The sequence below is a fragment of the Podarcis erhardii genome, assembly GCF_964252035.2.
Source record: "Podarcis erhardii genome assembly, chromosome: 2".
NCBI classification, from domain to species: domain Eukaryota; kingdom Metazoa; phylum Chordata; class Lepidosauria; order Squamata; family Lacertidae; genus Podarcis; species Podarcis erhardii.
This window is the reverse complement of record NC_138498.1, coordinates 67,943,883-68,520,598: the sequence shown is the minus strand read 5'-3', so window position 1 is coordinate 68,520,598 and position 576,716 is coordinate 67,943,883. Positions and strand designations below refer to the sequence as shown.

General features: G+C 41.7%; 3 protein-coding genes and 1 long non-coding RNA gene across 13 annotated transcripts; 2 read left to right on the top strand and 2 right to left on the bottom strand.

The window, feature by feature from the left end:
* Positions 1-9,104: 9,104 nt before the first annotated feature.
* On the bottom strand, positions 9,105-23,070 carry UBLCP1 (ubiquitin like domain containing CTD phosphatase 1). The gene is made up of 11 exons (XM_081851576.1): positions 22,992-23,070; positions 21,713-21,892; positions 20,668-20,759; positions 19,610-19,695; positions 19,410-19,525; positions 19,056-19,154; positions 17,932-17,969; positions 17,526-17,624; positions 16,589-16,705; positions 12,123-12,250; positions 9,105-10,173 (listed from the first exon to the last, which is right to left on the bottom strand). Exons 2-11 carry the CDS (start codon positions 21,864-21,866, stop codon positions 10,146-10,148), a joined length of 957 nt encoding a protein of 318 aa, XP_081707702.1. The 5' UTR covers positions 21,867-21,892; positions 22,992-23,070; the 3' UTR covers positions 9,105-10,145.
* An 11,346-nt stretch (positions 23,071-34,416) lies between these two features.
* On the top strand, positions 34,417-91,465 carry RNF145 (ring finger protein 145). Of its 3 annotated transcripts, none has more exons than XM_081851520.1 (11): positions 34,417-34,758; positions 50,400-50,613; positions 60,289-60,397; positions 69,790-69,881; positions 76,913-77,148; positions 80,725-80,900; positions 82,170-82,310; positions 84,244-84,426; positions 86,585-86,732; positions 87,454-87,810; positions 89,780-91,465. In XM_081851520.1, the coding sequence occupies exons 2-11, from the start codon at positions 50,430-50,432 to the stop codon at positions 90,212-90,214; spliced, it is 2,061 nt and encodes a 686-aa protein (XP_081707646.1). In that variant the 5' UTR covers positions 34,417-34,758; positions 50,400-50,429; the 3' UTR covers positions 90,215-91,465. The 3 variants fall into 3 exon arrangements, with proteins under 3 accessions (XP_081707646.1, XP_081707645.1, XP_081707647.1); XM_081851519.1 differs by lacking the exon at positions 34,417-34,758 and adding an exon at positions 35,511-35,763; XM_081851521.1 differs by lacking the exon at positions 34,417-34,758 and adding an exon at positions 35,837-35,966.
* Positions 91,466-122,702: 31,237 nt separating this feature from the next.
* EBF1 (EBF transcription factor 1) lies at positions 122,703-499,963 on the top strand. 8 transcript variants are annotated; one of them, XM_081851535.1, is made up of 17 exons: positions 122,703-123,863; positions 125,560-125,716; positions 126,336-126,399; positions 127,383-127,438; positions 143,395-143,468; positions 156,738-156,806; positions 369,792-369,873; positions 384,273-384,390; positions 412,433-412,563; positions 421,192-421,318; positions 457,739-457,827; positions 477,376-477,441; positions 479,541-479,718; positions 481,668-481,847; positions 487,020-487,214; positions 487,523-487,591; positions 496,670-499,963. In XM_081851535.1, exons 1-16 carry the CDS (start codon positions 123,730-123,732, stop codon positions 487,588-487,590), a joined length of 1,788 nt encoding a protein of 595 aa, XP_081707661.1. In that variant the 5' UTR covers positions 122,703-123,729; the 3' UTR covers position 487,591; positions 496,670-499,963. The 8 variants fall into 8 exon arrangements, with proteins under 8 accessions (XP_081707661.1, XP_081707660.1, XP_081707659.1 ...); XM_081851534.1 differs by having other exon boundaries at positions 412,430-412,563; XM_081851533.1 differs by having other exon boundaries at positions 384,273-384,414.
* LOC309336133 lies at positions 497,163-508,595 on the bottom strand. Its single transcript, XR_014153903.1, has 4 exons — positions 508,232-508,595; positions 507,273-507,381; positions 500,170-500,364; positions 497,163-499,187 (listed from the first exon to the last, which is right to left on the bottom strand). It is a non-coding gene; the product is annotated as an uncharacterized lncRNA (long non-coding RNA).
* Between the last annotated feature and the right edge of the window lie 68,121 nt (positions 508,596-576,716).

Sequence of the window (576,716 nt, the reverse complement as noted above, 5' to 3'; positions counted from 1 at the left end):
GGTTTCTAAACAAAAAGGCCTGACAACTATATATCAGGAGTGCTCGATGGCGTCTCCTGTCTGGCAGGAGGCTGGGCTCATTTGCCCCTCTGGTCTCCTATTGCAATATGACTCTATGAAATAAGAATCTAGCATTTCTTAAATCCTTTGCATAATTACATTTAAGCCAATATATTTAAGCTAATATATTTCATACATTATCATAGGTAGCCTTTTAAAAGGAATAAGGCCTTTGTAAAGTAAAAAAAAGGAACTCAGTAAAAAACAGCTTTAAAAGAAGCCTCTTCAGTTTACACCCCTCCTTTCACAGCCAGCTAGATGCTTCTCCATTGCTCCTGGCCTTAGGAAAATACGGCTCAAGTTTTAATGGGAGGCCCATGGTGTTATTTTACCCATTCCTAATTGTGTTTATCTCTGCTTTTTTATCTTCTGTAACATGTAGGATCAGTGTCCTCGCTCTCAGCCTGTAATTTCCTTTTTTTTTACGACTTTGAGAATTGTTTTCTGCTATAAATCAGGGGGCCCCTTTCCTAGGAGGAAAAACATTGCCAAGGCCTTTTAGGCAGCTGGTCTTTTGCCTGGCATGAAACATTTGAAAATCTTTAAGCTTATTTTAAAATGCAAGCCCTGATTAAACATATAGAAGCTTTGATAAAAATGCAGGCTTATGATTAGATGCCTCATCACTACATAAAAGCAGCTGCTTTTATTTATTTAGATATGGCATCACAGCAAAGGCACCATCTGACTTGTTCACCGAAAGCAGTAATATGCAGATTGCATGCAACCGTTATAATTTGCAGCAATGGAAATGTAAGAAAGTCTCCCTCCCCAAACATCAGCCATTTTGGACAACATCTAGGTCAGGAGCAGCCAATGTGGGGTCTGTCAGGTGTTGCTGGACTACAACTCCCATCATCCCTTGGTGGCTGGGGCTGATGGGAGTTGGAGTCCAACAACAGGGATGTGTCTGGTTCCATTGTTGGTGAGGATGCACCTCTTTACTCTGATCTTTGACAATGTTGGTATGTTTATGGGAATCACCTTTTTTGGTTTTCTTTAACCTATACTGTGCTGCTTTGGGGGGGGGGATTATTTTACTTGTTTTTGTATGGGAACTGCATGTGGAATGGTAGGGAGGTGTCCTTTGTCTCAGGTAGCAAAATGTCTTGGGGAAGTTCTGGCCTTTGTTGTTAATTTGACAGTGACTTGATCACTGAAAGTAACCTTAATATCTACTTTCATGTAGGGCAAGAGGGTCGGGCATTGGCATAAGAGATCGGAAACAATGCAAGATAAAGGTACTTCCATGTTTAATTTATGCATGCAGGAATTTATTTAAGTAAAAATAAAATCTGCCCTTTTAAATTAAAAGTTCACAATGTATCTATAAATATATACATAAATGTTTCATTTTGTTCAATTGCACATTATGATGACTAGACGGGCTGAATCATAAGGCTAGCTAAGGTGGTCTTAGAGGCGGTGAACTACTTCAGAGTGGTTGAATCTGGATTTAGGACTGGGTTTAGCACTGATATTGCCTTGGTCAGCCTGACAGATTATCTGTCTTGAGAAAGAGCGATGGGGAGTGCAACTCTATTGATTCCTCTTGATCTCTCAGTGAATTCCGAAACCATTGATCATAGTATTGTCTTGGAGCAGCTTCATTGGTTGGAGGTACACCTTAGAGTGGTTCCACTCCTAGCGCCAACTGTGGTTTCAGAGGGTAGCAATGGGAAACTTTTGCTTGGCCCTATGGAAGCTGACCTGTGGCGTTCTGCAAGGTTTGTCTCCTATGCTAACCTTTGTACAAAGCCATTGGCAGCAGTGATGAGGGTATCTGGAGCAAGGTGTTCTGTCTCCAGTGTGCGGATGGCATCCAGTGCTCTCCCTCTGTTCCACCTGAAGCAGGAGAGGCAGTACTACTACTGTTGGCATGCAGTAGTGGGCTGGATGTGATCCAATACATTGAGGCTGATGGTCAGACAGACACAGACTCTCTTAATGCACTGTGGCAACATTTTATTGTTCATATATGCTCTCTGAAGATAGCCACTCAAATGGATGGGATGCTATGGAACAACTTACTGAGGACAGATTGATATTTGACTATTAATACACACACACACACACAGTGGGAGAGAGGGAGAGAGAGAGAGAGAGAGAGAGAGAGAGAGAGAGAGAGAGAGACTTTCTCATACTCTACATAAGCAGCCTTCTACCATTTCATGTTTTGGATTTCATGTCAGTTAATTAAAAAAAAATAAGAATAAGAAAGAATCCAGCCAAGACAGAGGTACAGTGGGTAATGGGTTTTGGGGTCTGGGTTTTAGAGAGATATCTCATGCCTCATAGAACAGGCATAGGCAAACTCGGCCCTCCAGACTACAACTCCCATGATCCCTAGCTAACAGGACCAGTGGTCAGGGATGATGGGAACTGTAGTCCCAAAACATCTGGAGGGCCGAGTTTGCCTATGCCTGTCATAGAATCATAGAGTTGGAAGGGGCCCTGAGGATCATCTCGTCCAACCCCCTGCAGTGTAGGAATATGTAGCTGATCAAACCTGCAAACTTGGTGTTGTCAGCACCACGCTCTAACCATCTGAGCTATCCAGCTAAGATGTCCTGTTCCAGGTCAGGCTGCATTACCCTTGAAGGATGGAGGTCTGTAGCTTAGTGGGGAGTTGCTTCTGGAACCAGCTTTGTCACTTGACACCTAGCCATAGTGCTCCATTATCTGTATTGGGCTATTGTAATGTACCGTATTTTTCGCCCTATAGGATGCACTTTCCCCCCTCCAAAAATGAAGGGGAAATGTATGTGCATCCTATGGGGCGAATGCAGGCTTTCGCTGAAGCCTGGAGAGCAAGAGGGGTCGGTGCACACCGACCGCTCTCGCTCTCCAGGCTTCAGGAAGCTATCCGCAAGCCTGCGGAGCCCGGCAGGAACTCCCGCGGGCTCCGAAGGCTTGCGGATAGCTGCCTGCAGCCGGAAGCCCGGGGAACGCGGCACTGTGCACCCCGGGCTTAGGGCAGCTATCTGCAAGCCTACGGCACCCAGCGGGAGTTCCTGCCGGGCGCCGCAGGCTTGCAGATAGCTGCCCTAAGCCTGGGGTGCGCAGCAGGCTACAGCGCCGCGCTCCCTGGGCTTTGGATAACGGCAACCTCCGGGACCGATGGCGAGGTTGAGCGCAACCTCTCCATCGTTCCTGGACCCGTTCTGGGGACTGGAGTTGGGAGAAGCCCGGCAAGCTCGCGGGGGAAATTTTTTTTTTCTTTATTCCCCCCCCCCCCAAAAAAATTAAGTGCACCCTATGGGCCGGTGCGCCCTATAGGGCAAAAAATACGGTATTTCATGTGGGACTGCTGTTGAAAATGGTCCAGGGCTTTCAACTGGTGCAAAATACACTAATGGGTACGGCTGGCCAGACACATATAACACTTATTTTGAAAAAACTGCACTATTGCCCATTTTCTTCTGGGTCCAATTCAAGGTGCTTATGATGATATATAAAGCCCTAAATGACTTGGGGCCGAGATATCTGAAAGAATAGCTTCTCCCATACCAACCTGCCTTGATATTAAATAAAAGGCTTTTAAAAAGAAAAGAAAATGTGATTTTAGTTCCCTGAAAGCATTTGTTGATGTTTTAATAATGGGTTTTGTGTGTGATCTGTTTTAGTTTTGAGTCATCATTTAATTGCATTTCCCACCCTATGAACTTCTGATGGAGGGCAGGTTATAAAGACTTTAAATAAGTAAGCATCCTTAGCTGCACCATTCCATCCTGCATTCAGTTACCACAAGGCCAGACATTCAATGGGCGTGTTGAACACTCAATTACTATATTTTCAGGTTGACTGCTCCTGGTTCGTGCCACATTGGTTCCATAGGTCTTCCACCTGCCTCAAATTTCATTACCGATTCCATGATTCTAGGCCTGTCTGTGGCACAGATAATAAGACATACAACAACAGGTGCTTGTTGTGTTCAGAAATCTGGTGAGTGTTATTTGGCAGAGTGGGTGGGGAAGAGAACTGACACCAGTCCAATCGCCTGTCTCAATGCATGCAATCAAATCAAAAGTCACCTAGATGATGAAGAAGAACATAAGATGCTGCCTTATAACAAGTCAGACCATTGGTCCATCTAGCTCAATACTGTCTAGAGCAGGCCTAGGGAACCTTGGGCCCTCCAGATGTTGTTGTTCTCCCATCCCATGGTTGTAGTCCTCCAATATCTGGAGGGCCACAGATTCCCTACTCCTAGTGTAGACTGACTGGTAGCAGGTCTCTAAGGTTTCAGACAAAAGTTTCTGCAGAGACTTGAGACTTTCTGTATGCAACCTGAGACCTTCTTCACGAAAAGCATGTGCTCTTTCCCTGAGCTGTGGTCCACATAATATAACAGCTCATGAGTCCTATTGTATTATTATTAGCCATGTGAATATTCCACTTTTAGCTCCATGCTGCCTCCTTTAACAACCTGTATTTTGGGGAGATGTTCTTTTTATGCACTCTCTCTTTTCCCCCAGGAAAACTAAAAACTTTAACCTTGGCATAAAGCACCATGGGAAATGTAAAAAATAGGTAAGCTCGTATGTTTTCTGTATTACAACTTTAGGGTCATCTGATGATCCCCCTTTTCCATAATACAAATTCTTATTCATCAACGTAGAGGGATTTCTTGTAGGAAATCCAAACATCTCAAGGTCATCACCTGGTCATGGTGTTGATGTTAGACTCCTTTAGGGCACTCTCACAGAGACAGAACCATTATGGTTGTCCACCCACCACATTCACAAAGACTGTGGATTCAGTCATTTCAAGAATGTTCTGAAGGACAGGGTCTTTCCTCAGAATGAGGCATTGTGGGCAAAGGGTCCCTGGAGAGTGCCTAAGCCACCATTGATTTTCCTGTAAACTTTCAACTAAATTTAAGGATCATTTCTAGACACTAAGGGGAAGTGGTCTCCCAAGCCACATCACCAAGAACACCTTCCTCTGAGGAAGGTCAATATTACTTGGAGTGAAGCAGAGGGGGACACACAGAGAGACGGCCAGCACTGCCACCAAATTAGCAGCAGCAGGGTTAGGTGTGTAACCTCAACTTGCCCATTTTAGTGTTATTGAATGTTTTCCCCTCAACACAAATTACTAAATTTGAACACCAAAGACTTGTCTTTCGTCACAGAAGCCTTGCACTTCTAGTGGATTCTAGATGTGTTTGTGCTGCATGGGAGGCACTGGCCAGGGCTTAAAACACACCCAACCCTTTCAACAAGTTTATTGAATTCATGATGTTCCAAGGTTAGGTCTTTTCACTGAAAATAGATCACAGGTCTAAGTCCTGTTGAGTCACAGCTCAAATTAACTTAGGGGTGGAGGACTCCAACTCCCATTGACCCCGGTCAGGAGTGGAAGTCCCACAACCATCTGGTAGGTCCCAGGTTCCACACCACTGAATTAAAATGTAAGGGTGGCATTCAGGTTTTACTCAGGAGCACACCCACTGAAATTAATGAATGTGATTAAGTTGGGTCCCATAATTTCAGTACATCTCCTCATAGTTGACTACCACCCTACATGCTCACAAATGTGGTATATTGCATAATGAGTCAAAAGGGGGGGGGGAGTAAGGTTGTTGGTAGGCCAGGGACATCAGAGTTTCATTACTTGTCTTCATTACTGTTATCCACACTTTGCTTGTCCTGCGGTCTAGGCATGGGTCCATTCGCCCCACCACTTTCCCCAGGAAAGCCACTCTTTACCTCTCAACTGGAGCAAACATCCATCTGCAGAAAACCTAACTGACATTTGCTCCAATTCAGCAGTAAGGAGTGGGTTTCCCAGGGGAAGCAGTGGGACAAGTGGAAGTGCGGAGGAACCCATTATTATAATGTACAGTAATTTTTCTTCTTTCTTCCTTTCCTTTCCAAGGCTGGCGATGAGAACAACTGGCATGCAGCACGTATAACCATAAATTTGGTGTTTCCAAGAAATCCCACTAGGCTCCTGCCTATGCATAAAGACAGGCAGGCTAGACCTAATAATCTCTTCTTATCTAATGTATTCTACCTCTCAGAAATAAACTGACATAAACTGAGGCAAATTTTTAATCCTGGCTGGTTTTTCTTTTTTAATCTAACCAGTTAATCATACATGTGTTAGGGACCCTTGTGGGGAGGGGGTGACAAGCAAAGAAAATGGGTGCTGGGCCAGCAGGGTGGGGTGGAACCTCCAGTATCTGTATGTTATGAAAAGTTCATAGTAGCTTCCATAACTAGTCACCCTCCGCCCCACCCAGCAGCTTCCAGTGGCAACATGGTGAAACCTGCTCCTCTCAAGTGGGCAGGCGGGTGTCCCCCACACCCCACAGATAAGTAATAATCCCCAGATTTTGTTTTTTAAAAAACGTTTCATACATTTGTAGAAACTGAAATATGAAGCAAAAGTACAGGCACAGTGATCCCCAAATTTCTGTGAGAATTCAGCCTGTTCCCCTCCCCTTTCATGCAGATGCCCATGCAATATTTAGGCGTCATCCTTAAAATGTTCCAAGTACACAACTTTACTTTCAACCATATAAATCAATGGATGGCATTCAAGAGAGGGGAAGAAGCACTTTTTCTTGGGAAGACTTTTAGGGGCAGGAAGCAGCTCCGTCTCCCAGGAACTTGACAGTCCGACTTTGGCTAAAGTCATTGTCACCTTTGGAGTATGCTTAGTTAGGTTTTGTTTTTTAAGTTTCAAACTATGGAAAGGAGTACCCTCCATCTCTCAGTTTTAGTTGATTAGATTAAAATTATGTTCAGTGGGGTTGTACATTGAGAACCCACTTTTTAAAGATACCCAGTTCCATTCTCATTGAGGCACACTATTAAACTGTCTCATTTCCTTTTAGAAAATGTTTTAAGACATGCTTATTCCATAAGGTTTAGCCTTCTAGCGATTTAATTCTAATTTTTTATTGAATTACTTTTGATGGTTTGATAATATTTTGAACAAGCTATACTAGTTTTAATAGTTTTTAAATAGAAAACCACGTCAGCCTCACATATATAAAAATTGCAAAACAGCATCTTGGTCTTAAACACTGTGCTTTACTAAGACTAGAATGCACATTATTGCTTTTTGCTACAGTTATCTACACAGGCCCACTTGGATGCCGAATATTCTAGGAATCAGTGTATATTTCAGCTGCGCTTGTGCCCTCTAGTGCCTTAAAAAAAGCAAAAGCAAAAACCATTCACAAATTTTCATCTTTCTAGCTTTTCACCTTTGGAAAATTCAGTTTGTACACATTACACTGTTCAGTAATCTCCAAAATAAATTGTCAGGAATATAATAGAATCTCCCTAAGCACAAAGATAACAAGGTGATCTTTAAAGGGAGGATGGCACCAGAATCAGGAAGCTGCCCTTTATCAGGTCAGACTATGGGATGTATCCAACTGTTTTACTTGGAGTAGACAAACTTAAAACCCATGGACCTAAATTAGCCATGCCCATTAATGTCAGTGGGCCCACAGCCCTATATGTTCATCTAAGCCAGAATGGAGTCTGGCACCCATTGTGACTGGTACAGAGTGGAAGGCATGGAGGTAAACAGTAGGCAGCCAGACCTAATGGCTCTGTGGATCCAGAACTAATCAGAAGACTTAGGCAACGATTTCTGGTTTTGTCCCCCTCCTTCTCCCTGCTAAGTTCCACAAAGGCAGCAGTACTGAGGCTGACAAATGCAACTTCTACACTGGGTGTAAGGAAGCAGGCAGTTAGTGGGTGGCTGAGGAAGGGACTTGAGCTTGGTGCGGCAGTGCTCCATTCTATGGATCCACCTTCATTGTTGTCTACTCTGACAGTTGTGTTCCATGACTCAGGCTAAAGTCTTTCACATCACCTGCCTCCTGCTCGTTTTAGCTGGAAATGAGGATTGTGCCTAGGACCTTGTGAAAGCAAGCCATAGACTCCGCACAAAACTATAGTGGGGTACTATTATGTCCTACCACAGAGCTACGGCCCTTGTTGCCACCGTTCACAAGGAACTAATTTGTTAAGAGTGAATTTGGTGACAGTCAGTCAAATTTTGCACCAAGGGGAATTTGATGTCAAGTTTCTGATTCTGATTAACGTGCTTCTGGTTCCTCTGGCAGAACCACGCTGAAGTAGGCAAGAATCTGGCCAGTTTAAAAAGGTTTGTGACTTCTGGTCAGGTCTAGTAGTTCTGAGGGACCATGTAAGGCCTCACCACAGGCTTAGAGAACTTGCATTTACGTTAAGGCATCCATGCTTCATGCACATGTGGAGGTCTCTGTACATACACAGTATGGAGCATCTGCACTGCTAAAACCTCCAAAGCATTTGGATTTGCCACTGGAACAGAATGAGAATGGATGTTTGGTGATAGTAAAACTAAGCTCATTCCTCAAACATTTGAAGTGCCCCGTCATAAAGCTGCCCAGTATGGTCACTGCTTAAGAATGGGCACCTGAATTGTGCATAGCGAAGTTACTTGTTCACTGCTTCCAAGTAATTTCCCCACTGCAACAAAGAGATTCTCTTCCACCTTTTACTAAATGATGCAAATTGAGTTGAGCCAGAAACTAATTACTCTGAAGTTACTGCAATGCCTATTGAATAGTCCTATAAAACACACCTTGAGAACTCCTTATTCAGCTTCTCAGTAGCTCTAAAGAATGGAACAGGCTTCCTCAACCTCGGCCTCCAGATGTTTTTGGCCTACAACTCCCATGATCCTTAGCTAGGAGGACCAGTGATCAGGGGTGATGGGAATTGTAGTCTCAAAAACATCTGGAGGGCAGAGGGTGAGGAAGCCTGGAAGAGAAGGTGAACATTTTTACAGCTGAAGTGGACTTTCCACCAGAGACGCTATATTAGCAGATATAAGGACTAAAATCCATTCCAAACCCTCTTAAACCCTCTGGATAGTGGAGGCAAACCACATACACACAGCATACTTTGTTATACATCCAATCAGGAATCAAAAGTGGCATAAGTACAGGGCATGGATAGTTCAGTCGGTAGAAAATGAGACTCATGGCCTCGTTTATATTGAAGCTTGAGAAAACAATGGAACACAGGTTTTAAGAAAAGGCATTTATTATTATTATTATTATCATTATTATTAGCAGACCTGCTATAGTTCCTTAAGAACAATATATGCTATCTTTATTTGAAAGGAGCAATCTGCTTTCAAATACAAGAATGGCATGACAAGGGACTGTCGGCAATGTGAGACAGCAGGCGCATCACACTTCCACAGTGCAGGTTGAAGCAGCACAAGTGACACTTTAGAACAGCTGTGGCTGAATATTGCCAGTAAAAGAGCTTGTATCCTGACAAGATTTAACAAGAACAGAACAGCTAATGTTCATGCTTTAAGGAATTAGGCTCTTAGCTCTTTTCAGGTTTAAACCTTTACTCTGGTTAGATTTTGTTGTTGTTAAACAAAAAAAAAACAAAACAAAAAAGGAATGCTTTTCAACCAAGCATTAAAAGGTTTTGTTTTCAAATCCCTCCTCTTCTCTCCAGTCATAACAGTTTTATTATCACAATCCACATATGAAGGTATCTTCGCCCTCTAGTGGTGCTTTCCATCCTTAAAACTGTTTTGTACAAAAGGAACACTTGACATACTAATACATAATTTGACATCTTATAGTTCATAGACTTAAATACCATAAACAGGGAAGGGGAAATGGTTTCTAGAACTGAGAATGCAGAAAAAACAAACTGGCTCCATAGTAAATATCTGGGTTGGGGGATTTTCCTCTTTTTTTTGGTCTGAACGTTGGGGGGTTTCCACCCCATTTCCAAATAATGTGGTCTTTAAAGTTTTGGGGATACTACAGTAGCAGTACAAATGACATTGCTTTTTAAATAGTAACCCCAGAGATAAATGCAAGGGAGGAAGGGAAAAGCAAATGATTTTCCCTTTCGGTTGTTAGTGGCGATCTTCAGAAGAGAGACAGAGAGACCTAGAGCAAACCAACGGGAAGACCAGGTATAAGCAGTTGTTCGGGTGGTTAAGTCAGTGTCCAGCACTACTTTATTCTAGCTTACACAAGAGGAAAGGTCAAAGGGTCTCTATGTTCCGCCTGGTTTCAATGTCACAAAATAAAGCTACTGTCCTTGTTTCTTTGAAAGGTACCTGAAGAAAAAGCCAAAAATAAAACATTTATAATAGGATTCGACATACACAGGGCCATATACAATGGTGTGCATTTAAAACATATGGAATTACTGGTACGATAGATTCTCGATGTTCTGAAAGCATTCATAGTACTATCCTAGTTTACTTCATCTTTCAGCACCTCCTCTACTGAAATAGCCATAGTCTTGATGGGTAGCAGGAGTAAATAAATCAATTATAAAAAGAGTTAGGCAATATACACTGTTCATATGCCATAGAATTTTAAGAGAGCATTTTTCAGCAGTAGCACATATTAATATTCTAAAATATCAGCACAAATCTTTCATTTGTTGTTAAGATCCAACCAGTAAAACAAACCTTTGGGCATTAAAAAAAAATCTCTCAAAAGATCTGGACTGAGATGTCTAAATAGCATTCTGAAATTTACAGCTGGTGGGGGAAAAGCAGTATGCACTCAAAAAGAGGGCAAATTATTAAAGTGTCTAAATCATGTCCAAATTGCTCAGATTTATGCCTTGAGCATGTGTTATCAGGAGTTATCAGTTACTTTAGCAACTGTGGCATAAGAAAGTACGTTGTAAGATGAATGTGGATGTTCACTCTCACAACTTTGAGTGAAGTGCTAGGCATTTTCTAACCACAGCCTGATTAAAATGTGCTAGAACCATCAAGAGCAAATAATATTGCTTTGCAGAGCAGGTGTGAGACACACATCTACAGCCGATTACCCCAGATGCACTTTTAATATCTACTGACCAAGAGCAACTTCTTGCCTCTAATTTCTGAGCTTCCAACAAATAAATGTCGAAGTAAATATAAAATTTTTCAGGAGGTGATCTCAATAGCGAACACAGCACATAGATCTGGACTGAACACCAGTCGGTTTGCAGGACTCAAAAGATCAACCCCTTGCCGATAGCACAGATGCCTTCCAAACTACAGCCTAGTGCTGGTTTCATAGTCCTGAATGGTTCGTCTATTCACAAAGCCTTCTCCAACCTGGTCTTTTATACTACACCTCCCATCACTCCTGTCTATTGGCCATGCTGGCTGGGTTTGATGGGAGTTGGAGCCTTAACATCACCTGCAGGGATGGAGAAGGCTGCATTACTTTATGTCAGGCACACCTGCTCTAAAGTAAAAATGTTGCACACTCCACCTACAAAGAGACTTTAAAAAGTAGAGCTGGTTCACAATTCAACCCTCCTGTATACATAATAATGTGGCCCACCTATCTAAACCGCTTCTGGAGCAACAGAATACAGTGACAGAAGCCAGAGCGCACAGAAACACCATTTACCTTAACCGTCCAGCGGTCCTTTACCTGAACCTTTTACCTATACATAAGAATACAGAGATCTAACCGAGATCCCTAAGGTCAAATCCTTCACACCAAAATGGGGAAAGGAACAGAAACTTTGGTGGTCCAAAGTTTAGAAGCATTCTGACTGAAGGAGGAGCTATGGTCCAGTTCTCAAGGAAAATGCCTTAATGTTAGCTCCTTCTCCAAGTGAAAATGCTTGGTATGCATTTTCATTGGAGTCAACTGCAGTTAAATCTCAAGTACAGAGCCAAGACTGCCAAGCCACGTACAATGCATGCAGTTAGCAGAATTTTGAGACGCGCAGACTTCTCTAGCCTGAGTCAGCAAGTAGATTCTACCAAGGTCATTGGGACTATTTGTTTTATATGTAACTAGGGAAGCCCTGGTTGCAGACATACTGGCTACTGTGTTTTTATGGTGATCCCACCCTGCTATGGTATTGTCTTTGTCACTTTCCTAAACATATGAAAAAGTTGTACACAAAATTGCTAACAAATTGAATCAACACTAATTCAGGCACCTCTGCTAATGGAGTTGCTATCAGTTCAGATTGGGACAGCAGGAAGCAAAATTTGATATTGTTGAAGCACAATGCTGAACAAGAACAGCATTTCATCCTTACCTTTCCCAGTGTTTGTGGTTCAACTCCAAAAAGTCGTCTAATTTTGCTATTTCCTTGAGATACTGAGTAAGTTTTAGAAGCTCTTTATCCTTATCTCTGTTTAAATGTGCTTTCATGAAGGGTTTTATCTGTTGAGAAAGAAACCAGGTGTAAATGATACATATCTTAAAGAGAAAAATAGAGACCATACCCAAACTTAACATGCTAGCATTTGTTGAGCAGATAATATTGCAAGAACCTGTCTAAGACCCTGACCCTTTGGCTCAGTTCTCTGGCTCCATTCTACTTGCCAGGCAGGCTCCATCCCTCCCTTCTTGCAGAGACCTGCAATGTACTCTAAAAGCCCAAAGTATTATTTGCAAATGGACTTTGTCCTTCCCCCATGTCCTATTCATATCCACGCAGTAGCTCAAACAACCAACCTTTCAGAGTATTTGCAAATAATGTTTTTATGAACTACTGAGTCGCTTCTAGCAACATACATCGCAGCATAGCAGCTGCTGAACTCAAGGGCAACATTCTCCTTGTTGCAGGATACTTACTGCTAAAAACAAACTAGCAAAAGCTCTTTTTACTTCAAAGAGCCAATCAGGCCTCCATGTGAACATGAACTCACAACACAGGCAAGCTGTATTTTGAGAATTTACATTACGGCTTCTATATATTATACAAGGGAAACATGAAGATGACTATTCACGTACAATTATTCATACAGTGTCACCTAAATGCAAAGGCACTCTAAAAGTAAAACATGTAATTTTTCTACTGCAGTGTCACCATAGGCAGATGCATCAGTATGTCCACGCATTTAAAAAGTCAGAGGGTGGTGAGAAGTGGTCTCACTTCACAGCTGCAGATCTTGCTTCTTTCCCTCCCACCTCCTAATCCACTGCTGACAGCACCTCCAGTCCTCCAGCATAGACCTCTACATGACATTCTACTCCTCTCCCTGCCATCATCATAAGCACTGTGCTGTGTTTCTACGAGGCAGGGCTGGCTTCTCTTGATCTCACTTACCAGGAAGGAAGGCAGTCTGCCAGATGCAGCCCTCTCTTCTGGGGCCTATATACAAAGAATGGTCTCCCATTGTGGAAAGAAAACACGCACCATGCATTCATCCACTAAAAAACCCACTCAGCACTGTCAACTGCTGTTTCCCAATAGAAAATGGAGAGTACCCTGTCAAGTCCCTTGATTGGAAGCTTGACTGTGACTAATCACTAATACGACAGTTAGTGAAATTTACACAGCAAACTTTAAAGCTACAAAGGCAACAGGTATGCCTTTTACCCAGTAACAGATCACACACTTTGGGTGCAGAAGATCTAAGATTTAATCCCAGGCATCCTCCATTAAGATTACTCTCTATCCAGCTATCTATTTACAGAGTACAAGAACCTGGCCCTCTGCCCTGAGGAGCTTACAACTGAAAATGTGACACAAGGGAAACAGAAGAAGAGGACAGGGGAGGAATATATGATTGTTTCAGTTCTACATACTTAAGCTTAGTTACATCCTGAAATCTTAGAAATTATAAGGGTATCAGAAAGTGTGATATGCTCATAACTTCTTATTTTCACCACAGATATCCTCTAAGCAGTTTGCAGATCAATAAAAAAATGCTCCTGTCATATAATAAGAAGCTTAAAATAACAACCACAGCTAAAAAAAAAGTAAAATAGGACTCACATGGCAATCAAAAGCATGCTGGGATAGAAAGGTCATCAAGTGCCTGAAATTCAATAGGGAGAGGAGGACTGCTATTATCTCATCTGGGAGGGAGTTCCACAGTTGGAACTACACTACTGGGTGCATAGCTCCTGGTCGATATGAGGCATGCATCTGCATCATGGGGATCACCAACAGAGACTCCCATGAAAATCTCAGGGATCAGGCAGAGATATAAGGAACCAGTCAGTCCTTAAGGTATCCCGAACCAAAGTTGTTAAGGGCCATGTAAATTAATACAATATGCTGAGCTAGGAGCAAAAATCCTAACCGTGTCTACTCAGAAGTCTTACTGAATTCAATGGTGCTTACTCCAAGGTAAGAGAGGCCAAAACTGCAGCACAACCTCTATTATCTACTCTGAGTGGCAGTGGCTGCCAAAAGCCAGGGCAAAGGTCTTCCACAGCACTACCACCCAAGACCCTTTTAACTGGAGATGGCAGGGACTGAATTTGGTCATTCCATAAGCAAAGCATGCGCTCTGCCAGACAGCACATTGTTTCAGGCTTCAGTTTATCCCAGAACTCTGTCCAAAAGGAAATAAAGAGCACTCTGTGCATACTTAATTGCTAGGTACACAAAAACTAAGCTGAAGAGACAATTGCTATTATCTTTGTCACCGTAGTCTACAGTGGGGACCACGTCCTTCTGAGAGGCTTCTAAAGCTCATTCCAAGCACCACTTGTCACATTTATCAAAGGCCTGCGGACAATAAGTTAATCCCATGTGGAATGGCTGATTAAATTCTGTTGCCTCTGGTAGAACATCTGATCTCGATTCCTTTTACAGCAGCATTTCTCATAAACGGTCACCTCCAATTTGTCTTGCTGTCAATAAAAGTCTGAGCTGCAGCACACCGGCTCTCTTTTCCCAGGGGGAGGCAATGATACCGCTCTGTCAGCGGTGCACTCCATCAAGCCTCCATCTAGTTGAACAGCACTTTTAAAGCAATTTCCACTCATCTGTCACCATTTCTCAAGAAGCAGAGAGACTTTACAAAGGGCAACGCTTGTACCACAAGAGCCAGATGTCTTTTCCAGGACAAACATTTTCCAAAAACACTGAGATGTTTGGGAGGCGGGAGAGACACTGACATGTAACTTTGCTGACAACCATTTCAGAATGGGTACATCCTGTCCCTTCAGTTCATTCAGGCCACATTTCTCTTGTGGTCTGTAATACTTCTGACAGGTCCCTACAGAGGCCTCTGCCACTGGTGCATTACAGCAAAAGCAACAATATTCTGCTGCCACCTTGTATATGCCCATCGATGTCATAAAAAGGGAAAATAGTTACCACTGGCAACACAGTGGTATAAATAGGAAGGCCAATGCAGAATAGCAGTTAAGATGCTATGGAGCAAGTTCTATTGGTCTAAATGGGAACCTACGTCTGAGTAGGCATACACAGGGCTCCTCAGTAAGAGACTGAGATGCAAAGCTCCTTATTTAACTCTTGCCTGTCATCCACTGACTGAATGGCCTTAGACAAGTGGTTATGTAAGAACATGTCTGACTGCAATATGGGGATGACAGTACTACCTGGCAGGAATCAACGACTGAGATAATGTGAAATGCTTTGGACACACCCTAAGCACCTTATAGTATGAATGCTAAACACTATGTCTGCAAATTTCCATTATTTTACATTATACCTTTAGTCTAGGTACTAAAGCACAAATTGCCTACATTTTTGCAGACAACTTATTTCTAGTTCTCTTAAATAACCCCACATCAAAACTTTGATAAGCAACAACCAGATCACTACAAAACATCTTGTCTTCACATGCACTGGGGCATGGCGGGGGGTGGGGTGGGGAAGCTTCCAAAGACCATTGTAGTTATTAGGAGTGCTTTATCATAGGAATGATGCGGTGCAGTGGCCAGAGTGGCAGGGCTGGCTAAGAGAAATTCGAACACTAACTTGGCTTTTAACTTTATCTAGTATATTTGGAAAGTCAGGCTCTCTCAGTTTAAGCTGCCTCATAGGCTGATTGTGAAGCCAGAAACATTGGCTCTCAGCTCCTTGGAGGATGATCTAAGATCACAAATATATGATAATCCCAAAGGGTGAGTGGCACAACTTCCGAGGTCAAAGCAATTCCAAATAATGGCTGAAATCCAAAAGCTGAAATGTGTGCATGGAGCTGTGAAGAAAGGGGTGGTCAGCACAACCAATAGAAAATATTCGTTCGAAGAGTAATTCTTTCCATACAACAATGTGGGAAGTGCTGCAATCAAGATGGCGCAGTGAGGAATACAGATACTGGCATGTTGGTACAACAGTGACTTGCCACCCAACCAGCAGTAGTGCAAACAGGATCAAAGAGCCATTCCATTGGCACCATTTCCCAAATTTCAACCCACTTGAGTTTTCTTCCTCTAGGCTGTTGGCATCCATCTATCTTGAGAGACAATGGACCCACTATCAGTCTCATCTGCTCAATCGGCCACAGCCTGTCTTCATATGAAGGGAGTCCCTAACTCTCTGGGGATTTGAGACCCATTGGCTACCTCACCTGGTTTAGCCAGCCAGTCAAGACATTAGCTGGGATGTGGGCACTGTCACATGCCGACAGCTTCAAGGAGCTACAGGTGAGAGCTGAGTGCGGGGTGAGGAGCGAAGGTGGATAAACAACCCCAGAAAGAGCACGACTTCTCCCCTACCAGACGTATTACCCCTCCCCTAACACCCCATACTAGGTAAACTGGCATTTATAAACGAATGCTAAACATTACCTTTAGTCCATTTTGTGGGTTCATAAGAAAATTTCGTCCAATGTCATCAAACATAATAGTATTTTTCTTGCTGTAAAACTCAGAAAATTTGCCCCATATGACACCCAAGGGTTTCACCTGTAGATGTAAAGTTGTAAGAAAACCTCAAGTGAAACAGCATTTCAACAACAGAATTTACCATTAGTATTCTGCTTTTACTGTATAAAGATTATTTGCAGAAATGTGCTCCTGAAGGATGGGGAAAACCACAGAACAGATTTGGGAGCAGGTGTGGGAGCACCCAGGAAGAAGGGAGAAAGTCCTGTAGCATTGGGGGAAGCTCTTGAGTAAACAGGATAACTTCACTGGATACAACCCGTTCTGGTGCAGAAAGTCCTTGTTTCTCCAGCCAGCACAGCAAGCAAGCCAAGCTCTGTTTCTTTTATATGTATGGCTTGGCATGCTTACTTCTTAATTTTGTGTATGAACCACTTCCTATGGAGTGACTCAAAGCAATTTCACAATTCATAAACCCATATAACAATTGCATATATAAAAACTATTTCAAATTGAGTGCAGATATCAATTGGGATAAAAATATCTGGAAGGTTTGTTGAAAGAGGAGTTTTCAACAGGTGGCAAAAAGCCAGTCAGGTTTCTTTGAACTGTTGCTCTTAGTGTGATGAACCTATTCCATATTTTAACATACAGTCGTACCTTGGTTTTCGAACAGCTTAGTTCTCGAATGTAGCCGAATGTCCAACGGCGCTTCTGCAGCTTCTGACTGGCTGCAGGAGCTCCCTGCAGCTAATCAGAAGCTGCGCTTTGGTTTCTGAGCATTCGACTTCCAAGGTATGACTGTACTGAAATCTGAATTGCATACACTGATCTTTAGAACAGGCTGCTGATGAGTGGGTGCTCCTGCCTTGAAAAAAGAGGTCGGTGAGAGGACACTTACATCAATTAATCCTCGTCTTGGTGTGTGAACAGTTATCATGGCCGCACTATCCAGCATGAAGGTTATCTTGTAGTTTGCATTGGTGCTCACTCCCAGCTCCTGCAATGAAAAACAATACCTAAGGACATTTTGCACACTGGCTCATCCTCTGCTATAGTTTACCAATCTCCTATAATTTGCCTCTCCTTCTGCTTGTCACCAGTAGGAGCATCCCACAAGAGGAGGGAGGCATTCATGGGAACTTAGGGCCAAAGCCACAGTATTAATCATGCCAATTTTAGCACTTGTAACACAGTTCTATGCTATGATTAAAATACCATGAATCATTTTGTGAAGCAGATCACACAAAGAACATTCTAAAACACAAGAAAATCAAAACACACACAAGTTTACACATCAGGCTTACTTTCATTTTAGCTTCAATCCACTTCATATTGGTAGCAGCTGAAAGGGAATAAACAAAGTATTTTCAAGTGAAGTATTTTCAAGGCATCTTTTAATACCATGTTATCCTATTCTGGGTATTAGCTAATTATTCAGGAATGCCGGCTCCAAATTAGTTTTCAATGCAGCAAGTCCCTCTCATCTGAACTGTTTTTCAGTTTCACCTGCATTCGCATATTCGTGGCAAGCAGCTCATCCAACAATTGCATGAATCTGCCCAGGGAGTCACTCTCTAATCCCAATGCTACCACCAAGTCACTGTAACAGTGTGTATTCCTATTTATCTGAGCTCTGCTTATCTCGTTTTAAGTGTCCGCTAGTGTAAAGATGCTGAAACAAAAAGCACACTATGTTTAATATATAAACAAGAAAAAGCTTTTAAAATACAATGGGGGGGGCAATACAACAGTACTTTGCTCAACCACTCAATTTGACACAAGGAGGAAAAGAGGGGAGCATTAGATCTACTTCTGTACAACAGGAACACAAACAAATGGGAAGTGTCAAACAAAGTGGTTCAACAGCTGGCATTAAGTGTGTTTTCCTTCTCATGTCCTGGATCCTAGGGACCATGCAACGAGTTTTGAACACTCAAGGGAGACTTTGATTTGAACTTCTCGTACAGTAGCACACACAGTCCCAATGCAGCATGACAAACTTCATTTAAAGCAAGGCAAAGTTTCACAATCACTCTACTAGGCATCCCCAAGGCTTTGGATTACCTAAGTAGGTCTTTGGATCCTAGCCCATGTTTACGACCAACAGGGATTCATAACCCATTTTCTGAATCAGAGTACTTGCCCCAGAGAGTATTTTATCAAGTTGTTCAGGAGGGTATTTTAAATCAAGTATTGATTTTCATTCACACAGGGGTTCTGTGCTGACTGTCCCGCAAGGGCTAAAGCCTCCATTAAACTACCTCTCATGATTGCTGGCTTGAGAGATGTACTACAACAGAAAGGTTCAGCATCAAGCATTGTGTAAAAGATGCAAATCAAGTCCACAACAAGGATACCTATGTCACAAGTGGCAATGCATCTCTAGGCATAATGAAAACACTTTCAATTTGTGAACTAAGTAACTTACACCAAATTACAATATCATAGTCTTCATATGCAGATGTCAGGAATTCATGCAGATACGGCCTCATCAGCTCAAGCCCAGTCTCTGCGCATGATCTATGGTCTAGAAGAAAGCCAGCCAGTTCATATTAGTAATTTAAAACCTTATTTGAATGCCAGCATCTTTTCTCCTTACCTGTGCTCTGGCATACACCTACGCTCCATTCAAGGGAGCATGTGCATAGCACCCAGGACTGCAGTGGAACCCAACTGAATCTACCTATACCCAGAGAGCAACTCTCTGGTCTGCTGCCAAGAACCATAAGATTAGCAGGTACCAGGCCCAGGGAATAATGTCTTGAAAATGTACATTACTTACCAAACAGGGTATAATCAACATCCAGGACCAACAATTTCTTCCCTTCTCGGGGAGGGTTCAATATTTCCACTTTATACTCCTTAACTCTGCGGGAGATTTTCAGCAGGTTCTCTTCCCTAAAAACAAACAATATAAATGACATGCAGCTATTGCATATTTATAAGCCAGCCAATTATTTCTCTATTCAGCAACAAACTCACCTATTCTCGACTTCAACCACTTCCTCTTCAATGTCAAAATCATTGACTACATCTTCATTATCAGGCGGTGGCCCAAGGACATCTTCCTACAACAAAAGTAAAACACCGAAAACTTATTTTATTACAATCATACCTTGGAAGTCGAACGGAATCCGTTCTGGAAGTCCGTTCGACTTCCAAAATGTTCAAAAACCAAATTGCGGCTACTGATGGGCTGCAGGAAGATCCTGCAGCCAATCAGAAGCTGCGGAAGCCCCGTTGGATGTTCAGGTTCCAAAAGAATGTTCGCAAACCAGAATAATCACTTCCAGGTTTGTTGCGTTCAGGAGTCAAAATGTTTGAGTTCCAGTGCATTCGGGATCCAAGGTAAGACTGTATTTGAAAGTTCTTGTACAGAAAAACAAAATGAGATATACTTCTGCTTCCATTCCCTGCCCTTTAAAAGTACTTTTGCTTTTTGCCAAGGCGTTGTCTAAACAAAGAGCAACATTCAGAATTAAACATCACACACTGCTTAAAGCACCAATTTGGATACTTTTTACAGAGGATACATAAAGAGAATAAAGTGGCTGATCAAGCAGACAGCCCACAAAAATGGAAAATATAAACATGAGGAATCAGTGATAAAGCATATTAAGAAAATGTGAACAACCTATACATTCATGGCTGCTTTGGAAGAATGCAGTTATTTTGGTGGCAAGAGGGTAGAAAATCAATTGGTTAAAGGAATTTAAAAAGGTAAGAGGAGCCTGCTGGATCAGACCAATGGCCCATAAAGTCCAACATCCTGCTCTTGGCAGCCAACCAGATGCTGTGGGAAACCTGCAATCAGGATTTGAGTACCCCTCCTGGAACACCTTCAGCCCACACCACATACAGGCCAACCTCTGGCTTCAACAACTTTTTGTCAGTTAACATTTAATCAGAAAATTATTTACACTGCTTGTTCTCATACATATACACGAACCCTATATTATTTCTAGGCAATGACATTTATTATAATCATTTTTTTGTAATTATTAGTTTTTGTGTGTTTAAAATAGAAAAATGTATTTTACCAAGCTTTCCTCACGAGTCCCCATCATCATGATTTTAGTATTTGGTTTCAATTTTAGTGATCCAAGCTTAACATCATTGTCTGCTGGCTTGCCTGCAATATAAACAGATTACAGCTTCTTCAGCAAAAATGAGTGATTTCCTCTGCAGCTGTTTCTTTCTCCTTTCACCTGATTTGTATTTTAAAACACTAACTTATGATCTTAGGCTACGATCCTATGCACACTCTCCTGCGAGTTAATTCCACTGAGATCAATGAGTGTTACTTCTGAGTAGACGTGTATAATATTATGATATTGGCAACCTAGAGTAAGATTTTCTCTCCTGCTTCCTGATGTAACTTATTCTCCGTCCCCTCCCCTCCTAGGGGTTCCTGCAACCCACTGGAACAGATTTAGCATGGGCACATGTAGAGAGGAGAGGAAGTCCCACTGAGCAAACAGAAGTCTTTCTGCTAGCAGGACAACTTTGCTGGTTACACTCCAGAGTTCGTTCTTTCTTTCTGCTTCCCTCCTCCCTCCTGGAAGTGCAGTGTCAACAACAAAAAGTGAACCCCTAGCCTATTTTTTGCACCTAATACTTGCTGATATTCATAAAAAACATTAGAAGAGTGTGCTGAATCCTAGTCTCACAGTGGCCAACCTGATGCCTGCAAGAAATTCTTGCAAGAAATTCTGGACTGGGGAAAACCTTGCCACCTGCACACATCGGATCATTTAACACAGATTAGTTTTGCATATTCTGATTCTCAATTCTTGCTTTGTAAGTGTGTGTTAGCACAGGAGTGGGTCATTCTAGAAAAAGAGAGAGAGAAGGAAATTAAGGATGATGGAAGCCTTAAGTTGACCCACCCCAAGTGTAGGAGTCAGTCTTCTCTCCACCATGACAATTTTAACACATGGACCAGGCAAGAAGAAAGTGTGGATCTGGGACAAAAGGCAACAGATATGCAGATATGCCTTAGCAGCTGGCCAATTTGACAACCAGGTCTGTTTCTGCAACCCTACTAAACAGTGAAAGAAAGGTGGAGCATGAAATAAATATTACCTTTTACTTTAAGTCCAAGAAGCTTTTGACGCTCTGGGAGCACTCCAGTAAGTCCTTTGAGGGACTGCTTGAGATCCAGCACTGTGTCTTCTTCTGACAAGGTGGTTATCAAAAATTCCTGCCCACCCCATTTTATAATAAGAGAGACAGCCATATTTGTAACATATGTTCAAAATATACCTACAGGGAAGGAAGAAATGATTGTCAAGAGCATTCTAACATTTTAACTTCTTTTCCCTTCTACTTGGAAAACCAGACAAATACTGCTGCGACATTCTGAACAAATTAGTGGTCCACATCTGTAACATTTTGTATAAATTTGGAAGATTGTATAAATTGGAAGATATGTCAAGACGCTTCAGCAAAGGAAAAAGCTGTGTAAGTCAGTAATATATTACATTACTAGACACCAGTTCCCAAGGGATACCTGCTCATGTCCACACCAGCCACCTGACTGGATAATCTGCAAGCTTCAAAAACCGTGTGTGCTGCCTTGTTTCAGAACACTAGAATTACCAAACTCTTAATGGGGGTGGGGGGGATCTCCTGCATATTTAAGAGCTGCGAAGACCAAAACTCTGCCAACTGCAGCCTTCCACTTCAGTAAGGAGCCGCAGCTCAGAAACAGAAGCACAGTGCCTTGAACGCTTCAATCCCTGGCCTCTCGAGGCAGGGCTGGGAAAGCCTCTTGCCTGAAACTCCGCAGCACTGCTGCAAGCCGGCCGTGGGCGACACTGGCCTAGATCCTCCAGCGGCATGACTAGGTGTTACTTGCTTTTCCCCACGTGCACGTGGACTGGAGAAAGGAGCCGGGCCAGGCGGCGGGTTTCCCTTCGGGGAAGCTCATCGCCCCTTTCTGCGTAAAACGGCAGGCGCTGCGCAATTCATATAGGTTAGGGGACGCAGACAGGCTCCTGCTGCACCGAGGGCTGCGTCCTAAATGCTCCCAGCAGCTGTGCACGGGAGGGAGGGAGGTCTGGAGCGTTGCATTAGGTCCCCTCTACCACCACCACCGCCCCCCCCCCGCAGGGTCCGAGCCTCGCGCTTCCACTAGTAGACCCTTGGAGGTGCTGGGGGGGGCGGTTGTAGGGCGCTCCTTGCTGGCCATGTTTACCCCCGAGTGCCACCCACGGCCTTTGGGGTGCCCGAGAGGGGCGGGGCAGGGGGAAAAGGCGCCCCGCTCTGGAAGACTTGCGGGCTGCGCCCATAGGGGCTCCCGCAGCTCCGCCGAGCGCCGGCCGGACCCAAGGAAGAAAGAGGAGCAGCCGCCCCGCCTCACCCCCAAGAGAGCGTCCCAGGAACCAGCCGCGCCGGAAGCAGAACCCGGCGACCGGAGCTCGCGCGCCGCGCGAACCGGAAGCACTTCGCGCTCTCGGAACCTGGACGTGGCGAGGGGGCCAGATGGCAACACAGAGATATAGCGAGGGGGGAAAAGTAGAGCGGACAGCCCGGGTGTCGCGTCTGCCTCTTCCCGCCCCCCCCCCCGCCCACACAGAGATGGGATTTCCGAGTTCCCCTTGCAGGAGTGAGAGCCTTCGGAGCGTGTCATGGAGGCTCAGTGAATAGGGCGGCTTGGGGAGATCAAAGGGAATGAGGGGCTCCCGACGGCCCCGCAGTGTAGGCCAGGTTGTGAGGGTGCCGTGGCAGCACCAGGGCTTGCAGGGTCGCCCCCTCTTGCCTCCAGCCGATCCTGCTCGCTTCACCCTCTTGCGTCTCAGTCCCAGACGGGGTGGACCCAAATTATAGCCTACATACACACAAACAGACGGACACCCTACAGAGAACCGAGGTCCCGATAGCTACAGGTTTCCGTGTGATCTTGAGCCCCTTTAGAAATTTCTATATCAGCTTCCACCAGCGATTTATTAATACCCAAGCAGGTCATATGCAGGTTTTACCAGAAACTTCGCAAGGACGGCTGCCTTCGTGTGATTATGCCCTTACTTACAAGTAACTTTCCATATGATAACCGTGCAATGTAGTCCAGAGTTAGTAACCTGGGACGTGGGGCAGGTAGAATGCTTTGGATTTCTGTCCAAAAATCGCTCATGCAAAACACCCAGTCTGCTTAAATTTCCCTCACAGATGCCCTGCCGGTCCCAATCCATAAAATAGGATAAAGAGAGCAGGATCTTGCCTTTGCTACTACTGTTCGTTTCAGGGTGGATGCTGTTACTCAACCAAGACAAGTATTAAATTTCTGATATCTCCATTTCTAAGGGCAGTCCTCATTGGTAGTTCAGGAATGAAAAGGGCTTCATTCAGAAGTTAGGTCTGAAGCTTGAGTGTCTGTGGAACACAATACAGGTCAGAGAGAAGGGAAGCACCATCACTACTAAATACTTTCCTCCAGGTGGTGTAGGGCTTTGAAGTTCAACACCAGCCATATGAATGATGCCTGGAAACTATTTGAAGCTATTTGTGGAACAGTGGCGTAGCGTGGGTTATCAGCACCCGGGGCAAGGCAAGTAATTTGCGCCCCCTAACCCATGGATTTGCGCCCCCTAACCCGTGGATTTCCCTAACCCCCAGATGTTGTGCCCGGTGCGGCCGGCCCCCCCTGCACCCCCCACGCTACGCCACTGTTGTGGAATAGATCAAAGTTAGCCAATGGTATGCAGTGATGGGAGTTGTTGTCCAACAACATCTGGAAGCCAGTGTGGTTGCTTCATTCTAGACCAGAACATTCCTGGACAGCAGCAATAGTTTACACATATTGCTCTAAGTTAGAGGTATGGCATGAATGATGGAGGATGCAGGGTTTTTTTTACTCCTGTAAGGACATATCAGAGGAGGGACAAGGGGGCCATTTGGCCTGGACCCAAAGCTCAAAGGGGGCCTCAAATTTAGACCCTTGTGAATTTTTTGACACTTGATAAGCTTCACAATTTGTTTGTATGTACATAGGACCAAAATAAAATACACTGTCAGCTTAGAGCTGCAAATTCAAGCAAACAAGGTATGTAATTTGGGGAAAGGACACTGGCATTTTTGGTTAACTGATACAGATTTTATCATATTAATGAGTTTTAGATTTTCATAAATATTCATCAAAATATAGTTTTAATAGCACAATATTAGTCCATGGTGAATGTATCCTCAAAAGCATGAATTAGCCCAGGCCTCTCTGGACCTCTGAGAGGGCCTGCCTATTGGACAGAGGTGACTATCCAGAAGCTGTTGGATTCCATCAGCCCTAGTCAAAAAGGGTGATGAGAGTTGTAATTTAACAACATTTGGAGAGCCATGGGTTCCTCATCTATGTAGTAGAGGAGTGTGCAGCTGGTATGCCAGACCTAGCTGGAAAAGCATCCCTTGCCACAACTGCAACTTGAGAAATGATCAGCAATATTGTGTTCAGGAGCACTCGCTCTTCCTAGGGAGTAGAACCTGCTCAACAGATTGTCCATCTACTCCCAAATCAACAGGTTCACCATCTCTTTATTAGCTGGATTGAGTTTTAGTGGACAGCTAAAGCCAGTAATGTTAGAAATTCAAAACTGATAGCCCTGGGTACAATTTGACTTATGCACCATTGTATAAGTGTAGCAACTGAGTAGGTATGACATGGAGTTGGCACCCGGGTTTATTCCAAGAGTGCAGTTTTTAGAGTTGCCTACTGTTTTGCCTACAATGCTGGAATCTACAATATGCAGTGGTGCCTCGGGTTAAATACTTAATTCGTTCTGGAGGTCAGTTCTTAACCTGAAACTGTTCTTAACCTGAAGCACCACTTTAGCTAATGGGGCCACCTGCTGCCGCTGCACCACCGGAGCACGATTTCTGTTCTCATCCTGAAGCAAAGTTCTTAACCCGAGGTAATATTTCTGGGTTAGCGGAGTCTGTAACCTGAAGCGTATGTAACCTGAAATGTATGTAACCCAAGGTACCACTGTATATCTCTTGCAGGCAAGCTTATTGAGTATTTGGATGTGATTTCATAAAGTTTGTGGGGAGGTAAGATAACAGGCTCTTTATTGAGCATTCATTCTGAATTGTTTGCAATGGGGTCACAAAAAGTTGTGCTGAACAATCTGTATCCTACCATTCCAGTGCATTTTGCCATCACAAAAGTGCCAAATCAACTTGAATTTGCTGGTATGTGACTGAATATCACCTGAAAACAGGGACAGCCTGGCCTAGTTTTGACACAATAGCCATTAAAATCAATTTCTATCCCTTTTGCTTACTTTTTGACAGTAGATTGGATCAGGTTCCAAGTTAGGCATGAACTGTTTTATTCATGGTGAAGGTGTAGGCTAATTTGAGTATGTGTCATGGCATATTAGGGTCCCTTTCGTGTATCTCATGGTCAGCCTCAAAATTGTATGACTTACAAGAGAAAGCTGTTCTTCCAGTTATGACGGATTAAAGTTTTAGATCACTGTTTAAATTGCTACTGCTTGCCCTCTGCACCTTGGGAGGTGTCCAAATCTGTCTCTTTGCTGACAGAAGGGATTCATCAGTAGAATGGGAAGGGAGGCTATTTTCAGCAATGCCTCTCCTTTTCTGCAGCCTGCCCCGCCCCCCAGCACAGCAGTTATAGGCAATACAGATATGTTTAACACTGGTTGTGCTAGTGCTTTGTAGATGTCAGCACTGTATTATCTGTCTGTAAACAAACAAACATCATTGGATACTACCCTTACCAATTCAACACTTTAAATGCAACTGAAAGGTAAAAGGCTATATTTCCCCCCTTTCTCTTCTTGGGTAGATGTCATTTTCATCACCTCACCACATCTTAAATATGTGTTTCCTTGGTTTTACTTAATACAGGTACTATCCAGACCTGTATGTCATGCAACCTGTACATGGATTCGGCAGTGTAAGCATGGATGGGAAACTAGTAGCCCACCAGGTGATGTTGGACTACAACTCCCATCATCCCTGATCATTAGCCATGATGTCTGAGACTAATGGGAGCTGAAGTCCTACAATATCCTAAGGGCTGCAAGTTCCCCATGCCTAAGCTAAAAGGTTCACTTTCCTTAGGAATCTTGTGTTGGAAGAGATGAAAAGAAAAGAGAGAATTCTGAGGGAATTTAAGTACATCGTAAACTTCTGCCCTTCCCTTAAGCATGAAAAATGCATGTCTTGTCCATGTACATTTCATATTTGATGTGGCTGGGGGAAACGTATTTGGCAAGGTAAGGCTGTTGTTTTTGTAAAAACCTGTTGGTGATGAGAGCTGTACACTGACAAATTGCCCCTACACTGTAATGTGTTTATAAAATGTTAATATAGAATGCATTACTTGGGCATTGTATATGATTACCCCGTAACTATGCTAATAATGAAGCTATTCCCCTCCCCTGATTTACTCCAGATTGCAGTGATGGCCATTACCTTTGACAAATTGACAGACAGTTCCAACAGTAGCTGATGTGCTGAATGGAATGTCCCTGTCCAGAGGCTGTGTGCTGCCCAGTATCAGAGCTGAATGTAAACAACAGGGACTGGCCGTCCCTCTGCCGGTGAGCTTCCAGAGGCATTTGGCCAGCTACTGATGTAAACAGGATGCTTGACTAGAAGATGATCCTTGAGCAATTTGTGTTCCAAGGATGGGGAAGGGGCAGAGCTGAGTTGCTCCAGATCCCAAGCTGTCGTCATAACCATCACCAGCCAGCATCAGGCCTGATCCAGACCCAAACCCTGAACCACCCTGGAGATGGCACAGGGATTGGGCCTGGCCATCCTTCTTCCAACCCACACATCCACACCATCCATCGCAGGGATGGCTACAGATGCAGCTGTTAATCCACTATCCTCTGCAGAACCCCAGCAGCGAGTTTAGATTTAGCCCATGTTTTATTAGGATTGTTTTATTATGTATTTTAATTATGAATGTTTATATTTTAATAGTTGTGTTATGGGTATTTATTTCGTATGCCACTTAGGAGCCTTTTCTGGCATTAAACGATAAATAAGCCAATACCATAATGATTGCCTGTATGTGATTTTTCCTCTGTGAAAAACTGTTCTAGCAATTAAAAGAAAATGCAGCAAATGGAAAAGAAGACACACAAATGCTAGTCTGTACCTGCGATTGAGCAGTTAGAGTGCAGAAATCTCACTATATATATTTTTTAAAAAAATACTTTCTGCTGGAGTAGGATTCTGCTTTACAAAAGCAACTGAGTCAGAAAGGAGAAGACTTTTTCTAGTCCAAAGAAGTTCCAAGTATTTGCCATGTCTGATGATTCAAACACCAGGGTAGATAGGAAATTCCCCATGGAGTTCAAACTTGTTTACTGTTAACACTTGCATGATGACTATGTACTGCTTCAAGTATCAAAGGCAATGTGCCTTTAATTACCATTGCTGGGGATCATGAGTGTGGCTGTTTTGCACATGCCATGCTTGAGGGCTTCTCAGAGGTATCGCCATTGTTGGAACAAGATGCTGTGCTAGATATGGTGTTCTACCCACAGAGTAAACGATGTTTTACACTTCTGATGTTTCACTCTTGGAAACTAATATAATAGCTTAAATTAGTCCTTCATATCCTATTCCCTTTGTTTTTAAGTACCTAGTTCATACCATGAAGGGCTCTCTACCCTGCGTAAATATTCCATATTTTAATAAATGAAAGGAGAGCTCAAACTTTCTCTCCAATGATAACAGTTACAATGGTGCATTTTCTTCCATGATATTTTTCTCTGCCTCTTTCAGATGCCCTCAAAGGAATTTCCTTTCTGACTAATTTAAGGTGATGGCTTTTGTCCAGGCACTGTCATCAGACCTCCACATTATCTCTCAGTTCTGAGGAAATCTTTGGAAACTTTTAATGAGATTCCTCTGCATACTGCAAGCTTTTATTCTTCAGAAATCAACAGAGCTTTTGTTTCTGAGAAGGAGTGATTCTTTTCTTTTATTATATGCTGAAAAGTTGAGAAATCCAATTTATATAAAGCTCTGTTAATAATGGGGTAAATTATAGCTGCAAACATCATGGCAGCAACAAATTAAAATTGCAGGAGGCCTTTGAAATGTTTGACAAATAAATGATTCTTCTCAAATGATACACGGCTGCAAATCTGTGTGCCTGGTTTCCCTGTTGAAAGATTTCTGCATTTCTAAACAAAAACCTTTCCCAGAAAGGAATCCTGACAAGTTTCAGTTTGGGAAATATTAATTTGCCTTCTTGCCAAATATGAGATGATTTGTTATAGCACTTGGAAAATCATACAAATACTAATATATCATGAATACAGAATGCATGAGAAGTAGCTAGCTGGTCACCCTTCTGTTATCAAAGCCTTGTGGGTGAGTGGAAGGGCTCATTCACACTTTCACTTGCCCCATTTTTTAAAGAATCACAATGTACACCAATTAATTCCCCTGAGTCTGAGAGCTGTTATTGTTCTGCAGCTGTGTCTTAAGAAAATCCAATCTTACCCGCTTACTAAGACACCCAGTAATCAAAGTATCTTTTTTTAATTTTCTGTGCACCTGATAAGATCTGATTCAGCAGGTAAGATCTGATTTTTGCAAGGCACAGTCACAGAGGAACAATTTCTCAGATCCAGAGGAATTAATTGATACACAATATGTTCAAAATACAGGTCAAGCGAAAGTGTGAATGAGCCTTAAGTCACATTAAGTAAAAGGCCTGTTATTACAAATAATCTCTTCAGATTTGGCAAGCGGGAAAATTAATACTCCCTAACCTCGAGCCACAGGTGTGGGAGAATTCAGCATTCCCCTTCCTCACATTCCTCTAAAATTAAAGGCATTCGTATTATCTTTGTTTTGGGGAAATCTTTGATATTTGTGAATGTGCATGACCTCAGATTAGCCTCATCCTCCTGGCTGGCTGTGGATATTTGTTTGTTAGTGCAATTTGCTCACATATTCATGTATCTGAAGCCTGTGCTTTGCCCTAAAGCCTGCACAAAGGGTGCCTGACATGTGCAATACTGGCACATTCATGCAAGGAAACTGCATATGACTTTAAGAAGTTGTGTGTGTGTGTGTGTGTGTATTCTTGCACTAGGACTCCATCCTCCAGCTACAGCATGACAACTGTTCAAACACAAATGGTTGGGGGGGGGGGAGGAATCTGACTGCAGGAGGTCTATTCTTGCTGTGGGAGGGGAAGTCTGTCCGCTCCTTTAAACAGCAACAAATAGAAAGGAGAGCCACGCATTCCAATGCTGGAGGGTTTTTGAAAAAACCATATCCTTCAAAGGAAAACAATGCATTTTTCAAAAGCTTATGACAGCACTTGCTGTTGAAGAGGAGCATAGCTTTGCTTGAATTTCCTACTTTCCCCTTCATTGTAATCTCCTGCACCAGGGGAGTCATTCTGGCCTGAGAGTCATGTGGTTCTTCAAGCCTCTCTTGGGAGAGGATCAGGAGCAGCCTAGGATGTTTTTCTGCTGTAGGCGAAACACCCCTCTGCCAACGGCCTGCCAGCCTCGCCACCACAACTGCATCTTCACCCACAGATGCACCCATGCTGCCAGAACTGTGCAGCAGCAAGGGCACAGCGTTAACGACAAAGGCAAGAGCGCTGTGGCATAGTTGAAGCCAGGGACGGGCTAGCAGCAGTACAGTGGCAGGGTCGGATCTGCTACTGGGGCAAATTGCTTTGCCTGGCCTCATGGAAACGCCGGCCTCCTTAGAACTCTCTCCAGGCCACAGCCCTCATTGGTCCCCTGCTTCACACCCTCCTTGAGTATTTTTCTCTGGCTGAAATTTATTCTTGAACTCAGATCCTGCCCTTTGCTTGCCCAGATGGAGGATAAAGAGAAAGTAGCCCACCATGCAAAGATGGTATTTATATCTGTTGCTCCACCCACTTTTGCTGGTGCCCTTGCCCACTACTAACATGGTCCAAGTGGAGATCTGGCCCTTGACCTGAAAAATAGATGAGTTATGTTTGCTTCTTTTAAGTTCACATTGTCAGCAATGTAGAAAATACTGTCCATGTGATAGGGCACTGGTTATCAAATGGGTGCTTACCAAGTGTAGAACATAACATGTGCACTGGACGTATGCAATACAACTATATGTTTTAGTCTCGATTTCTGTGATCTATCTACAGTACAGTGGTACCTCGGGTTAAGTACTTAATTCGTTCCGGAGGTCCGTTCTTAACCTGAAACTGTTCTTAACCTGAAGCACCACTTTAGCTAATGGGGCCTCCCGCTGCACCACCCGAGCATGATTTCTGCTCTCATCCTGAAGCAAAGTTATTAACCCGAGGTACTATTTCTGGGTTAGCGGAGTCTGTAATCTGAAGCGTATGTAACCTGAGGTACCACTGTATCTTCCTTTGGAGATAACAGGCACACGTGAAAAAAAGACGGTGAGAGATATACCTGAGCACATACTTATTTTTTACTTTGTTTTGAAGGTTCATATCCTATATTTTGACTGGAGTCCACAAAGCAGCTCACAACACGCATATACCATATATATATATAGAGAGAGAGAGAGAGTGCGAGTACTACACTGCTGGCCTTAAACCTGTTGTTTTGTTAGAGTAATGATAATAATAGAAGCAATATTGTATGTAACACTAATGCCTCACAACAAATGAAACTGATCTGTAGGAAACGCAACTTGAAAAAAAAGACAATGCACGTATTTTTGTAAATCAAGAAATCTTTGATAATATTTTTTCTAGTATAAATACAGCATTATAATAGTTCCAGAGGAAAGATAGCACAAAAATGAAAGGTGCCTCCCGACAGCCACTATTTTGCAGTAAAGATTCGAGGTGTGCACTTCAGGTGTGCACATTTTAAAATCCACTTTTCCAAAAAAACAGACTGTGGTTGGAAAGTGATGTGGAAATGCACTGAAACTTTTAAAGCGCAATTTGGTGGAACTTTATTACATATATTAACAGCAACAATCTACAATATCAGTTACAGACAGTATGTCTTGAGGTCTGGAATGCTTCGTTGTACTTTTGACCTTTTGTGTTTTAATTTTAGGTACATATCTATGATTTTGAATGTTTTCTTTGTCCTCTGTGTTTTCTGTGTTTGTAATGCTTTATTTAGTTATGTTATTCATATAACAAAAATTAAAATGTAAAAACATTAAATAATAATAATAGAAACAGTGGTAGCATCACTGAGCATTTATATACCACATTTGTATGGTTTTAAAGTGCTCTCCACAAATTAAACATAGTGATGAAATCTGCATTGCATTCAGATTTGCATTTGATTCAGCAAGGGAGGGGGAGAGCTCAAACCCACATCCTCAAATAACTTTCCACTAAACAGGAAACAAGAGACTCCATTAACATTTTCTAACTGGAAAAAAAACCCAGCCTTTAACCAAAAAGACTTCAAGAGGAGCTTGCAAAAACCAGTAATTAGGCAATCCCTGCCCTCCAGCTTATCATCTAAAAGTTATGACGCAGGCACCAGGAAAAAGGGATGTGAAGGAGCAAGAACCCAAGCTCAGAAATCTTAAGGCCACAGACCTGTTAAGGACCAGCTTGGATGCAGTAAGTTCAGGTAGCCTGGTGGAAGACTTGCTGCCAGGTGGAGACTGAGGGGGAGCCACAGAAGCACTGCAACAGCCCAGCAACTTCTTTGCTCTGAAGCTCATTGGAATGGCTGCCACATAGTCCCACTTCGCACATCATGCTGAGCCAAAAGTTATTTTCCAGCAGGACGTTGCCCACATTTCTGTGCCTTCTGACCTCCCTCTTTATATTTCTCCTCCCCACAACCACACATACACATGCTTGCAACTCATGATAACCCTTGTTGCATCTGATAAAGTTCACTGTAGTCCACCAAAGCTTATGCCACAATGAATTTGAAAGTCTGTAAGGTGCCACAAGACACTTATTTTTCTCTCACTTTCCTAGTGAAACCTGGTATTTACTATTGCCTGTAAGGTGGCAAGCTCATCTTTATTTGGGTATAAGTCAGACTGAACTAAAAATTATTTCCGAGTAGACATTACACTGCAAAACTAGCTATTTTCAAGACGTCACCACGGCTAATTAAAAACGGACCTACTTCAGCACTGGACTTCAGATCCTCAAATGGAACTGATCCAAACAGGTCAAAACTGGGCTTCCGATAATTCAAATGTCCTTATATTCAAATCAGTAGGTATGAAAGTATTTGTGCCGATTGCAGTGTGGGACATTGTCTGAATGGACCTACAAACAGGCTCTGCAACGTGGTGGGGTTGCCACTTGGGGAAGACATAGGGGTGCCCCTACTTGTGGGATTATAGACTAAGCACTCTGGGTGACAAGTCTGGTTGAGGGAAAGTTTGATTAAGTGGGGCTCCCCCATTGTGAGAGATGGGGGAGGAGAGCTGAAGTGGAATTTTTCTCTCCTGACAGAGTGGGGTGCACATATTACAGGGCCTTAGTTTAATACCTGTGGCTCTTAAGTACAGTATAGGTTGATATCGCAGTGGTGGAATTGGGGCTCTCCAATTTCAGTGGCGTCCTATGTGACCGTCTCTCGCGCTCTGTTCTACAGCGTTGTTGTGGTGGTCCCTGCAGCACAGTGCCCAGCTCAAGTACACTGGTTGTGCGACCTTAAAACTGCCTTTGGATATTGAATGCTGAAATGTGTCTTGCTGGGCATGTAGCTAGGAATTGCCAAGATGCTTCCTCAATTTCAGTAGGTGGGGGTTCAGGTGGAGAGGCTAACTAACACGTGGGTAGTTAGGAATCGTTTGATTTCTGTTCCTTCCTCTAGAGATACTGGTAGGCTATCCACCAAGCCTCCCTGGTTTGTGCTGCTATTGAATGCCAGAGCAGTCCACCACCATGATCATTCAGGACTGGATCACCAGCAAAGAGAATGATCTGGTTTGCATTACCGAGACTTGGATGAGTGAACTGGGTGGGTTTGACCTTACCCAGCTGTGCCCATCTGATTTCTTGATGCAGCATCACACCAGGTTTGGGGGGGGGGTTCCTAAGGGAAGTTTTGCTATTGTCCATAAAAGGACCGTCTTCTTTTCCAGAAAACCTATTACTGTATACCTTGGGACAGGCTTAGGAGGTCTGCACCTGATCCTGGACTAGAGAAAGCACCCCCTTGAAGCAGAGGGCTTACTTTTAATGTTTGATGTCTCACTGTGTTTTTATATTATTCCGGAAGCCGTCCAGAGTGGCTGGGACAACCCAGTCAGATAGGTGGAGTAATAATTTTAAGTTATTGTTAGTTCCTAGTAGGCAATTATAGTATTTCGCCACAATCCTAAATTCCTAGGTGATTATTATTATTATTATTATTATTATTAATTAGATTTATATTACCGAGGGCGGTTCATAGGGTAAAAATACAAGGTAAAAAAATACTGCGGTTAAAAGCAGCAAAACAATAACGCCCCCAACAAACAATTAAAAAAGCCGTGGAATATCATTTCTTATTAGATTTATATAGTTGGGGCTATGAATCCTCGATTTCTATATATACTTGGAAGTCCCCGAACACAACAGGGCTTCCTCCTGAGCAGGCAGCGGGATCACCCCGAGGGAATCTTCTCTCTCTCCGCCGGATTTCGCGACGAGCTAGGCCACCTGCGGCCGCGCTGGCCCCGCGGGCGAGGAAAGGGACCTGCAAGCGCCGAGGCGCCCAGGAGAGGGCGAGCCAGCCGCGTCCTGCCCCCGCCCGCCAACCGAGCAGCGCGCCGGCCGCGACAGCAGCAGCAGCAGCAGCAGCGGCGACTTTTTGTTTCGGCGGGGCGGGCGCATGCGCTCTCCGCCGGCAAGGGCTAGAGGAGGGGGACGGACGGGCTGCTCTGGGAGCTGGCTGCAGGCGCAGAGCGCAGCACCGCGGAGGGCCCCATGGCCGCCTGCTAATGGGCCAGCGGCGCTCGCCGGCAGCCGGACCACGACCACGACGATGCTGCTGCCTGTGGAGGCCGACCGGGTGCCGCTGAGCCGACGCAGGCCGGGCATGGAGCCTTGGCAGCTGCTGTAGGAGCCGCCAGGAGGAGGCGGAGGAGGAGGCGGCGGCGGAGGAGGAGGAGCGGGCGAACAAGCGAGCGGAACAATCCGAAGCCCCCCGGCTGGGGCGGAGGCGGATCGCACAGCCCAGGTGATGGAGAAGCGCCCGAGCCGCTTGCATCCCCACCCCGCCCCCGCCCAGCATGCCCACTCCCCAGCCTTCCTAACGGCCCGTTCTCCGGAGCCTCGGGGCCCTTCCCATATCCCCTCCCCGATCTCCTCCTTGGTCACTCCTCCCCCCCCCCGATCCTTTCCAAACCCTCGCCCACGTTGCCAACACCGCCTCCCTCTTCTCCAGATCTGCCCGTCTTTTTACCCGCCCCCCCGTCTCCTCTCGTTTCCTGAGGATCTTCCCTCCCAACAAGGGCCTCCTCCATCCCCTCCCACATTATTATTATGGCCCTTTCCCACCCAAACTCCTGGCTTGGGTGCTTAAAAGGCCGAGAGGCTGTGACGGAGGAGGGGGGGGGTCGTCCCTGCCTGGATCCTCTTAAAGGCCTTCCGAACACCCCCTCCCCATTTGCCACGATACGTCGCCAAATTCATGGGAGAGTTGCACAGTGCCTTTGAGTTATTGCAGCCTCTCTCTCTCCCCCCCCCCTTTCAAGAGCAATGCTGGGAAGCCCCCCCCCCTCCCCGCCCTGCCCCCTTTTTCCTTGCTGCGCGCAGGTCTGGAGGCTGCTTTTGCTGCCGCTTGGGTCTGGCAGCGAGCTTTGGAGGGGTTACTAGAGTTCAGACGCAGCTGAGCTCGCAGGAGGGGAGGGTGCGGGGGGGGGGGGTTCCGCAGCAAGTTGTAGATTAATGGAAAGTGCTGAATGGATAGAAAAAGCGAGGTTCGGGGGAGTGGAAGGGCCAGGGGAGTTAGGAAGAACTGGCTTTCCAAAGAGTGCGTCGGCTCCTTGCGGTGGGATCCTAACCTCAGCCAGGGTGGTGACCTGGGTGCTGAGGTTTGGCAATGGCACTTGCGGCTCCCTGTTCCTGAAACGCTTTCGGTCTGTTCACCTTACTGTCTTGCTGCCGAGTTAGCCCCGAGCACCTAGATCCGGAACTGGTTACGAGGAATTAAAGGCCTGTCGAGATCAATGGCATGCCCCAGGTATGTTGGATTGGAGTATGGACGATGGCTATTTGTTTATGGTCAGTCGTCGCGAGCGTTTTTGTTTTGTTTTTTACAGCGAGGCATGCTTTGCTGCAAATCCGTCCCATTTTGTGTGTGAAACTCGGTATTAGAGACAGAGAGAGAGAGAGAGGAAGGAAGCTTGGAGTCTGAAGAGGTCCATTTGTAAAGCAAATGCTTATGTAAGAATTATTTCCCTTTTCTCAGTCTGGTGAGCAGGGCAGTCTGCCTGCACCTCTCCCTCCCAGCCTGATTCTTTTAGGCACCTTAAATTAAAGCTTGCAATGTCTGTGTGTGTGTGTGTGTGTTGGGTTTAAAAATAATAATAATCTTTCTCTTTGGAGCTGCAGTTTGCCTTGACAGATGGGTAGCTATTGGAAATCTGCCTCCCTGTCAGGTATTACTTTGTCCTCTGGCAAGTACAGGAAAGGAGTGTGTGTGCTAGGGAGACAGGCTGGGCTGGAGAAAAACGTGACTTTAAAGATAATTTAACAGGCTCCACTCCTGCGCATTATATATTTTTAAAAAACCCAACACCTTAGTATGCTAACCTTTTCGTTATGATCACATGCAGATTTTGCTCTCGTTAAGGTAGACTTCTGACAATTTCGTTTATAAGCTATGCGATTCTTCTGGCTGTGATCAGCTTCAATTTTTGTTAAGAGATGTGTTTAAAGCTCACTATTTTGTGTGGAAGAGGCAAAGAGATTAATTTTCCATACATTATTGTAAATTAACACAGTTAACGTGCTGGCATTGTACTGCAGATCTGATGTACATAGCTCCTCTTGGTTTTACTTATTGTGGAGTGTAGAATTGCAATTCTCTATATAATTTTGGGGAGAATTCCACTAAATTCAGTGGGCTTTTGTCCAGTTTGGGATTGGGCTGCAGATTAAATCAAAACCACATTGTTAACGAAAGCTGTAATAAGAAAAGGATGATTTAACTTTGGTAAATAAAAATTGGCTTCTTTAATTGTGATCAATGGCATGCTTGAGTGAGTAGGCATTCTGACAGGCTTCTAGTTATACTGTTAGGAATATATTTGCAACAAAGTGATTTGGAAATAGGGTTGCCAACACTTTCTTGAACAAAGCTTCTGTATTTCTAACAGTGGCATAGCTTGTAAAAAATAATATTCAGAAACTATCTGTGGAATACAGGAAAAGTAATCTCCTACTGCATTTCTGTTTGTCTTAAAGCTGTTAAATGCACAGGGGCCTTGCTGGAAAAAAAGTTGGCAACTCAGCAGGGAATAGGCAACTGTGTGCTTTTTAACACTACTGCGTGACATAATGTCTTTCAGAGTAACCAGGTTTTCTTCTAGCAGAAATGTGAACATCTTTCAACATAGCTTTCTGTCTGCTTCACAGTACTGTATACACTTATAAAGTGAGTGAAGAAACTGATGTCAGAAGTGAACTGAAATCAGTCAAGTATACCAGAGAGGGATTTCCTGTCTCCTTTTGAAAGTGATGCAAATCACTCGTTTCAGTTCCCCCCTAATATCTCATGTCCCGGGGGTGGGAATTAAGAACTGCAGATAAATCAATATGTTGCAGAACTGACAAGTGCTGCAAAAAGGTGTGTTACTTTATAGTCTGCTTTAAGTAAACACAGCACAAAATCCATTGAATTATTGCCTTTTGCCCTTTTTAGCCTGTCTATTGGTAGTTCAAACTATTAGAAGCCCAATTGATGCTTTATATTCCAGCTGCTCTTTTCAACCAGTACTCTGCATGACACCATCACACAATGTATGATTCCAAATACCTGACTGCAGTGATTTTTTTTTTTTTTAAAGCTGTGGAACCAAATACAACTTTAATGTGTACTTGTCTTGAGTAGTAAAAGTGTGTGACGATGGTGTCCTTCAGCGTGTGCTGTGTTTACAGTCGCCGAAATTCCATGAGATTTTCTCATGCAAATAATACACTTAATTTAACAGATTATTTATTCTGTGGAATAGCTTTGCGTTCTGCTTGTACAGATTTGCATAGGATTTTATTCATCCAGCTTTCCCTCAGAGTACACCCACTGAAATTAATGGGATTTAAGTTAGTCAGGGTCATTCATTCTTGGTAGTGGCGCCCTCCCTGTGGAACGCCCTCCCATCAGATGTCAAAGCGATAAACAACTACCCGACATTCAGAAGACATCTGAAGGCAGCCCTGTTCAGGGAAGTTTTTAATATGTGACATTTTAGTGTATTTTTCATCTTTGTTGGAAGCCGCCCAGAGTGGCTGGGGAAACCCAGCCAGATGGGCGGGGTACAAATAATAAATTATTATTATTATTATTATTATTATTATTATTATTATTATTATTAATTTCATTCGGTCTGCTCTGAGTAAAAGTTGGATGAACAAAACCAGTAATTTACTGATATACGTATAAAGTGAGGAGCCCCAAAGTAGTTTACCACTTCAGTTTTTGTAGGACCAGAACTGTATTGTACATCGGCTGAACTTGGCATCCTTACCTTCTTCTACTGGAACTTTGTGGCATTTATTAATTTTTACATCCAGTACAAGTTTCGTAGTGTCTGTAAAAAAACAGATCTCTCAAACGTATATTCTAGAAGTCATCTATGTATGAATATATATACGCTTATATTGGAGATTCCCAACTGGGTGCCCACCAGGTGTTTGGGACTATAACTCACTTCTGCCCCAGACAGCATTGCATACTTACTGAGGCTGATGGGAGTTGTAGTTCAAAACATGTAGAAGGCACCTGGCTGAGAAAAGCTGCTTTAGATACCCGGAAGCACAGCACAGATTTGTATCCTTGAGTTGGTTCAGTATTGTTTCAGCCGGATATCTGGTGCATTTTACTCCTTTTGTGAATCTGCTGTACTTGCACTACATATGTTACATAGGTATCTTGGGGCGCACACCCCTCTTCTCTCACCCACAGAGGTGGTTGTTGAATAAAGACTTTCAGAAGACATCTGAAGGCAGCCCTGTACAGAGAAGTTTTTAATGCTGGATGTTTTACAGTGGTTTTTATAAATTGTTGGAAGTTGCCCAGAGTGGCTGGGGCAACTCTGTCAGATGGGTGGCATATTATTATTGTTGTTGTTATTGTGCCTGAATTTTTATAAGTGTTGTGCAGTTATTAAAAGATGGGACAGCCCCTGCCTGAAGGTGCACAGTCTAATAAGACAGGATACAAAAGGGGGTGGGGAGAATGATGAGGTAAAAGGAAAACAAACTGCCTCTGATTGATTGATTGATTGATTGATTTTCTATGCCGCCCTTCATCTGAAAATCACAGAGCAGTTTACAAAACACACACACAAAAATACACAGCATAGTAACAAACGAAAACAATACTCCCCACAAACGCTTTAGAAATATTGTACCACTAATTTGATTTATCCTGTGCTTGCAGGATAAATTGTATAAAAGTGCCAGAGAGCCCACTAAAGTTAAGTGTGGGCCAACTCTTTTGAGAAGGTGTAATTTGCGAGACATCTGCAAGGACAGATCTAAATGTCTGTGGATGCAGACCTGAATGTTGCCTTTCTCATATGGAACTTTCACTCCTTTTAAGGCATGGAGATACACACTGACATCTTCCAAATACCACATGAGAAGCTGCCCCAAGAGCTCCTTTCGTGGAGCTGCCTTCTTTTCACTAGAAGGAAGGTGTCAGAGTAGTGTCCCTGGAGACCTGCCATTTTTTCACTCACTTGGCAAAGCGTGGTCAAAGCAGGAGCTTTCAGATTGCTAAAGTGCCTTCTCTAGATTTCCAGCCACTTCAAGGTTGCTTTTCATTATTTATTGAACATAAGATGAGCCTGCTGAATCAGGCCAATGGCCCATCTCGTCCAGAAGGTGATGGTGGTCCAGCTTCAGGCATGCTTGCAGAAACTGGTTACTTAGGCTTCAGGCCTGGTCATGGCACAGAAACTATCTCAGTCTCACTGGTTGATGACATTTGTTGGGGGAGAGATGGAAGGAGTGTGACCCTGCTTGTTCTCTTCAATCTCTTGACAGCTTTTGAGACTGTTGATCATGGTATCCTTGTGGATCGTCTCAGGAAGATGAGGGTTGAGGGCACTGTGTTTCTGTGGTTCCGCTCATACCTCCGGGGCCATTTCCAGAAAGTAGTTGTGGGAAGCTGCTGTTCAGCACACTGGGAGCTGTCCTATGGCATCCGCTGAGGTTCCATCTTGTCCCTCATGCAGTTTAACTATATGAAGCCTATGGGAGCTGTCACCAGATTTGGTGAGAAGTGGTAATCAATATGCCGGTGACATCCAGCTCTGCATCTCTGTTCCATCTGAATCCGGAGAGGCTATTGAGGTGTTGTAACGATGCTTGGAGGCGGTGATAGGCTGGATGTGGCCCCGCAAACTGAAGTTGAATCCTGATAGGACAGAGATGTCATGGGTGCCAAGTTCTCATGTCCAGGAGGTAGGAACCTCCTGTCTTGGTTGTGATTGTACTCCCCTTGAAGGAAGAGGTCTGCAGCCTGGGGGTGCTGCTAGATTCAACACTGAAGGCTCATCCTTGGTGGCTGTGAATGCAAGTTGCGGCCCCTTTTAGACAGAAATGACACGGCTGCTGTTCTCCATTCTCTGGAAATGTCCAGATTTCATTATTCAATATGTTCTAGATGGGGCTGCCCTTGAAGACAGCTCAAAAATGTCCAAAATGCAGTGGCAAGATTACTGGCTGAGGTTCCATTGAGTTTCCACATAATGCCTGCTTTAAAACAGCTGCACTGTGGAAACTTTGATGTGACCAATGTCTCTTGACAAAACAAACAGTAGAGGGAATATTTAGCAGAATTGATGCGCTGGGAAAGGTTTGAATGCCACAATAGGTGCACTAGTTGGAGGCAGGAATTCTGACACAGTTGAGACCTACCAGACAAGAAACTGAAGTTGCTGATAGTTTGGAGGTACATCAAGATGCGGATAGGTCTAAGCACAGACAGGAGGAAAAGGCAGTGGGTGATGGATTAATAAGCACACTTGGAAAGGCAGTGAATGAGTGGGAAAGTCATATTTCAGTGATGATTCTTCTAGAAAGAGGCCCCCAGATGTTCCACAGATGTTCATAACTGGTCAGTGAAGAAATCCAGCAGAATAATGAAAACAGAATCTGAACTGAAATTCAAGCAGGCATGGAAAAAGCAGCTGGAGGAGGAAGAGAGGACAGGGTAAAGAAAGAGCTGTGGGTGGGGAGAGCCTTTCCCCCATTCTCTGGAGCCCCTAGGAAACTCCACAGATCTGCTGAGGCTGGATGGGTCATGCATGACTGTGGGCAGCCTGAGCAAGTACCCTCTGCCTCGGGCCTGTCAATTGTGAATACCTGTCTTAACTGTAACCAGGTAGGCAGTGTCGCATTAATCTTTCAGGATCGAGATGTGTGGGATAAAGTTTGGTCTCTAATTCATATGTTTGCGGACAGAAAGCTGTTACTTGAATTAAAAAGTTGTCCAAGGAAGCACCTGCCACCCACCCATTCTAATGGCAAGTTAGATATTCATTCCATGTACTAGAGAAAGGGAATTTCAGTCTGGAAAAGGCAACTTGAGAGGAAGGTGCCGGAAGTTCTCAAGCCATAAGATTCCCGCCTTTGTCACCCTACCCTAATTATATATAGATATGCTGCAATAGACAAGATGGGAAACTTCATAATATTGGCCTGAATGTAGATGTTGGAATAAATATTTCCAGGCCAGGTTTGAAGTTTCAAACTCCTACCCTGCTAGCAATCTGTTTTGCAGAAATCAAATGCTCAAGGTAAGCCCAGGCATAGGGGTAATTCTAGAAAAGCAAATTATTATACCTTTAGCTCTTCTCTAAGATACCATAACTGACTAGAAAACATCCACAAAGGGCTTAGCAATCTTTAGTGCAACCTGGCGTGTTGGGATAATAAAAAGGCAGATTAGGATTTTATTTGTATGCTTCAGCAATTTGATACAATATGTTTGCAAGGGACTTGGTTGCACAAACTTAACCCACCCACCCCCTTTTACAGGGTTGCAGCTCTTTTAGTGAGCCAGCTAAATTAAGAAATTAAAAAGGGCCGAGGAAGTGGGGACTTGATTACCTTGATTTGGCAGAGGAAGTTTTGATAGCAGATTTTGGAGTTAAAAATAATTAACTTTTGTCCGTACAAATTAAAACTGAATTAGGAAACTTTGTTTTCAGTATCAATGTAAGCAGAAGAGCTTATTTATTGTATTTCTATCCCGCCTTTTTCTCCAAGGAGGCCATTGTTCACCCCCTCCTCAGTTAATCCCTACAACAACCCTGTGAGGTAGGTTCAGAGGCTGGCCAAGGTCACCCAGTGAGCTTCAGGACTGAGTGGGGATTTGAACCCTGATCCCCCAGGTCCTAGTCTGACACTCTAGTCTTACACCACACTGTTTTCGTAGAGTACTTCTGCTATGGGACAGCTATATACCATATTTTTCCGTGTATAAGATGAGCTCTTTTTTTACCCAAAAATGAGGTTCAAAATTTAGGCTCATCTTATACACGGGTTGTGCTGAGGGGGACATGCAAATGGTTTTTTGGCGTGAGCCCAGATTGTAAGCGGTAATTGGCCACTTGATTGTTGGGGGGAGGGATGCCGAAAATCTCTCACCCGCCAGAACGCAGCACACAACCACTCGCGTCGCAGCTGCCTGATCACCGCCATTAGCCCTTCTGTTTGCCGCTGCGGCAGCCAATAGACAGCTGCCCTTGTCGCAGCAAGCAGGAGCATGATTGGCGACCGCTGGTGATGATCAGGGAGCTGATAGGTGGTTTCTGCGATGCGAGAGGCAAGCAGGAGGGCTAAAGGTGGCGATCAGGCAGCTGCGACGTGAGCGGTTGTGTGCTGTGTTCCGGCGGGTGACCGATTTTCGGGATTCCTCCCTCCCCAACAGTCAAGCGGCCAATGCCAAAAATCGCTCACCCACCAGAACAAAGTGAGAGCCCGAGATTGTAAGCAGCAATTGTAAGCGACACGAATGGTTGTGTGCTGCGTTCTGGCGGGCGAGCGATTTTCGGCAACCCCCCCCCCCAAATAATCTTCCCCAACAGCTCAACCCCCCCCCATTTTTTTTTCTAAATTTTGAGGCCCAAAAAATAGGGAGCGTCTTATAGACGGAAAAATACAGTAAATTAAGTAGGTAAATAAATATGGGAAAGCAAAACGTCATTTAGAGAAGGATCTGAACTATTTTCCTTGAAGCTTGAATTTGTTTTATTTGATGTTTTAATGTGTTGTAAACCACTTTGAGAATTTTTCTTTAAATATAAAGTGGTAAAGAATTGAAATTAATCATAATTAAAAATTCCACTGGAACAAACAAAAAGTGCCTAGACATTCTCTTCTGGCAACTGTAACCTAGGTTTAAGGTGCCATTTGGCGATTAGCTTTTATATCTCTGTTTCTAATACTCATGGTGGTGCCATGCTGTTTTTATTGCCATTGTCTGCATGTTTTTAATCCATTTGCCAACGAAGCTGAGAAGAGCACCCTTCTGTAGATAGAATCTTGGCTGCTGTAGCTAAGAACTTAATTTATATTAACTTGGGCGGTGGAATGCTTTTGGAGATTGTGTTTTCCACAGCTTCACACACAAAACAGTTGATATCCTTAAAATGCTTAGCTTGCTTGCCATGCCTTTCTGCACAGATTTCTTCCTTATGAACCCTTAACAATCCCACTTTGATATCATTTGGAAATTGCTCAGGTACTGCGATGAACTACAGGGTGGTTCCAGTGTGTGTGATTCCAGTGAAAATTCCAGTGGAAATTCTGACAAGCCCTTAACTACAATACTTACTTTCTACCTGAGGTTTAGCAGTATGATTATTTTCCAGGGTGCACAGCATACAGAAAGAAGCGTTCCTGTTGTTGATACCATTTTGTATAAACCCCACAATAGTCAAACTGCTTTTTTGCTTTCCCGCAGCCAGGAGGAGTTCTTGTCTTTGTGAGTGTGCAGGCAACAGGTTCAGTTTGTGGCATCACCAGTTAAAAGGGCCAGATATGAAGTTGTGGAGAAGACCCTAGCCCAAGACCCAGGAGCAGCTGATGGGGAGGGTCACTGCCATACACCTGGCCTCCGGAAAGTGGCATTGCTGCTGCTCACCAAGGGGGGAGAGGCAGTAGGGAGGTTGGTACCCTGGCAGGAATGCCAGGTGGGCACTGCCAGTGTGCCTGCTGGCCTGCTAAGCGACAAATCGCTCAGAGCCAGCAGTAGATCCTGGTCTACCTTCTGCCCACTCCTGCCCCACACCACACATCTTAATATAAACCAATGTTGTATTCATCTCTAGGGTTACCTCTCTGGTCCATTAGAAACATACTGTATTTTTCAGTGTATAAGACGCCCCTATGTATTTGGTGGGACTCAAATCTAATAAATTTGCACTATACGCTATCCATGACGACCCCTACTTTTAAGCATAATTTTAAAAGAAAAAAACATAGTCTTATACACGGAAAAATACAGTAGTTATTTAACTATGGCCAAACATTGCGAAATACGCCATCATGACCTGAGGATGATGGTAATACTTGAACTAGTCCAGTGCTACTTAGCATGGTTGCCTACAGTTGTACAGCTACAGTTACCTTATTTTAGTTTTACATTTTTTTTATTTGAGAAAAACAAATGGCAACTGTAGGCTGATCCCTATGTATTTCACAATGAAGAGAAGAACTTGGCAGTGAATTAAAAAAAAAAACTTTGCCTATTCTTTGCTGAAAACTGCAATAATTACTATTTAAAAAATAAAAAATTTTTCATTTCACAGTGTTATGTGTTCCCATAAGCATTTCAATTAGCATAATATCAGGCCTGTAAAGCACAAACTTTTTTTTTTAACAAAAAAGAAAAGAGACTTTAATTTCTCTCTCTCTCTCTCTCTCTCTCTCTTTGTCTTGCCTTCCAAGTTCTTGGCTGCTCTTTGACAATGTTTGGCTGGCATCTTCTCCCCACTGGGGGAGATGCAAAAGGGCTTTTTCTCACAAGACCGCAATTAGGAAGAACAGGAATCGCAAGGCATTGGCTCCCCTTGTTCCCTTTGCGTAATCGTAAACTCCAAAGACCTTGCCTGTTTCATCAAATGCTCCTCCTGCACTTTGAGGGCAATGAGCATAGAATCATAGAATCATAGAGTTGGAAGAGACCACAAGGGCCATCGAGTCCAACCCCCTGCCAAGCAGGAAACACCATCAGAGCACTCCTGACATATGGTTGTCAAGCCTCTGCTTAAAGACCTCCAAAGAAGGAGACTCCACCACACTCTTTGGCAGCAAATTCCACTGTCGAACAGCTCTTACTGTCAGGAAGTTCTTCCTAATGTTTAGGTGGAATCTAAGGCAGCTTTAACTTCCTCATGTTTTGTAAATCAGAAGTATTTTACTTTATTAGTTAAAGTGAATGGTTGTGGCTTTTCTGATACTATCTCTATTAATACAGCCTGTAAGTGGGGGGAAATTATTGAACAACTATAACCAGGAGATACTGTACATTACCATAGTTTTCTGTGTATAAGACAACTATTTCATTATAAAATAATGTTAAAAATTGGGGGTCGTCTTATACATGTATAGTGCAGGGACGGACGGACGGGAGATTGGTTGCAGCCGCGAGCAGGAGTTTGTCAGTGACGATTGGTTGGGTGATTGGTGGCTGTGGCAATCCCTGTTGTTGATTGGCTACTGCTGTGGTAGTTGGGCAGGCGATTGGCGGCTGCTGAGCAATTTCTGGCAATCTGGGCAACCCTCTCCCAAAAAATGCTCAACAACTCTGGGCAATCTCCCCCCATTTTCTTAATTTGGAGTCCCCAAAAATAGGGGTCGTCTTAAACACAGGGTCGTGTTATACATGGAAAAATACAGTAATTTTGCAAGAATTGGTGTTGCAGGTTGGAACAGAATCTTGACATAGAATCAACAAGAAATGGCTTTGCCAGGTTTCTGTTTGGTGAGTTCACAAAAGCCTGTGTAAGAGAGAAGTTCAGTCAGGGTAGGCTTATTTTTTTTAATAAAAATATGTTTAAAACATATTAATAATACACTGGCATTTTTTCTTAAGGGAAGAATAACTGCTCATTGCTTTCTGTGTTAGCTTAATTTCCAGATTGGCAGTTGTATTAAATGATAAAACAAAGTACAATATGTTCAGGGCTTTTTTTACAGCCGGAACTCACTGGAACTCAGTCCCGACACCTCATTACAAGAGAACAAGGGAGGCAGGCTTTCCTTGTGGGTTCCAGCACCTCTTTTTCTAGAAACATGGCACTGAATGTTTTTAATATTAGCTCTTCTTTCTGAGTTTTAGAGGGCGCCCATTACCAAGATGTTATTGAAGTATGTTTGCATTATGTGCCAGGCTGCTGAACTAAATCGGAGAGGCGAATACTTGAAAGCACTCGTCTTGAGAGCGAGCAGAGTGTGCTCTCGCTTGTTTGCTATATGCAGCTATATATCGCAGGCTGCAGTCTATACAATAGACTGTTGTTCATAACTGAAGGGACGTCATATCTGAATCTCCTCATCAATTCTTCTTCTCCGACCACTGGCACGACAGTGTATATAGCTGTGGATTAATGTTTTGGTGGCTGGGACTACCGTCCTAATGGTATTCTGAGGCCGAAGCAGATCTATGAAACTCTTTTGGAAAGCCTTTCCTAAACCTAGATATTAACGAGCCTTATAAAACTGAAGTGGACACGGGTTGAAATGTTGGCAAGATCAGCTGTGCTTTCTTGCACAATCCATTTAAAGGAGCTGTATGCTTTACACACAGACACACAGTTCCAAGATACTGTAGTAGTGTTGCTGTTGTATAACATCATGTATTCAGTTTTGTTGTGTTAAATTGCTGCCTTTCATCTTTCTCTCCAATCTTCTATGATTCTCCTGCCTGCTACATAAGTGTGTTCATAGCAATCACACCTTTTCCTTACCCACCTTTCGTGGGTGAGCAGCCGCCTCTGAGTTGTACAGGTAGCCTGCCCTGTGAGTATTTTATGCAAACTGCTTAGAGGTTTTTGTCTTATCAAGCAGCCTATCCATCTTGTCAAATGCTTTGATTCTGGCAATATGAACTCACATTGCAGTTTTTATGGATGATTTCCAGTCATGCCTGGTTTATATGGATTTCTCTCTTGCAAGAAGGTTTCCTTCCGAGTTACTTGTTTTTATTACAAGACTATTGCAGATTTCATTAGTCCTCAGTTGTACTAAATTCCTGGTCCTGCTTATGTATACCGATTTTCAGCCTTGAAAAGCAACTCACACACATTGTTAGGGATCCTGTTTTTATGGCACTATCGTATTATTTTCTGCTTGATTCCCGTGACACCTTTATAAGCTAATCAGGTTGTCAAAACATAATCCTTATCTGTTAGATGTGCTAGAATTCTTTCATGCCTTACTAAAATGTATCCAGGGTTAGAGTTGGTTTAGCTCTGTTTTGTGGTAAAGGCAACAATCTGCAGGCTTGATCTTAGAAATGTGAAACGTTGTTGTAATGGAGAAAATTCTGCAATTACTGGCTTAATAAATGGGTGTTATTAGATAGTAGGCTATCTTCTTTCTCCACACCCATCTCTTCTATTCTTTCATTTGAACCATATTTTCAGTTGGATTATTTTTATGACTGAAATGGTAACTTGGGCTGGTACAATAAGGCCTGACTATTACCATTCCACTTCTCAATTTATCCACCTGCCTGTTGCTCATCCATGCCGTGCATAGATTTTGTTCTTCCCTTTTGTAAGTATTCAATCCCAATGGCTGGTTTAGCTTTCATTTGTTGTATTCATGCACATAATTTCCAAACTGTCCACTCACCCACACCCAAGTGGAACTTGTTTTTTAAAACAGTGCTCTGAAAAAGGGATTGTGAGAGAGTAAGTGGGACTTAGAACTGTGCCAACAGTGTCCTTTGCTAACAGATTCCACACCACAATCCAAAAAGGTCTATAGCAGGGGTAGGTGGAAAGAAGGGACCATGAACTACCAGTGGATCTCCTCCCACCTACTGGTTCCTCAGATTCATAAACAATACTGAGCTAGTTGGATCTTGGTCTGATCCACTGTCACTTCCTTTGTGTGTGATTAGGATCACATATTTATTTATTTTATAATAATTTTCATACCTCATCACATTTCCAAAGGAAGTTTTAAGCAGTTTAACACAGACCAGTTAAGCCTTGAGATCAGGGGTATCAAACATAGTGCCTTGTAGATGCTGTTGGGCAAGAATGCCTGTCAGCCTCAAGCAGCAAGGCAAATGTTCAGGCATGATAGGAGTTCAACGACATCTGAAGGAAAACATGTTGGCTATCCCTGCCTTAGATATTCAGTGATCCTGAGGGTGCACTTTTGAATTGTAAATTTAAAGTCTGTCAATGGACCGTGGGAACACTAGTTTTTAATTATCTTATGTGTAGATCACTTTGCGACATTGCTTTAGAATGCAGTTAATAAATTAATTGCAGTAATAATAGTTTTTTAGTACACCATCTATGACTTAAATAAGCTTACCCCTGGCTTAGCATCTTTGATATTGTGACGTCTCTTGATATCACATTGTTTTGAAGACTCCCGTTACCACCTTTCTCCTTGTTTAATTGGTTACTACTTTGTCTTCTCTTTGGTTAAGAATAATTGGTACATTTAGCTGTCTGTGTCTGTGGTTTATGTAGGAAAAAACAAGTACAGTCAGTCTACTGCTATGCAAACTATGCGCTGAAAAAGACTTAACTGCAATTATAGGTTTGTAGGCGTTGGGTTAACCGACATCTCAATTGAAAGCCTTCACCCGACTGAGCAGTAATGCAGTGTCCTTCTCATACAACAGAGCCTATCTGTTGACAGTAAGTGACTGTGAGCGCTGAAAGCTACATTGACAGAAGGGCACTTTATGCAGTTCTCCCAGTTCATACTGTCATCTCTTTGGTGACTACACAGCACCTCTGGTCAGTCCATCAAATATCAGATGCATTACTTGCATTTTTAAAAGTTCACATAGAATATAGCACAGATCAAAGTTTTGAGGCTTTATGCCCAGACTGAGTTCAGTTATTAAAAGGGTGTTGTTTAGTCATATAACAGCTGAGCTCAAATTGACTCAATGAGCAGACATCACTTCAGCAGCTTTCCATGTGTGTGTCTGCCAGTGTTCAGTATGACTAAGATTTGTAGCCATAGTTGGTTTTTTAAAACCATGGCTTAGTACAGTAGCTGGTTGTGTGTCAGTCTACATGGTGATAGTGTGTGATAGCTACATCCAGCACTAGAATGTGGCCCCTGGGGTGTGTATGTTGGCCAATGTTGAATGTGGCCCTTGAGACAAAAAAGTTCAGCAACCCACGGCTTAGTGTGATGTACGAATGTTGCCCAGAAGCATAACTATACTTCGTTTATTGCCGTCAAACGATGTTCTGAATCCATGATAAGTTAGTGTATGGGCCAATGGCTTGCCGCTATGTGCAAATTGAGCACCTTTCCCTAATCATGGTTTGTTTAGCCAACAACCACAGATGCTCAGAAAGCTACAAAGGCATGAGGCATTTGGGAAACAAAACAAGCTTTGCAGAAACAATCCATGGTTTATTAGATTCCCTAGGGTCGACAAGCCATGTTTAACTTGGTTTTTGATATACAAACCATGGTTTACTGTTATGTGCAACCAGATGAGTGTGTTTTTGCTTATCATACATATCGTCGTCCAACATAGCCTTGGGTGGTGTGAAAAAGGAAGGCTTTAATGTTGTTTAAAATACAGTGGTGCCTCGCAAGACGAAAATAATCCGTTCCGCAAGTCTCTTCGTCTAGCGTTTTTTTCGTCTTGCGAAGCAAGCCCATTGACGGCTTAGCGGCTTAGCGCTATTAGCAGCTATTAGCGGCTTATCGGCTTAGCGGATAAGCAGATTAGCGGCTTAGCGGCTTAGAAAAAGGGGGGGAAGGGAAAAAAAACGCAGGAACTCGCAAGACATTTTCGTCTTGCGAAGCAAGCCCATAGGAAATTCGTTTTGCGAAGCACCTCCAAAACGGAAAACCCTTTCGTCTAGCGGGTTTTCCGTCTTGCGAGGCATTCGTCTTGCAGGGCACCACTGTAGGGGGAAAGTTTGACAAGGAACAAACCCTGTTTTTAAAAGCGGCCTAGAAGACTTCACCTATTTTATGGCAGGTCTTTTGTCCAATGAATCATACAAACATTCCTAAAATGTGAAACTGTAGAAAATATCCTGCTTCAACAACCCTTTTAACATGCTTTAAAGACTTTATATGGAGCAACTGAAATGGTAAAAAAGAGTCCAAACTTAAAGGGTAGCTGGTTTATTTTGAATCTGAAGTTAAGCTTCCCCCAAATCTAAAATAAATGTGAGTGAGTACAAAATGGTGAAAACATTGCAGCTTAATGCATTGTGGTGAAATTGGGGGTACTTTTTATGATTTGTAGCCCACCTGTGTGAAAAATGTTTACCATCAAACTTCCATCTACTTAGTCAGCGTGAACTGTACCGAGGCACGTAAGCCAGTGGTCTCACTCTGTACAAGACAGCTTCATAAATTCTAATGCTGTGGATCCTTTGGTGTGCCTAACTTGCTGTCTTTTGCTCTTTACAGTCTGCTACCCATCCATTGATAAGGAACAGAATGGCTGCCAAGGAGAAGTTGGAAGCAATGTTAAATGTGGCCTTGCGGGTCCCAAGCATCATGCTTTTGGACGTCTTGTACAGATGGGATGTCAGTTCCTTCTTCCAGCAGATCCAAAGAAGTAGCCTCAACAACAACCCCCTCTTCCAGTACAAGTACTTGGCTCTCAATATGCATTATGTGGGTGAGTATGCATTGGCTGGCCAGAGCATTTATTCCCTGCTAGTGATGCATTCTGCCTGAAGCAAAACCTCTCTCAGTGTATTCAAAGCATCTGATGGTAGTCAGTGTCTTAATAGAGAGGTTTGAGTTGCTAAGAGGCGTTTAAAATCATTACTTCCTCTAGCTCTTGAATTGCGTGAGGGAAAGCATTCCAGAGGGTGGGTGCTGGCACCAGAAGGCCTGCTTCCATATTGTCAGCAAGTGAAAAATCAGTAGGGTGCCCTCAGAAGGTATTAAATATTGACTCGGTCTGTATTGGGAGGCAGTCTTCTAGGCATCCTGGTCCCAAGTTGTATAGGTCCCAAGTTGTGTCAGCAACACAGCCTTGAACTTAGGTCAGTAGCCAGTGCAGATCTTTCCATACCAATATAGTATGTGTTGATCTGGATGTTCCTGGGAGCTCCATTTTGCAGCGGCTGCACCTTCTGGACGAGGTGCAAGAGCACAGTCATGGCTGCCTCCCAATTCCCAAGGTTTCCTGGGAAGAAGGACTGATCATCAAACCACTCTAAAAATTACAGTTCTGTGAGGGAAATTGGAAGTCTCCTAACAACTCTTAGCACCCTTAGCAAACGCCTGTTCCCAGGATTCCTTTGGGGAAGATAGGACATTTAAAGTGATATAATAGTGTTGTAAACGTACAATACAAATACAATACAATACAAACGTCCACATATGCAATTAATATTCCATAAGTGACTGGGTCACGCCTTGGGGGAAGCATTCTTTAGTAAAAATGTCTTCAGTAGGCTCCAAAACATTGTGACATTAGGTGCCTCATTTAAGCGGATAATTGATTCCAGAGGGCTGGGGCCATAACACTTAAAGCTTGATTTCTAGTGTAAGCTACATGCACCTCTGGGGCGTGTGATACTCTCATGCCCCATCTGAGGAGTGCAGTTGCCGGGCGAAGTGGTCCCATAGGATAGTTTGTTTGACAACTGATGGAGCCACGTGTGCATTTTGTAAACTCTGGCACACTTCATACCTGTGTATCAGAAATACACTAGCCCTACTCAGGCACTTCCCCTGACTGTGGCAGGGTTCTAAATCATGCAGAGGAGCCTGCACATGGAGAACAGACCTTCCCCCTTCACTGTGTGGAAAGTGGTGATGGGGACACAGAAGAGGGGTTGGAACCATTGAGCCGTACTCCACTGTCCCCCACCCCACCAGTGATTGTAATTGTGTGTGAGAGAGAGAATGTAAATTACCGTATTTTTCGCTCTATAAGATGCACCAGACCATACGAAGCACCTAGTTTTTGGAGGAGGAAAACAAGAAAAAAAATTCTGAATCCCAGAAGCCAGAACAGCAAGAGGGATCGCTGCACAGCAAAAGCAGCGATCCCTCTTGCTGTTCTGGCTTCTGGGATAGCTGCACAGCCTGCATCTGCTCCATAAGACGCACACACATTTCCCCTTACTTTTTAGGAGGGTAAAAGTGAGTCTTATAGAGCAAAAAATACAGTATGTTTGTTTTGTTCACCATCTAGCTTGATGGAAGAGCTGAACAACGTATACTTGGTCTATTGTTGTTGTTTGTTATTGTTTTAAAATAATTATGTTTTAACTGACTGAGCTCTTTTTAAGGTACAGTGGACCCTCTGGTTATGAATTTAATTCATTTTGGGGGTCCGTGTGCACACCAAAAAATCCATAACCAGAGGCACACAGAGCACTCCTGCGCATGCGCGAGTGGCGGAACCCGGAAGAATACACTTCTGGGTTTGCCGCTTTCACAACCTGAAGATTATGTATCCAGAGCGGCACGTAACCCGAGGGTCCACTGTATCTTGTAATCCTACTGTACCATCAAGTCCTGTACCATCAAGTCAGATTCATTGCCTTACTTCCCAACACATCAAAGGGGAAAATACTTTCATTTATGCTAGTACCATGCCCTTGTTTTTATTAGTATAAAACAAGCAGAGATTCAGATTCAGATATTTCAGACCATGTTGACTGCACTGCTCACCCCTGGAGGATATTAAGCAGCAAGAAAGGACGTTTCATAAATTCGAGAAATATTTCACTGAGAGAAGGGTGGTCTCTGCTGTTTGATTTTAGTATAAATGATTTCATTGGTTGGATGGTCATTCATATTCATGTTTGTAAACTGTCATAAGTGGTCTAGATTTTTAAATAATAATCTTTTCCACATGATGTCTTTTATATATGTACTCTCTCCCTCCCCCATTTCATTCATATGCTTAAGATGTACACAGACAAGAGTGGCATACAAATAATGTTACAAATAAAATTATGTAGATATAATAAAATAGCTTGTAGTGCAGATGCTAAGCTGATGCTAGATAGGATGCTAGATAGGAAAAATAAGAAAATTCCTTTAATTCACTGATAATCCTACCTTTCTTCAATAGAGCTCAGGACCGTGTACACAGGGTTACTGAGCAATTGCCCATCCAGGTGCTAACCAGACCCAGATCTGCTTTTAGCTCCAGCAATAGTACTTTCAGATAATGGACCTACCGTATCTTAGATCTATGTAAAGAAATAGAGGCACTTTCCTTTTGAGCTGCTATACACAGCTTACCCCTCTGGCATTTTCTAAGGCTGATATGTGGGAGGTCTCTGATTCTTCAGCCTAATGCAACCACTGGCTATTCCTAGTAAGAATGCCAAAGTCAGTGTGACACAACCAGATGTAATGGTCAGATAAATTGTTACGCTTTCTGGACTTGGGAGAAAGCGCCCCCTCTGACAGCTACAGAGATGTATAAAGAGTTCATAATGTTGCTGCCTTAGCCATATTTGTGAGAATGGGGTTCGTTATAGATTGGTGCTTCTGAGCTGCATATTGGATTTCTGGGTGAACCACGTTGAGGCTTTCCAGAGGATTGTTGGCATACACTTCTTCCATTGCGCTTGGCAATCCTTCCTTGTGAAACCTGTCCCAGAAAATAAAGGAAGTCCAGCTATTGCCAGTTGCTCATGCTGCCCTCTTAAGAGTACATGTGATGAAAGTGTTGCTTTGTTTGCACTAGTAGTAGTTCTGTTTTAATGCTATGATTGCAGGTGGGGTGATAATGATCTGCGTACATGTCTACTGCCTGCAGCATACTGATTTTCACCACAGATTACAGCCTGCAACCTGTCTTTTTGACTTGCGGAAGCTGGGCGTACGGCTTGCAGAGCTATGGAGAAAATATACTTAAGAAAAACAGCCCAAACCCCACTCCGCACCAAAACCGATAGTTAGTTGACTTCTGACTGTTTATATCTAAGTTAATTGTAAGACAGTACAGTTGTTAGCTATTGTGGGAGCAGGCCGAGTTGATTTTGCACTGTATAGATAAAGGGTGCTGTCAGGGAACTGCCATCAGTGCCGGAGGGAGAGAGCAAAAGCCAGAGGGATTCCAGAGAGCGTCCAGGGATCGGGAGAAGCAGCCCATCTTCTGGGGAAGAGAATCAGTGTAGCACAAGTGGAGAAGGGGGGCAGATGGGGGAAGCGGCGAGGCGGTCCCATGACTCCTTGCCTGGGACCAGCGGGGAGAGTAGGGGTCCTCCGTTACCCATGCCCTCCTTGCGCAGAAGGCTTCTGTGCAGAGAGAGTAGGAGGAGACTAGGCGTCAAAGAGCTTCTTTGCTGGAAGAAGTTTAAGAAACGCCCACTGACGGATTCTGCCAGCGATTGAGTCAGCCACGGGTAAGTGGCTGTCCGGACAGAAAAGGTTCACTTAGGCAACCCAGCCAGGTGTTTGCACCCAGCCGGGGAGATAAGCACCGGCTTACACACGAGCAACCCCTAGAACCATTACAGGTGTTACAAGTGTTAGGACTTGGGAGCCCTGAGTTCAACTCCCCAATCTCTCGTGAAACTTGATGGGTGATTTTGAGCTACTCGCTTTTTCTCAGCTTCAACCTCATAGAGTTGTTGTGAGAACAAAATTGGGGGAAGAACCATTTATACCACCCTGAGTGGCTTGGGGGGAAGAATCTGAATGGGAAAAGAGAATACAGTGAAGCAACATTTTTTTTAAATGCAAGGACAAAATGAGGTTTGCATTACAAATTGGAAAGTGGTTTTTAAAAGGTTACTATAAGCAAAGTACTATCAAAATATTTGTTTCCAGTGTTAGCAAAAAAATAATAAATGTTCACAAATACGTTGCCGTCTGAAGCTGTCCGGTGGTGTCATATATATGTTGAATCTCTTTTTGTTGTCGACTGTTCAGAGACAGTGGATCTCTGCACCTGACATCATATGACATCAAGTGACCGGGAGGTGGGTGTGGATTGCTCAGCATGGCCTTGCAGGCCAAATCCAGAGGCCTGCCAGGGCTAATTAGGGCCATGGGCTAGGTTCCCCACTGTTGCTTTAGGTCCTGAGGCACCCAGGCCATGTAAGGCTTTCTAGGTTACAGCCAGCACTTAGAATTGGCTTTAGAAATGAAACAGATGCCAGTGGAAGTGCAAAGTGGTTAACTTCTTGACTTCTGTCAAATACCATCAAGTAATAGGCAGTCAGTTGGATATGATTCCTCTCCTCTCTTAAGAACATCCAGGTTGCATAGTGTTACGCTAGCTTCCCTGCCCCAAAGTAGATAGTTGGAAATTGGATTTGCCTGTTAACGTGAGTGAAGAATTTTGATGCTTAGTATAAATCTGTCACTGCTTCAGAAATGCGTGGGCTGAGGAAGCCTTTCTGTATAAATAACAGAGTCCCTTACCTATCTTTCTCTCACCGTTCATTTGATTTTTGCCTCTCTCACCTCTGTCCTCTGGCTGCTGTGATATGCCGCCTTTCCCCTGAGAGGCTTTTGCTGTCACATTAATAGCATCCCCAGGGACATTCAGCAGCCACTCACTTCTATGGCACAAAGTCAAAGAGCACACTTGAGGCCATGATCACATCCCGGCACTGAAATGCAGAGGGGGAAAGAGCAGGTTGTAGTTTTGGTTAAGCACTTTTAACAGACCTCTTCATAGTGTGCCTTCATGCTCAGGCCTACATTAGTTCCTGAGTGACAGATCTAATTTTCAAATGTTCTATTTTGGAAGTGTAGCTATTTTTAAGTGAACCCATAATCTTATGACTTGCCTTGTGTCTCTTTGTGATCACGCACTTGGAGGGAAGTTTTTGTGTGGTGATCAATTGCTATCTTGAGTTCCTTGCAGAAAATTAGTTACTTAATACAGTGAGAAGGCACATGAGGGCTATAGCTATCCTGTTGCATTCAGTACTTGCTGTGCGGTCTGCATCCATTCCCTCTTCCAGGAGAAAGAACAGAGTGGAGCATGTTAAGTAAGGGTTTTTTTCCCCACACAATTAGTTAACAGGGTGGGCCTATCAGCTACTTACTTAAGTCCTTTTAAGTGCTTAAGGGGATAGCAGTGTTCTCTGAGCCAGTTTTCACACATATTAGTCATCTAGTAGTGGCTGCAATTGAGACATAATGGACGCAACACGTGAACTGGACCATTGTGTCATTCTTGCTTCAGCTGTTGTGGAGGAAATTGAAAGAGATGGCTGTACAGTTGTACCTTGGTTTTCAAATGCCTTGGGAGTCAAATGCTTTGGTTCCCGAATGATCGGAAACTGGAAGTGATTGTTCCAGTTTGCAAACGTTCTTTGGAACCCAAACATCCGACACAACTTCTGCAGCTTCCGATTGGCTGCAAGTGCTTCCTGCAGCCAATTGGAAAGCCACACCTTGGTTCATTTTGGAATTCCGTTCGACGTCCAAGGTACCGCTGTACTGCATAGCTTAGCCAGTACAGTGGTACCTCAGGTTACATACGCTTCAGGTTACAGACTCCGCTAACCCAGAAATAGTGCTTCAGGTTAAGAACTTTGCTTCAGGATGAGTACAGAAATTGTGCTCCAGCGGTGCAGCAGCAGCAGGAGGCCCCATTAGCTAAAGTGGTGCTTCAGGTTAAGAACAGTTTCAGGTTAAGAACGGACCTCCGGAACGAATTAAGTACTTAACCCGAGGTACCACTGTATATTCTCTTTGTAGCCAAAGCTGTGCAGTACAGTGGTTAAGACCTGTCTGTTTGAGTAATTAGAGCTGGGATGTGGAACCTCCAGCCAGTGGGCTAAATTTGGCCTAGCACAGTCCCAGTTTGACCCATGAGACTGTTTTCCCCAAACCATTCGCATGCAGAGATGCAGCTGGATCAGCTGCATGACTGAGTTCTCTGTGGCAAACTCAACCGCGGGCCCAATCCTTGCAGAGAAACCAGGATTGAAGTCACTGCTCGGCAGCTGATAGAATGTAGCTTCAAGGCTACCAAATTGGCTGTGAAACCAAGTTTCCCACAGGGAACTCCCTGTAGCAGATCCTCCTGGATCGGCTGCATAATCAAGTTCCTCATTAGATCAAGACTAATGATAGTATTGCCATTAGTCTTTCATGCCTGCATTTGTCCTCCAGAATAGATACTGCATGGATAAGGGGCTGTATAAGGCCAAGAGTGGACGCCGTTTACTGAAGATAAACACTTTCACTGGAAACTGCAGACCATGCCTGATAAGAACTATGTTCACCTTGTTGTCGCTGCTAACTTCAAGTGGCTTTTAACACTGGGAGAAATGCTACTGACAAGGTGCAAGTGATTTTGCACGTTGGTGTGATATGCAAAGTTATGTACCTGTATGGAACAATGAACAAGCTCTTTCATATCCCCCTATATGGAATCCATGCATTTTTCTCAAGGATAGTGTCCTCCTTCATATGTTACTGGTGCAAAGAGATGTGCTAAAGCTCATGTGCTTGATGGTTGCCCCGAATCTATAACTAGTACTTTACTACTTATTATTTCCATGCCTTTGAACCTGCTACCAAGCTTGTGGTCTTCAGAGGGTCACAGGTTCCTCAACCCTGCTTAGGGTGTTTCAGCCTGTGATTTGGTCATTTCTGGAATATACTACTTTAAAGTTGGAAACTTGCACAGTGTGTTGCGCTACTAACATGCTGGCTTGTGTTTGTGTGCCTGCATTTAAAGTGTGTATATCAACCTTCAGCTGATCTAATGGCAATGATTATGTGAGAGAAACAATTTACAGACATTTCAGTGATCACACACTTTATTTGATCACCAGGGCCTTGATTTGCTAAGCAGCTGGTGGATTAGAAACCTGGAGATGCTAGTGAACATTTACATTAGTGAGGATGGGGACCGGAATAGAGGTGCAAATTCCAGTTTCTTCTCAGAATCCCTGTCTTTCCACAGAGAGTACCAGCCCATTCTATCTCTGAATGTTTAGCCACTGGGATATAAAATTCTCAGTTGTTTACAGGATGTCCCACATACTGCATTGATCATTTTAGGATGCCAACGTTGTTGATTATGAAAATGCGCATTGGCCAGAGCTGAGGCTTTTGCAGGAAAAAAATGGAAATCTGCAAGGTGCTTTTTTTTTTTTTTTAGTGGTTACCGCAATCATAAAATCAGAGTGAATGCTGAGATATTGGTAAGCTCATAAGCAGCAGTATTGTAGCTGCAGTGACCTTGACTCTTCTATTTTTGCCTATCACTTCCAGCATTTTAAGGTTTGTGCTGTTGGGGCTACCTTTTCTAGAGAGCTCTTGCTCATGGCATTGTCTTACTTGCAGCCAGTGATGTGGGATGGAAAACATTATGTGGAAAATTTTCCAAAATGGGAAAACTTCCTGTAGCTTTTTTTTTTCCCCCACCAGAAAATTTTCCATTTCATTAGTTCCTTGGTAGCAATGTGAATGAATGCCAACTGCAAATACTTTTTTTAAAAAAAGCTTTCCTTACTAAAAGAGAGAGAGAGAGACTGAGAGAGTAAAATAAGAGTAAAATAATTCTGAACGGGTTCAGTCTCTAGGATTTTGGAAAACATTTGATGCAAAATGAATATTCTCTAAGGCAATTTTTTCTAAAAGTTTGCCTGATTAAAATTTTTCAGGAAAGTACAACACTGCTTGTGGCTTAACATGTGAACTGCTGTGAAAGCCTTTCTCACACAGCAGCTGCATGTGAGCTCCACACATTCAGTCTTGGGTGGGGAATCAGGATCATGCCCAATGTGATAGGGAGCCATGTAAAACACAGGTCTTCAGAAAACCAAAACATTGAGAAACTGGTACTTCATTGGTGATTCCTTTTCTTTTTTTAAAGGGAAATCTTAGTCTATATCTAAAAGACTGAAATGTCTTTCCCTATTTCAGCGTTGATTTCTGACTTATTTTTCCTGAACATTTTGACTGACAGCAAAGTTATGTCGATCACCTCCTTTTATTACGACAAATGAAGAATGTCATTTGCTTAGTGAGTGAATAGACCACTTCTGCTGCTGTTACTCAAAATAAGCAAGTGTTCAGAGCCCCAACTGAAAGAATAAGCAAACGTTCAGAGCCTGAATTGAAGTATTGATTCCTTGGTTGCTTTCCATGAAAAAGTATTCTTAAGGGTGCACCACCAGCTGTCTCCTCAATGAGTTTACTGTTGTTTGAGAGTAGTAATGAGGGACTGTATGATTAATTGCAAAGGAACATTCTTACCTCCCTAACCATTAGAAACATAGCATTGCAAAGTACTTTAAAGGTAATCTAAACCAGCCCTGTTTTCCATTAGGGTTCTGCAATGCAGCTTACAGCATCATTGACAGAAGAGTCCAGCTTTTGCTTAAATACACTTAAAGAAATCCATCACCTCCCAAGACAGCTTACTGTTAGGAGGTTTCTGCTCACATTTGTATCTGAAATCTGCTTCACCACAATTTCAACCCATTGGTTCTTTTATGCCCTCTAGAGCAGAGAAGAAACTTGTTTCATCTTCTGCATGGCAGCACTCCAGATATTTGAAGGGAGTGTCTCCCCTCCTCCTCCTCCTCCAGGTTCAACAGAAGCATCTCCTTCAGCTGTTCCTCATAGGGCTTGGTTTCCAGACCCTCTCCACCACCACAATCCTAATTGCTCTCCTCTAGACATGCTCCAGTTTAACGTTCTTAAATGTGTTGCCCAGAACTGTGTACATTATTCCAGATGCACCCCAACAAACAGAGAATAGAGTGGAACTGTTTCAATCTGCCTCTGTTAACTCAGCCCAAGACTGCATTATGTTCTTTTTCATAAGCTGCTTCGCAGTGCTGGCTTATGTTCAGCTTGCAATTATTTTGCTTGGTTTTGTTGGGCCAAACTACATGGGAGAGATTCTGTGATTGGATTTCATGAAGTTGAAGGGCTTTTGTCAATTCTCTCTCTCTCTCTCTCTCCCTTGCACTGTGCCTCCTGAAAATCTGTTCTGGACAGCCTCCCAAACCTCCAGAACAGAATGAGGGTGCTTGTTCTGGGGGATGCAGGAGGTGGGGGATTTTGCAAAAATAGCCTCCCTCTCCTATTCTGCTAATAGGTACCTTCACTGGAGCAACAGGACCAGAAAAACCAGTGAGATTCTGCCCTATGTGACAACTATATTATCTAGGTGGGCTTCATAGCTGACATTTTGTGGATCAGTTGACCTCTCTAATATTAATTGTCTTTTTCTTGATTTGCTATGGCTCTAGCCATAACACCTTCTTTTTTGTTTTTTTAAAAAATGCAGAAAGTGGTAACTTTAAATTCACTTTTAAAAGAAATGAATAATATCATTCTTTAAAAGTCCATGGATTTAACTGTGAAATTATTTCCATTTCTTCTCCAGGTTACATCTTAAGTGTTGTGCTCCTAACCTTACCCAGACAACACCTGGTTCAACTCTACCTGTATTTTCTAACTGCACTGTTGCTGTATGCTGGTCATCAGATATCCAGGTAAGAGTTGTCTCACCACCCTTGTAAGCTTTGCATTTAATGAGTTTTTTGCCAATAACTTCCACTTGCAAAATACGTTATTTATTCCATTTATGTATTTATAGAAGGTAGCATCCAGTGGTGACTGTCCCCTGACAGAAAGTGAGGGAAATCAGTTTTTGACAATCCCCCTTTCCCACCTCCAGAAAACCCTCCACAGATCTTCTCTAGAAGTCCCTCCCCAATCCTCTAGAGCAGATTTAGAGGGGAAATTTCTGAAATCTGCCTCCCACTCTATTCTGCTGACTATACTTGTAGTTTATATTATGGCTTTTCTCCAAGGATCTTGATGCATATGGTTCCCACTCCCATTTGTTTATTCACAAAAGAGGGGTGGGTTTATATTAGCACCAGTGACGTGCCCTAACTCAGCTACTGAGCTTTGTAGGAGAATGGGGATTTGAACTCAGATTCCACAATCCTAGTCAAACACTAGTTTTCCCAAAGAATTTATGAGAAACCTTTCTGTTGACTTTAGTTGTAGCCTGGAATGAGTCTTGAGACTTGAAACACAATCCTGTACTGTATTGGGTTGTAATGGTTCCCTTATCATGCCTAGATATGTAAGGGGTGTGGGTGTGCGCACACATGCGTTTAGATCAGTGTTTCCCAACCTTGGGCCTCCAGCTGTTTTTGGACTACAACTCCCATCATCCCTAGCTAGCAAGACCATTGGTCAGGGATGATGGCAATTGTAGTTCAAAAACAGCTGGAGGCCCAAGGTTGGGAAACACTGGTTTAGATATAAAGTGGCTGAGAACATGTAAAATGCAAAACTAAAAATAACAGTATCACACCTTTAAAAGACAGTCATGAAAAACAACCCAATTTTAACAGCATCAAAACCAAAACCCTGTCTTTGAGGTCTGGAGTGCAGTGTCAGAGGAAATGTTTAAAGTATTTAAATAAACCATCTCCCATACAATTCTTGTTTCTAACCATATTTGAAGAACCAGATATGGACATAACAGCTGAAGGATACAGTGGTACCTTGGGTTACATACGCTTCAGGTTACAGAGTCGCTAACCCAGAAATAGTACCTTGGGTTAAGAACTTTGCTTCAGGATGAGAACAGAAATCGCACGGCGGCAGCACGGTGGCAGTGGGAGGCCCCATTAGCTAAAGTGGTGCTTCAGGTTAAGAACAGATTCAGGTTAAGAACGGACCTCCGGAGCGAATTAAGTACTTAACCCGAGGTACCACAGTATACAACTAAATGTGGCACAATTTATGGAACTCTGTTATCTCTGAAAGCAACCACCCTTCAAATACAGCTATTAAGTGGTCTTTTTATGCAGTATGGAATTGCTTCAATTCTGCAGGCTTTTAACTCCCTCCCCCCTCCCCATGTATTCACATCTTCACATTCAGACTTTGGGTTAGTAGGCATATTCAACTCAGACAACAACTCTTCCTTTTGTCTGAAATCTGCAGGCCCTACCTACATGTATAAAGAAAAGGAAAATAACATGTGCACTTTTGAGTGTCAAGTATAACATTGCTATGAAAGATTTTTTAAAATACTGTGCTTTTAGTTTTGGTCACATTTACGTTCTCAAACAAAAGTTTTATTTAAAAATGCAGAAAAACCATTCCCTTCATGTTAACACAGCTGTGAGAACCTCTGGCCTGCAGAACTAATGAGGCCCAACAATGGTTCTGATATGGCCTGGAGGCTGTTTTCCTAAAGCTGCACCCACCCAGCGCCTGACAAAAGTGGGCTTTCAGGGTGTGGGGAAGCTCAGCGTTCAGCCTACTGGCCAGATCCTGTTTCCCATCCCTGTGTTAGCATATTTATGTGTGTCAAGCAGATACGCAGGGCCATCATTAGCCAGCTATTGGACCTCTGCCATCTGAGCTGCATTCTGGGCCAACAACGTGATTCAGCTTTTCAGCCTACGGTGGACAAAATATGGGAAGGGGGAGCTAGGAAGGTAGCCAAGAACATAAAGAATCATTGCTGTGACAGTTATTGTAGATATTTATTACTTTTCCGGTTAGCTTTGCAGCAAGGAATTTATTGACTTTGAGGGTGTGAAATAAAAAGTTAGACATTGGATAGCCGAGGGTGAAGTATCAAGAAGAATAAGACTCCATGGTGTCTGCAAGTTTTCTTCAGGGAGAAAAATTCTCTTTAGCACAGACATTGATTTTTTTAATTTATTTTTTAGCAGAGGAGCCATCTTGAAGATTTTATGTGGGAAATGCAAGGAATGTGGAATTGAAGCCAGTTCCTTGCGGTGTTCTGTGGTGTGGAAACTGGTGTATTAAAATGATGTCCAGAAAGTAGTATGTTGGCTTCCAAAACCAACAGAATTTCTCTTCCAGCAGATGGTTTGGAATTGGAGAGAGAAAAGCAAATGGACATTGTAAAGACATGTAAACAAAGAAGATAATTTTCTTGTTCAGAAATGAAAGGAGGTGGTAGAGAGTATACATGAGCCTGAATCTTGTTCAAATTACAATAATCCAGTAGTCAGTCAGTTTCCCATCTCCCCATCAAGCAAGCTTTCCCCCCGTATATTCCTAACTTTCTCAAAGCTTTCCATGATCTGTATAGGCTCACTTTGGCATCTTGTCTTTCATTACTACTACTACATCAACATGTATGCTGCCCTTTCCTCCTTTATTATAGGATAAATTGATTCGGCAGTGACTCTGTGTATACAGAGCCAGCTACACTGGCTTTAAATCATACACATTGGCTAGGGATGGGGAATTTGTGAGCCTCAAAATGTTGGCTGGCAACTCCTGTAATCCCTGACCATTGGTTGTGCTTCCTGGGGCTGATGGGAGTTGTAGTCCAGCAGCATTTGAAGGGCACCACATTGGCCAACCCAACTGTAAACATCTGCAAAGATGCTCCAGAGCAGCCTTTCTCAACCTGTGGGTCCCCAGATGTTGTTGAACTACAACTCCCACCACCCCTAGCTAGCAAGGTCAGAGGCCAACAACATCTGGGGACCCACAGGTTGAGAACCGCTGCTCCAGAGGGTTGTGGGATCCTCCAGAAAAGTGTGGGAGATGGTGTGGAGTACAGGTTGTCTGTAGGAACCTCCATTGAATCAGATTTCCTTCCATGAACAGAAGGGCATATCTAGATCCTACCCAATGTATGTATGTGGAATAGTAAAGTTTAGCAATTGCATTTTGTTTTGCTTTGAACTGTATGATTTACCGTATTTTTCGCCCTATAGGACGCACCGGCCCATAGGACGCACCTAGATTTGGGGGGGGGGATAAAGGGGAAAAAATTATTCCCCCCCCCCAGGCACGGGGCTGGGGCGGGGGAAGTCCGAGCTTCCCCCACCCCAGCCCCCAGAACAAGCAGCTCTCCGCAAGCTGTTGGAGGCCAGCGCGAAGTTGCGCCGGGCTCCCACAGCTTGCGGAGAGCTGCGCGAAGTCTGCTCTGGGAGCATGCGGGGCTGGGGGAGGGGGAAGCCCGAGCTTCCCCCGTCCCCAGCCCCCAGAACGGGTCCCAGAGCGATCCCGAAGCTGCACGCAGTTTTGCTATTGCTCTGGGAGCTTGCGGGTAAAATAATGTTTACTTACTTACTTACCCTCCCCCAGAACGGGTCCCAGAGTGATCCCGAAGCTGCGTGCAGCTTCAGCATCGCTCTGGGAGCTTGCGGAGCTGGGGGCGGGGGAATCCCGCCGCCAGCCTCCAAACCACGTCGGAAGACAGCGGGATGGCGCACTGCGCCTCCCCGCTGTCCCCCGAGCTTACAGGGCTGGCGGCAGGGAGAAGCACACTTCTCCCCGCCGCCAGCCTCCAAACCAGGTCGGGGACAGCGGAATGGCAGCGTTCCGCCTCCCCGCTGTCCCCCGAGCTTGTGGGGCTCTCCAGGCTTCAGCGAACACCTGCATTCGCCCCATAGGACGCACACACATTTCCCCTTCATTTTTGGAGGGGAAAAAGTGCGTCCTATAGGGCGAAAAATACGGTACTCCACATTGTTTTCACCTTTTTTATTCTCAGGGATAATTTCCCCATTCTGTTCTGGTTACCTTGATACAAACCTCAGGCACAGAAGTTTCCTTCGTTGTCGTGCAGTGTCCAGAGAATGCACAGCATCCACATAATCGCAGACTAGCAGCTTGAATGGTCAGGCTGTGGTGTGTGAGAGAGCAAGGGAAATTTTGGGATGTCATTCATTGAATGGAGAGGGAAGGTCTTTGTTTGCTTCCCAGAGATTGTAGGTTGAGGATGAGGGCAAAGTGGCCTGCCAAGGCCTCCATCACCCCATGGTCTTAGGGAAGCTAATAGGGGCCTGGCAGTGCCTCTTCCTATTAGGTGTACATCCTTACATGCATAAAAGGGCAGGATTGTGGTAAGATACTCATTTGTTAATCTCTGGACATGGCCTCATGTGCTACTGTAGCTTCTTTTCATATACAGTGGTACCTTGGGTTACATACGCTTCAGGTTACATACGCTTCAGGTTACAGACTCAGCTAACCCAGAAATAGTGCTTCAGGTTAAGAACTTTGCTTCAGGATGAGAACAGAAATCGGGCTCCAGCGGCGCAGCAGCAGCAGGAGGCCCCATTAGCTAAAGTGGTGCTTCAGGTTAAGAACAGTTTCAGGTTAAGTACGGACCTCCAAAACGAATTAAGTACTTAACCCGAGGTACCACTGTACAGTGCATCCCCCTATGACGTTATTCAGCAACCTGTTTGCCGCAGCAGAATAAAACAAATACTAATGAAGCAAGCGCTACAGATTTATCTCTGTATTTATTCCTGTGCTCCTTAATAGCAGTTTAATAAACAGGGCTATTGCTTAGCTAATTATTATGGCATTTTAGTTGCTACTATATTGAAAACATCCTTAGAGGATTCCTTTGAAAGCTTGGCTCATAATTACAATGTAGCTTCAGGGCAAAGTATTTCTTTTCTTAATACATAGCATCTTATATAGTGCTTTTAAGAGTTTTTAAAGCCCTTTGCTTATATTACTGGTACAGTGGCTGTTGAGATACAGTAGAATATAATCAAGTGATAGGAGGAATAGGAATCCAGGTTTATCCTGACTCATGAAATGACGTCATGAGTTTTCTCTGAGCAAACTCTTGTTCTGGAGTAATAGAAGTTGCATTGGACACCCACAATTTGGGGAAATAGTACGGTAGAGGCTACCAAACTTTCTTCTCCATGCAGCTATTTCGAGATCTCAGGCTTCAGCAGTCCCACTGACTGCGCGAGATTCTGATGCCTTGGCTGTCAGGTTCACACTTTCATTCCAGTTCCTTTTCCCACACTTTCAAAGAGATGGGTAAATGCCAAAAAATGCAATGAGTGCTATTGAAATTTTACAGATAAGTGGCACATACAAATCCAAGATGACAGTAATAATATGAAAGCTAGAAAGGAGCTGTGTAGATACTTGCCCTTAACAGAGAAGACGGGTAACAAAAGTGTCTGTTGAATTATCTGATGTGGCTAAAGAAACCACAGTTGCCTATAATTAATTCATCCTTGCTAGCTTGCAAATACATCTCTTGTATGCCCAAGAATGCATGCATGTAGGTTCAGAAATGCTTCTTAAAATGTGTCTTTTGTTTTTAAACGAGATTAGTTCAGTGTGTGTGCAAGGATCCATCTTGAGAATCATTCCTTAGAGAGCCTTTACTTACTTACTTACTTACTGTACTTACTTACTGTTAGCCATCTGTGGAGTAACAATACAAAGGATGGGATATAGTGGTACCTCCGGTTGCAGACAGGATCCATTCCGGAGCTCTGGTCGGATCCCGAGGTTCCCACAACTGGAGGGACTGCTTTCTGCGCATGTGTGCACGGCAAAACCCGGAAAAATACTTCCAGGTTTGCCACGTTCGCATCCTGAAGGATACACAACTGGAGGTGTGCATATCCAGAGGTACCACTGTACACACATTTTAAAATTAAGGTAGGTGGTGGTGTTTTTTAAATTTGATTTTTAAAAAAACACAGTGGGCACTTTTTCCGGAGTGACAGATTGCATAGTACTGGCTGGACAAGAAAAAGGGAGAATGTGTGCAGCAAAGATGGAGGGAGAAGGTCGTAATGTACTAGCGGTATCGGTCCTTTAGATCCCTTTCTTATTCTCATGCATTTTAATTGCTGGTTGTAGACTAAAGAGAGCCACTTCACGTACTTGTAGCATAACCTGCACCTACTTGTAGCACTTCAAACACCTCTTCCACGTACCTGTGTCAGGCTTGCTACTTCACGGCAGATTTTTAAAATGTTTATAACAAGAGAATTACTCATTTTGTTAGTTTCATAACTCGGAAGCCAAATAGTTTGTAATGAGTTAAAGAGAAGAATTTGTTATCCAGCTCATGTTGCAGCTTGAGTGGGCTTTCCCTCCCTGTTTATGATTAGCGCTGCCTTAAGTCCAAGAGTATCTTAAGGCACAAGGCTATGAAGGATAAATGAATCAGAGAGAAGCCCACATAAAAATTCCTAAATTAATGTGCCTCTCCTAAATAGAGACAGAGTTTCTTTTACTTAGTACTCACAGTTATTCCCTCAATTTCCATTACCAGTTATTTTGCTCTCTTTTTGCATACTTGTAAATTTCACATTCGGCTCTAAAAATTGGGCCCAAGCTACAAATTTTATGTGATCCCGTCAATCTTGTTTTCATGACTGCTGTTCTGCCAAGGAAAGGAACTTTGGGGAATTTTTGATCCAGGGGTTACCAACCTTTTTGGGCCCATAGACACAACTACAAACTGGAGAAACTGTTGTGTGCACTACATACACACAGGGCAGCCAAGCATATACTGCAACCTATTTTAATTTATTGACTACAGTAGAATACTTCTTTCATGGCTAATTGCAGCAGGGGAGGAGATCCTGTGGATGTTAAGGAGGCCTCTGCAAGCACATCTGTTCCCCCTGGGAGCCACACTCCTTGGAGACCAGTTTGTGTGTTCTCTCTCTCTCTCTCTCTCTCTCTCTCTCTTACACACACACGCATACACACACAAAATCACTGCCTAAATACTTCTATCCCTATCGTCTGTTTTGCCCTTTCAAAATAACTTCCTAAACCTGATTTTTACCTACGGGAGGGGGGAATGCCAGGACCCCTGTATTTTTGCTCATTTGTGAAAAAGCAGCTTGAGGGTTAACCAGCATCTTTTGCCTGCTCTGCTGCTTAAGATTCCATCCTCCTTTAGATCCTTCCCTTCACAGGGAGGGCTGGAGGGAATCTATCAGCAAAAAGAAACATGGAACAACATGTAGCTTGGCACCTCTTCAGATTGCAGATTTGGTATAATTGCAGCTGTTTAGCAGAAAGGATCTGGCGGGCAGGGGCAAGAATTGAGAGAGTTTCAGTATTACTCTTTTCCATTGGTAGCTCTGGCTGAAATAATAATTCAATTTTTGCTATTGGGGAGTCTAAAAGGATCAGATGCAATATACTAATAGGCTTGATCTATGTTTCTTCATGGTATTGGTATGCCTTTCAGTCTCATTCATCCTTGCAACCAATTCTGTGGATTGTTGTTTCAGTTGTAGAAGCCCATTGGTAATTCCAAGGCGTAGACATCAATTTTATTCCAAAATCTGCATTCTTAAATATTATTACCCAAAAGTAAGTCCCACATACCATTATTCTCAGTAAACATTTTGTAGTATCAAGTAGCAGCTGTGCAGAGTGTTTACGTCCCCAGGAAAACCTGTGATCTTGGATATTTTTTAAACTTCTTTGCGAGAGGGAAAACTGAGGCTGAGTAGCCCAAGACCATCTAATAGTCAGTGATCTCAGCTGGGATTTGAACTTGGGTTTTGCAAGTTGAGCATGTGACCTTTTACTTACTATATATATTTTAGAATAGACTGATTCCTCACTCACTATCAATCACTTTGAGAGAATGATTACAGTGGTGCCCTGCAAGACGAACGCCTCGCAAGACGGAAAACCCGCTAGACGAAAGGGTTTTCCGTTTTGGAGGCGCTTCGCAAAACGAATTTCCCTATGGGCTTGCTTCGCAAGACGAAATGTCTTGCGAGTTCCTGCGGTTTTTCCTCCCCCCCCCTTTTTCTAAGCCGCTAAGCCGCTTATCAGCTGATCCGCTGATAAGCCGCTTATCGGCTGATCCGCTAAAAGCCACAAAACCGCTAATAGCGCTAATCCGCTAAGCTGTCAGTGGGCTTGCTTCGCAAGACGAAAAAACTGCTATACGAAGAGCCTCACGGAACGGATTAATTTCGTCTTGCGAGGCACCACTGTACTTGTTGAAAGTTAACTCAGAAAATAGCATTGCCAATGAGAGCAAGTAATAAATACAATCTGGCTGCCTCTTTAATTAATCAATGTATGGCTTAAGTTGTATACAGCCTTAAGTTTGGCTGTATAAGCCTTTTTGTGGCTTGTTTGTAGCCCCAATTCTTTCATTGTTTAGTATTTAGATTGGATTACAGAAGTGTTTGTAAACCATTGAAAGCTTCTCTGCTTGAAGAGATGCAACAGTGGTTTTAATTATTTTTTGTTCCTGTCCCCAAAACAGGAAAAAAACATGATGCATATATGGAACTACTACTTCTTCTTTTTTATTAAAAAAAATGAAATTGGTACATTTTTATGAGGCTTATTTGTTCTGCTTATCTGGTTGCAAAGTCACATTTTTGTAACCCACCTCCCAGTAGGATGTATTCAGGTTAAAGAAAGCTGGTGAAATTTCTAGGAACGGTAAGACACGATACATCCTTTAGTTTAAAATGAGAAGAGTTGTAGGTTCACTGAGGGCTATTTCACACAGGACATTTTCATGGCTTGCACCTAGGACAACCAGTATACAAAATCTTCTTCTGTGAATTCTGAGTGAGTTTTGCTCCCCACGCCCTCTGTGATATTGGGAAACAGCACTTGTTTCCCAATGGTGCGCAATAGTGGCAAAGTAGCCAGTTGCGCAATTGGTCGCATGTGACATTGGCCCTATTCAGATATAAAAAAGAAGGTGCATAGCTCAGTGGTAGAGCATCTGCAAAAGGTACCAGGTTCAGTCTCTAGCAGGTAGGACAATGAAGGTCCCCAGTCTTGAAACCTTGGAGAGTTGCTGTTGGTCAGCTACTGAGATTGATGGGCCCAGTGGTCTGACTTGGATAGGAATACCAGAAGATGTGTTCTATGACCTCAGACTGATACACTATGATAAAGGAGTATAACAGACTTGGGTACTTCAGGAGCATCCATACAAATCTTTGCTAGATTTTGTCTAAACAAATGGACAACAAGTGTCTATGATTTCCTGGAATGTGCATGGCAAACAAAGAAATAGAGGGTCTTTTTGCATGAACAGTTAATGGCACCCGTTCTTACACCTGACTTAATAATGCTTCATTGTGTTCCTCAGGGATTATGTGAGGAGTGAGCTGGAGTCTGGCTATGAAGGGCCAATGTACTTAGAACCTCTTTCCATGAATCGTTTTATGACAGCCTTAATAGGTGAGTACACTCAAATTCAACATCTCCTGAGGGGCACCATGTTCTTTCTTGTACCATGAAAGCACATTTCACATAATCAAAATCACCCTCTTCAGTCATATTTATCTGCCTGTGTATTGCCATTTATAGCAAACAAAATGAATAGTGATTGTGTAGCTTCACAGACCATAGCTGTAATTTTGGCTCCTTTTCTTCAGTTACTGGGTACTGCTTGTTCTGTGTCTTCTTTGGAATGGTCTGCTCGTTCAGTCCTGTTTTCTATTTGTGCCAACCTGTGATCTGGATTATGTGGATTAAGCAGTAAGGGGCCTGTAATATTTGGAGATTCCAGCTTTAGGGCAGAGAATTGCAGCTACACGTTTCTGTGACTTCTGTTTGCTTGTTTTCAAATATTACAGGCCCTTGGTAAGAAACCGTGGGGCCGTTTTGAGACAGGAATGGAAACTGATGTCACTGTTAACCCCTATATAATGACACTAACACAAAACGCAACACCCACTATACTATATAAAAACGCTGCACTATATCAATAATTCTAATTATTTTTTTGTTTTTCCAGAGGACAGTCCTCTGCTTGGAGGTCTATCAGAGGATTGTCCTCTATTTGAAGGCATGTTTTGACTGGTTTATAGAGCAAGAACCATAAGGAAGAGCAGCAGGGGCCTTGAAATCTTTCCTCTCTTTTTAGATGACTTTTTTGTGATGTAGATGAGGACACCCTAACTAAACAATCAACATTAAAATAAACTGATAGCTGAAATTTTAAGGGAAGAAGGAAATAAATAAATGCTGATTCATTGGTTGTTTTTTTAATTTTAGTTACAGACCAGGCTGTTCAAAAATAAGTTAGCATTGTACTCAAGACTGATTTTGGGTGTTTTGTGTCCATGGTGGCCTTGTGGCTTTGACCAGTTTTTTATTATTGGGACCTTCTTTCATAAGCAAAGCATGTTCCATCCCTACAAAGGGATATTCATCTTCTGCTTTATGGTGATGTTACAGCTGGTCTGACAGGAAATCAGCTTGTCTTCTGGCAGTAACTTTTTTAAACAGCTCATTTACCGAAACTACCAGTAATGCAGCCTTCAGCAAGAAATCCCACCCTTTTCAGTCTCTTTGCTCTGGTGAATGTGTTGCGGTTTTTGAGAAAACAGAGATGGGAAGCCTGAAAGCTTTCTTTAGAGGTGTTTGTTCAAACGCAGGAATAAAAAGCTGCTGTTTCTGGCTAGGCTGGCTGCTTTCCCTTCTGAGCTAATTTTGCAACACCCACTTATTTCTATGATCATTTAAAAAAAAAAAAAAAGTCCCACCACTACCACCAGGGACTACTTGTAATCTTGAAAAGGATTGTCTCTTTCCTTACAAATATGCTTTCATTCAGTTTCCATTTTACAGTTAGCATGTTCTTTTCATGAGCACTCTGGAAAAGAAGCTCCTGATTCAAACTGTTTTCTTGGCATTTATTTTTAAAATCCCAATCTATTTAGATTTAATCTTCCAACAGTTCTGCTGGCTCAGGTTTTTTTAATTTCCCAGTTTCCATTTCACCAGTAGCCAAACTGAGCCTCTCATTGAGGGTGGGAGGAGGGCAGTTATAAAATACAATTGACTGACTGTATTCAGCTAACTTTTAGTCAGAGTAGACCCATTCAGGTTAATTCATTACTTTGATACAACCTCTTGTGGGTAAGCTGAGAATCCTCTTGGGAATCCCTAGCCTTTCTCCCCAAATTGTTGTTCCTGGGGCTTTATGTGAAAAGTCCTGTTAGTTAAGCTTGTAGGACAGAAATCATCCTCAATGGGTATGCAGGAAAGACTGGGATCCTAAATTTCTGGTGTTAAGTGACATTTCTGAGGACTGCCCAGGTGTGCAGAGAAGTGAAAGTTTGGAAATACAAAAAATAAAGGGAGACAACCCCCCTCTGCAAAACATACTGACAAAGACTGACCATAGCCCTTCTAGTTAGACTGGAGGATTTGCGCCATAAAGTATGTATCATCCCTTAACCCTAATTTCCTCCCCCAGCTATATGCTGTTTGGGGCTCTGATCTCCTTTAGAAACTAAGAGTGGTGGCGGAATAAATTAGAAGTGGAGAAAAAAACTGCTTCCTCCAGTCTTAATTAAGCCCACCTCCAGGACTCAATTTAAGCTGTAAAAGAGTTTTCACATCCTGAAGTATCTCAGAGTGGCAAGTGGTAACGGGTAAACAATACCACCACCAGCCTAGTCTGTGCACTGTACCACTCGAGGATCCTGCTAACCGAAAGCTCAACCTCAGCAGTCAGCACTATATAGGGCAAGTGTTGCCAACCACATTCGGGCCTGTTAAGCACATATGCAGACAAGGGCACCACACACACCACAACCTATTCTATTGGTTGCATTGCAACATAATCCTTCTTTCCACCCTAATTTCAGTCGTAAATGCCTCTGTGGGTGCATGTGTGGCTGCAGGTGCCACAATGGCAACCCCTGTTATAGGTCATTTGCATTGTAGTGGTTGGTTGCTAAAGGTCAGGGCCTGGTGTGCAGGAAGTGGCTCTAGTTTAACCTTCTTATGCTGTTGTGCAATTCAGGAACTTCCTTCCCTTATCTGTCGGTGCATATATACACACATGCTCCCCGCACTCATGGCTCTCAGCTTGTTTTTTCCTTAAATAGCAACATGCATAAGCATCTTGAACCTGCCTTGAGAGAACAGGAAGATTAGGTGGGGAGAGATATGGTCAGGAATCTGAGTTATGGCCACCATTCTGCATTAATGGCATGCTTAAGCGCACAAAGCAGAACACCCTTCGCTATCAAATCAGTCTCTGCACCCCTGGTTGTTCCCACAAAACTTCCACATGATAAGAATACTTTCAGTTAACCTGAAACTTGAGGTATCAGCTTATTTCCTTTGCCTCTTGTGAGAGACATTCAGATCAGAATATATGCCGCCCTTTGATCTGATTGCGCCTGCGTTTTTCTAATTCGTGTAATGATAAACAGACTGCAGTGGAAATTAGCCCTCAGCTATGATTAAGTCTCCAAGCATCATACTTCAGTGCAAGGGCTTAACAAGCAAAATGAATGGCTTCTGTTTCATAGCTGATGAACTAATTGCTCAAAAATCCCATTTTCCAGCATTCACACTATTGGGCCGGTGCACAAAAGTACTCTGCTGTTGGTGTGGTTGTTTTCTTTCTCTCTCCCTCTTTGCAGCCACATTGACTAAGCTAGCCCTGTCTCAAGAACGCTGGGCTAATTTTAAAACTTCCCCATCTTATGCGTCTTGGCATATGGGAAGGTTGCGAAGTTGCTTTAAATATTGATGTGTGTAATTAATTTTGACTGCAGGCTCGTGCTGTGTGTTCCACATTTCCCTCTGGGACAAGGAATTACCAGTTGCACCAGTGATTATGTAAAAGGAGATATGCCTAACAAAATAAAATTAAAAAGTTAAATTGACAAGCAGGATTGTCTAACTCTCAGTCGTGTCTCAAGGTGGTTGGGTGAGACTGAAGGTACAGTATCTGAGAGGGTGAAGACAGCTGGCATACAGGCTTGTTCATACCACCAACCAATTAGGGGGCACCACCACAACAATTCTGTAGAATTTAAAGATTGCCTTTGCTTTCCAATGTGCCTTCACTTTTTGTACCTATAATTGGAAAACTGCAAAGAGAAAATTATACGAAGTTAAGCAACAGGAGGAGAAGTCGAGAAGCCGCTAAATTTTTGGGCATTTTATATGCTGCTTTAATTAGACTATTACTCAGATCACCTGCTCTTAGATTATTCACTCTCAAGCTCCGTTTTGTCATCTGTGTTGTGTGAATCATGTTCTGTATTCTCTTATAAATGAATGTGGAGCAACTTCAAGTAACGGTACTTCAGAAGTTCTGAACTATTCACTTAGCTGCAGCCATGAGCAAATATTTGCTTTAATATTCAGCCAGTCCTCATTAATGTCTGGAAATCATCAAATGTCTTCTTTTTGTGGATGAAATTGGAGGACATAGCTTTGGTTCTAACAGATACGTTATATGAATGACACTTTCTGACTCCCAGAAGGGAGGATCGCCCAGTCAGTGTGCACAAGTATAGGAAGTTGGGTGTTGTGGTGTCACTGATGACACTAGCTTCGACACAAAAGGATTTGCTGCCTTTAAAAGGCTTATTGTGTAACAGCTACAATGTGTTGCCGTGTTTATGTGTGTATGTTTTGGGCCACAATAGAAAACAACGATTACTAAGTTAGAAACAGTGGAAAGTTCAAGCCATCTTAATAAGCACCTCCACAGATGGGACTTTTACTTTCACTTCTGTGAAACAACTTGTATATTACAGCCTGCATTTTAGAATATGAACTGTTACACACACACACACACACACACACACACACACACACACACACAGTATCCAAATGGTATGCATCAGATTTGGATGAATTCAGAACTAAGGTGAGGTGCCTCAGAAGTGAAATGGGGTCTATATGAGGTGATAGGAGTCAAAGCCAGAACCCCTAAGGGGTTTTGTGGCACCTGGGTGATCCAGCTGTCAAAAAAAGAAAAAAAAATACTACAGTCAAGCTTTTGCTAAAAGCATATTTGAAAGCTTACCATCTAAGGTGTAAAGCTACTTCTGACTGAGTGGGGGGGGGTGTTTTCTGATGTGCAGAATATGGGTTTGAACTGAATTTTGTGGTTTGTGCATACCTCTGATAGTTTGAAAGCTAACCTCCTAGGATGATTGGGAAGCAGTCTTCCTAAGATGAAGTGGCTTCTGGCTGCCACTTTTCAAAGCACAATCCTAGGCAAGGCCTACGTGTTATTAATTCTCCTTGAGCTCTATATGGTTGACTCCTGGGTATGTGGGCACAGGATTGCAGCCCGAGTCTATGTGTTATGTGCAGCAGTCACTCTTAACTGTGAGCATGAGGGCATCCTTCCATTTATGAAAGTTGAAAGCCTCATTATCTTATCAAGAGTTCCTAAGTATTCCCTCACGAGTCGTGAGTAAGCTGCATCTTGGGCATATTAATATCTTTTGAGCAGCATTTCGGTGTTAAGTACCCTTACTCTGAGCTAAGTTATTGGGTGTGGAGAAACTTGCTTCATACGTTACATTTTTTGTTTTATTCCTGCAGCGAAAGCCATTAAAATTGCACCCCTCCCTCTCATTATTAACTGCACATACCTTGTAATGACATACACAGCAGGGAAGCTATATAGCTTTTTCAAACAGTACAAGTTTTAGACTGTGGTTCTAGGCACCCTGACCTCTGAGTAAGCTCCATTGACCTTGGTGCAACTTGGTTCTGAGTAACCATGCTTAAGTTTGCACTGTTAAGCACACACAGCCAGTCTGTAAATATAAATATAAAAATATACAGTCATACCTCGGGTTGAATGTGCTTCGGGATGAGCGTGTTCGAGTTGCGCTCTGCGGCAACCCGGAAGTAACAGAGCACGTTACTTCTGGGTTTCGCTGCTTGCGTATGCGCATACGCTCAAAATGATGTCATGCGCAGAAGTGCCAAAATGTGACCCACGCAGACACGGGTTACATTTGCTTCTAGATGCAAACGGGGCTCCGGAACAGATCCTGTTCGTATCTAGAGGTACCACTGTGTGTCACTGAAATATAATATGTAAGGCAGCCATTCCAACCTCAGCCCTGAAGCCAAATGTGGCCCTCCAGGACACTCCAGCTGACCCCTGGGAACTTGCCCAGGCTACACACCCTTTTTAAGCCACACTTCCCATTGGTCGTGCTCCACACTTTTCTTGAGTGCTCTGGTGCATGTTTTTGAAGTGTGATAGCGCCGCTTGCTTGCTTGCTTGCTTGCTTGCTTGCAGTGGTGTGTGTGTAGAAACCTCTGACCGAATATAACCAAGAGTACAAAGGTAAGGATCACATCTGTTGGTCCACCCATACTTGTCTCTGACCCCACCCACCACTGCCATGTGGTCCCTGGGAGCTCACCCATGAGGGACTGCGGGCCTTGGACTGGCAAAGTTTGCTACCCTTGCTTTAAGCATACTGCCTAGGGCTATATTTTTATATTTATATTTTTGCCACAGTCCTCCCATATTTTCACAAAACATGCAGCAACCACAATTTTGCCTTCTGTTAAAAAGCAGCTTGACTAGCTGAGCTATGTTTCGTATGCAGCTTTTACATATTTAGATTTGGCAGTTACGCATAGTCCCAGTGCCGGATTTACGTACAAGCTAAACAAGCTATAGCTTTGGGTCCCACTCTCTTGGGGTCCCAAAAAAAATTTAAAGGAAAAAAACAACTGGATGTACATTTACAAAATATAAGATAAAAAACAAATAAAATAAAACCTACATACAGCAACAGTGTTTTGTGTTGTGTAGTTTGTATAGTTACTCCAATGATATAAGTATTGAGCCCCGCCTGCTAGCCTGCTCCCTATAATATCACTGGTTTGCTCATTTCTATATATAGGGTGCCTACAGGTTACATGGCAACTTGTGCAAATGGCTTTAGATCATAGCTGTCAACCTTCCCTTTTTTGGCGGGAAATTCCCTTATTCCAGCGCCGCTTCCCGCTGCTATCCCGGATTATTAGATATCCCATAGACTGTCCCCAGGACAGGTGAGGCTGCTGATCCCTTATTTTCAAATCTGAAAGTTGACTGCTATTCTTTAGATACCTATTAGGTCCATAAATGACCACATAGCATATATTCAACACAAAAAACAGCGACAATTTGTTGTTCACAAAGGACAGCTGGACATATAAAGGGCCCCATTACCTTCAGGAGCTTAGGGCCTCATCAAACCTAAATCCGGCCCTGCAGAGTCCCCAGTGTGATCTTCCCCCTTTGCTGTCGATTTAGTCCATCATTGTTGCGTGAGGACAATGTATTTAATCAAAATAAGATGCGTCAGGCTGCGTTCTAGGCCATGGCGCTGCTTAATGAGGTGACTGGGGGAGGTGGGAGCCACTAAGAAGATACAGATTTTGTTGAAATGGAAAGGATGTCGCTATTCAGTGTTCTCTGTCACTTTCAGGTCAGCTTGTGGTCTGCACCCTTTGCTCCTGTGTCATGAAAACCAAACAAATCTGGCTCTTCTCTGCTCACATGCTCCCTCTGCTGGCACGGCTTTGCCTGGTCCCTCTGGAAACTATTGTGATCATCAACAAATTTGCCATGATTTTCACCGGCTTGGAAGTTCTCTATTTTTTGGCATCCAATCTTCTGGTACCATACAATCTGGCCAAGTCTGCATATAGGGAACTTGTCCAGGTAAGACGTATGCATGTTGAAATAAAGTAACTGGTTTTATCATTAGGTCTTGCATACTTTTGTAATATGGTAGGTGCATATACATATGCAGACAAACAAACACACCTATATCCAGCATTTAGGTATCGGATGCAAGCCTGGGTTGCTTGTAGAATGTAATTGTGAGCCAATCCTATAAACGGCTGTTTTTGAGTAATGCAAAGTGCAGTGCAGGTACCGATAACACAGAGGTCTCTTTTAGCCCTGTACATTGGAGGGTTTCATTGTTGAATAAGAGAAATGCTATCTATTTCAGTTTTGCCTTATCCCATGAATTAATAGAGGTCTCATTGCCCACAGCTCCCTTTCGCCCTTGCCACCTACACTGCTTTCTGCTATGCAAAACATTTTGACAGGAGTTCCAATATGAACCATTCTTGCTGTTTGTAAGCATTCCCTCCGCTTGTGTATGAGTGTTCATGAGGAATGAATCCTCTCGACCCAAAAATACTATGTATCCGTGAAGTTAATGAAACACTGAAATAGCTAATTACACTGCTGCAATCTCAAATGCAGCTGTAGAATTGAAGATGTATATAAATAACCATCAGCTTGTTAATTAACACGATGGTACGTTCTCTCTTTAACAGAGAACTTGCTATCTGATCTGTGTGTACATTCATCTGTGCGGTGATGGAAAGGAGGGGAAATGGGCAGGGGAAATTAGGGCTCTCCCAGGTGACAGTCTTACTGTTTGCAAGCTGCTTTGGGATTCGTTTGAAGGAAAAGCAGCATTGAAATATAATAAATCAAATCAATTTAGTCTTGCTTTGTGATCTACAGTCAGTGCCAAATTGCTGAAGGATAATTAATATTGATTAATGAAACATTAAATGCAAGAACCACTGGCACTGGAGGGTGGGGTGATGGCATCACTTAATTTTACATTTAAAATTATATTTGCTGTTATGATGTGGCAGACATGTTAGTGGAAGGAACTTCAGTACTTCTGCCTGTGGCACCCATGATGTAATTGGCTGTGGCCTCACAACATCTGCTGGAAACTGGGGGCAAGCTGAATGTAAGAGAACCCTCACTTTTATCCTCACAACAGTCCTGTCAAAAAGTTTAGATGGATATACCTTATTTGAAAGTTTATTCAAGGCGGATCACTGAAAAAGACATAATAAAAATATAAACCAAATGCAACTTTTTTTTTTTAAAAAAAGTACTTGTATGTAAATAGTTTAGATTGCCTTAGTTCTTATTCATTTGAAGGCATTAAAAGTAAGCTGGCTTTCTAATGCAACCTCTGCAGGAAATCTTAATGCCTGGTAAGTACAGTGCCACACACTCTCAACATTTGCAGAAAGGTGTTTGTCCTTGACAAACAGTACTCAAACCACTGTTTTGTTAATTCCCTGTGCAAATCTTGACATTTACTTGTTGAGAATATCTAAACAATCTGGAAGGTACTTACTACCTTCTGTTTGGATCATAGAGATGCTAATAAATAAATAAAAGCCTGTGGTTAAGAATAACTGTGTGTAATGTAAGCTAGAGAGAATGGAGTGCTGTTTACAAGAGGACAGAGTTGTCACTAAGTTAATTTCCCCCCAAATTGCATCTCAGACAAACTGCCTGCAATCAGAGCATAATTATAGCTCTGAATTGGTTTTGTGTTAAGATTCCAATATAGTGTAATTTAGGGTTAGGGCATGACAACCTCTACAAAATAACATGCTGTAATCAGAATTGTGTTTGTTCTGAAACAGGGAAAATATATATTGCTCAAAACAAAAAACTTTATGCTTACAAGTAAAAAAAAGATCCAATGAACTCACCCAGCAAATGTTTGTCTGTCTGTCTGTCTGTCTGTCTGTCTAATATATATTCCAGGCTAGAACTCGTCTTGTTTAATCTTGCCCAGAGTTGGCTTAACTGTATTTTGCTTACTTTGTATTCCAGTTGCTCTCACTGATCTGATTGGCTGCCTTTTCTCAGCTTGAATTAATTCAGTGTAAATCAATATTTTGCTCATATGTCTCCTTCTAAGACTTGGAGGTGACATTGTTATCAATAGGTTGTTTTTTTAATGCCAGAAGAGGCAGGGGAAATGCAGGAGGAGGATTTAAAACACAGACAGAAATACTGCTTTGCAGCCATATCTCCAGAGCCCTACAGTTCTTGAAAGCACATGGGTGAAAAGTATAGGCAAAACTGGTTGCATATCCTGCTGTCATCTCCAGCTGCAATTAGAGTTTCTGGGCATTCTGTCTAGTGAACTTACCTCTGTTGTTTCCAGTTGCTCATGGTAGTGTATCCTTATCTATCCCCTCCAATAGGGAAACACCTTGTTGAAAGTTGAAAATGCCATATCAGGGGTAGCCAGTGTGGGGTCCTCCTTATGTTGTTGGGACTCCAACTCCCACAAATCTCAGCAAGCATAGTCACCTTGGCAAAAGCTTCCATTGCAGAAGTAACAGTTGAATCAGCTAAGTACATGTTTGCTGCTCAGCAGTGGCTAAAGAGTACAAAATTTAGGAACGGCCATTGAGAAGCTGCATTTTGATATTCTGGTACTTCCACTGTTATCCGTAAAGTAGTTCTTAACCATAAATAAGTGCAACAGCTGAACTTTCAAAAAAGCCAAGCAGACTGTTGTGCACATTGCCATAGCTGAATTTCAAGCACAGAAGTTTTGTGCAGAGCTTCTTGCCTCCGTTTTACTTAGTCATTTCAGATAGCATTTTGATCTTGCCATAATTGCTTTCCCATCCCATATTGTTCCACACACCCAACTACTACTGATCCTACTCCTAGAGCATGATCATATTCAAAGCCTTCCATCGATGCAGAACTGAGTGTATTTTTTTGTTATTGTTATTGTTATTATTTATACCCCGCCCATCTGGCTGAGTTTCCCCAGCCACTCTGAGCAGCTCCCAATCAAGTGTTAAAAACAATATAGCATTAAATATTAAAAACTTACCTAAACAGGGCTGCCTTCAGATGTCTTTTAAAAATAGGATAGCTATAGGATAGCTGTTTATTTCCTTGACACCTGATGGGAGGGCGTTCCACAGGGCGGGCACCACTACCGAGAAGGCCATCTGTCTGGTTCCTTGTAACCTCACTTTTCGCAATGAGGGAACCGCTAGAAGGCCCTCAGCGCTGGATCTCAGTGTCTAGGCTGAATGATGGGGTTGGAGATGCTCCTTCAGGTATACAGGACCAAGGCCATTTATTATTATCATCATCTCAGTAAAGTGCCAAGACACAAAGATGTGCCTTAATTATCAAAATGAATGCCACATGCTGGTTTAGGAACCATAGATTGTGACTGAAAAAATATTTTATTTTCTTTCTTTTTTTAAAGGTAAAAGTGGTGGCTCAGATTTGACACCTGTGATTTGTCAACAGGAATGTGGCAAAAATAGTTGGCAGGGTGTCTATTTGGTTGTGACAGTAAATGTGAATAACTGTGCCGTCACTCATTATTTACATCCAGTGCTCCCCATTTTCTCCTTCTGATATTTAGATTTTGGGGAGGCAACGGAAATCATTGCAATCTTCTCTTCTCTTTACCTTGTCCAGGTGGTTGAAGTGTATGGCCTCCTGGCCCTGGGGATGTCCCTGTGGAACCAGCTGGTGGTCCCTGTCCTCTTCATGGTCTTCTGGCTGGTACTGTTTGCTCTTCAGATTTACTCCTACTTCAGCACACGGGATCAACCTGCCTCTAGGGAGAGGCTACTCTTTCTCTTTCTAACCAGGTAATTAACAAAAAAATCTGTAGCGGGCTGTTGCTAATCTGTGCTGTGTAAAGCAGCATGGCTGGCTAGAACGTTCTACTCTAAAATGTATGGAGGACACCAGGGTGGCAAAAGCTGTATGCACCTGTTGGCATATACACCATCATAGAAGTTTCTACACATGTGACAGGGCTCACCTCACAAGCAATGAAACCTGCACCACAGATCGTTTGCACATACATGCATATGCCTCCAATCCTTCCCACCTTGTTTTTTAAAGGAAGAATTACAGAAATTGGGAGTTCTTGTTTCTGCTAAACTTCCTTGCCCCACCCCTCAGTAAATGATTTTCAGGAGGAAATCTAAGAGAAGTCTTCTTTGGAGGGTTTAGCAGCCAAAATGATCAAAAGTGGTTGGCACTCAACCCCAAGGGAAGGATCTGTTGCACTGTGCTTTGTGGAGTCATTGTAGCCTTTGTCTCTCGGGGCCTATTGCAGTCTTGCATGTTCCAGGAAGAAGAAGAAGTTGGGTTTCATTGATAACCAGAAATAACTATAAACGGTTTAATGGGATTGCAGAGTAACACATCAGAATGGACCCAAATCCTCATGCGGCAACTTAATTTCTAATTTTACAATCATATTAGACTTGTATTGTGCAGACATCCTTGGGCTATTGCAGACTGACACTGGAAATCGTGTAGAGAAAATACCTTGTCAACTGCTAATGGAAACCTTGGATATGTACCCTTCAATGTTGGTGCCCCACCACAACTGGTTTCTTGTGTCTTAATATTTTGGCTAAATGGGAATTGATGTATAAATGCATTGGTTTAACCTTGCATCTAACTGGACTCTTTTGGATTGAAACATCAATAAGCAAACTAAAAGTATTAATTTCTATTCGTCAATGAACAACTTGTTATCAAAATATAAGTGGACTGGACCCCCTGCCTCAATGGTACTATCTTGTAATACACATCTCCAGTAATATCTCCAATAGTTAAATATTGCTTCGTGATACGTGTGTACATTGAAGACGCATTCTGAGTAGAAATGCTTTAGGATTTCACTGCTATGCTAGATCTGTAGCTCCAGCATTAGTATTTATAGAATATGGCAATGGACTGATTCATATTAATATTCCCCTGTTTACCCTTGTCTCCATTCCCCTCCTCTTCTTACTCTGTTGTTCTCCTTGTGTCTGTTTTAGCCGCATCAGGGACCACTCAAACCTCTTCTGTGTATCTATGCACAAAAATCTAATTCAGCTGTATTTTCTTCTTCCTAGTATTGCAGAATGCTGCAGCACTCCCTATTCCCTCCTGGGTTTGGTGTTTACAGTCTCCTTCGTTGCACTTGGAGTTCTAACCCTCTGCAAGTTTTACCTGCAAGGCTACCGAGCATTCATGAACGACCCAGCTATGAACAGGTAAGTGCACAGCAGAGGATGCTTAAACCTTTGACAACTTAGGCTGTGTTTAGTTAGGCTGAGCACAGCATAGTGTAATATTTCTAAATCCCGCTCGCCACAAAAATAGCTTACTATGTTGCTCAGGTCCTACTGTTCTTGGATTTGACACTGATATATAGGCTATTTTGTACCTTTCCCCCTAAGAAACGTGCTGCTTAGCTCCTTTGCAGTGCATTCCAAGAGAATTGCAACTTGCTCAAGTTTTACATACACAATCTCAGCTTTATATGCTTGACTGAATTGAGCAGGGGACCATTGGAGATCTCGCAAGAGCCTCCATAGCTCACACAGGCACTTCCCAGAGCTCAGTAAGCAAAGCAGAGAGCTTTAAAAGCTCTTTTGCACATCTGATGGTAATTTTTCTCCTAATCTTTTATTGCATTATCAGTTTGCCTCACTTTTGCCTTTTATATTTTTTGCTCCCTGCCAGAACACCCCAACCTGAAAAGGGGAAAAATCCTCTTCACGCTCCTTCCCCAGAGCTTTGTTTTAACACAGGGGTGTAGGACTTGTGGCACGTCAACTTCAACTAACAACCATTGGCCAGAGCTGGTGTAAATTGCACTCCAGCAACATCAGGAGGGCCACAGGTTCCCCCACCCGCTTTCAACAATTCTACTTACTTCATCCTGCAGTTTCCTTGTGATGTTTTAATGAATGCACACCTGAATTTGCTCGCCATCTTGATGAGTAGCCCTAGTCAGTTGCCCTTGGCCCTCACGTCCCTGGTTTTAGATTGTAGGCTTCTCAGAGTTGCATCTGGTGTTCCTTAGCTTCCAAAAGCACCAGGCATATTGTGATATCATTTTGTGATACGTAATAACCTGTGTTCTCCTCCCTCCCTTCATACAGTTTCCTTCCTTTCTCTTCTGTGTGCCAACCAAAGTAATTTTGTTTCATCCTGAAAGCCTGTTTAAATTACAAGGAGAGACAGCTGAAAATAGCTTCCTTTCTCCAACAATGGCTGGGCATAAAAATAGGAATTTATAAACATTAGTGGTACAAAATTTCTAGAATGCTGAAATCTTACATTGTTACATAAGCATATATATTGTATTCAAAAATGAGCCAAGGATCAAAGAGATCAGAAGTGATCCAGGATCATTTCAGGTGAAGACAAGATGTCGAAAAACATTCTCTGGTACCTATATTGTATTTTACAGGATATGTGCAGTTGTATTTAGTCTCACAGCTCTGTAATGTAGGGCCCATGTGATCATTATTAATTTATATTAATTGCTAGTGATTAAATTTGTCAGCTGCCCTTCACTGTAAGGTCTCAGGGTAGGTTACATCTAGAAGAAAAATACAAAGCACCAAGAAAGATTAAAAACAACCCTGCCCCCAAATACAAGAGCATTCTCTATAACCCTATCGGACTTGCAATTGTATTTATATGCATTTTTATTGTTGAAATTCTTATTGTTAAATCATTTCAGGATGTTTTATGGGAAGCAATTCATAAATTAGATAAATGACTAATATTATACGTATCAACTAAATAGTTTAGCTATCAAAGGCCAAAAGAAAAGTGACTGCCTTAAGTTGTAGAGAAGACGGTGCCTGACACACCTCTCCTGAAAGGGAGTTCTACAGTTTGGGGGCCATCACAGAGAAGGCTCTCCCTTGGGCCACCACACACATACCTCACACCAGCCATTTTATGGATGGTGGCCTGCCTAAGTCTGGCGAGTGAACAGAAATTTGAATTCCAAGACCAATGCACTGTATTGGGGATGTGCAGCTGACAGTCAATATCTTGGAAAAGGCAACAAAAACCCACAACATAGTTCTATGTTACGTTGTACAATTCTAAAATTGTGCCCAGTTCATTAATACTCCAAATGTTATGCTTGTCCCCTCCCCTTTTTTCCCCTTTTATGTGATGAAGAGGGATGACGGAAGGAGTCACACTTTTGATTCTGGCTGTGCAGACTGGCTTGATTGAATTGCAAGTTGTTCACCGGGCTTTCCTGCTCAGTATTATTCTCTTCATTGTGGTTGCGTCCATCCTGCAGTCCATGCTTGAGATAGCAGATCCCATTGTCTTAGCTCTGGGAGCTTCAAGAGACAAGTAAGCCATGCATTTTCTAGTGGTGTCTGTTGATTCTTGCTTTGCAAGTAAATCTAGTCTATATGTGGGATTTTGGACTATGGGCTTGTTAGTTTAGGCACCAAACTATGGCTTCAAAATATGAGAATGAGCATTCAAGGGTCATCAGGCTCACTTAACTCCTTCCTTCCTTCATGCATGATGATTGCTTTGCTGGTTGAGGCAAACTCCTGCTTGCCATTTCCTTTGAACTGATCAACTATGGGGCTTATGATCCTGGTTGGCAGAGCATGCACAAACCATAGTTTGTCAGTGTGGGCAAAACAGCAAGCAGTGGTTTGCTTCAAACTTGGGAATACAGGAGCAAATCACTGCACGATGCAAGGGAGAAGGGAGAAGCTGATCCCAAGGCTCATTGAAATCTTAGTCTGTGTTTCATTTGAACCAGCCCTGTGTGTCTGAAAGGAAGGCTTAGATCCTTAGCAGCTGAAAAGAAGTGGGATACAGGTACTCCCTGTTCAGACCTCTCTGCTCTCTCTGGTGCTATTTATAATGTATGGGAGTAGCTTTCTCAGTCTTAGTAGTCACCAAATTTTAATGCAGATATAAAGTACTAAAATAGTGTCATGAAGATTAACAGCTCTTCTGCTAAATGTCTGGCTAAGTTTATTTTTTGTGTGTATGTTCTTATGTTTTGAATAGTATATTGAGTTAGCACTGAAAAGGAGCAGCATGGCAGGAGGTGCAAAGGGTGGGATTTGGAGTATGGAACCAAGTCGACCAATAGCAAATGAATGAATACATAGCAGAAAGTGAGCACAGCAACTGAGGACCATAAATCAGAGAAGTGGGGAGAGAAAACCTTAAATGTGTAAGGGTTAGAAACCTGAAGTTGATTTACTAGAACAGCAAGGATCTGGGACTAAAATTGCTTTAGTGTTGCATCTTACCTGTGACCTAATGCATAATATTTGAAGGTGTTTTTTAAAAATGTCCTGGTTAGAAGCTATGGCTTTTTGTACCTTGCCACCGTTCCCTGTAGCTTTGTCTTCCTCTCTTCTGTGTAGCCTGAAAGCGTGGTAAATAAGAGAAGGCTTATTTATATCCACTTTGTCTGTTTGTTTTGCTTAGAGGTTACTTGTGGCCAGCACAGGTTGTTGGAGCATGTTAAATGCTAAATTTATTAGCTGAGGGAAAAGGGAATATCAGAGCTGCGGAATGCATAGCTGGCTCCTATAAATTGGCTCTGCTGGCAGCAGGCTGTAACTCAAGCTCTGCCAGGTACAAACTAGGCTGGGGAAAGAAGATCTAGAAATGGCTATGGGCGGCGTCCTTAAATTTTAAGATCCAGATGTTGTGCCTTGGTATTTTCATGAATTAAAGATACAGGAGTATGCAAGTCCTCTCTGCACAGACACTGCTGTAGCTTGGAGTTGTGGGTTCCCCCCCCCCAGGAGATAGCGATATATCTGTGTGTCCAGTTTATTCTTATGTACTGTTACAGAGAGATAACCCCTTCGGAGGGTGGGGCATGCAGTCTTCCTCCATTGAATTAGGTCACGAATGAGAGAAGCAACATGGCACTAAATAATGCTACTTTTATAAAGCTAACAGTGATTTTTCCCCATCTGCTGAAAGAACAATCAGGTTCAAAAGTTAAGTGGGTTGTTACATAAGAATGTAAAATGTGCCTGCTGGATCAGGCCAGTGGCCCTTCTAGTCCAGCATCCTGCTCTCATAGAGGCTACCCAGATGCCCTATGAAGTCTGCCATCTGGACATGAGTGCAGCGACACTCTGCCCACCTGCAGTTCTTAGTATTCAGAGCCATATTGCCTCTGACTGTGGAGGTAGCACATAGCCATTGTGGCTAGTAGTCACTGATAGCCTTCTCCCCAATGAATCTGCTTAATCCTCTTTTAAAGCCGTCCATGTTGGTAGCCATCCTTGCCTCCTGCCGGAGCAAATTCCACAATTTTAACTGTGCATTGCATGAAGAAGTGCTTTCTTTTACTACTTGTCTTGAATTTTCAAACATTCAGCTCCATTGGGTGTCCATTGGATGCTGGGTTTCTTTGCAGGGATCATGATGGTCCTCACTGAGACGATGCTACTCAGCAAGTCATTGAAGACTAAAGCTGAAGCCCTTTTTAATTTTAAAATTGTGTTTCTTTTTACAGGAGCCTTTGGAAGCATTTTCGCGCTGTGAGTCTGTGTTTGTTCTTGCTGGTCTTTCCAGCTTACATGGCCTACATGATCTGTCAGTTTTTCCACATGGACTTCTGGTTACTGATAATCATTTCTAGCAGCATTCTCACCTCCCTCCAGGTAAGGTATAATGGCCTCCTGTATTTTTTAGTTCGTAGCTGGCAGCAAGGCCTTGTGTTAGAAAACCAGGGCTAGAAAGCAGAATGCAAGGTGTTGACCAAGTTGTTTTTGGGAATACAGACTGAAAGAATATGTCTTTTCCATCAAGCTTGTTCTGTTTTCCAAGCCCCAAGTACAGGGCATTTGTATTTACAGATTGTAATGGGTGCTATAACAGATATACCAATTTAGAAAACTCCCATTACTAAGGAAGTTTAAACATAAACCATCTATGTCAAACAGTTGGACACAACCCAGCTAAAGCAGAGCACTTTCCATTGATTTTTAACAGCAGAGTTGACCGTGTGCTCAAATCTCTCCTGCTGAAATCAGTGAGCCTTAAAACTACTTAATGGCTGGAGTGTATCTAGCGATATTACATGTAACTTAAACTATCCTGATCACGCCACAATGTATTTGTGTTGAAACTCTTAACATTGAAATTCAGACTTCCACTTAAAATATATAAATAATTAAAATATAGTGTTCCACTTTTTTTAAATAAAAAAAATTAAGCCTTGAGTTTGTCTTGTTAAATATATCAATTATATATTTATCATTATGCAAGTGCATTGTTAGATTAGGTATCTATATTCTTCACCCATGCAAACATAATATTGAGAAGTTCTAGCTTTGTGACTCAGTCCCCTTTTTAAATCAGTGTCATTTTTTCTTGCTCCAGGTGCTTGGAACACTCTTCATTTATGTCTTGTTTATGGTTGAGGAGTTCAGGAGAGAGCCAGTAGAAAACATGGATGATGTCATTTACTATGTGAATGGCACCTATCGACTGCTAGAGTTCCTAGTGGCTCTCTGTGTCGTTGCCTATGGTGTGTCGGAAACCATCTTTGGAGAATGGACTGTGATGGGCTCGATGATCATCTTCATTCATTCCTATTACAATGTGTGGCTTCGTGCTCAGTTGGGATGGAAGAGTTTTCTTCTCCGCAGGGATGCTGTGAATAAGATCAAATCACTGCCCACTGCTACCAAAGACCAGTTGGAACAACACAATGATATCTGTGCCATCTGCTATCAGGTGTGTAGCTCTTCTGAAATGGTACTTTTGTAGATATTGTTCTGCCTCCTTATGGTATTTTATTGGAAGAGCTGAAGTTTCTGCCTTTGAATTGGGTTATAAATGAATTGAGCTGGGGAATTTATTACTACTAGTACTACTGTTAATACTGTTACTATAGTTGTTTGTATCCCGCCCTTCATCCATCAATCTTAGGGCAGTTCACAACATAAAATTGCAGTACAATTGTCCTGTTTAGATACCTGCAGGGCTAGCACTTCCACCTGTGCAATGGAGGAGTGGGAGCAAGGCTGCCCCTTCACTATGGTTCCTGCATTGCAGGGGGTTGGTCTAGATGACCCTCAGGGTCCCTTCCTGTTCTAGAATTCTATGATTTGCCAGCCTGCCTGCACAATGACCTGACATGTATGATTCTTCCCTCTGCAGATGAGTAGTAGATGGTGTAGATTGGGTCATTATATTTCCAAGACTTCAAATAGTATACCCACATCACACATTTTGTTACGCACTACTTCCACCGTGCAAATTGTAGCCCCAGCCCAGTTAAGTGTTTGAGCTGGGCCAGTCTCTTCACCAGTCACAATTAAAAACAAAACAAAAAAAGTGGTCAAAGGCAGATGATGCCTGTAATTTTGTAAGATGCATCAAACATAGTTTTTTAAGTAAACAAAAGCTTCACATTTTAATTCGTCTTGAAGTCATATCTTTTGAAACAAATGTAACTGCTTTATAAAGGATCTCACTTTGACAATTGTGCCTGAAATAAATTGAGTGATGTCTATGCTGATAAGCTTGCACTGGCAACTTGCTTTGCAGCCGATGTCTGTAGCCACCCAGAGATGCAGGTAGGCGGTTGGGATCCTTCGCACACAGTCTCAACTAGTTTCTCCAAACTCCTGCCCAGTGACTTTGCAAGAACAAAAACTGTCTTTTCTTCCTAAGAATGCATGTCGGATCTGAATGAAGTGGTTGCATTGATGGCTCTTGGAGTACAAAGCTTCTTGTACTTTCCTAGCTACAGTTCAGGAGCATCAAATCCAAGCCACATGTTACTAGTAGAGCACATGTACTGCATATATAAGGATCCAGGTTCAATGGAACTGCCAGTGAAAAATGCTTCAGGCAGGCATCTGCATATTTTGGCTAGTCTTGGTAGCCAACCAGAAATTGTGCCAGGAACTTGCTGCTCTTTCCAGGGATGGTACCTTCTCCCTGACCTCATTCTGCACCCCAACAATCAGTGTGAAGTCAGGGACCTTCTCCAGCACCAAGCTTGGAGCTGAGGTTGGGGGCATTCCAGCAATCATGCTGCACTTTTGAGGAACCCTCATTACCTTGGAAATAGAACGCCAAAGCAGCAGGCCCTTTCCAAGCTTGGAGCTGGAAAAGGGGAGTGGAGATAATCTTGCAGTTGTGCTGCATTTTGGAGGCTTTCAAAGAACTCCAGAAGCCCAGTACACTGTCCCTGTCTCCAAGGGTGCTGGCTCCTGGGGGCCAAGGCACTATGCCCCCCATCTTATTTTTTAGAGGGCTGGGCCCCCACACTATTCAGGACATCACATCTGGAGAAGCTGGCACCTCTGTTTGTTTCCCTTTCCTGTTCAAAGGTTGGGAGAGTGACTTATCATGCTAGCCAGAGGGTGATGGGACATGCTGTTTCTGCGCAGAATTGTGGCATTCATCCAGCTGTGTCTATGTAGTTCTTGCACTGCAAATCCTTAGTAATTAAAATTTAGCCTACTTGCCTAGAATGAAATATTATGCTTTGTGCTCTGCTGTTCTCGTGTGTTACTAATGCATAGATATAAAGCAAGTCTCCTCTGTGTATGAATAAAGGGTGACAACTGAACATGGGTAGTTGGGTCATTGTGGTTTACCTTTTAGCAGTCCATGCTGAGTTTTAGGGTAGCTTCAGGACTCTGCGTGTTTGCTTGGGCGCTGTGTGATCCTTCTGCCTTCTTTCTTTCAGGACATGAAATCTGCTATCATCACGCCTTGCGGCCATTTCTTTCATGCGGGCTGCCTTAAGAAATGGCTTTATGTGCAAGAAACCTGCCCCCTGTGCCACTGCCAACTTAAAAACCCCACTCAGCCCCCGGGGCTAGGATTGGAGCCCGTGCCACAACCAAATCCTGGAGCAGAACAAAACACTGTTCAGCAACAAGCCACTGAGCCCGCCGGTGCAGAGCACCAGGAAAGGGCAGGAGGCAAACCTAGTGACAATGGACAAGCTGCCAAAGGATCAGGCTACCTGCAGGACTCTGTTGATGTGAAGGATGACTCTGTCAGTCTGGACACTGCATCTTCCAGTGAGTCTGGCCAGGGGAAAACTGTCACTGAAAGGCCGGCTGAAGAACGGGAAGAAGTTGCAACGCGAGACCTAGGGAGCTGCATCCAGAATTGAACAGGCGGGCGCTGGTGGAAGAATTAAGCACTCCAGGAGCTCCTGATTTGGCAGACGGAATCTTAAACCCTTCATTTGTCTCGAACAAGTTTTAACTCTCAGAATGCTGGCCAAAATGTATTTATGATATCCTATGCTGATTTTCTGTGAGCTGCTTCGTTTACAGGGCTGCCAGTGGGTTCCACTGGAAACTACCTTAGAAGCTGCCACCATGTTGCAAAAGGGCAGAAACTGGAAATCAAAACTGAGTATTGTTGGAAGGGAAAGTTGGGCGGCGGGAGGTGGGGAACAAATGTGAGGATGTTGGGGTGTGAGTGAAAAGAGAGGAAGAGGGAGAGATTAAAATAAAAGACAGTGTTGTTTAAATGGAAAAGGGAGAATAAAATTCAAGGGCAATAGAGGTTTGAGTCCATATCCTTGGCCTTGTCTTTCTACAGTGAGCGGAGCTCAGTCGAGAACAGTGACACAACTCCTGTAGATCTCAGAAGTAACAATAAACAAATCAAGGATTGTGTTGGGACAGGGCAGCACTCAAGTAAGTCGAGTGTGGTGCTTTGGGCATGTCGGGGTAGGGCATTTGCATTCATGTAATCTATAGCAACTCTTGAATTTTTATGATGGAGTCTTAAACACTTCAATGTTTTAGAAAACCTTTTTTGTTCATGAACTTTCTGGACAGCATGGGCTGTGTGAAGTCATTAAAGCTCCGGTGAACTTTCTGTCTCGCCTCCACCGGTGAGTGCAAGAGAGAAATGGGAGGAGTTTTATGGTGCTGATTGAAGCCTCTCAGTGCTGTTGAGTTCTGTGTAGTGTATAATTTCTTGCAGATGAATTGAAGCAGTATTAATCTCCTGGCAATATTTGCACCTTTGGGAATGAGTACATCAATTGTATGATCAAACGCCGCAAATGCCACTCCTAAAGCTGTTAATAGGATTTGCACCTTTTTCTTCCCCTTCCCCCTTCTTTGACAAAAATGTGTGTGTATTTAAATTTTTACATTCATCATGGCTTTCAGGTAGAACTAGGGATGTGGGAGGGATGGGAGCTGGCAATTTTTTATGTGAATTTTGATATGAAAAGGAACTAGTCACTTATTTATACACTAGGCTTGGCTCAATTTTTTGTTTTACTCGAGAGTTGTTGTTCCTAATGTGAAATGTGACATTACTTTATTTTTTAGTAGTGAATTTGGATGTAGACTGACAGACATAGCTGAATGTCTCAATAAAGTACTTTTGAAGATTTTTACATTTTGATTGTCTTGTTCTTCCATAGGAAAGTTTCCTACATTTCCTGACCTTTAAAGCCCTTCACGGCCTAGGACCCTCGTACCTACGGGACCTCCTCTCCCGGTATGCCCCATGGAGAGCCTCAAGGTCCATAAATAGCAACACCCTTGTGGTCCTGGGCCCTAAGGAAGTTAGATTGGCTTCAACCAGAGCCAGGGCCTTTTCAACTCTGGCTCCGGTCTGGTGGAACGCTCTGCCTCACGAGACCAGGGCCCTGCAAGATCTGATTTCTTTCCGCAGGGCCTGTAGGACAGAGTTGTTCCGCCTGGCCTTTGGCTTGGAGCCAATTTGATTCCCTCCCTCCCTCTCTTTCTTTTTTCTTTTCCTTCTCCTTCTGCGATGAGGCTACATTTTAATATTTTAATGTTTCAATATTTTAATGTTGTATTTTTAAAATTTTGTTTTTAAGTTGTAATCATTTAACTTGTTTTTATTATTGCTTGTAAGCCGCTCTGAGCCCAGCCTTGGCTGGGGAGGGCGGGGTATAAATAAAAATTATTATTATTATTACATTGCAGGATTTTAGACTAGATTACACTTGGGATCCTTTCAAACTCTACAATTCTAGAATTCCTCACAACCCTGTGAGGCAAGGCTATATTATCCTTATTCTATAGATTATGAACTGACGCTAACGTTGCAATCCTAATAATTTAATCATATATACTAATAATAAACTCATTATATGAGTGCCTAGCCTTTTTACAGCAATAATGGCATCATCCATACACAGGAAGGCAATATAAGGCTTGGGAAAACCCTAATGTTTGTAGGAGTTGTAAGGCTACAATAACACACACTAACATATGTTACATCTATATATTTTGGAAAGTGGTTTGTCCGTTTGTTCTATGTAGGTATGGACACCTGTTGGGATAATCATCACCAAACATGACATGAGTATTCACCATATGGGAGCAGCAGCTTTAGTCAACATTTGGATGCTGGCTGCCATTTTGAATCAAGATGGTAGAGCAAAACGTGACTCTATCCTGACTCTGCCCATTTTGGGACTTAAGTTCAGCCGCCTCTCAAGATTCTATCCCCAGACTCGGCACAAGGCTTCCCAAGGTGGAGCTGGCAGACTTTATTGCCCTTTGGGTGCCAAGCACCATTTTGAATCAAGGCAGACCAAAACGTCACTTCTGATTTGTGGCATCGTAAGTCCAAACTCACAAATTATGCTATCCATTTAACAAACATATTTGCAAAAATTCCCAGGCAGCAATGGGCACATCCCACTAGCATAAACATAAAATAAAATTCCTGGGAAAAAAACAGGAGAGAGCCCTCACCACCCAGCAAAAAAAACCCCCAAAACCCCGAGTGAGGTCTGAGCATACTTACCGGTAGTGGGCACAAAATACTGATTATTGGTGCAGTGGGGTTAGGTAACGCAGCGTAGTGGGGAGGAGGCTGGAAACCTGAGGAGCAGCACTGCATTTTGTTGCAGCTCACACTTGTTACTTCCCATGTTATGGAATGGAATAAGTGTGGTTACAATTAAGGCTGTGTCTGTATAGCTGATCAGAAATGTGAACCTAAGAAATATGGTTCCTAGGAACCTATGGAAGATTATTCCTCTCCCAAGCTGCTTCATTTTAAGGACTTATCTGCTTTCCCTTATCTTCATTTTACAGCCATGCGGGGGTTTGTTTGTTTACAGAAGCAAAACGTCTTTTTAATAAGGAGCTTGTAAAAAAATACAGCCACAAAAAAGATGCAACTTAACCTACATTAACACCGCACTCCCTCTGCTGGTCAGATCTGCTGCTTCAGGCTCACTGCTAGAGGGGGGCTAACAGTAGAATATGTTGATACCTGTAATCTGCAGCACAGAGAGCAGCCGACCAAACTGTGGCTGCCGTTGATCGATCACAGTGTTCTGCTTAAAACTGACAACAGGTCGGCCTCCAGAGGGCAGAAGATACCTAAAAGGGAGAAGATGCTCCATCTATATGCTGTCATAAAGGGCATCAAGGAGTTGTGGGAAATATCAGGAAATTGATAGGGTGCAGTTTATGTTGAGCTTTGTGTATAGATAACCAGCCAAAACAAAGCTGGAAATGACCGCATTTTATAGTTTCAGGAACTCTTCCATCAATATACATTGCACAACTGGGAGAAAACTACCATTCAGCCATTCAGGCTGTGAGAACAGAAGAATGGATAAAGCACAGCAAATGTTATCCAGTGCCTCTTTGCAAGATCTGGCTTAAAGCAAGAAATGCAATAATTGAAACGCAGCCCCTGGGTGGTGGTACGATAAGAGATGAGCGAATTCTTCCCAATCCTGGTCTGATCTGGAATTTATCTTGGGAAAACTAGATTTAAAACTATGCATCTGCTGGCCATTTAGATGTTTATTCTGGACTTCCACAATTTAGCTCAATATGGATCCCTAGCTTGGAGGCTTCTAACACCATGGCAGGAGCTCCTCAGGAGCCTTTTCAAAGGCAAACTTACGATAGGTGGAGGAATACCTTTTCTTTTTGCCTAGGAGAACACGACAGCCCATATGGGTGGATAATTAAACTCTCTTCTTGCCCCTGGTGATCCCCCGTTTCTTGGCAGTGTTCCCAACAGCCTTTCAAATTCTAGCTCCTCTCAAAAATTTGCAAGAGATAACCGAGGGAGCTGCTGTTCCTTTCTTAAGCCATGCTCTCAGTTCCGATTTGTTAGCATTTCTAAATTGTGACATTAGCATGTGACTCCATAAGGTGATCTCCCTTCCCCCAGATGTTGAAATCAGGTTTCCTCCTCCTGTGGAGGAGATCTATATACATACATCAATACATGGAAAAGGCTCTTTCGCATGGCCATGGGATGTAGCTGGTGGGCACATTGGTAGCAATGGAGCTGTTGGGCAGGTTTCCACTCCCTCGCTCAATAAATGGGGTGGGGGGGTTAATTTGAACACCTTTAAAGAAATTGGACCAAAAACATCTAGATAGATATTTCTATGAGCCACTGACTCAGGGCAGTGGATTATAGCTTTGATTCTTGTCAATTGTCAGTTATTAGTCATTCTGCAGTGCCTACAGTGTGCCTTGTTGAGAAACACCCAGGTCTTAATTTTTAAACTTACAGAGTTAAGTACATAAGAATAGCCTGCTGGATCAGGCCAATGGTCCATCTAGTCCAGCATCCTGTTCTCACAGTGGCCAACCAGATGCTTATGGGAAGCCTGCAAGAAAGACTTGAGTGCAACTGCGTTCTCCCAACATCTGATTCCCAGCAACTATTCAAAGGCACTCTGCCTCTGATAGTGGAGATAAAAAGGTAAAGGTAAAGGGACCCCTGACAATTAAGTCCAGTTGCAAACAACTCTGGGGTTGTGGTGCTCATCTCACTTTAAAAGGCAGAGGGAGCCGCCGTTTGTCCACTTCCACAGATAGTTTTTTCTGGGTCATGTTGCCAGCATGACTAAGCCACTTCTGGCGAAACCAGAGCAGCACACGGAAACGCCATTTACCTTCCCACCGGAGTGGTACCTATTTATCTACTTGCACTGTGTGCTTTCGAACTGCTAGGTTAGCAGGAGCTGGGACGGAACAATGGGAGCTCACCCCGTCATGGGGATTTGAACCGCTGACCTTTCGATTAGCAAGCCCAAGCTGCACAGCGCCACCCACAGCGCCACCCACAGCGCCACCCGCATCCCAATAGTAGAGACAGAGCACAGCAATTATTGATAGCCTTGTCCGCCATGAGTTTGTCTAATTCCCTCTTAAAGGCATTCAAGTTGGTGGCTATCACTCCACCTTGAGAGAGCAAATTCCATGTGAGGTCCTTTACTTTTCCTGTCCTGAATCTTCAAACAGTCTTCTCCAGCTGAAACTACAAGTGCTAAATACCACAGATATTTGCAGGGCAGATATGGAAAACAGTGTAAAGGGGAGGCAGAGAGGTGGACAAGGATACTTTCAGGCAATGCCTGATATTTAAAGGAAGCGAGATACGAAGGACATAACTTCCTTTGTAGATTGGAGCGCAATGTTTTCTCTTTTTTTGAGACCTCTTCCTAGCGTTCCTTAGCATTGCCTTCAAAGCTGAGAAAAGAAAACAGAAGGTCTTGGCTGGAATGCAGAGGGATTAAGTTTGTATTTATTTCCCCTGCTCTCAGCTCGTATTGTGCTGTTTGGAAAGGAAATGTCCTTGAAAGATGGGTTCCTCCATAAACTCTTCCAGCTTCTGTTTGTTTTTAGATGGAAATTATTTTCTCAGAGACTCTGCCTGTGAGGAAGTGGGTGTTGATAAGTAAGGCAAAATAAGAAAGCACAGCCTACCACACAGAAGACTTTTAGAAGACATCTGAAGGCAGCCCTGAGAAGTTTTTGATGGCTGATATTTTATTCTGTTTTTAATATTTTGTTGGGAGTTTCCCAGAGTAGCTGGGGCAACCCAGTCAGATAGGTGGTATATTATTATTATTATTATTATTATTATTATTATTATTATTATTAGTTGTTCTTTCCATCAACATGGGCAGACACAGCACCTCAACTCACCTCAGCTCTGCTTCCCCTTTGTACTTTGCATGCTGACTGCAGCATCTGGGGTTGATTAGGCATGTGACCTTCACCTGTTCCAGGCCTACTCCAGATGACGATTCCCACACCACTCCTACAGCTAACGAGCCCCACCTGGCCAGCTTCACCTCAGAGCCTGCTCCCTATGCCCGCCATGTTTGTGGAGACAGGGGCCCCTCTGGTTCTGGTGATGGGTCCTGCTGCTCTGGTTCCTGTGCATTGACTCCCATCCCCTTGCTATCCTCTGTCACCCTGTGAGTACTTCCTTACCCACCCCCTTCTTGTCCCGGTGTGTCCCAGTCCCAGCTACACCCCTCTCTGAGATCCTCCTCCTCATCTTCCTCTTCCCCATTGTCCTGCCAGTTCATGACACATGGCCACTGAGCATGCTCAATCTTTATTGGGTTGGGTTGTGGTGCATGGTTGTTGGTTTTTAAAAATAATTGTTATACTTCTGCAAACTTCGGCATAGCCCCAAAGCAAGTTGCTGCCTGCCTCTTGTTTCACAGTGGTTCTGTTTTGATTGTAATCCTAATTAGAGTCTAATTTATTCTAACTCGATCCGTTCAGCTTGTGGGGAGTCCCTATTTGCGGTCCCCCAGCAAAAACCATGCATTCAGTACTGTGGGCCCAATTTTATGGAACTCCATCTCAAGTAATTGAGCATGTGGGTGACGCAGCTCTCCTGATAATGTGTCATTAGGAGCTATCCAGGGTTGTGAGTGATCAGCAAGACAGCACAAGTGGATTCTGGACTTTCCTAAACTACAATTTGGTTAGGTGATATGGGGATGGCCAGTGAGTTGGTCAATGAGCACTTGCTACTGCTATGTAGAAGCAGAATGAAAGGTTGGTGTCTACGGCAGAGATTTATCTTCACCCAAGTTCAGAGGCGGCCTTTACCCTGTAGTTCTGTGGCAAGCACCATAGCTCCGAGGCAGAGCATAGACTATGCATGGAAAAGATCCCAAGTTAGAACTCTGGCATCTTTTGCCTGAAATGCTGGAGAGCTGCTCCCATCCTTGTAAACAATACCAAGCGAGATGAACTCAGCATAAGAGATCTTCCTCTGTTTCCTTGAGCTTATTTGAGGTTGCTTTTGGATAGAGGTCTCGGTTTTTGAACGTAATCCTTTCCAGAAGACCGTTCGAGTTCTGAAACGTTTGAAAACCAAAAACTCAATAGCCGACAGCTAGGCCTCAGGATCTTGCACTCAGCAGAAGCCGCGTGGCCTGTTCGACTTCTGAGGCATGTTCGAAAACCAAAGCATTTACTTCCAGGTTTACGGCTGGAGTCTGGTCATTGTGAACATACTATGCCAACTGCACTCACTCCTCATCTGTTTCTAGGCCCAATTCAAATTTTTGACCTTTTAAAGGCCTTCACAATTTTAGGTCCAGCCATAGTACTTGCCTGCCCTTCATAAGTAACTGCCAATATATTCAGATTTTCAGTGGAGGGCATCCTTATTGTTAACTGCCTTATACTGTTGCTAGCTGCCTTATGCTATTTTTGTGCTTTTGTGGCCTTTCATTTTGTATGTTTTTAAAAGTTTCTTGCAAACTGTCCTGGGAATATGATTGATGTGGCTGTGCAATAAGGCCTATAATTAATTAAAAGGCCACATGGCAGTTTACATGGAAGACTTTAAAATGTTTGTGCTTTATTTTCTCACACACTTAAAATAACAACAGTGTCATACCAGGACTCTAGATCAGAGGCCTTTAGCCAGGCTATAATTTAATGACTCTTTATGGGTCACTTGTATGCATGCGTCCTGATATTTGTGGTCGCCCCTCCATAGAAGCCTTGCATGGCCACAATGGAAGAAATGCCACAAGGAAATGAAGATCTAATGTGAAGGATCTTTCTTTTCCTTCACTATGTTTTTAAAGTTTTACAGTATTGTATGTTAAGATTACCTTTTAAAATATATTTAAGAATAAACCATTTTCCTCTTTGCACAAAATACAAAACAAATATGATCTATCCAATAAACAACAATATGCGACATAAGTCAGGTTGGTTTGTAGCCAATGCTAGCCATACTCAGAGTAGACCCACTGAAAATCACAGACACCCATTAATTTCCGTAGGTCTACTCTGAGTATAATCTAGTTGGCTTCAACTGTTTTGTGCTTAAATTGGTTCTGAGAGAAAGGAACTACAGCAGTACCTTGGGTTAGGAACTTAATTCGTTTCGGAGGTCCGTTCTTAACCTGAAACACCACTTTAGCTAATGGGACCTCCTGCTGTCACTGCACCGCCAGAGCACAATTTCTGTTCTCATCTTGAAGCAAAGTTCTTAACCTGAAGTACTATTTCTGGGTTAGTGGAGTCTGTAACCTGAAGCGTATGTAACCTGAGGTACCACTGTATGACACTTCCACAGTTGGAAAAAAAGTATAATTTAGGAAAGAAAGGCATTAGGATGGACTTTGTTCTCTTGTTGCCCTCAGGATTCTTTGGAAAAACCCCTGAGCCTTTCTCCACCCATTTCTTTGTTTTGGAATGCAGCATGTGACTGTAGACCACCTCCTAAATTTCCATCTTGCACAAGTTGACCATTATACCTTTCTAAAACTTAGCTCTGATTAACAGCCAGCCTAAAAGCTGCTCTGTTTGCAGTCATATTCATCCTTTGGGATTCCTGCAAACCAGGTAGATTACCACTATTCCTATGCTTAGACATGTGACATGTAGGAAAGAGAGGGGGACTCTTACTCACAGCCAGCTACTAGGTATGTCTACTAGATGCATTAGCAATAGGTCAGTTATCAGGTTAGTTATCAGGCTGGTCCTTTGAAGGAGCCCACTGATTTAAAGTTCCATGTTTGTCTATAATTGTCTTACATGTGTTTTTTTAACTGCATTAATAGCACTAGATGAGAGATGGTATTTAAAAATGCTACCACTAGTTGCCACTGGATGGCACCATGGTTATGGAAACCAACTAGCTCTTTCAAATTTCTTCATGAGAAATAAAGACACTTAATAAATGATATGTTTATTGTATCAAAAATGTTTTAGTTAGCAGTGTTGCGGCTTTGAAAAATGTTTATTGTAATTGCATGCAGAAACCGTACTTGCAGATTTGTTTGCTTCCTTTCCTTTTAATGCTCCGTTTTCTGTGTTCCTTACAGAGAAGATTCAAAGTCAAATGAATTACAAGGCAGAAAATAATCACTCTTTCATAAGGTCCATTGTGAGTATTTCATAAATTAGCCTTTGCTGAAATTGATTAGGAACCCCTTTTACTCCTTGTGTTCACTGAATTTGTCACTTTCTGCATTCTATGGACTTCTAATATGCCATCTTCAAATTTAAAAATAAAACCTGTGTGCTATACTGCTAGAAACGTAATTCCACACTTTCCCTAAATCAACACACCACATAAAGTATAAGAACATATGGATTGTCTGAAACTCATTAATTAGGATAGCATGGAACAGTGGTCCCCAAACTTTTTTCCCCCACCATGGGCCACGTTAAAATTGCGGAGTGTCTTGGCAGATATTTTTTTCTGCCTGTTGTAGCAAGTGCAATGCATTGTTAAGGATGCCGTTTGATTTTTAATCACATTTTATTGTGGCTTTTATTTCTTATATATTGCATTTTATTATCTTTCCATTTGAATTGCAATATGAGAAATAAAAGAAGCAATAAAAAATCAATATTAATATTTTGTGCCATGGGTGTCCCATTTCCTGTTTTCAAGCACAAATCCACAGACATGACACGGACCACCTTAATGAAGTTCATGGACTGGTGGTAGTCTGTGGACCACCATTTGGGAACTCCTGGTGTAGAATGTTGAGGGGTTTCCTTTTAATTCAATCCTTGGTTCAGAAATCTATATTGCCCCCTTCAGGTATTCAGCAACTATGTATAATAATCATGTGTGGGAAGGAGGCAGCTGGGATTATCCTGCTAGCTCCACCCACTAGGCTAGTTTCACCTCCCTGAGTTGGAGGGTGACTATGGAAAGCACTGAGTGTTCTTCTGAATGTTTCCTGTGTGTTTTAGATTTTTTCCCCCCAGTGTTCTAAAATGTGGTTGCAAAGTAGAGGAGGCTCCCCTTTTTTGTGCAGTTTCCCTCCAACTCATGGTGGGTGATAAGAATAAATCTCTCATAAGCAATAAGAAATGCTAGTTTTAAGCAGTTATTATGAATGATGTTTAAGAGAGCTATAGGGGAAAGGCAGAAATATATGCGACAGACAATTAAGAAGCATTATAAATCTATCTACTCTATACAGCTACTCACAGACATAGGCCTCTGGTCTCCTCATGAGTAACTTAACATCCTGGATGGTCAGTTGGAGGGTGAGGGACAAAGGAAGATTGGCAACACTCCATTTTCAAGATCTCTTGACCCAGAAACAACGCATGTAAGGGGGAAATCTGGAACCCCACGGGCTATTTGAAACATTTGTATATTTTCACAGGCCTCTAAGAAAGATATCTGGATTCCCCCCCCCCCCGCCCTTGAAAATAAAATACCACAAGCCGAGGTGATGCAGATTCTGCAGAAGCTACTGTGTTCTATCCTGCAGATATCATTTATGAAACAGAATGTATTCAGAGCCATACAGGGTTTTAATACATTCCAGCTACCTAGATGCTAATGCTAATTTCAGAATATTTTTGAATAAGCAGCATACTCATTATGTCCTGCTAATGGCTCATGTTTTCAAATATTGCCGGTAAATTATGAATTAATTCACAGTGTAAAAGAGATCTGCTTTGAATCGAGTCTCTTCTGTTTCAAAGTCTTTTTCTCTTGTGAAAGTCAGAGGATACAGTTCTCAATGGCAAAGTAATTATATGTCCACAAGCCAATTTCTAACTTAGGTATTTCCTACAGATAAAGATTTATGAGAATAAAATTATATGACTAAGGTCAGAATTTCTGAGCAGCGATGTTACCCAAAGGGATTCTTAGGAGAGCTCAAGTTTTTATCCAGTTCCCCCAGGACATTAATCAACAAGCCATCCAGCTTCAATTATGGGTTCAGAGGGTGGACTCCCACCCCCCTCTTCATCACTCTGAATTTTTAAAGCTCTGTGCAAAAATGCCACTAACATTGTCTACTTTTAGTTTGTTTTCCAGTGATGAGATGATCATTTATGCATAAATAATTTGCTGGCCCAACTTGACTCAGAGTTGTTGGGTTTTCTTTTTGTAAAGGGTGCTATAAATTCAGTGAGCTGGTTTTTATTATCCTTGTTTACTTCAAGCATTTTTATCCTGCTTCTCAGTCAAAAAAAAAAAAAAAAAAAAAGGCTCCTAGAATGGTTTACAAGTATCAAAATGCATGACACGAAAAGAAAGGAAGAGGGTAGAGCAGGTCAGGGAAGGGAGAAAACCCAGCTACTTTTTCTTAGCTACAGAGTTCTTGAAGTCAGGGCCGGCCCATGCATGAGGTGAAATGAGGCAGTTGCTTCAGGCGGCAGATCCAAGGAGCACGTCGCCACCACCACCTCCTCCTCTTCCTCCATGCCTGCCTGTCATGCCCTCCTCCTCCAAGTCCATTGGAGCTACCTCGGCTTTTTAGCACTTGTGGAAAGGTAATTGCGACATGTTGTGCAGGCCAGAGGTCCTTGACTGTTTATTCTTCAGTAAGTCCTGTTGAGTTTATTGGGATTTACTCCTGGATAAGTGTGCATAGGGTTGTTGCATAAGCATACAGCATTCCAGATCCTGCTGCTGGACTACATCTCCCTTCATCCTTTACCCTTGGCCAAGCTGGCTGAGGCTGATAGGAGTTGGAGTCCAACCACATCTGGATGGCCAGATGCTCTCCGGTAGCATGTAGGAAACCTATATAAAAATGGGGCCACTCTCTGACTTGCCGATAATGGACCAGAATGAAAGATGATCCTCCACACTTTGCCATGACAGCATTGTTGGAACCAAGTTTTTGTGTTTTAACTTTTTGGATTTTAAGTCTTCCTCTCCCCTGCACCCACCCTTGAGAGGATAATATGAAGGAGTAACATGGAAAAATATGACTCCTGGCTCTGATGATGTAATGGTTCTTTGTGGTGACATTTTTAAGAGGCCTTGGGGAACAATGACAATAGCAGCCTAAGCATGTGAGATGTTCTTTGTAGTAAAAAGGAAACAAATAAATGTCCCCATTAAACTCTGTGAGGTCAAGAGCATTCTCCTGACCATTTGATTCATACTTTCACTGACACTTTTTTCCTGACTTATCTTTTGGAAGGAACATAAAACAGAGGTACTGCTCTCAACCTTTTGTACACAGAACATGACAAAGAATTTCCAATCTGCCAAAAAAGAGACATTTTTCTCACTGCTTGAGTATGAAAAACTGCCATTGTGAAGAGACTTTTAAAAGGTTTGCTAAGGCCTTGCCTGCCAGAATTCTCTTTTTAGGTGAACTTACTTTTCTGTTAAACTCCACCCCACCTTTTGTTTAAACAAACAAACACCCATATTCTGGTTATTTTGATGGGGAATTTTGAAATCAGAAAGTGCCCAAGTGTCACTTCTGTCCCATCTCAGAAAAGAGATCACAAAGGTGATATCTACACTGCCCCCGACCCAAGAAGGACAACCTATCCCTTCAGGATGGTTAAAGCATATGGGGCTTAGAAAAAAAAGGCTCTTGAAGGAGACATGATAAAGGCTGATAAAATTAATAACATCTGGGGAAAATGACCCAAAAATGGACCCAAAAATGAAGATTGACTGGCAGTCATTTCAGAACAGGCAAAAAGTAAGTACATAATCAACTTATTTTTGCAGGAAATTAAGAAGTTGTCTTGTATCTGACTATTGGTTCACTTAGCTCAGTGCAGAGATGGGGGTGCAACTTAATTGAGAAGTGAAATCACAGAATTATGGAGCTGGAAGGGAACACAGGGGTCATTTAGTCCAACCCCCTGCGATGCAGGAATCTTTTTGAAATGAAAGCAAGGAAGGAGTCATTCAAGTGTTTTAAGTACTGATTCATTGATTGATTGATTGATTGACTGACTGATGGATGTATTTGAATTTTTCATGAGTTTGATCGTCACTGTTCATCATTTTTAGTAGTTGCAATGAAAATGTTTATAAACTGTGATGATTTGTAATTTTCTGATGTAGTAAGATTTGATTGACGTAGTTTTGCCTATGTAGCAAATTGACATTCATGGTTATTAATTAATTCACCATTATTAAATGGTGCATACTAAACTTTATAGCACATTCCTGTTGTTATTCTGTGCTTTCTGTTGATAGCAACTGGGAGGAGGTGCAGGAGGAATGCCCCAAGTCTCTTTTGCCTTGGGCCACCTCTCAGTGTTGACTGGCTCAGAGTGAACTGCATGCTATGCAATGACCGGTCGTGGTGACTTGCCTGAGGCTGAATGTTTGGATTTGGGGGTCTGAGTTTTGACTCAAAACCTTGATTGCGCTGCAACCAAAGCCTTAGCTAAATACCTAAGAAAAGTGAATATCCGGTGCTAACTTGATTCTTAGACTTGCAGAGCGCTCTGCACAATAAAGGGAATATTGAAAAGGAGTTATATGCACAACTGGACACTAGATGTCAACATAGTTCCATAAAAACAGGAGAGAAGAGCCCAAGTCGGCTTTTCAGTTTGAGTGTTGTTTAGATGCTATATTTTCAGGAATGGGTCACATTTGCCCAGGATCTGGGAAATAAAAAACAACAGCTAAACATTTGTTTTAAGATGCATACTCTTAATTTTTTTCAATGTATTCCCAGGCAGGACATTTTGTGGTAGGAAAATATCTAATTAGAAAAGTCTGATTAGAACCAAGGTTAAATACACTCAGCCTCACCAACTGGAAGAATCTGAATTATTTAGAACAGCAAGCCACTGAACCATAGTGTCCACTCTCTTTAGGTACCCTGTCTTAACAAAGGCTGTGAGCCTTGCCTCTTAAAGGGCAGGACACAACAACAAGATCTGTTGGATAAAAAACACAACTGTGTATTCAGGCTACTTTTGCACATTCCTGCTAGCATGTTAATGTTTTAAATATTTGGTGTATAATATGAGGGATCTTTTTAATGGCAACATTGTCTTGCTTTATGAGTTATTAAAACAACGAGAAACTTGTGCTTCTATCTCCTGTCCCAAAAGAAAGCTTTTTGGAGAGATGGCTTTCAGAAACACTACTACTGATTTTGATGTATGCTGTGCTTTGATTGTTTGCATTGTTTGCAATAGATAAGGTTTTAAAACTACGTGAGCTTAGAAAAGGATATAAATTATAAAATAATATAAATAATAATTCAACCCTGACTGCCCCACCCCCAGCAAGAGGACTCTCATCTCAGGTGTTGTGTTTGAGAAACAATTCATTTCCAAAATTACACGTGCTAGGTCTTTTTTTCCTTGTTGCAAAGTCTGGGGGAATATTGTCTCCCCCCCCCCTTTTTAATTGCCACCTATATTTTCAGCAAAGCTAATCCCATTAACAGAAGTTTTCATAACAAGGCTGTGTATAACTACAGGGTCACCTCCTGATGTTTTCTCCCTAGTATGATGCAAAATACCTGCTGAGGCGTTTTGTTGTTGTTTGTTCACTTTGAAATCAGGCCCTCTCTAGTTTTCACCTGAACAAAGATCCACTGGATATAGATATAATTATAGGTGGTTATAACAAAGAGGGGACTGGTGGCACATGGCCAGAAACTAAGTCAAGAAATGATCATGACCTAATAAGTAATCCTGTGTTCTCTTGACTTTGACCTCCTCAATATGACTTGCATCTCTGCCTTTTCTGATCTGTAAAACTAATTAGAAATGATGGCAAATCCAGTTAAAGTTAAGCAGTTTAAAGTCCTGCTACTTTGGGTATGGAGTGTTGTCCCAGACCTTTTCCACCTTTAGATGTGGACTTTTTCAGTCTTGGCTATTTCAGACGGGCTGGCATAAATCCACATTTTTCTCTGGTGTGGACAAGTCCATAGAGCCAAACTAGATGTAATGTTAAACAAGTTACTGTATTTAACATGTGTGTGTTGTTGTTTTTTTAAAAAAAGTTACTGTGATAGGGCCTGAGTAGGATAATGGCACAATGGGGAGGAAGACTTTCACCCTTTCCCACTGCCACCACAATCGAATCGCTCCCTCACCACAATGCTATTATTTGCACTGGAACAAAAGCTCCCATAAGTTCTAATGAGGCTTCACCCCCACCTGAATGCAAATAGCAGCTAATGGGGTGGATATTTTGGTGGGCATTGCAGCCGGAGGCATACCTAAAGTCCCTTACACTCTTGGCAAGAAGCTGTAGTGGTCCCCCTTCCCCTCAAAAAAAGCCACTTTACCACAATAGTCATATTAGAAATTACTACGTTTTGTGTGACCCAAGTACTTGAAGCACCTGGAGTAAGGGTGAGGTGAGGAGGAAGGGCGAAAAGAATTGCATGTCTTTTTGCCACAGTGTGAGAGGGACAGGAAGCTTCTCCTGCACTGGATCTCATTGCAACTGTGGTGGCATGTCAACACACACATATATGCCATACATGCCATAGCCTGATAGGCGATTTTTGCACCCCCTCTGGGTTTGTGGCTCCAGTGGGGGCCGGTTTCGCCAACCCCAAGGTATGCCTCTGATTGTAACAGTGGGGCAAAGAGTTATCGTACACTTCCCCCTTCCCAGCTGCCACAGTTCTGATTGTGCTTATTCCTCCTTCTCTACGGTCGCTATTTATCCTGGCTAACATGTAAAATGTGACAATGCATGACATCACATCTCATTTTGCCCTTCAGCATGCACTACTTAAACTCTCCTGTTGACTTTGTTAGGGCTTTAAAGAGCTACATTTGGCCTGGGTAGTGCCCAATAGGAACATACCACGGGTTTCCCTTAGAACATTGTTTCTCTACACTGATGCAAAACGTTCACATGGTCAGGCATGGAGAATGTGGGGTGACATTCAACTTAGTTTTACAAAGGGCTGATGTTTTGAAATGAATAGACCTAACTGAGCTGTGTTCATTAATTCCAATGGGTCTACTCTGAGTTGGGTTAATACCCATTTTTGTCATGGGTACATGTGCTAAGAAGCTTGGAAACTGGAGAAGGTGCATACAGCTGACTTGGAACAAGCGCTCCCATTAATGGGCAGTGGCTATATATAGGAACATAGGAAGCTGTCTTAACTGCAAGTCAAGCCATTGGCCCATCTAGCTCAGTATTATCTACACTGACTCTTTAGGTCCGATGCAGAAAGGGATCTAACCATGATTGCTTCTACCAAGAGCTCATCATGGTGCCCACTTATCAAAATGGAGCATGCCCGAGCCAGATTCCTGACAAAGCTCCTACTTGCCGTACTAAGAATCGCTTTTACAGAACTACGATTCCAATCAATGCCCCCGGCGGTGCTGGATGGACAGTATGGCAAAGTACATTATGAAGAGAGACTCTGTGTGGACAACCCTGCGTTGAGGACCTGTGCCATTATTTATTGCAGTGCCTGTTATATATAGACCCAAGAGACCGATTTATAAAACCCCTGTTTATGAATGGAACACATTTGAATAGGGTAGAAAGGGTGAAATGGCTGCTGAGCGACACTGACAACTTTGTTACTTATAAAGTAGCATTCTATGCACTGGCAGCTAAGAAGATCTAGAGGAAGGAACTAGATAAAATAGCAGTCAACTGCAAAGGGGATTTGGATATTTAATTTGGCACATCTTACCTGAGAATCTTCTGCTACTCTATTCTATTTAATGTAACAAATAATTTTAGTAGCCGTGACCATAGTTTTATTGTATGTGTGGTGCCCAATGAATTTTATGGTTACTGTTTTTTTGCTGTTGTTCTCCTTCTGAATGATGCCATGGCCTATGGCAATAAAAAGTTTAATTGGAAATTGGAATTAGTTAGCAAAGAATCTACACTGACTGCTAGTGGCTCTCGGGGGTTCCAGGCAGGGGACATTCCCAGCCCAACCAGGGACTGAACTTGAGTCTTTGCATGTGAAGCATGTGCTGTACACCTGAGCCACAGCCTTTCAGCAGCCTAATACAGTACAGATTGATGAGAGGACTGGGAGAAACCCTGGATCTGAGGGGGGGGACCCCACACAGTATCTCAGATTACATATCCACATGGCAGGCTTAAAGTGGTCTGTCATTTCCTCTTCCCAACAAGTCCTGGGAATGCTAGTTCTTGAGGGAAGAATGGGGCAGAGATATGATCGCTCACAGGATATTATTTCCCTGGAATTTCAGGTCTGACACTTTCTTTTAAGCAACATTTGAGGAAACAACCAAACATAAACTTCTCCCCCCACCCAATCTAGCATTGGTAAATGTACCAATTTTATGAATGAAAATAATGATATAGGTCTGGGAAGGTGTGACTATCTAACCTTGATTTTAAAGCTACCCTCACATTCTTCTAACATTCTTCTTTTGTGCAACCTAACATTAACTTGGGTCAGGTGATGCCAAATCTTCACTTATATGGCAAACAGTTTGCTGCACAACTTCTTTAGAAGTGGCTGGTGCTTGGGTGCCACAGATTCCTTCTTACAGAGCACTGAAACTATTCTCAAAGAATCCACCAGAGTTCAGTAGGGGGTCTTAGGCAAAATTCTCATTGAGGTTTTAAAGTTCACTCTTAGTTATATTCAAGGTCGATTTGGGGGGGGGGAGCAGTGCATCTTAAGAGCATTGTTGTGGCTACTTTTTATACATTCTTATTGGGTTTAAAAGGAATTAGATAAATTCATGAAGGATAAAAGCAGTTGATGGCTACTACTCATGATGGCTTTGAATAGCAGTTGCTAGGGTCCAAAAGTGGGAGAGGACTATTAGCTATGTCCTGCTTCTGGGTTTCCTGAAGGCATCTAGCTGTGCAGTGGATCAGGATGCTGGATCACCATTGGTGATTCTTCTGTTCCAGTGGTGTAGTGGAGGGAGACTTCCAGGGAGCACATCTCTGAGACTTTTTTGAGTTGGCAGCTACTGGAGCACCAGGGTACTTGATGGATCCTTCTTGCTTTGGCAACTGAATGAGATGATGATGAGGCTTTCAAGTTTAGCATGGATTAGCATAGAGGAAGATTGGGCAGGGAGAGAAATCAAGTGGAGTTTGGATGCTTTTCTTTGATGAGGTTCCTACTTCATGGTTGTTGTTCAAAATGGGATAACCTGCAATATTGTTTGCATTTCTGATTAAAAGCTAAAGGTTGCATATTAGCAGGCTGAAAATGTTTTGCTGAAGCTCAATGTGTTTTGCAAATCATATCAATGAAGTGTGAAGCAAGCACAGCTGAGTTCAGTGGAGTTTGGTCCAGGGTAGCTATGCATAGGATTGCACTCATGCTGACCCTAATGAATTGGGTCTTTAGATATGGGCTGCTGCTCTTTGGTGTGGGTGTGTGCATGCAGACAAGCATATGTGCATGTTTGTAGCCCTGCTCAAGTGTTTTTTGCTGCTGTGTACATCAGCAAAATAGCTCAGTTGGTTGGAGTGTGGTTGCAGGTTCAATCCCCGCATGGGACAGCTGCATATTCCTGCATTGCAGGGGGTTGGACTAAATGATCCTCAGGGTCCCTTCCAACTCTACAATTCTATGGGAGCATGGAGCTAGGACATGTGAACGCATCATTAATATCGCTAAGGAAGGATTTCAGGTGGCTGGGAAGCCATTGTACATACCATTATATGTGTGAATCCCCCTTCCTACTGGTGTTCAGCACAGCTTGCTTCCTGGTGCAAGTGCTATAGCAGGGATCATTCCATTTATAACTTAAGGGATTAATGATGTTCTCAGTGTTAGTCAACTAACTAAGGGGTCATTGTCCTATTGTGCTGCGTATGTAATAAAGGGGAACCACACTAGGGTGAAGGCATCCTCCGTAGCTTGTCCCTCTGCTAGTTTGTTGGTTAACTTTTCTGGTAGGGCTGTTTCCCATAGGTTTTGGTACCTGCATATTTCCCTGCATATCTCTTTGCAAAAAACCTTTAAAAAACTATTTTTAAAAGAACTAACTAAGAGGTGTGTGTGTAGCAGCCAGTCAAGGTGGCATGATCTTCTCTGAGGTAACATGTGCTCTGATTGGCTAGGTGGTTTTGAAGGAGTTTTCTTCTGTATGTTTGGTTGTATGTCTTCTTACCATGTACCAGGCCTGAAGCAAGAAAGGCAAAACCCCTCTCTTACTTTCTCCTCAAAGTATACACTGCCTTGGTTCATTTCCTCAGTAAAGTTTTATCAGGATTTCTTTTCTTCCTGGACTCCGTCTATGTAATTTAAGTGACTGCCAACACTCCCAACCAGATGCTCATTGGAGCAAATAACACACAAATAAGGCTTTTGTAAAAATTCATGAACACGGTTGTCTGGATTTTTGGAGCCTCTTTACGGGGGTGAGGGCTATGGGCACTGTCAGGTTGAGCTCCAGCACTTCAAACTGTACCATTACACCTCTGGTTCTATTGCAACACAAACTATGCAAAACATGGCAGGTCCCTTTGAGTTGTGTGATCTGATTGGCTATTGGTTTATCTTATTTGACTTACAACACAATCCTAACCATCTATGCAAATGAAAGTCCTATTGAATTCAGTGGGGCTTTCTCTCAGGTAAGTGAGCCTAGGATTGTGGTCACAGGATATGAGTTTAGGATTATGCCCAATTCTTCATGGAATATTTTTTAAAAATTATTTAACAAAAATTATATGCCACTTTGTTGTAATAAAACCTCTAAGTGGCTTACAAAAAATAAGATATTAAAATGGTCAATAAAAGACTTTTTAAAACCAGATATTTTAAAAAATCAGAAGATAATTAAAACTAACAATTCTGATATGGGCCAAAGGAATCTTCATCTCTGCCAGTCTGCAGGATAAATAATCTAACTAAAGGTTTTAAAGTGCCAGCTTCCAGCTCTTCCTGGTGCATGAACAAATCCAGTTGGGGATGATGTTTTTATAGTTCAGAGGCTTTTTTGCAGGAACAGCCACAGAATGAAGCTTGCAATCCACAACCAGCCCTCTTGGGAGAGAGGTTGTCAAAGGGGCAGCATTGCCCCATTTCCTTTAAAACACAAGCTGATAAAGTTCCATGCACATACCAGCCATTGGGGAAAGTTGCAATGGCACTGGCAATGATGGTGAATGTTTCATTAAAAATAAAAGGCAAAGTATGAAATGGCTTGCTTTGTTTCTTATAGGTGATTTTAAAATAAAAAATCACTATACAGCCCAAGTTTGACTTAGCATTCCTAAGAGTCCAGCTCATGTCCTTTAAGTTAGAACCTTTTAATACTTTAAACAGTAACCTTGGAGGGAATTTATATAAATTAAATAATATTCATAATGCAAAACCAGAAACAGTAAGCATGAGAATATAGGGCGTTTTTTTTTTTAAACTCACTTACTTACTGAAACAAGTTTAAATCGTAGTGTAAATGCACTAATCCCAAAGGATCCACTTCAGACTTCAGTAATGCTGAATATGGAAGCTTTAACTGAAATATTTCTGGCTGGGTAAGAAAGAGGCGTGCTGATTTCACTGAAGTCCCCCCCCCCCCAATATTTGAACCATGTATAATTAGAAGCATATCTTCTACCATTAAGAATGCCTACTGTGCAATCTGGTACTCCTTTACCTGGGAGTGCATCCCACAATGAACTCAGGGAGACTTTCGTCAAATTAGGAATGCAGGTTTTCACTTCAAGAGCAGCCTTGGTGAAGCATGAGTAAGTGAGCAGTCTAGCAGGTCCCAAGGGCCAGTGAAAGTAGGGATAGCAGGCACAGGAAGCTCCCTAATACAGACTTAGGCCAATGATCCATTTGGCTTAGTGTTGTCTACTCTGACTGGCAGTAACGCTCCAGGGTTTTAGACAGGGAGTCTTTCTTAGCCCTCCCTGAAGATGCTGGGGATCAAACTTGGGACCTTCATGCAAAGCAAATAAATGTTCTGCCACTGAGCTCTACCACTGAGCTTTCCATGCCTGAAAAAAAAAAAAATCTATTGCAAATTCTTTTACAAAGTGACCTGTTCCTCTCTGGAGTAATGTGCAGGTTGAGATTTAGGGGTCCACGTTAACAACGTGATTACGGAAGAAATAGGGATAACCAAGGGTACACGACAAGGGTGTCCACTTTCGCCACTGTTATTCATCATGGTCCTGGAAGTCTTTCTAAAATCTATAAGGGAAAAAGAGGTAATAAAAGGGGTTGCAGTAGGCCGGAATGAATATAAGGTTAAAGCCTTTGCCGACAATCTGGTTTTAACGGTGGAAGAACCTTTGGAAAGTGTTAAAAACATACTTATAGAGGTGGAAAGATTTGGTCAAGTGGCAGGATTTATATTGAATAAGAAAAAGACTAAAATAATCACTAAGAATATGGACCAAGATATGATAGGAATAATGCAACAACAAATAGGCATAGAAGTGGTGAAGAAAGTGAAATATTTGGGTATTTGGATAACCCCTAAGAATATTGATTTGTATCAGAATAATTATATACCGGTGTGGAATGGAATAAAGAAAGATCTGGAGGTGTGGGGACAAATGAAGTTATCAATGTGGGGGAGGATTTCAACGATAAAGATGAGCGTACTGCCAAAATTGTTTTTTTTTGTTTGTTTCAGACAATTCCAATAATCAAAGGGACTGTGACCTTTAAAGAATGGCAAAGAGTAAATTCAAGGTATATCTGGCAGGGTAAGAAGCCAAGAATTCAATTTAAGTTACTAACTAACAGATGCTAAAGAAAGAGGAGGCTTCACCCTGCCAGACCTGAAATTATATTATGAAGCTTCATGTCTCTGTTGGTTAAAGGAATGGGTAAAATTAGAAAATACAGAGTTGTTAGGTATAGAAGGATTTGATAATAGATTTGGGTGGCACGCATATTTATGGTCTGAAAAGAAGAAAATCCATAAAGGCTTTGAGAACCACATTTTCTGAAGATCGTTGATAGAAATATGGGATAGGTATAAAAGCCTACTTGAACCAAAAACTCTGCACTGGTTGTCACCATTAGAGGCTATGAGTGTTAAAAAAAATCAATATGAGAAGGAATTGGATTACATATGGAAATTTGATTGTTAAGGAAGGGGGGAAATGGAAAATGAAACCCTATGAAGAAGTAAAAGAGTTTGTATATGATTGGTTGCATTATTTTCAAATAAATGAAATGTTTAAAAAAAGGTCTTCCGGGTTGGCGCCATCGACTAATGGCGGATAATGGCGGAATCGGCTCCGCAGGATCGGGTCTTGTCCGCGGCGGCGACGCGGGGACCCTTAAAAATCACAGGCACGGATGCCTGTGAACGTGGTGACTCAGCGGGCACCAGTTGCACCCCCCCAAACCACAAGGGAGCCTTTTTAAAGGCTTCGGAACGGGGATGGGGTGCGGCGCGGTGCTGTGCTGTGAGTAGACTGCTCCTTCTGCGGAGCAAAGCCGCAAGCCATTGTCGGAGAGCGCTGACTTTTTCTTGGAACAATTGGACTTTAAAGTAACAACCCGTGAATAATATGGAATTTGCAATTTAAAGGAAAATCTTTGTTGAATTAGGAACGAGCGGGGAAGGGTTAAAAAGGAAGTCCGCCCCCCCCCTTTGTAGATAATCTAAAGCAAAGAACCTGCTATCTAAAGTTGAGAGAATCCTTTCTTTCTTTTTTAAAAGACTTCAACCTTCACGGTTTGGCACTATAAGAAACTTTACTGGAGGATAAAAGATTAATTTTGAGAGTTGAAGTTTCACACCCCCACCCCCGGACCGGGGAGCGTCCCGCAAGAGAGCCTGAGAATGAGCTATTGAAGAGTTTGACAGCTGTCAAATTGCTGTCAGCAGGAAAAAGAGAACTTTGTTTTCATCGCTTCTGCTGGTTATATTTGTTACAAATTTGTTGAAAATAAGGAAGGGCTGATACAAATTAACTTGACTATTGGATTTTAGCTGAAAGACATTAAGGAACTAAAATCCCCCTAGAGGGGGTTTAGGACATTACAAGAATGGCTGGAGGAGGGAAAATCCAGACTGAATTGGATAGAACATTTGTTCTCTTGGGAAAGTTACAAGGTGAAATTGATGTTTTTGCTACAAGCGTTACAACTTTGGTCTTAGCAGCAAATAACATTGTTGAAGCTGATAAGGACTTGAAGCAGGAAGCCCATACAATTGGGCAAATAGAGAAATTTGAGAGTCATGAGAATATGGAGGAGGAGACATATGCTGCCCCTGAAGAAAAGGAAGGAGGAGCTGTAATTTTGCAGATGTTAAAGGAGCGGCAAGAATATTACTGGCCCAGAAATGGAAACAAGAACAAGTACCAACATTGGAGGAGTGGAGAATGAAGCTGATGGACTATGCAGAACTTGACAAACTGACAGGGAAGATCAGATATCTACGAGATCAAAAGTTCATCGAGGAGTGGGGAAAGTTAGTAGAGTATTGGGAATGTATAAGTGACAATGAAATAATGTTAGTGGCATTCAAAGAAGCTCTGTAAAACCCTAAGAAATATTGCAAAAAAGAAAAACAGATGTCGAAGGGTATGTTAAAAGGCAATAGCAAATTTAGGAATGTGTAATTAAAAAGTTTAATTCGGATGATTATCAGAGAGGCTGAAGGAAGTCCAAAAATGAGAAAATTTGTCAAAGTTATAATGTGGTGTGATATGTATTTTTCTTGATGAAAATCAAGAAAAAATGTTATTTTAAAAAAGAGAGATTTAGGGGTCCACTGCAATTTGCACTTCTCCAAATTCAGTATCAAATACAGTGGTATCAAAAGATGCATCTAATGTCACATCCACACAATACCTTTAAAGGACTCTTATACCACTTTGATAGCCATGGCTTCCCCTCCAAGAATCCTGGGAACTGGAAACTGTAGCTCTGTCAGAGCTTTCCTGACAACAGGGCAGACTTTGGTACCCTGAGTGAGGCCAAAATTTGGCTCCCACAAATGGATCTTCCCACTTACAGATCTTCTCAATTTTGTGCTGCCTCAGCTCAACATTCTGTGCGGGGGAACCACCCACACTGCCTTAATCCGGCACTGCTGACAGCTCTCAGCACGCTTAACGAACTACATCTCTCAGGGTTCTTTGGGCAAAACCATGCCTGTTAAAGTCAATTAAGGGTGCTTTAAAGGTATGTGGTGGATGAGAACAAAATATGCTGTTGGGGAGAAAATGCATTCCCTTGAATGCCTCCAAACTGTCCCCCTCCCCAAAAAAGGTTTGGGGAGGATCAGGAAATCCCCCAGAAGAGCATGCAGGGGGCGGGGAGTGGAATCATTCCGCTTGTCAATGCTGGAACTGATCACCTTTGCATGATGCTGAATTCGTCCCATATCGTGAAAGAAAATGATATTTAAACGGTATTTTGAGCGAAAAGACACATTAAAACATTTTTTTTTAAAAAAAGACATATTAAAACTTTTTTAAAAACAAACAAACTGGAATGAAATAATGCGTAAAACATGTGAAAGTGACATGAAACAGAAGGATGACTACATAGGTTCACCCATCCCTAGCTAAGAAAGATGGGAGGGCAAAAGGAGACATCAGAAGACAAGATGTTGCCCTGAAGCCAAGTGAATCTTAAACCATAGAGTTGGTGGTGGGGTGTGTGCAAAAATAGCAACTTGGATGGGGAAACTGCACCACCCGGTTGGATTGGGAAGGGACCATCATTTCGCTTGCCAAAATGATTAGGGCCAAATCTGAGTATCATTTCACGGGGAGGAATTTGTTTCCAAATCCCATCAGGTATATGAGGTCATCAGGCAGAAGCCCCTTACTCTGTTTCCCATCCCTTTGAGGACCAGGAGGCTTATTTTGGAGCACAGGGTGAGGGTGGGGATGAATCTTAGGATCAGTGGGGAAACAGCACTATTTGCAGTGATCCTGTTTCTTTCTCCAGGATTTATGTTCTTTGTGAACTCTGTGAAACGGAGTGAGGGAGCAATATCTCTGTTCTCTGTAAATGAGAGGAAGAGCATTTTTAAAACCTTAGCTTGGGTCTGTAAGGCATAAACCCTATGCATGTTATATTAGATTCTCAGCAGACCACCACCCTGAACATTGGTGTGAGACCTTTGGAATCTTTAGCACAAAGATGAATCCTGTGTTCTGCCTTCAGTGCCAATGTCCTGTGCACATTCCTGTGGGGGGAGGACTTCAGAGACCAGTTCCCATGTGTCCTCTCTCATCCACTGCAAAAGTGGTCAGGAAAACTGACTGCCGTCCCCACTTTCATGCAATCCAGCTCACTCCACTCCCACTTTCCTCATTCAAAACAGAGTCAAACGCTTGCGAGACTAACAGGACAGAGTTCTTCATGTTGTGTCCTGTTCCCTTTGCTGTAGCAAGTGGATAAGCCAAAGTTCCTCACAAATGCGTTATCCATGCTGAAGAGGACTCTAATGAGCTCCATCTCCATCCTGTGGCAGGTGAACATGGTAGGAACCTGACATTATATAAACTGCCACTCATCTAGGTCAGACAGGCAGATTCTTGGTGCACCTTCCCATCTTCAAAAACCAAGGTAAAACACCTATTGTTAATAGCTGCAAATGAACAAATGTCGGAATTCCCCCCTCCTTCCTTTCAACCAGTTCTCATTTTACTGGTGCCACTGGCAAAACTCACTTTTTCCCAAGAAGCCTTTGGCATAACTCCTGACTCCTTATTCAACTCAGCCAAAGTGCACCTCACTTAACTGGACACATACATGTTCTTCCTCTCTCACTTTCAACTCCATCCTCCTCTCACACCTCTTCTGTCTTCCATCATGTCGGATTTTAAATTGCAACCTCCTCAGGGCAGAGATTCCTGTCTTTCTGTTTGCTGCTCTGGACAGTTGCATACACTTTAGGATCGGACAACGATATTCATTTCTTTGTAACATTTGTACACTGCTTCATTGTCAAAACCTCTGAACTGAACATAAAATATACATTAAAATTCCTATTCCCCTTTGCACATGGTGTGGTAAAGGAGCTGTCCGTGTCAGCAGTGAACTCTCTGGTTCTAGAGAGTTCCAAAGCCATCTTTAATGACTTTTCAGCACCAGGCAAATTCCTGTTTTTATTTTCCAGTGCTTTGCTAAGTACACTACTAAGAGGTATTTCACTTTATGAAACATATTTATATATATATTTATTTATATGAGCTTCTTAGCTTCTGCATCTTGGTGTGGTTTGAATGTGTATTTTCTCTCCACGTGGTCATTTCTGTGACTGAAATTGTACAATTTGATTTGATTGTATTCTGATATGATATGGTATGGGTTTTTATTTGATTGCTGCATTACAATAAGTTGTTGTTGTGGGTGGTGGTGGTGGCAATGTGATTTTAATTGGTTGTAATTGTTCATTGCCCTGAAAACTAAGGTGGTAAGGAACTTGATAAATATGACTAAAAATAAATAGGTTTGCCTAGGAAAGCAACCTTACTTGAGAAGAAAAATTCAAACTGGCATTTCCTGGTTGTTATATGACTAGGGAAAGGGCTTGCCAGAATTTTTTGTCTGGATACTTTGCAAGCTCTTCCGTACTAGATGGGAGCTGATTGTCAAAATTATGTCTGATAATAAAAATTTATAGGCATTATCTAAAAAATGCTCAGTAAGTGGTGTTTGCTTTAAAACCACAATTAAATATCTCTTCTCCTCCTGACATGACATGATCATACCCCCCTGAGGATATTGTGCATTCACTCCTTCCATATTTGGGGAGGGGTGAGATAAATATGCAATGTTCCTTCCTTAACTATGTGAGGAGGAAGGTTACTGCTCTTGCCTGGTGTGACTCATGTGTAATGCCTTCAGTCTATGACTTTTTCCTCAACCCTGTTGCTGATTGATACCCATATACAATACAGAATACATATGCCTGTCATCAGGCCTGGCAGGTTTGCCTGTGGATGTGATATTTGGTTCGTGCTCCTATAAAATTGGACGACTTTAAATTCATTCCTACTCTGTAATTGCAATCCGTAATTTAAAAATGGGTTACATGTATCCAAAGTGCCCGCTCCACACACGTTATACAAAAGAGCCTTTAAAAGTTAATGCAAGAACTCCCCACCCCCAACCCCTGTAGCCACAAAGGCATTTAGGAACTTGTTATGATAATGACTTGTGTTTGGACAGTTTTTAAGCCGGATGTTTAGCTGAGGAATTTTTATAGTTTTAACTATTTTGGCATGTGATTGTGTTTGAGATGATTTCGCTTGCTATTCTGATTCAACATGACAAAAAGCAACGTCAAAAAGGAAGGACAGAAGAAGTACCGAGATTCCCTGCTACCTCTTTGATTTTTGTTTTGTTTTCTGCAGACTCCCCTCTCCTTTGGTGCTTCAGAGTCATATTCCTTTCACAACCCAATGCCAAGCCTGAATGAAGGGGACTTGAAAGCAGACTCGCATGCACTGGAGAACTGGAGAAACATATACAGCCTGGTGTGTGCTCTGCACACAGGCAGAGATAATCATAGAATCATAGAAATGTAGAATTGGAGGGGACCCTGAGGATCATCTAGTCCAACCCCCTGCAATTTGCAGCTGTCCCATACAGGGCTTGAACCTGCAATCTTGGCATTATCGGCCCCACACTCTAACCAACTGAGCTATTCAAAGCGATTGCTCAATTGCAATTACAATCATTTAAATGTGAGCAAGTTTAAAATCTAGCTGAGAGGCAGAGTTATTTCTAAAGGTACATTGATGGAAAATAACAAAAAATATGATGGAGGGGGATGCGAAAGAAGAAGTGTGAGAATGTTGATTGTGTGGTGTCATTTTTCTGGTTAAGCAAAAGGACTGTTGCAATGATTCCAGGTCAGCAGAGAACAAGCCACTTTCAGGTTATAAATTAGTACTAGCCACTACCTACTGGGGAGGAGAGGGGATATCCTGAAACAGCGAGCATAGTTTTATCATTGAGGAAGGCAGCTTTCCTCCTGCCCATGTGAACAGACCTGGAGAGCAAAGGCTGCCAACAGTGCCCCTTGCATTGGTTCAAGTTCTGCATTTATCTGATCATTACTCCTTCTCCTGGCATGTGCAGAGCTCTGGAAAAGAAACAATTGGGATTGGTGCAAATTGCTTTTAATTGTAAAGAATATTGCAGAGTTGAAACATTTGGCCTAGAAAATGATAGAATTATTGCACGGGGGGAGACTACATGCAGTGAGGTAGTTTCAACAACTGGAAGGGACATGTACTTTTCTGCTCAGATGGGAATGCATTTAATCCAGAGCTCATCCGGTCTTTTTTTCAGTGCTACAGCACAGTCCTGAAAGTAATATTCCTATATTCATAAAATTGTAAGGCTGCCATCGCATGGCCCCCACTGGAGGATTTGTATGGCTGCATCACAATCCTAGATTTACAGGGGTGGCAAGCTACGCAAGCAGGCTTGGCAGCCCATCATCATCATCATCACTATCAAAATGTAATACCTAAGAAAAGGTCAAAACAAATATTTTCAAATACTCAAAATCCCTCCATTTTTCTCCAGTTTCACCATTCTGATAATTTAGAATTAGAAATTTCAATGCAAAATCCAAGTGCGAAGCTTTAAGCTCGAAATTGGGATGCTTTAGGCTTGCTGGCGTCCCGTGATTATTTTGATTTTGGCAGGCTTCAAACACAAGCTTTCAACTGTCAAGTGCTCATTGCTATGGCATGTTATTGATCAAATGTCAGATACTAAAGACATTGCATGTTTTTCATCAAACACTAAACAAACACCTTCCAATATTCTATATTTTTTGCATGTCAACCATCAAATGATGTCAAATGTGATTGTAGCTTTCTTTCTTTCTAAGCTTATGGTGGAGATCTCAGTGGGAAGAACAACTGAAAGGCAGCTTGCTGATCATTAGTGATCATACTCTGCAGTGTAGAAGGGATCTTTTTTTGTTGTTCTACCACATGGGATCCGCAAGATCATGAAGTCCCACCTTTCCCGCTTCCTTTTGGTTTTGGTTACCTCCCCACCCCATCCCAATCACAGCTGCACTAAAATCCTGGATACCTGAATTGTTTTCAGCCAGGCAGCAATCACTTTTCCATCAGAGGAGACCAGAATGAAAGGCTGAAACTATTATCCAAGAAGTTCCTTCTACTGATGAGAGTTGTTTCACCCTACACTTCTTTGTCTAATTGGCTATACCTCCTTTCCTAAATGTCAGCCCTTGCCATGACTACATTCATTGGCTAAAAAATGCTACAGGCTGGTTTCTTATAAAGGAAATGAGCAAAATAGACATTTTGCCTCATATATCAGGTCATACAAAGGCTTGCTTTATTTGTTTTGTAAATGAAAGCTTGGACTACGTGGCTCATCTAGAGGAGCATCTGTCCCCTTGCCTTCTTGCATAGAGCATGACCCAGAATTATCTGCAATAGCTTCCCCTAACCTAATGACCTCCAGATTTTTTTGGGCAGCACCTCCCATCATTTGATTGTGTGAACTCCTGCTGACTCTGTCAGTTTAATATTTATTCATATCTAGAGGATTTCTGGCCCACCCATCACCATAAGGATCCCAGATAGTTTGCAGAAAATAATAATGATAATATCAGTAAAGGTTACATAGGAATATTAAATATTAAGCCTGCACACAATGCAGATTTTATGACCATTCACTGTTCAACTCAGATGAACCCTGTACAGCACATGCCCCTATTTGTATACTCAATGAGACTCTGGTAAAGCAATGCACTCCATTGCCAGATTTCTTGATCTTCACAAATATAGGCACCAATGTCAGTTAAAATGAAGCTGAATTTTGTACTCGCAGCAGTCTTTGACTTGTGGGGTTTTGGACACAATGCTGCATACATGGGTTGCCCTCTTCATTCAATATTCATTTGAAATACAGGCAGACAGAAGTACCTACAAAGAGCTATGGATGTTCAAAATGGCCCCATGGAAAGAAATGAAATCAGATCTCTGTCAGTGGTTACCTGTCTGCCTTCCTGGAAATCAGTTTATAAACTGATGTTTGTCTGTGTGTCTATCTATAATCATCTGTTATATTATCTGCATATTGAGGGAAGTGAATTTTGAAAGAGGCTCTTTATCAATACGCTGCAATACAAGGTGTTAGAACCACATTATTTGCATGTTTTTGCAAGCGTGAACAACGTCGGTGCAACACCTGTGCAGATTTACACGTGTAGACACGGACAAAAAGAAAGAAGGAAAGTCGGAGAAAGCCACCCTGAATTTAGTTTTAAAGTTTCTCCCATATAAAAGTCTTATTTGCGAGAAGGGTTGGGAGAGGATACCAAGCCCGCAGTCTTTGGGCAGGAAAAGAGAAAAGAACAAGTCAAGTCTCTGGCTGCAACTTCCTAACGATCAGTTGATTTACCCTGGGAGGATAAAGCGTTTGTTTTTGCGCCACATTATTATAAAAAGGCTGACTAGGCTTGTCAAAGTGCCCCTCTCCATATGCTAGCACCGCTGATGAGAAGTTGCTCTTTGGGGAGAATCCGACACGCATGGAGAGGTTTGGGGCGGAGGGCTAGATCACTTTTAGGGAAGATAAGCAGTTTGGGGGCACGCACGAAGATGTCCCGCTAGACGTCAAGTACGAGAAAGCGGGAGGCTCTGGCACTTGGCGATCAAGGCGATCGAGAGAGGAAGGAAAAGGAACGCGGGGAGAGTTTTGACGCACGGAGACTTAAGTCAGCTCCAGAATTTGAGTCGGTTCCAGAACGCTGCTTGCAGCGGAAATGTTGCAGAGTGTGCGTGTATGGGTATGTAATCTCTCTCTCTCTCTCTCTGGAGAGAGAGGGGTGGTTCTTGAGAGCGTTTGTGCGAAGAAACTGCCACAAAGATACGTGTTACACGTGTGGCGCTCGTGTGCATGCATCACTGGGTTTCTTTCAACTGTCTTCGTCGTCTTCTCTTTCTCGGAACAAACCAAGCAAGAAAAAGAAAATAGTGGGCTTGTGTGTGTGTATATATATATATATATATATATATATATACACCCATCGCCGCTAACCCCGTCCATTTGAACCACAGCGTCCTATTTGAGACACGTGTTTCCAAGACTCCGGATTACAAGAATGAAAAACCATCACCATTCTAATGGAAATCGTTCTAAACTGAAGTGAAACTCTTTTCTTTCAGGAAAGAGTCCTTTCTCCCTTCTGCCCCACCACTCCCCATCCTAAAAAAGAATTACCCGACCTTCCTGGATTTGAAAGAGGGATAAAATGAGCCCATTAGGTACTTTTAAAACTGATGCGCCCTTGGTTTATCGGTAAAGGAGAAAAGAAATAATAATTTTTATGCCCTTGGTGGGGCGAGAAGTGGCACTTCCTCGTCGGAGAGTGACTTCTACTATGTGGAGGCCACGCGAAAAGAAATAAGGGAGGACGAGAGAGACATAATAATAATAATAATAATAATAATAATAATAATAATAATAATAACGCGCTGAGCTATCTGCGCAATGAAGACTCCGAACGACGGGTTCTTATTTTAAAAAAACACAAGGCATATTTTGTGTGGGTGCTTTTGATTCGGTTTTTTTGCAGGCATCTGCCTTATGACCTCGTCCGACTATAAATTAGAAACAAATCCCACGAATCTCTCGATGATGGGGTGAGGGGGGGAACTGTACAATCGGTCGTGAGAGTGAAATTAACAATGCGGACGGATCATCTGCTCTTTTTTAAAAAAAGAGGAACACCAGCTTGGTGGTGGGTGACAGCTGTGCTCACAAAATCGTCTCCATTATGGAAAGGATGGTGGGGATTGCATCCAGTCGGAAGAGCCTGTCACTGTGGAGGACGTTCCTCTTTTTTAATTTTTAATATTATTTTTTTGTGGTTAGCTGAAGGGCTGCACAGCACGAAAGTAACCCCACCCGCACCTTGGGCACGTAACTTGGAGACGAGCGGCGGACGAATCGTCGAGGCAGCGGGAAGAAGGACCTTGGTCCCTGTGCCCATTTCACGCGAAACCTGGAGGGCAAACTCGCCTCTTTTGATCGGGTGGGAACTTGGGGGAGGCTGCTATATTGGAAATATTTAACTCGATGTGCTGGAGAGGGAAAAAGAAACCCAGACTGCAGCCACCTTTGGTTCAGCGATGGGATCGCGAGAGGCCAAGAGCGAGCAATCAGTTGCTGGACGGCGCGCCTCGCCAGCCCGAACTTCCACGCGTCTTAAAACAAAAACAACACCACGAGGCTGCTGCCGGAGAGCCAGCGCGCTGCTCTCCGCCTGCATTTGCGCCTTTCCACTCCGATCCTGCCTCTTCCCAACCCGATCCTGTCCCCTTTTCCCCTTCCTTCCTCCCTTCCTTCCTCCTCCTCGCCGCCCGCGGCTCTCGCGCCCTGGCTGGCAACTTTCTCCGGTCTTTTCCCGGCGAGGCGAGCGGGGCGGGGCGATGCTAATGAGCGGGGCGTATCCCCCCGGCCCGCCGCGCGACGCACCTCGGAGTTCCTCGCCGCCCATTGGCGAGCCGCGGCGCGGCCGAGGAAGTTGTGACGCTATGCAAATGGAGAGGGCGGTGCCGGGCCCGAGCCGGGCCCCGCCCCCTGCCCGCTGGGGCTGCTGCGCTCGTGTTTGGCTGCGGGGAGAGTCGGAGCGGATTCCATTGGGAAAGACTGCAAATCACTCCGGTTCGAGCGCGTGGGGGGGAGGGAAGAAGGGGGGAGGGAAGAAGCCAAGAGGATCGCCGTCCACCCGCGGAGGCTGCTGCTGCTGCTGCTCCTGCTGCTTACCTTTGCCGGCGTGTCTTCCTCTCTCGCTCTTTCCAGCAGCCAGCCAGCCAGCCAGGCAGCTTCCTGCGCTGGGGAAGAAAGGCAGGAGAGAGAGAGAGGAGCCAGAGGAGCTCCGGAGAAAGAAAAAAAAGCAAATATATATATTAATATATACCTATTAAAGAAAGAGGGGGGAAAGATCTTTGGCTGGAGGGAAAGAAAAGCTAGGAAGAAAAGGCACCAGAAAGAAGAGCGCGCGGGAGGCAGCAAACTTGCCGCTCTCTTGTCACTGGAAAATGACACTTGAGGTAGCCAAGGGCGCCGCCGCCGCCGCCGCCGCAGCAGCAAAAGCCGCCGCCGCTCCAGTCGATCCTATTGTTTCTTAAACTGCCTTCTTTCTCCGGCGATCCCAAGGAGGGTGACTTCGGCGCGGAACAGGGACGGCGCCTTCGTTCTCCGGCTTCTGGCGCGATCCCGGCCAGCGAACAAACGATCGTCGTCATCTTCATCTTCATCATCATTTTTTTTAAAAAAAATATTATTGTTGTTATTCTTCTCCTCCAAAGGCCACTCCGCCACGCAGCCTCGACAAGAACCAGCTCGCCACCAGCCAAGCCAAGAGCATCCGCGGCCAACCCCGGGGGAGGGCGATTTCGGTCCCCCTCTGGATTCTCTCTCGTTTTGTTTTTCCTCCCCCGCTGCTGCTGCTGCTTCTCCCTTTCAATGTCTGTGTTTGATTTTCTCTGATTTGCTTTGATTCCAGCAGCGGTTCCAGAGAAAAAGAAAGAAAGCAAAAGCAAAGAGCGAGAAAGAGAGAGAGAGAGAAAGCAAGCAAGAAGAAAAAAAAAACACTCCTTGGCGATTTATTATCATCAACACTATTCTTTGTTGTTGTGTTTTGTGTTGTTGTCGTTCTCTCTCTCTTAGATCTATATTATTACTATTTTTTAAGAAGAAGGGAGGGTCCTGGTTGCTTTTAATTCATGTTTGGGATCCAGGAAAGCATTCAGCGGAGTGGGAGCAGCATGAAGGAAGAGCCCCTCGGCGCGGGCATGAACGCGGTCAGGACCTGGATGCAGGGCGCCGGCGTCCTGGATGCAAACACGGCCGCGCAGAGGTACGTAGGCGCTGGCGCAGCATCCCTCGCTCCCCTTGCCTTGCCCTCCTCTCCCTTCTTGTCTCGGCAGGCTACCTCTCCAGCAACACCAGCTCCCCGCAGCCGACTTTTTGCCTGCAGGACTTTTGCGCTGGGGGCACTTTTTGTTGTTGCCTTGTCAGTGGCGTCTGTACGCGCGTTGGCTCTTCCTTCCTAGTTGGGCAAACACGTCTTTCTCTGTCTCTCGCTCACACTTTCCATTTCCTCTCCTCCTCCCCAAAATGGTTTTCACAATATGTTTACTCTTCCGATGCCCCCAGTCTCATAACCGTCTCTCCATCTCTCAAAAAAGCTACATTAATAGGTGCAACGCTCTTCCTTCCCCAGCATAACCCTCCAGAAGATATAAGCACTAATGCGAATTGACCCCCGTTTCCTCCCAAAGCCTCGATTTTTGTGAGTGAGTTGCAACAGGCAATGAACTTTTTCTAGATGCACAACGCTAGACGCGTGTGTGTGTCCCTTCTGCAAAACCTTTGCAATATTTATTGGTAGTCATCCTCCTCCTCCGCGGATGCTCTTCCCGCCCTCCACAGCCTTGCATTCTGCAAAGCCTCTGTCCCGGACATCTCTAAATCTTCCTCTTTCACACACCCCTCTTGCTGTTAGTGTTTGCGCGGAAGCAAGTCCGAATTATTGCCGTGGGACTCGCCTCCAAGCCAGCCCCGGTTCGGATTGCAGCCTGCGGCGCATTTGCTAAGACGGATCCGGAACCAAGAGCCAACTCTCGGTTTTAACTGTCATGTTCGGCTGTATTTCACGTCCATCCTTCTCTGCCCAGTACCACCCCCAAGAAAAAAGCCCCTCTGAGGAAGGGAAAGTTCTGCAGGGACAACCCAAAGGTTGAAATGTTTAAAGTTTTCCTAGGCAGCCTGTGGCGGGATGGTTCCCACCGCAAAGAACCGGAGAGGCGATGGAGCCAGAGGCGCTCTTAAAAGCTCGGGCGGAAAAATAAGGCACATGGCGGGTTTCTCTGACAGCTGAGGCCAGAGCGGAGGGGACTGCGAAAGAACAGCGCTGGGAAAGCAAAGCTCAGCTATCTCGGGCAGCTTAAAGCAATCTATAATTCAACCTGAGCTTTACAAAGTGGAAATAGAAGGTTTGTGGGTGGAGGTGGGTGTTTCAGGAGCAAAATAAATGTTTCATAAAAAAAATAAAATCATAATCACTTTGGAGAGCATTGTTTCTTCCTTTCTGGCTCCGAGGAGCCAGGCGCTCCAACACGGGAGAGAGAGAGAGAGAGAAAGAAAGAAAGAAAGAAAGAAAGAAAGAAAGGCAACAAAATAGCTGAATCACTAAGTTTGCCTCCCCTGTAGGACTGAGCCACCTGCTCTGGTTTCTCCTTCGGGCTAGTGAGTTTCACAGAATTTTCTGCTGGAGAATAGGAGGACCAGGCCTGAAATGGACGTGGGTGAGGGCCCTTTAGCTGTGACCCGAAAGCTTGCTGGGCATTTTAGAAAGCCGTGCGGGACCCTGGCCTGGGACTTGGAGTGCTTTTCGGCTCGCTAGCCCCGGCGCCCCTTACTCCGTGGCGTCTTGTGCCCTAACTCCAGCGGGCAGGGGTGGCATGTGGGAGAGAGACCCCCTTGGAGGTGGGAGTTAAGAGGGTCTTGGGACCGCCTCGGGGCTCTCTAACCGTGTGTGTCTTTGGCTGCAGCGGGGTGGGCCTGGCCCGGGCTCATTTCGAGAAGCAGCCGCCTTCCAACTTGAGGAAATCGAACTTCTTCCACTTCGTGCTGGCTCTGTACGACCGGCAGGGGCAGCCGGTGGAGATCGAGCGCACCGCCTTCGTGGGCTTCGTGGAGAAGGAGAAAGTAAGTGAACGTGTGAAGTGCAGGGTGGGTGGGTGGTGAAGAGGCTCCGACTGCCTCACCTGCGAATTGTAACCCTCCCCCACCCCTTACACAGCCCATCACCAGAGAGAACGAGAGAGAGAGGGAGCGCAATTCCACACCTCCATGCCTTAAAATTAGCTTTGCAACTATTTTGCACGCTATTGGGAGCGGGGGCATAACATTGCCTTTGCAAAATCCCTACCAGACGATTCGCCTTCCAAACGCTCGCAGGGTCCCTTTCTCCCCTCAGAACCACCACCCCAATTGAGCCAGTTTGACAACTTCATGCCACTACAATGCCCCCACCCCGTCGAGTGTCTTCGTGACATCAAGGCGTGTCCCCTCCATCCCTGGGCTTCCCTCGTGGGCTTCTCTTCGGTTGCAGCCCTGCCCCAGGTCTCTCTTTCTTTTGGCACTTTTGGTTAAGTGCTTCAAGCTAAATCCCCGCTTGAATGGGAAAAAGGAAAAAGAAAGAAAGCGGGATGTGTGTGTTTGTGTGTAGAAACTAAGAACAAAGTAAAGAAAAGCGCAGAGTGAGTTTGGAGCGTCCCGGTGGTCTGCGATCGTTCTTACATGTGTGCGCCCCTTTTCCATTCAGGAAGCCAACAGCGAAAAGACGAACAACGGGATCCATTACCGGCTGCAGCTCCTCTACAGCAATGGTGAGCCCCTTTCCTGGCTCGGCCCAACCCTGACAAGCTCGCGGCGGCTTGAAAGCTCTAGGGAGCTCCCTGGCTCAAGTGAACTGTTTACTCCTGGAAGTGAGAAGCCGGGGAGGGGAGAAGGGCTCGCCTCGTCGGGATGCTTTAGGGGGGAAATGGATCAGAGGAAAAGAAAAGGGGAAAAGCCACCTCTCCAGTAGTCCCATAAGGCAGGGCAGATTCTCTTTCCTTCCCCACGTGGCGACTGCTTTCGCTTTGCATGTTTCCAGCTCACCAGACACAACGTTCCACTTTGGTCAGTCAAACGTGGAGGTCGCCAAGGCGGAGCAGGGAGGGGCAGCTGTCCCCCTCCAAATCAATGTAAATCAGTAAAAATGCATAGCAAACGGAGGTTCTGTCCCCCAAAGCCCTGCCCCCCCAATAAAAGGCCTACCCTCCAAAAAAATCTTGTCTACGACCATGCAGTCAAACTCAAGGAAAAGAGGGAAAACTCTATTTTCGCCTCCACTCTCCCTTATAATATATATGCGCTGGGGTGGGGTGGGGGTTAAGGCGGGGTGACAAGTCAGACTGGGACCGATGAGGGCAAAGGGACACCGGAACACGCGCCATCCAAAAAAGAAGGGAGGGGTGTCTTCGAAGTGTTTGTGTGCATGCTGGAGTGACAAGGAATTTGAACCCGGGTTCACTTGCTTTTCGGAATGCTTACGTCCTTGTTATTTTCGTGATCCATCCCCCCAATTTTTTTAGGGTTGTGCTTGGTAATGATGACAATAAATAACAGCAACAATAATAGTGATTATTATGGCAATCGGTTCCAAGGCCCTTCCCTCTTGCTCCTGGACAGCCGAGTAACTGAAGTTCAAGAAAACACCGATCTGTCCATTTTGTCATTTTCTGCATTATTTATCGTAACGACGCTCTTGATTAATTTATTTCTCTTCCCCACTCCCCATTCCCCATTCCCCCTCTCCTGCTCGTAGGGATCAGAACAGAACAGGATTTTTATGTCCGCTTAATCGACTCCATGACAAAACAAGTAAGTTCCTCCCGTCCTAATTCGTGCCTGTATACTTTCTCCCTCGGAGAGATCAAGCTGTGTCTGGGGTGGTTGGAGGGGGCGCGCAGGCAACGCGTTTGGCTTGGTTCGCCGCGGGTTGCAGGAAGCTGAGACTGGGGGCTGGCTGGGGGGACCAGTTGGTTGGTTGCCTGTGTGCGTCCCCAGAATTGCGGAGCAGGCGATCGACGCGGGGAGCGCGCCAAGTGAGGTGAGGTCAAGGCGCGTAACGTGCGACTGCTTTTGTGTGCACGCTGCGACAGGCCGTGCAGCTCAGTCCCTCTTCCTGGGGGGAGGCGCAGCCGCTCGGGCAACTTGACACAGATCAGCAAATTAGGGGAAGAGGGGGTTGGGTTTTTCTCCTCTCCCCACCCCAAGATACAAATTCCATTTCAGCCCCTTTGCTGTCCTGGCCAAGTTTACCCCGAAGTAAACCCCACTTGGCTCGATACACCTTTGTTCCAACTGTCTGCCCGCGGATCCTGGCTTTGCACGGCCGGGTGAAGTTGATAAACTCCTATCCAAACCAGTCCCACAAAGACCTGGTTTCTTGGGCGAGAGCCGGAGGATATTTTCTAACATCGGCCAGAGTTTTCAAACGGGACAGCTATATATATTCCTGCATTCAGAGGGGTTGGACTAGATGATCCTGAGGCCCCTTTCCAATTCTATGATTCTGTTAAGAGCGGACAGTTACTATTGGGGCGCATTAAGTGCGAAGGATTTCTCTCTCTTTCCCCCACGCTCACATTTCCTATTCCAAATTCCTAGCCTCTTAAAAGTCCAGGTAGAGGAGAGAGCCAGCAGGCCTAACGGTTAGAGCACAGAAAGGGGGAAAGTCCGCCTAAAGCAGGAGCGATGAGATGACGGAAATCTCGCCTCTGCGAGCGAGGGATGGAGTCCATCCGCTTGGAAAGGAAAGCGCGCCTGCGGCTGCAGAGCCCAGGGCAAGCCGCGCGCAGCTCAGGCGAAAGAGCGCTTTGGAATCGGCGTTTGGCTGCGATGGGCAAAGCGCCTCCTGCTCCCGGTTTTGGATTGGCCGGGAGCCAGGGCGGGGTGAAGGCGCCGCCGCCTTAAAGGTACAGGATCGCAGTCACAGCCTCCTCGCCAACCTCTCTAATGGGCCAGGGCCAAATAAGGAACTGAGATCGGGTTGCGGCCAGAAGGAGGAGGAGAGGCGGGGAGGGCAATGTTATTTGTCACACACACAGAGATTAATTTTGTCTCCCCCCAAATCCGAAGTTTTAATTAGGCACAGTTGCTGTTTGAAATAAATAAATAACGTGCGGCTTCCTACTCCCTGAAGGCGTTCAGATCACAGGATTCTTCTCTCCCCCGCCCCCAACTCACTTTAATTATACGAATGAAAAGAAATAGAAAACAAACACAGCCACGCAAAAACAGCAACCAGCCAGTGTAGCAAATATTTATCCTTCTCTTATTTGCAATGACATTGCTAGTGTTTTTTTGGTGGTTGTTTTTTTGGGGTGCGGGGAGGGGGGACAGCGATTAACTCATTAGAGCTTCGCAGCTGTATAACTAGGCAGTGAAATGTATGCCGGGAGGTTAAGTGACTGTTTTAGAAATGCTACGTTCAAATACAAGCCTAGTTTTAATTTGTAATATGGGGAGCTGTTCCTGTGATGCAGGCTAATTTTGAGTATGACATCTGCTTCAGAACGCTCAAGTGTGTATGTGTATGTGTACATACCCAAAGCCAAGCAATTGTGTTTGCAGGTAAAAGGCTACACACAGAGAGAGAACCAAAACAGGAGGCAAGAATTTTGCCTCCCCAAATCACAATAATTTTGTGCTATGATTTAATTAAAAACATTTCTTTTTTAAAAAAATAATCTAAAATTAAAATACTTTAAAATCAGATCTGATTAGCATTCATGTTAATCATTTGAAGTAATCAGTTGAGGTACATAGTCTTATTCAAGTTTTGTTTTTCTATAAAGTTGGGTTTTTTGTGTAGGAGGGGTTGCTCCACTTTAAAAAGGCCAGACAAAATCTCCAACATTTGCACACATTTATAAACCAGTTTCTGGGTGTTTCAAATTCTGCCTTCAAAAACTTTTATTGCTTGGCTTTGTTTTTGGTGGCTTTTTGACACCAAACCAGAAAGGTCAAAGTGCTGAGTTTGTTTTAGAACACTGTCTTTGATGGTCCCTAAACATCTTTTCCTGCTATTGATGGCTGTCTTACAATAGAAAGAAAAAGAAAGAAAATGAAGTAATTATGTTAGACAATTCCATCATTCAGATACAGCTAATTGAAAGATACTCTTTTGAAAGAGTCTGTAGCAGGGGCTGAAACAAAAACAGGAACAATTCTCTAACAGCGAGTCTCGAAAAAGTGGTGATCAGAATTGGCTGAAAATGGATCTGTGAGCTCATATTTAAATTGGCAGAAGCCCTCACAGTGCTTTGGGGTGTGTCTTGTGTATTTCATGAGGAATTGTTACAAAAATACCATTAAATATTATAATTGAACAGCTTTTATATTACAGTCATGTAAGAGATGATGTTTCCACCTTTCATAATTATGATCCCCTGGTGGAAAGCGACTATTTGAGTTTCTATAGCTTTAAAGCACTTTCCTTTAACAAGGCACTTTGCTTATGATTGCATTGTTGTCAAATCATCTGTGAGTTTTCTTAAGAAAATAAAAGGTGAATAGTCTGCCATCCTTCACTTAAATACGATGGTGAGATTTAAGAAGCCTGAATGCAGGATTGCAGCCTTCGTTTGTTTGTAGCATTTATAATATAGATATTACAGGCTATAATCACCTTTGGAGGATGTCTCAATTCCCCCACCCCCTTCTGTATCTAAATCTGCAGTGAGGAAAAATACAGTATCTTTTTCTGAGTTTGGGATCGAAGAGTATCACTGACAAATAAAATAGACAGAACCAAGATCTGAGGGAGAATGTTGATACAGAACTACATTAAAAGCCTCGTCTGGATGTGGATGTGAATATAGAAAATAGCAAGCTGGTGGATACAAGTGTGTTGTGTTATTTGCTTCCTTGTTAGGCCCATGAATGTGTTCAGAAGTGGCACATGTGCCTTTAAATATAATCAGTGGCTGTATCAGTTTTTGTGCGTGTGGTGATCTGATTATTATTTCTGGAAAGCAAAGACGCTTGCTAAATTTCTGCTCGAAACAAATTTGCTTGGGAGGTCTTGAAGCCTGTGTGCTAGTTAATCAAGGAAGGAAGGTCAGTGCTACATAGGGCTTGCCAACGTGTCCAAATGTGGAGACATCGCTAGCGGTTTAGCGCAGAGTGTGCATAATATATAGGAGATTCCCGAGTAACTTTCAGCTTGTAATTAAATTGTGCAAAGCCTGGTTGGAAAAAAAAATCTTTAATCTTTAATGCAAGTTAAACATATATTGTCAACCTACTTAGAGGGGCAGTATTCCAGTACACACGACTCAGAACAAATTGGATAATGGAATGATGACTCCGAAATGAAACTGTGGCAGGAGCATGCATGCCTTAATGGGGTGGCGTCAGCGGGAGACTTGCGCACGTGCCTTCGTCAACAATGACTGTCCTACACGGCAGTCACTGTTTCAAAGACATTTGTTGCAAATATTATTTTTTAAAAAATATATCTGAAAAGGTTAATGAACAAATAGGTTGTCCCCTTTGCCTCTAGGAATGTGTCAGTGAAGAGACACCATTGAAGGGAAAGGGTGGTTTAAATCTATAGTGATATTGACATAAGCATGTAGGTAACTATAATCATTTAATTCAGAAAAATAAACTTTAATAGATGGTTTATTATCCACAGTGATTGCAATCACTTTCATTCAATTGTATTAGTATTAGTATTATTTCTTTGTTTTAAATGTCTGGATGCTTGAGACTCTGCATGAAAGTCATGGACAGATGCTGGGCTTGAGATATTGCTTTTAAAAAAAATAAAGCAGGTCGTAATAGTGTTTTATGAGTCATGGATATTATCCCAACTTCATCTGTATGTTTTTTAAAAAACAATCCCTAAAGCCTAAGAATAGACAAGGGTATATTTTGGGTAGAAATCTTGAAATAGTTACTCATGAATAAGCCATTGTTGGCTTAAATGGGACAGTACCTGCATGCAACTGCTTGCCTATATTTAGCAGTCTCCAATACTGCCTAAGAAATTAGACTTGGGCCTGGTATAGTGACAAAGCTTACCCCAATTGGTCTTCAGTGAGAGCTGATTTAGGCTTATGGGCATTAATTTTGTCTCTGCATGCATATAAGCAAACACCCAATCTTACTTCCCTTGCCCCAAACATGTGAATTTGTCCCTGAAGTTTTAATATTGGTCATGCCTTCAAGTGTGTGCATGTATCATGTTGTGTTTTATGTGTCTATATTGCACTTGGCATTGGGCGTATTGGCAATGTAAAGCTGGATGCCATGGGTGCTTCTCAGCTCTGGAATGATGTGCATGTAAATATACATGTATGCAACCGGATAAAAAAATACCCTTCACTGAACAACGTTAAGTTCTCTTCAGTGCTGAGAGCAGATCTTTTCACAGTTCAGTCCTAATGCACTTTGTAGAAATAAGTAGAGCTGTTTCCTGCAGAACTTTCCCCCATGTAAGGCATTCTAGATGCTATATCAAACATTGTTTCAAATAACTCTGAGCAAATAACGCTGAGCATGATGCACATGGTACATATGTAGTTTCCCATTTTTGCTACGATCCCGCTGTGCCAATGCACACAGGTATTCAATCAGCTCTCTGCTCAGCATATTGCATGGTTCTGTGGCTGGCACATAGGCGATTAAAATATTATGAATCCATTCAGAAAAGAACTGTGCAGAATCTGAGCTATTGAGCACAATGCGCCTTTGAAAATGCAAGAGAGAAAGTTTGCAATCGAGCCAGGTTCCAGCAGCTTCAGTGTTCCTTTGGTTGCATGTCAGAAAGTGCAGGTGATTTTAATTTCCTCATACGGAGAAGAATGCAGAAGTCTGAAATCTGCATCCATGATCAGGACCTGTGTGTTTGGGAAAATGTAAACTCATCACAGTGGAAAATGTGTTGTTTGGAGTCTGGGGGTGAAAACAAAGCTGAGGATTTTGGAGCGACTGCCTGGGCCAGATGGCCTAGTGCATTCCCAGTCTGGCAGCCCAACTGCTCCCTCCTGTATAATATACAGCCATTTGTTCTGGGATATTTACGCTAGAGTTGTTTCCATGTGAATGTTTGAAACGTTGAAAACGAACATATTAAGGGGGGGGGCAAAAATTTTATTTAATTCATGTGAATTCAAGTTGATTAGCGAGCCAAAATGCCAGGGATGAGAGAATGAGAACAATGATTAGCGTCTTTTGGTTTAGGGCTGTTGAGCAAGAAAAATAATCGCTATATTTTGGGGGCCAGTCTGGGCAATCCCTTATTGCTCTACCTATTAAAACATTATAGCAAATAATGAGAGGCTCTCTGCAGCCGGAAATCAGAATTAGTGGCTGGTTAAATATTGCAAGTGGAAATTATTTTAATCCAGAATCTAAGCACTCATTCCTAAATATTTCCAAGGCTTTATCAATACAGCATGATAGTCTGAACCCTTATGATTGGTATTTTATGATTATCTAAATACTCTTTGCCCCTTCTCCAGACATAGACCTATGGATGCAACCTGATGTATAAAATGCTTCTTTTATCTGGACCCCTATTTGTCTGCATAATGTTAGATAGCACTCAGATATCCCAAGTGGTAAGAGATAATTTGCTGGATATAGGGACATATGGATTGGTTCGTGACCATTTATGCACATTGGGTTATATCCAGTGGTGGTGTTCAGCTAACAGAAGACTGCTGCCAGCAGAAAGGGGATTTTGGCACTTTCAGGCAATTATCCCACCCATCCCTGCAGCCCCCCTCATCTGCCATAAATACGGTGCAGAGGTTTGGAGGGGGAGAGGTAGAAATTGCTAAAAACCAACTTATTGCCCTATTCTGCACATGAAAACCTTACTGCCTGCTCAGCAACATTGTTGGATACAACCCATGGGCTCCAATCCAGCTAAAGTTAGTTGCTCCTACGTAACATTGCAGCTAATGGAACAAGTTAGTTATGACTGTAGAGCACGTCCCACTGGAATATCCAAATCTGTGCATTTAAAAAACCCCCAGTGTGGTTGGACATATATCCCAATGAGTCAGAGGTCCTGTTCTGGAGGGGGTTGCACTCCTACTGAGTGAACCAGTGCATAGTTTGGGTTGCTCCTAGAATAATTGTTGTTGAGGAGCACCTCTTTTCAGCTTTGGCTGGTTCACCAGCTGTTGCTGTCCTATGACAGGGAGAACTTGGCTACTGTGGCCCATGTGCTGATAACCTCATGTTTGGATTACTCTGTGTGAAGCTGCCCTGCAAGTTTTGTTGCATGTGGCTAGGCTCCTGGCAGAGCAGTGGTGGGCTTCAAAATTTCAGTGGCTCCCTGTGCAATGCCAAAATTCACCTCCTTCCACCTCTCACTTTCTGCTGTTCATCATTGTTGCTGTTCCCTCTCAGTTTGGCACCCAGTGTGGGCGAACCAGTTGTGTTCCCTTAAATCCACCTCTGGTCAGAGGCGGCCTGCAGTGAGCACGAATTGTGGAAGAACTGCAGTGGCTTCTAATATGTGACTGAGCCAGTTTCGTGGTTTTGGTACTTGTGTACAGAAAACCCCAAACAACTTGGAAACTCAATTCCTGGGGGAACATCTGCTCCCCTATAGACCAGCCTGTATATTAAATTCAGCTAAGGTGGCTCTCAACAGCCTCACCATTTTTTGATATTTGTTTGGCAGCGTTATGGGGGAGAGGCTTCTCGGTGGGGGCACCTTGCCTTTGGAATGCTCTTTCCTTTGAAATAGGATGGATGCTGATCCTGTTCTGCTCTGGGCACCAGCTAAAGACTGGACTTTTTGCTCAGGCCTTCCTCAACATTTAATGTCAGACTATTTGTCATGGCCTCTTCAGGTTGCAGTGCATTACTCCTATTCTTAAGCTGTTGAGTGTTTTTTTGTGTTGCTTTTAACTTGTAACCCACTTTGAAATCACTAGCAATGAAGATCCGGATAGAAATGTTTTTTAAAAGTAGCAGTAGTATGTATATATGTATGTTTGTATTTATTTATACCCCGCCCATCTGACTGGGTTTCCCCAGCCACTCTGGGCGGCTCCCAACAGAATATTAATAACACGATAAAACATCAAACATTAAAAACTTCCCTAAACAGGGCTGCCTTCAGATGTCTTCTAAAAGCCATTTATTAAAAGTTACTTCTAAATTAATAAACATAATGGTCCTAGTTGGAGGTAAGGGGAAAGGATTTAATTGCCCTTTTAATATACTTTTCCAACCTCCTATCAAGACATATCCCAGAGTTAAAACTATAAAAGACAAACACACCCACACCGGGGGGAAATTGCATCACATGGTTGCTTATTCTTTACCCATGTGGGTTATGGTGTACATTTGCAAAATTATTTTTAGTACTGCAGTAGTCTAACTTTATACTGGGGAACTTTCACTTCACTTCTTCCTAATTTATTGATCTCCTTTTGTAACTGGGTTTCACTGGAGCAGAGCCCTGCATAACTTTGACAATTATCCCACCAGAGGTCTGGGTTTCATGAACAGAGCATGAAAAATATTTGGAAATATTTAGCTCAATACACCATTTTCTTTTAATGCATACAATAGAAGGGTGGTGTGTGTGTGTTTTTTTAAAGGAATCATAATTTAGCAACTTCCTGTAGTGGGACCTGAGTTTCTGTCAGCTGCAAAGATCTGAGACTGTTCTTCCTTCCGTCCTGAAACCAACTGTTGTAAATGTTTGCCGCCATGGTTTGTGAGCACAGACGGCAACTGTAAGCTAACCAGTCAGCCCCACACTTCTTATATTGTGCCATTTGCGAGAAGAGGTAACATCCTAAGAGTGGCTTAGAGAGCCAAAATAGAGTGGCACCCTGTGTATCCTGTTATCTGTGTATCCCGTTCACACACTGAGGGGGGATTCTTTTGGTCTTCCAGGCCCTTCATTGCAGCTTAGAGGTCTGCAAACTTATTCTTCCGAATAAATCTTGGTAATGGTGCAAGGGAAGGATAACAAGAGGCTGTTCTCTACAGGTCCTTAAGAAATTAAATATCTGCAACATTCTAGACATGGAAAGGGCATGTTCGCATGTCCACTCGCATTCAAGTTTAGCCAAGTAATGCCAGCTTAAGGACCACTTCTTGCAATTTCTCTGCTCAAGACGGTCTCTTTCCTCCCCTGCAGCAGGCAAAGTGTTCATGGCCTGTCCCTTTTTTGCATGCTCTTGCTTTTGCATGGTGTTGGTCATGTGCACTGCACTGTTTCTGCATGAACACATGGTGCATCAACCTGCTCAACGTAGTTGGGTGACATGGATCTAATTTCCCTGGTGCTTGTGCACAGATCCTAAGCACCTTGGATGGATCAGGCTCACATATAATGTAGGGGCAATATTGGCAGGAATGTTGCATCGGTGTGTTTGTAAGTGTCCCTTATGTCAAGTCGGACCAGCTTTCTAAGCATTGTCTAAACTGACCGGTAGTGGCTCTCCAGGGTTTCAGGCAGGGAGTTTTTCCAGGCCTACCTGGAGCTGCCAGGGACTGAACCTGGGACTTTCTGCATGCAAAGCAAATGAGCTAAGGCCCTTCCCAACACATGCATGGCATTTAATGCAATTCATTGAACAGCTATTATCAGTAAACAATCTGAAATGCAGGTAAAATTGTGTTTGGTCAAATAGGCTCCTAGAACTGGCTTGCTTGTTTGTTCTTGCAAAGAAGGAAATACTGAGGAGCATCTGCACAACCCAACACATGTGTGTGTGTCTGTGAGGGGGGGGGGTTAGCCTTGCCAACTTTCAAATCCGCACATGCAGCTCTCTCTTCAAGCACAGTTTGATAGGCAGCAATTGGCAGGTGATAATGCTTAGCTGCAAAAGTGGTGCCTGCTGATTTATGCAAATCGAAGCTTTGTTATAGGGCAGGAGAGGGTTGTTTTTGCTTTTATCTAGTTGGCAATCCTAAAGGAAATGCAAAACTTTTGGTAACCTCTATACTTGGCTCATAGAATGGGAGCTGAAAGAAGTAGGCAGCGTCCATCTCCCGGCCATGCACGAGTCTTCTGTTTTAATACATGCAGTTGCCTTGATAATAGCTGAGTGCAAAGAAATTGAAGTGAGCCCCTAGTGCATCGCAAGGCTAAGGATGTTATGCACGTAAGCAAAAGGACTGCTGATGTTAAACACAACAGACAGGTGATTAGATACCACACTGTTGACTCTGTTTGTTCATTATTGCTATTTAGCTGGGTTTTGTTTTTTAAAAAGTAGGTACCTGGAGGTTAAATAAGCATAGCAGATGCATGGAGAGGAAGTGAAGAAAGGGAGGGAATTAAATCTGCTTGCTCTTATTTGTAGCTGCTAGTGAAGCTGATGTTGCTGCAATTAAACTCACATTGACTCCGGTGCCAGCAAGATTGGCAGCTGAGCATGCACAGTGGTGGGGCTTCAACATTTTCAGTTCTTACTTAAGTAGGGGGTGAGATCCTTTGGGGCCCTACTGTGCTGTATTAAATGCAAAATCAATTATTCAGCGCAAAACACCATTGCCCCAGCTTCACTGGCTTTTTGGCAGCACCCAGATAACCTGACATATCAAATGCAATTAAGCCTTTGGTATTCTTCCATTCCTGTGGTCAAAAAGTCCACTCTTGATAACATAAAAACCCCACAGCATCAATCACTCGTGTTGCCTTTTGATTCTAGGAAGATTTTTTTTTTTAAATCTAAACCTGCAAAAATGACAGTAGACTAAAACTTCATTTATTTAAATAATAGATTTATATTAAATGAACCTGTATCTGGTCATGATGATGTGCAGGTAAACCTCTACTTGTAAATATTCCTTAAAAATTCCAAGAGGCAAATCATTGTGTGTTTTTTAAAAGCACCATCTGATGTAGGAATTAGTACCAATGATTCTAGTGCAGTATAGTGTTTACTTGCACAGATCCAGAACTCTGTGTGCACTCCAGTGTGCACGCAGACCTCCTTACATGGAGTGGTTTCCTCATTCACTTTAATTGTGTGCAAGATTCCATCCATGGGAATGTTTTTCTGCCTTTCTGCACAGCAGATCCCCCTCACCTGCAAGAGATCTCTGGATGACCACAAATGCTTTTAACATGACAGTTTCTCTGTGTTTCCAAGCCTAAGGACTTGTAAGTTAGAGCTGGTTCAAGCAATTCTGCGAGGCGCGTGGCAGAGTCTGGGTGAAACTGCCTCACGGCACCTTAGGGAGATGGGATGTTTCAAACTACCCCTAGTTCTCCTTGCACATCCAAAACCTACTTCATCTGCATGCACTGGCTTTGCACGTACAGAGGGATTTTGACATTGAGTGCTTTCAAGTAAGTCACCATTATGGAAAAGTATGAATCAGCTCAAAGTTCCACTGAAGCCAGTGAGATGTGCCTATAAATAGGTGAGTGGATATGGAGTTGTCTAGCCCAGTGCAGTTCACTCTAACTCAGTAGTGGGAGCCAGTTGTGGCCCTCTAGGGCCTCTCTATCTGGTGCTCAGCAGCCCTATTTCACACACCTTCAAGTATTTTTTTTTGCCTAACTGGAATGTATCCTTGAACAGATCATGCCTCTTGGTTGCCTGGAATGAAGGATATAGAGAGGGTGTGTGTGTGTGTGTGTGTGTGTGTATGTAAACAAGCCCACTGTATAAAGGTAAACATTTGCTGGTTCCCACAATTTTGCTTCTCACCCCTGGCATGTGGCCCCCTGCCATGTGCCCAGATGGCACTGTGGACATTGATCAGATACTGGCTCTAACTGGCATCAATTCTTAAAGACTTCAGGCACCGATCCTTTGCAGCCCTGATCCCCAAGATCTGCTTAAATGTGAGATGCTGATGGTTAGACTCGGCATGCAACTAACTTGCAATGCTACTGAGCTGCATCACTTTCTCTAACCGTTTTCCCCCTTGCAGTACTGAGCTCAGATCCTGCTAAGCATGTCAGAATGGGAAGCCAGTGGCTTTTCAAAAGGGAAAAGAGAAACACACTTGGTACACAAAGCCCCAGTGGGTGAAACAAGTGGAACAATATATGCAAAGGAGTACAGGCTGAAATCCCTCTGAAATGCAAGCTAAGATCTTGGTTGATGAGAAAGGGATAAGATCTGGACCCAGGGAAGACAGCCCCCCCCCCACAACCCTCTGCAATAAAGTTAAACGCCGAGAAAGTCCCTCTGTACAAGCTCTGTTAGAGCTTTCTTAAAAAGTGACGTTGGCGTGAAGGCTGCAGAAAGCTACAGCAACATCGGTGCTATTATTTATGGCACTACTAAATCATATTAAAATATAGTATACCGTACTGGAGTGTGATAATACTATGTTTAAGCAATTACTTTTGCTGGCTAAGATTCATGACTGCTGCACAGGCAAACCTCACCCCCTCCTATCGCTTTCAGTGGGCAACCTTTTCAAAAGCAAAGTTACCGCAGTGCCAAGCCATCTCATTTTATGCATGGCTTTGTTCCGCTTGTTTAGCTGTACTAGTTTGCTTGAGCTGGCCACACACACACACACACACACACAAAGGAATTTTACTTGTTGGTTTGTGTTAGGGATGCCATGAAACTACTTATACTTTTAAAAGCAAAGTTTTTATGCAGTACCCTTTTTAGTAAGGGTGTGCCAAATCCAAATGATGCAGCTCTGGCATCATAGAATTGTGGACTTGGATGGGACCACAAGAGTAATCTAGTTCAACCCCTGCAATGCAGGCATCTTTTGCCCAACTTGAGGCTCAAACCCACAACCCCGAGATTAAGATTCTCATGCTCTACCAGCTGAGCTATGTGCATTTTAATTTATTTATATATTTGAATGTTTATGACCCCCAGTTTTTCATAAAATATATCAAGGCAGCTTACAAAATAAAATGCAATGGAACCTATCTACAAATGTCTATAAAGCATAATGAAAAACATCAATAAAGCATCAGTAGATATTGGCTGGTATCTACTGATACATTGTAAATATACATTGTCTCTTTGAAGCAAATGGGAGTACGAGGCTAAGTTAGGCGTGAGCCACATTTATTTGTATACAGTACATCTTGAAACGATTCACTCATAGACATGAATGTTGCCTAAACCTGTAATAGGATGCTGGTTATAAGTCATTCAATGACTATGCTGCCTAAAGTGCTACAACTCCCTCTTGAGGAAAGCTAATACGACTCTCTATCTCCAAAACAAAACAAAACAAAACAAAACAAAACAAAACAAAACAAAACAAAACAAAACAAAACAAAACAAAACAAAACACTCTAATGGCCTTTCTTAGTTAAGATAGTCAAAATCTTCATTTTTAGGAAGGCTTTGGGGACATAAACTGTTGTTTCCCTTTTGAAGTAGTTTTAATGGCTGTGGTTACATTGTTTTTGATGGTTGTTGTTGTTGTTTAAAAAAACACATTCTACTCTCTCTCTTCTTTTAATGTTTTATAGCTGTTGTTTTTCTTTCCATTGCCAAATTGTTTTTTAAATGGTTAAGTTATTGTTTCAACTTGCACCGTTAACTACCTTGGGCTCATTGATGAAAGGCAGGCTATAACCATTTTGAATGAATGAATGAATGATAGCAAAATGGAACACCCATGTTCTTCAGAACCAGTGCACCTGACATAAGAACAGGTCAGTGGGAATAACTGGCCCCTGGAATAACTGGAATTACTCGGCCACTGCAGGAGACAGAGTGAGCTAGGCAGAACTTTGGTCTGATTGAGCCAAGGCAGTATTTTCCTGTTCTTGCATTATATAGAAGCATCGATGGAAGATGCAGAGGTGGTTTTAGGGCAGTGCAACCAGTTGCCCCACACTGGGCACCCAGTGCAGAGGGAGCCTGGTAAGCACTTGCTCAGCTAGGAGAAGGAGACGTGAGGGCTCTGACAGGGTCCTAGAGTCCTCTCACCTTCTCAAAGCCTAATTACTGCTTTGGGAAGGAGGTAGGAAGGCTCTAGGACCCTTCCAGACCCCTCCTCCCTCTTCCCCAAAGCCTGGCATGGCATGAGGGCTTGGGTGGCAAGTTTTGGCCTAGCTTAGGGCATCACAGTACCAAAGTCTGCCCAGGAAGATGCACACATGGTTTTGTAGGTCATCTGGGGATCTACAAATGCTATTTCACTCATTACTGGAGACAGAAGACAGGAAGATGCACCTCTATGCAGCACCTAAGTTACTGGTGAATTTGGAAGCATTTCCTGCCTGCGGTTGGTAAAGCACAGGGGGAGCACATGAGGACAAAGGACAAGTGAGCTTCTGTATTTTTTAAAACTGTTGTGTAGAGGAGGGCGTTTCAGTCGATGGAGGCTTTCTTGCCGTCTCAGGATAAGCCGCTCCTGCTGAAAACACCCCCTTTCTTTGCAACTAGTAAAGACAAATACAGGAGCCCTGCCCTCCTCTGCATCTGCTCACCCTAGTAAAAGGAGTTTACTAATGGCCTACCTTTAACAAGATGGCACGAAAGGTTAAGTATTGCAAATGCAGAGCTCCATCCTGCAAAAACATATGCCCCTGCACAGCAGTACACCCTGCATGAGGTTGTTTGCCATTTTTATTGGACCTCAATAAATAGCTTGTTGCAGATTTCAGCAGCCAGCCTTTTCTTTTAGGGTTGCCAACTATTGAACTGACCCCCCCCCCCCCGCCGGCCATAGCTGTTCCTTTACCAGCCATTTGATCAGCATCAATTAGCAGGTGAGGGCAGTTCTGTGCCATAAAAATCTTTGCCTGCTGATTGCTGCAGAATAAAAAGTCTTTTAAAGGGCCAGACCAATGATTTTGTGTTCTAGCCCATTAGGCTTCATGGTCTTATGGAGTATCCTTTCTCTTTAAATAGCAACAGTGTATTACTTCTGCAGTGTTTGGGGGCCCTTCAGCCGAAGGGGGACATGGGTGTCTGCCCCAAAGTCCTTCCCTGAGATTCTATTTTTTTTCTCTTTGTTGTGCAGAGTCATATCCCCCCCCCCCCCGTTGTGTACATGTTGTGGGGGGAAAACTGTAAACTTCCTTCAGATGGCGCATGGATTTCTGTTGTGATTGCAACGTAGAATGTTGCTGTGTGCAAACGGCATAGTGGCACAGCTTCCCCTTCCTTGTCAGTTTTTGCAGCCCAGGCTGATGCTTTATTTAATGACTCAGCTGTAAGCTCCACCAACTTAGAGTCAGCATGTGCAGGACTGCACCCTTAAAGGTACAGGAGCAGGCGGAATGGACAGACCAGGACAGCTTGAAGTCCCACCATTTAGAAATGATTTATTCCACACATTCTGTGGCAGCAAAAATCTGGGCTGGCCACCTAGAGAACATGTGACAGGGATCCGCTGCCTGACAAGGGTGGCTGTGTGCGACATGCATATTTGTAAACATGTACTGATCATGTACCACTTTGAGGCATTTATTTAATGCATCCTAGGCTGGAGCTAGATGCTGCAAAACAAACAACATGCCTAAACCTGGGCTTGTTTGGTTATTGCGTTCATACCCCATCTATTTCCCTCCAAGGAGGTGATGCACATGGTTCTCTCCCTCCTCATTTCATGCCCACAACAGCCCTATGAGATAGGTTAGGCAGAGAGGTGGTGGCTGGCCCAAGGTGACCCAGTGAGCTTCTTAGTAAAGTGGTGATTTGAACCCTGGTCTCCCAGGTCCTAGTCCAACACTCTAACTGCTGCACCAACACTGGCTGTCAAGTTTACCCCTGACCCCAGTGTGGGGACAACTGCTGGGTGAATTGGCAGATAGCATGAGGGTGCTTAATCCTTCTGCTGCCGCCCAGTTCTCCCTTCCCCCTCTCCTTGTGGCTTGCTTCTCCCCCCCCCCTTTTTTTGACCAGCTAGATCTGAGCGTAGAAATATGCTTGGCCTGGGAAAAGGATGAGGTTTGGGGAGCACTGGCAGATGGGAGGAAGATTAAGCAGCCCCTCTCCACCCCCTCAGTTGTTCCCCATCTCCACATTATGACCAACGTGTGTTTGATGACTTAACGGGTGTTGTTGGTCTCTAGATTCCCTCAGCTTTAGCCAGCATGGCTGGTGGTCAGGGATGATGGGAGTTATAGCACAGCAACATCCAAGCGACCGCTACCGCCTCACCCTGGATTAACATATCGTGTCACATAAGGTGTATGCCTAAATAGATAATGCATGAAGCAGACTTAAATACTGACATGGCATTTTAGGTACTGATGCATCTGTGTTACTGGCTTAGTCTCTTGTTTTCCAGAACTTGTTTGTTTGCATTGACAGGAATTTACTCTCCTTTAATGTGTTAGCATAGTTAACTAGGCTGGAGTTTTACAGAGCACGTTGTGAATCAGGTTCTGTGCTCTGGTAGTAGCAAGTTAAGTGTACAGCCATGCTTTTTGAATTAAAAATATATTAACTTTTTCTTTTTATGAATAGGCCCCATAGTGTTCTGAGCTTTCCTGGTTTTCCCGCCCCCCCCTCCTCCCTGCTATTAAGTTTATATTTTATTCTGAATTGAAAAGAACATTGTGGTTGTCTTGACTACTAAAAAAGCTTATCCTACACACCGCTCAGAAGATGTGCATAATGCATCGGTTAAAACAGAAGAGAGTGAGGGGGAGAGAGAGAGAAAAGCGCAGAGCAAAGCTCTCACTCTGCTCCGCTTCTGGGACTCTCCAGCAACAAATCTTGAGGCAATTTCTGCTAGGATGCCGTCTGTTTAAGCAAAGCTAACTGGCATTCATGCATTCATGTGCTGTGTCGGTGATCATTTTCTCCAGGCACATTCACTTTGCAGGTTAAAAATAAAATTAAAAATAAAATAAAATCCCCCTTCCTGTTTCTCTTTCTTTCCAGGCGATAGTGTACGAAGGCCAAGACAAGAACCCAGAAATGTGCAGAGTTCTGCTCACCCATGAAATAATGTGCAGGTAAGAAAGCTCCTGTCACCATTTAATTAGCAAATACAAGATTAATTCCTGTCTCAAAAAAGAAAGCGGGGAGAGGGGGGAGGGAGGGGATGAAAGTAGGTTGATCCTGTAACTATTTTGGAATGTAAAAGCATCACTTTCTTTGCTTCCAAGAAGCCCAAAATAACACAGTTTTACATCTGCAATTAGCAGCAAAGTCCCAGTCATCATACACATTTTCAATTATTTATTGGAGCTCAGTCCTCAACAATGTATGAGAAGCTTCCGTTTAGACACTGTAGCCTTAATAGGCGCGGGAAATGTCTTCACACCAAAAATGTTAGCATCTAAATTGCTGCCTTTCGAGGAGGAGTCATTATCCAGCAGAATCTCCCAGCAGTAAAATTGCCATGTTAGGCCGCTGGGATCACGATGGGCTTTCATTCAGCCGGACCGAAAGGCAGAGGATGTTGTCATCTTTTTACGGATTTACAGGTTTATTCTCAGCAGCGAGATGCCATTTCGGCTGCCTGAAAAGGGCGTTTTAGGGGGCCAGGGAAGGGAATATGGTCTGTGGTCAAGGTGATGATATCTGTAATGCAGACATAAGGCTTGGATGCCGCAAGGACTCTGGTGCTCAGGTTTACTATGGCTTCTTCGTTTCAATGGGACCATTCATGGGAGCAAATTTACACCCATTTCGAAGCCTCGGATAAGAGGCCATTGGCTCGACACAAGGTTTGTCCTTGTTTGGAAATATTTCCACATGTGTTTCTATCCAGGGCTGGCTTCTTTGGATCTGGCAGAATTAAGCAGTAGCAACTCTGCTGGGGCTATTTGGGAACTGATCGTAGCCTTGTTTTTCTTTCTTAAAAAAAGAAATAAAGATGTGGGTCTTTTGCTTTTCCGATTCCATGAAGGATTGCATTAGGGTGGTGCCAGCTTTTGCACTGGGCTCCTGTGCCTGTCCCTTTAATGGCAGTTTGATTGGCAGCACTTAGCAGGTGAGTACGTTTAGCTGCAGGCCATGAAGAGCTCTGCTGCTGATGGTTGCTGCAGAACAAATCTCTGTTAAAGGGAATAGGTGAGGCCTTTTCTTTCTTAGGCCATGTGACAAACTCTCAGCAAGATCCGTAAGCTCATACTAATGGGCATGACCCTACAATTTCAGTGAAGCCAGTGAGTATTTTTTAAAATAAATTTCAGGAATTTCTGTGCAGTGAAACACTGATGTAAGGAGGCCTGGTGAAAAATGGTCCCAGAGCTCCCTTTCCTTTGATTGCTGTGTAGGAGAGGGAATTTCAGTAGATAAAGCTTGGATGGCAAGCTCCAGCAACTGAAATTCCCTCTTCTATTTAAGGTACAGGAAACCTTTATTCTTTTTCACCTGGATACTCCACAGTGAAAAGTGGGAAAGTTCTCCAGATGACTATCAGAAACTCTGGTGTCAATTCTGAAAGAGTGTATTCTTGAAGGTCTCTAGGGGTTGTATCGAATGGATTTGTCCCATGAGTGCAAGTGCTTTCACCTGCAAGATGGGTCTTCATTTCCCTCTCCTTTCTCTGCACCCTCCCAATCCACTCAGTTGGTTGGAGGAACCTCCATCACAGATTGGGGGCAGGGTCTTTGGGGGAAGAGGAAGTCCTGTTAGTGCAAGTCGTTCTTGCACTACCAAGACAACTTCATTGGATAAAAACCTAGGCTCCAAAAGTGAGACACGGGGATCATTTACAGTTTTACTGTGCTGCAGGCAGAAATCCAACAGGTGAAGCTTCCCCATATCTCCATACAGGACAGCACACACGTGTTGAATTTCTGCCTGTTGTGCCACTGTTAAAATTGAGAGCTCCTTGAGGCGAGAACTGTTCTATTGAAGTGCATATAATGGGTGTAATTTGGAGAAAGTTCGAAATGCGGGGCGGGGAAAGAACTTAACATTGTTTACATTTAAGCAGCACAAATTTCAGTCTGATTTCTCTGGGCTCCAACTATATCAGATAAGACGCTAACCACGCTTTATTGAAGATAGTGACAAAATTCCCCATGATTTCAGTGTGAACAGATGGCACTTGGAATTTTAACACCCACAAGACTTCCTTTCATTTATAGTGCCAACACACAGTAGTCTGTTCTCCTTAAATTATACAAAACTCTACATATTTACTTTAAATAAACCAAAAATGCAAAAAATAACTAGATGTTAGCCAATTTTAATATCTGTGTCAGTAAATTACATGGCTCCAATATACCTTGAAATGAAAACAACATTCTAGGCCAAAATTTTGAATTTACTTGATGTAGTATTTGCATTGTTCTTAAATGTGCAATAGATCTTTCAATTTCTCACTGCTTTACAAATGCATGCAGGCAGAAAAGGACATGTTGCTTGAAATAAGAGGGTAATACCCTGTTAAAATATTTTAGGGCCAATGTGAGCATTCGTTGATGTTGACCAAACTATACAAGATGCTCTTTATTCTATCTGGCTGCCTGATCTTAATGCACAAACCTCTGATTGGTTGTACTGATACCACACTTTTCAACAATAAGGAAGGTTTGGAGGGTGTGTGTTCCAGCCTTGGTTTCTCTACCACTCGCTTCCCTGCCTGCTATAAGTGGAAGCTGGGATGTGCTGAATCTGCACCAGGGGTTCAAATGCAGCCTCAATTATAAGCATAAAATTAGAGTCTGTTCCCCATTAATCAGCCCAGCTAATTGCTATGCACTACCATTAGCCATATGGTGTGAAAGACAGCTTGCTCTCTCTAAGATGAAATTTCTTCATTCCAGACATGAAATAGTGAAGGCCCTGTGCTTCAGAATAGCTTGTTTTAGATATTTAATTCCCAAACAACTTTCAGCAGCGCCTTCGATCAAGGCTAACGGCACAATAAAACTTTGAGTTTATGTCACCAAAACCGAATATTTACAAAATGGAAGGGACTGTGTTGTGGAGGAAACAAAGGGCTCAGATGTAGAGGAGAAATCCTGGATGAGTGGAAACGGCAAAGAACTGAATTGAGATTACAAGCGGTTGGTTGTTTACTGCACAGGATTTCCAAGTATCTTGAAGAGATGGTTCTTTTGGTGACGATAAAAATAAGAATAATGCTGAGGACAAGAATAGCTTAATAATTCATATTAAAGGAGAATATTGCAAAGCTAATTTTTGTTAGCGGCCATTGTGCAACAGAGATATCAAGGTGCAACCTGACTTCTAAAGAGCATCGTCCTCTTTTCACCATAGAAAATTTGTGTTATCGTCAGCTTGTGTTTACATTTAAATGGCAGTTAATCAGACAGTTGTCTGGATGCTTTCTGTTTTTTTTGTAATAAATTTTTATTAAAGTTTTTCCATAAAAAAAATAATAAACCAATCCATTTATATATCACATATTTCACCTTGTTTGGACCTCCCTCAACTTCTCTGACAATCTTTCGTAGTTCAAATCCTCTCCTCACATTCCTTCTTTAGATATTGCCATTAAATATTATATTTCTATCCTTGCTTGCCTTTTGGCAATACTCCTTCTATTTTCACAAAGCTTCTTTGAAACACGCTAGCGTTGTGCTATCCTCACATATGTTTTTCAAATACTCTGTAAATTTCCCCCAGTCCTCAATGGATTTCTGGTCTTTTTGGTATCTAATTTTCCCTGTTAATTTGTCTAACTCTGCGTAGTCTGTTAGTTTTGACCTCCATTCCTCCAGAGTCGGAACCTCTTCTTGTTTCCACCTCTGGGCCAACAATGTCCTTGCTGCGACGGTAGCATATTGAAACAGTTTACAGTCTCTCCTACTTATATCCGTTCTTGTTATTCCCAGCAGGAAGAGTTCTGGTTTCTTAACAAAGCTATATTTTAGCATTTTCTTTAGTTCATTGTGTATCATCTCCCAGAACCCCCTTACTTTTTTACAATCCCACCACATGTGCATAAATGTACCTTCCTTCTCCTTACACCTCCAACATTTATTACAGGTTTTGTACATCTTTGCTAATTTTGCAGGTGTCATATACCACCTGTAAACCATCTTCATTACGTTTTCTTTTAATGTAACACATGCCGTAAATTTCAAGTTTTCATTCCATATTTTCTGCCAATCACCAAGGTCTATGTTGTATCCTAAATCTTTGGCCCATTGAATCATAACTACTTTCACCTCCTCATCTATTGTGTGCCATTCTAACAAAATTTTATACATTTTAGAAATTGTTTTGGAGTCGTTATTCACTATCTCTATTTGGTATCTCGAATCTTTTTCTTTATACCCCTTTTCTTTCACATCCTTTTTAAACATTTCATTTATTTGATGGTAATGCAGCCAATCAAAGACGTATTCTTTAACTTGTTCGTATGGTTTTAGTCTCCACTTTCCTCCTTCTTTCTCCACCAAATCTCCATAGGTAATCCAATCACTTCTCATATTTTCTTTTTTGACCCCCATGACCTCTAACGGGGATAGCCAATGTGGCACCCCCCCTTCCAATATATTTTTGTATCTGTCCCAAACTTCCCATAGCGATTTCCGGAAGATGTGGTTTTCAAAGGTTTTATATCCCTTCTTCTTTTCTTTCCAAAGATACGCGTGCCACCCGAATCTGTTGTCGAATCCTTCCAGGTCTAGGAGTTTTGTATTTTTAAGTTTAATCCATTCTTTTAGCCAGCAAAGACACGATGCTTCGTAGTATAACTTCAGATCTGGCAGGGCAAAGCCTCCCCTTTCTTTTGCATCTGTTAGTAATTTATATTTAATTCTCGGCTTTTTGCCCTGCCATATGTATCTAGAGATCGTCCTTTGCCATTCCTTAAAAATCGCCACTCCTTTTAATATTGGTAACATCTGGAATAAAAACAGCATCTTTGGTAGCACTAGCATCTTAATCATTGAGATTCTACCCCAGAAGGATAGTTTTAATCTATTCCATACTTCCAGATCCTTCTTAATTCCATTCCACACCGGGATATAGTTGTTTTGGAACAGATCAATATTTTTTGGGGTTAGCCATATTCCCAGATATTTGACCTTTTTGACAATTTCAATACCAATTTGTTGCTGCAGTGCCTCCATTGTTGCTTTTTCCATGTTTTTGACTATAATTTTAGTTTTTTTCCTGTTTATTATGAAACCTGCCACCTCTCCAAATGTTTCAATTTCCTTCAGTATCTCAGCTGCTGTCTCCAGCGGATCTTCTATCATCAAGACTAAGTCGTCAGCAAAGGCTTTGACTCTATATTGATTTTGGCCTACTGACACCCCCTTTATACTTTCTTTTTTCCTTATTGAGTCTAATAACACCTCCAGGACCAGAATGAATAGTAGTGGTGACAATGGGCATCCCTGTCTGGTACCCTTAGAAATCTTTATTTCTTCTGTTATTACATTATTCACTATCAGCTTCGCTTTTTGCTCCGTATATATTGCTTTAATTCCATTGAAGAAGTGACTTCCCATTTCTCTTTGTTCAATATTTTTCAACATGAAATCCCAAGCGACATTGTCGAATGCTTTTTCAGCGTCCACGAACATCAGCATTGCTTGTTTCTCGTTTCTTGCAGACAGATATTCTAAAATATTTATTACATTTCTCACATTATCTCTCATCTGTCTGCCTGGGAGGAAACCCGCTTGGTCGTCGTGGATAATTCCTTGTAAAACCTTTTTTAATCTTTCTGCTATAATTCCTGTGAAAATTTTGTAGTCCGTATTTAATAATGAGATTGGTCTATAATTCTTTACTTGGGTTAAGTCCGCATCTTCTTTTGGAATAAAGGTTATAAGTGCTTCCTTCCATGTCTCTGGAATTTCTTTCTCCTTTAATATGTTGTTCATTACTTCTTTCAGTGGTATCAACAGGGATATTCCCAATTCTTTGTAATATCTTGCTGTAAAGCCGTCTGGTCCTGGGGCCTTTCCATTTTTCAGTTTTTTTATCGTCACTCTTATTTCCTCTATGTCTATCGGGGTGTTCAGCCTTTCTTGTGCTTCTGTCGGGATCTTTCGCACCTCTTTCTCTTTTAAATATCTTTCTATTTTCCTCATATTATTCTTTTCTTTCTTTTTATATAATTGTCTGTAATATTCCAAGAATCCTTTCCTGATATCTTTGGGGTTATTTATCTCCGTTCCTCCCACTTCAATTTTATTTATTGTATTTTGCTCCTTCCTCTTCTTAGTCTGCCAGGCAAGCCATTTTCCTGACTTGTTTGCGAATTCGAAATTCTTTTGTCTCAGTTTTTTTATATTCCATTCCACCTCCTTGTTTATCATCATTGCAAATTGAGTTTGTAAAACCTTGATACTTTGCTTAATTCTTTCATTGTTTGGTTTCCTGATTAGTTTTTGTTCGTTTTCCATAATTTGTTTTAAAATTTCTTTCTTTTCTTTCTCTCGATTTTTCTTCTTGATCGAATTCTGCTGTATAAAAAAGCCTCTCATCACCGCCTTGCTTGCGTCCCACACGGTGTTCATCCTCGTTCCTTTATTGCAATTGTCTTCAAAATATTCTTTCAATTTCTTCTGTGCGTCTTGCACAATTTTCCGATCATCCAATAAATAATCATTCAGTTTCCATCTGAAAGTTCTTTCTTCAAATCCTTTGATTTCTAGTTTGATGGGACTATGATCTGAGATAACTCTCGGTTGAATTTCTACTTGGAGGATTCTTGGCGTTAATTCATTTGATATCCAAATTTGATCGATTCTAGACATTGACTGGTTTGGTTCCGAATAAAAAGTAAACTGTTTCTCCATTGGGTGTCGTAGCCTCCATATATCTATTAAATTGCAGTTTTTGGCCATTTCAAAAAAAGTTTTAGGTAATTTTCCTTCTTTTGATCCATTATTTCTCAATCTATCCATCTCTGCTGATATCACTCCGTTCATATCTCCCATCACAATTATCTTCTGGTCTGCGTATTCCAACAGTTTTTCTTCCAAATTCTTGTAAAAATCAGTCTGCTTTCTGGCAGGCTTCGAAGTTGGCACAATTCAGGTTCTGGCCCTTTGTTACCATCCCTTGGAAGCAGCAGTAAAAAGGGCAGTCATGTGAATGGGCCCCAAGATCTGCAAGGGGCAGCTTCCTATACTATACAGTGGTACCTTGGCTTAAGAACGTAATTCGCTCTGGAGGTCTGTTCTTAACCTGAAACTGTTCTTAACCTGAAGCACCACTTTAGCTAATGGGGCCTCCTGCTGCCGCTGCACGATTTCTGTTCTCATCCTGAAGCAAAGTTCTTAACCCGAGGTAATATTTCTGGGTTAGCGGAGTCTGTAACCTGAAGCGTATGTAACCCGAGGTACCACTGTACTCTCAATGCAACACATTACAGGTTACAGTATTATTTTATTTTATTTTGGGGCTATCGTTCTCATCTTCTAACATAGTATAACCCAGATCATCATTAGCTTCTGAACAGGATGGTTCACCTCTGCTTTTTGTTCTGTGGTGGTTTCAAGACTGATCATTCTCAGAGCACTAAATGACCCAACACACATACACAGAACAAATACCTAGCATTTATACAGTATATGCCAAGCTTCACATTGTTCAGTGCAGAAATCCTTACACAACTGCTGGGTATGGCTGACTGATATTCTCACCATTATATAGATTGTGTGTGTGTGTGGCTACCCAGTGAATTCATGACTGATAAAGACATTTTATCCAGAGCCTTCCTGTGTCATTGCTCACTCTCTTAGGCATCAAATGAGATATGATGTGGGGTTTTTGTGATTGGCTCTCCAGTGCATATACCTCCACGATCCTTTTGATCATTCGATTTCAATTCCAGCATGGGGAACCTGTGGCCATTCAGATGTTGTTGGACTGAAGTTCCCACCCATCCCAGACAAAATGGCTAATGGTCAGGGAATATGGGAGTTGTAGTCCAGCCACAACCTGGAGGGCACCAGGTTCCTCACCCTTGCTTTAAGAATAAGAATAAGAAGAAGAGTTTGGATTTGATATCCCGCTTTATCACTACCCGAAGGAGTCTCAAAGCGGCTAACAATCTCCTTTCCCTTCCTCCCCCAACAAAAAATGCTCTGTGAGGTGAGTGAGGCTGAGAGACTTCAGAGAAGTGTGACTAGCCCAAGGTCACCCAGCAGCTACATGTGGAGGAGCGGAGACACGAACCCGGTTCAACAGATTATGAGTCCACCGCTCTTAACCACTACACCACACTGGATCTTTAATGAGATCAGAGTTGTAGTGTACCATGACCCTGATTGAAATAGTCCTCCTGAAGCCATGGACAGGTGCCCATGTAGCTGACATTAGTTTCAGGCGTGTGTGATTTGGATCAGCCCTGTGCCTCACTGCACTACAGCCCCCGTCCAAATTAGACCCTCTCATGGCTGCTTTTAAAGAGGTGGGAAAACATCCAGTGATCCAGTCACAGATATTTCCTGCAAAACCTAGTTTGGTCTGCAGCTCTAGCTTTCTTAAAACAACAACAACCACAACCACCTCAACAACTCTGAATCATCAAAATGAATTTGCTTTGAGTCGTATATTTATTGGCATGGTCCATATGTTGTTTTTAAAAACAACAACAAGCCAGTTTAATGTAGGAGAAGCACTCTTTGTTTAAAGCTCACTCTCACAAAAGTTATGTTTATGAAAATCAATAAGAAATATATATAATGATCATGATGCAGCCAGAACTAAACAATTTTAAATCCTACTGATTTCAAAGGGAGAGAGAAACACATGCTTAAAAAGAAAAATTAAGATTTAAAAGTGCTTAACTGTGCCTTCATTATGACCTTATTTGTTCTGTTTATGTATCTACATATAAATTCATGCAATAATCAAAGTGGAACTCGGTTCTGAGGGGTTCAACTGCTCTGAGGAGACCCCAGGTATCTAGGCATGGGTTTGGGATGAGGCATCAACAAGTGGAATGAGTGTGCTTAACACTCAAGTGATAAAAAATGCAATTCTTTTCAGATATGACTCATTGTGGGTCCCCATGCGTTCTCCCTCTATTGCTAACTATTTTAATGCATGCATTCCGCCCATCTCCTTATCGCTTACTAATTCCTCAGTAGTCTGGGTGGGGCCCTTAGTTTTCAACAGTCATTTAAAACAATTTTATGTCGATCACTTTTTAATCTTGCACTCATCTTGGAGAGGAGGTGAGGTCACATCTTTAATTAGTACTACTTCTTTGGAAGGGAGTGCTATTTGCAGGTTTTCTTTTTTAAAAAAAAGATATGAAAAATGTTTCTAGCAGTACATGAGTGTGGGGGTGTGGGGAAATATGACAGGGTGGTGTGAAAATTGATAGACAGTCCTCAGATGCTGATATGTCTTAAAAGTTATTTTTTACGGAGCAGAGAACAAATCAACGGTTCTCATTATATTTGGCGCAACCAAAACAATGCCAATTCCCCACAGGTGTGGAAATCTATTCATCTGTGAAAAAGTAAAAAAGTTTGAAGCCCTTTATAGCTGCTGTGAGCTTTCTGCCCTGTGCAAAGAGTTGTGTGTTCTTTCCCATTTTTATTTTCGTAAAACTGCTTAAACAGTCTGGTTTTGTAAAAGGCGCTTCTGTTATGGTTAGTGCCGTTTATCATTTTATTGCCAATCTTGGTGGGTCCCCATACATTATTCGCTATATTGTTGCACAGCACAAGCAAACCTTTGTTGCTCTCCCTGGAGAGCTATTTATATGGCACGACACTTCCAAGAACTCTACTGGGGGAAAGAAGTCTATCTTCACACACAGTTGGTATAGGGTGAGCTTCTAGTGAGGGGCTGAATTCTGGCAAGATTCAAGTCACACATTGAATATTGCTGTCCTCTTCACCCTTCACTTCCCTGCCTTCCTGAACCCTGGCCTTCCCTTTAGCATTTTTGATGGGAGGCCAAGAAGCCAACATCATATACTGCTTTCATGTAAATTTCCTTCATCATATCAGTATCTGATCCCAAGTGCTTCTGTTCAATACTTCCCCTCATACACACACAGGGCACAGAGCAGCCCTGTCACAACAGCCATGTCATGTGAGTAACACATGAGGTATTCTGCCCCAAGACGTTTTGCTCCCTATTGCAGAGTCCAAACCCCCCTGCTTTACCCTACTATGATTCTGTCATTCAGGTAGCAATTTGCCCCTTCCTCAATCCACCCGGATGGTGCCACTTAAAACAGGTTGCTTCACCCTGCTGTATGATTGGTCCAGCTTTGTGTATGTGCTAGGAAGTAGTGTGTGATTTAGTGAGGGTGAGGAGGGGGGTCTCCACATGACAGTTGTTGCTGTGAAGCACCCAGACCATAAAATGGCTTGAAAATTTCTTTTGGGGGGAGGGGAGTCTGAATGCACGAAGTCCTATATTTGTATATTTAGGCATGCACAAGGACCAAGAGAAAGATGCAGAAGGATGCATCTCTCTAACTTTAGAAGTTGAGGGCATATGGCTTTGTTTGCCTTCCATGATTCCCTTTTAGGTATCCACAGACACCACAAACTTATTAAACATAGGGATGAGGACAATGATAGTGTCTATAGCCAAATCTCCCACCACCCCAGGCATTCCCATTTCCTCATGGGCAACTTACTGGGCATTGGCATGGCCAACGACTCAGAAAGGTCTAGGCAGCCAGTTGATCTGTCCAATCCCAATACCCACCATGCAGGTGCACCATAGAGATAGGAAAAGGTTAAGAGCGATCCTCGCATGCATACTTCCTGGCTCTGCTCGCAAAGCAAGTCTTTGTACAGAGAGCAGGCACATCCAGTTTGGTTTTTTTTAACTAAAAAAATGTTTGGGGGTACGTACTCTCATTTTCCTACTCATATTGAAATACTGCCCCTCAATGAGACCAAACTTAAATTCACAAAATGTTTAAGGGTATGCATACCCCTGCGTCCCCTCAGAAGAAAAGCACTGGGCATGTCCATAGAGATCAGAAAAAGTAAAGAGTGATACTTGCACACACACTGTCTGGTTCTGTTTGCCAAATCCTGGGTGATTTGGCAAATTCAAACCATCCAAACTGAAATTTTACCCCCCCCCCCCAAGAAAGAGGACCTGTCTGGGAAAAAGTGGATGTATGGCAACCCTAATCTACTCAGAAGCAAGTGTGTGATATTTTAGCCTAAATTGCAGTGGAAGTAGAATATTTAAGAGCATGTATTATGATAACTTTTTTTAAAAACACTTCACAACTCTAGCAGGATATGTGGGCAATAATGCACGAAAGAATTAGTTATACCGGGGAAGGCTTAACTTGCTGTCATGGACTGGCTGGATGCAGAGCAGTGGTGGGTAGGGCTGCCATACGTCCAGGATTTCCCGGGCATTACCAGGATTTCAAAGGCAGAAGTGACATATGGGGGGAAATTCCGGAAGGCAGCAGTTTGTCCTCTGGCAACCCTAGTGGTGGGAGGCACCAGCTGGTAAATCTCCAAGGGAACCCCTGGGAGAAGAAGGCCCAGAGCCAGGGGGAGTGGTGGTGGGACAACAATGGGTGCTCAGAGGGAGAAGATTGGGAACAGGAGGTGTTGGAAGCAAAAGAGGCAACAGGGTTTGGCGAGCAGAAAGAGGCTGTGGCAGAGAGCAGTCCAGAAGAGGAGGCTGGAGAGGAGGGAGGCTCAAGAGGCAAGGTGGAGGCAGGCTGCTGAAGAAGCCAAGGAGTCTCCCCCTCCTGCTCTCTCCCAGAACACAGAGAGGAGTGAAGAGGGTGGAGCAAACAGAGACAAGACAAAGGAGCCTCAGGATGCTGGGGAAGGACCCCGCCGGGAGGCGGAGACTGAGCTGTGGGAAAGTGGGGTGCTTTAGTCTTCACAACTGCCTCATTGGGGCAAGACCTACTCGGGAAGGGTTGCTGTTATCACTAGGCCTGCACTGTTTTGGTTCCTTCCATGGGCGTAGCCAGGATTTGGGGGGGGCAGGACTTTTGTTAGGGGGCAGAACCGATGTGATTGATCAGTTAGTTAAGTATTTCTATTGTTTTACTTGTTCTAGGGGTGGCAGCTGAGCCCCCCGTAGCTACGCCCATGGTTCTTTTGACTAAACAGTTAACTTCACTGACACCAGGTGTTTTCTTGCTGACCTGACTCCAGCTCCTAACAACTGTGGCCATTCAGGTGTTATTGGACTCGAAATTCCCACTAGCCCCAGCCAACATGGCCACCAACCTGTTCCGGTGTTTGTAATTTGTTTTATTTTTATTTTCTTACATTTATGCCCTTGTTTCTTCTGTCATGGACTCCAAGGCAGTGTACACGTGGCTTCCCAATAGTCACACATCCAGGCACTGATCAGAACAAGTTATGCTTAACTTCAACAAGGTGGTGCCCTCATGTGCCTTTGAACTGTACCATAGGATTTTAAATGTAAAGACCGAGACATTCCTTGTTGGCAATTAGTTTTGCCAGAGAGGTATGGTAGCCAAAGAGGGTCAGGCAGAATTGGCTTCAGAGACAGATTTGCCTTAGGGTCTATGAATGCCGATCACTATTTTTGAAGAGATCTGTACTGCAGTCCTGTGCACTGAATCGTGAGAGTCAAACAAGAAATATGAAAATGCATCTCACTGTTAAGAGATGATTATTTGAGATGTTGGTACGTTTTCCAGCACCAAGTGTCAAAGTGGAAATAGATCATGATCACACTTGGTATTACCTGCTAATAAGGTGTAAATGCAAATTTCATGGCCATGTAGCATTTTTGTCTTTATTCCAAACAGGCATCTTCCAGCATATTGAATGAAATGTGGGAAGAATGTTCTTAAATAATGCAACATGGAAAACATTATGAATTTCTTTTGCTTTCTGGATTCCAAGCGTTCCCAAACCTTGCCGTCAAGTTTACAAACAGCTGCAAAACAATTAGGTCTAGAAATGTTTTTTGTTTTTAAATGAGAAGCTGAGAAATTGAGGGTTCTAACAGTCTACAGAACGAGTGCATTCAAACAATCTCTTCTCCATAGGAGTTTTCTGCCTGCTCTCTTTCTAAACTTATCTATGGGACGTCTCGAACCATTGCAATGTAACTGGAGAAGGTCATAATCATTATCTCAAGAAATCTTGCATTATTATCCCTAAAAAGTGGGATAACCCTCTTTCCCCCTTTTTATTTATTAATTGTTGTTGCTTGCCAGCTGTACAAGATGTTAGACCTAGTCATTAACCCATATGTGACCTTCTATATTCAACTGATTTCCAGACAGGGACAGAACAGTAACTCTAGCTGGCAATGTGAACCCTCCTGTATTTGTAATTATGATTTTGAGAGTGTAATGGCTGCACTAAATCCTCTCCCTTTTTGCTCTGTAGCCGCTGTTGTGACAAGAAAAGCTGCGGCAACAGAAATGAGACTCCTTCAGATCCAGTGATAATTGACAGGTAAGGGCTGCTATCCTTTTCCTTGAATTTATTCGAGCTATTTGTGGTGTGTGTGGTAGTTGGTTTTCTTTTTGTGGGGTGGGGGGGACGACGACTCCTCATTATAATGAAACACCTGCCTTGTGTTGCTAATGGGCAAAGAATGATGTGCGTCCGTGGGCGTAATTTTGTCGTTCATAGGGAATTAGTGATGCTATAAGGTTTTGATTTTTGTGGAAAGGCCATATGGAATGTAACTGTGAGTGGAGGCTCTGTGGAGCGTTCTGGTGCTAGTCTCTGATTCATGCTCCTAAAGGGGGACATTTTTCTCTGCAACTTTCTGCGCCTCGATTCGCATGCTGTGCCTGGGAAGCTTCGGGAATATAAAATAATAATAGTTTGTGATTTATGAAATGTGGTTGGGTGCTTATAAATATTTAACTTTTTACTTTGAAAAATGTTTGAATCATTATCACTTTTTAGCTACAGTAGTTCCCTTGGATGCAATCTATCTAAATTGTAAGGTTTGTTTTATTTTATTTATGCATTAAGATATCTGAAAACTAAAGATTCCTCTGCCCCCCCTTTCTCAACAACCCCCCCCACCCCCCAGATTCCAGCTTGTTTTCTTTGGTTTGAGTGCAATTTTGATTGTATTGTCAGTTGATTAATTCATTTTGCCTGTCTTAATTATTACGGTTTCTAAACCGATCCAAATTACTAATCTGACATGACCGAATAAATCACTGCAGAACAATAAATTCGCTGGAGTTGTTCTGTGCAATTTGCACTCGGCAGACTTGCAAATTAGGCAACGCTGTAGCCAAAGAGTCACTTTTACATTTTAATTATTGAAGCTCGTCATACAGAAACATATGATAAACTGTTACGATGTCGCATTACTTTGTGAGAATTAAGTGACCACGCAAGGCTGATACTGTCCATTATCAGTTAAGAGAAGGAGTACTATATCATTGTGGTGTGGAACTCTTCCTCTTGCTTTGCTGCCTGAGTTAATGTTCGCAACCTTCAATTCATCCTCTTTGTTGGATTGCTCAGAAAGTGCCGTGTGACGTAAAGCAAGGTGGCATTCTGTTACGCAGTGACTGGAAAGACATGATTGATAAGCCATTGTATTTATGTAGTTTTATGTCTTTGGTATGGCTTTTGAAACAAGAAGTTATGCTTTCATGGCAAATGTCTTTGCAAATTATTCCTGAGTTAGTTTACAGTACAGTTGCAGTGAATTTATATTGCATACTTGCTTTGCTGAAGAGCGTTAGGTGAACACAGGAGAGCACAAAAGTAATTAATTGTGTCTGTTGTGTATTCAAGGTGTATTATAGTCTGATGGGGACTTAAAGATGGCACTTGCAGTTGCATGGAAAATTTACGGTATATGTCTCCTACATGGTTCTCGACAACGAGATAGATACTGAACGTGAAATGTGTGTGGTTCTACCTACATATAGATGTGCTGGCTGTGGTTCATTTTAGGAATAAAACCATTGGCACTGACTGCATTTTGGTCAAGCATATTTCAGCTTAGTAAGCCAAGAGACGAACAAGCATTTTTGCCCATGCATGAAGATCCTGTGTTCCTCCCTTCATATTGCAAGAAGTCAAATTGCAAAATCTATAATTAACCACAATTTCTCATTTTGTCCAAGCTGAGGAGAAAATGGTTATAAGCTTTGGAGCAAGTGAGGGGTGCTAAACTGACTTCAAACTGTGGTTTCATATCCTGGCTTGTTTCAAAGCCATGGTTTTTTGGAAATGAATGATTGGAAAACTATGGTTAATTAGGTTTGCTGTTTTGCTTGTGTGGATAGGCAAAAGCTGTTCATATCTTGACTTACTAAGCTGAAATCAGTCATCTGATCCAGGCACCCTCTTCTGCACATTGTTCCTCTTCTTAGTAGTTTTGGACAACTTGGGTCATACAGTACTTCACCAGCATTGCAAAAACTTTGAGCTGAGGCAGATTAAAAGCTGAAATTTCGTTGTGGAACTGGGCTCTATTAAACTTTGCCTCACCACACATTTTGAGTGTGAACTGGTTAATCTTTTAAAATTCTTCCCTCGGTTTTAAGTGGTGACTTTGATATGGAAGGTTGATATGACTGTGGTTTGAATAACATCTGATTTTGACCCGCTCCTTTGGGTTGCAGTGGCATAAGAAATTTGACTCAGCTGTGCTGTAATTAGCCTTCCCTGTGTTTTTGAAACAGGATTGAGTTACCTGGATCGCATTAGTGTGGCTTCTATTGTTGCCGCTTAGCATCTGTCCCAGTAGGGTACTTAAAACCTTTTTCTTGGCCAGGGCTAGTTCAAACAATTTAGGCAAAATAAAGTATGCGCTTTGTACAGCTAGTGGCTCTGGTGATGTTACTAGTGACATTTACCCTGTGCATATTATTTCCCCCTTGGCTTAGAAAAGCATAAAACAATCTATATGAAGCCTGTGTTTTAAACAGAGTACTTTACAAATTGTTTTAACATTAAAAAGCCGTCACGAGCTGGAACATATGTTGAGTTGCACTCTGCTGTCACTCTGGCGTGCATAAAATTGTAAGCTATTATGCCAATTGATATGCAAAACCATATTTAGCTATTTTTTATTTGCAAGTGATCCTTCGCAGGACACATTTGGGGAGAGGGAGAGAGTTTGCAAAGATGTTCTCTGATGCCTAGCAGACTGCTCAGTCTTGTATTTGACCTGTATTAATAGAATGGGCACCTTAAATGCTACATTTAAGTAGGCAAGGATCACATTTAAATCATAGACATGTTTCCTTATGAGGATTACTACCTCTTTGCTATATCTGCAGAATATGGTTTTTCAAATGTCTGATCAAGAAGGATACTTACGATTTTTACACATACACTCTAAATGATTTTGGAGCATGTCTGGAAAATTTTGAATGACAGTAGCCACATGTGAGTATTGACAATTCTGGACAATTGCGAATCTCTGAAAATTCAAAGATACACTGGTGAATATAGGCAGCTTAAAAGCGATTACATTTGTGTGTTATGAAAAGTGGGGATATATGACACATGTAAAACCTTTGTACCTACAGAGTTGTATAACATGCTCTTTTGCCTCCAATTATCATTTATATTCATTTATAATAGTCAGAATGAACTGGAGCCATTTAATCATAAATGTAGAGTGTTGGAACTGCCTCAGCAGATGCACTGGGAAATGACTTTGTATTTAGAGGAGCACGTTTTGATTGCGATCAAAATGACCTTAGGAAATTTTCTATACTCTAGAGATCTGTCTTCCCTCCATACTGTGGCATCAATCTATTTTTCTCATAGGCAGTTTGTATTACAGAGCAAAAGAAGTTGCTTTATACCATCGGTTCATATAGCCCAGTATTGTATGGCTGGCTCCAGGCTTGAGGGGAACGTGGGCAAAGTGTCCCGTCTCTATCATTGCACCTTGTCACCTGGCTACAATGATAGCACTTCAAGGAGTGCTGTGTTGCTGGATTTAGTTACCCTTTAAATTCCCCACAATTCCTCAGAGTGACAAAAAGTTTGGGGCATTGAGAGAAATTAAAGTGATGGCTTGATACAGTCACCTGGCACTGCTCCAAATGCCACAGGTGGTGGTGGTGGTGGGGAATTAAGGTTGGAGATGAGTAGGTACTAGGGTCCTGTCAGCTGCTCAAGGATGCCAGACACAGGCTATGAATTCTGCTTACCATACATTGGTCCTTCCCAACCCTACCAGAGTTACCAGGGCATTTGCTTTTACCACAGAGTTCTGCTGAGTTATGGCCTCAGTGTGTTTGTGTTTGTGTTGTGCACGTGTGCGTACACACACAGATGCCTTAGAGATGCTGTAAAATAATTTCAAACACAATCACACAGATTAAAATAAAAGCCCTAGGGCTGCTTCAAATGAAATCATTGCACTAGTGGGCTTTTCCCTCTCTCCTCCACTGCTGTGTGCCCCATTGCCTCCCCAAACCTGCTCCAGAGGGTCAGGAGAACTCCCAGAACAGTGTAAGGGAGGAAGAGAGGAGATACTGTTTGGTTTGCACGAACAGAAATGCTTGTACAGTACTGACGCAAGAATCTCCTGAGCACTACACTGAACGGAGCCCAGTATCCCCAATAAATGACATTTTAAAAGCCATTTGTTGCTTTGGCACAAGCTGTGCTGGTAACAGCTTTCCCCCATGCCCCAACTGGCCCTTCATGTGTTCCCTGTCTTCCTTAGTTCATTTTACAACAGGATGATACAGTTTACATTGTACAGAAAGTATAGCAAAATGAGATAGGGCGTAACATCTATTTTAAGGTACATTATCATTTTTTAAGCGGAAGGTGCATGCATCCCCCTAAAAGCACCTGCAAGTTCATGGAGATGTGGTGGAGACGAGTCTTTGGAGGAAGCGAGTGCGATGCAAAACAATTCAGGGTGCAACAATTTCTGTTACAAGTGACTCTGTGTGCATTCAGCCTAGTAGTAGCAAAAAAATAAAATAAAAAATGAACCACTTCCTGTTATTACATTCTACATAGATTTAACATTCAAACGGTAACTCAAATTTGAATTTAAAAGGTTTGCTATAAAATTCCTGGGCAGGAATTGAATAAATTGTACTTTTATTGCCACAGTGGAGATTCCCATGTTCTAACCTTTTTTTCCATATAGCTATTCTAGTTCAATAAATAAAACCTCATTAGACTATTCCCATTTCAATGAGTTTATTAAATTTTACAGGAGTAATTAGCATAAGCTGTGCTAATTTTTCTGGAAGACTAATGAGAGAGCTTCCTAATTAGGTTTGCTTTGTAAGAATCTGAAAAGATGATAATGAAAAAAGTCACATAGGGTGCAATACAACAGGAAGGAAGAGTCTTATTATTTCTTGATTTGTGAAAGATGATTCTGTGTCTTGGCATGGCTTCAAACTTTTAAAAAAAGACTCACACACGTTTTAAAAAACCACCCAAACTGACCAGGGCTGAAACAGATATTCTAGTGAGATTTCTCTGCTTGTCATTTAGTTTCATCCCCGTCTCCCTTCATGGATGAAACAATTGAGCAATGGTTCTCTTGGCTAAGATAAACATGGAAAGTAATGTCTACTTCCAATGTATATGGCAGAATCACTCCAGCATAAACACTCATACGTAGTGCCCTGGATCCCCTTAAATACCTGTTGTTTGAGCATGTATGCATTCCAGTGGTGGGAGAAAAACATCCCTGATGTATGGTTTTTAATGGCTCCAATTCTCAATAATGACTGGGGAGAGATGATTTCCCACTTCCCTGCCAAGAGTCAAAAGTGATATCACAAGTGTGTCATTGCTAATAGTGAATCATTACCTCTGGCAAATAAGGTTTTTCAGGTTTTTAAGATGTTTCAAAAACCTACAAAACTTGTTTGATGGAAGATGATTGCAGGACAAAAGAAACATATATGGGCTGCACCTCCAGCTTTCTTATAAATGACTGTTTCTAACCATAGCTGCTATTTTCTGTATCCCTGTTGAGAGCTAATGCCCAAGAATCCGAGACTATTTCCCTAAACTAATAAAATAATTTATTCCAGTGCCTAGTGTACACAATTGCATCATGCAGAGACTCAGTATTAATTCTGATATCTGAAAGCAGCCACAGCACTTAGCCACTGCCTCCAAGTTGGTTGTCTGATGCAGAGTTGTTACCTGGCTACTGTTTATATTAGCCATGCTAGAGAGGTTTTGTTTTGGAGGGATGGGGTTAGGCCTATACCCAATTTATCCATAATGAATAGGGCCATTTTTAAAGATAGTTACTCTAGGTATGTGATCAAGCAAATTCCCTTAAGCCAGGCAATTTCAGATGGTGTTTGTATGTTCCCAGTGTGCACTGGATTCCAGTGGAAAACATCTGCTCTCTATGCCCATAACACTCTGTACTGGGATATTTTCCCAGATTGCTCTGTGGGAGAGTAGCCAGCAAGCTGCTCCTTTGTGAGAGAGCTGTTGTGTGACCACTGCCTCTAGAGCTCTGAATTCCTCAGCAAAGCGGTCCAGTTTTGCCTGTAACTATCTATCTATCTTGCTGATGCGGTGCTAAGTGTCTGAAAATAGTTTCTTCTTAGCACTGATTCACACAAGTGGTGCAGAAGAGAAAAAGCTTGTTCCGTGATGACTTCCAGATGCTATCCATTGTGTGTGTATATGATATTGTAGGTTGAGTTTAGCATGGATTCATTCCTTTCTTTTCTTTTTAATTTGGCACTGCCTGCACATTACTAGCTGATGTGACCTGAACGTGCCCAACCCTTTTCTGCAGCTGAAATGGTCATATGAATCCATCTTCTGTTCATACACTTGCATATGGGTCAAATACCTTAACACACTTATGCTCATGCCATAACCAGGATGGCACCAGTATGGGCAGAGGAAGGTGTATGATTGTGTGTGTGTGTGTGTGTGTGTGTGTGTGTGTGTGTGTGTGATGGGAGGATCCAAATAGACAAAGCTCAGATGTAGCTTGATGTAGTCTTGGTAGTTCACGTAACGATGAACAGGAAGTCTGGTGTAAGATTTTTAGACGCGTTAATTAACCAGCATGAACTGTACTGTGAACAAAGATCTCAGTGCAGCAATTTCTTGCAAGGACAGAGGCATGCTTGAAATGTCTCTTCCTGCAAAGGCTGCCTCATTGACTGCAAAAGTGGTAAAATTCTGCCTACGCATCCCTTTGAACATGCATTCAGAGATCTGAAGTGAATGGGGCAGTGTGCAGGTTCATAAGTTCTATGTGTCCATGACCATTATGTTTGAGTTGCTCTGTCATTAAGGTAGCCAATCTGGGGAACATTCAGCACTTTTTAGTTTCATTGGTTTCAGTGGGAGTATCAAGCATGTGCTTCAATCTCTTTCTCTCATTGAATTAAATGAAACTCCAAAGCACTTAACCTTGCTTGGATTGTGCCTGATGTTTCTGTTGGGCTTAGGCCTGAGCTTTGCTTGGAAAAGTCAAGGACACACTACCTTCCAACAGGAAATACCTCCTTAAGAGTGACTATAGTTCTGCTCCCAGTGTTGATCCTTCTATTCCATCTGGAGCAGCTGCAACTGGAATAACGATTGCCTTCCTGAACGTGTCGTTTTGGAGTTATTGGTCATTGCTCCAGTTCATCGTGCAAGTTACCTACAAACCTATATGTGGAAAGCACCATAGTATGTAGCGAAACGTATGCATTCCTCTCTATTTTAAGCACACAATGGCCCTGTGAGTAAGGCTATGTTAAGAAATAGTGATTGGTCATCTAAGGAGCTTTGTGGCTGGGTGAGAATTTGAATTCAGGTCTCCAGAAGTCACCCAAGGCAAGTGTTTAACACACACCACCACCTTGGCCTCTCTTCCAGCCTTTCTTCATAGTCCTCCTTGCACCGTGGCACACACTGCCTCAGTATAACAGGAGTGAGAGGGTTGGCACCACTCATTTGATGCAATGGTATTTTCCTAATCTGCTGATTAGTTGCGGGGTAAAGAGCTTGGAAACGTCTTATTTGGCCCATGCCAAATGAGTGGTCCCTGCCGCTTTCTTATTCCTGGAAAGTGGCTTGAAGATGATGGCAACAAGCTTTGCTTTTATTTCAGGGGCAAGTTCTGTGGAGAATATGTAGTGTACCTATATTCTTTTCAGTGTAAAAAAGCCCTTAAAGCATCTGGCTGAAAGGCAGGGCCTGATCCTGACAGGGTAGCCCAGAAAACACTGAGCACTCCCCACCCAACTTTGCAGGGGTGAGTACCTTAAAGGACCGGGCTTTTCTTTTGTTTCTCTTCACAAAACTTCAAATGTCCTATTCATAGCTATTGATTTCTTAATGCTAGCTGCTACTTCAAAGTGTGTGCAGGGGCAAAGAGGACAGAGGCGGCCCATAGGATTACCTGGGTCAACAGAACTAAGAATCTTTTATTCCATTTCATGTATTATTAAAAAGAGAGTTTTTTGGGGGGTGTAGATAGGTTCCCCCCTCTTTTTATGGATTGCGGGGGAGAGCAGAATGGAGAAAATCCAGGAATATCTAATCTCTGAATCATAGCTGTGGAGTAAATCTGATTTTGGGATCCCTTTGTTGTACTTGAAAAATGTGCCAAGGCAGTGGAAATACACGGGGTTCCAATATTAAGAAAAAGGTTGCTTTGATTAATTTGGGGTTTGCCTGTCTGCAGAGTGATGTGGAGTGGCCTTTTCTTGCTGAAGGATGATAGGACAGGTGACTTTTCAACCTTGATTGTAGAGCCACATTGTACAGAACCCCGGCTTCTCTGTAACAGTTATGCGGCTTCTTCGGAAATCATTAATTAAGAAGCAGCAACAAACATCTGTTATGCCAGCAAGTGACAGCCAATTGAAGTTTCCTTTCCTGAGTACTTGTGGTGGACCAGATCCACATTGCCCCTTTACACCTGATGTTGTACGCCATGCGTACATGTGTGTGAACATGCTTTTATCAATCACTAGGATACTGTCTGGTGAACTCCTAGAATTTCTTCGCAAACTTTAAATATGTAAATGATTTTTTAAAAAATGAAACAATGCCAGAAAAGAGTATGTTATTTTCTAGTGGAAGTTAGACCTGCAGTGGCTGTGTTTAGAGAAGAGAGGAGCTTAGTTGCATTGCAAAAACTCAGATGGGAAGGTGTGGATAGACGAAGCTTTTACTGTACTTCCATTTACTATCTTCTTTGAGAATCATTGCTTCATTGGCACCAGCAGCTTAACCGAGCAACTCAGTGGTTGCTCGGTGCCACCTCCAGGTTTTGAGGGGCTCTTAGGCTAGGTGGTCCCCTGCTCCGTCACATGTTTGCTTGCCTTCTTCCATCTGCACAACTACCTAGAGAGGGAGCATACAAATCAATATGGCTAACCTGATCCAAAACACCCACCCACCTCACTCACACACGAAAACAAAGATCACCACAGCCAATCACAAACAAACAATCACACCCTAGGCCAACCCCAACCTCTCTCACCACCAAAGGAACACAAGTGAACAACACAAGCAACGCTGACACCAAACTCTACATACATTAAGCATAATAGAAACATCGCCACCTGACCCCACCCCCATCCATCTTCCCTCCCTCCACCCCCTTTCTTTTTTCTTTCTTTTTTTTCTTCTCCCCCTAATGCCTCAACAAATGAAACAGATTTGTAAAAATGTTACATGGAAAAAAAATACGAGGCATTACACTTACCTCTGTAAAACAAGAAAATCCTTAATAATATTTTTTTTAAAAAAAAAACTACCTAGAGAGGGAGTGTGCAGAATACTGCACAGTAGTGAGCGGCAGGATAGGGTGATAGTGCTCACTTTACCTCCCGCTTATTGTGTTGCTGATGTAAGTAGTAGACAGGCAGGTCAGCAGGGTGCAAACCAGCTGGAGGAAGCACCACCTTGGTGTGTTTGCGCTGCACAAACTTCTCCTTCTCTACCTCCTGGTAAGCAGCAGTAACATGGGCAATGAGAGGTCAGGTGAGCACCGCTGCACTGTCCCATCGCTTGCTACTGATGCTACTCCACCTATTTATTCTTACCACAGCTTGCATGCTTAGAGAAGGCAGATGAAGAGGTAGCAACACCAAAGCGGAAGAGCAGCAGGGTCAGGAGGCTGTGGGCCATTCCCTGCTACAGGGTGTGGAACTCAGCACAATGTGAACCAGTGATGTTAACCCCTGAAGCTGCTGCCATCAAGTTTCAGCTGAAGAGCGGAGGGTCCATGGACTTATGAACCACCTAGGTCAAGCGGCAACCAGCGAGAGGAAAGGATGCTTTTCATATGATGCAGATGCTGCGGTGCTGTCCCTATAGCATCCAGCACCTGCACCACCAAGCGGTGGTGAAATTGCACAAGTACAACATGATGGCACTGAAACCACATAAAGCAGTTCTTCCACCTCTCAGCTTCCATTTAGTGATTGCCTGGTGGCCAGTAAATGCACTAGAGTATAACTGCTAGAATGCACTGTGGTCATCAATACTTTCATATAATCCAGTAAAGCAAAAATCTATTTCATGCTGCTAATAAGATGGGTCAAATTACACTGTGATCTATAGATCCTACACAGAAGGTGGCAGATTTTTTAGAAAGGCATTTAATACAGCTTCAGAAAACAAGCAGCAAGAACGTAGCATGCACTGAAATTTCTCTTTCTCTTTTAACATCCTAGCGTATTTCCTGTCGTAAGAGTTCTGGAAAAGTACAGGGTGCGCTATACAATGTTGTCTCTGTGTCATTTTGGGAACTGTGCACAGGGAGTTGTGATCAGATATATGAAAGTATGAATGAAAAGTTTACTTCCAAAATTATAAAGGAGAATATTTTAAGGTGGTTCCTCCCCCCCCCCATTAAAAAAAAAAAGTCCTCTATCATTTGTGGCACTTTAAAATACTTGTGACACTTCTTTAGTATATGAAAATCTATATTCCAAATGAATGTGACATGTTTGATGCTGTTAATCTGCTCTGGGTATGAAGTAGGTCGTTAAAATGTGTTATTTCATTACCTTGAAATTATATCCTGGATGTTATTAAAGTGACCCAGATATAGACTTTCACAGCAGCCGTTGAAATGCTATGAACAGTACTTTTTTGTCTTCAGTTCTTAGCTCCTGGAAAGGTGTAGGCAGATGAAGATAAATCTAGCACAGGCCATTTCTCTGGTTACAAACCTTTGTTCCAGTGCAAATAAAGGTTTTAGATATACAGGGTTCATTATAACAGAATTTTAATTGCTTTAATCTGGCAAAACTCCCTAGTCAGACAAGAATGTTTTTTTTCCTCCCCTTTCTTCTTTTAAGATATAATGGAAATACGTCTTCTTGGATTCTGCAGTTTGTGTATCCTTTCATGTTTTTTTTTTTAATCCCCTAGATTAGAATATCAACAAAGTTATTCTAGAGGTTGTTAAAGTTGTGGTTTTTTCGGGATAGCCGGATTTTCACATTCTGAATGCACTGCTCCTAAATACACTTTTGGACTGAAGGGAAAGTACTTTGGAAGTGGGGTGTGTGTGTGTGTGTGTGTGTGTGTGTGTGTGAGAGAGAGAGAGAGAGAGAGAGAGAGAGAGAATATGTTATAAAGAATAGCCATGTTATGACTTGAACTGACACTCTAGCAATCTATATTGCATTATAGCAGCACCAGGCATCTCCAGCGTGGCATCTTCCAACTATATCATTTAGCTAACTCTTGGAGACACAATAGTTTTGTATATATCTATCTGTATGGAACAGTGTTGGCTAACACGCCTTTAATAAGAGATTGTCTTCTGCCCTGCCATATGCTACGGGAGCAGCCACCCGTTCTGTGGGGCTTTTGATTCCTCTCAATAAGATTATTTCAAATACTCTAATCCCGAATCATTGACATGAATACAAAAGCCTAGTGACATCTAATAGATGCCTCTTAGCTTTGCTTTTTTCCTCTTGTTCCTTGCCTTTTTCTTCTTTTTTTACCTGACAAAAAGCTTACAGACACTTGGGCTCTGTCTCTCAGTAGCAGCATGGGGGGCTGCTCATGAAATATAAAGGAGGAAAAAGGACTGACATAGGGCTGATAAGCCACAGAGCAAAGGACCATAGATTAAAAGTAAATGCCAGTAAATCCTATCCTGTACACTCACTTGTTCTTTTATTGTTTTCTTTAACTCTTCCTGTGCTGGAGGAAAATGCAGGCTGAGACCAGTAAAGGGGAAGACAGGCGACAGAAGAAACTTAAGATTAGCTTGTTGCTCCCTTTCGTGTCAGTTTTGACACATTTCCTGGGGTCTGGCTGACACAAATGCAAGGTGGCTTTTAGTTGCTAAAGTCGCTCTGAAATTATATTTTCAGCCAGCATGTAAATTAACAGGTTGGTTAGAATATCTTATTATATACAGAACATTAAACAGATGATACCTTTCCTACTTGGCAGAAAACACAAGTACGACTATTTATTTATTTATTTAAGCCATTTATATGCCATTTCCCCAAAAGATGTGTTTGAAGTGGCTTGCAACAATTATATAAAATCATTAATAAAGACATGTCAAACAACCTTTTGCTAGTCTTTATTGTATTCTTCATTATATTCCTCTGAGGTAGTTACTGTTATTCCCAGGCTAAGGTACGGCAACTTGTCTCAGGCCTGCAACACATTCTTTGGAGAAATGAGACCTGAACTCATATCCACATTTAATTCTCTATCCACTGAACTACTCATCAGAGATAAATTAAGAATAAAATAAACTTCATGGGCAGGCTTCAGCTAACAAACCCCATCAGCGGAAGCCCTGCACAAGGGCTTCTGCTAACTCAATGGGGTTTTCCCCGTCCCCCCAGAATTGGTAATAGCATAATGCTGACCTCAGCCTCATGTTTTATATTTCTATAAAAATATAGAAAAATATATATTAAACAATTCCAAGGTAAAGAAAACAACAACCCCATATTAACCATATTTGGACATAAAACAATGTGTTGAACTCGGACTTTGTGATGCTTACAGCAGACCCACTGAAACCTTTGGAATTTAAGTTTTGACTTATTTTTGTCCCATTGATTTCAGTGGGTCTACATTAAGCATGGCTAAGCCAGGATCTAACCCTGTGCTGCTGGGACTTACAGGGTATGTTCATATTAGTGGCTTAAAATGCAACAGGATCATTTCTGCTTCCTTGAATTTGCATGGTGTTGCCCCTATGAAGGGCTGTGTGTGTGAGACAGACAGACAGACAGACAGAGAGTGCGCGAGAGAGGTATCTTCACCTATACGCATGACCTTTTTGGTTTCCTTGCTCCCACAAGCCCCACTCCAATTCATGAAGTTGTCAGCTGCACGCACAAATATTCACATTACCCAAATCTCTAGTCTGATAGATGCTGGTTGGAGGAAAAAATGCCTCAAACGAGAAACATGCCACTATGGATTATGGCTAATGTGAACGTGGCCACTTACACTGGATAATAATAATAATAATAATAATTTATTATTTATACCCCGCCCATCTGGCTGGGCCTCCCCAGCCACTCTGGGCGGCTTCCAAAAGAATATTAAAATACTATGATACATCAAACATTAAAAGCATCCCTAAACAGGGCTGCCTTCAGATGTCTTCTAAAAGTCTGGTAGTTGTTGTTCTCTTTGACATCTGGTGGGAGGGCATTCCACAGGGAGGGCGCCACTACCGAGAAGGCCCTCTGCCTGGTTCCCTGTAACTTGACTTCTCGCAGTGAGGGAACCGCCAGAAGGCCCTCGGTGCTGGACCTCAGTGTCCGGGTAGAACGATGGGGGTGGAGACGCTCCTTCAGGTATACTGGACCGAGGCCGTTTAGGGCTTTAAAGGTCAGCACCAACACTTTGAATTGTGCTCGGAAACGTACTGGGAGCCAATGTAGGTCTTTCAAGATGTGGTGTAAGTGGCTATGTGAACACTTGCTAGGCAGCAAACTCCACAGAACAAAGGAGAATTTACTTCCAAATAAATATGTATAGGATTCTGCTGTCAACCCTAAATCAGAGACTCAAATATATTATTTGATACGATTAACATTTGTTATCTGTCATTAGGCCTGAATGTACATTTTCAAATGTTCACAAAATATTTTGTTCTACACAAAGGGACTATATACTTCTCTCCAAATATTGCCATGTTCGCATTCAACAGAGTCAAGCTTTATTTGATCTCACCTAATAATCCTCCTATGGGGCCAAAAGGAAGCACTTCCCCCAAACACTTTCGGACTGATTCTTTGCTGTCAGAAGCTGTTACTGGGGGAAAGAAAAAAACCCAAAACTATTAGCACAGACCAAATTCCCTACTGTAATTGGTTATGAAGGTGGCAAAGCCTGTCAAATCATGATGATATCTGGATTTCTCTCTCTCTCTCTGTCTCACTTGCATCAGATTACAGTTAAAAACTTTAATGATTTTGAAGTAACCATCTGTATTCAAAATGTGGATTGTCGTTCAGTTTCAAACAGGTCTAACTCCAGAGTCAAAGTTCTATCTACCTCTGTGATCTCTATGAAATTAACCTTTCAGTTAGATTTTTTGGCATCTGTCTAACAGCATATCCATTGGCTGACATCCCAGATGTTAAGTTTCTCTAAGTGGATGTTAAAGAACATTTTACCTAGCTCAAATTTGGTAGAAGAGTGACAAGAGCAAGGAATAAATGTTTCATATAATCGCTGCAGAGTTCTTTCCAAGAAGTGGATTAGCAAATTTCAGTGTCATACAAGGATTTTTTCCAGTGTTTCCCGGTATAGTCTACTTCAGATCTTTAAGATCTATGCTTAGGGCTCAGACATGTGTTTACAAATGTTCATGCTCAGAACAGATATTCCTTCCATCTTTGCAGTGATATAAGGACAGGGTTTTATATCAAGAGATGTTCAGCTTTCATGTCCCTTTCTAGCCTTACTATGGACTTCCTTAGTAAGAATCAGTGATTTTATTTTATTGATCTTGTCTGTTTTGGTTAGGACAGAATACAAAAACTCACGGTTTTTTGCATGTATAGATGTGTTCTCAAGCAACTCACCTTTTGCCCCAAATATAGACATATCGCTTAACATTTGTGTCTCCAGCATCCCTACAGTTGGTTTCTTAAGCTGAATTTGCACCCCTTGTTATCTAGCATACTGACTCTCAATTGTGTCCATCCTATCTAGCAGCGACCCCTCCTCCCAGCTGAAGCAAATTGAAGGGTATAAAGGTCATGACCCCTGACCCCTGTTTGTGACACCCTCTTTCGATATACCCTTCCAGACTGAGAACTCCAGAGTAACTCCATAGACTTTGCTTGTTTATCAATGAAGTTGCTTAGGGTTTGATGCCAGGGAATGAATGAATGACTCTGTGTTCTGTGGCTCCTCAATTAATGGAGCATTATTGTGTGTATGTGTGTGTTTGTATAGGAAGGGAGGTGGGAGAAAGAGGAGCAAATAGCTGTCTATTTCCATTTCACACACTAGCCAGTGCTTTGGTCTGAGCTGAGATTGCCAACTTCCCCCTACCCTACAGGTTCTTGTGCCTTTAATAGTTATACGTTACGCAGGAAACAACACGTAAAATGTTATCTTGGCATGGACATTCAGCAATAAGGCAAGTCTTTCCTGCCAATTTCATCCTGTTATGCAGATGTTAAAGGCTCAAGAACTTTGCCAGAAAGCAAGTTGGCAACCTTATCCTGATTGAACCGGGATATATGGAATGGCAGAAAGAGGTACTGTATTTCCAGAGGTGCGCCTTTTGCAGAAGGAACAACAAAGAGTCTTGTGGCAACTTAAAAGCTAACACGTTTATTATGGCCTAAGTTTTCAGTCCACTTCATCAAATGCATACTGTGTTATCCTGAGTCATAGATATATAGAGACATGATTGAAGGCTCAGAGGCAGGGATTATAAACAGTAAGGTCATAAGGAAGTATAATTAATGTACCTGATATGGTCAGCATGCAATCTAATGGCTTGATTCAGTTCTAAAACGCTTTTAGTCACTGTCCCACCAAGATCTATGTGGCTAATTTCATCTTCACAGATGGAGACCCATCACTCCACATGACCCATTCATAGAACTTCAAAGTGTCTGGGGCAAAGAGCAGTCTGATCAGTGTGTCCGTTAGATTGTATGGTTTCTTGCTGTGAGTTGGTTTCTCACCAGGGGCCCTGCTTTCTGCAGTTTTCCAAGTTGTGTGGTCAAGTCTCGGCGTGTACAATCTGCACATCATCATCCTCATCCTCATCCTCATCATTTTATTTGTATGCCTTCTTTCCATGGTTAAAACCATGCTCAAGGCAGCTTACCGCATGACAAGATTTATATAATTGCAAACTTAACAAAAGTCACAAACAATAAATGAAGCACATCAAAAAGTACACAAACTAATTGGAACATAAATCATAAGCATAAGCACTGTAAACAGAATCTAGCTGAAAGTGCATATGTCAGAGCACGATCCGCTGATGCGTTCCTATTCTACACACATCTACTCTGCAGACTCTGACCCCCTAAAAAGATCTCATTAAATCATTCAGATGCAGGGCTCTTGAGAACAGCATTCTGCTCTTCCCAAGACATGTTCAGCTACTCACTGGGAAAACAGAAGTCTCAGACTTTCTTATCTACACTCAAAACCATGTCCTTCCTCCCCAGCCTGGTGAACATATGAAGCTGCCTTATAATGAGTGAGACCACTGGCTCATCTAACCAACTGCCCTGGCCAGCAGTGGCTGTCCAGGTTTTTTCTCAGCTCTATCTGGCTATGCCCAGGATTGAACCTGGGACCTTCTGAATGCACAGTGGGTGCTCTGCCACTGAGCTATGGCCCTTCCCTTGACTATCAGAATTTAATATTGAATGGGTATCAGCCTTAAAATACCTGGGAGCTGCTAAATGCTTCTTCAGTAAGGTGCTTACGTACTTGGTCAAGCAATGTTAGCTGCCTTCATCTATTTAGCACAGTCCCACTAAGGCAGGCCTCTGCTTCGCTGTGAATCTTAGGCTGCCCAGCTCCATGTTTCTGCTTTTTGCCCAGTTGGCTACACAGGGAAAGTCTGCCAAGGAGATTCAGTCTGCAAGCAAGACAGTCATGTAGCTAGCAACAGTTATTTGAAATGTACAGCTTTGACATTAAGAAAATGAGCAATCCATGCTAAAGGAAAAAAAACACCTAGCCCCAAACATACAGTGCTAGATGAGACTTGCTTTACATTATTGGGGGGTGGTGGACGTGTCTGGTTTGAAAGTATTTCAATGCTGTGCTACTAATACACTTAGGATTATTTTGGTTCATATAATACCAGAGTATTATTGCTAATACCCATACATTCAAGCTTCATGGTTCTGCAAAGATAAACACTCCTAAGTTAAGTTGCACTTGATCCAATTAGCCCTTAAATATTAAGCAGCCTGATCCTATGTATGTTTATGCAGAAAGGAACTGCTAGTTTCACTGAGACATACCATAATAAGGGGATCTAAGGTCACAGCCGTAGTCACTGTGATATTTTCTCCTTTCGTTATTGCTAAACCCATGCAGGCTATATATAGCTCTTTTGTGTTATTTCCATTTTATAGTGAACACAATGTTTTACGGTGACTATAACATATCTTAGCAAGTGTCTCTCGGATATTGCTCTCGGAGAAATATGTGAGGGTGTCTTTCCCCAATTTCCCGGTGGCAACACAGTTCCTTCCCATTAGTCTGTCAAAAGTGAGACAAGTTCCAAAGAGCCATGCCTCAGAAGAAGAAAAAAACAATTGTTTCCTGGGATGGGAAGCTTCCCCTCCTTCTGCCTACCTTCCTTCCAGGCAGGTTTTGTTAGCTGCTGCAGCCGCCTCCTCGGTTATTGAGGGGTTAATGAATTGGAGCCTGCTCCCGGCAATCCCATCATGTGCCTGGTTGACTCTGAAAGAAGGTCTTGCCTAGCCCACAGGGCATCCTTTCCCAGCTTTCTCTGAGGCCACCTGGGCAGATGAGATCCTTCACAATCTGTCCTTAGGACACAAAATCTAATCAGGCGCAGCCTTCTCTAGTCTCAGTGACCTGCCTGCTTAAGGAGGGAAGAAGAAACAGGGGCAGGGAGGGAGCTGATCACTGATAGGCTACATCGTTTCTGGCTTTAGGGAGCTCCTGTATCTCCCACAAGGGAGGAAGTCTCCCCTCCCCCTCCCATTCATTTTCAAGATAAGGTGTCATTCATGGGAGCATTGTGCTGAACTAATCAGGTTAATTGAGGAGCCCTGAATAGTACTCATTTAGTTGATCTCTTTTTCCTGTTAGAGACAGATAGTGCCGTCAGAGATGGCACATGCTTTACATTTTCTTGCACTTCTTGTCCCTCCTGTGCCGACTCCAGAATGGCAAATATAAATGGGTTAATATGCAAACTTTGGTGACTGAATGAATAAGGTCTGCATGTATGTACTGTACGTGTTAAGAGGACTGGCATTATATGGGTCTGTAATGCACACTTGTGCATGCAAACCTGTACAGCATATTCCTTACAACAGAAATCCAGAACATATTCTTGCCAGGATTACGGATTCTTGTATACATAATGCCATCTATTCCTTGGCTTCAAAACTGCTGTTTTACTTAAAAGTAAGAGCTGTTTGACAGTGGAATAGACTCCCATAAGAGGTGGTGGAGATGGCCCACTGTCATATATGATCTAGCTGAGATACTTATAATTGGGGTGGTGGTGGTGGTGGACTAGATGACCCTGGCGATCCCCTCCAACTGTACAGTTTTATGACTGTATGCTCAGCAAAGTTACACCAACGAGGTATTATTTGAAAACCCCAGGCACTGATAACTTGGCTTGTTTTATTTTTAAAAAATGTTGTTCATGGTTCTGAAATTCAAATCTCTTGATTGTGCTGCCTGGTCATTTTTTATTTTCACAATAGGCTTTGATGTGATATAGCAGTTAATATATGGCAAAGTTACTCACTTTGTATACCCAGAGTGAAAGGCTGTTTATTGATGAGCAGGCTAAGACACTAACAGGAAAATGAAAGTGACAAGAACAAGCTAAGGGGGTGGAGTCTTACCTCCAACCCATAATAACTGGAGACAACATTTAACTCCATGATTTCCGGTTGCTACAGTAATTTCCTTTTCTCTTTTCCTTCCTGCCTTGCATTACTCAGCTTTCCAGTGAAGATGCTCTTGTTTAGGCAGCTCCACTGTGATGACTGGGGACAGGCCAAAGTCATCATGAAAACGTAGAAGGTCTAGGGGGAGAACACTTATGGGAAAATAAAAAAATACAGTCCATTGTATCTGTAATAATTTCACAAGCATCCAGTAAAAAATGAAAAACTATTAGAAACAAGGTTCTTGCCTGGACATTTAAAAAACCCCATTGCTAAGTATTTACTTATATACAGTATTTATATATCACTTTTTAGGCAGATCTCATAAAATGGTTTGCATAATATAATTACAACAATAAACAATTGTGTGGGGGTTTTGTTAATTACAACAGACTGGAAAACACCACTTGTTTGTTAGAAAAAGCTTATTCTCTCCCTCCCCCTTGGAGCAAGGTTGTCCTTCAAATGTCTCTTTGGTGGCAGTTGGGGAGAGGGGGAGGGAGAGGCCACTAAAAACCCTGGCAGTCTGCTCAGTTGGTTAGAGCGTGGTGCTGATAACTCCAAGGTCACAAGTTTGATCCCCATATGGGCCACACCTGCACTGCAAGGCGTTGAACTAGATGGCCTTTAGGGTGCTTTCCAACTCCAGAATTATTTTCTATGATTCTATGTACCAGAACAGAACATGAAAATAAACTGAAGCAACTTATTTGCCCCTAAGCCTAAAGGACCAGTCAAAATAACTATACAGGTCTGCAAGGGAGACTTCACATACTACGTGGCTGAATTCTGCCCTGGGGACCCAGTGTGGCGTTCTGGCTAGAGAGCGCTGGCCTACCCTTCAGAGCGAGAGACCCAGGTTCAAATACCCCCTCCGCTTCATTGTGTGGCTTTGGGCAAATTAAATTCAGGCAATCAGATGCAAAAGAGGACAACACTCCTGCGCCTTTAATAGTGATGTGTAACAATGAGAATTTCAGCAGCTGTAACTTGCATGCAGCTTGCATGAAATTCCCTCATGACTTCTGTCTTCTACATCACTATGACAGGTGCAGGAGGCTTGTCCTCTGATGTATCTGCACCTCCACCATAGGAACTTATGTCTTCTCACAGGGGAGGCCAGGGGGCAGATTTTGATACAATGGCACCCTGAGCTAGGCCAATTTTTTGCCCCTGTCCTTGCCGAGCTTTGAGAAGGAGATGCATGGGCCCTGGTAGGGTCTAGCCCCTTCTGTCATTCTTAGCGATATCTATCCCAGGTGAGGCCTTGGCCTGCCCTCCCTTCCATACTCCAGATATCAGCTAAATTGTTTCACTTTATTAATTTCTAATATTCATTAACTCTAGCAGTCAGGGGGGCCCTTGCACCCCCAAACTCTGTTACCCCAGATGTGTAACAATACTCACCTTTTCATCAGTTAGGGATGCAGTATAAAGACCCATTAATACTTTGCTAGGAGAATGCATGGTTCTGAAGTGATCAGGAATAAGGAAATGATTTCAGCTCTCGTTTGTTGTCGTTCTCTATAGTCTTTGAAGTGCAGCTTAGAAAACATACGCACAGAGGCACACAGGCACTGACTTTACAGAGTTGTCTTTCTTCAAGTCCACCCGTTAGGGCTTCCCTGCTTAATCTATCAGAGTGCTCTTTCCCTGAAGATTCTCTGCCCAATTTAGGTGCAGCCAGCCCATAGCCTTCACTATAATCTTCCTACTAGCTGCAATCCACAGTTTCTGCTTTGCAAATGTTATACCCATTAGAGTAAAGGTGAAAAGAGTTCAGGGAGAAATGAATGCTATATAGAACCAGCAGAGATTTGTGTGTGTGTTTCTCAAACATTTGAATGTTTAATGCTTAAAGGGGGAAAAAAGTTTCTCTGTCATCTTTCAACCTCTCATACCCTCATTCTTTGAAAGTTTCAGGAATGACTTCATTTATATCCACAATCAAATTCCTGCCTCCGAAGGGCATGTAGTTGTGAATTGCCCAGCTTATTTTTCTTTTTAGCACTTGGCAATAGGGAAAACTGGTTGGTTCAAAATGAGAACCAGCTGGGTTCTCATAGCTATCATTTAGGGCATGGGGGGGGCGGGGAGAAGCCACTTTGCACACAAAAACCAAAGCTCAGGTTTGTCATTAACTAAAACCCTAAATAGGCAGTGTTTGGTTTACCGCACTTCAGAATACAATGCCAGGAACCGTTCTGTCAATCTAATTAATGTGCATCGTTAATGTTGCTCCTGCCAGACTTTAATTCAAGACTAACCGCTATCTAGATTTCGTTGTTATAAAGAAGCATTTCCACCAGGAGGTGTTTTCCTTCTCTTCCCCCTCCCTTCCCTCCCCGGCAATGTAGACATTAAAATGGAACATACCGAATGAATGCTGTACCTGTCATGCAACGTGCAGATAAAAGAAAAGCTGCTGAAACAGGTTAATACCATGCATGGAAAGGTATCTCTCTGGTCCCCCCCTTTTTTTTTTTTTTAAAAAAAACCCATTTAGGCAAAATACAAATGTGATCTATTGGGGACACAGTCTCCCAGTCTTTCTGGATTAGACAAACTAGGTGTTCGTCACATTTTATCAATCAATGCTGGTGCCAAATTTAATTTAAAATGAGGGTCATATCTTCAGTCAGAAGTTATGTAAAGCAGAAACCTTCATTGTTTTTTCTTTATTTAAATATAACAATGTAAGGTATGTTCATATTTAGGTTTAGTTATGAGGATTTAAATCTGTTTGTTTGGCCACTGAATGTATGTAAAATGTCCCCTTTAGGAAAAGAGAGGAGTTTCCTATTTACATTTTAAATTTGATATGCAAGTCTAGCGTTGTGCTTAAAACAAAAAAGGATGGGTTCTTGAATTCGCATGTGAGAAAGTGTATAAAGCTAAATTAATTATTGTTTTTTAAAGTGAAGATTTATAGGACAAAGGATATTTTAAAAAGAGACCTTCCGTGTGTCTTTCGCAAGAAAACTTGTAGCAGCAAAATGATGGATTGCTCAGCTTTGCACAACTAATTTGAAAAGCCTTAATGTATTTTTTTAAAAAACCCTCCCCCTGATGCCTGGAATATAACATGTTTCTGACACTATTAATAACCTGCTCAAGCACAACTGAAGTATTTTTAAACAAGGTTGAAACCATTTAGCACTGTACATATTCAGATCATTATTTGACCTGAATATTCTGACATATAAACCTTTCTGAGAATTACATGTTGAAACAAATATATATTTTTAAAAAAACCTAATGACTAAGATTTTTAGGGTTCTTTTCTCTTTCTCTGGGTGATGCATTTATTTAATGTTTCAATTTGTTACCATACTATATTAGCTGTCTGTACATTTTTTAAAAAGCTGTTTCCCCCCTCCCATTTTTTTTTAAGCTGGTATATTTCTAGTCATTCAAATTTGGACAGAATTTTACTTCCTGTTTCAAAGGTCAAGGAAAGCTGACCTCAACAGCAGTGCAGAGACTGCTGAATTATTCATATCATTGACTTTGTGTCAGCTTCCACATTTGTGCAGAGGGATGTTTTATTCATTTATCTCATTTAGGGTCCTTCTCTGCACCTGTTTCTACCATTAAGTACCCTGTAATTTGCATTTGATGCTAATTTAGTTTCATATCAGCCTGGTCCCCCCTTGTTAATTTAATTTTCTAAGACCCTTTTCATTATACCAGAAATGTTTCCCTCTTTAAAGCAAACATCTATACAAGTAATTGTATAAACTGCCTTTTAAATAATATCTTTTAGAAGATTCCTTCGTTTAATTCCTTAATTCCTATAATTAGCCATGGTTTGATTAATGTTTCAAAGGGTTAAATTAAAATGCAAAGTTACTTGAATGCACACTTGAATAATTTTATCTGCAGTCTGTAACAGTTTCTGCATTGCTGCCTTTTATTCCACTTGTGGTTTTGAAAATTATATGTGTTAACAAGTCTTGATTCCTTATTTGGTGACTTTATTTTTTTGTCAACTGTTTATAAAAAGTATAAGCACTGGGAAAGAAGCACTGATAATCTAACACTTGGGTTTGTTTGTTTTTATTCTAGTAGGTTGGAAATGGTGTGAAGGAGAGTTGGTATGAGGGGAATCCTAACCCAGAAAAGCGATGATACCCATTCTGTCTTTCTCCTACATCCATTTAAAATACCCATAGTGATTTTATTTCTCACAGAAGGAGAAGTAAATATCATTACTGTGCTCTGTCAAACAATCTGATCTGGCATCAAAGTTATCACTTCACTATGCAAGCAGTGTGTGTGTGTGTGTGTATGTGTGTATGTGTGTGTGTGTGTGTGTGTGTGTGTGTGTGTGTGTGTGTTGTCTCCTTCCTTTCTATACATTGATGACAATTAGTGTTTTATACATACTTTATACATACATACTAAATAAAAATAACATTTTTTTTGCTTCTTAAGTACCTAATAGGATTTCTTAATTCATTAACTATATTGCAGCATTTTTGAACAAATTTAGGAAAGTTGAGTAATTTTGCTCCTTCTCTGGGGTTTTTATTTATTTATTTTCAAACCATGCTATTGTTGTAACAGTAGGATAGGCTGCATGTTATGTTAATCTCACTGTAATTTAATTATTCAGTGCTGGAGTTTTGAGCCACGGCTTCTACTTTTATTAATGTATGATTAAATGTAGCGGAGAGTTTCATTTTGTATACATGTAAGTTTCAGCCCCCTCCTATTCGCAGAATAGCCCTGAAGATACTGTAAAAGGAGCAGTGCAAGAAAGAGAGGAAAATGAAAGGAGGGGGTGGCTTGTTAGCAGCTGGGCTTCACTTCACCAGTGAAACCTGGATCTGCATTTAGAAATAAAAACAACAATTTTGCAGTCCTTTGCTTTCCCCCCTTCGAATGACAAATCGGTTCAGTTTGGCTTTCGATTCCCAGCCCAGCCCCAAACTTTAATTTCTGCCTAAATCACAGGGTTGTAGCCAACAAAGTTCTACTCAGAGTAGACCCATTGAAATTAATGGAGCTAAGTTAGGCATGCCCATTAATCTAAATGCATCTCTGAGCAGAACTAATATTGGATCCTTTGTAAACCATAAGTAAAAATGCACAGTATTTTGCAGCTGTACACAAAGTGCTTCCATATCTCAGGAATTAAGCAGCCATTTCTGCCTGTGTGCCCACAGATTCAAGGCTTAGCAGAGAGAACAATGGTTTGCCCACGAAAGTCCTTTGCTATGTTCAATCCTAAGGGCATCATGCATGTACAAAGAGAGGGACTTCTCTGTGTTGGCACCCAGACTCTGAAAATTCCCTCCCGAGGGAGATATGGCAGTCATGAACACTTTATTAGTTTCGACACCAGCTTAAACCCATTTTATTTTCCCAGTCATTTTATATTATGAAATTTTGCAGCTGGTTGAATGGTTTTATTCCTCTTAATTTGATGGTATTCTTGGTGATGTTTCATATGTAATTTTAAACTTTGTATACCTCCCAGGACCTGTTTTTGGTTATAGGTGGTTTATTTTATATATGAAATGAGTACATGAATAAATAAATTGAGATTTGGTGATGTTGGATTACAACGCTCATTAATCCTTACCATTGGTCAAGGTGGTTGGGACTGATGGGAGCTCAGGTTGTGATATCACCACACTGCAGGATCCCCGTGCTTTACCTACTGTAGATGCCAAATCAGTTTCCTGCTTTAAAAAAAAGCAGAGAAAATTTCGAGAAAGCTTCTACCCTCATCTCCAGCTGTAGTGCAGTTCTTACTGTTTTTACTATAATGCTGTGGAAGAAAATGTGTTTTGATTTATGAAAAAAATATCCATGCTAATATGTTTCTTTAGCTAAAACAGGTTGTTTCATTGCGGGAGAAATGAATCAACTCTAGATATGCATTAGTAAAACCCAATCCTACAATAGGTCTACTTGGAAGTAAATCTCACTGATTTCAGTGGGACTTACTCCCTTGTAAGCGTACTCCAGGATTTTTGCCTTTGGGGGGGGGGGTATAAACAGTTTGTGCTTTTAAGGATTTCTGGTTATCACCAGCCTTGTGATATAGGAAGATATAGTCAAGAATTTCCTTTTCGGATCAGGGGCTGAGTCAAGGCTCTGCTTTGGACTGCACAATTTGCAAATGTTATAGAAAGTGATGGAAAGCCATATCTGAATCAATTGTGTAATCTAGTGAGGAATACCAGAAAAGACATTGATTGGAATATCATACCGTAATTTCTGGCGATAGTGCTGTGCTTGCCAGCACAGGATTGGGCTGAGACAGTGAGGTTGGACGAGTTCTGGGTTGATGGCAGGGGTGATGCTGCATGGGTGTGTACACCTCTGGGGTGCCACTGCCACCAAGCCAGTAGTCCCCCAGGCTTGCCACCACACCACCCTGTCCTGGTAAGTGCAGCGCCACTGGGAAGGCACTGCTCTGCCTGACCTCATTCACCACTGCTAGTAGAGATGGATGCTCTCATCATGTTGCATCTCAATTGGAGCTGATAGATACAAATTATAATTTGTTTTCATCCAATTAAGTCAGACTCTCATAAGTTTATTTTTCTTTTAGGATTATAGTTCGATGTTTCTCAAAATGGTACAATTGATTCCAGAGCAGGGAGGGACCTTGGAAGTTGGGAAGAAGGCACAGGGGTAGGACTTGATTGGCCTTCCCCTTCCCTTTTGGGAAATAGATATCTTTGTTACAGTACAATGCAATAATGAATAAAATAAAGGTGATTGAGGAGAACTCCTTGAAGTTGTTAATGGATGTAAAAGTACACAGGAACCAACCTGTGCAGCCTTTTTGTGGTGCTACTATTATTATAATTTTTCATTATTTATTTATTTGGCAGAGAGGATGTTGTATGAGCAAGGACAAAATGGACATAAGAATTAGATATTTTAGTTTATGGCCAGGTGAGTAGAATAGTGGTGGGGCTCCCTATCTGGTTGAATGGGTTGGTCAGGTTTTCATCAACTGCATAGAAGGATGGCAAGTTCATTGTGGTCTGACAACTCCTGAAGTGGTGTCCTGATCAACATTGCAGGTGTGAGCATCCAAGAGCAGGATTTTGGTTTGTTTTATAATGAACTCTCATCCCACTTATGAGTCAAGGCCTCAATCCAAATAAAGTTGCTCATGATGAGTCTCATGAAAATCAGTGGAACAAAGTATTCCCAACTAAAGTTGTGCTTTTTAAAAACTAAGTTAAGAAATTATTAAGCTTAGCTGGATCTTGACTCAAGTGCTTATTTGTTTCACCAAACGAATTTGGCATTCCTGTCCTTTCCATTGTAATTTTATTGTTCTTTATCATATTTATTAGACAGTTCTCTATTGAAAAACGCTCAAAAGGGCAAAAGTAAAATGGCTTTCTACAAAATCATTTCAGCTTCAGAATATGGATTAAAAAGTATTTAGTATGTATAATGTACAAATGGACTGTAGTTCATATTGATATCTGTATCATTTTGGCAATATAGGTGATCTTGGCATCTCTGATTTTCTCCTTTCCATATATGGAGCTTTAATGGGAATGACTGCAGAGTTGGGCTCTGCATTAGGAAATACCCTGAAAAATGAACTCGTTGTTGAGAGATGGTTCAAGCAGTTGATTGGACTAATGTAGAGAGAACTAAGTGCCAAGTGCATTAAACATGAAACCCTATCAGCCTTAAACATTGTCAACAAAAATCCATACACATATTACTTTTCTCTCATTTTTGTCTTACATTCACAATGATGACCTCAGCACAGGGCATTTCCTGAGTATTAATGACCATTCAGAGTTAATGGCCCTCGGTTTTGCCTCGAGACATCAGCTCCTCCTAACTGGTCATTAATTCCCAGGAAATGCCCCATGCCGAGGTCATTATTGCTTAATTATCTCCATACACTTTAATGCCAGTTTTGACAATGTACAGTCTTGTGCCATGAGTTATGTGTCTTTTACAGTTCGTTTAATAGCTCATCATTAAAACTGCAGATGATCTTGATTATTATTTATTAATGTTTTCCTTTATTATTATTTTTGTGGTGTGTCCATACATGTCTTACGCAAGGGAGTAAGATATGCTGCTTGGTTCTAAAATGTGCCAGTAGCAATGTCCTGGGCATGGTTTCTAGATAGAGACAGAATTTGGGAGGCATTATGGGGAAGAAAGTAAAATAAAACACCCTTCAAGCATTTGTCGCTTCAGGCTTGTAGTACAAATCGGTGTGCTCGAAATAAAATTGCCAAGCAATTCATCCAGGAGATCCTCAACGGCCGGTAAAGGTTGTCGAAAGAGAAATGAGGATCAGGCAAAATCTCTACAAAGCTTCCTGGGTGTTTTGTGGTCTTGAGGTAGGAAGTAGTATTGAGGTGCTGTTGATCATTTCATTCTCAAGTGCCTGTGAGACTAAGCAACTAAGTGAGAAGGAAAGGCGGCCCCAGAGAGTATTTCATTCAGAGCAAAATGACAGACCGAGGACTTCTTCGTACATGATCAAATTTTTGTCATGCAAGTCACTTCCATGTATGCAGTTGCCTGAATGTTACATGCAGTTAGATCACTGGCAAGTGCACACATTGACTACACACAACTGGAAGCTAATGCGCGTCAGTGTAGTGAAGTAAACATGCAGGAAGTATCCTAGGAGAAATGAGCTCTGTGCATGAAAAGTTGTCTTGTGTGAGAAAGAGATGCAGAAGCAGAGAAAGCTGTTTCATGTTAAAGATCGAAGTGGTATGTCAAAGCACCCTGGCCGTTTCACAACAGCAAACTGTGCCATCATTGTGAAATGTGCCGAGTCAAACTCTTACCCCTGCTGAAGTGCTATTGACTGTAATTTGGCATTGGAGATTGCAAGAAGGAAAACTGTCTCCAAATCTGGCAAGAAAATGCATTGGAAGAGATGGAGCCAGAGGAATATGTTGTGGGAGAGTGTACTGGCTCTGATGAATGGAAGGAACCTTTCCATTCATGTAGCAGCAGATCTGGATCCAACGCGTTCTCTAACTCACCATCTATATGAACAGTAATGTGTAATAATATATCTGACTGGGTAGGGGAGAGATTCTGCATACCTCTGGAAGGGGCCACATAGAATTATATCATGAGCAACTAGTTTGCATATTTTAGAATTCATTAATTAGATATTTGAATTAAATGATTACAATTTTAACAGGCATGGAATCTCCTTATAATTATCTGTTAGTTGTGAGAAACCAGTAGCAGACCATCTTAATAAGTGACTGTAGGTAGAATGGAGACTTTATTTGTTTATTTGATTTCTGTCCTGCTTTTGCTTGAGTAGCTCAAGTGGTGGCATACCTGTTTCCCCCCCTCCCCATTTTATCCTCACAACAACCCTGTGAGTTAGGTTAGGCTAAGAAACACTGACTGGCCCAAGGTCACCTGATCATGACAGTGGGGATTTGAACTCTGGTCTTCCAGGTCCAAGTCCAGCATTCTAAGTACTGAAACTCCAGAACTGGCAAGGCAAACTGAGAAAACAAAACATTGACCTGTTTTGCATGTGATGCCAAACCATGGCTAAGCGTGAGCAATAAACCCCTCCCCTGGTCCTCCTGTTGCTGCTCCTTGGAGTTAAAAGGTAAAGGGGACCCCTGATCATTAGGTCCAGTCATGGTCAACTCTGGGGTTGCGGCACTCATCTCACTTTATTGGCCGAGGGAGCCGGCGTACAGCTTCCGGGTCAAGTGACCAGCATGACTAAGCCGCTTCTGGTGAACCAGAGCAGCACACGGAAACACCGTTTACCTTCCTGCCAGAGTGGTATCTATTTATCTACTTGCACTTTGATGTGCTTTTGAACTGCTAGGTTGGCAGGAGCAGGGACCGAGCAACGGGAGCTCACCCCGTCATGGGGATTCGAACCGCCAACCTTCTGATCGGCAAGTCCTAGGCTCTGTGGTTTAACCCACAGCGCCACCCTAGCATTATGTCCAAACCTGTGCTCGTGGCTTTTCTCATTCCAGACAAATCATGATCTGTAGCCAAGGTTCATTTGGCTTATCACTTCTGGTTTATCAGGCATAGACAAACCATGAGCCCAGGTTCAGATGTATCACTGGACCATAGCTGTAGATGTTTCCCTTTTTTAAAGGGAAATTCCCTTATTCCGAATAGGATTCCTCGCAAGAAAAGGGAAAAGTTGACAGCTATGCACTGGACCAAACCATGGCTCCAGGTAGTGTGGCATCATCCTAGAGACTCTTCAGCATCTGAGTATTTAGGTAGAGAAGTGTGTCTCATCATTTTCCATTAGTGACAAGGCATAATTTTTGCCAGGACTTGGTCTATCTTAAACATCACTTGCTAGAAAGTTAAGCATGCCTAGCACCGAATATTTCACCAGCGAATGTGTTTCCAAACTGAATTAACCTCTTAATCATACTTACTGATCTCAGTTGTTGTGTTTTTCTTAAAGGAGAGCCTGCTTTTATTTCAAAGAAAGCCATGGTGCCTCATTCTCATTTATGTGTAAGCCAATTTGCACCACTCTGGCAGCATGAAGGGCTCTTGAAGTGGGAGTAAACATTATTTGCACCAACTTGGAGAGCTCTTTATGCAACCTACAGAAGCGACATGGAGGGCTCTCAGCAGAGAATCATTGTGGTGAATGCCGTTCAAAAGAAACAAATAAAAAAAAGCGTATGGAAAATTAGAAGTTAGCACATTTCTAGAAAGATTTTATTTTATTTTTCAATGGTTGACTTGTTAGTAATCTGGGATGGGGGCTGGGAAGAAATTCTACAATAACACCTAAATGAAAAGTTGAGATAATTGTTTTTCAAGCCAAAAACCAATGATTCCTTTTTTCTTGTTTAAAGCGAGAGCTAAGATCCAGGACCAAGTTAAGGGAACCAAAGGTTACTGTACCGTGAATGAGTGCAGTGTGCAGAAGCTGGTATTGTAGAGAGAACTGAGGTTAGGATTTTGGCAGAAGCCCTGAAGAATGGGGGACTTGCTGGCCCTCCCCTCCCCTTCTACCTTCAGTCAGTAGTGGCATTGTAGCCTGCCATGAATTGGTTCTTAGATTGGTGTCTCCTTGCTATAAATCCTGACCATAGGGCTGTGCTCAGGGTGGGCAGCGAGGCTCGGACAAGAAGGGGGCAGCCTCTGTGTTGTGTTGTTGTTAGCGACATGTAGCAGGAGTTCTCTCTGAACGGAAAAGCTCTGGCTCCAGAGTGTCGCCAGTGAAAGTAGAAACATAAGTCGCACATGGGGGTGAGAAGGAGAGATCATTGCCTCAACTATAGGGATTCACTCTGGAGGTGGAGGCAGGATGATTTGGGACACTGGGTGTTTGTTTGGAGATTTAAAGGAAAGGGAGAGCAGGGGTCAGGAAAACCTCTTTTGGAGCCTAGCAAACGATTAAAGCCTTGTGATTTAAAGAAACAGCAACCCACGCTATGTGTAGATTTTCTTTTCGACCCGAAGACATGATTTCTACACCCTCCCCCGCCTCCATTCTATTCTGCTATCTGTATTCATTTTTTATGATGGCCCCTTTAAGAGGCAAAAGCATGTCACTAGGTGTAAGGAACTTTTAACACTTTTTCATCTTTTCAGCATTTGTATAATTACTGTTAAGCCACATTGGAAAGCCTGGGGCCTAGTGATCACTAAGGTAGTGTTAGGTTTCATAAGCAAGGAGAAGGAGGGGGTGAGGGTGGGGGTGGGGGGAACTACTCTTGAACTTACTGCTCAGATAAATTGGCTGCAAAACCTGTGCCATATGCTGTAAGACCAACCAAATAATTATGCATAATAATAATAATAGGCAATAAAAGCAAAGCCAATCAGATTCTTATCATCTGGTGGCAACTTCTGACTTAAATCTGTTTTGTTCCACAGCATTAATACCCAGTAAATCATGTTGGTATGTTGCTTTTCACTTGAATGTAAAAGTGTGTATACATAAATGGTTTGTAGGAAAAACAGACTCTGCATTCGGTGATGACTGCTACCACACCCCTCCTATAAAATTTAAGAGTGGGAGACACAAAACTCCAGGGATAAGAAATATATTCATCTAATGCAAGGCTGTTTTTGAATACATTTTTTTTTTGTTCGTTTGTTTTGTTTGCATCTTCTGTGAAACCAAAACGACACAGTTGGGCATAGTCAAAGAAGCATAAAAATAAGGAGAAATAAACAGGAGTGAAGATAGCCCCAAATAAAAATGAAATATGTATTTGAAAGCTGCTCATTATAAGAGGGTCTGATCCAAATGATCAAAGTCCTGTGAAAGCAGCACAAGAAATTACCAAAAGAGAGCCAAGGGTTGGTTTGTTGATCTGAAAGTGGGGTGACTCAGATTTGGATTTAACGGCCAGTCTCTCTGTGACAGTGCATTGTGCCTCAGTTTTCTGACCTGTGAAATGGGATTACTACAGCATATGCACATCAGGATTTGAGATGATAACACATTAAGATTAAGTACCCTTTATTAGAGAAAATACCCATTACTCCCTGAACTGTGAGCACAATCAAACGTTAAATTGCAGCGTGTTGCAATACAATGAAAAATCTCCCACCATATTTGAAGAAATCCTGGAGTGCTTGGGCAGGGCATAAAGGCCTCACATCCTGCCATATAGGTTGGTGGTGGAGAAGGGCTGAGCTGCAATCTCGCAGAGGCTTTGAGGTCTGGAAGTGGCAGGCAGACAGCTCAGGAGATAGATGGCAATTAGGATTTAGAAGCAACCTGGGAGATAAGGAGCCACTGAGGATTTATTGTATATGTATGGACAGAAAGAAAAAGCCAGTGCATGGGGAGGAGACAAGGGAGGTGGAATACAGTAAATCTCCAGTGACTCCCATTTGCCGGCTGTTCCTGCATCCTAATAGCTGTCTCTGTGCAGGCCACAGAGGTCTATTGCTTTTTTTTGCTTTGACTCCAGGATGCCTTTTCCATTTTCTGCCCAGCCCTCCTTGCATCCTCTAGCCTATTTTCCTTCATTAGCTTCTTTTTCCTCACGTCCAGAGCTGCCATTTACTTCCTCAGCTGTTCCTTGCTGATATGCGCTTCTCCATGCATAGATCGGGAGCTGAGTTCCTCCTCATCACCCCTCATTCAAACACTGGAGTACAAAATAAGTATATGCATAAAGTCCCAGTTAAGGATGGGGTAATTGTTTTAAAATTAAAAAATAATAAGAATACATGGACATGGCGACCAAGACATAGTTAGGGCCTTTCTTATGCTATAGATGAGGCTTGCATAATGTGATAGTAGTATGTATTGAACATGGCCATCTGTATCTGAATACAAAACCTTAGAATGATGATGACACAGGAAAATACAGTGGTACCTCGGGTTACACACGCTTCAGGTTACATACGCTTCAGGTTACAGACTCCGCTAACCCAGAAATATTACCTCAGGTTAAGAACTTTGCTTCAGGATGAGAACAGGAATCGTGCTTCGGCGGCGTGGCGGCAGGAGGAAGCCCCATTAGCTAAAGTGGTGCTTCAGGGTAAGAACAGTTTCAGGTTAAGAACGGACCTCCAGAACGAATTAAGTTCTTAACCCGAGGTACCACTGTATATAGAACAGGGTGGGCGGGATCAGTCTTGTTCCCATGAAGGGGAATCCTAAGAGCTGATTTTCAGTGGACGGTGGTATGGAAGGAAAGAGTTAAATCTTTTCTGCATGCACAGAGCTGCTGAGCCTGAGAACCCAGCACTACTATTTAAAGTTTTTAAAGAAGAAGAAAAAAAAAAAGAATGGCAAAACAAGAAATTATGGGTTCCTTCAAGACTGTCACTATTTTGCAGGAGGGTTTCAAGCACACAGGATCTTTAAGCTTGCAAAATTAAATTGTATTGTAAAGGGCTCTCCAGCCCTAAGCGCAACAAATCCACTTTAAAAAAGAACTGTCTTTTTTAGAAAATGTTGGGGGCAATGCATTTAAAAGTGCGGGATGAACAAATGACTTAGGGGAAGCTGTACGTATAAGCACACCACAAGCAAATCGGGATGAATGCTAATTATTGTAGAACCGCCCTGCAAACAAATTGGAATGAATGTTAAATACAGACCAGACAGAGTCTGACCACCATTGCATAAGCTTTGTGCAAGCAAATATGGATAAATGCTCAATAAATAGGCAATCTGGAATATTTAATATGACATAGGTTGGCATTAGAGTGCTTTGTATGAGTGAACAATTGTACTGTTAATGTGACAGATGTCTATGGGAAATCTGGTATATTTTTGCATTATTAGGGTTTAGGGAAGAGACCAGTTCCTTTTTGTTAAGATGTTCCTCACTCAGATAGGACCGGAGCTTGTAGGGGTTGTCCTTGACATCTTAATATTGGAGCTCCTTAGGTCTTTTCACAATCCAACAGCATCACATAGTACAGACCCAAGAGCTTTATAGTTTACCCTGTGAAGTATTGTCTGGGTAGCAATCCTAGCTGCTAGATGTCAATACAGTGAAAGAAGAATTGGCAATACCCTTCCTTTCAGATGCAGGTTGTTGTCAGCAATGTTTTCACAGTGTCGTGTGCAGTTGTCTTCCATTCTAGCTGTGCTTGATCGACCTACACAAGTAACCCAAAAACGGTTCCTTGGGATTCATTTGTGAGGAATAAGGTGAATAGAGCCTGGTCTTTTTAATTACATTGTTGGAATTACTGTATCCGGATAGCTTCAGAGCATTTTTAGAGCCCACCCCCAATTTGTACAGCAGACGCCTTTAAAGATTATATTTTTACACTGCCCCACTGCAACCAAGTTCTGACGCACTCCAACTCTGGCTGATATGTTACTAATGCTTAATTGTAGTAAGTTTAGATCAACTAAATATTTTTCTTAAATGTATAATTGATTGTGTAGGGAAGGAAGAGCTGGAAGAATGGAAATCATACATCATTTCATTATTAATGGCAATGTCTAAATAAAATGCAGACCTTGTCATATTTAATGGATGGCTGAGTACATTCTGCTCCAAAACACAAGGCGTGCTTTTTTAATTTTTTTTTAAAAGAAGTGCTTGAATAATTTTAACTGGATTGGGTGGGATTTAACATTGTTAGAGATGTGTACAAATTACTCTAGATGTAGAAACTTTGGGAGCAAAATAAATAAATACGGGCGAAGAGGATGATGGTCCGGCAATTGTAAAAACTGTATGTGTGAGTATGCGTGTGCAACTGTATAGACATAATAGTTTTAAAAAATATCTCAGTAATATATGGAAAGAATTAGACTTATTAAAAAACAGATAAAATTATGTAGATGCGTTGTGACTGTAGGTTTTGGTACCAGTCCACTTTTTTAAAGGGAAGTCGGGAACAGTTTGTGGAACAACTTTGAGATTTTCAGCCTGGTGTGAAAAAAGTTGAATAAGTAACTTAGCCTTGTGGTTCTGGTCTCCACTGAAGAATTAAACTACTCTGAGTGATTCTTGAGATTTACCAGTGTCAGGAAAGTCCTCGGTCATTGTATTCTTTATAGCACTACAGGTTCAGAGTTTAAATATTACGGACATCGCGGAACAGTAGCATCTGTAGGAGTAAATGCTGAGAAATTGGGTCATTCTGAAATTAGGGAAATTACTGCTTGAGAACGTTTATTCAGAAAAAAGGCCTCCTTGAAATTGTAGCATAGCCTTTAAAATAAGTAGCATGTGGCAGCTCCGCTGTGTGATCTCAATCCATGCTCGTCAAAGCATTTTCATGTAAGATCAGGAATATCAGTGTGGCCTGGCTGCCTCTGGAGAGTCTTTCTTTGATTCATTTTTTCTAATCTTATTCAGCTGGTCCCACTAAGGGTAAGCTATCCAGGAAAAAGTTGTGTGCTAGCTTCCCTGTAGAATTACAGGGATTTGAAATCATGGTTAAATCCTACAGTATTGATATGATATGCATATTTATTAATAGTATTTATGTGCTGGTCAAAAATAATGCTAGGCTATATCTGGATTAGACTCTCTCCCCCCCCCCCCCGCATGTCTGTGATGATGTATGTGCTTCTACTATGATGTAGACTTTAAAATGTTAAGTGACGGGAAACACACTGATAGCTTGCTTCCCATTGCTTTCCTGCCCTAACTATGAGTATGCAAGGGAGCCCTTTACCCTTAAAGGATTTCTCCAAACCAATTCTATAGTTAGTGAGGGTTAAATGGGGAATAGGGAAAGTAGAAAGCATGAGGACGCTTCATCGCATGCAAAGAGAGTCCAAACTGTTGTCCAAACGGGGTCAGAGATCCATGAAAACTGATCTACGATTGCGATTTCACATGTGGCTGTTAACAAGTGATTGCATACCCTCCAACATTTCTCTGATGAAAATAGGGATGCAGTGGAAGACAGGAGTGCCTGGCGTGCTCTGGTCCATGGGGTCACGAAGTGACATGGACATGACTAAACAACAAGAGAAAAAGGGGGACATTCTGGGATCAAATCAGAACCTGGGACGGCTTCTGTAAATCCAGGATTGTCCCTGGAAAACAGGGCCTTTTGGAGGGCCTGCAACTGTTACAAAAGTTTCAGTGCAAAATAGGCACCTAATTTCACTGTTGATTGAAACCTAAGCCTACCCAGTAGTGCAAATGGCTGCAATCCTGAACCTACTTACCCAAAAGTAACCCCCACTGAACTTGGCGAGACTTATCTCTGTTGTGTAAACATGTGCAGACTTGTGCTGTTATTGTTATTGCTTCTCATAGTGGTTACTTAGTATTTAATATAAATACTAATAAATGTTATGGTATAAATTCCAAGAGCCTCAAAGAACAGAATGAGAGTAATTGTGTAAAGCATTGGTGTGATTTTCTCCCCCCACAAGATCTGTGGCCTCAAGGCACATGGAAGAACAGCCAAAGATAAGTGCCAATCTGCCTAGTTAGCTTTTTTAAGGGAAAGGTTATAGGTTGTGACCAATGCTGCCATTTTGATGTCTGCTTGCATAGTGAAATGTCCTCTTCCCTTCATTCCCCTGCACCCTCAAAATCTGCTCCAAAACGTTTGGAGCCCTTCCTGAGCAAAATTTAGGAAGCAGGTGGTGGGAGGAGAGGAAAGGGAAATGACGGTCTGTGAAAGTGGAATTCCAGAACTGGATACAAGCTTCTACAGTGGTACTTTGAGTTGCAAACGCTTCGGGTTACGAACTCCGCTAACCCGGAAGTAGTTGCTCCCGACTGCGAACTTTGCCCCAGGATGAGAACGGAAATCACGCACCGGCGGCACAGCGGGAGGCCACATTAGAGAAAGTGCGCCTCAGGTTAAGAATGGTTTCGGGTTAAGAACAGACCTCCGGAATGAATTAAGTTTGTAACCAGAGGTACCACTGCAATTACTATGTACACATTCTGCTTTGTCATAGAACTCATGGTGCTGCCCCATCTAGCTTGCAGAATAAGTGCACCCCCACTTACCTTCAGCAGTGCTAAAGCGTTTGATGTTCCCACATCATCCACTGGGCCTGGGGCTGCAGTATTTGCCAGGGATTTGCTCTGCTTCCCTCTCCCCTTTTAGAATAGCCGTAGTATTTGTTACAGCATTGATTCATTCCTGATCTAGACTTTAGGAGTTTTTAGATCTTTATTCTGGAGAACAGCATTTCATCTCATCATAAAATCTTTAATGTACGGCAAATATGCTCGTCTTTTTTAAGCTTTCAACTCAATCCTTTGATGTTCCTTTTAGAAAGTTAACTAATACACCACAATGGCCCCCTCAAATGAGTGCTCTTGGAGAGAAAAAATGTTGCTCTACAATGTTAAGAAGGAAAACACAAATAAACGGTACTCAAATATTTATAAAAGCATTCAGTAGATCAAAACGGTTCATTACGCCTTTAGACACTTCTCTTCATGACTGAGGAGTTACACCCCCTCCTATTTATGCCATGTAGCATTTTCTTTTGTTGTTTCTTAATTTGCGGCATCTAATCAATAAATTTCTTAAATTTAGACATATTTATGGAAATATGTTCCATATTCAAATTGGGACACTTCAGAGAGCAGTACTTTTGGGACAGACTTGGGTATAAATGTCTATTTGGTGTTGGATTTACTGGGTCAATATGGTGTTTTATGCATTGCTATTTTTCTAGAAAAAGAGGAGCCAGAACCCACCATGAACGCCTCCCTTGTCCTCTTATAATGGCAATGGCACCCACTTGAGAGGTGCCGGAATTGAGTTCCAGCGAATTCCAGCTGAAAAAAAAGCCCTGGTTTTATGGCTTCTCAGCCTCAGTTCACCATCTTTAAAATGTGAAAAGTATACAAGTCTACTTCACATGGTTGTTGTGAAAAGAGGCCAGATAAATATTCTAGAGCACTTTTTAAGGACACTGAAAACAGTATCCTTAAAAAAGAAAAGAAAGGAAGAAAAAAAGAGAAATGAATGAATGAATGAATGAATGAATGAATGAATGAGATGTCATGCTTGGGACACTACCAGTGGACTGTCCGGGTATGGTGTTCAGGTTGTCACCAGGAGCCATTGTCTTTATCTGGAGCAATAGGAGTAATTTATGTTGCCTCTGTGCTGCTATATAGGTGTTCCTTCCCTGTGATTGGCAGCCATCAGTCATTGACAGTCAGCTAAGATGGGACATAGCTACTGCTGCTGAGCCAGGAAACAGGAAGGGGAGCGTTACATCCCAATAGAGGCAGCTAAGGCAAGGAGCAGCTCTTGCTGCATCAAGCGGGTACTCTGCTGGCCAAATAAATCATTTGTCTACATGCGGCACTGCTAGTTATTCAGTAGCGATGTGCCAGAACAGTGTGGCTTGAGTGAGTGGTTGCCTGCCTCTGCTCCCTCCAACAGATGCCCCCTGCTTTCTTCCCCACCTCAATGGCTGCCTGGCAGTGAAAATACCTAAAGTCACCAATCCTATGGGATGGACAGGCCATGTGGGATGTTGCATTAGTGCCATCCTACCCAGGAAGCTACAGGGCTGGCGCTCTGAATGTGCTCCATACCCTCCATGTTTCACGGGAGACCTGTTTTCACAAGAACTCACTTCCTAAGTGTGCCACCCAGTATATGAGGCTCCTGTGAAACCAGTTCAAAGATAGCAAGACAGCACGAGCTCTTGGGATTTCAGCATTTATTTATTTTTAAAAAACCAACAACACCCAAGACTTATGACATTTATGATGGTGCCTAAACAGGAGCTGAGCGCTTCAGGAAATCTGACCTCCCATGACCGCATCACATTACTCTCAATGCTGTCCCTCTGCATGAAATCGGGGCTGTGTGCTTGTTTCCTCCCTGAAAAGTTTTGTGGAAATGTAAAATGCAGTCTGACACCTGTCAGTTTTTTCTTCCCCTGAAAGAAAGAAGCTTTGTGCCATATACTGTGGGTGTTTTGGCAGGGAGCAAACAGTTGTGACTAGCCACTGAGCAAGAAGGTCAGACATGGAAGAGACCTATCATAATTGCTAGTTCTGCCAGCATAGTTCAAACCACATGCCACCCAGGGAGGAACAGGAGCCATGGAATTATGGGAAGAGTCCTCACATTGCACACTCTCTGGGCAAGGTCTACATCTGTGTATCAGTCACAGAGGCAATGATACACACACACACACACACACACACGCGCGCGCGCGCGCACACACACACACACACACACACACTCTTCATCAATCAGAATCCAACACTGCAAAACTTAAACAAGTGATAATGCTGCCTCTTGATGCAAACTCCTGCTTGTTTTATGGCAGCTCCTGTTTCTTTGTTGTGTCTCATCTTGCACTAAGGCCTCACTCTGTTGAGTTCAGATGGGCTTCCTTGGACTGTAAGGGCTTGCTTAGATACACTGAACTCTTATGCTCTGTTTGGGAGAAACTACAGGGGCTTGGAAATAATACTTTATAAAATGGAAGGATACAGTGCAGATTCCAAATGGAGAACTGTATGAGCCCTCTAGGGGGCTTCTGAACTAATCAGGGTCAATGGCGTTTTCATGCCAGACTGGTATATGAGGTCCTTTTGCTTTTTCCTACGCATTTACTGCCAGTTGACACTTCGGTTAGTTCAGCCACTAATTTGATGGCCTTAGCCCCCTCTTAATTTGGCATCTGTAAAATGGGAGTAATTTTCACCAAGCTTGGGGTATGTGTGTGTTAGAGGACAAACAAGCTGATGTTTATAAAGCATGTTAATGCATAACAAGTGCTGAATAAATGAAGACAGTAATAGCCACCAATGTATGTGGGACTGACACGGGTTAGATGGTTGGTAATTTTTCTCGGGCCATTGTTGTAGGAATTCTTTCATAGTATGTGGCCTTTAAATGCTCTTTTGCTGATGCGAACTGAGAGCCTGTAGTGTCAATGCAAGAGGAGCGATCATACAAGATTATTTAAAGCCACACAACTCTTCACGATAATAAGCATTCATGCATTAAATTAGCCATACTACCAGTGCTATTTTTATGGGGGTATGCATACCCCTAAACATTTTGCGACCCTAAGTTTGGCTTCATTGAGGGACAGTATTTCAATATGAGTAAGAAAATGAGAGTACCCCTTAACATTTTTTTTAAGGAAAAAAAGCACTGCATACGACTAAGTTTACATGTTTCTTCTTAAATAACTCCTTTCTACTCAGGTGAAGGTGCGGTATTTCTGCACCCATTTTAAGCACCTAGTTATGAAAAAGGCAATATATTTTTTAATAACTGGGAAAGGGAAAACTATGTATGTGACGATACTAATTCAGACAAGCTTCTTTTCTTTTGTTTGGCAGTTTGAATATAGCTTTAGTACTTGGGAAAAATCCTCTTCCAATTACACAGCAGTTTTGTGGTGGCAGAATGCTATAATGGGAATGCTTTTGCAGCCAAAGCTATCTCATTCATAAATCCTGCTGTTCCACTCTATAATTTTGATTCTCTTTTGGATAGATCAGTATTCTGTGGTCATATCAGCAACAATCATGCAAGCAAAAATGAGTAGTTAAATATTGTGACAGTCCTATAAGTCTTCTTACGGTTTTGTGCATAACACAGTTATTCAAAAGTGTCATTTGGTATGTAGAAGGGAATTGACCCTTCACTAATATTTTCCAGTAAAGCTCTTCATAAAAAATGACTGGAGAAATAGCTATGTGAGAATTGGCTAGGTGTCCTTTCCATTAATTTTGCAGTAAATGCAAACTGCTGGGTCATGTTTAAGGGCAATTGAATGCATGTTACACACACACACACACACACACACACACACACACACACACACACACACACAGTGCATGTGAATATCCTATACACATACTTTATCCTTACATGTGTTCTTGCTTTGTATACTCTTATGGGAGTATTTCTAGCAACTGTGGGAGAAGTTCTAGCAACCCAAACAATCTTTGTTGCAGGGTTTATTAGCATAACAAAATAAATAACATCCATGCTGCATTGAGTACACATCATGAACTTCTTATACTTCAATTTTGGCAAAGTTTATCCAAATAAGGATTTGACCCAGCTGTGAATGGGAGCACTGGGAGCCCAGGCAGTTCTAGGAATAATAGAATTAGAGTTGGAAGGGACCCCTTAGGTTATCTAGCCCAACTCCCTGCAATGCAGGAATCTCAACTAGATCATACTTGACAGATGGCCATACAACTTCTGCCTAGAAACCTCCAGGGAAGGAGAGCCCACCACCTTCTGAGGGAGTCATTCCCACTGTCGAACAGCTCTTCCTGTCAGAAAGTTCTTCCTCATGATTAGTCAGAATCTCCTTTCTTACAACCTCAAGCCAGAAGAAAACAAGCTTGCCCCATCCTCTGTGTGACAGCTCTTTAGATATTTGAAGTTGGCTATTGTATCTCTTCGCAGTCTCCTCTTTATCAGGCTAAACGTAACCCATTCCCTCAACTGTTCCTCATCAGGCTTGATGCTTTCCAGACCAGACACATTTCCCTATGTTTACATCACTGAATAACTCCTACAGTCCATGTCTATTGGTTGAGTGAGTGAGTGAATGGATGTATTTATTTATCATACAGGCCATATTGTATTCCATGTCAATCAAGGTAACACAGCACACACTGATTCAATGACTTTGTGAATGGACAGAATAAACTGATTATAAAGTTACAATCCCTTTGTCTAAAGAAATGTGATTTATGAATTATATATGTTAACCACTACTTATAAAGAAGAACATGACTCCCTGCTTTCTGTTTGGTGAGCATCAAGGAATATGTCAACTAGAGATGGGAAATTGGTTGGGATGGCCTAATAATGTTTGTGCTATAATAATATTTTCTTTCAAGGAGACTTGATAGGTAGGCTGTGCTTCATGCTGAAGATTTAACTGAATGACTAATTTCCCCTCAGGTCAATTGAGCCAATGATATAGAGGAGTTGTTGTTGTTTTTGCAATGTCTTGTTTTCTTTCCTGGCTGAGATGGAGATGCACCTTTTTAACTTTAACTCTTGTTATGCTTCTAGCTTTGATTTTATGACTAGCAAACTGATCCCTATGTTTGTTTATTTGGAAGTAAGTTCTTTGTTCAGTGGAACCTTTCCCCCAAGAAATAAAGTTTTGGATTGCAGCTTAAATCTATGAGAGGTGAAGAGTGAGGGGATTTGAATTGGTGATGTTATGGTGATCGCCAAGCTGGTTTGGTCTTAGTTGCACTTCAGTCCATTTTGCCCATTAAAAACTTACATAATTCCAGAATCTGAAGTTGCTTGGCAGAAGATGCATCTTTCATTGGGTTTTTTTTAAAAAAGTTGATCTTTACTATTTTCTCTTCATCCAAAAACCTGCCAGAAGAGGTGTGTCTTCAGCTGAGAAACTCTATTTATAATAGTGTATATAGCTAGTAATATACTGAGTGTAATGAAGCATGCAAGTATGCACACAGATGCCATCAATATCAGAGTATTCAGGACACATGGAAATAAGAGTAATATTCACAGATATACAAAAAGGTGTTTCAGAATATGTTTCCTCAAAATTTCTGCCCACTGTAAATACACAGAGCACAAGGGGTACAGAAGCAAATAAGTGGATGCACTTTATGAACATTCCACCCTCCTGAAAAACACATCGCTTTGGGGAAAGTTTTTAAGGGAAACACATAAGGAGTTCCCTTTATGCAAAAATATGCCTGGACACATTTTATTTAGAAACTGAATCAATTAATTTAATAGAAAAAGGCCTGGGCACTGCATGAGTGGAGTTCTGCTTGTACCAAGGCCCTTTCCCTTTCCCTTGTCCCCTGTGTCTCCCAACTCTCTGGAGGGTGGGCAGTAGTCAAGAGGAGAAGAGGGGGAAGTTCCATAGCACAAGCAGAAACGAGCAAGTGAAACGGTGGTGTTGGATACAATCCATGAAAAACAGGCGTACTACACAGTAACTTTGAACCCATTATCTCAATGCAACTCACAATAAATGCCTCCTCATCAAACTATTCATAAATTATGTCAGTTGCAGTTGCCACCATCCAAAGACCCTGCTGGAAGAGGTGTGTCTTTGCATGAGAAATGCTTTAATAGTGTATGCAGTTCTGATTACCTTATCTTTAAAAAAATGGTTATTAGTGAGCTGGGTTTGGTCAGTGAACCTGAGCAAGAAAAAGGATCAGAGGTTAGGTTATGACTGAATAAAATCATCGCTGCTTAAAATATGAAAGCTGCTTTGAAAATGCTAAAAATGGCACTGAAGCAATAGAACATAGCTATTAAAGGCAGAAAACCCCCCACTGAATTGGCACAAGAAGAGTATTCCCCCCCACTGGAACATTTCCGTCCCCTCCCCAACCTGGGCACTTCTGGTTTTGTTGACATGGCAGTGTTTGCCCCTGAAAATTCTGGGAAACCCTAAGCAAGCCCTTTTGTTTTGGATACCAGAAGAAAACCCGAGTTCTAGATATGTACAAGTATATTTTGTACATCCTTATCCTTATGCAGAGCTTGGTCATCATCCATAAATTGACGCAGCAAGAGGTCTAGTTATCCATTAATAAGCAGCATGTGTAAGTCCCATTAGTGTCAATGAAAGCTGTACAGGCATATCAAAGGGGAGAACAGATTCATGTGCTGTGAGCAGGGTCCAAAATGGTGATTTATAGCCTGCATTGCATTTAATGGATGGTTCTTTGGCACAGAGCTTAAGAACTCTGTGGTGTTTAAAATACACTCCACTCTCCCCTCCTTGTTAATCAAGCGCAATGCTAAGGAGGGAAATGTTAGCAGATTTCTTATTGTATTTAAATGAAGGCATTGCCGGGCTCGTATTTTATTGCACTTCTGATTTCTCAGAAATGGTTTTCCTGTTGTTGTTGTTGTTTGTTGTTTTATATATATAAAAACCAGGTCCATACAACTGGCAACTTCCAGAGGTGCAGAGGGGTAGGCACACTGTGTGGCCAGCAAGTGACCAAGCAAAGAAATGAAAGATTAAAGGAATTCTGAGAGATTTCCTGATAGGTCTCTGCCAGAGCTACTTCAGGAGGGATGGCGGGGGTGGGGGGGTGTCCTCTTATAATCTGGATCAGAGCCATTTTCAGAGCTCCTTCCATGGATGATGAGAGTGCTTTCAGAGCTTTAGCAGATCTGTTGATTAAATATTTAAGCTTTTCCTTTTTTCCTGCCTCTAATTCAGCTGTCTGCGGATGAGAGCAGCAGTTTCTCAGCACCATGTAAAGCTGTCTCTCGCATTATGGTCCTGTAGTGCCTGAGAGCACCCAATTTTGGAGGACAGGAATTAGCCCTTGCCATGTGATCAGACAGGTGGAAGGTTTACAGGAGAGGTGCTCCAATATTTATAGCCCCCCACTAGATGACAAATAATATGGAATGGGCATGACACATGAGTCTGTTGTGCTCGCTATAACCATATCCTTTCTGTTGGCTTCACTTAGGTCAGATTTCCATTTTGTGACAATATCTCTATGGCTTGAAAGATGATCTTTTGAATCTTGCCCTTTTACCACATTGTTGTTTTCCCTGTGTGCCTCCTTGTTTTCCATTCTTTTAAAGGAAAGAATCTAACTGCTTTCTGTTTTGCTCACATAGATAACTACTGTGGTGGGCCCGGGGATTTTCCAAACCTGAAATTTCTTCTGTAATTCTCAATTTACACCAGAGCACATGGATTGGTTACTTAATGACTGCAAGGTGTTCTAAGTGAAAATGACCATCAAGCTATAGATCTATAGATAATTGTAGATGAGTAGATGTTTATTTTCCCCATTTGAAGTCATTATCCCTTTTGGCTTTCCGTAAAATTTGGACAGAGACTCTCTAATATACCAGCAACATTTGTATCCCACCTTTCTGTTCAGGGTGAAGTGCATGGATTACCATTTTGCCTTAAGAAAATGCTGTGTGGTAAGGGAGTTCAGGGAGAGGGGTCTGGTTCATACAACACATGAGACCATAGTTAAAATAAACTATGGTGTAATGTGAATGAGCAGCATGCAGGTATGATCAGTGATTTGCGCTTTTCCACCCCTGCAGCATGGAAGAAACAAGCCACCGCCTACATATGAACCCAGGCTTATGGTTGGTTTGTTTTTAAACAAATCCTGAATGGACACCAAGGTTTGTTTTTGGAGGAAACAAACCAGAAGTCCAGGTTGGCATGTAGCAATAAGCCAGACTCTGGCATGTTTCCTTCCTGGCATGGCTGCAGTATGAGCTGAGGACAGGCTTTTGAGGACTGTGTGCACTGGCAGGCTGCTCATTCATATGGAACCATAAACTATAATTTAATCTGACATGTACACTGGGCCAGTGGCTTGTCCAAAGCCACGGAGTGAACTTCATGGTTGAGTTGGGATTTGAACCCAGTACCAGAGCTGCAACATGCATACATAGCTCTTATCTGCAAAGACCAGCCCTTTCCTTTCCATGGAGGGGAGCAGGTCAGCCTGTGTCTAAATAAACAAACAAACAAATGCACACAAATGCTGCCAAGGAGTGTGATGGAGTCTCCTTCTTTGGAGGTCTTTAAACAGAGGCTTGACAACCATATGTCAGGAGTGCTCTGATGGTGTTTCCTGCTTGGCAGGGGGTTGGACTCGATGGCCCTTGTGGTCTCTTCCAACTCTATGATTCTATGATTCTATGACATGGATCTGCTTCTGTCACAAGGAATGGAACAGCCTTTGTTGGCATTGTGTCAAGCTGGTGCTCCTGTTGTCATAAGAAATGACTGAACTGAGATCTATGACAGTTTATGGAGAAATTGTTTAGTGGGAAGAATGCCTCACAAAAATAAATGTTGGTATAATTATGTAACAATGATGTAACAACATTTTTAATGTTTTGGCAGTCAGATGTTATAAAGGTAACCATGTTAGCTTGAATGCTCCTCATACACGATTAGCCACCACTTGAATAAGTATGATGGGTGTGTGTGAGAGGTTTAAATAGTGCAAACTCTGTTGAAACTTGATAGCAAACCAAAAAAAGAGTCATGTTTACATGTAAAATGATTTTTTTTTAAGAAGAAAACTACGCTTTTTAACATATGAAGGCAGTTTTACAGTCAAATTACTTTAGGTAACTGAATTTACTGCTTTTTTAAAAAAATAACCAATTCTGATAAAGGATGATGTTGAGATTTAAAATAAAAACGCATAAAACTTGAAACATCTTGCTTCCTGTGGCATTGTGTTGTAGGGGACATAAATGTACGCAGAAGCCTACAGCAGTTTTATTTTAACTAGTACAATATAACAGCATGACAACCTGTGCAAAATAAATAACTTTTGAAAATGCATTTTCTGAGAATGGAAATAATATTGAAACATGTACAGCTCTTGAGAGCAAAGGAGACAAATATAATAATTTGTGGCTTAATGCTTGGAGTCATAAATGTGCGAAAGGGTTTTCTGGAATTAAATGCTTAATACTGGGTAGTAATGTTAGGGCTGGTTTCTGACAAGTTTCCATTTTGAGAATACCTTGCTTCTCTTGTGCAGTCAGTCAGTCAGTCAGTCACTTTAATATTGCAGATATGACTGAGGTAAGAACTAGTTCTACTCAATAGAAAATAGTGTAGAAAAAGTGTAGGTAAAACATAGGATACATGGAAGAGGAAGGGTAAATTTCTTTTAAATGTTGAGAGAGATATTGGATTCATACAGGCCCGCCTTCCGGGTAAGAAGAATGTCAGAATACAACCCTGGGCTATATTCATTTGGTGCCCTTGCATTTTGATCTAGTGGAACATGTCTGCTAATGGAAGAGAGGAGGAGGCATTTTGAGCTGCTCTTTTTCCGTCTCCCAGAAGCTCCCGGCCTTACCCTGCCCAATCTTCTTTTGAAGGATCCCCCAAAAGGTGAAGCATATGATAGGCCAGAATCACCTCCTCTCCTCTTCCATTAGCAGCCTCTACTAGATCAACAGCTCAGCTGGATGCCACTCCTGAATCTCACATATTAAGAAACCCTAAGGAGAGCCATGCTGCCATCACCACATATTGACACAGTTACACAGTTCCTCTCTCCATTCTAGATTTTCCATGGCACCCTGGAAACATTTAGATAGCTGTATTGCACATATCTGTTTGCTTTAATCACCGTTGATGTTTTATGTGTTTAATATGGAATTCCTTACAATGGAACACTCCACAAATTGTTAACACAACAGATGTCTGTGGTGCCGCCAGGTTTTCAAGGGAGTCTCCAAAGTGCCTGAAAGGAACCAGAACCGAGTGCGTAGATGTGAGAGCAAGGCATTGCTGTCTGTCAGCTTTGTCTCTCTGGAGCAAGCCTTTGTGTCTGGAATTTTGCCCGAAAATTAGAACAAAGGAAGACAGGACTCTCCTGCTAGGCTACCCTGGCAGCATTTGTATTGTATTGATCTTTTGCACTTGCTCTGGTGGGTTTGGCCCCAGAGGAAGTTGCATCGTGGTTGATCTTTGCTCAGGGGGAAATCACATCTTCAAGTAGGCTTCATATGTACAGTGCCTCAACCTTCGCTGGTTGGTTGATGGGGGGGGGAATATATATAATCCACTTTTAAGTTCACAATAATTCTCAAAGCAGAGAACAATGATAAGCCTTGTCATTGGCGCCACTGGGCCCTCTGGGTGCCATGGCTAGACCAATTAAATGGTCCCCAAAGTGCTTTATGTGGTTTACGTTGATTGTAATTTCCTGGTGGAAAATGCTATTAATCTTTAGTGGTCTCCTTTTACACTAGTAAGACAGTACTGCTAAGCATACTTACTGGGGGAGGAAGTCTCACTGAAATCAGTGGGGCTTCCTTTCATGTAAACCTGGTGAGGATTGGACTGTTAAGCTTTATCTAGTGCCTGAAAACACATCCTTTCAAAGAGAGCCCTTTATTTGGTAAGGGACCCCTTTGTGTCATGTAATATTTGCTAATCTTCAGATGTACTTGGAAATGCCCCCTTTCCAAGCAAAGTAGAATGCACTGAAGCCTGCAACAAAGGAATCTGCTCTGCTTCGTCTTGGCTGAACCTACCGAGCATATCCTTAAGCTAACAGGCCTGTAGCCTCCTTGTTCCATCACTACTGTATGTGTAGAGCGCCATGCAGGCAAGATGGAGTTAATTCAATAAAATAAATATAAAATACTCTCTAGGCTGTCAGACGGAGCTGGAAGCAGGTCAGAGGTCACAGAGCTGCTTCACGAGCGCACTAATCGATTTGCTGTCAAGGTAGTGGTGCCGGGGTTTCAAGTAACAGGAGAATTGAGTGCCACTCGGGCCCAATTTCCATAATTGCTCACTGCCTTTAGTGTACAACCTTTTATGAAACACAAAAAATATATCACTGAATTGTATTGATTAGCCATTGGGTTGAATAATTCACTTAGTATTTATTACCTGACCCTCAGAGGTTAAATAAATCCACTATCTAACTTCAGCTTGTGAAAAATATTACTTATTCATTGAAATGTGGACTGATTATTACACAATAGGACCCTATCTCTGTTGTACTTTTCCTCAGTCTCTCTCCCCACCCCTCTCTCTCTTAAAGCAACTCCATCCTTTCATCCTTGCCACTCTATAATGGCAATGTTAAAAAGAAATATTTATTGATAGCCAGCAGCACTTTCTAAAAGAAATACAGTAAATCTACAATGAAATCATGTCTTGTCTTCTGTTTGAAGTCCCCCCATCCCCACTTTCTCTCTCTTTTTGCTTCACTTCCATGTTTCTAAATATTTGGATGAAATTTCAGGAAGACTGCCCCTGCATTTTAAAGACAGTGCTAAAAACGAGTTATAAACCAAAATTGTTTAGGAAAAACACAGCTTTATAATCATGCTCTTTCTTTTCTTTAATGATGGGACAGTATTCATATTGGTAGTTCCTGAAAGGCATGAATCAGACTTCCTATCCTATTAAACATCCTCTGATAATTGAATTCCCAAAGAAAACAAGAAACCTTTTCTAACATGAGAAGATAAAACCTAAACCAGTCAACCATGGACAGCTCACTGTCATTACAATAAAAATGATTTCCCTGTCACCTTAAAATGTTTTGGATGTAAACTGTAGGGCATTTTACAGCCTTAAACATTAAACCAATAATTAATTATTTATCTGTGGATATTATTTACATAATGCTTTTAGTATCTCTGAAGATGACATCTTTTTCTCTTTACCATAAAATGTACCTTATTCTCAGCCATCCCCCTCTCCAGATCTTATTATTTATCCAATTACCATCAAGTCACATCGTTTCGATGCAACTGTGAGGCAGTTGAAGTCTTCTCTCTAAAAAAGATTTCCTAACTTTGTGAAAAGTCTTTCCTCAATTTCCGGACTGCATCCTCCAGCCCCTCCAAGTATTGTTTTTGAAGTTTGATGGAATTTACGCTAGGTCAAGTGGAGGAAGCTGTGTGAAGCTTTTTCCCCTTAAAGTGTAAAGGAAAAACCTTATGTTTTTCTTTGTATTTGTTGATACTTGTGTGCGTCTGTATCCAGGATCTGGGCTTACAGTTAGCAGCCGTAAGAAACCCGTCCTCTTGGTGATATAATAAAATAACCCTCTTTTCCTGTATCACATAATGGAAGGAAAAGTCTGTCAGAAAATAGTGGGATGTAATATGCACAAAATTGCCTCAGGTTTGTTCAGGTGTCCAGCTTCCTGCTTTCTGGGCCTGCAAGTCCTATAACATTTCACATTGTTTACCATTTCTATAGCACTTTTTATTATATAAACTGGTACTGAGCCAAAGGAGGGCATGATTCATGAATATTTTTCTCTCCAATTAAACATGCCATTTTAAAAATTGATTTTGAGGAAAACACATGGAAAGGAGTAAAGAAAAAAAAGAGAGGTTCATTTCTGCAGTCACTTAAGTATGTCCTCCTGTGGGTGAATTTTCCCCATCGGTACTTTCCTCCTTGGCACTTTTAAACATCTCTTTGCAGCTCCAATTGCTTGCTGCTTGGGTGCTGTTGTTCTACAAAAGTTGCCTTCTATATATAATGAGATCATCATGAAACTAATCAGATTTGGCTGCACGCTGACATCACTGAAGGCAAAAAAAGCTCATAGGCAATGCCCTCACTTTGTTTGCCCTCAGTGATGTCACCATGTATTCAAAAATGGGATTGACTTCATGACAGCTTCGCTGTTTCTAGAAAGCAGAAGGCTGGTGTATACAGAGAAGATGGAGGTACAGTCACAAATCTCTGCTATCTTGTCCACTTTGATTCTGGTTATCCTTTATAAAACTTTGGAAGCACAGGGTGTGAGCACTGCTTGCGACTTGAAATTGGGATGGGTAGAGGAACGTGCCTAAATGAGTCCAGGTGTTCTTAGTAAGGATTGTTATAGTGGCCTAATAGCTTTTATTTTTAGGGTCATTATCATAGCTGTCAACTTTTCCCTTTTTAAAAGGGAAATTCCCTTATTCCGAATAGGATTCCTCACAAGAAAAGGGAAAAGTTGACAGCTATGGTTATTACCAGCAGAGTGAATGATATGTATAGTATAAGCCAATCTGGAAACCTTAATCAAAGTTTCTTGTTTCAAAGAATAAACTATTTTATTTAGATAGCTGAAGCTTTCAATGACAGCCAATTAACATGGAAGAGAACTGTTCCCTTAAGGAAGTCTTAACAAATTAACAGTACCCATGTTAGCATCACTTTTCATACCTTATGGTTGGGAAAAGTAGAAAAATATGTTCATGCTGCTCAGTAGGGCAAAAAGACAGTAAAAACAGCTTTCTCTCTTTCTTTCTTGATGACTTAGCTGAGAATTTCTGGTACAAGAACAACTGTAATGAGTTTCTGATAGCATCTCAGCATAATTTGTGGGATACACCAAGAGAAATATGCTAGCTTGAATGGTCTCATGTGAAACGCTAATTGTACAAATAACATTATAAAGGAAGGTCATGTTGTAATTGAGCTCATCATAACAGGTCAACAATCCATGTGAGTAAGAGGGACTTTTTGTTTGTTTGTTCTAATAAGCATCTAAATAGCATATGCATTTTGTTAAAAAATAATACAAAGAAGCCACTACTATCAGACCTAGGATATTATGGTGGCCTGTTGTAATGAAAATCTTAAATTGCATCAATCTCCTACGTATCTTGCTTATAGCCATCAATTCTTTAGGTATGTCCAAATTATTATTTTACTACGATTAATTGCATTTTTATCATAGGTTTTCATAGTTCTCTCTCCACATATTTTCCCTGAAACAACCTTCTGTGGTGGGTCAGGCCAAGAGAAAATGACTAGGTTTAGCCAATAGATTTGCAGCTGGAGTTGGGATTTGAATTTGGGTCTTCCTAATCCTAGCCCAAGTGCTACACCACATTGCCTCTCTAATAAATAGCTATCTCACCCAGGTTTCTGCTTGGATGGTGATATGTACTGAGTTGAATAGGATCCAGAATGCAGCAGTCTGATTGGTCCACAGGAGCCACCCAATCCAGCTCCAGGTGGAGGTGAATCCGCAACCTGATTGGCCCACAGGAGAATCCTGGAATTAGCCAATCATGTGGGGCCCATTGTGTAAATAATGTATATAAAGCAGACATTCTGGGGGAACTTCCACTCCTCCTCACCACTATGAGCTGAATAAAGAGCATGAAATCCACTCTTGACTCCGAGTATATTTCAGATACTTTAGGAAACAACTTAGGCCCCATCTGCACTTTACATTTAAAGCAGCATCTTGCCACATACCAGCCATTGCTTTAACCAAAGGATTCTGGCAACTGTAGTTGGTTAAGGGTGCTGAGAGTTGTCAGGACGCTTGTGCTCTCCTCACAGAGCTACAACCAGAGTGATTTACTAGTCAGTACCACTTCCCAGGGAGCCCTTGGAATTGCAGCTTTGTGAGGGGAATAGGTTTCCTAATAACACTCAGCACACTTAACAAACTACAGTTCCCAGAACTCTTTGGGGGAAGCTATAATTTAGTGGTATAATACAGCCTTAAGTGTATAGTGCAGATGAGGCCTAAGAGTGTAGAGTCTATTCTGGGGCAAAGCAAGTATTTCTTCCCATGGAATGTCACCAAAGCTTACAATTGGAAGCCAAATGTGCAGAGTTGCACAGGCTCCATTGCTCCTGGAAGTTCTGGATTAGCAAGAGGGCCATAACCAGCTGGGGTGGGGGAAGCATGCTTATGTGGATTGTAGGAATACAGGAAGCTGCATTACACAAAGTCAGACTATTTGTCCATGTAGCTCAGTATTGTCTATTCTGACCAGCAGTGGCTGTCCAGAGATTCCGGCTGAAATCTTCCTCAGCACTGATTCTCTGTTCCTTTTAACAGGAGATGCCAGGGTTTGAACCTGGGACCTTCTGCATATAAAGCATGTACTTTACTACCAAGCTGTGGGACTCTCTGCAATGAGATGCGCTGTGTCAGATGTGCAGAAACTATTGATGAAAATCTGTGTGGGCATATCTTTTCTCTTTCCTTCTGCTTTTACATCTCCAACTCACAGCAGTTGAGTCACAACTGTTCTGCTGTGCATGAGAATGGTTATTACATCACACTGTGACCAAAAATAAAAATAAAGCATTATCCTTGTTTGGGCTGATGTTGAGCTCCCTTCAAAGCATAGGTTAATAGTGAGTCGTTAGCCAGCCAGATAATTTTTTTTGCAAAAGCCTTGTGCTTAACCAGAGGGGGCTAAGAAATTCCCAATGAGTTTCCCCCCAGCCATGTTAATTAAAACCTCTTTTCACAGGGAGAAAAAAGTTTAGTATTCTTTTTTAAAATCTCTTCTCCCCTCCCCCCAGCCCAACAGAATGCTTTCAGAAGAAATTGGGTAACTGGGTAATATTCTGAATTCTTATATTTAGACATTTTCTTTTGAACCACATGTCAAGTGCACTCAAGTAGCCCTACTTAGACCAAAACAAATAACTCCAGATGTCCCGCTTCCCTGAGAAATATCACAAGATAGATTCTGTTTTTTAAAAAATAAAATAAATGTTTTTATTTCAGTTTTGATAGCAACATTAAATAACAGTACAAAACACAGCTATACAATGCAGAACAGTCATACAGTTCATATTAGTATAAATTATACATTTCATTGGTCCAGTCATTTAGGGAGCACAAATAATTTAAGAATTCATATGCAGCATCCCTCAGCGGATTGAAATCCATTTCCCAGCATGCGACTTTGTGCTCACCCTAGTTTTGAGAGTGCCTTTGGGTTTCTTTAATTCATGCAATTCTATGATTCTCCTCTTGTAGTCTCCACCCACTTAAATATATCAGCTGTAGAAAATGTCTGCAGCTTGTCCTCCAACCTGCTTTTCTGTTTCTTTTTAAACATCTCCCTGCCTCTTGCCATCCCTGTTGTTGTCGATCTGTATTGGTGATTTCATTTTGCACAGCATGTCTTCTGGAATGAGCTACACATTAGAAGCCCAAGTTTAAGGTGGATAATTTCCAGCCTGCCTGGAGAATTTGGCTGCTCAAATGAAATGAACATCCAAACCTCTTTTGGTAGCTCTGGGAATACCATCAGAGAATCTATAGTTCCTCTCCCCATCCCCCCAGGAAAAAGGGGTTTCCTGGGGTTACTCATCCCCAGGGACTTAAACAAAGTGTTTGTTTGCTTGCTTGTTTGCTTGCTTGCTTGCTTGCTTGCTTGCTTGCTTGCTTGCATGAATCTATGAAAGTTTGGGTGGGAAATAACAGATAAAGCACCCACAGAAAATGTCCTGTCAAAAATCCAATTAAACAGCTAAACATATAGCAGATGCTAAAATGTCCCAACTCCCTGCCCATTAAATATAACTAAAAGCAAGGGAGATCTATAATGCCTATTGCATAAGGTTTCTATAGTTGTAAACTACTCATAAGCCTATCTTGACATTCGGTGGCTTATAAATTGATTTTTAAAAAAGGTGTTGAAGCTTAGGGCTGGCATGTCTTCAAGGGTAGGGATTGGCTATGGGGCAGCTGCTGAGAGCATTTGTTGATGCTTTCCAGTCATTAGGTGGGATTCCCCTAACCAGCCCTGTCAGCGGAAGCTGTGTGCAAGGACTGTCATATGCAAAATGGGACTTTCCCATTGGAGAGGGCAGTGGCTTGTTGAAACTGGGGCACAGGGTATTTGCTACAGTCGAATTCATGAAGAAGAGTGGGGGCTATGTTTTTCTGCTCACTTCCTTTATCAAAGGGATGCGGGTGGCACTGTGGTCTAAACCACTGAGCCTAGGGCTTGCTGATCGGAAGGTTGGTGGTTTGAATCCCCGTGACGGGGTGAGCTCCCGTTCCTTGGTCCCAGCTCCTGCCAACCTAGCAGTTCTAAAGCATGTCAAAGTGCAAGCAGATAAATAGGTACCGCTCTGGTGGGAAGGTAAACGGCATTTCCGTGCACTGCTGTGGTTTCTCCAGAAGCGGCTTAGTCATGCTGGCCACATGACCCGGAAAAACTGTCTGCGGACAATCGTCGGCTCCCTCAGCTAGTAAAGCAAGATGAGCACCACAACCCCAGAGTTGTTCGCGACTGGACTTAACTGTCAGGGGTCCTGTACATTTACCTTTACCTTTACTTTCCGCAGGGGCTTTGATGAAACAGGATGAGAGTTTTTGTGACTTATAGCTGGATCCTCTCAATGGCTACATTTGCGCATAACGCTTGTTAAGATCTGCTTGGATGTTCTGTACAATTTCAGAATTGTTCTTCCCTGTGGCTGTCCCTTGGTTGTGGAATTCTCGCCTTAGAGAGGGCCACCTCACCCCATCTTTGACAGGTTTTTGCTTCGGTGTCTCCCTCCTTTAAGATGACTGGTCTTATGCTCTCACTACCATTCGTATTGCATCTGCTTGTTGTCCTATTTTAACTCCGCTTGCTTATTTCCTTAAATCTGATGTCTGCTGTTTTTATTTTATTTATTTTAAAATCTTAATCTGTTGTTGCTGTTGGCTGCTTTGGTTATGTTTAATTGAAAAGGGGGTATAAATATTTAAATTATTTTATTATTTATTTTATTTATTATAATCAAAAATTTAGAATCACAGAATTGTAGTGTTGAAGGGAACCCATCTAGTCCAAGCCCCTGCAATGCAGGAATCATAGCTAAAGAAGCCCTAACAGATGGCCATCCAAGCTCTGTTTAGACACATCAAATGAAGGAGTACCCACTGGAGGTTTTTGTTCTGGAGCTCAGACATATTCTTCCATGTTCCTGAAACCACATATCCATAATGAATATAGACATGTCACCCATAGGGTTGTGGCTAGACCCCTACATGTTATGCATTTCTGGAAAGGCTCCTTATAGCTCTCTGCTCTTTCATTCTGTCTACTTCTAAATATTCTTTCCTGCATGTGATGCTACTCAGTCAGGAAATTGTATTAAAGACAGACACGGAAATTAATATTTTCTCTAAGTATAGGGAAAATGGGGGCGGTAGGAATATGAGATTAACATTTCTGCCTTCCTCTTTAAAAAAAATGGGGGGGGGGACAAAAATAAAAATTTTCCACTTAATGCATCTTGGAAGTTGCATTTTCTTTCCCTTTTAGGTTGCATTTTACATAACATTTGAAAAGTGCTGTCAAAACAACTCATGAAGGAGGACAAAATGTAATTGTCTTGACATGCGGTGATTACCCAGAACTTAAGCTGCAGAGAAAGGATTGTTATTTTTTGTTTGTGATTTTCCTTTTCTTCCTTTTTTTTAAAGCAAAAACCTAGAAGTGCCCATGATTTCCCAGCTGTTCTATTTTTACTAATGCAAAAGTTTCATAGAAGGGTCAGATTTGGGCTTTTGTGTGGGAAACAACAGAGACTGCCAGCAACAGGGCAAGATCACTGCTGGGTTGCGGTTTACATGTTTTACAACATTCCATGCATTTCTGAACTGTATACCAAATGGATAAGTCTAAATCTCTAGTACTTTGTGTGAATTAGCAACCTTTTGATTTAGTTTGAAACTTGTGTATTATTTTTAACATGAGATGTTTACAGCCATCCGGCCATGATCTTTCTCTTCCCAGTGCGGTTGGCTTGCAGCACAGGAAATGTTTGGAACTGTTTCTAATAAAGCAACAGTATCTTGCCATTTCTCTCTTTCTCTCCCCCCCCCCTTTTATTCATCATTTTTTTTTTATCTGACTAAAAGAATAGCTGGTGAGTGTGGAAGATGTAACCACCAGAGCTACAACATGTAGTGCAGGAAACTAACATGGTGCCCTCTATGTAGATGTTGTGAGCTACAACTCCCCATCACCCCTGACCATTGGCCATGCCAGATGGGACTGAAAGGAGATGCAGTAGTTTACAACATCTGGAGAGGTACCATGTTGCCTAACCTGCTACATAGTTCCATATACAGAAGTGATGAAGGAATGGGAGGATATTGCATGTGCATGTATGTTGCATGTCAACACATTTATGCATAGTGGTGACTAGTGAGATGGGATGCTGGGAAGTAAGTGGTGACTGAGGAGATATAAGGTTCTTACAGTGGTATCTTTAAAGAAGTAGGGGACTGGCAAGGCAGCAGCATCCTGATTGGCTGGCACAATGTTGACCTAACAGCCCCACTTCTTCGATTATTGCTTTGTGATGCCTACAGCAGTTCAGGACACTCTTTGCTCAGTTGCTCTTTGGTGGCAACAGCCTCCTTGGCTATTGTTAGCACTCAGAAACACAATGCAGAGCTAATGGTGGCTTCCTCTCTTCCAGGTCACTTCCTTTCTTCTTGGGAGACTCAGTGGAGTAGGGAAGTGATCCTGAATGTCCCTACTTTTTTTTAAAGAGTTCTGTGCTTAGTGGATCATATAACTGCATCTGCACCCAGTTTCTTTTTTAAAGCATGGAGCTCATGATATGCTAGTTATACGTGCACATGGTGGCTGCTTCAAAACATCAACTTGGTATGCTACCACTCAGCCCATTATCAAAAGATTTGCAATAGAGCACCAACATTGTGAAATTGGTAATTCATGCTCCTGCCAATGATTCAGACAGCTTGCAAATTAGAGCTGTTAGTGAGCTAAATTCGCTTTAAATTCTGTGCAGATAGCACTTTGTTTCATCCCAGCGGCTGATCAGCAAGCCTTTCTGGTCAATTAGATTTTAGTGTGTTTATAGACTAATTCTGAAGAAAGCTCTTTCTCCTGCATTGGTCGTAGTTTCACTCAAAGCCATCCTACCCTTTCTGCACTAAGCTCTCCTTTCTGCATATTTGTGTAGCTGAGAGACTCTTGTGTTCATTTAATGCCCAATTTAGTTGGAAGGCCTGAACCTTGTCACTCATGTGAAATAAATAACTGCTTTGGTTGCATGGTGCATTATGATGGGTATCATCTGTAATTACTGACCTGAATTCATTGCGTTTAGGCTACCCATGCATGCTGAACAACTGAGCCGAGGATATCAGCCTATCATGCTGTTGCTTTAATGTCCTACTTAAACCCAGCATTCTAGTTCAAGAGAATAGCCATTGCCATTCCAGTCTCCCACTTAAACTGCAAAAATCAAAGATACCTTCAAGTTAAAGATCTGTGGATGTTCCTTTTTTTCTTTTTAAATGCCATGATGCTTGAAGAGAATATCACAAAAGTGGTTTCATATCATATTACCAGTGGCTTTTACTAAAGGGAAAAGTTACTCCTCATATTCCAAGGGATACATTATCAGTAACTAAAGTTAGCAGGAATCTGATTCCATTTTTAACATCCAGACAGACCTGTAGAGACACATTAAGTTGAAAACCCACAGAAAAAGAGAAACACCTATAGGAAATTTTGCAGGGTTCAGACAAGGGCAGTTTCATGTGACCTCGTAGATTGGAAATAAAAAGGCTGCTATTAGTTCCGTGTCAGTTCTTATCGTGAATGTTGCAGAGTAATCGAGGGTGTTAAGCTGTCAAATTATATCAAGGGTTAATAAGGTTAAGGAAGAAGTAAAAGCAGGCCCAACAATAAAGAACCACAGATAAATATGTTGCAATAAATAAGAGGTGTCATGCCATGTGGGGAAAACTCAAATCATAAGTCTGAGAAGCTTAACAGTGACATAAATTCTCAACAGGAGATGGCTGCTAGTTAAGAACATAGCAAGAGCCCTGCTGGATCAGGCCAAAGGTGCACATAGTCCTCTTTCCCACAGAAGTCCACAAGCAGGACATGAAGGCATTGGCCTCCTCCCAATGTTGTTTACTGTGGTGTAGTGGTTAGAGGGTTGGACTAAGATCTGGGAGACCAAGGTTCAAATCCCCACTCAGCCATGAAATGCATTGGCTGATTTTGGGCCAGTCACTGGCTCTCAGCCTAACCTAACTCACAGGATTTTTGTGAGGATAAAATGGAGAGGAGGTGAACTATGCATGCCACTTTGGGCTCCTCGGAAATAAATGAAAAAATAAATAAAATGAATTACTGGTATTCCAAGGCATGCTTCAGATACAGAAGGTGTGTTTGTGTGTTGTTATTAAAATTTGTATACCATCTTCCATCTGTAGATCTTAGGGTGCTTCACAACATAAAAAGCACAGAATACATAATAAAATCAAAAACAAAAACGAACCAATAACCCACTGGCCCCCATCATGACCAGTAGCCATTGATTAGTAGCCATTGGTGGACTGATCCTCTCCATGAATTGATCTAACCCTCTTTTAAAGCCACCACTACATCTTATGGTACCAGTAGTTATTTCTTTCTTGCTAGTTGTTATTATGCACACTAGATTTTAGGATGGGGGTGGGAGCCAATCCCACACTTCTGCTGGTGTGTCTGGACAGTGCTGGCCTCATCGCTGCCTCTGTCCCTCGTCTTCTACCTTCCCAGTAAGCAGCAGCAGCAACGTGGCTTCAAAAGTAAAGTCTCTCAATAGTTTTTCAAACATTTCAGCGGAAGATGTCTCAAAAGCCTCAAAAGGACAGTGTTTCCAGAATGATGCTACTGTTTCATAATAGTCTTCATGAGCTGCAAATAAGATACAAGGCATACAACCGATGAAACTTTTGAGACATCTTCTGTTGTTACTTTTGAAAGACTACTGTGATACTGTCTTTAGACATCTGTTTTGAACACACGGCTTGACAGTCCTCACTACCATTCTGTTATATTGTATACAGTGGTACCTCGGGTTAAGTACTTAATTCATTCCGGAGGTCCGTTCTTAACCTGAAACTGTTCTTAACCTGAAGCACCACTTTAGCTAATGGGGCCTCCCGCTGCCGCTGTGCCGCTGGAGCACGATTTCTGTTCTCATCCTGAAGCAAAGTTCTTAACCCGAGGTAATATTTCTGGGTTAGCGGAGTCTGTAACCTGAAGCATATGTAACCTGAAGCGTTTGTAACCCGAGGTACCACTGTATAAGAACTTTGATTGGCTTACTCCTATAATTTGAATGATATCATTATTCTGTTATTTATTTCCTACTAACTATTAGCCTACGTGTTGTGTTTGCATTGTTGTGATTAGTTCTTATTGCAACACAGGGGGTTGTTTTTGGTTTATCTTCCATTCTGTAGACCTGACCAAGCCAGCACACATCATTGAGACAGTGTGAACATGCTGGGAATGTGGGTTTGGGGGAGCACATTTTTGTTTGAGACTCTGTCCTGCCATGTGATGCCCCAAATCTTACTGGTGCAACTCATATGGAAGGCATTGAGGCATTGCTCCTGGCGGGTGTAAGTTGCTCATGACTCACTTCCATAAAGTGACTGAAAAGCTACTGCTTGTCTTTATCCCAAAATATGGAACAGACAGCAAAGGTCTCTGTCCTCATTTCATCAGCATTCAAAGAAAAGGAACAATGGTTTCAGAGTAGCTGTGGTTGCACCTGCACATCATGCTAAACTCCCAACCATGGTCAATGGTAAGAGCTGGTTGGTGGGGTTTTTAGTTCAGGAACATACAGTGGGCTACAGTTTCCCCACCCCTGTGTCAAATTATGGTTTTTGATCAATATGCCTAAGCTGATTTAGCCTTCCCTTCTCCTACTCCTGCATGGCCAAAAAGAGGGCTTTGGAAGCGTTTACAGTGGTACCTCTGGTTAAGAACTTAATTCATTCCAGAGGTCCATTCTTAACCTGAAACTGTTCTTAACCTGAGACACCACTTTAGCTAATGGGGCCTCCAGCTGCTGTAGCGCCGCCGCCACGCAATTTATCTTCTCATCCTGAAGCAAAGTTCTTAACCTGAGGTACTATTTCTGGGTTAGCAGAGTCTGAAGAGTAACCTGAAGCATATGTAACCTGAAGTGTATGTAACCCGAGGTACCACTGTACTTTCAGTTTTCTTTAAGCTTGACTTGTTGCTGCATTCATACTGGGGGTTGTGGTTCATGCTAACCGGTTTGAAGTTGCCTTCTTTTGAAACTGACTTATAAAGCATGACCCCAGGTTCTGATAAAAAAAACCAAGTTGAGTTTAAAGGAAACCAAGTGAAAAAAACTTCCAGTGTCCTTCTCCTGCCAGGTGTTCAAAGAAAGATGGGTGGGTGGAGCCCAAATGATTCATTCCAGTTTGTGCATGTTTGTTTATGTCTATATTTACTTTAAAACTATTTCTAAACTGCTTTCTAGTTTTAAAAGCTTTAAACACTGTATACTATGTACAATATAAGAAACATTATCCATTAACATATCCTGCATTGCAGGGGGCCTGGACTAGATGGGCCATGAGGTCCCTTCCAACTCAACAGTTCTGCGTTGCTATGATTCTAAAACACAATGCACCAACTACAACTCAGCATGAGCTGCCAACACGGCCAGCGCATTTCTTTTTCTTTAGGTCACAGTTTTATCTGGGTTGTTTTTCCGCACTAAGAGTCCCCCCCCCCAGGTATTATCACTGTTCTTTTACAATATAAGCAGAAAGCTTCACCTACCAGCTCGCTCGTTATATCAATTCTTCCTCAAAACATTCCGCTCTTCCGGTCGCTGCAGCATGAGCAAACTTCATGTACCCTTCATGCAGCAAACCCTGGCATACAAATGGCACACTGTGCACCACAGATGATGTGTCCCGTATCTCCCATGTGGAAGCCCGCTGCATGCGAGGAGGGCCTGTGCAAAAGGCATAGTGGGCGAGGAACCTACTTGGTTTATTGCCTTGGGTTTGTCAGATCCCGAACAGACAAGCTCTAAGATTTTGGCAGGGCTCTTCTCCATGTCCATTAACTCTGCAATCCCTCCTTAATTAGCATTCTTTATGGCTAATCATTGTGATACAGATTTATAGAGTTTTCGCTTGAGCTTCCCACAAGCTTTATTGCCTTCAAAATACTTAGAGCAGCGTGCTGGCTGGCAACGGGTTATGGTGGGAATAGAGGCTCTTCTTCATGAGAGAGGGGAATGGCTATTACTTCTAATTGATTGCTTGGTGGAACGCTCCCCTTGTGCCTCGCCCCCAAGGCTTGACTCCGCGCCATATGCCTGGTGTCAATGTTTGGAAATCAGCTGGTCAGTCGAAGCACATCCTGTGGGAAGCTTGGCAGTTCAGAGCAGGCAGTGAGCGGTGCAGCCATCAGCATGCGAGAGAGTGCCTTTCGCTGGTGTTTTGATAATAGTTTCGTACACCCTAATTATGCTGTATGACAACACCATTCAAGGACTATCAAAATAAACCATTTCAAGAGATTCACGGTTAACAAGTTTGGAAGAAACTCTGTGGATTGTTATTATTTTTGGTGGTTCTTTTTCAAAATTAGTATGTAGATCAGCTCTGCTTGTTCCTCTACCTTCTTCTAGAGGAATTTACAGATACGAGATAGAAAATAGGGCCAGGGAGGGGGAATGCATCATTTCATAGATACTACAGTGTTGTCAGTGTGGTTCTTTAAGCTTCAGCAAGGTCTGTAAGACTTCCCCCAATAGATGTAAGTGGAAAAGAAAGCAGTATAGGGTCCATTAAGGCCATTTTAAGCTGAGACTTATTCTAATGGCATTAAATTGTTATAGTGACTGCAAATGGGGCATTATAACTTAATGCTCATAAACTGCAAGCAGAGTTTGTGCATTCTCGCTGTCAACACAGCAGTAGTTTAGGAACATCTCTTCTGCTAGGGAGTGTTTTAGGTCTAATGGTCTGGCTTCTTTGTGCCTGCAGTGTAAGTAATAGCTCACAGACTGGAAGTTAGCTTTTGATTAAGCTTGTCTAAGAAAGTAATGAAATTTGGCAGGATTGGTTCAGTTTAACTTAAGTTATTTTTGCATTTGCATTTATAATCCTGGGGTGTTAGGTCCCTGGGATGTTGGATCGGGCTTTATTGGAGGATGAGAAGGAGGCAATCTTGACTTTCTGCCTTTGAAAATGGCAAAAAGAGCCCCTGTACAAGGTTCACATTTCTATAAAAGTCTTGTATCATTAGTAGTCCTTTACCTTTATTCCAGCAAAAATCAATGTAGTTCAGTCAATATAGTTGTACAAGCTAAAGATGAATATCAGTCTCTGAATTTCAGTTTGCTGAAACTCTCTGCACACTATTTTTACTTTTTTGTTCTTTACTGGTGCCAAATAATCTTTGTGCATCTTGGGGTGTGTGTGTGTGTGTGTGTGTGTGTGTGTGGATCTAAATGGAGTATCATCGAAAAGGGCAATGTTGATTGACTTGAACAGTAAGTACTTCACACTGCAACATTTTGCAGTGTTAAAGATTGCATTGCAGAAAGAAGCAGGGCATCCTAGAAACATTTCTTGCAGTTACCATTTTAATTTAATCTCATCATAATTATTGGCACATTCCATGCACATTTGCCCCCTGTATCACGCTCAGTGCCCATTCAGTTGTTTGTAAAGGTGTAGAGCGGGTTGGTCGGTCTGAGTTATAGGTCCTCCTAGGAACAGACACCAGTGCACTGAAATAGAGGGGAAACTTGTTGGAGTTATAAAAGGGCTGGTGCTGAACTAAGCAATGTCATTGACATATATCTAAGAGAGGGAGATGCCAGAAGCAGTGCTGATATTTGTCCATCTCTATCCCAGTAAGTGTAGCAGGTCAGACACATTCAGAGCCAATAGGAATTCAGGATGGACAAATGAAACACTACTTTCGTTTTCTTTCGTTCTTGGTTTTCACGCATTTGCGACTATATTTTTCTGGAGGAGTGGACTCTGCTTTTTTATTTTCATTTTACACTCTCTGTCCAATAGTTGAAAGGAACTCAGGCAATATTTCTCCACAGTCTGCCTGTGCCATTAAATGGGATTCTGTGATGTATCTCTTTGACAGTTTCATTGCAGTGCAGAAATATTTTTTGCCATCTTTAAAATACTGACTTTGGAAACCTCTGCAGAACCAAGGAGAAATGCAAATATTAATGAGCCTGATATAAAAACATTTTTTCCTCTATCATTTTTATAGTTGCTATAGAAACACCTTGGCCTTCACTCTTGCTAATTAGTCGGATTTTGCACATTTTATATTTGGAAATGCAAATCAGTTTTCATAAATTATTACTTATTTTTCCATTTATATTTACAGTACTGATATGCAGATACACACAGGAAGCCTGAGATATTAATTAGCTGCATAACACAAATAAGTGCAACATTTATGGTCACATGACAAACCTGGTTTGCTTTTTAAAATGTTTGAAGGAAGTATGTACTTTTAATTTTATAGAAAGAATGGAACCTTAACAGTTTTGGAGACAGGAGGGTAAAATGCTTTTCTTTGTATATATTTCTATCGATTTTAAATGAACCAATTTAATTGAAAGAATTGCAATTCCATCCCAAGTCCTTATGCAAATGGAGAACATGTGCATCTGATTCCCCTCTCATTTGTGCCACTGTCAATGAAATAAAGCTCAACTTTGTAATCATTTACAGGGGAAATGGTTCCTGTCTTGGACTATGGAAATATTGGGATCCTGTTGAATTATTTGTCAATGATCTTGGGCATCACTTCTGGGAAGCCCTTTGCACTACTTTTTGGGGGGGATTGGTTCCGTCAGAGAGGGAAAGAGACTTGAAAGTCTCCACATGGATTTCCGTTAGAGGGATCAAATGCACATGTTCACTTTCCACAATCCTTATGTGTCTCCATTTGAGTCCGAATTTCCAGAAGATCACTGCACTATGGAGAACACCCATCCTGTCCTGAACAGCTGATGTGCTGGGTGGAATGAGGCTGCACACAACATAGGCTGAGCTAGTATTTATTCAACAAATTTTATGTACCAGTTGACTGGGATTTTCCTGTATTATACCATATGTCCCCTGGGTAGATGCAATCCCAGTTTATATGTATATATTGGAATCAGCTTGCATGGGTGAAAAAAGCACTGTGTTAATCTAGAGGATTCAGGAACATATTCTCACTTCGCATAGGGAGCTAGTCAGGCTGTAAGCACGCACAAGTTTGTGGTCTTGTGCCTCCTGGCTTCTCATGCAACTTAGAGTGTTCCTCATCATGGGATTCTGGGATTCACTCAGTTCATGGGGTGACTCTGCTGACCTGGCTTGCCACACCCGCCATCAGCAAGTAAAAATTCTTGAGCTTGGATTGGCTTCAGCAGGTTTTTGACAGCTACGTCAGCAGATGCTCCAGTTGCTTTCCCAGACTTCAGTTTAGTCTCCCATGTTTCCCTCCCTCTCTCCCTCCCTCCCTCTCCCTCTCCCCCCCTTTTCTCTCCACACACACACACACACACACACACACACACGTAAAATTGTAATAGTAACTTTAAACTTTAAAACTTTTAAAACAGCAGTATTAAAAATTAAACATATATCTTTCATATGTTTGCTGCAGCCACAGAATTCAAAATCTAGAGTACTCTGGTTACAAAATGTGGAATTCTGTGATGCTTCTAACAAAGCTTTTGAAAGTTGAGTTCATTTGCCATTATATTTTAAGCTTTTGATATTTCTGTCTTCTTGCTTTTTAATTAGTTCCGTTCTGAATTCAAAGTAATTTTTGGACCCACAATACTTGAAGCTTTGTGTGTACTTACTTTTAAGACTGGACCACTCAGCAAACTGTGTGACCAAGTCCCTCAATGATTATTTTTGTTTTCAATTCTGTCATGCATAAATGTCATAGATATAAATGCTCCTCCTTCCACTATGTTTATTCTTTTCTATTTATAACAATCAAAGCCACCAGATACAATTTTCCCAAAGATCTTGGCAGATACAGAAGAAGTCCCAACCCCATGTCATAAGGGGAAAAGTATTATTAGAATAAGAACTAGTCATACCAGCTACAAAGATTTGTAGTATAGCAATACACGCAAATATAGATTTCTGCATGGTGCTGTTTGGGTGGTTTAAAAGCATCAACTAAAGCCCTGAGTATTTTTGTTTTTAATGATAATAATAATGGTTCCATAAATTCTGTGTTTCTTAATATGGTGAAATAAAAGACACAGATTTGTTTTTAGTTTTAAAAAAATGCTTTTACCTGTTTTCCTCACTCCTCTTCATCTCTGACCTCTCCAGCTGTTTTGTCATCCGAACATCCTCTGAACAGTCCTCTATTCTATTCCAATCTCTCCTGCCCTTCCTTGCCAATGTCCAAGATGGTGAACAACATGAAGCATCTTCATAATCTCTGTGGCAATAGCTTCTTTGTGTTTTTACAGTGACCATTATGCTTCTGGTGCTAAGTAAGTTCATAGTAGCAGCAGTGAATAAACACAGAAAACACACACGACACAAACTTACTGTTGGCAGCTGTTTGTTTTGGACAAGTTTTGGGAACATTGCTGTACATGTCTGAGCATAAAGTTACAACATGTACTTCAGAACTGGCAGCTGGGGGACTTTGGAAGGACAGATAATTAAGCATCTTTTAAAAGGTAGCATGTTTACCAAACCACAATAGATGTGCTGGTTAGGGGCATTTTCATCTCCTGTTTTTGTTTGCAGTGCTGCTGGTAGTGTAGCACACTGGCAACGGGTAAGTTCCAGTATCATGCTAGCAAATATGACAGGATTCCTCCTTTTTCTCTTCCCCCCTGCAGTTCCTTATGCCCCAGATCTGCTCTGGAGGGTACCCCAATCCTCCGGGGCAGATTTTGGATATGCATGGAAGGCTGCTGGAAGAGGACATGAAGGGGAAGCCCATTTGGATAAGCAGAAGTCGGCTGTGCAGGCGAGGCACTAGAATTGAATGTTACCTAAAGTTCTTTGAGATTCTTATTCAAGTCTTTACAAAAACACCACCACCACCCTTATTCCCACTTTGTAGATGAAAATTGTGGGCAAGAATTTATACATGGAAACTGAAGACAAGACAAATTGATTTACCCAAGGCTACACAGTGAGTCTCTGGCAGAGGAAGGATTTCAACCTAGATTCCCCTGATTGAAATAAACTTGTACCAAATTATGCCATAGTAAGTCCATTCATTACAATTAGCCTACTCTGAATATGACTTAGTTGGGTACAAAAACACAATACCGTCTCTTTACTTACTTGGACTATGGTGTCAAGTTTCCAGATTGAATCTTGCAACACACAAGATGCAGACATCTCTGGACCCTATCCAGCTACCAGAATTTTTTTGTTTTGTTTCATGAGTTGGCAACCCTAGAATCTCCTATAGAGCAAAGAGAAGCAGCTAAGCTTAAAAGCAGGGGGGAATGTAGTGTGAATGTGAGAATCAAGATTGGGCAAGGAAGAGCAGCCAGGTTTTAATAAGCACAGATCGTATGAGATTAGTCAGGGAAAAGGCTACCAGATCAGGTGCAAAATGTCTTAAGGTCTACATTGTGTAAATAAGACAAAGACTCTGGTCTTCCTCTGCAAGGTCAGATATTTCTTTACAAAGAAAATGTTGTGGCATTTGCTCTGAATGTGAGGAAATGCTCCAGTGTTGTCTTGTATTAAAAATGTCAGTAAGCAAACACAGCAATAGAATAAAAAAAGAAAACACCAGAGAGGATTAGTAGCAACAGGCATTCCCTCCCCTGTATGTGAAGCAATATCCAATGTTACTTAAAATAGGCTTTGCGCTTACTTTATGCTGCTCTGACAAAGGAGTGCATGCAATAAGAAAGAATTTGCTTCTCTCAGGCTCCCCAAAGCAAATAAGCTCTTGCATTCTGTGCTGTCATCAGGCCCAGGAAGGTCCTTGCAGGATCACAAAACAAATCAAGCAGTTGAGGGCTTCCGGGCAGCTAGCTAACAAAAATATACTATCAGAGGATGCAGCCCAGCAAGCTCTGCGGCTGTCACAGCGGTCGGCCTCCAACGTGGGCATCCGTTCAAGAGCTTCACTCCCACATCTGGTGAAGCTGTGACAATCAGTGTCTGACCATTTTAGAAATCAGATACTCTGGGTACCAGGAAGTTGATTTGCCTTCCACTTCCTTAACAAAACACACATTAATATTTAAGCTTTGCCTTCATAAAGCAGCATTCTGTCTTAGGCAAAAGTTATGTGCTGAGAAAGTTCACTTGGATGCAGCCAACCATATATACATTTCAAATATTCCTTAAGACCTTTTGAAAAGCAAGCCAATTGAATCCTGCTGGCTTATTATTGCTGTTTGACAGATTTATATGTATATTAAATCTTGATTTTATTTTAAAAAAATTATCTGTACCCCAAAGCAAGGGATGAAATATTTCCCTATTAAGGAAAATGAAAGACCTTAAATGCTTTTCACCTTATTCCTACCGTTGTTTTTTTAGCATCTTTCTTCAATTAGAGAGCCAGATGACATAAGGTTATCATATTATTTTCATTACTGCACACAATGTCTTAACTATCAAGGACCTCTAGCTTTTCCTTTTTCCTTAAAGATAACTCCTTTAAAGAAATCCTGTATTTTGTTTTTAACAGTGTGTCATAAAACTGATAACAGCATCTCAAATGTAGTGCAGCAATCCACTCCCAACTACTAAATGGTTCAGCAAACAACTAATTTATTTTTTTCTAAAGTTTTGCCACTACTGAATGGCGATTCCTCCTTCCCCCTGCTTCTCCCTCTTTTAAACCTATGAGTAGACAACAGGAAGAAGAAAGATGAAGTTCTTTAAGGGCTGCACTGCATTCTAAACAAAATAATCTCTTTGTCCAAATGAATGTTTTGTTTATGTAAATCTTTATCTGAAGTTTTGTTCTAACAGATGTTCACTGAAATAATAGACAGGGGCTTAAATTCAGGTACTGAGTATTTATCCTGTGGGAAGTTTACCATCTATGTACACCAAGATTCTTTTATTTTACATATGTGATAAATCTTTGTTGTCTGCTTGGCTCTGCATGAACATTTGAAAAACAACAACAACAAACCACATAATTTATTGACAAATGCCAAACCAAATGACACTTGCATTTAACTAAAACTAAACACATTGGTCCAACTCAAGCTGAGGAAATACAAACAGGTAGCTTACTGATTGTTTATTTATTTATTAGTAAACTTTCATGCAGACATTCCGACAAAATAATTCACTGCATGTGGCATTTAAAGCACGTTTGATGCACACGGCTTTCTGCAAAGAATTCTGGAAGCTACAATTCCCAGCATCCTTAACAAGCTACAGGATTCTTTGGGTGGCTGTAATTGAAATGTGATTTGAATGTATGGCCTACAAGATCAGCAGTTGGTTGATTCTATGACTCAACCAACTGTTCTCACTGAGTCTGTGTCTGGAGCTCACATGACTGAATTATCCTACTACTGTACACAGAGAAACCATTTCCTTTTACAGTATGCGAGTGCTGGTAGCAAGTATACCATCACCAAGAGACAGAGTTATGAATCAGGAAATCCCCATTTTAGATCTTTCATCTGCTAGGAGGCATTAGGCCATGCTCTCTCAGTCACAGCCCACAGTTCAAATGCAAAAACGGACATATAGTTTGACAAGGTGGAACAGACTCATCCACAACATTGCTATGGGTGAGAGAACTCACCAGCCTAACCAGAATGCCTAGGTGTGGAGAATGAAATAAAGGTAGCATCTAAAGTGGGAAATATTGTAATAACAGGTAGCTTCAGGTACTCTCACATAGATTGTGACTATGTACACACCATACGTTTAAAGCATGGCTCTTCCCCAAAGAAATTGTCATTTGCTCCTCACAGAGCTACAATCCCCAGCACCCTAACTACAGTTCCCATAATACTTTAGTGAGGGGAAATTGGCCTTAAATGTATAATCTGTATGCAACCTGGGTCCATGTGTGTTTCAGACAGAAGAAAGAGGGTATTTTTTAAAAAAGAAACTGTTAAAGACGGCCCTAGAACAGTTAGTCATGAAAACAACAAGACAGAAGGCACCTCTGGACTTTAATCTTGGGTGATTTTAAGACCTGGTGCGAGATGTAAGTGTTGTTGAACCGACTGGGAATAGCTGCCACAGTGCTGCCAAGCTCAACACATATGTAACTGGACAGTTGCCAAGCAAGTCAAACAGAGTCACATTTGACCTCAAAACAAGAAACTTAAAAAAATGAGGGGAATGGTAGAAAGGAAGTTGAAAGTCAAGAGGGCAAAAATCTCTCCAGAATACTTGGGGACTATACAAAAGCACAATGATAGAAGAAGGTCAGCTAAAATATATATGGCAGATCAGAAAAGGTACCACCAGGGCCAATAGGATATCAACATGGTCAACGAAAAGTCTGATAAGCTCTTAGAAAGATGCTCCTCCTGCTGCTGCTGTTGTAACAGAAGTTGTTACCAAGCTCAGCAGGTCAAGTGTTCTTATAGTGCTTGTGTCATTGTTAGCTACTTGCAGTTTGATCGTTTTGAACCTTTGGTGATCTGTTGTACACAACTGCAGTGGTCTGTTCTCCCAACATGATCATCTTCAGCTGACATTCTCTTATTAGTAGTTCTAATGAGGTGTTTAGTGCCCACCTACTACAAACTCAATCTAGTAAATAACATAGCTAGTACAGCCTGCTATATTGAGAGAAGTGTTTAGTATATGCATATAAGGAGAGATCAATATTGGCATCCAGAGTTATTCTATTGATACACTGGATAAAGATTTGTTATCAGTTTATCTGTAAAATTATACAGTTTATTTTGTATGCCACTGAGCAGCCATATTTCACACAAACTCAGGGTAGGACTCAATTAAGTGAGGATTGAGGTCCACTAGTGCAACAGGCCTTTCACTCCTCTCCTGCCCCTTGTAGCCCCTTAAACTGCACTGGAGGGTTGGGAGAACACCGAGAACAGGTTTAGCAGACAAGGGAAGAGAAGGTCCCGTAGCTCAAGTGGGTCATGTCACACATACACATATCCTTAGGGTGGAATACAACACAGTGAAAAGGGTTGTAAGTCAGCTTTTACTTAGAGTAGACTCATTGAAATTAATGACAGCCAGGAACTTAGGTCAATTATTTTCAATGAGTCTGTAACCCTAAGACTTGGTGGGTGCTCACAACTAAATACTAAAGGGGGAAATGTTCTTGGCAGTCAGGACATATCACAATGTGCTTAGGTATCACCAGGGAAAGATCACGTGAGGTCAGGGGATGGAGTAGCATGTTTATTAACAGAAATGCAACTATTGTTCCCTTACTGGGTAATTTCACAATACCCCTCTCTCCTGATTGAAACAGGGTTAACTTCTTTTTCCAGTGTATAATATTTGCAGTTGTCTCCATCATATTAGAGAACTCAGCCATCCATGCAGAGAACCAAGAAGGCTAATTAGGAGTCAACAGTGTGGCTCTCTAGCATTGCAAACACACACACACACACACACACACATGCGCGAATACATTTTAAAAAACACCCAGCAAACCACATTCTAAATCACCCTATTACTGGTGCATGTGTGCTAGCTTCAGTCACCAAAAATCTTCTAGCATTCAGAATGCTTGCTGGAGAAAGGGAGACCATCTGGCAGGTAGAGAAAGTAGGCTTACACTTGATGTTTCTGGAATTATGCTGGTCATGCAATTCTGATAGCGTTTCTCCAGTGATGGTAACTGCCGGATAATATGAGAGCCTCTCCATTCACCAAGAATGTGCTTTATTTCATGACTTCTTTAAAAAGGTGGTCCAGTGCAACTGAGGACATCGATAATAAAAGAACAAAAAAGATTTTTATAAATGGATGGCATGAAACAGCAAGACAAACCGTTTCCATAAAAATAGCAGCACATAACTAATAATATCAAGATCAATTAGCCCATAATAACCGCAGCATCAAACAATTTCAATAAAGATTACTAGCTTTGGGGGGCGGGGGCCAGAGCAAGGTGTTACAGGCCAAAGGATCTTCTTAAAAAGAAAAGAGGTCTTTACCAACTAATGAACAAAGCGAATTCTATTCAGGATGTATCTCGAAATTATAGGTTTAACTCCTGAGGAGGCTCTTTCCCTGGTTCCAATCGAATAAACCTCAGGGAGAGTTGGAACATAATAGAGATTTCTGACAATCGTTTTAATAAGTGGCCAGGTTCATATGTGAAAGGGTGGTCCTTTGGCTATCCTGGGCCTACACTGTGGGTCCCCACTTGTGAACATAAGAAGGCCCCTGCTGGATCAGACCAGAGACTTATCTAGTCCTGTATCTTGCTTTCCACAGTGGCCATAGACAAGTTGTCTATGGGAAGCCCACAACCAGAACATGACAGCAATAGCTCTCTCCCACAGTCATTTCCCAGGAACTAATAGTTTACCTCTGGTCATGGGGGTGGTATTATACAGCCATCATTCCTAGAAGCCATTCAGTAGTGGATGGCATGATGGGTGGCACCACTCACCTGGCCATTGCTTGTCATATCACTGTTGCTTATTGGGAGGTAGAGGAGGAGAGGGGAGGCAGCAGAAAAGTTGGTGCTGTGCAAATGCATTGGCTGAGCCAATCCTGTACTTCTGCTGGGGCGTTTGCACCATGCCAGCCATCCTCTCTGCCTCTCCCTTCCCCCTCTCTCTTCTGGTAAGCAGCAGTGATGTGAGTGATGTGGCAGGTGAGCGGTAGAACCCGCAACCCACTATTTAGCCCTTGACAGCCTTATTGTCATTAATATTGCCTTTTCAAAGATGGAAAATCTCTGTGTGTGTATTTCTAACTTTATCTCTGGGGCGAAAGTGAAACTTCTCACTGAAGATCTAAGATGGTATAATTTGGTAATTTTTGCCCGCTGTTAGATAATAAGAAAGAAAGCACAACATGATTGTAACCTTCACATTTGTGAATCAATTGGTAGATTTATTTTAAAAAATATGCTTTGGTATTTTTCTCAGTTTAACCATTTCTGTTTAGACTATTGAAGTACAATGAGGACTGGCTTCAAAACTAAATTTTACCCATAATAATTGGTTTCAAGAGAGAGAATCTGATGAATGTCCTTATGCTTTTTTTAAAAAAAAAAGTTAGGGAGCTTTGGGGCTGTGTTGCCCAGTGTTGCCACTTACAAGCCCATGGGCATAGCAGGGGTGGCAGTTGCCCCCCTAAATAAATAAAAATAAAAATACTTAACTAACTGGGGTTCTGCCCCCACCAACAAAAGCCTGCCCCCCAACAAAAATCCTGGCTATGTGCATGTACAAGCTCTGAAATTTTGTATGTTCAGTGACCAGAAGAAGGAGCACAATACACATACTGATGTTCTTCCAAGCAAAGCGGAATGTTGGGTCACGTATATCACTATGTAGGTATATTGGTATTTAATGCAGTCACTTCTTACTCTCAGTAACCGTGAGAAGGTCACTGAAGGTGTGGCCCAGTGGGTGTATTGAGGCGGTTGGTGAGTTTCACTGATATGGACTGGATCCCCCTTATTTGTGATTTAAATGTGTGAGGGGGTCCATCTGAATGACTTTAGTGAAAAGGCTGATGAAATCTGTCGAAGTGAATACATCGAGGTTAGCTGAGTCAAGGTTTATGCCCTCAGTTGTGGTCACATGGCAGGGCGAAGGCTAATAAGCAATGGATCATCATTTCCCCTACTCATTTTAAATGATGGAGTATTATTTTAAGAAAAAATCCCCCAACTCTTTTTGTTGGAGTGTTATGTCTCTCTTTATAGTATACATGTTTCATTTAATGCTCTAAATGCTTCTTGGCTTGCCTGCTCCCTCAGGTGCCAGAGCAGTAACCATTGGGCAATTCAAGAGCAAAAATACACTTAACAGATGCTCTCTCAACCTTTCATTTCCTAGGGGTGATGCCGGTTCATTCCTTGCCAGTCTTGAAGTACCACTGATTTTTAGGCATACAGAGTCAACCTGTGTGCCTAAAAAGTTACTTTCATCAGCATCTAGGGAGAATTTGTGAAAGCATAACAGTGTGTTTTGTAAGATGGCCTAAAATGCCTATTTAGAATATAAATACCCTTCCCTCAGAATTGCGTAACCACAACCACAGGTTCCTAAAAATAGTTCTGTGCTGGGAAATAATTCTCAGGATATATTTGTCATGGTGTCTTTCTCCCCAGCTATACTCTATCACAAGCCTTTTGGTGTTCCATGTGTTTTGGGAGTGAAATATAATTTGCCAGTGTGGGAATAGTGCAGTGATACAAGTGTGGCTGGGGTGGTGGAGTCATGGAATGGTCATTTGTCCTACTTTACAGAGCACAGTCGTCTATGTAAAGCTGTCCTTTGTTTGAAGGGCAGCTGCCACTTAAATTTAAAGAGCCTTCAAAGAAGGGAGACCAGGAGGGACCTAGTTGAGATACTGTCTCTGGTTGCTGCCCAGATGACACTCACCTGTGACAGAAACTTCTCGATAGAGTTTCCCCCTTTATGGAATGCCCTCCCGGGTGAGGTTCCTCCGTCTCCCCCATTATCATCATTCAGGTGGAAGTTAAAAACAATCTTGTTCATTCAGAGATTTGACAGCTGAAGTATGCTGCTGCTGGCAACCTTGAAATTAATTAGCTGTGAGGAGTTTTGAATATTTAAAAAAGTTGTATCACTTTGCTCTTTGATTGCTTGCTGCCCTGACAAGGAGGACAGTATAAAAATGTATTAATCAAAATAATAAACTAAGAAACGATTGCACAAAAATGGGACTGAGAGGTTTTAGCCCTCTTCAGGCGTTAAACTGCTGCGTTAAGCAAACGTGAGCAGCAGTCCTTGTGGACAAGCATGATCGCTTTGCCTCCCTCTCCCATCGACTTCCTGATCTCCTTCCAAGAGCTGGGCTGTGATCTTCTGACCAGAGGGCTTCTTGTTCTCATGGAGGATTGCTGTACATCCTAGAAAAAAAATGGAAGGGTGATGTGGGGGGAGGCAGAACCAGAGTGCTTGTCCACATGGGCCTCCTCATATGCTTGCTTACCTAATTTGTTTTATTTATTTCAGAAAACATTTCTATGCCGCATTTCACAAAATTTATCGAAGTGGTATATAACAATTTAAAACAAGAACATTTCATTCTCATATACACACACCATACATGAGATCGATAATAGATAACAGAACAAAACTAAATAGCAATATAATGTTTGAAGAGGGCTTAATTCGCAGTCATTCATCATTATTACTTTTAATTTATTGATTGGCAGGGTTGGTTTGTGTCTGTACGAGAAACACAATGATAACAACATAAGGTCAAACTGAACTAAAACCGGAATGGAACCATCCATGGAAAAAGGCCTGATGCGTAGGGCAGGGGGAGGGGAAGAGAGGAGTGGGTCAGCTCTTTTTCAGTTTGCAGCGGGGATATAAAACACCTTTACACTTAGCTAGGGACAGAGCTCAGCATCAGCTTGCCATAAAACTCTGTAATTTTTGTAATCAATAATACATAACACAGCTAGTCCATGTATGGTGAGCAAGGATATTCCTTCTGCCCACTGCTGGACTGTGTTCACTTCCCCAGTGTTTTAAAATGATATGTACGGGGACAAGAAGGGCATGACTAATCCCATTTCCGCTCTCCTGGAATAAGTGCCCACACAATAGGGAAACACCCCATCGATGCTACTTGGTCTGTGAACTTTAGTTCTGTCTCCAGGACCAAGTTGATGTGAACTGTGGCCTCTGCCCGGAACTGAAAGACAACAGAACAGCAGGCTATCATGTAGAAGCCTTCTGTGTTATTGGATTGTCAGCAGTTGGAGGAGGAAAGCATATTTTCCTTAAATACCCATGAGGAGACAAGTATGCCCTATACAATCATTTTGCTATATGAGGTGCCATCTCAAATCTAGTTGAGGTTATAGCAGAAAGAGAGTGCAGCGTTCCACTTATTTAGAAAGACTTGATTCTTTAGTTCCCAGCTCCCATTCTGCACATGGGTGTTAATCAAATTTAGCTGCATTCATAAGCCAACAGTAAAAAGCTATTGCAGGTCCCCTAATATGGGGCCGGGGGGGGGGGGCAGTTCAGAAGCACTGAGGGCAAAAGGACCAAATACATGTTTCAGTCATAAATACTGCTACTCAGGGATGTCAGGTAATGCATATGTTTATTGAAATTAAGAAAACAGGCCAAAATGTCTTATGGGAACTGGATGTCAGCCCATGTCTTCCACAAAACTCATAGCCATTTATAAGTGTTAAACCATAGTCTACTACAGTATATATATTTAAGGGTGGGGCATTCTAATTTATTAATATATATTCAGTGGAGGAAATTTTATTGCAAAGGCCAATTCTGCACTGCCACCACTGTTTTACCTTGCATTTTTATCTTGTGTTCTTGTGTTGAAAGGCGGTATATCAGTCAGTCAACCAGTCAATCAATCAATCAATCAATCAATCAATCAATCGTTCAAGTAAATAAATAACAAGAGAATATGCTGTGCATGCAAAATATTGCAGAGCCATCTTCAAAAGAATTGCATAAACAATTTGGCTAACAGAAACTTGCCATGTGGGGAAATTCCCTCTGGGTTGCTCCATTGCTAATAAAATTCAATACAGTTCAGTAATTGTTCTGACTAGGTATTCAATAATAATAATAATAATAATAATAATAATAATAATAATAATAATTTATTATTTGTACCCCGCCCATCTGGCTGGGTTTCCCCAGCCACTCTGGGCGACTTCCAACAGAGATGAATAATACACTAAAATGTCACATATTAAAAACTTCCCTGAACAGGGCTGCCTTCAGATGTCTTCTGAATGTCAGGTAGTTGTTTATCGCTTTGACATCTGATGGGAGGGCATTCCACAGGGCGGGCGCCACTACCGAGAAGGCCCTCTGCCTGGTTCCCTGTAACTTGGCCTCTCGCAGTGAGGGAACCGCCAGAAGGCCCTCGGAGCTGGACCTCAGTGTCCGGGCAGAACGATGGGGGAGGAGACGCTCCTTCAGATATACTGGACCGAGGCCATTTAGGGCTTTAAAGGTCAGCACCAACACTTTGAATTGTGCTCTGAAACGTACTGGGAGCCAATGTAGGTCTTTCAAGACCGGTGTTATATGGTCTCGGCGGCCGCTCCCAGTCACCAGTCTAGCTGCCGCATTCTGGATTAGTTGTAGTTTCCGGGTCACCTTCAAAGGTAGCCCCACGTAGAGCGCATTGCAGTAGTCCAAGCGGGAGATAACCAGAGCATGTACCACTCTGGCGAGACAGTCTGCAGGCAGATAGGGTCTCAGCCTACGTACCAGATGGAGCTGGTAAACAGCTGCCCTGGATACAGATTTGACCTGTGCCTCCATGGACAGCTGTGAGTCCAAAATGACTCCCAGGCTGCGCACCTGGTCCTTCAGGGGCACAGTTACCCCATTCAGGACCAGGGAATCCTCCACACCTGCCCGCCTCCTGTCCCCCAAAAACAGTACTTCTGTCTTGTCAGGATTCAACCTCAATCTGTTAGCCGCCATCCATCCTCCAACAGCTTCCAGACACTCACACAGGAATCCGCAAAGGAACCAGTGCTGTGGTTCTGCTTGCACGATATATACTACTTTATATAGAAATTGAAAAGAAGGTTTCCCTATTATAAGCCTCATTTATGTAGACCATTAAAAGATCTTCTCATATGGGCTATAGCTGTTATTTAGATATGGGTTATATCAGGGTAGCCACTTTTAGTGGACCATGATTTGGTGATTATTGTACTTGACATTTATCTTGGGAGAGATGAGACTTCTTTGAGTGTATTCTGCTGTGGCAATCATGCCCACTGTATATAGCAAGCATCTTCACTATCTACTGATACCCCTTTGGAGGTTAATCTATTGTAAAATTAGATTGTAAAAATGGACACAGATTTCAAATTTACATATCGGTGCTTAAAGGGTTTGTGAAATGATTCAAATGCTGTAAAATATTCCTAATGCAACTGAGGTTGAAGCATAATTCATGTGTGATATGTAAGCCATGCAAATGAACATGAATTCTTTCTTATGGACCCTTTCTGCTTTCAATTCATCTTTCAGAGGTTCTTACCCTCCCAATTTGAATGCCTTAAGAACACAGATTGTCTTTGCTCGATGGCGAAACTACTTTAATCCCCCTTTCCAGAGGTCAACTAATCTCCAGTCTTAAGTGCCATAGATGCAAATACACTTCTCCTGCAATGTTCCTCCTAATTTAATTCCCTTCTAAGCTTTCGCGTATAAACCAAGTAATGGAACCAGTTTGGAAGGGGTCAAAAGGTTTCTGTTCCAGTAAAATTTAAATTGACATCATACACTGATAATGGTATGCGCTGCTCTACTATAAACATTTGCTGCCACTTTTTCAGCGAATCATTTTTGTACCTCAGCAGCTAGACACTGAACAAAGGTGCTGCTTTGTTATAACTCAAGTTACAGCTTTTGCTTTCCTGTAAAAGTACCCTCCTGCAACTCAGAACACATGGGAGACAAAAATCAATTGACTTTGTTCATATTTCTACCATTATCCTCAAATGAACCCAGCAACATGCATTCCAGCTGTGCCTGGTTAACAGCTATATTATTTAATTTCTTTGGATATTATACTTTTGCCTGCTTTAGTTGGTACAAAGCTACCTGATTTCTTGAGTATGAGACATTTGTAACTCTGCTAATGTGCGCTCGATGCACTGAAGCCATTTCCAAAATCCCTTGGTGGGGCGCCTCATCTGATTGCTCATGGCTTTCCTATTTGGCTTGGTTGTATGTACTTGTATATTTGCAAGCTTTATTTGAGTTTGTGGATAGCTGCCCAAGTTAGGCACACTTGACTGATCTCGTGAGCAGTGCATTCACAATATTGATTCTAGCTAGAGAAATGCCAGTCCTATTGAGGAACACTGCCTGCTGCTATCACCACCACCACCACCACACATTTAAGTAGCGCTTATTTAGTAGCAATCATATTGCTTATTAATAACATGTGAACATACAGAGTATTTGCACGTGCATTGTCTCAGCAAAATATGCTGCCGTGTGTAAAAGGAAGCTTTGTTATTAAACTCGAGAGAAAGCTGGCGTTATCAGCTGGGGACGTTTTAAGCAGACTGGCCTGATAAATGTACTGTTCTTGTGGATTATTTCTTCCCTTTGTGCAGGAACTCTGGCTCTGTGTCAGAGCCTAGGCCTGACAGAATCCAGAGCATGCAACTATACTAATTTATTATTAAAGGCCATGGGGAGCCAGTGGCTCGCTAGACAAGATGTAGCAGCACAGAGGACCAGGCCTGGATTGTGTTGTGTGGCACTTTTCCTTCTTTGAAGCACATGGCTGATTCCTGCTACTTTATAACATTCGGAAAGTCTTCTTGCGACTATCTTAAAGGGGGAGGAATTTGCCATTGTTACTGATTAACACATAATCATTTAAAATTAACAATATATATATTTGAATGTGCTACCCAGTGCTTTTTTCGGGGGGAGGGGGGATGCAGGGATACGCATACCCCTAAACATTTTGCGAATCTAAGTTTGGCCTCACTGAGGGGCAGTATTTCAATATGAGTAGGAAAACATTTCATTTATTTATTTTAGGGGGGGAAGCAATGTTGGTGCTACCAGACCGCATGTAATTTATCTGAAATGCATTTTTAAAAAACTCACCCAACTTTCAGGTCATAATGAAGCACAAGGCATTGTTAGCTTCACCTTAGCATCCTTTTTAAATAGCCATTTTGGTATACATAAGAATTATTATTTGCATGACCATTCTGGGAAATAAAACATTGTCTTCTCAGTATCTTTTAAAGGACCTCCAGTCACAAATCATGCACTTTGCTGTCCCTTTTGTTCTTAACCTCCCTAAATAATTTTGGGGTGATCAGCAGGTCTGGACACCTCACTGCTTAACCCAGATAATTTGTAACCAAGTTGAAAAGCAATGGGTTTGACATTACCCTCATTTCCTTTTGTTGAGATTTTCTCAGTTACCATATGAGCCATAAACATTTTTAAAAGGGGGAGGTTCCATAGTCAAGTATGAGTTTATGTTGGCAAGAAAATTCAGGAAAAAACTGAAACTTATTCAAAACTGTTGTTGAGCATGTTTCCACACACTACCTTACTTGCCCCTTTTTCACCTGCAATGCTAATGGCTGCACAAAGCTGCCACTAGCGGTTAACCAGAGCTTTGACTAGCCTGCAACTGCAGGATCATTTTTCGTTATTGCTGCTTTGGAAGGAATGGCTGCAAAATTTAGCAAGCATGGCTTTCATTAGATTTCCTACCCCTAGAAGCCTCTTCTGGATCCTTGAAACATGCCCCTGTCAGCCTGGAATCTTCGTCACAGGTCTGAAATCCATTTCCCACAACGTTACGAATTAAGAAGCTGCAAAGACCGATCTGTGCGTTTGTGCTGTAGGAAGACCGCTGATATGCAGCAGAGCTGTCATTTCAACAGGAAACCATCCATCATTTGCCTGCTAGTCCTCAATAATCACCTTCTATTACAGTCAGATTGAATCTTCAATTGGTGGCATTATGCCAGGTTTCCTACAGTTCTCGATTTCCTGTACTTTACAGAGGTATTCAAAATAATTTACCGTTTAGTTCAAGAGACGTATTCCTCCTGAAAAATATTATTGTCATTAACCTGTTGATGCCAAAAGGTTTGAGAAGTGTAACCCTTGATCTCTCCCTTTAAAGGTTTCTTTTTTCTGACTGTAAGTATGCTGTAATATTTGTATTTTTTTATGCCATCCACACTGATGCAATGTAAAAATGGAAATATGGTGGGCAATGACCCTTTCCCTAACAATATAAGCAATGACCTGATTATAAAGATTACATCAAGCAGAAAGGTAAGGGTGCCAGTGCAGGGAATAATCAAGCAAATATTGAAAATAGCAACCAGTAAGAAATAGCAACCAGTAAGAACTTAAGGCTGTGCATACCCTCCACTTCTAAGCTAGAGTAGAAGTCAAGAAAAACAACTAAATTTATCCTGTCAATTTTATTTCTTTGCTGTAATAACACATCCTGTCTACACAAGGGTACCATTGCTACTGTTAAAATGTATTGATGGTTCTCAGAGACCCAGAATGGAACCGCAGAGATACAGAGGTGGAAAAGTACTGGTTTCAGTTCCTTTCCTTGTCATTCTTTGGAACACACTGTGTGTGTTTAAATTAAGTGTAAAGGAAACACAGCATGATCCTAAATGAAATCTTATCACTGCCTTTCATCTTGCCCATAGTGTCATTTTTTGCATACTGATCACCATTAGAAACATAGGAACTTAAGAAGCTGGCTTATTTTCAAGTCAGAAGATTGGTCTATCTAGGTCAGTGCCGTACATATTGATTGGCAGGGGACTTTCCCAGCTCTATGTGGAGATGCCAGGGATCTCAAAGTCTAAACATACCCTGATCCATGCACCCTTTTGCATGTTTAGCTGCTTCCTCCATCAAGGTCCATGGTGATGTCTTTGCAAGGAACTACCGGAACACAGTTTGGTATTTGTCTTTCCAGTGATTGCATATGCTCAGAGGCACTGTTTGCCATTGCTTCACTTGTTCCAGAAGTAAAAATAGGTACTAAAAAGCCCAGTGGGACTAAGTCTTGTTTGGGCCTTGGGTCATTAGTTTGTATCCAGTGGTTTCACTCAGGTGACGGTAAGACTTTTGTCAGCAGAATGGAAAGGGAAGCAATTTTGGGTGAGTCACCCTCTCCACTGGGATTCCACCAAATCCCCCAAAGGGTTAGGGGACTCTCCAAAGCAGATTTAGGAGGGGCACTGGAGCTGCAGGGGGATGAAATTGATGAAAAACCCCTGTCCCCATTCTGCTTACAGAACTCTTAATCATCTGAGCAACACCATTGGCTACTGCCTTCAGATGGTGAAACAACTTGACTGATTTTAGTTTCTCCGTCTCCTGACTTGTAAGGGACCTCATTTGCTGCTCCGCCTCAGGCAGCAAAATGTTCTGGGCTGGACCCGTTTGTGCATCTTGAATATTGGTAGGATCTTGAGAGTATTAGTTTTTGCCTGGGGCTTTCACTGGCGTGTTTTTGGCAATCTGATGGACTGTGATGATGTCCTGGTGTGCTGTAGTGTAAAAAATGGGTGTAAGAAAACACTGAAGACCAAAGGTGTCTAAGACTGCATTAATATTTTTCAGAGCTGTTGTAACTATGCCAGAAGACTCTTTTGTAGCAGAAGTGCACCATGACCACTAACTTTCTGGCATTTGTCATATACACAAAAATAACATGAGAGTATATTATTCCCATGCAACATATGCAGAGCGACTTTGTCTCTGGTTTCTGGTCCATTCTGGTGTATGTCTTTGAGCGATGAATACATTATCCTATCTTAGTTTAACATCCTGGTGGTGTGTGTGACCGGGTGGGAGGAAGCATTCCCAAACGATGACTTTCTGTTTTTTCAACAACTGTCATAAAAGAGAAGGATAGGGTTTTTCTTTTTCTTTTTGCCATCCAGTTTCTTGATTCTGCAGTAAAAATGGGTGAGTGTGTTTGTGGGGGAGTGGCTGTACCATTGTGCATGCCTCGTATCCAGCAGAAGAAAATAGGAAATATTTCACCCTGGCTGAAAAAGGGTGGGGATTTCTTTGTTTCTTTTTATATTTATCCAGGAAAAGCTGACAATCGTCCCACATTAATGAACAACACCATCAATCACAGCACTGACAATGAGCGGAAAAGCGAGGTATATGTCAGACTGACGACATATTGCTTTTTTCAGCTAGGGCATGGCTGTTTATAGCCCTTTTTTTTTCATCTGGCAAAAGGCTTACTGCTTTGGGATGGAACTACAAAGAAGACTGTGCAATAAATCTAGAAATATGCTTTGTTGCTTCAGAACTTTTAGCACTCATTTGCTTTCATTTTTTTTAAAGCGCTAAGCAAGTTAAAGCATGGAATGCACAAAAGTATTTTCTTTCACCCCAGTCCTGAGGGAATGTTGATGCCAATGCTAAGAGAGTTGGACCTCATAGTCCTCCTTCTGTTAAGTCCTTGTGTGTAGTTTGCTTGTTATTTGCATTTGTACCTGTTTTCTGGCAAAAAAAAGAGAGGCCTTTGTAGTTTGGTATCCAAAACATTGCAGCTAAGTAGAAACCATATTTAATTGCAGGGATGTTTTTAGGACCACACAGCTGTACCAACCAATAACACATTTGGGAGGATGCCTAGTCCATTTGCTAAGGTGTTCGCTTATTACCTGCAGGCTGCTTTTAAATGTGGGAAAGCAGTCCAAAATATGACCCTCCCAACCTACAGTATGAAGTGATAAGAGTCCAGAATTCTGCCACATCATTCCATCACCTCACACTGTGTAGCGAGAGGAATAGCGACACTATGAACAACAACCAGAATATCCTGGGTGTTGTAATTAATATTTTAGCCACAGGGGGATGATTTAAACCAGAAAGCTGTCTTTTATTGGAGCATTTATATGAAAAAACAACATTGACCCAAGCTATAGGTATCCCCGTAACTTTTCCCTCTCTCAAGAAGACAGCAGTTTGTCTGTGGGAAGAGCAGTGTCTGCGAGAAATATTGTTAGTTAAAAGAATGGGCACTGCAGTGGAGAGTGAAGGGAGTTCAGACTATCCTTTTCACATGAAGGTTTCATTTCAGTGCAGGTGGAAGGCAGGTGTCCCTTGTCTTTTCCTCCTGCCTTTCTTCTTCTTGCACTGATACATGCAAGACACACACCTACCAGTTTTTCTCTGTGGCATTTCTCTTGGTTCTCTGAAAGGCTTTTGGCAAACAGTCTCTCGGACCACAACTGCTGTCTTGTCAGAAGTAACCTGCTGATGGCACCATGCAAGGTTTGCGAAAAGATCCTACACACAATGTCGATGATACCTGGCCTTTCTATATATGAGTGAAATGCTGTCTCAGGCATTTTGATGTGAAAACGATGCTAAAACAATCCAACCCAACAGTGACCCAATAATAAACAGCCTATGTATTAGACTGGTCTCTGGTAGATCTTGTTTAGAACCAAATCAGTGAACCAAATAGGCAGAATAGGCGCACAGGCCTATGGGCCCCACGTCTTTTGGGGCCCCCGTGACAACAGATCAAAATAATATTGATTTGATCTTGAAATAAAATTGCAACATTGTAATGGAGATTATTTGTGACAATCCCACCCCCCCCCCAGATTATGACTGCCTAGGGGCCTCCACAGGGTTTAACTCAGCACTGAACTGAATCCTGTAATCCTTTACAGAGTTACTGCAGAGTAAGTACCACTGCAGATTTAGAATGCAATCCTAACCATTCACAAGTAAGCACTATTGAATTGAATATTGAATTCAGTGATGCTTCCTCCCATGTATGTGGGGTTAGGATTGCGGTCTTACTGTTAATGGGATTAACAACCCCATTATTAACAGTCCCCAGTTGTTAATCCCATTAACCATTGACTGATAATAAATTAATCTTCATAGTTATTTGCTCAGTTTACTCCTGGATAATTCTGATTTGTTTCATGTAGCAAACTAATAATTCTTTCTCAAATATATATATTTCATACAGGGGAACATGGAGGACCCATTTGCTTCATGTGGGTTCTTATTTACAAGGGTAGACTTCTAAGATCACTGTCTTTAAGCCTAGTAGTATGGGTATAATAACACAAATTCATGTGGGACATTTCTAGCATAAGCAAATGCAGGCAGACCAAGTCCATCTGACTGGCTTTTTAAAAATAAGGCAAACTCTGCTTGGGAGGCACCCTAGTGAGATGGAAATAATGACTATATAGAGTTCAGAGAATCAGCCACCCCAAATCTCTTCCCTCATCTGAAAGCACAAATGAAAGTCGGACCGATTCATTTCATGATGCTGTTCCCAGATGTTTTGTTTATGGGAAAGTTTCCTTATGTGCAAACTAACTGAAAACAAGAAATATAAGAGCTCCAAAACAGTTTTAAAACCCCAACAACAACCTTTTCCAGGCAAAATTACAGCTACTTGATGAGAGAGATATTTTCACGGCATCAGCATAAAAGACAGAAATTCTCATCTAGAAATGGTATGTAAATAAATAAACTCTAATTGGGTTGACAGTGCCCCCTTTCCTGGCAGTGCCAAGAATCCTAGCATTGTAATTACACCGTTCTGGGCAGACATGTGGTATCCATTAAGAAGGACCTGTGATTGACGGAACTCATGAGGCATGTCAGAAAAAACACATCAATGTCTTTATAAAAGGATGGGGGGAGGGGAGAGAGGAGATCCAAACTCACTTTGTAGGAAATGGGCTTTTTGTAAATGGTTCAAAATGGCTAGAATAATGCAATAAGCAGAGAGGGTCAAAAATCAAGAAAGCATGATTGTGCATAAATTTCGAAGGCTCTAATGCTGATAGTGTTTCTTTCGGGAAAATAAACTTTCTATCTCTTTTCCAAAGCTCCTTTTTTATTATTTTTAACCTGTTTTCCGAGCATTTGAAGATGTTTTCAATTAAGATGATAAATATGTTCAAAGACTGCAGAAGAAGGATCCCTAAGTTGTAAAGAACGGTATACACTTTCCCATAAGCAATTGGCAGTGTGTGTGTGTGTGTGTGTGTGTGTGTGTGTGTGTGTGTGTCGGTTGTTTAAGGGAGGAGACAAATTGCATTGTAAGAATATTGTAAACTACATCTAAAGAGCAGAGCAAAACACCCTGAACTAAACACTTGCTTTAATCACCTAAAGTGACTGAAACATTGGGAGGTTTATTTCTGTGCCTTAGCATAAATACTTTCTTTCCCCCCGAAATGACAAACATTTTAAGATTCTGCCAAATAATCTCATCACCTGGCATCCTCACCATTTTATGTTAGATGTGTTTTCTTGACAACAAAACAATTTCCTCTGCCCCCTCCCTTAAAGAGTGCTCTGTTTTTCTTTAAAAAAAATAGCAAAAAACTGTGTTTCTTAAAAAGATTACCTTTTAGGAAAATTATTTGCCACGAAATGTTTTAAAATGAAGCATGAAGAAAGGTATTCAAAGGATTTTTAAACTGTCACAGTGGAATAGTTTGGGGAAACCTCTGTTGCAATATTAGTCATGTCAATAAATTGGCATTTGTAGTTAGTTTGCAACAAGGATTTTATGCTTTGCTAGTGAAATCATGGTGCTTGCCATTTTATACAGTGGATTCAGGCTGTTGAACCTTGAGCAAGCTGGAGATACCCCTGGACTTCATATTGAGTACATGGAAACATAACCAAACTACATGCTTGTATCAGTTTTATACCACTTTAACTGTCAGCACTCTCTTCAAAGAGTGCTGGAAATTGTAGTAGTTATTATAATTCTTTTTGTTCAAGATCCCTCCTTTCGCCTTCAAAAACCTGATGTTCCTTGGAGAGGTAATGTCTGCATACTCTCAGAATTAGCTAACTATCCTGAAAACTCACAGCCTGTGCTGGTCTTGATCTGCCAGAAACCTCCTTCAGGAAGAGTTGATGGTGTTGGCAATTCCAGCTCTATTGAAAGGTCTTTCTTTTTTGCAGGGACCTGGGTCTCAGAATCCTTTGCACATTTGATAGCAGGTTCCAGAAGAAGCAATCTGGGACCTTTTTTGTTATAATTATGAATGGAGCATCATCTCCCCTACAAGGATTATGGGTCTTGGAGTCCTAGCACCACACAGGAAAAGTCACTTCACTAGAGCCTGGGGGTGTCTGCCTTTGTCACCTTCCCCTAGGCAGGTAGGGAAGGGAGAGATGGTGGCAGCAACAGAGACGGGGAGTCTACCCTTAAGCCTTTGTGAGCACTTGCAGTGAATGCTCACAATGGCTCAAACACTTTCAAGGGTGAGCAGTGGGATGTTTGTGCATCCTTCATTTATATGTGGCATGACAGTGATGGTATGAGGAAGTACATAGCAATGTATGCCTGTAGTTAGTAAATGGTATGGCTCTTCTTCATCCAGAACCAACTGGGAGATGTGCAGGTGTTGTGTTTGGTGGGATGAAGACTCAAATGTGCTGTCAAGAGCAGAAGCAGTATCTGAAGAATCAGAGTGAGAGTTTTTACTTACCAAAAAGAGAGTACTTCATCGTGAGTAGAGGACAGCTTCAGAGGTCAAAATTTCACAATAATTATTTAAGAATTACCCATGTTGAAAATGCTAGGGTGCCCAGCATGAGCCAACATCCCGTCCATCATAAATATACATGTGTCTGTCAGCATGATGAGTAGAACAACCCATCCTTTCATTTTCATAATCTCATCTTGGGTTTTCCCTTTGGCACACTAAAGTTGGACATGTGAAATGAACCTAGGAACCCAGGTGGAATTCAACATAGCATGTGAAATGAACCTAGGAACCTTGGTGGAATTCAACATAGCACGTGGAATGATCTCCCCTCAGTGGAATGATCTCCCCTCTACTCAACCTATGTGGTGTTTGGGGCTTCTCTTGACCCAGAACAGATTTGGGGAGGCACAGGGAGCATGTGGTTAGTAGGAGAGGGGTAAAAGCCCTGTTGTGCTACTTATAGGTTGCCTAAATTCAGCCCATATTTTTTTTGTTTATGATTACGGTCATACCTCGGGTTGCAATTGCTGTGGGTTTCGCGTTTTTGGGTTATGGACCACGCCATACCCAGAAGTACCAGAACAGGTTACTTCCGGGTTTCGGCGTTTGCGCATGTGCAGAAGTGCCAAATCGCATCACGCGCATGCGCAGGCGCGGCACTGCAGGTTGCGAACATGCCTCCCGCATGGATCACATTTGCAACCCGAGGTATGACTGTATAGAGGATATCTGAGCACAGAAAGTACAACTTAAACCCACGGTCGTAATGGGACTCTGAACTGCTTCAGTTGGGATAATAATTATTCATAATAAAGAGGCCTGTCATTTCATTCAAAGCTGATGAACCTAGTTGAGATTAGTGCTACAAGCCAGCATCAAACTCATAGTTGCTTTGAAGCTGGTTTGCTTCAAACAAACTGTGGTGAAAATAAACCACAGTTTATCATCTCAGGTTCAGTTCAAGTAGCAAACTGCAGTTAATAATAAATGGATGCAAATGTTTATGATTGGCGGAAAAGAAAGAGCAGTGTATAGGCCCAACACTCATTGTGACTCATTCACATAACAATAAACCATGTTGTGATGTCGGAACGTTCCCTCTGACTCCGTCTGTGACTTGGGGTAGGAAGGCATTGTGAGAGGCATGTCCTTTTTATAGTTTATGGTATGACTAAAAGCTTTTTAGAAAAAAAGGATGTTCTCTTTTGATATTTCAGTTGGGTGTCAAAAGAAACTGGGCATCTCCATGGGATATCATTTTATACAATATGTGAGGGCATTAATTCTAGCAGCCAAGTGATCAATTAGATTTTGGATTCTGGGAGAGAATGGCAGCAGTTCAAATACATCATTATTGCCCTGTTCTGGATAGCATGTAGTACGGAAAATATTAAATGGCTAAGAGATTATCCTGTATGTTTGAAACTTCCCTTTGAGTGCACAAACTCAATCTCACTGGGAGACAGTTTGGGCCTTGTGGGAGATAGTGTGAGACCTTTGGGTGAGCATTTTGTCTCTGAAGACTCACAACCCCCAAGTTTCCCACCCTTCTGCACAACTTTACCATTTGTGTCTTAGATTTTCGTGTCTTAGATTTACATTTAAAGTGCACACATGCATGCAGGTGTGCATGCACAGCCCAGAATCCTGGAAACTGAGCTTTACGTGCCACAGACCTACCTTGCAAACTGTAGTTCCCAGGAGTCCTCCAGGGTTGTGTCTGTGCTTTAAATGTGCTGTGTGTGCACAGTGTGCATCTGATTACTTTTTGCTCCCCTGTCAGAGTCAAAATTTCATGAAGTGATAAATACACTGTAAACCTTAAAGGAGTCAACGAGTCTGTGCAATGTAGTGAATGGATCTCTTTATTTTTAAGATGATAAGAAATCACCACAGTGAATTCATGTTTAATTACAGATATCCCTTTATTCAATATTTGGCCTCCTAAGGGCTTTTTTCCTAGTCCATTTTTGTCAAACTGCATTTCCCCTTACTTTTATGCTTATTTTGTAAATTGTCATTTACACATTGTGTAAACAGAATCTTGAAGACCAAAGAAACATTTTCCTTCAGTCTTTCCTTCAGTCTCTAACATAAAAACTAAAATCCCTAATAGACCATTTTGCTAAAGCAATACTGAAAACTGTACACCATTCTGCTGAAAAATAATCTACAGTGGGTGGGTCATCATCACATCCAGAGGATATTGCAACTGTACATACAGCATTGATTTCTGGAGTATGTGGGTTTTAGATTGATCTGGAGCACCTGCATTTAGATTTATTTAGTGCTACCAGTAAGTGGGGCTACCAGCTTAACTCCCAAGTACTCTTTTTGCAGTTTGAGCTATTAAGAAGTACATTTTAACCCCTTTAAAGCCAAGAACTGTGCAAGTTTTTATTAAAAAGAAATGTGGTTGGTTCTGTTAATAAAACTCTGGATGCATTTGAATAACTAGTGCTAGAAAGATGAAGTTCCTCTTCCAGATAGTAAGCATTATTTTTGTTTATAAAGGGAGAGCAAGCAGCCAGTGGCGTAGTGTGGGGGGTCCAGGGGGGGCCGGCTGCACCGGGCGCAATATCTGGGGGTTAGGGTTAGGGGGCGCAAATTCACGGGTTAGGGGGCGCAAATTACTTGCCTTGCCCCGGGTGCTGACAACCCATGCTACGCCACTGCAAGCAGCCCTTTCTCTTCCACTGTAGAAAATTTTGCCTTCAGCATCTACACAAGAGCTTTCCCCTTCATCCATACTTGTTGGATTATAGAATGGCGACCTTGGCGGGGAATTGCTGTGCACACCAGCCACAAATACACTGATGCATTTGCTTACATGATTTGCGTCTTCAAACATTATTGAAGTGGTCTAGTCTTCCAGCTTATTGCTCAACGAGTGTATCTTTGTCCCATAGTTTCCCATCACTTTGCAATCGATAGTTCTCTTTCAAACATTCTGCCAATATTGGAAATAGATATGTCAAGCCCTAAGGTATGGCCTCGGTGTAGTTTAGGTTATTCTGCGAAATAGTTTTGGACCCAGAGTATAGAGTCAGTTATGCATTCAGGAAAGCTGATAAATGAATGTACCTTTTGGAAAAACATGCAGCTTATGTACACAAAAAATGATTTCTCATGTTGCTTCTGGTTCTTTTCCTCCCCGGCATTCCATGAAACACGACCAAGTATGAGACAAAGCTTTTCAGTGCAACTGCCAAGTAGAGTGTTTGTCTTATTTATGCACAGTGCACAGCTCTATTGCTAGACATACAGGGGCAACCTCACTTTGTTCAAAAGTGGTCAGTATACTTTTCTAATAGTCTTCTCTTTGCTATTATTGCTGAGTTTTGACTGGCAGATGACTACAAGGAAAATGCATGAGTAAACTTTCCATTTTGGGGGTCCTTTCTACTATTAAACACACTTTAAAAAGTTGAGCTTCACTACTGATAAGACTCCTCATGACCTGTAACATCAGTTGAAGACACCTTAATAAAGACCCCCACTAGAAGTACTTGTGGGAGCACGAGTGCTATCTCTGGTTGCTTCCATGCCTTGTAAAGCAGACATGAGAAACCCGTTGAAGTTTCCAGGTCTTCTTTAAGGGCAGCCCCACATAGACTGCACCTCAATGGTCCAATAGTGTACAAAGGATCAATACAAGATTAAAATGTCAACACAGGATTAAAAGTTCTGCAGCATGTTTTTGGAATTGCTCTAAGATCTTCTGTTGTAAGCTTTTGCGGTTTCTGTGAAGGTGGGTCTAAAATACACTGTATTCTAATGAGCATTTAAAATACTTGCATTTTCTATATTATGTCCCCATTCACAATAAGCATCTTGGAAAGACTTGGCTAAACATAGAAAAATGAATACTAGCCCATATAAGAGCACTGCTGGGGGTGGGGGAGGGATTGCAGTTTTCTACAAAGCTGCATAATGAACAAATGCATTCATTACCTGTTGAAATTTCAAGTCTTATGATAACATGTTTACATACTGCAAAGACTCGCGTTTATTTGTCCATCCAAGCTGTCCTGTTCTTTTTCTAATATTGGAAGGATTTAAAATAAAAATATGCTGTACTTTCTAGGTTCAATAATTATTTTATGCACATAGCACCCCCCCGCCCCCCGGTCTGGTGATCCTCTTTTCCCTGGGGTATGGATGTTACACTGGTGAAATACCTCTTTTGGATGTGCAACAGCCTTTGGAGTTCTGAAATCAATAGAAAACAAGAGCAGAATCAGGTCTGCCTTCTACATGCAGAAATCACACGAGCCTGAATAATGAAGGAATGACATGTATATTGGCAGAATGGACCTGCCAGTCTCCTTTTGCCTGCACAAGACATTGTACTTGCAGATGTAGGCACAGTGGTGAGATGCTGTACTCATCTTAATATACAGGCAAATACATTTTGTGTCCTGAAAACAAATGAGTTATGAAACCATTTCCGCCACAATTGGGCGAGGTTGGATAATATCTGCCACCTGACCTGGCCTGTTACATAGAAGGGAGAGCCTTACGACCATGTTGTTGTCTCCACTTTTGTCATCACTGGGGAATCCAGCTATGGTCTACATGTATTAAATTCAATATGCAGATGCCAAAATTCTGATTGGACGTTCAATTCCTGCAATAGTGTGGGCAGGGAGAAGAGGCATGTGCTTGTTCTTGTCCTTGCAAAATACTGGAATGGGGAACAGCTACTTATCTGAGTTGATCGTCTCTTTTCACCCCAGTATCTACGGGGGTGATCAATCATTTATTTAGCATGTTACAGTTTTCAGACATTTTTCATCAACCATGAATGACAAGTCACTCTTATTATCTTGTACAGATAGTGAATTCAGCTCAGTGATAGGCTATCCAAGGAGTTTTGGGGTGGGGTGGTGTACACATTTGGTTTGAACTGACATCTCCTGAACCCAAGCCCAAAGTCCTATCTTCTGACCCACACTGATTCTCAATGGGGATCCAAGGATGTCTCATTAAGAACCTTAATGTCCTATGTTGTACCACAATAAACATAGCACATTGACATACCTAGTAACAGAAATGTTTAATACTAAGTGAAATATTTTGTTTTTTTAATTAGGTTTTAATGAGTTATAATACAGTATTTTAATATTTTCCAGGATTTTTAACACAGGCTGTGTTTCCTTTCCTTCTACATTAGACAATACTTTAGAATGTTCTTTCATGGGATAACATTTAATTAAAATATACTAATTTATGTATTTGCTTATTATTTGTATCCCTAAAGCAGTGAAAATTCATGGTGTGATTTTATGAAAAATGTAAATGAGGATGTTAGCGTTGCTAATAAAGTGAAATTAGCATAGTTTTCTTTTTTTTAAAGAAACAAACACACACATCATTTTATTTTTGTATATTCATAAAAGTTGAAAATACACATTTGAACGTGTGCTACAATTACATAAGGAATTGTCTGAAGGCAACAGTTTAGTTTAGGATGCCACATTTTGGAACCCATTTAGTATGAAGGTGGTCCCACAGAAGACAGCTACTTAATTTGAGTAAAGAAAATAAATGGTGTTTTTTTAAGCACTGGATTCACTAGTTTCAGAATTAGATTGCTGTGGAAAAATAGGTTTCTGTTCTTCTTTTGGCCTTCATTAGGTTTTATCTGATTAGCCACTATTTAAAACTTGTATTGTGTTGCAGGAAGATAGGTAAGTCTCTCTCATTTTACTATAGGAAAATCAGGCCTCCATTCTTTGTGGTAACTTTTGATGTCTTCAAAATAGTTTGCTTTTGCTATCAAGTGTATTTTCATAAAAATGATTATTATACGACTAATAATAATAAAAATAAAATTTTGATATGAGCCAGCAAATAACTGAAAACTCATTTGAAATTTATCTGTCCCATTTTATATTCACAACAATCCTGTAAATTAGGATTAGCCAGAGAAATAGAAACTAGTCTAATATTACCCCGAGGAGGTTTGAACTCATGTCTCCTTACAAGTGTAACCTCCAAACTGTTACAACACATCTTGGCCGTATTTGAATGATCCTATTTTAGTTTGTAAGTTGAGATATGTGTGAGCCTTTTGCCCATGCAGGTGGACTTAGTCTTCCCCTCACAATGTGAACAACTGAACCAGGAAGTCTAATTAACCACAGTTCCTCATTATTTTTCTGGTCAGGAAACTATGACTACCAGTTTCAGAGCAAGCCAAAGTATTGTAATACGTCACCCCAATCTCTGAGCAGTTTGACATTCCAGGCTTACTAGGGTCTGTGTTTCCTTTTGGATCATAAGGCACAGTGGAGACTGGGGTGTCTGTATGATCTATGGTTTATTTACACATCTATGCAACCTGGCCTCAGAAGTGGGGTGGCTTCCAGCTTTACACTCCAGGTGGGTCCTGTCTCTCCCATGGCTGCAACGTTGGATTCAAACTGTCACATGCTGTGACCCCCTTTTCATCCAACTTGTACAACTGCTTCCCAAAAATGCAATGATGTTTCCCCTTCAGCCCTCAGCAATTCTGAAACGCCCTACTCCCAACTCGACATTGTCTCCTGCTAACTACCCAGAGCACAAGGTGGAGCTTCACTCCATTGCATCCAGCAGAGAGTCTTCGCCTTGTTGATAGCTTCTTTGATGCGCCATGACCCTGTATTTTGCACTCTCTTAATGGTCCATCTCTTCAGGCAATTACTTCATCAGGAAGCCAGTCTAACTTTTTTTTTTTTTTTAACATGACTTACATATTAACATGCTAAATTCAATGTCTGGCACCCTGGCATTAGGAGGACGGTCCAAAAATTAGAAGGGTAGTTCAGGCACCCTGCAAACTTATAACAATACTAAACCACAGTTTTAGATACAGTTGTGTCCACAACTGGGGGTGGGGGGGAGAAGTCCCACTAAAACATGAGATTTATCTACCCATAACTCTGGGACAGGGCTGCTGTTGTAAGAAGGGTATGCAGTTTTGAACTAATTGCTTTGTTTGGATGAAAGAAGCCAACATCAGATTTTGTGGCAAACAGTAAACATCAAGATGTGCCCCGAGAGTCTTTTACACATTCTTCCTTTGTTAGTTATTTATATTCACACTTCTTCACTTGACTACAGTCTTGAGTAAACAGCTTGTGGGCCTTTGCTGTTTTCTTAATGAATTGTCAACAAACACATGGCTTTCTCTCTCTCTCTCTCTCTCTCTCTCTCTCTCTCTTTAAATAATTGTCAGTTGAAGAACTGCTTCTGCCATTGAACCAAAGGAATGAAGAGAGGAAGAAGCCTATTGGCTTAAGGTGGGTGGTTCCACAGCACCGTCATTTAGGCTATACATTGTGGAAGGAGGTGGCAAATGGCTTACAGAAAGGGTGTGCCAATAGTCCTTAGGAAGGCCCTGTGAAGTATTTTGAAATATCATTAGCATTCACCACAAAGTGAGAGTTGAACCAAAGAACGAGCAGAAATACATATATTTTTTCTAATGGATCACTTCTCTTCCTTATTGGCTCGGGAAGGGGGCTTATGCACCAAAATGGTTTGCTCTCACTTAGAACATCTAAGATACTGAACAATTGTTTTACCCCATCTCTTAATTTCCTTTCTAAATTGTCCACCTTGCTGAAATGTTTTGATGAGGAAATCATTTCCATTTAGAAACAACAACAGAGGCTGTATTCCAAATAATGCCCACTTTTGCCGTTTAGTCTCCTGTTAATGCTTTTTAGATGGAAAGAGGAGAGAGCGCCTTTAAGGAGTTTATGCAATAAAAGCACATCAAGAAAGCTTTTTAATATTTTGCTGGTTAGGAACAGTAGCAAATACGCTGGAGGAAACATAACTTTCTGGGGGTAGGTGGGAGGAATCAAAGGAATAATATGGCTTTACTCAGTGCTTTTTTCTAAAGTATTCTCAAAATACTTAGAGAGTTACATACAGACACCACAGTTAAAATCAGAACTGGGATGTCAGGCAACTATACTGACCCTCTGCCACTGGGGAAAGGGGTTAAACAGGGCTGTTTGTTAGCACCGTTCCTCTTTAATTTCTATATAAACGACATTGTCCAACATATGGCAAAGTATAAGTCATCAGCTCCTGCCCTGGAAGGCAAACACCTGAATATACTGCTATATGCTGATGACATGGCGGTCATGGCACTCACTCGAAGGGGTCTACTCAGCATGCTGGAGGGGCTCGCAGCTTATTGTTCCCAAAACCCTCTAAAGATAAATTATGATAAAACAAAAATTGTGGTGTTTACTAGAGCTCGACATACATTTAGATGGTCTCTAGATGAACACAAAATTGAACAATGTCTCCTTTTTAAATATCTTGGTATCACTTTCCAAGCCACATCTAGCTGGCTTGCCCACCTCAAGACTGTAGCACTTCTAACACGTAGGACAACTGGTGCTCTGCTCAGTTTCTTTTATTCGAGGGGAGGGCAACTGGTGATCCCGGCACTAAAAATTTTTGTTGGAAAAGTGATTCCACAGATGTTATACGGAGTAGAACTCTGGGGTTGGAATCAGAAGCTGTTAGAACGGCTTGAAATCTTCCAAAATTTTTATCTCAGAAGAATTCTAGGCCTCCCTCAGAGTACTCCGGCAGCTCTCCTAAGAGTGGAAGTAGGATTACCTTCTGTGTCTGCCAGGGCCCACTTAAGATTCCTGCGTTTTTTCACCAACCTCATAGATGCCCCGAACACCTTATTGGCTAAACAAGCCTTTATATCATTACAAAATAATACCACTTGGCATAAAAGCCTATTAGACATTCTATCCAGATACAACCTACCTGAGTTTAATACTCTCAAATTGTGGAGCCCTGATAAAGTTCGGGAATGGATCTTTGAAAAAGACGCCTTTTTGGGCTCCACCAAGATAAAAAACTCAGGGTTTTCCTACTGGTTCCCCCCGAGTAAAAGCAATCAAAATCTGTGCCAACTACTTGGTGGATATCACCGATCCCATCCTTCGGAGAGCTTTCACTATGGCACGGTTTCAAACATTGCCAACTGCCTACCTGACCGGTAGATACACAAAACCCCCAGTAGAACATCGTTTATGTCCTTGCCTTATGAAAATTAAAGAGGATCTTACACATTACTTCCTCTATTGCCCCATTTACTCGGGCTTTAGAGACGCATTGCTGCAAATTATACCCAACTCTATAACCAGTCCTGAAGATAGAGTAAAATTTTTGTTAGTTGATGCAAACCCACGCATTACCCATGTGGTAGCGGTCTTTGTGATGAAGGCCATGAAAGCCAGGGAAAGATTTATAGATGACAATGTAAAGACCCCTTCACCGTCTGTTTAACTCGCTGCTTGTTTTCCCTCCTTTTCTATCTTGTGGGAAGAAGGTTTTGTTGCCATAGTATGTAATGAATTTTAATATTTTTAACTACTGTAGTGTTGATTTTTGTGCACAGGCATGGTCCTCACAATAAACGGATTTGATTTTTTTTTTTTCTAAAAAATGTTTAGGGGTACTCTCATTTTCCTACTCATATTGAAATACTGTCCTTCAGTGAGGCCAAACTTAGATTCACAAAATGTTTACGGGTATGCATACCCCCTGTGTCCCCCCAGAAAAAAAGCACTGGATTTACTGTATACTGTCAATGATTGCTGCCCTGAAATTTAGTATGATTTGTGTGAGAAAGACCTATATCTCTCTTTATAATTTACCTCAGTTCAAAGAACATGGTATGTGAGTGAGATTTTTTGAAAATAAAGTCATTGCAACTACCAGTCCCAAAAAGAACATTTTTTTAAAAAAAGCTGTGTAGGTAATATATTAGGGGAATTCAGACAACCACTATTTTCTCACTGTGCCTGGATTTCACAGAATCACAGAATCACAGAACTGCTCTTTGCTAGAACTCTGTAATTAGATCCACTAGTGCTCAAGCCTTATGGCACAGTATAATATGTCACGAGAAAATCACAGTCATTACAAAGGCTTATTATTCCAGAATGGCCAAGGAACTCAGCACACATAATTCAAATATTTATGGGCCAAAGTTCAATATGGATCTCTTTGCTGGGTTCATGCCATAAACAAACACTTCTGGGGGCAAAAAGGTGATATGTGAATGTTTCAGACATACCTACTTGCACCCAAAAACATAGCAAAAGCATCATATATGAGTAGTGCCTTATAAAAGGCAACGTATTTTGACAGGATAAGAAGCTGCCTGAATCTGGAGATGACTTAACCATCCAGGGATCCTTTACCTTTTACCTGTAAGCACTTCAGGGATGTGGACAATGTAGTGTTTGAACTGTGTCTAAAACTTCAGTAATCTGCCCATATTGAAAACATAAGAAGAGCCCTGCTGACCAAAGGCCCATCTAGTCCATTGTTTTGTTCTCGCAGTAGACAACCAGATGCTTATGTAAGAAGAAGAAGAAGCTATCTATCTAGGTGCCAGCCTGTCTCCGCAGTCCCTGCTTGTTGCCTTTCCTATCTACACAAAGCAACTCTGGCCTTAGCAAGCCTAGAAGATGGAAACATGGCCTATTCCAATGGAAACCAAGTGGAATGGTTTAAGGATCACCTAAAAGGAAGTGATCTGGCATCCCACCCCAGCCCACCAACTGCAAATACGTATTTTGGTGTGATTGTACTAGTTCAAACTTTTTAGCAAATAGTTTGGTTAGCTATGAAGATGACAAATAGCCTAATTTTTTTTGCCTCTAGCCTAATTTTTAAGGAAACCGCCCTACTTGCTCGCCTACCACTCTTTGAACGTTGGTTGTTGCTGCCTATGTATCTACACATTCAGACTGGTGTTGACCATATATTGGGTGGGATGGGGCTTCGCTGGTGCAGAAGTTTGCATCTAGTGGGCAGGCCTGGGTCATGCATTCTAGATAGCCCCTTCATACATTGGCTTTGAAGACTTGTGCAGCAGGACTGGAACTGTTAGGCTGCTTTAAATCCTATTGTGTTGTATTGCAGTACCTCCGATGTTTATATCGATCATTATAAATCTCTCCATTTCTATACAAGCGGTATATGTTTCAGCACATTGTTATTTTTGTATATTTGTGCATGTGCTTGTGTTCGTTGTACCATCAATTCTATACATCATGATAGGTTTTTATTGTTCTTGTTGCTGCTGCTGTATTGTTCTTCATGTAAAAATATGTGAGACCCATTTACTGGTGTTTGGAATCCTTCAGCAATATTACTGAGAAGCTCTCAGTATTCCTGCACTTTTTCCCCTTTAAAAAAATGCAATTTTTTATTGAAGAAAAAGTCGAGTCTAACTCACAAATGCATCCTTTTTCTCATGTATATTTGATACGAGGCTCCAGCCTAATCTGATAAAGTGCACTTTGCCTGTGGTGTCTTACAATAAGCTGGCTGCATTAGTGCCGGGAAAAATCAATACCGATTTATAATTTACCATCGCAAAAACCTATCACTTTTTATGACCCTCCATCCTGGCTCATTAATATTACATTAAAACACACCCACACCCACTGCAACAGGATGAAATTGTGGGCTTGTCAAGCTTGCAGTAGTAAAGAAACCTTTAATTGGTCTTAGCTTGAAAATCCAAGGCCAGAAGTTTAGTTGTTCAATTGAATTCTCTCTCTTTTTTAAATTTTTAAAAATGCAGCTAGGTAATAAATCTGTTATTTAGGCTGCTAGCTGTTTCGCTTAACACTTGATAAATTCCAAGGATACAAAATACTGCTTTCATAACCTGACTATCATCTGATCTACTTTGACACTATTGGTCAAAATAAATCAGCCTTCCCCAAGCTGGTGCCCTCCATATATTTTGGACTACAGCTCGCATCAGCCCCTGTCAGGTCAGCCATTGCTGTCCAGAATATCTGGTGGGCACCAACTTGAGGAAGTAAACAACAGTGGACTAGAAATACCAGTGATCTGACTTAGCATAAGACAACTTCCTATCTTCCTTACTTGGTCATCTTTGGAAAGCCTTTTTAATAGGGGTGCCAGCTTTTGCCCCCCCCCTATATTTTTGGGGTAGGGACCGGGGTCCACAAATGTTCAAGAAACACAGAGGCACAGAGCCAACCACGGCACAGCTCCAGTGGCCGGCTCCTTCCCTTCCTCCTCCTCCTCCTATGATGGAGAGGAAGAAGAGTCAAAGCCGCCACCCACCAGGGGCAGTGCCAAGAGTAGGTGGAGAAGAAGCCAGCCATTGAAGCTGCACGGCTGCCATGTTCAGCTCCCCCCTGACTCCTCCCGATGTCCTGACATCACACGTGTGACTTGCCCCTCCCCGTCACCCTCACAAGCTGGTGCCTCTCCTTTCAGAATCTTTTCAATTCCTTTATGAAATTATTAGAAATTAGTAACTTGCGTTCAGCAACCTTTTCCTCTGTTTTTGGTTTACTTATTGTAGCATCCATGTGATCGCCGGTCGGCAGTAAGAGCAGATCATTCATAGGCAAAGATGGGACTCTCTCGCCCTCACTTTAGGAGGCATCATATAACAGTCTGGGCACTCCTTGCTTCGTCTCCTGTCAATTCTCCAAATTTTTGATGCCGTTCTCTATTAAAGAAAACACATTTCAAAAGCATATATTAAAGGAAAGTGTTTACATTAGTGTAAATACCAAAAAGGATTTCTATTAGATAAGTGGAATGCACCCCAACATGTGTATTAACTTTCATGCAGTCTGTTTTTTTAAAAAAATCTCAAACTGATATGAAAATCAGCAGAACCCAAGGTGCAAAAAGTGAGAAACCAAAATGGACAGATCTGCTCATCTCTTGCATGTGCCCTTCTGCCTCTCTTATAGACCCCTCTACATCTGCAACTTGAAACTTACCAGTATGGTCTTGGAAAGAAAGGGTTGGTGGATTCTGGTCAATTTCATTTCCTTTAGCCTGTGCTGTGCTACAGATTCCAAGCACAGCACATGCCGAACTAGTTCCTCCAATGAAGGAAGATCAATCTGGCGACTGGCCTGCTCTCACATCTTGCTGCCACTTGCTTCTTCTGTACCTGAAAAGTGCCCAAGCAGCCAAAGGAGAAGCAAAATTGAAATGGACAATTTGAGATGGGGTGCTGTGACGTACCCAGCATTCTAGGTAAAAAGGTAAAAGGGAAAGGACCCCTGGACGGTTAAGTCCAGTCAAAGGCAACTATGGGGCTACAGGAGCCAGTGTTTGTCCACAGACAGCTTTCCGGGTCATGTGGCCAGCATGACTAAACCGCTTCTGTTGCAACGGGACACCGTGACGGAAACCAGAGCACACGGAAACCCTGTTTACCTTCCCGCCACAGCGGTACCTATTTATCTACTTGCACTGGCGTGCTTTCGAGCTGCTGGGTTGGCAGGAGCAGGGACCGAGCAACAGGAGCTCACCCCGTTGCGGGAATTCAGACTGCCAACCTTGTGATCGGCAAGCCCAAGAGGCTCAGTGGTTACATCACAGCACCACCCGCATCCCACCTAGCATTCTACCTTGGGCTTCTATGATGAATGCTTCCTTATTGGCAGGTCTGGGGAGGTGGGAAGTCCTACGGAGAAAACACATCAGGGAGAAAGAGGAGAAAGCTAGGCTAGAACCCTTCCCTCTAGCATTTAGTTGTCTATGTGAAGGGACTTTGTATGGAAGAACATTTAGTCATGTGGTACTGCCCCAAAATGGCACAGTGGGACACAGGCTGACCACATTGATGTGTTTCAGCCTTGAGACCTGGGGGAGTTGGGTTATTGGGTTTCCCTTCTCTCTTCATTTAAAAAACTTCACTATTTGTACCTTGGGTCAAACTAAAGTGATCTGCTGTCCTCTGTTTTAAAGGTGTTGGCTGCCTTGAAATGATATCAGTGGGATAGAAGGAAAACAACATGTCTAAAGGCTAAGTTTCACTCTTCTGTTCTCAGAGTCTTAATAAACCATGCCAGGAAATGCTAAAGTGTGTGTATATATATATATATATATATATATATATATATATATATATGCGGTCAGTTTGTCATACATTTTTAGAAACAAAACCAAAACAATACTTGCCTCCCCGCAAAGTGAATTAAAGCCATTCTATGCTCAAATGTTTTCAGACTCCCAAGTCCTTTATCTCTAAATTCGTTCCAGATAATGTCTAAAATAACAATGTCAGTGTTTATGCTGGCATGTGGAAGGTGCTCTTTATTTAGTTTCCAGAGAATAGCCCCTCCACTTGTTAATATCACGAGGATTCCGACTTTAACAAGATTATTTGTTCTCTTCTCATGGCTGTATTAAATGTGAAGGAGTAAATAGATAAGCAGAGAAGTTAAAGAGAGGGACAGAGGAGAGGAGGAGAAGAACACAGATTGAATAAAAATCGGAAATCCAGTGTGTTCTCAAGTGTGCAGTAGATGCACACCATGCAGCAAGTACATGTCGTGATTGGGTTTTTAAAAGACGTTTGCCTCCCCACTGACTGACAGGGCCTATTGATTTTTTAGGTTTCTGCCGTCATCAGTTTTCAGCCTCACAGCGGCCATATGTCGAGGTCAGGGCGCGCAGGGGCTCAGCCAGGCAGCCTTCGCCACATCCAAAAGTGAAGGGCCGCTGAAAGAAAATCAATCATGTCATAAGTGGGAAGCATCAAAATTTTCCCCCCTGTATGGCCAAGGCCCATCAGGCTGTCTCCGCTCAGTAGCTAAGGTTAGGCATCTGTCAAGTCAACCTAGGTGAAAAGTATTAGAAATGCCAGTTAACCCATGGAAAGGCTGAGCCATGTAGAGCTTTCTTTTCCCTTTGTTTGCCTGCCAAATATGACAAGGTTAGCATTTCCACTTAATTTTTGAGACAGCACTTTTCCCACCTCTTCCTCAGTTAATCTATAACATGGACTGTGCACTCTGTGAGGTTTTAGCAAAGGATTCCGAAAAAAACAACAACACAATGGGACAGAATGTTTTACTTTTTGCATGTAAGATGATTTATGTACTTTCTGTTGCTTTGCTTTGTCCTAGGTTAGGTCAGTACTGTTCCCATTTTACATGTGGACTAACTGAACCTGCAATACTTGCCCATGGGCACTCAGTGGCTGCAGTTGAAAGCTGTGCTTGTGCTCTGGTATGTGTGCAGAGAGCAGCTATACCAGGGGACTACCCCATTGACTAGTGTCAGAGGCACCTCACCTTATGCAATAGGAGTCGTCCTTGGGACATTGAAAGTCAATAGGAAGGTCTTTGGACATTTAGGAATACTGTGCCTATCTGAGTTCCTGTGTGTCCAAGGACCGCTTAGATCAAGGGGAGTGCAGCAAAGACTGAACAGGTGTTTGAACTTGGTCAAGCCAATTATCCCCACGAAGCCAATTTGTGACTGCAGCTCTCAATGCCCAAGCAGAAGGTTTGCTTCATTGGACCTCAGGGATGTTGTTTATTTCTACATCCCACCAAAGGCACTTAGGAGGAGATTAATTTTCAGAGTACACGCTTCTAGACCTGGTAAACCTGATGGCCTGTGTAATCTATTGGTGTGAATTTTCACTTTCTTCTCCTAGAGGATTTTTATTTTCACTGTATGGACAATAAATACTTTCATTGTTGGTCTAATTGGTAAAGACATACTTTGTGTAAAAGGATACTGCTGCGTTGTGTGGCTATAATCTTTCTTTGTTCCATTCAAAATCCATACAATTAGATTGTGCAATTATGCTAAATAATCATTTTATTTCCTTTTGGTTGGTTACTTATACGAAGCCTTTTGCAGAGATGAAAAACATTTCTGTGTATGTCCAGTAAATGTGAAATACTGACTGGCTAATAGGCAGGGATATTTAAGATGATGGTGGCTAGCTTTCTAAGCTTTTGATTGCAGCTCATGCATGCTGAAGAATAAAGCAAGAGCATCAATGAACTTTTATTAGAGTTATGCAGAAGCAATACGAATGCATGAAGAAAATGAAAGAGCAAGATTTTGACTTATTTATTAACATCCTAGTCCTGTATGTTTACCATAAAAACATGTTATAATTAAGTTATACAGTTATATGCAGAATCAGTGTTATTTCAGGGCTTCTCAGCTTACAGCCTGTCAAGCCAAATTCAGTCCAGCAGCTATATATTTTGACTGGTCAGGTTCTTGACAAGCTGCCTATCTTTGTAGTTCTGCCACAAGTACTTCTGGTCTTGACATGAACAAGAGGTTTAACGGGCCACTAGTCCTTTCAATTCAGCTTGATGGGTAACAGATGGACCAGGCCTGTGCTGTATGAACCATTGCTATCCAATGGTCCTCCGCCAGTGGCAGACTTTGCTCTTTAACAGGTGCCCTGTGCAAGGTGAACATTTGGCGCACTCTCACCTTCCGTTCTGCTCAATTCCTATCCAGATGCAGTCGTACCTTGGATCCCGAACGCCCTGGAACTTGGACGTTTTGGCTCCCGAACGCTGCAAACCCGGAAGTGATTGTTCCAGTTTGCGAACGTTCTTTTGGAAACCGAATGCCTGACAAATCAGAAGCTGCAATTTGGTTTTCGAACGTTTTGGAAGTCAAACAGACTTCCAGAACGGATTCCATTTGACTTACAAGGTACGACTGCAGTTGTAGAAAAGCATACATGGAGGAAGAGTGGCGCGGATCTTGCCTGCCAGTCCCACCCTGACCTCTACACGAATGACCCTGCCTACATGGGTCCAACATATGCTTCCCAACACGTAGGGGTTCTAAAAGCACAATCTGTATCCTGCACAATCTCCATACATGGTGTATGTACTTAGGCCTCTGCACAGATAGGTCTTTAAATGGTTAACGGCTAAGAACAGGACCATTATGGAGGCTCCCAACCTCCCATCCACGCATACAGTTCTACACACTTGAATAGTCTATACTGAGCTGAAGAGGACTTGAAGGTGTTGTCATAGTCCCCCCCCCCCCCTGTCAAATTGATCCAGCTTGGTTTCAAATGATTATGGTTGTTAAAGCAAACACAATTGAGACAGCTTACTATTCTTGTAGTTACAAATGAAAGCTGTTAAAAAGTGTGTGCATGAATACAAATCACAGACACCATGCAAACTCAGCTTCAGAAAGTAAAATAATGTGTTAATTTTGGCAATGCTTCAGAAATACTCTGCTACGTGTAATCATAGTCAGAATATACCAAACTTGTTTGGGGAGATCGGAAACAGCACTACATGGAAAAATCTAGGCTTAAAAATAAAGGCCATCCTTGCTAATAGGCACTAAGCAGTTAATTTTGTTCCTCCTAGAAAAAGGAGACTGTAACAGCAAACAATTTAGAAAAAAAGGTAGATTTGGTGTGGGGGCTTAGCCTAATTACATTATCCTTTTTGTGCGCTAGGTGCTTATGCTATTGTTATAATCAAATCCTGCTAGTGATCCATGAAGCCTGAATTAGCCAGACGTAACCTATCTACAACAGGTAACACTTAGAAGAAAGAGCCGAACATGCTTCGGTATGCTCAAGTGTAAAGTTACTTTAAATACAGCAGAGCTAGCTAGATGATTTCTAGCTTTCTTGGTTGGCAGGCAGCTCAGCGGGAGAGTGAGGGCACTGCCACATTTTAATTTGAATCCAATTTAAGAGACCATCAATTGGTAGCTGAAAAATGCTGCTCCTCAACACAATGATTTATTTCCAATGGTAACATTTTCACAACAAATATAATGGGGGAATGGCCAATACTGAAGGGGGCTGCCCTGTGCCAGTGACTCACCTGATAGCCAAGCTGATGATTTTATGGCTTACATATGGCATTACTAGACACAGATTTACAACCACTGTTGCCAATTACCACTTCCATTGTTTTGTGTTGCCATTATTATTATTGAACATAAAGGGCGTTGTGGGTTAAACCACAGAGCCTAGGACTTGCTGATCAGAAGGTCGGCGGTTCAAATCCCTGCGACAGGGTGAGCTCCCGTTGCTCAGTCCCTGCTCCTGCCAACCTAGCAGTTCGAAAGCACGTCAAAGTGCAAGTAGATAAATAGGTACCGCTCCAGCGGGAAGGTAAACGGTGTTTATGTGCGCTGCTCTGGTTTGCCAGAAGTGGCTTAGTCATGCTGGCCACATGACCCGGAAGCTGTACGCTGGCTCCCTTGGCCAATAAAGCAAGATGAGCGCCGCAACCCCAGAGTCGGCCACGACTGGACCTAATGGTCAGGAGTTACCTTTACCTTTACCTTTACCATAACACTAAGTTGGGACTCTTTAAAGTGAAATAAAACTTGACCCAACTCCTGCTCCTCAGCCGTGTGGAAGGAAGATAAGGGAGTAAAGATCATGCTTAGGTTTATCCAAGCTCAGCCATGTGGCACTAAACCATGGTTTAATGTTACATGCAAACATAGGCATGGTACCAATTATGGCACAAGATGAGGTAACAAAAGAAAGCCCAACATTTCTCTCAATGTTCTACAACTTATAAACGTCAAAAGTAGGATGAGATTGTTAAGAAGGGTTGACAGAAAGGAAGTATTAGAAAAAGTAAGTTATGACATGGCCAGATCCTTGTTCATGTCACCATATCTTCTTTTGTAGTCTCCCCACTTTACAGTTCAAGCTCAAAATGTTAGTTTTCTGTTTTGAATTATTGCAGTAATTGAATCTGCCCTCACATTCCTGCTTCCCAGGCTTGGCCAAAGAGTGACCACAAAGCCAAGCACAACTTGAAGCCTTGTCTTGTGGCCTTTCAGCTGTTTGACAATCCCAACTGTTTTTGTATTCCCTAGTAGGCAAGAAAAACAAGACATTTAGCATCCATACACAGTCAATGTGCTGTGTTTTGCATAATTTGCAGGCTGGTAGCTGAACTTCCATGATACATTTTAAAAAGGACTTTTGTTAATACACTGCTTGGCAAAAAGTTGGGGCAATGGCCATTCTCCTTAATGAATCGTGTGTTCCATACATTATTGTAGTGTTGTGAGTGTGGAGTTAGAGACTGAATAGCTTTCTCCCCGATATTATCCATGGAGGATGAGGCAGTCTGATATTTTCCTATGTCCCTTGTTTTCTCAGGAGAGAATGTTCAGCGTTCCTGTAACTTTTCACTTCCCCATAAATGTTTTGATCATCTACATCACGCTAGGTGGTGTCACATGAAATTAGTGCCAACTTCCTCAAATTCAAGAAGGCCCACACCCCTTATATTCAGTTATTATGGCAGCTGATAGCCACTGTGAACAAAACTTCCCATAAAATGAGTGCCGTGTTTAAAGCCTTGACTGCTGCAACAAAATGTAGTGGGGGATAATTAATAAATGTGCCAGTGACCTTGAAAATTATTATTGTTTCCTATTCCTGTCAACAAACCCAGTTTCCTTTTATTATTATCATTTTTTTTCCTGCATGTGGCAATTTTGCATAAACACTAGTTTTCATATAATATCCCCAGTTGACTTGGCAATTTCCGGCTTTAATAAAGAAAACCTAATTAAGAAGGAGCTGTTGATTGGTTTGCTAGTGTAATTAACACAGGTGATGCTAATGAGTTTTGATGAAACCAGTGGTTTATTGGGGAGAATAAACAGAGCAATACTGCATATGGGCTTGAGTGATATCTGCACTTTGGGAAGATATTATTATGATTTTCAAGCCTCATGTGAGTGGTTTGTGACCATGGGAGGAGAAGATAAAATGTTTTATAAGATTCATTAGTGGAGCTGGACTAAGTTTGGTAAGCCTTGTGGATTGGAGGTATTAAAAATCAGATTTTCTGACCCCATTAATTGCTTTCATAAGGTTTATCTTGCTGAGGAAAGGGAGGAAAATTACAAAAGACTTGCCTTTGCTACATTCATCAAAATTGTAGTATAACTATGTTGCTTGGTAGATTTGGTGAGGGGAGGTCTTAGTGTTTACACTCTTGATCTCTTGGCTACAGTCTTGGAGGAATTAGAACCCAGGTTCTATTGGAAATGGAAATTTTGAAGTGGCTTTGTGAAAAAATGATGTTTACCCTGATATTTAGGAACTTTGGAAAGATACACTTCCCATTGTGACCCCCTCATCTGCAATCCACTTCCTATTCTTCCACTTTCTGTAACTGGTATTTTATTTGCACATCATGATATGAAGAAGATGTAATGACTGGCGGTCTCTTGGAATAATGGTGAGCAATTAAAGAGTATATGAGAAAATACAATGCAGGAGTGGAAATGCTGCTTACCTCCTCCATCATACGCAGTTGGCCAGATTGGATTATATGTTTACCCTCATCAAGAAAAACACATGGCGGGCAGGAGTACATGCAGCTCCCCTTACCCACCAGCCCAGTCTCTGGCATTCCTTGTGTGCATAACATATGTGAATGGAACATTCAGAAGCCTCCTGTTAATGCAGGGTTTGACACGCATAGCCAAAAATCACATTGTTGATTTTCATCTATGCACACAATGTTCATCTAACCCTTTGATTCCTGAGGCTTGCTGTATCCCTCTTTCTTGGCAGATAACTAGTTTTAAGTTTCCTCTTATTGGCTCTTGTTAAAATGACAACTCCTCACCATTTGTGGGGACATTTCAACGAGACCTGTGAATAGTCTGGACCCACCACTCATAGTAAGACATTCCAAGAGTTTGTGTGCAGGCTGTTTTGAAGTGCCTTTGTCATATTGGTTAATCTTAGATTTACTTGCTTAAGAAATGGAACAGTCACACATGTACAGTTTTCTTAAAATAAAGGTTTGCATAAATAAAATTGCACTGGGTATTTCTTCTTTTTTAAGATGATATTTAAAACCAGCTTCTGGAGTCTTGTGGCATATTTTTGAAAGACCATTTCTGTCACTTAGTTTGTGGTATGAAGTATCAACTTGGAAGCAGAACTACTGATAGGTTTAACACGACCCTCATAAAGTTTTGTTTTGACATAAACACATTACCTCCATCTTTCTCTCTGGGCCTGAAGTTCTTAGTTTGGAAACTTGTGGTTGAAATTGTCATGAAAAATATTCTGAACTCCTTTTCTGGCTCCTACCCTTGTTGAAGGAATCACCTAGATACAAGAACCCACCTTTTTGTGTCTAAATCTGTATAAAGTGCAGATGTTTATAAAGCAAACCGCTGTCCTGAAGTAAACCATGCTGATGCCCTCTCTCCCTACACAACAACCAGAATTATGAGTTCCGCTTTCATTTCTCGTAGCTGTTTCCCTCAGAGAACATTCACCATTCATGCTTTCCTACAGCCTTCCTGTCAAGTGAGTAGGATGTGGTGAAACCTTTCTCTCTACACTGAACATCCAAAGTTGACTTGGAGTGGGACACATCCATGAAATGGGCGCTCGGGAAGAAAACATTCTGTCTCCACTAGCCTCTTTAAGCTGTGACCACAAGGGTAAAATTTGTGGTGTAAACAGTGCTGGTGTAAATATTACCTGTTAACTTTTCTGCACTTCCATGTTGTCATTGTGAGCACTTCTTATTTTCTGTAATAACGTTGACAGCACCTTTTTTATTATTTGAAAAAGAGAGCCTTTCTTCCAAGAAGGCATTTGCTCATTGTTGCCTGATTTGCATAGCTTTCATTTTGCAAGGTGAATGCCGGAGCGATGTTTATATTTTCAAGGGTATGCTCTTCTTTTGTTCATGTCATCCTTTCTTTAAACCTTCCTTTTTATTTGCCTCTCTCCCCTTATCCTTTTCTTTCTCATCTCATTTTTCATCATCGTGTGGTTAATTCTCTCTTTTCCCCCCTCCTTCATCTCATGCTACACTTTGTCTTGTCTATTGCTATGTGACAGAAAAGCCAAAGACATTCCATGTCTGGCAGTACACCTCCAGGGACATCTTTTGAACTCTCATAATTTGTATTTATTGCCACCCACTTTGTAAGTTCACAGTTTAATTTGCCAGCAGTGGCACTGTTAGGCCGACACAGTAAAACAAGATAACGTTAAAATGTCAGAACGAGAGGGGGCATGAATGATGCATTACTCACTGCTAGAACTTGCACTTGTCATGCCTTTCCACCAAAGTGATGTTAACTACCTTTTGAGAGTCTTATTGGGCTGGTATTACTTAGAAATAGGATCATTAGTTCACTACTCTGATTAGAAGGTTGCTATGGTTGATTAACTCTTCTGGAGCTGGGATCATGGTCAGAACATTAAATGAATTGCATCGGGTTATACTTCTAGAACTAATTTTACAATTATTTTTGCGCAATTACATAGTAGTTTACATGTGTATTTCCTTAACACTGTTGTGAAATGACTGAATAAAAAAAAGAGGAAAGCGTTTTAAAATTTGTAACCAATATACTCTATGACATGGGTAGGCAAACTAAGGCCAGGGGGCTGGATCTGGCTCAATTGCCTTCTAAATCCAGCCCACGAACGGTCCAGGAATCAGCGTGTTTTCACATGAGTAGAATTTATTTAAAATGCATCTCTGGGTTATTTGTGGGGCCTGCCTGGTGTAGAATGTGTGCTTTTATTTAAATTGCATCTCTGGGTTATTTGTGGGGCATAGGAATTCATTCATCCCCCCCCCCCAAAAAAACCCAGTCCAGCCCCGCACAATGTCTGAGGGACAGTGGACCAGCCCCCTGCTGAAAAAGTTTGCTGACCCCTCTAGGATGGCCAGCTGACCAAGGAAAAATCCCTGGCTTTCTCTTACTCCTTTATCAGCAATGTGATATGCAAAAATCTGTAAGCAAAGTGTAGAGATAAACATTATCCACTGAAAATCTTGCAGATGAGGCTTCAATTAAAGGTAGAGAGGAGTTGGCAATCCTAATATGCCCATCTAAAGTAATCTCAATCTCTCTCTTTCTCTCTTATTGTGGTTTGAACTACTTGCAACCAGGGGTCTGTTCTCATTACCGCTTTAGAGTACTCACCCCCCATGGGGGTGGGGGGTTGTGGGACTGAGATGTCTTTACCTCATGCAAAAAGCACTCTCATCCTGGCTTCAGATGATTTAGGAATGGCTTAAGAACTCCATTTGGTGTGAAGCTGGTTTGAGAAACAACACACCATACAGTATTTAATGACAAAGTACATGATCCCTATGCATTTTGGATAATGTCATTAAAACCCAGCACTGCAAATGCACTGAATGCACAGTAAAGGAGAGTATGAACACAGCCTTAAGATGACCAGTTTTATTACTAGTTCTGCTTTTGTGCTTCAATAACGCCTTGATATGCAAAATGCCTAGCCGGTGAAGCTTTTCCTAGCTTGGTGATTTAAGTGAAGGGAAAATCTTCCCCTGTTAAATTTCTTTATATCGGGCTGCTGAGAAAGGCACAGGAGCAAGGCAAGCAATAAAATTAGCAGCCCTGCTTGTAATTTTCTGGCACTGTTATGTGATTAATATGATTGAAGGTGTCATAATACAGTGTTAAATATAGTATATGCAATAGAATAAGGGGTGGGAGTTATTCTAGATTAATCAGTGCAAAGTATAATGGTGCAGTCTTGTTTACATTGTGTGTGAGCTCCAGTTCACCTCAGACATGCATTGCCTCTGGAGTAAGAATACTGCTGGGCTTTAAGAGTGACTGAAGCATGTCCAGAAAGAAAAAAGATTAAAGATGTCCAGATAATAAAGGTTTTGCTGCATGTGAAAATTGTGGGATTACCAGACAGGAGATATAAGAAATCGATATTATGGTCATACATGCATTTTTTTGTTGAATAATCTAGAGTATTTACAAGCCGAATGCTTTTTATTTCATGACTGGCTTCATTTTGTGAAGAGTTCATTTAATGTGTCCCCCTGCCACGGATAATATCAAAACTGATTTAAGAGAGTGCACCTTGAATGTGTTATATGAAGTAAGGGCTTGATCCCAAACTCATTGAAGTTGGCAGAAAATCTTCAGCCCTTTATTACGTGCTATTGCTGTTGTGAATAATCATAAAAGAGAGAGTCTTGTTAATTTCAGTGGGAGTTGACTCATTCCATAACAGAGAAGGGACCAATTTATGCATTCTCCAGACCAGCCAGTTATCCTGTGGAAGTGAAAAAGAAGCAGAGCTTCTTTTTAAATAATAGTGAGTGAAAGTTTTTAAAAGCCTTGAACTTCAAATTTAAGCTATTAACCTTAGAGGGGAGGGTTGGAAACAAAAGAAACCAAGGTAAAAAGACTTTTATGGCCAAAAATATTTTTTGGACAAAGCCATAGCAAGTTGTCTGATTCTGAACAAGCAGAAATTACTGTTGCCTCCTGCCATTGTATCATCTGAAATTTAAGTGAGTTAACCTTGCAACCTTTGCTGAATGCTCTCCAGTCAGACACAACTGAAGTAATTGCCAGCATTTGGGCCATGACTTCATCAGGTCCATTGACATGAGTCAGGGCTTGTGGGATAAAGAAGGACCTTTCTGGTTATTGTGTGTATTTTAAATCTGTCATCCACCCTCTTCTATATAAACGTAAACAACTACAAAAGATAATCCTTCTCCTGGTCTTGGTGGATCCAGTATACTAATGCAGCCCCTTGCAAAGCTGTACTTACATGCCCAGTGAGAATGCTCAGTTCTCATTAGGTTTGGGGTTGGGATTTTGTTCCTAAAGATTTTTTTGCACTTTTGCAAACTTCCCGCAATCTTGTTGCTGACTTATTGTCGCTAGACAGTACCAATTTGGTGACATAAAAATCTGTGGAGAGAAGATGAGTCAGGGAATGAGTTGCCTGTTAAGATATAGGACAGGGGTCAGCAAACCTATTCAGCAGGGGGCCAGTCCACTGTCCCTCAGACCTTGTGGGGGGCCAGACTATATTTTGGGGGGGGGAATGAACAAATTCCTATGCCCCACAAATAACCCAGAGATGCATTTTAAATAAAAGGACACATTCTACTCATGTAAAAACACGCTAATTCCTGGACCATCCACAGGCCAGATTTAGAAGGCGATTGGGCCGGATCTGGCTCCCTGGGCCTTAGTTTGCCTACCCATGATATAGGATATCTCTGTCTGCATGCTTAAACAGCAGAGCACTGCATTTCACCCACATATCAGAAAGCCCTGGCCCAATTATAATTCTCAAGCAAGTGAATACAGAGGGTTAAAGGTGTGGGCATGCCCATCATAGAATCATAGAGCTGGAAGGTACCCTGAGGGTCATCAAGTCCAATTCCCTGCAATGCAGGAATCCTCCCTACAGTCATCCTTTGGTGGACTCAAACCACCAGCCTTCTGGTTAATAGCCAGACACACTGACCCATTGCTCCACTACACTTTACATCTTTTGCTGTGGGAGATTTCAGGGCAGCACTGGTGTATCTTCAAAAACCACGTCTGCCATGTGAATTGGAAGGGGTACCTTCAAACTGATTTTAAAACAAGATTTTATGGGAAACTTAATTTGTATATAGAGCTGTTGCCTCTCAACAGGTGGAAAGAACCTAGCAGTTACTAGTTGGAAATGCTTGAGCATTGCTTAAAATGCCAAGTCCAAAAATGTGATACGGCTTTCTGTTAAAGCACACACGTACACAGCTGAGGACACCTCAACGTTGGTCAGGCAACAGCCCTTGTGTATCATTGAAATTGAGACATTCTGCTCTGTTTTCATATACTGTATTGCCTTCTCAAGGTATATCCCTTTGAGTGCTTGTTTCAAAGGGATATTTCTCCCTGAGTTCCTGGGTCATTTGGATTCATGCTGTGTGAGTCCATCAGTGGGATTTGGCCAAGAAAAGGAAGCTACGTTGAACTCCTTGTAGTGTGAGACTGGTGGAAACTGGATCCTCCCTCTTCCTCCCTCTTGAGCCTTGGTCTTCCACCCTCTAGCTTGACTTCTGTGTGGGGTTAGAGGGAGTCTAAGGGATTGTGGTGACAGCTGACCCAAGAGGCTTTTGCTTTGCTGGTATACCCAGACTAATGGTCATGGCGGAGAAGGAGAAAAGTCCTTCCTTTTACATTTGCTACAGGAAACACTACTTCAGGGAAACATATGCATTGATGGTGTGTAATTAAGCCCATGACAGTGGATTCTTTTATCTTATTTTATTTTTTAAAAAGGCAACAGTATCATTTGGCTACTTTTAAAATGGCAGTAGGTAAGCACACATGCCTGGAAAGGTTCTCTTTCTTGCAATTATATTAATTGCTCATCTAACGCTTCCCGCTTTTAGTTTATGCTCAAAAGACTGGGGCTGAAGTGACCTGCTAAATTGACGAGGAAAATGTGGGTCCCCCTCTCCCTTGTTGCTGAAAGGTCTCGCCAAAGCTTGGGCAGAAGGAATGTTTCTGCAGCTTGGCTAAAAGAAAGATTGCAAATGATGCTCTTTGTTGGTTTCTTTTCTCTGAGCTTTTACATCTGGGTGGGTGCCTTGTTGCCAACAAGTCTTTTATGAGAGCCTGGGGAGGGTGGGGAGGGGTAAAGGGTCTGGCCAATTCTGCCTACCTTTCTTGCTCAGAGCCAAGGCTTTTGCAGCACCATTAGGATGTAGATTATCATATTTAAAACCTGTGATGACACCATTGTACCCATCTGAATGATTAATCTGCTCATTAAAAGAGTGCCGATGGGCTAGTCTAATTAGAACATGGATCTTCTTAAAGGACATTGCAGGGTCGGGAATAGGAAATATTACTCATAACATAAAGTAGGGATTAATTACGCTACTAAATACTATTGTATGTAATTTGCATATGGGTCTGGTCACAGGCAAGGGGTTAGCAAAAGTATAGCATCCTATTTTTATTACCTTTTTAAAGAGCGAGTTGTCACTTGAAAATGGTTCAGATCTTCACCCCACCCTATCTTTTTAAAAATGTGCTCTCATAAACAGAGTTATGTCTCCAGTGACATTTGTTCAGATTCAGGTAAAACTCATACTGTTGGTCCCACTAGATTCTGCAAACCATTTCTGCCCAGTCCCTTCACCCTCCTCCTGATGTTGGCACCGTTGGCAATTACTCCCATGCTGAATTCACCTCACTGCCATCTCTCCCCTCCTGGTGTACTGCAGTGATGTTGGTGATGGGATCAAAGCTGTGATGGGAAGCCAATATTCTGGAAGGTTATACATCACTCTTTTTGTTTCCCTTTCTAGCCAGGAGTGGCCAAAGGAGTATTGGGCAATTATAGCACCAATGAGGCAAGTATTATCAATATAAGTGACTGCTAAATTACAGATATCAGTTCTAATGCACCAGCATTAGAGTACAGGAAACACTATGCATCTTAGGCTATTTAGATGCCCATAAACAGCAAGTGGCATAGGGGCTCCTTGATTAAGCTAAAGGTTAGCTACTGTCACAGGATTTTCTTTATGTTGTTAAAAGAAAAAACCTACACAGGAGTGTATTGAAACAATGTAGAGAACCACCATGGACAGGGCTGCCCCATGATGTTTTGGCACCTGAGGAGAACCACAAAATTGTGCTTCCCCCACCAAAGAAGAAGGGGTAAGTGAAGACAAGGGTATTCTGTGGAACAAGGATGGGAAGAGACCAGCAGTGTTGTCTATTTACCAAGAGGACGTAGAGGAGTCATGGGGAGGACTCCCACTAGTGCAGGGGTACTTCTCACCCTGCTCCCCTTGTACTCAGCCCAAATCTGGTCAGGAGAACCCCCAGAACAATGTATGGGGGGCAGAGGAAAGGGGGGCTTGTTCTGTCAGGCGAGTGGGAATGCTTGCACTAATGGAACGATCTACCTAGTGCTACATTGAACACAACCCCACATATTAGCACTCACCATGAATTTGGTTGCAGCAAGGCTGAGCCTTATAACCATAGAGTCATGGAACTGTAGAGGTGGAAGGGACCCCCGAGTCATCTAGCTCAATCCCTTGCTATGCAGGGATCTCAGCTTCAAGCATCCTGCTTGGGTCTCGCTAGATAGACAGGTAGCCCTCCAGCAGGGCAGATGGGGCTGCAGAAGACTTTTTAGAATCCCTTTAAAACCGCTGTCTAGTCACTTTTAACTTCAGAGCCTGCTGTGGGATATCATGTGTATGTTGGTAAAATGATCATCGCAGCCTAGCATTTGTCACTAAACGATGAGATCATTTGGGTCCAGATGGGAAATCTAGATGACACAGCTTTCCAGTAAGTCAGAAACACAGATAACCCGATGGCAGTATTTTTGCATTTAGTCCAATGCGTAATGAAGGGGTTAGAGATATAGGTGAGACATCCTCTTACGAGATATGGGTGCAAAAAAATTCTCTGACACATTTGCCCTTGACTTTTATCCAACAGTAGCCTTCCTAAACCCGATCTAAAGTGAGCAGAATTTGTCCTGTTATCCTGTAGAAAATAAAAGTGGGATGGAGGTGGACGGTGCTTGCATTTAAAAAAAGGGTGGGGGCAAGGATTTGTGTGATGGCAGGAGGAAAGGCTTGAAGTTGGTGTCAGACTAAAAGTGGAATTTTCACAACCAGGATTGGCCATTTTCAATTTGTTCTGATGATATAGATGTCCTTGCTGCTACTGCATATAATAATTTTGTTTATCATTTCAAAATGATAAAGAACTCAAGCAGATTTTCCACCAATGGTCTAGAACACAGATAGAGAAACTTTGGCCCTCCAGACATTGTTGGACTCCAATTGTCATCAGCCCCCGTTTGTATGGTCAATGATGAATAACATCAGAAAAAGTCCAATAACATTTAAAAAGCCACAGGTTCCCCACCCTGCAGCATGACAGACTCACACCCCAAAGGTATCCATTGTCTCATCTCCCTGCTGTGGTCTTTCTCAAAGTGGGAAGCTCTTTCTGGAGATAGAGAAATAGTGATGTTTCCTGCCACTTCCAGAGGTTCTTCATGGAAGCACTGTTCCCGTGCTGAGGTATTGCACTGAAGAGGGAGATGGGTCAGTTTTTAGAAGGAAGATGCTGTTTTAGCTGCTGTGGGGCATATCTTTGCTTGTTCTGTAACTGCTAAAGGCAGCAGGTGAGAGGATCAGACTGCATATGTGCACAGAGGTTTTCCTCACTAGTAACAGTGGTAGTGGATCATTTAATATTCTCATTTCAGAGGTGCTGTGAGTTGGCCATTTTGCCCAAGTGAGTTCCATGGCCAAATGTACCCATGAGATCTGGATTTTGAGTGTGGACTTCACAGGTCAAACCACAACATGCTTCTGTGCTGTGCCTGACTTAGAGACCCTGGTTTTGTTTTACTTTTTTTCCCTTTTGTCCAATGTGATTTATTGCTTGTCTCTAACACCTTTTAGATTTCATGTTTAAACTATCCAGGTTTGGAGTTGGGTCTCTGGTTTGTGTATGTGCGCACACGCAATTGTTTGTATTTGTCTTATTATAGTTTATAAAGACTTACAATTTATATAGCTTTTTTCTTTGCTCTTCCTTTTGCTATACTCACAAGTGCAGTGCTTATGCATATCTGATTGCAGTTCAGCAAAGTAATCCTAACAAGGGACTGGGCAAACACAACGATGGATTCACCACTGTATCTGCATTTCCTGTCGGACAGATTAAAAAGGTTTTCCTGGTTTGGGGGTTTGCATTTTGTTTTTTAAAAAATAATTGGGCAGCACCTGTGTGTGTGTGTGTGTGTGTGTGTGTGTGTGTGTGTGTATCAGGTCTGGCCCCATTTGGCCTTGAATTCCCTTCAGCAAATCACTACTTCACAGCAGGTTTTTTATTTGTAGAAGTTTTAAAAAAACAACAACCACACTACCAGCAACCCACATTTCCCTTTGTCAATATTATGGTGAGGATTTTTGCTGTTGATTTGTTTCTGCAAAGAGTGTGTATTAGATGGATGGTTGAGAAGCAGGCTGCATTTACTGATAGGCTGCATTGTTGACACTGTTGTTTACATGTTTTTGAACGACACCGCCCCTCAATCTGTTTCAGGCTTATCAAATCACTTCCACTAGCTCCTCTACTACCATCAACATTGGTTCAAATCTGTCACTACTGGCAACCTTCAGCATTTGCTTGAAAAGCTGGCTAAGCCCACTGCAAAAGCAGCAAAGTTGCAAGGCACACATCGATTTGTTGCAAACCACAGCTGTAGGCATGCTGTAAAATAATATGAAACAGAGGATGTAATCTTGTTGAATGCTTACCTGGAGATAAATGCCATTGAACAATAGCTAGGAGTAAAGGCCATTGAACTCAATGGGGCTTACTCACAGGTTTGTATTGCATTGGTTTGTATTGTAAGAGGTTCCTTCTTTAACTATTTTGAACATGCATGCATTAATTTTGTTCCCTACCTTATCCTTTTTTTTAAAGCTGCTGTGTGAAAAGTCAGAGCAATAGTAAAAAGGCACAGACTGAATGATGTTTTACTTGCTCGAGAGTTAAAGAAAGGCAGACGAATCCTTGATTGGGACACAATTCAAAGCATCTTTTTTTTAAGCAAACCTCGACAAAATAGCTTCTATGGCCCTTTGTGGGATGTGGAAGGCAAGTTTTTAAAAAGAGGGAGAGAGAGAGGAAAAGAAAAAACATCTTGTGTGAAAATGCCCTCCTTTGGCGTACAGAGTCTGTCAAGTTTTGTGAATGGGGAAAGTTTTGTAACTGGCCTTGGAGTTTGACATAATATCTCTCAGTTGGAGTCGGTGCTTGTTACTGTGAATAACAAGGACTTTTCGTACCATAAAAGCAGTTGGGCCACTATTAGTGAAGCTGTGATGGCAGTCAAGCCCAGATTTTGACATAGGATCAGGGGTGCTTTTGGAAGCAGAAAGAAGGATGAGGAGAATGAAAGATGTTGTGGTAATTGTAGTGTATGCAGAAACCATCTCTGACACTAATCATGAACTGATGTGAGGGAATATAGCGCCCGTAACATAGCATGGCGGAAGGCAGAATGCATGTCATTTTTTTCAAATGCAATTATTGCAATGCAGAGTAAGTTTCAGAGGCCTGTGATGCTTGTGGTAAAAGACGTAGGCGAGCCAATCAGCCGCACAAATTGGAGCCATTTGATTTGCATGGATTAACAAGGGGAGGTCACAACCTAGTGACAGGTCAGTGATACCACCAGGGCTCAGGAGGCAAACTTTGATTCTTCTTCATTTCTTTCTCCCTTTACTTCTTTCTATGAAGTAATCATGCTGTTCTATTGTAAGAGGAGCACCATTGCTGATAAAGGAAGTCTTGTCATTTAAATTCATCTAAGTTAGGACCCCACTGAGCTCTGTCAGATATCAATCACAATACAGTGGGGAGATGTTTTCTGACAGATGCCTGTCTTCCTTTCTCTGCAATACAGTGTGGTGGAATAAAGCCTTGTGTGCATGTGTGTGTGTCACACACACACACACCACATGAAATCCTGCACAATCCTGTTCATATGATCCTCTGATTCCAGTTCTTGTAGCTACTTCTCAAAAATACCTTCTAGATTGAAAAAGGGCATTGTTGTTCCTATGAGAGCAATGGGAAAGAGATACTGTACATTCTTTCTTAAAATCTAGTGAATTTAGTAGAGATCTGCGAGGAGCTTGTTTGTCTCCCCTTGACAGGGGTTGTCTTTTCCTTCCCCAATATAGTTTGTTTTTCTATATTTAAGCTGCTCAGAGTTAGGCATTGGCTAGTTCTCTCTCTCTCTCTCTCTCTCTCTCTCTCTCTCTCTCTCTCTCTCTCTCTCTTTCTCTCTAGTTCTGAACAGTGTTCTATATGTTTAGGGTTGACATATTTCAAAAAGTAAAATTTCCACCAATATTGTTGAGCCTTTCTGGGGAAATCTACCCCCCAAAATAGTGATTTTAAGCTTTTTCAGGTGTTTCCGCTGCTTTTTCCATCACGTTGCCATACACCCGGATTTCCCCTGACATTTTGCCAATTCCCCCGGCGCTATTTTTACACCCCAAAACCAGGACGTGTCAGAAATTTTCCTGTTTTATGGCAAGCCTATGTATGATGTCAATTCTAGAATTGGGCTCTGCCATCACAAAAATGAACTCCTAGATAGGAAACTTGCAGTAGCCGTCAGAATGAACTCTACACTGTTGTTGATATGAGCCTCACTTTAGATATCAGCTGTCAGGTCTAGAGTTAGAGTGGGGAATTTGCACTGTCTTAACCTGTGGTACATCTGAGGAGGAGAAAATGAGAGCTTTCAGGGTCGCCACAGTAGTAATTAAACCACTATTTAACATTTGCAACATTCAGTTTATTCTAAAGAAGACCGTGGAGAGATCACTGTGATTCCTGCATTTCAGGAGGCTGGACTAGTTGACCCTTGGAGTCCTTTCCAACTCTACAATTCTATGATTCTATATTATTCTAACTTCTCTAACCACCTCATTACATCTGTGTAAAAACCCACCATGGTCATGTCAGTCGGAATTTAGTTGCAAAAGATCAAACATCCAAGCAGTGCGATAAAAGCATATGTAGCAAAATTGCCAGAGAAGGTCAGAAAGTCATTAGAAGGGTCCGCCAAAGTTGTGTCTCTGGATAATCTTGGGTAATTGGCCATTGTGTTGAGAATGGTTTATAATGAATGGACTGTTGGACTGGGACTTGTTTGAGGTGCTGCTCAGCCATGAACTGTCATGTTCTTTTGGCTTTGATTTTCCATTAGTAAAATAGGTTAATGACTTCATAGAGGCTTGGGGAAATGGCTATCCTAGTGGGATCTCCTTTTCTGAGGAAAAAATGGTGCGCCATGCTGGAATTTTCTTTAGAAATACTTCAGAAAGTGGAAGAATTGCCAGACTATATTTTAGAAAAATAACAGATGCTGAACTTGGAAGCAGCTAGTTTGCAAGATATGATGTTCTGAAAATTCCTGGCAACTATTTGGAACAGTTTGTGCGAATAGGTGTGGCTATAACTAGTTGCTAGGAATGGCCAATAGAGTTACTGAATAGAAGCTAACATTGGGTTGTGTATTGGGGCCCTCTATTTGAGATTCTAGAAATATACTGTCCTGTTCTGAATATGACCCTAAGACACATGAACATCTTTGCCACAAACTCTTTTCCAAAGTGACCAAATTTATGTTTCTTGAGATTCATCCTTTTACTTAAAACACAACTTGATTTTGTTTTAGATACGGATCAAGAATGCATTGATAGAAACATTTACCGAATGTCAGGCAGTAAGCAGGGCTTAAAATGCCTGGAGAAATGGAGAAAATGATGCTTAATCAAGTGGAAAATGTTACCATTTGCCTCAGCACAATAAACAGAGAGAGAAGTTCTACTTTCAGTTCCTCAGAGAACATAAATGGCATAACAAAATGCATTATGAAGTTGAGCATCACATTGTACACAAGAGTACATTAACAACGTGAAAAAATGGTTCAAAATCCCCTATTATGCAAAAAAGGTGTAATGTTTCCTGAATAAAGGGTGATACTGTAAGCAAGAGGGGTACTTTTATGACTCATTGAAACTCTGTTAGCATTCTGGACACCAAAATAGAGAGAGAGAAAGAAAGTGCCTTCTTATTTCATTTCATTTATTAATTAAAATATTTATAGACTCCATTCACTGTTGATCATATCCCGTAATAGCATATGTGATAGATCAAATTCATACAAGATGGCAGTAAAGAAAACTGTAGAAAACTTTAACATATTTATTAAAATAGACCACATTTTGTTAAAAGCTTTTGACAACTGTTGACTTTTGAGAACCAAGTGTTTGGGGCCTGTCCAATATATGATTCTGAATACTGGGTTGGTTCAAATGAACACATAACATAAATCATTGTTCAGATCAGCATAGCTGCTGCTAGCATGGCTTATGGGATTTGTAGTCCAAACCACCTGGAGGGCAACATTGGCAAGGGATGGTTTACAATATTATAGTGAATGAGCTGTAGTGAGCCTTGGAAGTTCACACTCTTTTTCCTCTGCTGGTTTGCATGTGAGAGAAGTAAAGGCTTCTTGTTTTACTGTAAAACAAACCACAGTTCCATGTTACATATCAACTTGAGGAACAGTAGTATGTACTAACCAAAGCAGATATAGGAAACTTCTGATCCATGCAGATATAACCAAGTGCAATGCCACCTAGTGACTCAACTATATAATGACACTATTGTCACACACAACTGTGGTTTGTTCTAAGGTGAAAATAGAAGATGCCACTCTCTTACTCTTTTGCATGAAAGGAAATGGAGCATATAGCCCAAAGGTTTGCAATAGCTCATTCTTTAAAAAAACAAAACAAAACAAACACCCAAAAACCCTGAACCACAGTTAAGATGATAATCTGAACTGGGCCAATGTAGTCTTCTGCACCCACTGGGAGACTGAATTTGATTTGCAGCATAATTGGCCTGCTTCCTGGACTATTTATATTTGTAGCACCGTTTACACTGGAAAACCCCCTCATATACAAGCCCCATTGAAACAAATGGCAGTTTCGTGAGAGCAGTACTACGCTCTTACATAGCTCCTATTAATTTCAGGAGGGCTTTCACATTTTCTTTGGTGGTGTTCGTTGGCAGTTCTGGTGAAGGCTCAAGACTTTGCACTATAGGCTGTGGGTCGAATTTCCCAAACTTCTCATCTTCCATTTCACCAGCATGCTAAGCTCTTCGGAAAACCAACCCAGCAAAGAGCTGTTGGGATTTGAGCTGCAATTCCAATTTTGGCTGCTCAGACTTGAAAAGTCTTGCCATGCAGGGCCGGCCCTATCATTGAGATGAATGAGATGACCGCCTCAGCTAACAGGTGCTTCGGGGTGGGGTGGGGGTGTTATGTAGTGTGTCCTGCATCCTCACAACATTTGTCCAACATTATGCCTTGAGATCTGCGGATGAAGGGCAGTATACAGATTTAATACATAAAATAAATAAATGATTCAGGTGAACAATATCTCATTGCCAGTACTGATTAAAATAAGTGGATAGCAATGCACAGCAATTACTTGTAAGTCCCCAGGGAGGGGTATTTTCTCTCTTTAAAATATCTGAGCCACTGGGAACTTCTGTAAAAGTTCCACTGAAAAAACAGCAGCTCTTTCAAGAGATACCCATGAAGGTTTTTTTTTGTACAGGTCCTATTCATGTCAATAGGCTTTGCCCCAGGAGATGATCCAGCTGGCCTGTAAGCCAGAATCAAAGAAGGCAAAATAATGTTTGAGCACTGAGCCACAGCATAAAAGTCAGGGTTGCATTGTGCCCATTCTCAAGATGTACTTACTTGCTTAAGTAGAGCTTTGTTACACATAAATATACAGTTCAAGGAAGCATTCATGATAGATGGGGTGGATGAGGGAGCTGCACATTGACTTACTGTTTACTGGTGCAGTTAACAGATGGATAAGCCAACTGATCCACAGATGTGCAGCTTATAAATATAAACCAACGTCTTACTGGTGATGTATATCAGCAAGTGGCAAGAAATTACTTCCTATTTAACGGTGGTAGTTTGTAATGGCCAAATAGCTGTCAATAGACCCAGTGAACATTTTAACAGTCAAACTGTATCAAAGGAAGAATAATAAGAATTATTAGATTTTAACATTGTCCCACAGAGCAATAAATATGTTTATCTTTTAAAAGTTTTTTTGCTGGAATCCGTGCTGCTCAAACTGCCTTTTAGTTTTTCTGGATGCTTATATAAACAAAAAGAACTCATTCATTCTAAAAATAATGCATTCTTTTTCTTCAGTGAAAGTTGGCGAGGGTGGGAAGTGCATTGAAGGCTGAGACAACTTGGATCAAGGGGGAAAATTGTGAACACACCCTTAGGTATATACCTACACACACACACACACACACAACATATGCTTTTGACTTGCACATTGCTAAAAGGGGGTGGGTGGGAATATGCAGGAGGGGGTGGGGATATGCTTTCTATTGTTATATTTGCTGTTTAAATAATTTAGCTGCAAAAATCTGAAGGCTGCTTTAGCTGCAATTAATTATTCATTAATGACATGCTAATTGCACGGTATCTCTGAATATTTAACAGAATGCAAAAACATGCACCACAGTCAATGTTTTTTATATCTATATCTATCTATCTATATATATGGAAGGAGGGAGCATTCCATCCTCTGCCACCGCCGGGGTTTTTGGGGGGGGTGGGGGAGGGAGGAAAAAAAGTCTCTTTTCAGAGGGGTTAGGAAAAGTAGTAGTAGTAGAGTGGCCTAGTTTCCATTCAGCCTCTTCAGTCACTCTTTGTTCCGCAGGATATAATGTCCTTATCTAGACTTCACAATTGACAGGGTGGCAATGCCTTGACTTTTGTCCAAATGATTTCTCAATACAAAAAAAAAAAAAAAAAAGGGTTAATTATCACTTTCCATAGCTTTTTGACTAACAAAAGGCCACAGCTCCCTTTCTTCCTTTTCTTTCCTATTTACTGTATGGGAGCCCTTTGAAATGCGATAGTTTAATCGGTGACACCTTTTAAACGGAGGAATTCTGAGTGCCGAGGCCTGCTGCTATGAGCTCATATTGCTGGGTTGCGAGCATTACCATGATGAAGAGATAGGCTCTTTATTATGCCAAAGCCACCCTGGACTTTGAGGATGAAGATCTCATACGCTTCTAAACAGTGCAGCAGATTGATTCCCTCCTCCCAGCTGATAAAAGCCAAGCCTGCACGCTAGCAACACCCTTTCAAATCAATTAGAACTGGGAAGTCTGCAGCCTTTAATGGTAGACTGCCCGGCCCTTTCTACTGCGTTGGTCACAAATTTCTGCCTGTCCCTTGTGTTTGGGCATTTGACTTTGGAAATAGCTGGCTCTTCTTAGATCTGGATTAGGGATTGTTCTGCTTTGAGAGAACTCATTAGTAAATGCTTTTGTTTTTGAGTTTTTACCAAGGACGGAGTTATATGATACACTACAGTCCACTTTCTTTGGGCCAAATGGCTTGGGAGACATCCAAAATATTCAGATAATCAGGCATTTGGACAAAGGGGAGAACTAATATCCCAAGGGTTACAGTGGCATGGGATACGTGGAGGAAATGGCAGAATCAGATATCTCGGACTTTGTAAATAACCGAGCCTTGAACGACAGCTTTCTCCTGTAGTTAATTTTTAGAGCCGCTGGTTCTCTTTGGCTAGGGTAGACAGAGGAGGTTACAGTACAGCAGCAGTCATACCAAACAGCTACAGGACTAGGATAAAGTAATTGCATAGGCTAAGAGGGCGCTAGAAACATGGATTTTTTTGGGGGGGCAGACCTTTTGTTAGGGGGGCAGGCCTTTTGTTAGGGGGGCAGAACCTCAGTTTGCTATGTATTTTAATCGAATTTTATTGATTGGGGGGCTGTCCCCCCTAGCTATGCCCATGGCTAGAAATGTAATCACACAAATTGCTTGTCGGTCAGAGGATGTTTTCAGATGCCTATATCTGAGCACCCTGCTGAACTTGATCCAAGCAAGGTTCATCTCAGTTAGACGCAGGCCGCATGTGCACTAGACATTTAAAACAGAATCACACCACTTCCCATGAGGGAAACATGTATGGCTTTCTCTCACAAGGATCCTGGAAACCACAGATTGTTAAAAGTGCTGAGTGTTAACTAGGAAAGCTCTCACAAAGCTGCACAAAGCTGCAGTTTCCAGAGTGGTTTAACAACCAATCCCGCTTCCCAGGGAACTTTGTAAATCTTCACTTTACACAAGAGGCGGAGCTTATTTCCTTGGTTATTGAGCGATTGGGCCAATACAGGGATTCAGGTTTCTGACTGCAATCAGCTGAATTATGCCAGAAGAAGAAGGGCTGTTATGTAAGAACTCTGAAATGTGGTATCCCCTCAATAGACAAGAGTTTGTGCTTGTTCTGTGAGAAAAGCCTGTTTTGTAGGTGACATGTTCCTGTGGGAGTGCTATTTAGCACCTTCCATATAAACATTGCTGTATCCCCTCAAAACCACAGGATGGACACCGATTGCTATCACAAAAGACATGGCCACAAAAACCAGTACCTTATTATTGCCCCCAAGTATTAATAAACAAGAGACTGGAGCAACTCCTCTGTGAGGTTGCAAAGTTTGGAGCTTTTTTGCTTATAGTAATTCAGGGTGGAGCTTGAGCAGGATAAAGGTACATAAATTGTGCACAGTGTAGATAAAGCGGATAGACATTTTCTCCCTCTCTCATAATACTAGAATTCATGGTCATCCACTGAAATTGAATCATGGGTGATTCAAGACAGAGAAGAGGAAATAAATACTTCACACAGGTTAAAACTATGGAATTTTCTGCCAGAAGATGTCTAGATGGCTTCCAACTTGGGTGGCTTTAAAATGAGATTATACAAATTAATGGAGGATACGGGTGTCAATGGGCACCAGTCATGATGATATATTACAACATGCCTTGGGATACCAGTTGTTGAGGAACAGAAGTGATAAAGTCCTATTGCAGCCATATCCTTCTTGTAGGCCTCCTAGAGGCATCAGGTTGCCCACTGGGAGTAAAACAGGATGCTGAACGAGATGTACTTTTGACCCAGAATAACTCTTCTTCTTTTTTTTTTTTTTTGAATAACTCTTCTTATGTTACGACCACTTTAGACCTACAGGCTCATACCATCAGTACAACTGGCCTGTCAGTGTGGTCAAATGTAGATCGGCCTGTCTTACGATTCCAATATCCTCTAATATGTATACATTTTTTAATAATAATAATAATAATAATAATAATAATAATAATAATAATAATAATAGTGAGAGTTTAGATCTCCACTGTGAAGCTGTTAGAATTGCTCTGACCAAGTGACTTATGCAGGGTCTGGTGTGATGATGTACTCCATTGGATTAATTTATATTGAAAAAAATCTGCCCTCTTCTGCCAAAAACTATACTTTGTGAGCAGATAGCATAGATCAGGGCTCTTTTTCTTTCAACGTTTGAAATGACACCATTCAGATATTACCATTTGTCCAGAGTTGTATGTCTGGATGTACTAGAAAGCCTAACGGAGAAGTAGTTGAATGTGTAAGTTGGGAGGATGTGCTTACACTGACAGGTCCAATCAAAACAAACGAATGAAAATTATGCAAGGCTCACTATGGGAGCAAGAGAGGGCATATGTACATCTATCCTCCAACTGCACCCGGGGCCTCATTCTCACATCCAGCCTGTTAATCACTCTGCTAACTCTCTGGGATGAAGGCTGGTTTTCAGTTTTATTTTCTTGCAGCACCTCACTTTCACTTTTACGCTAATAATGCAGTGCCGAGCACAAAGGGCAACAAATCAAAGCCCAGCCCTGAAAGCCCACACTGTGAAGCACAGATCCACATTTGCAGATGCTAGTGGGAGGGGTTGCCAGATGGCTCCCTGGTTCAACATATGGTCTGCATTCAAACATAGGTAGATGCAGATATAGTTTTCGGAGCTAGCTTGAAATAAATGTCCAGTTCCAATGTCTAAGAAGCACTGACTCCTTAAGTGTATGTAAAGAGTGTCGAAGATATCAGGCTGATGGTATGTATATAAAACATATAAGTGGTCTTTCAGGAAACTGGCTGACAATAGATAGAGCAAAAAAACAAAACAAATACCCCCCTATTATTCCAAAACACGATATTCCCAAGCTGTGTTACTGTGGCTGCGGCTGTTGTTGTTGTTTCCATTTAATTTGCATTCTTTGGCCTTTAGCTAATGGGTGTGATAACTGGCAGAGTGTATATTTCAGGCAGAGTGTATATTTCAACCCATTTTAAATATGGTGATGTTAACTATGGCCAGTTCCAAGAAATAATGAGTCAAATGACAGCTTTGGAAAATCACTGACTTCTGCTTAATTGTAATTGTGCACTGAGGGGGACTGAATTGTTCCAAAATTATATTTCAGTGCTATAGGAAACAATAATAGTAATAATTATATTAGTGGCAATTTGTTTACTGCGGGAGACAGATGCTTTACAATACAGATAAATGCACACAATCCCGCTCCTAAGGCAGTTACCAAGGACATTTCAGTTTTTTGCCAAACACAGAGGAGTAATCTGGGGGCCATGGGAAGATATTTACAGCTGAAGAGAAATGATAGGGATTAGGAGACTGTCCTCAAGCTTGTTCCTGGGGAGAAGTCTCACTGATGTCAATAAAGAATTCTGAACAGTGTTTTTAGGTGAAATCTATTTAGTATTGTTCACTGTGGTTGGTGTACCGCATAGTGGAATCCCAAAAGTGCTTTGTTGTTTAAGAAATCTTCAGTGCCGGGTCTTCAAGGTACCGTTCCTAAATATGGTTGGCTGGCAAAGGCAGAGGTGTTTCGGCTGCATTCTCACTGAGCTAGCAAATTGCACTTTTTTGTATTGTCAAAAAAGATACGTAGCTGTCTTGCATTTCATACATTTTCAGGAACCGCAAATAAACTGATCCCAAAGAAGGCAACATCAGTCTCAATGCCACTTAGGGTGGCCGGTCTGTTATTTAATTGTAATTTACTGGTCCAGCTAGTAAAGAGCACCTCTCCTGTGTCATTTAGAACATCATTTTGGGGTTGAAAAGCTTCTAGACTCTAGGTTCTGCCTTTGATGCCAGCTCCCATGGTTCTGTCTTCTTTCAGTATATTAAAAACTGAAAGCAGGCAAACCTGTTGATGCTACCATCTTGGCAACACCAAGGATTTTACAAAGTAACTCTAAAGCGCCACATGTGTTCCCAACAAAATTTGCAGTTTTATTCTTTATAAAAACCTATCTAGAGGGCTAGAAACAGAACAAAATCTTGCACCAAGAAATGGACAAATGCAAAATACCGGCAGTGACAGTATCTCTTACAGTAGAGGATGTAGTAGTCTATAGATTCCTTCTGAACCAGCTAAAGAGGTGTGCCTTTCACCTGGACCGAGGGGAGAACAGAGCCACATGATAAAACATTAGCCTTGGAAGTGCTGTGTGAGTTCCAGGTGCCTTCTGTTTGTCACAGGTTGAACTGCTTTCTTTGTTGTGCAACAGGCGCAAGTGAGAAATCTGTTGTCTTGTACGTGCTGACTTACTGCCAGTATGTGCCACTTGAACTGGCTTTATAGTCTATGAGTGTGCCAAGCTACAGCGTGGTACACTGGGTAGAACAATGAGACTAAACCCCAGTCCATCCATCTCCTGCAAACTTGGCCTTGATCTCATCCTGTGCTGCACCACAGGAACATAGGAAGCTGCTTTATGGCAAGTCAGACTGTTGGTCCATCTAGCTCAGTGTTGGCTACACTGGAGGTAGCTCCTCAGGGGTTCAGGAATTGAACCAGGAACCTTCTTAATGCAAAAAAGATGCTCTGTCACTCTAGCCCTTCCTCAAACTAATCCTAGTCCTAAACAGTAAAAGCTTTCAGAATCCCTGACTTTCAGTGTCCTTTGGTAAAACCCAAGGAGAGGTACTGAATCTGTGTCACATCTGCTGAGTTGATGATAATCATTCATGCAAACACAGAAATTGACCAATGCCAATTACTAAATTAAATTAAACCACTCCCAGTGCATTCCAGATGAGACCTATTTGAGCTTTCGCACCACCAGCTACGTAACCCCTTGGTTTATGTGTGAAAACCAGTGCCATAAAAGCTATTTCTGTGTCTGGGGAAGACTTTTAATTCTACATTCACCCCCCCACTCCTCTAAAAACTTGTGGTGGAATGAGTGAAAAGTGGTTGTGATTGTGTCATTCCAAAGTCTCACTGCATCAGAAGTTTAGGTACAGAAAAACTTCCTGAGTGCTGAGTGCTGACAGTCGGAGGACCCTTGGAAAGTGGTAGTCGTCTATGCTAAGCCTTTAGGAAATTGCCATCTGCTGTCATGAAGGTGTTGCGTTTATTTTTAATGATATTATAGCTTTTGAATTCCACAATACCTGAGGCCAAAAAAGGGGGTAAAATGGACTGAAAATAAAAGCTACCTCTTCTAAAACCAGTCAACGCGGCAGTTGATTTTTGTCCAGGTTGTGCCCGATGCAGGTATCCACAAGGGAGGAATTCAGTGTTGAATTCCCAAGCATTTCAGCTTGTCAAATGGAACAATATCCCCTCTCCCCCCCCCTCCACCCCATGTGCTGTTTGGGGTGTTCTCCCACCCCTGTGAGCTAATTTCAGGGGGTTGTAGGGGGAAAGATGTAGAAAGCCTCACTGTACAATCAGAAGTCCTTGCAGAAGTCTTCTACTGACAGAACACATTAGGTGAATTGGCTTGCATCCAGTGCTACTCAGAGTAGACACACTGGAAATATGATGTTAGCTCCATCCGTTTCAGTGAGTTTGCTCTGAGCAGAATGCAGAATGCAGTTGGCTAGAAACCATTGCTATTAAAATATTGTTGCTTCTTGTGCAGTTGTTGCTTTGAAGCATCCACACTAGTTTCATTTTCATAGACTGCCTTAGCACACCCTGCAATTACTACATCATCACACTACATGGTCAGAGGTTGTGCAAGACCAATTTCCCACAAAGCCAGGACTGCAACTTGGGATGTTTTAAAGTAGAAACCTTCAGGAATTGATCACCTCTCTATTTTAGCCCTTCGTCTTTAGCTTCTTAGCAGCGCTGCCTTCACCATCATTGACTAGGGACCTGTAGTGTTATATTTTGAGCCACAAAGACATGTTGTACTTTCAGCCACCCTCATGTACAGAAAGGCCGATGTGGTGTGTTCTGCCTTGCAAGAGAGACTTGCTGCAAATGTGATTTTCAATGTTGTCTGGCAATTAAGTACCACTTGAAAACCCTTGAGAATAATTAAGGGTTTAGATGATGAGTCCTTTTTTTTAAGGGCTTTCATGGCATTAAATGTAGCAAACTGTGTGACGGGAGGGGAGGGGGAAGAAGGTGGAACCAAGAGAGAAAGGTCCTACTAAAACATATTCAGACATGACATTTTCTTATGTCAATAACCATCAAGAGCTTTGCTTCCCCATCCATGAAGACAAGAATGTCACATGTCAGTCAAAGGAGAGTGGCCAACAATAGGCCAAGAATGAATTGAACAGAACAATGCTGGGCTTTGAAAAGGCATCAGCTGCTTGTGTGGTTGTTGTGTTGAGGAAGGGGAGGTGGCAGGTATCAAATATTACAATGCTTCTTCCCTTTTAAAAGCTGCACTCGTTCCTGGTGGGAAGATACCTTATCATTAAAAATGATGATCTATGGCAGAAAAACTATTTTTTTAAGAGTCTTTCAGTATCTTCCCCCTCCTTTCCCCCCTCCTTGCAACTTCCTACTGCTAGTTTGTTCAGCAGCTGCTTCTGTGGCACTGTGTGAGGAAGTGCTCCGTAACAAGGCATTTGCAATTAATCACCACTTTTTCCATTTGTTTTTTTGCTACTTCTCACTAGTAGTTCTATTATTATTATTATTATTATTATTATTATTATTATGCATATACCGCCCTATACCTGGAGGTCTCAGGGTGGTTCACAGAACAAAATCAAAATCTAAAACCACAAAATATATAATCAAAATAAAAACAACAACAACCCAATACCCCCCCGCAAACCCCCAACATTTTAAAAGGGCAATTTGGCCAGGAAACAGGGAATGAGCCTCTCTTCCAGTCGTGTGATCTCTGTGTGCTTCTTATGGATGAATGTGCATTCGTGCACACACAGATGAGTGTGCACACACAGTTCACAATGATTCACACTGCTAGCTGTCTAAGGATCAAGACACACCCCGCTACTTGACTACAATGGTGTTTGCTAATCTGCTGGCTTTAATCTATAGTTCCAAATTAGGTTGAGCCTGATTAATTCAATTTGTTGACTTAAAAGTTTTGAGCCATGCTGTCCCTATTCTACTCATCCAGATCTTACGCATGGGCGAGCCTGAATTGTGGCCCCAGCAAGGAGCAGAGCAAAACAGGAGTGCAAGAACTGCAAAGGCAGCACATGAGCTAAAAATGCCACAGCTTCAGTGGGTAGAGCTCACACTGCAGTTTGGAATGGCAGTGGCAGGGATCCAGTTTCTGACAGCACAAGGCGAGCTTCGGGCCACTGTGGTGTGCACTGCCACTGTATCCACCTCTGTCAACCTGGGGTTACGGCCGGCCGGCCAAAACTCCAAGGTGGCTTGGACGATGAGCCCATGCACCCTAAGGCCAGAATGAAAGGAGAGAGCCCACTCCTCCATCCCTGACAATGGAGCATGCCCATTGTCCCAGCACCAGCCAAGATAAGTTGTGACAAAATGGAAGAAGCCAGGACAGAACAATCATGCAACCATTGATTTGTTTTTGTTTTTTTACTTAGAAGCAGTGCTATTTTTCTTAAAAAATGTTTAGGGGTACTTTCATTTTCCTACTCATATTTAAATACTGCCCTGCAATTAGGACAAACTTAGATTCACAAAATGTTTAGGGGTATGTGTACCCCTGTGTAGCCCCAGAAAAAAGCACTGCTTAGAAGAATTTATAAACCGCTTTTTAAAAATCTCCAAGTGGTGTACATAAGAACAATATACAACATTTATCGCTAATATATAGATAAAATCAGCAATAATAGCTACTGTAAATTATATGTCCTGTTTCACCTTGAAAAATGGTAAAATTCCTTCCTATGCCTGTTGATCAGCAACTAATGCCAATACATATCAAAGGTAATACAGCAAGGTTCAGGATAGATGGTTTGGTAGGCAAGTAAGACACTGGTTAGGCTGGACCCCCAATTTACAGCGCAGGCATGGAAGTGATTGAAAGATTTTCTCCCAAGTCCATGTCTGAGCCTGCCAAAGCAGACTTCCAGTTCTGGCAACTTGCCAGTAGCACGCCAGTATCCCAGGTATGTGGTTGGGTTACAATCTAGTTTGCCTAAAGTTGCAATCCTATCAACACATACCTGGGACTAAGTTCCATAGAACTCAATGGGGCTTAGTGTAGGCATGTATAGGAGTGCACTGTTAAGGTGCCAAGTTGTCTAAATGCAAGTTGATCTCAGGTGACATTCTTTTCATGCTTTCCAGTAATATTCTGATATTTGATGTGACCCTCTTTTGTTACACTCTTGCTAAGAAGTCAAAGTTGTCAGCTGCAAACACAAATAATACTTGTAAAACCCTGTTAGGTTCTAGAATTATGGTATATGCCTATTTACTTGGGAACAAGTTAACAGCACCTGGTCAGCAGACTGAGCAGGCAGACAGGCACATAAGGCACGTTTTCCCCTCACTATGGTGAGATGTATTTCTATTTAAATCATCACCATTATTTCTAAATTTGCATCTATATATATAAATCCCCATGTGCAAATTGGTGTCTTCTTTTGGGTAATGTTGCAAATCGTCTGCTATGGGAATTCATAACTGGCCATCCTAACTGTCATTCTTTAAACCTCCATATAATAGGCTGGAAATAGGACATAGTCGTTCAAGAGCTAGCTCAGAGTTAGCTTAGTTCACCCAAGGAAATGCAAACTGGACTGATTTGCTTAGCATTTATATCAATGAGTTTCACATGCACTGTCTCTGCAATCTGTATATGATTTCCATCTTGCAAATGGAGGTCTGAGAGAAAGTCGGCCTACTTGAGGCTATGGGGTAAGTTTGTGGCTGAGGCGAGATCCAAACCTGAGACAATGTTCTGGTGGACACAACATCAGCACACCAATTCGGTCATGTGACTTGGCACTTAGAATCATGCCTAGCTGTGTGCTTAGAATTAAAACCTCAGTAGGAATCCCTGAAGAGAAAAAGGCAAATGTCTGTTTCACCACACTTCAAGACAAACCAGCCTATTGACCTTCTGATTTTGAAGTGACAAGACTGCTTGTTCAGTACATCTGTGTTTTTGTCTCTGTTTCTGTCTGTAATTATGTTCTCTGCAGTGATGATAGTGGTTTATCCTGCTATAGAAATGCTATACTTTGAGGCTAACTTTCCCATGGGGAAAATTTTCTTTTGTTTCTTCTTTCCCCTTTCTCCCCTTGTGTAAAACAAACAAAACATAAAATCCTATTTGAAGAACAGAAGACAGGAAGCAAGCTCTTCTGAGAAGTTAATGCATCTTGCGCTGAGATTATTTGTGTCATTGGAGGGGGGGACTGTAAAACACAGTTACCAGTACTTTCCGAAGGCAAACAGGGCCAGAGCTTATGGAATGCAGATAGACAAATGTCACAGAGCTTAATGGAGAAAGAGAGAAGGTTAGGGGGCATGTGACCCAGACACGTTCCATCCCCCCAACCCATGAGGAAGAGCACTGTTGCTGTGACTTTCATCCTTTTCTTGACTTTTGGGCTGTGTTGACATAACAGTGATTTATGGATCACTCAGCATTCTTGTGTTTGCATCTCAATGGAGATGTTGAATCTCTTTCTTCAGACAGTAGGCTTTTCAAACATATAACTTTTAATTTGGGATCCAGTGCTGGTGATCCCCTAAATCTCACCTTAAAATGGCCTTTGTCTGTTTGCCTTCCTTGTTATTCTAATTTATTTGATTATTATTTTTTACCTGTCCATCATCATGAATTCCCAGGGTGGGTTGTAACTATTTAAAAATACAATAATAAAAATAGAACAAATTACAGTCAAGAAAATAAGGTGGATCCTAATCTATATATCTCAGGTGTCAAAGGCTAGAGTAGAGAAGTGAATCTATAGAAACATATAGATATACATAAGCAAAGTTCTGCAAGTAGGTGATGTGACTTTTTATTACTATAAAGCACATGCTGAAACACTCTCTGGATGGGGAGGTACCGGTAATTCTTACGTGAAGAAAGTATTCCTCAACTACTGTGCAGATAATATCGAGTCTGAACTGGCCACATTTGAACAAATGTCCCATTTGTAATATTTCCCCTTCAAAAAAGAAGGGGTGTGAAATCACACAAGCCACATTAGTATATTAGTATATGTAAAGGTAAAGGTAAAGGGCCCCTGGACAGTTAAGTCCAGTCAAAGGCAATTATGGGGTATTAGTATATTAGGCATTCATAAGAAGCGACTCGCACCATCCCTCCAACATGTATATTGAGTTTTGGCTTAGGGTTAAGAAAGTCAACCTAACATTTAAATTACAAAGACATTTCTAAAGGATGATTGAGCAGGAAGGTTTTACAGCATCTGTAGAACACCGGTGAGGCTCAGCAAAGGGGGAGGGACCACGATAGAAAAGGCCCAGCATTAGATTCACATCATCCTGCTCACCTGTACAGTGGTGAATCTATTTTTTAAAAAATAAATTTTTTATTGATTTTCCAATTTTAAAACAGAATAACAAACAAACATTAACAAACACAAACATACAAACAAGTATAATTTCATATCCTCATTTTCATGAGCCTTCTTTCTCGGACTTCCCCATACCTCACCCTTTCTGCATCCTTATTTAACAGTTTTTCAGCAACCCTTTACTCCAATTAAATTGTAACTTATTTTCTTTCTCAGTTTCATCTTAATTCATCAAACAGTTTCAGCTGTAATTCTGCATCTTCCTTTCCCTTGACATTTTAGCACTCATCAATTTTAAAACAGTTCTTAAGATAAGCTTTAAATTTCTTCCAGTCTTCCTCCACCGTCTCTTTCTCTTGGTCACAGATTCTGCCAGTCATTTCTGCCAATCCCATAAAGTCAATCACTTTCGTCTGCCATTCTTCCAGCGTAGGTAATTCTTGTGTCTTCCAATACTTTGCTAGAAGGATCCTTGCTGCTGTAGTAGCGTACATAAAAAAAGTCTTGTCCTTCCTTGACACCAATTGGCCGACCATGCCCAAAAGAAATGTCTCTGGTTTCTTATGGAAAGTACATTTAAGTACCTTCTTAATTTCATTATAGATCATTTCCCAAAAGGCTTTAATCTTTGGGCAGGTCCACCAAAGGTGAAAGAAGGTACCTTCAGTCTCATTACATTTCCAGCATTTATTATTGGGCAGATGGTAAATCTTCACAAGCTTGACTGGGGTCATGTACCAACTATAAATCATTTTCATAATATTTTCTCTTAAGGCATTACATGCCGTAAATTTAATGCCGGTGGTCCATAACTGTTCCCAGTCAGCAAACATGATGTCATGACCAATGTCCTGTGCCCATTTAATCATGGCTGATTTAACTGTCTCATCTATTGTATTCCACTTCAGCAACAAATTATACATTCTTGATAAATTCTTAGTATTGGGTTCTAACAATTCTGTTTCTAATTTCGATTTCTCCACCTGGAAAACAATTTTCCTGTCTTGTTTAAAAGTCTCCATTATTTGATAATAATGGAGCCAGTCTCGTACCTTGGACTTTATTTTCTCAAAACTCTGTAGTTTAAATTTGCCACTTTCTTGCTCTAAAATTTCAAAATATTTTGGCCATTTAGATTCCATATTAAGTTTCTTCACCTCCTTAGCCTCCATTGGTGATAGCCACCTAGGGGTTTTATTTTCCAACAAGTCCTTATATCGCATCCAAACATTGTATAATGCTTTCCTAACAATATGGTTTTAAAAACCTTTGTGAACTTTAACCTTGTCATACCATATATATGCATGCCAACCAAATCTATTGTGAAATCCTTCCAAATCCAGAATATCTGTATTCTCAAGAAGTAGCCAATCTTTCAACCAGCAGAACGCTGCTGATTCATAGTATAGTCTTAAGTCTTAAGACTGTACAGTGGTGAATCTAAGTAAGAATTGAATGACACATTAAGGGAGGCATATTAGATTTAAGATAATGACAGCATCATAGAACATAGCCAGCTCCAGTCTGAAATTACCATTTTTTACGTACAGCTTGCTTAAAATTGGGTTGCAAACGTTGTCTACTTGCTGTCCCAAAGAGGCAGGCAACAGCATATTCTGCACCCTCTGCAGTTTCCAAATAATTTTATGAGGCATCCCAATGTAAGGCATCTGCCAGCAATTGATTTTTGAGGTTGCAGGGGCCTGGATGGTGGTTGCTGGGTCATTGCCCCTAGGAAGGGTTTCAGCCTGCATGCCAGCTGGCAATGGCAACAAGTAACCCTTATTACAAAGCAATACACCAGAGCTGTATAGAACCTAAGCCCACACGTTTCAGAGGCTTACCTCTCTGCAACACCATAGAATCCACAATGACATTTCTACAAGAGTTTGAAGAGTTCTAATATTTGAAGAGTTTCTGACCTTTCCCCAATGGTGCTTCAACTTAGAATTAGCGGTGGGAATGTGAAAACTTAGCGGTGGGAATGTGAAAAGTCCCTTACTTTTCTGAAGCAATGGGGGGGGGGGCAAGGGAAATGAGGAGCCTCTGTTGTTAAGAGGGATACTGTAAACACTTCCTGTAACAAATCACCAGGGTCTCGGGAAACCCCACCTGACTTTTAATTCTAAGAAGAGCTTCATTAGGTGAACAGTTTCACCCTTCCTGCTCACTTCTTCAGAAATGATGGAATGCATTTCTTCCCACCACCTCCCTCCTTCTTCCCACTCCTGTGTATTCACTTGTCCCCATCTTGATGCAACAAGTAGTGATAGAAGATCAAATTACCATGTTTTTGTCCAAAAGGAAGTAATACTGCATGGTGACCAGCAATAAAAAATCAAGGGTGTGTGTGTAATAGACACACATGTATAGTATTTATTTACAACTGATGCATTTCAAATTTGGGTGTCTACTTGGCACGCTGATAGAGAATCAGGGCTAAATTCTAAATGGCACTAACAATGGTTTGAGCTTTTAAAGAAATATATAAAGGAAGTAATGCTGTACTTTGAAGTGTAGTTTAAGCATCTAATCACTTGGGGAGGCAGATTAAAAGTGACATGTAACAGAAACACACCTGACTAACTCGCATCTTGTATTTCTTACACTCGGAAGTACAATGCTTATGGTAATGAATTTTATCTATTACAAGGGAAAACAATAACCTTTGATGACATTATAGAATAAACACATTTAACAGCATGCTGAATTGCTGAAGTATCATTTTCAACGACCTCATTAGTGTCACTTAATTAAAACTTCCTTGCTCTTGACTTTGATGCTGGTGCAGGCAAAAACACAGAGGGAACTGAACAAACAACTAAAAAGGAAAGGGGCATCTTCTTGTGATAAATAGCAGTGGTTGCTAATGAAACCAAATTATGTACCTTTTTCCTGCAACTTCGATAAAATAATATGAAACACGCAGCAACTTTGCATCAAACAAATTAATCAGCCGTCAGCAGATTTGCCTGATAATAATCTCCTGCCCTTATTGATCATTTAAAGAAAGTTCCCCCCCCCTGTACACAAGCATTAGGGTTGGTGATAATTAAAGCTTCAGCTTCAGGAATGCCATAATAACCGTTAATTAGCAGGATGCTATTTTCAACATAATTTGCTAATTAGGCAGGGAGCCGGTATAGTGTACGTACCTAATTATGAAAGGGTCTTGCGCTTTAAGCTCATGTGACTAGAGTGTAAATGACACCATTACATGGGATCTGGCAGGGTTGATTTTCTTTTTAAAGTGTGTTTTCCTCTGGAACATTTAGCCAATTTGATTCTATGGGTTAACCATTTAGTTTAAACTGGCAGGCTTTTGCTTAATGCCTCGTGTTTTTCTCAATGAGTAAACAAGGAGTGCACCAAATCCTCTGCTTCCAGATCTCAGAATGGACACGGTTTGCGTTGATTTTATTTTTATCCAGTTCCTAGTAAGTTTAATCACATAAGAAATAATAAATAATGACATCAGTGGAGTGAATTGGTCTCTGCATGCTTCTTCCACATGGATGTTGTAGGAGACGTATTCCAGGAGCATTTGGACTGCTATGTTTGGTTGTTACTCCGTTTAGGCACAGGGTGATTCCATGGAATTAATATCTGTTTGGCAGCCAGGCACTATTTTTGCTCACTTCAGGGCTCTGTATAGCTACCAGAATTACTATGATCACATTATCTTAACCAGTTCATCATAGAAGGTAAATGGATATGCATATCCCAGTTTCATCCAGTAACAGTTGCTATGGTTCACATTCATACACTTATACCACTTTTAACAGTTCTGGCTTCCAGGGAAATGCAGTTTACTTAGGATGCTGAGAGGTGGTAGGAGGCACAGAACAAACACCAGTTCCCAAAATTCTTCGGGTGGGGTGGGGTGGGAGAGCCATGTTGTCTGTTGAAGTGCAATTAAGAGTGCTTTAAATGAATGTTGTGGATGTTACCACAAACTCAGAGGGAGAGGCCACAGACACTCATCATCAAAATGCCGTCACCATCACCATCCTGAAAAATTTATTCCGTGTCCTTATTTTTTGCGAGAATAAATAAGAGATTGGAAGTATGGAAAATTTACTGTGTTGGTATTATAATAAGTCCTCAGTATAAATAAAATCTTGTTTTCTGTATTACCTGTATTTGCAACTTGGATTTACACACAAAGACAGCTTATGACTGTCTGATATAAATAGAAATCAAGTAACATTAATATTATCTTAAGGTCTCACATAATGTTAGATACTTTGATAGCACTTTGATATTGTTGCTGCCCCCTGCAAAAACCCCTCCACCTAAAATAATACTGTCCTACATAATAGGATTTTTTGTAAGGATGAACAAGAAGAGTACCCTGGCATAAGATACAAATCTAAATGAAAAATAAGCATGTCAAATAAATTAAATTATGTTTTTGTTTCATTGGTAAGAAGTTCTGTTTTAATATGCAGTGAAAAGTATGGAAAATCGTAGGGAAGTGGAATTTTTGTGCAAACTACAGTCCCAGATGTCAAGAACATATGACGGCTTTTGCCTCTACATTCTTTAAAGCTTCTGTAGTCCTTGAACTGGTTGTGGTGTTGAGGTGGCAACCAGGAACACATTGATCAATGCATACTCAATTTGGATAAACAAGAGATGCATTCCTCATCTGTTTGTTTTAATTGATTTACCGTGATTTTTATTTTTTTTTTGTAATGTAGCATTGTTTTATTGTATCTTGTTTCTATGTTTTACGTACATTGTTCTGGGCACAAATAAACAATAAAACCCACATATATGTGTGCCATATGACATAGGCAATTTGAATGGCCATGGGAATATGTCAAATCCTGGACAATCAGAAGTTTAGGTAAACAGGATTGTTGTTTCTAAAGCTACAATGACATAACACTACATGGGAAGCATTTCATATTTTGGATAATTTGCAGGTTTGGGCAATTTGAGGTTTGCTTAACGGAATGCTCTGCACTTAGCATAGTGCAAGTCCTGCGTGTTTACTTAGATTTAAACCCAATGGTGCTAAAGTTTGAGCACATAGGTTGGTAGACTTAGCTGTGAAGCAGAAACGCTGCAGTTCAGATCTTAGCTCACTTTCTCACTATTAGGCACACCACTATCTGGCAGCCTCAATTTCCTGTCTGCAGTATGGGAATAATAATACCTTATCAGTTTGCTGTAAAGATCATTGAGATGCCATACATGAAACAACTTGAGTAAGAACATAAGAAGAGCTTGCTGGAGCAAACCACTGGCCCATGTAGTCTGGCATCCTCTTCTCACAGTGTCCCACCAGATGCCCATGGGAAGCCCACAAGAGCACTCAGGTTTCCAGCAACTCACATTCAGAACCATAGATGCAAAGCATAGGTATTGTGGCTAGTAGCCACTGACAGTTTAGTCCTCCATGAATTTGTCTATAATCAAAAAGTTCACTAAAGTTGTTGTTGTTGTTGTTGTTGTTGTTGTTGTTGTTGTTGTTGTTCGGAGGCATGTCAACCTGAACTGCTGGCCCATATAAAAAGGTAAAGGGACCCCTGACAATTAAGTCCAGTCGTGAACAACTCTGGGGTTGCGGCGCTCATCTCACTTTAAAGGCCAAGGGAGCCGGCATTTTTCCGCTTCCGCAGACCGTTTATCCAGGTCATGTGGCGAGCATGACTAAGCTGCTTCTGGTGGAACCAGAGCAGCGCATGGAAACGCCGTTTACCTTCCCACCTGAGCGGTCCCTATTTATCTACTTGCACTGTGTGCTTTTGAACTGCTAGGTTGGCAGGAGCTGGGACCGAACAACGGGAGCTCACCCCGCCGCGGGGATTCAAACCACCGACCTTCAGATCAGCAAGCCCTATACAGACAAACATAATTGGCTTGAATCTGTGTCTGATTCAGTGGAAAGTGTCACATTCAATGAAGTTCTTCCATTGGTGAAAGTCCTTTCACCACTATTTGCATGAGATCTCTCCTCCTTTCCCTCTCCAGGGTCCATATTTTCAGCTATTTATATTGGGGGGGGGGATTCATTCTGCATATGGAATGCATGTTGCTTCCTACCTCAAAGCAAAACGTAATGGCTGGAGTGCACAGTTCCCCATTGGAAGGTACTTGCAGCAACGGTTTGCAGGCACAACTGTTTTGAACCCCTGATCCCTGAGCTCAGAGCAAACCCTAACAGCTTGCTCTGCACTCGGGGCTTGAGATTTAAAGGAGTCAGTGGGGGACTGTTTGTTTGTGCTTTGGCCATTAGGACTTGCTTTCCAGTGGGGAACGATACGCACACTGCGTACCAACATGTACAAACACGGCTCCACATACATTGTTGTGCACAATAATCTGCCCACACTTGCACAACCATCTGCAGAGCAATGACTGAACTCCTTCTTTGCATCCAGCCCAATGTGCAAACTAGGCAATTATGGAGACAGCCAGTAGTAGCAAATACCTTGTAATCATAGTGGATGTACTACCATCCCCCACAATGACAAGAATCATTTGCTAGGCTTATCCACGATTGCCTGGCTCACAAGTTGTGCTGTTTCCACGAATGTTTAAATTGGAGATAGAAAAGGAGGACTTTTGTGAATTTACTTATGTGAGCACAGTTACGCCATATTTATCTGTGCAGATATACAGGAAGACGCACACATGCACACAGAATGTGTAATCAGTGCAGAATAAAAATGCTTGTGCAATTTTTTTTTTATATATAAACTCCCATCGCTGATGGTAATAGCTGCCTTCTTTGAACAATTTTACCTTGTTTCATATAAAGTGATATTTCTCTTTTCCCTTTAAAAGGAATGAAAATTTAATTCAATAATAAATGAGCTCCAGCACAGCATAAGAGTCACTTAACTTAAATCTTTTTGTAGAGGTTCCCACTTAAGCAGCTTGAAAAAGAGTAAATCATGTTGGGGGAATGGACATCTCTGTTTCATTGCCACACAGTGGAGCTCTGAATTAATGGCCGTCTCTTTAGAATGTATGGATATGCCTTCCAGCTGCTGGGCCTGACAGTGTTATAGCTCAATTAATGTGATTTTGATGTAATTGCAGATAGGGAACAGAGCAGCTCAAAGTTATATTTTTCCATGAGAATTGTTTTCTCCCCCCTTTCAGACGTAAGGATGAATAGGCTAAGTAGGCTTCTATTTATTATAGTATTCTGATCACTCCTTTAAAAGAGAATTATGCATTTAAGAAATATTCCATGTGTCATAGAGTGGGGATGGAAAGCTAACATGTTGGGATAGTCAGAGGTTTCGGTAGCAATAACACCACCACCACCCCAGTTGGAAAGAGCCAATTGGTTTGCGGAAGGCATAGCACACAAAAACAGGGAAGGGCTGGTGGGCAAAGCTTGGCTTATAATCATGGCTTGTTTAGCTCAAAACAAACCACAGTTCTGGGTTCAAGCTTCACACTGAGCCAAGGATTGTGGTTTGTTTGTTCATGCTGAAGAGGGAGTGATCTTGCAGTGTGCACCAGCCTGCTGCTTGTTCACAGGAAGCCATGACTTATGACTTACCATAACATGTGAACACAGCCACTGGGTTGCAAGTTGGCAGTGCTGGGCAGTTATATTAGTGGCATGATTGGTGACCAAGAGAGAAAACATGGTCCCAGTAATGCAACCAGGACAGAATTGTAAATTGGATTGAGCAGCAATGACGAAAAAGTGCCAATTGAGCTCCCAGTCCTAGAAGGCAGGGCTCTTTGAATGGCCTGTGTGCCAGATTCATGCTAGAGCCAGGAGAACAAGGGCAATCCTATTCATCATGAACTATGGTTGTAAAATGGATGGCTTGGATCCCTCACTTGTCCAACATAATTCCTCCAAAAAGCAGGAAAGAAAGAGCAGTGAATGCCGAATGTTAGTAGCCCTAGAGTGAGCACATTGGCTGCATTTGGACATCATGATAAAAGATGCTTCTTTTTGTTTGTTTTTAAGTAAATCTTTTATTTTTATTTGGCTGCAGCTTTTTGTGTAATCCAAATCTGACTGTGGCTAATCTTAACTTCAAGTTTGCTTCTTTCAACAAACCATAGTTAAGATTAATCACAGTTTTTGGTTTGGGTGATATGCTAAATAGAGCTGGACTGGCCATATCTCACCCATCTTAAAAGCACTTCTCTTGGCTGGCTGCATGCTACTGAGCCCACTTCAAGGCTTTAGAACTGATATGTAATGTCTTTAAAGGCTTTGGGCCCAGGTACCATGAGGAACACCTTCTTCCAATATCTGCTGACCCAGGTCTTGGGATTTGTGGAGGACATGGCTAGGGGCTGCTGCATGGTGATGTGGGATGAATTTCTCCACCGTAGCACCCTGATTGTGGAATTCCCTCCCCTTGGAACTACGCTTGTCCCTCTTAGCATTAACATTTAGGCACAATTGGAAATCACACTTGTTCCCCCATTTCTTTGGGGGAATGAAGAGGATTTGGTGTCCAATTGTTAGGGAAATTGGCTGGGATTTTTTTTATTATTAAAGAGATCAGTTGTTTCATTGATCAAATTGTTAGTGTTTAATCAGACTATGCTGTACATCATCTTCCTTTGGGATGATGAGTGATACATAAATGTAATAATAAAAATAATCTAACATGGCATTGGAAGCTTCCACTCTCCTCTTGGCAGCTGCTCCAGAAGAAGAATCAAGAGGTGGGAGTGCAATAGCTTAGCTCATTCCCATCATGACCAACCATAGTTTATTGTGATGTCCAAATGCAGCCAGTGTAGAAATATATGGCTTTTTACAAGAAATACAAATGAAAGGTCAATGTATCCACACAGAAGTGGAGTAGTTCATCCTTGTCACTTTGGGGAGCGGCAAACAATTCCGGATATTAAAGGCCACACTTAGCAGGAGAATATGTAATATAATCAGCTATCTCAGCCCACCAAAACAAGTATTGGCACGCCTGCAGAAGCTGCAACCACTAATGATGAATTCCGTATTCATCACATGGACTAATTAATGCACTATAACATATCCCCATGCAATTTGCAAGTCACAGATTTCATTAGGTGATACAAATGACTCATTTGTGAACCTGAAGGGTGACCTTTGGCAGGACTAGCTTCTGACCTCACAAATATTAAAGAAAGGTTATTTCACCTTGCCATTGTCTCCAAATGCCAAAATAGCCCAATTAAAAGCCTTGACATGGAAGCATAGGAGCAGATGTGAGTCCTAAAGGGCATTAATTATTTTCAGTGTCAGCTGGTTGTATAACGGAGGCCAAATGAGAGTTTGGAAAGCTATTAAGCCCCTGTCTTACATGTACTGGGTCTAAGGTTTGAATTCAAAATAAGGTGCGTAGGGGTGTATTTCATTTGGGCAAGCTGTACTGAATTAAACTGCAGGATGTGCTGGTGAGAATCACAATCTGCCTTTCTGATAAGATGTTGATCTTTAAAATATATCCCAGCAGCAACAATCTGCCTGGTTTTCATTGTATATTTATGAAATAATCATAAGTTACCATCCCATGAGGTCAAAAGCATGTGCATATATTTGGGACTGTTGCCTTGTGTGCTGTTTTCCTTCCCTCCTAGACTCAGTGCCAGCACTGTGCATGTGTGTTTTCTCCAAATGTGGTGACAGATGAAGATACTGTACCACAACTCAGTCTCCATATGGCTAATTTTTACATTTGTTTTAACAACATGCAGATTTAAAATAAATGAAAACACAAAGGATCGAGTAATCTCTGCTTCCTCCCCACTGCTCTGTAATTCCTTCTTCCAGGTGGGCTTTTATTGACATACACCCAAATGACTTGATGTCTCTTTAAAGAGAAACTAGTAAGACCCTAATGTACTCAAAAGGCTTCATTTGCTGAGGGCATGGTCTGGCAGAATGCTCATCCTCTATTGACTCCGCTCACTAGAATCGCTTGAAAGTTGTGCAAATAATGGGCACGGTGGTAAATTCAGCCAAGCTGGTGGTTATTACTGTATTTCTATGGCTGAAATGTTCTTCTGTTCTGCATAGAATCTGTCCCCCCTCCCCTGACCTTGTGTCTATTTTTGTCCTGATTGCAAGTGGCAAAGCACTCTTGAAAACTAAAAGCCAAGTCTGAAAACCTTCACCAATGGAAGACCCTTTTGAGGAAGTAGGACTACTTCATTTTTGTGACTCCAGGAATTTTCCCCACCTTCCCCCCATAACTGAGGCACTGAAAGGAAGCCCTTTTAGCTATGCTGAGAATCAAACCAGCTAATTAGGCCCCAGCATGGAGCTTGCTGCAGTTCAATGGAAATTTTGTTTCCCTTTGTTTGCCTCTGAACAGCTGACCAGGCTCTTGGACCATATCACTACTGATTCTGAAATTCATCTCAGTTTCAAAAGCGGTTTGGCATGTGAGGAAGGGAGAGCTATTATTAGGAAATGGAAACAATCCTAAGTATACACTATACCTTTAAAGCACATTCTAAACACATTTGTCCCCTCAAAGAATTCTGGGCACTGTAGTTTGTTAAGGGTTATTGGGAACTGGAACTCTTTGTGGGGCAAACTACTGTGCCCAGAATTCTTCAAGGGAAAGAATGTTTTTTGTTGCAAAAGTTTTGTGTATACACAGCCTATACCTTCTAAAGCATCTTGGAATCATATAACTGGTCCCTTGTTTATTTGGATCTGGACTTATAATGCATTTTACCACCTTTATTATTACTTATTTTTTAAATGCTGTAACATGTTCTAGCTTATGAAATCAGGCTAGGCTCAACCCCCTCTTGCCCAAAAGCCTTACTGCAAGGCTGGGAAGATCCCCAGAACCCTGAGATTCAATAACTGGAGCCAAGTTCAAAACTCGTAAACTTAGAAGTACAGAATTCTGAATCCAGGAATTTGTATGGAGTTTGAGAACCGAACTGAGCTCATAAGTCCTTCCTTCCACCACCACCCACAATCACCCCATGGTTTCTCCATTTCAGTAGAATAATGTAAGGGGTGGGGCAGCCATTTTACATTGCCATTGCCGATCTACTTCAAATTACCCAAAGATCTACCAGTAGAGCGTAGTCTAATATCTGACCACTCCAGCCCTTTTGCAATTGACGTAGTCAGATATTATCTTCCCTGTCTCCCCACAGGAGGGTGGGTAGCAGGGTGGCAGCAGACCATTTATAGCTTCTGCCTGCTCCTCCTCCTTCTTGGCAATTGCCAGTTCTCCTTGAGAGGAATAGACTTCTTGCCTCACTTCCTGTCCTTTTGCAAAAGCAGTCCTGTCCGGATACCTTTTGGGAAGGCACAGCAGGGAATGGCACTGCGCTGATTGTAAGCTTCTCTGGGCAAGGAACTGCTCTCCTGCACACTGATAGATGAGGCAATTAAATGGAATGATGAACAGAGCGTTTAAATGTGAAAGATTAGGAAGGCAAATTAGGTAGTCACCACTCACTGGGACAGACTATGTATGTTGCCAAGTCCATTGGCCATGTAAAGCAATGTCTATCATTTCCAGTTCTTTTGCTTTCCTGTAATCAAGGAGCACACTATTTCCCTCATGCACCCTTCCACCATCCCTCTGTTCCAGCTTCCAGAGATGTCAGCAATCATTTGGTCAGAAGGATCTCAGTCTTGCTGGCTTTCCCTTGATCTCTTTATTATTATTAAATTAAGAATAAATATATTCATACATTCTCTCCCCCCCCCCCAAATTCTCTCTTTTATCCTAAGTCCAAATGTTAAAACAAAAGGACTAATTTTACATCCCACTTGCAAGAGAAACAATGGACCGAAAGCCAGGTGTAAAGAATGTACCTTTCATCAGTGGCAATCTAATGTAAAATAATGTCTGTGATGTATTACAATAAACTTGATTCCACATGGCTTGCATTGTTCCTTCTTACTGTTATTGTGCGAACATTTTTCTTCTTCTTCTGGAAGCAGCTGGAGAGTGTAAATTTCCGATTTAACTAGCTGCTTGCCATTGCTTGTGGCTCTTTCCCCCCACTGAGGGAGTAATGACACAGTGCTATCGTCTGTAAAGGCTATTATAAGCAGACCATCACATATCACCCAGCTGAAATGCCCCTTTAGAGACGGCACACAGAGTTCACTTTCTTAAGTCCATTGGCTTCTGTTATCAATAATGCAGGGTAATATTCCAGTGCTGTGTGAGTGCCTGGACCGCCCCATTTCCCCTGTCAGCTTCCTCATAGCCTAGCAGTCCAGTGAACTTGATAAGTGTCCCATCATCCAGTTAATCAAATTACTTATGAACCAAAATTGACAGTTTTCATTAATTATAAAGGATTATTCTAATTGCAATTCAAATTTATTCATTTAGAACAGACGGCATTCAGTAATATTTCAGGAAATTTGCATATTAAATGGAGGGGGTCGTCCATTAAGTATGGTAATGTATGCATATTTCCTTATTTTTAACTTCTGGGCCATATGCACGGCTGCTACTTCAGCAGGTGAAAAACCAGAACGTGCTTAATTTGTTCAACAAACACAGGGCTGTAACACATCCTTTGGCACGAGCCACCATTGTCCTTCGCTTTCTCTATTACTCTCACCTACCTCTCTCCATCCCCTTCCAAAATAGATTTTTTTTTTTTTTAAAAGGACTCTTATGCTTTTCAACTTTTTTATTTATTAATAAACCTGTGGGTTTTTTAAAAAAAATATAAATAAATAAAAATAAATTGTAAGCACAGCTGGTAGGGGCTGATTGAAATGTTTTGCCATCGAAGCTGTGTTCATTAATTTCTTCAAGATGCTGAAACAGGCATTAAGGTTGCCTGTTGGAGTCCTTCCCAGTGTCATGTGGAACAGCAAGGGGGCTAATCGTCAGCCTTGTAACATCAACTGGTTACCCCCCTCGTGCGGTGTGAACCTTTCCCCTCCAGTGAAAAATGAACCTGTCTGAGACAAAAGCACAAAGTATGCAAGCAACGAGACAATGCCATTACTCAAGCCCCTATATAGGTCTCTGTTCCCAGATCATTAAGAATCATATCTTCATGATATTAATAAACACCTACCCCAAAGCCCAGATCTAAACCTGCACGCAGGTATATTTATATTTACCTTTTTGTCAATATCATTCAGCCCAAGTAACTCCGAGAGCAGCACGGCTTTGCTTCAGTTTCCTCCTTTTGGACCTAACTTTTCAAGAGTTAATTCCCCCCCGCCTCCCTCACCATCACCTTGGGTGGAAATTGTGTTGTCATATATCATGTGGCCCAGTCAGCAAGGAATTTAACTAACATCTCCAAAAATTATTTCTATCACGTCTTAATGATTTTACTAAAACATCTGTCATCTCATTCATCTTTGGGAAGCGGCAGGGAGGTGCGGGAGAATAGTTCTTCAAGGAATCCATTTCTTGCTTCACTTTTTTTTTTTTTTTTGGTAGCAGTTTTGTTTCATTTTCTTTGCGCTAACTACAGACCTTTGGTGTTTGTGTGGTTGTGCGTGCATGTCTTTTGGATCATTTTGGTCTAATTAAATATCGATTTGGAGTATTTGGGGGCAGGATTAGACTAGATGACACTCGTGGTTCCTTCCGTTTCTACAATTCTGTTTTTAAAGTTAAACCATGTATTGGTGACTACCTATAACCTTGTATTCTAGTTTTCTGTGCTTGTATCCTATTGAAGGGTCTGGATAGATAGAAAAAGAGGAAGGTCAGACCCTGAGTCAGACCCTTAGTTCATCCACCACAGTATTATTGACACTGATTGGCAGCAGCCTTCGATGATTTCACACCTTTCACCTGGAAAGATGCTGGAGTTTCTGCCTACAAAGCAGATGCTGTACCACTGAGCTGAGGTCCTTCCCTATAGACCATAGACAGACCTAATGGCAATGTTTCAGCTAGTGGCACCTGGTGAATTTTGGAGTTGGTGGGGTTATAGTGATTTGTGAACATAGTGCATCATTTCAGCACACCTGCACATTTTTCTTGCCCTTGGGCATACTCTCCTCCACCCAGTAAATAACCACAGCCATCCTTCATTCCATGCCAGTGATCATATCAGTAGCTGTATTAGCATTATCTGCAACTTTTCAGGCCAGTTATTGCCTCTGAACATATGCAGAGTGTGTTTTCCTAGTGACTGAATAATCGAGCCAGGGCTTGATGATACCAAAACAGAGTATCATCCCTACCTTGTTCTTCTAAATAAATAAAAATAATGCAGTTTTTTATCATTAATTGTCCCTACTATTTATTTGTTTGATTCCGTTTATGAATCTCTTCCCCTGAAATATCTCAAAGGAATTTTGAAGTGAAAAAACCAACAATGAAAACAATGAAAAGCAATCCCGTATGTAAACAATTAAAAACAATTTCATATGCAAAAACAATTTCAAATCCAATACATATGCACACTGAGATATAAGTTGAAAGAGAAGGCTGTGGCAAATACCTATAGCTAGTGCAAAAATGTAATATATCAGAGTATGTGTGTGAGGAACAGAAAAGCAACAAAAAAATACAGGGATAGTAAACTAACACCCTTATCTGAAAGCTCCTAAAGTGGTATGTAAGCTTTTAAGTTACACAGAACTCTTTCCTCAGAGTGAATTCAATTAAAACGGGAGCAATAGATGCTTCTGGTTGGGAGACACCACCGTGTTTAGTCTTTTTCTGAAATCTATTTCAGTCTTAAAGTGACAGTAAAAAAAGGTTGTGCAGACTAAGAACTATGCTTTATTTATCTATAACACTTCTGTACAGTTGGGCAGCTCTCCAAAGCTATTAACATAAAATACCAATAAACAGCATCATGATAACATGCCAAAACAGTAAAATACTCGTTCCAAAAGCCTCCAGTTATGATGACACCAGGGCCCTATCCCTGTCTACTCAAAAGTAAGGGATGAAGACATTGCAGTTTTTTTTCAAAATTCTGCCTTCAGCATCAGTGTTCTTAGCTAGCCTGAGAAATGGGTATCAACAAGGTCCTCAAGAGGAAACGATAAGTCATAAGGACTCCAGGTCAGGGAGAAGAGATGCAATGGGTCTTCCTCGGCCAATTCAATCTCATTTAGGGGGTCTTAGTGGTAAGCTCGGGTGGCGCTGTGGGTTAAACCACAGAGCCTAGGACTTGCCGATCAGAAGGTCAGCAGTTCGAATCCCTGCGATGGGGTGAGCTCCCTTTGCTCGATTCCTGCTCCTGCCAACCTAGCAGTTTGAAAGCACTTCAAAGTGCAAGTAGATAATTGGTACCACTCTGGCAGGAAGGTAAATGGTGTTTCCGTGCGCTGCTCTGGTTCGCCAGAAGCAGCTTAGTCATGCTGGCCACATGACCCGGAAGCTGTACACTGGCTCCCTCGGCCAATAAAGTGAGATGAGCGCCGCAACCCCAGAGTCGGACACAACTGGACCTAATGGTCAGGGGTCCCTTTACCTTTACCTTTAGTGGTAAAGGTAACATTATTCTCTGTTTCCGTGTGGGCAGAATGTCCCTGGTTCAATTCGTGGCATTTCCAGCAAAAGGGAGAGTCAATGTCAATCAGAACAAACTGCTCTAGGTTTAATAGACTCACTTAGTAGTAAGCATGTTCATTATATAAATGAATATTATGCCGAGGCAGAGGATTTGCATCTAAATACAGATGTCATCCATCTGTACTGCATGACTTTCAATGGGATGAGTGTGCACCTGAGTTTTCCTGGTTACCAATGTTCTGCCCTAACTAGGTACCCATAACTGCATATGGCAGGGGCTGGATTAGGGCAAAGGTTTTGCTGGACACCGCAGGTGTGTAGTGAGACTGCCACTGAAGCATGACAAGGCACAGAATGTCAGCCATATTGCATGCACAATAGGGCTGTGTTCCCTATTACCAGTGAGGCGTAATGGCTAGAGCCGCAAGGTCAGCAAGGTTTACCTCGCCTGGGTGATTCCGTGGGCTGGATCACGTCTGCGCAGACATGAGATTTCCAGTGCTGCAGAAGCAAGTTCCCCCTCTGTGCTGCGCCAGTTTAGTGCAGCGCAGGGGGGGGGGGTTGTGTCTCGCCAAGCGGCCGGCTCGGTATGGGGACGGTTCGGGGGCTGTTTAAATGACCTCCGTGGGCTGCAGGTTGCTGACCCTTGGGCTAGAGCTTTGGACCAGGACCTGGGAGGCCAGGGTTTGAATCTCCACTCAGCCATGAAACTCACTGGGTGAACGTGGGCCAGGCAACATCTCTTAGGCCTAATCTACCTCACAGGGTTGTTGTGAGGTTGAAGTGTGTGTGTGTGTGTGTGTGTGTGTGTGTGTGTGTGTGTGTGTGTAGAACCATGTCCACCACCTTGAGAGCCTTGGAAGATAAAGGTGGTATATAAATGTAATATAAACAAACAAACAGACAAATATATTTCCTTCTCAGTCAGAGTGAAGGTAATGGAAGGTCTTCATTTACCCTTATTGATATTGTCACTGAGCCAAGTCAGATTGGTTATGGAGAGCTGTGAAATGAAAAATCTGTTATCCCTGTGATCATTGATTGAAGAAGCCCCCTCAAATAAGCAACAACAACAACAACAACAACAACAACAACAACAACAAATAATAATAATAATAATAATAATAATAATAATAATAATAATAATAATAATAAATGGTGCCAAAGCAGCAGCAGGTTGACAAATGAGATCTGTGAGCAGCTGGAAAAAATGTGGAAAAGTGTTATGCCTCCCAGGAATAATTTTGCTTCATATAACAATACTTGAAAATACATTCAGCCTCTCATAAAACCTAGAACTTGACACTGCTGATCCAGCAAGTCCAGGCACTTTAACTGGCTTGTGATGGGTTATGATACTGAGCTTTTGAGCTAAAGCTATCGCCCTCATAGCTTTCATTGACTTCTTTTGTCAACATAGCTTTCATTGACTTCTTCCTCCTTAGCTCTATTAGGATGGGCAAATTCAGCATGTTCCTCCACAGCTGATCAAAGTGAGGTTAGCTATGTTGTTCCACATGAACAGAAGCAGATCACTAGTGAGATTATGGCTTTCAATGAACCAACTGGAAGTTGAGAAGTGCTGCAGAAATCTTTTGAATTCCCCAATTAAAGAGTAGCTTATGAAGTCTCCAGAGTTTGTTGTAGCAATTTTTTGCATCAGATTGTTAACTATGTTTCTTGAAACAAAACAAATTCCTTCCAGTAGCACCTTAAAGACCAACTAAGTCAGTTCTTGGTATGAGCTTTCGTGTGCATGCACACTTCTTCAGATACACTGTGTATCTGAAGAAGTGTGCATGCACACGAAAGCTCATACCAAGAACTGACTTAGTTGGTCTTTAAGGTGCTACTGGAAGGAATTTGTTTTGTTTTGACTATGGCAGACCAACACGGCTACCTATCTGTAACTGGAACTATGTTTCTTGAATCAAATATTTCTAGTTTTCTAGTTTGAAAAGAACAGGAAACAAATAGCTGCTCTGACAGCATAGATAGACCCCATACAGAAAAGGAAGGCATGAACACCCAAGTACCTAAATCTATTTGTTCTAAGAAATATTTAAAGATGAGAGAAAACTACCAGGTATTGCTGAGATTAGTCAGAGAGCACACATCAATGAATTTTTTATTCCAAAAAGGAACTTGTGCCTACATTAAATATATATGATTTCTTTTTTTTCCCCTTCAAAAAAAGGTCATCTCTGTCTCCTAGATTAAGCACACTATTTCTTTACTGTACTACCTAATTTTACTAAGGTAGAGACCACAAGTCTCCATGACCCAAAAGTTAAGTTATAAATAGGCTGATTGTATGTATCATTCTGAGGTTTATAGCTTCAGTTAATGGCATAAGGCTCAAAGAGATGCACACAACATACTGAGGAAGGATTGTAGCAGAGTCGTAGAGTGTGTGCTTTGTGTGCAGAAGGTCTCAGGGTTCAGAATCTCCAGGTAAAAAGGATCAGGTAAGCAGAGATCTCTCACTTCACCTGCTGTGGTGTGCTCTGCCAGTTAGGGTAAACTAGGCATCCCAACCAGGTGCCCTCCAGATGTTTTAAAGTACAACTCCCACCAGTCACAGCCCAAATGGCCCAAATGCCATTACCAACAAAAGCTTTGACCTAGGCAAGGAAGGAAATGGCATCTGCAGCAAAAACCATGTCCAGTCGATGACATTTCCTGCCCACAAGTATTTCAGTGTGGTAACTTCGCGGCAACAGCGATTCCAAGATTATTTTCATGAGATGATAATTACAGAGACCTCAAATTGCATTTGTGGTAAACAAGTGGTGCAAACAAAATAATTCAGGGAAGATTTGCAGAATAAATCAATCCAAATGCATATCTTAAGTTACCAGAGCATAACTTTGAGTATAACACCCCTCTGGTCTTCTCCAGGGATCCTCTAACTTTCTGTCCTTACTGGGAAGCTCATGCAAATAACATATGCTGTGTGTGGCACCAGTCAAAGAAAACAGAGCAGCTTTCCTGTAAATGCTCGTCTTTGAATCACAGAGTGACATTCCTGCCCAAAGTCCACTCAGAGTAGCAATGGGCTAAAGCCCAGGCTATTTCATTACTTTTGGGGTAGGGTGAAAGCATGCTTAAGATCATATTAATTGAGGACAGGGGGGATCTAAGAACTTTTGGGTCAAGTGGGCTTATCTTTAAACTGATGTAGTTCAGTTTTACACACACACACACGCGCACACACACACACACACACACACACACACACACACACCTTTGCTGCCTTTTCAAGCAGTGTTTGGCTACCCTTAGCAGTGTGGTGTAATTCAGGACAGGCTGCTCCATGGGGGGAATGATGCTACATTATGGCCATGGGTTAGCTCCTGGGAAATGATGCTGTAACGTGACATAATTTTGTTCTCATGGGGACGGAGTGTATCTCCAAGTTGTTGGGAGGGCAATGACAGGTGCTGAGGGCACCCAAACTACTACTTGAGGTTAATAACAGTAAAAACTTTGCCCCCTTGACTTTAAGCTAAGCCTATCGCCTCCCAACATTTCTTTGAATTCACTTCCCTCTTCCGCCACCCTAACACTTCCACAGGGAACAAATGGCCCTGTAGGTATGTGTGTGAATATTCAGGCTGGCCTTAATTTCGAGTCATGAGCTAGACCCTTCCTCCATTCTCATGTGTAAACTCTGAGCTGAAGAGGTAAAGCCTCTCTTTCAGCCAGCAATGTGGTTGCCTCCAAAAACAGATACTGGAAGCCTGGGCCTCCCTTCTAGCATGGCTGACCTGCATGGGTTCAGGTGATTTCACTGATGGGAGAAGCCTCAGCCACAGAGCAGTGATGTTCATCAGCGATGCTTCAGAGTAGATCAGACTGTGGTCTTGCCTCCTCAGACGCCACCAGGTGGGAAGAAGGGCCTCCTGTCAGTTTGTTTTCTCTTTTATCATCAGAGAATACACTGCATACCTCTATTCAGAATGCCTGCCTTAACTGTGCTAGGAGAAGGCAACATGCATAATCAGGAAACATGACAGTAAAGTTGCAAATCCTCAGCTTTTTTGTATATGATTTGTTTTGCATGCATAAAAATACACAGCTTCAGCTTGTGAGCATTTTTAAGCGCTCGGTGCCATGTGCAAGAAGAAGCATCACATTTCGCTATGTAATTCACTTTGCTGGCACTGATGAGGGATGATTTCCCCCCCAGTGTGGCATAATATTAATGTTTCTCCCTGCTGGCTTCCAAGCCTGTGGGTCAAAGCTCATGTTTCACAACACAGAACAGCCAATCATAAATCTTCTTAAATCATACAGAAGGCAGGAGAGGGTCACTGCAGGGAAAGCTAGTCAGTCTGAACAAAGTGGCATTGATGCATGGAAGGAAGAAGAGACTGGTTTTGGAAAGGTATTGCATGAAGCCATTTGCAGTCTTGAGAAGGACGGCTTTGCCTGTTTATGTAATACATTACAACAGCAATTATCTATGACAGGTCCCTGTCCCAAAGAGCTTACAATTCAGATTTTGACAACATGGAGAAAACAAAAGATGAAAGAATCAATGGTATGAAGACACCAAACCTCTTCCTTTTCATGGTTTCTTTAGTGCTTTATTCAACACATTCAAGATCCAGTATGTTACACAGGACCATTGAATAGCCTTGACAGACAACAACCCCCTAAAAATAGATCCTGCTGACCAATTCTCTTCGGCTTTGGAGAAATTATGGGTCTTGCTCCTGCATTATATACACAGGATTGCTTTGATTTTGCCCATTTAGCAATAATATAACTCATAGCTTTTATCCTCCCCCCAATACTATTTTTGGTATATGGAGGATTAGTATGAGCCAGCATTCAGTGGCTTTTTCGTTTAATTCCTGATGATCATTTAGCAGAAATTCATGATTTGGCCAACATCACCTCTCTCTGGGACCCCATTTTGTGAATTTGCTTTCGGTTTTCACTGTGTACATTTTACCTGGACTTTTGCAAAGTTCTGACTGGTGCTTTTTATCCTCTTTTGTAGAGATGGGGTGGTTTGGCAGGTATTTCCATCAATCATTTTTTAAAAAAACATCTGCTTGCTTAAATTTGTTGTGCTAAATATGATATTACCACTCTAGTTCTATTTTAAAAAACACAATGTATCTAGAAATTCCCCCTTTAAAATACTGCAAAATGAAAAAATGCATGTTTGTTGTAATACACACCAAATAATTCAAGGAATAGGGATTAACTTGATGTTATTTACTTTTCAGGATCAGTTTTGATAGGACTTATAAGTGCCAGAACCCTTGGTTGTAATCAGCAACTGCTGTTGCTAACATTTTTTTTTGCAGCTTAAGCGAAAACAACTATTACTCGAACCCCCTGCAGTGATAAGTGAATGTGTCAGTGAAATTATTTTAAACACTTCCAATTCACTAAAAGTGTGTATTTATTCTCTGTATTTGCAAGCTGTTCCTATAATTTCACCCTCTTATTTAGTTGCCCTATAATATCAAATTACTCTTAAACCATTTTGGTGTAACACATATTGCTAGGAAAAAAGGAAGCACAGAAAGGAAATATTTCACTCTAGTATACACATCTCCACCCTGCCCCCATCCCTGTGATCATCATAATCATTCAGAGAACATTTATTTAAATTCAGACGGCACTTAAATAATGCCAATATCAAATGGGCCAAACCTTGCAAAACAAAAACCCCATGATACAACTGTTAATATTGAGGAGATTATGGAATAAAATTAAAATGTGAAATACCTTTCAGCTGTAAGGAAGGAATAAAGTCAGTGATGTACACCAGCAAACCACAAAGTTGGCAAATAAGACAGGCAATGTATGGGCACATATCAAGCTTAAAGTTCAATTTGCCTTTTTAATGTGATGCTGGCTTCTCATCTTTCCCAAAATACTTGGCTGAAACCATAAAGAAGCATGGGGATGCCTCAAAATCAGACACCATGTTGAGTCCCTGCCCCTTAATCTGGAGGGCAAAACCTGTGAGCTTAAAATCTGGGGCCTTCCAGTCCTGAAATTTGTATTTGTACAGAAATTTCTCCTGCTCTGATTTGTACTCTTTAATCTCACACAGTTTTTAATTCCACAAAGACTGTGTGGAACAGAGATTGAGAACTTTTTTTTAGAACCACCACCGGATTTTCCTCCCTAGTCAATAGTAGGGCAGGTGGGCAGAGATGTTCTCCTGACCCCAGCATTATTGCTGCTTACCTGGACAGGGCTGGGATGGCAAGTTCTCAGCTACATGAGTACACTGGTGGGAGCACTGGATTGGTGGCAGCAGCATTCCCACCTGTTCAACCATCTTTTGGAAGGACCGCAGTGCAGCTGTTCCTTGCAACAGTTACTATCGCTACTGCTTCTAGTGCCGACTCAAGACTTTTGGTACCTAAGGTGAACCACAAAATGGCTCCCCCTCCCTACCAGGGAAGGAGTGACTGAAGATGTAAATCAGGTACAAGGGGGAATAAATATATACATCAGGATCTGCTGCCCCTATGGATCCTGTCACCTGAGGCATTTACATTACCTTGCCTCATGAGTGGGCCGGCCCTGACTGTTTCTGGTTCCAGCCTAGACGTAACTAACAAACCAAATGGAGAAGAAAAATTGAACTAAACAGTCCCCCCCCCAAAGAACTATGTCAAGATTACTAAACTGTATAGTGAAGGGATATCCTCAAACACCACCAACAAATATCCATGTAATTCAAGTTCAGATGCCCAGAAGAAGATGTGAGACATCCAAGATAATTTTAGGAAGTTAATGAAGCATAGGGAAAACTCTGCATTCCCACTTTTACATCCATCTATTGCAAAGATGGATGAAGGACCAGTATGGACTCAACCCTGGGCAGCCCATCCAATTTGCCCCAAAGCCTGAAACAGAAGCATAATTAAAAGCACAAAAGCTTTTGCTGTGATAACTGGTAAACACTATACAGAGAACCTTAATGGGAGATAGGTATGGATAAATCTTGTTTCCTCAGGAATCTTTAAGTGTGTGCCAGACAAGTTTCAAGTCAGTTTGAGAGGGAAAATGGTGCAGTAGTTACCGTAAGCAGTACCATCTAAATCTCTCCCCTTTCTACCTTCTTTTATTCTATTTACTGTTGTGAGGAACCAGAAACCAAACAACAGGAACACGCATGTCAGCTGTGCCAGAAATGGCAGGCAAGACCTCTTGCGCCACTGGGAGTTTTTCTCTCTCCATTCCCCCGTTTTTACATATGCCAAAAACAAGCACAAAAAATTGTTTTATGGTGGTTTAACAAAACGGGAGACAAATGCTGGCCCCATGCAAAAGAACTGAATTACACACTTCATGAACCAAATTAGTACCACAGCGCTTTGCTTTGTCTGAAAGGTGATGTGCGTTTACGGGCCCATTTTTCAGCAAGATAAATATGACATGCGCCAAGTCTTCCCCAAGTAAATATTGTAAATAATAAAAGACTCTGCCAGGGAGAGCTGAGAAATGACTTAACCCTCACCCATTTGTACTGTGCGATGCCAAAATGCCACTGGCCAGATTTGTATAACAAACTGCCCGTTTAGTCTTCTAATATATTGCACCACAGCCTTCCTTAATTCCCTGTGATCATCAACATTACTGGTTTAATTGTGTGCCATTCAAGTGGAAGCATAATGCATGCTGAAAGGAGAGTTCTTTATGGTTGGGTTTTTCAACCTTGCCCACACAAGGGCTGCTCCAGGACTCGCCATGTTCCCTAAGGCCTCCATTCCATAAAGCAAAACAATGTGCAGTGTCACTCTTTCGTAATGCGACTCCTTTGAGAAGCACAGCTTGCAGCTGTGATGAGAACGTAGGCTGTTGTTCCAATTACTGAAGCAGTCAGTTAGGCTGCTTTGGTTAAAAGACAAGGTTCCTACTGGCAGAGGTGGTGGTCGTGCATACAAGGCCTGGACCCCTGCTCCATGTCACTAGGGTTCCTGCAAACCTGCATCTGCCTGGGGTGGCTTGAAGGTTGAATCAGCCTTACAGGCAATCACACTAGGTGCAAACATCATCAATCTCCAGACGTTCAACACCAACCATTGTGATCAAGATAACAGGCTGCATAACTGGATGTACGCTCATCATGTGTAAGATTGATTCAGAGAATACAGCTAATTTATGATCAAAGGCTGCATAGGAGGAGCAAGGACTAGGAGTGCATGCCTTTACCCTGAATTTAGGGCAGGTTGACGTTCCAAGATGATCTTAAACAAGGCAGTAATTCAGGAGGTCATGAAAATTGCTAATCTGCTGAATCAAAGAAATCCCCTTGCTCCCTTGAGAGAGGAGTAGAGTACATGCTGTGCATGAAGGTGGTCCCAGGTTCAGCTTCTGGCATCTCCACTTAAAAGGGTCAGGTAGCAGGTGACTGAAAAACAAAAAACACACACCAAACCTCAGACCCTGAAGAGCTATTGCCACAATACTGGGCTAGACAGAGCCTTACTTTCCTAGGTTTTCCTTTTGATTACTGTTGCCAGTTTGGACCAGTTCTAAACAGGGGCCTGTATGCAAAAGAGAACAGGGCTCTGATATCTTTAATAGCAATGTTGAAGAGAGAATTCCTGCAGGTGTAGCCAGGTGCAGCTGAAATCTCTGTGCGTCTTTCCTCCTGCCACTGCAGCATTGCTATAGCCTGCACCTGGTGAGCTCTTGCCCCTTCAGAAATAAAGAAGTCTTCCTAGTGTATGAATTTGAAACACATTAAAGGAAACAATCCAGTGTCCTGATGGATCATCCCAGTAATGGAAAGCTGTGACCTGGAAATTTCCCACAGAATACCTGCTTGTAAAGATGATAGAGAACACAGCTGTGAACATGCACTTATTCTCAGTAGGAGCTGAGTTCTTCTGTCGGGTTAGCAATTTCCCTAAACTTCTGAATCAATAACTGTTTTGCATGAGATAATGCAGGACTGAAAAGGTTTATTATTATTATTATTAAAGTATATCAGTCTCCACCTACCTTTCTCAGCTTGCAACTGTGTTATTTAACTTCATGGACAAGTCCTTGTATTTTGGTAATAGCAGCCCTTAATTATAGCATCATCTGGGGATCCTGTTACAGAATTGGGACTTGAAGACTGGAACACGGCCTAGGCAAAGCCATACAGACAATGCTGGATGACTTCATAGATGACCATCTTTGTTTCTCACCCTAAACAATGGGTAGCACCAGGCAGAGATACATGTGCCTGTTTTCTGCCCCAGATTCTCCCAGCTCACTAAAGCTTCTAACACCTCCTCTTCCCAGTCTTCTCCCTCTTCTCCTTCTGACCATTCATCACTGTCCCACCACCACTCACCAGGTTCTGAGCCTTCTTCCCTTGGTGGTTCCCCAGCTGATTCCTCCATCATTCCTCTGCATCCAACCAGTCCATGACATTAGTATTATGACTGCAGCTTTTTGCATAGTTTGACATGCATGGCTTCATGAGTCTGGAGTCTTAACAACTGCGTTTTATTTAAAGTTGCATTTTATCTATGTTGTCTACATGGAATCCTTTGGGGTGAAGGGAGGTTTAAAATTGCTTTAAAATTACTTTATCTGTATGTTGAGAGTAAGTTCATGTCAACTACTACTGCCTTAGACCTCAGTCCTATGTGTATGTGTATGGAAATATGCCCCAACAATCTCAATGTGATATATTCCTTGGTAAACAGGCATAGAACTGGGTGTTGTTCATACCTTGTATAATCTATGCATGCATTGACAGCAATTGCTAATTCTAGATTTTAATGTTCTGTATGAATGGCTGGTTTATAATCACCAATTATAAGTACCTTTGTGCTTAAAGTTATTGTGCATGCATCTGCAACTGGATGATGAGCATTAGATTTTGGCTTCCCTTTTTGGAAAAAAAAAAAGAGGAGCTCTAATTTGGCACAGTTGTGTAGTTTGCTGACATGTGCTTATGTTGGGTGTTGCGCATGACTGCAGATGCGTTAAGGAACACTGTAACTGCAGTACGTGCTTGTTTTTTAAGTGACCTGTTAAATATTTGTCTAATGCTATGCATGTTGAGAAATGGTGAGGAAGCTGAAACATGAAAACATTCTTACTGTGTCTGGGCCATCTACTTAGTATCATTTCTCTTAACTGTTGCTAGTATCTGATAAATGATTATACAAGAGCACAAGACAATCATGAGTACACCACTCCCTGTTTGTAACTGTGAATTGACTCCTGTTTGGAGTGAAATTGTGGACTGGTTTTTTTCAGAGACGACCAATTAGTTATTTTTGTCTTGTTAAGGGAGAAGAGCTTTCTTTTGGCTGAAAGTAGCTAGATTATTTTTTTTATATTGAAGAGGTGATGGGGTGGGTAGTTTGGGGCAGTTTTATGCTTCCTAAATGCCAATTTACCTGTATGTTGAGAGTAAGTTCATTTGAACCAAGTAGAGTTAATCAGTAGGTGGAGCAATTGTGCATTTCCTTAAGTTCACATTCAGCACAAATTTAGTTTTAGTTTACATTCTACCTGGAATTATGTAACTGATCCTGTGCAGCTCTGGATAACATGCATGGATATATGTGTATCAATCTTTATAATATTTCCACCCTGCTTTTTTATGAAAATGTTGAAGACAGTTAACAATAAAAAACCAATAAAACAACAATAAAACTACATTAATAAAATGAAAACATTTTACAATAAATTTATAAAAGCAGCAGGAGGGGCTTCAGAAACCTAGTTTTAAAACAATGGCTTCTATCTTCTATTCCATTCACAGAAGGCTTTTTTCTGCTGCAATGTTTTCTGTGAATGGAAGAGGGATATAGGGAATTTTTGCAATTTCTCCCATTCTCAAACAGCCATCTGTGCCACCTCCTAACTTACCCAACCTTCTGAGGAGTAAGATTTTTTGTGTGTTTTGGGGGGGCAGGGCACAGGAGGGAGGAATCAGTTAAAATTGCCTTTCCCATCTCTATTCACTAAATGGAAGGATATTGATGGATGGAACCTGATAAACAGAACAAGCTCATTGGAATCAGGGTTTCTTCACTGCCTATCAAAAGTTAACTGTGCCTGTGATGGGACATGGTGATCCTCTCTTTTTCAAATAGCATCTTTAAATACTTAGAAGGGGTTTACAATCAAAGGGCCAAAACTCTGATATTAAATGTACCTTTGCCTCTAAGATGCAGGTTATTAAAGATGCAGATTGCATCTTCTGTGGGATATGTGAAAATTAATGAGATAAATACATGCGGGGGGGGGGGCATTTAACTCCCTATTCCCCTGCTGAGGTCCTGTGGAAAACCCTCTTGCAAATGTGGCCTGTGCTTTTGTGGGAAGCAAATGCTAGCTTCAGAAGAGGGATCTTCCCCAGGACCATAACAACAGAGGAAGGGATTTAATCTCCCCTCTACATCATTTGCAATAACAATAACTGTCAGCCCTATCACAGCTAATGCAATTTGTGCTGGATGCAAATTTTGGTTTTGATCCTAAAATTCAAAGCACAGGGGAAGGAAATGTAGATAGGAAAAAAGAGGTATGCACAGTACATCAGATAAATGAAATATGTGCATGTTTTCTGGGTATAGTACCACTGGGTATCATTCTAACACCTGAGGAGGGTTGGAATAGTAGCATGCTAAATGTCTGTTCTCTTCTGGAGCTTGGCACTTAGTAAAGGAGGCACATGATTATTATCTTTTTGCAATTGGATGCGGCCATGCAGACCAAATTCAGCATACTAAGCTGTCCCTAAAGTAGTCCTAGTAAAGTTTTGGGATATTCTCAAGGGCACTTCCAAACTGTTGCTGTTTTGTGGGTGAGATTCAACTGCACACCGGTCTCACTGCATTCCAGTCTCACACTTTAAATGACACTCTTCTGTAACAAACTTGTCCCCCCACCCCCAAATCGGGCTTTAGTAAGGAAAGTGATGGGGAAATATATTGGGAAGTGTAAGTTTACATTTGCTTAATGTGAGGTCATATAATCTCCCTGCAAACAACAGAATGGATACTTAATAAACAGCCAACATAATGTAACCTCCTCCCTGCAAATGTTGTGCAAACAAATCAGGACGTGTGTTCGTTAAACAGGCCTTTTTTGAAGCAACCTCCGTATTTGTTCATTTCTGTCTTTTTCAGCTGTGGGCAATTCTATGAAAACTTTTCATACAGCCCTCTGAATAGCAAATGTCTCAAGTTTTCTGATCCAATATTTCTAGTCACTCTTTTTACAATTCACTCGGTTGTTAATTGTCTGGATTGCTTGTATAAACTGACAGTTGAAGGTGGTGGCAGTTTGTGAAATACTAGATATTGGCCCTGAAAGCATTAATTGCTGTTACAAGAAGTGTCTCCAAAAAGGCCAGAGCAAGATGGGACATCATGGCAAGAACTCTGCTTTCTACAATTAAGAAAAAGAGAGCTACTCTTGATTTGCTTATATAGTGATTATCCCAGGGCAGGAATGAAAGATCCCTGTTGGTCAAAATGGAATTTTTGCCTAGATGTGAGCTTGATCAGATGCAGACTACTGTTTGAGTATGTAGTTCCCGATACACCCCCCACCCCATCCCCCCCCCCGCTACAAAAACATTCCTGTTTCCCTTGTTGATCTTTCCATCCCAAATCCCCATTTCCTTCCTGCTCTCTTCACTCAGCGAACTTTTATCATATGCTAAGGCCATGCTGTCAGCATCAGAAGTAGAGAAGAGTTATAGGAAGAACAGTAGTAAAGGATCTGCTATGGGAGCCCTCCTCCAGATGGAGATTTCCCTGGCAGATTAATTTTCTGGTTTTATGGCCATTTTGTGCCAGCTAAACAGCTGCACCGGAAGCCTCCAGAAGGTCCTCTGCTTTGCTTCCTGGATTGCACGTAACATTGTAAAATATTATGCATAACATCAGGCATGTGGGAGCAGGTTTTAAATAAAACAGGGTGACTAGGGCTGCTGTTTCTGAATGGCATGATATGGGGGTCAAGCCATGGAAATCAGTGCAACTCAGCCAGTTTGCTTCAGTTCAATGACGCACAGATTTAGACCCATCTCTGATCCACAGACCCAGGGCGGGAAAATATGTAGGAATTGCTACAGTCAAAGATCTAATTCACAATACCATTTTTGAGGGAGGAAGCTGATCTTCTGAAGGTGACCTGCACCCTATATAGTATAATTGCAAGTTACTGTGCCTTGAACTTGTTTTCTTAGATATCTTCAGCATTTGTTTTGCTGCATCAGGGACCACCCACAAGCCACATTCCTATCTAGCTATCTGCATTGGTTCAAAGAAATGACCTCAAATCAGGATAAAGGTAAATAATCCCTCTGGTTAAGAGTCATGCAATACCTTCTGCATTCTGCACCTGCACAAGTTTTAAGTGTGACAATTAAGTAGTCACAGTGCTGGTGCCACCAGGTTTAACCAAAATAAAAAGAGCATGAAATATGTCTGGCCCTCCTTCGAGTTTTCTCAAGAATGCCATCAAATGCCGTCATTTCCATGGAATGCTAATAGGTTTTATAGATCTCTTGGAATTCTGGCTGGACACCTTTAAAAGTCAATTTTCAATGACAGCCTTCCTCCCCCTTCATATTGCATAATATATATTTTAGTGACATATGCCTCTAATCAGGCTAGATGCTTTTGCAGAGCTCTGAAGGACACACGGGCTCTGTAACATCTCTCAGATAATATTGTCATATTCTTGGAGCACAAGGCCCATTTTGAAACAGTAATTTGGTCCCTAAAGAGCTCTTTAGCCTCTGCCTCGCCTGCCAACCCTGGCCAAGTGTCGAAGAGAGCGGCCTAAGATAGATGGTCTGGACTTGGGTAGAGTAATTTAAACCATCCTGCTTTTTCTTGCTTTCTGGGTGGAGAATTTACTCAGGAATCTATATCATTCATTCTCTCTCTCTCTCTCTCTCTCTCTCTCTCTCGTATGAAGTGCTTCTTTCCTTCTTGATCTTTTATTTTTATTTTCTCTCCATTTTCCATAGGAAACCTTTATTAGAATGCAGATGAACTTGACTTCTGCAAAGGGATTAAGTGGAGGTTCTTTGAGTAATAAATCTAAAAGCATATTACAAGCAAGGAAAAGGGATTTCCCTAGTGTTTTTGGATTTATAAGTGCTAGAGGCTAAACAACTTACAAGGGCACTAAGATTGCTCCTTTTTTCCTCCCTGTCCTTCTCCCCTGCCCAAGTGTAGGACATGTTCTAATATTGTGACCTAGCTGAAAATTAAGCTGGTTTTACTAAGTAGAAAACATGTAGAGTAATTGAAAATGTGCCATGCAGACAGGAATGCTCAATGTTACATTGTCTTGTTCGAAAGATTACACTGATTTGCAGGGAATGTCTTAACTCCTAATCCCAGTGACACAAGATCACATTGACTGTTTATTCTTCCATAGCTGGTAGAATCTAAAGGAAGGGTGATAATAATAGGTACTCTAGATGCTGAAAAGAATGCTCTGGGAGCCTTTTTTGAAACACGTTGAATTTTCAGTTTTACATTTTGTATAGTGTGTTATGTTTTCCAAAAGGATAGCATAAATTAGAAAAATAGAAGGGGTTGGTAGGATGCTGTTCTAAGACATAAAGGGATTGGAGAGGCAATAGTACTGAGGACTCTGTAAAGGCAGAGGAAGTTCCCTCTGGATAATGCAGAGCCTGGAAGAAGCTAAGAAAGATACAGAGCCTGTACTACTTGAAATGAACAAATCATCACAAGAAGAGGTGTTGAAAGTAAGGATTTCCTTTAGCTGTCCGTTCCCAAACTGTGGTCTGCCGACCCCACTGGTGGAATCATAAGCAGATGCATTTGATCCCACAGGGGAACGATTAGAAGGACAGACTGCCACTGCCATTTTGGATCTGTAGCAGCTGAGAATTTGAATTCTGATAGGAGGAAGCAGATGGTGGTCTATGAAACGTTAGGAAGAACGTTGGCTATTTTTGTGTTTATAAAAGGGCTAGGTATCGGTGACCCACGGTGAGACAGTTCACAAGTCTGTATCCTACTCTAGTTATGGATCCCCGTGAGAGGTTCATAAAGGATCTTAGTGAAAGTTTTGCTGTGAGTCACATATGATAATTAAATATGAAAAAGCACATTGGCTTAATTAAAAATAATTAATTGCGGGTGGGTGAGGATTGGGAGGATTTGCTCACAAGCTTCATCATGTTCCATTTTCTTTTGAGATTGTGGAAACCTGCACTTTGAACAAAATGTGTACCATTCGTACAACCAGCGTTCAAATGGTTCTCTGCCATGAAATGTGAAAACAATAATGTTTACCACTTGCGGACGGCGTAATCATGTTAACTGATTACTAAAATTCAATTGTAAATCTTCCCCCTATGACAACCTGCTGCTTTGAATATCTGACCCTTATTTTGAGTCCTTAAAAATATTGTAATATTGTACTTAGCACATTTGGCTACAGTGTAGCTGCTACACGTTTCTTTCTAAACAACCAATAAGCAGCTCAATGGAGGTCCCCACTGGACCACTTTGTGTGGTGTGTGTGGCTTCAAGCATCTCTTCAGATATTTTCTGAGATTTTGGCCCAGTGACTGGAGTTGGAACTAGAACAGAGATATCTAGAGCTCTGTTTTCCACTCTGGCTGAACCATAATTTACACGTAACATTTATGAGCTGTTAGAAGCTTTGGACACTACCTCTTTTTCTCTTTTTGCATCCAAAAGGAGATTTAAAACTTCTGCTTTTGGTTTGGTTTTCAGCAAAACAGAGTTCCCTGCTACAGTTCTTAAGGGAACTCTGGCTAGCTTAAACTCCAGCTGGTTGAAACAAACCAAGATCAAACTGTGGTTTACAATCGCTTAACTAGAGTTTCAAGTAACCAGAGTTCTCTGAGTTTAGATGTTACCAGGAAACTCTGCCAGATTTAAAACTGGAAGCAGATTATTCCACTCACTTCCTCTGGTGCATGGAAAGGGGGGAGTGGGAGAGTTCCAGGCTTGTTGTAGTTCATGCATGTAATGCTAAAACACAGTTTGGCATGGCATCCGAATGAGTCCATTACCCTTTTAATGGCAAGAATGGAACTTGAAAATTGCCCCTTTTCTATTAGCTTAATTTAGGAAAGACTAACCCACACTTTACTACACCCAGGAATACGCATGCTGATGAGAGATTCAGCAGTGCTTATTATTCTAGAGTTAACAACCAGCATTAACCCTTTCCACATCACATTTTTGAAATAAAATGAATGTTTTATAAGACCTAACCAGATAAGCATTCCTGAATCACATCTCCCCATATCTTTCCTTTCCACTCTGCCATGTTGCTTCTGTCTGCACAGAAGCACAATATTCCTTCCTCGCTGCCTGTCCCCATTTCATTCTGCTAGACTGGTGGTTTCACTTGTAACATTGACATTCACAGTGCACAAAAAAAAAAAAGGGTATGGAAAGCAAAGTGCATTTTAAGAGCCCCTTTTTTATTCCTTCCATGACTGGGAAAGATGGCAGAGAAATCTGAAGTAAAAACTGTCAATATGTGATGCCTTTTGCAGCTCTCCTTCTTGATCAAATAAATAATTTGTAAGGTTTTGATGACAAAAGGATGTATCCTCTGCTCAGCTATCACCTGCCAGCACTGCCCTGTGCAATCTGATTTAGAGATTTAAGCATAAAAATCTTCCTTTCCGCTGTTTCCCCTGGAAACAGGAGCCCAGCAGAGAGGTTAATCATTTGGGTTTGCAATTCATAGCCGGAGTGGTGGTTAGTAGTGGTGGTGGTGGGGAGCCAAAAATAATTCTGCTTTCATGCACCTAAAATGAATTGCAGAAAATGTTTATTTGAGAAACCATTGTTTAAACCACAGGTCTCAAAATGCTTTTATGCATTCACTAGGAATGGATTTATTCTTTTACAATTGTGCACATTCACATCAGATTGTTTTATTTAAGTGTAAGGATATTCATTGACCTAAATTCTGTTGCACAATATGTCTTCGATGCTTACGTTCATTTGTTTTTACAAAGGTTTATACTGTACTCCTCCACCCCACAGCAAGGCTGTCAAAGTAGCACTGGGAGGGTGGGTGGGTGGGGGGAGAGACTTTCTTTCTTTTCACATTTATATCCTGTCTTTCTTCTGTCATTGAGCTCTGGATGGCTTACACAAGGGTCTCCAGTAGTTTTCCGTCCAAGCACTAACCAGATCCAGACCTTCTTAGCAGCAGCTAGGTTGCTGTACCAAGTCCATTCAGATTATAGCCCCTGGCCCTGTATTAGCATAGCCATGTATCACTTGATGGTCTTTTAACAGATTTATCCTCCCAACCTACAGTGTGGTTTAGAGAAATGGTGTTATGCTTATTTGATATATGAGGGACCCAGGCACAAGGAGATGGATATATTTTGCAACACGAAGAATGCAGCTGTGCATTGTAAGCTACAGTCATTGCACCTCAAGCTGCTGAGTACTGTACGACTCTTTCTTTTTTACCTTTCCTAATGTAGAAATGAATCCTAGTGATGAGCTCTGTTGAAACAGGAGGGCGGTCTGTGGATTTAGATTTGGGCAAGCTTAATTCTTCATCATGGTTCACTAGCAGGGAGTGCCTGGTGCTGCCTGGGAATCTAAATAAACCTACAAAAATGTGTTTTTTATGGATAGTGTCATTTGTGAGTTTTATGGCTGTGTGTGTGTGTGTGCACTCCCCCCCCCCCAACCTGAGGCTCCTACCTCTCCAAACCAGAAATCAATTTGTGTTTGTCAGGGTGCTAATGTTTAATTATGGCTTACTTGGTCTGCTATCTTGGTTCAACATAGTGTCTGGGTCAAAATGTAGACAAAAAATACCACCTCCATCTCAGGAACTCTCGTGCTGAGTTTGATGATGTTATCTTCAGAGGCATCCAATTTGGTAGCGGTTGGAACGATCACACCAAACTTGGTGCAGTCACACCAAACTGAGTGACAATATTTTTAGAGGCATACAAATTGGCACAGATTTGGATCATTAATGCCAAATTGGGTTGTAGTCACCCTGAATTTTGGTCTTCCTCCTTGATTCAGAAGGGTGCCCAATGTCCAAATGAAGGCGAAGATTGCTGCCATTCCTTCAAGAAACCCTTTGTCAATCTAGGCAACAATATCTTCAGAGGCATCCAAATTGGTACAGGTTGGAACTGGCATGGTGAAAACTGGGCAAAGTCATGCCAAAGTCATGTTTCTGTCAGTCATCTTGATTCATGAATGAATAAAGGCAATAGCTTTCCTTTGCTACCTCCTCCCTGCAACTACCAACCCCCAATAACCTGCCTCTGAGGCTAGAGGCAATGGCGGAGCTTTATGCTCCAGCACTAGGGGGCGGAGAGCAGGTGGGGACATGGTGTGGCGCGTGTCCTGGGGGCGTGGTGCACATCCTGGGGGCGGGGCGCGCCGCCCACAGGGACATGGTGCGCGACCTAGGGATGGGGTGCCCATCGCGGGTGGGGGGGTCACCCCACTGGGATTGCACTACGAGGGGAGTGTGCTCTGCCCACACTCTTCTTCCTCTGCCAGTAGCTAGAGGTTCCATTTACCTGTCATGGATAATAGCTGTTGGTAGACATATACTTTGCAAATGGAAAAGGAAATTAAAGCCAGGAAAACTAGTAGCCATTGTTGCAGCTTATGGAAGCCAGTTCCCTGAAATAATGATATATGAAGTTATTTTCTTTTGTCTCTCCTGTATCTATTGCCAATCAATCTCACTGGGTGATCCTGAGTTTTAGTATTATGAAAGAGAGAGAGAGAAGTTGTTTCTAGCCACTGTTTCCACACTTCACATCATTTTGTCAACCTATATCACACCTTCCGTTAATCATCTTTATTTCCAAACTAAACAGCCTCAAAGACTGTTAGCTTTTTCTTCCAACTGCTTGTTAATTTTGGTTACTTTTCTGATCTGCAATGGCCAGAACTCTGACATTTTCCCAAATGCAGCTGCACTACGGATTTGTATGAAAATATTACGATACATGTTATTTTATTTTCAGTCGGTTACTTAATAAATCATAGCATGGAATGTGTCTTTTTGACCACTACTACTGCACACTGAGTTGACATTTTCATTGAGCTATCTACCAAAACCTCAAGATCTTCTTTCTCGATAGTCACTGCCAGTTCAGACCCCATAAATTTATATGTAAAGTTAGGACTTTATTTTTTCTCTCCAATCTGTCTCCCTTTACATTTATTTACACTGGGTATCATTTGCCATTTTGTTATTCAATTGACCAGTTTGGAGAGATCCCCTTGAACTGCTTTGCATTCCACTTGGGTTTTCATTATCCTAAATCATTTGGCGATATCTACGGACTCGGCTGCCTTGTTGCTAACTCTGGACCATTTATTAATATTAAATAGCATGTCCCAATACAAATCATTGGAATATTGCAGTGCTTTCATTCCTTACTTTATTAGAACTGCTTGTTTACTCCTATCATCTCCTCCCTGTTCTTTAACCAATCACTAGTCCTTAGAACCTGTCCCTTTATCCGATGATATGCAATTCTAGTTGCACTGGTATAGCATTAGACAGATGGTATCCCAGTGTCTACGGTCAAAACCTTCATACCTGTAACCAAAAAAGTTGTGGCCTCATTTGACCCCATAAAACCAATATTCTGTGTATTGTCTAGTTACTCAGTTCTAGGGAATGGGGTGGACATGGGGCCTTGACATGCAAATGGTTTGCCTCAGTAGATAGCAGCATGATTGTTTCAAATATCCTGCAGAACATGTGGGTGAAATAGTAGCAGCAGGAGTAGAATCTCCACTGGTTGCTCATATCCAGTCTAGTGGAGGCATAAGTAGGCCGTAGTGGATAATCCTATTATGCTTCTCAATACTCTTGTGGTGGATATTTAAATTGAAAAGTTATGGCATTTCCAAAGAAATTTGTCTCTGAAAAAGAAAGCCCAACACCACTAATTGACCTATGGGCAATGAAACAAGGTTGTCTTAATTTTCCTGTATAAAATCTCTTAGTATACTTATAAATCCATAAGATGGTGAATAGCAGGTGGGGTTGGATGCCATGACCTAATCTACTAGCAGAAAGCTGAGTAGCACACACCATCTTGGATACAACCACATTGTGCATGCCAGCTGGTACCATATACAGAGATGGTTATGAAACTGAAAGACCTCTATTTTATATGTGCTGCTGTGAGCAGTGTTTTTAAGATCACATTACTGTTTGAGATGACTCAGTCCTGAAACACATCCTAAGTCATTTATGTGACTCATGAACTAGGTAAGGCAAAAAGTTCTGTAGTTGTGGAGTGGTCCTGTGAATGCTTTTTCAAAATATACATGCCTGGTGCATGCAAAGAAGATGTCCTTGGCTGATCTTAGATGATGTGATTGGGGCAGAATGGAACAGATGATTGTTCGTTATATGGTATGCGGGTGGCGCTGTGGTCTAAACCACAGAGCCCAAGGCTTGCTGATCAGAAGGTCGCGGTTTGAATCCCCGCGGTGGGGTGAGCTCCCGTTGCTCGGTCCCTGCTCCTGCCAACCTAGCAGCTCGAAAGCACGTCAAAGTGCAAGTAGATAAATAGGTACCGCTCCGGCGGGAAGGTAAACGGCATTTCCGTGCACTGCTCTGGTTCGCCAGAAGCAGCTTAGTCATGCTGGCCACATGACCCGGAAGCTGTACACTGGCTCCCTCGGCCAATAAAGTGAGATGAGTGCCACAACCCCAGAGTCGGCCACGACTGGACCTAATGGTCAGGGGTCCCTTTACCTTTACCCAGCCCGTTTAGTTCTTTCTAGCATTTGCCTTGTGGAAACTTTGGAAGGCTGTGGGAAAATCCTGGAACACTGGTGCAATTTACTCCCAGAAACACAATTCATTATCAGGTGACCTGCCATTTTCATTTAGTTATTTCAAACACTTATACCTCACTTCTCCAAAACTCAAAGCAGCTTCCAACAGAATAAAGAAATTCATTCTGCTTTAGCTGAGATTCCTGCATTGCAGGTGGTTGGACTAGATGACCCTTGGGTCCCTTCCAACTCTACCATTCTAGGATTCTACAATAAAACTAGCAATAAAGCAAATAAAAAAAGCAATAATCGGTAAATACAAGAGAATCAACAGTAACACAGGACCTCGCCTGCATTTGTAAGCCTTTAGGGGGAAAGCTTGAAACCCTACAAGCAAAGAGTTGCAGTCACTGATTGATTGATTGATTGATTGATTGATTGATTGGCACCACACTATTAGCTTCTATGAGTACTCTCCCTTAGAAATGGTCTAAGGGTGGTGTGGAGGACAATCTGTGTGTAGCAGCTTTAGCTGGAGTGGCTTTTCAAAAACACCCGAGAGGGAAGTCCTACAAGAACCCTTGTGATTTGGCAAGAGGCTAGTTATCACTTACAATAGCGGAATGTGTTTAACTACAAAAGCGTCTACCAGCAAATCCTAATGTCAGAGAAAAATAACTAAAACGTCTTACGACAATAAATTTGACATTCATGTACTCATGCTTGATAACTGATTTGAGGCTTTTACACCTAACTGCAAAGCATTACTAAATGAACCTTTCTGTCTCTTGTGTAAATAGATAGATTAATGACATTAAGTGAAACTCAAGCCTGCTGAAATGTTTGCTTCCTTATGGGGTTTTCAATTTCCCTTATTTTTGATAAATGAAGCAATCTGGCAATAAAATCCTTGCACAGTAGGTTAATAATGTCATAGCTGAACTGTGAAATAGTAATGTGTGTACTATCTCTGCAAACAATAATCCTTGAAGCCTGATAAATCTATTTCCAACCAACTTGTGTATTCATTGTTGTTGCTCGGTATTCCTTCTCTGCAGACACAAAACAGTTTGCTTCCAGTGTTTTTTGAAGCCGCAGAAGACAACTTGGGTCAGGAGGAAAAGAATGCAAGTTTCTAAGACAAAAGGCAGATTAACCTTTCTTCCTCTGCATCATCACCTGCCTTTTTCTCTTAATAGCTTTCCAGAGGTTTTAAGAGATGAGGTCTCCTTGCTTACCTCTGCAGTCACAGCTCACTGCTCTGTTTGCCTGTGCAGCATTCACCTGATGTTTGTCAAAGTAGTATTTCCTGTATGTCACTCACAAGGGGAACTTGATTTTGTTTTTAAGTGGAACACTGTACTAGTTGCCTTGAATACTGGCAAGCCGTAGTGTAGGTGGCTGGTATTTTTCTGGTTTGATCAGACAGTGTGGTCCTGCACACACTACTTGGGTAAGTCCTGTCAATTTTAATGGAATTTGGAATGGACTCACATATTGCTGTGTGTGTCAAACTTCCTCAGTGTTTTATTGTATGGTCTGTGCACTGCATGTGCAAAGGAATTAGCTGCAATTATTTCCACTACAGATAACAAGTCAGTGAAAAAAACCTTTTTGCATGCAATGTGCTTACAATACGGATGTGCACTTGTTTAGAAGGGGGCACTGCAAATTTGTTTTTCTTCCAGGTTAATAGGTTCAGTATTGACACCTTGACAGAGGATGGCTAATGTGATGTGTTGGTAGGTTACCAGTTTCTGCCAGTGACTGGGGGACAGGGGCCTGGTGCCCTTCCCAGAAGGTCTAATGAGCTGGCAACTCTGCCCCTTCAGTTCTGTGCAGTTGGAGATAGCTCAGTTGGGTTAGAGTGTGGTGCTGATAATGTGAAGGTCACAGGTTCGATCCCTATAAAGGACAACTGCATATTCCTGCATTACAGGAGGTTGGACAAGATGATATTCAAGGTCCCTTCCAACTCTACAATTTATAATTCTATATAGCTGCTGAGTGGATATACTAGGCACAAGGTGTAGACCATGAGCAGGCCTAGTGCTGCCACCTTCACCTAATGAAGAATTGAATTTTGGCCTCATTTAATGCAATCATCTGAGTAGTGACGTGGAAATGAAAATTTTAGATTTTTCAGCGTGGGGAAAGAGCAGCCTTCAATGGAAGGAAAGGCTTTCTTGTGAATTTTTATTTTATATAAATTGCTTTTTTTCTGCCCTGAAACCCAAGGTGGTAGTGGCATACAATGTGGCCAGACAGATCCAGACCTTCTTAGCTTCAGCAAGGCAGGGACTTCAAGTCACCTCCAGACCATGCCCTGGGATCTAGCTGATTGCTGCATGAACTGAATTAATTGTTAATGAGTTGTTACAGCAAGAGTCAGTTCATATATGGTTAAATGCAAACTTGCATTGTAAGAAACACAGGCTAAAGCATATTTTGCCTGGCGTTTGAGCAGATATATAAAATGTCAGTATGAGAGTATGTTTTATTTTACATTGTAACCTTGTTGGAGACGGTGGCCTGGGCATAGCCACCCAAGCTGAATTTGTGGCTAACATACCCCTGTTAGACATATGACCACAGACCACACCAGCTGTATGTTTCTAATGAAATTATTCTGGAATTTTTAGCGATGTTCACAGTGCCTCAACTCCAAAATGGTTAAAAACATAATCTTGGCAAGGCTGAGGCTCATCAGGAACTGCTTCTCAGCTTTGTGAAGTTCCTTTGCCTTGAGACATAGCTACTTGCAATATGGCAATGTGGTTTGGATAGCGTCAAGAGCAATCACATGGCAAGTTTGCCTGCAGTGGGCAAGTACATCTCTCCACCCCATCCCAGGAGTTCTTCTATGCAAACCTAGAAGATGGTTGTTCAGATTGGAAAGATTGCTTGGGTCCCACAATGCTCCCTGTCTCTACTGCTCTGTGAATGAGTGGGAGCTACGATGGGCTGGAGCCCTCTTGAACCTAAACGATTCTCAGAAATTGTTTTGAGCATAATCAGTGTTTCTACTTAACTGCATGCAGGGCTGTCTTTCATGACCTCTCTGTGTACAAATTAATCTATTTCATCGGAGGTTTTGTGTGGGTCTTCTGATGTCATAGTAATCTCAAATATTTAGAAGGGAGGGAGGAAATAGCATTCTGAAAACCCTCAACACTATGTTTTCCTATCTCTGTTCATCATTATGTGTGAGGTAGTAGATTTGCTTCCCAAAACAATCCTTTCATGTGAATGAATTTATTATTTCAGTCGCAGACCAGTTCCAGCCCACATACAATATCAAGGAAGTCATAAAACATGATAGGGATACATTTGAATTTGCAATTAGGTATAACAGGGACAATACAGATATAGCAACAGTTTAAAAATATATAAATTAAAACTTAGTCTCTAACATATAACCTAAAATTATCATTTAAGGCCTCTAATCATTATGATAGCACAGCTTGTTCCCTAGGTTTTATGGCAATTGCACAGAATTTGGCTACCCTTAACATGATCTCAGGATCCTTGTCCTCTACCAGGGATTTTAGACATTGAAGTTCGGATTCATTTGAAGATTTTTGCATAGCAGGGGTAATAAATACCAAGTGTATATCCCTGTAGAAACGGCAGCATAACAAGGCATGAGAGACAGTTTCTACCTCTATCAAGCCGCAGGGGCAGACTCGTTCCGCGTATGGTTTACCCTCAAATCTGCCCTGCAATAAGGCAGATGGCAGCACATTGAATATGCTTTCATGTGTTGGTGCCTCCACACAGCTGCTGCCGTGTAACATAAGGGGCTGACTAGCACTATCACAGGAAAGTGCACATGCCTGTAGCAATGATGGCAAAGCACTGGAATGGAGACCAGATAGCAACTATTGATTCACAAGATGAGCCCTTAGTGTATGTTGTGACAGCAGCAAGGAACTCCTGCAGTGCAAAAATTCTTTTCAAAAACAACCATACCATTGCGGCAACACTCATTTATTTATTGGAAAAACACCAAAGCAGTTTACTAGATAATAATAAAATGGTTAACAATACAATAAAGCAGATCAATGAAACAGCATTAATATTTCCACACAGTAGCCAGGCATCAGGAGCCAACGCCAAAAGCACCATTTTGACAAGTAAGTGGTACCCAAACTAAATAATAATAAGGAGGAGGAGGAGGAGGAGGAGGAGAGCACCTGGGTTAACATGTTTTAAGTTGGTGGTGAAAACACTCTCCCAGTGGGCAGTTTGTTCCACACACTGCATGCCACAGCAGAGAAGGCTTTCCTCTGCATCACTGCCAGATGAATCTGAAGGCTGTAACGTGGATTGGCTCCACTACACGGTACCACACACATACCCCTCTCCTCCTGCAGTAAGTGCCAATGGCATGCTGTGTTCAGAAGCCAGGAGAGCAAGGGTGCCCCACATGGGCTGCTACTGATGGTTAGCAATGCCTCTCTTACAGTCTGCAGAGAACTGTGGTGGCCTATGCAAGAGAAAACATGGCTTAAGCTATTTAGGGCCTTTTAATCACACCCCCCTGCACATGTACACATGCACCTTGTACCTGGCTTGGTGGCTAACTGGCAGCCAGTGTCATATGTGTGCAGTGGGGCGGTCCCTTGAGCAGCCCAGCCATCACATTCTGCACTAGTTGCTGCTTTGGAACTAACCTCAGGGCAGCCCTGCATGAACTGTGCTACCTTACTGCTGTCCTCAAGACCAGGGGACCTGCCAGAATAAATACTGGATTACTTTAAGCAGCCTTAGAAAATGCTCGGCTTGATGTGGGAATGGAAGCCTGTTCAAAACACTTGGATCAAGGCTATCAGCTACTTTAACCAGATTATAGATGTTTGGCTAAATTAGACCAGAATTTGTTCTGTCTTGGATAAATAGTAGAAATGAATGGTAGCCCTTAAAGGCTTTGTTGATAGCTACATGTGTTGCCTCAATTAATAGGGGAAAGAGGAATGTTCCAAAAGACTCTGAGTGGGTCCCGTGGCATGAGAGAGAGAAAATATGATGTCATGATGTATTAATGTATGGTAATATAATGGAACTACTATTGGTTTAGACCATAAGGGATAATTTGGTTGTTTTAAACAATTTTTTGAATATATTATATTTTTGTACTTTTCTCTTAATTATAATAACCACTGATAACTCACATTATTATTTGACCCTCAGAGTCTAAATGGCTCCAGACAACGTACATAAACTTGACAAACAGGCCACTCTAATGCTGTCTGTTTCTGTCCTTACAATGTGGCAATGAAGCTTTTATTCGCTGAAAGAGATGCTGAGTTTGATTGACAGGTTATTTGCCTGAACACTGTGGCCCCCTTTTCCTAACACTTAACTGCTATCAATTACAGTTTTGAATGTGGGTTTTTTTCTAATGTAAAATAATGCCAGCCACTGCCTCTAACCCCGAGCTCTTTTGTCTTTTCTCTCTCCAGTCTTATTCAGGTCTTGCTCACTCACTCTGCTTTATTTTTCATGTATATTTTCTTTCAGCATATAAATGCTGGAGTGCTGTCCTTAGAAATCAGCCTCATGCAAAAACATGCCTCATCAATAACTTTGTGGACAAGTGGGCTACATCAGTGGTTAAAACAGGAAACCTACTGAGGTATTGTGATTGCTCCATCCTGGTCTCATTTAGTATAGTGATATGCAGTATTCTAAATACATACATTAGGGGCAGTAATTTTGTGCACAGCTACAAGTTGGCTTGGCTCATTCTGTAGCATGATTTCCCTCTGGCAGTCAGGTTAAATTCTCCTCTGAAAATTTGCCTGAATGAATTGAATACAGATCTTATTTAAATCAGGTGATTTGCTTTAGCTGCCATCTGTTGGCCAGTTTGCTATTATTATTATTCTGCTGTTGTAGTAGTTACCTGTCTCCCTGTATTGTGGAAAGCCAGATATCACATTTAATAAATATTTGAGGTATTATGCAATAGTTTTAACCTCAGGGAATGTAAGTGTTTGCTTGTACACACACACACACACACACACACACACACACACACACACACACTGGCAGGCTGGAAATTGTGTGCTTTAAACATTCCCATCTAACTGTTTTCAAGCAATCCTCCAGATCAAGAGAGCACTATATTTGTTAAAGCTCAAAATGATGAGTGCTCCTGTTGCTGTGGAGCCCCACGTGCCCTCAGTGAATGGCACTTTCTGCGTGATTCAAGAACAGGCCCCACAGTGCACAGTCAAGAATCTCTTGTGAATTCTGAAGTCTCTTGTAGGAGTGTTTTATAATTTACTCTGTAGAAGGTTTCCTTTTATGAAGCCTCTGAAGATTTTACATGAAGGATTAAACTCCTGCCTATCTGAAGTCTGATCTTAATCAGTGCCTTTTGACCACAACAGGGATCTTTTCAACACCAAACACAAATGCTCTTGGTTCAGATAAATGGATGGGCTTGGTTTTCTCCTTTTCCTTCCCTCTTTTCTATTTTGGAAACACTGTGCGGTACTTTCACATTCCAGTAGAAAATTAGCCCTCCTTGCACAAATGGCAGAACCAGTACCATTTCAGACTATAGGACATGACTGAATGGTCTTCCATACAAAAAAATAAAAAGTTTAAAAAGCTAGGATAGAGCCTTGCTTTCATTCAAAACCACATACAATGGTACCTCAGGTTAAGAACTGTTCTCATCCTGAAACAAAGTTCTTAACCCGAGGTACTATTTCTGGGTTAGCGGAGTCTGTAACCTGAAGTGTCTGTAACCTGAGGTACAGCCATTTTGGAATAGTGTTACAATTGTACGCTGCTGGGGAATGAGTAGAAATACAGTATGGCATGGAGTAACAGTGAGTGGTGGCAAGAGAAGAGGAAAGCAGCTTTTGGGGAGGAGCCAGTTTGCTTGGAAAAACAGCTGGTAGGAAAGGAGTTAAGCAGACCTTCTCCTCTTCCTCTCCCTGCCTCTCCTACACTGAAAATCACAGCACTCCCAAAACTGTTAAAAATAAACACTGGATTGTGTCCACGAAGTCTAAGACTTCCTTAATTACCCACAAATTATTCATTATATATATCCTGCCCTATCCTGTAGCCTCAGGGCAGGTTACTGTGTTTTCATCAAAGACAAATCTATCAATTACTATGCCCAAATAGCTCACAACATAAGGGCTCAAATTTAATTTCTCCTTTCATCCATTAATTTCCTGATAGGGATAAGAAGGGAAAGTCTTCCTTTGCACTCTCATTTTGCTGACAAAGCTGCTCTGAAATAATTATCTTCCTTGGGAGACTGGAACGTGGAGACAGAAGTTATGTACAAAACAACTATAAGTCTAAATACTGTGCCCAGAGCTACTTAAGTTCATGGTTTTGCTTGTACAATTCATTATACATAGGACTTCAGTCTAGTATACAAATAGCAGGTGACTGTACAACTTCAGACTACAAATGAGGGCTCACATTTGGAAGTATTCTAACACAAAAAGAGTTTGTGTATGTGAAACATGTGGTGAATGTAATATGTGAAATGGCTCTTGGATATTCTTTTCTTAGACAGAATGAGAAAATCTTCTGTCATGTGGCCAGAGGATGATGCGTTCTGAATGATGTAAATTCCAAGATGGGTTCATTTTGCACATCAGATTATGAATCATCACCTTGTGTGCAGAGGTTAGGTGACTGTAGCAGCAGTAATTGGAACCAGTAGTTTGGCTTTATTTTATTTGTTTTCAAATCATTTATATACTGTTTGTTGTTATGAAAAACTACAAGTTGGTTTACTACAGCATTACAATAAAACAATACACTAGAATATCCAGAGTTCACGAAATCTAGTACTAAGGATAAGTAGCCAGGAATGCCATGCGAACAGAAACTTTTTTTTTAACCAACCAGTGAAACATCTGAATGATAGGTGCCTGTCCTGTCTCTAAGGGAAGTCTCTCCACAGTGCAGAGGCCACTGAAGACAAAGCTTTTCTTTGAGTAGCCATGAGATCTTTCTCCACTAGATGCAACGTAAGGAAGTGTTCTCTCAGATTGCCTAGTCCTAAACTGTCAGGTACTTATAAATCAACAACAAAACGTTAAACTCACTCAGTAGTGAATAGGCAACAGGTGCAATTCCTTCCACAGCGGTGTAATATGAACAAACTAGGGGGCGCCAATAAGTACCCTAGCCATTGCATTTTGCACTAGCTACAATCCTGAATTGACCCTAAAGGCATAGAACCTGTTTGCAACAAACCAGTCTAGAGGTTACAACACATGAGTCATGGAGGCAAGCTATCTCCATTCAGGAACAGATGTAGCTGGCACACCAGCTGGAGCTGGTGAAAGGCACCCCTAGACACCAGTGACTCTTGAACCTTTGGTGGTGACAATGATGGATAACTACTAGACTGTAAAATTTGGAGACATGCAAATTTCGAAGGACGGCTGTGTTGTACTTAATTTACTGTTTAGGGAAGTGCAAATCACCTAAGTTTACTTTTGAATGACAATGGAATCTAATTTCTCCCTCATCCCTAATTCTGAGGACTACCAAGGAATTCTGATGTCTGTAGCTATCAGTTCTATCAGCTGGTTGAACATTCTCCAGATTCCTCTGAATACATATGGCGGATGCACAGGCTGATGTATGAACCAGGCTTCAGTTTGTTTAAAAATGTTCTTGGCAACAGAATGACTTCATATAAATTCACCAGGTCTTGTGAGATTGCAGGTCTTTTGTGTGCCCATTTAGCAGAAGAAGTGGAAATTATCAAACAATGCTTTGTGATTGTATAGTTTCACTATTTGTGGAAAACCTCCAGTAGAGTCATGCCAGTTTCTGTAAAACAAATCAAAGATGACCAAGAATTTGGACACATGACTGAGTTGGGAAAGTGATCCAAATTGTTCCTTAGTATTATGCTGATTTTGTGTATCGGCTAGATAGAATATACTTTCACAGTAAACTACTCATCTTAGTGAATTTCATGGAAGAACTCTTGAAACCAGTGGGTCTACTCATAAGTCGGCTTTCAGTCCAGATGTTTGCCTGAACACTCAACACAGACATGCTACAGAGAGGCAGTTCTTTTCATGAATGAGTTACAGAGCATCAGGATTTGTAACAACCCTTAACTCAATATCCAAATTTGAATACGTGTTCGTTTAAGCATGGTTGGATCCTGTTCTTTCCCGTGTCTTGATTTAAATGGTTAAAGATGACTGACAGGATCAGTGACTGACAGAATCAGAGTTTGGTTTAGTCACATACAAGAAGGCCATCGGGGTGTCTTCTTCCACTGCACCTCCCTGCTTACATTTGCATTCCAACTCAAGCCGCCTTACAGTCATCCAAAGCCATTATTTTCATTGCAACTGATGGCAGATGGAAATGACTTTTCCCCGTTACCCTTGCAGAGCTCAGGCATTATCCCACAATAATGAGGTGGATCATATTTCCCACCACAATACTGTAGAATTCCCATTATACAGATCCCCTATCACTCTAGCCCTATGTGAATAAAACTCCCATTTACATGAATTTCTGATTCAGTCAAATATTTTGGATGTCCCCCAGTCACTTAATCATAAATAAATTGCTTGGAAGTAACCCCAAATGATTTCAGTGGAATTTAGTAGTAGGAAAGGTGGTTAGAATCTCAGCCAAAGGATACCTAAACTTTCTTTATGGAAAAGTACTTGTTTTGGAGCAGATGACCACTTTGAAATTCCTTTCACCCATGGAAATTATCATATAGGGAGGGTCTTAAATCACAGATCGCAAGTCAGATGATGAAGTAGCTCAGTCGTACATTTTTGTGTCGTATCATAGTGCCTGAATATTCGTTATTATTGCTACTAATTATTCATAATAGTGTTTCTTCTTCTAACACAATCCTATGTAGAAGTAAGGACACACTGTGTTTGGTGGGACTTATTCCCAGGTAAGGGTACACAAGACTGTAGCTTCCATATGGGGTTTTATAAAGGAAGGATATTTTTGGAAGAGTCAGCACTATTCTGCCATATTTCTCTGAAAATGTTGCAGGGTTTAGAATGTTCCTCTGTGGAGATAAATAAGCTGTCAATTCATGATGAAGAAAATCAAACTTGCACAGTTTGCTTTGGCCAGGCTTACTCGAAAAAAATATGAGAGAAATTCCTGACTAGCCACGGAGTGCTCCATGTGTTAACATTTAGCTTTCCTATCCTTTATCATGCCTGTGATGGTTTTTAGAAAAGGTAAACAGGAATGTCAAAATAAAGAAAAGATTAACCCATTCAGGTTTTGCTTTCATTCCCCCCTTTTTTTAAAACTATCACAACTCTTAATTAAGTGGATAAAAATTTTGATTATGTTAAGCAAATAAACAAACTCAACATTTATGCCAGCTGCTTGTGGTTTCTCCCCTCATTTGAATGCGCCGCCCCACCTTGTATTGTGAAATGCCTAAACTGAGATCCAAGCAGAAACCCAGGAAGTACAGAAAATATGCAAACATCAAATCAGTTGATGTACTTCGTGACTTTGATACAGCCTTGCAATTAGTAGGGTATTTTCTTTTTATTTGTGGTCTGGTGATATGCATTCCTTCCCACCACTGCACACAGAGTTTACATCGGAAAATGCCTGCTTCCCGATTTCCCCATGTTCTACCCTCCTTGAATCCAATCCACAACTTTCCCAATATTTAATTCTGTTTCCCAGATGCTCTTCACTGCATGGATGCTGTAAAATCAACAGTGCTTGGTTACAGTATTCATTTCTGTGTGTGCATATGGTTTAAAGAACCACTTTGCATATCTCAGTATCTCTAAACTGTGTCACTTTGGTAAAAACCAGAAGACGAAAAAGAAAGCATTAATAAGTACGGAAACGGAAATGTGCCAATGCTTCACATATTCTAATAGCTCACAATTACTACTGATAGCATCTCTGTAGTGTTTTTCCTGCATATTCATTGCTTCACTAAATCTGATCAGAATCTTACTCCATGCTCACTCCTATCAATAGTAGGAACAATATTTGAAAGCAGTTGGATTTCCTCCTCTGCATCAGTCTAGCAGATTCTTTAATGATGGAGAAAATGAGTAGTGGCAGAAGGGGACTTCTTGTTTCTGGAGGGGAAAATGTGTTCATGGGCCTACATTTAAAGGACTCTCTCTTCTACCACACACCATTCCAAAGCAAGCCTTTTACAGCACTCAACAATACTTTCTCCCTTTCCTAGTTTTCAGATTCCTTTAACTATTCATCAAGCTTGTCTTGTTATTTGCCTCCAGTCTTATTATAGCCTTCTTCTTCACCACCACCCCCATTCAGATTTCAGTGTCCAAGGATGTTGTGTAACTCACCCTTAAGAGACTGGCATTGCTGGCATTTACCCTAAATGACACCGTCTTAGCTTGATGATCCTTCATTTTGCAATCCCTCAGTCTTGAGGCATAAAGGCTAGCCCCCATGTCTCCCATGGTGGCAGCCACAAACTAACTGAAACAATTGCTCGTCGTGTTTGCCAAAACCACAAAATTGCAGCAGTCTCTGTGAACCAAGTCACAATTTCAGATCCTTCATAGTCTTGCTTTTCTCTGTGACCCCATGACCTTGCTGCAGAGGACTGATCCTATGATTTCAGCCATTGTTCTTTGATTGTAGCATCTGCCTCCTTCTACAACAACCATGCATTATTGTTCTTTACATTGTTTGTTAGAGTGGCTTTGGACGTTCAAATGTCTGGGAGAGAATAGGGGGTGCAAACCACTCATGGTCCTTGCCTCTTCAACCCTGGTCAAATGTTGGACGCATCTCTAAGTAAGCATCATGGTAAGCAAAATGATGATGCACTGTCAATAAATGAGAATATGGCAGCTCAGACTCAATGGTGAAATACAAGTTCTCTCTCTCTGTATGTGTGTTTGAGATCTAAGCCTGAATTTCTCAAACAGTGGGCCTTGGGCAACTTTCAGGTGGGCCTCAATGCTGCTACCTGCCCAATGTCTCCTCACTTCTCTTTTGATTGGCCTGATGGCAGCACCAACAACTCCTTGCATGCTGAGTAAAAGGTGGCTGGGAGACTGAGAAGTCAAGGGAGGAAAGGCAAGATGGCAATGAAATATCAGGAGCAGGCTGTATCTGTACCGCTGCTTGTTGTATCTCTGGTATAGCTAGAAAGCAAGGGAGGAGACTACACCATATCTTTAGAGCAGACACCCAAGTAGGCATCTCAGGAATGAACAGCTTATTCTCACCAACCTTATATTGCACCCAAGAAAAGGGTGGCTTGAAATCATTGGTACCCTGTGTGCATGCCGAAGACTGCTGTGTGGACACCGCAGCTTGAGCACAAAAGTGATTCCCAATAAAGTGCAGATCACGCAAAACAGTTGCAGATCAGGGATACAAGTGTGACGTTGCACTCTCAGAAACTATTGACCCAAACCATCCCTGTTCAAGAATTATACTATGGGACTCTACTTCTAGCAACAGCTAATTACCCAGGCAGCTGGTCCACTAGTTCAATCAGTTATGATTATGATCATTTATTGAATTTATATCAATCAACTTATAACAGTCAATAGATCTAAAATAAAAAGCTGGTTCACTACTGATCTTCAGTTTCTCAGTGGGGCAGGAGATTTACTGCCTCGGGCTGCTGTCCTCCAGGTGCAGCTCCAGCCGAAACCGACAGGAGTTGCGCACTTAAAAGTCCATACGCGTCGCAAAAGTTGTTCTTAGTGCAGAAAGGAAGAGTCTGTTCTCACCAACCTTGTCTTGCACTCGAGAGAGAGGTTTACAGATAGATAGAGGTGTTGCCCTTTTTTATCCATTTCTCCCCTTCCATTCCCCTCGGTACATTTTATTGAATGTTATTTATTCCTTTATCAAATAATAAAAAAGGAATGCCATTTCTCTTTTTCAGGGTAGCGGTGTTTTGGGGTGGGGTTTTTTTGGTGTGCGTATTCTGAGGCTCAGATGTAAGGCATGTCTGGAAGCAATACTTGGGGGTGTGTGTGTGTGTGTGTGTGTGTGTGTGTGTTCATCTCTCCATGATTCATTCTGAGGGCTGTTTTAGCCTTCATAAAATATTCATGCTGGTTGTGCATGGCTCTATAATTGCCATCTCAGGCCTTGAATTATTTATAGGTTGTACTGTTCACATAGTCTCATTTACTGATAGAGCAGATAACACCATAGAAGAGGATCCCAAACACTCTAATGCCTGTTACTTTGCATTAAGTAGTGGAATTATATTACTGTAGGTGTAAAACGCTGGCCTTTTCCTCCTCTTGCTTTAATATATCGTTTTTTGTATTTATCATATGCTAATTGTCGGGAGACTGTTAAGCCTCATAATTCCTGCCGGGTTTTTGCAGAAATCAAGATGTGGGCTGAGATGATTTCGTTCTTGATCCCAAAATGATTGTTCTATAGAACCCTCCCCTGTCCTTCCAGCCCAGATAATTTATTGAAATGGAGGTACAAGAACACATTTGTACCTGGGCTCCTTTGTTTTGCACTATTGATCAGTTTGCCTGCTCTACTGGTTAACAAACATTCAGCAGTTTGGCTAACACAGATGTTTACTGAGCTTTCCCCTATTTTTTTTTTTTTAAGCCCTTTCCCCCATCCTTTTGCCAAGTTTGCGATGCTAGTTAGTAGTTTCTGAGTGAGGGCAGAAGCAAGCTTTGAGTTCAGTCCAAACCCTTTCTCCAATAATATAATCTATCAAAATAAATTTAAACCAAACCTTTTCTTGCCTGAGGGTGAGTTTCTGTGCATTTATTTTAAAAGTTGCTTTTATTTGTGTAGGTTTCTATCAAGCACTGCCATCCCACTTGTGCAACAGACTTCTGCATGTGCAACAGAATTTCCCTCTCTTCTCCAATGAAGCTCCCTTGTACCCTCCAGATTTAACCTGGCAGGTTGGGGGACCCTAAGGAGCAGATTTGGAAGGAAACACATGGAGAGGAAGGGGAAACGCCATTGCATGAGCGATGAGCAGAACTCCATTCATTCAGCATTAGGTACAACCCTTAGTGTCATAAAAATCAATAGAATTATACACTAATTATAGTGTGTGTGTGTTTGTGCGTGTGTGTGTGTGTGGTGGGCAGTTATCTTTCCTCAAGAGCCAACATTGATGCCAAAATCCAGCATCACCTGAGCTCTGCGAGTGCGGCTTTCTCCCGATTGAAGTGCAGAGTGTTTGAGGACCGGGACATTCGCAGGGAAACCAAAATGCTTGTTTACAAAGCTATTGTACTACCAACCTTACTGTATGCTTGTGAAACATGGACCACTTATAAACACTATCTCCAACTTCTCGAAAGATTCCATCAACAGTGTCCCCAAAATTTTTACACATCACTTGGGAAGATAGGCGAACTAATACCATTGTACTGGAAGAAGCAAAGAACACCAGTGTTGAAGCAATGATTCTTCAACATCAACTTCGTTGGACTGGTCATGTTGTGTGGATGCCTGATGATCGTCTTCCAAAGCATCTACTCTATTCCGAACTTAAAAATGGAAAGCGTAATGCTGGTGGTCAACAAAAGAGGTTTAAAGACTGTCTGAAGGCAATTTTTTAAAAATGTAGTATAAACACCAGCAATAGGGAAACACTTGCCTGCGAGCGCTCCAATTGGAGAACAGCCTTTACCAAAGGTGTCATGGGCTTTAAGACACTTGAACTCAGGATGCAAGGCAGAAATGTACTAAGAGAAAAGCACACTTGGCAAATCCACACTGTGATCAACTCCTGCCTGGAAACCAATGTCCCCATTGTGGAAGAACTTGTGGGTCCAGAATTGGCCTCCAGTCACTGAGTTAACTTACAGACTCATTGTTAATACCGTGTTTATGGAAGACAATCTTACTCGGCTACAAGTGATCGCCAAAGAAGAAGAAGAAGAGTGTGTGTATATGTACACACACACAAATGTGGTAGGAGTGCTAAAGGCACATCTTCACTGGTACTTGCCCATGCTTTGCTAACTGCGCTTCATGAAAAAACAGGAATGTGAGGGGTTGTATCTCCTAGAGCAGGACCAATGCAGCATGGAAAAATCATGGGTCAGCAGTAGTCATGCTCTGCTGTAAAGCATCCCTCAAAATTATGCCTGGTGATCGTGGCCAGCTCCACTGCTGAGGAAGCTCACAGCAATGTGATGTCTTGAGGGTTTCCTGTTTTGATGGTGGTCTCCCACATGGTTAGTGGAAGCCCTGGGAATCTTGCCACAGTGGAAGGTGATTCTCTAGGGTTTCAGACAAGGGGTTTAACCTGCAACCTTCTGCATGCAAAGCACATGCTCTGCCACTGAGCTATGGTATTTCCTCATATATGACTGTACTATAGATGACTATTATCCATATTTTATGGATGCACATATATTATGCACATTTAACCACATTCACTTCAGATATAATATTTCCAGGCTGCATCACATATACATCTTTTCATAGGAAAAGAAAGATGTAGATTATATGATTTATTGGGATATATATGTTTTATATCCTCAACCACTGGCTCTGGAAATACTCAGCTTCCCATATTGGAAGATTTCCTATCACGATTATGACCCTTAAATAAAAACCATTTTCTTTAAATTTAATGACTTATCATTGTAAAAAAAAAATATATGAAATGGGCCTATATTCTAATAGGTATGCATGCCAAAGGCCAGTGCCAAGCCAAGCCATTTTTCAACCTCAGGAGTTGTGCCCTCTTCCCTAACAAATCAAAGTGCATAATAACAAGTTGTTTTGGCACCTGTGGCAGAAAATCCCACAAACAAACAATTTCCTGCCCTTTCCAGATACCCCAAATAAGTTGCCTGAGGCAGCCAACTCACTTTGACAACTGGTAGGAATGGCCCTGTCTAAGGCCCACCTTAATTTTCTTAAAAATGAGAGTGACTGGTTGAATTTTGTGATTTTTTCCCTAGTAATTTTGTAGTCAGATCAATATTATGTTATGAATTATTTGACTGCTTTATATAATGCCTTTGACACCTATTGATGGAGAGGTTACTTTTGATTAAAAATAATGTAAATACAGTGGTACCTCAGGTTACATACACTTCAGGTTACATACTCCGCTAACCCAGAAATAGTACCTCGGGTTAAGAACTTTGCTTCAGGATGAGAACAGAAATTGTGCTCTGGCGGCGTGGCGGCAGCAGGAGGCCCCATTGGCTAAAGTGGTGCTTCAGGTTAAGAACAGTTTCAGGTTAAGTACGGACCTCCAGAACGAATTACCGTATTTTTCGCTCTATAACACGCACCCGACCATAACACGCACGTAGTTTTTAGAGGAGGAAAATCCGTAGGCATGCCACCCGTAGGCATTCCCTCCATAACACGCACAGACATTTCCCCTTACTTTTTAGGAGGAAAAAAGTGAGTGTTATGGTGCAAAAAATACGGTAAGTACTTAACCCGAGGTACCACTGTATACCTCAATCTGTGTTGATAATGTTGCTATGTGAAACTATTAGAAAAGTAACTAAGGAAAATGCTTTGAAATTACACTGCTTTTTGCAACTTTGATTTGAAAATATTTAAGGATGACTTTCAGTCTCTCCTCTGCTGCCACTGATGCAACTCCTCCAACTGAAATGTCTCATCTGCTATTTCCAAGTTCTCTGGGATACAACCGATCCCATCACACTAACTGCCAGAGCAACCCTTTCCTGTATTGTTAAAGTGATAGCCGAGTCCCAATCTTCAACCATGATTCTGCCATGAATTGTTTTTAAAAAAACCACCCAGAGCCTAGTTCAATGTAGTATCATTACCAGAATACCAACATATAGTAGTGAATACTGATACTCAAAATCCTTACATGGCAGAACAGGGAAAGCAGCAGGTAACAGAGGGGAGGAAAATTTTAAATGACTGCTATAAAATGAAAAGAGAACTGTGGATGAAAGCAAGCCTGTGATGGAGCCACAGGGAACTGCCAAAAAAAACAGAGAGAAAGAGAAAGAGAGAGAAGAATTGTTTCTTCAAAACAAGCCATTTTGGTGAACAATAAATCCTTTAGAAAATATGTCTCTGCCTGAACCCTCATTTCCCCCCCGATAATAAATCATCATTATAAAATAAACCGTACGACATCCACATTCCATATCATGGACTGAACTGGAAAATGCTGCGGTTTTCCTTTACGATTCGGTGAGTCCTGTTAGTCAGAGGGGAAACTATTTTAGCGCTATGCCGATTCTGATGTTCAGTTAAAACTTGGTTAAAGGGAATTTTTGTTCAGCAGATGGTATGGACAACTTTATCAGTGATTTCTACACACCCACTAGAATTTATAAAGGTTTTGGTGCCGAGTTTGAATGATCTGCTGTTTCTCGGTGGATCTCCACAGAGATGGATTGAGGGCAGTGTGAGCGGTGTGTGTGGCCACACTGGGTATGCAGGCGAGCAGCTTTGGGAAGGAGCCATGAGGGCTCTGACAGCGTCCTAGAGTCCTCCTTCCTCATTCCCAAAGCCAGACAAGTGCTTACCAGGCTTTGGGAAGGAGATAGAAGGGCTCTAGGACCCTGCCAGAGCCTCATGCCTCCTCCCCAAAGCCCAGCTTAAGTTGGCATCACGAAGGGTTAGGGGGGAAGGTGTCAGATGTTGGCCTTGCATGGGGCAGCATATCACCAAGGTCCACCCCAATCTCCATTTCCCTTTAGTCACCTTTCAGAGTGTGACTCTTACTAATCGCTCAACCAATAAATACTTTTTTCATGTTTCAGTTGAGCCATTACAGTGGTACCTCGGGTTACAGATGCTTCAGGTTACAGACTCCGCTAACCCAGAAATAGTACCTCAGGTTAAGAACTTTGCTTCAGGATGAGAACAGAAATTGCACAGCGGCGGCCCGGCGGCTCCATTAGCTAAAGTGGTGCTTCAGGTTAAGAACAGTTTCAGGTTAAGAACGGACCTCCAGAACGAATTAAGTTCTTAACCCAAGGTACCACTGTATAAACATATGGAAACATTCCTCAGAAACGCCTGTTTCCTCACTGGTGCACACAACCCTTGGAAAGCTAAAGGACTTGGGTAAATCTGTTACTTAGAAGCAGTGCCGGATTTACGTATAAGCTAAACAAGCTATATTTTAGGGACCCACTCTCTTGTCCCCCCCAAAAAAAATGTAAAGGAAAAAACCTGGATGTACATTTCCAAAATATAAGATAAAAAACAAATAAAATAAAACCTACATACAGCAACAGTGTTTTGTGTTGTGTACACGACAATTTATTATGTTCAAATGGCTTTAGATACATATTAGGTCCATAAATAATCATATAGCAGGGATGTCCAACAGGTTGACCGTGATTGACAGGTCGACCCCCGGTTGTTAGAAGTTGATTGTGGACGATCGCGGGCTCATTTTCGTCCACGGGTGAAAAGGAGCATGTGGCCCTGCCCCCTCCTTCTTTCCTGTATCCACACACAATTTCAAGAGCATAAGACGGAATTTCCGCTGGCAAGATGACTTATTGTTTATCATGTTTGTCGCTGCCCCCCCAATTTAGACACTCCTCCCTAACAAAAATTCCAACCTTCCTCCCTAACAAAAGCTTAGTAACTCTGACCTGAACCCCCCCCCAAAAGGTCGACAATTACGTCTGCCCTCCCTAAAAAAAGCTCAACAGCTACAACCCTCCCCCCCACCCCGCATGGGTAGATCCCTGCCAGTTTTTCATTCTGTGAGTAGATCACAGCCTCCTGGGAGTTGGATGTCCCTGCCATATAGCATATATTCAACATAAACAACAGCGACAATTTGTTGTTGACAAAGGACAGCTGGACATATAAATGGCCCCATTACCTTCAGTAGCTTAGGGCCTCATCAAACCTAAATCTGGCCCTGCTTAGAAGCAATGACCAATCCTGCTTCAGAAAGTTTGTTCTCAAGTGCCCTTACCCTCCAGATTGCTAGAAAGGACCCAGAGAAGGAGTTTTGTGTTTGGTAGAACATGAAGCTATTAACCAAGGGGGCTTAAATGTATGTACAGAGCTGTGACCTATGACAAGTACTACGAATACCAAATACCTCTTATTAGAGCCAGTGGCATTCCTCACTCTCACTGCACATGATGCTCTGAACGCAGGAGTGTCATGTCACTGGCTGCCCTTGCAGAGAGCTGTGTTCACTGGAGGGCTGCGGATTCCTAATGGAGCTCATGTGAGGCCCATTTAGTTGGTTCACAAGTATGGTGGCTCATCCATTCCTGATGTAGCTTGAGCCTGCCCATTCAATAGCATTCTTGGTATATAGTCCAAAGTAAGAAACGGCACTGCAGCAAATTTTGTTATTTGTTATTTTGTATATCAAGCCAATTTAGGGCCATGTCCTAAATATATTTCTGGTAGTATTTATGCTGATGCTTTTCCTTGTGGTGGTTCAGTGGAATTTTGTATGTAACTTTCTTTAAAATACGTAAAAAGAATATTTCAAACTGGAGAAAGATATTTTTGAGCAGGTGATATATATTCTACTGGAGAAAAATGTAACTGGTGACCAGAACACACCAAAATACAAGGTTCTTAAGAGAAATGTTAAAATATAAATTTTATATTTATAATGATTGATTATAGCTTTAATAAAGAAGGAAGGGAAGGAAGGAAGGAAGGGAACGAGGGAGGGAGGGGGGGGGGAAACCCCAGCACAGAATGTTGCATTCTAGCATGAACCTGATCAGTAACTAAGCTGTAACAATAACCTTAAATTGAAATTGGACTTGTATTTGTCAGTTCTTGCTGTCTTGATTTTGGCTTTGATTTTGGGTGGGAGATGGGGAAAAATACATTGTGCCACAATTGTATACTGTGTTTGAAATCCTTTCTTGTCTTTTCCTCTCTTAACCGAAAAATTACATATTTTATTGCTCAAACATTTAATATATGAAGGGCCTCTATATATTTTTTGTGGCATGGGGGGGGGAGAACAGGGGCAGGGGAGAAGTGTGCTGCATCTGGCATCTTTTGGTGCTTTGAAAGTTGTGCAAATGGTAGGAGGGTGCTCCTGAAGCCAAGTCATCACTTAACTTTAATTGGGGAACTAGCCTTTGCTCTTCTGGGCTTATAATGCTGCAGCCTGTTGTCTGACCTCAGTCTGCACTCTGAAAGAGTTTACTTCAGCACTAGTCATTTCCCAATTATGCAGAGTGTGAAGAGTAGCAGTGCCCTTGGTTCCCCACCCAGTTTTACCCTTAAGTATTAGTGTGCCTACATGTAAGTATTTTACAGAATGTGGGAATGAACCATTAATGACCCTGAAGAAGAAAGTGGATAAACATCTTCCTCACAGAAGGAGTGTATGTTAAATAATGAAATTGCTGAATATTTAGATGAGACATTAAATTTATTTATTCACTTATTTATTCAATTTGTATTATTTATATTGTTGATTAAAACATGCAATGTAGACTTTCGGAAAGTCCTTTATTACACTTTCCATTTTATCTTCTGTGCTCAGCATGTTGATCTGTTTTATAACAAACTGTAAGACAGAATCATACTCAGGTTCAAGTGTCAACAATCAATTGGCTGATTAATTTTAGAATGTTTGGTGCAATATGTAAGTGGTTGTGTTTTTTGTTGTTGTTTTTTTTAAATTCTTTAATCTTGTTTCTCCCTTCTCTGGGATTTTGATCAGGGTGAAGGGAAGATTATTATTTTGCAAAGATCTTTTCTCGTGGAATATTAGAAATAAACTAATTATTACGACATCTTTCCCTTGTTCATTATTAGTTTATTTCTAGTAATAAATTAGAAGTGAAATAGCTCCTGTTGAAGTGAGGGTGTGTCTGCAGTCAGTTGGGGAGAAACTCTAGAACAGATTTTGAGGGTTTGAAAGGTGGGGGGGAAGAGAAGGTAAAAAGTCCCATTGCCCAATTTGAAATTGTTCCACGAGTGGAAAGAGCTACTTGGCACTACTTTGAATACAGCCCTTAGCCTGGATCCAACCCAGTGTTTTGTTGTGTATATTTGTACTCCATTACATATATTCACTGTTCTGTTTTAGTGAGAGAGCATAGATATGTGTCTGTATGTCCGAACACATGTCTGCAACTATACTGTATAACTATAACCACTCTGGTCTCTCGCGCATAGTTTGTATTTTGGAGAGAAATCATTTTCTATCATTCGTCATTGCCTGGCTGCAGCAGACTGGGCCAGCACATCATTTGTTAGCAACGACAAAGCCGTACTCATAAACGCCGACATGTTACATTAATTTATAGGCACTGAGTGACTTATTAAATGTGACGTGTGAAATATAACAGGGCCTGGTATGGATGATTAGGTTTTGGGCTTTGAATTGTTGACAAGGCAGAGGTAATGAATTGCGGGACACAAGCTAGAATGTTTCTCCCTCATTAGTCAGTATTAGCTGCATTAATAGTAATAATTGGATATATTCATCATTTTAAATGTTTTAATAAAATGTTTGGACAGCACCTGATCAAGGCTGTCAACTATTTGGCTGGAAGGTTTTGTGATAGCAGAAGAGTGATGGCACATTTTGGGTGGAGATGTACATGGCCCTATTAAGGTGATGTCTTAACCAATGTCCTTTCTGTAGCAGAAAGTGGCGGTGGTTGGGAAAGCTATGTAGCAAATGGAGTGATGGACGCTCTCAGCAACTGTGCCTCTACTTGAAACCGCAGAGGACAGAGATTCCAGTGATGACTTTGAGGCTCTAAGAATATGGTATTTCACTACTTTCCCCAACATCTGAATATCTTGGATCCAATAGCTTGTTTTAACTAGCTCACTAGAATATTAAGTTTTCTGGAAAGTAAGAACATCATAGTTTTAATGCCATTGTCTGCTCTGAAGGGTTTTGAAAGATGCTTAAAGATGTGCATTTCAGTTTGAGCACTGTGAACAAAGTCTCAAAGATGTCCCACGTGTCATTTTGCAAATACTACCTAGTGAATTTTCTTCTGCCATTCATTTCTCTGTGTTAATACTTGCAATTTTCTGACAGCGCCTAAAAGTGTTTAACAAGCAAGAGATAATACTAAATTACCACCTGCAGAATTTCTAAGAAAAATATACCAGGCCCTTAAATGCCGCGAATGAGTTCAATAGAAATTGATACCCCCCAACAAAACTGTTGTTGGTGAGAGTTTTCAGCTATATATACTTAACATACATCTGTTAAAATATGTTCAAGGCAAACCAATGAACATGTATAATTAATATATATCAGGCAAACAGAAATAAAATCTTGTTTGCAACGGTCATTTCACTGTTTGCCTTCTGGCCACATTGAGCTACTGCTGTAGGTTGTGTCCAAAGCTGTGCAAACAGATTTCCTTTTCTGCAGTGGGAGTTTACTCTCCTCTCCCCATGCACCCCCCAAATCTGCTCCGGAGGGTCTCCCAACCCTCTGGAGCAGAGTTTGAGATTGGGCAGGGGGCTACAGGGGAGAGGCAAGAAGGTGGGTGACTGTTGCATGAGTGGAATTGGCAGGGTTGAATACAAGCCAGTTACCTTCCTGTAAGGCCCAATACAGTATAACGTAACTGTTGTTGTTGTCCGACTCTGCTTGACCCCATGGACCAAAGCACGCCAGGCACTCCTGTCTTTCACTGCTTCCCACAGCTTGGTCAAACTCAGGTTAGTAGCTTTGAGAACACTGTCCAACTATCTTGTCCTCGGTCGTTCCCTTCTCCTTGTGCCCTCAATCTTTCCCAACATCAGGGTCTTTTCCAGGGAGTCTTCTCTTCTCATGAGGTGGCCCAAGGATTGGAGCCTCAGCTTCAGGATCTGTCCTTCCAGTGAGCACTCAGGGCTGATTTCCGTAAGAATGGATAGGTTTGATCTTCTTGCAGTCCATGGGACTCTCAAGAGTCTTCTCCAGCACCATAATTCAAAAGCATCAATTCTTCGGCGATCAGCCTTCTTTATGGTCCAGCTCTCACTTCCATACATCACTACTGGGAAAACCAGCTTTAACTGGTTGTCGGCAAGGGGATGTAACTGTGGAGGAAAACATTTCTGTTCCTTTTGTCTCCTTGAGATGGGTGAGAAGAGAAGGTCAATGTGTTGATCAAACACTTTAGCAGTGATACAGTTGCTGCCCTATACTTTTACACAAATCCATGGAAGCAGCTTACTTTTATAGGAGAAAGTAACTATAGTCACTTTGTAAAAGGGGTATGAACAAACAGCTCAAAGCAGAGTCTGCTTTATTTTAAAGAGTGCTGGGCATTCTGCACCAATATAAATAATGTATAGAATGGTTGTTTTCTGCAAGAACATGATGACTGTGTGAAACACACCATTTGCAGCTTGGATGCAACCAACTCACAGCAAAAAAATCAGTGTGGATCACTTGCTTCCTAAGGAAGCTGGTCAGGGGGCACAGCACAAAACACTATTTGGGACCTGGAAGGTGTCTCTCCTAGGTCAAGACAGATGAGAGAGAAGCCTAGGGCATCCAGGCCCCCTAATTTTCCACTGGGACACATCTTCACTTTGAAGTGTTGTGACAGGGACTTCCATACCACTTCCAGCCTTGCACATCCCACAAGAAATTGGGACCATCCCAGGTTTAAAACACAGACTCGGTTTCTAAATAGGACTCTTCTGTTTTCTGTATTGTATTTAACAACATTTGCAGACTAGGGGGGAAAACAACAACAACCCTCATTGCATTTGTAAAAATGCTGCATGAATACCAATGTTGAACAAGGAAATAGTCTCCTTTCTGGAGATGTCACGTGTAACGACAAAGTCTGGTGTATGTGTTTGCTAGCAAATTTGTAAAATGAGAGTGCTTCCTAAGAACAAGAGTTTTTCATTTATTTGGAGAAGAAGCAAGAGTTGTGAGTCCCCCATCTAGAATGCACCTGTGATTTTAGCTAGTCCATGAGGCTAAATATTCAACAGACAAAACATGCTTTGTCATTTGCAATTATATTCCTGTATGCAGTTCTGAAGTCCCACTTTGTTGATCAGTGTTGCATATTATGTCATAAGAGACCTAGTGTCACTGAATGGGGAGGGCAATTAAAACTCAAGTCTAGACAGCAGTGCCTCTAGTTTGTCTAGAACCTGAGTGTCATGTTAAAAGTGTAAATACCAATTCATTAACACCAGTGAACCCGAGAGCAGAGTACAGGAGGCAGCACCTATATTTGCATTGGTTTGACAGTCACTGCATTAAACTGCTTTGACGGACTATTTGTTACACTTGCATGTTTATAGATAAACTAATATACATTTTTAAAGACTTTAGCAGCGAGGTTAATTATTGTACAATTACAGTCCTAATAAATAATTCTTTCATTGGTGCAGACTGCAGGATTCAACAAAATAACCCCCAAAAACCACAAGGCTCTTGACATTTCAGTATTGATGTGCTCCAGTTGATGGTTTCTGACTTGGCTTCCTGGTAGGAAGGTTTCGGATGGAGCTGCCTGATTAAGTTTACATTAAGGATGAATTAATTTTTGTCAGGGTTTTACTGAAGAGGCTCAGCTGTAAATTTTTGTTGATTTTCCTTGCTCTCAAACAGTTGGCAGTGCTGCAGTCATCAAAGAACTGGTGAAGGAGATGTTCTCCTGGTTAGAATTTCTAATACTCTCCAGCTAATTGAATTACTATTTTGGAATGTTCATGTTTTTTGTTACATTGAAGATAAGTGAGGGTGTCCTTTTTGCCCTACAGCTTGGTGCCCATCATTTCCACCACTGCCCTTAGGATGACTAAAAGAACAATGCATGGATACTACTGTAATACAAGAATACTAATGTCACCCGCACAGCTTCCAACACATCTCATTGTTTTTAATTCATATTATTTTGGGCACTGACCCAGATTCAGCTGTGAAGTCAGGAATGGACTAATAGATGACTAACTAGTTTATTTAATAAAATATTACTGGCACATTCAGAAGAGTAACTATCTTCCTTCTTTTGTGTGAAGCTTTGGAGACATGTTTCTAGTTCCCTCCCATTGCACTCGGGACACTTCAGGGATGTGCCAGAAACCACTCTGTTACTTGGATTAAAGTTCACATTTTCTTCTACATGGTGCAAATATTGCACCAAACTGATTCTACATCCTTGAAATCTCAGCTTCTACTTACAGAATAAAAGTGGTGCTGGGCAATGGTTCAGAAACTTCGGGATGACTGGAAAAGGCATCCAGCTGTCAAATGAATCACTAATAATTGTTTTGTGCAGCTCTCTGCCATAAAGACTGTGGCACACCACCCCAATCTCTGAGCGGTGCAAGATTCCAGAGTTCCAGGCACTTACGTTCAGTTTCTTCCGAATAAGGCACAGCAGGGGCTGTGGTGTGTTTATGATACATGGTTTATTTACACATATATACAACCTGAGCCTATGATGAAGGGGCTCACAGCATTGACATCGCACCTTACTTCTCCCATAGCCATAGCCTACACATGCATCAATCTCTTTCTCTGGCTTTCCATCCTGCTGCCTGTAGATTCTAGCACACATACCTCAACTCTCAACTCTGGCCTTTGTCTTTCTAACTCCTAGCAAGTTGATGCAGTGGGGCCCATCCATTTGCTGTCTGGCACAGAGCCACTTCCTTTGTTAATGCCCCATATTTAGAGGACCATCACCTCACCAGGATACTAGCCTGGCTAATCCAGGAATTGAATCCTTGCTGGATCCAGGAATTAGAAGGTGACTCAGGAATACAGTTTACCCACCCCCACACCAAACTCATAACAACACTATTATCTACTCTTCTGATGCTGTTAGCCTTCTAATACAAATTTGCACACAGGATAATAATCTTTGGGGACCTTTGGGGGCACAAGAAGCTGCCTTATACTTAGACAGACCATCTAGGTCTATTTTGTCTGCATTGATTGGCAGTGGTTGCCTCCAGGGGTTCAGACAGGGGTGTGTCCTATCTCCAACTGGAGATGCCATGGATTGAACCGAGACCTTCTGCATGTCGGCATCCTTTGGGGGTCAAGATGCCAGCTGGATAGCCCCCAGATGGACCATGCCCTTCCAGCCGTGATGATCCCCCAATCTCTGGTGCGACGTAAATCTGCGACTCAGACTTCAAAAGCCTGAGCACGCTATATTAGCAGAGCATACTGCGTAGGGTGGAATGGAATTTTCCAACACTGCATACATAGGAGATACTCAGCCACTGAGCTATGGCCCTTTCTGGGTGTACCCTCTGCCATAAGTGAGTGATGAGCAGGCATAGGGCCTTCTTGGTGATGGCACCCATCTTTAGAATACCCTCCCCAGGGAAATTCAACTGACACCTAATCTTTTCAGCACCAGGAGAAAAACTTTTTTCTTTTCCCCAGTCCTTTCTAAATCCTGTTTTATGCGTTTCTCTGTCCTGATGTATGTTTTGCTTATGTGGCTCTTCTAACAGTACCTTTTGTGATTTCATTGTTTTCATTGTTTTACCAACCTTTTAGCCACCTGGAGAACCTATCAGCCAGAAGGGAAATGATAAATACTGTAGTGTTTCTTCCAGTGCTTCCTCTGTGATGATGGAAGGCTCTTTGATTCAGTGAAGATTTGTGTCAGTGGAACAGAGAGGGTGGGCTTTTTTTTTTGTTTCTGTTTGCCAATTTACCTCCCCCCCCCCAATACCATCTCACACACTGTTCCTAAGGGTCCCCCAAGCTTTTGGATGAGATTGTTGGGGACAGAATGAAGGCTGCAGTGGGGCAGGTGAATATGCAAAATTCACCTTCCTTTCCCATTCTACTATATTCAAAGATTCCATTCTTCCCAGAAAATGAATCCTTCCATCAGCAAAAAGGGTGACGCTAACATTAAGCAGGCTGAGGTAGTCACTTTAGGTGGTTGATTTGGGATGTCATGAAAGGATAGCAATTTATTGATATGCAGTGGTACCTCTAGTTATGAACTTAATTCGTTCAAAGGTCCGTTCTTAACCTGAAACTGTTCTTAACTAGAGGCATGCTTTCGCTAATGGGTCCTCTTGCTGCCACTGCGCCGCCGGCACACGATTTCCGTTCTCATCCTGGGGCAAAGTTCTTAACTTGAAGCAACTCTTCCAAGTTAGCGGAGTTTGTAACCTGATGCGTTTGTAATCTGAGGCGTTTGTAACTCGAGGTACCACTGTATAAATATGTATCGTATTGCTATTAGATTCAGGTAGATAGCCGTGTTGGTCTGACGCAGTCAGAAAAAATAATTGTCTAGTAGCATCTTATAGACCAACAAAGTTTGTTCTGGTATAAGCTTTCGTGTGTATGCACACTTCTTCAGATACTATATCTTCTTCAGTTAATACATGCTATATTTTTATTCTCAGTGTACCAAAATAACTTGTCAAGTCTTGGGTGGTATGCACCTTAAGTAGCATGATGTGGTGGTATATTTTGCTGTTCTGTCTCAGGCAGGAAAAAAAAAATTGGACTCTGGATCCCCTTGTAATAGATGTAAGTTTCTGCAGCCACCTCTGGAGGCATGTAGACTAAGGACCCGCAGATTTGTTTGGCATTCTTCTAAGATTGCAACTGAATAGCACACAGTGGTGTGGACAGATTCCTTTTGTTCCCCTGGCATCACTAGAGAATCCAGATGGAACTCCTCCAGATGTTGTTTCTGAGATGACTAATTAAACACTCCCAATGTCTTGTTACTGTAAAATTGACATGCACTTGCAATGTGCACAATATATACCGAGTCCAGAACAACTCAAGATGTCAACACTTGACCAACAAAGTGCAAAAAAAGAGGTGGGGGAGAGAGGGGAGGGTAGAGCCAACAATGAAACACCACACCCTCAGAACAACAGCTTGTAAGAATAATGTAGGATGTATTCTCTCTCTCTCTCTCTCCCCTCTTCCAGGATTTCTTGTATGAATTATTGGGAGGAAGGGAAAAAAGTGCAGAGCAAAACAGCTAACAAGTTGTGGAACTTAGCCATCCTTTTAAAACAGGAATGGAGACATGTTTCCCTGCTGCTCCTCTATGACTGTACACACTGCTCAGATGGAGCACTTTGGCCTTTCCACATACAAGTCCCTTCCTTGCAGCCCTTAAAATAGTAACCACATGCTCAATTCCATCCCCATTGCCAAGGCTCCCTGCTGCAAAGGAAGTGAGAGTTGTATTCTCTAAGTGCCTCAGAACAATGGGGGCACCACTGTTTTTCTTTTTTAAAAAATAAAAGACATGGAGGATTTGAGCTTCTTGAACTGTTCCTTCATTTATTTCTTCAGGGTAGCTAAAAGCAAAAGTGAGGAAAGCAGGGGAAAGAGATTCTGCCTCGAACAGGGGAAGGGAAGAAAAGGTCCTCCTGCTGCTGCAGCCCTCAGCTTAGGTGGTCTGGTGGCGACAGTGCCAGCATCTCCCATTGGGGGGATTTCCTCTTTCTCCTTCGTGCTGTTATGCTGTAGCCAAGGGAGAGGCAGGAAAAGGGAGGGGAACCAGAAATGGGTGTGCCTTACAGCTGCAGGCCTGAACGCACAGGACTCGCTGCTGAGCAGCCCGCACGGCTTGCTGTATTCTCTGGGCTTATGGCTGCTTGTTTTGGTTTCTAGGCACTGAACCAAAGAGAAAAAAGAAACAGGACAGCATACTACTGGAGCAGCTCTCTGGGGAGAATGCTAAACAGAAAAGAGGCAGTAATGTTGTGCTGCCCTCCGTGGCTCACAGCCAGTTTTATTTCTTCACTGCCTGCCTGTCTATGGAGAGTTTCCTACTTTTGTGAAGATTCACACAAAGCAGGCCCCGTGTCACCACACGGCATCTTAGGGTGGCCGAAGGAGCTCACTCCTCACAGTGAAAATTCCTGGGGGTCACTACCAATGTTGATGCCTGCTGGGGCTTCCAGGCTCCCTAGAGATGCAGCTGTGGTGGTCGTTTTAATTTCCCTCCAATTCAGGGTTCGGGACGTTCCTTCATTCTTTGGCATTGTTGATAAAAAAAATCTATATTATCCACCATGCTTTGCAAAACCCTTCTTTACTTTATTGTAAATTTAAGAGATAAGATAATCACATTTCCCTGAATAGAGAATGGGGTGGGTTTTTTAAATTCTGAACAAGCTTTCTGGCGAAATGTTTTGTTTCTTTAAGTTGCTTCCCTGTCCTAAACAGTCACTTATCATGTACTTGTTGAAACATTGGCTTGTCCAAAAGTGTCCCCAATGCTTCGCTGTGTTGACACCTGCAGGCCTCTATGTAAAAACAAAACAAACCCTCAATTGGCTGGCAGGGAAATCTTCCCACTCATCCTCTTGGAGAGTCAGTGTGAAGAGGAGATTTACAGTTTAGGTTCTAAATCAGCCATGGCTGTTACAGCTTTGGTGGGGATTTAGTGTGGCTAAGGCTGAAACTGGGTGTCATCCCAGAGGTTAATCCCTAGGCCTAGTCTCCGGAATGCATCTCACACTCTCTCTGATACTGACACAGTGGAACAGCTGAAGCCAAGAGGCCTTTAACTAGTGCTATGTGTAGAATGTGGAAGCAAATATAATGACAGCGATGTAAATGTTGTAAGTTGAAAGGCTCTTGCTTGTAGACACGACTGCATGCCATTGGAAGAGACACAGTGCATAAGCTGGAAAAAGGTGGTTGATCCCTGGTGATGATTGAATTGAAATGGTAGAAGACGATTAGGAGCAATTAGAAATGAATGCTGCCCTTGTTACTTGAAAGAGGTCATAGGCCTTCCTCAAAATATTAAATTCAAACACATGTAATTTGCTGGGGGAAATTGTGAATTGTATGCAAAAAGCAGAGTAGGGGGATGGCATAAGGTCAAATTTCAGATTCCAAAATGTGAACTAGGCACACAATTGTTCAGTGTGAAAGAAATTTTGAAAAGTGTTTGACCCAAATCACTCCCTGACTGGAATTTTCACCCAACTGCTGAAGTCAGTGATTAAAAAAAATGATATGCCTCAGAATTGCATTATAACATATGCTTAAATAATAGTTGAATCTGGTTATGTTGCCAGTTGCGCCGGCAGTTGCCAGTTGCGCTGGCAAGACCTAACTCCTGATTTATATTCAGTTCAGGACATAAATGTGGCATAATCTCCCAAGTAGTGCAATTTGCGTTCCAGATAAGGTTAAATTTAGAACTACACTTTTTTGTGAATTGTGTGCTAGATTAGAACATGGATCATTGAGAAACAGAATCCCCCCCCCCAAATACGTATTTACTTCTTTTCCTCTTTCTGCAACTATTTCCCCTCATTATTTCCTGTTCCCTTGTTTTAGTTAATCACAAGTAGATCAGTATGAAGGATGGGGAGTACATAAAACAAGTGATTTCAAATTGAAATCATTATGTGGTGACAAGGGAGGGGTTCACAACTCAAACCTTCAAATGTCACTTGGGTGTGGGTAATGCCTTTTTTGCTTTTAATTATTTCTTTGCCCACTTGACTCCCCCCTGCAAAAGTTTGCTAAATTCCATAGTTGAACTGTAACACTTTAGATGGCAGGTGTGGGACTGCATATTTGAATGTTTCTACATTAAAAAACCACAACCCTTTCGTGCATACATTCAGGATGGAGGGCCGCTACTTATCTGGCATGCTAATTTTCCATGTACAGGGAATGGGGCTTCCAGAGTCTGATCTCCCACCCGCAGTCTGAAGAGGTACAGTAGGGGGAGAATGTCCCATCGTGCAAGGAGAAATGGTTGAGGTGCCAGAATATTGCCTTTGTGCTATGTTAAATTCCACCTAATGTTTCCTTTGAGCAATGTCATAAGATTTGCAGATGCAGCAGAATGAGTTCTGATGTGACAGATCTGCAGGCAGCAGATACAATTTTTAATGCTGGCCATATAAAACCAACCAACCAAACAACCGATTCTAACTAGACAACTAGCACTTCAGGTGGAAATCCTTCCCCTTTGCCTCCAATGCAAGTTTTGTTTTTTTCAGGGACTTTAAATAAATAACAAAAACGTAGAAGTTGATCAGTCCGTTCTAGTACATGACCCACCCCCCCATACTCACCTAATTCTGCTACGAGTGTAAAGTCAGTGTTAACTGATCCCAATGTTCCTAGGATAAAATCCTATACACAGTTACCTGGGATTAAGTCCCATTGAGTAGACATGTGCATAGTTTTCCTGTTAGGAACTCATGCCACTTGAACAATAGTTTCTCCTCTCTCCCCCCCCCCCGAAATAACAGGCTTTTGGACAATAGTGTCATATTACAATTAACGGTAATTCTGTTATATGTCATCACTTAATAGTGTTTCTTCTAGCAAAAGTATAATACTGGCATGGCTGCTAACTCTGTGGCAGCTTGTGAACTGTGACAGACCCCCAGTTCCGTTTTTTAACGCTTATTTCGATGAATAGTGTCTAGCATCCTAAGTGGAATTAAAAAAAAGAAGACTTCACACATTTCTGTACTCTACTACTTGAGGGGTCAAGGAAGAAAAAAAAATAGTGTAAGGGAAAGTAATTAAACAGAGGCAGATTGATTGAATATTAGTGCTTTTACTGAATAAATGAGGATAAATTCCGTTAATTATGTGTCTTTCCCCCATACTAATGTGATAATAAAGTACTCTAATTCTGGAGAGGCCTGTCACCATCTCTGCTAAAGCAATACTTCCTTGGCTGCTACATAGCAGACAGTGACTATGAACCATGAAGAAAGAGGAAAGCACAGCTTGAATGCTTGCACTGCTCGTGTATGGGGATAACATACGGTAGTCAACTTGCCTCCCTGTGTCACTGTAGAACTAAACAATGAATCTACATTGTGCTTAGTTCTGGGTCTCAGTCCTCTGGATTAGGACTTGTTTAAAGTGAATAGTGTTGGTAGTTACACCCCTTGGTTATCCAAAATGCCTCCCTCCTATGTAGTTTATTATTATTATTATTATTATTATTATTATTATTATTATTATTATTAATTGTGTCCCATCTGCTCAACATGTATGTGTTTTTGGTGCTCATCCCTGCCAAAAAAACTAACCAGCAAAAGACTGCCTGGGAACAAGCTACCATTTGTAGAAGTACGGTGTATGAATCAATATTTTGCATAATATTTTGGGTGATGGTCAATCGAATCATAGAGTGCTCTGTCCTTTAAACATAATTGACTTAACTTCATGGATTTCAGTGGGCTTACTCTTGAGTATGACTGGCACTGGATACCACCCATTGTTTATTTATTGATCCATCCTGCCCTGTTGCTAAACCCTGGGAGTGTGTAGCAGCATTAAAAAAACAACACAATTTTGGCTCTGATTCAGAGAATTGTCCAGTCCTTCCCACTACAGCCCTCAGCTTCTCCCCAAAGTCGGTTCCAAAGGTCTCTCCCCCCACTACTCTACCCCTTAAAATAATTTCTAGTCACACACAGGGCTACTGGAATTGCTCTGCAAGTGGAAGAAAAATTACCTTCTTTTCTACTGTCCCAGCCCACTGCCTGCCACATGAAATAAAAGGTTAGCCCTTCAGAGAGAGAGAGAATCATTGTAAAATGAGACCCTGGGAAGCAAGATCAAATTAGGGGAAAGCAGGGCATAAATCTTACCTTACTTATTTTGTTGTGCCTTCTGTGGTAATGGTCTCTCTTTGTGTGCAACATTAACATGTTGTGTGAGATCTTTTTAGATTCCTCTGAAAAACCTAAGCATTTTTGTGGGAATGTTGTCTGCTTGGAAGGGAATGACGATGTAACTCTGGCACATTTCTCTGAAATGGTCATGATTTCTGTGGAGTGTTGTAAATTCTGAAAATAGGGAACTGAAGAAGGTAGAAGAGTGGCTGAAAGTTTAAAAAAATGATGTGCTGTGCTCCAGTGCACAGAGCACGATGAGGCCTATAGAAAAGCAACTTGAAAACTTTGGTGAAACAAGCTGTGAGTAGTTGAAGGTGCCTCTGGGCAAGAGTAGCTTCTGCTTCAGTGATTAGGTGGGTTCTTTCCAACCGTTTCCAGCACTGAAACAAATATCGTTTATATTCACTGTAACAAGTTATAGTCTTTGTTAGAAAGTTCATAAAAATAACCTAGTCTGTTCTGTTTCTCTTTCTCCTATTATCCAAGGCCAGGTGTTAGCACTGAGATCATGTCTTGTTTAAACCACAGTTTCCAATTATATCAGAACTGGGAAACCATGATTTAATGCCTCCTTAGCAACCTGCTTTCACTTCCTGATTAGGAAACTGAAATTCCAGTACAGTTTTCTTGTCCAGAGGTAATGTGAAACTGGCTTAAACAAGCTGGGTCCACCGAGGACCAGAGGGAAAGTTCTGTTCTTGGGTGAATAACCACAGTTGAGATTTTTATGTCTGAATCAGGCCCAAATCTCACTGACCTCACTAAACATGCATAGGATTGGGCAGTAAGACAGAGATATCTCTAATTGCTTCTGCTAAAGTCAACAAGCAATTTGTAGGCATCGTGATGCATAACTTATGCTCTGAAGAATTATTTTCCTGTTGTGAGTGTGTCGCAAAGGATAGCTAATGCTGATTATTGATTTAAGAGACATGCACAAGCCAGCTGTGAACCTGTGGGTAAAAAAGTGGCTTTTCCTGTTTCTGTATTTGATTTTCATGTTCAATTTCATGCTGATAAATATGTGTAAGCCTTCTGTAGATCTTTGATAACCAGTGGCCATCACATAACCCCACACTCGTACGCAAAATGTTCCAATATAAAATAGTTGTAATACTGGGAGGCCTTCAAGGAAATAAAAGGTAGTTTTAATTTCAAGTTGCTGTGTTTTCAACTATATTCCTTGAGTACTTGGTAGAATTTATTTTCAGAATAGGCATTGATCTAAATTACTTCAACCAATGATCAATGAACATAAAACACATGCATAGTCTACATGAAAAAGATGCATTGGATGCCTTCAGCTTGAATAATTCAGCACTACATCTGATGGCCAGGATACACTGCATCAGTGGAAAACACCATAATGTCCTCACCCTTCTTTTTCCCCCTTGGTTTAGAATCCAATATTCAATTCATACTCAGGAGTTCTGTAAATGGAGAACAGTATTAGAAAGTAAAAATCAAAATTACATAACTAACCATATAATAATAAGGAAAATAGCTGAAACATTGTCTTAGCACCAGGGGAGCAATCATTATTGAATGAAACAGCTAGGCCTAGTTCAGATGAAGCAAGAAAGAGGGCTGGGTGATGGGAATTTGCTCAGATTTTGGATTATGCTTCCAGCAGTTTCATGCAATGGAGACAGGATAGATTCCTGCAGAATCCCCAAGAGATCTCCCAGAGGCAAGGAGAGCAATCTCACAGAATCACCTTCTTAGATCTCATGGAGGTAAAGTGCTGCACAGCAGTGCCCCCTGCTCCCAACCCAGGGAGCTTTCAGACAGCAGCTGAATTTGGAAATGTGTCACTATGATGTCACAAATGGATCGTTGTCGGTAGGGCATTTTTAACTATCTCTCCCCCCCCCCACCCCGGATAAGAGTAAAACTGGATTAAATGGGGAGGGGAAAATACAGGCTGGCATTCTAATGCCAAAAACATTGCATGGAAATCAAGCACTGCTAGCAGATGTTTTTGTTTTGTTTTGTTTTCCAATGTATTTCTTATCAATAAAAACTTTGGTGTGCCATGAGCAAATTTCATGCCTGTGGGTCTATCTCCGGCAGCATGCCCCCCAATATGCTGCAGGGGGAAAGAGGGATGCACATCTTTTGGGACATCCCATGGTCCAATTGGAATCCAAGAGGGCTTCTGTAATTCCAGGACATACCGATTAACGTGGGGCTGTTGAGAGGTATGCAGCTGTGGTTTAGCTGCTACCAATTACAGCTTCTGGGTTAGGTCAGGAAAAAGTCCAAGCCATTCATTGGCTCAATGGTAGAGAGGTTTCTCCTTGAGTCACTGACAACTGCTGATGGCAGGGGGTGGGGAGAGATGGTGCACTTTCTAACCCAGTGCTTCTGTCATTGCTGTCTCCATTGGTGTTTCAGGCTTTGTAGCCCAGGCCAGACTGTGTTCATATTTTCTTTTTATGGAAGTTATCATTAAGAGCTCTAACTAAAAGATCATTTATTTACCCAGAATCAAGTAATTCTCCCTAGTTCTTTTTGTTACGACACCTTACGTGTGCTGTTGATCTAGTGACAATACTACCGTGTTTTTACACGAATGGCATTCATATGCTGTTGTGAATTCCTGCTCCCCCCCCAAGTAACTTAGAAAAGAGTGAATGTGCCATAGGACACCCTTGCAAGTAGTAATTGTGGGAATGGTTGCTTACTGCATGCTGCTTTTGTCTGAGATTTCCTCCCTACTTTCTGCTCCCCATTGGCCACCGTGCTCTTTGAAGCATCCATCTTGGCTGTTTGAACCCATAACTGGAATGTGAGATGCAGCTTTCTGCCTGAAAACACAGCATACCCCTGTTGTTAAACACAAAGCTGTTTTCTTCTTCTTCTGGCCTTAAAGAGTCAGAAGTCCTTTAGGGTGAGAAAGATGCAAAGCAGCCAGTGTTGCAGGCACATACCCTCTGCGAGAGAATTCCACAGAATCCAGACTCGCTTTCTTCACTAACATGTTCATAAAACTTGAAATAGGTAGCTTGCAGCTTCCCTTTTATTCTAGACAGGTTTAAGTATGCAGTTGACACTTGTACTGTGGAATCACCACATGTTTCACTGACTCTGGCAGCCTTACTGCTGTCATATATTTGCATGGATGAACCGTTCTCAAACAGTTTCTCCAATGTATTAGAACAAACGTGCTTTTCTTCAGTACCAGGAATGTAGGTTTTGCCTTCCCAGCTATCCTCCTTTCCTCCCAAAGATTGTGGCAGTGGCAAATGAAACCCTGCTTCATTTCTGAGTCCCTTTGAGTTCTGCACCAGAACAATGACAAGACTATGGCATTATCAGTGGCCCAAGTTGGAGGAAGCAAAAGCCATTCCTTGGCTCCAGCACATTCTGAATTTCCAGCATTCCACATACCTGGCTGGGGGCTGTGCCACATTTCAAGGAGAAGCTGACTGTGATTAAATGGATTACTCTGATGGGATCCTTCCCAGTACTGAGTATAGCAAAACTGATTATCTGTGATATGATCAGTGCTGGCTCAGGACATTTTGCTGTCTGAAGCATAACACCAAATGGTGTATCCCCTAGGGTGGCCACTTCTGCATCACTAAAAAAGAAAAAAATGTATCACCAGGGGCAGGGGAGGACACAGATTTACATAATATTTGTATATGCTAATTCATATAAATAGATGGAAATTTGAACGTGTGTCTGTGTGTGTTGTATATATCTTTAAAATGTGATACATCTCATCACATTGGGCAAGACTATAACTAGGTGATCTGCAAGTCTGCTCAATCTTCTGTCCAGGCATTAAATATAACAGGCAATTTCAAAGACCCGCCTCTCCCTTATAGTTATTTAATTCTGAACTGGACTTGGACCAAACAAAACAAATTCCTTCCAGTAGCACCTTAAAGACCAACTAAGTCAGTTCTTGGTATGAGCTTTCGTGTGCATGCACACTTCTTCAGATACACTGAAACAGAAGTTTCCAGACCCTTCTATATAGTGAGAAGGTGGGGAGGGGTATTACTCAGAAGGGTGGTGGGATTGGGTGATTGGCAGATAGCTGTGATAAGCCTGTTACAGATAGGTAGCCGTGTTGGTCTGCCATAGTCAAAACAAAACAAATTCCTTCCAGTAGCATCTGCCAATCACCCAATCCCACCACCCTTCTGAGTAATACCCCTCCCCACCTTCTCACTATATAGAAGGGTCTGGAAACTTCTGTTTCAGTGTATCTGAAGAAGTGTGCATGCACACGAAAGCTCATACCAAGAACTGACTTAGTTGGTCTTTAAGGTGCTACTGGAAGGAATTTGTTTTGTTTTGACTATGGCAGACCAACACGGCTACCTATCTGTAACTGGACTTGGACCAGACAGTCTTCAAAATAGGGGATCGTTCTCAGCAGAGTAGGACACAGCACTACCATATCTCACCCCAGACTGGGAGGACCAAAACCTCTGGGAGGACCAGTTTCTGCCTTCACCTATTCCCTGCTTCCTACTCTTTAATAGGGCCAGTTCCTGGATAGCGTATTGAGACCTTTGCAAGGTCCACTGGTTTGGTTTCTTCTCACTAGTGCAAAATTTCTAGTTTCCAGTCTGCAATACTACCTTCTAATTTGGAAGGCCTTCACCCTAATAATAAACTCTGTTTAGTGAAGGAAATACACTTTCTACTTGTTTAGGGGACATTATCTTCAGTCTAGCAGTGAAAACAACTGCTGGTTTTCTACCATAGTTCACAACTGGACAAAGTCCTGCTCCTCCCAGTTCATCCTGTTTTCTGAGTCCTGATCCCAGCAGGCAATTCTGAATCGCTACCCATTGTTTATTTACATGTTACTTTTCTGCCTGGGGAATTTTGTATTTCAATGTTACCATTGTCTGTGGCTGTTTACCCCCTGGATGCGTGTGGTTTACATGTTAGTATTCTGTATGATTAAAGAAATGGAAGGAACACAATACCCTGAGCACCCTACTCATAAACAGGGGCAAAGTGCTAGAGATGTGGTGCCTTTGTTTAGAAGTAGGTTGCAGAATGTTTGGGGTTCCTTCCTTCAGCACATGATACAGAAATACTTTGCTAGCCTGTCACTGAGAGAAACTAATCTTACTACAGAATCTGTTCTGGAAGTCCGTTTGACTTCCAAAACGTTCAAAAACCAAATCGCAGCTTCTGATTGGCTGCAGAAAGCTCATGCAGCCAATCAGAAGCCACAGAGGCCCCTTCAGACGTTCGGGTTCCAAAAAAAATGTTTGCAAACCGGAACAATCACTTCCAGGTTTGCGGCATTCAGGAGCCAAAACGTCTGAGTTTCAGGGCGTTCGGGATCCAAGGTACGACTGTATTACAACTGTAACTCCCATTTACAATGCATTTAAACATATATACTCAGAAGTCCTACTACAATCAATGGGTCTTATTCCCAGGTAAATGGATATTATGCAAGTAGCCTTTACATTTTTAAAGGTTTTTTTTAAAAGGAAACTGTCTTTAACTTTGATATTTTTGGTAGAATAAGATGAAATTTGTAGACATGGTAGCCCTTTCTGAGGTGATGAATGCTGCCAACGTTTAGCAGATAAATGCTGCTACACTCTAGATAGATATATGCAGGTTTTTGTGTGCAATGGGACTTTCTTTAAGGAGAGATCCATTTACCCGTCTATGGTTTGGTTGTGTGTAGAATTTATATGAAAATCGCATATATGATCGAGGTGTCTCTGGTTAAATAATATTGGGGGAAAATCAGAAGGAAAATGACAGAAGTCTTTGAACAACAGCTTTCTTTGGGTGGGCGGATGGAGTTCATTTATCCTCCACCATGACTTTGGAGGGAATTTTAATAACAACACACGTCACAGAGTGTACCCTAGATAAGAAAGCTGCAACATTTAAGCATTGGTACAGTAGCTAAGGAGTTATGATGAATGAAAGTGTTTGAGAGGTTTTGTTTGTTTGCTTCCTCCTCAATTGACATTAAGGTTCCTTCAGCATCCATCACAAAGCACCTTTACTGGAAATAAAAAAGGAAAGCCTTGGTGAAGTTATCGTTAACTGGAAATAGAGCGCCTGGGAATAACAGTTTTAAAGAGACAAACAGTCTGAATCTGATGTGGCTCCAGGGTTTTAGGAGCAGCCTGATTCACTTTTCCTCAGGAAAACACCGTTTTACCTTGGAAGAGTCCCAGATCTCTCTGAAGCTGCCTGATTCATTTTAGGTTTTGGAATCTGTCCAGACCCAATACGCACTTCTACTAATTACTTTATTCTGTTATACATCAATGTAATTTTCACTTTAGAATAGTGTGTTAGTTTACAATTCTGAGATTCACATTCTGCATCCACCTGTAGTTGAAAATTTCATTGAAGATATGATTTGTCCATTCAATAACCAAAAAAAAAAAAAAAAAAAAAAAGTGTTACAAGAGGGATAAAACTCTGTTTTTGTTGTTTGGAATTTTTTTTAAAAAGGAATAAATCAGAGATGTTCGGGTCCATTTGCAAGCCTTTTCAAGAATTGCTCTAAAATTAAACAGGCACCTGACCCATATGCAAAAACCCATTCCTTTGCACCCTAAATAAAATTTTAATCAAATTTATGTTAATTTTTTTTATCCTTTTCCCAAACTGATTGTAAAAATAAAAGTGCAAGAAAATTCACATTTAAATACGTAAAGTATTTTCCTCCCCTAATATGCATATAAAAGCATATTCTGCTATGTTGTCTTTGAGCCAAAAACTACATTAGAGTACATGGGAAGTGTGAAAGCCAATAGATAAACCAAGTTCTAAGCCACACTTTAGGCCCCATCTGCATTATACATTGAAAAGTGTATCATACCACTTTAAGCACTCATGGCTTCCCACAAAGAATCCCGAGAAATGTAGTTAAGTGTGCTGAGAGTTGCTAGGTGTCTCCCATTCCCTCTCACAGAGCTACAGTGTGGTTTAACTGTCAATCCCTCTTCCTACGGAACTCAGGGAATTGTAGATCTGCGATGGGGAAAAGGGGTTCCTGGAGGAGTGGGAGCAGGTATGTTCTCAGAATTTTTAGAGAACAAATTCATCAGGCATCCCTGCCAGAATTGCTATTAACGATTATCGCCCGCCTCTACCACACAAGTAGAAAATTTATCTATTTGTAATTAGCAAAGAGCGGGGCTTTTTTTCAGCCGGAACTCAGTTCTGGCACCTCTCAGGTGGGCGCCATTGCCCTTCTAAGAGAGCGAGGGAGGTGTTCATGGTGTGTTCCAGCACCTCTTTTTCTAGAGAAATAGGACTGGCCAAGGGAAAGACAGACAAGCAGACACATCTGTTCTATGAACTATACCAATTCCTATTCCCCAGTCCACACACTATCTCTAAATCTAGTCTGTTTCCACACATTCAGCCTACGCTGGAGATGTTGCAGTAGTTTTTTTTTGTAAAGCAGAAGAAGCCTGGAATTTTGCAAAATGAAATGAAAAGGTATCCATTTTTAAAATTTATTTTTTTGCAAATAGCCTCCTTGGCCAATTAGCCAACACGATTGCCCCTAACATTCATGCATACCTTATACTAGCTAGCACGATCAATCTTTTCCTCCATTTGCGGAGCTTGTTGAAAACACACGCTGGACTGTGAGTAAAGATATTTTTAACTATTACATCCACCTCCCCTTCTTGGTAATCTATTCCTTTAGGGAAGGGCAGGCCAAACTGGTCAGCTGCTTGGCTCCTACATTCTGGAAAACTCCGAAGAATTCTCCAGCAAGCCTCTGGGGCAAAGCAAACTTTTCCCCAAAGAATAAGGGCTTCTGAGAGACTTTGCCACATAAGGGCCTGTCAGAGGCTCTGAGCAGGCATCAGTTGACAGGGAAATCTTTGCCTCCCAACAGATGGCCAGGCTTTTCATTTCAGCAGGCAGGAGACCGAGCTCAGGATTCTGCCAGCATTCCACGCGGCAGGGCCAGCTTAGGGCAAGAGGGATTTAATGTCCATGCCCTTCATAGCTGGCGAGCTAAACGATGAGCTGCTGACAGGAGAGCCATCGAGTGCTCATCCACAAAATGTAAGATCCCGAACTTCTCTACCCCCCCCCCCAGCCCCGGCCGCATTTCATTTTTCTTTGGTAGAATTAAAGTCCTCTTTGCTGGCCTCTCAGAATCCATTTTGGCACAAATACAAACCACCTCTTGGTGGCAAGCAGTTGTCTGGATTTGAGATGCCATTATTTGTGCTGACAGTTCTTTCTGCACATTCAAAGTCACAGCTGGCCATTAGAGGCTTAGAAAGCCCTCCCCCCCCCCCTGGTCTGCAAACACCAGCTAGTGCCAGTTTACTGATATTGGATATCAGGCTGCACTTGACGGGACAATGCAGTAACTTATGTCTGTCTTTAATTTAGTGTAAACAAACAGAGCCCTTCCAGCCCTCCTTTCATCTATGCTGGGGCTTCTTTGCAAGTGTTTATAACACACAATCTGGAGTAGACACATTTACATGTATGGTGTATATATATATATATATATATATATATATATATATATATATATTTCTCTCATTTTCAAAACATATTGGCTATATTCTCATCATTAAACTAATCAACCCATACGTGAAGATTTAACAACTACCCCAAATAGTTCATGCTCTTCCCTAGTTATGCTAGAATTTCATGTATTTATGGTTGTGTTTTGGTCGAGACCTCCTTCTGGTTTATTTTTTTAAGTTGAGGTGTTTCCTGCCCCCCCCCATTAAGAAAGTAGCCCATAATCTGTGGCCAGCTGTTCCTCAATCTCTAATGGTGAAAAACAGGGAAATATTTTTTCCTTTGGTTTCTGTCTCTTTGCTTTATAAAACACAGCATTGTTTCTTGGCAAACTGTGCCAGGGACATGAGACTGCTCCACTGATTTGCGCATAGTGGGGAACTCAAAGTATCCTGCATTTAAGCCTTTTGTGTACTGCTATTTCTGTAAGCAAAGCTAAATTTCTTCTTCACTTTTCCTTTCTGGGTGTAGGTAATTTGCTTAACTGTGTATTAATCAACACCCAAGCTGTAATCAAAAATTGGATTCTGCTGACAGCAATTTACAGACTGATTGAAGGTGTTCATTATTAGCACCAGAGTCTTTAGGGTATATCTCATTTGTTTATGGGAAGGAGTTAGGACACTGAAGTTGTTGGGCAAATCTGTGGCATCCTGTGGGTTTGGGAAGAAACCTTGCAACAGGTTTGTCCTAATACCAGGAAGCAGCAGGAGTGTCAGGAGAGCTTCGGAAGCTGTACTTATTTGTGAACAACTCAGCATTGCAGCTAAGAGCTGCTACATAGGTAAGACAGGCTCCAACTAGTTTCCACTGAGCTATGGAGGGAGCCATACCCAGGGAAGTGAGTTTCTATTACAGAACAAGCATGTCTCCATACAAAATCAAGTGCCTCTCTCATTTCACCAGCCCTTGAGCTGATCCTCTATAGGCCATATACGTTTGGCTTAGTTGTTCCTAGGGCACCGCTTCATCCCTACAGATGGCACTAAGTAGATGAGGGGCCTCCCACTTGAGGCAGGTAGTGTAGGAAAGGATGTGGGGTCCCCCCTTCTCTTTGCTTTGAGTGGCAGCTAGCTTCTCCCTCTGTGTTATTCTATAAGCCTCAGCCAAAAGGATGTTTCATGGGAGTAATAGGAAAGGGATATTTGTGTTCATGCTGGTATTAATAATTATCCATGAATGTTTGTGGCTGGAGCTCACCTTTTTAATACATATTAGTAGCATCCCTTTCCCTCCCCAGACAAAAATATAAACTGAATTATGCAACATGTTGTATTCTTTTGTTAGAATTAATTACAGATTAAAGTTTAGATTTTAAAGCAGCATGATGTACAACGTTGAAAAGAGTGCTCTGTGCACAAAGCATTGTATTGCTGTATAAAGTAACCACCAAAGTCTGTTGATGGTCTCTGATTTGAAATATGTATGTGGTTTGTGCTGTATATAGATGTTGTTGTAAACCACTTTGGTACTTTTTATATAGCGATATATATATACAGTATACAGTAGCATCTTGGCTTACTTTACCCCAGGGTAACATAAACTTGGGGTTGCGAAAGCGGTAAACCTGGAAGTGTTTCGCCGCTTGTGCATGCGCAGAAGCGGTCCCTCCAGTTGTGGAAACCAGTTGCGGGATCCAGCTGGAGTTCCGGAACGGATCCCATCCGCAACTCCAGGAACCACTGTGTGTGTGTGTGTGTGTGTGTAAATAATAATAATAATAATAATAATAATAATAATAATAATAATAAAATACAAACAAGCAACACTCAGTAGATCTGTTGAAATATTTTTGATATGTTTTATAATTTTCTGCTTGTTTGGGAAAAACTTCAGTAATAACCCTTAGAATGTAACCTGTACTGAGATACTGTAATATTTTTTAAATAGTGAATCAATTGATTTATCAGTTAAATGCAAGCTGCTGATTGACTACAACCTTTAATAAGTTGACAGCTCTAATTGCTGGCAAATTTAGTGAAAGAGGACTTCATCCTAGCTAGCACATTTTTTCTTTTGTTTGACAAGAGTCCATAGTAAGAACGCCTATTTAAGGCATCAAAGACCCCCCAACTGCATCTATATAATGGTATCTCCCCCATTTATTTAATTATGTTTTCCTGTTGTGTATTAATTTCCATTCATTACTGTAGTACGGGAGTAGGGTGAGTGAACAATCTTGTTTCTGCTGTGGGCTCATTCCATCACAGGTCATGGCAGGATGAGAGTGGGTGGAGCTAGTGATGACTATAGGCAGAGCCAGAGACAGAAGTATTCTGGAATAACTAAAATAAATAAAGGTCACCTGCTTCAATTTTCACATTGGCTACCACAGATTAGAATACCCAATTTTATGCATGTCTCCCCAGAAGTGAAGCCTACTGGGTTTGATGAGGTTACTCTCAAATATACAGAGGCTTTAAAAAAGAAGAAATACAACAGATCAACACAGTGACAGTACTTTCTGACGTGTGTGTGTGTGTCCGTGTCCCCATGTGCGGGTGTGTTGCAGCTACCTACCAGTCTGTTTTCAGATAGTTTCAGTGCAGGGGTGAAAACATCTCCCCTAAGACATATGACAAGAAAAAACAAGTAAACCAAGAACAACATCAACTTCTTCATACCACAGAGGGGACGAAAACAGTTTATAAAGCCAGAATAACTAGTAAGGAGACAAAATGGGAGGCAGAAACTCTGATAGGAGTTGGGGGTTTAGGATTTAGTGCTAGGAGTTGTTGAAGATGACATCTTTCATTGTTATTGCCAGTGACTGCCATCTCATCTCCATATTCCTCATACTTTTAAAATGCACTGAAAGGATAATACGATTGAATAATACTAACAACACTAGTATCATTACTAGGGCCATTTTTATATTAAGTAAAATGCATAATGATGGTAGCAGCAGTTTTGCAACCCAAGATGCAGGGCCACAGGTGAGAGAAGCAATGAAGCTGCAAGCTTACCTTGAGAGAACATTTAGTGTTTAACGCCTTATCTGAAATCACACGCACTCCCTGTACAGTATTACATGCACGAATGTTTTTCATCATAAACACATTTTGGAATTCTGTAAATTATAGTATGTGGGAGCCAGAATTGTGACAGTGAAAAATATGCCAATTTGTCGTCCCCAAATGCATAACTGTTTCAAGTAGTAGGGAAATATGATCATTTCCGGAATTCTGTAGTTGTGACTGCCAGCCGTCAGACTCCATGGAAATGGTGGCTTCATTTTCTCCTCTGTACCCTTGTTGTGTGATGAAAGTTTCAAGTGGTATGTTTTAGAAGACGGATAATGACTTTGCTTTTTGGCGGAATAATTTTGTGTTAAGTTTATGCCTATTTTTTCGGCTCATTGGTCTGGTGTGTTAGAACTGTGAGAGGACAGTCTTTATCCATGTGGTACATGTGGACAGACAATTTTATATAAATTGTTTGCTGGGTGAGCAAGGGGTGTATTGGAGCAACTTGTCAACAACTGGTTTACTCAACACGATATCCCTTTTCCAACAGGTTCTTCTTGAAATTTTTTCTTAAATGTAACCAGAACTGCCTAAAAAATGCAGGAAACCCTCGAGACATGCGAAGATTTCAGGTCAGTGTCTCTCCCCCCCCCCCCTTAAGATAAATAATGTTTAAATGATGTGGGCTGGGAAGATTGTCAACCTATGTAAAATGATTACATAGTTCTTTCGGAAAGTTATGTTTTGCATTTTATCGTTGTTCTTGGCATTTTATTTTGATGTATTTTCTGTGAGTCGCTTTGGTTCACCCTTTGAATGGGGAAAGGTGTGATATAAATTATAAAAAATAAATAAGAGTTGGGATATGGGGGGAAATGGCAAACAATTATGAAACAAACAAAAGTACCCTAATCTGCCCATATGTAGGTTTCCCCACCAGAAGAGACACAAGCCTCTTCTGCTGCAGTAAACTCAGATCTTTTATATCAATTGTCCATAAAGTTGGCCACACTTCTGTAAAACCTTTTTTTTTTTTTTTAATTTGGCCAAATGACAGTGGTGGAACAGCCTGGCACAATTTATTATTATTATTACTGTAACACCGCAAGATAAAAACAATAAATCACTTAAATACAAAAAATGTGGTTTATTTTGATGGGCAACCTTTATGGTATAATTTATTTATAAAGTATTTCTATACTGCTGGGTCATAAAATATATGGGTAATATGCTACATTAAAACAGAGAACTAGATAGTAACAAGATGTGGATTTTATACCTTCAGTGTTGGAAATGCAGGAGTAGGCTAGAATCAGTGCTTTTTTCTGGGGGGACGCAGGGGTATGCATACCCCTAAATATTTTGTGAATCTAAGTTTGGCCTCATTGAGGGGCAGTATTTCAATATAAGTAGGAAAATGAGAGTACCCCTAAACATTTTTTAAAAGAAAAAAAGCACTGGCTAGGATTATTTTAAGCCATAAGTGTTTGTGTATTTGTGTTGATTTCCCTTATTTTTAATATTTAGATCTTACATATGAGATAATGGAATTATTAGGCTAATAAGCACCCTATGCATACCTACTCAAAAGTACATCTCACATAGTTAAATGGGGCTTACATAAGGTTTATAATTCTAAACACACAAGTAGAAAGCCTCACTGAACACAGTGGGTCTCACTTTTGCGTAAACATGCATAGGACAGCCCTGTTAATTATGCACTTTTTGACTATCAGTGTGCCATATAATTAAGAAAAATGTAAATAGTGAAAAAAAGCCCAATTGTTTCAATATTTTCAGTTTAGAGATTACTTAAACATGGAGTAAAAGATGGAACATTCAGAACAGCTTTAACTGACTTTGAAAGCTAGTAAATAACCATTAAATTCTTAAAGGACTATTATCCAAAATTTATTGTCAATTGTTCCGTTAATTACCACTCTGGACTTAATTTGAAGCTAAGTTGGAAAAAATGCTTGATAGAACTCTTACAGCGTATGGTTGGAACAAAATCTTTGCTAAGCTTTTACCCATATTCAATTTCTGTAATATGAGAGAGAGTCATTAGGAAACTATTCATAGGTCATTTCCTAACTGCCTATAGGTTGGATAGAGTAGTTCTTCTTCCTTGGTGATCACTCATAGCCAAGTAAGATTGTCTTCCATAAACACGGTTTTAACTATGAGTCCGTAAGTGACTTTGGAGGCCAATTCTGGATCCACAAGTCCTTCCACAGTGGCGACATTGGTTTCCGGGTGGGAGTTGATCACAGTGTGGATTTGCCAAGCGTGCCTTCCTCTTAGCACGTTTCTAGCTTGCATTCTGAATTCGAGTGTCTGCAGAGCCCATGACACCTTTGGTAAAAGCTGTTCTCCAATTGGAGCACTCGCAGGCAAGTGTTTCCCAATTGTTGGTGTTTATACTCCATTTTTTAAAAAATTGCCTTGAGACAGTCTTTCAACCTCTTTTGTTGACCACCAGTGTTACACTTTCCATTTTTAAGTTCAGAATAGAATAGTTGCTTTGGAAGACGATAATCAGGCATCTGCACAACATGCTTTACCCTCTGCATATTTTTCTGTTTATTTATTTAAAACCTTTATATGCCACCTTATATCAATGATTTCAAGGCAGTTTGCAGAAACAAAAACAAGTAAAGCAAATAGTGTTGAGAACACTCTGGTCCCAATAGCTGGGACATACTCAGGTGTGTGAGGGTAGATGAGAAGATATGTTGTTGCAGCAGTTGAGCATTTCTGACCTGTTCCAGAGTTCCCAGCTTCTGGCATGGGGACTGGCTCCAGGATGAGGGAGTCAGCAGTGGAACCACCTGGAGCAGGGAGTGACTGATAAGATAATTGCTCCAGCAAAGCCCCAGGGTGGTCTATGTTACTGCCTGATAAGCAGCATCTCCTGACCCACCCTGCACTGCTGCATGCTTAGAGTAGGAGCATTGAGGAGAAGACCTGGTGGTCCAGCAGTTTTTGTAGTGGATGCAGTGTTGAACTTCAGTGCAGACTGGAATATCTAGGGCTAGACTAACTTACCTCAGATTGGGTAAGATCTTACACTTTCCTGAGCTCCTTGAAGGAATGTGCAATAAATAAATAAATAAAGCGAACGCCGTATTTATGACCGTAAGTTTGTATTTCCCTCACAGTTAATGTCATGTTACCTGGAAGCGGAACAGTTTTGTTTGACTAGCTTTTGTTTTCCAGGCCATATAATTTCTCCTATTTCCACATGGAATTTGCAGATTTCTACATAGCATTCTTAAGGGCCTCCCATCTGTTTCCCTTCCATCTCTGCCACTGTTGCCTCGTATTTATTAAACATCGGTTATTCTGTAAGAATATCCTCCAGTCAGACATGCTCTCGCAAACAGGGCAATCTAGCGTGAACAGCCAGGACCACAGTCTGTCAAAGCAACAGTTTGTGCTTACCTACGTGCTGCCAGTTTGCAACTCCCCCAAGATGTGAGCTGATTTTCATATGGTAATACTCTTGCATGTTCTGTCAGAAGAGCAATCAGGAGCTTGTGTAGGTGACTAGGTAGGACATAAGAGGGGTTGTTGATCTCTTGACTCGTAAAGACATTCTGTCAGGCAAGCCCAGCCTCACAGCAGTCGAGCTTTCTGTGTGTAAACAGAGACTGCTTAATTACACAGGTCATGTCAATTAGTGTGACCTTCGCATTTTAAAGAAATTAATCACTTTCGGCAGAGCAAATCACTCCTCATACTTTAATATTCAGTGTGGCGGTAAAGTGTGCAGAAATGCATTCAGTGACAGAGCATTCCTATTTTTATGAATAATGGTTCAGTTTAATCATTGGTCCCACCCCAACCCCCTGCCTTCTCTTTGGACTTGTTGCTTGAACATTACATCAGACAAAATAAGGATGCCTGTTGATGCTGTATATTTATTTTGGTCTAGCAAGAAATGCACCTGGAAAAAAATGGGTTTGGGCAGGGAGGATAAGCTTGCTGAAGTCCCTCACAGTGTCCCACAGAGTCCCTCCTACATCTCACACCAAATACAACCAATGTAATAGGGTAGGTGCTTATTTTCATATTGGAGGCTCCTTGCATGGGATTAGCTGCTCCCACCTGGCTAGGTCATGGCTTCCTTTTTGTGACGCATCAAGTTCCTCCTGTCTTCCATCTCAGCACCTGCTTCCCCTCCCCACTTCGGACATTTCAGGTTAACTTCGTTCACCTCAGTCCAGATTTAGAAGCAAGCATTTAGCAAACAGCTCTTTTCAAGTCAACTCCAGCATGACTCAGCAGTTCTAATTAAAGAGTTGGTTGCAGAGGTGAGGAAGTAGAAAGAACCAGGGTGCCAAATGGAATTAGATGGCATATACCCTCTGTCATACAGCAGGATGATGTATTACATCCTGGGCTTATTTTTTGTATATTTGACTACCTAAGGAAAGAAATCCAAAGTCCCTTGAATAGTTTAATTAATTCATTAGTTAATTAATTTCAATCGATCTATAAATTAATCAAAATCCTTTCTAACCAGATTAGTATTTTAAAATCTCTAAGCAGTTTACAAAAATGCATATAAAGCAGAGCTAGAACTTAAAAAAACCCCCTATAAAGCAGTACAGTCGTACCTTGGAAGTCGAATGGAATCCATTCCAGAAGTCTGTTCAACTTCCAAAATGTTCAAAAACCAAATTGCAGCTTCTGATTGGCTGCAGGAAGTTCCTGCAGCCAATCAGAAGCCCCTTTGGACATTTGGGTTCCAAAAGAACGTTCGCAAACTGGGACAATCACTTCCGGGTTTGCAGCGTTCGGGAGCCAAAACGTCCGAGTTCCAGGACATTTGGGAGCCAAGGTATGACTGTATTATGAAAACAGGAAAACAGGTAAGAGCAGATCCAGTCTTATAGGTCATGGAAAGCCAGGACAAGAAGATATGTCAGAAGCAATTGATGGATATGGCTCACTGCCCTATGATATTTTGTAAGACGTGGTACCACAATTAAATTAACCCATGGTCTTCCCAGGTCCTTCGAGGCACCAACAAAAAGTTTTGCTTGTTTATTTATGCTAACATTCTATTAGTGTTATTCCTATTAAGAGCTGATTAATCCCCCATGTAAGGATAGCCCCCGGTGCTTCCTCCTACTACTGACGGGACATCGCCTTTCCCTGTAAAAAGTTGCTGCGGTCATTGCTGCTGCCCTGGGGAAAGGGAGGCACTCCCCTCTCCAAAATAATAAAAAAAGGCTACAAGTGTGCACACCAGCATTGAAATTTGCAATATATATTTTGAGAACATATATATTTCAAGAAAAAGCCCTTGCCTTTTAACTAGAGCTCCTGCCAGGTTTTGGGTGCTGGAGAAACTTTCCCCTGCAAAATCTTCCACCTGTCCTTTCATTAAATTAACCCATGGTCTTCCCAGGTCCTTCGAGGCACCAACAAAAAGTTTTGCTTGTTTATTTATGCTAACATTCTATTAGTGTTATTCCTATTAAGAGCTGATTAATCCCCCATGTAAGGATAGCCCCCGGTGCTTCCTCCTACTACTGACGGGACATCGCCTTTCCCTGTAAAAAGTTGCTGCGGTTTCACTGGCAGCTGCTGGGGAAACTTGCACTCATTACTTTCCCTGCAAAATTTTCAAGTGTTATTGCTGCTGCTTTTCCAGGAAAGGAGTCGTGACCACCCCCTCATGAATAGTATGCATCACCAGTGCTGGGGGTGGGGGGAAGCAGTGTGTATATTCATTCATTTTTATTTTTATTTTTAAAGAGAGAGTAAAAAACGAGCAAACCGGGAGGCAGGTATGTAGCCTATCTTAAGTTGTTAATTAGGGACCAATATAACTTTGGAGAGAGAATGAAGAAAGGTGGGGTTGCATAGTGTTGCTAGCCAGGTAACGGAGGCAGCTGAGGTCATCAACCCTATCAAAAACCACTCCATCCAAAGTAGGTGAGACCATAGCACTGTGTCTGTTCACACGGGAAATAACTGCACTACTGTTGGTGATATTGTGCTAAAAATGAGTAATTTTAAAACACCACCTTGGATTCTCAGGAATAAATTACTGGGTGAATTATGTCATTACTGGGGGGAAGTACCTGTTGCATCATCACAAAAGGACAACTGAAAAGATTATTGGTTTGCTCCTTCCCTGGGTTTGCTACAATTCATGATTGGCAAATGTATGGTTAGAATTTTGCCTATCAGTCAGGCAGACAACTGACAATACAGGAATGATATTGCTGGAAAACAGGCACCTGTGTTTTTTATGAATTTCTAAGAGTATGAGAGTATGCTGAAGTATGTAATTAACAGTACTAATGGGCTGGTTCAGAATGAGCTCAGTTTTCTGAACATCATCTAAAAATGCCTGAAGACTCTTTTTAAAAACAATGGCCAATTTGGATAGAATTTCAAAGTTGGGGGGGGGGGGTCATTACTGCACAGGCACCAGCCAGTCAGCACTGTGCACAGCCAGCTTCTGCTGTTACATTGCAGAACTGCCTCCTTTCCCCACAAGCTTGTGCCTGTATCTTAGTTAGTAGCCTCGAAGCATCTACCTAAATTTAGGCTGGGCTTTTAATATCCTGCTAAAGCTGGGACTTGAGTCAAAATAATAATAGATGTGTACTGCGAGGAGTAGTCTGCCCAAAAGTCATTCCAGCCTCTTCCACACAGTGTTTAGAAGTGTAAACAAAAGTATAAATTTGCTTCCAGTAAAAATGGAGATTACTGAAAATACCAGGAATGTGCCATAAACTAATTGGCTAGCGAAACCTAATGGGCTGTGGTTAAAAATGAGGAGTGATGTGATTCCTAATCTTGAAATATTGGGTGGTGCACCCTAACAAATAAATTGGCTCAGTTAACCAACTCAGATAAACAGATTGATTTCTTAACTTCTAGTTTTCATTTCCGGAAGATTTTTTAGCTTCCAGAACGTTTGCAATTGAACTATTTAATAATGCAAAAGAAGGATGCACACAGAGGAATGCAAATAACAGTAAATTTAGGATACACAAATTTAACCAACCCCCCCATCTGATATTTTTATTAGCAGTCTGCTAACCTCCAGTGCTGCACATACATTTGAAAACTAACAATCTATGATGATTTGATGCTAAAGCTGATTTTTCTCCTCTCTATGTTTGCCTGTCCCAAATTAAAAACTGCATTTTCTTCACAACATTTGGATAGGTTTGAGATTTGGCAGGCCTGCCTGTCCCCGTGTTTATATGAGTTTGTCAGCACCTCATTAATCAATTTTTAAACTGCAATATGCTTCCCCCCCTCATGTGTTGGCCTGTTGTTGTTTTTTCAAAGTTACTTCACTGCCTGCTCTACACCTCCTGCTCTCATTTTTTTTTAAGCTGAAACAAAAGTTGTTTCCTTTACAAATTAGTTTTGCATGTGCTTTGATTGAAACACATCCCACTCATTAAAAAAAAATGTTTCCTTTTCAAGAAATACATGCAAACCATATTTGGAACACACTTGCTCCCGAGAAGTCCTGTTGACTTTAGTAAGATTATTCTAAAGTAAATGGATTTGTGGATTTTAGCCATAAACTTGTGAAGGCTGTTTGGAAAGTATTCAGTGCATATTAGATATTACTTTTTGCTTAGGCAGAGGACATTAATATTTAAATAACACGTAGGCCAAATATTTCTTTTTCCTTTATAGTAATCAAACTTTTGAATTCTCTCCCTCTCTCTGTCTCTCTTTCTTAAAAAGAATCAGTAGAGAGTTTATTCTTTTCCTACAGGTGCACTGTGAATAATCACTTCTTAAAGTAGACCACCACTTAACCACTTTTATTTTTTTCACATTTCCTGACCCTAGAAACAGTTTCTCTAGGGGATTCCTTTTATAGTATTTTCTCTTAATGACTCCAAAAGAGCCCAGCCCACCCCCAGCATGGCATCTTTGTAGTAAATCAAATTCTATTCAAGGGAACTAGGTAGCAACAGTCTGTTACTGCAATTCAAAACATATTTTAAAGATGAATGGCTTAGGTTGAGTGCCTGATGTTGCAGATGTTGTGGGCAGGGAAAGTTAAGTAACTGAACTCAGTGAGATTATGCTGGTAACTAAAGTTGCTCACTGTTCATGCAGTCCTAGGAACAAAATAGTTTGCACTGAAAGTCCAGGGCCCTTGTCATAGAATTGTTTGACGTTGTATTTTATTTCTTTTAAACAAAATATTTCTTAAGTGGTTATGTTTTTAAAACCTTTCTTGGACTTGGGTCCCCAAAACACACTTTTCTGTTCCTTTTTTCTGTCTCTTATACTTTGTATTTAGATACCATTTTCAGGTGGTTAAGGTCTTAACAAGAGGAAGGGTTATTGAAAGTGGCTTTTAAAATCCACAGGGGGAAAAAGGAAATATAAAAGGACAGCTGAAAGTTTGGTGAATTCTCAGTGCATTTTGAGTATGTCTTTTATCGGGGGTAAAATGCTCATATTTGTTCCTTAATCAGCCTTCTTAAAGCAGTGGTAGCATGTAGCTTTTATGGAGCGGTTTTTTTATGAAGGAGCAAAAATGATAATTTTCCTTTGATGAAGCCATACTCAAAATGTGCTGGGAACTTAACAATCCTTGAAGCTGCCTTTTTGTGTTTGCTTTTTTCAGTGGAAGTTTTCCCCATCTGAGAAATCCTTGCTGTAGCTTGCTGTTGCCTCCATCCATGAGGTAGGTGCCAGGTGAAAACGCTCTGCTTCCACCAGGCCTTTGGCTGATGGACATCTGATGCCCTTTTAAATGTGTTATGGGAGAGGGGGATTGTTGGTTTGTTTTTGTTCTTAATTTTATTGTATATTTTATGTTGTAATTTTATGTTGTGATCCTCCCTGAGATCTATGAATAAAGTTAGTAATTTTAGTAATAAAAATAATAGGTAGGCTAGACACTGGAGAAAATGTCCTGAGGGTATTCCTCTCTAATAGCCCTATGCTCTGGGACAGCAGTAGGACAGTGTCATAATCTGTGAGATTCTTTAAGCTTGTGTCTTTAGCTTGACTATTTAAAGTAAGGTAAAATGTAAAGGACACCTGGACGGTTAAGTCCAGTCAAAGGTGACTATGGGGTGCAGCGCTCATCTCACATCAGGCTGAGGGAGCTGGCGTTTGTCCACAGACAGCTTTCCGGGTCATGTGGCCAGCATGACTAAACCGCTTCTGGCGCAACAGAACACCGTGACGGAAACCAGAGCGCACGGAAACGCCATTTACCTTCCCACCGCAGTGATACCTATTTATCTACTTGCACTGGCGTGCTTTCTAACTGTTAGGTTGGCAAGAGCTGGGACAGAGCAATGGGAGCTCACCCCATCAGGGGGATTCAGTGCCAACCTTACGATCAGCAAGCCCAAGAGGCTCAGTGGTTTAGGCCACAACACTACCTGCTTCCCTGTGCTTGACTCTTTAGCAGAGGCTGGATGGGCATCTGTCATGGATACTTTACTTGAGATTCCTACATTGCAGGGGGTTGGACTAGATGACCCTCAGGATCCCTTCCAACTCTACAATTCTATGATTCTATGTGTCAAGAAAGATAAAGGCACTAGGACAGGAAATCACTACCTCTCCTCATAACAGCATGTGACTAGCCAGTTCTTACTTCCTGGTTGCCATGGTCCTTGCAACATGTTCCTTCAACATGCGGGCTTCTACTATAAAGATGTGAGGTCTGAAGGAATAGGATTCTGTATAGTTCAGTATTGGAAGGAAGGGATACTTCCAGCTCAATATGCAAAAAACTGACCTACAATGAGAATAATATTTGGCTAGCACAATTGTTGTAGTTTATTGACCTTTTTCTGGTACACAGTTATATTTTTTTCTTGGTGTTTCTGCTTGATAGGTCTATAATTTTTATAAAAAGAAAAGTTGACTAAGTGCTTTCCTAGGCATCACATTCTAACTTGGCATCTGTTATTGAAAGTATTGTTATAAAATTTTAGGGTGCCTGGTCTCCCCTTTTAATATCTGGAACCCAACCCCAGCCCTGGTACCAGACGTTGAATTTAGCTTGTTAAAATATAAGCCAGGCTGGCTCACTGATGAAGCAATCGCCTGGAGAGATGGGCCATCAAAAGAGCAGAAGGTGAAGGGTGAAGACCTATTAAGAAAGCCATCAGCAAAGCTAAGACTGTGCCAGCTGGGAAATGGGTGAAGCCCCTCCCTGAGGTCCGAGTTGGGTAGAAGAACAAAGGCCATTAGTAGAGTTTCAGGATTGCAGTTTGCCTCATGTAAGCAAGAGGAGAAATAGTTGCAAGCAGCTTGCAGGCTGCAGAACGGGAGGGTTGCAGCAGTGTGGGCTGGCAGTTTGAATCCAAGGTGGCAGCCTTGTGAGAAACAGGGCCCTCTTGGAGTGTAATCTTGAGAGCTCCCCTATCCTAGGCTCAGGTTGTATATATGTGGAAATAAACTATATATATTATAAAGACAGCACAGTCTCCACTGTGCTTCATTTCCGAACCCTGGATAAGCGCTTGGAACCCCCGGAATCTCGCAGTGCTGTGGGGATTATGGTGGCGTGGCAATATGTACATGTTGCTGTTCTCGCTTCAGCTAGCTGGAAATGTTGCTGGCCTCTGTCTGTGGGAATGAAAGTGACTTCTTCGCTCTCCCTGGTATGGGAAAAAGGGATCACTGGATTGCTACATGAGAAACTGGGCTCTCTGAAGCAAAGCACTTCATTTCTGTTTGGTTAGTTCTCAAAATAGTCTCCATGAGCACGTAAGTGAGCTGGGCAGAGCAATTTGAAGCTCTGATTTAGGCCATTGGGATGTAATGAATCAGTGGATGCACCACTGCATCTGAAGCCCTGCCACTCACGTCGGCTAGAGTATTAGGAGAAAGCAGTTGTGTAACTTTTTTCCTGTGCCAGCTCCAGGCTGATGCAGTTTAGATGGCCAAACTGGGTCCCTCAATGGGAAACAGGCCAGCTTTGGAGACAGCCAATCTAGTGTGGGCCCTGTTCTGCTCCTGCTCCACCTCTCGGTTTCCCTGCTTTGGAGATTTACAACAGCTATTCTTGTGCTTTCAGAGCATGCAGCAGTAGCCTTTGTGGTAGTGCAGCTCTATTGCTGGCAGAGCCCACCGGAGGGACACCTCTGCCTCATCCTAACCCCTTCCAGCAACAGGGTCAGGGACAAGGATTGTTTGGTAACAAATGAAATAGCACGTTTCCCCCATCCCTACCTTCCTTTTTGCACTTGTAAAGCATGGAATAGAGGTGGGGAGAAAAGGTTAGAAAGGACTGCCATGTGCTGAGCAGTCTGCTTAATGGAAGTGAGTCATTATCAGAAGCCGGAGTCGGAGGCAGGTCAGCAATAAAACATCCAGTGTCAGTGAAGTTAACTCTTTATTCAAAGAAACTAAAACAGCACAGGCCTAGTGATCACAGAAGCTCTTCCCAGTAGGTCTTGTCCAAGTGAGGCAGTTGCAAAGACTGAAGATGCCCATCTTCCCATTGCTCTTTAAGGCTCCTCCCCCAGTTCCTTCCCCAGCAGCCAAAGGCTCATTCGCCTTGTCTCTCTTTCCTCCACCCTCTTCATTTCTCTATGTGTTCTGGGAGACTGGGCAGAAGGGAAGCTGGAGCAGGAGTGGGAGATTCCCTGCTTTTTCAGTAGCCTACCTCCGCTCTGCCTCTTTACCGTACTCTGCTTCTGCCTCAGATTCTGGACTGCTCTATGCTACAGCCTCTTCCCACTCACTAAGCCCTGTTACCTCTTCAGCTTCTGAAACCTCATCCCAGTCTGCTCCCTCTTCTCCCTCTGACCACTCATCATCATTATCCCACCACCACTCCCCTGGCTCTGAGCCTTCTTCCACTGAGGGTTCCCTTGTTGGTTCTCCAAATGGTGCCTCCCTCCTACTCCTCTGCATCCAACCAGTCCATGACAGTTGTGGGCGACTTGCAGCCATTAGGAGTAATGCCTTCACACCTTCCATATGTGCTGTGTCAGGAAGATGCTGAACACCACTTCTTTCAAACAAAGATGCCCTCTCCCAAGCCCCCATCCCCACTATGTTTGCATTCCTGTCTCAGCGTCGCCTGCACTGGCTTGGTCATGTCCACAGAATGGAAGATGGCAGGATCCCCAAGGATGTGCACTATGGGGAACTGGCTTCAGGCATTCAGCCCATTGGCAGACCAAAGATGTCTGCAAACATGACATGAAGGCAAGTATCATCAACCCCACCATTTGGGAATTCCTTGTAGGCAACCGCAGAACCTACTTCTGCAGCAGCACAACCTGACGCCTTCATCTGCCCCAGCTGCAACAACACATGTCTCTCCCATATTGGTCTCTATGGCCACAGCAAGCACTGTAACCTTCAAACAATTTTACTTCCCCCCCCCAAAAAAGGTACACGCCTCCATTGTTTCCCAAGACAGACAGGTGCCAACAATGGCCATGTGATACATTATGTAGGACCTATCATTTAAAGCTACCCTATTAAAGCAATTCAGTATTATACACACACCATGAAATGTTCACCAGCTATTGTTATGCAAAACAAGTTATGGACAAATGCCCTTTTGGAGTGTGCATGTAATCTTGCCCATGTAGACTTTTCTCACACTGGAAAACTGTTTCTATGGATTGTGGTTATAGGGAAGATTTAAAATGACTTAAATAGTGAAATGGAATATAACACAGGAATATCAAAAGTCCTTCTCACGTGTCTAGTGTTTTTCCTTCAGAATTCAAGTTTCCAAATCTTGTCAAATAATTTTGACCCTGTTTTAACCCAGCCGGTTTTTCCTTTTTAAACCACACTGTGAAACGAGCTAACAAGATTCTGACAGACTATTTTTGGGTGCAAATCATTTTATGTTCACAATCTTAAAGTCCTTATTAAGTTTGATGGGGGGTGGGGAGGGATTGCTTTGCTGGAACTGCTCGACTAAGCAATGTTGTAGGTCAAGATCTGACAAAACATGTTTTTAAGAATTTTATTAGAGTTAATAAAGTGTTATTTGGAGAGTTTTGTTTCGATTGCCTTTCCCTTTCTACCCAGTTCAAGCAATGTAAGGCAATTCTTTGCAAGCAAATCTCCCTGCTCAGGCAACTTTGAGAGGGTAGCGGCTTCCTTGGAGAGTTGAAGCAATGTTTGCCAATCCTTGTAAAGCATTTCACCTCTTCAGAGGCTAAAGCCTCTCAATACCAAGAACAATTAAAGCAAGAGCCTTTTGGAACGACTGGGGAATTCAGCAAAATAAATCAGAAATCCTCTGCCTTGGCTCTGGAGGGTTGCCTCATTATAAGAGCAGATCTATTAGCCCCCTTGCCATTGTCTTTCATTTCTCAAGTGAGGTGATTCTAATTAAATTAATCTGCATGTCAATCTATCGGTGATCAATCAAAGGGGCCGAGGTCCCCCTTTGCGGCAGTGTGCTTGCGGCTGACAGGGCCTGATAATGGAGGAAGAAATAAACTGTCGAGCAAAGTTAATTAGTCAACATAATAGGTGGATTAAACAGGAGCCGGCTGATTGCTGTTTCACATGTTGAAGCATGAGGTGGGAGCTGAAACTGCAATTAACAGACAATTATTATATTTGGTTGTAAGAGGTCGCATGAATAAACATATCTCAGTGGGTTTCACTTTTTAATCCCCCTTCCTTGTTTAATATAAGGAGAAGTGTAGGTCATTTCTTCTTATTGTTTTAGCCAAAGTTCTGGAAGGCAGCACATGTTCTTGGGTAGAATACTTGTTAAGCGGTAGCGGAGAGAGGGACGTTGCCATTTTGTTTGTATGGGTGATTAATATGGACTAAGAGGTGATCAGGGCAACCAAGCTCAAGAAATTAATCCTGGAGCTGCTGCTGATGTGCAGTGTATCGTTATCAAAGAAGAGGTGCTCTCATATTGAAGGGCACCATGCTGTCCTTCAGATACTAATGCTAGCACATCCTGGGGCTGACCACGAGGCTTCCCCGTACTTTTAGGTTTCAGTTTTACCTTAATATACAAGATATCACCAGAGCTCAGGTACAACCAAGGATAGAAATCAGCATCCCGGGCAACAAATTTTGTCATCATCACTAACCAAAATCTCAGCAATCCCTTGCAGTAGTAGTCATCTCATTAGAACGTAGCATTCTTTATCTGAACTTCTTATTGGGTAAGCTAAAGTCATTTTGATAAGAGACTGAACCTTCATAATGAGTCTCCATAAAGAATCTCACTTACTTACGTTGTTTAATGGGTTCTGATGAACACTGGAAACGTGTTTTAAATTTGTTGAGAAGTATGTCAGTTGAGCAGCTGTGTGCTTGCAAGCCATCCTTTTGAATTCACTAGAATCTGACTTAATAGTCCCGTGTGCCCTGCACATTACAGCAACACGGTATCTCCGTTTTTAGTTGTTTAAGTGAATTGAGACAAGTCAAAGTTTGCCAAGTGTGTGAATTCAAACTTGATTATTTGCTAAGGAAAAGGTTTACTTGGATTTGAAAAGCACTATTCATTTCAGCTCTGAAATGCCTTTGACACACATACCCTGTTCCGGAGAATTTTGGAGTGCAAACACCCCTGGCAGCTACAACTGTAACAGCATAATGAATACAGTTGCTCTCATCCCAACTTTTGCAGAACAGACCACACTTGCTTTTCTTTTTAAAAATATATTTTCATTTGCAATGACAGCAGCTTTATCTCTTCTGGCATATATGCTGAAGAATGGTGTGGGGTAAAATTCAGTCAGCTCTTTAAAAAAAAAAGTTAATAAAGTGCTCTTGTTAGAATGATGGTTAACAGTGTACGTTTCGCCATACAGCTACAAGCTGTGCAATTTGACTTAAAGCGACATCAACAGCCTATGATGCCAAAGACCCACTCATCAATAGCACCTCTTGTTAGAGTCGTACAGTCTAAGCACTAGTTATTATGTGAAATAGCTGTGCAATTTTCTGCAGCTCCCAGCTGTTATTTAAGATTCTGGGTTTATTATACTCTGCGCTCATCTCATTTTAAATTGTCTTAAAGTGTTTCCTTATATTGTTGTCCCACTCACAGGTTGTGGTATCTACAACAGTCAATGTGGATGGTCATGTCTTGGCAGTGTCGGATAACATGTTTGTGCACAACAACTCCAAACATGGTCGGAGGGCTCGAAGGCTTGATCCTTCGGAAGGTACGCCTTCTTATCTGGAACATGGTAGGCATTTTTTGTTGGTTGACGTTGCTTCTTTAACTGTGGGTCTCTCGGGTTGTGTGGGGGTCCCCCCTTTTCTTCCATTACTGGTTGTCCTAGCGAGATCATAGGATGAGAGGGTCAGTGTCTTCTCTCTTTTTCCCCAAGGAGTACTTTCCTCAATACTGGCGCATAGTTTTTAAGCATTTGGGTAATTCCAGCAAAATCAGTTCATGCAGTGAGTTTTGGCTCAAATGCTTACTGTGGGCAAGCTCTTCCCATCAAATGTATGGGTATTGTTAGTGCATTTGAAAAGGCCATGGGCAGGATATGTAGAGAATTAAATTGTGCCCAAGAAAGCCCAATTCTCTTCTATGATGCTGAGGAAGCTCTTTAGGCTCATGGAGTTTCCCAGCTGTGAGGCACATGGGAGACCGGTGCACTCTTTGCAAATTCTTACTGTGGCACATTGTAGCTATCACATGACAGTTAGAATGGTCACATGGTTGCATGAATCAGGTCTCGTGTTTCAAGAAGCAGAACTGAACAAAATGGTCTGCTTTTTTTAAATAAAAAATTGGGAGCATAATCCAAAATTGGTTTCCTTGCGTTACTATGATTTAGAGCAAGATTAAGAGATGGGGTAGTTTTCTCCTCTTTGTCCTATGGACAGAGTCTTAGGTTGTTTCCAGACATCCACAGAAGCCCTCACTTGATTCGTTTGAGGATTATGTTGCCAGACTCAAAAAAGAGCCAAGGTCAGGTTTCAGTAAACCAATCTTCAGAACAAAATCATATGTTAATATATTTACACATCCTTCCTATAACTGAGAGCCAGATTAGGACATAGAGTACTTTCTTGTAGCTACCTGGATATTCATTTAAAACTGAATCTAAAAATTCAGACTTTCATCATAGCCTTGGTCAAATGACCATTTATCACCCTGATTCTGGCATCTATAAAATGAGAAAATAAAATTTTATTTATTTATTTGAAATGCATCTGTCCTGTCATTCTTCCTTAAAAAGAAACCAACATAGCTAGCAATCCATAATGCAAGACCTTAAAAAAATGCAAAACATGGCCAACAAATTCTTACCAGCGTATCAAAACCACATAAGTCAATAAACACACAGTACTCATCACCTGCAAGAGCTCAAGAGCTCTGAAACAGAAATGTTATACTTGTCCCTTGAAAAAGACGTGGGGGTGTGTGGCAGATGTTCTTTACTGGGAAGCCAATCCATAGCCTTGGGCCACCTGTCCATAGTGACTGTGAATCTAGTCTCTGCTTGTAGTGGCTCACCTGGAAGATGCCAGATGCTACAAATGGCTAAAGGCCTAACAATTGAAGTATTTGGGTTTGGTCAGTGGCACTGGCACTGGCAGAAAAGCTAACATGCCAAATCTACATGGCTAAAGGAAGGACAAGCCCTTCTATTTTTAACATGGCATGGCAACTGTTTATATCTTACATGAGACAGGAGCAGCAGGCAAGGATTCCCTGACATTCTCATGGTGGTCTTTGGAGAAAGCTCATTGATTAGGGTATATTCTTGTATGCTATTTGTATGTATGGCGTGACAATGTATTTTCCTTTCATTCATAATATCCTGAATGCTCGTAGGGATGAATAACGCAAATGCAGTCAAGTTGTTTGCAACTGTTCTTGATTTTTTATTTCATTTTGAAATATATAATATACCTTTTTTTTTAAACACACACACACACACACACACACACACACACATTAAAAACAAAACAAAAGCCCTAGTCTCTGACAGAAGTGGGATGCTAGCAAGAGGCTCAAATGATGAGACATGCAGGCTCTTATGGGAGCAAGCTGTTCTTCCAGTCAACTGAAGGTCTAGGGATGTCTGTTTCTGGTAGTTAACTAACTTCCCTGGGCTGCTGAGAATAAATATAATAAGCAATGAAAAAACCAATCATTTAAAAATAGTTAGTACCGAAAAACTAAAAGGCAACTATACAATGTATGATGGCTGGGGAAACTGTGGTCCTCCAGGTGTTGCATCATGTCAACATCTGGACGTGCTTCAACATCCCCATCCCTGCTATATATATTAATCATTGCAAATTAATTAATCACTGTGAGTTGTTGCCACCTTAGTCATAAACTAGAGTGTGTAAACTGTAATTATAAGAGCTGGTAGTGGGTGCAAACAAGGTATATTGGAATCTGCCTACTTGTGTGTGGCTTACTTCACTATCTCATTCCTAACTTCACACAGGTAGGCTGTGATCCTGTGTACACCTACCTTGGAGTAAACCCCACTGTATATAGTTGGCTTCATTCTGACAAAACGTGCATGGGATTGTGGTGTTAGTGAAGCCACAGGGGAACGTTCAGCCAGATTTTGGTATGTGTCTAGGGTGCTGATTCCTCACAATTCCCATTCAGTGTGTGTGTGTGTGTGAGAGAGAGAGAGGGGGGGGGGAGTCTTCTCATGCCTGATATCTAATCCAGTTTTCATGGACGGTCAAGGAAGCTAAATACCATGGACAAAGCTGCAGAGTGAAAATGTGCTTTCCCATCATTAGATAAATCAATACTCAACAGAAATTCTCTCACCCCAATATTTGAGTGTGATATCATCACACCCTACTATTTTCCTTTGCATACATTCAGAATTACTGGAACAACTTACGTGAGTAAATGTAGTTATGCAGAAAATGCATAATGAATCAGGTCCACAAGTTTGCACTTTCTAACCTAAAATTCTTAGCTCTGCAGTGTTTCTTATTATGTAAACATAACTTACATCTGTATTTATTTAGCTTTAACTTTTTAGGCTATAACTCATACTATAGATTTTTTCCATCCCTGCCAACAACCTAATTTAATAAACAAACCACTGTCATAATTTTTGCCTGATTTTACTAAGGAATGTGCAAACTGTTATTTTATTAATTAGCAAGACGCAAAGCTATACAAAGGATATTTATTCATTCATCCTTGAAGTGTCTTAACATAAACCATAGTCCTTCAAAGCCTGCTTTTTTATTTTTTAAGGAGATGTTTTCCCCCTACAAGGAGGCCACATGAATACCTGCCAGTTACTAAGACAGTGCTAGATTCCTTCAAGCTTGGAAATATTCCTGTTCTCACACTTAGAGCACAACTATCTGCTCTAAATATTTCCCATACTTCCACCCCATGAGATGAGGTAATGTTTTGGGGAAAGCAAAGGAAATCATACTTTATTATAGCAGTTTTCCTGACAGTTCAGCTCATGACAGTCAACACCAAATTCTGTAGTTCTACTATTATCTTCTAAAACTGGAATTAAGGTTTCTATAGCCACTCTCCAAATGTTTCCCATTTACTTATTTGAAACAGTTTGGAAGTCATTGGGGAATGCTTACCTTTTAAAGAGACCACTGTGCTGGAAAAGTAGCTTACTTAAGGGTTGGCTCAACAATTAAGCAAAGTGAGCTGGCTGCCCTAGACACCAGATGTTGTGGAGGGTGGTGGCAGCCCCTCTGGCCATTCACCCAGAGCCTTTATGCCAGCAGTGGGAAGCCTTTGTCTCTCCATATGTTGTTAGCCCCATTAGCTGCAGCCAGCATGGACAATGGTCATGGATGATGAGAGGTGACCAACGAAATCTAATGTCCAGAAATGGTCCACAGATTTAAGATTCAGGACAGGGAATCCTGTCTTCATAACCACAGGATATTGTGGATCTCTTTCCAAATATAGTCTTGTGTAGAATAGTGTTTCTGGTGCAATGTGTGTTATTAGTTTATTATTACATTTTTATTATTATTACATAGCTGAAGAATAAGCAGATTTAACATGTTTTACAATTAGGCCTATTTTTGTTACAGTTGCCTATACAGCACTGAGCCAGTCATACAAGGTGTCACCTTCTAGAGCAGCCTTTCTCAACCTTTGGTTCCTAGATATTGTTGGACTGCAACTTCCATAATCCCTAGCTAGCAGGACCAGTAGTCAGGGATGGTTGGAGTTGTAGTCCAACAACATTTGGAGACCCAGAGCTGTCCTAAAGGACTCTTTTTGCCCTCCCAGTTTGGTTCCAACGATTTCATGTGTCAGAAATCTGGTATGCTTTGGGGTTATCCAGCCTTTTTTCCATTTATAGTCCATTTGTCAGTCAGTAAAAAGGAAAGTTACTCTCAGTGCTTTATCTCAGTGTAATCAAAATCATGCTTTTACATCCACCAAGTTCTTGATAAAACATACATACATACATACATACATACATAAATAAATTACTCAACTAAATGTTTCTATATTTAAAAAGTAATAGCTGGCAAAGGCTAAGCAGCCTTGTGTGGTACAAGCAGGGTAAACCACAGTAATCAGTGGCTTGCCATTGTTATTATGGTTTACTCAGTTAATAGTTTCTTCTTCTTTTTTTAGAGAGAGGAAGAAATTCTGCTTGATTATATCAAAACTTATTTAGATACATTAAGATATTTACAGAGAAACCAATGTACAGTGGTGCCCCGCAAGACGAATGCCTCGCTAAACGAAAAACCCGCAAGACGAAAGGGTTTTCCGATTTTTTAGCGGCTTCGCAAGACGAATTTCCCTATGGGCTTGCTTCGCAAAACGAAAGCCCATAGGGAAATCTCCGGGGACAGCGGGGAACCCTCCTCCCACCGCAAGCCCCGGGAAGAGAGGAGAAGCTGCGCGCCTTCCCCTCTGTTCCCGGACCTGTCCTGAAGGCTTGCGGTGGGAGGTCCGGGAACAGAGGAGAAGGCACGCAGCTTCTCCTCTCTTCCCGGGGCTTGCGGTGGGAGGAGGGTTTTTCCTCCCCACCGCCAACATTCAGAAGGCTGTTCTGAAGGCTGGCGGTGGGAAGAAAAGCCCTTCTCCCGCCTCCAGCCTTCAGAAGAGTTCCCCGCAGGGCTCCCCAAGCTGTGAATGTCTGCCGCGCGCGAGGGGCGCTCTGCTTAAGAGCGCCCCTCGTGCGGGGCAGCAAGCTGCTATCCGCAGCTTGGAGAGCCCTGTGGGGAAGTCCGGCAGGGCTCCCCAAGCTGCAGATGTCTGCCCCTCGTGCGGGGCAGCAGGCTGCTATCCGCAGCTTGGAGAGCCCTGTGGGGAAGTCCGGCAGGGCTCCCCAAGCTGCAGATGTCTGCCCCGCCCGAGGGGCGCTCTGCTTAAGAGCGCCCCTCGTGCGGGGCAGCAGGCTGCTATCCGCAGCTTGGAGAGCCCTGTGGGGAAGTCCGGCAGGGCTCCCCAAGCTGCAGATGTCTGCCCCGGGCGAGGGGCGCTCTGCTTCAGAACGTCCCTCGCACCCGGCAGCAGGCTGCTATTCGCAGCCTAGGCAGCCCTGCAGGAACTCTTCTGAAGGCTGGCGGCGGGAGAAGGGCTTTTCTTCCCACCGCCAGCCTTCAGAAGGCTGTTCTGAAGCCTGGCGGTGGGGAGAAAAGTCCTCCCCCCCCACCAGCCTTCAGAAGAGGTCCGGGGAAAGACTGTCCCCGGACCTGGTCTGAAGGCGGTCTCCCTAGGAACGCATTAATTGATTTTCAATGCATTCCTATGGGAAACCGTGCTTCGCAAGACGAAAAACTCGCAAGAAGAAAAAACTTGCGGAACGAATTAATTTCGTCTTGCGAGGCACCACTGTACCCAAAATCAGTATTGACCTCCAGGGTTGTAGCTTTATAAGGAAAACTCCCCCCCCCCCAAAAAAAAACCCCAATAACCCCAGACCAAAAGGCATTTGAAGGAAAGTGGTTACGATACAGAATTTGCCAGGTGAAATAATGTCTTTACCACCCTACCCACCCAGCCCCAACAGAGGTGGATGTGAGATGTGTAGAGACTTAGGCCTGACTCTCTTCTGTCCTGCCACAGAAGTTTTGTGTGCTATATTAACAAGTCACTGTAGTACTTTTTTTTCTTTAAGGGTGAAAGAGATCATATCAGTTGTCAATAAATTCCATAAGTATATGAGTTTAACTAGAGTGATATTTTCGCTTTCTGGGGAGGGGTGGATTCTTTTCAAGTGTGTACACACACACACAAACACACACACACACACACTTGTATTAATCTATCTATCAAATTTTATATGCCAGCTTACAGTAAAATCTTATTAATGAGATAAGTTAAAATGCATAAAACAACTTTTTAAATGCACTTATGCTGCACCACCACTCTTGTATTTGACAGTTTTATATTAAGGCTGCACTGTGAAGTGGTGTTAGGAGTTGCTTTGTTAGCCTGGTGCTATTACCTCCTTTGAGTAATATTTTGACAACTATGCACCAAAGCAGTTATTACCTACAGTGATTACTTGCTAGAATGCAGTTTGTCCTTTGACTGTATCCCTCTAGGCTGCTCTATTCACAGCTCCCAGAAATTCTTCTGTGGGTATCCTCACTTCGTAATCTGTTCAGGCAGAATTTCATTTCCTCATTGCTGAGGTTGACTTCAAACAGCCAAGGCAGTGAACGAGGTTGTAAAACCACCATGGGCTGCGTTTTGACAGTCGTAAAATGTGTGCGTATATTCTGACATGCTATAGACTACTACATAGTATAGGCACGATCATGGCTTATCTTCTCCTGAACTAGAGGGACCTCAGCAGTAAAATGATGTGACACTTCAGAGGAATTCTGGAAAAGAATGAGCTGCAACCTCTTCGCTGGTGTCAGCATTGTAGCCGCTATCTCACCCCTTGATCTGAATTCTCTGATAACCACAGTTCAGTCGTCTGTAACTAGGGGGATGAGGTTGCAATGTCTTAGCAAAACGTGAGCCTGATTAACTCTCTTTTTTTATATAAATTAAGCACTGACTAGAAGAGTATATAGATGAATATAAACATCTGGTTGGAATTAAGACAGTTAGGAACACTGTTGTAGCCAGTGGAGGCTTGTCCAGTGAGGGCACTGTCCCAGCAGCCTTAGTCTGCCCTCAACCAGCCTCCATCTTTCCGCCGCCTTTCTCACAACCAGTTCAGAGAGCTGCTCTGCCAGTCACTGACTCTGGCTTCGCCTCCTGTTGGTCTTCCTACCTTTCCCCCTGTCAGTTTCAATGGGCGCTTGCTACCGCTGGTTATCACTGCTAAAAAGCTTGCCATGTGGCATCTGTAACCACAGCGAGGGTAATTATCTGTAGCTCATGACCTCATAGTAGACCCCAGTGCTACCAGGCAAGCAGCGCCCTGGATTTTCAAATGGCTGCAAGATGTAAGCAGACATTGTTTTCCATTTCACCTTGTACAGTGGTACCTCAGGTTACATACGCTTCAGGTTACAGACTCCGCTAACCCAGAAATAGTGCTTCAGGTTAAGAACTTTGCTTCAGGGTGAGAACAGATATTGTGCTCCGGTGGCATGGCAGCAGCAGGCAGCCCCATTAGCTAAAGTGGTGTTTCAGGTTGAGAACAGTTTCAGGTTAAGTACAGACCTCTGGAACGAATTAAGTACTTAACCCGAGGTACCACTGTATTTGGTCACTTGCAGCTCTGTTTCTGCTCCTTTGCAGTTCGTCTTCTGCCTTGCTGTCTGCTGTGGTCAAATTATGCAGCCTATGTAGTTTGTGCAATTAATTATGTAAATTAGGTAATTACATTGTCACTATGTTATTCCACTCCATTAATTTCAATGCAAAGAAAATGCATTGGGGTGTGTGTGTGTGTAATCCATTCTGTATCATTTGCGGATTAAAAGGAACACCAACAGGAAACATGGATAGAACTCACTGGATTGATTTCCATTTTGAACAGGGCACAAATAACTGAACACTGACAATTTCCACTCCTGCTTCTGTTTCCATTGGAATCCCCCAACATCCCTCATTGCAAAGGAGTGGTGGTACTGGCCCTGTGTTATCAAAGGCGACAGATATCACAGACTACCTCCTCCAGCCTGGCCCAATGACTTGTGGCAAGCTTTCTAGTGGCTAAGAAAGCAATCCACAGCTGCTGAGCACACTACAAATATTATAGTCACCTGGAGGCTCTTTTGAAGCATTCTCCATGTTGGGGCCGTGACACGTGTATCAGCCCTAAGTAAGCAGGGGGGAAATTGTCAGGCAAGGAAAGAACATGGAAATGGGCCGTACATCAGATTTGCAAAAGCAGGCAAGGTGGCAGGAGGAAGCACGAAATAAGTGAGCCCACAGTTCCCTTAGTGTAAAATAAAGATGTTAGTGCTGCTCTGGCACATGTTGAGAAGATAGCTCAAATCTTGCATTTCCACCGGATAACAAAGCAGTGACGTTCAGGTGAAATCCTGCTTCATTCAGTGGGGGCCAGGTTTCACTGTAGACGTGTGCAAAGTTTTATCACCACGCTCAATAGCCTCGCTTCAAAGTAATTTCCCAGCCTGCAGGTTGTATTTATTTGAATTTAAAGCCAATTGCACAATTGGTTTGTCTCTTTTTCTCCCCCTCCACGGCATAATGCAGTAGCCTCAAAATTATAGTGCTAGGGACCCTGTCGGCTCGCATGCTCTAACACTTTATTATCTAATGATCTAATATGCAACAAGGCAAAGAGGAGGTGCTCATCACTCTGACAGGATGCCTAAGAGAAGTGACTAAATTACTTTATGTACCATTAGCGCTAGCAGCCATGGTGAACTCACCGTGAGCATTTATGCAAATATTCCCGAATATATTCAAGTGGCCTTGTCAAGCTGACAACTGACAAGCAGTTTAAATGGCTCTCTCTTCCTTTTTTTTTTTTTAAGGGCCAGAGCTGTGCTTTTTTCCTTCTCACTTTCCCCCTCTACCCTGTGCAATTACTGGATCTCTTTGGCAACTGCTTTGATTCTATATCAGTCTCAACAAATAGCAGAAGCCAAAAAGGCAGTAGGGTGGTGGGTGGTGGGATAGCCAAGCCGGCCTGTGTACATTTTTCATATGGTAAAAAGTACACATCTTACAGGTATGGCAAATTAGATGGGTCATTCCAGTGGTGGAACTGCATTTTGGGGGCCCTGAAGCTTGAAGCCTCCGGGTATAGGGCGGTATATAAATTCAATTAATAATAATAATAGTAATAATAATAATAATAAACTGTTATGGGAACCCCTTTGCAACCAGTAATGAGGTTTGTTATCTTCTTCTATGGGATTGTTCCACGACAGATCGCCATATTTTTTTTAAAAAATTACATCTCAGATTTTGATTTAAATTGCTGTACTGGATTATCTCATATGTCAAAGTCGCTGGTGTGAATAAAAATTTCCTATGCCTTATAGTTTTTGATTTGTGTGGCTCAAATTGGGTCTAATAGACCCCCCAAAAATTAAAACATGTGGACTAAAGTCACTTCTGGATCCTCTCTGGGATTAGGGGCCCTGACGCTTAAGTTTCATTAATTTCATAGTAGATCCACCCTGAGCCACTCTATTGGTCCATTTTAAATACTGCAAGTTTTGAACATTTTTCCTGTTCCTAAGCTCTAGCTCAGCGGCAGAGCATCTGATTTGCATGCAGAAGGTTCCAGGTTCAATAGGGCTTGGAGAGATCTCTTTCTGAAACCCTGGAGATCTGCTGCCATTCAGTGTAGAAAGTACTGCGCTAGATGAACCTATGATCTGATAAGGCCATAGGTTCCTATGTTCCCATGTAATTCCCAGGGTCTGACCAAAATATGATCAAAGATACATCTGACTATTGGATATTTGGTTCAGTTATATGATGCGTTGAAGCCATATATATTTATTTTATCAGTTAAGTTTCACACAGAACCTATTTACAATATTTGTTTGTTTATTACATTTATATTGCACCTTTCCTCCAGTTAGCTCAGGGTGGCATACATAGATCTTGTTTTCCCCATTTTATTCATACAACAACCCTGTGAGGTTTGTGAGGCTGAGCGTGAGCAGCTGGCCCAAGGTTACCAAGTGCGCTTCATGACTGAGTGGAGATTTGAACACTGGTCTCCCAGGTCCTTGTCCAGCACTCTATCTGCTATACCACGCTGGTTCCAATACACCGTTTTTTAATGAACTAATGCTATGGCTAGGAGGCAGAGGAGGATTACCACCAGCCGGAAAAGTTACCCTCTCTTTAGACTTGTGCATTAACCTTTCCTGTATTCACTAAGTTCTGGAATAGACTCTGAAATAGATACCAAGTATTAGAACAGGCTACGAAATAATGATTCATTTGCCTTAAACCTTTTACACCAGACCTGCAATTTAGGTGGGGGTGATGTTCCAGGGATAGTACATAAAGCCAAAGTTGGTTGCAATGGCAGGGGGGGATTGCCAAAGCCTCCCCTTCCACTTTCTACTCCATTGTTATTTTTTTTTTAAAGCAGCCCAGCGCATAAAGCTAAATGTGCGCAAGTTCAACGTGCGTAAGTTGTGACTCTACTGTATAAACTTTCAGAAATATGACCTATAATATCAAGGCTGCACTGAAATGGCAAACCAGGACTTTTATTTTAAAGAATAGTCAGATCTCCTACATACGTCTTTGGGAACATATTCTGGAATTATATGACATTCCACCATAGTATGTCTCTGCATTGGCTCAAAGCCTTTCAAGGGTTTGTTTAAATCATTGTGGATGCTGAATATATTACTAGCGTGATGAAAATTAACCATCACTTACTTGGAAAATACATTTTATTTGAAAATTATCAAAGGGAATTTTTGTGTTTGTGTATTAAAATTCTCATAGGTAAGTTACATGGTTTTTGTTGCAGCTGCCTTCCTTTCAGGGTGGTCAAGCTGTGTTTGTGGGTGCCTTTTCTTTCGTTTTATAATTCCAGTAATTCTGCAGACTTTCTCAGTGCCCATATCCTCATGTCATCAGCTGGGCTTTTCTGTAAGCATGAGAAGGGGTCATGCTGTGGACCTCACAGCTTTATTTCTTTTCTTTTTTTAAAAAAAAAGTGAAGAGTTTTTCTTACTTTAAAAGAAATGAATGCAGAGAATGCTTTCTTTAAAATCCAAATAAATGAGTGCCCAGATCTCTGGTGTTTGTTAGGCAGCCTCCCTGTCTTCCTTTACTTCACATTTGTTGTTTAGTCGTTTGGTCGTGTCCGACTCTTCGTGACCCCATGGACCAGAGCATGCCTGGCACTCCTGTCTTCCACTGCCTCCTGCAGTTTGGTCAAACTCATGCTGGTAGCTTCGAGAACACTATCCAACCATCTCGTCCTCTATCGTCCCCTTCTCCTTGTGCCCTCCATCTTTCCCAACATCAGGGTCTTTTCCAGGGAGTCTTCTCTTCTCATCAGGTGGCCAAAGTATTGGAGTCTCAGCTTCAGGATCGGTCCTTCCAGTGAGCACTTAGGGCTGATTTCCTTAAGAATGGATAGGTTTGATATTCTTGCAGTCCATGGGACTCTCAAGAGTCTCCTCCAGCACCATAATTCAAAAGCATCAATTCTTCGGCGATCAGCCTTCTTTATGGCCCAGCTCTCACTTCCAATGGAAAGAGTAGCCACCCACAACCATAAAAGCAATACAGAAAGCTCGACTTTCTCTATGCCTAGGGTTGTATCCAATGGAGTCATCCCATTAGCGCAGGGACTTCTGCCTGTGCAATGGGACTCCCTCTCCCTCTCCTTTTCCTGTGCCCACCCTGAGTCTGCTCCAGCCTCAAAAACAGATTTGGGGATGTGGGGGCAAAGACAAAGTCACATTGCGCAGGTGGAAGCCCTTGTACTAACAGGATGACTTCACACCAGAATTCTTAAGAAACTCCAGAGTGCCCCGTGGAAGAGGCAGGAGAAATGGAAGCTTTATTTTGCATTGGAGGACATATTTTGGCACAGCACTAGAACATCTATCCTTGCTGCATATGGAAGGCAGCAGCCACTGGTGCAAGAAGCCAGTGGTGTCAATAGATAGCTCATGACAGAACCAGAAAGTACAGACCCAGGTTGCTTTTCTGTGTTATTCCAATCATCTTTCCCCACCCCGATCTGTAGCTGGGTTGAGACAGAAATAACTGCAACCATTGCTGTTTGGGTTTTACAGATTTGGAATATTTAACAGTCAGCGTGTCAAAGCAAAACTGTATCCTGCATTCTAGCAACGTATAATAGTTTTCAAAGATTAAGCGTCTCCCTGCTTCATGTGCAGTCATACCTTCATCTGTGAATTTATGGTAGTATTATGGTTTAATGAATTGAACAAGTCCCTGAACAACAACAAACATCCTTTTTTGTTCAAATTTAGGTACTGCACACTTTGTTCTTCAGATGAATAATAAATCCAATATGTTTCTTTGGCAGTAAACTCCAAGCTACCTTTATTGCACATTACTAATAAGTGCTCAAGGGTGTGTGTGTGTGTGTGTGTGTGTGTGCGCGCGCGTGCGTGTGCATGCATGCATGTGTGTGTGTATTTGCAAAGTGCCACTGTTACTTATGCTGCAAGACACACAGAGGCTGCAAATTTATATTCCGACAGGCAGAGGCAAACCTCTGAGAACAGATGGAGCAGAGTTCACCACAAAGGTTTAATCCTATCAAGATGATTCCTCTATGGCCATCTGGATTATCCAACACACAAATTCAGTGCTTGTTAAAAATACAGCGTAGGCCAAGATTAACGTCACAGATTTTCCAGTAGACTTGTTCATGTTTGATTTTATGATTCCCAGGCTCTGGAAAATTGCATTAAATGATATCCTCTTTTTTTAGAAAAGAAATCAAAACAAGAATAAGAGCACAAGGACGTCGTGAGTTTTTATTTGTAGAAACCAAATTACAGTCTGTTGTTCCCCAACAATTTCCTCATATTTTTTAAAGGGTTTCTTTAATTTGACTACTGTCTTCCTGCAGTGTCCAAAAAAGCAGAATTTATCCAAAAGTAGGAGAATTGATAAATGTTGTCACGGTATGAGAGCAAGTAGATTTCTTGATTACAACAAGCGTGGCAATCAACTGAATTAGTAAATAATTAATGATTCCTTATTTATACCATTTTATTTATTGGCCATTTTACACTTGTCTAAGGTTGGGAGTTCTAACCTATAGACTTCCGTTTCAGTTCTTCCTGCAGTGCTGATGCAAAACCTCTGTGCAGCTGATGTAATTTCATTAGCATGATTTTGAAAATATGCCTAACACAACACACAGTGTGGGGCGAGGGAGGAAGTGGAATAGTTTCATTTGAAATTAGGCCACATTCAATTTAGCCTGCGGTCTATTCACCATATTTATAACTGCGTAAACAATTTACTAACAAGCTTGAATTAGTACATTCATACTTTAAATAATTACAATCTGTTATCAATCATTACCATGAAATGAATAGAGTTACTGTAAATGAGGTCAAAACCTGGGTTTCTCAGGGTAGGGTAGGCTGGGATGCCATTTATTTTCAATGGAATAGGCACCATTTCCATCTTCCAGCCTTGGCCAGGCCAGATGTGTTTGTGAAGCTGGGAGAGGCAACAAGCAGGTATGGCAGAAACAGTCAGGCATCTGGATAGACAATTTTCTATTTCCCCATGGCTTTTCCAGTGGTTAGGATTTCTTCCAGGGCTTCTCCCAGGTTTGGATCTTCAGTTGTGGTAGGAAGTTGCCGTGGCAGCTGCCTGCCTGCCTCAGTTTCACAAAGAGTTCTGGCTTGGGTCAAGTGACTTTTTATCTATGTAGCATCCCAGAAGAGTTTAAAATCCATTTAATAAAGGGAACTGGGTACATTTGGCCATCCAGATGCTGTTGAATTCAAAATCCTATCAGTCCCAGATGGTCAGAGCTTTAGTCCAACAACATCTGAAGGGCCAGGTTTCCTCATCCCTGATTTACAATAAGTAGACTGGTTTTAAGTCCTCTTCAAAAGCATCCCACCCTCCCAACCCCATCCAATAGATTTTATTAAAGCATCCCACTTTGACCACTGAAGTAATGTGACCAAGTGCATGTCTCCATCACTAACACTACAGATGCTGAGAGTGTTTGTGCACATTGTGCAGGTCAATAAATCCCACCCTGATGTTCATAAGGAGAGCCTGCTGGGTCTTGCCAATGGCCCATCTAGTCCAGCATCCTGTTGGACTAACAGTGGCCAACCAGATCACTGTGGTAAACCCACAAGCAGAACCTGGACACAAGAGCACTTTCCTCTGGTGGTTTCTAGCACCAGGTATTCAGAAGCATTTCTGCCTCTGACAGTGGGGGCAAATAGCTGTTGCAGCCTCTGTTTCACAGTCCAGGAAAGACCTTCTGCACTCTGGATCCTGCCCAGACATTCTGGCAGATTCCACTGAAGCTTTTGTACAGTGGAACCAAGTGGTCTCCACATCTCTGATTCCAGTAATCATCTGTCTACAGACAAAGGCGTTGGATCCCCCATAGTGCTTAAGCACTCGCTGTCTTTGTCCCAGCTCAGTAAACAATTAAACAATTAAATTACAGACTTGCAGCAATATGCTTTATTGGGTATTTAAGCTGTATTTCCTTTTGCCTCCTTGCCTCTCTTGCCTTCTACTTCTCTTGCTTCTCTTCCTCTCTTTCACCAACAGTTCACAGTCCCCCTCTCCCCATAACCTAGACCCCCTGTGAGGATTTCTCCCTAGGTCTTGTCTTTATAAGTAATGGACATAATTTAAAACAGTAATTTAAGCATAATTACTAGCATAATAATAGGAAATCCATTAAAAGTTTTCCTCTTCTGCAGTGGTTCCATTGACTCTAGTAGAACTGGTAGGGAACAAGTAGCGCAAAGTTCGCCTTTTAATTGCTCTGCAGAATTATAGCCCATATTGGGCCATGTACACATTAGCAGCTGAAAGCGCAGTGAGTTCGCTTTTCCCTACTGCGTTTCCAGTCTCATTTGCACGTTGCTGTGCACACCAGAGGGAGTGGGGGGGTGGGAATGTCTTTGTCCAATGCACATTACCTGTTTGGATTCCCCATGGCTTCAACTCTCCCTCCTCCCAAATTCCTGGAAGCTGCCATCTGTATGTGCACAACAGCTGTCTCAAATGGACGCACCTCAGCTTAACTGAAGTGAATGTGGCTTGCATTTTCAAATCAGATAGAAGCTGGTTTGAGGGGAAATGCATCAAACAGCAGTATTTCTGAAGAAGATACGGTTTCTCAAGTAGATAAGTGGAGTATATCTTAATGCCACATTAGTATTTAGATCAGTTAGGCTGTAATACCTGGGAGTAAATATAACCAATTTCAGTGGAACTTCTGAATACATGCAATAGGACCAGTGTTGTTTTTATGTGGGTACTCAAGAGTACACAGTGCCGGCACCTCTTTTCCTTAGAAGAAAAGCACTGCATAGTACTGTATTGCATATTAGGAAGCTAACCCAATGTAGAAATGCTAAGAGACATGTGTGGATCACTGCCTTGTCATGGCAAAGGGGCTTGAATAACTCCAAGAAACTCTGAGCTATGCCGTGAAGGGCCACCTAAGACAGACAGGTCATAGACAAGAGTTTAGACTAAGTGTGATCCACCTAGAGAACTGGCAAACCACTCCAGTATTTTGCCAAGAAAACTCCATGGACATTAAAAAGGAGAAGCTTTGAGAAGAAAGTGAGAGTTTCCAAGGCATGCTCTGGTTCATGGGGGTCACGGAGAGTCGAACACGACTAAGATGACTAAACAACAACAACAAAATGTGTGTGTGTGAAGTGAGTGTATTCTGCAATCAAACCAAACAAAGGTTTGGGCATTAAATCTTCATATGCTCCCTGGGCTTCTCTAAGCTTACAGAGAGTATGTAAAGGGTCTCTGCTTACATTTTAGTTCAGGCAGGTTGGGGAACTTCAGAACCTCCTGCATTACACAAGCTATTTTGCTTTCCAGTGTGATGAGTTTCCCTGATCTGTGCCTCAGGGACAGGCTCCTGGGGGTCTTCAACACAGTGAGGTCTTTTTCACAGTTCCTTTTAATGCCCTGGGCTTTGTGGGGTGGAGTGGAAAGGATAAATTGTTGAAGAGGCATGTGAAGGCATCCTGAAAAATAGAGGTGCTTTTGAACCACATATGAAAGTTTAAAAAATGAAGTTTAAAATCCCATTTTGGCAAACCTCTAGTAAAAACATGTTCTCACATTCCTGTAGAAATAGGGATGTCTCATACTACATGTATACCAAGTGTCAACTTTGTGGAAAATGCAGAAAGGCCTTAATTATTTGAGGATACTCTGACTCTCTGGCTCTGCTCATGTAATAGACTTCTGCGTGCACAACAGAACTCCCTCCCCTGTCCCCTTAAAATCCGCTCCAGAAGATTGAGGGAGGTGTCTTCTAAAGCAGACTTTTTTGTGGGTGGAGAAGAAGTGAACTCTACACTGATGTGTTGAATGCAACCCTTTCAGGTTGCTTTTGCTTTTAAGAGGGAGAAGTACACAACTTTCCCATTTTCAGAAGTCTAGTAATTGGGGTTTCTTGGAGTATATATGTAACCAACTTTTAGCTGTGTGGGTGATAGGGAAGAATTCCATTTTGGAACCCTCAGAACGAGGGAAAGGAAAGAACTGCTTCAAGGATGCGACTCCTCTGCACCCAGTTCCCTCCTCACATTCCTTTAAGGCAGAGATAGAAAGCTTGTGGCCCTCCAGATATAGGTGGACTTATGTGTCCACCAGGAGGGGAAATGTAGCTCAGCAACAACAAGAATACCAGATTCCCATCCCTGTTTGCCCCAAAAGGATAATTTGTGTTGGAACTGGGTCAAGAGGGGAGCTGAGCCCAAACTCTTCCACAGCCTGTGACTTCAGGGTGAAATGAATTTGAGCTTGCTACCTCTTCTTCCCCCCAGCCCCCAAAAATGTTTCAGAAATATTGAAGGGTTTTTTGCTAGACTAAATGAAAGCAAGCAGCAAGCCAAACTTCTGGCCAGCCAGTTGGAAGTTCACCACCAGAACGTAAGAAAATTCCTGCTGGCTCAGACCCATCTAGTGCAACATCTCTTGCAGGACATAAGGACAGCAGCACACCCCTGTTTGTCTGCAAGGACACGTGGTCTCCAGCATTAATCAACAGCCAGTCCTACACTGTTACCATTTTAGGCTCCCATGGTATCTGCACATAGCATACCCTCCTCAAAATACAGCAAATGATACTCTGTGCCTCCGTAAGTGTCAAGCAAAAGCAGTGTAACAAAATCTTTGCCCTTGTTTCTTCTAGGCATAGTGACTGGCTGAAGATGAAAACAAAATCAATAAGTATTTATTTAAGCACTTAACTAGGGGATGACACAAAACAGTTCCCCCCCTTGTGCTGTTTACAAATACAGAACTTTAAAAAAATATTATTCGGCATTTAAATTGACGACCCTAAATGGACAAATAAAATTCTACAGTAAAGCCATATAATTTATTTTCACACTATTTAGAAAAAAATGTTACCACTTTGAGGTACGTTTCTCTAAAATGTCATATTTCACATCTAAGCAGCATTCTACTTACTTGATTCATTAGGAGTGGGTTTTCAATTGAATATAATATTAGCAATGACTAGAAACTAGAAAATGAAGTGGAGATAAAGGTGACCTCATTGGGCCATCTGGGGGAAACACCCCACTATTATTGCTATTATAAGGGTTGAAAAGAACTGTCAACTTCAGTTCTCTCTGTTTCTAATTTTTCCAATCTTAATTTCCATTCTCCACATTTTGCAGCAATTAATGATAGATTTATTTTTCAATTTTTTTCCACAGAAATTCATCAGTATTTTAGTACAAATTTCTCCTAATAAACACATTTTTATATGCCATTTTGACTAATGTACACACTTTTGCAAGTGATTTGCCCTAATATATGGATTTTTGTAAACATTGTTTTGTTGGAGAACTACATTGCTAAATTTGGATAAGTATGAATTTAAAAGGATAGCTGTGTTTTGATTCACATATTGTTTTGGAATGTGATAAACTCAGATTTAAATTTGATTTAAATTAAATTGAATTTCTCCTCCAATGATGCTGATGCTGATGTATATATAAATCACAATTATTTTCAAGGAGAGTTGCACATTCTGGGAGATTTAGAGGAAGAATCCCAGGGTTACAATTAGGCAATACCAGGAGTCCTAGAAAGCTGCCGACAGTTAGGATATATACAGTGGTACCTCGGTTTAAAAACAGTCCTGTTTACGAATGATTTGGTTTACAAACTCCGCAAAACCAGAAGTAGCGTCCCAGTTTGAGAACTTTACCTCGGTCTATGAACGGAAGCCAAACGGTGGAAGGGCACTGGCGGCAGGAGGCCTCATTAGGGAAAACGTGCCTTGGTTTAAGAACGGATTTGGTTTAAGAACGGACTTCCAGAACAGATTAAGTTCATAAACTGAGGTACCACTGTAGTATTAATCTCGATGGACCAATGACTTGATATGATTTAAAACAGCTTTGTTTTATGTATTTGTTTTGACTTCTCAAAGTGTTTAGTGTTTTTCTGAAAGTGCAGCCGTTATGCTTATTTAGCATTACTGGAATATGCTGTCTTTTTGTTCCTGTGGGATGTGAACCGTTGTTCTTGCACAGCGGACAGGAACCTAGCTGCATGAACTTTATTTTAAAGAGATTTTGTGAGTGCAGTAGGAATGGGCGGGTGGGTAGACAACAAGAGATAGTGTTTCTTATGTCTCTGGGAACATGAAAGCACAATTCCTATGCAACGTTGTTAGCCGCATATGCCAAATTGCAGAACTTGATCTTCAAAACTGTGTGAGTGAGCCCTTGGTTCTACTGCCATAGCATCTAGCCACCCTTCTCAAGGATAATCACTGTAGACTCAATACTATATTGACTATAGGCTGTATTAAGCCCCGAGGCCCAGTTGTACAGAGAGCTAACCTGATTGTGAATTTCCATTTCCATTGCTCTAAGGACTGTTTGATGTAGTCTGTTAATTGGTTTGCTTGAAGATCTTTGGACAAATATTTTCCCCTAGGACCATTTTAAACCCAGTCCAAATTTATTTAATCAGAATTGTTTGTCTCTCCCGTAATTGTTGCTTTACATTTTAAAGATGTTGCTTCTCGGCTGCGTCTTGCTTTAATTCGTTGAACTGATTCTGTGCAGTTAGATTGCATTTGCCCTTTTCAGACGTTATCAAATGCATATATGCTCATAGCTCAATTCTGACGAGTCCAGCGTTGCTGGAGCCTCCTCTTATGGAATATGGAAGCTAAGCCAATGTTTCATGATGAATATTAGAGAAGAGGGCTAGGGGTTGCGTCTTTCTTCCTGAGACCAGCACGGACTGTGTATTAATCACAGCACAAATAGATTACAAGACCAACAGCAGGACTGTTGCTGATAGCTGTACATGGCACTAATTCGCCTCAGTAAGCCTGAACTTCTGAGTTCAATTAACCCTTATTCTCAAGGCCCACCCATAAACTCCAAAGTAAGCACAGTTTTCCGCTCCCTGTGTGTATGTGTGTTTTATCAATGTAATAGATTGTTTCTCTTTGAGAGTGGAAGCCAGGCACATTGCTTACATGAATTCTAGCTACTAATGAATGGGGGTGATGGGGCCACTTCGTGTTGGTGGGCATCTGCATCACTGTCCCTTCGATCTGGCAAATCAGAATCTTTGACGCTGCCACTAGCTTCTTAATTTATTTGTGTCATTAGATACCCTGGTGGCCCAGCAGGCGCTGCTGGAGGCTTCCCCAGTAAAACTGTTTGCCCACACAGAGCATTAGCGGTTAAATAAGTACAGAGCAGAAAAGGTTCCCCCCTCCCCATTATAATTATTTTTAGTATTCATTTTCCTCTGTCTGCGCCATTGTGCTGAGGCAAATTGGAAATCTGGTAATTAGGCCCTGACTCTTAGTGTAGTATTAGAGTCCCAAGCCAAAGTTCAACACCCTGAAATGAAATTTAAACCAATTAATCAGTTAGATTTTTACCGCTTGTCCGTGTTTTCTCAGCAATTCCCACAGCACGTGGCCTTTGATCAATTCTCCTGCAAAAGCTAAAATGTGTGCCTGCTGCTAGCGAAATGGGGATGACATTAACATGGCACTCATAAAACAATCAGAGCAGTGAAGCCCTCAAACAGAACAGGGCATAGTAATATTTAATAAAAGCGAGCACATAATCTTCAGAATTAGCATTTTGTGCCTTGCAGTACCTTTGGGAGAAGAGCTTTTATTTGTGGAGTGATCATTATTATAACAAAGAACAGCTACCTAATAATTTCCACTTTAAGTCTGCAATATGCTATGAGCATTTCTGAACCATTATGCTAAACTGAGGCCTGGGTAATCATTTTATTGTCACCATTTGAAGGGAGGAAATTCCCCTCTACCTTTAGTGGCTGGAGAAATGAGAGAAAACCAAACCACAAACACAACACTGTAGTAGTAGTAGTAACAACAACAACAACAACTTTTTTGTCTCTTCACATGCTTTATACGGCATGGAATGCTCTGTATTCAGAAGCATAAGGGAAACCTAGTTGGCGTTCTAGAGGAAAAAAATACGTTATTTGCTTTTGCTTCTGTTGATCTCGTGTGTGACGAATAGTTTCACTCTTACAGATGCTATTTTACTTCATTGGTTGATTTGTGAACTGGCAGTAATGGTGCAGTCCTAATCCCAAGCAGACTCTGCAGGGAGGTGCACAGATAGCGATGCAACCAGAGAGGGGCACCCCGCGCCCACCCCCGATCACACCTGTCAGGCACCCAGGCAGCCAGGGGGCGTGAAGGGGCTTCCCTGAGCCGGCTGCAGCGCGCTCCTATGGGTGGCTGAGAGGAGAGGAGCGGGCTGCCCCAGAGTGGGGAAGGGAGCACACCCTGACTCTCCTTCCCGGACATTCAGCCTGTGGTGCCCTCCAAAATCTGGTGTCCCAGTGCCCCGTGCCACTAATGTCTATGGGTAAGACGCCCTTGCACAACTTCCACATCAGTGGAGTATCATTCCTGTTGAGATATGACAGGTGCCCATAATCTGCACTTTCTAGAAAGAGTTGAAGACATTTTTGTTCCAACAGGCTTTCCCAGGTGATAAATGGGTTTTGATTACAAATGCCCACTTGCCAGGGTTTAAATCTTGCTTTCAATGTTTTCATTGTTTTTTAATTATTTTATGTGTAGATTGCCTTGAGATGGGTGTTTAGAACAGGGGTCAGCAAACTTTTTCAGCAGGGGGCCGGTCCACTGTCCCTCAGACCTTGTGGGGGGCTGGACTGTATTTTGGAGGGGGGGGAATGATCAAATTCCTATGCCCCACAAATAACTCAGAGATACATTTTAAATAAAAGGACACATTCTACTCATGTAAAAACACGCTGATTCCTGGACCGTCCGCAGGCCGGATTTAGAAGGCGATTGGGCCGGATCTGGCCCCAGGCTTTAGTTTGCCTACCCATGGTTTAGGAGGTCAGTAATAAATTAATGGTAGCAGTAGCAGCAGCAATAGCAAACAAACAAACAAACAAACAAACAAACAAACAAACAAACAACTTGCCAGTAGCTAGACTGACTTAAAAACCCAGTGGATCCTTGGATAGCTCAGTTTTGTCCCCATCTTACCCCCTCCCCAAATGCCCTGCTTTAAGAGTTTTTGCTGGCTAGTACCAATGGAGATTCAGCCACTAGTAACTTTGGACTGTATAGGAGTTGTATAATAGGCCTTGTGGCACACAGCTCTGCTTTCCAGCAGGAGGGAATAGCTGGGAGCTCAGGAAGAGCAGCTGGGTGCAAGGGCTGCCTCGGCTGCCCCCAGCACCTACTGACTGAGCTTCCTGCCTCATTCTGCCAGACGGTAGAACCATCTCGGCTTAAGAGATTGCTCTTGCATTTTTCTGTCAGTGTGAAAGTTTAGAGTTGCTCTGCACTGCCTAGGTTATTGGCTTTTAGTGTTTATTTGATTGGATCCTATGATCTTGTTAAGCTGCTGCCTTATTTGTTCACCACTCAAAGAACATTGTGTTGCAGAGCTGCCGATAAATATAATAAATAAATAAATAAATTTTGGTGTGATGTGATGTGGACATGCTTCTGAGAAGAGAGAATCCTCTAGGGTTTCCTCTAGAGCAGCATTTCCCCAACTTGTGGTTCATGGCCCACAAGCAGGGTGGGTATCAAAAGCTTTTTCATTTTTGCTTGGATGTCTCAAGTAACGGTTATAAAATAGACAAACTTGCAGCTAAAATGCACAAAACCAATGGCCACCAAGGACCTAAGGTCCAAAAATCATGTGAAAATAAACTGATAAGTCACCATGCCAGGTAGATGTGAACCCATGGGTTCCATACTGTAGGTCGGAACCACTGCTCTAGATCAGCAGTGGCCAAACTCGGCCCTCCAGCTGTTGTTGGACTACAGCTCCCATCATCCCTAGCTAACAGGACCAGTGGTCAGGGATGGTGGGAATTGTAGTCCCAAAACAGCTGGAGGGCCGAGTTTGGCCATCACTGTCTAGATGGTGTGTAGGATCATGATGCTTTGAGCTGCTATCCCAAGACCAGTAACCATGTCAAAAATGAAATAAAAAAATTCCTTCCAGTAGCACCTTAAAGACCAACTAAGTTAGTTCTTGGTATGAGCTTTCGTGTGCATGCACACTTCTTCAGATACACTGTGTATCTGAAGAAGTGTGCATGCACATAAAAGCTCATACCAAGAACTAACTTAGTTGGTCTTTAAGGTGCTACTGGAAGGAATTTTTTTATTTTGTTTTGACTATGGCAGACCAACACGGCTACCTATCTGTAACATGTCAAAAATGGTAACTAGGGTCAAATTAGACATGGTGTTAATTATCTGAATGCAAGTAATTTGCACATTGAATAGCAGCTGCAGGAGGGCCCTCAGTGGGATTGTAGGTTTCCCTCTTGCTGTGCCCTCCACCCTGCCCTGTCCTTCCTGAAGCTGCAATATGCAAAAGAAGGAAAGCCTTCATTTGGTTATGCGAGTAGCAGCTGAGAGGTCATTTTTTGTTGGGGCCACTGCAAAGGTGAAGAGGAAAGGCTTAAAGTCTCCCTTAGACACAGTCAAGAATAAGACCCACAAATGCTTCAAAGAGTCATTCAAAGAACAAAAATAGGACAATGAATCATAAAACTACCAAACAACTGGTTATAGATCCATTTTGACTATCAAGTCTTTTTCAAAGATGTCCCAGTTAACACCAAGCCCCTGGGAAAGGTTTCCTAAACAATCTTCTGTGGACAATGTGTCCTAACAATTCCTCTTTTGCAACAGTGGCTGATAAGAAGTCCTTTCACTAAGCATTTTTCCTTTTGTTGAAAGGCTGTCCTCTACAAACACAGCTTTATGTTATTACATCACATATTATCCAACTTCACTGAGATGCAGATTAGATTAGATTTTATTACAAAATATAGCTGCATGTCTGGTTTTGCCCTAAATGGCCATGTGAATTGGCTCATAGTTGGGATGCAAAAGAGGAGAGTTTGTCTGTCATCATCCTGGTTTTCAAGAAACCCTGCAGCTTCTTCCAGATTGAGACATCTGGGCTCCCTATTCTACTATTTTACTACAGAATTTGCTGACTGTTTTCCCAGTTCAATACCAAATATATAATTTTCATACCCATTGTTAAAAACCATGTCTTTTGTACCAAATTTTTATTTCAATGATTTCTAGCTTTTTCCTGCCTCCGTTTATTTATTGCATTGTCTTATTGGTCAGCATCAATCTTGTTAATAAGTGGCTCTAAGAGAGGGTAGGAAGGAGGCCTCTCTATTTTCATTACCCCCCCCCCCCATCAGTTGCCTGCTTGCATTGAAGAAGGAAGACACCGTTTTGTTTTGGATATAAAATTTCAGGGTGATACTTAAAATTGAAAACTATCCCTGAAGATACTAGCCCACCATGGAGTGAAGAGTGAATGGATAGATTATCTTGTTGATAATGCAGCCTGCCACGATAGCGTTTGGAGTTCTTCACTGTCAACAAAAAGATGGAGGCAACTGGAAGGGTTTATTCCTCCAGAGACATGGAGTTGAAAGTGCTGAATTGGTGTTTTAGTAATGGTTTAATGAGGGGCTAATAAAACTGGGGGGTGGGTCAGGAGAAGGCCTGGCTGTGCCTGGCATGGAGACTAATGGACATGCAATGGAGGTTAAGCCAGAACTCATCCTGAGATTTCATTTCTCCTGCAGATGTAAGAAGGGACTAAAATCCTGAAACTTCCAGTTAAAACCCTGAAACCTGTTAACCTTATTTTTACATCCATGCCTTCCCTTTTGTTAAAAAGGAGCAAAACAGTCAACACACCTACTTTCCTCTTGCTGCTAATAATCTCCTCTCCAAGGAGAAAGGGAGAGAATGGCAGGTTTCATTGTGCTCATTGAACTATGAATTATTTGTTAATTTCTAGAAAATATCCCCCTCCCACCGAGACATGTGGAATATTGATTAAAGTTTGCTTATGTGGTGGGGTGTGTGCATGTACCATCAGGAAGTGTGTAATTGAGAAGCAATTTTAATTTTGTCCATGCTCTGATTTAATCAGAGCATTTGATTCCTTGGAGGGCGTGGGACGATATTTTTAAACTGCTTTTATTAGCTGTAAGCCCAGCACCATGAGTTGAGCTATTAAAAAAAAAGAAGTGAGAAGCTTTCTGGAGTTTTTAATGCATGCATGGCTTTATGAGTGAAATGCAAGTCCAGCGTAGACATATCAAAGTTAGTTGAGTGTGTATGTAGCAATTCCTTGACTGTAGTGTTGTAAGATTCCTTTCATTAGCTCATTTTTTGAGGTGCAAAGCTTGATGCTGTGTAATGGATGGAAAGGGCTTCTTTCCATTCTTCACTCCCCTTCTTGAGCTGGCGGTAGGACCAGATTTCCCAGAAGGCAGACTAGGGACTAGGCAGACCTTTTTAGAAACCTCAAAATCTTGTATGAAATCTTAGCCAAAGCAATAATCTTAATACGTAAATAGAAACAACAGTAGCACTCGTACAGTATACATCTAAGGTCCTCCTATATATACCAGGGGTCAGCAACCTTTAAGACAAAAAGAGCCACTTGGACCCGTTTCCGAAGAAGAAAAAAAAACTGGGAGCCGCAAAACTCGTCATTATAAAAATAACTTTTTTGTCACTTTTTAAAAATTATTTCTTTGTTTGACCCCTCAGAATTACTCCTCCTCATAGAAATAAACGTTAAATTAACAAGCTGCCTTTTTTTTGGTGTGTGTTCTTCACTCCCCTTCGAAACAGTGAGCAGCGTACATGCCCCCTTTCAATGCAGTGACCAGTGTACATGCCCCTTACAATGTAGCGGGCGGGCGGGCGGGAAGGTGACGTCGGGGCGGTGCGTGACTAACGCACGCACCACCCCCATGCAACGTCACAGCCAGTACAGTGCCCGCCACAGTGGGGAGTGTCGGGGCGCACAATGCGCTTCCTCCCCTCTCTAGTATCCGCCCCGGAGCCGCGGCAAAGGTGTAAAAGAGCCACATGCGGCTCCGGAGCAGTGGGTTGCAGACCCCTGTCCTATACTTTAGCAGATGGCATTACTGGTAAAAATGTTTTTCACTGTTTTTAAACAAATACGTTTTAGCTGCCTTGTCATGCTACCAAACTGTACAAATTCAAATTCTGAATATATTTCATGCTGCTCCCCAAAATATTGATGGAGAACTGCAAATGACTTTCAACCAGTTGCCTCTGTTGCTGAACAATGCAGAAGCTTAGATGGTGAACACAGAGTTGAACACATCCAGCCCAAAGTTGAGTGTGCTCAAGTGCATTGAAATCAAAGTGATCTATCTTCTGGACAGTCCCGTGTAGTGGATCTGTATTATTTAATTTTTCTAGTAAGGATCTTTGGCTGGGAGGGAGAAACTTGCTCAAGGCTACCCAAGATGGCCTGGATTTGAATCCAGGACCCTCTGGCATGTTTCTCTTGAGACCATTTTTATTTGGATAAAATTCATATATGCCATGTTAATTATGCATCCATCAAACTAAGGGTGAGGTAAATTGTTGAGAATCTTCATATTCCTGTTGAAATTTTCATCTTGGAAAAGATAAACTCTTCCTTTAAACTGCCTGGAAAATTAATCAGAAATCAAAAGCATTTCTTTTGGTTCTTATCTGACTCCTGGTGCTAACTGCTGCTCAGAATGTGCCTGGTAAAAGCTTCAAAAGACTGATATTTGGAGAGATGTTCAGACAGGTGGTGCATAGGAACCACTGAGGGAAGCGCCTGAGCCTGGGAAACAAGGGTGGTTTTCTCCACCCTGATCTGAAGTGTAAGGATTGGGAAGCTCCACCCTGCCTTACAATGGCTGGGGAAAGCTTCCAAGGAGGATCCAATACGATCACATCCTACGCACAGTTAGCTTGTGCGATTTCAACCGTCTGCCATTCACAGCTGGCTAGTTGAACTTGCACAAATTAATTGCATGCAAGGCAAAGAGTTTGAATGCTCCCTTTGCACCAGGTTTTTACATACAAATTCAGGAATTTCATAGAGCAATCTTTGCCAAACTGATGACTTTGGAGTACAAATCCCATCAGCCCCAGCCAGCACAGCCATACTGGCTGGATCTCATTGGAGTTGTAGTCCATAACTTCCAGTTGGTACCAAGTCGAGGAAGCACAGCATAGATGCACAGAAAAGGTGAGTGGGAATAGAAAGTGTCCTTTCTAGCTTGCATTACACAAAAAAGTGTGTGTGCAAAGTCCCCTTGAAATAAATTTACACAATTATAACCCCCCCCCCCATATTTTCTTATTATTTTCTTATTCTGAGGTTCATGCATGAGGTGAAGGGTTTGATAATTAGGAATGTGCCAGATTTTCACAGCTTTCAGTTTTCACTTTTTGATAGGAACTACCAACCCAGCAAATACTTTTGTCAACTCAATTCAATAGACGAATTGTTCAAAATCCTTAAAAAAAAAAAAAAGCTGTTTCACAAAGGAGCTGCATAGTTCTAAATCTACCTCAAAAGGATCAAACCCATGAATCTTTTCCGAGTCTTGGCACATCAAAACTGTGCAATCACTGAGTTAGCCCACCACCAAAGGACCAAGTCTTGTGAATCTCCCCCAATTTGGGATTCAAGGAAAGCAATGGAATCTGCTCAGTCAATGAACAAGATTAAAAAGGCCAAACTGAGGGAAACTCTCTAATTTGTCAGTAGCCTCTGGGCCCATCTCTCTTTAGATGCATTCTTTCAATCCTTTTTGCAAGCCCTTTAGAAAAGTGATGGTGGGTTGCCCACTTCCAGCTTCCACCTGTGGACCCACCCACAGCCTCATAGCTTGGTACAAAGAATTATAGAGGATATATCATGGGAGGCTGGTCCTGCTAGTCAGTTTGACCATTGGAGCAAGGATTGGGCAAGTCCATTGTGTTAAGGCTAGAAAACTTAGGTGGAATTTGCAATGGACTCTTGTGCCCATTAAAAAAAAAATCCCCATAGAATTACTTCCCTTAAAAGATTGATCAACTACATACAACTATGGGCTCACAGGGCATGTTGTTTTTATAACAATGGGGAGAAATACAGGCATAGGTAACCTATGATAAGTGTAGCGCTGCTGTTTTCTTTCATGGTATTGAAATAATGGAACATTTTAAAGCATCTAATTCTTTCACAAATGTGAATTTTGCAGTCGACTGCTAATACATGACACCATATTGGTTGTGCAGTATCATGCTAACAAAATTCAAAAATGATTTTATAAAACTTATTAATTGGATAAAATGGTTCCACGACACAAGGAACACTCTAGACACAGTAAGTTCTCCAAATAAAATTTGAGCTTTGTTATAATGGAACTCAAAGACAGCCCAGGATCATGTTTTGTGGAGACCTGAATTCAGTGTTACAAAAATGTGCTCTATTCTCTAGTCAGGCTTCAGCCAGCAATGCTGCTATTTTCTTTCTATGGCCTGCCAAACACGATTATCTTCTCAAGAGAAACAATGGAAACAAAATAAAATTTTAATTGCAAACATTCCCTTTTCAAAGATCTGGTTTGGGATCTCTCGCACACAAAGTAGAGAGATCTCTCTCTCTAGAACCTGCATCATAGTATAGGAGAAAGAAAATCAAAGCTTTTCCTCCCCTTCCCCCTCTCAAGTCTTCTATCATTAAAATCTTGTTCTAACAGCCGAATACTTCTTTTTCATGTGTGTTGGAAAGCAGCTACCCCATGTATCAAAGCCATCAGTCCAAGTGAAGGATGGACTACAGGAGGTGCCACTGTCATCATCATAGGAGACAATTTCTTTGATGGGTTACAGGTCATATTCGGCACCATGCTGGTCTGGAGTGAGGTAGGTGTTGTCTGCACATTAATATCCAGTAACTTTGTCTAGTTTATAGCCAGCTTTCTTTCTTTTAGGCCCTGTTCTATTGCAGTAACAATGAGAAAGATTTTCTTATTCCTCCCAGTTTATATAAAATCACTGGAGCAACCCTTGGCACAAATATAGTGCCACTGTCCTTGTCCACATTATCAGTTCTAGTCAGTCTATTGACATTCTAAAATATAATAATCTATGTCACAGTCCCCCCCCCCAAAAAAACACCCACCCACTGGTAGTCTCGGTTATCCTAATTTGCCTGAACATGAATAAAATAATCAAGCCCTTAATTATAATTCTTTTTTTTTTTTAACCAGGCACTGGTTTGCACAACACGTTATGGCAAACCATGGTTTAGTGTGAACGCGCAAGTATGTAGGCCCCAAGAGAGGAACTCAAAACTGTTTTGCTGCTCCCTGGTCATTCCTCTGTTGCATTGTGCTATGCTAGGCCATAGCTTGATTTAGTGTGTCATCTGAACCCTGGCTTATGGTTTAGTGCTCTCCAGACTAGCCATGAACTTTAGCCAAAGTTGATCCTATGATTTATTGCTTGTTGTTTGTCCAAGAGAACCAAACCATATTCCAGATGACTTACTAAGCCATCCAAATGACTTATTAAACTATGGCTAAGCTCAACGCGGCAGCTGAACAACTGGGGAGGAGCAAGGTAGTTGTGACCTCCTCTTCAAGATCCTGTATGTTTGTGCTAAAACATGGTTGGGCTTAGCATGGTGTGTGAATGGGGCCACTGACTTTATATTCTTTGTGCTGCAATATCCATACCTTAGTTAATCATTTTCTCTACTCATTTGTTGACATTTTCCTTCCTTTTCTATTTCCCATCAATTTATGCCACAAATTTGTGGCCATGTCAGTGGTGACATGGCTGTTGAAATTACTTAATCCAATAGCAGTTGTTGGACTATAATGGGACTACTTCACAAAAAGTGATTTGAAAATGGCAGCTTTAGAGGCAATTGAAATGTGTAGGTGCTCATGTGATATAATAGATCATTTGTTTGAGTGCCTCTTATGTCAAGATCTTCCACATCTGGAGAACTAGTAAGGAAAAGGCTTACTGTCAATCTACAATCATCTCTGATGTGGGAGATCTTCATGTGCCAACAAATTATTAGAAGAACATCTCCAGCACACACACAAACACATACACACACACATTGAGACTTGGAAAAAATTGTCAGGCTTCAAATGGCAGGGGAGTGTAGCGAAGCTGTTCTAGGAATGAGGAAGATTCAGTTTGGATTTAAAGGACAATGTAACTAATTAGCATTTTTTTAAATAAATAAATAAATAAATAAATCTGAGAATCTAAACAACCATCTTCCAAAATTTGCACTTCTTTGAATTTTGCAATGCAGTTCTTCAGCCAAGTGATGTATAGAAACTGTATACATTGGGGTAGAGTGTGCATTAAAATGCATTTGTCAGTTAAGATAACATTACAAAAATGCATTATTTTGGGGGGACTTTCCTTTGCTGAAATGTGTATCTGTTGCAAAACTGCACACAAATGTGAATATTAGGAGAAATTCACTAAAATGCTGAGGAATGTTCATGATGCATTTTTTTAAAATTGCAAAATGATGTGGAAATGTGGCGTACTGGATTTAAGATTGGAATAGTAAGAAATTGAAAATGAAATTGATTGATTCACCCATTTGCTGTGACAAAGGAGAATTCAATGTGAATGGAGAAACTATGCCAAGATGAGAAGAAGGTTTAATAATAATAATGACAACAACAAAACCAACTTTATTATTTAAACCCCGTCCATCTGGCTGGGTTTCCCCAGCCACTCTGGGTGGCTTCCAGCATATATAAAATCACAATGAAATGTATGACATGCACTTAGGGGAGAAGCCATACCTCTGTGGTAGAGCATATCCTTTGCATGAGAAGCATCCTAGGCTAATTCCCCAGAATCTGCTGTTGAAGTGTCTCAGGTATTAGTGCAGGGAATGGTTTATGCTTAAGACATTGGGCGCCATTTCCAGTCATAGCACTGGGCTAGATGAACCAGTGATGCAACTCAGTATATAAGGCCTCTTATATTTGTATGCCCCATTCTGAAGTGGTATCATTCCAAGTGATGATTGCAACATGTGAGTGCCTGTATGTTTGAGCTGGCTCTTAAATGAATAAGCATTTGATCATATGTTACTTAAGGTCTAGCCAAGAAGACAACATTTCTTTGATTTTTATAGTTGCCACAGCAGTTTTGCAGTTTGGTCTTTGGTTCTTGAAAAGCATGAGGGATCATTTTACAGTAGGTACCAATAAAGATGTGAACTTCATCTTTATTTTCTTCATGGAAATTCGGTTGACCAATAAGGCACTGGCAGCTGTGCCATTGGCTGCAAGAGATGCTTCACCATGATACTTAAATAAACAAGATTCTCCCAAGGTGCCATTGCTGTTCTGTGAGGCGTGGAATGCACATATTTCAATGTGAGCCCCATCTTAGTTACCTTGTCCCCTGTGCAAAGTTGAACCATACTGCATCTTTTCCTTTAAATGTGGTCATTCAGGGAGCTCCCCCCACAAACAAAACAAGTAATCTGTTTCTTTCTTCAGAGGTATGGAACTTTCATTTAAAAGATTAATTTCTTTTATACTTCCCTTCCATATTTCTAACTCTATTGAAAATATTGGCATGGGGGTAAAGCATTTTTAAGGGCTAAGAATCAGTTTCATCAAGATTACATTGCACTCCAAAATGAATTGATCCAATACAGTTAACTGCAGGGGATAAATTTTAAAAGCACCTTTATTTAAACCTCCCCCTTTAGATCTAAATTAATATTTTACATGTGCATTTGAGAAACAAAAGACATGAGCTCTCAAGTGTTCATTGTGAAATAGTCTTGCTGCTGTAAGGCACACACCATAAGCAATTTGCAGGGCAAATATTGTAATTTTAATGTATTTTGCATGTATTCAAGCTTTGTAATTGCAGTATTTATAGGCATGAAATGGAAGCTGATTATCAAGCCATTTATTGAGACTGCACTGGTGTATGTGCCATTGAAGAAAATAGGACTTTTGCTAGCACAGCACTTTGAGGATTGAGATGCATGTTAAATATGTAGATTTAAAATGATTTTGGAAACACGTATTTATTATTTAAACATACATTTCAGTTATAGGCTCTCATAACATCATTACAGCCTTTCTCACTCAGGGAAGTACATTGGAACATAATTTGTCACATTAATTGTGTGCAGAAATACAGATACTTCGGGCCAGGGCTTTCAATTAATCTTCAACTACCATAATGAAAATTATTTTTTAAATTCTTTGACTTTATTTTTTAAGAAAAAAGAAAGAGGAACAGGTTATTCACTTGAATTATGTCGTTCATACATAAACAGCAATTGTATATACAATGGCATAAACAAGCAAATAATTTCAGTTCCAAGACCAGATTATTTGGCAGCCTTGATTAAACCTCAGAAAATGTTGACTCTCTCTTTTGTAAGATGAGGACTGCAGGGACACTATCCCTTTATGCTTAAGAGCACGAAAGCATAGCTTCTTCTTTTTTTATCTGTCACCCTTTCTCTGTTTAATTTTTGTTAGCTATATACATTTATTTTAGTGATTTGTTTTAAAACTATTTTTGATATTATTAGCTCGTTTTGGCACTTTTGAAGTGGGCAAGACGGGGTAAAAGTCTTGTTGTTGCGGAGAGAGATCCTAGTGAAATTGAGAGCACGCATAAAGTTTTTGAAGCCAACATAATTACATCCAAAGTAGCCCAAAGAGACATTCTCCATTAGGTTACTGATTAGGTAGCTGGAATGGAAGAATTGTATATGTTGGAAATGGACAGTCTAAACATTTGCTGTAGGCCTCTAGTTCTTCTCATGTTGCAGATTAGGGTCTAAGACCACAAAAATCGTCAGTGATAAAGCGATCTTTGAATTTGGGTACTTCTGACATTAGTGCCGTTGTGCTGCCTCTCACATATTCTGGGCTTCAGAGATTTGGGGAATTGTAAGAAGTGGTTCCAGGGCATGGTCTGATGAAACATAATGTAGTCGGTAGTCTTGCTAAAGTGAAACAAATCTGGGTTTTATCCATGCCTTGATGGGAGACTGACTGCCTTTTCAGTGGAAGAAAAGTGGGATATAAATGTTAATAATAATAATAAGAAGAATGAAAAGGGAGATAGGCATATGGCTGTTTACAAATGTCACAAAAAGGTAAAATCTTTAATCTGTTTTGGGTTTAAACTTTAAGACCTGTGCTAACTGTTCTGCAGAACTAAAAGCAGAAGACATAACCATGTGCTTTGAAAGTACATGTCTTTTTTCATTATATTTATGTTGATAAATTTCTTCTTCCTCATGGTTCCAGCTGCTGAAATTACTTATGTTCATGCATTCATTCTTTTATTTATGGATTATATTTAAAGCACAACCCTTCCCCATCCACAGAAATAGGGAACAGTTAAAATAATAAAAGTACACAGAAAAATCCTGATAATGTCAGACCAAATATGACATAAAGCCTCAGCCCAATTGAGAGCTTAAATCTTGAAGCCAAAAGCCAGCCAAAATGAAGAGGTCTCATAGTGTGTCTGAAAGAGGCTCCGTTAGTATTTGGCAAGACTCCAGGAAAGGAATTTAATAACTGTGGGGCAATTGCTGTACTTCTCTGCATTACACGTATTGCATAGCACACTGCTGGTGTGGGTGTTAAGTACACTAATTTCAACCAACAGAACAATGAGGCTGTTGGTACATTTCACTTTTGCACAGTAACTCAAATGAATTTCTAACAAGCTGTCAATACTTTTTTCATTCAAGATAAATTATCTAGAACTAGCAACATTTGTTTAAAAATGCATCTCAATATCAACAACAGCTCCATAGGATGCAGTTACAGTATGCAATATAAAAATAATTGGAGTAGAGTACGAACTTGTTACTGATGCAATGACCAATATACTTTGGGATCTTAAAATGATAGTAGCAACATATGTCTTGCTATTCTTAAGCCCTGTAGTTCAACTTGTAATACGGTTCATGTTCCAACTGATTTAAGAGAATTTATATGAAACAGATGACAAGCATAATATCTTTAAAAGTTTTCAGTTTACTTAAAAATCCCAGAAGGGACAGGTGCTGTTGTGCTTGATTATAACCTCGTTCCATATTCTCATTTCTTTTATGTCTAAGTAACTCACTTTATTTTCTTAAATAGATTTATATTCTGCTTTTTTGACTAAGTCCTCGTAGTTGCTCACAACTTTGCAGAATGGAATGCATATATTAAACACCACACCCTTAAAAAATAAATAAAAAGAATTAGTCTACCTGGAGTAAGTGCCAGATGTTGACTTCACCTGCCTTTTTTCTCTGTCCTGGATTTGTATCCACAGAGCAGTTGGTAGTAAATGGTCCTGTAATGGGAGGAAAGATAGTCTAGCAGCCGGCAACTGCAGTTATGTTAGTGTGTACAGAAAAACTATAGCGGTTACTGGGAGATGTTTGAAGGTTGACAAAATAGTGGTAGGCTGCTTAGAGCAGGTAAATGTTCCATTGCATCACATTTGATACAGTGAAAGAATGTAGCACAAACTTAAGTGCTTAAGGATTTGTGACATTAAAAAAAGAGAGAATTAGTGCCTAGGGGTTATGTCTCAGGTTTTGGGGTTCCTATAGCAGTTTAAATCTCTGGGCTGTGACTTAGCCTATTGATACACCTGCATCATTAGTGGCTACTCCTACACATGCATTCCTGAAGCATTGCTGGGGGGAGGTGTATATGATTTATAAGAATCCATTCAAAATTTCAACACAGGAAGTGGGGGGGGGGAGTGGTTTTCAGATTTACCCCTTTCTGTAACCTCCAGCGCAAAATGAACTAAATGTCAACAGTTTGATAGAAAGTTTGTGCCCAGAATGACTGGACAAAAATCTATATTTAATTGTGCTTTTAAAACCATAGTTTTTGTTTAACATATTTACTTAAAAGAGAATGAGGGAGTGTGATCGTAAAGAACTTTCCAGCAAATCTGCTGAACTCTTTTCAACCTTAACACTATGCAACAATGTACCATAAATATGTCAGTTTCTTCATGGGAACCAACATGTTTTTATTGGGAAATGGATGAAATGATGTTGAAAGAGAATTAAATTGGGGACAGACATATGGAAGCTGCAGAGATATTAATTTGCACACATACAGATGCATATACACACATATACATATTTACACACACACACACCAGGGGGTTTCACCAATCATAAGGTTTCATTTGAACGCCCGCCCCCCCCCCCCCCGTGCTTCGTAAAACAGCCTGATTTGGCTGGAACCAATTTGAAGGCTGCCCAGTTCAGCTCAGGGGTCCAAGTCTGCTTGTTTTCTTTCCAAAAAGGAATAATGTCTCACTTTAAAAAGGGGGGGGGCTACAATTGGATGACATTTGCAGGCAAGGTCACTCCTTCTGAGGGCAAGAATCATGCAAAAATGGAAAAAGATAGCTGTACTTTTTTTCCTGCAAAGGCAGCCATTACAGTTGGGAGCGGGTAAAAAAGGAATCACTTCATCTTCCCTGGTGTTTTATGGGCAATTGGTCTGAAAATTGCAGACAGGAGAGAGTTGCTTCTGGGTAAGAATGGCAGACAAATAAGCCGAGGTGTTTTTGTTCTGGGAACCTTTAAATTTGATTTTGGAAGGGGAAGAACTGAAAGATTTGTTTTCCTGGGCGAAATCATTCTCTCTGATTACAATTTAAAGCTGTCAGTCAGAAAGGAACTCTTCATCCTGGTGCTTAGAGTTTGGCTGTTGCAAAGCTGTTCCCTCCCTCAAAGCACTGGGATTGGAGAGGGCTAGTAAAACCATACCCTCTGATTACGAGATGAAGCTGTCAGTAACAACACAGCTCTTCCTCTGTGCCCTCTCACCACTCTGCTTTCCCATCCGTCATCATCCCACCCTGGCATTATGATGTTATGCAGCAGTGACTGGTGGGGCAACACAGGCAGCGTGGTGTGGTGCATCTGGCTTCCAAACAGTGAGCTTTGCTGCTACGTACAAGAGAGGGAATGGCAATGTGCAGAGAGATCAGTTTGGTGGAGGTGCGGTGGCAGAGCCAATCCATGGTGCCTATCACTGCACCTACACTAGGCTGATCTTCCCATGCTTCACCTCTGTTCCTTTTGGGAAGTGGCAATGATGCTCCCTTAACTAAAGTGATGCTTCAGGTTAAGAACAGTTTCAGGTTTAGAACGGACCTCCAGAACGAATTAAGTACTTAACCTGAGGTACCACTGTATATGCCACACTGTAAAATGAGAATGAATTTGGGCAGAGATGATGCTATCTTATACTGAGTCAGACCACTGGTCCACCTGGTTCCATATCTGATGAACGGTGACTCCCCAGTGGACTGCCAGGCCTGGTGTATTATAGCTCAGGATGCCAGGGATTGAACCTAGGATCCTCTGTATACAAAGCCTTTGCTTTGCCACTCAGCCAAAACCTCTCTCCATGGCCAAACCCTCTTTGAAACCTTCCTCTTTTTATTTAAGTTTGTTCTGTCCTCATTTCATTTTTCCCTGTGCTGTGTTTTTATTATGCATGCAATTTACCCAAGAAATGAATGAGTGGAAGATTTTACACACACACACACACACACACACACACACACACATATGTAAATGAACCCTGGATGGTAAGTCCAGTCAAAGGTGACTGTGGGTTTGTAGCACTCATTTTGCTTTCAGGTCAAGGGAGCTGGCGTTTGTCCACAGATAGCTTTCTGGGTCATGTGGCCAGCATAACTAAACCGCTTCTGGCGCAGCAGAACACCGTGATGGAAACCAGAGCGCATGGAAATGCCATTTATGTTCCCACCGAAGTGGCATGATGAAATTTGGAGTGTTATTCCAGCATATGGTTCTTTCTCAACATTTAAAATTTAGCATGGCATGGAGGTATATTGATCCAAAAGCCACATTCCCGTAACACAACACGTAACACTGTATAAAAAGAAATGTTAGAATCCAGGATATAAACACTAGCATTGTAATTAGGATAACTAACATAACAATCCCCATGTCTGAGTGCACCCTCACTCCTGCATAGATATATGTCAGTGAGGCACAAATGAAATTTACTTCGACTGGATTATTCTCTTGTCATATGAGGTACATACTACATTTTAGAACTTGGGAATTTTCTGTTAATTTTCAATAATATGCTACGGAAGCCAGCATATGCTAGGCCCTGAATTATTATTATTTTCCTTGAGATGCATGGATATATAGAAACTGCAAGTTGACTGCATTCAAATGTTGCAATGTGTCACAAACAATTTTCATACCCAGAAGCAAATGCCTGCCATGTATGAAAACAGAGCTAATATTATTACGACTGGGAAGATGAACATTTGCAAATATTGTTGTCATTGGCTTTTATACTGGTTACTTCAAAAACGCATTCAAACACTGACAGGTTAATTACACGTTCCAAACCTTTGTTTATGTGATCTGAGAAGAATGTGTTATTAAAGAACTATTTTGCATCTCACTGATTTCCTCCTTGCTTATTTTTTTCCTCCTAGCTTATTACACCTCATGCAATCAGAGTTCAGACACCACCCCGACACATCCCAGGTGTGGTAGAAGTTACATTGTCCTACAAGTCCAAGCAGTTCTGTAAGGGCACACCTGGAAGATTCATCTACACAGGTAAGGCTGCTTTAATTTTGACTGTTCATAACAGAATGGGAAAAGATGTGTTTCATCCATCTTTGCTGACACTGCTGCTTTTAGACTGAATGTTACTGCAATAGGCTTTGGTGCAACCACATTTGGATTGCAGCATACAGTTCTGGTTGCCTCACTTTAAAAGGGTATTGTGGAGTTGGAAAAGATTCAGAAAACGACAACCAAAATGTTTAAGGAGATGGAGCAGCTCCCCTGTGCGGAAAGGTTTCAATGTTTTGAACTTTTTAGTTCAGAGAAAAGGTGGTTAAAAGGTGACGTGATAGAAGTTTATGAAACTGAGCATGGATGCAGAAAGGGGCTAGGGAAAAGTTTTTCTTCCTGTCTCCTAGCACTAAAACTCATAGACATTGACTGAAGCTGAATGTTGGAAGAATCAGAACAGAACAGTACTTCTTCACACAGCACATGGTTAAATGTGGAAATTGCTCCCACCGGAGTCAGTGACAGCCACAAACATTGATGACTTTAAAAAGAGGATTAGACAAATTCATGGAGGACAAGGTTATCAAGGGCTACTAGCCATGATGGCTGTGCTCTGACTCCATGATCAGAAGGAGTAATGTTACCAGTTGCTGGTAACTAAAGGAATGAAGACTGCTCTTGTATTGGATCTGACTTGGGGATTTCCCACAGGCCTCTGGTTGGCCACTTCTTAGGTGACGTTGATCTATTTGAGTTGTTCTGCTGACAAAAGCCTCTGTTTCACAGGTGTGCATTTACATAGACCGAGAAGAAGGGAAAGTATAGCAAGAAAGCTTGTTCCATATAATAGAAATATGAAATACAATGCATACCCTTTAAACTTGGCATGTAATATACTTACCTGGTAAGGGAGACACCTTGAACATAAACTTGGCATGTAAAAAGGTAAAGGTAAAGGATCGCTGCTCTGCTCCATGGGGTCACGAAGAGTCAGACACAACTAAACGACTAAACAACAACAAAGGATCGCTAGACGATCAAGTCCAGTCAAAGGCGACTATGGGGTTGCAGCGCTCATCTTGCTTTTAGGTCACGGGAGCTAGTGTTTGTCTGCAGACAGCTTTCCAGGTCATGTGGCCAGCATGACAAAACCACTTATGGTGCAACGGAACACCATGATGGAAACCAGAGCACACGGAAACACTGTTTTCCTTCCCACCACAGCAGTACCTATTTATCTATTTGCACTGGTGTGCTGCCGAACTGCTAGGTTGGCAGGAGCTGGGACAGAACAATGGGAACTCACTCCATTGTGGGGATTCGAACCGCCGACCTTCCGATCGGCAAGCCCAAGAGGCACAGTGGTTTAGACCACAGTGGCACCCGTGTTTTGGGAACAACCCACTGTGTTTACCACCATTGGCCATTTGTACAAGCAGTGTAGTCTACTAAGACACGCTACTGGTAACCTTAAAGCACTCCTAGTGGAGTTCATAAGGCTCTCTGACCTAAACATAATGGATTGAGTGCAAATTGTAAAGCAGCAATGCTTGAAGATGGTAATCCTTAACTCCTGTCTCTTAGAATCATAGAATCAGAGAGTTGGAAGAGACCACAAGGGCCATCGAGTCCAACCCCCTGGCATCACGTTATAGCTCGTCAGGCTAGAAATGCATTTGGGTCAGGCATGAGCCTATGGCTGGGCAATATCAGGGCTTTGCTTGTGGCTCCCTGGCCCTGCTCCAGGTACCTTTGGCTATCAGCCTTCGCTTTCCTTCTATACTGCTATGGCCTCGACTTGCCTGCTACCTAGCCCTGTCTTTGTTCAAAATCCTTTTTAAATGGGCTTCCCAGGGTAGACACTGGCCTGCAGTTGAAACTCTCTTGTCTCTCAGGACTTGTATTTCAGCTCTCTGCATACTTGGCTGCCTGTATCCGTTTATTGCAAGGGCTAACTTTTGCAGGGTTGTGTGCCTATTGTCTTTTTAGAATCCACTTCAAAAATAAATAAATGGGGTGGTGCTTTTTGTTTTCTTTGCACAATGTACTCCATTTTATACTGAACAAAGAAGGAACTTAATGCAGTCTAGAGGACTTAAGAATCCACAAGCAGAAGACTGTTTGGGTACAAAAAATTAAAAGGGAGCGGGAGTTATACATTTATACACCTATTGGTCTCACCTTCAGAAATGCCTCCCAGCCCTTTAAACAAAATGCAGAATTGGAGCAAACCTACTGAATAGTTTAAGTTAATTGAAAATTATAGGATTGACCCAAGAGGAAAATTTCGTTTGCACTCCAATCACTATTACAAATTAAGGAAAATTACTACAATTTTGTTTAGCTATGGTTTCACACTGAGTTCACAAAATTAGCTCAGCCGCCCTGACAAAGTCAGCACTTTGTTAGTGATCAGTAGAAGGGGGGAGAAATAATAGACTGTGGTGTGTACAAACGAAGCATAGAAAAAGCCATGATGCTTTACAGAACTAGGCCAAGTGGTTTTAATTAGGATTATTAGTTCATTGTAAATTTTGAAGAATAATCAAACTAGCAGATTAGCTGTTTCTTTTAAAGCGAGAATTTCTTGCCATTCATTTTTCCCATGAGAACTTCTTTTAACTCCCACATAGTTTATCTCCCCCCCCACACTTTTTTTTTTTTTTAACAAGTCTCATTATGGGCCTACAGGAAATGGACCAATTGGAAGTTCTGATCCTGCAACATTCCACAGCAGTGTTCCAGTCGGTGGGAGTTTTTCCACAGTGTTTGTCGGTGAATTCAGTGTTCTGGAACGTTTTACAAAACCACAGAGGCCAAATGTTTTCTCAGAGGAGTTTGGCCTCTGTTTTTGGCTGAAAACAGTGAGGCATCACTTGGTGTTTATTTACCCTGAGATTGAGAATGAGAAAAGAGTACAGAGGAGGAAAGAAAAGAGGAAAGAGAATTGGGGGTTGTGGGCAGCGCAAAAGCCATTCAGGCATACTTTCCTCTCTGGTGAAAATGCCCTATCCATTAATGGCCCCATTTTGTGGTTAGGTCTCATTTAGAAGAAATTATTTTTAATCAGTGTTCAACAAAATATCCCCTCAAGCCACCTGGCTGTAAACTTTTTTAAAAAAAACTGTTAAGTGCTTAAATTCTCAGAAAAAAAAGCCCAGTGGCCCATTAATTTTAAGTTATTTCCCCCTCCCCTTCATTTAACTGCCAACAACTTAGAAATTTGATTTGTGAATTGCATGTTGCATCTATGAAGCAAGATCCAGATGCAAGGAGAAATGTTATGTCTTAAAAAAAATAATTCTTTTTTGTAAGAACTGTACATTCTGAGCTTCATTAAGAGAGGGAAACAGTTCCTTGATCCCACCCACCCCACCTCTGTCATTACACAGGAAGTCTCTTGCAAAGCAAAACAATTCACATTTGGATGTTAAATATATTTAAATATAGAAAAAAGAACTCGGATACTTTCAGTGTTCAGCAGTGCCTGTTTTTCAGTGAACTCTTAAAAGGGGCCAGCCTTAGCAAAAAGCAACAACATATTTAAAATTCACATAATTGTATAAAATGTAATGTTAGTCTCTCTTTTTTTACATTAAATTCCCCGTGAGGTTTACAGTGTGATAGAACACACACACACACACACACACACACACACACACACACACCTTTCCTTGGAAGCACTTCAGAAGGATGTTTATGTTACAAACAGACTCATGAAACCTCCTGACAGGAACTGCTTTTCTGCATGGATTTTGCCTGTCACAAAAGTCGCTGAAGAGAAGTAAAACTGTTTTCAACTAGAGCTGACAGAAATGCCTATGTCAGGCTGTCTTTACTGAAGGAAATGCAAGATGGTGTGTCTTGGAATCTGAATGACTGGGTGTGAGACAGTCCCATCTAGGGATGACTGGGAATAAAGCTAATGTCATTGGGCACAAATGCTTTCTGTCAGCAGAGCTGACTTCCAATCAAATGCATTTATTTGGCTTAATTTTGGGTTTGTCTGAAACCTCCAGTGAATGCATACCTAAGTATGTATGTATATATGCATTTAAATATTCCACCCTTTTATTTAAACTCTAAAGAGCTTAAAAATGCAATTATTCAATTCAATTATATTTTAAAATTCTTTCAAATATTTCCAACTGTTGGAGATTTTTTAAAATAGCATGAATCACCTCCTACATGTGTCAGCTTTCAAATTCCATTCAGCAAATTAGGATTGATCTAGGCACCTGGTATAAGCCTGCACAACATGTGACCAAACTGGTATGCATATCAATTTATTTTTGGGTGGACAAATCTCCAGTTTTTGCTGCTCTCCAGAGACTGCAATGCTGGGCTGGGGTCATCCTAAACTACCTGGCAGTCCCTCAGTACATGGTTGCTAGACCTTGTACAATATATGATTCACGAAGCTTAACATACTCATTTAAATGCGATATATTCTTTCAGTAGCTTCTGGCATTAAAATATGACTCTATGTTACACTGACGATTCTATTCTAAAACAAAAATATACTGAGGAGATATTAAGCAAGACACTTCAAGTTCCTGTGGAATATAGAAAAATTCATTGCATGAGTGTTCATTTGTTCAAAATAGAACAGTACCCCACCTCAAAAAAGAATTGAATGTTGCTTGTTTTCTGCCACTTTCTTATCTTCTGTAAATAGCATCCTGAGTGGAGCAAAGGTTTCTGCATATCAGACTTCTGATCTCCGTAATCCTGCACTCTTTTCAAAATATCACGAAGCCAATCCTTTCACTGATTGGAATTACAAAACACCAAAATACTACATTCTGGATAAAAGCCACCTGGGTGTGAAGAATTCTCTGTGTTCTAGTCCACACTGTGAATATTTCCCCCCGGGACCGAATTTGACATTTTGAATTTTGTTCATGAAAAAGTTTCCCATTTTCTTGAAACTATATCTGGTTTCTTAATCCTCCAAATACGTACAATCAAAAAAATGTTGGGCTTCTTTTAAAAAAGGAAATGTAGTACAGTGGTACCTCAGGTTACAAACACCTCGGGTTACAAACACTTCAGGTTACAGACTCCACTAACCCGGAAGTAGTACCTCGGGTTAAGAACTTTACCTCAGGATGAGAACAGAAATCACACGCTGGGGGCACAGTGGCAGCGGGAGGCCCCATTAGCTAAAGTGGTACCTCAGGCTAAGAACAGTTTCAGGTTAAGAACGGACCTCTGGAATGAATTAAGTTCGTAACCAGAGGTACCATTGTAAAAGCATTGCTTGTTGATTAGATTAAGTAGTAATAAGAGACACACTGGCTGTCATTAGCCTTGTATCAAACTACCAAAAATGCTTGGCTCCTTCCTTTGGTTAATCCATCTTCCAATGTTTGACCAGAGAGCATCATGAAAACTTAATTTAAGTGGAGTAACTGTAGCACGCAGCCTCATCAGCTCTACAGTCTTCCATGCACCAGTATAGGATGGTGTAATGGGGTTGCAGACTTCCCTGACCTGCTGGCATGAGAGTCGCTGCTGTATACCAGCAGAAAGAGCTGTACAATGCAAGTACAATGCAATACAATGCAATGCAAGTACCCTGACAGGAGGACCAGATTGGATCTGCTGGTGTGTTCTCATTCCCCTTCCAACTACTCACCACCTCTGCTCCACAGTGCTATGTGCTACTGCTGCCCACTTTCTTTTTCTTCATTCAGGCTTGAATAGTTAATAACAACTTTAGTAGTAGTTTGGTTTGGGGACAAGGAGTCAGTTTCACTGGAACAAGGGGAAATATTTCTTAGTAGGAAATAGAATACAAAAGTCTCAAACTCTCGTCCCCAAGGATAAGGAACAGGATACATTATGTCAGAGGTCAGTAAATATTTGGTGGAGGTTTTTTAATACATTCTTTTACATGTTCTTTGTTATTGAATGGTATAAGAGGATGAGGCCATGCAGTCAAGGAGGTAATGTTGAAGGCAGGGCTTCTCCATCTTTTGTTCTGTTGCTCCTGTTGTGCATCAAATAAACATAAGCGAAGCAATTAGAATAAATTAAACTGCATAGATTTACACATTAAAAACTATAAGATTGCTGCCGGTTTTCAAAGTTCTACCAAGGATTAAAGGCAAACAAATGACTCTTAACAGCATAAAGTCTGCTAATCAGATGATGTACTCCAGTTCCATGTAACCACTTTTAAAATAATTGGGGAATTTTTGCTCTTTGTGATACAAGTAGAGAAGCTGAAGAGAAAAGAACAACACACTGTGATCTAAACGCTACTTAAATGTTCCCAAACATTCCTGAGATTCTCTTCCTCCTTCTCTGTTCACATGCAATCCTATATATGTCTATTTAAAAGCAAGGCCTATATAAGTGCAATAGGTTTGCTCCCAGGTAAATGAGTATAGGATTGCAGCCTCAGTCTCTTACAGCTCAGACTGTGTCACTGTGCTGGTAGGTCATTGTCACCACTTACATACCTACGGGACCGCCTCTCCTGGTATGCCCTGCAGAGGACCTTAAGGTCCACAAATGACAACACCTTGGAGGTCCCAAGTCAGAAGGTGGTTAGATTGGTCTCAACTAGGGCCAGGGCCTTTTCAATACTGGCCCCGACTTGGTGGGATGCTCTGTCACAAGAGACTAGGGCCCTGCGGGACTTGACATCTTTTCGCAGAGCCTGCAAGACAGAGCTGTTCCGCCTGGCCTTTGGTTTGGACTCAGTCTGACCCTTATGCTTCCCTACCCTTATGGTTTTGATCTATGGGCTTCTATTTAAAATGAGGCTGCATTTTAAATTGTATTTTAACCCGTATTTTAAATTGCCCCCCCCCCAATTATGTTTTTATTGTAATTTTACTGGTGTTAGCCGCCCTGAGCCCAGCTCTGGCTGGGGAGGGCGGGGTATAAAAATTATTATTATTATTATTATTATTATTATTATTATTATTCCCTGCATCATCTGTTGGCTTCTCGGTGGTTTGTGTTGCAGTTAATTTGCTTGTTTGCTTATAATAACATTTATATCCCGCCCTCCAGCTGAGCAGCGCAAACAAGCTGTGTTGTCCCTGCCCATAATACTCTAGGGTGAAAGTGCCTCAACTCCCAGGCTGGGGCCAATGCAGCTTGTTCCAGCTTTGTGGTGTATCACCAGATCACAATGTTTGGCTGGTGATACATTGCGGCGTTGAAAACCTAACATCACCAAGCCCTACCCAACATCTTGTAGGGGTGGTGCTTCAGATTCTTGACTATCATGTAATCAAGTCCCAATATTGCTTCAGCATGTCTACTACCTCATTTGATTCTGATGCAAAGGAGAGATATTGCTAGATGGGGGTCATCGGCATATTGATGATGCCCAGTTCCAAAACCCAGGATGATCTCATTCAGCTGTTTCATAGAAACGTCAGAAAGCATGAAGGACAATACAGATATGAAATCACTACAGCCAAGTAAGCAAACAGTCATCATGTGGAACCCAAACATAGTAAACCTGAAGGCAGAAAGATGTAACTAATTTCATATAACTTTTTACAATGTAGTACAGTAGAGCTAAAACCTGTACATTATTACCGTGTCTGCAGAATTAATGCAATTACAGCTACAGTCATATTAAAATTTATAGTCAATGAAATATCTTATTTTGCATACTTTACACTTCCCAATAAATATGTTCTTTTTCTCTCTGCGCCGTCTGGTTGCCCAACAAAGCCTTATGCAGCACAAGGTCCTCAGACTATTTAAAGCAACAATGTCCTCCTCCCCAATATTATAAAGTCTAGATGTGCCTACGGCCTTACAATCTTGACTTTTCCCTGTCTGCTCTAAGGGAATAAGTGATAAATCCAGAAGAGACATAAATCTTTGAAATCCCTGTCCAAAGAAAACATATTGACTACAGCCAAGCAAATAACAGCCCATAACCAATGGTCCAATTCATCATTTATGTAATAGGGGATATAAAGTATTTTCTACCTATGAAATCATAAGGTGAGGGAGGGGGGAGGCGGCTGATAAGAGCCTGGTCTAAGCTATGTGATTTGATTATTTAGGGACATGAACTGTTTGTCACATACCTTTAATCTTTAAGATGTGTTGCCATTTCTAAACTATAAATTTGCACTAAAGGATTAGGAGAGTATTAACGATAAAGGGGTAAACCAGACTTTATATGGCTTTCTGGCAATTTTCATGCAATCCCATGGACTCCTGGATCTTCTGACCTATTTAATGTGGCATAACTAGTTATCTGACCTTCATAGCCAATAACTCCCCCCTTTTTTTGCTTTGCAGCTTCAACAATAAATTAACCCGCAGGGTCACTGAAATTTATCTTGCAAATCCTTTCCTTTATCCTTACCCATATGCTCTCATTTTCACACCCTTGCTTCCAAACTTTGCTCTGTTTGATTGGCCTTACTAGGATTTTATATTCTATTGTTATTTTACAACAGCTGCTGGTGTATTGTTACCCACTTTGTAAAAACGTGGCCTGATTCTCAAGGGATTTCCACTGAAACAAGCTTTGCTGTTTTAAGTGAGTCATGTATTGATGCTGCATTTTGAGGTCTGAACAGCATGTGGTATAAGCAAAGGTTTAACATGTGAAATGATGAAAAAATAATAATCTTGTCCAGTTCTGAAGTTTGTTCTGGGATTTCAATAGGATTTTCTAGCAAGTATATTTTCATTTGGACCTGCAAATACAATAATTTGCATACTTCTTAGAGAAGATGTATTCATCATAATTACCATAGATTAGTGATTCCCAGTTTAAAAAAGGTAGCATTTCTGTGATCAGTAGATGGCATAGCTGTCAACGTTTCCCTTTTTTAAAGGGAAATTCCCTTATTCTGAATAGGATTCCTTGCAAGAAAAGGGAAAAGTTGACAGCTATGGTAGATGGTAAAATCAATGCAACACAAGTTGGCATGTGAGGGTTCATTTTCATGTCCAATTTAGGGTGAAAATATGGTTATCAGAAAGGAATCCTATGAGGGGGGCAGGTTTTCTGACCAAACAGTTTGGGAACCACTGCTTTAAATCAATCAGCCCTTAAAGCCAAAGTACTATAGCGCTGGCATTAAAAGAGCCAAATATATATTACAAGTATTCCAATCAAATTTAGATACCATTCAGTGTTGTAATATAAGGACTTTTGCTTGCCCAACAAAATTTCCCCTCTCCCCATGTACTCCTGTGCCCAATCCGCTCTGGAGGGTAGCGGGAACACTTGCAACAGATCTGGGAGATGTATGGGATGAGAAGAGGAAGGGGAAATTCTATTCTGCCTTGCGATAATGGGACAGATTTTCTGGATGCAACCTCTAGGAAAGAATTTAACATCAAGCTATGCCCAGTGTCCTATCAGAGCAAGCATTTCAGCTTGGGGAGGAGGAGTGGGGGAAAGCCCCATAGTGGAAGCCCTTGAATCTCTCCCAAAGTCTCCACAGTGCTATGACATGTACATGTCCTGCTTACATAGTAAAGGGCTTATTCGTTTACTTGAATTACTGAGAACTTCGAGGTGGTGCTGATATTAGGTTGTGGGAAAACCGTAGTTTGTATCAAATGTCAGTTCTACTCTGAGTAGACCCATCAAAATTAATGGATGTGACTAAACTAGGTCCATTAATTTTAATTGGATGCAGCCCTGTGTATCTATGCTTTCTGTCTTGATGTTACAGTAACCTTTGGAGGCAGACCTGTCAGTGTAACCAGGGTTTGGTGATTCAAGCATCATGCCAAATCATAATTGGATAAACCATGGGGTTCACACATTCCTCAAATAATGTCTTCTGGTTTTCAAACCATGATTCAGACATCACACCATTTCTCACTTGCACTCTGATGTAGCTAAGGTTGAGAAAAACACTTTGTTCTAGAGATGGGCTGATTTGTTTTTGCCCTAGCTTTTTTCCAGCAGTTGGTGTGGGGACAGGTTTTTTTTATTATTTTATTTTATTTTTTATTTTATTTTATTTTATTTATTTTATTTTTAAAAAAGCCTTGTTGCATTTCTTGATGATTAAGAGATCAGAAGTACAATATTTCCAGAACTGAATAGAGGCTTAAACCATTCCTGAAACAGGGGTAGTTCTCCCCCCCCTTTCTTTTTTTTAGCAAGGTAGAACAGCAAAGAAGTGTGAAAACACCATATATTTCTGTTATACTCCTTGTTGTCTCTCTTGCCCATCGACAAGTTCAGCACAACCAACATAATCTTTCACTTTCTTCCGGTGAACATAAATTATGGTTAACCTCCAGGCGTCAGGAGCTGCCACTTTGAACTGCTTGTTCATTTGCACCTGGATTTTGCACTGGTGGTTACCACCAGGAAACCTTGACTTCCAGCAGATGTAGGGTTAATTAAAGAATACAAAAACATCTATTATTCCCCCCCCCCCCAATATATCTTTGTGGAACAGAAACTGAACAAGAAGAAACAATTGTCTGAAGACACTTCTGTTTGGTATTTGAATGTACATCTTTCTTCTTGTCAAATTATAACTTGCATTTTAATTTAAAGAATAATTTCTAAAACAAGCCCTTCGGTGTCTGAATGTAGATTTGCAACTTTAAAAACAAGCAGTAGTTTCTTTATTGGAACTGGGCACCCATTTCTGTGAGTTTCCTAACTAAGGTGCAACCCTGTTGCACGTATCTGGAAGAATGTGTCATTGAGAACTTTCTTCTAAATAAAAGTGTGTAGGGTTGAATTCTCTTAGCTACATAATACCAGATTAAGCACTCGATGAGCCAGAATTAGCCCTGATCAGCCCATTTTTGGCCATGGAAAGTATTCCAATAGCACCTGAACTTCATCACCATAAGAATTATTGTAGGCTTTAAGGACAAACTGACACTGACACTTTAAGGACAAACTGACACTTGCAGCAAACTGTTATCTTGATTAAGCTAAGGTAGCATCTATGTAATCTTCACCTTATCTATACTAAGGCACTGTCACAAAGGCCAAGGCAGTGTCATATGCATTATAATGTTACAAGTACAGTACTGCAGCCATATTTTGTTTGTGCCTCTGCATCTGATTGTTTACAGTGTTTTGACAGTATAAGAAGGTCCTATGTTTTTCAAACCAGGAAATGCTGGACTGTTTGTCCCAAATCTTGTTGCCAGCACCTGCAGTTTACATGTGGGTACCGATTACTGATTATTAAAAGATACGGGATTATTTTGAGATGCTTTTGCTCTCAGAATTCACTCAGAATTTGTTTGTTTCACAAACGAAACAGAAAATGAGTGGATGTTAAAAACCAATCCTGCCACAGGTTTGCAGGATTAAAGGGATAGCATCCTAGCAGGCTTGAGTCATGACATTACCCTTTTTTTCTGCAGCAACTGGTAAACTGAATTTAATACTTTAAAAAACCCACACACGATTGCCAAGATTATCCTGGCAATTACTTATTTAATTCTATAGTGATATAACCCCACAGTTGATGTAGTCAAGCTGTTTGCCCTCCTTGGGCCTTGCAGTTAACCCGAGAACTTCAACCCTTTCTTGAGGGTTGATAGCGCAAACAAAACAGCTTATTTGATCCTCAAGAAACAGGATGATCCCCAGGGACCATCCTATTGCACAGTTATTGGTGCTGTATAAAGAAACCCTTTAAGCTCCGATGTCAGCTCCCTTTGTAAATGCCCTTAACATATACAGTGGTGCCTCGCAAGACGAAATTAATTCGTTCTGCGAGATTTTTCGTCTTGCAATTTTTTCATCTTGCGAAGCACGGATTTTGGAAAAGCTTCAAAAATCACCAAAGTCTTCAAAAACCTCAAAAAAAGGCTACCACACTGCTGTGAGTTGCTCCTCGAAGTCAAGTCGCAACTGCACCCCCTGAATGCACGGTTTTAAGAAAAAGGAAACAAACTTGCAAGACAAAGGAAACAAACTTGCAAGACGTTTTCCCATAGGGAAATCCGTCTTGCGAAGCAACTCAAAAAACGAAAAACTCTTTCGTCTTGCGAGTTTTTCGTCTTACGAGGCATTCGTCTTGCGAGGTACCACTGTATAAATGAAGGCAGCCCATAACGAGAATTCAGGGGAAAGCTCATGGCTACTTTACAGAGCAAGGAGAAGCAGAGGTGCAAGGACAGGCGAGCATATTCACAGAGGCAGTGCTCTTTATGCAGCATTCTCTAATGACTCCTCAAGCAAGCTGCCTCCCAGCAGTCTCTTTCTGGTTCATTTGCAGGGGCTGCTTGAAAGCTGTCCCTTGATAAGAGACTAAAAGACTCAGGTGTGCTTCATTCCAAGCAAGTAGCCTGGTTGAAAAGTGAATCCGTATAGTAAAACAGCTTGATTTCTACACTGAGATGCAGGCAGAGGCTAAAGCAATAGCACAGGAAAGTGGTGTGAAGCCAAGCAGTTCATCACCCTGCAGCCTCTCTTCTTTTAGCATGTGTCTGGCTGAGAGTTGAACTAGGGATAGGCACCAAGAGCTCTTAGAATGTGGTGCTACTGATTTTGCTGCTGCCCTCCCAATTTCTGAAAGATTTTTGCCCCCTTGTATTCTTCTGCCCCATTCTGAGCGCACTTGAATGATTTTTTTAGAATTTTACTGGGGTTTTGAGCTAACCTTGTTGCTGTGGGGTAGTTGAGGATGGTGTATGTTCATTTATTTCTAGTAAACATCTTTTCAGCGCTCTGCAGCCTCCCCAGCTGCCTGGATTTCCTAGTCTGAAAAAGGCCCATGGAAGGAATTTTCTTGCATTGGTTTCCCCGGGCTTTAACTGAAGCGTGGCCTCCCGGGAAGGCTGCAGAGTACAGACCACTGGAGAAATGATTTGTAGAATGAAAGAACAGACAAACACCCCAAGGTAATTTCAAGAGAACCCTGGCACCTCACACATGAAAATACCTCAACATTTCTCTCTCCCATTTTTATAGTTTTTATGTGCAATTGCTTTTCATGTGGATTGATGGAGAATGTTTTTTAAAAAATAACATACAGAATAAATCTTAAGCACAGCACTATTTCTGCCCCCTTCTTCAGGTCCTTCCTCATACCCAAACCATTACGTATTTTTGAAGGTATAGATTCTCTGAGTTTGGAATCTTTAGAATGGCTTTGGCCTGGAACTGTATTTAGAAGCATATTGCTTCCAACAGTCACGGTAGAGCATAGCAATCAAAGCTTGGTTTGCAAGGAGCTGCCACAGCAGAATATCAAACCACAGTTTGTACTCACTGTGGCTTGATGTCATGTCTCACTTTACAAACCATTGACAAATTAAGGAAGTTGTTCTGTTTCAAGAAATTGCTTCACTATTGAAATCATACGAACCTGAGTGCTGAGCAGATGGAAACTGGAAGCAGCAAGGAGCTCAAAACTATGGCTTGTCTGCTCTGTGTCTGGAAACATAAACCATGGTGTAGATTCCTATATATGGCTAGCACAAAACATGTTTGGGCATGTTATTTGATTTAAACCAACCTCCTTTTGTGTGTGTGTGATAGCCTAGTCCTTTGCTATATTGTTGCTGTGCTTTCAAACATAGGATTAGTTTACAGACATGTAATGTAAATGATCCTGGCTCAGCCACATCAGCTGACTTATAAAGCTCTGTGTAGATGAGGACCACAATATTCTTCAGAGCACATGGTCCCATATGAACCTACCTGGTCCTTTCTGCCTTCATCTGAGACCCTTCTTTGGGTGCCCCCTCTGGGGAAGGTTTGAAGGGTCATAAATGTGCAGATGCAGCTCTCTGCTTGTGGAATGTTCTTCCCAATGAAGCTAGACTGGTGCTACCATTAACATATTTTTGGCACCAGATAAAAAAAACTTACCTTGTCTAGGAGTTTGGCCCACAGTGTTAACTATTCTGTTGTTTGCCGATTAAATGTTTTCTGCTGATGAAGTTTTCAGCTGTTTATGGATTTTGTTATAGCTTTATTGTAATGTATTGTCTCCTTGTATGCTATACCACTGGCTCTTAATTTTTTGTAAGTAGTAATCATAACAACAACAACAACAATAATAGAAATACTAAATTCTCTTTGTAACCTGTTTGTAACGGATCTTCAAGCATAGTCTTAATAGCAGTGACTACTTAAATAGCCCATAAACCTTTGATTAAAAAAATGTTTGAAGATACCAAATGAATTATCTTTTTACCTGCTGAAGTAAAATGCTTGGTACTTACATCTTGGAAACATTTGGAAATTAAGGGTAAAGGGTTTGTGTGTCTGTGTTAGATTCACTGGTGAATTGGATACTGAATTTGCTACTTTATGCTTCTGATCATGTCATTATTTGGAAGGCTGTTAAACCTTCAAATCAGTATATTAATGCCTCAAATAATAAATTTGTAAAACTGTGCTCTCCTAGCCCAGTTTGGGGAATACCTAACTTCAGAAGATAGTTATGCTAGCCAAGTGCGCTGAAGGTTTAGAAATAGGTACGTCACCACACAATTGGTATAGGTTACAGTGTACTCTCCAAATCACTGGGTAATTAACTTATATTGCTTGCTCTCCAAGGGGTCTGTGGGTTGCTTCCATTAATGTCTAAAGACGACAGTTTTTTGTTAAGACACTCTAAGAGTACTGCAGCAGATGAGTTAACATGATCTGATTTGCAGACACTTTAAACACTTAGCAGGAGACAGCTCTGGAAGCTAATTAAATCATTCTAAGGTGCACAAAATTATCTGCTTTGTAAGAAACAATTTCAGTGAATTATGCTGGCCCTTTAACTGCGACCAGGCACAGAGGTAGCGGAGAGGCCAATTTTGCTTGGAATTAAATTTCGTGTGTACCGTGTATCTCAATTCTGTGTTTCATACACCAAATCTTTTGAAGCTGTTGTTATTATTTATTATTATTATTTAGCCATTTGCATTTACAGGAGCCCATTCCAGGTTTCTACTTTGCTCAGTGAAAAATATTTCTGATCACGTTTTCATAAGCCTGCCCCTTTCACCCTGGTACAGTGCCCAAGTTGTTAAAAAGAAGTGGAAAAACCATGTTGGTACTCTCACTACCTTTCAGATACTGCATCTTATTTAGTGTACCGGAATTCCCAGTTTAAAGTAATCACAAAATTTATGGAGAAACGGATAAAAAAGGTTGTAAAATATTGATTTGGGGAAAATAATAACACAACTCATCTATAATAAGAAGAAAAATGAAGCAATATTTCAGGGGATATTGAGCGGCCTGCTGCTGGTTGTATTGATCTGGTTCTTTAGTGTGTGAAATCTCACCTGAGATTGGAACTGCATTCCTTCGCTCATTATTTCAGAGATAGTATTGCCTCGTTACATGGGCCTTGCAGAGGTAGAGAGAAAGCAGAACCCCCTGCTCGTAATAAATACAAAACAATAAGGTCTTAGAACCACAGTGCCTGCTGTAAAACACCAGCATTTGTGACTACACAATCCTTGTCTTTCCCTCCCTGAATCTTATTCCATCCCTGAATGATAAGGAAGGGGAGTTTGGCCTAGGGTTGCCACCTTTGGTCGAGCAAAATACAGAACAGCTCAGGCAACATGTTTTTCTAGGAACGTGGCATCCCTAGTTAGGCCACATTCATGTCATACATTTAAGGCACTATGATGCCACTTTAAACAGTCATGGCTTCCCCCAAAGAATGTGGGAGCTGTAGTTTAAGGGTGCTGAATTGATAGAGGTCCCTATCACCCTCACAGAGCTACAATTCTCAGAGTAGATTCAGGTAGGTAGCCGTGTTGGTCTGACTGAGATGAAATTAAAAAATTGTCCAGTAGCACCTTAGAGACCAACTTAGTTTGTTCTGGATATAAGCTTCCGTGTGCATGTACACTTCTTCAGATACGCTGAAACAGAAGTCACCAGACCCCTATATATAGTGGGAAGGTGGGGTGGGGTATTTCTCAGAAGGTTAGTAGGAGATGGGTGATTGACTCAATGGGTATGGTAAATTAGTCCTACAGAAAAAAGCAAGGGATAGTATGCAGATGACCAAAAATGGCTTTAGCATATGTGATGAGACAAGAATCCAATATCTCTATTCAGACCAGGTCTCTCCATAGTTTTCAGTTTAGTAATAAGTTGTAATTCTGCAACTTCTCTGTCAAGTCTATTTTTGAAATTCTTTTGTAATAAGACAGCTGCTTTGAGATCCTGTATTGAATGTCCTGGGAGAATTGAAGTGTTCTCCTACTGGCTTCTCTGTCTTGTGATTCCTGATGTCAGATTTATGTCCATTTACCCTACTACCCTTCTAAAAAAAAAACCCACCCCACCCTCCCACTATATTTAAGGGTCTGGTGACTTCTGTCTCAGTGTATCTGAAGAAGTGTGCATGCACACTTATCCTGTACCCAAACTTAGTTGCTCTCTAAGGTGCTACTGGACAATTTTTTAATTCTCAGAGTAGTCTGACAATCAGTCCCTCTTCACAGGGAACTATGGGGATTTTAGGGAATACTCCACACAGCAACATTTGTTGTGGGTCCCACTTTTGTGTCCTACAGTGTCCTGGCTTGCATGATAGGCTAAGCCAAATGTTATCTTATCAAGTTTGCACAAATGTGTGAGCTCCTACTGCCACTTTGGTCTTCCACAGTCCTTTTTGCTGCTGAGTTAAGCCAAAATTTGGTTTAGGATGTCATCCAAACTGGGGAGTTGTGATTAAGCTCTCTCTTCTCTTAACCACAAACACTAAACAAGGATGGTGGGATTATGATGACGCTTGCCTACAAAAGAGATAGTGAATGCAGAGAATTGGGATAAAGTGAAATAGTATGACTGAGGAAATGCGCAACTTCAAATTTGTGTTGCTGTTTGGTTGTTATTTATTAGTCTCTTTCCTTACAAAGTGACCCAAAGTGACATACAAAACAAAATACACCAAACAACCAAGAAAAACGGAAAAGAACAGGGGGAAAACAGGTCTTACAGAACCCGCCCCACTAAAAGAGGCCACAGATACCTGAAAACCTTTCAAAGTCTTACAATGTATCTCCCACATATACTATTTGTTTTGAGAACAAATGTTGCAGATTTCACCTACGTATTGCTCGTTTAACCTAACATTATGCAGTCACCACAGTGTGCAGCACTATTTTCTTGTTTATATGCTGACTTCTGCAGAAAGCATGACATGTAATAATTAGAAATAAATAATTGAACAGATGGGATTTTATAAAAGAGAATAGGAGCAAGTTAACATGGAAAGATGGAAATTGAAGAAAAATTGCCCAAGATATGAAAACAGCAACTGATATCCGGTACTTGCATTTCTGGCTTTCTGAAAGGAGATGTTCCTTAGAGAGGAACCTAAGCTTTTCTTAAGCCTGTGACTGCCACCACAGGGGTAATTTGTGACTGAAGCCTTCTAGAGTTTCCTGAAGGCCAGAGCCCACACCACAACAAATAATTATTGAAAAATGTGACCCAAGTCAGTTAGCATTGTCCTTAAGTGGAAAGCCTTCTGAAAATTTCAAAGAGTATTGATTGACCCATGAATTGCAAAGGGATCTTTGAAAATGCCATCCTGTAAGCTGTCACTTATTCCTAAGGAAAATAAATATGTAAATGTGGAGGAAAAGCATACTCTGTACACTGTGACTGACTTGGCATTTCGATAAAATGCAAGAGATCAATGTTTTGCGCAGCATGGGGAACTTGGTGGAAATATTGGGTGTGATCTAGAGGGGGGGTGTTTGTCCATATCCGTATATCCCACCACCGTTGTACAATCTAATTGTTTTGTTGCTCTCATGGGTCACATAGTGCGCCTGCCTGGGCAGTTGGTGAGGGCCTCATTGGAACAGAGTTTTAATGGCATAGCTGCTTATGTTGCTTGGTTCTATGGTGCTACTGTGCTAGTTTATTAGCCGGTTTTTTATTTTTTTAAAAAACTACCCTCCCAGATTAACAAAGGTGATTTGAAACATATTTTTTCAGCTGCTTATATGGCATTTAACTTGTTTGTAATATCTGAAAAACTTATTTATTTAAAACATTTTCAAAGCTCTAGGTGGTTTTCATAACAACCAAACAGCATTTAAGCAGAATCAACTGATAATTAAAAATGTGCAAAACTCCGAAACACTACAGCATGGAAGATTTTAAGAATGCTTTCCCAAAGAGTTAGGTTATCTTTTAAATAAGTAGTGTTTAACAATGCCCTTTTCTTCTTATTATGAATGGTCAGTTTTATTTAGTAAGTTATTGCAGAATTGTTTGACTTCGTAAAAAGGTAGCCATAGTGAAGTTTGGGTGAAATGCAGATTTGTTTAACTGTATGATTGTTTACATTTAATCAGCTACAAATGTTTATTTGGTTAACATGCTTAGAATTTACAGATTTCATTCAGTTCATTTAGCCAGGGTGGGGTGGAGATGCTCTCCCAACACTGCCATCTCTGCAGCTTACCTAGATGAGGGAGGCGATATGATGAGGTCAGGACTGTGTTGTCGTACTGGTGGAAGCACAAGTTCAGCTGGTGGCTGTATGAAAAGTGCAACTGCATTTTATGAACCCTGCTACCACCCGACCTCATCCAGGTCAGCAGCAGTGACATTGGTGTCAGGATGGCACCTTTGTGGTACACTCAAAATGGTAGTTTAAGAGATCATTACAGGATAGTCAGCTAAACAAGTGTAGTGATCCTAGGCTTCCAAACAACCATAGAGAAATTGCAACCTTAATCTTTGTTGGTTTACAAGGAAGGAAATCCCACTGAGATTTTAAATTTTTTTTTACAGATAAATCTGTGTAGGATTGTTTGAACCCTTAATCAATTTGACAAGCAGTTTTCTCTCTCTCAGTTAATTCACCTTCCTTTGCAGCGCTACTTGTTGTTCAGTAAGATTGCCCACCAACCTAAAGACTCTTTTGCATTGTACATAGAAGAAGTTACTATACCTTAAAAGTAAAGGGACCCCTGACCATTAGGTCCAGTCGTGACTGACTCTGGGGTTGCGCGCTCATCTCGCTTTACTGGCCGAGGGAGCCGGCGTACAGCTTCCGGGTCAAGTGGCCAGCATGACTAAGCCACTTCTGGCGAACCAGAGCAGCGCATGGAAACACCGTTTACCTTCCCGCCGTTTACCTTTACCTATTTATCTACTTGCACTTTGACGTGCTTTCGAACTGCTAGGTTGGCAGGATACTATATCTTAGCACTGCATTATTTTCAATTTAGCTTGGCTTGCTTTGCAAAACAGAGAGCAATAAAGATGAAAAGAATTGTTCTAACTTATTAAAAGTGCTTGGTGTATGTTTAGAATAAAAAAGTGTAAAACTTTTCTAATTTAATTTTTAAAATTTATCTACAGTTCTTCTGAGGATCACAGGGCAGTTTACAATATAAAAACACAAAATACATAACATAGTAACAAACAAAAACAGTACCCCCAAAACAGTTTAAAAGACCAAAGATTGATTGGTTAGCCAAAGACCTGGGAGAAAAGGAATGTTTTTGCCTTGCATCTAAATATATGTAATGAAGGCACCAGGCAAGCCTTCCTGGGGAGAGCATCCTACAAGTAGGGAGCCACTGCAGGAAAGGCCCATTTTTGGGTTGCCACTCTCTTGACTTCTCATGGAGGAGGCACATGAAAAGGGCCTCAGGTGATAATCTCAGGGTCTGGGTCTCTTCATATTGGAAGAGGCCGTCCTTGCAGTTCTGAGGTATGATTTTGTTGTACAATTCACTTTTATTCGAAAGGCACTTTTTATTTTGTACTTCGTTGTTCTTGCATGGGCTGAAAGGTAAAAGATATCCCTACAACTTATACCTGTAATTCCCTTTAAAGAAGTCAGCTATTATTTCCATTTTCTTGTTAAAACCAAACAGCATGCAATTTGTATGAAATTGAAACCACATTTTTCACTTATATTTCCAAAAGTAAAATTTATGAGGGAAAGGGCAGCAGTAAAATAGTTACAATATGGTCAGCTATAATTATCTGCGTGGTTGAAATGCATCAGTATTTAAAGATAATGAGATCTAAAATTTGCCAAGCATTTGTCTCCACATGAAATCTCACTTCTGCCTTTTCACTGGAGAATGAAACTTACTGGTTTATTTGTGCCTACGCTAATACTCATTTTTATCTATGTAAAAAAGAACTACTATTGTCCCTAAATTAGTTTGGACTAATGTGACTCAGAATGGTTCAGTTTGCAGGATAAAATTCTGTCTGAATAAGTATATACGTAAGCTTTGCATGCCACAAACAGCTCCCTTGCTCCCTCATTTTGCTCAAGTGGGGAAAGAAACCAGGAAGCCACAGTTCACCATAGCGTCCTCTCACATGTGAACCAAAAACTGTGGTTAATGGGTACTAAAGAGGCCAGGATTCTGGAGCAAGTTTTTAAAAACCAAATCCAGACGTATTTGGAAACCATTAACCATAGGAAAGGGGCTGTGTGTGGGTTTAACCAAGCTCATGTATATCCTAACTTACTAAGTCAGGATTTTGCCATTCCTCCTGTTCCTCCATTCTTAGTCATCCTTCGAAGAATTTGTGTAAAATTATTTTATGCGTAGTTCACCATTCATGCATGGTTCACAAATGACTTCCAGTTTTATACATTTCCCAACTTCAGCCATTTTACAATTCTATTGATATGTCCAAACTACTCCACCCCCTGAAAACATGTACATATTTTTTAAAACTGTTGTTATTGTTGTTATAATGATGCGAATACAGCTGTTTCTCTGAAAGCTTGTTGTTATGTGTATGAATGCATGGCTGCTATTGTACATATTCAGCATTCCTTAAAGTAAAATAAATAATCAGAGCCAAACTATGTGAATTGGGAGCATGTATGCGTTGGAAATTCCTGACAATTAGTACCGAGATGATGGACGCTAAATTGAAATGAGAAGTTAATATAACAAGCAGCATGGATTAAAAAAAAATATGACATAGATATGTACAATTATACAGTTGCAAAGGCAATAACCCACACTCCCCAGTGCTGGTTCATTAGCTGGCGACATTGCTGTGGCCAGAGGGAGTAGTCACAACTGCTTCCAGCTAGGGGCCAAAAGGCCTCTGGCATCCTGTATATGGTTGCTGGCTGCTAGCACCATCGTGAGCAGTGAACAAGAAGCCCCAGGGAGGCTTAGATTCTGTGCCATGTGGTCTCTGAAGTGCAAGAATGCCTCAGGTTTGCTAGGGCTTAGCAGCCTGTCCTGACCATGTCCAGGATGGAGTTGGATGGCAATGAGAATGGAGTGAAACTGCTTGGATTATGCCCTAAATTAGAATATTAGCTGCTGGTATGGTGGGACAAAGCCCCGCTTCTGTCACTGGCGTTGCTGCAGCTTACCTGGTGGGATGGGGCAAGTTGGTGACAGGTTGAGACTATGTGGAAGCACCAGTGGGAACACCAGATGGATTTCACCAGGACGCAACCCCAACCTCATCATACCCTGCTCTGTCCCAGCCATATCCGGGTAAGTTGAAGTTACAGGATGGTAGTTCCACAGCTGTGACGCACCGCACCGCACCGCACCGGGCACTGCAGTGGTAGAGCAAACAATTACATTTTTGCTCAGATATTCCAAAGTATACTGCCTCCAACTGTGGAAGTCATCAGAGCTAACTCCCAGGGGCTGTGGCGCTTTGGACTCCACCATAAAATATTTGAGGGGGCTGGACCCTCACAAAATGGATGGGCATTCTCATTCAAATGGTGTGTGTGCACTGAGTCATGGGATCAATTATGCGGGATGGGGCTTCCCTAGGCCCCCCACAATATTTTGTTCAAGTTGGCACCCCTGGTGGAAGCAGAGCATCTCCAATCGGATTAGCAGCCATATCCTTTAAAAAAGGGATATGTCTACTAACCCGGTTGGAATAGCTTTACTGCTACAGTTGGAGGCAGTGTTCTTCTATCAGTTGCTGTACACCACAGGTGTGAGCACATTCCATTTGTGGGAAATAGGTGTGAATATATCACCTGAGAATACTGCTAGCCCCAGTGGCTGTGTTCTGCCTCCACTGTTAGTGGCAGTATGCTGGGAATTCACAAATGGGCAGAGTTTTGTCCTGCTTGCAGGCTTCCCATAGGCATCTGGTTGGTCACTGTGAGAACAGTATGCTGGACGAGATGGGCCTTTGGCCTGATCCAGCAGGCTCTTCTTAAGTTCTTATGTTAATTTAGCTACATTCAGCATATTATAGCCATCCAAGATGTAAATATTTTAAGATGTGTACTTATTCCACCTTATTCTAGTATTGTAATATATACACATTATATCATATTAAACATTTGCAGAAAACCGGGCTGCAAGTGATTCTTGCCTTAGGATCTTTGTCTGCTCAATGCTTGTCTCTTTGTAACCTAAAATTTGCTATTCTTCCTTAGTTCAATCATATTTCTAAGGAGGAATGGAACAATTTTAGGTTAGCTTTCCCTTAGACTGTTCAGCCTATTTCCTATTCCCTTTTTGAATTAAAAACTGAGTCAAATGACAGGCATTTCGTACTATAAATTGCATTAGACAAGCTACTGTAACTATTTTTTGCTTCATTTACATTTAATCAAATTATACTTTATTTGCTATACAGAAAAAAAGAAGAATTCTGCAATAAATCAAATACTGCCTCACCAAGGGCCCACTTGAGGTAGAAGATAGTCACAGCGTTGGTGTGTGCGTTTGTGTATTGAATGTTGCAATAACTGTCAGGCTGAGAAAATTTACTTGCTGCTAAATTTTCATATGGAAGTATATTGTTTGTCTGTGGTCCCACCCCTGGGAGTATTTAGGTTAGTGTATTATCATTTGTATAATATAACAATCAGTGTTTGTGTATCTATACCTACTTTTAAGAAGTTTTCACCACGTTGAGAGAGAGCTATAAAGGAACATATTTTTCCTAAGTGGGTTCCTGGTTCCCTGTGCATTTAGCTATCCACAGCCTAAAGTGTAGGTGTGTTGAATCTCCTGCTTAGCCATATCATATTTTGTCCCTTAGGGCAAAAGCCATAGTTCTGTGGTAGAGCAGAACTAGGTTCAATGCATGGTATTTCTAGGTTGGGAAGGAAAAACTTGGGAGGAACCACTCCCAGTCACTGTAGACAATATTGAGTTGGATGGACCAATGGTCTGTCTCACTTGAAGGCAGACTCCCATGTTCCTACTCTATGGCATCTTAATTCAGTGTTACTATGTACATTGGTACCTCGGTTTATGAACTTCATCCATTCCCGAAGTCCGTTCTTAAACATAAGCCATTCTTAAACCAAGGCGCGCTTTCCCTAATGAGGCCTCCCACCGCCGGTGCCCTTCCACCATTCGGATTCTGTTCTTAGGCCGAGGTAAAGTTCGTAAACCGGGACACCACTTCTGGTTTTACAGAGTTCGTAAACCGAATTGTTCGTAAACAGGACTGTTCCTAAACCAAGATAACACTGTATAAATAATTTCCTGCTGTATATCAGGGGGAGGGGAGCTATTGTAATGGCCTTCATCGTCTGAAAAGGTTTGCCCATAGTGTTGTTTAGAAAGGGGAGAGAGATAGAAACAATAATTTATTCATAAGTCTCTTCTTACTTTCTCCTTATCTGAAAGAGGGAACCATCTAAGGTTAGCCTTTTCAAAGTAGTGTCCAGAGGAAAGGATTGCACCGTCTTTGTATATTTCATGGAATCCTAGTCCTGAGCTGGACTTGCCAAGGCAGGTTCTCCAAAATTATATCTGGAACTGCCTCTGGCAGATCAGGTAGTATATATTTATATCATTACATTATATAGAAGAGGAGGATGTGGGTCACTAACACACACAATAATGCCAGCCCTCACATTTGGGGCTTCCCTTCGCATTCTACTTTGTCATCTCACCTAGACAATTGTGTGCATCTCTGTGCTGGTTCATTACTCAACAGTTGATGGTCTGTGCCTGACCCTGTCCACCGACTCCTTTGGAAAGCTTGTTTTGAGATGATATTAAGTAATATAAAATTTTGTCTGTGGTATTTCACACGTTCAAGTCACTTGTTCATGCTATTGTCATCAAGCAATGAATGTGCACATGTGAAACATCCTTCTATACTAGTGTATAAAATGCACAAAGATGGAGAGAATGGACTGCCGTCCACCTTACAGTACCGAACACAATTGTGGGGGTCTCTAGACATGACATCCCTGGCTGCATGGCAGTGACAGAGCTCTTATTGACTTTAGCCCAAGTGAAGTTTGGGGCGGTGATGTTACATTCTATTACTTTTGGAACTTGAGAAGTTAATTAATGAACCATTGGATCGTACTTTACGTTCAAATGCGCTTCTCTCCTCACCATCACCCAAGCATCTTGTGTCTCAGTGAATATAGAAGTACCTCAATAAGATATCATCCCCAAGGAAGCTTTTCTTAAATACAAATATGTGTCTTCTTGAAATGCTGCACTCTGAAAACCCACTTACCAAAAGCCCTAGAGCATAAGTCACTCTTGATATTTAGACAGAATAACTTCCTCTCCTTAGCTTCCTCGAATGTGTAACAGATAAGGACCATCTATCAGTAAGTATTTTTACACACATATGATCGTGTAAAAGGTATCACTGCAAACTTCAGCACTCAAGAATATTAGTTGGGTTTTAAACAATCCCCCAAGGACTTTGCCTCCATAAAACAAAAAGTATTCTGGCGTTCTTTCTTTTTAGAAAGGTAATCCAGGTTTCCTAAGCTTTAAACTACTTAAGAGGCAACTCCTTAGAAAGGGAACAGGATTTGCTGTCCCAAATGAGACTACTGGCGCAACTTATCCAATGCTCTGCTGCTGACAAACAGCTATTTCTTATACTTTAGAGCAGGCGTAGGCAAACTCGGCCCTCCAGCTGCTTTGGGACTACAACTCCCATCATCCCTAACTAACAGGAGCAGTGGTCAGGGGTGATGGGATTTGTAGTCCGAAAACATCTGGAGGGCCGAGTTTGCCTAAGCCTGCTTTAGAGGGGATGGACCCAGAAACATAAAACTAATGTTGGATGCTGTTGAAAATGCAAAATGGTTCTATCCTGGCTCTTACAGCAAAACCCTATGCGTTGAAACATAAAAGTAGACAATGCACCTGTTGTGCTGCACAGGAAAAACTCAATCTCCTTCTCCTATCATGCTGTAGCCCAGTAATACATAGATAATGCGCCCAGTAATACATAGATAATGTGCCAGCTTTGCTGCTGCCTTGGCCCTCTCCCTCCCAGCAAGCAGCTGTGGTGTCACTGACCAAAGGTCAGGTAAGCTCTGCCATCCCACCAAGTTTTCTTTTATTGATGTCATGGATACCTATAAATAAAGTTACATTGGTTGCCACAACCATGGGTGTGTGGTCAAATGAGGCCAAGACAGTGAGTATAAAGGAGGAGGGGAAATCAGTAGCCAATAAGAACCAGCCCCCAAGGGGACATTAAGGTCTGAGGCTTTCAGGCTCTCAAATGCAAAAACATTTTTTACTACAAATATTTAAAAAATAAATTAGCTGGAGTGTTATGTTTAAGCAGATCCACAGATATGACCATTTTCGGTTTAAAATATGCATTTCTGGAATAAAATATTTTGTTTTGTTTTTTTACAAAAAGGACTTATGCATTGATATTTCTAATACTTACATAGTTTGGAAAGGCACAAATAGTTTTGCATGTCGAAAGTCCCAGGTTCAAATCCTCCATCCTCCATTTTGAAGAACCAGATAGGAGGCGATGAGAGTCTGGAGATGTGCTGCCAGTCAGAATAGGCAATGCTAGGTTATATGGATAGATAGTTTGCCTTGGTATTAGGCAGATTCCTATACAAAACCAGTAGTGACTTGCACTTCAATGTTAAACAAAGTTAAATCCCACTGACACCAATGAAGTTTACTTCTAAGCAAGGATGCTTGGGATTTCAACCTTGGAAGAAGCGGTTTGTCCAGCATCCATCACTATTGATTAGTAAGATTACATTTTCATCATATAATTTCCCTTCTCTCATTATCTAATTTGACCAAACTGGGTTGCTCAATTTATTTGGGAATTCATATTGGCCCATGGGATGTGGCTTATTGCCAACTTCTCAATAGGCTAGTGGCTACTGCTGAAAAGATGCTTCACTTATTCTTCTCTGCTCAGTTATTTTTTTTAAAAAAAACCCCATATCTTTAAACAGTCTTGTAGAAGGTTGTTATTTATTATTTATTTTTTTCCCACTATCACGTCTGACTTGGTGTTCTTCCCTACTGCGAGCCGTAAGGTGCTGTTGGCTTGTTCTAGGAGAGTAATAAGTATTGTTGTTAAGCAATTGTGGTGTTGAAATTCAGCTCCACTATGTCTGCCAGTATTTATCTAAAATACTTTCCCCGGTGCGTGTTGGAGTTCCAGTAAACCGTGTCTTATTGTGCGACCTTTTCATTTTCCAGTGAAAAGGGATCAGCTCGTCAGATAAAAGCTACAAGCTGGAGTACAGGAAAAATGCGTGCTCAGAAAATCCGAGCATGATTGAAAACAAGATGTGTTAAATCAATGCAGTTTATCGCCTGCCTATTCCTGGCAATTGCTGTTCTAAGCTCATTCTGAGCACACACTAGATGATAAAAGGAGAGTGTCACAGTGCTCACCAGGGTGTGAGGGCAGGGAAACATGTTTATCAGACAGGTTGCTATGATTTCCCCTCCTGATAACAGTTATTGTCAAAACTCTTTGGGATATAAGCTGAACAATTATAGGGGAAAGTAATGTCTCTGGCTTTGAATTTAAAGGCTGCTTAAAGCCACAGAATTTCAGCTCCCTCTTCCCACCCCCTTAAAGGCCAGGCTACTTTAGTATTAATAGTTTAAATGCACTTATTCTATTACTCTCCATGGTCAGTTCAATATTTTACTACTTCCATTTGGTGTACAATCTGCTAATTACTTCTGAAATGAAAGAAGGGCTGTTAATATTAGGATAGTAGGTGTGCTGCATTTAGAATGCATTCGTTGGTTTGGGAATGTTTCTTTACAATAGGTCTATTGTGGGTTAGGTGGGGCTGGCACTCATGGGGACATTGGGGGACAGGGCCTTTTGCCCCTACACAGTTTGAGTCCTGACATGTTCTTTTGCTGCTAGCCAAAATTTTATTTTTTCAAAACATTCATGTTCAATAAAATTTCGTAAAGTTTTATTACACATTCTTTGCATTTACAAGCATTACTATTATAGATATTCCTTTTTCTTCTTCCTCCTCCTGTTATTTTTACTATTATTATTAATTTAAATTTCTGGCCCACCATTCCTGCCAAGAGCCAAAGACAAAAAAATGAAGTAACAATACAACTAAAAATAAAATCAAAACATATTTTAAACATATAAAATCCATTACAAACATCTAAAAACAATCATATCCCACCACGGCTGATAATGTAAAGCTAACTAGTTATAGTATCTACCAGCTATCAAAAACCTGGGTGAACAGGAATATTATCTTATTCCCTGAGATCTTTGGATGAAGGGTGGCATATAAAGTTAATAAATAATAAGTAATAATTTTGTTATTCCTGAAAGTTAGTGAGGAAGGCAGATTCACCTCCCCGGGAAGTGTACTTCACAAATGAAGCACCATTGAGGGGAAGGTACTCTTTTAAATACTTGGGTCCCAAGCAGTTTAGGGCTTTATATGCTAATATACGTTGAATTGGGCCCAATATCTCACTGGCAGCCAGTTCTTTCTATCTACGCCACCTATCAACACTGCAGCCATATTCTGGTTTAGCTCCAGCCTCTGAACCATCTTCCAGGGCAGTTCCGCACAGAGTGCATTACAATATTTTGGTCCAGGAATGACTGTAGCTGGTGAAGCAACCTAAATTGGGCATAAGCACTCCTAGCTACAGAAGCCACTTGACATTCTAGTGTCAGGTTGGAATCCAGGAGTCCCAGACAACAAACGTCAGAACAGGCTGCCGATCTAATTCCCAGATACAGGAATCGCCAACCCGCAGCACCTCCATCTTGTCAAGATTCAGCCTCAGATTATTGGCCCAATCGTATGACCAACCATGCCTTGCATAGGAAGAATGAATGTAATCAGATATTAGTAAGCTTGGTGCCCTCTAGATGTTTTAGACTGTACCTCCAATCAACCCCAGCCAGCAGAACTGTATTGGCAGGAGCTGGTGGGAGTTGCAATCCCAAACTTCCTGAGAGCTCCGGGTTGGTGTAGGCTGTCATATATAAAGAGATATCTCAAAGCTTCACCTACACACAGTTCCTTTAGTGGATCCACAAATGAACAGAACCAGCTTGAGAAATGTGTGTTTTTATCAAATATGGTGCATTTCTCACCATGTGCCCTTCTCCTTTCCCATATGCTATGACTGTAGGTCTCTGCTCCACCCTACAGGCACTATTAGACAAAAAGACAGGAAGGCTTTGCTCATTCCATGGCTTGGTATATTAAATATCCCTGAATCATGCAGGCTCAGCATGGAAAGACCTCCTTTGTTCCTGCTCTCTGTTGGTGGCACATTATAGTCTGGTTTATGTAGGTTAATCTCTAAGGAAGCACATGTGTAATGGGAAGTGGTGTTTGCGGATGGATAATCCCTCTTTATGGTAGGGGATTGGTGTTGCCTGTCTTAATTTTTATTTTTAAAGAGTGCCACTCAGCCTTTGTGAACCTGGTGCCCTCAAGAGGTTCCAGACTACATGTCCCATTAACCAGTGCTGGTTGGGAAGGATGGAAGTTGTAGCCCAGAACATCTGGGAGGCAACAGTTTGACAACGGTTGGTGTAGATAATGTATGGTAGTAATGGGCACCCATGTGGCACTGCAAATGTAAAGGTTCAGTTTTCCGCAGTAGCTTTGCGTTCCTCACTTGCTCAAAATTGCCACTGACATGTAGGGCTTATCCACACCTCTGTTTGCCCCACTGCTTTCCACTGGGGAAACCAGATCAGGTTTTCTACGGATTACTGTTTGTTCCAATTTAGCACAAAAGAGCAGGCTTTCCAGGGGAAGGCAGCAGGGCAAAGGCAAATCAACTCTTGCACCCATGTTTTCTAGGAACAGGACTATTAGAAGTGTGGACAAAGCCTTAATTTTGAACTTTCTGGATTATGTTGAAGGTGTGGGGGGGAGAGATATTATATATACAGTGGTACCTTGGTTTTCGCCCCCGCTGCACCTTTAATTGGAATAAAGAGCAGTCGCCATAAGAACCCAAGGACCACAGGTGCTAGTTTTGTAGTTTGATTTGGTTGTGAAATGTTATTTATAATCTGATGAATGTGCTGACTGTTTATTTAGACTCTAGGTTGCTGTAAAATTGAAATCTTACATTTCTTATTAGCTACATATCTTTCTATTTTGAGAAAAGAATTACATCATGCCGCACTACCATTAAGAAAAGGAAATTAAACTCCCAGGAATATGTTTAAGTGAAAGAGACACACAAAGTCATAAAAAGCAAGGAAACTCTGAGTTAGTCTTGCAATAGCCTCTGTAACACCCAAGCCTTGTGTCTCCATAGTAGGATGTTGCTCCTCCCACTTCCATTTTCCATTGCCTATGGGAATAAACACTTTTTGGGGGGCAGTTTAATGAAAAGGAAGCTTTATACAGTAAAGGGTAGATCATATTAACAACAACCACAACAAAAACAGTCCCAGCGCTTGTATGGTTCCATTTAATGGCATTTAATTAAGAAAGAAAACTTTCTTTGCATGTGAGATTTGCAAAATATACTCTTACCATTGATGATGTGTGTGTTAAGTAGATTTTTATGCTTCCCCGGGGGCCAATTAAAGCCCTAGTTGCATACAAAGGTGCATGGTTGGGAACTTGCCATATCAATCTTGTGGCTCTGTTGTGTTGCCACTGCTTTCTGAGAAGTATATGGTCAGAGAGGGACATGGGGTTTCCTGGTGAATTTGGGTTGGTTGGTTTTTGCCACGTTTCCTAGTTTCCATTGTCTGTGTTGTCTCATAAGCAGAAAAATAAATGCTCATTTGCCATATTTATTTATTTATTTATCTATCCCATCAGATATGTTTGCTTGTCATTGCAGTAACATGTACAACATGTCTTCTTCAAGGGGGATGTTGCACATCAAGAGAGGCGTTTGAAAATGTGGTGTGAAGGATTGAAGATTAATATTTGTGGTCATGCCTAGAGGCAAAGGAGGTTCTGGCCAGGAAGGCTTTTCACTAGAGCTCATACTGAGAGCTGATATGAGAGGTTGGGGCTCCGCTTTTTCCCTGCTCTGAACCAGGCCCTCATCCAGGCAGTGCTACCTGCTCCCATGTTCCCTCTTCCTGAGGGGGATTGCATAGATTTATTTTGGCACTTCATTGGCAGTCCTGAAGCTCACTATCTCTACCAGCCCTAGAGATGATGAGGGGCAAGGACAAAAGCTGGCCAGGAACCCAGGCAACCATTGTGGAAACTTCTGGTTTGGGTTGAGAGTGTCTTGATCTGGCTGCTCCTCAGTTTCATTGACAACATGGGGGCCTATCTGCTGGAGGGCCTGTCTGCTCTCTCCCTCAGCTCCTCCCAAGGAGACTCCAGGTTCCACACCTGGGTAGTACTGAACCCTGAAACCATCCAGGTTTCTTCTAAACTTCTAGGTTTCTGTACTTGGACCTATGTGCATGTCACAACCTCATGTGAATGAAGGATGTCAAGGAACACAGTCATGTAGCAGCTTTTTCTTATAGGCCCTGTTAAGTATACCACCTGCTTACCATATCAATCCTCTGGACTGGGTGGGAAACGTCTTGATGTTAGCTACCACATAGAAGAGTGCTTTTTTTGTTTTTTTAAAGGCCTCTATGTGAAATAGAAAATATGTCAATTTAGTTAATAAGCAGAAAGGTGAGAAGCAGCACTTAGGAAAAAGAGACACAACATAGTGGTATAATTCAGAAATTACATCCTTCCCTTTATGATGAGCTGTGTGCCTGCTGGAGAGGTTGCCTTGGTCTTCCGTGTGGAATGGAAGAGATAAGTACAGGAAATACCCAATGATGTGAGATTTGAAGAGATTTGATTAATTGAAATGAGCATGCTAGAAACCTATAAAAGCCTCCCTAATTCATGCATGTGTATTTAATTACGGGGATCTAAAGCTACCATTTTGTTAGGCCTAGAGCTTAGATTTTCTGTGTGAGCAGAACAACATTCAATAATGGTTGAAAAGTTTACTTCACTGTTAACCAAACACTGAACAGCTGCCATCCAGCCATAGAATTTCATTGGCTTCCTTTTAGTCCTGTGAAGGTATGAAGACTCTCTGTCATCCCCCACCCCCCGCCAGTTATGTCCTCACCATCTTGCCTCTTCCACAATAGTGGTGTTCTGGAAAAAGAAAGATGTCTTGTCATGAACACAAAAACCATGAAGACCATCCTGACAGGACTTCCACAGGTCCTGCAGACCAAAGATGAGATGATCAGATGCAGCACTTACACACACAACACACATTTTTTCGACACACTGGTTGGCCTATGAATACTCCTTGTTCAGTTCACTTTATTCTAGGACAATTATTCCTTTCTCAAGGTAGAACTTACAAATCTGAAGTTAGCAAAAATTAAATCAGTATATAAAGTGTGTGTGTGATTTTTATCAACATCAATGGCCTCGGTCCAGTATACCTGAAGGAGCGTCTCCACCCCCATCATTCTGCCCAGACACTGAGGTCCAGCGCCAAGGGCCTTCTGGTGGTTCCTTCACTGCCAGAAGCAAAGTTACAGGGAACCAGGCAGAGGGCCTTCTCAGTAGTGGCACCCGCCCTGTGGAACGCCCTACCATCAGATGTCAAAGAGAAAAACAACTACCAGACTTTTAGAAGACATCTGAAGGCAGCCCTGTTTAGGGAAGCTTTTAATGTTTGACAGACTATTATATTTTAATATTTTGTTGGAAGCCGCTCAGAGTGGCTGGGGAAACCCAACCAGATGGGCGGGGTATAAACAATAAACAATAAACATTATTATTATTATTATTATTATTATTATTATTATTATTATTATTATTATGTCTTATCAAAACTATACTTATGTAGTGGTTTGAAAACATTTTATAAGTTCCAGAGTTACAGTGTTATTCCTTGAGAAGGATTAATCTCAAAATATAACTGGGAGGGGGGGCATGTTTGGAAGAAGAAAAGAAGAGGCTTTCTGGCACCACAGTGCTAGTTGTATAATTCAAATGCTTGATGTTTAGAGGCAATTTTTGTAAGTATTTTAAAGCAGCTGGATGGATGAAGAGGGGTTGAACTAAAATAATAGAGAAAAATCTACGAGAAGCAGCAGAAGGGAGAGAAAGAGATAAATAAATGAAACCATTGTTGCATGTGAAACAAAACCCCAAGCTTTGTCCTTCGTCTTGAGGTTTGAGGTATCTCCACTATGCTTCTATGTAGTATATTTATTTTTCCTCAGATAATAACATTATAATGTGTCTAATTCAATTATTCCCCACTGCATCTGAACGGGTTTCCCAAGACTACCCTAAGCTATCAGTTCCACATGATATTTGAACAGGTTCTTTTAATTGCTGATATTTAGTGTTGATCATTGTGCTGTAAGTTGGCAGCCTGGCTGGAGATACAGACTCCACCCTTCTGTATATCAGACAGTCTTTCAATTAACATTCAAAAGCTTCATTCATTATGTGAATTATTAAAAAAAATGACAATCCTTTTAATTCTGATTTTGAAACAAAATAGAAGATCCAAAAACTTGTATTTTCTTTGTCTATTTATAAGAGTTATCAATTTATTTAGTTCAGAAGACACATTTTTCTTAAGGATATTAAAGCAAGATGGATGACAAATTAAGTTACAATTTTGGAAACATGAAAATAATTTCACCTCCAGCTCTGATTTTACATTTTTCTGTTAAGTGTGTTGGATTTTATGAGTTACTGCTTCAAAAAGGCTGCATAAACAGCTTCCAAGGCTTCCACTCTTCAAGTCTAATCTGAAGGAAAGTTCTTCCTCAAGGGTTTAAGTAGTAATTCATAAAATGGAAAGAATAATAAATATTGTGCCTTAACTCATACACTAGCATAGATAGACAGATTTTGTACACCTGGGTGTAATTTTAGTTAATTCACACAAGAGACAGGTTGAAAGTTTACTGTTTAGATAGGAGAAAATGGCTTAAATCTCATATTTGCAAAAATGATTACATTACCTTAAATGAAAATGCTATTCTATTAGCTACTTCAATAAGCATTGCATTTTAAAAAGTATTTTAATAAAAAAGTTGCCTGAAGTTCCACGCAACTTAAAATACATAAGTGAGGTGAAAGTACTTACTTTGATTTAGATGTCTTTTGGAGATGTAATTATTGGCTTTTTACTCACCTATGTAAAACAATGTACTTTTGTAAATGGATTTCTGGCCACTTTAATCCATTTTTTCCTTCTTTCTCTATCTCTTTTTTAAAAAAACCCATAAAAAGTAAGCACAGTCAATCAAAGAATTTTAAGGTTTATTTCCTCTTTAGAAATGATTGATAGCCTTTTAGATTTACAAGCTGACAAGTTAAAGGGTGCTATTGGTATAATTATGTACTATATTCACAGTATTTCAATTTAAATGTCCTTTTAAAACCATGAGATTATCATACCTGTATTTTGAAAAGTAGGCCAGTCAGTTTGGGTTGGTACACAAATTGCTTCCATTAGCCTTGGGACCTATTTGAATTTAATACAGTTTTTAAAGTTGGTAGTACTTTCAGTGTACTTTTGAAATTTAGGGTAATGGGAATGCATTTTAACTACAGTATGTGCTAACTTTGTTTTTAATGTATAGATGGATGTCAAGAACACAAATACTGACTGTTAGACTAAAAGTTTTTTTTTTTTTTTAAAAAAAGAAAATGGTATTGATATTTTTTTCCATCTGTGGAAAAAAAAAAGATTTTATAGAAGGACATTGGGGAATGAAGGAACGTATTTTATGTATGGTAGAAGAGGTTGCATTCAATCCATCTCTCATTAAAAACAATGGCAAAAAAGACTCTATAAATGAATCCATTTATTCACCTATACAAAGTAACAAGTTAGCCCGGAATTTCACCAGAATAATTGCAAGAGATTTATTTTATCTCCAACTTGAATAATAGCAAGGCTGGTCTTCAAAGCTGTGCATCTGTCTATTATTTATTTATAGAGAGATAGAAATATCTTTATCTCACCATTCTAGTGCCTATGAACTATGAACAGGGTAGCTTACCACAAACAAAAATTGCAATGTCATAGAAAACAATTGAAAAAGTCAACAATAAATATACTTCGAAAACATAACAATAAAAATATAACAAAAGGAAGAGACCACAGATTAAGCGTAACCTCAAATAAAACAGTGGGTAAAAGCCTATTGCAATAAAAATGTCCTTAAAAGTAAAGGTACCCCTGACCGTTAGGTCCAGTTGCAGACGACTCTGGGGTTGCGCGCTCATCTCGCTTTATTGTCTGAGGGAGCCGGCGTACAGCTTCCGGGTCATGTGGCCAGCATGACTAAGCTGCTTCTGGCGAACCAGAGCAGTGCACGGAAACACCGTTTACCTTCCCACTTGACATGCTTTCGAACTTATCAACTGGTAAAAGGCAACCAGAGAGACAGCCACCTACAGTACAAGGGGTTACGCAGTATTGGTGCAGCCACTGAGAAGGCCCTGTCTTGTGTTGCCATGACCCATTCTTCTACCCTTTGGGTGGTGTGCAGAGATTGACTCCCAACAGTGAATGTTTGGTGCGGTGGGGCTGTGTCGCTCACCTGACCTCCTTCCTTCTGAGATGCTGATGCATACAAAGACGGAGAGAGGTAGGGATGAGCCAGAGATGGTGTAGACACAGTTCAAACAGAGCAGTGGCACACTGGTGGCATTGAGCCAGGGGGCAGCATTGGTCCTGAGCTGGTGTAATAAGGCCCTTGGCCCTATGTTGGGTGGCCCTGGAGGGCCAGATATCACACTTCCAGGTTACCAGGGGCAGGGGTACCACTCCAGTCTACACTGAGATGGGAACTTCCCCCAGCAACCTATTCTGGTAACCTAGCAGGTGGGGCAGGGCAGGACAGGACAGGGCAGGGCATACATTTGGTTTTTTTAAAAAATGATATTTATTAAAGTTTCGAATAAACACATATAAACACAGACAACAATAAAAACATACATAAACCAACAAACCAAAAACAAGTATAAATTCAAACCTTATTTTCAAACCTTATTTTCTAAACCTAATTTCCCTCCTCACACCTCCTCCTCACACCTCCCCCTTCTGTATTCTAATCTCATTTATCTTATCAGCAAATCCATTCCCATATTTCCCATAGTTTTTGATAATTCTGTTCTTTTTCCTTAATCAACGCCCCTGCAAACCACTAATTTTTAAACCCATATCTTTTTAGCCTTCATTAATTTTATAATGTTTATTAAGATAGTCTTTGAACTTCTTCCAATCTTCTTCCACTGTCTCTTTGTCCTGGTCTCGGATTCTGCCAGTCATCTCTGCCAGTCCCATATAATCTGTCATCTTCATCTGCCATTCTTCCAGGGTGGGTAGATCTGGTGTCTTCCAATACTTCGCAATAAGAATCCTTGCTGCTGTAGTAGCATACATAAAGAAAGTTCTGTCCTTCTTTAACACCACACGGCTTACCATACCCAGGAGAAAGGCCTCTGGTTTCTTCAAGAAGGTATATTTAAATACCTTTTTCATTTCGTTATATATCATTTCCCAGAAAGCCTTAATCCTTGGGCATGTCCACCAGAGGTAAAAGAATGTACCTTCGTTTTCTAGGGCAGGGCATACATTTGATGGATCCTTGCCCTATGCTATGCCAAACCCCAGTGTAGTGTAATCACTAAAATGGTTGTCCTTTTTTCACCCACATTCTCTCACACCCTGCCTCACTGTGCGTGGCACACAACTACACAATAGCATTTATTTGTTTGTTTGTTTGTTTCTACCCTAAGGGCTCTTCTTGTGGTTAATTTCTTGAGAGCTTTGCATGAACCAATAGTGGTTTTAGGATTCAGCGATTGGATTTCTCTTCCTAAAAGCACATCATGTATTTCACAAGGAAAATATACATAATTTTGTTTGTCTGGAAGCACAACAGACTTTTCCTTCTGCTTTTTTTAAAATCCACAATCAAAAAGGATTCCATCTAACAACATAATAATGGAAAACTTGAAAAGCAGGGTACAAAGCATTTAACAAATGAATTGTATCTCAGATTATAATTGTTTCTTGCTCAAAAGCTGTTTATAGAGAGCAAAACTTGCTGCCACCTTTTCACAGATACTAAACCAAAGCCTCACATCTCACCTCAAACAGTGTTTGAACCACAGCTTCACAGTCATTGCTGATTTGAATGGAAAGGAGCAAAGGGAGAGTTTGCTGTGATAGTTTCCAGATTGCCCCCCCCCCATACACACACATTGCAATTTAATACACTATTCGATGTTGCACCTTGTCCTACTGCTTATTATATAATTATTATGTTTGTTGTTTCAGCTCTGAATGAACCCACCATTGACTATGGTTTCCAAAGGTTACAGAAAGTCATCCCAAGGCACCCCGGTGACCCTGAACGCTTGCCAAAGGTCAGCCCAAAGTGATTGTGACTGTGTGTTTGTGTCTTTCAACGCCTAAGTCGGTAACAGCATTTTGATTTTTTTTCAGAAGAGACTTTGGTCCAGATCATTGTCATGTAGGATCAATGTATGGAGAGGGGAAGTTGGATTACGCCAGCTGCCCCCCTTCAGTCTCCATTCAGGGACCAGGACCCAGTTCACAGGGCCTGCGCCACATACAAGCTGTATATGTATAGACAAGCTGTATGTGTACATCCAATCTATATACTGCAATTCTGCAAGGTAAATAGCACACCAGGAGAACCTGCATGCTTCTACATGCCTAGGCTCTGTACAGAACCGCTGGTAAGCACATGAGAACAGGAGTGTGGTGACTTCATGCATTCCTCATCCCAGATGACAGGCCATCATTCTGCATATGCACTGCTACCTCAGAAATACAACCCAGAGGCGCAACAAACATACCTCCATTGCATCCTTTGAGAAATAAACTGTCTGTCCTCAATCTTAATATTGACTATTTAATTTCCACTAATTCATCAGCTTTAAAAAAAAATTAAAAAATTGGCCTGCTTCAAACATGTCCAGCTATTTGTTGTAAATTCCAAAGGACTTATTGAAGGGGTAATGGGCTGTTCATTTGTTTTTCCCTACAATGATTGCTTTTGAGATATGCCTCTGAGTGCAGTTTAGGGCTCTTGACCAGCTTCCTAGCAGTGTCTGTAATTTTCAAGCTTTAGTGTACTCAGCGGCTAAGGCCACCTCACCCATGAAATGTTGCCTACACATCTATGCAGTTGTATACAGGGGGTGGCATATGTGTAGTTTTAGGATCACAAGGTAAACACAATGTGGCATTTGATTACGCAGAACATCTGAATACCAAGAATCTAGATTGTGACAACTGCTTTGGCAAAAAACAAAACAAAAAAACTCACCAAACGCCAAAAGATACTTAAATCCCTTCAATAAACATGGAAATGACAAAAGCATAGACCAGTACACCGAGGGTCTAAGTTCATTGTGCCTTAGTATAATATTTTCTTGTGGCTAAATAAAGTGAAACGATGTTTTGCAGCATTTCCCATGAAACCTGAATGGGGTTATAGTTGACAGTGGCTCCATGGTTTAAAGAAATCCATGAGCAAATAAACCTGCCCTTCTGTTTGTATGCCTACAATTAGCACACATTAAGAATTTGAAGTTGGATTTGAAGTTCAAGACTCATTTATAGAATGCAGCACAGGTGGGCACCTATCTCCTTCTGCACTTTTGACACTAATGGCTGAATCCCTCTCATTTGTTGGCTGCGGAATAAAGATAGCAGATGTTGTGAGTAAGCCTGAATTCTAGGAGAAAGCATGGCTGTTAAATCGTATAGTTTTTTGTTAGAGTTTTGGTCACTTCATTACAGGTAATATGGTCTAAGCTTTAGAGAATGGTTGATTTCTAAAAAGATTCAACGTTGACACAGTATTGATATTTTAGGTTGCCATTAAATAAAAATAGTTGGCTGACATTAGAAGATTGCCATTTAAAATAGCTGACTGTCAGTAGGAGGAATCAGTTTAATTCTCCCTAGAAGCTGGAGTGTGTGTGTGGTCATATGTCTTTCTAGTGACTAAAATTTTAAGAAGATCTGGTCTGGATCAGGACCACAGCATGGGGCCAAGATGAGGAACTACACCTAAAATTTAGTTTAAAACCCCACAAATGCAGTTACTCAGAATGAGTGGATTCTTACCTAGTTTCACCCTTGTTCCTACTTGTTTTCTTTCAAACCCCTAATATGGCCTTTGAAACATCTTCCTTTCTCAATTTAACTTCCACAGTGATGTAAAGGAGGAACAACATATACTCAAATACAAAATTTGATGATTCACTAATTGGCAAGGGTATGGGAAGAAATTCCTAAATGTCAACTGTATTCTCTTGGGTGGCTGCAGTTGTCAACACACTGAGACCGGGCAGTCATCAGTGGTTAGTTTTGGTAGTGTATAAAGTTCAAAATCGGGGATTACTCCAAAACAGTGACACTCCGACAGCTGAAGGGCAGAGTCATATACAAATTGCTGGGAAGCAGCTCTTTTCTTTCTGAAGGTCAGCAGAAATATGTATACATTCCAGTGCATTTTCTAAGTGGGTCAGTGTTTACTCAGCAAACGATTAGAGCAGATGGTGTAATTTAGAATCCATGGCAAAACTTTAATATATAAAGAATAGGAAGAATGACATGGATCCTTTTGCTATATTAATCTGTGCCTTTGCAATGTTTTCCTGAAGGTGGAAGACTCTTTTCATTTTTTTGCGTGTGCTTTGTCAGCCTAGTTGAAGCAACGGAAACATGATTCTAGTGCCCCATCCAGTTGGCTGTAATGTTTTCTTAATGCTTATCCCAGTGGCTTGGCCCAGTCGCTGGCACGATCTCCATAGCAGCACAAGCCACCTACAAGGACACAGAAACACTCCAAGGGATAAAGCTGAACTTTACAGCCAGCTTGAGCACCGACATACGAAAGAGTGGTGTAATGTTTAAACCAGCCTGTATGTTTAGACCATGTCACTTAAGCAATTTGGCCAAATATTGAAGCATAGGAAGGTGCCTTATCCCAAGTCCATCTAGCCAATGTCACAGTATTGCCTACCCTTAATGCCAGGAACTCTCCAGGGTCTCAAGCAGGATTTCCTAGCCATACTTGGAGATTTGGGCCAGGGAACCTGTGGTCTACAGATGCTGGTGGATTGAAACACCCATTAGTCCCAACAGGCATAGCCAATAATCTGGCATGCTGGAAGTTGTAACCCAACAGCATCTGAATGGCTACAGTTTCCTTATTCCTGATGCTGGGGATTCAACCTAGGACCTTTCACATGGCCCTTCCCCTTGACTGAACTGGCTACATTGATTTTAAAATCCTTATATATGCCAATACACACATGTACACAGTGAAATGGTGGAACAAATGAAAATCCCCTACCCCTATAACCGTTTTTTTTATTCTAGGAGCAGCAGTGCTTTGGGGCAAAAAGTATATGCCACAGTTTTGAAGAAAGCAACAAATGCTGCATTTGTGTATTTTGCTCCGTGGAGCTGAAAATATCTAGTAAATTGATCCTGTGGGAGTAATAAATACACATTACTTTATCTTGTACTTCATGTCTTATACCCCTGAGCCTTGATAGAACAACTCCACTTAATAGACTTAAAAAAAGAGTAATTACAGTCATTGGTTGTGTGATTTTTCAGGCCTTCCAGCCCTGCCTGACCTTCTAATTTAGCTCACCGTGTCTAACTAATGCATTTATATTCATCTTTTATGAAGCATGTGTAGTACAAAATTGACTTTGCAGCCTTAAGCAAGCTGTCTTACCAGGTTGAGGATCTGGTTAGTCCTACATTCTGTACGGTGCGGATGTGGTTGTGTTTGTGACAAATTCTTCTTTGTGATTCTAATCAATTACTTGTTTTATCTTTTGGAGAGGGAGAGAGAGAGAGAGAGAAATATTATTTGTTTCGCTTTCCCACCTACCTTTTGAAGAGCTGTTATACATTCCAGCATTATTTACAGCCAAACATGCATGCAGAAAAGATGCAAGCATTTCTAAAATGATTACCACTAATGTTTCTGCTTGTCAGGAATGCTTAAATTTCCCTGCACTTTGTCTTAAACCTTATCACGGTTACCTTTTAAGAATTACTGATGTATAAGATCATCCGGGGCTGATTTGTAAACACTGCTGACAGTTTATGATGAATGATGTCGCAAAATGTTCAATATGCTTCTTTGTCACATCCGTACATGTACGCATTAAGAAGTGGATTAAGGGAAGACTAGAGGAATCCCCTTCTGAAAGAACCCTTGAGCTAGAGAGCACACAGACAAATCTCTCTCCTGTGTTTTCTCATAACTTCCTACCCAGTTCACCCATCCAGTGGAGCACAATTGTTCTCTCTGCATTTCTTTTCTCACCATATGGTATCCTCATTACCATACACTAAGGGTCCATATGGGGAACTTGTGAAGTGAACTGTATTCATTTTAACTGCCAGATGAGCAGCCTTTTGCTTTGCAAGCTTAGCTTAAGTCATCTGCTGCATTTATGTTGTTATGGCAACACAGTACCAATAAAAAATTCTAATCTACTGTAAGTATCTCGGATCACAGTATTTTAAATGTTTGCTGTATCTGTCCTCTAAAGTGAGGATGCTTGTTCTTTTAGTGTGACAAAGGGTTATTGCCAGCTCCAGCAGGTGGCAGTAAAGAAATTATCTCTCCCCCCTTGCATAAGTCATATAATTACAAACCCGAGTTATATTTCAAACATGTTTGTTGACTGCACCTTTGGATTTTCTTGGAAGGAGAGTCTTTTTTTTTTTTTTTTTTTTGCATGAGAAAAATTCAAGCAGAAAATCTTTGGCTAAAAATGGACTTTGAAGCAGATCTTATTGGAATTCTGTAGCTTTAAAGAAGCCTAGTTGAATCTCTCTCTCTCTCTCTCTCTCTCTCTCATGTGTATGTGTGTCCTTCCCTGTGTCCTAAATTTGCTCATTCCAACACCAGGCTAATTAAGAGCACCTTAAAGTACTAGAAGCAAGCAGCAGCATCCTTAAATATAAATCATTTTCACCTCTGCAGGCCACATGATATGTTGCATCTCTGTCTCTCTGCCTATATTGAAAGTGAATGTTTGTAGTTACACTTCATCAGTTCACATTAGCCTCATGCTGAATATTTAAACACAGAACAATTTGAACACACCATGAAGAGACGCACTTTCCGTTGGAACTGCAAAGGCTCATCCAATAATAATTTAGTAAATCAGCCATTTAGTGACTCGCTTCTACTCTGCATTGTGCCAAATGCTATTCGACTCAACTGTGCGCCAGCTAGAACTGAAATTCAGACTCCAGTCACGTGGCGGCACTCTGTTGTTCATTGGCGAAATGAGACTGAAAGTTCCCTCCTCGGATACAGTGCACTCTTAGTGATTTATCACAGATGAAGCAGAGTGACAAATGCAAGCAAGAGTCACTGCAGGCTGCACAATCTATTCTAATTACATTAATATTGTTTTGGAATTTCCATGTGTGGGGAATAAGGCAATTTAGATACTGCATTTGTCGTTTTAGTCCTCTGCAAATATCAATAAGGAGCACCAGCTGAGTAGCAGTAGGAAAGAGTAAATGAAATCTCTAGTTTCCAGCTCAATGCAAGGGATGTTACAGGTTGGCACCTAGTTGGATATACTTGAAAAATTGTTTCAGATGCTGGGACATCCAAGTATATTGGTTCTTGTGAACTGCTTGTCACATTGTAGAGAAGGAAATGTTGTTCGAGTGCATTATATGTAAATGTCTTTATTTATTTTTGTGTTGTTTTAGCCTTCCCTTTAACAAGTGAAGTTTATTAGTGACTGCTTCACTCTTTTGCTATTTCAGGTGTGGGGTCTAAAAGCTTTTCATGAGATACAGCTCTTTTGATACACAATTTGTGACTAACATTGGGTGAAATAATAGGTTAGAATGACATTTCTTGTTGTGGAAAGTGATGGTCAGAAAGGGTTACACGGTGTTTCAGAAGACTTCTGAGATAAGCCAGTTGTTGGGTTTCATTAGAATAGGGATGTGGAGCCTCTAGCCCTCCGTGTATTGTTGGACTCCAGTTTTCATCAGCCTCTGTCTCCATGGCTAATAATAAGGAGTGATCCCTGCTTTACACCATTAGGCATGCTCTCTGTTTCTTATGGTTGACTTTCACAGTTCTGCATTGTTGTAGAGGAACAATTTTTTCCCCTGAATCAATTCAATTTTCAATGATTCTCGCTTGTGGTGCATTAATCCAAATCCTGTTAGGCTAGTGTGAGTGTGCCAAAAAGTACCTGATATGCTTCTTTTTAAAAATTATTTAAATCCCCTTGGGATTAGTGACACATCAGCCAAGTCCAATTTAGGATTGCCTTGAACTTATTAATTGACTATTCAGTTTAAAGAAACTATTATGGTAGCTCAAAGGCTCTAACTGCACGATAACTTTAAGTGCATAGTTGTAGAATCTGGATTTATGCAGGTAGATATCATGATTTAAACCTTTCCCTTCCTGATTAAATTTTCCTCCTAAAACTGCTCTTGGTACACCCCCCCCCAAAAAAACACCCCACATTCATGTGGATGAACTGTTACCTTCATTGAGCATTCCCCCTGATATCTGGGTCAAACTACACAATATATTAAACAGCAACTATATGCTCCCCTCCACATCCAGACTGGATTTGTGGCATGGGTATGAGCACAAATAGCAGCTTCTTTTGGGTGGCAAATAATACCTTTGCTGTAGTGAGAATAGCTGTAGTGAGAATAGCCAACTCCCTCCTTCCCGCTTCTCATGCTTCCAAGCCAATCCAGTCTAGATCAGAAGAGGGCATAGCTGTGTTTCAGGTTTAGGAGCAATTACTACACTCTGACCCCTTCCTTGATTGGCAGTGATGTGCCGCATTGGGAAGCCAGGTGAGCATCTCTGCCCTGCCCATGCCACCCCACTGACTGCTATTGACAAAAGGGCAGCCTGTGTTGTATGTGCAGACATTGGCCTTAGACATTTGCACCCAAAGCAAAAAAAGTCTAAATGACACGTACACCTTTTGTTTTTCAGATCTTGACTGAAAGTCACAAAAAATGTCTTTTTTCACGACACACAGAAGGTGGGAGGTAGGAAAATGGCACCTCCTTGAAACTTCTGTCTGAAGTAATAACTTCATCTTGTACTGTGATACACCAAGTCCAGTTGACTGTGTTGGTGTATGTAGGAGAAAGTTTTCCCTTCTCATGTGTGTTCGGCAAATAGTATTTTCACTCAGACGCATATTTCAGCAACTGAGCACCAGTTTGTTTATAGTGATATTTCTGAATATTGTAATTACCTGGTTTGGAATATGAATTGGTTCGGTCCCTAATGCTTGGCTGTATTACAAACAGAGTGCCATTTCTCTGCAAAGATCTTCCCCAGCTCAGAATGCCAAATAAGATTCTGGGTATACTTAGAATACACCATACGCCCAAAGTCAACTACCTTGTAGGTTCATGCACAGACATGCACTTACAAAGCATTACTTTTAGTGAGACTTGACTTTCATTGACTGGATAACCCAACCAAGCAGCCTTTTGTTTCATATCATCTCTGTTTAGGTCAGATGATCCTCTTGTTTCTTGTCCCCTTCCCCATCTAGATCTAAAACCCTCTCTCATTACTGGTTGGTTTGTGGGAAGGGGGTGTAAATTCCTAGATGGTTTTTCACTATAACAGATGCTGTACAATGGATAAAGGCTGGTGAAACCAAACTACAGTTCCTAGAAGTTGATTTGATGATGCACATTCACTCAGCACTGTCAGTGGGTGCACAAAAATCATATGAACCAGTAGAAAACCAATGAAAAGGGTTATTTTTGGGAAAGGGTTACTGAGGTGAGGGAGCTCATAGATCCCAAGCTAGTTCTGCCCGGACACTGAGGTCCAGCGCCGAGGGCCTTCTGGCGGTTCCTTTGCTGTGAGAAGCCAAGTACAGGGAACCAGGCAGAGGGCCTTCTTGGTAGTGGCGCTCTCCCTGTGGAACGCCCTCCCACCAGATGTCAAAGAGAAAAATAACTACCAAACTTTTAGAAGACATCTGAAGGCATCCCTGTTTAGGGAAGCTTTTACTGTTTAATAGGTTATTGTATTTTAGTGTTTTGTTGCAAGCCGCCCAGAGTGGCTGGGGAAACCCAGCCAGATGGGGGGGGGGGTATAAATAATATATTAGTAGTAGTAGTAGTAGTAGTAGTAGTAGTAGTAGTAGTAGTTCACACCAATCATTTATTATCTTTCTCATAAGCAATATGCAAAGGTGGCTAATATTCATTTTGACATATTATCCAGGGACTTGCATCTTGAGTCTTTTATGTATAAGGGTCAATGTATAAGATTAGTTTAGGTGACATAAGATGTAAGGATGGGAAAGAAAGCATTCCCCAAGAATTCTATCAAAAAGTTGGGAAAGACCTAGCCCAATTCAAATTGAGATTGGTCAATTTTTCCCATCTCTAATAATCGATTCAAGCCTCGGTAAACCAGATATGATTGTTTCAAATGTTTTAGCTACTGGTATCCTTCATTCTTAGAAGTCACCCTTTAGGGCAGGGCTGGGGAACTGTTTTGGCCCAGCAGGTCACATCTTTACCTTCCCCCACCCATAAAGGTGGATGGGATCACCCACTGCTCAATCATCTGATGTAATAATGATGCCCTGTGCCTCACATTGGTGAAGTGCAAATGCCTGACAACCAGCTGGTTGTCAGGTGTTTCGGAAGTGCTGCTCCTTATAGCCAAACCCCATCCTTACTGGCCCCACACCTGGCACCATATACAACATCAAATGCAGGGCAGGTGGTCACAGCTTGGCTGAAATGACCTGGTGGGCCAAATGGAGATGCCTAACGGGGCAAATTTGGCTTGTGAGCTAGAGGATCCCAACCTGTGCTTTAGTGACATCCTGTCACTGTCCCTGAACTAGCATCCTTTTCTCAAAACTACTGCATTCTTCTAGTGTCTATTAATTAGTTATTCTGGAATTGTCAATGTCAACAGAGGTTTCTTGAGACAAGTATACCCAAACCTAAAGGGTTTCTACAGGCTCCATCTTGTCATTTGTTGAGTGAGATTGATGTTTTGAAATCCCTTAATGTTGGCGCTTTAGAATAGCCACATATAGCTTCATTGTTGCCTGCTTAAGCCTGAAATCCCAAGAGATACTGTATGTTGCTTTCCCAAATGAAACACAGCTATTGCACAGTTCACTAAGCTGGGCATAAAGAGATCTTCATGCTTACCATTTTGATGTCATAATAACATGGAGGAAAGAGTATATGGCAATGGTCCTAATTCCTTCCTAAGAAACACAGGGTCTGTTTTTAATGTCTGACACATGAAAGCTGAACCAGTTTGGTCAAATGAATGCAGGCCTGTTTCTTTCGTAAGGGTTCCTATGGAGGGCCACACTTTGTGATCCATCGCTATAAAGTCAGCTATCCCAGCCCAGCTACTTGGAGGTTGCTCGGTGGAACTTGCAGCTCTTAAAACTGTTCTACTGCTTAAGGTAAAGGCACCCCTGACCATTAGGTCCAGTCATGACCGACTCTGGGGTTGCGGCGCTCATCTCACTTTATTGGCCGAGGGAGCTGGCATACAGCTTCCAGGTCATGTGGCCAGCATGACAAAGCCACTTCTGGAGAACCAGAGCAGTGCATGGAAATGCCGTTTACCTTCCCGCCGGAGCGGTACCTATTTATCTACTTGCACTTTGACATGCTTTTTAACTGCTAGGTTGGCAGGAGCAGGGACCAAGCAACGGGAGCTCACCCCGTCACGGGGATTCGAACCACCAACCTTCTGATCAGCAAGTCCTAGGCTCTGTGGTTTAACCCGCAGTGCTACCCGCGTCCCTACTGCTTATGGAACAGTGCTACTGCTTATGGAACAGTGCTACTGCTTATGGAACAGTAATTGAGGCACCATGGGTAAAAATTACCTGGTGAATTACCTGGTAAAAATAGGCAGTGAATAATTTGCACTCAATATGATTTGAACTCAAATCATTCATTTCTTACCACTTGGACTAATTTATTTGTTGACCTTCTAATATCCATAGCTCTTCAGTAGTATTAACGGCAACTCAGACAAAATGTCATGTCTTCATTTTACTTCCATTGATTTTTTTTTCATTAAGGCAATAACCAGCTCCCCCCACTCTTTTTTCTGTTTTAAAAGTCAATCATTTTGCTTACAATGATATAAATCGTTTAGACAGTAACATCCTCTGAGTACCTCTGCAAGAAAACTCAAGACTGCCTTTTAGAACAAAGATCTATGCACTCTGCCTTTGCCTAGGCGGTAACCATATTCATGATTTGTAGCTGATGGATTAAGATACTGTAGGTGATACACTTGTATGGGATAGATCTGGCTCATACAATATGAGTGTGCAATGCAATTTGTTTTTGTTTGCTTAAAGAAACACATTTCAGTATGTCACGGTTTTGATTTTCCACCCTGACGGTCTTGTATATTGCCCAGGGAATCTTAAACTGTGCCTGGTAGCTGATCAAATTTCCATCCAGCTGTTTGTTTTTATTTATTCATTTAAAAATGAAGAGCAAGGAGCAATGAAAATATTGTCAGTGTTTTTGTGACCAGTGTTGAGGATAAAATAAACAATCCAGGCCCTCCACATTTCCCTCCCCTACCCCTAAATGTTATTAATATATGCTTAGGAAGAATGGTTGTATCTGTCATCACTGAGGCCAGGCAGAACAATAATATTAAATGTAGTGATAGTTATCAGAATGCTGGAGGGGCTAATATCAAGTACCTTATGCCCCCGATATTTTTGAGGAAATGTTGTTTATCGGTTTGGCTTAGACATCTGCTTCGTGAAATTAGTTACTGCCAGATTTTCAGGGCCACTTAGATTGTTCAAAAATTAATCTTGTCGTTCTCCTGCTGATAATAAGAAAGAAAGTTGATTAAGTGCTTTAACAACATAAGGCAGGGAGCACTCCAGTAAAATAGGTCTGCTTGAACTGAAGCCTCTCTGTGCAATAAAATACTATTAAGTCCTTTGAACACAGAGTTATAAAACATAATTGTTACACATTTGGCATTTTATGTTTCCCTAGAAATTACCACTTGGTATCTAGATGTAAGCTGTGCTCTTTCTTTTCATTTCAATTGGGTCTAAAGTGGTCCTTTATTGTAATGAGAATGCCCCTTCCTAGAGACTTTTTTAAAAATTATGCCTATGATAAAATGTAAGCGAATGTACTCATTTGTAGGGGTTATGACATAGCAGGTTTTTTTAACACTCTAATATGAAAACCTCCCAACATTATTTCAGTCTTTGCTTCATTCAGTCTGGACAAGATGTAGCCAAATATCACCAGAGGTCATCCTATCACAGCCTTTTTACCTTGCCACTTTCATTCGTCCCATTAAAAACCAGCCATTTTGCAGAATCTAACAAGTCTCTTTTCTTATCTGAGATTTATATCTCAGAAGATATTCTTGATTGGTTTTTTTAAAAAACTGTTTAATCTGCATTCTATTCTTATTATAGTTTTTAACCCAAAAGGGTTTTATGAGTTAATGCAGAAAGAGCTGGTAAATATTAGACAGCCCTGTTCAAATAAGTTGATTTAGAACTATTTGTATTCAGCCCAGCTAAATTCAAGCACCACCTGTAGGCAGTGAAGTCTTCCTCCCATCCTTCCTGCAACTTGAGTGTCCAAGGCAGCAAAAGGGACTATATGTATATACCTATCTAACCCTCCTGTTTGTCATGCAAGGTACTCTTGCTCCAAAATCAGGGACTGCTGGCCTGATCCACCCCCAACCTTGATGCAGATAGTGTGAGAGAGGGAGTCCACAGAGAAAAACTGCAATGTAAGGGCATCTCCAATACACTGCAATTGTCAGGGATGCTGAGACTAGGCCAGACATCCTTACCTACTGGAACAGCTCTGATTCCCCAGCACTGATTGCCATCTTGCTGAAAGTATAAATGATGCATGGGGAAGAGCTGCTTGCTCCTGGCCCCTTTTCTTATGCTTCAAAGACTGCCTTTGCCAAAGCAAAACGTTTTGGAAGACGCAATGGACTTAAATCCTATTACTGTTCAGCATTTACAGCATAAAACTATGTGCATGAGATTTTTCTCTCCTCTGCTATAGCATTATCACCTTTGTGATCAAGAGAGATCTTTCTCATTGATTCACAATATATTCATGGCTTGATGCCTGCATGCATTTACCCTTCAAAGATTTTGCTGTCTCATATATGCTTACTATATTTTATTTATAAGCTTGGTTCAATGTGGAGCAGGTGGCAAGGTCATGCCTGAGTGTTTTTGTTAGTGCCTTAGGCATAGGCTGTGATCTTCAGTTTGGATGAAGGCTGTGGAGACCATTACAGCTTGGAGAGACCTTAGTCCTCCTTCGTTAAGTGAGTCTTGCATACTAGAATACATCTTTATACTTGATGGGTGAAAGGGGGGAAAAACCAAGCTAGCTTAATATTATTATTTTGCCTTCACTTGGCAACAGGCTAGCTTACTCAGCTGTGGGATCAGATACTGATGCCCAGATGGGAACATTCACGCGGCCATTTATTTCATTTTCCTGATGTTTCCCTGACTTTTAATTTCCACTTAATCTTTAAGCTTTGACATGACATTATTGCCACTTCTGGAAATACTGCAGAATGTAGTGCAAATTTAGTGCTCATTTCAATGTTATTTGCTTCCAGAAAAAAAGTCTGTTTGTAAATAACATGGAAGAAGATGCTACATAATAGGAAGAAGAAGGAAGCTTAAGTACCTAGCAAACTCAGAATTCAGTTTGCTGAATGGACTTTGGCTCCCAGTAAATCATTCTAGATAATTATCCCAAATCCGAATGTGTCAGCATTCTGTCCTTTTACCCAAACTACCTTAGCAGCCAGATCTAATAAATAAATAAATCCAATGGTCAATCTATGGGGCAATAGTTAATATCCAAGATTATATCCAGTCTGAAATTCATATTGAGACAACATGGGGTGACAATTTTTCCCTTTTGTGGTGCCCAGCTTTATGGCAAAGCATGAACGTTCATGTTTTTTGAGTGCTTGCTAAAGACCTAAGTAGCTATCTGGGTTACTGTTGATATTTTTTATTGTTTTTAATATATTGATTTTTTCAGAACTGTATTACCATTGTTCTGCCCCACCCTGGAATTTTTAATGACGATCAATATAGAATTGTTTTAAACAAATAAACAATGGCAATGTGATATCAGGCGCTTCACTGTTTAGCAACTAGGGAATATTATCTTGTTTTTTGTTTTTTTTTTTTAATTCTGTCCCCTCATATTCAGTTATGGGTCATGAATATGTTTTTGTCACATTTTACTGTTTGTTGGGTTTTTGCTTCCCTCATGATGGAAATATTTGTTCATTCTTTCATGTTGCATTTCACTACTGCTGACTCAACATTTTCTTCCTCAAATGGCACATTTCCGCAACCCTGCATTTTAATTTTTTTAAAAAAACCTTCTGCTTGTTTGCTAATCATATTACCATAACAAGTAGTTAGGCCAAGGTTTCCCAAACTTGGGTCTCCAGCTGTTTTTGGACTACAATTCCCACCATCCCTGACTTCTGGTTCTGTTAGCTAGGGATGATGGGAGTTGTAGTCCAAAAACAACTGGAAACCTGAGTTTGAGAAACCTTGAGTTAGGCCTGCAGTGCTGCTTCCTATTAGGCCAGTCACCACTATATGAGTTTTTCATCATATTATGCAAATATTTCAGACTGTGCATGTGAATTGTTCTTCCATGGGCACCAGCATCCAAGACCATCATTTACTTCAAAGGAGGGGAACAGTGAGAGGGTAATGCTGGTGATTCCCTCATTTCCTGTCATGGAAGAAGAAGTGTCCATTCCTTTATGAATATAGTGGGTGAGCCCATGCCCTTTCTTCAAAGGATATAATTTTAAAGTCTATTTTAAAATATTTCAAAAGTTAATTTGAGTTGGTATATTGATTTTGAACGTTTCCTGAAAAACAATGCTTACCCAACCCTAACAATGAAAAACACTGACGTGGAACAAACATATTCATGTCTTAATATGTAAAAGGAGTTAAAATTTTGCAGCCTAATCCTTGCCATCTTTTTACTTGTGTTAATCCCACTAATGAGTTCTATGAAACTGATTTACAAATAAATGTGTGTGGGTTGGCAGTCTAAGTATTATTATGCTTTTAAATTAAAATTTCCAAAGCTCTCTCCTCTGCCAAAAAAAGAAAGAAACCACCCTCCAGAGGCTATATTTAGAATATAACTGGGCATTTGTTTGCCTTACCCATGAAACAAGAAACTAGGAGTCAGAGTCCATCAGCTAAAGATGGAAGCATGAAAACTTTGAATGACATCATCTTCATTAAGCTCTTCTACAAGATGAATGATTTCTCTCAATTTCTTATCTTTGTCACAGTGCTGAGCTAATAGAGCATTAGAAGATGATATGATATCTAGACAACTCATTATAAATACCTCATGATTTGCTAGAGAATCTCTATAAGTATACTAGTGCTTTAGGTGAGTGATAAGCTTTATATATAGTGGACAGCTCTTTCATGAAAAGGAAGAAAAAACATGCTACCTGTAACTAATTCCTTGAAATTTCTTGGCATCAGGTAAATTCAGGGTCCACATGCACAATTACTTTCTACCCATTTTAACATATGAAACCAGAGATCAATGAGAATATTGTAGCATTTCTTCCCAAGAAGGAGCACAAAATATAGTTATCATGATGAAGCTTGACCCCAGTGAACCATATATGGCAAATGGTTTTCATTCTCAGGGAAATGGCTCAGCCAACAAAGCACTGGGCACTTATATAGGAGATTATAATTCATTTTAAAGCAAGTTTCATGCTTTAATGGATTCCTCTGTGGTGCAATCCACATCAAAAGCCAAACAAATACACTTTGGCTATTGCTATAGAAACCCTTAGGTAGGTGGGGGGCGGGTTCTACGAATTTAACTCTAAAGTCTCCTCAGTATCCCGACCAGCCCTTGATGGTGTTGGGACAGAACTATGAAGGAATTGGGTGGAAGTAGCTGTAGCTGATAGTTAGCACCTGACCAGAGAGCTACAAAGTTAGCCCTGCTGAGGCATTGTGGACAGATCCAAATGGGAGGCAACACCCGGAGGGAACAACACAAAAAGGAAGGTTACTACTTTGGGTTTGCCATGATGGTGAGGGCACCTCAGCCCCTTCAAGTTGCATTATTTTTCTGTAAGTGTGTCTGTTTGGGTGGGTTACAAATGTCTCTGATCACTCCTTGGTGAAAGGAAGGAATACCAGAAATAAAAAAAATTTAATAACCTGTAATCCAAACATTTATAAACACAACAGTGCTACTATAAATATAGCAATCTAGAGTCTCTTCAATATTCTTTCAAAGAGGGCACGCTGAACACAGAAATAAATACCCAGTACCAAGAGCAAATCCTCAGCCACATATCGTTCCTCTTCTTGTTCTCAACATTGTGTTTCTACCCTTGCTTGTGCTGGGGAACTATGGTGCATTAACTGACAGCTTGGGCCTATAACCAATTTATGAACAATCTCAGTAAATAAACTCCATGCCAAAAGCCTTTTCCTTTCTGTGGAATTTTCCTTGTTGCTGGTTGAGTTTACTGAGAAATGTGGCCCCTGCAGGTAATAACATGAAAGCAGCTCCAGCACTGCCCGTGACCTGTGGTCCTCTTACTCTCTGAGGAGGGCTAATAGTTTTATTCATTCATTCATTTATTTATCAGGAACATTATAATCTGCCCTTCGCACAAAGGTCCCTGGGCAGCAAATACATTAGAACCAAAATTAACAATATAAAACAAGCAAAATGCAGCAACAACAATATAATTCACAATAAAATCAGAGAACAATAAGATCACTAAGCAGTGGCAAAAACAAACCATACTCAGTGTACCTCACCCCTTTCCCCAAACCTGGACAAAGAGGTGTGTCTTCATCTTCCAACAAAAAGGGAAAAAAAATGTTGAGATGAGACACACCTAAGAGGGAAGGTCAGTCCATTGATGTGGGGCTACTTCAGAGAAAGTCTTCTAATGGAACCGCACCCCACAGAGCTAACCCACCTTCTTTCCCCCCAAGTGCAGGGGGAAAACCCTGATAGCCCACCATCATAAAGTGAGAACAACATGGCTTACATTCTTGAGTCTCCTGACCATCTGCTCAAACAGATTTTGCAAACCATTGAAGTGGCACATTTATCCCACTTTCATCTCTGTCCAGATTTTACAGGGTTTTTTCCTAGCACTTCAACATTTCGCGAAATCTGAGACAAAAGAAATGAGTGTAGACACTACGGGATGATGCCTGTATCACATTTCTTTAAAAAACTGTTACATAATTCCAGTCTTAATTATTTGTCATTAAGACAAACAGCATAACCCTATACATGGCCATTCAAATGTCAGTTATGCTGTGTTCATTAGAACCTATCCCCTGATAAGTATGTAAAGAATTATAGCATAGATAATTTTAAACCCAGAAGTACTAAATGAAAAAGGACATAGACAGGTTCCTTAGTCCTGTGGACTTGGCTAGGAGAGAAATGGAAAACCATCACTCAGAATCACATCCTGTGTCATAGGATTTTTCAGTGAAAAAAATGGTTGAATGGCTTTTGAAAATGAAATATACTTTCTTAACATTTTTAATGCACTTTACTGTCTTGATTTTTTCATCCAAGACTATAGTATTAAACAGCATATTATTAATTTAGTTGAATTGCACCAATGTATGTTTAAGGAAAAGGGTTATGGGTTTGAAAAAATGTTTTCTATGTAACTTTGCCTCTCTGTCTGTGCACACTTTCAGTGGCGCAAGATTGCTTCGATTTTCAAAGGCATAGATCTTTTTATATTAGCTATCTTTCTTATAATACCATTTACAAATTTAATCAGTGCATTTTAATATTCCATAGACTTTAAGTGCAATATACAATAAATAGCCAGGCTTCATCTTAAACATGCTTTAGCCCTTAAATTGTTAAAGCTGCAGTGCCCTTTCAATCTACTTACATAATGTCATAAAATATACATTTCAAGGTAAATGAAGTCAGCTACTTCAATTTAGTCTCTCAAACTGGTAGTAAATGAGAGGTTAACACTATGGTGCCAAACCCATTATTGAGTAAATTTAGCACCTTGGACAGCTCTGTAAAATCTTTATTGCTTTCCTGACCTGCTCGTCATGTTCTGTCTATGTGTTCAGTGGCTCTCAGCTCTGATTGAAAGGCAATATATTAGATCCCGAACACAAACACGCTCGGGGGCTGGTTCACTGGGAGCGTAATGACATGGAGGTGAGAACAATTTTCTGGTTACCGCAATTCAAGCACCTTGCAAGGTCTGTTGCAGTAACTTATAGAAGACTTTTAGGGGCTGCTTTTCATTTGAAGCAATGACTATTAGCTATGGTAGCTGAATGGGAACTGATTTTTTTTTTTTAAAAAAAATGATTATTATTGTGTGTTTTATTAAAGACTAATCTGAATATAGATGCTATGATCCTCTTTAGAGTAAAAGCTTAGAATTATCTGACAAAGGAGTTTTTGTGCAACATCTGCATTCCTAACCTAAAAGTGTCAGCCACGAAAAAGGTTTTATTATGTAGAAATATTGTTTAAGAAAGCAAAAAAAAAAAAAAAAGCAAAACCCTTGTATAGGCAATTGCTTGTTTCAAAAGAAAGAAATCACAAACACCGAATAGCTCTAAATTATAACAGCACTTACTGAATGTACTCCAGTAATAAACTACATGGAAAACCATGGCTATTTTTATTTTTTTTATTTGCACTGTCGTTTACTATAAGTTACTTATTTATTCCTTAAGAGTGAGAGCTTAAGATTTCTGCATAATTATATTAAAGCAGTGGTCTACAAGCAACTTTCCCATGAAGAGTTCTACTCACGTGAATTTAACTGCTCCAATATTAAATAGAAAATGAACTGCAGCCTGTATGATTGCTCAGACTCGAAGCAAAATGATCTTTTGTTTCAGAATTGATACTAACAGAGAAGGGATAATTACTTCAATGACAATGGTTAAAAATGAGTTTGCAAGTACATGTTAAAGTAATATTACCAAAACTGTTGTTCAAGCCTAACATTGCTGACTTTGATTTCACCAGAACAATTTTATTTTTTTTGAAGTTGTGGTGCCTGAACAAGATGTTTTAGTTTACTGGAAACTGGGTGGTGGTGAGGGAGTCAAATCTGACAAGCAGCTCTTCCCTCTACTCTAGAGTTTTAATCTTTTACAAGGCAGGCAAGGCTTACTGACAATCTAAGTGGCTCAGCTAAAACAGCATGGCCTGATTCCATATGGGTATCGTGTGCATTCCCTTCATAGCCTTTTAAATTATTTAGTGCTTTGGTCAAGCAGCACAGAAAAGGACAAAGCCTGTAGCCAGTGATCTCTTCAGAAATAGTTTCAAATGTATTGATTCAGAAGCCATCAATTATATAATGCACCTGGCTGCATGTGTGAAAAAATAATTGAAAAGTGCATTCTGAAGGAGAAGCTGTGCAATGGTTTTAAGGAACGATAAATGTTTACTGGGGGTGCAAAATGCACAAACACACTCTCATCTCATTTTTAAATTTAGGGCATCATGTATGTCATAAGTAGCTACTGCAGTATGACAACTATTTTATCGTATATTGTAGAGAATTTTAAATTGAAAAAATGCTAATATGCATCTAAAAGCTTGTCATCTGAAGAGTTGTTCAAGGATTTTGAAGAGGTTATGGTGACAGCAAAATGAATGCAATTATATCTCTATTTTCTGATCAGAGACTATAGTATATGAAAATTGAGCATTACTGCTTCTTTTGGTTGGAAATTCTACCTAGTGTATAAAACATTCTCAGTTAAACTTTTCAACTTTACTCAAAAGTCAGTAGGAAAATGTTGCATCTAGTTTTTTAAGACACCCGCAGAAATATATATGGCTTCAGCTTTGCTGTTCTTTTATACTGTAATATATAGAGAAATCGAATCGTATATAAAAAAAAGTTCCCTGATCAGTTTTTTTATTGAGCCAGTAGAAACCTGCTGTGCATTAGAGGGCAATGTAGAAAGATATTTTATGCTCTGTAGTTTGCAAATGTATTTTATTGTTTCCACTTTTGCCCTCCACATTTTTTTCATTCTAAAAAAAAGAGCATTGTGGTATGCAGGTGTAGTTTTAAAAGCATGGATATATAATATAGAAAGATGAAGTTACAATGAAAATTAAAGGATTATGCCCCAAATCTAGCCACATCTCCTTATTTGTTCTTAATGTCACTTCTATGAAGAACATTCTTACATGTTTGCAGCATTGCTGTTTGGCTTCAAAGCCCTCCCGCTCCTCCCATGGTGCTGCAGCTAGTTTGAATACCTGGTTGTGGCATCTGCCCATGACAAAGGAATATGACCCAAAGAAGTTGGATATTACATTGTTATCAGATCAACACATTCCACAGCTATGTAGCTGATCTGATAAGGTCAATCTTTCTGTAATATAAATTAAGAACCAAATAAACAGATTAGAAGGATTCATAACATGCTCTGAACGACATTGATTTCAGCAATCTAACAAATTACTATAGGTCATCCTGCAATAAACCCACCAGTGGACTCACAGTGCAGACAGCAGACAATCGACTGACAATTTTTATTTTGCAGCACAAACAAGTTTCACCTTTAAACTTTATTAAGCTTTTGTGCATGAACTGGATGAACTTGTGATTTAACAACATTCTGAGCTCACTAACAATAGTCGCTTTTAAAGACTCTTGTATACTCAAGTCAAAGCTGAGAGCTAAGAGAATGCTGGGAAATGCTATTTCTACATACAGTTTATTGTACTCTTACAAGCGTGTCTCTTCTCCCCCCTTCTCCTGACAGGAAGTAATACTCAAGAGGGCAGCCGATCTGGTGGAAGCACTCTATGGTATGCCACATAACAACCAGGTAAATGCAGTCCTCATTTAATAGCTCTTTATATTTGGCATGTTGGTACCTATGCTTTAGGGGTAGCCTACTCAGTCATACTTGTACATAAAAAAATTAGACAAAGGAAAATAAATGAGGGAATCAAATGAGCTTGTTTTGTTGGTGTTTATTTATTTTCCTTCCTTTCCTTTTGTTTTTACAAACATTAAAAACTGCATGCACGTCACCTTCAGAAACACAAATCTATGTTAGGTAGTGATTTATACCTTTTAGATCTGTAGACTTTAAATATAATTTAAAAACTTACGCTTTCCAAATATTATATGTTTTGAGATGGTATATCACCTATGCCAAGCAGTTCACATGATGTGTGTAATAAAAATAAGTAAATGAAACTTATGGGGCAATATTATACACTTCTTTTTGGAAATAATTACCATGGTCTTTTATTGGGCTTACTCACAGGTAAATGGGATTATGGTTTCCAGAGCTCTTTTCAAGACCTTACCTCAGCAAAGTCTAAAATAATTCTCAGAGGATGACATCCCATTTTCACAGATACCTTTGGGCAAACTCCATGGATTGAAGACAGATGCTAAAATGCTCTCTTTGCATTTCAAGGTCTTGCTGTTTGGAACTTTGAGATGCAGTTATGTTCAGAAGTGATTTGCTGCACTGTGCAGAAGTGGACCTGCCCATGTAGACAACAAATAAGGGGTGATCATTAAGGGACAGAAAGAGGAAAATGATCCTTCCTAGCATAGGAAGCCTTCAAAACCAGGAAGCTACTTTTCCTCTGTCACAGCCAGGGCTTTGCATTGACTTGCTTTTTAGGCACACAGTGTGGGGTGGCATGATTTTAATCCACCACCTTACAAGTAAGATAGGTGTCTGCATATCAGTACAGGAAATGGTGCTCAGTTTGCAACATGATATAGAAATCTAGTATTTAGTATATAAGGACAGCTTGCTTCTTTGCTAAACGGAGGAGGTGTCTGTTCAAGCAAAAACTAGTGGCTGCATTACCCTTCTCAACAGGGGAATTCAGATTTTTGTACGAAATACTGACATTGAATAGGTCATTTTACGTGTGTCTCTCATAATACAGGCAATTCCCTGTTTGACCGGGGGTTGCATGTCGGCCATCATACTTCAATTGGCCGCGTGCAAAATGGTCACTGCTTGTACACTCAGATGACCCTTTTGTGTGTGGAGGAATATGAAAGTACTTCTTGTAAAATAACATGTGAATTGGCCCAGAAGATATGCTGATTCTCATATAAATCCGAATCAGTGACATCAGATTCCTTACCTACAACTGACTAGTCTAGGAGAAGCCCACTTAGAACTTGTTTTTTGCTTTCTATAACCTATATATTTTTGCATTAAAAATCAGGGCTGGATTGAAAAGCATACATTTTCCCTTGGCAAGGTAAAATACCATCTCAAAAATATATATAATACTTGTGAAGTGTAAGTAGTTAATAAATTCTATTTAAAGTATTAATGTCAGATAAGGGAGAATTATGACCAAACATAGATTTGTGTTTCTAGAGGTTACTTATTGTGGTTAGTAAGTACATAAAAGCTTCCTTACTCTGAATCATACTATTGGTCCACCTTGCTCAGTTTTGTCTACTCTGAGTAGCAACTGCTATCTGGGATTTCATAAGGGGGCCTCTCTCACTCATCCTTACCTGAAGATGCCAGGCATTGAACCTGGAATCTTTTGCATGCAAAGGATGTGCTCTACCACTATAGACCTATAGGTAACACTATTGCCATATCCATCTTCAGTCTTGAAGCAGTCTCGTTTGGTAAATCATTATTCCCATTTCACTGAGACAGACCCAAAGTTAGAAAGGATTGTTTGTACAACTAATTAAGCCTGGGTGGGATCTTCAAATGAAGGCCACAAATTCACTATCAGCCATATCATCACTTTATCCAACTGGATTAGAGTTTGACCTATGACTTGTTCAGCCCTCAAGTCAATCCAATCTTGTCCCACTGTTCTGAGGGACGATATGCTGAATCTTGCATCGGTGTAGGCTCCTTAACTGCTCAGTGAATTGCCTCTTAATTACTTTGTTACATCTCTCGACGCTTTCCCCCAGGAAATAATCCTGAAAAGAGCAGCTGATATTGCAGAAGCTCTCTACAGCGTCCCTCGCAATCACAACCAACTCCCAGCGCTCGCCAACACTTCGGTCCACGCAGGAATGATGGGCGTGAACTCCTTTAGTGGTCAGTTAGCAGTCAATGTCTCAGAAGCATCACAGGCCACTAATCAGGGTAAGATGAAGAAGAAACTTTTTTTTTTTTAATCTTCAGGCAAAATTGGGTGGATTTTTTTTAAACAAATTGGAAAGCAAAGAGCTTACCAAAGAGCCTCTATATGGTTAAGTAAAAGGCACCATGCACATTAATTTCTCTGAGCATGCCAACATCCATGTTAGCTGGGACGGATGAGAGTTGTCCCCTGGAGGGTAGAAGGTGGGGGAAATTGCATTAGAATAGTACACAGAACAGTTCATGGCCTGCATAACATATAATCTGTTTGCCTAGTGAGATAAAATGCAGTGCTGTTTCATTGTCATGGAGGGCACTTGATAATTTACATATTTAACGGAGTCATGGTCAGTGAATAAAAAAAATGAAAGTATTTGAGTTAAGCACTCAGTACTAAGGCTGAACATTCTGCACCAAAGTACTTATAGCATGAGTTTACCTTAACATAAACATTCTGGCTCATACCCAGTGTTAGAAACTGAGATATGAAAGCTAGGAGCGCATTAAACCTAGGTTATGGGGGCAACAATGGAATGTATAGGCATGCTTTTTTTAATAACAAGCACACAAAGTTGAAAATGAATGAACTGCAGCTAAAATATTATGTTCATTTTTCACATGGTCTAGTCCTTCCCTTGCCCACCCTCCTAATATTCTTAAGAGGGGTCTTTTCGCCAGACTTCAGAGAGTAACTGGAAGTGGGGAGGCAGAAAGGTCCTCCTTTCCTTCCACTCTGCAGTTTTAATCTGAAATCTTAGGTGCAGTACTGCGCCCAGAGCTCAGAAACTGCTCACGCTAATGAAATTCCCTGTCGCAAAGTGCACCTAGAACGTCCAAAAGCTATATAACCAAGGACATATTGTTATCTCCATGGAAGTATCAGTAGTGATGCAACCAAAATTAATTCCTAAAAACTGACATTCTAGACCTTGTTTAATCACGTTCTGTTTTTAACAAGCAAGGACCGAGCACTTTTCCTTGGCAGAACAATCCTAACTATAGAGGCTGGGTTGGTGTGGAATGGCAGGTACACTGCCACATCTGAAGCCCTGCCAACAAGGGTGGAAGGTGGAGGGTTTTTTAGGGAGGGTGCTGCACCAGCTCCAGCCTGCTGCAGCTCAGGGGTTCAGGGATTGGGCCTATGAGCCAAAGCCCCCAGCATTCCACCCCAAAATGCCCTGTTTGGGCGCTTCCCACTGGCTACTGCCACCCATTTTGTTGGCGATCAGACCGCCAACCTTCCTACCATCAGGATTACAGCTGCTGCTGTTAAAATTTCTATACTGCCCTCCACCTGACGATCACAGGGTAGTTTACAATATAAAAATTCAAAAATACATGCCTTAATAACAAACAAAAGCAATACCACCACCACCCCGACATTTAAAAGGCCATAGATTGTTTAATTACCCACAGGCATGGAAGAAGAAGGGCTTTGCCTGGCACCTAATAATATGTACTGAAGGTGCCAGGCAAGCCTCCCTAGGGAGAGGATTCCACAAGCAGGGAGCCACCACAGAAAAGGCCAACTCTTGTGTTGCTGCCCTCCAGACGAGGCACATGAAGAAGTGCCTCAGATGATGACCACAGGTTTCAGGTCGGTTCATATGGGGCAATGCGCTTCTTTTCCTAAGAACTGATTAGAAATTGTTAACAGGCTGTTAAGAGTGTGGCTCAGAACCATATAGAGAATGCCATGATAGAATCCCTCAGGCCAGTAAGTTGTCTCTTTGCCATATCTTTCAGCTATTTGCAACATCTTCTGCGACCCATAACACTCACACTTATTTAAAAGTTCTCAACACTTCATAAATGATTTGCAGATTGAACTTTCTAAAGCAACCCCCTCTCTTTACTCAGAAATGCATTTTTGTGGTATGTTCCGAAAGTCTCTCTTGAAAAACAGCTGTTGTGTCTTTCTCTTTTTCGACTTTCCACAAAAAAAAAAAAAGGTTTTACTCGCAACTCAAGCAGTGTGTCACCTCATGGTTACGTGCCAAGCACTACCCCTCAGCAGACAAACTACAATTCCGTCACGACAAGCATGAATGGCTACGGAAATGCTGGAATGTCCAATTTAGGTGGATCTCCAACCTTCCTGAATGGGTCTGCTGCCAACTCTCCCTATGCCAGTACGTATTTCTGCACGATTTATGCTGATTGTTTTCCTGTGGTGGTTGGTGCCCATAGAAACTTGCAGGGTGGGATTCAGGGAGAAAAATGCCAGGTGGAGCCACTTCCTGAACTGGTTGCAAGAAAGGCAGGCAGGCATGTGGAGGCTTGCTGATGGCAGATTGGAGGTGGTGGGACGGTGCCCTGTTCACTCCAGTTGAGCAGTTGCTGCTGATAAATGGCCATGCCTTTTGTAACATCCCTGTTGCCCAAATCCTAAATGCACTTATTAGGGTGCATCTCACTTAATTCCCATTGGATATATTAACTGCAGTCATACAGTCACCCCATAGCAAGAGTTCTTGGAGCAGCTCACAAAGAAATGAAGGGAAGAAATGATTAACTACTAATTTACAGGAAAAACTCAAATTCAGTGAGTCAAAGGACACATGCTTTGATTTGAACTGTAAGGCAGCAACCTGAGGCAGAGAGAGTAAGCCCCACTGATACAGTGAAGCTTACTTCTGAGAAGATGCGCATAGGTTGCGCTATAAGACCCTTGAAGTTCATTGCAGACCTTTAAAGTTTGTTTCACGCTTGTCATTTTTGTTATTTATTTACAAGTGGAAGCAGCTGCATTGGGTTACGTATTTGATGCAGTAAAGTGTCATTAATCTGGATCATTGCTTTCCATTTCCTGGATAGACTTTGTACTTATGATTTTTGGTTTTATTCTAATTGCTGCTTGAAAAACTCAGGCATAGTTTTGGGGCTCCTAAGAAGCTCCCATCCAAGGGTTGATTAGGTCCTCACCTGCTTATCACGAACAGTGCTAACACATCAGAAGCTGGCCGCCAGGCACCTGGGAAGCACTGTGCAAGGCACTTCCCAAGCTGTGATAGTTGGGTATTTGAGAAGTGCTGTGCAAAGTGTGTTTGTGAGGGGGGAGGTTCATTGGAATTGCCCTAGGAGCAGACACTTGTGATTCCAATGAAAATGTGACCCACCACCTCCACCCACACCTACTATTACATTTAACAAAGCCCCTGATGTGGCTGCTACCACATGCCTGACGCAATAGGTAGTTTTGCCCCAATACTTTAAAAAAGGATCTTTCCCTTAAGGGCAGTGTTAGAAACTGAGATATGAAAGCTAGGAGCTAAATGGCACCTTAAACCTAGGGTATTGGCGCAACAGTGGAATGTATAGGCGTGCTTTTTTAATAACAAGCACACAAAGCTGAAAGCGAATGAACTGCAGCTAAAATATTATCTTCATTTTTCACATGGTCTAGCCCTTCCCCTGCCCACCTCCCTAATATTCTTAAGAGGGTCTCTTCTCCAGTCTTCAGAATGTAGCTGGAAGTGGGAAGGCAGAAAAAGGCCCTCCTTTCCTTCCACTCAGGAATTTTAAACTGAAATCTTAGGCAAAGTACTGCACCCAGAGCTCAGAAACTGCTCGCCCTAAGGAAATTCCCTCTTGCAAAATGCGCCTAGAACAATGGGAGTTTCGAACACTGCTTAAGGGTCTTTAAAGTAAAAAAGAAAAAGAGAGATCTACATGGTTGTCATGTCAGAGCTTAAAATTCTCCACCAGGAATTACTATTTAATTCTGATAGCAGTATAATAACAATGGATGATAATTAAACTCTCTGAACTATTACACTGAATTAATGGGATAGAATTTTTAACCCCTATTCTTTGTTACATGAAAGTGATTTCTGTGATACACTATTTCATAATCACGGACTGATTTGTCTTCTGAAGTGTTTCTTTCTATTGAATAATGTCTTTATATTACTTTTCATTTCACCACCACCATTATTATTACTATTATTATCTTTGAGCGGTTTTTCTTGGTTGATCTTGCTGTCCCATTAATGGCAAATATGTTCAATTGGAAAATGTTTCAATCATGACCTGAGAATTAGAAAGGTGGCATCCTTAATTAAATCAATAAACTAATTGCTGTATAGTAGCAATTCAATTTAGGTGCTTTGATTGCTGCGCCTTAACAAGTGCTTGCAGGAACTGAGTGACTCCAGACCAAGATTGTATCTGTCAGACTGTGAAACTTTGAACGTTTAATTTCCATTAATTGATTTCCTCAGTGTTCACAAATATGATATCAGTTTCCTGCACCGAGATTCTGAGAGGGTGATTTTTATCTTCAGAAATGCAAATAAAATAATAATCTCAAGTTCAGCTGATTTAAATTTTCATTCCCCTGCCATTTAATTATTCATAAACCACAATTAAACATAAACAGCTTCTAAATAAGATGGGGTGGGGGATGAGTAATTTGTCCAGCTAACCAGGTTCTTCACTTTTCTCATAGTACCAGAACCCAAATTTCTGGAGCAACTTGGCATTATCTTTAAGTAAGGAAAGCTGCTCTAAACCAACAACCACAACCACCAAATATATTAATTACCTTTAATGCCAACAAGGTTGAAAAAGAAGGCGATTCTCAAAACCAAAGTAGTTGATTTGGCCCAGGTCACACATCACATTAAAAAAACAAACTATGGTTTAATGGTACATACCACTAAAAAAGTTCTTGCTGCGCTCCTTGATTCCCAGTGCTCCTGAATTGGGCTTGCTGTGACATCTGAAAACGTGCTCTTGGTTTGCTTTCCCCAAACAAACCACTAGGAGTGATCCAGGAACAAACTTTGGCTACTGCTCATGGTTTGCTAGGAGAGAAACAAACCATGAGCTAGGCATGGTCTTCATGACAAACCAGGCTGGATTATTTCCTGGTGGTTCAGCAGCAGCAAGAGCAGGGGATAAGCAAGGCAAGAAGCATGTTAGGCTTTCACATGAAACCATTGTTTGTTTCCATCTAGAAATTTCAAACATGTACTATCCTACAAGCTAGGAAAAAGCTGTGGCTGACCTTGGTTGCTAACTGCAGCGCTGGATTTAGGGTGGTGTGAGCAGTTTCCCGCACAGGGCGCCAAGGGGGCACAAAATTGAGAAGATCCATTTGGGGGTGCAAATTTTGGGGGGGCAGGGTACTAATTTAATTATTATTAATAATGGAACTAGGAACAAAGCAAATAACTGCCTGCATACTCTATTACCACCATGGAGCTTTCTGCTGCCACCACCTCACACTCACACACACAACGCCTCACTCCTGGCCAACATGGCTAAGACATGAAGTGTTGATACTGAAAACTGTTCCCAAACTGTCTGCAACTGCCCCTCCCAAAATTTCATGACTGCACAGGCAAGTTGACAGAATGAAGAAAATCACAGGTTTTTCTTTATTTGTCATGACCAACAAAAATGGTTGGCAAAAAAAGGAACGTTTTTAGTCTAATCCTATGCATGTTTATTCAAATGGACATTCAGTAGAGCTTAGTCCCAATTAAGTGTGCATATATTTGCAGCTTGGCAGCCAAATTTTGTGCATGTTTTCTTAGAAGTAAATACCACTGAGTTCAGTAGCTTTTAGCCCCAAATGAGAGTGCACATATTTACACATTCGATTGCAACCTGAGTCATGTGATCTATTGGATACTAAAATAATATTGTACCAAAAACAAACAACGAAAACAACAGCCAGTTTTAGTTTTCTTCTTTTAAAAGTAACATTTTCATATATATATTTTTAAAAACGAAGAATATTGGGACTTGGTCTCTTTATTTAGAGACTTCCTCCTACGCATGTAAACACATGGTTCAGTTGCAGGAAAAGCAGAACAAAAATTAAATGAAATAAAGACAAGGGATAAAAGAAACTTTCACAAGTTTGTTTAGCTGAAACAATGGGGTGGGACTTTAACTTTTAGGGGTGTTCCTTCCCAGTGTTAGAAACTGAGATATGAAAGCTAGAAGCTAAATGGCACCTTAAACCTAGGTTATGGGCACACTTTTTTATAACAAGAATACAGTGCTGAAATTGCATGAACTGCAGCTAAAATATTATGTTCATTTTTCACATGGTCTAGTCCTTCCCCTGCCCACCCCCTAATATTCTTAAGAGGATCTCTTCTCCAGGCTTCAGAGAGTAGCTAGAAGTGGGGAGGCAGAAAAAGGTCCTCCTTTCCTTCCACTCTGCAGTTTTAATCTGAAATCTTAGGCTCAGTACTGAGTCCAGAGCTCAGAAACTGCTCGTGCCAATGAAATTCCATTTCAAAATGTGCCTGGAACAATGGGAATTTCGAACACCGTCCCTTCCAAAGTTGCAGAGGATGCAATGCTGTAACTTATGAAACCTTCTCCCCAAAATTTTCTGTGACTGTAAGATTTTATTGAATTTGCCTCTTGGATGCAGCTGTGTGACCACCCGCGGAAGCACAATTAACTTCCACCAATGCTGTCTGAGGTCCTATGTACACTATAAATTTAAAACAGTATCATATCAAAGTAAACAGTCATGACTTCCCCCAAAGAATCCGGGGAACAATTGTTATGGGTGCTGAGATCCCTCACAGAGCTAAAATTATCAGAGTGCTTTAACACTCAATCCCTCTTTTCAGGTAACTCTGGGAACCATAGCTCTGTGAGGGGAATCAGGTCTTCCTAGCAACTCTCAGCACCCTTAGCGAACTACAGTTCCCAGGATTCTATGGGGGAAGCCATGGCTGTTTTCAGTGGTATGATAGTGCTGTAAATGTACTGTGCAGATGGGGCGTGAAGTAGAGTGCAAACATTCAGTTTTGACAAGTTGACTCTCTTTAGGAAAACGACACGGAGGCAATAGTTGTTACCATTTTTAATGAGCTATCTCAAGATACATGGAGGTTGTGAGATAGCCCAGAGTGATGATGGAGACCTGTCTGATGTTATTTTCACAGAATGGTAAAGCTGCTTTCTCTTGCTTTCCTGCATTGCAGGAACTGCATTGTGGACTAGATGACTCTACAGTTCTATGATTTCATGCCACCTCATAAGTAATACCAGAAGCCCTGGATCCCATGAGAGTGCTGGAATGGGAATGAGCCATGTCATGCTCTCCTTCCCACGTGACCTGGGATTCTGGCTTCAACTTTCCAGTAAGGGAATAGCTGTTGGCAAGAACGCCATGCTAAGGGTCAATCAGATGTCCTGAGAACAAAACCACCAAGAGCCCTGGGCATCTGCTAAATAAGTCTTGGTGGCACTCTCAAAACTCAAGCCTTTTTGCATTTCTATTTAAAATCTTGATACCAGTATTTCCTCTGTGTTTTGTTTTGCTCTAGTCGTGCCATCCAGCCCAACAATGGCCTCCTCCACTAGTCTCCCTTCTAACTGTAGCAGCTCCTCCGGGATCTTCTCCTTCTCACCAGCCAACATGGTCTCAGCAGTGAAACAGAAGAGTGCTTTTGCTCCTGTTGTTAGACCGCAGACTTCCCCTCCCCCCACCTGTACCAGCACCAATGGGAATAGCCTGCAAGGTAGGCCAACCTGGGCATCATACTGTTTTACATCACCTTTGTTTCTTGCATCTCATCCAAAGGGTGACAGGCCTTGGCAGTCTCCAATGTGGCCTGTGCATTCTATGTGTCACTGATAAGTGCCCTCATTCCCTTGCTTGGCAAAACAGCCTGCTTTCATTGCCCTGTTGAACTGAGATGCTGTGTCTTTTTTTATTAAAAAAAAAGCATGGTCTGAGTGTTTGCTTAAAATGAGTGATATTGCAGCTTACTAATACCAGCCTTTCTCTTTCTTTCTTTTCTTATTCCTTGTTGTTGTCTTTTATCAGACCAGTCTTTTGTGGACTCTAGCAAGTACTCCACTGCAGGGTCTCTCCAGGGTCTGGCCTTCTCCTGAAGTACGTCAGTCAATCTTCCCTTCCTTTTTTTAATTTTGTTTTTCCTTTGTCATGTCCACATGTGGAATATCTCTACTAATAGCAGCAAAGTTTGTGGGGGTTCATCACAGAAAGCAAACCACAGCAACATTTGCTTTGCATGTGATAGCAAATTATATATGGCACGTTCTACATTCATGTAAGGTTTCCCAGCTTCTTACCTTGTATGGCATTAGCTCATTGTGATTAATGTTCTGGATGTCAGCTAATTTGTATTGCAAACCCCCGTGTCTCCTCAGAAACCTCTTCAGCTGTTGGAAACCTACACTTTTATGTCATCCCATTGACTTAAACTGATGCTTTCCCTAATACTTCACCCCTTTTCTATATCATTCACATATAGAGCAATCAGATGGCTATGGATTTCCAAACTATCTATGTACCTTAGGTTCAGGTCAAGTTTAGTGGGTGCCTGGAAGCCCATACCATGATTCCTGAAGGTGGAGAGCCCTGTTTTGCACTGTGATTTCCCTCCAGTGTTCCAGTCCCACTTGAAGAGTGCTTGAGTCTCTTGTTGGCTTTCATAGCGTACCAAAAGGGACAGGGCACTTTCCAAAAGGGAGCAGACATGGATCATTGCTTATCACAGCCAAGTTTGGATCAGGAATATTGGATAATACATACCAAGCCACTAAAGCAGCCAACTGACTGGCAGAGTAGGCCTGCTGCTTTCTGTGTTACAGTTGTATTGGCATTGCCTATCCTACATTTCAACATGGAGCAGTTGGGGAAATGAGAACCAGCCAACTGAGGTGGATTTCAGAAATAGGCAAACTCCGGCCCTCCAGATATTTGGGACTACAATTCCCATCAACCCTAGCTAACAGGACCAGTGATCAGGGATGATGGGAACTGTAGTCCCAAATATCTGGAGGGCCGGAGTTTGCCTATGCCTGTTTTAGATAGTCATCTGAGATTTTCACTTTGAAGCCCTCCTACAAATGAGGGGGCTTTGTGGCCGTGTACCTGCCCCTTATAGTATATTATTAAATTTCTTTTTTCATTTTTTCCTCTCTTTTTATAGTTAATTTGCACATTGCGGATATCAATGTAGATAGGAAGGAAGCTTGTGTGTGCAGGAAAATTCAGATAATTAGTTCTAAGACAGCAAGGAACAATTCACTTAAAAAGTGATAAGAGCGCTTATGGTCAGCTACAGTTTTGCCAAATATATGTTCTATGTCAGAGCACTCAAAGTTTGCTCTGAGTCCACCCCCAACTTGGCTTCAGAAGCCTGCTTAGCTTCTGAATGGGCTTGTTCATCCATTATCAGCCCTGAACTTAAGTCCCCAGTTGTCATTGTATTTCCTTTTGTTCACGGACAAATACGGTGATGCCCACATTTGCATACAAATGCTGTGTTTTGTCCATATGTCCTATAACATTACTTGTCATAGATGCATTGGGCTGCACATCCAGCCAATGAGAGAGGGAATTAACACCTGGATGTGTGGTATACACCATAAAAGCAGAATCCGCCCTGTTCACTGGTTGCTGGTGTCAGTTGTACGTCTGCCCTACTGTGCTTAACCCTCCCTCATAATTACTGCACCACACTCTGAAACACTGAGAGGAATATACATTTTCATGCTCACTTAGATAAGAAGAGTTCTCATAATCACCAGCTGCCTCAAACTGCGCCAGAGGTAGAAGAGGTTACTGGTGCATGCTGTAGTTCACCCAGACCTGTTTCCCCTGCCTACTTTCTTTCTTCTATCTATCTGTCTGTCTGTCTTCACAGAATGTGGTGACAAATAGTAGATTTTTTTGCCCCATCGCCTTAAGCCACTTTCCATGAGCTTAATTCAGAAATCGCCTAGCCTAAATAGACACATATCAGAGACTCTTTTTGGGTCATGTCATGAATCTCTGAGAGTGAGCAGCCAGCTTTTGCAACTATAGATGAAAACATTTTCAATGTTAAATGTACCAGCAGAATGAAAAGTGCTGATTCATAAACAAAAGGCACTTAATATGCCTAAAGACAAGTGCTTCACCCTGTGTACTAGAAGCTGAACAACCCAGGTCATAAATCTGAAGGCTAAGACAAGTCAGAGTGGGGTTGTTGGTTTTTTAACCATATAGTATACAATCTATAAAGAACTGAGCTTATGCAAGCCTTACTTGAAATAAATGAAGTTATCAAGGGAGCTATGTAGGAAAAATTGCGCCCAAAGAAAATGAAAACTCACAGACCTCTTTAACATTCTCTCCACTATTTTGGATTTGCAGTTTAAAGTGGGAAGCATTCTCAGTTGTAAGCTCCCCACCCCCATGGTTACAGAAGCTGTGACCTCCTTCTAGAAATAGTATGAGTCAAACATAGTTGTCATAAAGCGTCAGTTCGGCATATTGCTAATCATGGACGATATATTAGACACAAGCCTTATATCTAATCAACAAGTGATCTCTGGTCTATGAACAGATATGCCTTTCCTAGTAACCTCAGTTAGGACACCCACCTACCAATCTGAATAACAGACATAGTCCTTTAAATCTCCTAACAGGAGGCAAGACAAGTGAGGCTCCTTCTGCCGCCTTACTCACCAGCTAGGTGATACACCTGGGAGGGAGAGCGTGACAGGGCAAATAATGAGCTACAGTAACACTGTCTCCTGATTTAGTGGAATATTTAAAGGGTCACGCCCAATGTTTGGCTAGTAGTCCTCTCCATTTTTGCAGCTATGCTCACTACAGTGACATTGATTTGTATATTAATATTGTGGAATTAAAATCTGCAGACCTAAAACCTTCCAGTTTTACTTCTGCTTGTGGTGCGAGCAGAGAAATAGAACAGCAGGAGCTTGGAGCTTGCAGTTTTCAAACTGTTGCTTTTGATTTCGCCATGCCCAGGATTTTAGATTTCCTGTTTTAAGACACTGGCTGCGTAGGTAATACATGAACAGAGTGATTTTCACCTCCCAAAATAAAGCTCATATTTGCTGATGGAGATAGAAGTGATCACTTCCTTGACAAGGCTTTGTACATTTAAAGCAATTGTTTATGCAATGCACAGCAGTGATACAAATCTGTATTAATTTATACCACTATGTTTTTGCATGGGCTCTCTAATACATAATTGCAATAATAGTAGTCATGCATTGTGCAACAATGATTCAGATCTGCTTTGCTAAAATTGTACATGCACTTTTGCAGATAACCATGCTAAGTGTGAAAAGCCATATATCCATGAGAATAAAACCATGGGTGTCACATACCAGATAGGCGGGGTATAAATATAATAAAACCATCATCATCACCCTCATCCTCATCATCTACTAGAACAGGCTTCCTCAACCTCGGCCCTCCAGATGTTTTGAGACTACAATTCCCATCATCCCTGACCACTTCTAGCTAGGGATCATGGGAGTAGGCCAAAAACATCTGGAGGGCCAAGGTTGAATAAGCCTGTACTAGAAATTGCTGATTAATCACTACCTATGTCACATTCCAGATTGAAATGCTCAGATAGCATACTGACATCAGCTTCTATCACTAATATTGTTTGTCTTTTTAGAGCAAAGTGGAACTTGAGTGGTTAGATTTTCTCTACAGCGTCATGCTATTTTACACCACACTCAAGGCATGCCAAATCTGCTCAGAAATGCACAGTCAATTACTGTATGTGTGTTATTGTTTGTGTAAGGGGTAAAAGCTGGGCCACACACACACACACACACTTTCACGGGATCATTCAAAAGTGGGGACTTTAAGGAAATGGGGAAAATCTTACCTTTGTAATAATACAAGGTGCACGAGGCTCCCCACTTTCTTTTCTGTTCTTTATTTCAACAATAAAAACAAAAGGCCTTGCTGATGCTACCTCAGGATCCTGCATCATTCCCATTGGCATTCTGTCCAAGGAAAACAGGTGGGCTGCTGACAACCGCAGCAGTGAGGCTTTTGTTGTTGCTTAAGAAAAAAATGAGATGAAACTCCTCAGTTACCTTGTACTTAAAGAAGAAAATTCTGAAAATTGCCCTGCATCCCAAAGGCCACTTTTCAGGGAGTAACCTTCCCCTCTCAAAACTGGGGGAACTTTGGGCTGAAAGCAAGTGTCCGGCTTCTCTCCCTGTGATACTTCAGTGAGCCATCATGCATACCTTGCTTATATAGCTCAGCGATCATCCAAACCAGGCTTCCTCAACCTCGGCCCTCCAGATGTTTTGAGACTACAATTCCCATCATCCCTGACCACTGGCCCTGCTAGCTAGGGATCATGGGAGTTGTAGGCCAAAAACATCTGGAGGGCCAAGGTTGAGGAAGCCTGATCCAAACCCTTCACTAGAACAACAGTCATATTTCACTGGTAGTGGTGTTTTTAACCACACAGTTTTTGGGTGGAATATAGAATGAAATCTTTTTTTCTTTTATAGATCATCATCATAGGTTATCCTTATATAAATTAGAACATTATGGAGACATATAACAGCCATTCATTTTGTTTTTGTAAAAATACATTTTGCTTTTGTCAGGTTTTGGGTGGGGGAATCCTGCAATATTTCCCTTTTCAGAATCAATTTCACATTGAACCAGAAAAAAAGCCTAGGTGGTCCTGTAACCAAGACACTTAAAGTACAAAAGTAGCATGATAAGGCCTTGGCAGAATGGAAATAAGAAACCTTTTAAGCAGAAAGAAATTCCGAACGTCATTCTGCCTTTTGACTTGTAATTTAATTCAGAAGTATTAGGCTTCTTCAGCAATAGTAATGGTAGCTGTTCTTTGAAAACCTTACACTTATGCTGTGTTATATTCCATTTCTCTTCCATTGGCACAGTTTCTTGCATTTAGCTATAGTGAAATGTTAAGCTTTCCTAAAAGGAGAAATCGTATTTGCTTAGAAAATCATTGCAGAGTTAACAAATGCCCAATACAGAAAATCTGCAAAAACATTTTATTCACTTCCAGGTGCTCCTTTATTGTTAACAGCCTAATAATGATGTTCTAGAAAGGACAATCAAAATTACCTATACGGGGTAAGGTGTAGTAAGTGCAAAAGTGATACAGGTTAGCCACAGAGAGTTTCTCCCACACAGCATGATACCATACGTCTGGCAATTTCTTATTGAAGTTTCCAAAATCCACAAGAATCTTAGTAGCCACCACTCTGATTGGACACAGAATGCCTTAACCACCTCTTAGGAAATAATTCCTAATATAATCTGTGCTATAACATTAGTCTGGTATATGTGGTGCCATAGAGTAGTAGGCAGTTGTGGTGCTATCGCCCCTTTAAGACTGGTTTATGGGAATTGGTTAGAACTTCAGAAGAAGAAATGAGCTTACATACAGCTGTCTCCCATAAAAGGCTTCAAAGCCGGTGTCACAAGGTAATTGGGTGGAAGAGGTGAACACCTAAAAAACCTGGATTGGTGGGAGCTCTCGGCAGCCAGCCAAGCCGAGGTCAGCATCTATTTGGGCTTTTGATAGCATCTTGTTCTGTTGCTCAGCCTACTGAGATTTAAGTCTAAGCGTTTATGTTAATTAGTTGGATAAGTTAGTGTTTGTTGTTCTCTTACCTTCTGAGCTACTTTAATCTGTGTGATTAGTTGGAGTTTTTCTCTCTTGTAAAGTTTTGTTTTAGTAAAATCTGTGTATGATTTTTATGAAATTTGGTCTGGTCTGAGTTCTGGGACCCTTTAACTTTGACCATGCTTTTTGGAGCAAGGGTCATCCAGTATAGCAGTACATGGTAATTCCCCCAGTATGAATTAAAACAAACTGTATTTATTCTGCAAATATTATACATAGCAGTTCAGTGTGGAAGGGGGGGAGCTTATAAAATGGGCAAAAAGCATAATGCATAAATGCACAGCTATTGTTATGGCTGTAACCCTGTGAAAGTTTTTAGTGTGGCTCTAAGCTTAATTCCCAATTTTATTGCTGATTTTTAAGATATCATTCCACTGCTCACCCTTACTCCTGCTCTTCCCACCACCAGCATGTGGTTCCCAAAAAGCTGCTAAGAAGGGCATACGGCAGTCAGAATGTAAAATGGGTTCCCACTCTTGTCTTGGAAGGTTTTCCTGGTCACAACCCATGGCTGCACTGCAGCCCAGTTGGTGGAAGCACCAGGAGGAGACAGCCTCAAAAGATGACCTCAGTGAAGAGGCAAACTGGTATGGAAAAAGGCAGCCTTTCAAGTACTGTGGTCTAATGCCATGGAGACGTTCAGCAGTTAGTAAATGTTCATTCAAAAAAATTAATTTGCCCTCACAAGATGTAGTAGAATTCATTCCCTGAAGACCTAGTGATGGCCACCAATTGACTAGACAAATTCATGGTGGATAAGGCTAGCAATGACTATGTTCTGCCTTCACTGTCGAATGAATATGCTTCTGAATACCAGCTGCTGGAATTGTAAGTGCATAGAGTGTTGTTACACTCAGGTCTTGCTTGTTGTCTTCCCATAAGGCATCTGGGTGGCTACTGTGAAAATAGGATGCTGAACTAGATGGGCCTTTGGCCTGGCTCAGCAGGTGATTCTTATGTTCTAATGTTTCCTCTAGTTTGGAAATATCAAGATCGTTCCAGAACTGTTGACATAGTAATAGCTTTCCAGTGTCTGGATAAGCCATCTTTCCTGCTACTTCCAGATTTTCAATAAATATTTAAACATTCAGAATTTAAAATGTTCAACAGTGCAAAGTTTAACCTGTGACCATATTCTTATATGTGTTCCTCCTTCCAAAATCTCTGATTGCAATTTCATCAGAGATTAAAGAAATATGTTGCTTGTAAAGGCTTTATTCACACTATGCTGGTCTTTTGAAGAATCAGGAGAGAGACTCCAGATTTATTTTTAAAGGAAATGGCTGTTGTGCTACCACAACAGGTCATATCCTTATGATGCCTAGTTCCAAATGCATAATTTATTTTCATCCTTTCGTCTTTTGTTTTACTTCATTTAGTCATTGCTGTTTGCTTAAACTGCCTCCCTCTTGCTGATTAGTCTTGTAATTCATGCACATATGGCGATGTTTGTGGAGTAAACATTCCTTCCCACTCCCTGGTCTGCAAGTCTTTCACATTGCTTGGTTCTTATCAAATTAATGCAACTGCAATTAAAGCACAGTGAATTTGAATCAGTTATGGGTCTGAGTTCTTCCCCAAGAAATCTGCCCAGATGTTTGAGATGGTATGCAGCTGGCATTTTAAAGAGGTGACCTTGCGACCACAGTCACCACGAACCATATGTAACTCCCAGCTTAAGGATGTGTTTCCTTACACTAGGGTCATTTTGGGCATTACTTAGAAAGGCTGAGACCAGATTGCCATTGCAGATCTTTCTAGGTCTAAATGTCCAAACATCCTGATGCATGAATGGATTAATTTGCAGTGAGTCAATTTTGTCCCATTGGCGTCAATGTGATTTTTAATTGGCTTAAAAGGAAAGACTCTAGCTTAATTTGTCTGAAGACTGGACTGAGTTATTTGAGTCACCATGTGATGCAAAACACCACTCTACTGAAGATGTCTTTGTGGGGGGGGGGATGAATTCAACTTTAGTGGGAAATTATTTATCAGTCACAAATGACATCTTTTCAAGGGCTGAACTGGAATGGGATATATAGCTTTCAGCTGTGGTGTTACTGCTTCCTTGTGGTGGGAGCTCCTTCATAGCAGTGGTAATTTATGCAAGCCCTAATTACCCGGGCAAGCCTCCTAGCATGGCAATTTTCAATGCCAACATCACACATACAACGTGGCAGCTGGCAAGCTAACTGCACAACCTGAGAGACTCATATATTCAACATTTGCATACATTATTGCTTCCAAGTGGGCCAGATTTGCGGCAGCATAATGCCACCGCAACCAGGTGTAAACCATTTATACAGCTAAAAAAAGGCAAGGGCTACTGGGCTGTTCACTAGCTGGCTTGTTTGAGATCAGGGGGTTTGTGTATTGCCAAGAAAAATAGAAACCCAAGGGCTTGAAGTCACGTAGAATACAGAACATTATAAATGTATGCATGATGTTGGCAAAATGGATACAAGTTTTCTTGCTGCTCCATGACACTAGACGTTGGGCTCACCCAATGACACTGGCTGGCAGTAGATGCACAACAGGCAGAAGAAAATACTTCTTCATGCAATGTGTCATCAAGCTTATGGAGTTCACCACCACAAATAGTTGTGATGGCCATTGTCTTGGATGACCTGAAAACATGATTAGAGACTTTCATGAAGGTTAAGGCTGCCAATGGCTATTGACCGTGATAGCTAAATAGAATATCCAAGTCCAGAGGGAGTATATCTCAGAATATTAGTACTGTAGTGGAGGCAACAATATTTGGGAAGGGCAATTGCCTTCGTGCTCTGCTTTCAGGTTTCTTGGAAGTATTTGGCAGCCCACCATCAGAAACAGGTTGCTAGACTAGAGAGACTTTTGGTCTGAACTTGTTATGTTCTTATATAGATGGCCACAATAGTTTGAGACGATGTTGGGTTGGGGGTTAAGGATTGCCCAAAGTTACAGTTTGACAGTTGAGAGCTTTCTATGTGATCAAAGTATGTTGCAGTTACATTTTAGTCTTTGCAAGTTCCTTTACGACGACACCCCATCCTCCTACCTTTAAAACAAATAAAAGAGGAACCATATTTGTAAGCAGCCGTCTGATTTTTTTTTTAATTATAAAATGTTGATTTTAATTGCCATTGAACAGACTTTTTACTGAAATGTGTTTGATTATTGTAAAACTTTCTACTGATTTCTCAAAGCTTAAGGAACTTTGGGTTGAAGTTTGGACTGACCTTCATTAAGTATGTGTCTTAATTAAAGATGTAAGTCTCCTGTAAGCATTACATGGGAATTACATCCCATTAAATATGCTTGGGAGATGTATTATCCCAAGCCCTTTAAAAAAAAATCTGGGCATATACATATGAAATAAGGCCTAAATCCAGCACAGAATTAGGCATGTTATATAAAAATCTAAATTGCAACACAGATGAATGAACTGCTAGAAAATATTTGGAATGTTCTCTTTTACAGAATGATTTATCTCTCTCTTTTTCTTCTTCTCCTCCATTTAACAGCTATATCTGGTATGATAGTTCCCCCCATGTGAAAGGATTGCCTTGAAGAATTTTACTAATGAAGAACTTGGATTCTGCTTCAGAACAAAGTCTGACACAAGTCCCAGAGCGGAACTTTTAACTCAGGCCTTTCTCTCTCCCTCTCTTTCTTCCTTATTAAGGAAAAAAGGAAGAATCTCACAATAATTGCAATGTTTTTAACAAAATAAAATGGTGGGGGGGAAACCCATCCTTGCAAAATAATACTGAAATTTACCTGGAGCCTGCAAGTGGAAGGTATTACTTTGTGCTGTCTATCCTAGGTTCTTGGGGGAGAGATTTATTTTGTGTCATGAAGAAAAATCCACTTGTGTCTTCTTGGTTTTCAATTAACTCAGTCACTATTTGTCTTTTACAAATCATAATGGGAGAAGGGGTGCCATCACTAGGGACTCTTTTTTAAAAGGTGTAATGAAGGGAAATAAAGTGGCAACACTTTTTTAAAAAACAAAACAAAACAAGTTTGTGTGGAACAGAAGTAGAAGTGCCAGAATAGGGGTGGTGGTTGTTTTTCTTTCCTTAGAAGAGTAATGGCAGTGCCAGTTAAGGGTTGGCTTATTTGTGTTACTCCTCCAGCGACAGTTCACTCATCTGATGTTTTGCATTCTTGGGAGGTGTGTGTGTAGTTCTGTGGGGTATGTATACACACACGTGCATATGCACACATAAATGTACACACACTTACCACATTAGGATTCCATTTTAGAGGCAGTGAGAAAATTTTTTTGGGGGGAGGGGGGCATCTTTCTTAGAATATTGTACTTAGGTGACTGTGTAAATAATGCAAGACAGAAAAATTAGCAAAAGTGTAGCTAAGGACATGCATATCCCACCTTTTACCTTGGAAAACCCAGTGCCTCTGGATATAATGCTAAAAACTGCAGAATTAGATTAGCATGGCTCTCTCTCTTTCTCTCTCTGTCTTTAGCTTATATCAAACTTTTCCAAATGAGTGGCCTCCTTAAGTACAGTTTAACCCTGTCTACACATACAAATCTCTTTGGGATCTGGTGTGGCAGGACAAAGGCACAAACGTGAGCCACTTCATTGCATTTCTGCATATTCTCAACGGAAATATATTTCCTAGCTTACTTACATGGGGTTTTTGGTTTTGTTTGTTGGGGCCAGGGGCAGAAGACAACTTCATCCTGCCGTCCCAGAGATGGCCCAGAAGCACACATGCACACAAAACGACATGTCCGTATCAAGCTGCAATTGCTTTGATATCAGTCAACCCTTTTGGTTTGCGACATACTCTCTTAAGCAACAGGTAGTGGCATTTTTTTTATACATAGAAAATTAAAATATGAAAAAAGGGCAGAGGAGACAGAGTGTTATGTGAAGGTTTGCAAAGTAAACCCTCACCTGAATTTAGCTCTCATTATGTAGGGAGCATACTTAGTTGACGGTGCAGAAAACCTCTAAGGATGCATTTACCTGATTGTTTCCCCCCTTTGCCATTGCGTTTTGTATGTAGTTATAAATACTGTAGATCTTTTGGGGTGATTTTTTTTTTTTTGGCCAAAGTTATTGTTCTATTTATACAATTTAATGTCTTAAGACAGTTTTTTCAATCACATACACAGTCACACACGAGAATTACTGCATATTTTGCAAAATGAGCTCACTACCTTTAAGATTGCACATGCTTGCAAAATGAATTAAAGAAAAAAAGCTTTTTTAAAAAGAAGAATTTTGTAAAATATCCATATAAATAATGTATTTATCTTTGGAATTTGTACATTGCTTTTTTCCTGCAGCATCCCAGTTTATTTTATTGTGTATGTTTGCTATGTGAAAAGTGCTAATTTGTTTGGTCATTCACAGGTGTATTAGCTGTTTAAATGTGATTTTAATACAATTCATTTATAGGGTTTTTTAGTAATTGTTTTAAACCATGCTTCCATTTTGGTTTAATTTTCACTCAAAAGCCATTGTCTATTTTTGTATTATTTGTAAGTTAAGAAGGTTTTTTCCCCCAATATATGGCAAAAGGTAGCATATTATTCTTGTAGCATTTAGTTATGTAGGTTTAAAAAAGTATCCTTTGCTTTTGAGGCTTATAAAAAAAAATCTAATGCTGTTTTACTCTATTAATATGCATGGAATCTCTCCCCTTTGGAGTGACGCATTTTTTGTGCATTAAATATGGGGAGAAACTTCATAGAAATCAATGAAAATACTTTCTTTCTTGTCTGCTTGTATATTTCTCTGTCTTTCACATGAATATAAACCAGCAGATTGGATGCCTTAACAATGCAAATCATATTCATTTCACTTGTACATTGTACTGCGCACCAGAACTGTCAATCATCACTAACATTCTAAGGAGAAAAAAAAGGAATTTGAAAAGCACAAAAGAACTGTTTTGTTACCTTAAGACAATGTGACTTTTTTCTAGCCAAGCAACAATGCTGCAACTGTGCATGCTTCCTGTTTGAATCTTGCAATTGATTTCACTCAGATATCACTGTGTGATCTTTTGGGAAGGGGAGTGGGGTTGGGGGGAGGAGAGAAAGAAAGAAAGAAAAAATCCATAAGGTTTTTGCCCCTAGAACAATAAGAACACACTCACATATAAAGAAACTGGAAAATATAAGGAATATCAATGTATTGCTTCTCTATCGTTCAAACATTTATTCTAATTCACATAGTAAGCAACGGCACTGCAATGTAATCAAATTTAAAGCCATATTTTGTCCAGTGATGCCCTCCACTGAACCCATTCAGACAGAGTTGCACCAGTTTAGACACTCATACAAAGTCATATACATGTATAACCCCTTTCCTTCAACGTCCAAAGATCCTTTGAACAATAGGTAGAATTTGTTTCTCCAAGTATTTATAGCGCGCTGATAAAAGGAAATTTATATTTAAAAATCTCCCTGCCCCAAATAGATCCTATGACTTTTACATGATTCTTAAAGATGCCGCTCTTAACAGAATATGGCTTTAAGTGGAAATGACCATGTTTCAGACTTTACAAAGTGAAGCCTCTGATTGGCTGAGTTGTGTGGAGGATGCCCATTTCCTCTCCAGTGTACCAGGCTGCATCTAAAATAAAGTCATCTCTGAATCTACTAATCGTTCACCTTCTTAACTAAACCTTTTGGAATAGACACACACACTGTACAGTTCTATTGTTAGAGAAAACTAACTACTGTAGAGATTGTTATAATTTTTTTGCAGAAATTCAAGCTGTAAAAACTTTTCAACTTTCACAATATTTAATTAAAGTTACTTCCTGTCTGTGAGTGCAGCTCCTGGCTGTGTATTTATTCATTTGGCTCTGCGAAGTCGACAGACAACGAAAAGTGCTGAATGTCAGACAGCGGCAATGGAATGGACACCCCTTCTGCATTCTGTTGTAAAATATGAAGCAGCAAAAATAGGGGAAAGAATGCATCGTGGGCTGCTTATGATAAATCCGCTGTAGGGGAAAAAATACATTCTGTACTTACAGCTCTGAAGAGAACCACCATGATCTTGGGGCTCTGTTATGCATCTCAGGAGCTATGGGGCATAAATGGTCCACCTGTGGCTAGCCCAATGTCTTCAGTGTTGGGAAATGCTTCATGTACATGGAAGGAGCATAGTTCAGTGGTTTGTCACATACTTTGTAAACAGGCAGTCACAGGTTCAGTCCCGGGATCTCACTGAAAGAACGTAAGAACAGCGTTGCTGGATGGATCAGACCAAAGTCTAGTATCTTGTATCCAGCAGTGGCTAACCAGATGTCCATTGGAAGCACACAGACATGGGTACAGCCAGGGCTTTTTTTCAGCTGTAACTCACTGGAACTCAATTCTGGCACCTCTCAGGTGGGCATCATTGACATTATAAGATAACAAGGGAGACATTTATGGTGAGTTCCAGCACTTCTTTTTCTAGAAAAATAGCAGTGAGTACAACAGTCTTGTTCTGCTGTTGTTTCCCTCAAGCAGCATTCAGGAACACATTACCGCTGATCTTGAGGGGGTTGTATACATCCATCTAGACCATTGATAGGGCAATGAAAAGGCCTTATCATCCATCAATTTGTCTAACCCCATTTTAAGGTTACCTGTGAGAATATAAAAGGGTTTCCTAGAGTGGCAATGGAAAAGACCCAGAGGCCTAAGAGAGCTGCAGTCAAGAGCATCACAAAAGCTACTTCACATACAATAAATGGCTAACCTAAGGTTGTCCAGATATTTGCCAGACTTCCATCTCCCATCAGTCCCTGCCAGTACAGACAGTGGTTGGGGGATGATGGTAGTTGTAGTCCCAACAACATCTGGAGGGCCACAGGGTTACCGTTCTTCAAAATAGAAGAGTATTGGGCAACCCAAAATGCTTCAGAAGGCCATGAATCACAGTACAGAGATATGTGATCATCTAATGAGGCGGTAATTTCATGACATCATTATTTATCAAACAATATAGTACTACGCCGTGATTCACCCAACGTGGAAAAGTTCTCTATATTTAAATTGGAGATAAGTAAGTATATGTGTCTAACACCCACATTAAAAACAATGAGATACTCAGCATGGTCCCAACTCATGCTTAATCAAAAGTAAACTCCACTGTATTCAATGGACCTTGCTTCCAGGCAAGTGTGCAAGGACTGCATACACAGCTTTAGCTGTACTGTACCCACAGTGCCCTGGAATGCTAGTTTTCAAATTACTGCTCCCTCTGCTACTAAAATCTGATGGTCCCATCACTATCATTTTGGAAGCTACACCAAAATAAGGTAATGGATTTAGAGGACTTATCAGGTATGAAGAATATTAGTATGTAAATACAAACACACAGAGAGCAGTGTTCGAAACTCCCATTGTTCTAGGTACATTTTGCGACAGGGAATTTCATTAGCACAAGCAGTTTCTGAGCTGTGTGCGCAGTACTGCACCTAAGATTTCAGATTAAAACTGCAGAGTGGAAGGAAAGGAGGACCTTTTCTACCTCTCCACTTCCAGCTACTCTCTGAAGACTAGAGAAGAGACCCTCTTAAGAATATTAGGGGAGTGGGGAGGGGAAGGACTAGACTATATGAAAAATGAACATAATATTTTATCTGCAGTTCATCTGTATTGTTATTTAAAAAGCGCACCTAGACATTCCATTGTTGTGCCCATGAAATATACTCAGGAGTCGAGAGTGGATTTCATGCTCTTTATTCAGCTCATAGTGGTGAGGAGGAATGCAAGTTCCCCCAGAATGTCTGCTTTATATACATTATTTACACAATGGGCCCCACGTGATTGGCTAATTCCAGGATTCACCTGTAGGCCAATCAGGTTGCGGATTCACTTCCACCTGGAGCTGGATTGAGTGCTCCTGTGGACCAATCAAACTGCTGCATTCTGAATCCTATTGTTCTAGGACCAATCAGACTGCTGCCTTTTGGATCCTATTCAACTTAGTACATAACAGCCCATAACCTAGGTTTAAGGTGCCATTTAGCTCCTAGCTTTCATATCTCAGTTTCTAACACTGACACACAGAGAGCGACACAAACAGACATGTACTATTGGCTTGCCAAGAACGTATGCTAAGTGGCTCCCAGGACCTTCAGAATGTGAAGGGCAGTTGAACAATTTAGTATTGCCAATATTGAGGTGGTGAATATGAGTGATCCATCAAAAGCATCACCAGCAAGAGTTTTTGAACCACTTGTATTCCAAATGTTTGTTTTACATTTGGGACTGTAGGTGTTATAAGTTTAGTTCCAAAAAGTGATTATGTGAAGCAGCCCACAGTCTAAATCCGTCACTGATGAATGTGGAACAGGTGATGAGCATCCATTTCATAGAAGAGATAGAACAAGTTTTAATTTATTCAAAATCTGAATGGCTTGGTTAATATTAGCTTGAGCATGTTCACTCCAGCACCTGGGATAGTAAATTCACGAGAGAGGCTAGAGCTGGTCTACAATTCTGCCTAAATACACAAAACATGTAATAAAATCTGAAGCACGAACAGCCATTCACCATATGGGGAGGGCTGTAGATTAGTAGATGAGCACTACTGCCTACTTTGCATGCAGAAAGTCCCAGGTTAATTACTTCTATTGCCCTTCATAGTCATGTTTAATATAGAATACAAAATCTTTCTGATTTCTTCCTGTCATGTATTATTACCCCCATATGCCTCTTGCTTATACGGCCACAAGTTCAAGGTGTTCTGATTACATCACTAGTGTGACTACTGGCAAACTTCTGGAAGAGAATTTCAAATTCTTGTCAGCAGGTTACAACTTAATGACTGTCAGTGACCTCTCCCATACCAGCATGTCAGAGACTATATTTATCAAACGATGTCATATCTGTGATTTTAGTTGTGTGTGTGTACACACGTGTGTGCACACACAAACACACAGTGCTATTTTTCTAGAACTCACCATAAACGCCTCCCTTGTTCTATTATAATGGCAATGTCACCCACCTGAGAGGGGCCAGAACTGAGTTCTGGTGAGTTCCGGCTGTAAAAAAAGCCCTACAAACACACACACAAAATACAAACAAAGAAAGAGAGAGAGAAAGAGAGAGAATATCCAACTTTAGACTTATCTCTGAGTCTACAGCAGGAGTAGGGAACCTGTGCCCCTCCCCAATATTGTTGGACTCCAACTCCCATCAGCCTCACTCAGCATGGTCAATTGTCAGGGATGGTGGACCTACTGAGTGCAAGGGGTATGCAAGAGTTAATAGTTAACTGAGCCATTGTGGTGCAATGGTAAAAGTGGCAGACCAAAACAGAGACCCAGGTTCAAAGCTCTACCCAGCCATGAGGCTTACTGGGTGACCTTGGGCTCACCACATACTCTCAAGCTTGACCTATCTCACTGGGTTGCTTTCAGGATAAAATGTGGGACACACCAAACAATAACAAAATTAATATTTCTACCCCACCCAGTGTTAAACAACAAAACAGAACAATACTATTTCAAAAAAATGTAAACAATAAAAAACATTGAAAACATTAAACTGATACTGCCTTGAACTTCCTGGAAGAAAGGTGGACTTTAGATGGAATAAATACACCCTGAGGACAAACTATTTGTCACCTCGCCATCTCCCATTCCATCTATCCCAGACTTCACAGCTGGCTTGTCAGAGTGCTTCTCATTTTCCCGCCACTGGCCTTGGCTCACTCTGTGGTGATAACACCAGAGGGCCTTCTCTGGTGTGGCCCTCCCAAGTGAGGGATACCTTCCTCCTGGAGGTGCAGACAGTGGAGATTCTGATGAGATCCCACCATCAATTAAAAACAGCCTCATTCTCTCAGGCCAGTTGCATAGCATGGGGGGCAGGGATCCATGGCTCCGGGCACAAAATTCTGAGGGGGCACAACCAGAAACCCCTATGCAGTCCACCAGCTTCTATAGGGATCCCCACCCCGTCCTAGCGAAGGTGGCAGAGCAGCTCAGGCCCACAGTGAGTGAGTGTGGACAGAGGAAGGGAGGCAAGGGGCAACCCCAGCGTGGCCTGGCCTGGTGCTGCTCTCTGTGGGCATTGGTGGGATTCACCCGCCAAAGTCCATGTCAGCTGGCCATTCCCTGCCCCTCCCCCATGCAGGCAGGCAGGTGGCACAGCACTGCCCTGCTTGGCTCAGGGGCCCGTGCTCCAGCTTGCCTGCCCTGGGTGCTGGCAACCCACGCTATGCCACTGTCTCAGGAATTTGGAGTGAGTTAGAAGTCTTAGGTAGTCTTAGGCCTAAATCACTTTGATATGACAAAGGGCAGCCTATACGTTTTAGAAATAACTTAAAATAAATATTAAGGTCTCCAAAATGGCTAAGATTAGCCCTGCTTTCAGCTTGCTATGTTATGGAAAGCCCTCCTGCCGTAGCAACACCCTCAGGATTTGCAGTGACCTGCATGAAATATTTTACCATAGTTCATTTGTTACAGATACAGATAATTGGAAAGATGAAGAGTGAGGAAAACTGACATGCTTTTAAAATAAAATAAAATCAAAGGCGTCTAAAGTAAAATTCATGTTAGTTTTCCAGTGTGGTTATTGACACCAAGCTGCTCCCTTAGAGTGGCTCCAATGCTGCACTGGAGACATGCAGAGAGAGGGGAGAGGGGGGAGGGAGCAATGGTGGGGATAGGCTGGACCTCTTGAGTTCCCCCCTCCCGCAGCCTGCACCTTATCAGAGCAAAGGTAACCCATGAATCAGGCAACAGCTTAATGGTACCACTTGAAGCCTCTCAAATGGCAGTGGGAACTTCCTGTAGGAATGAAATCCTGCTAGCATATTTATCCTGAATAGACTGCTTTGTAATGTTAGAGTATGATGCCATTCCAGATCAAAGAAAGAAAGAAAGTAGAAGCAGAGCTCCATAAGGTAATAGCCTATTCACAACAATGGCTCCTCACTTTCCCCTGGATGGCAGTGCTCATGCTAGTTAAGGAAAGAATAATAGTTCATTCCCCTTGCTCAGCAACATTTTTAGCTAAATCTGCTCCTAGACCCCCAGACAGCACAATGGCCTGGAAATCTGCTAGTTTATCCACAACAATGTAATGTCTTCTGTTGAAGTCTTTAAAAACGTTATCTTAAAAACATTTTAGGCACTGATTTCTTTTACATAGTGGCGTAGCGTGGGGGTGCAGGGGGGGCCAGCCGCACCGGGCACAACATTGGGGGGGGCGCTCGCACTCGCAGCTTTCTGCCCCTACCTGGCTCACTCACTCTCTCTCACTGCAGTGCTGGCTGTGCGAATCCGATCCGAGCTACCGGGTCAGTGGCGTAGCGTGGGGGGTGCAGGGGGGGCCGGCCGCACCGGGCGCAACATCTGGGGGTTAGGGTTAGGGATAGGGTTAGGGGGCGCAAATCCAGGGTTAGGGGGCGCAAATTACTTGCCTTGCCCCGGGTGCTGACAACCCACGCTACGCCACTGTGCCGGGTCACCGCCCACTGTGGAGGGGGAGGGTGCCAGGCGTGCGTTGCGGTGCGGAGCCGAGAGAGAGCGAGGGAGGGACTATCTGGGGGAGGGACAGTGCAGCGGCCGCCCAGCGCAGCGCTGAGCGCGGGAGAGAACCACACCCGACCAGCCCAGCCAATTACTTGCCTTGCCCCGGGTTAGGGGGCGCAAATTACTTGCCTTGCCCCGGGTGCTGACAACCCACGCTACGCCGCTGCTTTTACAACAAAACCGGCTTCACTTAAAACAAATCAAGGAACAAATAAGAGTAGCAGGCAGCACACACACCCTTTGCACTTACAGCAGCTGTGCAGAACCTATTGCCTAATGTACAATGTTGGGTGTGACACAAGTAAAGACATGGATGGGCTGGAAGTGGGGGTTGCAGTCACCACCCATCAGCAGATTGGTGGCACCTGCAAAACCCCATGCATGACACTATGAAAGCACAACAACCTGTGGCTTGCATGGTGCTGGTCCTTCGCCAGCATGGTTTGCTTTCAGTGTGATGTCAGGTGAGTGGTCCCACCCACATGTCCAACTTGGCTGACCCCTTGAGTATGATCAGTTCCACTGGGCAGCTCCAGCTCCCCACCCTTGACTTACAGGAAAGCCCATTGTAGGGTGTCATAAGTTTTTGTGGAAGCACAGGCATGCAAGCAGGCAGACCATTGAAAAGATGGTGAACGATGAAAGACAGGACATTCACAAACATCTCTTGGCAACCTGAGAGGTAAACCAGGTCACACAAAGCATTTTTTCAGAATAATCTCAAATATTCCACAACAAGCCTCCACTTCAAGTCTTTGGAATTAAGGAGACTGAGCTTTAGAAAGCAGTTCAGAAAGCTGTTGCCTGTAGAATAAGCACAGCCACAGATTTACACGTTAAGATCTCTGATGCTAGAATCTACAGACAACTAGAGTCATCCAGCAATAATATTTCTAGGAATGTGCTCAGGCTCCCATGTGTCAATGTGTAGCATTTTGCTCCTCTTTCGATCCCAGTCATGCCCTCTGAGTGTTAAACAATACAGAGCAACCTTCTAACAGCTCTTAATATATATTTTATTTCAACTATCACTCTTATTTGGCAGGTGAGTTATTCTGCACAGCAGGTGTTCCTTAATGGTGTTAAAGAATAAACAGAACTTAGTGATGGTCTTACATACCCATTAGCTAATGGATTACTAAGCAAAAGGGACTCATGTTTAACCTCCCTGCACTTAGCCCACTGTTGAGAAAAATGTGAAAAAAGTATAAACCAACACTCCAACTGCAGTTCTCAGGACCCATGGGAGGTGAGCTCAAACTTTAAATGCAGTTCTTTTGATAGACAGGTGAATGAATGTGGCTGTCATTATGTAATCACACAGCCTGGGAACTATTTATCATATTTATTATCCATGCAACATGTAGCTGTGATTTTTTCAAAAGCCCTTGACCTGCCTGAGAGAGGCAATGCTATTAGCATTGCTTTAAGGACCATGCAGAAAGGATTAAGCAGAGCAAAACTATAGAGTTGATCACGATGGCTCCCATTTCTACATTCCACCTGAACCCAGTAGATGATGATGCAAGAACTGACAGAAGCACGGGACAAGGTTCCCTTTCTCTCCTCTGTCCAGCAGCACAACTTACACACCTTAACTGGCACAGTCCCATTGGGCTTCTGGGTTTTCATAGCCTCTCATCATCCAGTTTTCAGTTAGCCATGTAGCATATTGATATTCACCAGCATTACCACCTTTTGTCTATTTATGCAGCAGGATCCTTTTTCCTTCCATGCCTACTACTGATCAACTCTTCACGCTAATGTGACTGCTAGATTTGATGATTTATTGCAAGGATTAGACAATTTCATGGGTCTATCAACAGCTATGAGCTATGGAATAAGACATGTGGAGCAAGAGTTTGGGGTAAGAGAACAGATAACTCAAGAGCAGTCTAGAACCACCTGGCTATTGGAAACAATCTAGAATGCTGGAGTAGGTGGACCTTTATTATGTTCACACTTTGTTGAGTTTATGCTCAGCAAATCACTCCTAGAGCTACCTTGCCATTTGACCTGCCTCTGAGGGAGGATGAATTGGCAATCGGCCCTCTACAGCCACACAGCCTCACTGGACTCCAATGGCAGGAAGCAACAGAGCTGAGTATTGGTGACCCCTCACCCCAAACTTCCTGATGACATCTCCCAGCAGTTTCATCTGTTAAAAGAGTATGAGGGACAAGATGGAACCTTGTGGAACCCTACAGCACAACTAGCATGGGTCTGAGCAGAAGCCCCCCCCCCCCCCACAATGATAGTCTCTTAAACTAAAACTGCAGAGTGAAACACTCTATCACTATGCCTCCAATTCCCAACCCACAGAACTGGTACAGGAAAATATTGTGGTTGATGGTATCAACACCCACTGAGAGATCAAGGAGAAGAAACAGTGAAGTGTGGAAACATAGGCTGTTAGACTTTTAAAATATGCCCTTTCAAGTGAGGTCCAAAATGCCCCCTTAAAAAGCTTTTTTGCTTTTTAAAAGCGTTTCTCTCTTCCCCCCAGCATAGGAAAATGACCATGTTTGGCAAATTAAAAATGGTTTACTTACAAACTCTCTAAAGGTGAGATTCGTGTGCTTCAGAAAGTCACACAGGCAGCAAAATTTGGCTGAGTTACAAACTCAAGAATGGGTGATGAGAGCCAGGTGGTGGAGCAACCAGCTCAAACCTCTTCACATGCTGAGCTTCTCTGATAGGCTGGGGGATGGAAAAATAAATTTGATTACCTAGTTCCTCCCAGGTGAGGGGATGTGATGTAACTAAGCCTAGCTTAGTTACAGCTTCCTGCATTAACCCCTTCATGCATTGATTAGACTTAAGCAGGGAGTTGCCATATTTCAAAACATAACATTCCTGACACCCACAAAATTGTTGAGCTGTTTGGGGAACAATCCCAAATTGTTTAAGCTTTTGGAGCTGTTTCTGCTACGTTTTCCAATGCGTTGCCATATCTCCAGGTTTTCCCTGACATTTTGACAATTTGGCAAAATTCCCCCAACGCCATTTTTACACCCGAGAACCAGGACATGTCAGGAATGTCGGTAAGCATTCTTAGGTGAAGTTTGGACTTCAATATTTTTTATATATTTTTAAAAATACCTGAACTAATTTCCCTGGATCCCATATCCTAGACACCAGACTGATCACTAGTAAAATTCCTCTAAGGTTGATTCCTGGAATTTCACTCTGGATTTGTACCCATGTTCTCTTCTTAAACTAAAAGGCCATGTAGCTGGGACAGCAATGTAGTAAATGTTAACTAGAAGGCTGGTGAAGTTTTAGGCAGGCCAATGTGGGAGTTAGCAATAGTAAAGCTCTAGTTGTTTTTAATCTCGTACGTTGTTCTTCTGTGTGAAGTTTAATCACTAAGTTGCATTTTCATATTATATATTGTTTCCCATATGTTCATGAGTTACATATTTTGTTCATTATTTCTCCCTTTCCTGAAGATACATTCATGTATAAAGTTGATACTATTACACGTACATCTTCCATAAACTACTGGGGCAATTTAAGAGCCTCATTTTCACCACCACTGGTGTTCTTCCAGTTGTATAGGATCCCAAGCCCCCTCATTCCCCTGACACCCCACAATCTCATGTCCTTTACATTATCATTTCATTTTCCATTATCATTTCTACTGAACTATCCTGAATTTTCTTTCTTTTGTCACTTCCTAGACAGAGCTACATGAAAATAAGTCTCCACTCCTAAACACACTTACCAGGGAGTAAGCCCCATTGAAAACATGGGAATTTCATCTGAGATATATCATTTAAATTGATGAAATAACCTCATAATGTTTTAAGTCTCAGTTGGGTGTGAACCAGACAAGAACATTACATCTTGTCCTTATAAAATAATGTGAAGGGCAATTACTATGGAATAATATATGGATTTGGAAAATTAGGTTCTAAGTATTTAAAACTTTTATATCTCACCTTTCATGGCAGCTTACAAAAAAAACTGAAATACAGAATATATAGACAAAAATAAATACTAAAATCAAGTTAGAATCAAACACTAAAACATCATTATAGTCATACCTCGGAAGTCGGACGGAATCCATTCCGGAAGTCTGTTTGACTTCCAAAACATTCAGAAACCAAAGCATGGCTTCAGATTGGCTGCAGGAAGCTCCTGCAGCCAATCAGAAGCCGCAGAAGCCCTGTCAGACGTTCAAGTTCCAAAGAACGTTTGTAAACCAGAACACTCACTTCCAGGTTTGCGGTGTTCGGGAGCCAAAACTTCCAAGTTTTGGCTCCCAAGAGAGCCAGTGTGGTGTAGTGATTAAGAGCGATAAACTCGTAATCTGGGGAACCGGGTTTGTGTCTCCGCTCCTCCACATGCAGCTGCTGGGTGACCTTGGGCCAGTCACACTTCTTTGAAGTCTCTCAGCCCCACTCACCTCACAGAGTGTTTGTTGTGGGGGAGGAAGGAAAAGGAGAATGTTAGCCACTTTGAGACTCCTTCGGGGAGTGATAAAGCGGCATATCAAATCCAAACTCTCTCAAGTACCAAGGCATTCGCGATCCAAGGTACAACTGTACTTAAAAAAGACAGTGGCATAGCTCAATGATAGAGCATCTGCTTTGTATGCAGAAGGTCCCAGGTTGAGCTCCCAGCATCTTCAGGTAGGGCCAGGAGACAGTCTTGCCAGGAATCCTGGTGACTCACTGCTGATCAGTGTAGACAATACTGAGCTAGATGGATCAATGGTCTGCCTCAATATAAGGCAGCTTCCTATGTCCCTAACAGCAAAAGCCAGAATAATAAGGCCATAAGAGGAAGAGCAGTAAAACCTGCCAGCCAAATGTCACTACAATCACTAACAACCCAAAGGCCATCCTAAAAAGGAAGGACTTCAAAGTGCAGCAGAATTCCATCAGGGAAGGGGTGAAGAGACAGTTCTCCCTGGGCAGGAAATGACAACATCTGAACGTAGCCAGTGAAAAGGCCCTCTATTCCACTGGATCTGTACAAAGTCCAAACATTACAGTCATACCTCAGAAGTCGAACGGAATCCGTTCCAGAAGTCCGTTCGACTTCCAAAACATTCAGAAACCAAAACATTTGGAAGCTCCTGCAGCCAACCGGAAGCCGCAGAACCAGTGTCGGACTTTTGGGTTCCAAAAGAACGTTCGGAAACTGGAACATTCCCTTCCAGGGTTCGATCGTTCTGGAGCCAATTTGTTCAGGAGCCAAGGCGTTTGAGATCCAAGGTACGACTGTATTGCACGATTGGATGTTAGCAACTCCCTGCATTAGAAATCAAGCATATCTGAAATAGTGGGATGCGGGTGGCGCTGTGGGTAAAACCTCAGTGCCTAGACTTGCCGATCGCATGGTTGGCGGTTTGAATCCCCGCGGCGGGGTGAGCTCCCAGCTCCTGCCCACCTAGCTGTTCGAAAGCACCCTTAAGTGCAAGTAGATAAATAGCTACCGCTTTATAGTGGGAAGGTAAACGGCGTTCCGTGTGCTGCTCTGGTGCCAGTTCGCCAGAGCAGCTTTGTCATGCTGGCCACGTGACCCGGAAGTGTCTTCGGACAGCGCTGGCTTCTGGCCTCTAGAGTGAGATGAGCGCACAACCCTAGAGTCTGTCAAGACTGGCCCGTACGGGCAGGGGTACCTTTACCTTTACCTTTATATCTGAAATAACGTCATTGTTGTTGTTGCTGCTGCTATTATTGTTACTTCTATGTACATCTTGCCCTTCCTCCCAAAGGATCCCAGGGTGGCAAATGCATCAATAATACAGCACATTTAAAAAGCATCCTATAATTTGTCACACTAAGATATGTGCTTACCACAGGTGGGAACTTTTGATTGCAAGGCAGGGGAGCATTCAGGAGTATGATCTCCCCACTGGCATTCTGAATTGCAACATTCAAGGTGACGATACTAAATGCCTTCTCTGAACATGTAGATTGGCTCCCATGTGGCAGAATTACAGTGGGGGTGATGTCTCAGGTAAATATTTATTGACACTGCCATACTAAACAAACATCCTCAATATCCTCTACCCAATAAGAATTCATCTGTAGAATTTCAGGGTATGTAACTGGCACTGTCTGTTAAGTTTGAGAATGCAAAATAAAAATAAAAATCTGAGATCTTTCCAATTTGGTGTTTTATTCCATTGATCAACCCTTGAATTTAACCTTAGTTTCCCTCTTTTTACCTCTGAAGAGCTTTTGCCAACAGATCTACTTTCAGGCGGATAAAAATATGTATCATTCCACCAGTAAATTATGCAAATTAAACAACTGATTAGCATACCGCTTCTGCTAGCATTAGAGGGGTTGCAGAAGGGGGTTGATAGGTAAAGTGATCTCCTTAGTGATAATTAACTTTGATCTCTTCAATAACAGTTAAGTTTAATACAAAGAGAGAGGGGGGCAAAGAAAGAGAAAGTGCAAAATGACATTTGTGGTATGGTAACAATAAAACAGCAGTTCATCATTTGTAGTAGCATAGTATATGATAAGCACTTTTCTCCCAGTGACATAATAATTTAAAAGTAAGATGAACAACAATCTTTAAAGTATGCTGGATTTGCATTACTTTCACATGCAGTCTTTGTTGGGCAACCTCTGAGGTGTTGATGAAGAAAAGAACAGAAAACGTACATTGGAACATTGACAATAACAGCAGCAGTAATCATAATGCTTTTTGTTCTCTCTCTCAGAACATCAAAAGCCCTTTCCTATGCTCTGCAGTGATAGCAGCTGGTACATTTTGCCCATCCTATGGGATGCCAGATCTCATAAAACCAGCGCTTCCTTGTACCAGTAGAAGCTGACAGTGGTACTAACTTCCCAGCTCAGCCCATTTGTCCAGCACAAAATTCTGCTTTAGTTGCAGTATCACTAACAGCGAACATGGCAGAGTTGCTTCATGTTAGACATAGATAATTCTCATTACATGTATTAGTTTCTAGTTGAGTTAAGCATTCATTCTGGCAAGAAGAAGGATGCAAGTTCCCCACAGCTTTTCCTTCACTGACTGACGGATGGGGCTTTCTTGACCTCCCTCTTGCCACAATTTTATTTCTGGGAAGTAGGGGGTACAGCCTATCCATGGTGCATGGTTCCCTTGCCAGTGGCAGAGGCCAGAAAATATTCTCCTCACTTCTGTAGTCTTCACAACCACATTTTGCCTTGTAGTGGTGAGACCACTGGACTAGGACTGTTGGGAGACCAGGGTTCAAATGCCCACTCAGCCATGAAGCTAAACCTACCTTGTGAGGATCATATTGAGAGGACGAGAACCATGTATGCCACCTTGAGTTCCTTGGGGGAAAGTGGGTTATAAATCTAATAAGAAATAAATTGAGCTCCATAAATATGGTATATATGGGGTGTGGGAAGTAGTGTGACTCGATGCAGTAAGAAGATTCTTACTCATGTTGAGCATGGAAGAGCTTGATATAAAGCGTTTCAAAGGTAGAGATATTCAGAATCATTTGTCTCAACACAAAGAAGCAAGGCGAAACATTATAGTTAATTAAAGCGGTTTGGACAAGAAGATGCTTTGAGTCCCATCCAGCTGTACAAAACCCCACCTAGGAATGAATTACAGTTCTGGTATCGGTTTATTTTTGATGAATTGTTGGACTCTAATGGGAAATGTGAGAAAGTATCTCCCCAAATAAGCATTTTTAAATCCCCTTTATTTCAATGGGAAAGATTTAAGCTCATACTTTAGTATGAAATTTAAATAATTGGATCTTATCACATATCCTCTACATTGGATAGATTATACCCATTTGCGACCAAGATTGCAGTCTGTAATGAAAGGATACACAGACACACACACACACACACACACAGTATACATTTTCATTGATTAGGAGTAACTTAATAATATGCACTTCGCTATTCTAAATTTCATGTGCATGACCTAAATTGGCAGCATGGGGTGGAATTTGCCATATGCTGTTCTGGGGGTTCTCCCAACCCCTATCTTGCTCCAGAGCCAATTGGGCAGGGCACTCAGAGGAGGAGAAGGGGATAAAGCCCCATTGTGAAAGCCTAAGTCCTTGTACACAATTAGGGCTTATTAGGTGAATCCCGCCTATAGTCTTTGTGTAGTAAATTAGAAGGAAGAAGTGGTGAAAAACCAAAGGAAGGAAAACTTCCAGGAGCAAACTGGAGGAGTGAGTTCAACCAGTCAATGGAGGAGGGAAGAGAGACTGATATACTGGTGTTCGGCTTCTGGGAAAATACAAATGTAGTATTTTTCTTCTGGCCCTACAAAGAGAAGCAATTAATATAATATACATAAAGGCTTCATCCCTTCATGGATCACTGCCTTGCCGTGGCAAAGGGGCTTGAAGAACTCAGAGAAGCTATGAACTATGCCGAGCAGGGCACCCAAGATGAACAGGTCATAGTGGAGAGTTTTGACCAAACGTGATCCACCTGGAGGAGGAACCGGCAAGCCACTCCAGTATCCCTGCCAAGAAAACTCCATGGACAAAGACAACAGGCATATAAAAGTTATGACGCTGGAAGATGAGCCCCTCAGGTTGGAAGGTGTCCAACATGCTACTGGGGAAGAGCGGAGGACAAGTACAAGTAGATCCAGAGCTGATGAAGTGGCTGGGCTAAAGCCGAAAGGACGTTCAGTTGCAGATATGGCTGGAAGCGAAAGGAAAGTCCAATGCTGTAAAGAAAAATATTGCATAGGAACCTGGAATGTAAGAACCATGAACCTGGGTAAGTTGGTTGTGGTCAAAAATGAAATGGCAAGAATAAATATTGACATCCTGGGCATCAGTGAACTAAAATGGACGGGAATGGGCGAATTCAGTTCAGATGACCATCATATCTACTACTGTGAGCAAGAAACCCGCAAAAGAAATGGAGTGGCCCTCATAGTCAACAAAAAAGTGGCGAAAGCAGTACTGGGATGCAATCTCAAAAATGATAGAATGATCTCGATACGAATCCAAGGCAGACCTTTTAACATAACAGTAATCCAAGTTTATGCACCAACTACTGGTGTGGAAGAAACTGAAATTGACCAATTCTATGAAGACTTACAACACCTTATAGAAGTGACACCAAAGAAGGATGTTCTTCTCATTATAGGGGATTGGAATGCTAAAGTAGGGAATCAAGAGATAAAAGGAACAACTGGCAAGTTTGGCCTTGGAGAGCAAAATAAAGCAGGGCAAAGGCTAATAGAGTTCTGTCAAGAGAACAAGCTGGTCATCACAAACACGCTTTTCCAACAAGACAAGAGACGACTCTACACGTGGACATCACCAGATGGGCAACATCGAAATCAGATAGATTATATTCTCTGCAGCCAAAGATGGAGAAGCTCAATACAATCAGCAAAAACAAGACCTGGAGCTGACTGTGGCTCAGATCATCAGCTTCTTATAGCAAAATTCAAGCTTAAACTGAAGAAAGTAGGAAAAACCACTGGGCCGGTAAGATACAATCTAAATCAAATCCCTTATGAATACACAGTGGAAGTGAGGAACAGGTTTAAGGATTTAGATTTGCTGGACAGAGTGCCTGAAGAACTATGGATGGAGGCTCGCAACATTATACAGGAGGCAGCAACGAAAACCATCCCAATGAAAAGGAAATGCAAGAAAGCAAAGTGGCTGTCCAATGAGGCCTTACAAATAGCGGGGGAGAGAAGGCAAGCAAAATGCGAGGGAGATAGTGAAAGATACAGGAAATTGAATGCAGATTTCCAAAAAACAGCAAGGAGAGATAAGAAGGCCTTCTTAAACGAGCAATGCAAAGAAATAGAGAAAAACAACAGAATGGGAAGAACCAGAGATCTGTTCAAGAAAATTGGAGATATGAAAGGAACATTTTGTTCAAAGATTACCATAATAAAGGACAAAAGTGGTAAGGACCTAACAGAAGCAGAAGACATCAAGAAGAGGTGGCAAGAATACACAGAGGAATTATACCAGAAAGAAATGGATGTCTCGCACACCCCAGGTAGTGGGGTTGCTGACCTTGAGCCAGACATCCTGGAGAGTGAAGTCAAATGGGCCTTAGAAAGCACTGCAAATAACAAGGCCAGTGGAAGTGATGGTATGCCAGCTGAACTATTTAAAATTTTAAAAGATGATGCTGTTAAGGTGCTACACTCAATATGCCAGCAAGTTTGGAAAACTCAGCAGTGGCCAGAGGATTGGAGAAGATCAGTCTACATCCCAATCCCAAAGAAGGGCAGTGCTAAAGAATGTTCCAACTACCGCACAATTGCACTCATTTCACACGCTAGCAAGGTTATGCTTAAAATTCTACAAGGAAGGCTCAAGCAGTATGTGGACCGAGAACTCCCAGAAGTGCAAGCTGAATTTAGAAGAGGCAGAGGAACCAGAGACCAAATTGCAAACATGCGCTGGATTATGGAGAAAGCTAGAGAGTTCCAGAAAGACATCTACTTCTGCTTCATTGACTATACAAAAGCCTTTGACTGTGTCGACCACAGCAAACTATGGCAAGTTCTTAAAGAAATGGGAGTGCCTGATCACCTCATCTGTCTCCTGAGAAATCTCTATGTGGGATAAGAAGCTACAGTTAGAACTGCATATGGAACAACTGATTGGTTCAAAATTGGGAAAGGAGTACGACAAGGCTGTATTTTGTCTCCCTGCTTATTTAACTTATATGCAGAATTCATCATGTGAAAGGCTGGGCTGGATGAATCCCTAGCCGGAATTAAGATTGCTGGAAGAAATATCAACAACCTCAGATATGCAGATGACACAACCTTGATGGCAGAAAGTGAGGAGGAATTAAAGAACCCTTTATTGAGGGTGAAAGAGGAGAGCGCAAAATATCAAAAAAAGCTCAACATCAAAAAAAAAAATATGAAGATCATGGCCACTGGTCCCATCACCTCCTGGCAAATAGAAGGAGAAGAAATGGAGGCAGTGAGAGATTTTACTTTCTTGGGCTCCATGATCACTGCAGATGGTGACAGCAGCCATGAAATTAAGAGATGCCTGCTTCTTGGGAGGAAAGCAATGACAAACCTAGACAGCATCTTAAAAAGTAGAGACATCACCTTGCCAACAAAGGTCCGTATAGTAAAAGATTTGGTTTTCCCAGTAGTGATGTATGGAAGTGAGAGCTGGACCATAAAGAAGGCTGATCGCCAAAGAATTGATGCTTTTGAATTACGGTGCTGGAGGAGATTCTTGAGAGTCCCATGGACTGCAAGAAGATCAAACCAATCCATTCTTAAGGAAATCAGCCCTGAGTGCTCACTGGAAGGACAGATCGTGAAGCTGAGGCTCCAATACTTTGGCCACCTCATGAGAAGAGAAAACTCCCTGGAACAGACCCTGATGTTGGGAAAGATGGAGGGCACAAGGAGAAGGGGACGACAGAGGACGAGATGGTTGGATAGTGTCTTTGAAGCTACAAAGATGAGTCTGACCAAACTGTGGGAGGCAGTGGAAGACAGACGTGCCTGGCGTGCTCTGGTCCATGGAGTCACGAAGAGTCAGACACGACTAAACGACTAAACAACAACAACAACAACAACAACAACAACAACAACAACAACAAATAAAGGCTGCAGTCCTATGCACACTTGTGTGAAGTGAGTCTCACATAACTCATGGGACTTAACTCAAAGTAGGCATGCATAGGATTGAAATTGCACATGGTTCAAAGTACCTTATTTTATTTTATTTCATTTATTAAATTTCTATACCACCCCCTGAGGGATGGCTCAGTCAGTAGAGCATGAGACTCTTAATCTCAGGGTTATGAGTTCAAGCCCACATTGGGTGAAAGATTCCTGCACTGCAGGGAGATGGACTAGATGATTCTTGTAGTTCCTTCCAACTCTATAATTCTATGAATCGAGGCCACCGCCCTTCATCCAAAGATCACTGTACAAATGCTATGTCCTTCCATGGTGTGTACATGTGTATATCATGGTTTATGCAGCTTGGATTTTGCTTGAAGACAATGAGATCATATGGTACCGTTGGACACCTAATGACACCAATTTATGGTGAACTATTAATAACAATAATTAACAAATAAAAGTAATTTTGCATAAAAACTGATTTTCATTAATATGTGGAGAATGCACACAAATTGGCACCAAATGAGTATTTTGCCCATTTAATATGGGCAGTCACCAAATGATGCTGGAAAATGTGAGTAACATCTATTACGCCCACAGACATGTAACATGTAACATTTACCTAGGCCATATGCATAATTGGTGCCCAAGCACTATGTGATTTTGAGCACATTCTTGATGCTTTTCAATGAATGTGCACAATCACTGGTGTTTGTGCTCCATTCAGTTCACATTTGTGTATGTGTGTGTTATATCTCTATATAGCAGCTGCCGCATCTCAATGAATTTATTCACCAGCACCACAGAGCCTTCTGACCACTTGCTGAATCATTTTCATCCTGACAGCTCACTGCCTTTGATATGTATGAACTCAAAGGGGAAAGCCTGTCCTTCTAATTTCTATTTTCAGCCTGTGTCAAGGGAGTAGGAAAGAAAAGCAACATTTCAACTTTTATAAAATATATATTTTAGGAAAATAATAATAATAATAATGAAAGAATGGCTTCACCATTCCCCTATTTAATAGGCCTTCATTACAATTTAAAACTCATATGCAGGAGCTTCATATATTCAAATCTCTGGTGCCTATTTGAAGGTACTTCTGAAGGTGCACCCTGCAACCTGTGTGTAGGAAACTCTTTTGAATCTTGTCCTTGAAACAAAAATTTGTGCCCCAGGGGACTGAGGGAGTGTAGACAACTGGTAACTGCAGAGAGAGCGAGAGAGCGACTGAAAGCCAAGCTCGGAGTCCTTACAGCTGGAAAGGGAGAAAAGGGATGAGAGAGAAAGAGAGGGCGGAGGGGGGAAGACAGAGAATGTGAAGATGAGAAACGCCTTCAGGAGCCATTTGGGAGACAGTCACTGGGAAGAAGAAAGAAAGACATGCGCTAAAAACAACAGAAACACAGGTGGAAATGGCCTACTGGGAAATCAGGCTGTCAACAAACAAAAGCCGATGGCCAGAAAGCCGTTTCAGCGGCCGCCTCTGCTACCAGGGCATCAGTGTTCAGTAAATAAATTAGCAGTGGCTTTGACTGTGTGGAAATTAGTAGTGACACTATGAAAGAGGCAAATGACTGGCTTTTATCTGGCGTAAACATCCAAAGATCTACTTACTTCTGTGGGGAGAAAGAGAGAAAGATAGGCAGAGAGTTGGTGACTGTGATTTAAGATTCAAATGGGGAGTTGAGGGTGCAAGGAGGTGATTTATAAAAAGGAGAAAAAGAAGAAAGAATAAGGGGGGAGGGAAAAGTTCCATTTCATGTACTAGCAGCTCAGAACTTCATTTAGAGCTAATCAGCTCTGTCTACCACTGAGTCATTTCTGACAGCAACTCCCTCATGGATAGTTTGCCACTCAGAATACGTGAAGGAAACAACATGATAAAAATATCTGTGTCTATCAGAAGTGGGGGCAAGGGAAACACACACACACCCTACACACACACAAAATCAGAAGCCATTTTTAACGCAGTCAGGAAAAGAACTTGGACCAAACTCATCTCCTGTAAAAATGACATTATCCATTGTGGCTGTGTCCAAAGGGGTGGTCATGCGATGAAAACAACAGGGTCTTACTGCATTGTAAAGACTCCCAGATTATGGCACCAGATGTTTTTAGGGACTAGAGCCTGCCGGGCTCTGTTCTATAAAAGCGCATGCCCCACCCCTACCTCAGAAGCCGTGAAAGACCAATTGTCCTATGTGAGAGTCCCTTGGGATGCAGGCGGACCTGATCACATGGCCCCAGTGGCAGACCTCAGGTTCTCAAATTTCAGTGGCACTCCATGCAATGCCAAAATTGGGTGGGTTCCCCACCTTCCAGTCTACTTCATAGTTGTGGTGCCCCGAGGCTCCACACCCAGTGCAACCACACAGGTTGCCTTCCCCTAAATCTGCCTCTGATAGCATTACCTCAGCATCACATCAACTGGTTCTCTCCTCCACTCTTATATGAACTCAACATTTTCCTGTAGTGACAGGCTTGCTCAATTGTTTTCTTTCTTAGCCTGTTATTTCAAACCTGTTCTTCTCTTCTATCCCCTGCCCCATGTCTCCTCATGGGTTTATCTTACTCAAAATGAATCATGCAAAGTTTTTCTTAGTATTCAGATGCCATGATGAGGACGGGTTTCAGCTGCTGAAAACGTTATTGCTAAAAGCGCCAGAGACAGGAGACCTTCTATTTCAGAGAGAGAGGAAGTCGGTAACCCTTCAGGTACTTTGCCCCCACGAATATCCACAACATTATAGTAGCAGCCTGCTTTGTTTTTGCATTTAACGCACAACACATTTCATTTAATATATAACACACAAACTTATAGAAAGAATTTCCCACCCCAGCACCATACAGTTAGATTGTTATCATTGTTTCCTAAACCACAGTGTATATTACTCAGAATTTTCAGAGAAAAACTGGAGTGGTATTGCTTGGTTAATAATCAAATAAAGCAGATAGAAATCTCTCCAACAGCTAGGAGCCAATGAGTTATCATCAATGGCTTTGTGTCAGAATAAACGAAGGGTGGTATCAATTGTTTTCCCACTGGAATTGGTACTGAGGCCAGCATTAATCAATATACTCATTAACAGCAGAGGAGAATGTAAATTCAGTGATCATTGGATCTGCAGAAGATACAAAGCTGGGAGGGGGAAATGGCAAAAGGAGACATTGACCCATCAAAAAATATAGATGGAACTGATTAATTTCAGGATTGTGTCAGACTGAGAAATGCATTTGGGAAAGAATAGTGCATGCTATAAATGTAAAATCAGGGCAAGTCATCTCCTGAGGAACCCAGAAGATCACAATCAATAATATTAATATGGCTTCATAGAGCAATTCTGTGGCACAAAGAACAATGTCATTGTAAGAAATCCCCTCCCCCTATCCTATCACCACATCATTTTTAGGAGAAGGGACTAAACTGTCAATACCAGAGCAAAATTTGTATCCAACTGTCAAAAAGGTATTTGGAAGGAATTAGGATGAGTTAAAAGAAAAACAAATAACCAAAAAAATCCCCATAATAATTTGAAACTGGGAAGGGGAAATGTTCCAGAAACTCACAGTTCATTGATTTAAGTTAGAGAAGGGCACAGGAGAATATACCTCTTATGAAGAGAATAAAAAATGAACATACTTGGTATGTTCACATTTTTATCATGATGGGTTTTTAAGTTCTGTAAAACCAATTCTAAGTGCACCCTGAAGCTGTAGACATGATCCTATTGGAGGGGTATGATCCTATGCAGAAAAGCTGAACCCACCTTCAAACCAGATGAAGCGCTCAATAACTGTAAATACATCTTATTTCATTTGCCCTTCGGTTTCTTGGTCTTCATTCAGTCTATTACTGACTCCAGGCACTGATTCAACACACCCAGGCTATATCATAGCTAAACAGCCCCGGACACAACTCCCCAAAGATAGCACGGTGATGCAAACTGATAAATCCTTTAAGCCACAAGTTTTGGGAGAATGTCATTATTATATTATTGTGCATCTAATCAGTGTGCCATAGTCACATTGTTTTTTGTGGGGGGGGGGTTTTGAGAAAGCAGTTCAGTTGCCTGAACATTTTCTCCTTTCTGGAGAAACAAATCGCCCTGCGCTAACTCTATAAACCTACAATCCCATTTATTTCCCTTCTCACCAGCAGAGAAAAATAAATATCTCCAGGGTTGGACAAACATCTGAAGAGTTCAAAGAAATCAAGTACAAATTTTCCCCTGCTAAAATGTTAACACGATGGAAAACCTTTGACTGAGAGGTAACAAGAGATAAGTAGTTAGATAGATTCTATAGACAACAAGTCACAAACAAATTAAATCTATTTCACAGAAACACTGATATAATTTCCCTCCAGAGAATATCTAAGAGTGACAAAACAAACAAAGAAGTAACATGTTTCTTAATGTGAGAAATGTGACAGTCTATGGCATATGGCAAAACAAGAGTCTAAATGATGCGAGATGCTTTCTGTGAAAATACACTTCTTTGTATGGAGTGTATGTTCATGTATACTGCTGTTGCATTTAAGGCAGTGCTAATTGTCTACCCAAAATGGCCTGTGGACCATATAGCCTCCATTCTGAATCTATAAAGACCCTGGTCCGTTTCCATAGATCACAATAATACCATTTCCTTTTACGGGGTCTTTGTGGGGTGCCATGCCTCAAGCAAGAGAATTAGACAAATCCAAGTGCCCCGAGGGGAAATGGGACGTCCCGTTTTTTCCTCACAATATCTTGCATGCAATGTGCTCTCATCCCTCAAAAAGTATGGGGGGGGGGTGTCAAAAGCAGGGCACAAGTCAAGGCATCCCGGAAGACACGCATCCTGGTTTCACATGAGAAAAAGTCGGAATGTATGGTTCTACCTGCCCTATCAAGAGGCGGTATGCCTCTGATTACCCAATGGAAGAAAGTGTGTTCAAAGTCAGGACATTTCTCTGACCTGATAAGCTACTCCCAGCTCAGCACATCTTTGTGGCTTTTTCTTTTTCTTTTGCCAGCTCTGTTAAGTACTGTGGCTGTACTAGAAACAATCTAGATTTGTATGGGATTGGCACTGCCAGAAAAATCTGGCATAGAGGATTTATTTTTCTTTCTTCATCCATCAAAGCATGTCCAATGTATGTTTAACTAGCTTTTTTTTATATAAAAAAAATGTGATTGAGACCATCATTTCCACACCAATTTGTTGTTTTTTATTTTTTAAAAAACCTTCTTGCATTGCATAATGCTGTATTCCTTTCTGCCCATCATCTAATAACCATAAGAATGTCTGTAACTTGGAGGATTGCGCATTTATGTTGGCGCTCTCTGAAAAATTCTAATGTGAACTGAATCTCTTGTCTGCCCCAAAACACCAACAAACACCATTCATTTCCTAGCGATTAGTCTCAGCCCATCAAGCACTTTTGTTGCGCCCAGAAGAATATTTCATTTATTTAGATAAATGCTGTTTGCTCACTTAAGCGCCACAATCCATTCAACAAGGAACAAGCTGTTACAGTTTAGCCCCCCCTCCTTTTTAAAGAAAGAAAGAAATGAAACAGAGCAACCGATTCAATACTGTAAAGAAAGCGTGTTGTACATAGACTACCTATAGCCATGAGACTAATGAAGAAAATAATAATAATTTCACAGTGGTACATAGATTCTTAAGTCTGATTTTCAGTTTGTAAAGCGAAAAGTTTGTATTATTTGTGAAATCTTTGCCATACTTATTTCACATTTTAGCAATAAAGAAAGAAAGAAAGAAAGAAAGAAAGAAAGAAAGAAAGCTTTAGCCTTGACAAAGAACCAGCTTTCTAAATGTGTTTTTTTCTTCTTTAGTTTCATTCAGATATTTATCATCATAAAATATATGTGTGTGGATATAGGGAATATATTTAAGCTATTCACACACATATAAGATAGATATAGCTTTGTACCAAAGTAAGGAAAAGAGCTGATAATTTACTGTGTTCTGACTTTAAATGTTTGGGATGATATACAATGTTCTTTGAGGTTTGCGCGCCATGTAAACAGATATAATACATTTACTTAAAGACTTAAAACATTCGCTTTCTTAATAGACTTTATTATTATTACATTTGTGATCCTGATCCTCCTGCTTCAAAGACCTTAGGGAAGTGTGCATTTTAGCCTCACAACAACCCTGCGAGGTGGGACTAAGCTAACAATAGTGACTGACCTAATGTCACCAACAAAACTTCATGAGTGAGTCAGAATTTGAACCCTGATCTTCTTGGTTGCAGTCCAATACCCACACTGAATCTCTAGACTTGAGTAAGCATGTCAGAAGAAGTGAATGGAAATATGTTTGGGTTCGGCACCCGCACTGGCCCCCTGTAGCTACTAGGAGTGGTTGAGAAATTTGCTTCAGTCTGCATTTTGATGTGAACCTACCTAATTCACTCTTCCTGAAATAATGCTCAGCTGAAAAGCAGCCATCCTTCACAATTCCCACTTATTTGAATTTTGTGATGCAGTTTTTCTGGCCAAATTAAGTGTACAAAAAATGCACTGCGTTAGAGGAAGCTGCTTGCAAAATTGAGTCTCTTAGGCAAAATTTTACAGGAAATGTTTATGTTCGGAGGAATCACATTATGATTCTGTTGAAATTTTCACGAGGGCTTAAAAAATTGCAGGCCGATGTGGAAGTACACAGAACAGAATTTAACACTGGGAAAACAAGAAACTGAAGAGAAACTGAAAAGTGTTGTGTTCATCCATTCCTGGTACCCACCAACACTTTATTCCCTCCAAAGTCAGATCTGACAGTTTGGGTAGGTTGTATTTATTTTTTTAAAGTTAAATCTGAACACAGGTGATTAATCTAGTGAGATAGGTCACAAGGGGAGTAGCACCTGCAGGAACTTCCAGTATTGGTGATCACGGTGATTCTAGCATTGTCTCCTTTAGTACTGCATCCTCTGACTGAAAGTGGCTCCCCAGGGTCTCAAGCAGAGTCATTTCCCATCATCTGAACATTTAAATTGCAGATACCTGAACCCAGAGGAGCTAACCAGAACTTCAGGCCCCAGTACAATGTATGTGCATTGGGATCTCCATCCCACCACTATGCAAGACGATACAAATCTGCATATCATTAGTATTAGCTAATTTATATATGGATGTATAATTGAAAATATATACTGTAACTATAATTAAAGGGAAATAAACATGCCACGCCATATTGGAGAAGGCTGAGAGCAGGTGAGGTGACTTCTTCCCCTCTTTATTTTGATAGGTACAGTGATAGGTACACATCAACCTCGAAATCTTACTGACTTGGAGAGGATCTGCAAAGAGGAGTGGGACAAAGTACCTCCTGAGATGTGTGCAAACCTGGTGGCCACCTACAAGAAACGTCTGACCTCTGTAATTGCCAACATGGGTTTTGCCACCAAGTACTAAGTCATCTTTTGCAAAGGTATCAAATACTTCTTTCACTCATTATAATGCACATCAATCTCTGACTTTTGTCTTCTGGGTTTCCCTGTTGTTTTTCTGTCTCTAAGAGCTACAATAAACCTACCATTACAATTATGGACTGGTCATTTCTTCATCAGAGGGCAAATGGGCAAATTTAGCAGGGGATCAAATACTTTCCCCCCTCACTGTATATGGTGGCAAGGGTGGGGGATATAGAAACCTATTTCTCTAAAGGACCATTGTCCCCGCCATGGAAGAAAATCAATCAGGGGCCACACAGACCAACAGACAAAATGTCTAGAGCAGAAGCTTTCCACATAATTTTATTTCCACACATAAAATAATAATAATAATAATAATAACAGCAACAACAACAATAATATAATTATAATAATAAATTGTTGTTGTTATTTATACCCTGCCCATCTGGCTGGGTTTCCCCAGCCACTCTGGGCGGATTCCAACAAAAGATTAAAAGTATATTAAAGCTTTAACAAGCTGAATTTCTGCAAACTACGCTGTTGTTAAAGGCACAAGAGCCTTGCTCTTCCCGCTTTGCTATCTCTATGCCATTCAGAGAACTCAAGTTTCATGAATTGATCTGAAGTGCAGAAGCACAATCTCGACTCCCTCGTATCCAAATGATTTTTCTTACTCTCAGAACATATTAAGCACTTCTCTGTCAGTTATCCGGGCAAAACGAGTTAGATATAAGAGATGAAAGACAAAGACGTGTATTGTTTCACAGTGCTAGAACTGAATTGCTATGTCTAGAACTCTGAAAAGATAATACAAATTATTTCTCCAAATGTCATTTTTTAAATATGTCACTTACGATGCATAGCTGAAGTGACAGCCTAGAAATAGCTAAATATTATAATTCATGATGTGTAGCATCGAATTTCTAGATGAATTTATTCCCCAGGTTCTTAAGATCATATACCAACACTAAAACCCTATCCAATATATTATCCATGATTAAATCAGGATTAACCAGTATCTGCTCAACCTTTGCTGTTTAAATAAAAACATCCCTGGCTAAAGACTTTTCTGTCCTTTTGGAAATTATTGTTTGGAATTGGATGAGTCCTCAGTAAAAGGAAGCTCTACTGTTGTGTCGTTTCCCACATATAACTTTAACGTGTCTGCAATAAATGTCAGTGTAAAATTTGGCACAGGCAGGCATGTTATGCATTGGTGAGGTTTCTGCATTTGTAGATTAAACATCATTTTTATATTAAACAGTTCCCAAGTTAAATAATTAAAACTGACAAAAGTTCCATAAATCCCCCATAGTTGCAGTCATGTAAATTTTAAAGTCAACTGCTTGTAAAGAAAGAAATCATATTTCACCCACTAAATAGCTTTTGCTGCTTGTTTTCCAAAATTATTAGTATTATGATTATTGTCTCTTCAGTTGCATTCCTTCATCAACATGAAGCTTACAGCCTGTGAGAATACCAACGAGCACTTCAGAAACTGAGGAGTAAGCAAAAACAAGGCTGTTCCTTAAACCCTTCACAGTTTATAGCCACATTTACATAACATTAAATAAGTCAACAAAGGCATCATTAGCTCCCATTAAAATATGAGCAAAGAAATTTAAATGAACAAGACAAGCTAATTGGTAAGTAATGTTGTGTATCAAAATTATGACTATAAGATTCCACAGTTAATGAGAAGCACTACAATTGTATTTCCTATACGTTTAGAAATTAAATTAAAGGTGAACATAGTCAGCCAGAAAGTTTTCAAGACCTCATTTGGGAAGGCATGCAAGTATAGAAATTTGAAATGTGCCAATGTACCATGATTTCAAAACAACACAATTGGCAGACATATATTCCCTGATTCAGCAAGGAAGTTCTGCATATGGATTCAGAAGATCCACATCTTTCTCAGTGGATATGGAATGTGAATGAACCTCCAGGTGTCTATGTTCAAACTGGAAATATAGCTAAGAATGCAATTTACATTACCATGAAATAGCATGGGCAGAGAACCACCATCCTACCCTGCTTCAGATATTGGTGGCAATGCCTACTTCAGCCTCCCTTCTGGGGCCATTATATACATAGACACACTGTATAAGAAACAGCTTTGTACACATTCAGATCACTGGTCCATTAACTCAGTAATATTATTTTTTTATATTGACCAGGGTTTCAGACAGAGGTATTCCCAGCCTTACCTGGAGAGACCAGATATTGAACATGGAACCTTCTACATGCAAAGCAGATGTTCCACCATGAAGTTGTATCCCTTCACCAGATTTTATGAAAATGATATTTTGGCTTGAATCCAATAGTCCACACAAGTAGTTCTGCTGGCACAACAGGGCTACTGTTCCCTTTCCTCCCTTGGCACACAAACGCAAATTTGCTTTAGAGGCTCCCTCATCCCTCTTGGAGCTGGAGGTGTCAGGAGAGGGAAAGGAAGTTTCACTGCATGCAAAGAAGTCTGTGATACTGGTGGAACTGTAGTAATAGTAGTGGTGGTAATAATAATAATAATAATAATAATAATAATAATAATAATAATACCCCCCCACCCATCTGGCTTGGTTTCCCCAGCCACTCTGGGCAGCTCCCAACAGAATATTAGAAACATGATAAAACATCAAACATGAAAAAAAAATCCCTAAACAGGGCTGGCTTCAGATGTCTTCTTGTTTATTTCCCTGACATCTGATGGGTGTTCCACAGGGTGGTGCCACTGCCAAGAAGGCCCTCTGCCTGGTTCCCTATAACCTCACTTCTCACAGTGAGGGAACCACCAGAAGGTCCTAGGAGCTGGACCTCAGTGTCCGGGCTGAACGGTGGAGGTGGAAATGCTCCATCAGGTATACTGAGCCAAGGCTGTTTAGGGCTTTAAAGGTCAGCACGAACACTTTGATTTGTGCTCGGAAACACAGCCCTATCATTTATATATACACACAGAGAGTACATTTACGATAAAGGGGAAAGTTCACCATACAAAATATATGGGAAAAGAAGAACAAAAAAGACGTACAATCAATCTTGTACAAGGAGGGCATACAGTTGGATGTTGTCATTAAACTTTCATTCCAGTACTGAATGAGAAGCCTATTCCTAGGGCTTCTTCCAAAAGTTGATCAGCATTGCCATTCAAATGGTATTCAGGTGCTATGTCTTGTGATCAGTTATGTGGGGTGGGGCTTACCTGCCCCCCCCATATTTTATTCAAGTTGACACCCCTGACTAAATGGATACCAACCACCGAACTCTACAAAAGTATGTCAACATGGCATAGATTTCAAGGGATTCAATGGGATTTAAGCACAGCTATCTTTGCCACAAGTGTCCTTGGCATTGTTATGACCCTTACCTACCAGGCTCATGTTCTCTTCACCTAAGAAGGGCCCATCAAAGAATCCCATACGGAGTAGCCATTGAAACTGATTGCAGAAAAACATGTAGAGGTAGTAAAATGATAAATACATGGAAGACAAATAAATAGAGCTCTTTTTGGATGAAAACTCAATACTGGGCTAAGTAACAAAGTAAAGGAAAGCAATTTTTACATTACCCAGCTGTGCTTACAATAATACACAGAAACTCTGTGAATCATTTCATGGTTTATTAAATGAAAATTTTGTTTGCAACTGATGAGTTAGGAAAATAAACGTCCTTGGTTGTTTTCATTTTATGTTTCCCTGGTTTGTCCAGATCTTTGCAGCCTTGTGTGCCAGCACTGTCCTCAGGGGCTCATTAAAAAGACCACTGTTTGCTACTCAGATTGTCCAGGGAAATCAGCAACAGATTGCCATTAACCCCTGGAGGCTGAGAGCTTGAAATTCTTGATGCATTCACCATGGCTGGCAAGAGAATCCCTCTTAGCCTTCAGTGCCAAAGGGTTAATTTTTCCTCTTCTATTGCTGTTGTCAGGACTCCAATAAAACAGTATGTGACCACTATGAGAGACTGACCACTTAAGACAGCAGTACCTGCCAAAATTGGCTTAAGATTTCAGGAGAGCAAGGGGCAGAAAAATCCTGCTTTTTCCTAAAGTACACTGCATTACCACTGTTTACTTACAATTCTCTCTTGGAAGAAATGCTTAATCTCTGGAACATTTCCTCCCTTTCATATGCTCAGGTTAGGAGCAGAAGGCAAATGCTCACTAATACATTGTGGATAATGAGCATTCTCTACGAGCAGCCCCCTTTAGTTTCTTCATGTAATATTAGGTATGACATGTCAGTACAGGGGCAAGTGACTGCAGATCTCTACCCCATCTTTGTTTCTTTTTTTAAATCATATGAGTGTTTAAAAGGCTCAGCTTTCCATAACTGAAAAGACAATACAGTGGTACCTCAGGTTACAGACACTTCAGGTTACAGACTCCGCTAACCCAGAAATAGTACCTCAGGTTAAGAACTTTGCTTCAGGATGAGAACAGAAATTGTGAGGTGGCGGCGTGGCGGCAGCGGGAGGCCCCATTAGCTAAAGTGGTACCCCAGGTTAAGAACAGTTTCAGGTTAAGAACGGACCTCCGGAACGAATTAAGTTCTTAACCCGAGGTACCACTGTATATCCCAAATGAGGAGACTTGAACAAAATGCCTAAGCAGATATAATTCAATTTTGAGGCCAGCCTTCCCCAATAAACACGGTAGCATTCTAGATGTTACATTGTATCACTTGCTCAGAGTTCCTCTTTGAGAAAATGCAGTACAGTGGTACCTCGGGTTAAGAACTTAATTCGTTCCGGAGGTCTGTTCTTAACCTGAAACTGTTCTTAACCTGAAGCACCACTTTAGCTAATGGGGCCTCCTGCTGCTGCTGCGCTGCCGCCACGTGATTTCTGTTCTCATCCTGAAGCAAAGTTCTTAACCCGAGGTACTATTTCTGGGTTAGCGGAGTCTGTAACCTGAAGCGTATGTAACCTGAAGCGTATGTATCCCGAGGTACCACTGTACTGAACCTAGATTAGGGGTTGTCAACCTGGTCCCTACTGCCCACTAGTGGGCGTTTCAGGATTCTAGGTGGGCAGTAGGTGTTTCTACAGCACAAAGCTGAATCCTTCTTCCATCATGCACTGGTGGGCGGTAAGGAAATTTTACCATCAAGAAAGATGCATTAGTGGGCGGTAGGTATAAAAAGGTTGACTACCCCTGATCTAGATAGTTGTGGCATCCACAACAAGGAGTGACCATCTGAAAGCAGTTTGATCGGTATATCCTATTTCTAACTGAACTTGGTTATTTGGGTAGCAATCAATGCCAGGCAAATAAATAGGCCTTACCTCACAGAAATATGGGAGTAGCATGTCTCTGCCTATCAGCATCATGGCACTGTCACCAAAGTGGCAGCTTTCTGAGGAGAACAGAAAATGAAAGCTGTCTCTCTAGTTCATCTTTAGCTCTATAGTTTTATGTTATCTACCCCCCCTTGCATTCTCAAAAATACCCACTGCCTGCTTCATGTGCACCTTCTTGATGTTCTGAGAACTCTAATTCTATGACTTTCTGTTTTGATGATATTTCATGCTCAAATTTCAGCTAGAAACTGGCATTCCACAACAGTGTGAGGAAGAAGAGGAGGAGGAGTTTGGATTTGATATCCCGCTTTATCACTACCCGAAGGAGTCTCAAAGCGGCTAACATTCTCCTTTCCTTTTCTCCCCCACAACAAACACTCTGTGAGGTGAGTGGGGCTGAGAGACTTCAAAGAAGTGTGACTGGCCCAAGGTAACCCGGCAGCTGCATGTGGAGGAGCGGAGACGCAAACCCGGTTCCCCAGATTACGAGTCCAGTGCTCTTAACCACTACACCACACTGGAAGGAGGTCAAGTAAGACTGGATAATTATATTGAAACCACTGACAAGAACTGGTAGATTATCTGTTGGCCTCAAAATTGGGGGCGGGGGATGTTTCCAGAGGGGGAAGCTGTGTTAGTCATTTGCAGCAAAAACAACAGAGAGACTTGAGGCATCTTAAAGATTAAAAATATATATATTATGCCATAAGTTTTCACAGGTCATACATCAGAAAGCAAAATAATATCTACAGTTGACCATCAAGCCCTGTGTCCTGTCTCCACCAGTGTCTTAATTCAAAATGATATGCAGAAAGTATATGATACAGTAGATAAAACTGTAAGTAGAAAACTCCATTCGCCAGCAACTTCCCATAACCTAATAATCAAGGACACCATAAGTCTCTCACTATGTTGATCAGTAGCCACTGAGATTCCCAAGATCAATGTCAATGTGCGCTTTTCTTTTCTGGAATCTAGTTAGCCTATTCAGCCAGTTGCAATACTTTTCAACACACAAAACTTTGACATTTGAAGCTTTTGAGGCTCAGGTGGCCCATCCTTTAGTTTGGCTCTACAGATTGCTAGCTTTGGAGTTCCTGAGTTCATCCTCTGGTGAGGCTCAAGATGGCTGTTGTAGTAATCAACACTATAAACTTGCCTATGGTATTATTATCCAAATCTGATGGATATAGATTACTACCACCAGCTGTGCTCTGCGTTAGTTTTATGCGCAGCAGAGAACAATTGTGGAGATGAAACAGCCTTTTATTCCTGCTGTGCTGACATTTCCTTACACAGGTGCCATGGTCCTGCAACTCTGTTCAAACGGTTGAGGTTGTGTGGGGAGTAAATTGCAGCAAAGGAAAGAATCACATTATTAGTCCGGGGGTGGGGGGAGCTGGGCAAGGGAAGAAACACAAAAGGGCTGCCAGCTTTAATGCTATTTGCTTCACAGATGGGTTCTGTGGAATGTAAAAACTCTTATACCTATTGCATCCCGCAGTGAGGTGGACACATAAAATTAGCTGGGGTGATGACAAATGGCAGAAAGCAAAAACTAAGACTCTGTGGGTGTGACCTCACATCTCTTATCATGGTGGCTTAAGACAAAACTGTCTACTTATAAGATGTGTCAATTTCTAATCTGCTTGTGAAAATTATCAGAGATCGCAAAGAAAGGAATATACGATAACAACAAGAAGATGAAGAAAGTAATAAAGGACTATCTGGATTGAACTGGATAGAACTGTTTAATTAAAGCAGCAATATAAGTGATGTTTGGACTCGTTCGGAGCTTGATGTATGGGTACCGCCAACAAAATTTAAAATTCGGCTGTATAATTTGGAACTAATGTGATTTGGATAATGTGATGTGATTGGCCTGTTAATAAAAATTATTAATATATATATATATATATATATATGAATGAGATGTGTCAATAATTCAAACTCTGTATATGTTTTAAAACATTGCACCTGACATGACTCTCCACAAAAAATCCCAGGGGATATGGCATGGTGCAAGTGGTCAGAATTTGTTGGACTGAGATCCATAGCTTTCTCCAGAATTACAGACTTACCTGGGAAGGGGCAGGTGGTTGGAGAGAGGGCAGGAGAGAGAGTATATTACTGTTAGGTTTGTAGTGTGAACATAGTCATAGAGGACACATTTTAAGCAGTGGAAACCTTGTGGAACTTCTATTGGCATTATTCATTTCCTCCTGGACTCCCCCCACCCCCACCCTGTGCTCTTTTAAATTCAGTAGCATTGTATTGCCAGTACCACCAGTTATAATTCCCTTGTAGGAACTGCAGTGAAACATTAGGACTCCATTTTATTAAAATTATAAACAAATAAACCAATCATTATTTTCTATGCAGCAATATTCTGCAGCATGATAATAAAACTGTGCAAGTGTTAAATATGTAAAACTGGAATTTACCACTGCCCTTTGTGGTGTTGTAAGACCTTGCTAAACAATCGTGTCATTTGTATAGATTTGTAATTACATATCAAGGTTTCGCCCTTTGGTGATGCTGGCTGAAGACTGTGGAAACTGATTGTTTCTTAGAAATGACTCCAAGAGAGCTCCTCCAAGACGTATCATGAAGAATGTTTCCAGGGTGGGATGCATACATAAAATAATATATATAACAGATTTAAAATAGGCAACAGCTGAAAACATGCAAATGTCAGCTAAAGTCACAATGAAAAGAAGAATTAAACAGGATCCTGCAGAAGGGGAAGGGTCTGCCTTCAATCCACAGCATTATCTTCACCCAAAGTCCTGGGCAGAGAGGTTTTTCTTGGCTACACCTCTATACCACACCTTTGCATACTTAAAAGATCACCTCATCCCCTTCATGCCCAACTGATCACTTCATTTTGCAGGAGAGGACATTCTGCAGATATCCTCCTCTCAGGAGCTCTGCTCCATACAATTAATTAACCACAGTTAGAAAATGGTCGTTTGTACACATGCCCCAATGTCCCATGGAGCTGTTGGAGCAGAGGAAGACTTGAGACTCCTGTTCAAACCACTGAACCCCTCCTCCCCCACTTGAAATTGCTTTATGCTGGTCTTTGTTCCTGTAGTATAGTGAACATTTATGGTGCTCACCATCAAGTTTGGAATGAGGTGCATATTTTATTTTAAAACAGATTCATAGACTACCCTTCAACGAAATCAAAAAAGCATCACCTGCTTAAGTTCTTGCTTAAGTGTGTAAAAGTGGCACTTATGCAGGTCAGAGTTCTGGTTTTTGCTCCAGCCATTAAAACTAATGCAGCCAACTTCCAATAGGGTACCTGAAAGACTAACAAATGGATTATGGCATTACCTTCTGAGGACCGTGCAGTGGACTTTAGTCCGCAAAAGCTTCTGCCATAATCAATTTGTTAGTCTTTTAAGGCGCTCAAAGATTCCTTGTTGTTTTTACAATGCAAGACAGTCATTCGGGACTATTTGTCAGATGTTTGTGAGAGTAAGGCCACAATGCAGAATATAAATTCTGTGGAGCAAGTGGGCTGCAGTTTGTAGTCCTAAATAAGCCAGTCAGTCCCTGGAAGTGGGCTTTTTTTTTTTTTTTCATTATTTCAATGAAACATGCTTCCAAGTAAAAGTACCTGGGACACTTGTTACTCTCTCCAAGGCACTTGAAGTGGCTTAAATAGGAGGAGGTGTCCTGACCTTCTAATCGCAGCAAATGATCTGCTGGTGAGACTCATAAGGAGCTCCTATTGCATTATTTATGACAAAGTCACCATTTCTTTGGGCAGACTAGTATTACTTTTCCTTCCCCCTTTACAGCATTCTCATCATGAAGAATGTGCTCTTAACTAAACCGCAGAGGGCTTTGTAGTGGTCAGTAATAGGATGCCTTCCAACACTCAATAGAGTCCACATCAGAGAAAATGCAATCAGCCGCCCAGTTCCCAAGCTCTCCTCTTACAGGGCCCTATAAAAGTTATAAATAGATAACTCTCTGTCCCTTTGTGCTTTCTGACCAACCTCCCCATCGCCTTTTCCTCTGCTAGAGAAACAGATTGGTCATTAGGACACACAATATGCACTTAGATGTTTTGACGTTCTCTTGGCTGGACAGCAGTTAACCAGAGGGAATTTCTTGAAGGGACCGTACTTGTGCCTTTCTTCCTTCCTTCACCCATAACTTGTGTGTTATGAAGAATTAGGCATGGCAGCTTACTTGGGAGATTGTTGTGGCTCCCATTTTCTTATACATCATATTCCTTTATTCCCTTAATTACTTTTTGTGTGTGAAAGACAATTCCCATAAAAAGAACACTTCATTTCTCTGAGTCGTTGCCAAGAATATGCACCACAACTGTTGAAAAGGGAGAGAAAAGATCTGGCCTGTCCTTGAAGGATTTGCAAAGGAGCTCTCTCTCTCTCTCTCTCTCTCTCTCTCCTCCCACATTTCAACATTGCATTTTCCTTAATTCCACGATTGATTAAATAGATCTAATTTCTTTTCTCACATTTGCAACTTCAATTTTTTTCAGGTTCATAGGGTCTCCCCTGCTTTTCAGAAAGCATGACTCTAAATGGACTCATGAATGCAGAAATTGATTCCCCCCCCCATTATTATTATTATTTCACATTGTTTTACAGTTGTGCACCACCCTGATATTATGATATGGCTGGAAAGAAATACTTATGTAAATAAAATAAAAAATAAAATACATTGAATCCTTCCCTGCATATTTCCTTTATATTCTGTATCTGCTGCTTCACACATCCAATGAGCCCAGCATGCTCAGTGGAAACAGAATGATGACTATGTTTGGGGAAGAAAGGAAATTCGGGTCTGAGAGGGAATGACTGATTGGACTACTATACAGGAACACTCCACACTGCTACATTTTGTAGCAAGTCCTACCTGTCTTATAATTCCCATACTTTATCAGGTTTTTCGGGCTTCTCAATGGAATCTGGCTGGCTACTATGATGCTAAATGGGCCATTGGCCTGATCCAACAGGTCCTCCTTATGTTCTTATGTTTGCTCAGATCCAGTTTTACCTAAGCTAGGTATAGGTCAGCTGTAGTTCACATTTATTTATTTCTTGCTTTGTTTGATGAACTTGTTGCTTAGCTGCAGGAAAAAAAGTTCTCAAAGCCACTCATAAAACATACAAAACCCTATAAATCACCATAAAAACACACCATATAACACCATAAAAATATACAGCTAAAATGAAGATCAACAAGAACAACTGTAATAATTTAGTAACCGGGAAAAGCTTTTGTGTACAGAAATATTTTCTCACAGTGAAAGAAAGCAAGAAAGGAAGTCATTTGACAGATCTGTGTGGGCAGGGAATTCCAGGAAGTCCTTTCTATCACTGGGATTGCCCTGCTCTATGACCCAGTTTGGTCATTACACTAAGCCAAACCAATACCTAGCTCAGTGTAGGGTACCAGCAGCAGGACCAGAGGCAGGAAAAGGCATCGCAATCTTCTTTTTGTGAACCCACATGTTTGCTTGTTAGCACATGTGTGAACCCGACCTATGTCTCAAGCTATATCATATCTAAGTCAGGGATAACCAGTTCTTCCACCCTGATCTGAGGTGATAGGGGACAGGTGAGTGCTAGGTTATTTTAGACCCTGTACTTAATGGTCTTTCACAAACCCCTTTTAGAAGACCATGTATATTGCTTGAGCTGTGAAGCACAGAATTACCATTTCTTTTCCTCTTCTCCCTAGCATTGCATTTCTAATGTTTGAAAGCAAGAGGGAGAAACAAACAAGACTCAGCTCAAATTTCAGCCTCTCCACGGTGGCCTGGGGTGGAGGGGAGGCAGGCCTTGGGAGCAGACCTTGGAGTGGCAGTCTTCACTCTGGTCCACTCCCAGCTCCTATAAACAGGCTGGCGCTGCTACCTGCTGTACATTCCAGCCAGGAACGTCACCCACCCAGCCCACTCTTTAACACTTTGCATTGTGCCTTAACAACTTTTCTTACAGGTCTGTGGGCTTTGCTATGGTTTTAATGATGGTTGCTGTATTCAGAGCTGGGAAGGAATTTTCCCTGGTTGCCAGGTTTTGCCTTTCCCAGAGCAATCGTCACAACGTTGGCGGTTTAGGCTTTAGGTGGAATCCTTAGTCTAGCATCTGGTGAAGAGGTGACTCTTGTGGTGGTGATAACAGGGGTCTTGAGGGCAAGCCTCTGTACATAAAGTCAAAAGCGTTTGCCTGGCAGGCCATAGAGCTTCCTCCAGTGGCTTGGGAGGGGCCATCTGTGTAAACCTGCGTTTTGCGATAATCGCATCTCCCCCATACTTGACCCTGTCATCAGACCCCCAGCAGGGGGCTGAGAGGGATATACAGGCCTATGCTACATCTGAAATATCAATAAAGCTGTGGCCATTTTAATTCCACAATGTTGTTTAATTCCAGAATGTTGTTGTTATTCCCCTCCCCTTTTTGAGTCAGGCTTGCTCCTGGGGGTGGGGGCGCAATGACATTTGCTTCTGATGCCCTGATGTTAAACACATTTATGAGGGAATGAGACCCTTTTGTTGTAGAAAAGAGGAATGTATTTTTAAAGTGAAAATAATAAAACAAATATTTGTAACCATTTACATGCCTGCCCAGCCACTCTCTGACATAATTTTTTTTAAAAAGAAAAAAGAAAAAAATGATTATTTTTATAAATAAAAAAGGATAAAATAAGAAGGATGCTTCAGGGACCATCATCAGCTCTGGTGGGTCTTAACATGACCATGCCAGTCCACATGCTGATGCTAGAATTCTTTGCCATCCCTTCAGCCAATACTCGCAGGAGAATAATTTGTGGGACCCTTCGACTGTTGGGCATCTGGGAAGGAATATATAGGAAGAACATTCTTCCCCAATATGTTCCATAGTTCAGAAGAATGTGGTAAGTTCTATGTGCAGTCCTAGAGAATGTTGCTCTCAAGAATATCCACCCAAGACAAAAGGTCACGTTTTGAGAATTCTCTGTCAAGCAAATGCTCTCATCCATTTTTCAAATATATAAATAAAAATCTTGACTTCTAGTCGACTCCGAAATGCATCCAGATTAACCCCCTAGCTCTGAAGGTCTTGAAACTGCAGAATTGCTTGGACTTATATATGAGGTTCATATCTGGCTGCTATGGCATGGCACAAGGGTAACCTAAGGCTGAGAATCACCTTAGACCAGACAAAGGGAATCTTTTTCAGCCTCCTGGGACACCTTCCAGAGAACGTGGGCAGGGCTAGAGACAAAAGTGGTCCAAGCAACCAATGTGGTTTTTCATTTATATAGTAGTTTCTTCACTCATACATTGCTACTTATCCTCCCTCAAAAGCTAGCAGCAATGACAGGAGTTCCTCTCTTTGATATTTAATATGAACCTGGACTTTGCTCCCCATTCCAGATAAGAAGATCTCTATAATTTGTTTATTTCTCAACATTCCACATGCCCTGGAAGGTGAGAGGGTCTTTTTTTGGGGGGGGGAGGGAAGGTTTCCTTTAAAAAAATAATAATTTAGAAACATTTAAATTTCCTTATACCTTGGGATAACTCCAATTATATAGATTCCACTATATTTTTAGCAACATGATCAGATATTAACAATGATAACTGGAGCTTCATCATCATCATAAGAATATTTAACACTAATTTGCTGGTTTGTAATAAATAGAAATGCCTTTTTTGCTTTTATGTGAATTGAATGTAGCATCCTCCCTCTTTTTTTAATAAGAGCCAAGAGGAGAAAGATATATATATACATCTGAAACTTCCTGAGGCCATAGTGAGTTCATTCTTTGGCCATATAAAATGCTTCACTTTCATTAATATTTTGTTTCTTTCCTTCATCATCAGGGAAAATGGATAAAAACAAAAGATACATGGCCTATTTCGAAATCCATGAAAGTTGGATACTCCCAAAATTCCAACAAGATTACATAGAAGTCTCATCTGGTAAATATTACTCTATGTTTTTGTCTTTGCTTAAGTTTTTACACAACTTGACAGCTTGTGGTATTGTGCCCACATTTCAAAGTTAAGATCTGCAAACATATGGCAGGGACTCAACATTCCATTCTACATGGACCACAATGTCTCCAGCCTACAAGTGTTTGCTTGTACGAAGTGAGGTGGAAAATAAGAATTTTCCTAGAGAAATGTGAAGACCTACACAGGCAATTCTGCTTTAGCTAGCCATCTGAACTGCCCTCAGCCTTCATAAGAGATTAACTATTTCACTTCTTTGGCCTCTGATGAGACCCACTGTAGTATCTAGGATCATTGAATGGGTTCAGATCACCACTTGGTTGGGAAATATGGGCACCCACCATAGGGCAGGATGGATGGGAACTGAAGGGGTGAAGGGAGATGGGGAAAGAACTGATGGTTTCAGTGGAGATCTTTTTTTTCTGGATGCCAGGGCCTACCCATAACCCACAGATTCCCAACAATCTCTTTCTTTTAAAAGTAAGTCTACAGCACTTGTGGAACCAAAGCTAGGAAGCCAAACATGGAAGCACTATTCTAGTTTTTAATATTTATTATTTCAGCAACAATACTGTGTTTTCTAAGCAGTGCATTGTGGGACACTGCAAGGTGGTCCCATCACCTCCTGGCAAATAGAAGGGGAAGAAATGGAAGCAGTGAGAGATTTTACTTTCTTGGGCTCCATGATCACTGCAGATGGTGACAGCAGTCACGAAATTAAAAGACGCCTGCTTCTTGGGAGAAAAGCAATGACAAACCTAGACAGCATCTTTAAAAGCAGAGACATCACCTTGCCAACAAAGGTCCGTATAGTTAAAGCTATGGTTTTCCCAGTAGTAATATATGGAAGTGAGAGCTAGACCATAAAGAAGGCTGATCGCCGAAGAATTGATGCTTTTGAATTACGGTGCTGGAGGAGATTCTTGAGAGTCCCATGGACTGCAAGAAGATCAAACCTATCCATTCTTACGGAAATCAGCCCTGAGTGCTCACTGGAGGGACAGATCGTGAAGCTGAGGCTCCAATACTTTGGCCACCTCATGAGAAGAGAAGGCTCCCTGGAAAAGACCCTGATGTTGGGAAAGATGGAGGGCACAAGGAGAAGGGGATGACAGAGGACGAGATGGTTGGACAGTGTTCTCAAAGCTATTAACATGAGTTTGACCAAACTGTGGGAGGCAGTGGAAGACAGGAGTGCCTGACGTGCTCTGGTACATGGGGTCATGAAGAGTCAGACACGACTAAGTGACTAAACTAGAAAGCTTACTGCCATTCATTAATGCTTTTAGCCAGTGAATTAATCCATAGGGTTACAACACTAACAATTAAGAAAGCAGTTCTAGCCAAGTAGGCAAAGAGAAATCTAGAGTAAAATACACACAATTTCTAGAGAAGGAACTTCTGGTTTAACCCTTTGATTTGGACTTCTCAAGTGATTGCTGCACCATAAAAAAACCACAATTCAGGTATCGAGGATTTTTGTGTAGCTGTGATTGGGAAGTAGCATGTAATCCAAAAACAGAAGGCAAAAGCAAAGATGGGAGTCCATTATCTTTCCAGTTCAGGTTTTATTTCATGCAGGGGGGGGGGGATGTGATTTTACCCTTTTCTGAGTTGAGAACTAATATGTGTACAAATACCAAGGTGACCTGCATACCCCACAGCAGCCGCGCAGACCCTCAGGAGGGATCAAGCTGATGGCTCTGTGCATCTCACCATTCCACAGACTGACAGCAGCCTTGACCGGAGCACCAGCCATTATCACAGGAATCCTTATAACAACCCTACAAGGCAGATCAGTAGAGATAGCCCAATATATATACAGTGGTACCTTGGTTTAAGAACAGCCCTGCTTCCGAACTATTTGGTTTATGAACTCTGCAAAACTGGAAGCAGTGTCCCAGTTTGAGAACTTTACCTCAGTCTATGAACAGAAACCGGACAGTAGAAGGGCACCAGTAGTGGGAAAAGTGCACCTCGGTTTAAGAACAGTTTCAATTTAAGAACGGACTTCTGGAACAGATTAAGTTTGTAAACCGAGGTACAGTACCACTGTACTTTTAATGTTACTCCAATAGCGAGTAGGACTTGTCCTGAAGTCAGCATATGATTATTCACAAATTGCAAAAGGGTGCAGAGGTTCTGAGGTCATGACTAACCAAAGGCCACCTAATGAATCTGTGGCAGAGACAAGAGCTGAACCAGAGAATTCCTGATTCACTGCAACTATGTGACACACCGTCTCTCATACAGTTTATTGTATGGGTAAACTGCTATTTCTTGCTTTAAATTTACAATGGAATGTTTCTAGAATCTGGTTTCATTCTCCTCCCATTTGCCCCCCCCCCAAGTAATTCAGCACAGGGAGATACCATGCCAACATTTGAGACTTTTTTCAGCATTTTGTATGTTTGTGTGGCTGATCTGGACTGAGCAATCTGCAGCCTTATACACAAGGGTGGATAGACTTCAGGCTTCAAGAATCTCCTTTTGAGTTTTTTTACTAGCACCCCAAAATGAAGCCAGGTGCAAAATAAATATTGTTAGAATTAAAGAACAGGGTGCATCTGAGCACCCCCTGAGCCTAGGTATTTGTTTTTTACAGTCATTTTACATCCAAGTCTACTCTTCTGGTTAGCCTTCTTCATTTCAGCAGCATAAGATAGGTGAGAAAAGTTGAAGTTTGCAGCTGAAGTCTGAAAGAAAAGGCTACATCACTTGACTGCTACAGCAATTTGAAGATTAGATTGCAAAGCATCCTGGAGGGTCCTGTCATTACAAATCCAAGTCACCAAGAGAAGATAAACCCCATCATTGTTTCTTTGATCCTCAGTTTTCCTGACATACCTGCCTGGCGTGGTCACTCCCTGCTCCTCAGCCTTCCATATGTGCCTGTTTATGTTTGCAGCACCTGGATTTCTGAAGAGGGTTCTCAAATAAATACACAGACTGGTGTGTTAGGGCACAAGCTCTACATAGGCTACAATAATAAATTTGTTATTCATTTTAGAATTTTGGCCTGGCTTGCCAAAGTATCACGGCTACAGCTGTTACACATCTTGTTATGGCATTAGGCTGACTCCCAGTGATCATCTTCCAAAAGATTCTGGCACTGAGTGAAGCCCTTCTAATATCCCAAATAAGGAAACCATCATTAATAGTGTTGATGACAAGGAGATATCCAGGGAGACCGAGCCAGTTTTGACTGTGGGAGCCTGAGACCAAAGACACTAAGGCAAAGAAGAACCCTTTTTGTCACCAACTTGGCTACACTTCAATTTTCTTTATTTCTTGGGGGGGGGGGGAGAGACATGTGGAACAACTGGTAACGATTTGGGTGCATAAAAATATTATCCATCTGCTGTAAGTTTGAATTGGTCCCAGCTGATGTTTGTGTTTTCCGATGGGAATGATCACAACAGTTTTGCACTGAACTTCACTTCAGCACTGTGAAATAGCAGCTGCAGATAGCTTTGAGCTGGTTGAAATTCTTGAATGAAATTTTCTTTCAAATTGAAAAAATAACCTTTTGCATGAGAAGGCATGTGATCATTCATCTCACTCTCCAATCTGTATAACTACTGTTTTTATTTTCTCAGTACTAAGATCTTGAGGCAAAGGAGAAATGAAAACAATGATATAAGATAATGTAATATGTCAGCAGATGTATTTCCCCATCACAAAAGACTTCTGATAAGCTTCTTCAATCAGTACCAACTTTTAATCACTCATTTTCCATTTTAGAAATGTGCGAAGAGGCTCACCCCATTTCTGATTTCAGTAGTGCTAAATTCATCAATTAGCATCTCCAGTTAAAAGATTTCTGGAAACAGGGCCAGATTAAGCCTTAAAACCATCAAAAGAAGCTTCCAGTCTCAGTAAATTCTGGGCTGGAAGGACCAATGGGCTTGTTCAGTATGTCAGGCACCTGTGTTCAAAGATCCACCACATGCAGCACACCGAAGTATCCAAAACAGCTAGCAAAAGGTCCCTGGGACTCTCATTAAACACATTAAACAAAAGGCCATAATGTAGATAGCCCTGTCCAACATCTTATAACTAAAATATAACTTATATGCTACCACTCAGTGGATTTGTAACTGGCTGACTGACCGAACCCAAAGGGTGCTCATCAATGGTTCCTCTTCATCCTGGAGAAGAGTGACTAGTGGGGTGCCACAGGGTTCTGTCTTGGGCCCAGTCTTATTCAACATCTTTATCAACGACTTGGATGATGGACTCAAGGGCATCCTGATCAAATTTGCAGGTGACACCAAACAGGGAGGGGTGGCTAACACCCCAGAGGACAGGATCACACTTCAAAACGACCTTGACAGATTAGAGAACTGGGCCAAAACAAACAAGATGAATTTTAACAGGGAGAAATGTAAAGTATTGCACTTGGGCAAAAAAAATGAGAGGCACAAATACAAGATGGGTGACACCTGGCTTGAGAGCAGTACATGTGAAAAGGATCTAGGAGTCTTGGTTGATCACAAACTTGACGTGAGCCAACAGTGTGACGCGGCAGCTAAAAAAGCCAATGCAATTCTGGGCTGCATCAATAGGAGTATAGCATCTAGATCAAGGGAAGTAATAGTGCCACTGTATTCTGCTCTGGTCAGACCTCACCTGGAGTACTGTGTCCAGTTCTGGGCACCACAGTTCAAGAAGGACACTGACAAACTGGAACGTGTCCAGAGGAGGGCAACCAAAATGGTCAAAGGCCTGGAAACGATGCCTTATGAGGAACGGCTAAGGGAGCTGGGCATGTTTAGCCTGGAGAAGAGGAGGTTAAGGGGTGATATGATAGCCATGTTCAAATGTATAAAAGGATGTCACATAGAGGAGGGAGAAAGGTTGTTTTCTGCTGCTCCAGAGAAGCGGACACGGAGCAATGGTTCCAAACTACAAGAAAAAAGATTCCACCTAAACATTAGGAAGAACTTCCTGACAGTAAGAGCTGTTCGACAGTGGAATTTGCTGCCAAGGAGTGTGGTGAAGTCTCCTTCTTTGGAGGTCTTTAAGCAGAGGCTTGACAACCATATGTCAGGAGTGCTCTGATGGTGTTTCCTGCTTGGCAGGGGGTTGGACTTGATGGCCCTTGTGGTCTCTTCCAACTCTATGATTCTATGATTCTATTCTATGATTCTATAAAAGTCTACACTGTGTGCAATACACCCTCTCTGAAAAAAAGACGACATTTAAGCATTATCAACACACCCTTATACAGTGGTACCTAGGGTTAAGAACTTAATTTGTTCTGGAGGTCCGCTCTTAACCTGAAACTGTTCTTAACCTGAGGTACCACTTTAGCTAATGGGGCCTCCCATTGTCGCCGCCACACAATTTCTGTTCTCATCCTGAAGCAAAGTTCTTAACCCGAGGTTAGCGGGTTTCTGGGTTAGGGAAGTCTGTAACCTGAAGCATCTGTAACCCAAGGTACCACTGTATTTAAGTGTCATATAGCATTAGCACCATTGCTTTATGTATTGATTTAAATCTCTGTTATACATCTGAAAGTCTATAGCCCAAAGTACAGAATATAAATTCTATAAATGAATTCCTGCCTCCATATTAAATGCATGAGAATCATAGAAATGTAGAGTTAGAAGGGACCATTTTTCCATTCTCATCGACATACAACTGGGTTCATATGCACGAATCATTTGACATTATTTGCTGTCCAAGTACCCACCCTTTATGCCCAACTATACTGCTCCTCCTTTAGTTGATTACACAAAGCTTCCCACAGTCTCCCCTCCAGGAAGTGGCAAGATTCATTCCTGTTTAGCTTCAACAGGATCTCAGCATCTGTTACTAGCCCATAGGAGTCACTGTACAAGTGGATCTGTGAAGGACTGGTGGGTAGATGGGACTGTGTATTCTTTTTGTTGCCTCCACCACAGTGGTTTGCTTTAATGTCGTTTTCAGATGTATGCCTAAGATTGTTTTTAATTTTGCATCTAAAACTGAATGTCGCAAACATATTTTCAGGCAGTCAGTCAGAGAAAATAGCTGAGGTTTCCTGTTGCCTGTATATCATTGGTAAACCTAGGCTTATTTTTACATAGTGCATGTAATGGCCACAACATCTGATGAACAGCATATTTATCAACAGAGACAGAGGTGGATTTATGACAGCGCAACTGGTTTCCCTGCACCGGGCACCGGGTCCAACGTTCTGCCTTCCTGCCTCCTTCCCAAAGCCCAATAAGCACTGGGCTTTGGGAAGGCACTGTGAAGGCTGGAAGGGCATCAAAATTTGGATTCACACAGGGCGCCATATTACCAAGGTCCGCCTCTGACCGAGATATGTGTATTGCCCAGTAAAGAAATTTCCTCTTAGTGAAATAGCAATCCAGTGCAGGTACTTTGAAAAAAGGCAAAGTGTAGAAAACAATATTGGGGCTATGTTCAATTTATAGCAGGTCTAATTCAGCAAGTTCTTCATAGCTGTGAAGTTTTGGGGGCATCCAAGGAGCTCCCTTGGGTGAGTAAAACTTGGTCTGCTCAATATGCAGGCAGACAGTCTGGTTAGATACAGCTCCCTTCCCAAGCCCAGTGTCAGGGTTGGAAGCTGTGAATGGGCATTTTAAATTCACCTGTTCTGCATTTATTTCCCCCAATGCACCTTTTCTATCAGTGCAAGGACTTTAAGCTGTGCAATGGATCTTCAAGAGAGCTGGCTTGTTTCAGTTAGTCAAAATTTGGATTAACCACAGCTTATACAACTGGGATAGCAAGTAACCTATGGTTGATCCAGAACTGGATCAGAAGTTTCTAATCTTCTTGTAACTCCCTGTGGCTCATTTTGGTGAACTTAAACCATGGTTTAGCATAGCACCTGAATACAGGCCATAAATCTGAAGGTGGTTGTTTTTAAATGCCTTCTGTTGTTGCACTCTTAGTGGTCCCACTTTTATGCACTGAGGTTCTTTTCCTTGAACAGAAATAAGAGCATCACTTTCCCCATCCCTGAATCTTCATGCTGGGGAAAATGTTGCCTGTTGAATTCTGCCTGATATGCACAGAGCCTACCGGTATTATATGTATATCTCACAATCTCATTGCTGCTGCTTTTTAATGATGTAACCAACAGGGCAAGGGATGCACTTTGTTAAAACTCATTCCATATCATCTGCACTCTTAACAAGCAGTTGTAGGTCAAACACAAGTGCCTAGGGGACCATATGTACTACCGCAGGCTGCATGTTGCTACCCCAGAAGTACAATATTCTTTCTGTGCATACTTCAGTTCTTTCTGTGGAACAGCTTAGCTCTGTGCCCTTGAATATTTGTAACCCGACGCCTTCTCTCTTCTGCCGGGGCGATCATCATTTACTGAAAGACTTGTCTGTTTACCAGGAATGTCAGGAGACTGGAGGGCTGATGGCGTGTTTGCTGTGAATATCAAGAGGCTGACATTCATAAAAATGAACAAATACTTTGCAACCCACAGGGAAATGATGGCTCTGAGGAAGACTTGCACGCTGCTTATTCATCAGCGAGAAGTGGAAAAAAGCAAAGCCAAGGTGTACTCTTTTTTTCCTTGTGGCAGGTATTGGTGGTGGTGATGGGGAAATAACAAGAAGATGTGACAATTCAGGGCTTCTTAGGATCAGGAAGTATTCTAAGACTGCAGAAAGCCTGATTTATTTTTCAAAACCCCATTCCAATCATGATATAGTGTCCCACTTAATAGGAAGGTGCACAAATTCCTAACTCACAAGGTAAGATTTCATTTAACACGAATCAGGAGAATCACAAGTCAATGGGCAAGCATACTACACACAAGACATTTAAAGGATAAGAACAGAGTTCCGCGAACATAACTGGGATCAGATCCTCATTAATGGGCAAAGAAAGGCATTTCTTAGAGCTGTTACACACAATATGCAAACCTGGATCTGCATCAGGTGTAAACTTGACAGGGGGCAATGGGCAATTCTCATAAGCAAACTAGGATGAGTATAGTGGCTTGCTTTCAAACTTCTCTGAGGTTACATTAGGTGTTTTAAAAAAAATCTTACACATACATATACAAATATGTCTGAATTGGTTTTTTTTTTAATTTGTCTGAAGCATAGAAGTACCGGTAGATTATGTGTTTTTGTTTTTTAAAAGGTATTTAAACTTTTTTTTTAAAAAAAGAAATAGATTAATCATTTCGTTTTTCAGAAGAGTTCAGTGTCCTGTTATTGAGGCAAAATTCTCATGAAGAGTTTTCCATTTTTAACCAGAATGCTGAAATTTTCTGGGAACTCTAGACAAACAGAAATTGTTTCTAGCACTCAATGAAGTGAACCCACAAAAGGATTATTCAGGTCCTCCGTAACTCTTGAAGCTCATAGTCATCACCTTAGAAAGATGTTTGATTGCTCTCCTCCATGAACACCTCCATCATGCTTTCTCCATCATGGCTTCTACTGGAAGGGCTGTCATTTTCATCACTAGGGGAAATGTAGCCTTTTCCACTCTAGTCCTTATTATGTGAAAGAATCAGTATCTGTAGATAGATATGCACAGTATTTATACTGGACCACGTGTTCTTCTTTGTCATACAGAATGTGCTCATGTTATCTGATAGCATCAAGCAACCAGAATCTGTTATGCTGCTTCTTACTCTGACCTGCCATTTTGTTTGGTGCATCTTTAGGACAGGTTCTTCGAAGTATTCAGAGAATAGGAGGATTTGGTGCCTCAAGGTGCGCCATTCCAGTCAGCAGAATCCAGTGGGCATGAACTTCACTGCACACAGTCTATTGTTTCAATGTGAACTGAACCTCATTTGTCATTGGGCTATTACTACTGTGCCATCTGTTCTTTGGTAAAAAAATGAGAGCGAACTTACTCCCATTCCACATCCCCTTCCCCTACAACAACAAAAAGATGGGGAAAGGCTTCCCTACAAAGGAAAGGAAAGTTTTACTCTATGAAAATCTCTGAGCAGTCATCTCTTAGCACCTAAATGCCAGCTGCCAGTTACTATTGTTTTTATTAGGTTGACAGCTCCACATGGGTGGGTGCCAACTTTTATTCATTATATTTCATATTTTATAGCACCAGCCTAGGTTTGAAAAGCTGCTGGCATTTGGTGCAACAGCAGCCCTTGCCCCAGAGGGATAGTCATACTTCCCATCCTTCCCTCTGGTTTTTTTCGGGGGTTTTTTTTTAAGAACCTCTTTCACGACAGCTGTGCTTTCCTTCAGAGTTTGCTGGCTGCTCTGCATTCAGTCCCTAGGTTCTGGTTCTTTCTTCTTAGTCCTGGGTTTCATGTATGTTACATACAGCTCAAATCTCCCTGTGAAAGAGCCCCTCATGCAATATGAAGCAAAATAGCTGTAATTCTATAGTGTTCCACAGTGGAATGCACATCTTCCAGTATTCTTCTGAGCTGCCATTCTAATTAACTATGAGTACTTAGACCTGGCCATAATTAAGAGAAAAGGCTTTAAAAATGTTTGATTCTCATTATATAGAACAATATTCCTCCTTTCTTTCTTGGTAGGAACAGGTCACTGGTTATAGGCCTGGGATATAACAAAATACAGATTGCTTCAGTATTGTGATACTATGCAAAACAGATGTGCCAACTCTATGGGGCTGAGGTGTCTTCAGCCCCCTCACTGTTGAGGGGATGGAGGAGGACAAGGCGGAGCCAAGCATGGCATATCTTCAGTGGCTGACTCCTCCTGAGCACAACAGAGGAGCTGCCGGTCACTGAAGCTGCACTGTGCTGGGCTCCATGCTCAGCCTTCGCATGTCGTTGCATGACATCACACACACACAGTTCACACTGGGCCCACTCAATCTTGGGCACAATATTCATTCATTCTTGGTATCATGATTCCTTTCTTACAATTGTCTGCTTCTCTTTTCTGCTTAAAAGATCCAGGCTGAACTCTTTTTTTAAGTATGGGAGAAAACAAAGGAAATATGAATGTGTGAAAATGTGTAGTTCAAGAGACCACATAGAGTGAAATCATCAACAGCTCCAATTCTGAACTCTTTTGTTTATTGGATAGATATACAGTTTCATATTACCGTAGCTTGTGAACTAGAAATCTGACAAAAGCAATTTAACCCCTGCATTTAAATCTCTGGCATTTGGGCCAACTGAGGTTTCCTTCAAATTAGAAAACAATTTGATGAAGAATCTGGCAAAGAAACTGGACCAGATGTAGCAGCAATTTTTTCTTCCTTAAAAAACAAGAGAGCCAAAAACCAATGTAATTTAATTCTTAGCTGCTGTGTAGCCAAAAAGGACTCTGCTGAAAGATGAAGGCCTTACCTTGTCATAGGTCTGTGGATCAAGGTGAAAAATTCAAATGCATCTCTGGCTTATGGAGTTGCCACTAAGAATGTTATTTTATTTTCTTGTATGCCAAAATTTATACGGGGCCAACATTAAGGAAAATCTTGTGAATAGCACAAAAGCAACAGTAGCATTAAATCCATAGAACAAATGGTACGTCACAAAATGGTATCTTCATGATGTGTTCTCCACTTTCCAGGCACAAAATATAGAATGTTACACTGCATGGATGACTACCACCATGGAAGATTCATGTTGCCACACCATATTCTTGAAGTCCACAGAGTGGGTTGAGTCCCACCCCCATGTGACTAAAGGCATCTGTAGAATACAAATCTATCTATCATCTATCTATCTATCTATCTATCTATCTATCTATCTATCTATCTATCATCTATCTATCTATCTATCTATCTATCATCTATCATCATCTTCTACACACACACACACTTCAGATGGATGGAAAGTGGATAGGGGTACAATTTTTGGCAGCACTCAGTTTCAAAAGCTGTTTGCCATTTGGCACCAGGGGCTGCTATTCAAGATACAATTAGGCTCATGAATCAGGCCTTGTAATTTTTTAAAATTCCTGACCAATATTAAAAGTTGTTTCTAAATTCATTAATTTTCAGTGTTATTTATGGGTGCCTAACTCTACAGATATGTTTATGGGAATCATGAAACACAGTGTGTACGTTTCATTGTGTATGTGCTTGTGTATTCATGACCACCATCTAACTACAACTCTCATCATTCCTGACCATTGACCAGGCTGCTCAGGAATGTTGGCTACCTTAATCTAGATCCTGGCCAACAAATGAAAAGACACGTTGGAAGAATCAAAGGTAATTAATTTATGTGAACATCTGAAGTTCTAGAAGGAACCCAAAGGGGAGAGGGACGCCAAGGATGATCTTCTGAAAGGCAGCACAAGCACATGAGAAAAGACAGCTATAGATCAGCAGGCAAGGTGAATGGTAGCTCGAATCATCATTTTTAGAATGAGAGAGGTAGAAGAAATATATGTAGCAGAAGAGACACCATGGATTGGTAATAGAATTCATGTGTTGCATCTGTTAGATCACCGACTTCTCCAATTAAAGCAGACTTGCCTATGAAACTTTGCCTAAAGAGAAATGTTAAAATGAATTTGGAGATTCCTGTTCAAGTGAAACATCCAATGAATTTAAAGGGTAGCAAAATACTTTAACAAAAATCTTCCAGGAGTGAAATGGATGCATCTTGTCATGTAATTTCATCTGAATTTAATTGTTTAGGTGAGCTTGGAGATTCCCTCCCTTCCTTGGGAGGGTCATCTGAGTAATTGACACACAGAGAAAACATTTGCAAAAAGAGAAGAGATATTTCTCAGGGAGAGTCTTCACATCTCTTAAAGGATCTCTGGTAGGGGGCCAGGAAAGATTTAACCAGAGATCTTGGAGAGCAACTACAAGTCAGGGAAGAAAGCACTGAACTAGATGGACCATTGCTTTGAAGGATGGATTTAGTCAGAAGATAACTTATTGTAGCACTGACTTCAAAATAATATTGTTGGGATGGAAACCAATAGAAACACATGTAATGCCAATCTTAATATGGTGCAGGAGGATTAAAAGGGCTACAATGGCTATAAAGTACAGACCTCTCTACTCATGGGTCTGGGTTCTAACCCTATGCATGTTTTTACTTGACACAATGCGTCTCAAATGCTATCTAACAAAACGTCAACACTACTTCTATTGAAACAAAAAGCTTGGCAAGTGATCTAGCTAACTGCTTGCATGCTGATTATGACCCACACTGAAGATCCCTTCGCCCTGGCCTGGGGAACAGACACTTTTGAGAATCATGTTGACCAATTCGTTCTCTTTGTTCTGAATAGTAAAATGTTCTTGCTTTAAGTGTGTCAATGTTTTGTTTTTTTTATTGGCCTTCTATTCTCAGTTAAGATCTTGCTTGATTGTTTCTTTTTCACTCTCCACTGTACAAGAAGCAATGAGACTCTGTTAGTCTTCTAACATGAGGAAATGATGCCAGTGGCTCCGGAACATTTTTAATTAGTGCATCCTTTGCGCTTGAGGAAAGAACAGTGTTTACACAGATAACTCTCTTAAAGGCGATTATAATCCTAGCAGTGGAACACAGTGCTTGGCTAGGCAGGAATCAATAAAAACAATATAAGTAGGGGGTAGGGTTGGGGGTCTGAGCTGGTAAACCTAGCAACACACATGGATAATGAATTCAGAAGCTGGATGTCCTGCTAAGTACAGCAACCCGTTGCTCCATCCTATTTCATTTTGAACTGCACTCATTCAATCCCTGGCTGAATGGTGGTGGAATCTGATGTGTTTTTCTTGGCATCCTGAACTTAAAGAGTTTGTTTTTCCCCTTGCAGACACCCACCAAATTTAAAACATTAGGGCAGGCCATTTCATATTAGAAAGGCACACCATGTATGTCAATATAGGGGATATCACAAATATCCAGCTTAATTTTCTTAATCTACAAACAGTTCCGCAACAATTTTATTATTTTTGCAAGCTTCATGAGAAGCATAAGCATGCATTAAGGTTCAGAGTGTAAAAATAATGAATGTTAAAAGAAGGTTAATTTTGGCCACTATGCTAGGAGACAGAGAAAGAGAGGGGGGGAGAGGGAGAGAGAGGGAGAGAGAGGGGGAGAGGGAGAGAGAGAGAGAGAGAGAGAGAGAGAGAGAGAGAGAGAGAAAGGAGGAGGAGGAGGAGGAGGCGGCAGACAGGGAGATGGGAGAAAGCAGAAATCAGTAAATGTGCCCTTGCAATGACCTTATTATAGACATCAGGAAAGTGTCAATGTAGTTTTTTCTCGGAACTGCATGAAATTAAACATCAGAAAAAGAAAAGAAGGAGCAACTGCTGGTTTGGATTAGTCTGTTCTCACCTAGACCTTCTATTGAGTTATACAGCTCTTACATTTTTAAAATATGACATGGGTTGAAATAGGACTCAGCTGACATTTCTAGTCTCCCCTCACCAACTTGTTGGTTTGACCAACAATAAATTGGTGGGAGCAGGGAGATAATTGCCTGAGTTTTCAAGGAAACTTTGCATATAAAGTATTAACAATTATCTTTTCCCATCCTCTGTGTTATATTGTCTTAAAAACTCCAGCACACACTTTATCCTTTAATGGATAGAAATTAGGGAAGAAAACCACTTTAACATGATGTATGTACTGGGAAATACTTGAGAAAATACTTAGGAACTTGGCACTTATAACATACAGCAGTAATGGACTGAGCAAGTTTTCTCTTTAACCCCAAGACTATAATTAAGTGCTTTTAAGATTAGTAGCACTGTACTCCAAGAAAATTGCCAAGCCCTTAATATTTATTTTCATTTAAACATTAAGGAACCCCAGGTGTACATATGGAGGCGGACAAGGAAGGCTGTCGTTTACTTTAGCTTTTGCATTTTATTTTATATTTTTACAAAATAAATGTTTTAAGTGACATTGCCATATATTTCATGCATCCTCCTTCTTTCATATAGTAAACTCCAAAGAAAATTAAAGCTGCACCTTTAAGACCCAATGTTGTTTCAGAGGGCAGGGCAGAACCTGAACCAATAAGTTCAAACTAGGCAAGGGACTTAGACTAAACAGTAAGAAGAACGTCCTAACTGTTCAGGTGGAGCAGACTGCCTTGGAGTCTTCTTCATTAGAAGCTTTTAAGTGTAGACAGAATGGCCACCTCTCAGTGGTGCTGTAGTAGTGAGCTTCCCGAAATGAACTATGATTTACCTTCCCATTATATGATACCATTTAAACAAAAATGTCATACATACACAGAACTTTTTTGTGACAATGCTCAGCAGTACAGAATACTGGAACCTCTTTCCCCCATCTCTCTATGGCTGCAATCTTGTGCTGGCACCCACAGCACTTTTATTAATATATGAGTACCCGCACCTCTCTCTCTCTCTCTGTCTTTTTTTTTTAGCAACAAAAATGTTCTGTGTATACACTTCAGGCTTTTGCCACCATCATCTAGTTGGGGAAGAAGGGATCAGCAAGAGAACCCTGGGCAGCATCCAACAGAATATAAAAACACAGCAAAACATTAAAAACTTCCCAGTACAGGGTTGCCTTCAGATGTCATTGGAAAGTCATATAATTTTTTACCTCTTTCACATCTGATGGGAGGGTGTTCCACAAGGAGGGCACCACTACCAAGAAGGCCCTCTGTCTGGTTCCATGTAACTTCACTTCTTGCAGTTGTTAAAGTTATTATAGTTTGTTATCCCGGGGTGTCCCAGGACATTTTGCTGCTGTAGGCAGAATGCCCCCTGCTGCGTCCTAGCCACCGCCATCACTGTAAATTTGGGGCCCCTTCCCTCCTTGCATCTTACCTGACCTGTCCCCACCACCTGAACTGCATCCTCTCCCATTTTGCACTCATGCTGCCATCACAATGCAGCATTAGTGGCAAGAGAAATGGCACTTTGGTGTCAGCGACAGTGGTGCACACAAAGCCGTGGCGGGCCTAACAGTGGTGCAACAGGGCCACTTGAAGCATTGGCCTTGTCACCGTCACAACAGAAAACAAAACAAATATGCTTTTTAAATAAAAAAAAATAGAGATGTGTGGTTGTTTCGCTCTATATCACTGGTTTGCTGGGGCAATGTGAAACTAGCAGAGGAAGGTCTGGATTAGGTGAAAGGTTTCCAAAGGAGATTTGGCCCTGCTGGAAGCTTGAAGGCAAACTGTGCCAGCATATATCACCATGAGGAAAGGAGGTCACAGAAGAACAGGTGAGGGCAGCTGAGCGGCATGAATACACTGGAGCAAAAGCCATGGGTTGGTAATAAGGACATGCTTAAGTGAGAAACACAATGCCTCAGTGGCTGGTGGGGAGAGAAGCCACATCAAACATGAATAAACAAGTCTGCACTTGTGAAAGGTGTTACTTGTGACAGGTGGTGTATAACATTATAACCCCTTTTGAACTCTCAGGCATTAGTCTGAGGGCTGACCAAATTCCAGCATCACAATCAGTAACTGAAACAAAGATTTCCCTCCTCTAGTCCATGAGAAACTTTTCTCCTTCATTTTCCTTAACAGCATGCACAGACCTTTGAGCTGCTAATCAAAATATCCCATATTGTGTTGCCTAGTGTCACTGGATTCCCCCCTCCCCCCAACCTCTTTCTTTTAGACCAGTGATGAGGAACTTGTGGCCCTCCAAGGTGTTGTTTACTACAACTATGTCCATGCTGGCTGGGGTTGATGGCAGCTGGAGTCTGGCAACACCTGAAGAGTCACACATGCCCCACTCTACTTTATATCTTCCAAATCTAGTACTTGAACCTACCTCAAAAACCTCTAACTTTCAGTATGTCTTAACAAATACATAATAACAAAGGCTATAGTAATTCTAAGCTCTCTGTCCTTGGCAGACTGGCTTTGAAATTCTGAGACCTACCCATACACAAACTCCAACATCAGGCTCTGCTACACAGACAGCCTCCCCTTATCCTGGTTGCAAATGCCTCTTATCCTATCAGCTGGAGGACAATGGCGGGGCCATGTCTCTCCCTTCTGATCACTGTTCTGTAATACGGTTTCATTTCATTTATAAAAGAAGTTTGTTTACCAAGAGGGAAGGGGGAAAGAATATATTTTGTCACCTCTGTGCTAAACCCATTGTCTCCTTCCTAAAAGCAATCATCTTTAGATATTAAAATGGCATGTCCCAGGCATTGCATAGCATTTCTTCTAATCTGCCTGCATTGCCAATTCAATTCACAGATTGCATTCATTCTTCTTTGAAAAGCTTGCATTGTTGAGGTAGAATTTTTGCAAAGAAATGGCATTTACTCACATGAGCATTGTGTTCAGGTGGGCTGAAGGACAAAGTCAAGAGCAGATGAGTGATTGCTGCAGCCTATTGGAAGAAGAAAAACAAGAATGAAACAAAAAAAAAAGGAACTATCTTCTAGCATTTATAGGTTCAAATTAAACAATGGACTGCTTTAATCCAATTATGGAATAAATATAAAAAAGTATATCCCAAGACAACTATTTAAAAATATTATTCCCATCTCCAGCTAGTGATCTATAAAACAGGGGATGGTCCAAAGGATAGAGATGGGGTGTCTGTGTGTGTGTGTAAATTTGAAAATTGTTTCCCTATGAATAGTTACTTCTTTCCAAGGATGGTAACTCCCTACAATTTAAAAGACTGCTGTAAATGTGAGTATTCTCTAAGTTTGCTGTGTGAAGGGCAGCCATTGGAATGCCTGATTGAAATGCCTAATGACGGCTCTTATATCTATTTTAGCTTTTGGTGTGGAAATCCAACTTGGAATCCTGGTGATCCTGAATTTGGAATCCATGGCAACTTATGGACAAGGAAGATGAATCATCAGGTGAGGCTGATAGAGCTTGTAGTCCAAAACACCTGGACGGCACCAGGTTGGTGAAGTATTATCTACAGTTACAATGGGTTTTCTCAGAATAGTCAGCTTTTTCAGTTTGCCAGATGGAATGATCTCCCCTCTCCTCCTGCACTGTTCTGGGGCTTCTCCTGAACACCTTCCCAAACCAACTTGGGGAGTGGAGGAGGTATGGAGGGAAGCCCCAAAATACAAGTGCAAGTCCTTGTGCAAGGCTTCTGCTGATGGGACTCATTAGGAGAATCATAAGGTGAATAACTTCTAGGAATTGTATGATTCCAGGTGAACCCACCACAGGAGATGTGCATCCTTGTTGATAGGGGGAAAGAATGGAATAATATGGAAATTCTGAGCACTAGAAAATGAGACAAAGGCAAGAAAAGTGCACTAAACAGAAGCTTTTTAAAACCTCATGGATTCCAGTCACACTGTGTCCAAACACCTTGTGTCCAAACACCTTGTGTCCAAACTTACTTGTCAATTACAGCTCTGACTTCACTCATCCAGACCAGATCATTTCACATAAATCATTTGGAAGAGTAGCTGTACATTTTTCTTCATAGTTTCTGCCCAGAGGCCTGGAGACCAACTTTTGGAGTGGTGACCCAACACTGCTGTCAACAGTGGTATCAAATTCAGGAGAAGCTTCCCATCTTTCTCACAAAGGTGTGCATTTCCCCCCACCCTTCCTCCTTTCCTCGCCCTTACCTTCAGATGCTTTGAATATTTGGGTCACATAAAATGTCATAATTTCTGATGTGGCTATTGTGGTAAAGCAATTTTTTGGGGGGGGGGCGCGATACAGCTACTTGCCTAGGTACACCTCTGAGTACATTCAAGTACTCTAAGGCAGCAAGTCAGGGACATCACTCTCTTACCAATTCAGTTTACCAACAGAGGTGTTGCACCTCACAGCACAGATCTGTTTCTTCCTACAGAGGATGCTAATAAGGACACATTCTGGTGGGGTTTGTTTGTTTGTTTAAAAAAGCAAAGCACACAACCCAAATTATTTGCATACAGTAAGATCACATTGTTCTTGCCAAACAGGGAGAAGTGGATCTATAATTCTTAAAAGTGCATTTCAAGACAAATGACATGGTTTTTATTTATGACATCAATTTATTTTTCACTTTGCAATTACGTAAAAAATAGCAATAACATGGTCAGGGAGATGATGTGATGGATCTAGGTGCTGAATTATTCATTGCCCTTCATTTTGTTGACTTCACATCAGATGGCTTCCTAGGTACATTGCATAAATCACACTGGATCTTTTTGGTCACGGCCATTCTAATAACATCCTATCTTGTGGCTTTTGTTGCTGTTGTATCCGTCCATTTAGGAGATGTACAGACGTGATCATGCAAATCAAGACTTGCTATATGTATATTTTTTTTTCTTCTAAAGCTCAAGACCAGGTTCCTGACACCTTCACAAGACATTTGACAGGTGTACTGACTAAGTAGCCTTCTCCCATGCTTCAGGCAAAACTTCCAAAGGGCTTTTTCCAAAGCATTGTATTCAAGTTACTGTACAATCCTGTGCATGTCTACTCAGCAATGTTTCACTAAATTCAGTGGGACTTAATCCCAGGTAAGGTATAGGATTGCATTCCAAATGTATTTTGGTTCCCTGTTGTGTGTGTGTGTTTTAAATAATAAATTTATTAATAAAATATGTCAAAGCAACCCATGTAGATCAAGCACGACAACTTCCCATCACCTGCCCATCTCATTACCTAAGCTATTAGCCCAAATTTCTTTCCATGACATTTCAAAAGCAGAATGGATTTTTTTACTGTGATGTCACCACTTCCCACCCAATCAGCACTATGCATAGCCAGGTTCTGCTGTTAACACACAAAGCCATTTCTGAGCCTTGGGGAAGAGAGGGGGTTGCGGGCTGGCCCCTCCCACATGCGTGGGGGCTGGATTTCAGCCCCCGCGAGATCCAGGGAATCCCCGGGCGTGCCTGCCCCCCCTGCCTGCCAATCGGCGGGCCAGGGAGGCGTGGCCTAATACTATTTAAGGCCAGGCACGCCTCGGGTCCGCCCTCTTCACTCCTCGGCAGCCGAGAGGTTTTCCCATCCCACCCACCCTCAGGTTAGGCAGGCTTGACCTTGCTATGGACTTCGGTTGGTCGCCGCAAGGGGCCTGGTAGGAATTTTTCCAAGTTGGCAAATTTCCAGCCTTTTGGTTTTTTCGCCTACCTCGTAGCAAACGTCACAACTTTCATGGTATTTGGCGGTTAGGCATTGGCAGGGGTCAATTGTTATGCAAATGGATGGGGGGGGGAGGAAATGCCATCACCTTCCCCCAAGGAAAAGGGTAGTCCGGTAGAGGACTCCGGGGGCGTTGCCTTGTCCGAGACCTAGTAAGGTAAGGGCCACCGGCACGCCCACGAGCGGTGACACCCGTGGGGTCCTAGTTGGCGTACTTCAACAGGACACCCACGGTTAGTGTTCAACCCTTCCCGGTCACCATGCCGGGTAGTTGATAGGAGCCAATGCCTAAGGCCAATACCTTCAATTCTGTAATCAATAAAGTTGTGGCCATTTACGCCCATTAACCTTAAATAACGTGTCCTGTGTCTTCATTTCTTATGGGGGAGGGAACTTGCCACGCAAAAATCTGTTATCCCCAAATTCAGTCTATGAGAAAAGATTGCCAGTGTGCTTCTTCAATGGGCTCAGCTCTCCCATTCCATGTACCTTTGCACACCCTTAAAGAAACACTAGAATGTCGTATGTTCTCTTAAACACTCAATTTACATACAAGGCTAGAGAGTCAAACAGTTCTGATCCTCCATCAAAAGAAGTGAAGGAAAGTTGGTGGACCAGATTGCCGCCACCCCCCACCACCCTGATGAACAAATGCTATTGAAAGAAAATATCCACTGTTCATTATTTGTAGATGCACTCTCAAACCATGCATTAACCAAATGAAACAGAATATGGCTATAATCTCATACCTACTTGGGATTAAGCTCCCTTACAGTCAATGGAACTTCACAGTTGACATGCATAGAAATGTAGTTCTTTTGTTTGTACCAGTGCACTTGTTAGTTGTGCAGTGCTGGAAAGAATTCTAAAGAACTATCAATGGAAGCGTGGTATAACAAAGTATGGACAACTATATTGGCAGAAAAAAATGAATGGCCAAGTTCTGACACAAAGAGAACAAAGGCAAACAGATTCGTTTTTTGAAACTTTTACTGATTTTTGTTTAGGCAAGCCTCTCCAAACATGCAGAAGCTGCCATGTGTTTTAATCTGATTTTTGCATTTTGTTGAGTTTTATTATTTTTGAGTGCTTTAAATATTTGTTCTGTCAGGGAACTGCCATCAGTGCTGGAGGGGAGAGCAAGCTCCAGAGGGATTCCAGAGAGCGTCCTAGGATGGGGAGAGGCAGCCCAGTTTCTGGGGAAGAGAATCAGCATAGCACCAGTGGAGAAGGGGGGCAGATGGGGGAATCGGCGAGGCGGTCCCATGACTCCTTGCCGGGGACCAGCGGGGAGAGTAAGGGTCATCCGCTGCCTACGCCCTCCTTGCGCAGAAGGCTTCCGCGCAGGAAGAGTAGGAGGAGACTAGGCATCAAAGAGCTTCTTTGCTGGAAGAAGTTCAAGAAACGCCCACTGACGGATTCTGCCAGCGATTGAGAGAGCCACGGGTAAGTGGCTGTCCGGACAGAAAAGGTTCACTCAGGCAACCCAGCCAGGTGTTGGAACCGGCTTACGCGCGAGCAACCCCTGGAACCATTACATGTTCTGAACTGCTTTTACTGATGATTGTATTGTTTTCTTTGTAAACCACGTTGAGGTTTTAGTACACCCAAGTGGTATATAAATTAATAACAATAATACAGGATAAGAGATGGAGCCCACCAAACGATTCAGAAAGATGTTGGTGATATGAATTTAATCCTATAAATGATTATTAAGCTTTTTATTAATGAGTTCTGGTGACAGATTTTTATTGCCCCTTCAATGCATTTGTTTAAATCTTGTAATTTATTTATTTTTTTTAAAAAAAGAATTAAAAAGTAACAAATAAAAGCTGGTCATGTGCATATTATTTCAAATCAGAAGTTTTTTTAAACCTGTTTTGTTTTGTTGGGTTAATACCAAGAATATTGCTGCCTTTCTGAATATGAAACCATGAACTGTTTTAACCTTAGCTTACGTCCAAGGGATAGCCAACACTTATGTAGTTCTTGGAACACTTTTTACTTGTTTTGTCCCATGATTAACTGAAAACATGACAATACAAGTGCCGTTCTCAAGCCACACCCAATTCTTTGCAAGGCTTACTGAAATGGTCACTTTCTACAGCATTCACTGTCTCTAAGGTTACTCTTCAGAGAAAACCACACAGATGAAACAGCAGAAGTGAGTCTTGCAACCAAACATTGCAATGTAGAATGCTCCTGTTCGTGGTTCCACTAGCCAACCATGCTTTTTTCAAGGATATTCCATTCCATTTCTCCTCATGTTTTTTCCCCCCTCCTCCCTGTAAAGTCAGCCAAAGTCATTCCACTCAGTCTGCACTGAAATACTTCTGGAGTCTCTCTGAGGGTTATTCCCCAAGCCTCTGATACCTCTCTCATGAGCATGGATGGTTCTGTTTTGGCTACATAAGGACTTGCAATTTGGAAATGATGTGCTATTTGTATATCCAGGCATATTCAAATTGGTAAGCTGGAAAGTGGCTTGCTCCTAAAAGCGGAAGGCATTTAGGTATGAACTTACAGGTTTTGCGTATTTAGGCTGCAATCTCAAAAGCACTTTCTTCTGAAAGGTTCCTGAAGTCATCCAGTAACTTTTAGTAGCACTTCAACCACGTTGCTGCTCCTCCAGCTTGCAACCTGTGCGAATGGGGACTGGATTCTCTAAGCAGCTTTTGGTTCAAGTTTCATTCCATAACACTTTTATGGGGAAGAAATTGCATATTTGGCTCTGGATGAGATTTTTTCCTTGGCAGTTGTAAGCTGAAGAAGGAAATCAATCAACCAACATGAAAATCAAAGGATCACACCAGACAGTAGTTCTGAGCAAAGGCGGAAGCTGTGCAAATAAAAGCAAAGGCAATTGCTGGTTTATTCTGCCCATCCTTTAGGTTAGAGTGGTGCTGGAGGAGACTCTTGAGAGTCCCATGGACTGCAAGAAGATCAAACGTATCCATTCTTAAGGAAATCAGCCCTGAGTGCTCACTGGAAGGACAGATCCTGAAGCTGAGGCTCCAATACTTTGGCCAACTCATGAGAAGAGAAGACTCCCTGGAAAAGACCCTGATGTTGGGAAAGATGGAGGGCACAAGGAGAAGGGGACGACAGAGGACAAGATGGTTGGACAGTGTTCTCGAAGCTACAAACATGAGTTCGACCAAACTGCGGGAGGCAGTGGAAGACAGGAGTGCCTGGCGTGCTCTGGTCCATGGGGTCACGAAGAGTCAGACACGACTAAACGACTAAACAACAACAACAACAGGAGGGAAGTGGCGGTTGATCCATTGGGGCAAATCTCCATCTCCCTCCCGCTGCCTGCCTGCCTTCCTACTTTGAACCTGTCCAGGGGGTGGCACTGCCTGCCAGCTTCTTCCTCAGTTTTGCTCTTGTAGAACTCAGAAAGGAATTGGATCAGGACGAAGCAATAATTAGTTGACTCTACCTAGTGTTATCTCTGGTCCCACCTACTGTTGGCCTCCTGGCCTTCCATCCTACCAGCTGCAGTGGGAACCAGCCACCACTAGGAGGAGGGCTGGAATGCACGGCCTACAAACTACTCTCCACTTACACAGGCATTACGTTCCAGGATCAGGGAGCCAAAAGACCAGAAAGAGAGACTCCAAGGGCTCCAAAATGGCTTACGGGAGCTCTCAGCTGTTACTGCCATGGGCTCCCCACTTGTGTGCATTTCTCACTGCCTCCATTTCCTCTCCTTCTATTTGCCAGGAGGTGATGGGCGCAGTGGCCATGATCTTCGTTTTTTTGATGTTGAGCTTCAGACCATATTTTGCGCTCTCCTCTTTCACCCTCATTAAAAGGTTCTTTAATTTTCCTCCTCACTTTCTGCCATCAAGGTTGTGTCATCTGCATATCTGAGGTTGTTGATATTTCTTCCGGCAATCTTAATTCCGGCTTTGGATTCATCCAGCCCAGCCTTTTGCATGATGAATTCTGCAAGTAGATAAATAGGTACCGCTTTATAGCGGGAAGGTAAACGGAGTTTCCGTGTGCTGCACTGGTGCTGGCTCGCCAGCTGCAGCTTCGTCACGCTGGCCATGTGACCCGGAAGTGTCCTCGGACGGCGCCGGCTCACGGCCTCTAGAGCGAGATGAGCACGCAACCCTAGAGTCGGACACGACTGGCCCGTACGGGCAGGGGAACCTTTACCTTTACCTTTTATGAAGGTTTGGGATAGAATCACACAATTGTAGAGTTGGAAGGGGTCCCAAAGGATCATCCAGTCCAGGCTTCCTCAACCTCAGCCCTCCAGATGTTTTTGGCCTACAACTCCCATGATCCCTAGCTAGCAGGACCAGTGGTCAGGGATAATGGGAATTGTAGTCTCAAAACATCTGGAGGGCCGAAGTTGAGGAAGCCTGATCTAGTCCAATCCCAATGAATAGCTCTAACTCTCTACAGAGGAGATTATGATGATGATGATGATTTGCATACATAGCTTTCCTAACTTCTTGGCTTTTACATTGGTGAAAAATATCATAGCTGAAGATCTCCAATGTCAAGATGAGGAAGGCAGCTTGTATTGCTAGAATGAGCACAGAACCTTATTTTAGTAGCTGGCTAATTTTGCTATATTTATTTTAAAAAACTGCTTCTAATGTTTGTTTCTAAATGTTAGCAAATCTTTGAGAATGGAATGGGGTGGTAGGGATCCACTTTTTATATTTTTAACTGTTAACCCCTCCGCACCCCGCACCCCACATGCCATTTGTATTTCATTGCCATAGTGCAGGCAGGAAGAGGAAGAAGAAAAGACAGACCCTAGTCATTTCCTTGCATCACAGGGGGTGCTGTGAAAAGAGCTCCACAAAAAATATGCAGTTTTGCATACACTGTGGTAAAGAGCAGCACAGGAAAATATAAAATGTACCACATAGTTAATTCATATCTTGCAAAATAGGGCTTGGCAGCTGCACTGGTCACAGACCACACTGAAATTACAAAGCTGTGGTGCATTGTTATTAATATTTTTTTAAAGGGTTGGGGGGAGAGAAGCCCTTCTGGAGATTTTCAGTAACCCTTCATTGCTCTTTCTTCTGCTGACTAGCATTCTGTTACTTCCACCCACCTGCTATTTATGTAGCCCACTGACTGATGAATGAGCAGGCCCCTGTTCCTATTGGAGGGCAGACCTGCAGTTCTACAATCCATCACCCAGTTATGCACACAGAATTCCCATTCATCTCAGGAGGATTTGAGAGCAGTTTAGCAGCTTCTGACACAGTGGCTGAGCTCCCGTACTCAGTTAAATGTGCATAAGTTCCATTTGTCTCCGTTGCACTTCTGTGCATGCAAGTCAATGTGGGGCTGCAGATGTCAAATCAGCAACACAGTTATGCGCTTTCCTGGAGTGCCACATATCTGTGAAGGAACAGTGTGGTTCAGGGGTAGAAATTTCAGCTTGAATCAGAGCCATATGGGCTCATGTCTACCCTGAGCATGCTCTCTCAACCTCAGTTGTCCAGCTATAAAAATGGAACAATGGTAGCCTACCTCACAGGGCTACTGTAAAGGCAAAGCAAAATAACTGTCTGGAAAGCTTTTGAAAATATGTGTTTCATAAATACGCTCCACTTCCCAGTGGGGAGGAGTTGCGATGGTCCGCATGGTCAGCCACCCACCACTGGGGGCGGGGGATTTTGTCCCCCATTGCCCAGGGGATCCCGGCCACGTCAGAGCCCAGAGCCAGCCAATCTGCTGGCGGGGGGGGGGGGCGTGGCCGGGGCAGTTTAAACCGAGGAGCGAGCCGGAAGACTTCCTCTTGGCTTGCTTCCTCCATCACCCGACCTCCCTCCCTATTTGCAGGTTAGGCACTGGCCTTGCTACGGTCTTCGGTTGGTCACCTTGGTTGTCCGAGGGGCCTGGTAGGAATTTTCCACTTGGCAAATTGGCACTGGCCACTTGGTTTTCGCCTACCTCGTAGCAATCGTCACAACTTTGTTAGGGTTGCGGTTAGGCATTGTTTGATCTTGTGTGGGGGAGGGGAGGTGTGGCCATCACCTGCCCCTCCATGCTTAAGGGTATTCCGTTAAAGGAATCCGGGGGTGTTGATCTTGTCCGAAGCCCGGTCGGGGGCTAGGGCCTTGACACGACCCCGCCGGGAACACCAATAAAGTTGTGGCCAAATTTGCCCCAAAACATAAACCTAATATCTGTGTCCTTGTGTGAGTTCTTTTCCAACGAGGGGGTGGCTGCGGGGTCTCGACACGCAAATGATTATTATTAGGGAACATTTGGGCATTTAATTTGTAACACTGCACTGATGCTTGAAAACTATTTGTGCCTCAATCAAATTGCAATCTGTACAACTGTTGGCTGTCTGATTTTCCTGCCCTGTGCATCAACTGGGGCCACATGCATACATAGCCTATGTATTGTATTCACTTTAAGAGAAAATGAAGCAATACTGATTCATCTGCTCAGTTCTACAGCAAATATACAAGGTGTATAAAGTTAAGTTGTTCAAGTCAGCCTAAAGCACTTGAGCCCTTAACATAGCTAACTTCCTTGTCCCTTGGTTCATCCTGAAGATTAGTTATAGTTGAGGTTTTATCTGTATTTTGGTTGCAAAACCCAAATCATTCCCCCCTCCCCCCGCACTGGTTTTTGTCCTTGTTCCTCATTCCCTTCTACTGTCCATTAAGATTAACAATAATGAGAAAACAGGACCAAGCATACTCAAAGGTTCAAGGATCTGATTTCAATTAGCATTACGCTATGGAAAAAAATATTAGAACAGTGGAAAACAGCTCATCTTTATTGTTTAGTTAGCCTCAGTATTTTGGTATATATTATCCTCCTCTCTTAGGAATAATAGAATTAAGAACATATTTGCTGTATGATTAAATTTCCCATCCCACGTCTACTTTAGGTATACTGATTTTCCATTTAAATATTAATTTTAAAGACCATTACTTTTAAAAAGTCTTCACAGGACCTAAGCAATAATGTTCTCATAAAAATCAGAATGAAACATTTTGGTATGCACAAAAGTCAGCTTTAAAGCAAAAGATGTCTACGATTTTAGTGCTCCAGATGCAGTCTAAGAATGTAAAGCTGTTTTGCCTCTCAGTTGTGAGAAACCAAGTTATATTGGAAGTAAACCATGGCATGCAAAACCTCTGGCCTGCATCATGATATCCGTGGAGGCAAAAAGTGAACATAACAGCTGTTCTTTTGCCAGGCAGAAGTCATCACTGGCAAGGCGAACAGCCTTCTCTGCCCCTTTTAATACAATAGGTGCAATACTGACTAATAAATATGGGCCATTTCCTCTTCCCAGAATATCTTGGCATCGTTGCCCTGTAAGGAGGAGGAAGCTACAGGCCTCTAACAGAACAATTTCCATGGCAAACTTAAAACTTCCAGGATTCACTCGGAAAGCCCTTAAAGTCACAGAAGATAAATCTCATTTATGGTTGTGGTGTATAAAGGTGTTTGATTTCACCAGTAGATGGGCTCACCTGGCATACTGGGCCATTTGCATGCTCCCACACAGCCTGGCAGGGCCCACTAGAGCTTACACCTTGCATTCCTCTCCTTGGTAGCAGGGCGGATGCTGCAACCACCAGCCTTGCACTCGTGAGTGGGCTTACCTGTCCTATACTGGACTAGAAGTCCAACAGCCACCATATTTTTTATTTCCTGCAATGTTCCTGGCCCATTACAGTGCTACATCACATTGCTTGTTTGCTCACAAGTGAAAATGAGAGAGTCTGGCAGCAAGAGGTCCAAGTGAATATGACTATTGGGGGCTGCCTGCATCAATGCTAACCCCCTCCCCGTGAAGCCTGGAGCTCAGCCTGCCAGTAGAGAACATAATAGCTTGCTGGACTTGCAAGACACTGACAAATTTCCCTTGATTTTCTCCAAATATCTGTGAACCTTATATTCTAAAATAAAGGTTCCTCTGAAACCTAGTTATGCAGTCTGCACTTCCTCACCCCCATTTTCATTTGCACATCTGAATGTGGCGCCACCACCATACACAGCAGGGAAGGGAGTTTTCCCATTCCTAATGTTTGCATAACCCAAAGTGATTGCACATTGAAAATGTGGTATATTTTCCGCAATTCATTTTTGTATGTGGGTGGTGCCATTTCATTGTTCTGCTATTTCTCCCCAGAAGGTTAACGTGTGTGGAGGGAGCTGTGCTTTGATCATTTCTTTCCATACGTGGCTGAAGTAGGTTGTGTCATCAGTAAGCAACACTGCGGCAATACAGTTGCAATGGATTCTTCAGTTGTCGCCGTTGAATTCTTTTTTTCTACTATATTCACTGTGATTTTGGTATAACTGCTGGAGGAGCATAAATATAGGTGTGTGGATGTAAGATCCATCTTAAGTGTACCATAAGATGGGTGTCCCTTCCATTTTAGGAAAAAAAAAAAACAACACATGATAATTTTGCTAAGAAATTTTAAAGGGGTGGTTTTGTGCTAGTACACAAGTAACCCAATTTGGGGGATGCCATAAGCAGTGAACAGGAGCCTGCGCAGATTCTTGTTGCATGCACACATAAATGATGCTTCTATAGAGTTTCTTCAGTGTGGTCTGGTAACATTATGGTTTGTGCTGCTATGCAAGGAACTTAATCTTGTGAATAGCTGCACAGAATAGGCTAGCTATGGACAGGGAGCTGGTGTGTGTGTGTGTGTGTGTGTGTGTGTGTGTGTGTGTGAATTTCAGGCATCCACTCTCCCTCAGTGGATGTGTGAATCACTTCTGCAGAGCAAACATTTTTAAAGTTCAGCATATATACCAGCTGGAGCCTGGAGCAAGCAGGAAGCAGCAGAAGCGAGTCTGCTAAGCTATGGCAGCCAGGCAATTTCAGCAGCCATGTTGTAGTGCATATGTACCAACAAACAGGATCACCGTATCCATCGTCTGGCAAATGCAAAAACTGGACACCCCACAGTGCTTCCTTCCTAGCATGGATTGGAGAGAAAGAGGCTGGTGGAGGAGAGGAGAAGCTGGAACTGCTGCAGCCCGAAAGACCACTGTAGGATGACTGTCCAAGGAGGCAGCAGCTGAAGGAGAAGGGAGTGCATGGATGGAGCAGGTGAGATCCAAGCTTCACCAACATGCACACTTTCCCCTCCAGGTAAATTGGCTTTTTTTTAGCTTTCCCTTACCTGTTCTCCAAGAGTTGCAGGAAAATAAGGCCGGTGTCCTGTGAAGGATGCATCAGAACTGCTGCCTTCTGTGCAGCACTCATAGTACTTTTTACACATCACTTGGGAAGACAGGTGAACTAATACCAGTGTACTGGAAGAAGGAAAGATCACCAGTGTTGAAGCAATGATTCTTCAACATCAACTTCGTTGGACTGGTCATGTTGTGTGGATACCCGATGATCGTCTTCCAAAGCAATTACTCTATTCCAAACTTAAAAATGGAAAGTGTAATGCTGGTGGTCAACAAAAGAGGTTTAAAGACTGTCTCAAGGCAAATCTTAAAAAATGTAGTATAAACACCGACAACTGGGAAACACTTGCCTGCGAGTGCTCCAGTTGAAGAAAAGCCTTTACCAAAGGTGTCATGGGCTTTGAAGGCACTCGAACTCAGAACACAAGGGAGAAATGTGCTAGGAGGAAGGCACGCTTGGCAAATCCACACAGTAATCAACTCCCACCCAGAAATCTACGTCCCCACTGTGGAAGGACGTGTGGATCAAGAATTGGCCTCCACAGTCACTTATGGACTCATTGTTAAAACCGTGTTTATGGAAGACAATCTTACTCGGCTATGAGTGATCGCCAAAGAAGACGACTCATAGTACTGCTGCTTAACTCTTCCATTGAAGGAGAAAGGGCTCACACCAAAGTTGCGAGATATTTTCCTTGAAGAAAAAAGTGATTTTTTTAAAAAAGTAAGAACCTTATCTCCATGCTTACATGTAACTAATCTAGATATAGCTCTCAATAAAGAATACATCATATGGTGTCTCCTTCAATACATCAAAGCAATAGATCTTATTATGAAAAATTCAATAAACCCTCTCATAAAGGCAGAGCAATGGAAGGAACGAGCAGTTCAGCTATAATTCTGTCTTGTTTAACTTGACTTGCCTACTTGCAGAGGAGAATTTACCGCTGTTGCCATGAAACAACTCAATACTACAATATTTGCTGGCACGAACTAAAATGTATATCGGGAGCCATTATGATATCCCTGCACTAAGTTTGCTATAAAGGTCACGCTTCCCAAATTGAGGCCCACCCTATATGTGATTATGTGGGAGGATTGCAATTTTGACATGTTTGGGGCTTCTGAAAAAATGTCCCAGTCCCCCACCCCAAGCTTTAAACAGGATGGCTGTTCTCTTGACAATTATTCAAATGACAGGGAGGCAGTGGGAGCATATGTTCAGTGTTGTGTGCTTGAGGCAGCGGATGACATCCTGCCATTCTGTGCCAGAATGAAGACATAAGAACAGCCTTGATGAGTGATACTAAAAGTCCATTCAGGCCAGCGCTTTGTTTCCAAAAGTGGCCAATTGGATGACCTTGGGAAGTTCTCATTTTAGGACACGGTGATGACAAGTTAGCCCCTCTTGCCTGTCTCAGATGTCAGGTAATCAGAGGCTGCCCCTGAACACAGGCATGGTGCATCTGAATGCATCTGGGCTGAAAGTTGGGAGCCCCATTACTAACCCCCCCAACACCTCAGACCTCCCTGCCATGAAATTCAAAGCATGTTCAGCTAAATGCAGTAAGAATCTTCCCTAGGGTTAGAAACCCTGCCTTATCAGAGTTGTTGTTGTTTTTTTTTTGTGTGTTTTTGTTTGTTTTTTTTGCTTGCTTTTTGTTTGGTAAAAATATGAGGTTCTGGTCCTCAAAGTTGATAAGAATGCCAGCACAAAACGGCTGCCATGGTGAAATATGAGGCGCCTGCCCTGTCAAGGAGGATTCTAAACACGTTTGCTACAATGCACTGGGGATCCCCTTCAGACCTTCCTTCTCAATGTGGGACGGTCTGCAGTAGAGCTTGTGTGTGAGGAGTTGTTAGGGGTGTCATGGTCTCCTTTCTGAGCAACACTGGTGTCAACTCCAGGGAGCTCTGGTTGCTCTGGGCACCTGCAACATTTTCACTGTGGGTGCCTGGGCTCTGCCACAGTGGCGACTGGGCTGGGGCCTCTACCTCTGCTGTGGGGCCTCTGTTGGGGCCTGTTTTGGCCACAGATGTGGACATGCACCCATGCTCCACAGCCCCACCCCTGCAGCAGCACTAACACAGTGCCAGAGAGTACATCATGTCACACATCACTGGGTACTCACATGCTGTGGCCTCAAGTTGGTGCCTCTGCTGAGCAACAACGTGTAGAGCTCAGTGGAGTGGGAGACCAACCAACCAGAAAAGTCTCTGAGGTGTACTTGCCTGGAGGCAGAGTCAGCATCTAAAGTCAGGTCCAGTCCAAGGGCCCGGCAAACACCAATCCACATGGTCAGGCGGTCCAGGGGTCAGGCAAGCCAATGCTCACAAAGTAGGATCAGAAACTACAAGTGCTGTTGCAAGCATCTGACTACTGCTGGAAGCTCTGCTTAAGAAGATTGATACCAGCTGGTTCTCATCAGTGCCTTCTCCTCTGTGTCCTTGAAGGCTGATCAGCTGCAGGTGGAGTCACTCTATCTTCTCCCTCTTCAGGCTGCTGTTCAGTAGGTGAAGCCCGTGACAAGAAGCAAGGCTTGTGGTCACACTTTACCCCTTCTTCTTTTTTAAGTCTGCAGATGTTTGTCCCAAATGTCTGAGGGAGGCTTATAACTTGCATCATAATAGATCAGAAGCATCATAAAAGATCCCAACAGGTGCAAAGAATCTCCTTGTCACAAAGCTGTTATCCCTCTCCTTCCTGTCAGTCATCAATCAATCAATCAATCAATCACATACAACAAGCCTCTACTATCTTGGAGTTAAGTGCCTGCTCTCACAACTGATGGTTTCCCTTCACAGAAAGCATTCCCTTTCTGTGGGAGAACATGGTCGGTGAAATCCCGTGCAAGTCTACTCCGATGTCCACCAGCATCAATGGGACATACTTCCAGATAAGCATTTATAAAACTGCAGCCTAGAATACCCCATTTAATGATTGGACAGGCACATGTATTTTGCTGTGTGCATTTTATGAGAAGCTACCATTGGCCATACGTTAAATTCAACAACACACCCTTAGTTTTCATATTGTTTTTACACATTGTATTCTTTATTTTTAAGCATAGGTGCCAACTCCCTGGGGCACTGGGTGCCCGAGCACCCACAAAATTCTGCATGAAGCGGTTGGGCACCTACACATTTCAGTGCCAAGGCTATGCACACTGCATGGCACCCATGGCCCCAGGCACCCATGGGCGCAGGGCCAACTGGCACGCCTGTTTTTAAGTAAGCAGGGGGCTTTACTGAAACATCTCTCAGGATGTGAGCTCTAAGAGCTTCATCTATAGCTATGTCTATGTAAATTATCCACACACAAAAGTGAAGACTCGGCAGGCTTGAGGGAACCCTGAAGTTGCAGAAAATGTTGTAGTTTACCCCAGTACATCCATTTTTGTCCGCGTTACTTGGTTGGAGAACAGCATCATGAAATTCAGAGAAGTGTGAAATATAAAAGATGGCTCTGTTTAAGTCTGCATATTATTTTGGAAAGTGTCAGGTGGGTTTGCCTTTAAATGGGAACCAAGGTGATTTTCTTCCCCATTCCTAGTTGCAGCAAGGTCAATCTAATTAAATTACCATCTCAGGTCTTCTTGTGGTCCGTATCAAACATGCACTTCTATAAAGAGGGGTCATGCTTCATTGACTTGCATGCTATGTTAAAAAGCTAATATATATATATATTTTAAAAACACACACCCATTTTAAATAAGACCCATGTTATTGCAGAGACTTTGATGCTAAGTTTCGCTTTTTCAACTCCCTTCAGCAACAAGCTCAAGTAATATTTAGTTACATTTATTTAACTCTCTCTCTCTCTCTCCCCTGCCTGATAGTAACAAAACCTCTGAGAACGTAACAAGAAATATTGAAATGATCCATATTTTTATTGCCTAGATACAAATGTTTTAATCAGGTACCAAAAGGAGAACAGAGAAGGTGCCTGCCTGACGTCAATAGGCAGGGAGCCCCAAAGTGTAGGTGCTGCCACACCAAAAGATTGATTTCATGCAACACTGGAACGAGTAATAGAGGCACACCAAGGACACACTGAATCCTTATGCAGCAAAAAATACTTATGACACCATCCATACACAAGAGGGAGGGATCAACAGACTTGAGGGAACCCCAAAGTTGCAGGGGGGAAAACAACTTTAGGGGGGCACAAAATGCCACTGGGGGACAGGGCTGGGAAATGGAGGAACAATATTCTAGATGATGGTCTGGCTGTCTGAAAGGAACCCCGAACAGACTACTCTGCAACATTCGGTTGCACTTGTACGTAAACCACTGAGACTCTTGGGCTGACTGGAAGGTTAGCAGTTCGAATCCACGCGACGGGGTGAGCTCCTGTTGCTCTGTCCCAGCTCCTGCCAACCTAGCAGTTCAAAAGCACACTAGCGCAAGGAGGTTAATAGGCAACGCTGTGACGGGAAGGGAAACGGTGTTTCCATGCACTCTGGCATTCATCACGGTGTTCCGTCGTGCCAGAAGTGGTTTATTCATGCCGGCCACATGACCCAGAAAGCTGTCAGTGGATAAATGCTGGTTCCCTCGGCCTGAAAGTGAGATGAGCACCACACCCCATAGTCGCCTTTGACTGGACTTAACTGTACAGGGGTCAATTACCTTTACCTTAGCTTATAGATGAGAAAAGTTTTCCCTGCTACCTCTCCTCCCACTTTTCCTTTTGTGGAAGGTTCCCTGATTATTATAATTTTGGAAAGCAAGGTCTGCTTCCTGTGGCCTTGTACCAGGCTGAACTGAGTCTTTGGTCACTGCTGTTGCAGTTCTCAGTGAGGCCCTCTTCAACAGAGGCAGATAAACAATCCTCAGAGACTAGACGGTGATTCCTTTCAACACATTACTCTAATTCTCTCCTTTCCTATTGATCTATAGGGTACCACCCCCTCAAACCCCAGACAAATTGATTCTGCGACTAACATCTGTGCACACAATTAATCTCTTTCACACATTTGATGTTCCACTTTACTGGACACAGGACACACACTATGACTCATGTGTTAATCAGCTAATACCTGAAAATTAGGCTCGTGCCTACTGTATAAACAGTGACAGACTATCCATCAACTTGCTTCAATGAATTAATGAATTCTGCTGTGCTGTAGGGTTTTGTTTTTTGTTTTTTTTTTGCTGTGTTTTTGAAGTTGTCATATATATTCTAAGCTGATATATGCCGTCACCAGAAAGCAGCCACCAGTGAAAACTAGAAAATGGAGAAAGGGAAATGGATTCTAGTTAGCTGACCTGGCATAGCCTGGAAATTGCATGCACTCTGCCATGCCTTTCTCAATGAATTTTGGGGAAAGGCTGTGGTAGTCCCAAAAACAGATCAGCCAGGCAAGCCAAGATCTCACTATTTAGATGCTTCAGGCCATTACTGAGCTGCTTAATCTCTGATGCACATTTCAGAAACACAGAAAGTTGCCTAATATTGAATCCTACTTTTAGTCCATCTAGCACAATATTGACTACACCACGGCTGGTGAATCTTTGCCTGTCCAAGTGTTGCTGAACTATAGTTCCCATCATCCCTGGCCATTGGCTATGCTTGCTGGGGCTGATGGGTTGTAGTTCAGCAACATCTGGAGGGCCAAAGGTCTTTGCTGACTGACAGCAGCTCACAAGGTTTTCAGGCAGCAGTCCTTCCCAGCCCTACCTCGAGATGGGGGAAATTGAGCCTGGAACCCACTGCATGAAAAGCAGGTGCTCTACCAATGGGCTACAGCCCTTCCCTACCGTTCCTGATTTCACTGAGTGTTAGGGAAAGGTTTCTTATCTCACCAGGGTAAGTAGCATCCTAGGAAATTCCCTATATCCCCCCCCCACAGTGCTGTTATTGGCTCAGGTAAGAGTTGCCATTGACTGTGACTACAGGTTACTAGATGTTACAATGGCTACTAGTCAGCATGGCTACTTCCTATCTCCACTATGGGAGGCAGCATGCATCTGAATACCAGTTGCTAGGAATCCCAACTGGGAAGTGTGTTGTTGCACTCAGGTCCTGCTTGTGGGCCTCTCATTTGCAGGGTAAAGAGATCCCCAACTGTGTTTATCCTTGCCCTGCTTGCAGCCCCCAGTGCTAGGTATCTTGGAGCTTTTATTTTAACAGTGCCCTAGACATTTAGCTGGCCCAAGACATTTAGCTGCCCCAGTCAGAGCAGCAAATGGTGCCCTTTTCCCCACTTCAAGAAAAGAGGCATAGTGCCCTGACGTCAAAATTATGTTGGTACTTGAGGCAGAAAATCCTACTAGTGCCTCTTCCCTTCCTCAACTGCAAAAAACTACAATAATAATAGACAACTTCCATCCTTTTCATGACACCCAAAGTCTGATGTCTGAGGTGGCTGCCCCACTCTGCCTAATTGTAGGGGCAGCATTGCTGCCTAACATAGACTTGCTCCAGGCCATGGTGGCAAATTAAAATGGGGCCGCCATTTTTCTTTCTCCTGATGTGTGGGAGCAAGGCTATATCAAAGGCATGATGAAAAATGTAATGTTGCTCCAAGGCACATGTTACTTATGGCAGTGCTGCTGCTGCCTGCTGTTGCCGCTAGCTAAGCCTGCTGGGGTCAGTCAACGTGGAGGACCCACCTGTAGGCCCTTCCCATGTTCTCCTTGCTAAACTGCTCCCCTCTGAACAGCTAAGTACCACGGGAAGGAAGATCCCCCACTACTGTCTCCATCCTTGCTACTTATTAGGAAACAGTTGAGCAGTAAGTAGGGAGGAATGGGTGTTCCTGAGTTCTGAGGTAGTTGCCCATGGAAGAAGACTGCTCTGTTCCTCTTTGAGGGGTTCACTGAGTCTTCATTCTGTGTGTTGGCAAAGGAAGTTCCTTTTTCTTCCTGCAGCATGGAAGCCAAGCAAGCTGACCGTGGAAGAAGAGATCCTCAAGACCTCAGAGGAGCCTCCTGGTTCTGACCGAAAGCCCATCTGGTCCAACATTCTTTTCCATAGCGACCAACCATTTGCCTCTGGGAAGACCTAAAGCAGGAAATTATCCTTCCCTGCTGTAGATCCTGGCGTACTGTCTGTGATAATGGAAGTAAGAGATAGCCATCAACATTATTATTTAATGGACAGTAGCCACTGAACAGCTTCCACGAATGTGCCTAAACCCCTTTTAAAGCTCTCCCTGACTATTAGCTGGCTGAGATTGATGAGAGTTGGAACCCAGCACCGCACAGAGGGCCACAGCTCCCCTGCCCCTGTCACAGACTTCTCCATCTCTTGCAGCTGATAAGAGAAGTGAATCAGAAGGAGTGGGGTGGGAGGGAACTCCTCTGGTTTCACAGAGGAAGTAATTCCATTAGGGCTTGAAATGACTTGGTGAAACATGAGTAAGGGGAAATCATCTGCAATAACACACCAGCTGGGCTCCATGACATCACTTGCAGGAATCAAAGGAAATGAACTAACACGATATACATAAAAATCTCATTTTTCTTTTGTTTACTTGCTTATGCAGTTCTAGTATGATTTTCAGGGTGACAAAAAACAACCCTGCTTTTGGGGAGGAAAAATCAGCATGGATATTTTGCTTCTTTAGGAAAATCATTTTGTCTTTATTAAAGCTGACAATGAAATAAAATGCCTGAGAGGCTTCCCATTTTGTTTTATTTCCAGAAAAGCTATTGCAGGCACAAGAGTCCCACATGCTTCTAAATGTACAATATCTGCAAAGCCGGGAAACAATATTAGAATGTATTCATTAACACCTGTATTCTTTATGCTGTCGTTTACATGCACAGGAATTGACCTTGTTGGATAGTTTATGAGTAACTGTTTCACTTGGAAAAAAATCATGTTTCCTGTCAGAGGCCATTAAACCAATGACACGTAACTGATTTTCAGAATTAATATTGCAGAGATTCAGCATGAGCCAGAAAATGTTCATAGGAAAAGCAGGAGGCACTACTATAAAATAAAACTCTAGTTCCCAAAACCCCCAGTGGTCAAAATCTTTTTTACTTATGTATTTTGAATCTCACTCCATCCCAAAAGCTCTGGGTGGGCAACAACATATTAGAAGGCAAATATAAAATATCCTGTTCAAATTAAACATAAATCCCATTAAACAGCCACAAATATAACATACGCTAAAATTTCCAAAGCTCTGTAAACCTAATCCCAGGCACACAAATGTCAATCCACACACACACACACACACACACAAAACCAGACAAGCATAGTAAAACAATATGTTTAGCAGGCCCAAACCAAATTCACAGCATGGTGTGCAAGCTTTTGAGGTGTACAAAACTCTCATTCGGACTGGATGATAAAGGTAAAACAATAACAAAAAAGGGCAAAAGAGTGTTTATTTGGAGGGCATGATGATAAACCCTGTCTGCAGTTTATTTAAATCTTAAAATGGTTACAGAGGAAGCCCTCTGCAGATGAATTAGATTAGGTATGCGCCTCGGGCAAAATGTCTCATGTTGCACTGAGATATGCTGGGGATTGAGAAACAATGGAGACCTCCCCTTTGCAAATACATATATATTGGAAGAGAGAAGAGGAATTAGTCCAAAGGATGCTCATGTTGGGAATCTGGCAGGTATCTCGCTCTCTCTGTAGAGATACATGTCCTTTCCCTGTTCAGCTGCTTCCAGTGCAGAAGGATCATATCTCAAGCATACTTGGAAGAAGATAGTGGTGCTGCTAAGGCTGGACCTCAGGGCCAAAGTCCAGGGCCCTAAAGTGGGGGCCACCAAATGACCTCCTAAAGAGCAGCAGTTCCTGGGGGCAGCAGCCAACAGACCAGAAGCCAGCAGCTGGGTTGGCTTGGGCATGACAGATCCCACCAAGACTGGTGCTGGTTGCCACAACATCCCTTCTTTGTTCAGGGACAGCAGCTTGGCCAGAAATTCATGTGGTTTGTTACATATGTTGTTGTTGTTGTTGTTGTTGTTGTTGTTGTTGTTCTTCTTCTTCTTCTTCTTCTTCTTCTTCTTCTTCTTCATCATCATCATCATCATTATACTTTGAATATACATTATCCTGACCCAAGAACTGGCTAGTCAAATCAGTATGTGCGATCAATCCCCTTGACCTCCGCACTGCTTGTTGGCCCGCATTACCCATCAAGAACTGAGTCACAATGTGTCTGATTCAATTTAGATATTACAAATGGTAGGATTCACTTGTCAGAGGTGGAATCTACACACCTATAAAAAACGCTGTGAAAATGCTTCCCCCCCCCAAAAAAAAACGCTTTGAAAAATACATTGAATTTTGCATAGCTCACTTTCGCCATCTAGTGTCACATTTTTAATTGCGCTTTACAACACATTTAAACGTTTTATTTGCAGCTGTGTAGCTGAGTCCAGGGTGTAGAATATTTAGCAACATGATGACCGCTTGGCCCCTGCCTTGCCTGCTTCCTCCCTGCCTGCCAAATAATACACTTCACAGGCCTCCTCTCTCAAAGTCCTATGTTTACTTCTATACACTGAGACACAGGTGGCTCTGTGGTCTAAACCACTGAGCCTCTTGGGCTTGCCGATCAGAAGGTCAGTGGGTCAAAATCGAGCAGTGGGGTGAGCTCTTGTTGCTCTGTCCCAGCTCCTGTGCTCCCTTGGCCTGAAGCAAGACGAACTCCAACCCATAGTTGCCTTTGACTGGACTTAAATGTCCAGGGTCCTTTACATTTACCTATACTAATCCTTTTTCTTCTTGGCTGTCCTGTTCCTTAACCACTGTGCATTATCTCCCCTGTTATTCAGGTCATTGGCTAGTTTTTTCCTCTACCTTTTTCCAACTTCCCAGCAGACACCCCTTTCTTTATCTGCAATAACATGCAACCCTTCCACATCTTCAGTGAAATTTCTTTTTATCTCTAGATAGTCCCTTTGAGCATTATTTCTTTTCCCTCCTGCCCTTCCATCAAGTATTAATCTCCACCCACCCTTCCTTTATGCTTCCCTTTTGCCATCAATTTTCTTCTGTTCAGCCTCCTTGCATCTGGTCTTCCCCTCACCACACCCACAAACTCCCATACATTCCTAGTCACTGGCATGAAGTTTTAATCCCAGCCAAACTGACTTCTCTTCCTTCACAGCACCAAGACTGAAAATGGCTTTGTTGTCCCACCAAGTGCACATTCAGAGCCTTCGGAACAGCTCAGCTAATCGGTGTCAGAGACTGCTACAAATCTCATGCAATATAGATAAACTCACTCAGCATAAATGGCTCATAATCTCTCTCTGTATTTAGAGTGAGTCACTTGACAGAGCTGACACATCCCAAGCAGTTTGTTGGCTTGCATGGATGAGCTACACTAGAAGCAGCTGCCAGAGGGAAGCCCTAAATATTTTCTTCCCTTGATCTTTGAAATCCTGAGCTCCATACACACATCTGGGTCTTGCATTGATGTCTACAGATGGGAAAGATAGAACAGTGAACAAAACCTCTCCTCTCTTTGCAGACGACAACTAGAGCACTCAAGTCTGCATGAAGGTTGGATCATGGCCAATTTACAGCTCAGTCTTGTGGGTGTTTACTGGGAACTTGGGAAGTAACTTCCCCTAAGTTCAATGTGCCTTACTCCAAAGTATGAGTC

Coding starts and splice junctions, on each gene's coding strand:
- RNF145 (XM_081851519.1), top strand. Junction 50,614..60,288: donor TCTCAATATGCATTATGTGG/GTGAGTATGCAT, acceptor TTTCTTCTCCAG/GTTACATCTTAAGTGTTGTG. Junction 60,398..69,789: donor GCTGGTCATCAGATATCCAG/GTAAGAGTTGTC, acceptor TGTGTTCCTCAG/GGATTATGTGAGGAGTGAGC.
- UBLCP1 (XM_081851576.1), bottom strand. CDS start 21,866: ATGGCTGTCTCTCTTATTATAAAATGGGGTGGGCAGGAATTTTTGATA. Junction 20,760..21,712: donor TCTTGGACTTAAAGTAAAAG/GTAATATTTATT, acceptor TTTATATTGCAG/GCAAGCCAGCAGACAATGAT. Junction 17,625..17,931: donor GGATTGAAGCTAAAATGAAA/GTAAGCCTGATG, acceptor TTTTCATTGCAG/GAGCTGGGAGTGAGCACCAA.
- EBF1 (XM_081851532.1), top strand. CDS start 123,730: ATGTTTGGGATCCAGGAAAGCATTCAGCGGAGTGGGAGCAGCATGAAG. Junction 143,469..156,737: donor ACCCATGAAATAATGTGCAG/GTAAGAAAGCTC, acceptor TTTGCTCTGTAG/CCGCTGTTGTGACAAGAAAA. Junction 487,215..487,522: donor CAATGGGAATAGCCTGCAAG/GTAGGCCAACCT, acceptor GTCTTTTATCAG/ACCAGTCTTTTGTGGACTCT.